This window comes from Phacochoerus africanus, chromosome 3, assembly GCF_016906955.1.
Source record: "Phacochoerus africanus isolate WHEZ1 chromosome 3, ROS_Pafr_v1, whole genome shotgun sequence".
Lineage (NCBI taxonomy): Eukaryota > Metazoa > Chordata > Mammalia > Artiodactyla > Suidae > Phacochoerus > Phacochoerus africanus.
In genome coordinates this window covers 197187659-197757577 of record NC_062546.1, presented here as the reverse complement: position 1 = coordinate 197757577, position 569919 = coordinate 197187659, and the positions used below count along the sequence as shown (strand labels likewise).

The 569919-nt window shown below is 47.1% G+C and overlaps 9 protein-coding genes, 2 long non-coding RNA genes, 4 other non-coding genes and 2 pseudogenes across 22 annotated transcripts in view; 10 read left to right on the top strand and 7 right to left on the bottom strand.

The window, feature by feature from the left end:
* Positions 1–4523: 4523 nt before the first annotated feature.
* NMUR1 (neuromedin U receptor 1) lies at positions 4524–12742 on the top strand. The gene is made up of 3 exons (XM_047773750.1): positions 4524–4662; positions 6880–7765; positions 10817–12742. The coding sequence occupies exons 1-3, from the start codon at positions 4609–4611 to the stop codon at positions 11197–11199; spliced, it is 1323 nt and encodes a 440-aa protein (XP_047629706.1). The 5' UTR covers positions 4524–4608; the 3' UTR covers positions 11200–12742.
* Positions 12743–21022: 8280 nt separating this feature from the next.
* LOC125123639 (uncharacterized) lies at positions 21023–34996 on the top strand. Of its 7 annotated transcripts, XR_007134109.1 has the most exons (5): positions 21023–21144; positions 22071–22151; positions 32010–32106; positions 33874–33979; positions 34158–34996. It is a non-coding gene; the product is annotated as an uncharacterized LOC125123639 (long non-coding RNA). The 7 variants fall into 7 exon arrangements; XR_007134106.1 differs by lacking the exon at positions 34158–34996 and having other exon boundaries at positions 22068–22151; positions 33874–34101; XR_007134105.1 differs by lacking the exon at positions 34158–34996 and having other exon boundaries at positions 21023–21365; positions 33874–34101.
* Positions 34997–57171: 22175 nt separating this feature from the next.
* Positions 57172–68155, top strand: NCL (nucleolin). The gene is made up of 14 exons (XM_047773749.1): positions 57172–57347; positions 58556–58672; positions 59906–60395; positions 60757–60981; positions 61091–61177; positions 61367–61508; positions 62792–62916; positions 64261–64384; positions 65134–65291; positions 65796–65919; positions 66103–66236; positions 66788–66914; positions 67279–67502; positions 67678–68155. Exons 1-14 carry the CDS (start codon positions 57330–57332, stop codon positions 67758–67760), a joined length of 2178 nt encoding a protein of 725 aa, XP_047629705.1. The 5' UTR covers positions 57172–57329; the 3' UTR covers positions 67761–68155.
* On the top strand, positions 61220–61289 carry LOC125123794 (small nucleolar RNA SNORD82). The gene has a single exon (XR_007134171.1). It is a non-coding gene; the product is annotated as a small nucleolar RNA SNORD82 (small nucleolar RNA).
* On the top strand, positions 66350–66429 carry LOC125123795 (small nucleolar RNA SNORD20). The gene has a single exon (XR_007134172.1). It is a non-coding gene; the product is annotated as a small nucleolar RNA SNORD20 (small nucleolar RNA).
* On the top strand, positions 66962–67094 carry LOC125123787 (small nucleolar RNA SNORA75). The gene has a single exon (XR_007134165.1). It is a non-coding gene; the product is annotated as a small nucleolar RNA SNORA75 (small nucleolar RNA).
* Positions 68156–74446: 6291 nt separating the features above from the next.
* On the top strand, positions 74447–75395 carry LOC125122299 (DNA-directed RNA polymerase III subunit RPC10-like; annotated as a pseudogene).
* Positions 75396–101165: 25770 nt separating this feature from the next.
* On the bottom strand, positions 101166–105850 carry B3GNT7 (UDP-GlcNAc:betaGal beta-1,3-N-acetylglucosaminyltransferase 7). The gene is made up of 2 exons (XM_047773748.1): positions 105635–105850; positions 101166–103545 (listed from the first exon to the last, which is right to left on the bottom strand). Exons 1-2 carry the CDS (start codon positions 105643–105645, stop codon positions 102351–102353), a joined length of 1206 nt encoding a protein of 401 aa, XP_047629704.1. The 5' UTR covers positions 105646–105850; the 3' UTR covers positions 101166–102350.
* Positions 105851–112413: 6563 nt separating this feature from the next.
* Positions 112414–129160, top strand: LOC125122298 (uncharacterized). The gene is made up of 3 exons (XR_007133758.1): positions 112414–113344; positions 127891–128199; positions 128837–129160. It is a non-coding gene; the product is annotated as an uncharacterized LOC125122298 (long non-coding RNA).
* Positions 129161–132266: 3106 nt separating this feature from the next.
* Positions 132267–304355, bottom strand: ARMC9 (armadillo repeat containing 9). 2 transcript variants are annotated; one of them, XM_047773747.1, is made up of 25 exons: positions 303883–304355; positions 289635–289722; positions 287768–287893; positions 284436–284603; positions 281323–281478; positions 279390–279482; positions 275063–275087; positions 266144–266301; positions 260216–260314; positions 248448–248482; positions 244939–245050; positions 243310–243402; positions 238092–238182; positions 236825–236948; positions 233161–233300; positions 232496–232572; positions 229312–229386; positions 218127–218217; positions 212768–212823; positions 165929–166033; positions 153166–153281; positions 146952–147088; positions 141848–141977; positions 134488–134657; positions 132267–133087 (listed from the first exon to the last, which is right to left on the bottom strand). In XM_047773747.1, exons 2-25 carry the CDS (start codon positions 289683–289685, stop codon positions 133065–133067), a joined length of 2451 nt encoding a protein of 816 aa, XP_047629703.1. In that variant the 5' UTR covers positions 289686–289722; positions 303883–304355; the 3' UTR covers positions 132267–133064. The 2 variants fall into 2 exon arrangements, with proteins under 2 accessions (XP_047629703.1, XP_047629702.1); XM_047773746.1 differs by having other exon boundaries at positions 284436–284606; positions 303883–304354.
* Positions 304356–320249: 15894 nt separating this feature from the next.
* On the bottom strand, positions 320250–423021 carry PSMD1 (proteasome 26S subunit, non-ATPase 1). Its single transcript, XM_047773744.1, has 25 exons — positions 422845–423021; positions 417788–417831; positions 416299–416372; positions 415942–416111; positions 410826–411031; positions 407129–407272; positions 403354–403580; positions 401519–401579; positions 400521–400649; positions 398372–398460; positions 397835–397913; positions 397192–397365; positions 395284–395395; positions 394252–394448; positions 392945–393040; positions 390277–390341; positions 359325–359439; positions 354795–354911; positions 346986–347088; positions 341538–341707; positions 338992–339084; positions 336770–336856; positions 335826–335972; positions 322227–322382; positions 320250–320454 (listed from the first exon to the last, which is right to left on the bottom strand). Exons 1-24 carry the CDS (start codon positions 422858–422860, stop codon positions 322236–322238), a joined length of 2862 nt encoding a protein of 953 aa, XP_047629700.1. The 5' UTR covers positions 422861–423021; the 3' UTR covers positions 320250–320454; positions 322227–322235.
* On the bottom strand, positions 334144–334250 carry LOC125123852 (U6 spliceosomal RNA). Its single transcript, XR_007134221.1, has one exon. It is a non-coding gene; the product is annotated as a U6 spliceosomal RNA (small nuclear RNA).
* HTR2B (5-hydroxytryptamine receptor 2B) lies at positions 370915–386579 on the top strand. The gene is made up of 4 exons (XM_047773745.1): positions 370915–371357; positions 372227–372919; positions 380873–381073; positions 385417–386579. The coding sequence occupies exons 2-4, from the start codon at positions 372571–372573 to the stop codon at positions 386307–386309; spliced, it is 1443 nt and encodes a 480-aa protein (XP_047629701.1). The 5' UTR covers positions 370915–371357; positions 372227–372570; the 3' UTR covers positions 386310–386579.
* On the bottom strand, positions 422982–425210 carry LOC125122003 (60S ribosomal protein L10a-like; annotated as a pseudogene).
* A 9388-nt stretch (positions 425211–434598) lies between these two features.
* On the bottom strand, positions 434599–442774 carry C3H2orf72 (chromosome 3 C2orf72 homolog). The gene is made up of 3 exons (XM_047770506.1): positions 442134–442774; positions 438681–438782; positions 434599–435724 (listed from the first exon to the last, which is right to left on the bottom strand). Exons 1-3 carry the CDS (start codon positions 442738–442740, stop codon positions 435585–435587), a joined length of 849 nt encoding a protein of 282 aa, XP_047626462.1. The 5' UTR covers positions 442741–442774; the 3' UTR covers positions 434599–435584.
* Positions 442775–477377: 34603 nt separating this feature from the next.
* On the bottom strand, positions 477378–487221 carry SPATA3 (spermatogenesis associated 3). The gene is made up of 3 exons (XM_047770505.1): positions 485852–487221; positions 480432–480606; positions 477378–477501 (listed from the first exon to the last, which is right to left on the bottom strand). Exons 1-3 carry the CDS (start codon positions 486198–486200, stop codon positions 477396–477398), a joined length of 630 nt encoding a protein of 209 aa, XP_047626461.1. The 5' UTR covers positions 486201–487221; the 3' UTR covers positions 477378–477395.
* Positions 487222–555744: 68523 nt separating this feature from the next.
* Positions 555745–569919, top strand: part of GPR55 (G protein-coupled receptor 55) — a 16839-nt gene continuing 2664 nt past the window's right edge. Inside the window, exon 1 of the mRNA XM_047773743.1 lies at positions 555745–556522. Coding sequence (XP_047629699.1) covers positions 556408–556522 — 115 coding nt within the window. The 5' untranslated portion in view covers positions 555745–556407. The remainder of the gene's footprint in view (positions 556523–569919) is intronic.

Below are 569919 nucleotides of genomic sequence, written 5' to 3'. Positions count from 1 at the left end.
GTTTTTGCTTTTTGCCCCCTGAACTCCTCTTTTCTAAAAGCAGGGCCTCCTTGGAGTTCCCATCGAGGATCAGCGGTTAATGAATCCGACTAGGAACCATGAGGTTGCAGGGTTCGATCCCTGGTCTTGCTCAGTGTGTTGAGGATCCGGCGTTGCCGTGAACTGTGGTGTAGGTCACAGATGCAGCTTGGATCCTGCGTTGCTGTGGCTCTGGCGCAGGCGGGCAGCTACAGCTCCGCTTCAACCCCTAGCCTGGGAACCTCCATATGTCGAGGGAGCGGCCCAAGAAATGGCAAAAAGACAATAAATAAATAAATAAATAAATAAATAAAATAAAATAAAAGTAGGGCCTCCTCAAAGCACTCAACTGTCATAAATCCCTTCCCCAGAAGTTTTGCAACCAGGGAATATTGATTCTTAACCACAGAGAAAAGTCTACCCTGGGATAAGAAGTCACCTAAACAGATATTGTCACAAAACTATCAAATCTCATCTGTTCTCCTAAGGGCTCTTTCCTAAAAGTCATTTATTTCCCCATAACTGCCTTTCCCTCATTCCCTTTCCCCTACTAAGATGATACATAAGCCCCCAATTCCAACCACCTTCTTGGGTCATGTGTTTCTGTGAACTCTCATACATGTATGTGAATTAAAAAACCTGTTTTCTCTTGTTAAATCTGTATTTTGCCAGTTTAATTTGCAGGTTCCCAGGAACTGAACCTAAGAGGGTAGAGAAAAAGGTTTACCTCCTGGATAGTGCCCAGTCAGTTCTGGAGGGGAGAAACACTGGTGATGCCTCCAGCTGGGAGGGTGCCTGCTGACCTCTGACCTCTTGTCGGTTGTCAGAATGGATTTGTGCTAATTTTTTTTCTGCCTGGTCACTGTGCCTTGGGGGACGCTATAATCTCTTCAGCTTAGTTTCTTTTACACAAAGCTAATATATACTAGAATCTGTTCCCTCAGCCTCATTAACTTGCTTCTAGCTGAAAGAAAGTTCCAACTAGGAAGGGCCACTGACCCAAGAAGCAGTCCAGCTGGCCTCAGAGGGCGAGTGGGTACTTACTGTGGGGAATTCACCATAGTCTGCAGTGCAAGCCCTTAGGTCTGCCAGAGGGGAGCCTTTGGCAGGACTGACTCACACTAACCAAACTCACCAAGCACTGATGTAAAAACCAGAATTCTGTCTTCGTATTTTGTAGAGAAGCCTGTCTAGCGGAACAGGTGCTCACAGTGGGGGGGGTCTGGGCAGTCTCTCCCAGTGTCTGAGTCTGGCAGGAAGCTACACTCCAGCAAGAAACTTGCTGGGTAGGCCTGGGATCTGGAGGGAGAGAGAAACTTTTAAAGTGTGAGGCCAAGGGACAGGGAGGGAGATAAACTTACCACATTCTCTTGCAGCTTTTGAGTGTTGCCCCATGTGCTCATGTATCAATTCAAGGAACTGGGAGTGGGGGAGGTTCATAGTTTTTTATTTGTTTGTTTGTTTGTTGGTTTTGGGCAGTGCCCACGGCATGCATAAATTCCCAGCTAGGGATCAAACCTGACTCAGCAGTGACCCGAGCCACAGCAGTGAAACACCAGGGTCCTTCATCTGCTGAGCCACCAGAGATTTCCAAGCAACAATTAGTTTCTAAATTTTTATTTGGCCCGATAGCCCACCTCTAGCTCTAAGACCCAGTTCTGTGCTGTCCTGCTCCCCTGCTCCCAGGTCCTCATCATGAGTCAGGCAGCACCATGCATCCGTGGCTGGGACGGCAAGTGGCAAGGGCGTTAAGTGTGGGAAGCGGCACCACGGGTCCTCCAGCAAGAGTTTGGGGCACACGTGTACCTTGCAATGCTCAGAATGAGAAAAAGAACACAAGCATCTCACCAAAGCCATGAAGTTGCCATGCAGGCCAACCCCAGCAGATGGTGGCCTTGGCCAGCCTGCTAAGGAAGGTGCCAGCCACATACCGCATACCGAGTGGGGACTGGATGCCCAGAGAGCGGGCTGGCAGGGTGACTGTGAGGACAGGAAGTGTCCTGGGCAGGCTGAGCGACTTCTTCACCTTCTCTGTGACACATGCCCCTCTGGAATCTGGAGAGGCCTCTGCATCCTTCTCAGAGTGAGATTTTATTTATTTATTTATTTATTTATTTATTTATGTCTTTTGTCTTTTGAGGGCCGCACCTGGGGCATATGGAGGTTCCCAGGCTAGGAGTCTAATCGGAGCTGTTGCCCCTGGCCCACGCCAGAGCCACAGCAACGCTAGATCCGAGCTGCGTCTGCGACCTACACCACAGCTCATGGCAACGCCGGATCCTTGCCCGCTGAGTGAGGCCAGGGATCGAACTCGCAACCTCATGGTTCCTCATTGGATTCATTTCCACCCCAGAATGAGATTTTTTAATGCATGAAGTAAAATAGCCAGGATTACCAAGGAAGCAAATTATATTGAAATACAATGACCATGTGTGATTGGTGGTTCCCAGGCTAGGGGTCTAATCGGAGCTGTTGCCACTGGCCTACACCAGAGCCACAGCAATGCGGGATCCAAGCCATGTCTGCGATCTACACCACAGCTTACCACCACTCTGGATCCTTAACCCACTGAGCAAGGCCAGGGATCAAACCCGCAACCTCATGGTTCCTAGTTGGATTCGTTTACCACTGCGCCACGACAGGAACTCCTGGTGATTCTTTATGAATGTATTAGATCAGATCTAGTGGTGGGACTGATAACTACTATGATTTTGAAGTCACAATGAACATAGGTGATATTCAAAACATCTGCGACGACCATGGTGTGATGCGAAAGTAACTGTGACTTCTATTGTGACAAGATCCCAGGAACTGCCTTTACTACTGTCATGAGATGTCTAAGGCACAATAGAAGGAAATGCTAGATTTCAGGAAAGATTGTTGAAAATAGACATGTAAATGTTTCCTGTCCTTTTACACCAACTCCTAGGACCTTAACCACAGGCTAAGAATCTGAGTGAAGGTTTGAAAGGTACCAAGTGGGGAAGAAAAGTAGATTTATTTATTTATTTACTTATTTTGCTTTTTAGGGCCACACCCATGGCATTTGGAGGCTCCCAGGCTAGGGGTAAAATCAGAGCTTCAGCTGCCGGCCTATGCCACAGCTCAAGCAACACTGGATCCTTAACCCACTGAGTGAGGCCAGGGATCAAACCCACATCCTCGTGGATCCTAGTTGGATTGTTAAGCACTGAGCCACCAAGGGAACTCCCTATTTTTAAAATTTTATTAAAGTTAGTTAATCCCCTTTTTTTTTCGTCATCATCTTTTTTTTTTTTTTTTTTTTTTTTAGGGTCGCACCTTCAGCATATGGAAGTTATCAGGGGAGGGGTCCATCCAAGCCACATCTGTGACCTGTGCCGCAGCTTGCAGCAATGCCAGATCCTTAACCCACTGAACGATGCCAGGGATCGAATCCGAATCCTGATAACACTAATCCCGATAATCCTTAACCCACTCAGCCACAACGGAACTCAGTGGGAAGTTCTCAGGCCAAGGCTCTCACCCGAGCTACAGTTGTGACAACGCTAAGTCCTTAACCGCTAGGCCACCAGGGAACTCCATGTGGTTCCTCCCTCTCTACAGTTCTCTCCCTTGTGTGGATACCTGTGGTAGGTGAGGGGGTAGGGGGAACATCTGAATGGCTGGGAGGTATTTGGGGTGGGAGAATATATAGTGAGGGGGAGACCAGGAAGGCCAGTGGGGCTTCTTTTTCAGAAGGGAGTGGGGAGGACCCTGCAGAAGGTTTTCGGGTAGAGGAATGCCATTGTTGGGGGCTCAGGAAGATGCCTGGGCTGTGAGAATCCAGACTGGAGGGAAGATGGAGATTCCTGCCACAGCCCTGGGAGGACACAGAGGTCCTGGACTCAGGGGCTAGAGGACCTGAAAGGGGGGTGGCTGGAAGTGGGGGTACAGACTGCTGTCCTGAGCAGAGAGAAAGAGAGAGAAAAGAATCCCGGTGGGAAGCCTAGGAGGAGGGATGGGACCCTTTGTGGCTTGTCGACCTGGAGAGGCTGCTGGGATGACCTTGGAGGTGCATTTGAAACATGGGGAGGGAGTTCCTGCTGTGGCGGACCAGTGGCCTCTTAGGGAGTGCTGGGAGGAAAGTTTGATCTCTGGCTAGGCACAATGGGTTAAGGACCTGGCGTTTTCACAGGTGCAGCTTAGGTTTCAGTCATGGTTCAGATCTGATCCCTGACCTGGGAACTCCATAGGCTGTGGTGCAGCCATCAAAAGCAAGCCAGCAAGCAAACAAGCAAGAGTGTAAACCCCCTGTAAAGTGGGTTGTGACGAGGTTTCCAGGAGGTGAAGGTGCTCTTGGAAGCGCCCCATCAAATACTTAGAAACACAATTGCTACGATTTGGATGGGTGGGAGGGCCGCCCAAACGGCTGTGTCGGGGTTCAGCCGCGGGGTGGGCTGCGGGGGCGCCACTGCCCCCTGTTGGCCATCCTGGCCAGAGCGCCCCCGGCCCCCTACAGGCGGGGCAACACGCGGGCTGCTCCGGCCTCCGCCGGCGTCAGTCTGCCAGTCGGCTCGCTGCTGGCGCCGCGTCTGTCCATCGATCAGTCAGTCCTTGGACGCCCGCCCCATGCTCGGTGGGTGGGCTCCCGGCTCCTGGATCTCGCGGGCCGCAGACGGCATGGTAGGTGAGCGGGATGCCGGCGTGGGCACGGGCGCGGCGGCTGGACCGCGCAGCCGGGCGGGGAGGGCGCGGGGCAGGGTCTCCTTAGGACGGTAGGGATCCGAGGGCGCGTCGGGGCGACCCCTCCCCGCGGGACTCGCAGCCTCCCGGTGTTTTTCTGTCTTTTCGCCGGTCGCGTACGCCGCAGGGCTGGGGGGCTCCCATGCGGCGACTTTTCCTGGGACCGTAGGAGCCTCTCTCCAACCCGGATCGACGACGCCTGCGTGTTTCCAGTTCATCTCCGCTGTCCCCACTCGCATCACGCAGCAGTCCGGGTAGGGAGTGCGGGTCCGGCGGCGGGAGCAGGAAGAACCTTGAAGTGAATGAAGATGCGCCTCGATTCCAAGGCGCGGGGATTGGGTGTAGGAGAGGCGGGGAGGCTGGGGGAGGCTTCTGGGGGGAGGCTTTGGTGAGAAGGAAGCTACTCGGCATTAAGGATACTTGGGATCTGGGGAGAGAGAAGGACCTGAAAAAGAAAGTTGAACGGTGGGAGCGCAGGTACGTGGTCAACGGGCAGCTCCAAACCCCAATCCAAGGAGTGGATGTGGAACTGAAGGATCCAGGAACCAAGCCTGAAAATCGCCACTGCTCAGAGGGGAGGGGAGGTGGTGGTGGTGGTGGTGGTGGCGGACTTGGGGAACAGGCTCAGAGGGCAGCTCGGGGTCTTTCTGGCCAGGCCACATGTCGGGCAGAATCCTGCTCAGCCCCTCTCTCATATCCCTAGATCGTCCTTCCCTTGTCCTGTGGGAAGTAAGGATCATGTTACCATGCATTGAAGCTGAGCACCTGAAATGTATCAGGCACGCTCCTGAGAACTTCATTCTCTGATTTAATCTTCCCAGAAATTATATGGTGGGCTCTATCGACCTACCCATTTTACAGATGAGGAGGCTGAGGCACAGTAAGGGCATGTCACAAAAGAGGGTGGCAGAACTTGCATTTGACCCCAGGCCAGTCGTTTAGTTCCGTGGCCTGGGTCCATACCTGCTCTATCTGGTGAACTGGCAAAGAGATGGGGAGCCAGAGAGAGGAGAGGGAACCCTGGAACTGGCAGTGTCCAGGGTGTCAAATATTTCAACGTTGAACCATTCAGAGAGCAGAAACAGGAGCCAACTTTTGGATCAGCGCTCTAGGTTTTGGCTCCTTCACTCCCTTGCTTGATCCCCACAGTGACTCGGGCCTCATAGTGAGGCGATGTAATCAGGACCTTTTGTGCGCTGGGCAGGCCCTGTGTTAATATTTTCCAGGGATTAAATGCCTGGATCCTTGTAATATGAAAACAGTCACAGAGAGGTTACCATGCAAATGGTGCCACAGCTCGGAACTGGGGAGGCTAGATTTGAATCCAGGGAGCTGTTTCCAGAGCCCCTGCTTTTAAAAACTATGTGATACTGTGCACCGTACCCATTTTACGGAGGCCCAAACTGAGCATCTCTCCCAAAGTCTGTGGCTTTAAAGGGGAGAGACCCAAGGGGAGACTGCTGATGGTGTAGCCCACGTTTGAGAGTCTGTCGCTATTCAAAAGTTTCTACAGATTGTGATTTTTTTTTTTTTTTTTGGCTGAACCCATGGTATGCAGAAGTTCCCAGGCCAGGGATCAAACTTGTGCCACAGCAACGATAATACCACAGCAGTGACAACACTGGATTGTTTAACTCCTAGGCCAACAGGTGACTCCACATTGTGAAATTTAAAATTGAAGTCCCTCGGAGTTCCCGTCATGGCTCAGGGGAAACGAATCTGACTAGGATTTATGAGGTTGCAGGTTCCCTGGCCTCACTCAGTGGCTTAAGGATCTGGCATTGCCGTGAGCTGTGGTGTAGGTTGCAGATGCGGCTTGGATCCTGAGTTGCTGTGGCTGTGGCGTAGGCCGGCAGCTGTAGCTCCAATTGGACCCCTACCCCGGGAATCTCCATATGCCGTGGGTGAGGCCCTGAAAAGCAAAAAATAAATAAAATAAAATAAAATTGAAGTCCCATTTTGTAGCATCTTTAAGATGTCCTTTTTTACATCTCTGAAATTGTGATGCATCTCAAAATGGATGGCAAAGTTTTTCCTTCTCAGCAGGTCATAACCTAACAGCCCTCTGGGTTTGGGGGCACCTTTGGTTTGATGAATGAGGACAGAACCAGGTTCCCTGAGTGACTTTTCTGGTTGTCTCTCTCTTCTGTTCTGCAGGATCCTCTCTGCCTCAATTGCTCCATCCTCCCTGGAGACGGGCCCCTGGGTGCAAGGAGCTCGGAGACTTGCAATGACAGCAGGGTCCTGGGGCCCTTTGATCTTGAGGACTTGAACTTGACCCATGAGGAGCTCAGGCTCAAGTACCTTGGACCCCAGCAGACAGAGCTGTTCATGCCCATCTGTGTCACCTACCTGCTGATCTTCGCAGTGGGCACTGTGGGCAACGGGCTGACCTGCACGGTCATCCTGCGCCACAGGGCCATGCGCACGCCCACCAACTACTACCTCTTCAGCCTGGCCGTGTCGGACCTGCTGGTGCTGCTCGTGGGCCTGCCCCTGGAGCTCTACGAGATGCGGCGCAACTACCCCTTCCTGCTGGGCACTGGTGGCTGCTACTTCCGCACGCTGCTCTTTGAGACCGTCTGCCTGGCCTCAGTGCTCAATGTCACGGCCCTGAGCGTGGAGCGCTATGTGGCCGTGGTGCACCCGCTGCGGGCCAGGTCCGTGGTGACGCACGCCCACGTGCGCCGCGTGCTCGGGGTCATCTGGGGCCTCGCTGTGCTCTGCTCTCTACCCAACACCAGCCTGCATGGCCTCCAGCAGCTGGAGGTACCCTGCCGGGGGACGGTGCCCGGTTCTGCCGTGTGCACCCTGGTCCGCCCCAGAGCCCTCTACAACCTGGTGGTGCAAATCACCACGCTGGTCTTCTTCTGCCTGCCCATGGCCACCATCAGCGTGCTCTACCTGCTCATCGGGCTGCGGCTGCGGCGGGAGAGGCTGCTGCTGCTCAGGCAGGAGGCCAAGGGCAGGGCCAGGACTAGCGACAGCCGCAGGCTCCAGGGGCTGCAGAATAGGAATCGGACGCAGGTGACCAAGATGCTGTGTAAGTGTTGCTGCCGGGAAGAGGGGCCGAGCCAGGCCCTGGGAACGAGGCTGGGGCTTCCAGGGGTCTGGGAGGAGGGGCTGAGTGTCTGGGTTTGTGATGGAGGCTGAATGTGCTGTGCGGTGTGGAGTAACCCCCCGCCCAGGCCTTTAGATTACCTGTGAGAGGCTGACACCAAAGATAAATGTTAATTGTTCATGGCAGGATTGCCTACATAATTGTGGGGCCGTTGCAAAAGGCAAATTTGGGGTCCTCTGTTAAAAAATCATTAAGGATATCAAGACGGCAATAGTAGAGCTGCCGTCTTGACCCTTCCAAGGTCAGGTCCATGTGCAAAGACACAGGTGGCATGAATGGAGCCACCTCTGGCTCATGGAACCACCCACAGACAGGGCAGAGGCATGTGGTGGGGCTCCAGAATGACACAGCTGTCCATGGGATCTGGACCCTCCAGGTCTCTCATCTTTGCTCCTAAGGATGTCTTGGCTCTGCTTTCCTACAGCAGCCTGGCAGGCAAGACAATGGGCACAGAGTTCCCCTTTCCTATGGAACTAACTGTCCTCTTCCTTTAGAGCCTATTGAAAATCCCAGGGAAGCGTCATGGCTCAGTGGTTAACAAACCCGACTAGTACCCATGAGGTTGCAGGTTCGATCTCTGACCTTGCTCAGTGGGTTAAGGATCTGGCATTGCCGTGAGCTGTGGTGTAGGTCGCTGACATGGCTCAGACCCTACGTTGCTGTGGCTGTGGCGCAGGCCAGTAGCTGTAGTTCCTAGCCTGGGAACCTCCATGTGAAGCGGGTGTGGCCCTAAAAAAAAGAAGGAAAAAAAAAAAAAAGAAAATCCTAGGGAAGGATTCTGACTGGCGGACTAGGTCATGGCCTCCTATCTGGCCAGAGTGTCAGGATGCAGAGGTGAGCAGCCCCCACAAACCCATGTGCTGGGATCCGGGGGGGGTGGGGGGTGGGGCAAAGTCCCAGAAGAAGGGGAGCAGGGTGCTGGAAAGGCAAGGTGATGCATTTCCTCCACACTGTCTGTGGTTCCCTGAGGACCAAGGAGTGACCATGATCTAAAAGAGGTCATCAGGAGGCGTGTTTGTGAGGCCCGGGGTGCAGAGCAGAGGAGGCTCAGGGCAGACATGTTGGCCGGGGCCAGCCAGGGCATGCGCAGCTGGCTTGAGGCTCTGGATCATACTGTGGCCTGGTGCTTTTTCAAAGACAGTGGTTCTGGAGAAGCCAGACAAGCTTCTAAGCCAATCCTGGTTCCCCTCCCCATCCCACCCTGTCCCACAGGGCCTGAATCAGGTAGGTGGGGATGAGCCAGGGCAGGACACGGCTGACGAAACCGTGGGATTCTGGCCAGCTTACTGGGGACTGCCCCATTCCCAGAGAGAGACCCTCTCCTCTCATCCCCCAGAACAGTGTCCCAGAACCTGGAGTCACTGGTACAGCACCCCAAGATGGGACTGACCTGGAGCTCCGTGATTGCCTCCTGCACTACAGACCCCCTGCCCTATCCCCCCCGGGGTCTCCTATTCCCCTGCCCTTGGGGGCCAAGGTGCTCATCCAGGATGGCTCTTGTCCTGGGAAGGTGGGCAGTTTCCCTAAGACCACCTTGCTTGCTGGCTTGGGGCTCTGGCTTTCTTCTCGCCCTCCCTCCCTCTTCACTTTCTGAGGGTCTGCTGTGCACCAGGCTGTGTGCTGGGTGTATTGAAAGCAACCTCTTGACTGAAATCCAGGATTATGAAGAGAACCATGCCGGCTGGAAGCGGGGAGGTACTGCAGGGGAAGGATGGTGAGTTGGAGAAGCAAACCCAAGAAACAAAAATCAAGGCAGACCTGGAGTTCCCGGCATGGCTCAGTGGTTAATGAACCCGACTAGTATCCGTGAGGATACAGGTTCGATCCCTGGTCTCGCTCAGTGGACTAAGAGTCCAGTGTTGCTGTGAGCTGTGGTGTGGGTTGCAGATGCGGCTTGGATCTGGTGTGGCTGTGGCTGTGGCGTAGGCCCTATTCGACCCCTAGCCTGGGAACCTCCATGTGCTGCGGATTCAGCCCTAAAAAGGCAAAGGCCAACAACAACAAAATCAAGGCAGACCCAAGAGACCCAAGGACGGGTGTGGTTAAGACCTGGGCTGGAGGGAAACCTGGGAGAAAGAGTGAGGGCTTGGCTGGCCTGGCCTGCCTCTTTTTTTTTTTTTTGTCTTTTTTGTCTTTTTTGGTCTTTTGGGGGCCACACCCGTGGCACATGGAGGTTCCCAGGCTATGGGTCTAATAGGAGCTACAGCTGCCGGCCTACACCACAGCCACAGCAATGTGGGATCCGAGCCATGTCTGTGACCTACACTATAGCTTGTGGCAATGCTGGATCCCCAACTCACTGAGCAAGGCCAGGGATCGAACCTGCATCCTATTGGATATTAGTTGGGTTCATTAACCACTGAACCAGGACGGGAACTCCTGTCCCGCCTTTTGTGAGGGAGTGCTGTCAAGAAAAGGGGAGTTAACGTAGGGCAGGATATTCAGTGGAGCCCAGGAGAGCGGGGGTCTGGGGGCTGAGCAGGCTTTCAGGGCAAAGGCAGGCCAGTGAGTTCGTGTGTGTGTGTGTGTGTGTGTGTGTGTGTGTGTGTGTGTGTGTGTGTGTTGGGGGGGTTGTCATCTCATTCTCTCTCTCCATAACCTCCCTACCATTGTCTGAGGGCCCCATTCTCCTGCTTCTCTCTGCTTACACATCAGCAGGCACAGCCTCCGAGTGTTGCCTAGAGTGGGCTCCGTCACTCGGTTCCACTCCCACGGTGAGAGAATCAGATCAGGCCAGCCTATCTCGGGTGTCCACGCCTCATCCAAGGCACCCACCCACCCACCCCGTCAGTGACAGGGGTGAGAACAGCCAGTCTCTAAAGGGGTGCGATCAGCGCAGGCAACCTTCCAGAAACTTCCAGAGGGACAGTGGGCATGGGAGGGGTGGGTGTGGGAGGGGAGAGGGGGTGAGAAGGGGCGGCCCGCACTGAAGCCCGGGGCGGGCAGCTGAGGGGGCTCCCTCTCTGCCCGCAGTTGTGCTGGTTGTGGTGTTCGGGATCTGCTGGGCCCCGTTCCACATCGACCGCCTCATGTGGAGCTTCGTGTCCCGCTGGACCGGGGGCCTGCACGTGGCCTTCCAGTACGTGCACGTCCTGTCCGGCGTCTTCTTCTACCTGGGCTCGGCCGCCAACCCTGTGCTCTACAGCCTCATGTCCAGCCGCTTCCGGGACACCTTCCAGGAAGCCCTGTGCCTGGGCACCCGGTGCCGCCACCGCAGGCCGCGCTACAGCTCCCACAGCCTCAGCAGGGTGACCGTGGGCAGCACCCTGGGTGACGTGGGCTCCCCGGGCAGCAGGGCCCACCCACTGGCCGAGAACGGGGGCTCAGAGGGGCAGCAGGTGACAGACCCCTCCTGAGAGGAGCCCAGGCAGCGCCACCCCAGGGCCCAGCTGTGGGGGCCACATCTGCCTCCCCTGCAGGGGCGTCTTCATGGTCTGACCCCCTTGTGCCCACTTAGCTTAGAAACTGATTCCTGCCCCCACCTGTGGATCAGAAGGACTAGAAGGTTGCTGTGGGCACTCCAGCCCCCAGACCCCGGGTTACGATCCTGTGCCTGTAGGAACATGGGCATGGGCTCCATCTGGGGACCCTGCACCCCACCCTGGTCTCTGAAGTGTTTCAGCAGGGCCCCACCTTTCCTTCCACTCCTCACCCGAACTTCTGCGAGTGCTGGCCCCTTCCGTCCGTCCGTCCGTCCATCCGTCTCTAGCTCTTGGCCTCCACCTGGGCCCCTCCTCTGATCTGCCCCCCCCAGTTGGCTTGTTCTGCTCTGGGATCGTCACCTGGTGGAGCCGCTGGGTGACAGCTGTGCCAAGGATCCAGGGGCCCTGGTTCCTATCCCAGGCCCGCCGCCACCACCTCGCCCTGTGGCTTCAAGCAAACTGCCTCGCCTTACAAGTCCCTTGTTTGCAAGATGAAGGGGACCCTGACCTTCTGCAGTGTCGCGCTTTGGCACGTTAGCTGTGGTTTTCCATGTATGTACAGAAGCCACTGCTTGTCACAAAACAGATGCCCTCAGATTAACAAGACGGAAATGACTTGACATCCTCGCCACCCCCCAGCCCTTACTCACCCCAATCCCACGTGCTCGCCCCCCTCAAGAGCCACTCAGGAAACATTCTCTGCTTGTTCTAGAGCAAGGGCCACTTGCCACCAACCATGGGACCTCGTGTGAGCAGAGGCCCCTACCTGCCTCTGTCATCACCTCCTCACAGACTAGTTCAAGGGCTCGAGGTGAGCAGGGCCTTGGGCCCAACCGGCCAGAGAACCTCTGGGGGCAAGAGACATGGGCCCCACCTGGGCAAGTCCCATGAGGACTGCTTGGGGCCCAGCGAGGTGAAGAGACAGAGGGGTGAGTCCTAAAGCAGAGCGCCCTCCTGAATCCCCATGGGCAGGTCGGCGCTCAGTCAGGACTCAGTGAATGGCTGGAATTTGTGCTGTTGCAGTCCTTGGACTCCGTCCTCCTGCTGAGAGGAGACAGCACCCTGGCCTCCCTGGCGGGGAACTGCAGGGCACCCAGGGAGCTGCTGGGCCTGCGGGCCGGGTCCTGCCTGCGGACTCCCCAGCTCAGGCGCCAGGTTCCCTGCCACGTACAATGTCCTGGAGTTTCTGACCTTCGATTCAAAAATAACGAACACTTATTTAAAAAAAACTGGCAAGTACACATAAGCAAAAATGAAAAGAGTTTTAAATAATTAAAAACCACCCTTGCTTGGGGCAGGGGAGGGGGAAAATGGAAAGTGGTTTAATGGGTATAGTTTCAGTTTTGCAAGATGAAAAAGTTCTGGAGATTGGAGGCAAAACAGTGTGAGTATGCTTGAATGATATTGAATTATACACCTAAATGGTTAAAACGGTAAATTTTATATTATATGTATTTTACCGCAACTTTTTTTTAAAAGAAAGGATTAAGTCTAGGAGTTCCCATTATGGCTCAGTGGAAATGAATCGTGAGGATGTGGGTTCGATCCCTGGCCTCACTCCTGTGTATTAAGGATCCGACGTTGCCATGAGCTGTAGTGTATGTAGGTCAGAGATACGGCTTGGATCTGGCGTTGCTGTGGCTGTGGTGTAGGCTGGCTGCCTAGATGCCATGGGTGCAGCCCTAAAAAGAAAAAAAAAGAGGGAAAGGATTAAGTCTAAAGGAAAGGAAAAATTAAAAATCACCCAGAGCTTTCTTCTCCAGAAGCAACCACTGCATGTAAGACAGGACGGGGAGATTCGAGAAAGGAGCTTGTGAAGAGAGGCTGCGCAGAGCTATGAGAGCCCAGTATCAACTCTGAAATGTACCTGCCAAGTTGCTCCCAAAGACTAACTGTGGACTCCCTGGGGCCTCTCGTAAGAGATAGTCAGAGATGGCATCTCCTGATGCTTTGGTCAGAGCACATTTTTTTTTTTGTCTTTTGTCTTTTTCGGGCTGCACCCGGGGCATATGGAGGTTCCCAGGCCAAGGGGCAAATCAGAGCTGTAGCTTCCGGCCTACACCACAGCCACATCAACACCAGATCCGAGCTGCATTTGCAACCTACACTACAGCCCACAGCAACGCCGGATCCTTAACCCACTAAGCGAGGCCAGGGATCAAACCCACAACCTCATGGTTCCTAGTCGGATTCATTTCCACGGCACCGCGATGGGAACTCCTGGTCGGAGCACACTTGTGAGGAGGCTGCTGTGGGCAGGGAAGCGCTGGGCAGCTTGAGGCAGGTGGGGGGTGTAATTTATCAGAAGGCACAGGTCTCAGTGTAAACCTGATGTATGTCTCTCAAGTGTCTCCACGACATCAGTGGATGGGACCCCTGTGTCATGAGCTGCTGCTTACCATGGAGAGTGGGAAATGGCAGCTCTGGGCTCAGCCTTTGAGAAAAAGGGATGGAGGTGCCAAGGCCAGCCAGCAAGTTCCCACTCTCTCCTGACGGCCGCATCCTCTGCAACTTGCCCTCTGCACGGGTCAGGGTGGTGACAGCACTGCCAAGGGCTGACTGCTACTCCTAAGGCAGGAGGAGTCCTCAACTCTGTAAGGATCTGGTTCATCTGGGGTTCCGGTCACCTCCCATCCTGGCTAGAGTGACCCGCATCCCTTCTCTTCCCATGTTCCAGAATTTGGGCCCTGGTGTCTCCTCCACTCCTGCCATTATCCTGGGTGACGTGCGAGTCCACGTGGATGGCCCACTGCTGCCCTGGTGTCAGCTCCTGATCTTTCCCGCAGCTCTGGACACTCTCCTCCACTCTGGCCTCTTAGCCCCTTGGTCACATCTTCACTGCCAGGACCCCCAGGAGTTTTCTGCCGGAAATGCAAACTCTTGCCTCCTTTTGCTCTGTTGCTGTAGATGTGCTACCTGTATTCTTTAAGCTCATCTAACGTTCCCAGTTCCCAGCGGCTCTGCTTCCTCCCAGTCCATCAGCTTCCTCTGACCTCCCTTTCCCACGGGTCCTAGATCATATTGCCCATCACACACACACACTGGTCTCTCTCTGCCAGTACTTCTGAGGGCCAGGGTGAACACGCCAGAATCACCCTTCGCTTCTTAGAACAAAGGTTTATTTTCTGTGGGAACTCCAAGTCCAAGATGAGTCTCATCAACAAGCCAAGCTGCATTTGCCCACCCTTCCTTCTGTTCAGAATCGGCTCAGGAAATATATAGGAGGCAGCTCTTCATATCTATTCTTACATAGTCAGATGGCACTTCCAAATCGGCCCTGACATCTGGGAGCCCATCTCAGTTTTGCCCCCTTCGCAGACTCTTCATCTTTCCCCGTTCTTGTCTTTTCTAACGGATCCGCCAAGTTTTCTTCGTCCCAAGCTTCCTTGTAGAGAGGACTTGCCTTTTTGGAGGGCTCCCTAGTATCTGGACTCCCTTCCCATGGAGGGGAATTCCTCAGTGTGTGACCTGGTGGGGGACCAAGCCCAGGCTCCTACTGCAGAAGCAGAAGGGGTTCTGGACACACTGCATCACCGACATCATCACCGTCTGACCCATGACTTGCATCAGGCGGCCGGATGGTCCCACCCAGGACTTCCATCTGGAGCAAGTGATGCTAAGACCCATGCCAACAGGGCAGACGAGTCCAGGGCAGCAGTGCTAACAGCAGCATCCTGTCCAGGCTGTTCCCAGGATCCTGCTAGCCAGCCCGCCTTGGCTTCTGCTCATTTCCTCTGCCAGGTTTTCCAAGCTTCCTGTTGTTCTGAGCTACTAAGAGCCTTTCAATAAATTCTTCTTCTGCTTAAGTTCACTAGAGTTGTTTGCTATTGTTTGCAACCAAGAACCTTAACAGATCCATTGACCACTGGTGTGAAGTTTACACATTTTGTTCTTCTAGTGGTTGTCTTTGCATATTTCTAAGATGGGCAGCCCTGGAGTTCCCGTCATGGCTCAGTGGTTAACGAATCTGACTAGGAACCATGAGGTTGTGAGTTCGATCCCTGGCCTTGCTCAGTGGGTTAAGGATCCAGCGTTGCCATGAGCTGTGGTGTGGGTTGCAGATGTGGCTCGGATCCAGCATTGCTGTGGCCGTGGTGTAGACCAGCAACTGTCTCTCCGATTTGACCCCTAGCCTAGGAACCTTCATATGCCGTGGGAGTGGCCCAAGAAATATCAAAAAGACAAAAAAAAAAAAAAAGATGGGCAGTTCTTATCATTGATTGCTTTAAAGTCCCAAGCTACAGTTGTAATACATTTTTTTTTTTGTCTTTTCTGGGGCCGCTCCTGCAGCATATGGAGGTTCCCAGGCTAGGGGTCAAATCCGAGCTGTAGCCACCAGCCTACACCACAGCCACGGCAACTTGGGATCCGAGCCGCGTCTGTGACTCACACCACAGCTCATGGCAACACCCGATCTTTAACCCACTGAGCAAGGCCAGGGATCGAACCCGCAACCTCATGGTTCCTAGTCGGATTCACTAACCACCGAGCCACGACAGGAACTCCTGTTATACTTAATATCATTCTCCTTCCCTCTCATTCTGTGTTTATTCTTTATAGTTATTATTTTTTCTTTTTGGCCACACCCAGCAGCATGCAGAAGTTCCTAGGCCAGGGATCTAAACCACAGCACAAGAGTGACAACACCAGATGCTTAACTTGCTGTGCTACCAGAGAACTCCTCCCTCTGTTTTAAAACAATTTCTTTTTTTTTTTTAAGAGGCAAGAACGATGACAGATTTAAGGATTTGGATCTTAGAAACACATTTACATTTTTCTAGCAATCTAATCCTCTTCATAAAAATGATAGATAGTATGCTTCTTCTGTCAAAGCAGTAGAGGACAGAGGTAGTGAGCAAGGACTCTGGTCAGGCTGGCTGGGTTTGAATCCTGGCTCAAAAGTAAGACCAGCCTCAGGCCAGAGTCAGACTGAACTGAAAGGTACTGACATTTCTCTATCATTATTTTTTTTTTAAAGGGCTGAACCCATGGCATACGGAAGTTCCCAGGCTAAGGGTTTAATCAGAGCTACAGCCAGTGGTTAACAAATCCGACTAGGAACCATGAGGTTGTGGGTTCAATCCCTGGCCTCGCTCAGTGGGTTAAGGATCTGGCGTTGCCGTGAGCTGTGGTGTAGGTTGCAGACGTGACTTGGATCCAGCGTTGCTGTGGCTCTGGCATAGGCCAGCGGCTACAGCTCTGATTAGACCCTTAGCTTGGGAACCTCCATATGCCGCAGGTGAGGCACTCAAAAAGACAAAAGACAAAAAAAAAATAAAATAAAATATGACACAGGGCATTCCCTGGTGGCTCAGTGACTTAAGGACCTTCCATTGTCACTGCTGTGACTCAGGACGCTGCTGTCATGGGTTTGATCCCTGGCCCGGGAACTTCCGAGTACCATAGTCATGGCCAAAATAAATAAATAAAATAGGGTATGAGTAAACCTATCTATGAAACAGAAACAGAATCACAGACATAGAAAACAGACTTGTGGTTGCCAAGCCGGTGGGGGGAGGGCGAGGGGTGGACTGTGAGTTTGGGGGGAGTAGGTGCAAACCAGCACATTTAAAAAGGATAAGCATCAAGGTCTTACCGTATAGCACAGGGAACTATACCCCCTCTCCTGGGATGGACTGTGATGGAAAAGAATATTAAAAAGAATAGATGTATAGCTGAGTCATTTCGCTGTACAGCAGAAATTGACACGACATTGTAAATCAACTATATATATATTTTTAATTAGCATAAAAAAATTTAAAAAGGAGAATTTTTACCTCAACTGGAAAGTGCCAAATTTCTCTCCAGGTGTTTGTAAGGAGGGGGTTCAGGATATACGACCTCAAAAATACAGCTTCTTGGTATAGTGAGTATCTTCAGCCAAATGCACTGGAAAAACCGCAGGTGCAGGGGGGACTCTCTGAAACAAGGTTAAGACCCTCCTGTGAGAGGTGCCTCCCCTCGACCCAGAGAAAAGCATTCTTTTCTCCAAGACTGAGCGACACCAGGAGGTCTCTGAACAAAGAGACCTTGCATTTTTCCCCGGTCACCACATCTTTACCGCACACGCCTTCCCGTCCTATCACATTTTTTCACACCCTCCACTCATCACATCTAGCAAAAACACTCAGATTTACCCAGTTCGTCAGGTCTTCCTTATTAAAGCTCCTGTGTCACCTAAAATTGAAATAAATTTATATGTTTTTCTCTTATTAATCTGCCTTTTGTTACCAGACTCCGGTCAAAAATTTAGACAGGTAGAGGAAAAAGGTACTTTTCCTCCTCTCTGGTATACACTAACAATTTGTCAGGAGTTCCCATCATGGCGCAGCAGAAATGAATCCAACTAGTATCCATGAAGATGAGGGTTCGATCCCTGGCCTTGCTCAGTGGGTCACCGGTCATGGCATTGCCGTGAGCTGTGGTGCAGGTCACAGACTTGACTGGGATCCCCCATTGCTGTGGCTGTGGTCTAGGCTGGCCGCTGGAGCTTTGATTCCACCCCTAGCCTGGGAACTTCCATATGCCACAGGTGTGGCCCTAAAAAAACAAACAACAACAAAACAATTTGCCTTTTCACTTGTTTCCTCACAATCCCAAAACAATTTAACTGAAATGGTTTTAATTTCTGTTAAATTGATGGATACAAATGGTATCACATTACTGTTTTAAATTTTATTTCCCTAGTGGTTTAGCATCTCTTCATATCTTTTAGTGCTACCTAAATTTCTTCTGAAAATTTTCATATCCTCTACCCATTTTTTTTTTTCCTAGGGCCCCACCCATGGGCATATGGAGGTTCCCAGGCTAGGGGTCGAATCAGAGATGTAGCCACCGGCGTACGCCAGAGCCACAGCAACGCCGGATCCAGGCCAAATCTGCGACCTACACCACAGTTCATGGCAAAGCTGGATCCTTAACCCACTGAGCGAGGCCAGGGATCGAACCTTGTCCTCATGGATACTACTTGGGTTTGTTTCTGCTGAGCCACCATGGGAACCCCTATACCCGTTTTTGTCTTTTTATTATTGGAGTTTTCATATTCTGATACTCAATTTTTATTAATACATATTACAAATATTTCTTCCCAATTTGTTCCTTAATTTTTAATTTTTTTCTTTGGTCACCCTGCAGCGTATAGATTTCCCAGGCCAGGGATCAGATCCAAGCCACAGTTGCGACCTATCGCAGCAACGCCGAATCATTTAACCCACTGTACCAAGCTGGGGATCAAACCTGCCTCCTGGCACTGCAGACACCAAAGATCCCATTGTGCCACAGTGGACACTCCTGTTCCTTAAATTTTAAATTTGTTTATAGAGACTCTTGCATTCAAAAGTTTTGTATTGTAACGTGACCAAATCTGTCGTAATTTTGCTCTTCATCTTAAGAGTGACATCCATGGAGGAGTTCCCATTGTGGCTCAGTGGGTTAAGAACCCGACTAGTATCCATAAAGCATGCAGGTCTGATCCCTGGCCCTACTCAGTGAGTTAAAGGATCTGGCGTTGCTGTGGCTGTGGTGTAGGCCGACAGCTGCGGCTCCGATTCAATCCCTAGCCTGGGAACCTCCATATGCCACGGGTGCAGCCCTAAAAAGAAGAAAAAAAGTGACATCCATAAGTTACTACAGATTTTAATAAAAATGCTTCTTGGAGTTCCCGTCGTGGCGCAGTGGTTAACGAATCCGACTAGGAACCATGAGATTGCGGGTTCGGTCCCTGCCCTTGCTCAGTGGGTTAACGATCTGGCGTTGCCGTGAGCTGTGGTGTAGGTTGCAGACGCGGCTCAGATCCCGCGTTGCTGTGGCTCTGGTGTAGGCCGGTGGCTACAGCTCTGATTCGACCCCTAGCCTGGGAACCTCCATATGCCTCGGGAGTGGCCCAAGAAATAGCAGAAAGCAAAAAAAAAAAAAAAAAAAGCTTCTTAAGTTTTGCCATCAGATATTTATTTTACATTTTCACAGATTAGCTTTATCTAAGATGATATGTTTTTCCTTAGTCTGTTAGTTTGTCATTATTGACTCTTCTTGAGGCAGCTTGCATTCCAGAGATAAATCCTTTTAGTCAATACTCTTAGTATATTCAATGAGATACCAAATCTAGGATATGTAGGCAAATCATTCCTCTTCTCCTTCCTTCCCAATATGGGACTTTCCGAAGCTAAGACAAGGGTAGGGGTACTTACTCAGAACCACCCTCCCCCACTCCCCCACCCCAACACATAATATCCCAAAGTTCCCCTTTTCAAATCCCCACTAGTATTGCGTCTAATAGGGCTAGTAGTCACTAAGAGAGCACATGATAATGACGGTTAAAGAAACTAGGAGACCATTTAGTAGGAGAAAATCAATGGCCTCAGCTGAGTTTAACCTGTGAAGCTCAGTTTCCTTAAATGTAAAATGAAACTAGTAATAGATTTAAAGTCGTAAGTTTGTAAAGTCCATGATTAAATGTATGAAAAGCAAGAGTTCCCCGGTAGCTCAGCTGGTTAAGGAGCCACATTGTCACTGCTGTGGCGCCAGTCACTGCTGTGGCAAGGGGACTTCCATATGCCACAGGTGCTGCCAAAAAATACCATCCCTCCCCCAACCAAAATGTATGAAAAGCAACCAAGTACAGTGCTTGGCACAAAACAGGAGTTCCCATCATGGCTCAGTGGTTAACCAACCCTACTAGTATCCATGAGGAGGCAGGTTCAATCCCCAGCCTTGCTCAGGGGGTTAAGGATCTGGCTGCTGGGAGCTGCGGTGAAAATCGCAGAGGCTGTTTGGATCCAGGGGTTGCTGTGGCTGTGGAGTAAACCTGTGGCTACAGCTCCAACTGGACCCCCAGCCTGGGAACATCCATATGCCTCGGAAGCCACCCTTAAAAAAACAAAGCAAAAGTACTGTTTTAGCTGTGACCATTACTACTCTCACTAACTGCTTTGATGCCCGCTTTGGAGCGGATGGGCAGAAGGAGCAGTTCTTTGCGGTCAAGGGGCCAACTACCGTGTCAGGCCTCCGTTCCCCCTCCCCGCTGTCAGGCCTGCGCCTCCTTCCAGGTGGAAAACGGCGATAAAATCAACACGTAGGAGTTCCCGTCCTGGCGCAGTGGTTAACGAATCCGACTGGGAACCATGAGGTTGCGGGTTCGGTCCCTGCCCTTGCTCAGTGGGTTAACGATCCGGCGTTGCCGTGAGCTGTGGTGTAGGTTGCAGACGCGGCTCGGATCCTGCGTTGCTGTGGCTCTGGCGTAGGCCCGTGGCTACAGCTCCGATTGGACCCCTAGCCTGGGAACCTCCATATGCCGCGGGAGCGGCCCAAGAAATAGCAAAAAGACAAAAAAAAAAAAAAAAGACAAAAAAAAAATCAACACGTACTCCACTGAATGTGTGGCTGCTAATGGATTAACGGATGCGAGCTTGAGCGCCTGAAACCGGCCCAGGTTCACCAGCCCGCAGTAAGTCGATGTTTTGGTGACTCCTGGTTACCCTCTACAGCTCCACCAGAACGTGTCAGTTGTTCCGCTTATAGCGGAACTCGCGCCCCGTCCTCCCGCCACCTGGGCGTAAATGCCAGGATCCCACCCGCCCAATCCACCACCTCCCGCTGGCATCTGACCAACATGTCCGCCCTGCGCGCAGGCGCCGCACCTGTTGCCCGGTTTGAGACCCCGCCCCTAGGCTCGCGCACCGCCCGCCCCCACCCAGGGTTGCGGCTCGGATTGGTCTAAAGGCGGAGCGGGCTCTGATTGGAGGAGGCGGGGTCACGAGGGCAGAGTACCCTTCCGGCTGTGTTCTGCCCAGGCCGAGTCTTGGGTGGCGGCTGGCTGGGAGGGTGCCCCCGCCTGTGGGCGCCAGTGAGCTGCTGCAGGTTCCTCCTGGGCGTCCAGTCCAGGTCTGCTGCGTGTGGTTTCCCGCAGGGCTCCGAATGGGCGGGGCCCTACGCCAGCGGTAGCCTTAAAGGGAGGAGAACTCTTTAGGGACGGTGCTGTGAGGATTAATTTGGGAAGTGATGGTTAAAGGTTCTGGCTTGAGACTCTTTGTTTGCGTTGTTAATTTTGAAGGAGGTAGAAATTGAAGCTGGTCCAGTTAACGCTGGGTTCTCAGTCTGGAGAGGTAAAGATGCTTGTTTTTTAGGTACAGATTTTATTCTGCTGTGGGGCTTTTTTTGGCCCTTTGTGCTTTTGAGCAGTCAGTAGTGGAAGTACTCATTTTTGAGAACATCATAGTTCTTTGAAAACACGTGGTGCAGGGAGCAGAATGAGAGGAAAAGGGAGGAATTCCTGTTTGAAGAGTTTCCATTTCTAGATCATGGCAAAAGATGAAGTATGGAAGACTTTACCTACAACATACACCAAAATTATCTTCGCAGTGTATTTTGATATTAGCTGGTGTGAGTAAAAGATCCCAAATGAATCTTTTAGGATGAGGCCCAACAAGAATTTATTGCAAATGAAAACTTAACTGCAAATACTAGAGGCAAAAGGTGCATGGCATGGAGTTCCCGTTGTGGCTTGGTGGTTTACGAACCTAACTAGTTTCCATGAGGATGTGGGTTTGATCCTTGGCCCTGCTTAGTGGGTTAAGGATCCGGCGTTGCTTTGAGCTGTGTCGTGTAGGTCACAGACGAGGTCCAGTGTTGTTTCTGTAGTGTAGGCTGGCAGCTACAGCTCAGATTCAGCCCCTAGCCTGGAGACCTCCATATGCCACAGGTGCGGCCCTAAAAGGACGACAAAAAAACAAAACAAAACAAAATTAAAAAACAGCATGGAATGCTGAAGGGCCTGTGATGTGCCTAATAATCTTGTCCATTTTAAGCAGGAAAAAAAAATCGAGACGAACCGAAGAAGATGAGTCTTTCCCCGAAGGAGATAGAAGATGGGAAAGATGAAATGTTAGAAGGTAAGAACAACGGCCGTAGGGATGAGGTAACTATGTACAGTGCGGAGCAGAATAACTTAGTAATGTCAGAGTAAAGCAGTTAAACTGTGCTGTTTAACCTGGAAGGTGGTATCGTGAACACTTTCCAACTGATTTTACAGGCCCACCCTAAACTTGATACCAAAATCTGACAGGGTCATTTTTAGAAAAGAAAATGACAAACCAGTGCCATGAGTGTAGATGCAAAAATTCCAAACAAAATATTAACGCATTGAATATCAGTGTTGTGTAAAAAAAAGAACAATACCTGTGCCCAAGTGTGGTTTGTTTTGGGAATGCAAGTGTTTTGTGTTCGAAACGTGATATTGACTGTCTGGAAATACTGGGTTTGAGAGGACATCTCTTGATTCTTAAAATTGTTTCATTCAATTCCATGAGTTTGTGTGCCTCCCAAACATAGATTTCCACATTTATTTTTTTTGACAAGTATTTGGATCCTTAGTATGTTTTGCTTCTGGCTGGGAGCCTTTGTATAGTATTTGAATGTAGATGGGTTTGGAGTTCCCGTTGAGGCTCAGCAGTGACAAATCTGACTAGTATCCATGAGGACTCAGGTTCAATCCCTGGCCCCACTTAGTGTGTCAAAGATCTGGTGTTGCCATGAGCTGTGGCCTAGGCAGGCAGCTGCAGCTCTGATTTGACGGCTAGCCTGGGAACTTCCACATGCCACAGGTGCGGCCCTTAAAAATATATATATATATACATATATAGATAGATAGGTTTAAGGTGAGTCCTGAAAGAATTGAGATGGGTGAATGGATTCACAGTTAATGACGATTGAAAGCTTCACCTGTGATGGGCCTTTATACATTATGTCATTTCATCATCACAGCGACCCAGTTAGCATCATTAGCTCCATTTTACAGACCGGAAAACAGATGTAGTCATTGACTAACTTGCTCACGGTTTCATAACTAATACGAGCCAATGCCAGGATTGTGCAGTTGGTTCTGCCGGATCCAAAGCCTCTACTCTTCCCTGGTTCCTTTCTTAGCCTTCACCCAAATTTTTGGAGGGGCAGATAGCATGTATTTATTGTCTACTTTGAGCAGCTAGTTGTGTGGCAGAAACTTCAAAACTACCCAACAGGATCGGCGGCGTCTTGGGAACTTGGGAGTGCTGGGACGCAGGTTTGATCCCTAGTCCGGCACAGTGGGTTAAGGATCCAGTGTTGCCACAGCTATGGCTTTTAGGCTGCACCTGAGGCTCAAATCTGATCCCTGGCCTGGGAACTCCATATGCCACAGAGTGGCCAAAAAAGAAGGGTAAAAAAATTAAGAATTACAGGGAGTTCCCGTCGTGGCGCAGTGGTTAACGAATCCGACTAGGAACCATGAGGTTGCGGGTTCGGTCCCTGCCCTTGCTCAGTGGGTTAACGATCCGGCGTTGCCGTGAGCTGTGGTGTAGGTTGCAGACGCGGCTGGGATCCCGCATTGCTGTGGCTCTGGCGTAGGCTGGTGGCTACAGCTCCGATTCAACCCCTAGCCTGGGAACCTCCATATGCCGCGGGAGCGGCCCAAAGAAATAGCAAAAAGACAAAAATAAATAAATTAAGAATTACTAGGTGGAATATGTTAGTCAAAAGTAAATTATGTAGGGGCGATTGGGGGGAATGGGTGAAATAGGGGATTGAGAGGTACAAACTATCAGTTATAAAGTCACAGGGAATATAACATACAGTACAAGAAATACAGTCACTAATATTGTAATAACTTTGTACAGTGTTTAATCTATAAAAATATAGGATCACTGCGGTACATCTGAAACTAACATAATATTGTACAATAATACTTCAAAAAAGTAAATTATCCATACATACCTTTTGATTTTAATTAATTTATTATTATTATTATTTTTATTTATTTTTTGTCTTTTTGCCTTTTCTAGGGCCGCTCCCGTAGCATGTGGAGGTTCCCAGGCTAGGGGTCTAATCAGAGCTGTAGCCACTGGCCTACGCCAGAGTCATGGCAACACGGGATCTGAGCCACATCGGCGACCTATACCACAGCTCACGGCAACGCTGGATCGTTAAGCCACTGAGCGAGGCCAGGGATCGAATCCGCAACCTCATGGTTCCTAGTCGGATTCATTAACCACTGTGCCACGACGGGAACTCCGATATCTTTTGATTTTAATTTAAAACATGTTGAATATGTATTCATTTGAGGGAGTTCCCGTCGTGGCTCAGTGGTTAATGAATCCGACTAGGAACCATGAGGTTGCAGGTTCGATCCCTGGCCTTGCTCAGTGGGTTGAGGATCTGTCATTGCCGTGAGCTGTGGTGTAGGTTGCAGACACGGCTCAGATCCTGCATTGCTGTGGCTCTGGTGTAGGCTGGTGGCTACAGCTCTGATTGGACCCCTACCCTAGCCTGGGAACCTCCATATGCCTTGGGAGCAGCCCTAGAAAAGACAAAAAAAAATATGTATTCATTTGACAATCTTGTGATGTGGTATTAAGGCCTTGTCTTTGAGTCCACTGTTGGAGTAGCTTATCTTCTCTGTATAAAGTAGACCCATCATGTATCTTCTACAATTTAAAATTTCTTTAGGAGTTCCCATCATGGTGCAGCAGAAACGAATCTGGCTAGGAACCATGGGCTTGCAGGTTTGATCCCTGGCCTCGCTCAGTGGGGTTAAAGATCCGGCGTTGCTGTGAGCTGTGGTGTAGGTTGCAGATGCAGCTCAGATCTGGTGTTGCTGTGGCTCTGGCGTAGGCCGGCAGCTATAGCTCCGATTAGACCCATAGCCTGGGAAACTCCATATGCCGCGGGTGCTGCCCTAAAAAGACAAAAAAGACCCCCCAAAATAAAAATAAAAATAAATTAATTAAATTACATTAAATTTCTTTGTTTAGATATGGTGTTGTCACTGCTGTGGCTCAGGTCACTGCTGTGACTTGGGTTTCATCCCTGGCCTGGGAACTTCTGCATACTGCAGGCACGGCCAAAAAAAAAAAAAAGGTTTCTTTAAAACAAAGCAAAACTTTAAAAAAACCCTAGGAAAGCAATTTGAATATAGACTCCTACATGTTTACATTTTTTCCCCGTTCTTTTATGGTTGTTCACCCACACCTAATTTGACTGCAATCTTTGAGTTTTATCAAGTATATCCAAAGCATTCAACTTTGTTTTCACAGATGTAATAACTTACTTGTGGTCATTTGATTGCTTTACGTGACATGTATCACATAACTGAAACTGCAACTTCCATGGTCATATACGGGTTTGGGAACAAACACAGCTGAGGCTTATTAAAGTCATACTTCAGAAGTTCCCGTCATGACTCAGTGGTTAACGAATCCGACTGGGAACCATGAGGTTGTGGGTTCGATCCCTGGCCTTGCTCAGTGGGTTAAGGATCTGGCATTGCTGTGAGCTGTGGTGTAAGTCACAGACGTGGCTCAGATCCTGTGTTGCTGTGGCTGTGGTGTCGGCTGGCAGCTGCAGCTCCAACTAGACCCCTAGCCTGGGAACTTCCATATGCTGAGGGAGCGGCCCTAGAAAAGGCAAAACGACAAAAAAAAAAATGAGAGAGAGAGAGAAATACCACCCTCCAGAGTGTTACCTTGATGTCCCTGGACAATTCTCTGGGCTTAAAGAGTCTCAGTGGTCATTTGACTTCTGTCCTCTTGACCAGAATCAGTTTTCTCGGTGAATATTGTACAGCGATTGTTCCTCTCTCTGTGCTTATGAGCCAAGCAGGTTAAATGTCCCCCACGCTTACTCTTGGTGATTTTTTTTTGTCCTGACGGAGTCTAACATTTTAAATGGTATTGCTTCGAAAACAGTAATTCTTAGCGATGTTATTAAAATACAGTGACAATCCTTCATTTGTTTATTTATTTATTTTGCTTGTTAGGGCCACACCTGCGGCACATGGAGGTTCCTGAGTCAGGGGTCGAATCGGAGCTGCAGCTGCCGGCCTACACCACAGCCACAGCAGCAACACCAGATTCGAGCCTCATCTGCGACCTACACCACAGCTCACAGCAATGCCGGATCCTCAACCCACTGAGCGAGGCCAGGGATTGCACCTGCATCCTCATAGATATTAGTCAGGTTCATAACCCGCTGAGCCACAGTGGGAACTCCAATGGCATAGATTTTAAATTATTTCAAAATAAAAGGTTAAAACGACCGTGAATTTTTTCTTAGATATTACTGTATAGTCAGATTTATAAGCAGTTTCTCCAAGAGACCAATTTGTCATTTTCCATCTTAACAAGTCAGTGTGGCAGGGATTGATCAGATGAGTTTTCATTTAGATTCTGAAAGAGCAGCTGTGTATCCTTCATGGGGCAGCGGGAGAAAAGCCTTTCCACCAGGGTCAGAGGGAGGGGAGCAGCGTCACAAGGGTGATGGCAAAGGCCATGAGGAAGAGAACAGTCAGGATGACCAACCAGCTTGGCTACGTGGGGGCCAGTATGAGAGGCTTAGAGATACAAGGGGCCGGGCAGTGGATGCCTTTTAGACACTTGAAGAATTTTTTCTAATGAATTTATAAATGCTTTAAAAAGTATTCTGGGAGTTCCCGTTGTGGCTCAGCGGTTAACGAATCTGACTGGGAACCATGAGGTTGCGGGTTTGATCCCTGGCCTAGCTCTGGGTTGGGGATCCAGTGTTGCCGTGCGCTGTGGTGTAGGACACAGATGCGGCTCGGATCCCGAGTTGCTGTGGCTCTGGAGTAGGCCGGCAGCTACAGCTCTGATTAGACCCCTAGCCTGGGAACCTCCATGTGCTACGGGAGCGGCCCTAGAAAAGGCAAACAAACAAACGAGTATTCTGGGGAGTTCCCATTGTGGCTCAGTGGGTTAATAACCCAACTAGTATCCATGAGAATGTGGGTTCAATCCCCAGCCTCACTCAGTGGGTTAAGGATCTGGTGTTGCTGTGGCCAGCAGCTGTAGCTCCAGTTCCACCCCTAGCCTGGGAACTTACATGTGCTGCAGGTGGGGCTCTAAAAAAACAAAAACAGAAACAACAAAGTATTCTGGCCAGACCTCATGCAGGTGTCTTGTGCAGAATGGGCACGGCAGAGGCGTGGCATTTGTGGACAGTGTGAAAGCTTCCACTTTGCTCATTAGTGGCATGGACAGATCATTAATCTAGTGTTTTCAGAGTTTTCTTGGTGGCACAGTGGGTTAAGGATCTGCATTGTCACCGCTGCGGCTCAGGTTGTAGTTGTGGTGCAGGTTAGTCGCTGGCCAGGGAACTTCCATATGCTGTGGGCATGGCCAAATAATACTAAAAACAATATTCTGGCTTTTGCCTGCAGAGCCTATTAAAAAACAAAACAAAACATGATAAAGAGACAAAGGAAATGACCAAACACAAGGCCTCCCCTCAAACCAAAAAAGAGAAATTAGAAGGTAATTTCTTTGCTGTGTTTTAAAGCACAAGAGACATGTGGAGAACTTCATATTGCCAAAAACCAAATCTCTGTTAGCCCAAATGATAAACAAAAGGATTTTTTTTTTTTTTTTGGCTTTTGACCTTTTAGGGCTGCACTCATGGCATATGAAGATTCCCAGGCTAGGGGTTGAATTGGAGCTGTAGCCACCGGCCTGCACCAGGCAACGCCAGATCTGAGCCTAGTCCATGACCTACACCACTGCTCACGGTAACACCAGATCCTTAGCCCACTGAGCGAGGCTAGGGATCGAACCCGGAACCTCATGGTTCCTAGTCAGATTCGCCTCCTCTGTGCCACAGCGGGAACTCCACAAAGGGATTTTAATTGCAGCCTGGTGTTACAGTATCTTTTTACCATCATTTTTTCTCAAACTGTTTGAGGTTTGGGTTTTTGTTTTTGCTTTTTAGGGCCTCCCCTGCGGCACATGGAGGTTCCCAGGCTAGGGGTCAAATCGGAGCTGTAGCTACTGGCCTACGCCACAGCACAACGTCAGATCTGACCTGCATCTGTGACCTAACCCCGCATCTCACGGCAACACTGGATCCTTAACCCACTAAGCAAAGACAGGGATCGAACCTGTGTCCTCATGGATGCTAGTCAGATTCATTTGCTCTGAGCCATGACGGGAACTCCGAGTTTTGCTGAGTTGAATTTCACCCTTTCTTACTTCTTTCTCATCAGAAGCATATGTCTTGGGTGTGAGCAAGTTTATTTGATGGCGCTCAGAATTTCTTAGGCAGAAATGGAAAGGTGATAATAGTTAATAATAGTAAACATTCATTGTGTGCTCTCTGTTCCAGGCATTGTTCTTAGTTCCTTGTTTATGTAGTTCATTGAATCCAAAAGACAATCCTCAGGGTAATTGTTATCATTATGCCATTTTACAAAGGACGGAATTGAGACACAGAAGAGTTAAGTGACCTGCCCAGTGTCACACACTTAGCAAGTGGCCAGGTCAGGATTTGAACCCAGCACTTAGACTCCAGAGCTTATGACACAGCTTTTGCCACATTGCTCTTCTTAACAGTTTTTATCAACCATCTTGTGAAATATTGGTTGCATTTGCAGTAAATGAAGATTCCTTTTGCATTAAAAGAAAAATCTTGCTGTGATAGCCTTTGGTTTGCTAACACATTAAATGTTAGGAATGACATTTTTCTTCCAGTTCATAAATGGAAGGGCTGTTTCTTTCTTCTTTTTTTTTTTAAACAGCATATAGAAGTTCCCAGGCCAGGGATTGAATTGAGCCATCGCTGCGACCTACGCTGCAGCTGCAGCAACGCTGCATCCTTTAACCCACTGTGCCGGGCCAAGATGGAACCTTCGATTCAGCACGGACCCAAGCCGCTGCAATCAGATTCTTTCTTTCTTTCTTTTTTTTTTTTTTGGCTTTTTAGGGCCACACCCATGGCATATGGAGGTTCCCAGGCTAGGGATGGAATTGGAGCCATAGCTGCCGTCCTATGCCACAGCCACAGCAATGCAGGATCCTTAATCCACTGAGCAAGGCCAGGGATCAAACCTGCATCCTCATGGATGCCAATCAGATTCCTCAACCACTGAGCCATGATGGGAACTCCTGCAGTCAGATTCTTAAACCTCTGTACCACGGCAGGAATTCCCCAATGACTATTTCTTAAAACCGAAATTCAAAAACTTGTAATTTCAAGTTTCGTTTTCCTTTTTTTTCTTCTTTTTAGGGCCGCACCTGTGGCATATGGAAGTTCTCAGGCTAGGGGTCGAATCAAATATGCATTTGCAACCCAGGCCACAGTTTGAGGCAACATCCCATCCTTAACCCACTGAGCGAGGCCGGGGATCGAACTGGCGTCCTCATGGATCCTATGTCAGGTTCTTAACCCACTGAGCTGCAACAGGAACTCCAATTTCAAGTTTCATTTTCTATAGCTTTTTGTTAAATACAGGCAGTCGTTAAAGCAGGTGAGTTTGCGTTGACTCTCGGTCCTTGCCCCAGAGGAGGGCTCCTGCACTGGTAAGCTTTGGGGCCAGAGGATTCAGTGTTGTGGGGGGACTGTCCAGTTCATTGCAGGCTGTTTAGCCTGGATTCTGCCCCCTATAGGCTAGACGTACTCCCCCCAGTTGTGACCGCCAGAATGTCTCCAGACGTTGTCAGACTCAGCCCAGGTGAGAACTGCTGCTCTCTGGATGCTTCATGGCAATGACATTGCCAGTTGGTGAAGTCTTGATTCAGATTGTAAACTTGGCAGCTGCATTTGACTCAATGCTACTTTCTGTTCTCACAGCTCGTGTGATTAACTAACCAGCAGGCACGAGCCTCTTGATTTTACCTGTGTTTTTTGGTCTTTGTTTTTCCTTTTTTTGGCTACATCTCTGTAGGAGATTTGCTTACGTGAATTTTAAATCTGCTGATGACCAGGAAAAAAACCCTGGAACTTAGTGAGACAAAGGTCCTTGGGCATGAAATTAAATTTAAGAAACCAGAGGGTGGAGTTCCCATTGTGGCACAGCGGAAACGAATCCAACTAGGAACCATGGGGTTGCAGGTTGGATCCCTGGCCTTGCTCAGTGGGTTGAGGATCAGGCATTGCCATAAGCTGTGGTGTAGGTCACAGACACGGCTTAGATCTCGAGTTGCTGTGGCTGTGGTTGTGGCATAGGCTGGAAGCTGTAGCTCTGATTTGACCCCTAGCTTGGGAGCCTCCATATGCCATGGAAGCGGCCCTAAAAAAAATGCAAAAACAAAACAAAAACAAAATACCACGGGTTTGGCCCTAAAAAAAAAAAAGCAACCAGAGGGAAAGGAAACATGGAAAGGTATGCAAGCAAAGTAACTTGTTCGTGGATGCCTGTGTATCTGGAAGACTCTGTGTCAGGCAGAAATATCACATTCTTTCTTGTTTTTTGTGTTGTTGTTGTTGTTTTAGGGCCCAGCTGGCAGCATGTGGAGGTTCCCAGGCTAGGGGTTGATTTGGAGCTGCTGGCCTACGCCACAGACACGGCAACCTGAGCCATGTCTCCGACCTACACCACAGCTCATGGCAACGCGGGATCCTTAACCCACTGAGAGAGGCCAGGGATTGAACCCACATCTTCATGGATACTAGTTGGGTTTGTTACTGCTGAGCCACAATGGAAACTCCCACATTCTTTTTTTTAGAATTTTTACCTATTTTTATTTATTGTTATTTTTGATTGACATACTTGATTTACAATAATTCAGGTGTATCGCAAAGTGGTTCTTTTGTGTATATATATGTATATATGTAATTTTTAAGATTCTTTTCTATTAAAGGTTATTAAAGGTTATAAAATATTGAATATAGTTCCCTGTGCTACACAGTAGTTTCTCATTGTCATCGCTTTTACATATAGTGAGTATATCAGTTAATACCTAATTCTCAGTTTGTGCCTTCCCCACATCACAGTTTTCTTTTTCTTTTTCAGATTCTTTGCCATTAAAAGTTACTATAAAATTTGAATATAGTTCCCCATGCTGTATAGTAGGCCCTTGTTATCTGTTTTACATACAGTATGTATATCTGTTAATCCCAAATTCCCAGTTTATCCCTTCTCCACATTTTCTTTTTCTTTGATTGGGTTTTTTTGTTTGTTTGTTTTGTTTTTAAAGCTTTTTAGGTCAGCACCAGGGCATATGGATGTTCCTAGGCTAAGGGGTCCAATCAGAGCTACAGCTGCCAGCCTACACCGCAGCCATAGCCACGGGGGACCTCAGCCGTGTCTGCAACCTGCACCACAGCTCAGGGCAACGCTGGGTCCCTGATCCACTGAGCGAGGCCAGGGATCGAACCTTCATCCTCATGGATACCAGTTGGGTTCGTTTCTGCTGCAGCACAAGGGGAACCCCTTATGTCTTCGTATTCGGTGCAGGCACGCCCCTGTTCCCCACAAGTCACCTCCTTCCACAGCACAGACCTCCCCTGCCTGGCTCTCAGTCCCTCTGCTTGAGCTGCTTGGCTCACCTTCTCTGTCGTCATGTCCATGACTCATTCCCTGGCCACTTGCCACCCATCCATAGAGTCTCGGCGTAAAGGTCACTTCCTCAGATCGGAAGATGTTTCCATGTTTCCCTTACCCCCAGGCTTGTCTCCGTGCTCTTCTCATTTCCCTTTTTACTCTTCCTTCCTGGCATTTACCACAGTTTGGGATTATGTGACTGTTTGTTTACTAGCCTTTTCCCCAGTGAGACTGCATTCTCGGGCACGGAGGCCAAGTCTGTGTTCTCTCAGCCCGCACGTAGCACAGGCCCTCACCCAGACTCTGGGTTCCCATATTTGTTAAATGAAGGACTATGTGCTGTTCCCACTCTTCAACTCTTTGAGAAATATTTTTTTCCTTTTTAGAGAACGTTTGATGCGTCTGAGATCTAAATTCACACTAAACATACTCTTTTGTGTTTATGCAGATCGAAATGCCAAAACCCTTTGATCAAGGACAGGCCTGACACAGTCACTCAGCGTGAATTAATAGACGTGTTTGAAGATGTTTCGCAAATCAGATTGGTGAGCAGGGATGGGGTGAGCAGAAGGTCTGTTTTGCACCTTGTCCTGAAAAAGAATATTTGTCTGTTGGATTTCATTGGATTCTCCCAAATCACTCGTGCCTGATTTTAAAGAAGGAAAGAGTAGTTATCCAGCATTTCTACTAGCAGACACAAAAAGCTTCCTAAATGGATAGCCAAAGGCTTCTAGAAAATTGTAGTGGTGTCGTAGAGAAATGAGACTTGTTTTATTTAGTACTAGATTGAAGATTGAAAGAATCCAGTTGTAGGTTATTTTCATCCTGTCTCGACAGGGCTGACTCCAGTAAAATAACATACTTGGGGATGTTCCCTGGTGGCCTAGCAATTCAGAATCCGGTGTTAGCACTGCTGTGGTTTGGGTCACTGCCGTGGCACAGGTTCGATCCCTGGCTTGGGAACTTCTGCATGCCACAGGTGTGGCCAAAGAAAAGATTGACAGTAACAAGTGTTGACAAGGATGGAGAGTAATCAGAACTGTCATTCATTGCTGATGGAGATGTAAACTGTTAAATGTAGACTTTCCTCGTGGTCCAGCCATTGTACTACAAGGTTTGTACCCCAAGAAATGGAAATGTATATCCATGCATTTCTACAAGTGTTTGTATCAGATTCATTCATAATAGCCAAAAAGTGGGGACAACCCCAAACATCCATCAGCTGATGAGTGGATAAACAAAATGTAGTCATTTTCTTTCTTTTTTTTTTGTCTTTTTGCCTTTTCTAGGGCCGCATCCACGGCATACGGAGGTTCCCAGGCTAGGGGTTGAATCGGAGCTGTAGCCACCGGCCTACACCAGAGCCACAGCAACGCGGTATCCAAGCCTCGTCTGCAACCTACACCATAGCTCACGGCAACCCCGAATCCTTAGCCCACTGAGCGAGGCCAGGGATCGAACCCGCAACCCCATGGTTCCTAGTTGGATTTGTTAACCACTGAGCCATGACAGGAACTCCAAAATGTAGTCATTTTCTACAATGTGATATTATTCAGCCGTGAGAAGAAATGAAGTACTGATACTTGCTGTAACAAGGATGTCTCTCACAAATACTAGGCTACATGAAAGAAGCCAGACACGAAAGATGGCCTATTTGTATAATCCCGTTTGTGTGAAATGTTCAGAATAGGCAGATCTAGAGAGACAAAGTAGTGTTGGGAATGAAGAGTGACTTCTGTGGGGGGATGACCAAAATGTCCTAAAACTGGGTCTTGGCGATGGCGGTAGAATTCTGCACATGCACCATTGTGCACGTCCAGTGCGTGAGTTTGATGATAATGGAAATTAGATCTCAGTAGAGCTTCAAAAAACAGAGTGTGTCAGTGTGTACATTTGCTTTTTTTTTTTTTGTCTTTTGTTGTTGTTGTTGCTATTTCTTGGGCCGCTCCCGCGGCATATGGAGGTTCCCAGGCTAGGGGTTGAATCAGAGCTGTAGCCACCGGCCTACGCCAGAGCCACAGCAACGCGGGATCGTTAACCCACTGAGCAAGGGCAGGGACCGAACCCGCAACCTCATGGTTCCTAGTCAGATTCGTTAACCACTGCGCCACGACGGGAACTCCTACATTTGCTTTAATGTGTACTGCCTGTTACCTCTAAGGATAGAAACTGGGCCGGAGGAAGACTTCGCCGTATCCTTTGCAGCTTTTGCATTTCGAATCTTCACGGGCATGACTCATGCAAAAGACCAAGACCCGAAGGGCGCTAAACGTCACCTCCTCTCCCTTCTCTCCTCCACCCCATCGCCACAGCTGCAGGATCGCCTGTGTTGACGGCACGTCACCAGCTGATGCAGAGAGAGCCTTGGAAGAGAAGCCAGGAATGGGGATCGGTGGGCTCGCCATGGTTCTGGACCCCGTGAGTGCGAAAAGCCAAAATCGCGAAGAGGGCAGAGCCTGGAGAAGTCAGGAGGTTACCGCCCGGGAGGTGGAGCCCGGGCTGGGCTGGGGTTGTGGGCGGGGTTCCTGGGGAGGGGGCCCTGTGAGGTCAGGGGCACTTGGCACTTATAAATACAGTTTCTCCCTCATCCTCACAGTTCTGCCAAGCTAATGAGCGTTGTCCTGGTTGACCGTAACCTTGATGTCTGCGAAAGGCGTGGCACCTTGGGAGACAGCCTGTAGATCCCCCACCCCCACCCCCACCCCCTGCCCCGCTGGGGTAGCCTCTAGGATTCTGTTTGAACAAGCCCTTTAACCTGTGGTTTCAGAATTAGATATTTAATGCCCTTCAAACATTTAATTCTCTTCACGTAGATGGGTTTTTTTTTTGTTTTCTTTTTCTTTTTCCTCTCACAGGGCGTGCGGAAGTTCTAGGCCAGGGATCAAACCCATGCCACAGCAGTAACCCAAGCCACAGCAGTGACAATGCTGGGTCCTTAACTGCTGGGCCACCCGGGAACTCCTCAAATAGAATTTTTAAAAAGCTTAACACCAGAGAACCCCAAACCAGTGCCCCTAATCTGCATAACTTGATTGGTAGACATGGTGGCGTATACAGTATTTAGAGGAAAAAAAAAACCCAGTAGAATTTACTATGAGTATTTTTTACAGTCAAAGGATTTTACATAAAAATCTGGATTTCTAGCTTTTGCTACATCCAAAAATGGGGTGGCCTTAGGGCCACATCCCTACGTGTCTGCAGCCATCTGGAGAGAGGCAGCTGCTTCCTCTTGGCTGTGGCATTTGCTCTGCTGGCTACAAGCCCCACCATTCTTCTGGAAGTCTTCCCCACCTCTGAAGGAGCGAACATCATGCTGACACTTTGAAAAAAATAGTTAATTCTTTTTTCTTACAAAGCATTACTTTTTTCTTATTGGTAAAGATGACGTTTTATTTTTATTTTTTATTTTTTGTCTTTTCTCTTTTTAGGGCTGCGCCCAAGGCATATGGAGGTTCCCAGGCTAGGGGTCTCCTTGGAGCTGTAGCTGCCGGCCTACGCCAGAGCCAGAGCCACAGCCACACCAGATCTGAGCCACATCTGCGACCCACACCCCAGCTCACGGCAACGCCGGATCCTTAAGATGACGTTTTAATATGTCTTATACATTTGTCTCTTTCACAAATGGGAAAATGAACGTTAGAACAAGAATCCCACGCATTTCAAGAAAAATGGGAGAGAGCTTATTTCTTTGTGGAGCTGCAGGATGCTCCTATGCATTTAATACGCAAACAAAGCCTGTGTGGAGAGCGTGCAACCTAAGACAGCATTATGAAGCCAGTCTTAGCAGGAGCCACGATGGATTTACAGAAAAGATATGTGATAGAAAACTCAGCGAAATGAAAGAAAGGCTGAAGCTTCACCACGATTTGCTTTTAAATGTGAGTGAAGTAAGTGAGGCTGCTATGATGTGTAGTTACTTTCTAAGTGCGAAAATTGCCTGGGCATCAAAACCCCTCGCAGACGGTGAGTTTATCAAGGACTGTCTGTTGAGCGTGGCAGAAACCATGGGCCCTGAACAGAGATAAGCGTTTGCCATCGTTAAGACTAACTGGTGATGCTGGGTCACAGCCCATTGACAGTATGACCAAGAACTCGCAGGATAAGTTGCAAGTGAAAGCCAGGTCGTTTGTGGCTTTCTCCAATTGCGGCTCTGGAAGGCGGGCGTGGAGATCATACCCCCCACGTAGCTGCATTTATTCGAGGCGTCAGCACAACTTTTGATGTGACTGAAGAACTGCTGGACGTGGTCCCCATGACAGGCACAACATCAGGAAACGAGGTGGTTTTTTTGTTTTGTTTTTGTTTTGTTTTTTGTCTTTTTAGGGCCGCCCCCCGCAGCATGTGGAGCTTCCCAGGCTACAGGTCCAATCAGAGCTGTAGCCACCAGCCTACACCACAGCCACAGCAACTCGGGATCCAAGCCGCCTTTGTGACCTACACCACAGCTCACGGCGACACCGGATCCTTAACCCACTGAGTGAGGCCAGGGATCGAACCCACAACCTCATGGATGCTAGTTGGGTTTGTTAATCACTGAGCCACAACAGGAACTCCAGGAAATGAGTTATTTTTATGTGTTGAGAAAAGTCTCCAAAAATTTAACGTGGACCGGTCAAAATTAGTAAGTGTTAGCACAGATGGTGATTCTGCGATGGTTGGTGTCCAAGAACGAGTTAGAAAACTGAAATCTGAAGTGTCAGGGCTTTGCCAAGACACGGAATTTAAGTCCGTGCGCAGCTTTGTCTTCCAGGAGTCACTGCGTGCTAAGAAGTTAGCATGGATCACATCACGGACGTAGTAATTTATGCCCTCCCCTGGGTACGTTCCCACAGCCCGGACCACCCAAAGTTCGGTGCTTCATTTAAGGAATCAGATGCCCGCTAGAGAAGCGCGTTCTGCTCCACGGAAGTCACGTGGCTGAGTCATGGTGTAATCCTCCGGTGGTTTTTAAAACTATAACAAGAAATTGACTTTTTCACATCTTCTAGGGGAAAATCGTGCCTCAGCTTACTAGCAAAGATGGAATCAGAGACTTAGTCTTTTGGGTTGACATTATGACACATCTGAACATGTTGGCTAGTTCTCTGCAAGGACTTTCACACATGGTGACATAGATGTACGATGCGGTTTGCTCATTCTTAGCGAAATTGTGTCTTTGGGCATCTCATTTGGCAAGGAACAACCTGGCCCACTTTCGGACGCTGAAATTAGCGTCTGAAAATGAAAAGGATGGCCTGAACTACCTTCCCCAAATTAAGGCGTTGAGGACTGAATTCCAGAAAAGGTTCTGATTTCAGACTTTATGAGAACGGACTAATGCTGTTCAGCTCCCCCTTCTCCGTGAATATCAATCATCTGAATGAAGACTTGCAAATGGAAGTGATTGAATTGCAGTGCAGCCACCTACTGAAAGCGAAGGTTGAGATGTCGGTCGGCGGCCCCCGAGTTCTGCAGGTATCTTGGGAATGGTCACCCTAAATAGAAAAACCAGCGTGCAGGGATGCTGTCCGTGTTTGGAAACAATTATGTTTGGAAGCAGCTGTTTTCTGCCATGAAATGAAATAAAATACTGCTCCAGGTAAAGGATTCGATGAGGAATCCCCCACTGCACGTTTTTTGCAGCACAGAAGTTCACAACCTGACCTTGACTGACATCTTGGGGCATGAGAAAGGAATGTCAGGTTTTGAATTTCAAATCTGAGGAGTAATAAATTGCAGAACTTTGGAGGATTATTTCTATTTCCAAATTATATTTTTTCTTTTCTTTTTTTTGTCTTTTTGCTATTTCTTGGGCCGCTTCCGAGGCACATGGAGGTTCCCAGACTAGGGGTCCAATCAGAGTTGTAGCCACCAGTCTACGCCAGAGCCACAGCGACGCGGGATCCGAGCCGTGTCTGCAGCCTACACCATAGCTCACAGCAACGCTGGATGGTTAACCCACTGAGCAAGGGCAGGGACCGAACCCGCAACCTCATGGTTCCTAGTCGGATTCGTTAACCACTGTGCCACGACGGGAACTCCCTCAAATTATATTTTTTCAATGTCAATTTTTTTTTTTTTGGTCTTTTTGCTATTTCTTGAGCCGCTCCCGCGGCATTGGAGGTTTCCAGGCTAGGGGTCTAATCGGAGCTGTAGCCACTGGCCTACACCAGAGCCACAGCAACACGGGACCAAGCCGCGTCTGCAACCTACACCACAGCTCACGGCAATGCCGGATCCTTAACCCACTGAGCGAGGCCAGGAATCGAACCTGCAACCTCATGGTTCCTAGTCGGATTCGTTAATGACTGCGTCATGACGGGAACTCCTATTGTATTTATTTGGGGGGGGGCACATCTGCAGCATATAAAAGTTCCCAGCCCTGTTCCCATCGTGGCTCTGGTGTAGGCTGGCAACTACAGCTCCGATTAGACCCCTAGCCTGAGTGCTTCCATATGCCACGGGTGCAGCCCTAGGAAAGACAAAAAAAAAAGTTCCCAGGCCAGGGATCCAGCCAAAGGCACAGCAGTGACAATGCTGGGTCCTTAACTGCTGGGCGACCAGGGAACTCCCCAATGTCAATTTGAAAGTATGATTTCTGGCATCAAATGTGTGTACCTTATACCATGAAGTTTGACTGCATATTCTTATACTTTCTTTGCCTTTCCCGCCCTTAGATCATTCAGGTTTATAAATCTCTGCCCTAAAAGCAGCCACATTTTCCCTAAAGGCACTTGTGAGCCAGGGATGTGATCCCAGCAGTCAGCTGGGGGAATGGATGCCTCATGCATCTCTATCCCCTGGACGTACCTCAGCGATTGTGGGGCTCAGGCCATAGTAACCCCCCTTCCTCAAACAGAACTGGGGCAGCATAGCTAACACTGGCCCCTGGACTTTTACAGTGGTGCTTCCATTTTGCACTGAAACACAATTCTTTCGACATTTCAGTGTTGTTGGTCAGCTCACAGTCAGTGGTGGCTGACCCAGGAGTCATTCTGCCTCCGATAGACAGGATGGCCACTCCTTTGGCATCTGGGCCACTCCAAGGGGATGCAGAGGGGGTTGTCAGTGCAGCGAAGAGCTTAGGACCATTTTTCCAGGGAGGAGGCCCCTAACTGCCATCAGAGTTTTAAAGAAGTCTGCAATCCAAAAGGAGTTTTTCCTGAAATTGGGACAGGACAGCTCACTGTTGCAGAAACTGTTATCCTGAAATTGAGTCAAATTATAGAGATGATATGTACTTACTGTGGAACATTTGGAAACTATAAAGGGAAAAAACTAATTTCAACAACCAGAGGCAACTCTTACAAATATTTAGGTATGTTTTCTTTCTGACAATTTTCTATGCATTATTTTATTTATTTACTTGTTTGTTTGTTTGTATATCTTTTTAGGGCCACCCTTTCGGTGTATGGACGTTCTCAGGCTAGGGGTCAAGTTGGAGCTGCAGCTGCCCGCATACGCCACAGCCACAGCAAGGCCAGATCCAAGCCACATCTCACTGCAACGCCAGATCCCCCTTCACCCACTGAGCAAGGCCAGGGATCGAACCTGTGTCCTCATGGATACTAGTCGGATTTGTTTTTGCTGCGCCACAACGGGAACTCCAGAGCAGATTTTTTTCCCGTGTGGGGACCCATCCTCCCCATGCAGGACCCTCACCCTTTCCAGCTTCCCAGCAGACAGCTGTGGAGACGGGCAAGATCAGGAGCCCCAGGAAGGCTGAGCAAAGGCACAGCAAAGTGAAAGGCCCAGCACTTTTCTGGAAAGTGGCAGCGATGGGGATCCCCGAGGCAGTCTGAGTCCTGCCACCCAACACTGTAATTTAGGGCCCACTGCAGAAGGAACACGCAGGGCCCCTGTTCAGCAGTTATTGACATTTCAAGACAGTGACAGCAGAGTATTAAACCAATCCCTAGGCCCGTCTAAATGTGGGTGGCATGCCCAAGAAGCTGGCCTCGCTGCCACCTGAGAGTCATGTTCCCAGGTAAACACAGCAGGGGCCATAGGATCTGGCTGGAAGGCCCAGCCACCTTCGCAGCGCACAGGCTCCCAGGCCTCGCTCCAACAGGGATGTGCCTCAGGCCTGCCACCTGCCGGCCGTGTGTGGCCACTGCCCTTCCCCTCAGAGAGACATTATTACCTTGGGCAGAGCAGGAAAAGCCACTTGGTGACTGCCCGGGGACCCAGCCCTTCCTTTCCCTAAAGAGAAGACAGCCCTCAAGGGCATTCTGCTCAAAGTCACACCAGCCACAGCACCCCGATGACAAGGCAGCACTTAACTATTATACTTGAACCTCTCTGTTCCTTACAACCCCACAAAGTAGAGGCGAGTCCCCCATACAGATGAGGAAGGGAAATAAGAACTTGTGCTTTTTTTTTTTGGCATTCCCGTCGTGGGGCAGTGGTTAACGAACCCGACTAGGAACCATGAGGTTGCGGGTTCGATCCCTGGCCTCAATCAGTGGGTTAAGGATCCAGCGTTGTCGTGAGCTGTGATGTAGGTCACAGACGCGGCTCGGATCTGGTGTTGCTGTGGCTGTGGTGTAGGCCAGAGGCTACAGCTCCGATTAGACCCCTAGCTTGGGAACCTCCATATGCCACCGATACAGCCCTAGAAACGGCAAAAAGACAAAAAAGAAAAAAAGAAAAAAAGAAAAAAGAAAAGAACTTGTGCTTTTAGCCAGAAACTGTCTCTTGTCTAGAGGCATCCACCCCATCACTCTTTGGGTACCCACTTGCCCAGGTGCTGACCCGCCTGGGTCCAAGGCTGGGACCGGAGGCTCAGTCCCTCACAGTCAACACGGTCCCATTACCTGGCTGCCTCAGCCCAAAAGAAGTGCCCTCCCCTGTCTCAGGCCCGCTCAGCGGCCGGGTCGTGACCTCATGCTGACGGTGGGAGCCTGAGCCACCTTCCCTGCTCTGCCCGCAGCAACCTCTGCTGGGAAGCTGGAAAGGGGGAAGGTCTTGCTTGGGGAGGATGGGTCCCCACAGAGGGGAAAAAAAATCTGCCTCGGAGTTCCCATTGTGGTGCAGCGGAAACAAATCCGACGAGTATCCAGGAGGATGCAGGATCGATCCCTACGTGGAGGGGACTTCATTTTGGCTGAGGCTCCTGGGAAAGATATTTTCCAGCTGCCTCTGGACCCTGATGAGTGGACCCTAAGATATGTACACAAGAGGTTTTGCCACCAGGATGAAAGCTGGTTTACGCATGAAGCTGCCATGGAGAAGTGGGGAAAGAAAGTCAAAAAGAGTGAGCACAGGATGCCATCTCTGAGCTGCTGATCACAAAGTTGGGCAGCAATCACAACTGTCTAGTTATAGAACATTTTCATGACCTCAGAAAGAGACCCTCTGCCCATTTCCCTCCTCCCCTACCTAATTCTTGGCAACTACTGGCTTCCTTTCTGTCCTTAAGATTTGTCAGTGTTGAATATTTCATATAAATGGAATTATAAAATATGTGGCATTTTGCATCTTTCTTCTTCTTCTTTTTTTTTTCTTTTTTGGCTGCTCCGCGGCATATGGAGTTCCAGCGCCAGGGATCAGATCAGATCTGAGCCACAGCTGTGACCCAAACTGCAGCTGTGGCAACACTGGATCCTTAACCCACTGTGCCTGGCCGGGTATTGAACCTGTGTCCCAGCACTCCCAAGATGCTGCCAGTTCCGTTGTACCACAGTGGGAATTCCTGCATGTCTTCTTTCACATATCTATATCTATATCTATATCTATATCTATATCTATATCTATATCTATATCTTTTGTCTTTTTTAGGGCTGCACCCACGGCATATGGAGGGTCCCAGGCTAGGGGTCTAATCGGAGCTATAGCTGCCAGCCTACACCACAGCCACAGCAACACAGGATCCGAGCTGCATCTTCGACTTTCACCACAGCTCACAGCAATGCCGGATCCTTAACCCACTGAGTGGGGCCAGGGATCAAACCCGTAACTTCATGGTTCCTAGTCAGATTTGTTTCCGCTCCACCACAATGGGAACTCCCACTTATACTTTCAAAGTTCATCCACATGGTAGCATAGATAAGTACTTTTTTTTGCTGAATAATATCCCATGGTATGGATAGACCACCTTTTGTTTATCCACTCCTTAGTTTTTAGACATTTGGGTTTCACTTTTTTGTCTGCTGTGAATAATGCTACTATGGACATGCCTGTGCGAGTTTTTGGATGGTTATATGGTCTCATTTCTCTTGGCTATGCACCTAGGAGGGGCTTTGCTGGATTACATGGTCACTCTATGTTTAACCATTTGAGGAACTGCCAAACAATCTTCCAAAGCAGCTGCACCATTTTACACTCCAACCAGACGTACGAGGCTCCCAATTTCTCCACATCCTCACCAGCACCTGTTATTACCTGACTTTTGCTTATTGCCATCCTAGTGGGTGTGAAGCTGTATCTTGTGGTTTTGATCTGCGTTCCTTGATGGCTAATGACATTGAGCATCTTTTCATGTGCTTATTCAATATTTGCTCTATTTTCTTTGGAGAATGTTTACTCAAATCCCGTGTCCATTTTTTAATTGGGTGTTTTGTTTTTATTGTTGAGCTTTGTGTAGTCTGGGTATTCACCCCTTATCAGATGTCTGATTAGCAATTATTTCCTCCCATGTGGGTTATCTCTACACTTTTTTGATAGTGGCCTATACAACACAAGTTTTTTTATTTTGCTGAGGCTTAATGTATCTCTTTTTTCTTTTGCTGCTTGTGCCTTTGGTATTATAACTAGGAAACGATTGCTTCTCCTAAGATCAGGAGGAGTTCCACCTGTTTTCTTCTAAGAGTTTTATAGTTTTAACTCTTACATTTGGGTCATGGATCCATTTTGAGATAATTTTGGTAAATCGTAGGAGATAGGCATCCAGTTTCATTCTTTTTTTTTTTTAAGGCCCACACCCTCAGCGAATGGAAGTTCCCAGGCTAGGGGTTGAATCAGGGCTTCAGCTGCTGGTCCATGCCACAGCCACAGCAACACCAGATCCGAGCAGCATCTGAGACCTAAGCCTTAGCTTGCCAGGTCCTTTAACCCACTGATCCAGGCCAGGGATCAAACTCTCACCCTCATTTAAGTCAGGTTCTTCTCCCACTGAGCCACCGTGGGAACTCTGGCTCTAATAACTTTTTTGTGGATCCTGTTGGATTTTTCTGTGTATGAGATCATGTCATCTGCAAATACAGATACTTTACTTCTTCCTTTCCAAATTCGTGCCTTTTTTTCCTCCCCCAAGTCACTCTGGATAGAACCTCCAGTACGGTGTGGAGTAGAAGGGGTGAGAGCTGGCATCTTGGTTTTGTTCCAAAGCTTGAGAGGAAAAGCTCTCAGTCTTTCACCATTGAGTGTGATGTCAGCTGTGGGGTTTTGTGTGCTGTCCATTATCAGATTGAGGAAGTGCCCTTCTATTTCTTTGTTGAAGGGTGTTGGGTTTCGTGAAAAGCCTTTTCTGCTTCTGCTGAGATGAGTACATGGTTTCTGTCTTTTCCGGTTAGCACATTTTTATTTTTATTTTTGTTTTTTGCCTTTTTCTAGGGCCGCTCCCACAGCATATGGAGGTTCCCAGGCTAGGGGCTGAATCGGAGCTGCAGCTACCAGCCTACACCAGAGCCGCAGCAACGCCAGATCCGAGCCACGTCTGCGACCTACACCCCAGCTCACGGCAATGCCAGATCCTTAACCCACTGAGCAAGGCCAGGGATTGAACCCACAACCTCATGGTTCCTAGTCGGATTCGTTAACCACTGAACCAAAACGGGAACTCCATAACACATTTTTAAAGCAGTTACCTGTGCAGATAGAGGATAGGAGCCAGGAAAATGGGAGACAGGAGTGCAAGAGAAATTTTGTATTGTACATCCTTTTATATTTTTGGTCAGATTCGTTTCTGCTGCACCACGACAGGAGCTCCATAAAATGAAATTATTTTAGAGGAGTTCCCATCGAGGTGTAGCGGAAGCAAATCTGACTGATATCCATGAGGACGCAGGTTTGATCCCTGGCCTTACTCAGTGGGTTAAGGATCTGGCGTTGCCACAAACTGTGGTGTAGGTTGCAGATGTGGCTCTGATCCTGCGTTTTGACCTCTAACCTGGTCAAATCAGCTGCTGGTCCATGGTCCTAGCCTGGGTGGGAACTTCCATATGCTGGGGTGCAGCCTAAGAAAGACCAAAAAAAAAAAAGAGAGAGAAATCCGTCTTAGACATCTTAAAGCATACAGTTCGGTCGTGTTAGGTATAGTCTCATTGTTGTGCAATCTCCGGAAGTTTTTCATCTTGCAAAACTGAAACTCTACACCTATTACACATCTTCGAGTTGCCCTCCTCCCAGCCCCTGGCAACCACCATTCTGCTTCCTGTATCTATGAATTTGACTGCTCTAGACACCTCAAATAAGTGAAGGCATGCAGTATTTGTTTTTTTTTGTGATTTATTTATTTCACTGAGCATAATGTCTTCAGGGTTCAGCCATGTGGTACAGTGCCTTAAAAATTTCTTTTTTTTTAACCTTTTTAAAAAAAAAAAAAAAAAAAGAACAACTTTGTTTGTTGCTTTTTAGGGCCACACCTGTGGCATATGGAGATTCCCAGGCTAGGCGTTGAGTCAGAGCTGTACTTGCCGGCCTACACCACAGCCACAGCTGGATCCGAGCGGCGTCTGCGACCTACAACACAGCTCATGGCAATCCTGAATCCTTAACCCACTGAGTGAGGCCAGGGATCGAACCCGCATCCTCATGGATCCTAGTTAGTTTCATTAACCGCTGAGCCACGAAGGGGATGCCTTCCTTTCACTTGTTATATCCATTCACCCGCTTATGGGTATTTGGGATATTTGGTGATTATGAATAACAGCCAGAGCTGGCTGTTGAACAGGAGTGTGCACGTGTCTTTCAGACCCTGCTCTCAGTTCTTTTGGATCCATACCCAGAAGTGTTACTGCTATTTTTAATTATTTGAGGAACCACCCTACTGTTTTCCATAATAGCTGCACCATTTTGCATTTATACTGACAGTACAGAGTTCTAAATTTCTCCGAATCCTTAATAACACTTGTTGTTTTCTGGGGGCTTTGTTTGTTTGTTTGTTTGTTTTGATAGCAGTCATCCTAACAGGTGTGAGGTTTAAATAATCTTTTTTTTTTTTTTGTCTTTTCTAGGGCTGCTTCCGCAGCATATGGAGGTCCCCAGGCTAGGGGCCAAATCGGAGCTGTAGCTGGCGGCCTACACCACAGCCACAGCAACGCGGGATCCGAGCCGTTTCTGTGACCTACACCCACAGCTCACGGCAACACTAGATTTTTAACCCACCAAGCGAGGCCAGGGATCGAACCCGCAACCTTGTGGTTCCTAGTTGGATTCGTTAACCACTGCGCCATGAAGGGAACTCCAGAGGTTTAAATAATCTTAAAAGTTTAGGTTTCTGGGCCCTTCTCTTGTGGTGCCTTGGGTTAAGGCTCTAGTGTTACCACCAGCCAAGGCACAGGCCACAACTGTGATGAGGGTTTGATCCACATGCCATGGGTGCGGGGCGGGGGGGTTCAAGTTTTCGAATCTACTAAGCTAAGGTCCAGACCCTCAGCTGCTTTCAGCTTTACCTTCTTTCAATCCTCCGCACAGACCCAGGAGGACAACAGGGGATTGAACAGGAGCGGAGGCAGAGACCCAGTGGGGGACAGCGGGATTCAGGAGAGGCAAGGTGTCTCAGCTCAGGCAAGGTGGCCATGGGCTGGGATTAGAGCAGCTGCCTTATTCCCTGGAGTTATCTGGGACCTCCAATGTCTGGAACATCCATTCGAATTCCTGAGTACTTTGTGGCTAATCCTGAAGATCCTCCAACAGCTCTAAGTATGTGGGCATCATTCACAGAATCAGCATTTATTGAGCACCAGCTGTGTGCTGAGACTGTAGAGGCTGGTAAGGTTGAAAGAATGAATTCCTGGAGTTCCTGCTGTGCCTCAGCAGCAGGGAGCCCAACTAGTATCCACGAGGACTGGGGTTCCATCCCTGGGCTTTGCTCAGTGGGTTAAAGGATCCGGCATTGCTGTGAGCTGTGGTGTAGGTCAAAGATGCGGCTTGGATCCCATGTTGCTGTGGCTGTGGTGTAGGCAGGCAGCTGCAGCTCCAATTCGACCCCTAAACTGGGAACTTCAAAATGCCACAAGTGTTACCCTAAAAAGCAAAAATTAATTAATTAATTAAATAAAATTAAGATGAAAAAAAAAGAATGAACTCTACGTGACCTGAAGGAGCTCACTGCTGAGCTGAGAGCAGACCCGGAAGCATGCTCAGCTGTAGGCACTGTGGCAGCTGGTGCTTTATAAGCAGAGTTTTCAACCCCGTCTGAGGATAACAGGAGGCCTCCAGGAAGAGGTGGCTGAAGCTGGAAGGTCCATCAGGAGGCCAGGGGTTGGGGGAGGTAGTCGCAGACTGGGGAGGGAGCACAGGCACAGGTGCATGTGAGGAAGAGTCCAGAGGGTCCTGGGGGAAGGCCAGTGGTCCAGTTGGCTAAAGCCTGGAGGTCACAGCAAGGTACGGGACCAGGATTAGGGTGGGACAGTTGCCTTGGGGGCAGAGTTGAAGGCTAAAAACTCAGTAATCAGTACAATTTTTTTTTTTTTTTGCTTTTTCTATGCGCCTGCACCCACAGCATATGGAGATTCCCAGGAGCTACAGCTGCCGGCCTACACCACAGCCACAGCAACGCCAGATCCGAGCTGGTTTGTGACCTACACTACTACTCACGGCAATGCCAGATCCTTAACCCACTGAGCGAGGCCAGGGATCGAACCCGCATCCTCATGGATCCTGGTCAGCTTCGTTAACTGCTGAGCCATGATGGGAACTCCCAGTACAATACTTTAATAGAAGATATGAAACACATGTTCTAGGACAGAAAACTGAATATTGTAAGAATGGCTCTCTTTCCAAAAGTAGTGCAAGGAGTTCCTGTCATGGCTCGGCAGAAACGAATCTGACTAGTATCCATGAGACCATAGGTTCAATTCCTGGCCTCACTCACTGGGTTAAGGATCCAGCATTGCTGTGAGCTGTGGTGCAGGTCGCAGTCACAGCTCGGATCTGCCATGGCTGTGTCTGTGGCATAGGCTGGCAGCTGTAGCTCCGACCAGACCCCTAGCCTGGGAACCTCCATATGCCACAGTGTGGCTCTAAAAAGACCAAAAAAAAAAAAAAAATTGTAAAGAAAGAAAAAAAAAGTAGTGCAAGAAAATCCATGATGAGCAAAATATCAAGTTTTAAATAAAGACAGGTCAATAACACTATGTAAGCCGTAGTGGAGCCTGAGGCCAATGAAACATCAGCAGTTCTGATCCTGAGGTGTGTTTTGTTTTGTTTTGTGCCCCACTTGCAGCATTTAGAGGTTCCCAGGCTAGTGGTCGAATTAGAGCTGCAGCTGCCAGCCACAGGCACAGCCACGCCAGATCCGAGCCGCATCCGCAACCTACACCACAGCTTAAAGCAACATCAGATCCCTGACCTACTGAGTGAGGCCAGAGATCAAACCCACATCCTCATGGATACTGGTTGGATTTGTTTCTGCTGTACCACAAGGGGAACACTCCCTGTGGGTTGTTGTTGTTGTTTTTTTAATGTATATATTCATTTATTCATTTATTTTTGGCCAAGCCTGCAGCATGTGGAAGTTCCTGGGTCAGGGATCAACCCCAAGCTGTAGCAGTGACTTAGCCACTGCAGTGACGACGCTGGATCCTTAACCCACTTCACCACAAGGGAACTCCTCCTGTGGGTTTTAAAGATTTGATTGTGTTCATTGTGTATTTTTCACAGTAACGAAAAAATTCTGCACTGAGATATGATTTATCTTGATCACTGGGTTCCCGGCATCCCTGAGATCTTGTGCCTGAGACAAAGGCCTCATTCATCTCACCTTAGTCCGAGTCTCTGCAGCAGGAAGTGGGCTTTCCATGGTGGGCTGAGCTCGTCCTGCTGGTTAGGAGATGTCACTGAAACCTTTTAATTATGAGAATGGGTTTGTTGATTGAAAAAACACTCATGTGGCCATGGAGAGATTAAGATAGAGGGGCAAGATTGGTGTCAGGGAGGCGAGTCAGAATTGCTGCCTCAATCCAGGCAGGATGATGAAGGCTCAAAGTCAGAGAGAAACAGTAGCAAGAGTGGAGGGGACAAGTGTGAAGACACCTGAGGGGTGTTGTGGCTCAGCAGGTTAAGGACCTGATGTCTCTGTGAGGAGGCAGGTTTGATCCCTGGCCCCGAAACTGGCTTAAGGACCCGGCGTCATTGCAAGCTGCAGTGTAGGTAAAAACAAACAAACAAGCAAACAACCCCCACCCCAAGCACCTGGGGGCCAGGCGGTGGGCAGCACCTCATGTGGGGGCCGAGGAGGAGGCCTGGCTCTCAGACAGCACCCAGCTCTGGCCTGGGAGGGCTGGTTGCTGTGTCTTGTTTACAGAGGTATGGGAGAGTGGATGGAGGAAGAAGCTGAGTTGTTTGCGGGTTTTTTGTTTGTTTGTTTGTTTAGGGCCACACCCGTGGCATATGGAGGTTCCCAGGCTAGAGGCCTAATCGGAACTCTAGCTGCCGGCCTACACCAGAGCCACAGCAACACCAGATCCAACCCGCATCTGTGACCTACACCACAGCTCACAGCAATGATGGATCCCCAACCCACTGATGGAGGCCAGGGATCGAACCTGCATCCTCATGGATACTAGTTGGGTTCGTTTCTGCTGAGTCACGATGGGAACTCCGAAACTGAGTTGTTCGTGACACTGGGAATTGGATGACTACAGGACACCAAGGGGAGCTGCCTGGGGCTCAGGAGGAAAGTGGCTCCTGGAGAGACCCTGATCTGGGCTCCATCAGGGGGCAGTGGTCATGGGAAGGTGGACCGAAAACTAGAGAAGGCCCAAGCAGAGGGGCAGGAGGTGGGGGTTCACCCAGAAGGGAGTTGAGGCCTTGGAGCCACAGGGGCCATCCAGGGAGAGAACTCGGAGGGAGGAGACAGGTGGGCAGAGAGGAAGGAGGCAGAGAAGTGCTGAGGAAGATGCAGAAGAAAGGTCCAGAAGGTGAGACCTGAAAGTGTCCTTTGGGCTGGCCACCCAAGGTTGCCCGGGTCCTCCTGTCCCCCCTGGAACAGGGACCCGGAGACCTGCAGGGCCTGAGGGGCTTGGCAGTCACTCTGCTCAGAAGTTCATTCCTGTAAAGGACAGAAGGAGGGAAGGGGCGGCTGAGCAGCTCCTGGGGCCTGGGCCCCAGGCGCGGGTGGAGGGGCTCCTGGCCGGAGGGAAGGTGTTGTTTTAGGGAAAGATTCCAGCTTCCCTTGGGCCTGGAGGGTGGAAGGCTAGGGCTGTGTGTAACTCAGAAGGTGGAATGCCCTGGGGGAAAGATGGGGTACCTGGGAGGAGGGGGGAGGGCCCTCCTGGGAGAGGAGGCTGGAATCCCTGCTGGGGGGATGGGAATGGGACCAAGTGATCCACTCGGGAGCTCCTGGAAGACTGAGAGCGGGACTGTTGGAGATCCGGGATCTGTGTCCACACAAGCTTTCTGTCCAGAACGGCCCAGCCTCCTGGCGTAGACAGGAGAGCTGACCGTGGGCCCGGACTGGGTGCGGGTGAGGCGCTGAGGGCTGACTCCCAAGTCTCTTGAGTTGGCAGATGAAGCTGCTCAGGTTCTCAGGGGGCCTCCTGGGTGGAAACACCAGCCTAAGCGCCAGCCAGCAACTGCTTCACGCCTCTGAGACTCCAGGCTAGTGTCAGAAGCTGGTCAAACTCCCCAGTGTGAAAATTCGGGGAAAAGAATCAGAGCGATGCCTCTAGGGGATACGGTAGCCTCAGACCTCTACCCCACCCAGTCCCTCCCTGCTGAGTGTATGGTGCTCTGGGGCAGCAGATAATCCCGGCTAGCTGGCTGATTCTTGGCTGGAACTGCCACCAAAAACCCCACGCAAAGGCAGCATTTGGGAGGTCATCTATCAAAATGTGAAAGCCCATAGCCTTTGACCCAGCAGTTCAATACTTAAGTATTCTTCAGGTGCAATTTGTACATGTGCAAAATGAAGTAGATAAAAAGGTTATTTACTGCGGAACTTGTAGTAACAAAACACAGGAAACAACCCAAAATGTCCAGCCGTGGAAGCTGGCTCAATAAATGATCCTTCTGCATAAGGAACACTCTGTAGCTACTTAGAAGAAGGAGGCGGAGGCGGCACTGTAAGCAGGAGTTATCAGATAAACCTAGTTAATAAATAGAAGGGAAGAGTTCGGAACAGTGCATTTGCATGAGATATAATAAGTACTCCTGTCTCTTTGTAAACACACTGGCTGAATCCACAAGGATGAAAAGACTACTGCTGACCCTGCCCTAGGTCAGGGTGGCTAGAGGACTCGGGGTGGGGGCGGGGGGAGGGGGGGCCTCCGTGGGGTTGGGGGGATGGTTTATGTACATTTTTTAACAGTCGCAGCTGTGGCACACGGAAGTTCCCTGGCTAGGGGTCAAATTGGAGCTGCAGCTGCTGGCCTAGGCCACAGCCACAGCAACCCCAGATCTGAGCTGCATCTGAGACCCTATGCCGCAGGTTGGGGCCAGGCTGGATCCTTAACCCAGTCAGCAAGGAGGCCAGGGATCAAACCTGCATCCTCATGGAGACAACATTGGGTTCTTAACCCACTGAGCTACAGTGGGAACTCCTTTACTGTGGTTTTTTTTCCTTGAACTTTTTGAACTTTGTGCCATTTGTGTGTGTTACAATTCAACAAATAATTCACTTTTAGAAAACCAAAAAAAAAAAAAAAGGCACATCTGGAAAGAAAACTCCTGCACTCCTGCCAATCTACAATGCACAGGTGCTGTGGCCCTGGTTATGGGGTGGGGATGGGGAGTATTCGGACCCTGGTGGCAATAGAATAAAGCTGGAGGAAGCCTTACGTTCATTTCTGGGCATCTGGGTAGCCATGCAAGTTTCCCTTCCAGACTTGTAGATTCAGGTGCCTTGAGGATGTGGATGGGTCCCTCTTTGCCTTATTCTTAGTACCTAAGCACATACTTTGGAAAAGAGAACACTCCTTCCTGCCTTCATTTAATGAAAAACACGGAGGCAGAAGGCCACACAGTGAAGAGGCACGATTTCACGTTCGCCCATCATGAGTCAGGGGAGGTTAAGATTTTACAATTCCCGCTCCTCCAAAAACCCAGTGCAGTCCATTCCTGAGAGGCATCGCCTCTTCAAAACAATAATCTCTTCTTCTCTGTTCTGGCTGCAGGCAATTTACTTCATTTGGTGTTTACTTAACTTTTTACTTGTTTTTGAACTTTATTTTTAGATGCTCTGTTTTTACAATTTCAGCTGTGATGTATGATACATTACGTTTTAAGACATTTAAAGTGTACACTGTGGCGGTGTGATATACCTGTACATTGCCAAAGGATTTCTCAGGTAGTTAATTAACACATCCATCATCTCACATATGTTTTGGCCCCGCCCACGGCACTTGAAAGTTCCCCGGCCAGGAACCGAATGTGCTCCACAGCATTGCTCTAAGCCACAGCATTGCCCTGGGCCACAGCAGTGACGACAGGCCAGATCCTTAACCTACTGAGCCACAATGGGAACTCCCTCCCTATCATATTCTTTGATGAGAAGATTTTTTTTTTTTTTTTGCTATTTCTTGGGCCACACCCGCAGCATATGGAGGTTCCCAGGCTAGGGGTCGAATCGGAGCTGTAGCCACCAGCCTACGCCAGAGCCACAGCAACGCGGGATCCGAGCCGCGTCTGCAACCTACACCACAGCTCACGGCAACGCCGGATCATTAACCCACTGAGCAAGGGCAGGGATCGAACCCGCAACCTCATGGTTCCTAGTCGGATTCGTTAACCACTGCGCCACTATGGGAACTCCTGATGAGAAGATTTAAGTTCTACTCTCTTTATAAATTTCAGTTATATGGTGTTATCAATATAGTCACCATGTTTTATGTTAGGTCCTCAGATTTTACTCACTCATAACTGAAAGTTTGTACCTTCTACCAACTTCTCCCCATTTCCTCCACCTCCAAGCTCCTGGCAACCACTTTTCTATTCCCTGTTTCTATGAGGTTTTTATTTTTTCAATATTCCACATATGAGTGACACCATGCAGTATTTGTTTTGTGTCTGGCTAACTTCACTTAGCCTGATGACCTTAAGGTCCATCAGTATTGTGGCAAACGGCAGGATTTCTTTTTTATGGCTGGGTAATATTCCATTGTGTATATATAGCAAATCTTCTTTATGTGTGTGTGTGTGTGTGTGTATTTTGGGGGGGCCGCACTCACAGCATATGGAAGTTCCTGGGCCAGGGATTGAATATGAGCGACAGCTGCAGCAATGCTGGATCTTTAGCCCACTGTGCTGGACTGGGAATTGAATCTTGCCTCAGCAATGACCCTAGCCGCTGCAGAGACACTGGATCCTTAACCTGCTATACCACAATGGGAACTCCTATATATATATATGTTTTTAATTAAGATATAGTTTATTTATAATATATAATTTTCAGATGTACAACATAATGAATCAAAAATTTTTAAATATATCACATCTTTTTTATATATTCATCTGTTGACACTTAGGTTGTTTCCATATCCTGGCTAATGTGAACAATATTTTAATGAAGTGCAGGTATCTCTTGGAGATCCTGATTTCATTTTCTTTGGATATATGCCCAGAAGTGGAATTGCTGGTAGTTCTATTTTTAGTTTTTTGAGGAACCTCCATACTGTTTTCCATCCTTGCTGCACCAACTTACATGCCCTTATTTACATTTCAATTTAACTCTTTGGAGTTTTATTTATTTATTTTTGTCTTTTTGCCTTTTCTAGGGCTGCTTCCCCAGGCATATGGAGGTTCCTAGGCTAGGGGTCTAATCGGAGCTGTAGCCACCGGCCTACACCAGAGCCACAGCAATGCGGGATCCGAGCTGCGTCTGCAACCTACACCACAGCTCATGGCGACGCCGGATCCTTAACTGACTGAGCGAGGCCAGGGATCAAACCTGCAACCTCATGGTTCCTGGTTGGATTCATTAACCACTGCGCCACAAGTGGAACTCCTTAATACTTTGAAGTTTTAGAAAGTGTCCCCTCCTTTTCTCCTGCCAGTTGGTGCCCAGTAAACTCTCATCCAACCATTTTCCTTTTATTCATGTATTTGGCCATGCCTGGGGCATGTGGAAGTTCCTGGGCCAGGGATCAAACCCATGCCATAGCAGAGACACCACCAGATACTTACTCCACTGTGTCTCAAGGGAACTCCAGCCTTTTCCCTTTTAAAAGTCAGCTTCCTAGTCTTTCAAAAGAAGACATCTGCAGCAGGAATTACTATAATTTTTTAAAATTTATTTTATTTATTTTTATTTTTTTGCTTTTTAGGGCCATACCCGCGGCATATGGAGGTTCCCAGAATAGGGGTCTAATTGGAGCTTCAGCCGCTGGCCTACACCACAGCCACAGCAACGCCAGATCCAAGCTGCATCTGCGACTTACACCACAGCTCACGGCAATGCTGGATCCTTAACCCACTGAGCTAGGCCAGGGATTGAACCTGCAATCTCATGGTTCCTGGTCGGATTTGTTTCCACTGCACCACAACGGGAACTCCAGGAATTACTATAATTCTCACAGCCAAACTCCATCCATTGAATAGACATTTACTAAGCAACTTTCATGCACCAGACACCACCTGGGCATCTAAGAGGCACTGAGCCAGCCTGGCAGTAAGCCCTGTCCGCCCAGAGCCTACATCCTGGCTTACTCTTCTGTGTTGGTTACACAGGTACACTTACCTTTAGTCTCACATTGGTCTGGACCAAGACCAAGCCTCACTCAATCTTGTCCTCTCTTCAAGCTTCCATCCCTCCCTCTACTGGCTCCTTCCCCACAGGTTATAAGGAAGTTCATCTTTCTCCCTGAGGTGTGACCACTCCCTCTCCCAGCAGAGCATCCCACAAGGGCCCTGCACTTAGCACTGCCACTTCCCCATCCACAGCAGAGTGGCTTTTGCCCCCATGACACTGCTCAACATCTCCAGTATCTCTTAGTACAGAATCCAGGCGGCCTTTTCAGGTCTCATCTTATTTGACTTTTTTTTTTTTGCCTTTTGTCTTTTTGTTGTTGTTGTTGTTGCTATTTCTTGGGCCGCTCCCGCGGCATATGGAGATTCCCAGGCTAGGGGTTGAATCGGAGCTGTAGCCACCGGCCTACGCCAGAGCCACAGCAACTCGGGATCCGAGCCGCGTCTGCAACCTACACCACAGCTCATGGCAACGCCGGATCATCAACCCACTGAGCGATGGCAGGGACCGAACCCGCAACCTCATGGTTCCTAGTCGGATTCGTTAACCACTGCGCCACGACGGGAACTCCTTATTTGACTTTTTTGTAGCATTGGACACCCACCGTTCTTTCTTCCCTGGGTTTACCAAACTCCCTTTTTCCAACTCTGCTTCTGCCTCTGGGCCTTCTCTCACCCTAGATGTTTCCCATCACTGGGGCTGGGCCTACCCAGCCCTTCTCCTCTCCTCACTCTGGCTTCTCTTTAGGCTGGTCCCTCACACCACCTGTGTCTGCAGTCATGTGACCACCTCCACAGAATCAATTGCATAAGTGATAGGTATTCCTCGTGCACTCAGTATGTCCGAAACTGAACTCCCCCACGCAGCCCTGCTGGTGTCACTCCACTTGCATATACACACTCACAGATACTGAAAATAAACGAACCTTTCTCCTTCTCTATTCAAGTCACCAAGTCTGTCAGTAGTAACAATAACTAATATTAACTGAGAACTTATTACACATCTAAATACTCATAACAACCCCCAAGTTAGGTATTGTTATCCCCATTTATGAAGAAACTGGGATGACAGAGCAGGGTCTCAATTTAAAACCTAGTTCCAGGCGTTCCCCTTGTGGCTCAACGGAAACGAACCTGACTCGCATCCACGAGGACGCAGGTTTGATCCCTGGCTTGGCTCAGTGAGTTAAGGATCTGGTGTTGCTGTAAGCTGAAGTGTAGGTCACAGATTCGGCTTGCATCTGGTGTTGCTGTGGCTGTGGTATAGGCCAGCAGCTACAGCTCCTATTCTACCCCTGGCCTGGGAACCTCCATACGCCACAGGTGCGGCACTAAAAAGACAAATAAATAAATAAAAATCCTAGTTCCTAGCTATGTGACCCTGAACAAGTTCATTTACCTCTCTATGCCCCAATTTCTGTAAAACAGTGGTACTTTTTTTCTAAGAGTAAGTTAATTTGCATATGTATATAAGATACACAGATACATGCCCATAAAACTAGAATAGTGCTTGGAACTTTGTAAGCATTATATAAGTAATAGCTGTTACTATTTTTCTATCCCAGACTGACTCCAGCGCAAGGCACTGGAACACTAAGCCATAATGGCTTTCTCCACTGTTCCTTTTACCTAAATAGTTCCTTCCTTCCACAAGTAATTTTCACCACTACTATGTCAGGCAATGTTTAAGGTGCCAGGAATACAGCAGAGAACAAAGTCTGTGTTCTCCTGGCTGGAGAAGGAGCAAACAGACAATAAACAGCCAAGAAAAATGCCAGGTAGTGGTAGGTACCTCCAGAGGATTCAGTGATATAATAGGGAGCTTCTGGGTGGCACTTTTTCTTTTTTTTTGGCATGAGGAAATTCCCAGGCCAGGGACTGAACCCTGGCCCTTGGCAGTGACCCTCACCAGAGCAGGAGCAACACCAGATCCTTAAATGCTAGGTGGGGGGCACTTCTCACTGTAGAGTTGGGAAAGGCCTCTTCAGAGGTGGTATAAACTGAGATCTGAATGCCAAGCCAGCCATGCCACTATTTCTGTAACTCATCCGTCACTTGACCATGCCCACTGCTTATCTCTCCAGCCTCTTCCCAAGCGTGCGCTAAGCTTGTCCTGTGCCACATGGCTTGTAAACACTACAGTCATGGGGTTCCAGTTGTGTCTCAGTGGTACTGAACCCAACTAGTATCCATGAGAACTCGGGTTCGATTCCTGGCTCCGCTCAGTGGGTTCAAGGATCCAGCATTGCTGTGAGCTGTGGTGTAGGGCACTGATGCGGCTCTGACCCTGAGTTGCTCCAATTCGATCCCTAGACCTCGAACTTCCACATGCAAAGGTTGTGGCCCTAAAAAGACAACAAAACAAAAACAACCACTGGGCTCTTACTGCATTTCGCCATGCTTTGGCTTATGCAGTTCTTTCTGTGCCCCCATCCGAGTTCAAAATCAGAAAACCTTTCTCACAGATCACGAGAAAGAAGGGTGCAGACCATAGACTGGCCCCAGCCTCTTTGCTGATCAGAGAGCCCCAGTGGGTATCTGTGGGCTTCCTTTTCATTTAGTCTCAGGAGAGTTCTAGTAAGAATTGCAAAATAACTTGATTGCTCACAAGAATCCCCACAGGCCCTTGTTAAAATACAAAATCCTGGGCCCAATCCCAGACCTCTTTAATTAGATCCAGAGGTGGTTCTGAACACTAGCTCAGTTGGGGAAATATCATCATAGCTGAAAGCATCCCAGTTTTGTTAACAATTAGGTACCAGACGTCCAGGATGTAATCATCCTACCTGCACGGGCTCTAAACCAACGAGAGTGCTCTGGTTTTAAGTTTGACACTAAGTTTTGCCACATGACCCATCTGAATAAATGGCAAAAGCACAACGCAAAGGCAATCTTCCGTGCCTTCGCCAGGGTACCTTCCTTTGACTGTTTTGTCAGACTCCTGGACCATCTGCTGACACTATCGTAGCAGCCACCATTTTTTAATAGGTGCTTTAGTCCAAATAACAAAGAGGAAACTTTTGAGTGGCTAAAGGCCCTGCTCTGCGGTTGGCCTGACCAACAACTTCTCCCCACCTTATCCCGGTGACCACTGAGGTGCTCCCTGTAGAGAAAAATATCTAGTGCAAGGTTTCTTGAAATTGAGTACTGTTTTCTCGCTGCTTACAGCAAACTCCAGCGGCAGCTTCAGGCACGTGGTCTGGCTGGGAGTCCCTTTGGAGGCAGTCTCAAGCACACAGGGGCTTTCTAGCTCCTGTTTCGTTAGCGTGCGGGACGAAGGTGGGCCCTTAACGTGGGTGGACCCTAAATTTCCAGGGGGCTCATCAGCGGATAAAAGGAGCAAATTCTTATCGAAGAGTGCGGACCGGGGCCGCGCATGAGGCCTCCCAGGAAGCTCAAGATCTCTCTAGTAGAGGGGGTCCCAGACAAGTTTGGAAACCCGAGACCATCCATATTCAACGTCCCCGAGTTCGGGGAACAAGCGGCGCCAAAAATGTCCGTCCCACGGCGCAAGCGCCGAGAGCGCGGGCAGTGGATGGGCACTCCGGGAACCGCGCGCCCACGGTCCAATCAGCGCTGCCCTTGCACAAAGCGGGTCCCGCCCCCAGGGCGCCGCCACGAATCCCCTCCCCCTTCTCTGGCCTCCTTGGCCCGCCCACTCCCGCCCGCGCCCCGCCCCGCGCCGTTCTCGGGTAGAGGATCGCGATTGGCTTGTGGGAGGAGCGCGAACTCTGGTTGGTCGAAGCGGAGTCACGAGGTGCCGTCGTCGCCTTTCCAGAGGCGATTACTGGGCAGGCTCAGTCTTTCGTCTCAGTCTCGAGCTCTAGCTGGCAGCTAAGCGTACGCGCTCTGGGATCTTCAGGTCTAGTGGCCGCCATCGAGGTTGCTTGGGTTCCTCTGGGCTTACCTGCGCCACTCGCCCGCCACACACTCCGCCGCCATCATGGTAAAGCTCGCAAAGGTAAGAGGTTTTGTCGGTGCGAGCACGGACATTGAGGCCTGTTTTCCGAGGAGAGCGCGCGCGCGCGGCGCCGCCAGGAGGGCCTGCGCGCCGTCCCGGGCGCGTTCGAGGGCGCCATGCTGCGGGAAGTCTCGCGCGATTAGCTGGGAGGTCTCGCGGCTTTTGGCTGCTTGATGGCGAGGTGAAGAGCTTCAGCAGGTGTCGCGAATGGTGGATATGGCGGGGTGGGACTTAGGGGCTGAGCACGGGGAAAGGGCTCTGGGCCTCGGAGTGAACGGATGAGGGCAAACTCCTGCGACGGGCCGGAGCAGCACCCCGCCTCCGGACGCACGTGTCCCCATGCGCGGCCCGCCACGTGGGCCTCGCCGCTTGGGTCGCGGCGCCTGCGGAGGGGACTGGACCCTCGGGCGGGGAGCGGCGGCCCATGGGGTCTTGGCTCAGACCGGGCGGGCGGACTCTAGCTGGTCTCCAGGAAGGAGGCCCTGCCGCGTGCTTTTTGCGCCAACCTGTGCGCCCATGGTGGCCTGCAAGTTACTCCACGTGGTCCTGCGGGGGCTGAAAGGGGCGGGGTTGATACCTCGGGGAAAGACTTGGTGGAAGATTAAAGGTTAAGATGTGAATTATTTAAATTTTTTTTTTCTTTTTTACTTTTTTGCCGCATCGGTAGCATACAGAACTTTCCTGGGCCAGGGATTGAACCCGCACCACAGCAGTGACTTGAGCCACAGCAGTGACAATGCCAGATCCTTGACCCGCTGAGCCACCCGGAAACTCTCTGCAAATTCTTTTTTAAAGGCTGCCTTAACTTAAATACAGATGAGGGGGGTGGAATTAAGTGCAACACTTTAACCCAAAGGATTTTTTTTTTTAAGGTATTTTCTCCTGGCTGAAGGGCTATTCATACTTGCAGTTACAGAGGTCCGATTGTAGACTATATGAAAAATTTTTTGGCCCTTATTCAAGGGAAGGCAGGAGGGAGAGGGTTTCCTTGAGTTTTTACCTAAGGTTGGTATTTGTAGAACCTGACAGGAAATATGCGGGGAGTTTAGAATTTGTCTACTAATATTAACATTGATATCAAGAATAGTTTTATGTTAATTGTATTTAAGTATGAAAAGGGGGTTTTAAGCAAGATGACTGCCATTTTACTATGAAGAATGGTCAGAAATGTGGAAGGTGTAACACACTTATGTTTGTGTCTGTTTTAGGCCGGTAAAAATCAAGGCGACCCCAAGAAAATGGCTCCTCCCCCAAAGGAGGTAGAAGAAGACAGTGAAGATGAAGAAATGTCAGACGATGAAGAGGATGATAGCAGCGGAGAAGAGGTACTCAGTGCCGAGTTGTCTTAAACTATAAAATGGAGGATGGGAGGAGTTGGTGTTGAATATCTGAAAATACTGGCAAGTCTCGGGTTATATTCATAAGTGTACTGTTGTAAAATTTGAGTGTTTCACAAACTTTTTATTGACCTGTCAGGATACCATAAGGCAAAGTATTGGAATGAACTTGAGAGAGCAAAGGCCTGGAGTTTTCATGTGCCTCCTGTAGGATTTGGTGTGATTATATTGGATTAAGTCATTGCAGGTTTCCAGTTTCAACATGTTAGCCGTATATACCAGATGGAGAAACAGCCCAGACAGTTAACTGTCCCGCAAATGCCAGCTCTGAGCATTATATACAGGTCAGAGGTTAGCGTTACCAGATTTCTCTCTTAGCCCCCCCCCCCCCCCCCCAAGTAGGATTAATTGGTCTCTATTATCCTATATGGGCTTGGTAGTACTAATCACCGTTAAATTAGCATGTGGATTTAGGGTCACCACCTTGTATTTGGTTAACATTGACTGTTTATCACTCCTAGCTACTGTAAAGGCAACTAAACTAATTGCTATATTGCTCATATTTCTAATTTAGAACTTAGTAAAGATTTTATCTAGACGCACATAACCTGATAAAAGCTATATAGTCCACAAAAAGTGGTTTGGAGTGTGACTTATGTATAGATAAATGATGATTTTTTTTAACCAAGCTAATACGCTTTCTTTGGTTTGTATTAAATTTTTGAGGCATGACTGCAGCTTGATTATTTGCTGTTCGTTTTCTCTTTTGGTCCTAAGAATATGGGTTGAGTGAACTTTTATCTCCATCCACAATGAGAGCCCCAAATGATTTAATAACGCCTAACAGGTAGTCCATTGTCTGTGTGAGGTATTTGGTTACATGTGTCAGCTTAAAATCCTTAAAGGAGTGTGTAAAGTTGAGTTATTTTCAAATGCAAAGACTCTTGAGGCATAAAATTAAGATTTAAAACCTTTGCTAAAACCACTCTGGCATGTGGTATCCAGACAGTCTGTTTTCAGAGTCCCTGTCAGGGAATGCTCTAAGCTGAGGACTGTGACTTCAGCTGTACAGAGGATGGGTTCTGTGCCCTTACCGTTTAATGTGCTGTCATCTAATGCATGTCTTGAACTAGAGGCAGGGTTACAATTAAGCATTCAATTATGGACCAAGGCTCTCTGAGTTTGGAAACAGGCTTATGCTTGTTTTTATTTATTATCAAGGTTATTATTCCTCAGAAGAAAGGCAAAAAGGCAACCCCAACTCCCGCAAAGAAGGTGATGGTTTCCCCCACAAAAAAGGTTGCGGCTGCCACACCGGCAAAGAAAGCAGTTGTCACTCCTGGCAAAAAGGCAGCGGCTACACCAGCCAAGAAGACAGTTACACCTGCCAAAGCAGTAGCCACACCTGGCAAGAAGGGAGCCACACCAGCCAAAGCATTGGTAGCAACCCCTGGTAAGAAGGGAGCAGCCGCTCCAGCTAAGGGGGCAAAGAATGGCAAGAATGCCAAGAAAGAAGACAGTGATGAGGAAGATGATGATGACAGCGAAGAGGATGAGGAGGACGAAGAGGAGGACGAGGACGACTTTGAGCCAGCAGTGGTGAAAGGAGCTGCTGCTGCTGCTGCTGCTCCTGCCTCCGATGAGGAGGAGGAGGAGGAGGATGAAGATGAGGACGAGGACGAGGACGAGGATGACGACGAGGAGGAAGATGGTAAGGCATTGTGTAGTAGTGCTTGGGTTCTTGTTTGCAGGATAGATTAGGGTTGAAGTTCAGGCAGTGGTGCTCGACTCCCGACAACGTGGGCCTTTGATGGGACGCATGGCAAGGTTTCTTTTGGCTGGTTGGGGTGCACTGGTGGGGTACCCATGCATGGTTGCCTGCTCCTGAGTAAAACACTTCAGCTTATCTTGTATTTTCCATGATGAAGGAGTTTATCTCCAAGTGCTGTTAATTCTTCTTGTGGCTGCTAAGCATAATGACATGGGCAGGAGTACATTTTTTTTTCCCCTTACATTTTCCTGGAACTGGGGTAATTCTGAGTTCCCTTGAGACTCGTTGGTTTCTCTTTCAGACTCTGAAGAAGAAGCTATGGAGACTGTACCAGCCAAAGGGAAAAAAGCCCCGGCAAAAGCTGTTCCTGTGAAGGCCAAGAGCACTGCTGAGGATGAAGATGAAGAGGATGACGATGAGGACGAGGAGGATGAAGAGGATGATGATGAGGACGAGGATGAAGAGGAGGACGAGGAGGAGGAGGAGGAGGAAGATGAAGACGAGGACGAAGAGGAGGAGGAGGAAGGTAATCGAGTTAAGATTCTGAAGTGCATTGACTTTTTTGTTTGAAGAAGACACTTGAGCATGTGTGGCTGACTGTGACTGACACATAGATTGTTTGAAATCTTGTCTAGAGCCTGTCAAAGAAGCCCCTGGAAAACGAAAGAAGGAGATGGCCAAACAGAAAGCAGCTCCTGAAGCCAAGAAACAGAAGGTGGAAGGTAACTTGGAGAATTGGGGCTGGCGAATGACACCTGGTCAGTAGCACACGGGATGAACAACACAGGGACTTAATACTGAAACCTGATGTGACACTGCAATGTGCTGATGTGCTGTGAAATTTTATACTGGAAGTGAAGTTCATGCCATACTTTAGGAAAGACTAAATTTGTGTTAATTTTTTTGTGCAGCCACAGAACCAACTACATCTTTCAATCTCTTTGTTGGAAACCTGAACTTCAGCAAATCTGCTTCCGAATTAAAAACGGGTATCAGTGACGTTTTTGCTAAAAATGATCTTGCTGTTGTCGACGTCAGAATTGGTGTGTCTAGGTAGGTATGGAGCAGTTAATGCCACAGTACTTCTGCGCATGGATCTGCTCATGTTTTCCTTCCCTTTGTAGAACCTTAGCTTAAATGTGTGTATGTAAGAGCGTTCAGAGATTAGGTATTAATTAAGTCATTGAATTGTCAAATTGTAAAAACCCCAAATGGATTTTTTCGTTTTTGGTCTTTTTAGGGCCATACCTGCGACATGGAAGTTGCCAGGTTAGGGGTCTAATTAGCTACTGGCCTACGCCAGAGCCATAGCAATGCCAGATCTGAGCCACATCTGCAACCTATGCTACAATGGTAACACCCGATCCTTGACCCACTGAGCGAGGCCAGGGATCAAACCCACAACCTCATGGTTCCTAGTCGGATTTGTTTCCACTGCACCACAATGGGAACTCCAGTCACCCTTAACTCTTTTTTTTTTTTTTTTTGGTCTTTTTGCTATTTCTTTGGGCCGCTCCCGTGGCATATGGAGGTTCCCAGGCTAGGGGTTGAATCGGAGCTGTAGCCGCCAGCCTACGCCAGAGCCATAGCAACGCGGGATCCGAGCCGAGTCTGTAACCTACACCACGGCAACGCCAGATCCTTAACCCACTGAGCAAGGGCAGGGACCGAACCCGCAATCTCATGGTTCCTAGTCGGATTCGTTAACCACTGCGCCACGACGGGAACTCCCCACCCTTAACTCTTGATACAGCACATGTTTCGTTATGAGATTTGATGTTCTTAGAGATATTTATTAGACCTGAACAGCTATGTTATGTTAGTTAATGCTTTTAATTAGATAGGATATTTTTTTTTTCCTTCCTTTTTTGGCTGTCCTGCGGCATACAGAGTTCCCAGGACAGGGGTCAGGACCAAGCCACAGTTGGGACCTATGCCGCAGCTCTGGCAGCACCAGATCCTTTAACCCACTGTGCCGGGCCAAGGATCAAACATGCATCCTGGCACTGCAGAGACGCCACTGGTCCCATTGTGGCACAGCAGGAACTCCAGGATTGGGTTGTCTTAGTGCTGAAGCAAGGCTCTTTTGTCATCGCGTCAGCTGCTGTGTGCAGTGTAGCTAATGAGCATCTTGGAGGGAAGCTTGCGTTGGTACTTAGATGCTCCCTGCAGCCCCAGTGGTTTAGGTGCTTTTCGACTTCCTCAGTCCCTGTTCGCATCATCACGTTAGTGTTCTGTTGCCAGAACCCACGGAAGGTGGCTCTTGTTCGGTGCAGCTTGGTTTGTTTTTTCTTCCTCCACCTGTAACTTCTTTTTTTGTCCTCTTCACCTTAAAGGAAGTTTGGCTATGTGGATTTTGAATCTGCTGAAGACCTGGAAAAAGCCTTGGAACTCACTGGTTTAAAAGTCTTTGGCAATGAAATTAAACTAGAAAAACCAAAGGGAAAAGACAGTAAGAAAGGTATGTAAAACTCTAGCTAATTATGATATGATAGGTAACTTGTTAATGTTTATTTATGATGTTTATCTATATTAGATTAAATATAGACGAGTCAGCCAGGGTCAATTGTTTAACCTTTTTCTTTTTTGCTTCGTGATGTTATGAGGATTAAATGAATTGGAATGTTAAATGTTTACAGCAGTGCCTGGCACTGCTTGTTAGACTTTTTAAAAGTGGGCAGTTCCTGGAGAAATGAACCCTACTGGTATCCATGAGGATATGGGTTGGATCCCTGGCCCTGCTCAGTGGGTTAAGGATCCAGTGGTGTCAGGAGCTTTGGCTAAGACATGGCTTGGATCCTGCATTGCTGTGGCTGTAGCGTAGGCCGACAGCTGTAGCTCCAGTTCAGCCTCTAGCTGGGAACCTCTATATGCCGCAGCAAAAATCAATAAGTAAGTAAATGGATTAGATATACCTAAATTGTTTTTGTTTTGTTTTTGTCTTTTTGCCTTTTCTAGGGCCGCTCCCGAGGCATATGGAGGTTCCCAGGCTAGGGGTCGAATCGGAGCTACAGTTGCCGGCCTACGCCACAGCCACACCAGAACCGAGCCGTATCTGCAACCTACACCACAGCTCACAGCTATGCCAGATCCTTAACCCACTGAGCAAGGCCAGGGATCGAACCTGCAAGCTCTTAGTGGTTCCTAGTCAGATTCATTAACCACTGCGCCACGATGGGAACTCCTAGATGTACCTAAATTGTTAACTTAATAGTCGTCACTGGAAGTAGAGCAGATCCCTAACTACTCCATTTGTATTTTTCTCTATACACACTGGTTACATTTCAAGTGTGGTTATGATATTTTTAATTCAAAAATACTGAGCCATAACTACTCTGTACATACCATCTAGTAGTGAGCTTTGTTCTAAGTATTCAGCACATAGTTTATTCTCAGTTATGACAGAGCACCTGTACATTGTAGAATCTCAAAAAGTATTTCTTGGCGTTCCCGTTGTGGCTCAGTGGGTTAAGAACCTGACTAGTTATCCATGAGGTTGTGGGTTCGAGCCCTGGCCTCAGTGGGTTAGGGGTCCAGCACTGCTGTGAACTGTTGTGGGGGTTGTAGATGTGATGTGGCTCCCATTGGGCCATGCCATGATATAGACCAGTGGCTACAGCTCCAGTTTGACCTCTAGCCTGGCACATAACCTCCATATGCCGTGGCTGTGGCCCTAAAACAAAAAAGAATGAAATTAAAAATTATTTCTTGAAGAAAACTTTTATTATGTGTCAGTAGGTCTTTGGTGATCTGTGGGGAAAGGTCTTTTTAAGTTATCTAGTTCATTGTTGTGTTTTTTGTCTAGATCGAGATGCGAGAACGCTTTTGGCTAAAAATCTGCCTTATAAAGTTACTCAGGATGAATTAAAAGAAGTCTTTGAAGATGCCGTGGAGATCAGATTAGTCAGCAAGGATGGAAAGAGTAAAGGGTATGTTTTAAGTCTGCTGAAATGTTACATTAAAATGAATGCATTTAACTAATTTACAAAAGAAATGTTCTAACTTTCCTACGTATGTGATTATGGGCAAACTAAACTAACCCATGCCTCAATTTCCCATTTGTACAGTGGAGATAATAGATTTAATTTTGAGTGAATTTATTGTAAGAAGTATTTAGCACACTTTGTGTAGTGGGAGAAAAGTTTTAATTGAAAAGCGGAAGATGGCAAAACCTGAACAGTTAGTATAAGACAAAGGACATTTTGGAGTTCTCTTGTGCAGTGGGTTAAGGATACGGTGTTAATACTGCAGAGGCTTGAGTTGCTTCTGTGCTGTGGGTTCGATCCCTGGCACAGGAACTTCCCTGTACTATGGCATGGCCAGAAAACCCCGAAGGGCATTTTTATTGTACTCATCTGAAATCAGGGCATGTTGCTGAGATTAAAACATTTGTGTTAGGTGTTCCTGTGGTGGCCCAGTGGGTTAAGAACCTGACTAGTATCCATGAGGATATGAGTTCAATCCCTGGCCTTGCTCAGTGGGTTAAGGATCCAGCGTTGGCATGAGCTGTGGTGTGGGCCTGCCACTAGCTGCAGTTCCAATTCAACCCCTAGTCTGGGAACTCTATGATAGAGGTGTGGCCCCAAAAAGAAAAATATATATATATTATTAGAGAATTAATACGGACTTTAATTTTTTAAAAAATCAGGTGGATTTAAATTTTTTTTTCCTATTGTAGGATTGCTTATATAGAATTTAAGACAGAAGCTGATGCAGAGAAAACCTTGGAAGAAAAGCAGGGAACAGAAATAGATGGGCGATCCATTTCCCTGTACTACACTGGAGAGAAAGGTCAAAATCAAGACTTTAGAGGTGGAAAGAATAGCACTTGGAGTGGTAAGAATTTATAGGCCGTTCTCCATACAGGGTTTCGGAATTGATGGAGGGAAATCCTTTGCATCTTTGTCTTTTATAAAAAGTTGACTGATTAATTGGGTGCAGGTTTATGTAGATCAAGCTGATTATATCTCTGTTTGTATTGAGAGTTTTGAATGAGAGCTGTATGAGGTCTTTACCCCAGAACATAGATAAGTCCAGTTTCCTTTATATGTATGTTTTATACTGTAAATGACATAGATTGTGTCTTAAAATCAGAAGAGTGTTGTAGGAAGACACTGAGCCGTAGGCAGCTTATACATCTGAGTGACGGGAAGAGGACGTGTGTAACAGTACATACTAGGTACTTGATTTATTGACTGACAAGCAGGATTCCAGCTGTGTCAGCGTTGGTGCGTAACTCCCTCACGCATAAACATTCTTAAGAACGAAGCAAGCTGTAGCTGTGACCACAGTTGAGAAGTGCTACTTCACAGTCTTCATTTGACGTCTTTTTATTTGTAGGTGAATCAAAAACTCTGGTTCTAAGCAACCTTGCCTATAGTGCCACAGAAGAAACCCTTCAGGAAGTATTTGAGAAGGCAACGTTTATCAAAGTGCCCCAGAACCAAAACGGCAAATCTAAAGGGTAAAAGAATTGGTGCCTTTTCTGTGGTCAATCACGGAGGGGACGTCACGGTCCCTGGCTGTTAGCGGCAGCTGCGTCCTTTGTGTGTGTGCTTGAGGAAGAAGCCTTGGTGGCCTCAGGTGCTGCAGAGCAGAGGAGCTCTGTGCTTGGTGACTGTTCTAAGTGTTGACTGTTTATCCTCAGGTATGCATTTATAGAATTTGCTTCGTTTGAAGATGCTAAAGAAGCTTTAAATTCATGTAATAAAAGGGAAATTGAGGGCAGAGCCATCAGACTGGAGTTGCAAGGACCCAGGGGATCACCTAACGCAAGAAGCCGTAAGTTACTTCATCCGCAGGATGTGGTGGGTGGGTCCTTGGTGCTGTGCCTTAGCTGTTTATGGTCAGAAGAACCTTTTTTTTCCTGTTGCCTGCTGCTGAGTAAACGATGCTGGATATGATGACTGATTATCTGAGAAATAACTGATGAAATCTCAAGAAAATTCCTCTAGATAGTCAAGTTCTGATCCAGCTAAGTTGGCTCTGAGCAGCAGAGTTGCCTGTGGTTCACTGTCCTGTGTGGTGGTTCAGCTGCCTGCTTTAGGACTGCCGTCTTACATGCTTGGCTGCTTCTCCCGTTTTCCATAAAGATCTGAGACAGGTTCTCAATGGCTCGGGGGATTGGAAACTTGAGAGGGCGGTTGGTCTTTTATTGGAGCATCTGGGCCCCAAGTCGCTTTACCTGCTTTTGCTTATAGATGCTCAAAAGTGAAAGCTTTCACGAAGGCACGCATTCTCAGTAGTCAGACTAGACTGCAACGTGCAAATCCAGCAGGGTGTCAGGAATTGTGCCTTTAAGTGAAGGTGCGGTTTTTATTTTTCTTCCCCAGAGCCATCCAAAACACTGTTTGTCAAAGGTCTGTCCGAGGAAACCACAGAAGAGACATTAAAGGAGTCGTTTGACGGCTCTATTCGTGCAAGGATCGTCACTGACCGGGAGACTGGGTCCTCCAAGGGGTAAGGGCATGTGCCGCATCCGCCAGGAGGGAGAGCTCCCATCTGGTGCCTTCTCATTGAGCTCCTTTCTGTCGGTGGGTGACAGTTTAGGATTCGCACGAGAAGAAGAGAGAATTCACAGAGCTGCGTTGTTGCCTTCTGTCTTCACAGAGGTACATTCAGCTGTTCTGTGAGACATTCCGGAGCTCGCGCCGTCAGTACAACCAGTTTTGGCTTTCCGCGGGCACTGCTCTGCCCTGGGTCTTGGCTTCCCTGATGAGCAGGGCTGCTTTATTGCCACAGGATCACTAGTCCACATGTGAGGTTAACTGGGCACCCATTCCATGTGTGTTTTGTAATGGGCAGTTGCATTTGGTGTTTCTAGGTTTGGTTTTGTGGACTTCAACAGTGAGGAAGATGCCAAAGCCGCCAAGGAGGCCATGGAAGATGGTGAAATTGATGGAAACAAAGTTACTTTGGACTGGGCCAAGCCTAAGGGCGAAGGTGGCTTCGGTGGCCGAGGAGGAGGCAGGGGCGGCTTTGGAGGTCGAGGTGGTGGCAGAGGTGGCCGCGGTGGATTTGGTGGCAGAGGCCGGGGAGGCTTTGGAGGTAAGGAGCGTGGAAGGCCCCTCACTGTGTGCCTGTGACACATACATGCACTTCCCAACCTGCGGGCCCAGGTTCCTGCATCACTCAGTCCCCAAGTCCTCACTCAAGCCTCTGGGGAGGGAGCACTGGCAGCTCTGCAGCCAGCCTTTCAAGGACGTGTCTTGCCTTCCTGCAGGGCGAGGCGGCTTCCGAGGAGGCAGAGGAGGAGGAGGAGGAGGAGACCACAAGCCACAAGGAAAGAAGACCAAGTTTGAATAGTTTCTTCTATCCCTGTCGTTCCTCTTCCATTTGAAAGAAAGGACTCTGGGGTTTTTACTCTGTTACCTGATCACTGGCAGAGCCTTCTGAGGACATTCCAAGACAGCGTACAGCCCTGTGGTCTCCTTGGAAATCCGTATAGATAACATTTCAAAGGTGATAACCCTGTTGGTTTTGACTGGATATTGATATAAACTTTTTAAAGAGATGAGTGATAGAGCTAACCCTTATCTGTAAGTTTTGAATTTATATTGTTTCTTCCCATGTACAAAACCATTTTTTTCCTACGAAGTTTTTTTTTTTTTTTCTTGCCTTGGGGGGTTGTAAAAGAAAGCAGAATGTTTTATCATGATTTTTGCTTCAACTTTGGGACAGATTAAAAGTCCTAAACTCTGGTGCCAGACTTGTACTTCCTAGAGTGTTTCTCCTGGAGTATCTATCGCTCAGGGTGGAGCAGGGCAAAGCCAGGTCTGCCGCTCCAGGTCTAGCCCACCCCTGATGGAAATGCTGGGTGCTTTGGTTTCAAGTATCCCAGCCAGTTTTGGTGACATGGCTGGTGAGGTGACCAACTTCCACAGCCCTGCGTGTCGTGACAAAAGGCTTGTTAGAACAGCAGTTTTGTTCCACTTAGAAGCAGAGCTCAGAGTCAGGTGTCCTAAAAAAGTGCTCTTTGAAGAAGGGCAGGGGCGCTTGGCTCCTGCCTCTTTAAATATGCCCTGCAAAGCATATGCAGTGTGGAATTGACGGTGACTGAAGAGGAGTCGAGCCGGATGAATGGACCAAATGGAGGCGTGGGCGCGGGGAGGCTGGGGGGCGACGGGGGACCTTCTAGCCCAGTTGGATCGTTGGGACGTCTCCCGACAAGCTCCTGTTAGGCCAGCAAGAAAGACTTTGGTTTTGCACTATGACAGATTCTCAAACACTCTCGCTTATTAGGTGCTCTCTGCTGTGCCCTCCTCCCCCTTTCTGATTAAAGGTTACATGATTAGGCCTAGGTCAAGGGATTGACACACATACTTAGTAAAACAGAAGAGCACTCCAGATGGTACACTAGCCTAATTAGACTATTAAAAGTACCAAATCAAAATATGGTACCAGTAGAATGCAATGCAAACTGAAGGTGGTAAACAGCCTAATTTTGTCCTATTTTATGAGTTGCTGTTGGATGAGAGAATCTAAGCCTGTGCATGTCATGTAAGGTTTAGCAAGTGTGTTCCAGGTACTGCGGGCGGAGACCAGGACAGAGCCTGCTTTGCAGCGGAGGACAATTGAAGGTTTGGTACAGTTAGAAAAGCTAAAATGAACTTTTGGCATCCTTCTTTTGTAGATTTTAGAAATTCTAATAAATCAGAGCCCATCAGAGCTAATCATGAATTAGGCCTGTTATCTTCTAAATAATAGCAAGGCTGCATAGTTGTAACTGAACATTTTGTTTGATTTTGTTTTTTTTGTCTTTTAGGGCCGCACCCACAGCATGTGGAGGTTCCCAGGCTAGGGTTGAACTGGAGCTACAGCCACTGGCCTATGCCACAGCCACAGCCATGCCAGATCTGAGTTGGCGTCTGTGACCTACCACAGCTCACCGGCAACGCCAGATCTTTATCACACTGGGTGAGGCCAGGGATCAAACCTGCAACCTCATCGTTCCTAGTTGGATTTGTTTCCCCTGCACCACGACAGGCGCTCCAACACGTGAATATTTTATCAGGTTAATGGCAAGTCAGCCTGTCCCAAACTGGCCTTCCAAGAGGGAGCCTATGAGATCGTCTCCAGGGCCCTCTCCATTACCCTGCAGCCTTCTCCCAAGCAGGTACCATCCCTGACTGCTTTGACAGGCATGTGGGTGTAAGTCAGACTGAATGTGTAATGCACTATTTGTCCAGCCAGCAACATGAGTTAGTATTGCTCAGGCCCAGCACAGCCAATGCTTATTCAGAACTGTAGTGCTATTGAGAGCCCGTGGTAGTGGGGTTTTGGTGGGTTCTCTTGGTGAGGCTTGAACCAGACCCTGCTAGCAGCCTAGTTGCAGGAGTTCTTGGCTCTTAGGTTGGGGCCTGCACTGAGACACAAGTCTGAATCTGCTGCTTGCTCGTGCTGTGATACTGCAACCACCATGCCAGGCAGTTAACCTCAGCCCCTCTAAGGTGCTGTGGGGGCAAGACAGCCAAAAACTAAGGTTTCCTCCCGAGGAAAAGGAAACAGTCCAGCAGTGTTAGTCCTGGGTGTTACGTGGGTGCGCGTGGGGGCGAGGTGAGGCTGGAGGGTGGTACTCTGCGTGTGGTGGAAAAGGAGCCGTGGGAGTGTGGAGGGGAGGCCTTCCTGGTTCCTGGTTTGGTTTGGGTGAGGGTGTTGCAGCCATTTTAGAAAAGCAGCTCCTTGTAGCAAATGGTTGTCGTCACTTTTGTCATCCTTCCAGCAGGTGGCAGCACATCCACAGGGATGTGGACCCCTGACAAGTGGGGCGGGAAGCCTGAAGATCATTTTCAGGCCAGTGGGTCTTCAGACTCAGATTAAGGGTAATCCGGCCTGGGAATCTGCAGCAACTCCACTCAGCGCACATGCTGTGGAATCCCCTGAGAACTGGGTTCCAGTTGGGTTCAAGAACTAAAATTTGTTAAATGCTTACTCTGTGCTCTCATCTCTGAGGCTTGTCCCATTTATGCACACTTAGCCTGCTCATTATGTCCTTGTAACTCAGTCTTTGTCTCCCTTCAGCCTTAAAAAGTGCCAAAGCTTTTTTCTCATCCAAAAAGAGCTCATCCCCTGACCCTGCCTCCCTTCCTGGATAACCTCTAGCCTTCATTGCCAAGCTTTGAGAAGGACCACACTCCTGCCTCTCATTTCTTTGCCCCCAGAAGTGCGGCTTCTGTCCCCACACCAGCTGGGGTTCACTAAGGCTGCCAGTCCAGAGGGTGGTCTTACCTTAGCTTATGGCTTCCCTACAGCATCCGACAGATTCCACTTTGCTGCTGAAAACTTCTTTCTCTCCCACCATCAGGAAATGAGTGGTGGCTCTGACAGTGGGCTGGGTAAAGAGGAAAATAACCCTGGGATTAAAGCTTTTCAGAATTTTATCCAGTGTAATATGTGGATCCAGTGGCTATTTGCCGCATGAGGTAACCTTGTGACGGAGGAGAAAGGCTTGGAGGTGCCTCTGCTGCTGGTCCTACATGGAAACATGAAAGGAACCTGAGTAGAAGGACTTGGTTTTGTTCATTGTTTTCCATGAGCCTCAGACAGTCCCTGACACATAGTAGGCTCTCAAGATTTTAAAAATACTAAAATATGTTATTCACTAGTGCATTAGATAAGGTGTATTTACAATTAAGATAGATTTAGGGAGTTGGGTTCTGGTAATGGACTAACCCTCCTTTTGATTTTAATTATGAACTCTGGACAAAATATAAAAATCAAATCTGAAGGCTTTGAAGGTGCAAACAATATGAGATAGAAACTGGAGCAGAGAGCATCCTTGAAAGGCAGGGACCCTGGGGGAGATGTACCTTTAACCAGCTTTTCCCTCAAGGGCACCCTCCCCCACCTCCCAGGTCCCATGATTCTTTGGGCATAGAGGTGGAAATCTGAGATGTCAGGTTGGGGATTTTCTTGGAGATGAGGGAGACAGAGGAGAAAACTGAAATATGCTTACTAATTGCCTTCGATTTCTTGAACGAGTCTTAAGTTGATGAGCAGGGCAAGGTTCTCTTGAGCGCAGGGGAGAAATACAGCAGCAAGGTCCAAGAGCTACCTGGTACTGGAGAGAAGTTTGGGGAGTTCCCATTGTGGCGAAACGGAAGCAAATCCGACTAGGAACCATGAGGTTGCAGGTTCGATAGAAGGCCTCGCGCAGTGGGATAAGGATCCAGCATGGCCCTGACCTATGGCGTAGGTCACAGATTTCGGCTCAGATCTGGCGTTGCCATGGCTGCGGCATAGACCAGCAGCTACAGCTCTGATTGGACCCCTACCCTAGGAACCTCCATATACTGAGGGTGCAGCCTTAAAAAGCAAAAAAACGAAACAAAAAAAAAACCAGCAGATGGAGAGAAGTTTGGAGCTCAAGTTATGCCCAGTTATGAGGGTTTGATAAACAATGCTTAAAGCTTTTCTTTCAAACTCAGGCCATAACTTTAGAAGTAATAGCATATTCCAGGCCTAAGGACTGAGCCTTAAACTAAGGGCAAAATACAAAACCAAAATAGACTCAGCCTAGCAAAGTCTAAAACTAAGCTCCTACATAATCAATGGGGAAATCTTGGGAGTTTAATTGCCTAGTAGAACAAATTGCAACAGGGTTCAGAGGGAGCTAAGAGTCAGGACCCTAATGTGTCATACAGAATGTCTAGTAAGCAAAAACACCACACATGCAATGATAGGAAAATACTATCAAGAGACAAGTAAATACACAATTCATGTTGGAAGTTATAGGCAAGAACTTTAATCATTGTAAATATGTTGAGTTTAGAAGGAAAGGGAGTTTCTGCTGTGGCACAGTGGGTTAAGAAACCAACTTAGAGGTGTGGGTTCAATCAGCAGCTGCAACTCCAATTTGATCCGCAGTGGGTTAAAAGATGTGTTGCTGCAGCTAAGGTGGAGGTCACAACTGTGGCTCAGATTTGACCCCTGGCTTGGGTACTTGCATAGTCATGGGTGTGGCCATAAAAAAATTTACAAGAAAAGTTGAATATATTGAGTGAAAGAGAGATGGAAACTCTTAAGAACAAGTGGAGTTCCTGAAATTGAAAAATGATATGTATTATATGTATTTTATGTATAAATAGAAAATTTCACCAGAAAGGCTTAGCAGGAGGAAGGATCAGTAAACTAGAAGACAAATTGTAATTACAGAGTTCAAAACCTGCCACCCCCAAATATAACATCTTGGCATATTAAATATCTCAAGCTAAGGAATCATTAAATATCTCAGGTGCAGGGAGAACTTTCTGACCCCCTGACGCAGGTCGTAAGGCCCTCCTGTGAGAGGTGCCCTCGTATATACCCAGAGGGAGGGATCACCCATTTCTCTGAAGACAGGGACACCAAGAGGAAAGTGTAGGGACAGGCCTTGCTGTCCCCCGCCAACCCCCCCCCCCCCAGTTTGCTAAGCTCAGCCCGCACCCTTTATTGCTGAGTTTACCCACAACTCTCCACCCTTCATCAAACCTAATGAAATATTCGGCTTTAACCACTTCTTAGGTCTTCATTTCCTTATGAAGTCCCCCATGCCACATAAAACATGTTAAATTCACATTCTTCTCTCTCTTTTTTTGGGGGGTCTTTTCTAGGGCTGCACCTGAGGCATATGGAGGTTCCCAGGCTAGGGGTCTAATCAGAGCTGTAGCCACCGGCCTACACCACAGCCACAGCAACGTGGGATCCTTAACCCACTGAGCGAGGCTAGGGATCGAATTTGCAACCTCATGATTCCTAGTTGGATTCGTTAACCACTGAGCCACGATGGGAACTTTATCATTCTTTTCTCTTTTAATCTGTCTTTTGTGATAGGGCTCCAGCTAAGAACTTAGAGGGGTAGAGGGAAAAGATGTATTTCCTCTCCTACATTATCCAAACTGAAGCTCAAAGAAAAAGTTGGGAAAAAAACAGAGGCTCAATGACAATATCAAGTTGTCCAACATGTGTAACTGAGTCCAAGATGGAGAGGGAAAAATGAATAGGCAGAAATCTCTTAGAAAAATAATGGCTGAAAAATAAATTTGATGAAAAGCAAGCCACAGACCCCCAAAATAAAGTTACACACCCCCCAGCACATCATTGCTGAATTTTTGAAAACACAAAAATTTAAATAGCCAAAACAAAAAAGACCCATTACATGTTCCATCTATAAGAATGATGGCCAAATCTCATCAGGAAAGTTATAAGGCCATGGATGTTATCTTTAAAGTGCTAAAGGAGAAACATCAGTCGAGAATTCTGTTCCCACTGTGGCTCAGCGGTAACGAATCTGACTAGTGTCCATGAGGACGTGAGTTCGATCCCCGGCTTTGCTTAGTGGTTAAGGTTTCAGCGTTGCCGTGAGCGGTGGTGTAGGTCCCAAGCATGGCTTGGATCCCACATTGCTGTGGCTGTTGGCAACTCCAATTTGATCTGTAGTCTGGGAACTTTCAGGTGCCACATGTGTGGCCATAAAAAGCAAAAAAAAAAAAAAAGTCATTTTCAAACAAATGAAGCTGAATGAACTCATCACCAGGACACTTACATTTCAAGAAATGCTAAAGGAATTTTTTCAGGCTGAAAAGGAACTATATCAGGGAAATCTGGATCTTCAGGAAGAAATAAGAGCCTTGGAAATAAGAAGTGATATTCCCTTTCAAAGACTACTGCCAAACCGAAAGCCATGCCTATATTCTGGGGTTTATAATATATGTAAAAGGAAAATACATGACAAAAGTAGCACAAATTAAGGGAAGTGAGTAAATGAAATTACATGATTTTAAGATTCTCTCTCCTTTTTTTTTTTTTTTGTCTTTTTAGGAGCTCACCTTTAGCATACGGAAGTTCCCAGGTTATAGGTCAAATCGGGGCTGTAGCTACTGGCCTACGCTACAGCCATAGCAACATTGGATCTGAGCCAAGCCTGTGAACTACTCCACAGCTTATGGCAATGCCAGATCCTTAACCCACTGAGCGAGGCCAGGGATTGAACCCACATCCTCATGGATACTAGCTGGGTTCCTAATCTGCTGAGCCACAGTGGGAACTCCTGATTTCAAAATTCGTGTATTCTGGGGTTCCTTAACCTGCTAGGCCATCAGGGAACTCCTTAAACTAACATAATGTTAATTCAGGGTAAATAGTGATAAGTTAAAGACACGTATTGTAGGGAGTCCCCTCGTGGTCTAATGGTTAGGACTCAGTGCTTTTGCCATTGCAGCCTGGGTTCAATCTCTGGTCCTGAGACCCCCCATCAAGCTGCTACATGTGGGGCCAAAAAACAAACAAACAAGCAAAAAGCACATTGTAATCCCTAGAGCAACATTAAATAAAATAATATGGCCCGAGAGTGCCCACTTGCAATGTTTCTCTTCTGCCCGGGCTGCGGGAACAGGCCGATGGTGGGGGAGGGTACCACTGCCACCAATGCAATTGCAACACCTGCCCTACAAGCACGATGTCCCCGGACTCTTACAAAACGGAAGATCCCAGAGCTGCAGGAAGGGGTTGATGCGCTTGGTGGAGCAGCTGCCTGGGAGAATGTTGATTCTGCGAGCCTACTTCTGGCAGCTTCAGACCCACTCTGCGGACGAGCCCACGACCACCTTCTGTAAGCTGCACAGGGTGGACATCGCTGGAGGCACTAGAGCCAGGCAGGCGCAGCTGCATCAGCATCTGCTCACCTTAGTCCCCAGATTCCCAGCTGCGAGTGTGAATGGTGTGTCCTGAGGGTCTTTGCAGGTGTGGTGGGAAACTAACCCTGACCTCCCAATCAGTGGATTAACTCATTAAGGTACAGGGAGACTTCCTGTGTAGGGAGGAGTATCCAGCATTAAATCCACCCTGTTTAGGGCCCTGTTATCTATCTTTTATGTTTATTGGGCAACTGGCATTCCCTTGCCTTCAGCCGACACTCAAATATTTACATTGTTTGTACAACTAATAAAACATTAATTTAGTATATTAGATGTCTGTAAGTTTGTTTTTTGTTTTTTGTTTTAAGGGCTGCGCCCACAGCATCTGGAAGTTCCCAGGCTAGAGGATGAATCGGAGCTATAGCTGCTGGCCTACACCAGCAGCAACACAGGATCCAAACTGAGTTTTCCGCCTACACCGCAGGTCATGACAACTCTGGATCCTTAACGCGCTGAGCAAAGTCAGGGATTGAACTCATGTCCTCATGGATCCTCAGGGGTTTCGTTACTACGGAGCCACAACTGGAACTCCTAAGTTTTTTTTATTTAAAATTTTTATTTTGCTCTTTAGGGCCCCAGGTGTGGCATATGGAAATTCCCAGGCTAGGGGTTGACTTGGAGCTGCAGCTGCTGGCCTACATCACAGCCACAGAAATTCGGGATCTGGAGCCTCATCTGTGACCTACACCACAGCTCACAGCAATGCTGGATCCTTAACCCACTGAGCGAGGCCAGGGATCGAACCTGCATCCTCACGGATACTAGTCAGACTCGCTGTGCCACAACAGGAGTTCCTAGATGTCCCTAAGTATTTAACTGTTAATTGCAAACTTATTTCATCAACATTTATTCTGAATATGTAATTAAAATTAAAAAGTCTAATGTCACCTTCTCAGTGTTTTAAATACCTTAAGCAGTAGACATCAGACCCCCAAATAAGATTCCCAAGCTGACTACTATCCTTAGGGCCAAACTGGTTGCAAAACTGCTAATAACATGGAATTCAATATCCTTTTTTCTTTTTCTTTTTTGTTTTTAGTGGTACACACAGTATATGAAAGATCCCCAGGCCAGGGATCAAACCTGTGCCACAGCAGCAACCCGAGCCACTGCAGTGACAACACTGGATCCTTAACCCACTGGGCCACAGGAGAACTCTGGAATTCAATTTCTTTATTATTTGTCTTCTTGATTCCTAGGATTGCAATACTCCTATTAGACAGTATTTTTTGTTTGTTTCGTTTTAGACGGTATTTTTAAAAAGCATTTTGTATTTTATTTTATTTTAAAATTATTTATGGAGTTCCCGTCGTGGCTCAGTGGTTAACGAATCCGACTAGGAACCATGCAGTTGCGGGTTCAATCCCTGGCCTCGCTCAGTGGGTTAAGGATCTGGCGTTGCTGTGGCTGTGGTGTAGGCCAGCAGCTACAGCTCCGATTAGACTCCTAGCCTGGGAACCTCCATATGCCATGGGTGAGGTCCTAGAAAAGGCAAAAAGACAGAAATAAATAAAATAAAATAATTTATTTGGCTGTACCTTAGGCATGCAGAAATTCCTAGGCCAGGGGTAGAACCTGAGCCACAGCAGCTACCTGGGCCATTGCAGTGACAACACTGAATCCTTAGCCACTAGGCCGCCAAGGAACATCAGATAGTATTTTTAAAAAATACTTTATACTTTCTGTGTCCGTCTTTCCACTCTAAAAGGAAAAAGGGGAGTTCGCATTGTGGGAAGGATCCAGCGTTGCCATGAGCTGTGGTGTAGGTCACAAGACTCAGCTTGGATCTGGCGTGGCTGTGGCTGTGGTGTAGGCCCGCAGCTACAGCTCTGATTGGACCCCTAGCCTGGGAACCTCCATATGCCGCAGGTGCGGCCCTAAAAAACCTCCTCCAAAGATATATATAGAGAGAGAAAGTGATAGAAGGCAGAATTAACAAGCAAAACCACTCCTTTTAGAAGTTAGAACAGCGCTTACCTCTGGGGATGAGGGGAGATTGAGTGGAAAGAAGCTCAAGAGAATTTCTGGGTTGATGGAAATCCCGTCTATATCTTGACTGGGGCGGTGGTTACAGATGTAGGCAATTGTTAAAACTCATAAAACTGCACATTGATTTGTGCATTTTATCGAATGTAAATTATACATTAACTTAAAAAATGTATAAGCAGGAGCTCCCACTGTGGCTCAACGAGATTGGTGGTATCTCGGGAGCCCTGGGATTCAGGTTCAATCCCCGGCCTGGCACAGTGGCTTAAGGATCTGGTGTTGCTGCAGCTTTGGCTTAGGTCAAGACTGCAGCTTGGATCTGATCCCTGGCCTGGGAGCTCCATATGCTTTGGAGAAACCAAAAATGAGGGAAAAAAACGTGTAAGCAAATTAAAGTTAAATTTTAAGGACTTCTTAGTGTGAAAGCTGTTATTTAGTTTGAAATAAAACATTAACATGGTAGAAGATAATATGAGAAAAAGAATGTATATATACGTAAGCCTGGGTCACTTTGCTGTACAGCAGACATTGACAGAACATTGTAAATCAACTATAATAAAAAATTTAGGAGTTCCCATTGTGGCTCAGTGGAAACGAAACTGACTAGCATCCATGAGGACTCAGGTTCGATCCCTGGCCTCGCTCAGTGGGTTAAGGATGTGGTGTTGCTGTGAGCTTTGGTGTAGGTTGCAGAAGTGGCTTGGATCCCAAGTGGCTGTGACTGTGGCATAGACCAGCAGCTACAGCTCTGATTCCACCCCTAGCCTGGGAAACTCTGTATGCCACAGGTGTGGACCTAAAAAGACAAATAAAATTTAAAAAAACCAAAAAAATACACTCTATGACTACAAGGATATATTGTACAACACAAGCAATATAACCAATATTTTATAATAACTATAAAAGGAGTGTATTGATTTAAAAATTGTGAATCACTGTATTATACCTGTAATTTACATACACCGTAACCAACGACAATTTAAAAATAAATTCATAAAAATTTTAAAAAGTTATATTACAGGGTGGTCTTTGACAAGACAATACACAATTCTGAACATCCAATTAATGTCAGTTTTCCTTTTCAATGGTATAAATGCTGAAAATCTTGATTTGCAAAGATATATATCTAAGTTTCCAGGGCTTGCTTTCATAGGAGAAGACAGGCTTTTCTCAAAGAATACCAGAACCAGAATTCTTTCCTTCCTTCCCTCCTTCCTTCCTTCCTTCCTTCCTTCCTTCCTTCCTTCCTTCCTTCCTTCCTTCCTTCCTTTCTTTCTTTTTTCTTTCTTTTTGTCTTTTTGCTATTTCTTTGGGCCACTGCTACGGCATATGGAAGTTGCCAGGCTAGGGGTCGAATCGGAGCTGTAGCCACCGGCCTGCACCAAAGCCGCAGCAACTTGGGATCCGAGCCGCGTCTGCAACCTACACCACAGCTCACGGCAACGCCGGATCGGATCGTTAACCACTGAGCAAGGGCAGGGACCGAACCCGCAACCTCATGGTTCCTAGTCGGATTCATTAACCACTGCACCACGACGGGAACTCCCTTTCTTTCTTTTCTTCCTTCCTTCTTCCTTCCTTCCTTCCTTCCCTCCCTCCCTCCCTCCCTCCTTTCTTTCTTTTTCTTTTTCTTTCTTTCTTCCTTCCTTCCTTCCTTCCTTCCTTCCTTCCTTCCTTCCTTCCTTCCTTCCTTCCTTCCTTTCCTTTCTTTCTTTCTTTCTTTCTTTCTTTCTTTCTTTCTTTCTTTCTTTCTTTCTTTCTTTCTTTCTTTCTTTCTTTCTTTCTTTCTTTCTTTCTTTCTTTCTTGTCTTTTTGTCTTTTCTAGGGCTGCTCCCTCAGCATGTGGAGGTTCCCAGGCTAGGGGTCCAATCGGAGCTACAGCTGCTGGCCTAGGCCACAGCCACAGCAACTCCAGATCTGAGCCACGCCTGCAACCTACACCACTGCTCATGGCAACACCGGATCCTTAACCCACTGAGCAAGGCCAGGGATCAAACCCACCACCTCATGGTTCCTAGTCGGATTCGTTAACCACTGCGCCACAATGGGAACTCCCAGAATTCTTTTATTAAAAAAAAATTTTGCTTTATTTGTTTGGCTGCTCAAGGTATTTGGAAGTTTCAGGGCCAGGGATCAAACCCTCGCCGCAGTGGGTACCTGCACCACAGCTGTAGCAACGCTGGATCCCTAACCCGCTGTACCACAAGGGAACTTCCTGTTTAAGTATTTTTGTCCCAAGACAAATGAGTTCATCTTTACCAAGGTTGCAACTCAGAAACACATTATCTCAGAAAGAAACAAATTACAGATTCGTGGTTCAAGTTTGACCCCCTAAAGTTTGAAAAAAGAGTTATGACATGTTGCCAGGAGTTGGTAAATTTCCCTTTGCAAAGAAATCAATGGAGCATTTCGTGTCTGCTCTGTGTCCTGGGAGAGCACCTCCCCAGCCCCGGATCACTTGCGAAGATATCGTTGGCGCTATAGTCTCCTTCCAAATTGTCCGTTTGTCAATATTTAGTAGCCTCATAAACGGCGACTTCAGGCCCTGGAATGGGAACACGCTGAATTCAAACAATTAAAAATATCTGCCAAATAAACCAATCCAAGGAGAAATCTTTTCCTTCAAAGTCTTTCCAGAAGTGGCTTTCATTTTCTTTCAAAAAAAAAAAAAAAAAAAAGCAAGCCGTCTGCTGTTAGTTTGAACAAAGCCCTGGGCCTTTGAAAAAAGCCAGGGAGAAGCGATTCGTAGGCCGTGTTCCCACGTCCTGATGAGCTTCTTCAAATGCAGTGATGGAGATACCTGCTTCTGAGGACGCTGACTTTTATGCACGTTGACAAAACATCTTTTTTTGGGTCGGAAAGGTCTTTATTGCCTGTGTGTTGAGGGATGATGACACGGACGGGTTTATCGCTACGTCTGCAAGATCTGCTTTGCAGGAGGTCCGTCTGGGCAGAGAAGGCAGCTTTTCTTCCCAGGCGAAGTTTTATTTGGCAAAGACCTTTCCTACGGCTTCCAAAATGTCCACAGCCTTTATCCTTTGCAAAGGCAACTCAGAAAGGCAGAGTTCTTTGGAAGCGCCAGCACGCCCACAGTGAGGAGAGCAAGAAGGCGCCTACGTTGGGACGGGCGAGGCGGCGGTTCCCTCCAGGACCCGCTTCAAAATGTTAAAAGAAATGTCATCCTTTCTGGAACGTGTCACACCACGTGACAACGAAACTACTTCCGGTATTTTCTTCGGATCCAATCCCAACAGCAGCTCAAGGAGTTCCCATTGTAGCTTAGCGGGTTAAGAACCTGATTAGTATTTACTGTGATGTGGGTTTGATCCCAGGCCTGGCTCAGTGGGTTCAGAACCTGCTGTGGCTGTGGCTGTGGTGCAGGCTGACAGCTACAGCTCCAATTTGACCCCTAGCCTGGGAACCTCCATATGTGGCTAGTGCGGCCCTAAAAAACAAAAAAACAAACAAAAAAAAAACAGCAGCTCAATCATTTCTGTGCATGGGCCATCGCACGGTGACGTGTCCCCCAGACAGTGTGGAAGGTTTATCTCCGGGTCTCCAGTGAGCAAAGTTGGAGGATTCTCCCATAAAAGCAAATCCAAGCGCTGGAAGTGTTCCAGGTTTTTTTTTTTTTCGCGGGGGGGGGGGGGGGCGTTGTTTGCTTTTTAGGGCCGCACCTGCAGCATATGGAGGTTCCCAGGCTAGGGGTCAAATCAGAGGTACAGCTGTCGGCCAACACCACAGTCACAGCAACTCGTGGTCTGAGCCACATCTGCGACGTACACCACAGCTCAGGGCAATGCTGGATCCTTAACCCACTGGGTGAGGCCAGGGATCAAACCTGCATCTTCATGGATACTCATCGGGTTCGTTACCACCGAGCCACAACGGGAACTCCTTGTCTTTTGGTTAAATTAACCAATAATCCCTGCTTTATTGGATCCGTGGCTGGCTGGCTGTGCACTCAGGCCCACTCCACCCTCCCGGAAGGGGAGATTGGTCTGCTTGGGCCAGGCTCATTACAAAGGGGGGCTGGTAATCCCTCCTGGCCAGGCCACCATGCCCTTCACCTTAGGGTCCTGGGGACACGAAGACTTGCTTCTAGTCACCCTTGGGCCATGGCCCTGGGACTGGGCCTTCTTGGCTGGACTCAGTCTTCCCTTCAACGGTTGGGGCTCCCTGAAGTACAGCTCTGTTGACACCACCATATGCCCTCTATCATAGGTCTTTTTTTTTTCTATTTAGGGCCACACCTGCAGCACAGGGAAGTTCCCAGGCTAGGGCTTGAATTGGAGCTTCAGCTAGAGGTCTATACCACAGCCACAGCAATACCAGATCCGAGCCGCATCTGTGATCTAAGCTGCAGCTTGTGGCAACACCAGATCCTTAACCCACTGAACAAGGTCAGGGATCGAACCCGCATCCTCATGGATCCTAGTGGGGGTTCTTAACCCGCTGAGCCACAACAGGAACTCCTCATGAGTCTTATTGTGCCAATTTTGTGATCAAGAATGGAGCACCACAGGGGCACTGGACTGCCTGACACAATGTTTTTTTCCAGGCTGAGCGGACAGCCCCTGACGCCCTCGACTCTTATTAGATTTCAGCTTTGCCAGAACCGTTGCCTCAACATCACTGTTGAGCAAGGATGTGGCACTGCTTTCGGCGTTCCCACCCCGAGTAATCCACCCCCTGGAATGAGGGGGGAGGCTCTCGATGTTTCCTCTAGAACCCTGGTACCCACCTCAGGCTCAGGCCTGGGGAAGTGCCATTACCTGACGGGGACAAACTCCGCTCTCCTCCTGTAGGAGGCTGCATTTTTTTTTAAGACTTAAATCTTTATTTTTTTCTATTGCTCAATGAATTTATTACATTTATAGCTGTACAATGATCATCACAATCCAATTTCACAGGCTTTCCATCCCACAACCCCAGTGCATCACCCCACCCCCTAAACTGTCTCCTTTGGAGACCATAAGTTTTTCAAAGTCTGGGAGTCGTATCTGTTCTGCAAAGAAGTTCGGTCTGTCCTTTTTTTAGATTCCTCATGTCAGTGAAAGCATTTGATGTTGGCGTCTCATTGTATGGCTGGCTTCACTCAGCATGATAATTTCTATGTCCATCCATGTTGCTAAAAATGCCGGTATTTTGTTCCTTTTAATGGCTGAGTAATATTCCATTGTGTATATGTACCACGTCTTCTTGATCCACTCCTCTGTCAATGGACATTTAGGTTGTTTCCATGTTTTGGCTATCGTAAATAGTGCTGCAATAAACATTGGAGTACATGTGTCTTTGTGAGTCGTGGTTTTCTCTGGGTAGATGCCCAGGAGTGGGATGGCTGGATCAAATGGTAGTTCTATGTTTAGTTTTCTGAGGAATCTCCATGCTGCTTTCCACAGTGGTTGCACCAATTTACAATCCCACCAACAGCGTAACAGGGTTCCTTTTTCTCCACACCCTCTCCAGCACTTATTGTTTGTAGACTTTTGGATGATGGCCATTCTGGCTGGTGTAAGGTGGTACCTCAGGGAGGTTTTTGATTTGCATCTCTCTAATGATGAGTGATGCTGAACATCTTTTCATGTGTTTTTTGGCCATCCGTATGTCTTCTTTGGAGAATTGTCTGTTTAGATCTTCTGCCCATTTTTTGATAAGGTTGTTCGTTTTTTGGGTATTGAGCAGTAGGAGGTGTTTATAAATTTTGGAGATTAATCCCTTGTCAGTCACTTCATTTGCAAAGATTTTCTCCCATTCTGTGGGTTGTCTTTTGCGTTTTGTTTAGGGTTTCCTTTGCTGTGGAGAAGCTTTTAAGTTTAATTAAGTCCCATTTGTTTATTTTTGTTTTTACTGTTATTACTCTAAGAGGTGGATCTGAGATGATGTTGCTGTGTTTATGTCAGAGAGTGTTTAGCCTATGTTTTCCTCTAGGAGTTTGATAGTGTCTGGTCTTATATCTAGGTCTTTAATCCATTTGGAGTTTATTTTTGCATATGGTGTTAGGGAGTGTTCTAATTTCATTCTTTTCCATGTGGCTGTCCAGTTTTCCCAGCACCGCTTATCGAACAAGCTGTCCTTTCTCCATTGTATATTCTTGCCTCCTTTTGTCATAGATGAGTTGGCTGTAGGTGCATGGGTTTAATTCTGGGCTTTCTATGCAGGAGGCTGCATCTTCATACTCTTTTCCAACATTGCAACTATGCATGTCCCATAACATGTGGCTCAAAAATTATCAGAAGGAACATTTATTTATTTATTTTTGCTTTTGGGGGCTGCACCCACGACGTATGGAGGTTCCCAGGCTGGGGGTCCAATCGGAGCTACAGCTGCTGGCCTGCGCCACAGCCACAGCAATGCTGGATCCAAGCTGCATCTGCAACCTACACCCCAGCTCACGGCAACGCTGGATCCTTAACCCACTGAGGGAGGCCAGGGATCGAACCCACAACCTCATGGTTCCTAGTCGGATTCGTTAACCACTGCGCCACAACGGGAACTCATTTTTTTTTTAAACTATTGTAATGCACTTATTATATTAGGAGGGTTTTCATGCCAATGAACAGTTACATTCCCACATGGCAGAGGGAAAGTTCCAGATACTTCCCCAGTTCCAACAAATTAGATAGGAGAGATAGGAAAAGAAAAGGGACAAAACACACTTGAGTTTGATAATTTGCTAGAATGACTCAGAGAACTCTCTGAAAACTATTTTGCTCACAGCCACATTTATTACAGGGAAGGATACAAATTAGAACCAGTCAGGAGTTCCCGTTGTGGCTTAGCATTAAGGAACCTGACTAGTATCCGTGAGGACGTGGGTTCGAACCCTGGCCTTGCTCAGTGGGTTAAGGATCCAATGTTGCCATGAGCTGTGGTGTAGGTCACCGACGCGGCTCAGATCTGGCGTGGCTGTGGCTGTGGTGTAGACCGGTGGCTAGAGCTCCGATTCTACTCCATAGAGTGGAGGGCAGGAGCGTCCAGATGGGGAGCTCTGCCCATCCTTCTCCTTGTAGAGCCGTGAGTGGTAACACCCCTCCTGGGCGTCGTATGTGACAAGATGCACAATAGACTGTCAACCTAGAAATTTCCCTGAGCACACGTGTCCAGCATTTGTACTGGGATTTCATTCTGGAGGCCTGAATCCAGGCCCACGTGGTTGAATGCAGTCTCCAGCCGCACCCCCCCCCATCCCCACCCCCGCCGCCCCAGCTCCCGCCCCGGGGACGGGGGGAGGGGGGGGAGCTGACATCACACCGGAAGTCAATCTGTTAGGATAAATTGTTTGGTGTGGTCCAGGGGCCCACCGTGAATCACAAATAATCTCCTGTTACTTGGGAGACTCCAGGGGCTTGGAAGTTACCTCCCAGGAGCCAGGACAAGGGGACCAAGGCCAGATCTTTCTCAGGGGGAGGCCAGATTCCTTAGTACACAGCTCCTGACCTCAGCCTGTGCCCCGCAGGCTGGGCACACACCCGAATTCTAACTGCACATTCCCCTTTATAAGTGATACGACATGTCTCCTCCAGGGTGTGAACTGGCCAGGGGGGAAACGCTGAAGCAGGTGACTGGACTCAGGGGCCTGTCCACAGATGGGAAGTGACGTACCTGGCCTCCCATCAACCACCAAGCACTTTCCCAGATGATCCCACCAGTTCAAACTCCAGCACAGGTGGTCACTTCCACACTCTCCTGCCCTTTGCCTCCCCCTACTGGGCACTTAGAGGAAGTGGCTGTCCTGAGCCACCTCCTGCCCAGCCTGAATCCTGCTCCCTGTTGACCGGGCCTGTGCTGCCTCAGAATGAGGAGGACAGCCCAGAGGACAGGGCATGGTTCAGGGTTTCCCAACCCTCCTGATTGTAGACTGACGGGGGTGGACACCGATTCGGTGAATTGAGAGTGAATGGGGAAGGGGAACAAGAGACATCAAGTAGATGACGCTCTCAGAGATGGGGGCTCTGAGGGTCAGAGGACAGACGGCCGTAGTTGGAGAGGATCATGGGATCGAAGGAAGGTTTTGTATTTGTTGGTTTGTTTGTTTTGGCTGCACTGCAGTGGCTTCAAGTGGGATCTGTGTTCTCAGATCAGAGCTGCAGCAGTGAAAGTGCCCAATCCTAACCACTAGACCACCAGGGAACTCCCTGTTTCTCTTTCTTTCCTTCCCTATTTCTTTTGTCTTTTTAGGGCCGCACCTGCAGCATATGGGAGTTCCCAGGCTAGGGGTCGAATTGAACCTGCAGCTGCTGGCCTACACCACAGCCACAGCAATATGGGATCCAAGCTGCATCTGTGCCCTACCCCACAGCTCACGGCAATGCTGGATCCTTAACCCACTGAGGGAGGCCAGGGATCAAACCCGCGTCCTCATGGGTAGTAGTTGGGTTTGTTCCTGAGCCACAAAGGGAACTCTGAGTCAGAGGTTTGCAAAGAATGGAGAAGGTCTCAAATAGGCCAGGGTGTAGGAGACACGGAAATAAACGCAAATGCACAGGAGAACTCAGTACGTGATGAACACAGCACGTGAGACTCTGCTGGAGGAAAGAGGAATGGGTTGGGGCAACCTGATGAGAGAAAACATTGTACCTCATGCCTTATATTAAAATGAGTTTCAAGGAGTTCCCACCATGGTTCAGTGGTAACAAATCCAACTACCATCCATGAGGACGTGGGTTTGATACTTGGTCTCGCTCAGTGGATTAAGGATCCGGTGTTGCTGTAAGCTGTGCTGTAGGTCCCAGGTGCGGCTCGATCCCAGTTGCTGTGGCCGTGGTGGAGGCCGGCAGCTACAGCTCCTATCCGACCCCTAGCCTGGGGACTTCCATGTGCCACAGGTGCAGGACCCAAAAATAAAATAAAAAGAGTTTCAGGTAGCTCGAAAGTATTGATGTGAAAAGTAAAATATTAAAGTACTAGAAGAAAATATGGGAAATTTGTTTTATAACCTCAAAGTTGAAAAGGACTTTTTTTGGTCTTTTGTCTTTTTTAGGGCCGCACCCGTGGCATATGGAGGTTCCCAGGCTAGGGGTCCAATCAGATCTGTCACTGCAGGCCTAAGCCAGAGCCACAGCAACGCCAGATCCGAGCCACGTCTGCGACCTACACCACAGCACATGGCAACGCCGGATCCTCCACTCACTGAGCGAGGCCGGGGATGGAACTTGCAACTTCATGGTTCCCAGTCGGATTTGCTTCTGCTGCACCATGACAGGAACCCCAAAAAGGACTTTCTAAGAATGTCATAGAACCTGAAAGCCACAAAAGAAAAGATGGGCCATTTTAAAATAATTTAATAAAATGAAAATATGACTGCATTATAGAAAAATTATGAATAAAGTGGCAAGATAAATGGCACATGTTTGCATGGCATAGTAGATAAATATCTTTGATAAAGACCTACAAATCAATAAGAACAAGAAACATAAGCTAATAGAAAAACGGACAAAATTTTCAAACACAATTTCCTCAGATGAGGAAATGGGAATGGCTCATAAATTCATGACCAGCTGTCAACCTCCCTCAGAGTAACAGAAAAGCAAATTAAAACAATGCTATGGAGTTCCCATAGTGGCTCAGTGGTTAGCGAATCCGACTAGGAACCATGAGGTTTCAGGTTCAATCCCTGGCCTCGCTCAGTGGGTTAAGGATCCGGCATTGCTGTGAACTGTGGTGTAGGTCGCAGATGCGACTCGGGTCCTGCATTGCTGTGGCTCTGGCGTAGGCCGGTGGCTATAGCTCTGACTCAACCCCTAGCCTGAGAACCTCCATGTGCCACAGATGCGGCCCTAGAAAAGGCAAAAAGACAAACAAACAAAAAAACAATGCTATGCTCATTTTCCTACCATTAGATGGGCAAAGATCCCCAAGTTTGTGAACTGTTGCAGGTATGTGGGGCCAGGCCTCCCTGCGCGATGCTGTTCACCGTGGCATTTGGCAAATTTCTGCGAAGAGAGCAAATTGGTCGTAGCTCTTATGGGCTGCGTTCTGCCCCCGCACCATATTCATATGTTCAAATCCTGGAGTTCCCATGGTGGCTCAGCAGACTAAGAACCTGACGAGTATCCATGAGGATGCAGGTTCCATCCCTGGCCTCGATCAGTGGGTTAAGGATCTGCTGTTGCCGAAAGCTGTGGCATAGGTCAAAGATACGGTTTGGAACCCCCTGTTGCTGTGGCTGTGGTGTAGGCCAGCAGCTGCAGCTCTGATTTGACCCTTAGCCTGGGAACCTCCATATGCCGCGGATGCAGCTCTTAAAAAAAGAAAAAAAACCAAAAAAGTCCTAACTGCTAGTACCTGAGAATGTGGCTGTGTGTGGAGACAGGGTCTGGAGAGATGTAATTAGCTTTAAATGAGGTCCTTGGGGGGGGGCTCCACTACAAGATGACTAGTGGTCCTTATAAAAAGAGGAAATTTGGACACAGACACATACGAGGGAGGACCATGAGGACACAGGGAGAAGACGGCCCCCTGTGAACCAAAGGAGAGAAGCCTCAGAAGAAGTCCTGCTGATTTCTTGATCTCAGACCTTGCTCTCAGACCTCTGGCCTCCAGACGGTGAGGAAAAAGCTTTCTGTGGCCCTTTGTTAGGGCAGCATTTGCTTATGTTTATTTATTTATTTATTATTATTATTATTTTTGTCTTCTTTTGTTGTTGTTGTTGTTGTTGTTGCTATTTCTTGGGCCGCTCCCGAGGCATATGGAGGTCCCCAGGCTAGGGGTTGAATCGGAGCTAGTCGGATTCGTTAACCACTGCGCCACGACAGGAACTCCTGCTTATGTTTAAATTGACCATAGTGGCTCAGTGCTAAGGAACCTGACTAGCATCCATGGGAATGCAGGTTCAATCCCTGGCCTCACTCCGTGGGTTAGGGATCCAGTGTTGCCGTGAGCTGTGGTGGAGGTTGCAGACGCGGCTCGGATCCCGAGTTGCTGTGGCTGTGGTGTAGGCCGGCAGTTGCAGCTCCGATTTGACTCCTAACCTGGGAATCTCCATATGCCGTGGGTACGGCCCTTAAAAAAAAAAAAAAAAAGATAAATTGACCTAGAAAGTTCACCTACAGGAATTTATGCTATAGATAGAGTGGCCCATGGGTTCATGAGCACGCACAAGTGTATGAAAGCAGTGCTATTTGATCAATACTGGTTTAATCAGTCAAGGTTTAATTAGGAAAGCAGAAGCCACTCTAGGTATTTCAAATAGAGGGGATTCATATCGGGATTTGGACACTGGAAGCGTTGGAGGGGCTGGGAGAGGAAAGGACAGGAAAACATGGAGAAGGTGCCACCAGTGAATCCCAGGTACCAACAGGACCAAAGTGGGGGATCCCCAAGAGGACCCCTGGAGCTGCTGGGAGGTGTCACCAAAGATCTCGGCTGCCTCTAGAACTGAAAAGGGGGTTTTGCAAGGGGGACCCCCGAAGCCAAGGAGAGACCCTGGCAGTGGTTTTCACTGCTCACCCATAGCTGCTCCTGGAGAACAGTGGCTTCTACTTCAGCCTCCCAAACCTGGTGAGGGCGCCTCTCCTGGGTGGGAATTAGCCTAGATCAGACCAGAAAGGGATTAATTCAGGGGAGCTGTACGAGGGGATGGAGATGATGTGACATTAAATGATTGATCTAGGGGCTGATGTCACTGTAGAGTGGAACACCAAGCAGTTTTATTCATGTTTTTTTTGTCTTTTTTTTTTCTATTTCTTTGGGCCGCTCCCTCAGCATATGGAGGTTCCCAGGCTAGGGGTCTCATGGGAGCTGTAGCCCCCCGCCTACACCAGAGCCAGAGCAACGCAGGATCCGAGCCATGTCTGCAACCTACACCACAGCTCACAGCAACAACAGATCCTTAACCCACTGAGCAAGGGCAGGGACCGAACCCGCAACCTCATGGTTCCTAGTCGGATTCGCTAACCACTGCGCCACAACGGGAACTCCTATTCATGTATTTTTTAGTTGTTATGTATGTATGTATGTATGTATGTATGTATGTATGTATGTATGTATGTATGTATGTTTTTTTAAGGCTGCACGTGTGGCATCCAGAAGTTCCCAGGCTAGAGGTTGAATCAGTGCTACCACTGCCGGCCTACACCACAGCCACAGCAACACCAGATCTGAGCTGCATTTGAGACTTACGCTTGCAGCGATGCCAGTTCCTTAACCCACTGAGCGAGGCCAGGGATTGCACTTGCATCCTCACGGATATTCGTCGGGTTCTTTTTTTTTTCTTCTGTCTTTTTGCCTTTTCTAGGGCCACTTCCTGTGGCATATGGAGGTTCCCTGGCTAGGGGTCCAATCAGAGCCATAGCCACCGGCCTACGCCAGAGCCACAGCAACGCGGGATCTGAGCCACATCTGCGACTTACACCACAGCTCATGGCAACGTTGGATCCTCAACCCACCGAGCGAGGCCAGGGATTGAACCTGCAACCTCATGATTCCTAGTCAGATTCGTTAACCACTGCACCACGACGGGAACTCCACTAGTCGGGTTCTTAACCCACTGAGCCACAACGGGAACTCCAGAAACACCAGGCGGTTTTACGTGGAAAGTGGCAAGTGTATTCAGGCAGAAGTGGAATAGTTTCTCAGATGCTCTTTTAGGTGAAAAAGCAAAACGTGGTGACCCAAATGTGCTTCAATTTGTGTAAAAGACGTAAAGAAGGTGATGGCGCCATATGTGGTTGCATAAATTATCTCGAAAAGCCTCCCTAAGCCGGGTGGCAGCGGCGGCCTCAGCGGGTGGGAATGTGTGCGGAGGAGGCAGGGCAGGGAGAGGAACTGCCTTCTCCTTTGTGATTTTGTGCGAGGTGCATATACGTGTTCAAAAGGAAGTAAAATAGTTAAAAAGCAAATGACCAAAAAGAGAAACAAAACTTCCTAACAGGATAGAGGGGAACCTGAAAGCCCCCAGCCAGCCCCTCTGCAGTTACATGGCTTTTCCTGCCCAAGGACTGTCCCCGCACCAGTGGCCAGAGCGGAGGCCCAGGGAATGTGAGGAAGCCAGGACAGGGCTCAGGGACAAGCCCAGATCAGGGACAGAGCAGGCCCTGGCCCCCTGGATGCCAGCGATCGTCAGCATGGTCCCCAAATGGGGCACAGGGCCAAGAAACCAGCACTTGTGGCAACTCCAGGCGCTTTGAAGAGAGTAGTGGCTCCAGGTCAGCGCTGGGGGGCGCTGCAGGCCGCAGGTTTCCTACAGCCCCGGGGCTGCGGCGCGCCCTCTGCTGGCCGAGGCGCACGGTGATCCGAACGTGTGGCGGCTGGTCTCTGGGACAGGAGCGCCTGACCAGTTGCAGGAGTATCTGAGGCCCAGGTCCTGCCCTCCTCCCAGGACCTCCGTCTGGGCTTTATGAGCTCACGCTCTTTGCCTGCTCCTTCTTCTTCTTTTTTTTTCATTTATAAAAACACTCTTTGAAATGATTTTCTTGTCTTGGCTTTAGACATACCTTGTTCTTGGGGTTTTTTTTTTTTTGGCTTTTTAGAGCCGCGCCCACAGCATATGGAGGTTCCCAGGCTAGGGGTGTAATCCGAGCTACAGCTGCTGGGCTACGCCACAGCCACAGCCACAGCCACGCCAGATCTGAGCCACATCTGTGACTTACACTACAGCTCATGGCAATGGCAGATCCTTAACTCGCTGAGCGAGGCCAGGGATCGAACCTGCAACCTCATGGTTCCTTGTCAGATTTGTTTCTGCTGTGCCACAACGGGAGCTCCTCATTCTGAGTTTTTTTTTCTTTTAAATTGGCTTATCCTTTTCAACTAGCTGTCCAATTATTTTATTATTTCACTTTTTTTTTAATGTCTTTTTAGGTCTGCACCCACAGCATATGGAAGTTCCAGGCTAGGGGTTGAATCGGAGCTACAGCTGCCAGCCTACACCACAGCCACAGCCACTCCAGATCCGAGCCACATCTGTGAGCTACACCACAGCTCATGGCAATGCTGGATCCTTAACCCACTGAGCAAGGCCAGGGATTGAACCAGCATCCTCATGGATACTAGTCGGATTCTTAACCTACTGAGCCACAGTGGGAACTCCCTATTATTTCACTTTTACTTTTCCCTTTTTCCTCGAGTCTTATTCTTGTATATCCCTTAATATTTTCAGACTTTGGGTATTTTAGCTGATGTATTATGTATCCTTTCAGTTTCTGAGTGTCTGGCTTCCTGGGTTGAATTGCTCACCTGGGCCAAGGATCATGGGGTGGCAGGGCTGGAGGACTCGGGGTCTCCAACCTGATACCAGGAGGAAGGGCCTGACCTCGGAGGTCTGGGGATGGGGGCCACAGGCAGTTGCGCCCCCCACCCAATTCTTGACCTCTCTTACCTCCAACTCCTCAGATTTTTCTGCCCCTCCCCAGGGAACCCTGACTCCACATCACCTCCTTGTCCTGTGCCCACTGGCTTTCAAAGCACAAAAGGTTGAAATATGAATATGTTTCTATCGAGTGTCTTTCTTTGTGACTTCCTCCGCTGCTTTATGCAGAGAACAATGGCATATTCATGGACAGGTCCCACTGTTTCTGTGATGTCATTATTTTTTTTGCTTTTTGCCCTTTAATTCTCTGGATTTTATTTCGTGGTGGGTTCATCTTTGTTACCTTCCAAATAATCACATGTCCTAGAGCTGTTTATTAAAAGAACAATCTCTTGCTCACAAAAATTCCTGTTTTGTTGTATATGACACTCTTGATTCTCCCAGGGTCAAGTTCTGAACTATTAAGTATCCTTACTCTGACCATGTATTGTTATACCAAACAATATTAACTTGACCGCTATGATAGTTAATTTGTAATGGGTTTTTCAAGTGGTAAAACCAGTTTCTTTCCTTTTCAAATGTTCTTTCTTTCTTTTTTATTTTTAGGGCTGTACCTGCGGCATATGGAACTTCCCAGGCTAGGGGTGGATGGCAGCTACAGCAATGCCAAATCCTGACCACATCTGCGACCTACACCACAGCTCATGGCAATGCCGGATCCTCAAACGACTGATGGAGGCCAGGGATCAAACCCACATCCTCATGGATATTAGTCGGGTTTGTTACTGCTAACCACAGTGGGAACTCCCTCAAATATTCTTTTTTTTTTTTCTTTTTTTGTCTTTTTAGGGCTGCACCTACAGCAGATGGAGGTTCTCAGGCTAGGGTCGAATCGGAGCTATACCTGCCAGCCTACCCCACAGCCACAGCAACGCCAGATCTGAGCCATGCCTGTGACCTACACCACAGCTCACGGCAACGCCAGATCCTTAACCCACTGAGCAAGGCCAGGGATCGAACCTGCAACCTCATGGTTCCTAGTTGGATTTGTTTCTGCTGCGCCACGAGGGACCTCCTCAAATGTTCTTGATTGATTATTCTTTCAGATGGCTTTTAAAAGCTTTGTCATATGCACACACACACACACGCACACAAAGTAAAAAAGAATTTTAGATAGAATTGTATTAAAACTTAAACATTAATTTTCAGACTTTCATTCCGAAACATGTTGCTTAAATGTTCTGTACTGCGAAGAAAATGTGTTTCTGTTTCTTCATATACTTATGATGAAGATATTCCTAGTTTTTGTGGTGATGTCCCAATATACTTTCAATAATCAGAGGTGTTCCCATCACAGTCCAGCAGAAACGGATCTGACTAGCATCCGTGAGGACGCAGGTTCTATTCCTGGCCTCGCTCAGTGAGTTAAGGATCTGGCGTTGCCATGAGCTGTGGTGTAGGTCACAGACGCGGCTCGGATCTGGCATTGCTGTAGCTGTGGCGTAGGCCAGTGGCTACAGCTCCTATTTAACCCCTAGCCCATGGGAACCTCCGTATGCCTCGGGTATAGGCCCGAAAAAGACAAATGAGTGAATAAATAAAGAGTGGATTTTTTTTTTTTGTCTTTTGCCTTTTCTAGGGCCGCTCCCGTGGCATATGGAGTTTCCCAGGCTAGGGGTCTAATCAGAGCTATAGCTGCCGGCCTACACCACAGCCACAGCAACGCGGGATCCAAGCCATGTCTGCGACCTACACCACAGCTCACGGCAACACCGGATCCTTAACCCACTGAACAAGGCCAGGGATCAAACCTGCAACCTCATGGTTCCTAGTCAGATTCGTTAACCACTGAGCCACGACTGGAACTCCATAAATGATGGAAATTTTAAGAGCCAAGTCAAACTAGCCATCCCGTACCATTTACAATAGCATCAAACATTTTAAAAGGTTTAATATTAATTTGACAAAAGATTTGCAAGACATGTACACTGAAAAAAAAAATTGCTGAGAGAACGTAAATGGATATACACACAAACACACAGGCACATATGTATGTATTCATACAGCCTTCATAGATGGATCACATGACTCAACCTGACCTCAGTTCTCCTCAGTATTGATCCACACATGCAGTGTTGTCGCAATCAAAACCAGCAGGCTTTGCTGTAGACACTGGCAAACTGATTTGATGCATATATGGAAATGCAAAAGACTTGGAAACACCAAGGCAACTTTGAAAAAAAAAAAAAAAACGAAGTTCAAGGACTTGCATTACCTGATGTTATAAAACTATAGAAATCAAGATGCTGTGTAATGGTATGGAGTTCCCATCGTGGCGCCGTGGTTAACGAATCCGACTAGGAACCATGAGGTTGCAGTTCGATCCCTGGCCTGGCTCAGTGGGTTAAGGATCCGGCGTTGCCATGAGCTGTAGTGTAGGTTGCAGACGTGGCTCAGATCTGGCATTGCTGTGGCTCTGGTGTAGGCCGGTGGCTACAGCTCTGGTTAGACCCCTAGCCTGGGAACCTCTATATGCCACAAGAGTGGCCCTAGAAATAAGGCAAAAAGACAAAAAGACAAAAACAAAAAACAAAACTATTCTAGTTTGATTAAGTAGTATGTCAAAGACTTTCTGGGAGTTCCCTTGTGGCACAGAGGGTTAAGAATCTGGCATTGTCACTGCAGTGGCTCAGGTAGCTGCTGTGGCATGGGTTCCATCCCTGGCCCAGGAACTTCCACATGCTTCGGGTGTGCCTCCCTCCCCTCTCAAAAAAAAAAAAAAAAAAAAAGACTCTTCCTACTTTTGCGTTTTGGCAACATCTAATATTCTTATCTTTTTGTTGTTGTTGTTTGTTTAGGGCGACACCTGTGGCATGTGGAGGTTCCCAGGCTAGGGGTCTAATCAGAGCTGCAGCTGCCAGCCTACACCACAGCCACAGCAACGCCAGATCCGAGCCGAATCTATGACATACACCACAGCTCAGGCAATGCCGCATCCTTAACCCCCGAGCGAGGCCAGGAATGGAACCTGCATCCTCATGGATCCTAGTCGGGTTTGTTACCCCTGAGTCACAACGGGAACTCCCTCCTATCATTTTTTGCTTCTTTGTTTTTAAAAATTATCTCTGGAGTTTCCATTGGCTCAGCAGGTTAAGGACCTGATGTCTCGGTGAGGATGTGGGCTCAATCCCTGGCCTTGCTCAGTAGGTTAAGGATCCAGCATTGCTGCAAGCTGCAGCATAGGTCACAGAGGTGACTCATATCCGGTGTGGCTGTGGCTGTGGCACAGGCCTACAGCTGCAGCTCCGATTGGACCCCCGGCCCGAGAACTTCCATATGCTGCAGGTGCAGCTGTAAAAAGGCAAAGAGTCATCTCTACTTACTACAGCACATTCTATAGGCCAGAGGGTGAGCACAGCGTGGCTGGATCCTCTGCTCAAACTGCAATCGATTGAGGGATTGTCTGGCTACATTCCAGTTATTGGCAGAATTCAGTTCCTGGCAGGCATAGGCCTGGAGGTCCCACTTCCGGCTGGCTGCCAACCAGGGCCGGCTCTCTGCCTCTAGAAGCTGCCTTCACTCTTTGGCACCTGGCCCCCCTCCATCTTCAAGTCAGCTATTGTATGTGGAATCCTTATCCTGCTTTGAGTCTCTTGCTGGCAGGAGAAAGCTCTCTGCTTCCAGGGGATCTAATCATGGGATTAGATCCAGATAATCTCCTATTTTAAGGTCAACTGTGGCATATCATGCATCATAATTATAGGAACGATGCCTCATCAGGTGCAAAGGTTTCAGGGAGCAGCTGGGACATCTTTGGGGGCTGCAGAATGGATATGTCTTTATTATACAAAATACATTTTATCAGTAACTCTCTCTTTTTTAAGGGCTAAAGAACATCGCTTTGGAGCTCCCATTGCAGCTTAGCGATAAGAAACCCAACTAGCATCTATGAGGACATGGGTTTGATCCCTCACCTCGCTCAGTGGGTTAAGGATCGGGCATTGCTGTGAGCTGCGGCGTAGACTGGCAGCTGCAGCTCCCTAGCGTGGGAAATTTCACCTTGGGTGTGGCCCTAAAAAGACACCCCCGCCCCCGCAAAAAAGCACATAGGTTCGAATTACATAAAGCAAATCTAGCAAGAAATATTTGACTAGTTCTGGCTGGAAGTGCTAGGCTACCTGATTGGAATCTGGCCTTTCAACTAGCAGCTGGTTTTAGCTAACGGCAGGCAGCAATGATGGATGGTCAGCTGTTTGTAGACCTGCCTCAAAATTTTCCAGGCCATTCGCACAGGTTCAGTGTGGCGGTCGACATGCAGCTTTCGCAACCTGGCTGCCTCAGTGCAGATCTCAAGCCATCCCTCACAGCCAGGTGGCTCTGGCTGCTCTGGTCTCCATCCTGGATGAGCAGCTGCAGGGGACCAACGTTGAAGGTGGCTGCCCTTGGCCTTTCACTCATGTGAGCCACCAAATCACTTGTAAAGTTTCCACCAGCTTGAACTGAATTTTATTTGCAATCAAACTTATCCTAAGCAATGTTGGCTGTACATTAGCTTTTATAGAGAATGGGTTATTGTATTATTTGTTTCCAGAGCTTAGATAGTAAACAATTGCAAGGATAGCAAATGTTTGCAGCCATCTAAGGCTTGCCTTCTGTCCTCAGAAGACCTCCGAGGTGCTGGCCAAGGTGATACTGTCAAGAGGCTGCACTCTGCTCCTTGGTGGGGAGAAAAAGAATCATTCCTCCTTCTCCTCGCAGATGCCCCTGAGGTGGCCCCCAGGGGCTCACAACCACCTCACTCCCTCCAAGGCCACCACGTGTGTCCGAATACCGGCCCAAGCCTATCTCCTAAACTTTACCCCCTCAACTAAGTGATGAAGGCTCCTGGTCCAAAGCCTCTTTATCCAGATAAGCCCGAAGAAAAGGATAAAACCCCTGGAATCCCACTACGAGGAAACAGTGCCCATCAAACAGTTTGGTGTGGAGATCTCCAGCCTTTCTGAGGCACGCGTGCCCTGGGGTACCGCGGAGACCTCGGGGTCCAAGTATTCCCAGTTACAGATTGCACATAAGCGCTCTAATCGGCCCTCCCCGCATTGTCACGATGTCCAGCGTGGCCGGCGGGGGGCGCTCCCCGCCCTCTCCTGGGATTGCCCGGGCTCCACGGACGCCTCGGGCCCCGCCCCGCGTCCTGGATCTCCGCCGCCGCCGGGGCCCCACCTCGCCCCCCACCCGCCGCTGCGGAGCCGGAGCAGGGGGTCTGCGGGCCACCCTGCGCCCCCCGCCCCCGCCTACGGCCCCGGCGCTGGTCAGCAGGTAGGTCTCGCTGGGAGGTGCCGCGCTCCCCACCTCCCTCCCAGGCCCCCGGGATCAGGTGGATTCCACCACCACCCACCCCCTTCTTCCCCCACCTGAGACGGCAAAGCTCGATCGTCCCCACTAAAGCCTGGGTGGTTCGGCGGTGGCTTCTTGTCCGGATCCCGGGCTGGGCCGACCGCTCCCACCCCCCCCCACGCACGCACCCTCCAGCAACTCCTTCCTGGGAGATTACAAACCCCTGGGGGTCCTGTCCAGCCTGGGGCGGAGGCAGGAATTCCGGGCATTCCTGTTAGATTCGACATCAGAGAAAAACAAAGTGCGAGGAGATTCCTGACCGGTCACCTGCTGCCCTGCTGGGTCCCCTGGGCAGCCGTTTAAAACACCTAGATTAGAGCCCACCCCCGAGGGGTCGGATATTACCGGCGTGGGTTGGAGGCCTGGACGCAAGTGGTTTTTTTTCCCCGCAAAGCTCCCCCTACCCCAGGGCTTTTCCGATGAGCAGCAGGGCTGAAACCCTTCGAAACGGATTAGGGCCTGGGAAGTGTCAAATGTATTCCAAGGTGCAAGTTTTGTATCAGAAATAATATGCAAGATTGCATTTTACTCCCTAATGCGTCTGTGTTCGTTTTACTGTAAAAGCAATAGTAAAAGACAGTATTCAGAAAAAGAAACTCCTAACTCCTACAGATATAAAAATGAACACAGGGTCAAGATGCGATAATCACAGGCAACTTGACGAAAAGCACACATTTGCATGGGGCGAAGGCAAAACTGGTTTTTCCACAGGGGGGAGATAAGCGGATGGACGCTCTTTGGCACTGGACAAGGGCTTCCTGCGATTAAAAACAATTATAATGTCTTTCTTTTACCTTTTTTTTTAATATGGAAGTACAGCTGATTTACAAAGGTGGGTTAATTTCAGGAAATGACAGCCACGGGATTCAGTGATACATCTGTATCTGTTCGTTTTCAGATTCTTTTCCATTATGTTATTACAAGTGATTACAACCCCTAGTGCTATACAGCAGGTCCTTGTTATTTGATGTATTATGGTGTGTAGATATTAACCCCAAACTCCCAGTTTACCTCACCTCTCCTTCCTGTGATTTTAAAAAAAGCGCAATAGCTCAAAGACCATGAACTGGGCTAGAAGCAGCCGGCTGGGGGGGTCGTGCCTTAACCAATGCATAGTGTTCGCTGAAACAGAAATGTTTTTTTCAATGTTTTAAGAAACTCTCTGGAAATTGGTTTTTCTTACAGTGCTCGTAACCCTGCTGGGCTCCCCCAAACCCCCAAATACTCCTCCATTTCCAGTCATTCAGGGAACAAGCACATTTTTCTGCTCTTTGGGCTTTTGGGCCAAAACCCACGAAGTTACTGGAAAAAGGGAGGCGTTGAAGCTTTTGGGAGACTGCAGGGTGAGGGGGTAGGAGCAGAGACCTGAGTTCAAGTCGTGCCCTGTCACACAAGAGCTGTGGGACCCTTGATCTGGGAGCCTCCACTGCTTCACTTGGCTGTGGTGTGTAACACTGTTCCAGAAGCTTCCTTCCCCCTCTCCTTCTCAGCTTAGGTGGATGGAGTAATTCACCTCAGAACAGGCTTTCTTTGTTGAGGATAGGGTTCGTTGAGTGGTCTTTAGTTATGTAAATGTGGCCGAGTGGGCACCCATTGCTAGACAGGACCTTCTGTGGCCCGACAAAGCTACCTGTGGCGCGGCCCCTCGGAATGCAGAGCTGGTGGCAGGCGAGGGGAACCCTCTGTGGTTCCGGCTCAGGGCCTTTGGGGAGGAAAGGCCTTGAGACCCATCTTACCCCCTCCACCTGTTCCCCGGGATCTGACTGGCGCTGGACTAAAGTAGTTCCTGGGGACAACCTGAGTGAGTTTGTGGGGTCCCCCCCGAAGCCAGGATCACGGACTGGCACTCTCAGGACCCAGCACCCCTAGCTTGCATCTCCGGCTCTCTGGGGAAGGAGGGCCGGGCTTGTGAAGGTGATTAAAGGAATCATTGTGCCTGCAGCCTGTGCCAGGAAGATGGCACCTAAGAATCCTCTGGACTGTAGGGGATCGGGGGGGTGGGGTGGGGTGGGGGGAACGGGACGTGATCACCGTGTCACTGGAGTGGGGGGGAGAGGCAATAGCTGAGCAGGTGGCTCAGGCTTTCCAGGGAACACACTTTGGACCAGGGAAGCCCCTGAGGTTCCAGACAGTTTAGGAGTGAGCGGGCTCCGAAAGGAAGAGGTAGGATTTTGTAGGGAGGAAAGATAATTTTCCCTCTACCCTTGGAAGCTCTTGGCTGAGACCACCCCCTCCCCCGGCCCCCGATAATAAAATACAGATTAATAAGAGAAAAACACACAAAAGTTTCATAACGCACATACCTCCCGTATGTATGGAAGATACCCAGGAAAATGCCGAGATGGCCCAAAGCTACCACTTTAAATACCATCTTCGGCTAAAGTCTAAAGAAAGATGTGGATTTCCTGCCGTGGCGCAGCGAAAATGAATCCGACTAGGAACCATGAGGTTGTGGGTTCAATGCTTGGCCTCGCTCAGTGGGTTAAGGATCTGGCATTGCTGTGAGCTGTGGTGTAGGTCACAGACGCGGCTCGGATCTGGTGTTACTGTGACAGTGGTGTAGGCTGGCGGCTCTAGCGCCCATGAGACCCCTAGCCTGGGAACCTCCATATTGCCCTTAAAAAAAAGAAAAAAAAGACAAAAACAAAAAACAAAATAAAGAAAGATGTTGTTGAGGGAACATCTGACACCCCACCCGGCCCTCCCATTTCCAGCACTGTCCCCGTCAGGCAGCCGGCTGCTCTGTGTGTGTGTCCCTGGCCTGGACTGTCCCTCTGTCCTTTCCACCACAGGCACTGCTCACGCCTCCTTTAAGACGCAGGTGCACTGTCCGGCCCAGGGCTGGAGCCTGCTCCCCACTCTGTGCTGGGGGTTCTGTAACATGCGCGCTCAGATTGGCTCGCTGCTTTTCCTCCCTCCCCTCTGCTGTGCTAAGGCTGGTGCCCCGCCCCTTTCCCAGCCCTCTCTGCCAGCCCAGCCGGGGCCCCTGAGGTCTGAAACGGGGTCACAAGCAAAGGCCCCCATGGGGCAGAGGCTGAGGGAGCTCTCATGCTGCTTCCACTGAGAGCTGCCTGCCCATGGGGCCCCGGCTGCACAGAGTGAGCTCAGAAGAAGGGGCCTGTATCCAGGGCACCTGCTCCTTGTCCTGCTGCTCTCAGGATCAAGTCTGAACAGCCCTCTGCAACACAGAAAACCTGAGATCCCCAGCAGCCTTCCCCTCTCACACTCCTGCTCTACCACGGACCTGTCCCTTGCCCATGGAGGAACTCCTGTCTGTTTCTGTCTGCATCCACCTTCCGCCCCTATCCAGCATCCTTCTGGGCAGCTGAGCACAGGTTCTATCTCTGGCCCTTCCTTGGGCCCTGGGTCCAGTGGCCCCTCCACCTCTGTCTTCTGGGTGCCCATCCTTTGTTCTTGCCCTGCTGGACTGAACTTTGGGCAGGCAGAGGCCCCACTGCCGCCGCCCCCCCCCCCGTTCCCCCCCCCCCCCGCCCCCGCTTCAGCCCCTGGCTTCAGAGGGTGAGGGATGAAAAACAGGGCTGGCGACCTGTGCAGTCACAGGCCCCCTCTCAGAAGGGCCCTGTGCGTAGTTGAACTCTCTGCTGTGATCATCTTGACATTCTTTTTATTTTGCTTTTTAGGGCGGCACCTGCAGCATATGGAAGTTTCCAGGCCCGGGGTCGAATCAGAGCTGCAGCTGCCAGCCTGTGCCACAGCCACAGCAACGCAGGATCCAAGCTCCATTGGTGAACTACACTGCAGCTGCCAGCAACACTGGATCCGTAATGCACTGAGCGAGGCCAGGGATCGAACCCACATCCTCATGGATACTAGTTGGGTTTGTAAGCCGCGGAGCCACAATGGGAACTCCCATCTTAACATTCTAAAGATGCATCATAGGAGGATCCAGCCATTCTGTCACTCACCTGGAGAGACCTAGCATGGACATTAATAAGTAAGTGACTCTCTCAGGACATCTGACCCACTGGGAGAGGTCGGCTTGCCCACTTCAGCCCCAGTGCCCCTTCTCTTGGGGGTGGCTGTCCTCCCCATGCAGTTTGGGTCAAGGTTCCCAACACCGGCCCCCAGAGAGCTGCCGTTGCAGTGTCCGCCTTATCCATGCTCCAGGCTGACTGAAAGAGCATCGGGAAGCCCACCAACCCCTGCACACCCCCTGCCCCCCCCACCCTAGTCACTGGAACACTAGCCTCAGGGGCAGCTCTGGCCTGGCCCTCGTGGCCTTGCCTTCCATCCTGGCACTCACCTCCCTCTAAAGCCCTTCAAAGGGTCCTTGTGTTACCCGCTAGGCAAGAACAAGGAACAAGCTGTATCCTCAGAAATCTCTAGCAACCTTGGCCTCAGACAGGCCCTCTGATGGAAATAGCATTAGGGGCTTTCACACCAGGAAAAAAACCAGTCCCCTTTTATTGAGAAAATAGACTCGATCCCTCAATCTTTTCCCAGGTGACTCAACTGTGATACCAGGTGGCATCCTTCTGCAGCCACCCCCAAGGACCCCTGAACCTGAGCGGGGCAGATGCTGGTCTGCTCAGGGCCTGGAGAAGTGGGCGTGCAGGCCGGGCAGGGTTCTAGAGGAGGGGCTGTGAAGGGCACGGGGGCACCTGGGCAGAGGCGGGACCGGGGCGGGAGGGGGTGGGGGTGGGGGCAAGAGTGGCTGTGGCGGGTGGCATCTGGCTGAAATGAGGGAAGGATGGGGGTAGGGGGAGAAGGGCCACTATCTCCCGAGGCCTGGTACCTTCTCCCTCCAAATTCTTCATAAATAAAACTTCACAGTAATAGAGGAATGTCCACTTCCAGGGTCAAACTGGCTGCTTTCTGGCTGGGGAGCCAGGCCTCAGGGGGTGCAGGAGAGCCCTCGGCTGGGGCTGGCCGGGCAGCACCGTGACTGCCGGGGCCAGAGCGCTGCTCTTGGGCCCCCGCATCAGGGCGGAGGGTGGGGGGCTACAGTCCATCCAGAGCGTCTGAGGATTGCTGAGGTAGTCAGAGCGGCCGGTCGTGCTTCCAGACGGGGCCCATGGAGCATCAGAGGACACGGCTGGTCGGGGGGGAGGCCTGTGAGCCTGCACAGGGTCGAGCTCCTGAAAGGGTGGCTTGGGCCCGTGGGGGGGACCGAGGCGTTTTCACAGGAGGAGAATCTTCTCTGTGAAGACAGGAGGGCAGCCGCAGACCCATCCAGGGCCAGGCCCAGCCCAGGTACCTGAGCACGGGGTTCCTTCAGGGGCCTCCAGGGCCTCCCACCGGGTCAGAGGGAGCCAGGCCGCGGACTCAGGTGAGGGCTGCCAGTGGCCAGGGGCCTCGCTCCCCAGGGGACCTTCTTCAGTCTGGCAGCCCCAAAGGTTCCTGGGCCTCAGCTTCACTCTCTGGAGCGTGTCCACCGGCGGGGGGTGGGGGGGACCCTCCTTCCGGCTCCCGACCCCGCCACCACACCCATGGGCACAGAAGGCCCAACCCTCCACCTCCCCACGGGGGGAACCAAAAGCTACGCGCCCTGGCGTTGCAGCTGCAGCCCCAGGGCTTCCGGGGCCCAAGGGCACACGGCCTTGGCCTAACCTGGCATCCCGCCTCCTGGGGTCAGAGCACCTGGAGCTTGCGGGAGCAGGTGAGATTGCCGTGCACCAGCCGCCACATGGCCAGCAGCTCAGTGGGCAGCAGCTTGTGCACAACGAGCATGGAGCGGAAAAAGCAGGGCTCCTTGTTCATGCGGCTGTTGCGGTTCCTCGAGATGCCGAATGTCTTGAAGCCCTCGTGGGCCGTGGGCCGCACGCCCAGCACCTCCAGGCACATGCCCAGGAAGACGTCGTCGATGGGATAAAGCTCCAGGGTGTCGCAGGCGTGGCGCAGGCGCCGGGCCAGGCCCCCGGCCATCAGGAAGCCCCCTCCGCCTGCGTAGGGCGGGTAGCTGGCCTGGCTGTACAGGATCCCGGGGATGTAATACTTGTTATCCTTCCTGCGGATGGGCCGCGCGTGCTGTAGGACGTCGCCCACAAACAGGTCTTCCTGGGGCCGCCGGTCGGCCAGGAATTCCAGCAGGTTCGTGGGGTTGACAAAGACGTCGTCGTCGCCCTTGAAGATGAAGGGGACGCTGGGGCAGTAGATGTCAAGCCACTTGAGGAAGTGGATCTCTTTGAGGGTCAGGTTGAAGAAGCTGTCGAGAAAGTCCCACTGCAGGATGTCGCCGTAGATGCGGTCCTCGTAGGCCAGCAGCTGCTGGTAGTGGGCCCGCTCCTCCTGCTTGGAGGCTGTGCCCAGCAGGAAGAGGGTGCGCACGGCGCCGAGGCCCCGGCCCGCCGACGCCCGCTCGCGGCCCCAGGTCTGGCGGATGGCCTCGCGGCGGTCATGCTGCGTGATGACGGATTTGACCACCACCAGCAGGTAGACGCCGCGCTCGCACTTCTCCGGATGGTTCAGCAGCATGGGGAAGTACCGGCAGTGACGGTAGAACAGAAACTGCTGGAAGTGTGGCTCCAGGCCCTGGAACCAGGGCTGCTGGGTCAAGTTGATGTTGGCCGAGCAGTTTGTGGTGGTCACGTCCCAGGCCTGGGGCCCCCGTGAAACCATGGGTGTTGGGGTGACCACATCCTTTGGGTTCTTCCAGAAGCTGTCAGGGTTCACCAGGTGTCCGCTCGGTTTCTGGGTCTTCTGGAGCCCGAGGGTGGGTGGCGGGGGCTCCTGCAGAAACTGGCTGGGAGTCAGGCTGCGCTGGAATACTGTCACGGCCACGAGCAGGGCCAGGGCCAGGCACACACTCTTGTAGACGGTTCTCTTCCTGGGGGTGGGGGTGGGAGTGGGGGGAAGAGGAGAGGAGGGCACAGAGGAGAGGGGAAACGATGAGTCCCCTGGTACAGAGCTGCAGTCTCAGCTGGGCAAGCGGACCCTGGACCCAGACTCAAGTCCCGGGGCCCCTGGGAGGTCAGAGGAAGGTCCCGCTTCCTCTCCCACCCTGACCTCCTCCTCCAGGACCAGGGGAGCCACACAGCGCGGAGCTGAAGGACAAGCGCCGTGGAGTCAGGCTGCTGGGATCCAGACCTTGGTCCGGCTACTTACAAGCTAAATTGAGAGGCTCTCCCATAACCTCTCCACGCCATGACCTCTGCTTTCCCGAGATGAGGATAACAATTAGCGGGCTGGCTGCGGTGCCTGGCACGTGGTGGGTGTGGAGTCAGGGGAATGATGCGAGTCCACAAGGATGACCTCTGCTCAGCTCCCCACCCTCCGCAAAGCACCGCGTTTGTTTTGTGCAAACCTGGAGGTGGAGGTGAGCCACTGGGAGGGGCAGAGACAACGCCTGCTCAAAAAAATATGGGGGACACTGGGGAGCAGGCTCTGACTTGGGACCTGAAGAAGCCTGTCCCATGTCCCTCGCCTACATCCATTTGACCCGACAAAAAAGAACAGCCCTCAGAAGTTCCCCTGTCGCACAGAGAGTTAAGGATTCAGCATTGCCACAGCTGTGGCACAGGTCGCAGCTGCAGTGGGAGTTCGATCCCTGGCTGGAGAACTTCCACGTGCCGAGAGCGCGTGGGGGAAATAAAACAAACAAACAAACAAACAAAAACAGCCCTCAGGGCTGACAGAGGCCTGAAAATGGGCTGGGCCTCTCCTCTCAAGTCCCTTGTCCCCTTACCCCCAGTTTGGACCCCACTAGGAGAGGCGAAGTCTCCCAGCTCTGCTGCCTTGGGAGGGGCACAGTTGGAAACCCATTCTCCAGGGACCCTCGTGCCGAGGTAACCCCACCACCCTCCTCTCGGAAGCAGAAATCAGAATTTTTTTTTGTCAGGAGTGCTGCCAAGACTGGGTCCCTGAGTCCTAGACACTGAACTTCTGGACCCCAGGACCCTCTGTCCTCAGCTCACATTCTGGGGGTGGCCAGGCCACTTGCCCTGGTCATTCTTGTGGAGACACGGCAGCTGGGGGCGCCAGGGAAAGGGCAAAAGCCAGAAAAGTGCGGCTTCGCAGGGCCAGGCCAGCAAGGAGGTGGCCCTGAGCGCCAACAGGGCAGATTCCGGGCCATGGGAAGGGCTGCAAGGTGGTAAGACAGGGACCCTGTGAAGGGCCTGGGGGCTGGTCGAAGATGCAGGCACCCAGGGCCAGTGAAGGCTGAGCCCCCTGGAAATGACATTTTCCCCCGGGGTCCCAAGGTTTCCTGTCTACAGAGTTGGAGGGGAGGCATCACCTTAGGTGCTGAGGTGGGGGCGTGACCCCACCCCCTCCGGGTGAGAGGTCTCCTGCCCTGGAGGTTTCTGCTGAAGTCCCCCACACCCTGGCTCCGGTGAAGCGGGACTGGTGCAAGTCCAGCAGGGGTCACCCCAGCGTGGGGCGGGGGGGGAGCACGGGGGGGACGAGGCGTCCCCTCTACCCCAGGCCCTTCCACTTGCATCTCCCCACTCCCTGAGTAGGAAAAAAGCCCCCAAGGGGAGGGGAGGAGAGGGGGAGAGGCAGGCGGAGGCCCGAGCTCCCCAAGAGGAAGGAGAGCCACTCGATGGGTAGAGGCCGGGGGCCGCGCAGGACACAGGAGGCCCTCGGAATGGATGAGACCCAGCTGCCGGCGAGATCGTGCGTCCCCTACTCCCCGGGTTCGAGGGGGATGTGGATGCCGCGGGGCAGGGGGGCCGCCGGGGAGGGCTGAGAGCACCGGTCCCGCGGTCCCCGGTTGCCGACCGGCCGGTCCAGGCGCCGCGCACGGCCGGGCATCTTCGGCCACCGCCGCGCCGGCACATCTGTGCCCGGGAAACTGAGGCCAGCCCCGGGGACACCCAGGGCAGCGTCCCCCCCCGTGGGCCCCCCGGCCTCGGGAGGCGAAGCCCGGGGTCCCCGCGCCCCCAGCCCAGGCTCCCCGGCCCGACGACCCCACTCACCACAGAGACATGGCGGCCCAGGCCGGGGCGGCGGCGGAGCGGGGCGCGCGGGTCGCAGCTCTGGGCGCCGCGGCTCGGGGACGGCGGGCGGGGACCCGGACCGGGACGGGGGCGGGCGGGGGCGGAGGCCCGGCCGCGCCCCCGCCGCAGCTTTCCTCTTCCCCGCGGCCGGAGGAGGGGCCGGGAGGGTAGGCGGCGGCCCAGGTGCCTTAACCCCTTCGGCGCCCCCGGCCCTCCCTCCCCGCGGCCGCGCGCCCAGCCGTCGGCACCGCGCGGAGCGGCGATTGCCCATGTCCCGGAGGTGCCAGCCGGGCCCGGGGAGCGCGCGGAGCCGCCCAGGGTCCCCCAAGGAGGAGTCGGAACTTGGGCGCCCACGAGAATCTCCCCGTCCCCGGGGCCGCGGCTTCCCCCGCCGAGTTCCCCTGGGGTTTCGGCCCCTCGGGATGCGTGGGAACCTGGACCCCACCCACCTCCAAGCTCGCCCAGCGCTCGGGTCCCCGCCGTTTCCCTCTGGCCCCGGGCGGACTTTTTCTGGATGAGGGAGGCAGAGGCGGACGGGGCTTCCTGCCCCCAGCCCATTTCCCTCTGCCCGCTCTCTCTTCCCCCTCCCAGGCCGGCCGCCCTCGGCCAGCTACCCAGGGCTGGGTCTGCGGACGACAGGGACTGGGGCTGGGAGAGGAGCTCCAGGAGAGCTCAGGACGAGGCTGGGCTGCCTGAGGGGGCACCCAGGCCCCGGCTGCAGCTCTGAAGCCCTCTCTGAACCCCCGGGCAGCGGCCCTCTCCTTTTCTGGGCTCTTTCTGCCTCTGAAAAGTCCCTCTTCCCCTCCAAGGGGACCACACATCTGCCGGCCCAAGCTTCCTGGTCATCTATTAACAAGTATTTCACTCTTTTGTCTCCAAGACTTTATTTTATTTGTTTTTAGGGCACCTGCAACATATAGAAGTTCCCAGGCTAGGGGTCAAATTGGATCTGCAGGTGCCTGCCTACGCCACAACCACGAGGGATCCAAGTCACATCCGAGGCCTACACGACAGCTTTTGGCAATGCGATCCTTAACCCACCCAGTGATGCCAGGGATGGAACCTGCACCCTGGTGGGTACTAGGCTGGTCTCGCTGAGCCACAATGGCAACTTCCATCCCTACGCCTTTATTAATCTCTCTGTGTGTGCCATGCCCAGCTACTTCTAGGCAGTGAGGTGCACAAAGACCTATAACTGTTTTCGGCCCAGGTGGGGTGCTGGGTGTTCCATCCGGGTGACTTCCAGAATCCTCTAACAGGGAAAGACCTCTGAGAGGCCTGTGGCTGCACTGATGGCTGTTCTAGCCGTGTTCCGTCACTAAGCTTACACAGGACCTCAAAAATGCCGTAGTAGTGAAACAGAAGCATTTTCCAGTCCAATAAATAACAGCTAACATTCATCAAGCAGCGCAATATGCAAAGCATAGTTCCAGGCCCATGCGTGAATGACTCACTTAATTCTAGAGGCTGTTATTATTACCACTCTAAAGAGGAGGAAGTGGAGATGTCTGCCCAATGAGCCAGATCGCATAGTAAGCAAACCCAGGAGGGCTGCCTGGCTCTGGAGACGGACCCTTTGCCCCTCACCCAGGGAGAGCAGCAACAGGGAGTTCCGGGAGGCCCCCAGGTGCAGTCAGAGGCAGGTGGTAGGAAGCCTGGGGGTCCTCTTGCCTAGCTGGTTCCCAGACCCCTGAGGCTGGGGTGAGGAGCTCTTTCCTTAAGCCTCAAGGGGCTGTTGCGGGGAGAGGAGAAACCCAACGTGTGTTCGAATTTTCCACGATGTTGCAAGCTTGGGAACGTGAAGGGGCCTTCCAGGCAGAATTCCAGAGGAGAACCCTGGGGCCAGCACCCTTAGTCATAACCCCTCCCAAGTATCCCTGCAGGAGGAAGGGCTGACCTGCAGCCCAAAGCCCCCCTTGGCCTGGCTACGTGCTGCTGAGGGCCAACGCCCCCAACTTGCCCCACAGGGCACCAGATACTTCACGCCACTGCCTAGGCTCCTGAGTTCTGCTTTGCCCTGCAACTGTGGCCTTGAGGAAGGGCTGGTGCCGGCCGGCCTGGCTGAGAACGTACCCCCTCCTCTTCCGCCAGCCCTGACCTCTCACCCGGAAGCTGTAGGCTCTCTTTAGGAGCCTGGTGAGGGGCAGTCATGGAAATCCCCGGGAGAGGGTTTTGAGCCCAGTTTGGGGGACTGGAGGGGCACAGTTGGGTCTGCCCTTCCTGGTTGTCATTCGGGGCTGGTGACTTATCCCCTTGAGACCTCAGTTTCCTGCAGCATCATGTTACCTTCGTGAGGCGACGCATGTGAAGCACACACACGGTAGCTCCCACGTGGTGGCATCATGACCGACTGGCAGCTGTGAACATTACTGTTGTTAATATTTGACCCAACCCATAAGGCCCCAGGACCCACCAGGGCTCAACTAGGTGGTGTCGGACGGGGGGGGGGGGGTGCTGTGGGAGTGGGGAGGTGGGGGGAGCCACCACTAAAGCCAACTGATGGTTTGCCAGTGGAATCTGGTCCATTGAGAGCAACAGCGTGTCATCAGGGATTCATTTGATCTGTGCTAGGTGGAACGCAGACTGGGAAAAGGCTGACAATTAAATACTCAGTCCCTGACTCTGGGGTGGGGGTGGGGGGCTGGGAGCCCAGCCAGGCCTTGGTCAGCTTTCACTGTCAGGCTGACAGGCTGTCCCCGAGGCCATCGGGCCTGTCCCTGTGGGGGGAAGGGGTAGGGGGGGATGCGCTGGCGCTCACCCAGCCTGGCCCACTTCACCTGTCCCTCTGGGCAGAGCCCCAGCTGATTCCTGCCGCTGGTCTCTGGTCTCCAGCCGCACTGAGGTGGTGGAGCAAGGCCCCTGAGGAGGCGGAGGTCAGTCTGCAGATGGAATCTGTCACCTGCCCCACAGCCCTGGCTGAAGTCACAGGGAAGCTGGCCGTGGGGGGGTGGCGGGGTGGGGGTGGGGGGGGGTGGGGTGTTTGTGGGCGGCCCTGGCCGGAGGCTGGCAAGTGGGAGGAGCTGTTTGCTGGGGCCTGCAGTCCCAAGCCTGGTGGAAGGGGGTTAGGTGTCCCCGTCACACAGGCATCCTCGGCTCCCCTCGTTCTGCCTTTAAGAGGGAGCTCAGGGAGCCCCTCCTGGGAGAACCCTGAGACCGCCCCTCCCCCTCCCCAACACCGGTCCCTTAATCACTCTTCTCTCCCCCTCCCCCCATCCTGGCTTCCTCGGTCCTGTTCCCTTCCCCCACCCCCCTTCCCATTTTCTTTCATATCAGCCCCCAGCTCCCCTCTGGAATCCTGCTGGCTTCCCTTGAGGAGGAGAGCACAGGGCCAGAGGTCTGCTGAGCCCTCAGATATGGGGGAGGGGGCCTCTGCAGGACAGGGCTGTGCCCTGGGTCAGGCCCTGGCCAGACAAGAGGCGTGGAGCGAGGACAGGGGCTGGAGCTCGAGCTGGGCGGAGGCTGCAGGGTGGAGAGGGGCCCTGGCCTTGGTCACCTCAGGGCCGCAGTGTGGCGTGACTGTGTGAATTTAGACACACTTGAGTGTTTAAAGATGCTGAAGCAGGAGTCTGCTTCCCAGGGGCAGCCACAGCCCGGGTTTCAAGGATGGCCACCTACACTTTACTGCAGGGTCTCTTATGTAGCCCTGGAGAGCTGGAAGCCAGCGCACTTTAGTGAAGCTGTGTGCCTGGCAAGAAAGAACATGCACAGGCCCATCTGCCTGAGCCCGAACCCAGCCGAGCAGTGGCCTAGGCCCAGAACTTTCTCTGATTAGACCTGGGTCCCGTCACACAATGATCGGACGAGAGGGTCCGTCAGTCCTGGGTCCAGGTGGCCTTGAATCCGCCCTGGGCAGTGGTGGGAGCTCTGCCTCTGTGCTTCTCGGTAGGTAGCAGACGCTTTAAGTGGAGCAGCACGGATTTCACGGTCACACACGCCCTGTCCAGGAGCTCTGGGGTGAGGCACACTCACCTGCCTCTGGTCCTCGAGACCAGCCAGATCCGAGACCAGCCAGATCCGATCTGCAGCAGAAAGCAGACCCACCCTGCAGGGCGCCCTGGGAGGGGTGGCCCAGTCAAGGGGGCAGTGCATGAACTGGAACTGGAGGACCCCCCCCCCGCCCCCCGCCAACCTTCGTCTGGGGAACAGGCAAACTCTCTCCCCCCTGCAGGCTTCCAGGGGAACAAGTTTCCTGTGGGTGAGCCCTCCCTTTAAAGAATGAGAGAAAGAGGAGGAAGTGGAGAAGGAGCCAGTGGAGACAGGGAGAGGGGAACGGGGTGGGGAGGGCTGGGGAGGGAGCGGCGTGCAGGGAGGAAGGCCGAGTTTTCAAGCATCGGTGGTCTGATTTGGAGTCGAGGTCACCTCGCCCAAGGGAAGAAGAGCCAAAGAGAAGCCCAGATCACAGGAGGGGTCCTGTGGGCCCCTTGCAGGGTCCCCATGGGAGCAACACGACGGGCAACGCCACTGTTGCCAGGGGAACCACAGGATGTGCTTTTTCGGCCACATCCTGATAGAGCTGCTGGGGACATGGCTGGGATTGTCAGTGTCAGAAAGCGAGACACGTGGACAAGGAGAAATCTCGACAAGGCTCTTGGTTTCTGCAGAAGGGCGTGGGTACTCCAAAAAAAAAAAAAAACGTAGGGGATGGACCTGACCCCTTCCCATGGGTCAGGCCAGGTCACACCTTCTTCTCAGTTGGCTCATTTGAAACAAATTGTTACTGGGAGAAGAGGGAAAGAGGCGGGGGGGGGGGGGGGGGGGGGTGGCGGGAGGACGTTTCAGCCGAAACCCGAGCAAAAGGAAGTCTCCGAGATCTTCCTTGATAGAAGAGGCATTATGTTTCTTTCCGCAGAGCCAAGACAGGCCTACCCCCTAAGAAGGCGACGCTGCCCATAACCAGCGAGGATGCTTCAGAGTCATGAGTCCACGGCCTGCCTGCGGCGCATAGGATGGAACCTGGGAAGTTGTATTTTTCCGCTTTTCTAGATGGTTCCAACGTACAGGAAGGGCAGCCCTGATGCTGGGCCCTCCAATCCCAGCTCGTTGGGTCAGTCACGGGCAACGGCCAGTGGTGACACACTTCCTGCCGCGAGAGGAAAGACTGCCGGGGCCGGCTGAGGAGAAAGCTGGGTCAGAACTGGAAAGGCGGAGGAATTCCCTTTCCCATCCAGGCAGGTGGCAGCTGGGGAGGCAGAGGTGGAGCTGGGAGCTTGAGAAGAGTGGGAACGTGTGTGTGGGGACTGAGAGAGCCGAGGAGGGACAGAGGCGTGTTAAGTGCCAGGCAGAGGTGGAGACCCAGGCTCGCGACCGAGACAAGGATGGTCCAGGGTCCTTCTGGCTGCAAGTGACAGAAACCCACCTCAGGGTAGCTCAAGCTCGTGTGAAGGGCCAATGATGGTGTCTGTGAGGGTTGGGGGGACCCATGCTGGGCCAGGCTTGGGTCATGTGTCCCCTGCTGTGGTGGGAACCACCCTGAGGGGGCAGATCCCTGAAAGGAAGCGGCTGTTCCCAAGGAAGTTGAGGATGAGATGCCCAGGACCATCCACCTGCTCATAACCCCTGGGGCTCTCCCACTGTCTTCTGAAATATACCCCTGGGCCCCAGAGCCCCAAAAAGAAGAGGTAGGGGTGGTGGCTGCACGGCGAGGGAGGGGGGGGGTGGCTGCACACGCTTTCCCGGAGAGACCTATCTCCCGGAGTGTGTGGGGGGTGGACACCGCTCCCTTGGGGGCTGGTGGCTTTCTGGTCCCTTTCTTGTGCCTGTGCCCCCACTGGCTGGTCTGGGGGCGACCCGGGCCACCCAGGCCTTTGTAGGGGTGGGCGCCAGTCAAGTGCGGGTAGAGCTGGGCAGCCTGAAAGAAGCCAGAGTTCAAAGAGGCCCAGAAACAGGGTCAGGGAGGCCTCCTGAGAAGCTGGGTGGAGACGGCTGGCAGGCACCGAAGGAGCGCTTTGGGCTGCCCGGCCCGCAGGCCAGCTGGGCTGCACCCCAGGCTCCTGTGGGCACTCCCACAGCAGGCAGGCGACAGCCCCAGACACACACACACCCACCTCGGGACAGACACACACAGACCTGGTGAGAGACAGCCTCACATGGAAGCACTCATTTGGAGAGAGCAGCACGGACAGGCGCAGGCACACGCGCTCACACGCACATGCAGTAATACTCAATACACCCAGTAAGACACACACCACACGCACGCACGCACGCGCGTGTGCGCGCACATAACCTACAGAGACACACATTTCCACAGAGCACTGCACATACACACACTTAGACTCACCCACAGTCTCACACTAGATACTCATCACACACACACACACACAACACACACACAACACAGGGCTTTTCCCAGGTGGGAGGGGCTTCCCCCCAACCAGCTCATATGCTACCAGTGAAACCCTGCCTGGCAGGCCCTTGAACATGGGCACAGCCCCGGGCGGGTTCCCACTGTTCCCACTAGTGGCGTCTTTTGATGTCTCCCCAGGTCCTCAAGCCCACGCCCGCCTCTACCTCCAGGGGCTTCCAGGTACCGCCCGCAGGCCCTTTGCACCCTAGGAATCCACTCCGCACCCCTGCTCCAGCGCCCCCCTTCCTCTCCCTTCACCAAGACCCCAGCTTCCTTCTGCTCCAGTGTGCTTCCCCCGCATCTGCATCAGGCGAACTCCTGCTCTTCTTTGAAACCCCGCCTCAAATATCCCCTCCCTGGGATGCAGTGCTCCCTCCCTTGGCCGGCATCACATCTGTCTGTCTGTCCCCCTCCACCTGCCCCACCACAACTAAGAGCAGGGGCAGCCCTGTCTGTTTTCCTGGCAGCGTGGGGGAGGGGAGGCACCGAGGCCTGTCGTCGGTTGAATAACAGAGGGCACGAACTGCCAGCGCTGGCTGCCCGGAGGAGACCCTGGCAGGGATGAGGCCAGCCTCGTATTCAGACCCTGGTGGGGTGTGGCCACCCCTGGGAGCCTTGGGCAGCCCAGACAGATCTGCAGTCACAGCCCCACCCCCGGCACACACGTTCAAATTCACACTGATGGCATTCACACGAGGGGTGGCATTGTGCCCCCTCGTCCGGGACAGCTGGGTGCTCCCTCCCCCCAGGCCACAATGACTCACATCCCTGCCCGCCAGGCGGCCGGCTTGGGCACACACAGCCTCCTTTCAGCCCCTCGGCCTCCAACACACTAGCTTAGTCTTCCCTGCCCGGCGCCTCCCCCTCCCCAGTGAGCAGCCTGCCCGCCCAGACGGGCAGCTCAGTGCCACGGAGAGGCCAGGCCAAGGCCTCCATCCTCCCCGCAGCACACGGCTCCCTGTCTCTCGTCACCCGGCTCCTGGCCAAGCCCTGAATGGCTGCCTTTTCACGCCCCCCCAGCCTGGCCAGATGCATCCTGAGCAGCCCTGCTCCCACCGCTGCGTGGGGATCGGCCCCACCGCTGCGTGGGGATCGGCCCCACTGCTGCCACCACGGAGGAGCCAGAAGGACCGTTGAGATTCTGGCCGAGCCCCTGAGCCCCTGAGTCCCCGGAGTCCCTCCGGGCTCTTGGGTAAAGGCCTCCTCATGTCGGCAAAGGCCCTTCGTCACATGCATGCTCCCCATCGGCTTCCTCAGCAGCCCTAAGTAGCCTGGCCGGGCCCAGATGTTTATCAGTCCCATTTTACTGAAGGACCAACTGAGGCCCCGAGAAGAGTCAGCTGCTGGTGAGTGCAGAGCTGGGACGCAGTCTCAGTAAAGGGGGGTTGATGACACGGTGGACCTTGTGGCGCTGAGCCAGGTGCCCTGGAGAAGGGCTTCTAGAGTGGGCTCCACATGACAATGGTGACAGGGGTGACAATCGGTTCTGGGCTTCGCATCCAGCAACAGACCTCCTCCCTCTGGTCTCAGGGTGGGCTCTCAACCCGGCTGGGCCTATCCGTCCCTTTACTCCCCCTTCTGCCCAGACAGCGTGCTTGGTCCAAGGGATGGGCCTGTGACCTGCCCTGGGCCAGTCGGGCTCTGCCTTGGGGTGGGGAACTGAGAGAGGGACACCCCTTTCCTCTCTGGTCACCAGGCTTTCGAGGGTGTGACTTTGAAATACTGGGGAAACGGTGTGCACCCCTCCCCCTCCTCCAAACAATGACAAAAAACAACACACACACACACACACACACACACACACACACACACACGGCACACAGAGAAGCAGGGAGTGTGAATAGAGCCGAAATCCTGGATCTAGGGGCCCTGTGGTTGGCAAAGCAGCGTCCCTCCCTCAAAGCTGTCCTTGCCCTAACCTGGTACTATGGACTTAGGGTTACAGACTTGGGGATGGGATGCTTAGCCTGGATTATCCAGGTAAGAGGGCTTGAAAGCAGAGAACCTTCCCTGGCTGGAAGCAGAAGGGAGAGTCAGAGAGACTCCGGGTGCAAGAGAGGTTTTTTTGTTTGTTTTTGGCTGTGCTGGTGGCCTGCGGAAGGTCCTGGACCAGGGATGGAACCCACACCACAGCAGTGACCAGAGCCACTGCAGTGACAACGTCAGAGCCTTAATGCACTGAGCCATATAGGAACTCCGGTGAGAGAGCTCTGACCTTTACTGGTTGTGAAATATAAGCACCCACTTAGAGACCAGAGAGGCCCCCAGCTAGCAGCCAGCAAGGGTCTGGGGACTTCAGTCCTGCAACCACAAGGAACCAGATTCTCACCACAGTCTGAGTGAGCTTAGAAGCAGATTCTTCCTAGAGCCTCCCAATAAGAGCACACCTGGCCTATACCTTGATTTTGAGCTTGTAAAATTCTTTTATTTATTTAATTTTTTGGGGGGTCTTTTTAGGGCTGCACCCGTGGCACATGGAGATTCCCAGGCTAGGGGTCCAGTCGGAGCTGTTGCTGCCGGCCTACGCCACAGCCACCGCAACGCCAGATCTGAGCTGCTTCTGCAACCTACACCACAGCTCACGGCAGCACTGGATCCTTAACCCACGGAGTGAGGCCAGGGATCGAACCTGCAACCTCATGGTTCCTAGTGGGATTTGTTCCCGCTGCGCCATGACAGGAACTCCTGGGCTTGTAAAATTTGGAGCAGAAAATCTAGCTGAGCCAACCTGGGCTTCTGACCTACAGAGGTGTGAGAGAAGGAACTTTGAGCTACTAAGTGTGTGGTCATTTTTCCCAGCGCTATGAGGAAGATAACACAGGGTCTAAGAGCGAGGGCCCCTTTGCCACCCCTGATTTATTTACAGGTGCCGGTAATTTTTTGCTGGTGGTTTTTGTCACCCACCCATGACCAGAGACTCTGGACTGATGCTGTTATTATTGTCTGACTCGTTCACTGTTTTCCGAACAGCCTGTTCTCACGGTTGGCTTGGAGATGGGGCACCCAGGCCCCTGCTGCCCAGGCTTGGGGACAGCAACGTGTATGGGCGGGACAGGCCCCCTTGGACCTCAGAGGTGTCCAAGGTCTGAGGCAGTTCTTCCAGAATGTCAGGTGGCCCAGCTCTGCCCCTTCCTCACCAAGCAGGGCTGAGGTCACTGGGGAGAGAGCCAGCTCCTGGGAGTCAGGCATGAGGGATGCGTCTGAGAATTTTCTATGGTGGCTTAGTCGAAACTTGTAAAGGTTGGCAGGGTCACAAGACAGAGTGTGTTGTGGTCCCAGGTGGTGACACAAGAGGCGTCTGAACTCACCTCCTGTGTCAGGAACACACCAAATCTACAGCTATGCACAGAGCAGGTCTCTCTGAAGGAAATGCAGAAAGTAGCTAAGCGACAGCTACACATGAGAAAATGAGAGGATTCCTACACAGAAAGGGTAGGAAAGGCCGAGACACATTCTGGTCATGTCCTCTACCCCTGGTTCACCTACAACTCCCAGCTTCACCCTGAGAAGTGAAGGGTTTAGACCCAACACCCAGTGCCCCAACTTCTAAGACTTCCACCCAAGAGAAGAGCTACCCAAACTCCCAGACCTTCAAGCCTTTGTCCCCAAGACACACCAGACTATAGAAAACAAACAAACAAAACACAGTTCTTCTTCTTTTTCTTCTTTTTCTTTTTAGGACCACACCTGCAGCCTATGGAAAGTCCCAGGCTAGGGATCGAATAGGAGCTGCAGCTTCCGGGCTACACCACAGCCGCATCAGGCCCTAGCCACGTCTGCGACCTACACCACGCCTCTCAGCAACGCTGGATCCTTTAACCCGCTGAGCGAGGCCAAGGATCGAACACGCATCCTCATGGATGCTAGTCAGGTTCTTAACCTGCTGAGCCACAACGGGAGTTCCATAAACAGTTCTTAGCCAATTCCCCAGGGTTCTACTCTCAAAATTCCAATGGTATTTTTCACACAAATAAAAAAAACAACCTTAAAATTTATATGGAACCACAATAGGCTCCAAATAGCCAAAGCAATCTTGAGAGAGAGGAACAAAGCTGGAGGAATTACACTTGTGATTTCAAATTATATTACAAAGCTATAGTAATTAACACAGTGTGGCATCAGCACAAAAATAGACATATTTGATCCCTGGCCTGGGAACTTCCATATGCTGTGGGTGTGGCCATTAAAAAAAAAAAAAAGACACTGAGATCAATGGAACAGATTAATGAGCCCAGAAATATGTATATGGAATCAATCAGTTTACAGCAAAAGAGCCAAGGACAGGAATATACAATGGGGAAAGGATAGTTTCTTCAATAAATGGTGTTGGGAAAACCAAACCCCTATCTTACATTGCACCCCAAAACAACTGGAAGCAAATTAAAGACCTGAAGGGATTATGACCTGAAACCATAAAATTTATAGAAAAAACCCACAGGGGTAATCTCCTTGACATTATTAGTCTTAGCAATTTTTTGGATTCCTTGATTTGGCACCAAAGGAAAGGCGTCAAAATCAACAATAAACAAGTGGGACTACAGCGTTGCCATCTTGGTGCAGTGGAAGTGAATCCAACTGGGAACCATGAGGTTGTGGGTTTGATCCCTGGCCTTGCTCCGTGGGTTAACGATCCGGCGTTGCCATGAGCTGTGGTGTAGGTCACAGAGGAGTCTCGGATCCTGCGTTGCAGTGGCTCTGGTGCAGGCCAGAGGCTACAGCTCCAGTTGGACCCCTAGCCTGGGAACTCCATGTGCCCCAGGTGCGGCCCTAAAACACAAAAAAACACAAAAAAACAAAAACAAAAAACCCCCCAAAACCAAGTGGGACTACATCAAATGAAAATCTTCTCTACAGCAAAGGAAACATCAACGAAACAAAATGGCAACCTATGGTTCAGGCGACATATTTGCAAATCATACATCTGACAAGAGGTTAAAATGCAAAACATATAAAGAACTCAACTCAATAGCAAACCCCCAAACAATCTGATTTAAATAATGGGAAGAGGGACTAAACAGACATTTTCTCAAAGACGTCCAGACAGTCCACAGAGATGTTAAAAATACTCAGCATCCCTGATTATCAGGAAAACGCACATGAAAACAACCTCACACCTGCTGTGATGGCTGTTACCAGAGAGAGGAAAGAGATCGAGTGTTGGCGAGAAGGTGGAGAAAAGGGAAATTTGTGCACTTTTGGGAGGAAGGTAATTTGGTGTCATTACTATGGAAAATAATATGGAGATTCCTCAGAAAAATTACAAATAGAACTACCATAGGGTCCAGCAATCCCACTCCTAGGCACACATCCAAAGGGAATTAAAAAAGGGTTTTGGGAGTTCCTGTCATGGCTCAGTGGTGACGAACCCAACTAGTATCCATGAGGATGCGGGTTTGATCCTTGGCCTTGCTCAGTGGATCGGGGATCCGGCATTGCCCTGAGCTGTGGTGTAGGTCGCAGACACAGCTTGGACCCCATATTGCTGTGGCTGTGGCTGTGGCATAGACTGGCGGCTGCAGCTCCGATTGGACCTCTAGCCTGGGAACTTCCATATGCCACAGGGGCGGCCCAAACAACCACCACAAAAAGACAAAAAATAAAGGGGTTTTTGAAGTGATATTTGCATGCCCGTGTTTATTGCAACATTATTTACAATAGCCAAGACATGGAAACAGCCTGAGCATCTGTCAATGGATGAATGCCTAAAGAAGATGTGAGAGAGATATATATATTATATATTATCAATATCATCTCTCTCACATATATGAATTTTATTCAACCATGAGAAAGAAGGAAATCTTGCCATTTAAAAATTTTTTATTTATTGAAATGTAGTTGACTTACAAGACATCTTAACCATTCTTTTTTTTTTTTTGTCTTTTTGCTATTTCTTGGGCCACTCCTGCAGCATATGGAGGTTCCCAGGCTAGGGGTCGAATAGGAGCTATAGCCACTGGCCTACGCCAGAGCCACAGCAACGTGGGATCCGAGCCACATCTGCAACCTACACCACAGCTCATGGCAAGGCCGGATCCTTAACCCACTGAGCAAGGGCAGGGATCGAATCCGCAACCTCATGGTTCCTAGTCGGATTCGTTAACCACTGCGCCACGACGGGAACTCCCATCTTAACCATTCTTGACCACATGGATGGACCTCGAGTGAAAAAGCCAGACAGAGAAAGAGAAATACCTTATGGTATCACTTCTGTGTGAAATCTGTTTTTTTGTTTGTTTGTTTGTTTGTTTGTTTTTTGACCACAGCTGAGGCGTATAGAAGTTCCTGGGCCAGGGATGGCAGCTGTGGCCATGCCAGCCCCTTAACCCGCTGCTGGACAGCGGGAACTCCTCTATGTTGAATCTTAAAAAAAAACCGAAAAAGTCAAACTCATGAAAACAGAATGGTTGCCGGGGGCTGGGGTGGGTGGGGTGGAATAAGGCGAGATTGGTGAAAGGGTACAAGCTTTCAGCTCTAAGATGAGCTAAGGTCTGAGGCTCCGATGTTAAACATGGCGACTGCACCTGAGATGTCTGTATTGTATAGTTCTTTGTGCTTTTTTTTTTTCTTTTCCAGGGCCGCACCCACGACATATGGAGGTTCCCAGGCCAGGGGGCACATCGGAGCTGTAGAGTCACAGCAACACGGATCCGAGCCGCATCTGCGACCTGCACCACAGCTCACGGCAACGCCGGATCCTTAACCCACTGAGCAAGGCCAGGGATCGAACTGCAACCTCATGGTTCCTAGTCGGATTCGTTCACCACTGCGCCACGACGGGAACTCCTGTGTTGTTTAGTTCTAATTTACTACAAGAGTGGCGCTTCAATGTTCTCACCAAACAAATGCGTAAGGCGGTGGATGTGGTCATTCACGAGGTGGGACATTGTCACAGTGTGGATGGTGGCACATCATCATGACGCACTTTAAGCACCTTATAACTTTACGTGGTCAATGATACCTCAATAAAGCTGCAAAAAGAGAAGTATGATTCAGAGGAAGATTTGCAGCCACAGGAATGAAAAGGTTGGTATTTCACCATATATAGGAGATCCCCAGATGGAAAAAAACAGGAAGGCCCCAGGAAAGAAATGAGGGTAAGGAAAGGAGCAGACAATTCTCAGGAGTTCCCGTCGTGGCGCAGTGGTTAACAAATCCGACTAGGAACCATGAGGTTGCAGTTCGATCCCTGGCCTTGCTCAGTGGGTTAAGGATCCGGCGTTGCCATGAGCTGTGGTGTAAGTCACAGACGTGGCTCGGATCCCGTGTTGCTGTGGCTGTGGTGTAGGCCGGTGGCTAGGGCTCTGATTGGACCCCTAGCCTGGGAACCTCCATATGCTGCAGAATTGGCCCAAGAAAATGGCAAAAAGACAAAAAAAGGGGGGGGCAGACAGTTCTCAAAGGAGACGAAAAGCTGGCACAAACAGCGGAGAAAGGAGGTGGACAGAGAGAGGAAGGAGGGAGGCAGGAAGAGGAGGAAGGGAAGGAGGAAAGGAAAGAGGAAGGAAGAAGATAAAGGCTCCTTTTCAGAGGATGGCTGGCAACAGGGACACCCCACCATGGCCCCCTCCGCACCCCAGGCCACCCTCCTGCGTTTGCAACCCGCCCCACCCACCTCCCACCTTCCTTCCAGGAAATCTCAAGGCACCCTCAGCGCCCGTCCATGTCCTGCGGGTCCTTAAGCAGCTCTAGGGAGGCCGGGTTTCCCAGTCTCTCCGGTCTTTCCACATCTCGGGCCAAAGGCCCTCCTCGCCTGCCTCCCCCCCGCCCCCCCGCACCCCCCAGCTCCGCTGTTGAGGGGCAGGGACTGCAAAGGGAGGGCGCTGAAATGCTGGAATGGAAAGGAACACCTCTCAGCTACATCACTAAAAGCGTGACTCATGAAAGAAAAAATGTCGAATTTGGATTTCATCAAACTTAAGAACTACTGCTCTTTGAAAGCCACGTGCAAGAGAATGAAAAGTCAAGCTATGACCTGGGAGAAGCTATTTGCAAAGCACATGCATGAGCTGGGACGTGTATGCACAGTATATAAAGAACTCTTGGAAGTTCCCACTGTGGCTCAGCAGTAACAAGCCTGACTAGTATCCATGAGGATGCAGGATTGATCCCTGACCTTGCTCAGTGGGTTAAGGATCCGGCGTTGCCACGAGCTATGGTGTAGGTCGCAGGCTGGGATCCTGTGTGGCTGTGGCTGTGGTGTAGGCTGGCAGCTGTCACTCCAATTCAATCCCTAGCTTGAGAACTTCCATATGTGGTAGGTTCGGCCCTATAAAGCAAAGACAAAAAACCTCTCAATTGTGGTCATCCGACAACAACCAACCCTTGGAGTTCCTGTCATGGCGCAGTGGTTAACGAATCCAACTAGGAACCATGAGGTTGCAGGTTCGATCCCTGGCCTTGCTCAGTGGGTTAAGGATCCGGTGCTGTCGTGAGATGTGGAGTAGGTCGCAGATGTGGCTCGGATCCCGAGTTGCTGTGGCTCTGGCGTCGGCTGGTGGCTACAGCTCCAATTGGATCCCTAGCCTGGCAATCTCCATATGCTAAGGGTGCGGTCCTAGAAAAAGGCAAAAAGACAAAACAAACAAAACAAACAAAAACAACCCAATGGGGGGAAAAATGAGCAAAAGATTTGAATGGACAGCTCACCAAAGAAGATCTATAGATGGCAAAGGATCATGTGAAAAATGCTGAGTTTGATTCATTATTAGGGAAATGTGGATTAAAATCACAAGGATGGAGTTCTTCAGTGTGGTTAGGACTTTGTGCTTTCACTGCTGTGGCCTGGGTTCAATCCCTGGTCTAGGAACTGGGATCCCGCATCATATTACTGCAGGCTGTAGCCAAATAAATAAATAAATAAATAAAAGAGAAAAAAATCTGAATTCCCGTTGTGGCTCATTGGATTAAGAACCCAACTAGTATCCAGGAGGATGCTGTTTCGATCCCTGGCCTCGCTCAGTGGGTTAAGGATCCCGTGTTGCTGTGGCTGTGGTGTAGGCCGGTGGCTACCGCTCCAATTTGATCCCTAGCCTGGAAACCTCCATATGCCATGGGTGCGGCCCTAAAAACAAACAGGCCTTTAATGGCAAACAAATCAATTGCCTGGAGACAGGGAGAGGCGAAGGGAGAGGCTGCCAGAGGCTGGAAGAAATTGTTGGGGTGACGGGCCCCTGTATTTATCACTTGGAGATGGTTTCCTGGTTGACATATACCAGAACTTACACTTGACCCAGTGCAGCTGACTGTATGTTGATGATACCACAATAAAACTGTTCAGAGAAGAAGCAGTGGTGTTTGCAGTGGCCTCGTGGTTAAGGACTCAGCATTGTCACTGCTGTGGCTCAAGCTGGGAGGAGAGTGGGGGCCACAGGGGTGGCCCCCTGAACTCAGGGTAGAGGCCTGGACCGAGCGCCCTGCCCAGGTGACCCCTGCTCTCCATGAGCTCCTGGCAGGACCCTCCAGGGTGTCTGTGCTGTGACAGGAAGGGGACAGGAAAGGTTTCTGAGAGCAAGGGTCCCAGCAGAGGCCCAAGGAGGACTGGGTGTGCGTGGGGATGGGCAGACAGAGGCCAAGGCACTCCTGGGATGGTGGGATGTTGTTGGCCAGGGAGAGGGAGGCAGGAGCAGCCCAACCCTGTGTCTCCACCCCAGGAGCCCGCAGGGCTGGGCTCCCTCGCAGCCGGGGGCCCCTGGACTCCCGCCCAGCCGGGGGGCCTGCTCAGCCCCCATCCCGACCCTGTCCATCCCTTGGCTGCTGGTCTGCTTCCCTCCCAGCAGCACCAGGCAGGGTCTCAGGAAGCTGGGCTTTGCCTGGAAAGTGAGAACACAGACGTGGCGTGATACACATTTCAGGGGGCTGAGCGCCCCCCCTCCCAGGGGAGACCCCAGCCTGTTCTAGGCGCTACGGGAGAGCATCCTTCAACCAGAGATAACAGGCCAGAATGATCCTGTCTGGCCGTGAGACGTGAGAGGTGCAAGGAGTTGAAAGAAGCCAGCCGAGGCGGAGGCTGGGGGTGGCTCACCAGCCGCTCCAGTGTTGCCAAGAGAGGCTGGTCACAGACACAGGGACGCCCTGCGCCCAAGGTGTTTGGGCCTCAGGCTGCCGCCCGCATGGGTCCTCCCCCTCGGGCTTCGGACAATGGAAGGACTGAAGCTGTGAGGCTTTGCCTTTGTGGCTGACTTTTCCCACCCCCTCGAGCTCAGGCTGCTTGGGGAAGGTGAAATCCCACACCCAGTCCCTCTTGACCAAGGAAGCTTCCAGCAGGACTGGGAGAGCTGGACACAGTGCCCCCTTCTACCCTCCTCCCCATGGACAGATGCCCTCCAAAGAGCCTCATGCTCCCTGTGGGAGTGGGTGTTCTTCAGCCACGGGTGGCTGAGCTGGTTCACTTCAGGGAAGCCAGGGGGTCAAGGGAGCCTTCATCTTCAGGGGTGCCCCCCGCCCCACTCCTGAGTGGAAGCTCCCATTTCCCACCCGTCTTACTTTCCCCATCAAAACAGAGGCGGAGAGCCTGACAGAGGCAGTTCCTCTCTCTGGGATTTGTGGCTCAAACCATTTTAGCCCAGTCTGGACCACAGTTTTGAATTGGTTTGGTCTTGGTTTTTTTGTTTCTTTTTTTGTTGTTTTAGGGTGGTACCCAAGGCATGTGGAGGTTTCCAGGCTAGGAGTCGAATTCGAGCTGTTGCCGCTGGCCTATGCCACAGCCATAGCAATGCCAGATCTGAGTCGTGTCTGCGACCTACCTACACCACAGCTCACGGCAACGCTGGATCCTTAACCCACTGAGCAAGGTCAGGGATCGAACCTGCATCCTCATGGATGCTAATCAGATTCATTTATGGTTTGGTCTTGGTTTCAGGCTGACCTTAGACCCAGGATGCCATCTTGATTCCCAGAGTTCATGGAGCCAGAGGCACTGGGATGGGGTGGGGGGGTCCCCTCTGCCCCTCTCTGCTTAGATCCCGCATGGAGCCCCTGGTGCCCCCCCCACACACCCGCCCCGTCATGTGGCTGGAACAGGAGCTGGAAGTTTGGTGGGAGCCCTGGGCAGATGAGAGAGGAGCGGCTGGGAGAAAGCTGGTGAGGGAAGGGATGGGGTGAGGTTTTGGGAGAGGATACAGGCATTTTCATAGCCAGGGGACCCATGTTCTGGAGAGCGGGATCCAGGTCTTTCCCTATCATGTGAGGGCTCTGCAGCTATGGGGAAGCCACTGCTATAGATGCTGGAGATGCAGCAAAGGAGGAAAGAAAACCCAGTCCTGGATTTTTTTCTTCTTCTTCTTTTTAGGGATAAAACTGTGGCTTATGGAACTTCCCAGGCTAGGGGTCGAATAGGAGGTGCCCCTGCTGGCCTACAACACAGCCACAGCCACAGCCACGCAGGATCTGAGCTGCATCTGTGACCTATGCCGCCGCTTGCAGCCATGCTGGATCCTTAACCCACTGTGTGAAGCCAGAGATGGAACCCACATCCTCATGGATGCTAGTCAAGTTCTTTACCCACTGAGCCACAGTGGGAACACCCCTCGTCCTGGATCTCATGCTGTAACAGCAGAAGCTGACCAAAGGACGTGACCCGCTCTAGGCAGCAGTCGCGGTGCCTTACCTTTTGGTAAAAAAATTTGGGGAGCCACCCCACCATGCAGGAAAAAGATGGTGGTGTATTTTACCCCTGAGCTAGACTGAGTTTCTGAGAGGACGTATTTAACTGCAACCATGACCTTGGACTTTTGCATCCCGTCTGTCTGGCCTGCTGCTCCTCCTGCCTTATTGTGACTTTGGAATCCTTGTAGGAACCCTGACCCTCACAAATGAGGCATGAAGGGAGTCTAGTCCCTGGCACACTGAGAGCTTGGCACTGCAGTGTCACCTTTGGCTCTGCCTTTCCTCCCTTGGCTGATTCTTCGTCGCATCTCTTGGCCCCTCCTAGGCTGGCACAGGGGGTGCTCACCATTTTGAAACTATAGTGCAGGTGGAAAGCTGTTCTCTCAAGAATGAGGGGGCGAGTGGCCTGGAACTTCCTAACAGGGGTGTTTGCTGCTAAAGAGTCACAAGGGACCCAGCTAAATGACATTTCCCCAAAAGGACCAGGGGTGAGGGGCAGAGCACAGTGTCAAACCACACTTCCTGCTGGCCAGGGTGGGGAGCATGGCTGTGGGTGGAAGGGCAGTTGCTCAAAGAAAAAGTTCAGAAAACAGAGTTAGAGATGCTTTTCCCCAGCTGCTAAGAGAAGATGGGTTTTGAAGGCAGACTGGGAGCGATGGAGGTGGCAAAACCGGACAGTAGCCCGGGTCTAAGCAGGTGAGTGCCAGTAAGTGGCACCCAATCTGAAGAGTCATTAAAAATAAAAATTAAAAGGGCAGGGATTTATTGGTGATTTCTTGGCCCAGATGAGCCGAAAAGGTCAGAGTATTGCCGGAGGCAATTGCAGCTGGGATGATGCCTCCGTCTCCTCCTCAGTGCTGCTTCATTCTCTCCTCCTGCAGCCATGGCAACCAGCATCTCAGCTGCCAGCATCTCACCTTCGCCATCCAGAGGGGAAGGGGTCCCAGGTGTGACGGGCATGGCTCAGATCCACCTCCCACCCTGCATGACTTCAGGGGGGCAGGGTCAAGGCAGAGATGGGACTTCTGTTTGGACCATGTGGCGAGAGGGGGGAGGGGAGGGGGAGTCAAAGCTCCTCGCTAGGAGGGAGGTCTGCCCAGGCATCCCAGGGTAGCCCCCCAATTTCCGATCACACAAGGAATCCCAGAGGGTGTGGCAGAACCCTGTCCTGGTGTTGGGTGATGAGGCCCTGAGCCTTAGCTTTCTTTTCCTTTTTTTTTTTTTTTTTTGCTTTTTAGGGTTGTACCTGTGGCATATGGAGGTTCCCAGGCTAGGGGTTGAATCAGGCCTACAGCTGCTGGCTACACCACGGCCACAGCAACGCAGGATCCAGGCTTTGTCTGCGACCTACACCACAGCTCACAGCAATGCCGGATCCTTAACCCACTGAGCAAGGCCAGGGATTGAACCCACATTCTCATGGATGCTAGTCAGATTCGTTTCCACTGCGCCACAACAGGAACTCCTGAACCCTGGCTTCTCTGCAGCCTCTCGGCCATGGCTCCCCCCTCACCAGCTGCACCCCAGTCCCTTGAAGCTGGTCCTCCTTGTAGTCACTGTAATGAAAGCACACTCCCTCCATTTCCCATTTTTTGTTCTTTTTTGTTTGTTTGTTTGTTTGCCTTTTCTAGGGCCTCTCCCTCAGCATATGAAGGCTCCCAGGCTAGGGGTCGAATCGGAGCTGTAGCCACCGGCCTACGCCAGAGCCACAGCAACGCGGGATCCGAGCGCGTCTGCAACCTACACCACAGCTCACGGCAACGCCGGATCGGTAACCCACTGAGCAAGGGCAGGGATCGAACCTGCAACCTCATGGTTCCTAGTCGGATTCGGTAACCACTGAGGCATGACGGGAACTCCTCCCCCCATTTTTTGAAGACACTGGAACAACAAGGGCCCAGGGTCTTCCTGGCAACTCAGAGGAGGGTCTGGGCAGGCCTGGTTCCGCCCCCTTTCTGGGGATGGGGGAGTTGGTCTCCTTGGGCTTCCAAGGTGGTCCAGTAATAGCTGGGTTCCCTCCTCTCTTGCTGTTTCTATGAGTCCCCCTTGGAGGGGGTTCCCCAAAAGCTCAGAAATCCTTCTCTTTTGCCTAATTTTTCGTTTTGCCACTTGCGCGCCACTCCATGCCCTTTGCAGAGGGAGAGTCCTGGCCACTGACTCAGGCACCCCTCTGGCCCCTCTGCCCTGGACAATGGGGCTTCATCTATGGGGCTTTGGGCTCAGAAACTGGGTCCCCCAGCAGCTGGCCCAGCTGGAAGCCCCACACCAGACCATCAATTGATCCTCAAGCCCTAGGGCTGGGGGCTCCCGGGAGACCCTAACCCTTTTAGTCTTGCTGCTTCCCAGGTGGGGGTCCTGAAGGCTGGCCTTTAGCCTGGGAGTGGCACTAGGGTCCCCCGCCTCATGCCCATGCTTCTTTTGCCCCCATGCTTCTTGCCTTTGGCTCAGGCAATTATCCGGGCTCTATGCCCACCTTCTACCAGTAAAACCAGGTTCCCTGTTCAGTGGCCCTGCCCCTCTGGACTCAAAAGGCACTGGACCCTCGCCTGGCTTCTTCCTTGATGATGCTGTCATCTGAGTTCACGCTTGGCCTGGGTGCTGTCTGGGGACCTGCTGGTGTGAGAAGGGCACCCACCACCACCTCTCTGTCAGTGCCCCCACCTGGGTGTTCAAGAACCAGGACACAAAGTCCCAGGGGTGTATCTAGCGAGCCCTCCTGACTCCCTTGGAGGGTGGTGACATGTCACCGTGACCGGCAGACAGGAGCCGCGTCATGCCCTGAGCACAGGTGTGGGTGTGTTTCTAGGCGGCGCAGACATTGTGGACGTGTGAGCAGTGTGCCAAGGGGAAAGGTGTACCCAGGGTCACCAGACATAACTCAGTTATGACCCAGGAGAAAGGCTCCAGGCCAGCTCCTGCTGTGCAAAGCCTGGGAAATGAATTGATGCTGCTGCTCCCTGTCCCGTGCACGTGCCACAATTTGGACTTGCCATTCCAGGGGACCCACGCTGCCCTGCTCCTTCCAACTCACCCCCAGAGGCCCCTGATCTGCCCAGCTTCCTACCCCAGGCTGCACCTTGCACAAATCTTAACAACCGGCTCTGCTGCTGGGGGGCCTGGGGAGTCCTGGTTTGTAGTGTTTGTCAGTTTCTGTGGTGTAAATATCCCACCACGGCCAAATTCAAGCCACCAAAATGATGCCACTGAAGGCAGCATAGCAGGCAGCATTATAGCCTATCTACCCATATGAATACGATAGATGGTTTTGTTTTTGTTTTTGTTTTTGTTTGTTTTTTCCATATGCACCTGCCGCATATGAAAGTCCCCAGGCTAGGGGTCCAATAGGAGCTGTAGCTGCCAGCCTACACCACAGCCACAGCAATGCCAAATCCGAGCCACGTCTGTGACCTATAGCACAGCTCATGGCAACACCGGATACCCAACCCACTGAGTGAGACCAGGGATCGAACTTGCATCCCACTGAGCCACAATGGGAATTCCACCTTTTTTTTTTTTAAATAAAATTTAATTTTGGCATTCCCATCGTGGCTCAGAGGTTGTGGGTTCGATCCCTGGCCTCGCTCAGTGGGTTAAGGATCCAGCATTGCCATGAGCTGTGGTGTAGGTCGCAGTCACGGCTTGGATCCCATATTGCTGTGGCTGTGGCGTAGGCTGGCGGCTACAGCTCCAATTAGACCCCTAGCCTGGGAACCTCCACATGCTGCAGGTGCGGCCCTAGAAAAAAAAAAAAAGACCCCCAAAAAAGTAATTTTAAATTCATATAATTAAGGCTTTGGAAATGGCTGTATTTCCTACCAGCCCGTAGAACTCCTGAAAATTTAACCATCAGGCACAAGCTGGGTCCGGGACCTGTGCCTCCTGCCCAGGAGGACCTGCCCCGAGGCTTGGGGGCCTCCTTGCTCCCAGCGCTCCTCGAGCTCACGGCTCCGTGGCCTTTGCTGCCCCTCTTAGAGCTCAAGCCATCAGCACCTCGACCCCCTGTCCTTCTCTGGGAGACCCCACTGACCTCAACACCTCAGGCATCCATCTCGTCACCTCTGCTTTTCCCGGGGCCAGGCTGACCTCTGGCCCAGCGCTCTGGGGGCACTGGGGGCCGAGAGCTCCTCCAGCTCTGACCACGGTGACCTCCCTCTGGGCCCTGCTTTCCTCCCTGGGCTCAGGAGCATCCCTGGCCCCCGACTGCCGGAGACCGTCTCCCACACTAGCCCTTGTCTCCCTGCTTCTGCTCTAGGTTTCTTATTTCTTATTTCTCCATTCCTCCTCTGAGATCCCGTCCATTCCCAGGCTTCAACGGACACCTTCAAGAGAGGACTCTGTGTAGGTCTCTCGAGGCCTGACTTTCTCCAAATTCCGCAACCTCCTTCTGGAACACCGCCCATTGCTTCACTCGGGCGCTGGTGCCCTGCCCTGCCTCTCTGCAAAGGCCAGGAATCCTTCCCGGAAGATGGACAGCAACTTGCAGGCCAGGGCCGCTCTATCTCCTGCCTCGGCACCTGCTCTGTGTGGCCGCAGGGGCCTTGAACTGACTGCAGCCCTCGGGCGAGCACACGGCCTCGAGAAGAGCGCAGGCTCCGAGGTAAGTTGAGGTCCCGACAGGCTTCCCCAAGGACTTTGTGATCTATTGTCTCCCCCACCTCGCAGGACCCCAGGGTAGAGTCTGTAGCTCTCCTGGGACTGTGAGAGCCAAACAACTCCCTCCCCTGGGGCCCGGCTACCCAACATTAATTTAACAAAGTCCCAACACGTCGCATCCCAATACCGAGCAGCCCTGCAGGACACATTTATTCATTTATCGAAAGGAATTAAAATGGGAAGGTTATGCCAAGGTGAAAAAACCATCCTGAAAGATTCGGTTCTGAGACGTGAGGTAAGTTCTGGACACCCTCTCTGTGGTAGGCTGTGGCAGGTTTTGTGGGGTTTTTTGCCTTTTTTAGGGCCGCACCCACAGCATAGGGAGGTGCCCAGGTCCAATTGGAGCTGTAGCCACTGGCCTACACCACAACCACAGCAACATGGGATCCAAGCCGCATCTTCGACCTACACCACAGCTCAAGGCAAGGCCGAATCCTTAACCCACTGAGCGAGGCCAGGGATCGAACCCAAGTCCTCATGGATCCTAGTCGAGTTCGTTAACCGCTGAGCCATGATGGGAACTCCTGGTTGCGGCAGTTCTGCTGGGTTTATCTCTATGTCCTTGTTTGTCCTCCACACAGACTCTGGCCTTGGTCGTGTGACCTGCTTGGGACAGTAGGAGAGCAGCACACATGGTGCACGTAGAAACCTGAACAGCACTTGGGCTGGATCTCTCTCACTGCCCCTCAACCACCGCGTGAAGGAGCTCAAGCTGGCTTGACAGACGGTGAACCTGGGACCCAGCCCACAGCCAAGAGCTGGACGTGAGTGTCCGACCTTGACCTTGACCTCTCTCTGACCACAGACATACCTGTGTCCAGCCAAGCCCAAGAGAACAGCCCCTCTGAGCCCAGCCCCCATCACCAGTCCACATAATTGTGAAGCTAATAAATTGTTGTTTTAAGCCATAAAGTTTGGGGGGTAGTTTGTTATGTGCAAAAGTGAACTGCATTACTCTCTAGCACGACTCCCCATAAACAGTGTCTGGAGAACGGAAGAGAGGCAGGCAGGCAGCTTGGCCACGACGAAGCTGTCCTATGAACACAGTGGGAGGTCCCAGGAGGACCCCCCAGATCCCGGGCGAGGCCAGGGAGGCCTTCTCTTGGCACGTAAAGTGTAAGGGGTGCCCTGAAACTCAAGATAAAATGTAATGCAATTCAGAAAACTACAGCTTATGGCTGGCTGCCTATTTTTGTCAATAAAGCTCTGGAGTTCCCGCTGTGGCTCAGCAGAAATGCATCCGACTACTATCCATGAGGATGCGGGTTCCATCCCTGGCCTCTCTCAGGGGGTTAAAGGATCCCGCATTGCTGAGGCTGTGGTGTAGGCTGGCAGCTGTAGCTCCGATTGGACCCCTAGCCTAGGAGCTTCCATATTTCACGGGTGTGGCCCTAAAAAAAAAAAAAAAAAAGTAAATAAAGCTTTATTGGAATCAGGACTGAGATTAGGGTTCTGCAGGCAAGATAGGGTCATACAAGCACAGGGTCAGATCTTGTTTTTATTAAAAAGTTTGATACTTTGTCATGGGTTTTTTGCATTAATCTTAATTTACTTGCGCTTTTTTTTTTTTTGTCTTTTTAGGGCCGCACCCATGGTATATGGAGGTTCCCAGGCTAGGGGTCGAATCAGAGCTAAAGCTGCCAGCCTATACCACAGCCTCAGCAATGTGGGATCCTTTAACCCCCTGAGTGAGGCCAGGGATGCAACCTGCATCCTCATGGATACTAGCTGGATTCATTTCTGCTGAGCCACAGCGGGAACTTCAGATCCGAGTTTGCAACCTACACCACAGCTCACAGCAATGCCGGATCCTTAACCCACTGAGCAAGGCCAGGGATTGAACCCGCAACCTTGTGGTTCCTAGTCAGATTCGTTTCCGCTGTGTCACGATGGGAACGCCTGTTTTTTTGTTTTTTTGTTTTTTTTTTTTTTAATTTATGTTTTAGCTCCTTCTATTTGGGCCAAATCCTTCCCAACCTACTGAGCGGCCCCTGGCATCTGACTGGCTGGCAGACCTCTACTGCCTGTTGCAGGCCCACCGCGGGGCATCATTGCATGTTGCTGGATGTTTCCATCTTTTTTTTTTTTTGTCTTTCTGCTATTTCTTGGGCTGCTCCCGCGGCATATGGAAGTTCCCAGGCTAGGGGTCGAATCGGAGCTGGAGCCACCGGCCTATGCCAGAGCCACAGCAACTCGGGATCCTAGCTGCGTCTGCAACCTACACCACAGCTCATGGCAACGCCGGATTGTTAACCCACTGAGCAAGGGCAGGGACCGAACCCTCAACCTCATGGTTCCTAGTAGGATTCGTTAACCACTGCGCCACGACGGGAGCTCCTGGACGTTTCCATCTTGCTGTGCATGAATGAAGCACATGAGAGCAAGTTCTTGCCAGGACAAAGTAGGGGACCAAGTATCTGGAAAGCTGGGGTCAGCTTTCAGGAGCAGAAGGACCCTCCTGAAGGCCCCCCCATTCCTCAGAAGCTCCACAGGCTCCTCTCGGTGGGGAGGGTTCATGGGCGCGTCTTCTAGGAGCTGTATGACCTATGAAAACGTGTTGGTTTATTTGTGTATTTGACTCTCCCCCCCCCCCCCCCCGCCCCCGCCCTGCCACGGCATTCCTACCCCACTTCCCTTGGGCCAACAGAGAGCTGGAATGTTTATGAATAAGTTGTTAATATGTTACCAAGTCTTTTTTGTGCCACGAGCCTTGGGATGTGGAAATGCGTGTCTGCAGGAGGGCTACCCCAGGGTACAGTACAGAGGTCAAGGCCATGTTTACTCTCCCCAGAGAATCACCCAGGCCACACCTGATGACCTCAGTGTAGTCTGCCTCTGTTTTTTTGTTTTCTTTTGGTTTTTTGTTTGCCTGTTTGTTTTTATCCCAAATGGCCAGACATTTACAAATCAGACTCGCGCTCACGCATAGGCTTGAGGCAGAAAGAGAGGTCAGCCTTGCATCGGGGGACAGTGCGTGTCAGCCTTGAGCTGCCCACTCCTTCTGGATTCTGGAGCTGGGGCGGCGCCCTCGCCAAGGCAGGGAAAGGCTGTGCCAGGCGGCGGCATCTGAGGAATCCGAAGGGAGTGGGTTTGCGGGGGAGAATGGGAGAGGTTTTCCCATGATGCTCCTCCGTGGTCCACCTGCAAACACTCCCTGCCTTTTCAAGGTTTCTCCACTGAGCGCTTGCATTGCAGGGACCTGCCGTCTCCTTTCCTGTTTGTCCACAGCAGCAGCTCTGAGAGAAGCATCTGTGCTCTCTTTATTCCTCCAGTGATCAAGTCAGGAGTGCAGAGGCCGGGAGGCTGACATCCCCAAGAAGGCGAGGCAGTGTCCTGCATGGTCTTCCTCTCCAGGGACAGAGAGAGGCTCACACATTTCCAGAGACTCAAGATGGGCCAGTCACACGACCACAGAGTCCTGACGTGCCCAGCCTTGCACCAGCGCCAAGAACTCTTCGAGATGAACCTAGGGTCCCGGCCCAGGATGGGCTGCTGGCCATCTCAGGGGTACCCTGGCCTCTCATCTGCTTCCACGTTCTTCTGTTTCCCTCCTCTGCCTGCTCCCCTAGGAGCCAGAAGCCCGCTAAAGAACGCAGTACTGCGGTTCCCGTCGTGGCTCAGTGGTGATGAAGCCAACTAATATCCATGAGGACGAAGGTTCCATCTCTGGCCTCGCTCAGTGTGCTAAGGATCTGGTGTCGCCGTGAGCTGTGACAAGATGCGGCTTGGATTCCGAGTTGCTGTGGCTGTGGCGCAGTGCAGGCTGGCAACTGCAGCTCCAATTCAACCCCTAGCCTGGGAACTTCCATATGCAGCAGGTTTGGCCCTAAAAAGCAAAATAACATCCCCCCCCCCAAAAAAAAACCCCACCCACAACGCAATACTTAGTTGTTGTTTATGTCCAGTGGGACCACAAAGGTGTCTCCACTGGTAGGCATGGCCAGGACAGAGGGACTGCCCGGGGGACAGCATGTGATTTTATTCACACACACACACACACACAAAACCATCTAAATACTGAGAATTTTATTTCAAAGTTTCCATTTCAGGAGAGGTCAGACTCTGCTCCCTGCAGGGGGAACACTGCTGGCGCCACAGGTGCAGTTTCTCCCTCTGCCCTGAGACACGGGGCCTGATGTCACCCTCGTCAAGGAACACAGGCCTCCTCCAGCGGGGACCGGTCACGCTGCCAGTGGCACTGTTTCCTTCGCTTATAGTCTTGAGGGAGGGAGGGCAATGGCTCTAAGCTGGTCAACCCTCTGAGCCCTTCAAACGGGTGCAGAAGCACAGGGCTGTTTTGAAACAGCCGGCTTCCCGGCCATTGAGGGGAGCCTACTCTATTTTTAGCAGATTTTAGAAGAGGAGAAAAATATCAAGTCCACTGCTCAGGCCGCCGGCCTGGGAATGAGTGTCCCTTATTCTAAATTCCTTCCGTTTCCATGTGGTTGGTCCGGGTGAGGAGGGTTGGTTTCCCCTGAGGCCAACGTCCTGTCTCACCTGGGCTCTGCCTCACCAGCTGCCGAGATAGACGGAGAAGGATGGAGATGGCCGGCCCCGGGGTCTGGCTCGGCTGCCCCCCACAGTGGGGCTGGGGGGCGGTGGTGCAGGAAGGACCGTGGCCGGACTCAGGGTCACGGGCTGCAGTGGGGCTGCTCCTGGACCCCTGGAGGGCTGTCCTCTTCAAGCCACCTTGCGGCTTGTAGACAGCTGGCCCTTCACAGTGGTCACCTGCAGCTGCTGCTGGCTGGCCGGGAGCAGGAAGCTGGCTGGTCGTGGGGCGAGGGGACGGTGACACTGGGGAAGGCATCCTCACTTCTTGGAACACTGGCTGCCTGGAGGAGAAGAACCGAGCAAGCTGCCAGCACCAGGGCGGTCTCGGCACAGAGCCCCCTCTGTCCCACACAAGCCCTCCTTTCAACAGGCTCTGTGCAAACAGAGTGCAGAGAAGCTCCTTGGGTCACCTGCTCTGCGGCCAGGGCCTGACTGCGGTGCCCAAGCTTCTTCCTGCTCGGTGTGGGCACACAGAAGCTTTGCTGGCAGCGGCCCCCTGTGTCTGTGGGGACCCGGGGATGGGATCTGCTGCCACCCAGCCCAGGGCGTGGCCGGCTCATCACCCCCGGGTGCTGTTCCTGTGGGTATTTGAGCCGGATGCCGGGTGGGATGGGGAGGCCTGCGGGCTCTCTCCTGGCCAAGCTCTCCCCGAGTTTGCGGGTGTTTCCTCTGGACCCTCGACCTGCGCTGCGGGCGGGGAGATGGGGGCTCCGCTGTATGATTCCCAGCAGAGGCGCTGAGAGCAGAGGGAGGGCCCCCTGGCTTCCCAGCCTTGGCCCATTACCCACACTTCCAGCTCAGGGGCCCTGCCAGGAAGGGAGGGGGTGGCAGGCCACTGGCCTGTGTGTATCCTGAGTGTGACTGATTTTGTGACACTTGACTTTTTTTTTTTGTCTTTTGTCCTTTTAGGGCTGCACCATGGCATATGGAGGTTCCCAGGCTAGGGGTCTAATCAGAACTACAGCTGCTGGCCTACACCATAGCCACAGCCACGCCAGATCTGAGCTGTGTCTGTGGCCTACATCATAGCTCATGGCAACGCCAGATCCTTAACCCACTGAGCGAGGCCAGGGATCGAACCCGCAACACTCATGGTTCCTAGTGGATTCATTTCTGCTGCACCACCACGGGAACTCCAACGACACTTGGCATTCTTTTGTCTGGTTTCTCTTTTTTTTCCCCTTAGTTTTAGGAAAGCCCTTTAGAAAGATCCTGGCTCAGCTGGGGAGTGGAGGAGGTTGGTCAAATGGCCAACTGGGAGGGGACAGAGAAGCGGTCTTTACAGCAAGCAGAAGGGGCAGAGGGCGGCCCCAAGGACACAGTGGGGCCCTTTGGGTCCCACCCACCCCCGATCCCTCTGCCAAGTCTGTGCTCCCGTGTGATTTCAAGGCTGCCAAGAGCAGGCAGGTCTGGGTTTCAGGGCTGACCACGTGAGCCCCATGCAGGGGGGGGTGTCTCATCTCTGAGCGGCCCTGCTGAGGGTGTCTCTATGACCCCCGAGGCCAAGGGCAATTTCATTAACAGAAAGTTTCAGGAAGAACCAGTTCCTGGGGCAAAGAGAGCTGCCGGCCAGGGCCCTGGTCCCGCGGGAGGGAAGCGGGGCCTTTCCGCTCTGTCTGGTGGGATGGGAGGAGTGGGAACAGGATGGAGAAGCGGGGCCCTTCCCTCCAGGCTGACTTACTCTGCAGGCTCCTTGTGGAGGAGGCTGTGGAGCCTGGGCGGCTGACCTGTTGGGAGCCACACGAGAACTGCGGGGATAGCGCCGATGCCCGGGCCTTGGGTGGGTTCAGGTCCAGGATCTCCGGGGTGCGGGGGGCCCGGGGCTTGTAGGGGAAGCCTGATGTAAATTCCCTGGAACGAAATGTGCAAAATCAAGAGTCACTGGAGGAAGAAAGGTGCCTGCTTCAGAGCACTAACAGATGCCAGGCAGGCGCTGTCCTGGGCCTGGGGTGGGGCGGGGGCAGGGCACCCAGGGGCATGAATCCCTGCCCCATGGAGTGCAGTCTAGGGGAGGAGGGAGATGATGAAAGAGGAATAAATGCTCAGGGGGAGATGAAGCAAGGAACGTGGGGGAGCATTAAAGTGTTGGATTGAATAGTCAGGAAAGCTAGGGCTGGCAAAGTAACGGTCCCCAGTTGGGTCCACCTCTTACCCCCGGAACCTCACATGACAAAGGGGGATTAAGGCTGCAGATCCAAGGTTATCCTGGATCACTGGGGTGGGCCCAAGGCCCTTAAAAGTGGGGGAGAGGAATTCTTGTCATGGCTCAGTGGTTAACGAATCCGACGAGGAACCATGAGGTTGAGGGTTCGATCCCTGGCCTTGCTCAGTGGGTTAAGGATCTGGCGTTGCTGTGAGCTGTGGTGTAGGTTGCAGATGTGGCTCAGATCTGGTGTTGCTGTGGCTCTGGCGTAGGCCAGCAGCTAGAGCTCCGAATAGACCCCAGCCTGGGAACTTCCATATGCTCAGGGTTTGGCCCTGGAAAAGACAAAAAAAAAAAAAATGGGGGAGAGAGGCAGAAGTCAGAGAAATGGCTGTGGAAGAAAGGCAGAGACACATGGCCAGGGAGGCCATGAGCAGCCAGAAAGGAAGGAAAAGCAATTCTTCCCTAGACTTCCAGAAAGTAAGCTGTGCTGCAGGCATCTTGATTCCAGCGCAGTGAGACCTGCATAGGACTGCTAACCTACAGGACTCTAAGATAACAAATCTTGTTTGTTCATGCCACTAAGTTGGTGCTGATTACCACAGTGGCAATTGGAAACTGATTTTAGCTGGGGTAGTCCGGGAAGGCATCACTGAGAAGGTGACATTTAGCCCCCAAACAATCCTGCGAGGCAGCCATTATGACCCCATTCTTCAGATGGCAAAACTGAGGCTCCAGGTTTGTACACTTTTCCAAGGTCACATCCATAACAAGCAGGCAGGGAGGCCAAGCTTTGAACCCCGTGGCATCTTAGAGCGAGCTGTTCTGCAGCCGGCCGCAGGACCCCAGCCTAAAGCACCAGCCTCACAGACACAGGAGGCCAGGCCTTGGAGCCAGCTCCTCCAGCGCTGCAGCCACCACAGCCGCCACAGCCACAGCAGCTGGGGGTGGGGATGTGATTCCGCGTCTAGCCCGACTGTCACAGAGCCACAGACATGCTCAACCCTGATTCTGGGGCCTTTGCTATCCATGTGCCCATTTTCTTGAGGCTCACTCTGAAGCCTGGGCTGTCACCCAGGGTTGTGGTGACCCTTGAACGAGCTGCTGTAAGTGCCAGCTCAGCCCCAGGCAGGCAGGAGGTGTCCAGCAGATACTGTGAACTTGGCAAGTGAGGTCCCCCTGCCACACCTCCAGGACAGGGAGATGCTCACCCACTGCAGGGCTCCCCGGTGGGCAGTGGGAATGTGTGTGTGTGTGTGGGGGGGGGGGTTGCTAGGGGATGAAGCTGGGACTGCGGGAAGTGTAGGATCTGGTGGCGGGGGAGGGGGGCCCCAGATGCTCAGTCCTGCGCTGCTGCTCTCTAGCTGGTGACTGAGAGTGAGCAAGTTTGCTGACATTCTGGAAGCCTCGTTTCCCCACCTGTAAAGTGTTTTCTCTAGGACAGCTCTGAAGATACAGTGAGCTTGTGCCTGGGCACAGCTGTGGAAAGTCCCTATAAATGGGTTACGGGGACTTGGGAGGAAGCAGCATAGGTTTTAGGAGTCATTTCTATATTTCTACATATGCCTTCCCCCTTTATAACAACGAGAATCTGTTACTTGGTCTATTTTTAATTTTTTTTTCCTTTTTTAGGGCCTCACCTGCGGCATATGGAGATTCCCAGGCTAGGGGTCGAATCGGAGCTACAGCTGCTGGCCTACCCCACAGCCACAGCAATGCCAGATCTGAGCCGTGTCTGCAACCTACACCACAGCTCACTGGGCAAGGTTGGGATCGAACCTGAAACCTCAGGATGATTAGTCAGATTCATCTCTGCTGTGCCACAACGGGAACTCCTAATTTTGATATTTTTATCAGTGATATTAGTTATTTTTAAACTTTGGTAAATACATATAACATAAAAATTACCATCTTTATTTTTTTTTCAATGCCCACACTCATGGCATATGGAAGTTCCCTGGTTAGGGACTGAACCCGAGCCACAGCTGCAACCCACGCTGTAGCTGCGGCAATGCTGCTCTAACCTACCGTGCTGGGCTAGGGATTGAACCTACACCTCCACAGTGACCCGAGCTGCTGCAGGCAGGTTCTTAACCTACTGTGCCACAGCAGGAACTCCCATCTTGACGGTTTTCTTGGTTTTCTTTTTGCTTTTAGGGGCCGCACATGCAGCATATGGAAGTTCCCACACTAGGGGTCAAATTGGAGCTGTAGCCTCTGGCCTACACCACAGCTACAGCAACACCAAATCCAAGCCGTGTCTGTGACCTACACCACAGCTCACAGCAATGCTGGAGCCTTAACCCATGGAGTGAGGCCAGGGATTGAACCTGAGACCTTGTGGATACTAGTTGGGTTCGTTACGAGTGAGCCATGACAGGGACTCCTTGACTGTTTTTTATTTTTTTTTTCTTTTTGCCTTTTCTAGGGCCACACCCATGGCATATGGAGGTTCCCAGGCTAGGGGTCTAATCGGAGCTGTAGCCCACCGGCCTATGCCAGAGCCACAGCAACGTAGGATCCGAGCCTCATCTTTAACCCACTGAGCAAGGCCAGGGATTGAACCCGCAACCTCATGGTTCCTAGTCGGATCCGTTAACCACTGCGCCACAACAGGAACTCCCTTGACTGTAAATGTAGCCCCACCACACTTTAAGAAGGAACAACTGAGAGATGCTGGTAAAACCACTTAGGTGAACATTGGAGTTATTTCTGGCAGTGGCAGTGGCAGTGGCAGAGGGTCAGACTTGGGTTACCTGGGGATGTCCCATCACGGGGCCATGGGACAGGGCACGCGGATTTGAAGCAGCTAGCTGTACAGGCCCAGGAAGGCTGGCCCAATTCACCCCATGGGGCTTTAGAGCCCACGAGCAGCAAGGTCAAGTTGCAGGGTCAGGGGCAGCCGAGGGGAGCTGGCAGGAAGTGGAGGGAGAGGTCTGGGCAGCGGGGCGGGAAGCTATAATCTCCCAAGATGGGGCAACCAGCAAGGGCCACACCCTTTGGGAGAGCACTTAGCAATGTGTATAAAAATTGTTACGTGGAGTTCCCGTCGTGGCACAGTGGTTAACGAATCTGACTAGGAACCATGAGGTTGCAGGTTCAATCCCTGCCCTTGCTCAGTGGGTTAAGGATCCGGCGTTGCCGTGAGCTGTGGTGTAGTCACAGACACGGCTCGGATCCCACGTTGCTGTGGCTGTGGTGTGGGCCAGCGGCTACAGCTCCGATTAGACCCCTAGCCTGGGAACATCCATATGCCTCGGAAAGCGGCCCTAGAAAAGGCAAAAAGACAAAAAAAAAAATTTGTTACATGCAGGTTAATTTTATGTGTCAACATTGTGGGGCCATGGCGCCCAGGTATTTGATCAAATATTTTTCTGGGTATTTCTGTACAAGTATTTTTGGATGAGACTAACATTTAAATAGGAGGGCTTTGGCGTTCCCGTCGTGGCTCAGCAGAAACGAATCTGACGCGCATCCATGAGGATGCAGGTTCGATCCCTGGCCTTGCGCAGTGGGTTAAGGATCCGGCCTTGCCGCAATATAGGGTATAGGTCGCAGATGCGGCTCAGATCCTGCGTTGCTGTGGCTGTATAGGCCGGCTGCTACAGCTCCGATTTAACCCCAGCCTGAGAATCTCCATGTGCCATGAGTGTGGCCCTAAAAAGACAAATAAAGAACTAAATCGATGGGGTTTGAGTAAAGCAGAGAGCCCTCCAGAATCTGGGTGGGCCTCCTCTGATCCCTTGGGGATTTTGGACTTTCCATGTCTCTACAATCACACGAGCCAACTCCTTAAGAGAAATCTTTCTGTGTGCACACCCCCCGTTAGTTCTGTTTCTCTGGAAGGCCCTGCCTCATACACCTTTGCGAGCCAGCCTCCTAGGACATGGCCCTGTTTGGCCAGGGTAGTGCGGCCGCTGGGAAAGGAGCACCTTCAGACAGAGGCTCCCTCTGGCTGGCTCCTCCCTCCAGCACTGGAGAAAGTGGCCCTTGGCAGACACCAGGGAGCCACCCTTTGGCTTGGCAGAGCCTCCCTTCCCCTCCTCTGCCCCAAGAAGTTCTCCAAACCACCTTAGGGGCTGCAGGAGGCAGCGGTGTTGACTGAGGGTGCTGGCCGCTGCCACTCAACTCTGCAGGCGTGATGACACCAGGGCCCCCGGGAAAGGACACTGTGGGAGGCAGGGATGGACGGCAGTTGGCGGGGGTCAGCTTGGCCCCCGAGAGGCCCCTGAGCCCCACCCCTGCAATGGGGAGCCAGCAGTCTGGACGCAGCCAGGAGCCAGAGCCAGCAAATGGTGATGGTTTGGCAGGAGAGGAGGCCAGGGGAGGGCAGAGGAGAAAGAGCACAGGGATGGCAGGCCTCAGAAAAACGCGATTTGCTACAGGAGAGCCTGGTGCTGGGTCCTCGAAAAAGATCAGCTTCAATATATTGGTACATTGGGAGGTGCCCTGCAGGCTAGGCGATTATTTATTAGAGAGGTCGGGCCAGCTTATATTGTCTCTGCTCATCAACAGGAACATTGTGTCGGAAGGCAGGAGCCATCGAAGGCTTTTGGAGATGATCTTTCCTTGTGTTTGGAGTGCTGCTGAGTCATCATCCCGCAGCTGAGCATCCCCACGGCAGAGGGGCCCGTGTCTCTTCAGGTGTCCGGAGAGAAACACATGGTCCGAAGACGGTACCAAGGAAGGCCCGCGGGGTTTCCCCAGGTGGACTCTGCTCATCAGGGTTCATAACCCGCTCTCGGTCAAGCCCAGGTGAGAGAGCAGGCCAGGTGAGAGAGCAGGCCAGGTGAAAAACTCAGCAACAGTTCCCGTGTGTGAGCTACCCTCACAGCCCTGGCCTCCTGGTTCTGAGCCTGGAGTTTCCTTTATCTAAATGCACCGTATGTATTGTCATGAGCTGTCTTATGTGAGCAGGGAAAGACACACATGTAGACATATGTAAAATCTCTTTCTGGGGTTCCCGTTGTGGCGCAGTGGAAACGAATCTGACTGGTATCCACGAGGATGCAGGTTTGACCCGCTTAGCGAGGCCAGGGATCTGGCGCTGCTGTGGCTGTGGTGCAGGCCGGCAGCTGGAGCTCCGATTCGACCCCTAGCCTGGGAACCTCCATGTGCTGTAAGTGCAGCCCTAAAAAGCAGAAAAAAAAACAAAACAAAACGAAAAAACACCTCTTTCCTCCTTTTTTAAAAAAAATTTTCTTTTTAAGGCTTCTTATTTTTTTTTTTTTAAAAAGCCACAATACTTGCGTCTAGACAGAACCTTAGACACTGTTTGCTTCTGATCCTGGCCTGGGATTTTCTAGGAGAGCACTGTGGCTCTTCTTGGGATAAATGCTTTTTTTGGTTGTTTTTTTAAAAGTGATTTTCATAGCCTGGTTTACAGCTACTCAGAGCTAAGGATTCTAAAAAGCAGAAAGAAAAAAGCAACGGACAACTTGGCTGTCGGGGAGGCTGTGGGATGGGGGCGGGGGGTGGCGGGGCGCTGAAGTTTTATTCTCCCCGGCTTCCAGGAAGGCAATTTCACAGCCAGACCAGTTGCTGGAAACCGCTGGAGCTGCAATTATCTTCAAACCACCTCCAAGTCTAAGCGCTAAAGGCTACCATCCCTGACTACTGTGTACCCACTTCCGCAGCCTCCCTCTGCAAGCCAGGGCCCATCCAGCCAACTCATCTTCCGGGACCAGGGGTCCACCCCCCCAGAGACGGACAGAGAGGCTGGGGGAAGCCGAGGGACAAACAGCCCCGATCAAGCAGGCAGAGAGCCACGCTCTCCTTCCTCCTCCTGATTTTTCTCCAACGCCCATTCTCAGCGCTGGCTCTGGGCAGGCGTGGGAACAGAGGGACAAACACCCCACACGGGGCCCCTGTCTTTGAGGACCGTGGGAGACAGTCATGGAGCATGTGACCACGCCGTGGGCTCTGTGCCCCTGCGAGGGGACGTGCTGCATGACTGGACCTTGGGGTCAGGCAGGAGGAAGGCCTGGAGCGGCTGGGTGAGGAGCAGGTGGCGGTGGGGAAGGGCTGGCAGGTAGGGGGCCCGGGGCCAGGGGGTGGGGGTGGAGGTGGACAACGGGGCTCTTGCCTTTCCCTTCTTTCCATCCTCCTCCTCCTCCTCAAAAGACACCCCCCCCCCCACTTCAAATGAGAGTTGACGGAGTTCCTGTCATGGTGTAGTAGAAACAGATCCAACTAGGAACCATGAGGTTTCGGGTTCGATTCCTGGCCTCGCTCCGTGGGTTAAGGATCTGGTGTTGCCATGAGCTATGGTGTGGGCTGCAGGTGTGGCTCAGATCTGGTGTTGCTGTGGCTGTGGTGTAGGCCAGCAGCTGTAGCTCTGATTAGACCCCTAGCCTGGGAACCTCCATATGCCATGGGTGTGGCCCTAAAAAAAAAAAAAAAAAGACCTTTCTAGAGTCTAAAGAATCACTGGTAACCCCTCAAGCGCCAGTTTGTGCTCATTAGGTAGAGGAAGAGAAAACATCTTTTTTTTGGGGGGGGGTCCAATTTCTGTTTTCAGAAGATGATACGGGAGCCAAACCATTTCACTAACCTGGTTCTTCATTGTTCTTCCCGCCACGCCACCTTCTCCAAAAGCAGATGGCTAAGGTAGGACATGGCCCTGGAGTCACCCTGAGCCGCATACACGCTCACTGGGCAGTTCTTAAAACTAGCCCCTCGGGCAAGTTTCTAAGTTTTCTCTCCTCCTGGTCTGACAACCAATGCTTCTCAGGAGGCAGGTCCCTCCTCCTGGGCTCTGAGGTTCTCAGGTGTGGTGGCCACACTCCCCCGGGGCATCTCAGAACCGCACTCGGAGCGCCCGCGAAATGCTCCTTTGCTTCCGTGGTTGGAGGCCGGGCCTCACAGGAACCATCCCGGCCCCGCTCCCCCTCCCTACCTGGTGGTCTCGCCACTGTCCAGGGCCCGGGGCAGCTCCCTCGGCTGGCTTGGGGGCCCTGCTGGGGGCAGGCGAGCCTCTCCCTGACGTCCTGCTGGCAACCACTCTCCAGGCTTGGCATCGACGGCGGCTGGGGAGGAGGAGAGAGAGCTCCGTTGACTTCTGCTCTGGAAGCCCTTTGAGGATGCTCTGGACGGGGCTGGGCCGTGAAGCCAAGAAAAGCACACAACCCAGGCCAGGCCCTGACGGCTCCCCGGCGCCTATGGACGGGGACTTGTTTACTTGCGCAGCTTTTGGGACCTTGCCAGACGGGCACTGAATGCACTCATCACCTGAGGGGGCAACGGGCATGTGCTGGCAGGAGCACGCGCAGCGCAGGAAGCGGAGACCATGGGCCCTGCTGCCCTCCGTGCCCCCACCCCACCCCCCAGGGAAAAACCAACACAACCCAGACTCGTGATCTGGGCCCCGGCTCAGCACCACCACACGGCGCCATAGAGGCACACTGAGAAACTATTCAAGTTCATCTGAAACTCAAGTTCAAGGTGAGGCTCTCTTCACCCTGAGCTGCCACAGGATCCTTCAGGCCTGAATCCCTCAGTCTTCCACAGGGGCAGAAACATCTCTGATATCAACGAGCAGGGACAGGTCAGCTGGGTCATCCCGAAGATCTTGGGGGCGACGGGGGTGGTCCCAGGTGACACTGCCGAGAAGCCCTCCCAAGGGTCTGGGGACAGGCCTGTTCCGTATTTCAGATGACACGGACCCCTCCTCCTCCAGCCCCGCCTCTCCTCTCCTCGTGCTACAGCAAAAGGGGGTCCAGGTCCCTGTCACAGTGACACTGTGACAGAGTCTGGACACACTGCTTCCTCAATCTAAGCTCCTTGCAGCTCTCTCATTAAAAAAAGAATAGGGAGTTCCCGTCGTGGCGCAGTGGTTAACGAATCTGACTAGGAACCATGAGGTTGCGGGTTCGATCCCTGGCCTTGCTCAGTGGGTTAAAGGATCCGGCATTGCCGTGAGCTGTGGTGTAGGTTGCAGACGCGGCTCGGATCCTACGTTGCTGTGGCTCTGGCGTAGTCTGGTGGCTACAGCTCCGATTCGACCCCTAGCCTGGGAACCTCCACTTGCCGTGGGAGCGGCCCTAGATAAAGCAAAACAAAAACAAAATAAAACAAAGACCTCCACATGCCGTGGGAGTGGCCCTTGATAAAAGCAAAAAAAAAAAAAAAAAAGAATAAAATAAAGCTGGAGCTCCCTTGTGTCTCAGTGGGTTAAGAACCCGATCTAGTATCCATGAGGATACAGGTGCAATCCCTGGCCTTGCTCAGTGGGTTAAGGATCCCGCATAGCTGTGTTGCTGTGGCTGTGGGATGGGGGGCAGCTGCAGCTGTTTCGACCTGCAAACCAGGAAGTGCCATATGCCATGGGTTTCATCCTAAAAAGAATAAAAAAGATCTCTCTAGCATCTTTGCAATGTGGCCTCTGCTTTAGCTTAAAGAATCTTCCGTACAGGTTTCCTCAAACCTGCAGTAAAGGGCACAGCTTTGACCTCCAGATAACTGCCTTTCGACCCAAACCAGGACTCAGCTTCTGGTACGGAACCCAACGGCTGTGGCTTTATTTACGATCCACAGGGGACAGACTCCATCCAGAACTGGGACCGGAACAAGAACTTCAGGCTTCTCTGCTCTGCTAGCAGTGGGCAGCTGGCCAGCCTGTCTGTGCTCTCTGCTCAATGGGCTGATAATAAGGCCCAGGAGACCAGACTTCAGTGTATAAAACAGCTGAGCAGACCCGCACCCGAGTGCTGGGCCATACACGGAAAATCCCATGAGTTAATGACGTTCTAAGACAGAGCCCAGGGGGTGGGCAGGGCAGTCCTCCAGGGTCAGGATCGCTTTCCTGGGCAGGTGATGGAGGGTGGCAGTGGCAAAGCCCCCTGGCAAGAGGAAGGAGGAACCAAGCTGGGCTCTCTGGAGACCCTCTGAGGTCCTCTTGATTCAGTCACCAAGCAGCAGCCAGCCCCCGAGTGTCTCTTGCTGACTTTCAGAGACACCCCCATCCCCACCCCCTCAGAAACAGCGCTGCTGGAAGAGCTGGGGGCGGGAGAAGGGCAGCTGTGAGCCCGCACCTGAGGCTTCCGGGGACCAACTACTGTTTCCTTGCCTGGTAATCCATTTCCAACAGGGCCGGCATTTTCCCTCCAGGGCCCGTGGACGAGGCATGTGATTTTGATATCTTAGTCTTGGCTGATGGGGAAATGAGAATCAACTTTCCTCAGGCCAGTACCTTGCGAAATCAGAAATCGCATTCTTGGCTTTCCCTCCTGGGAACTATTTCCTTTTGGGTCCTTGGCTTAGAAGCAATGTACCTTCTGGCCCCTCATTCAACTGCTCAAGCAGTTTGAGGACCCCAGTATCCTCATCGTGGGCCACGCCTCAGTGTGGACAGTGCACAGGTGTGAAGGGGCACCTTGAACAAAACCAACATGTGGGCCATGGAGCCGGGGGGGGGTGGCATCGAGGTGTGGGCATTCATTCCTGGCATGAGTGGAGTGAAGGCCAGGAGGCCAGCCTCAGTAGCAACGGACAAGTGAGGGGACCTGGGGCGAGGCCAGGATGGGAGTTGGGGACGAGGTTGAGCAGGAGCACAGAAGGGACGGGAAAGGCGGGAGACGCAGGACTGGATGGACAGAAGGACCAAGAGGGAGTCAGATGCGCTCTGGCCAGGGAAGGAACGAAGACAGCAAGGATGAGGATGGCCACACAGCCCGCTGCTGTCCCCTCCTTCCCTCGACGGTGGCAGCCAGACGCAGCCTCACAAGCAGGCTCAACACAGCATTCCAAGCACATCAGCAGAAGCCTGTGCACCCGCATCCTCGCGTGGAGGCGGGGTGAGAAGAGGAAGAGAGGGCGGCGGCGGTAGCGGCGGCGAGGCCAGATGGGGTCCATGCATGGGGCAAGGGGTCGGTGCAAGGAAGAAAGAACAGAATCTACAGCAGAAATGGAAACCACACTCATTAAATGACTTCGGGAAAGCCTTTAACCTACCTACTTGGCTTCTCCAAGGGGAGAAATTTTGTCTAAAATAATTTTTTTTTTTTTTTTTTAAGGGCTGCACTCAGGGCATATGGAAGATCCCAGGCTAGGGGCCAAATTGGAGCTGCAACTGCTGGCCTGTGTCACAGCCACAGCACAGCTCATGGCAACGCCAGATCCTTAACCCACTGAGCGAGGTCAGGGATCAAACTCCTGTCCTCATGGATACTAATTGGGTTCGCTACTGCTGAGCCACGATGGGAATTCTCCAGAATTTGAAATCATTTTATTTTATTTTATTTATTTATTTATTTTTGTCTTTTTGCCATTTCTTGGGCCACTACCTTGGCATATGGATGTTCCCAGGCTAGGGGTCTAATTGGAGCTATAGCCACTGGCCTACGCCAGAGCCACAGCAATGCAGGATCCAAGCCGTGTCTGCAACCTACACCACAGCTCACGGCAATACCAGATCCTTAACCCACTGAGCAAGGGCAGGGATCGAACCCGCAACCTCATGGTTGCTAGTTGGATTCGTTAACCACTGCACCACGACAGGAACTCCTGAAATCATTTTAAACTCAAGAGCATTAGGTCAAGTTGGCAAAAATTGTTAGACCACCTAAACCCCCCACCAGGTAGCAGAAACTCTGGATAAATTATTGAGCTGATCATCTCTTAGAGAAGGCATATTAATATTTGCAGCTCTAACAAAAACACCTGTAAAATAACAGAGGATCAAAGTTGGCAAAACCTAAAAAACTGCTTATGATCAAGAGACCTTCTCCCCGGGTCACCAAACAGCCAGACTTTCTTCTGGCTCTGCGCCAGGCCTACTGCTTGGAATCAGGGATCAGAAGCGTCTGATACAAAAGCTCACAGATGTTTCTGGAACTGGAATCTGACCTGCTCCTCTGTTGTTTTTCCTATTTGAATGGAGATTAGAGTCTTATTGGACCTGTTCATATCCTTTTAATTTCCTCTTGAAAATTAAAAAAACAAAACAAAACAAAACAACCTTTGCCCATTTCTAACTCAAAGCATATTTTCTTTTTCTGGCATCTAAAAAGTAGATTTTCTCCCCCATCAATCTCCGGTGAACTCGACTGGATGCTTCAAAATCCCTAGTCGCACGTTTCTTTTTTTTTTTTTATTCTTGTTTTAATTTCTTTTTGCCATTTTCTTTCTTTTTGCCATTTTCTCTCATGGCATATGGAGGTTCCCAGGCTAGGGGTCAAATCGGAGCTATAGGCCACCAGTCTACGCCAGAGCCACAGCAACACGGGATCCGAGCTGCATCTGTGACCTACACCACAGCTCACGGCAACTCTGGATCGTTAACCCACTGAGCAAGGCCAGGGACCGAACCCGCAACCTCATGGTTCCTGGTTGGATTCGGGAACTCCACCTAGTCGCACATTTCTGACTCAACCCAGCCTTCTAACATGTGGCTGACCATTGCAGCACCAGAGTTTGGGGGAACTTAAAGCTTGGTCACAGAGTCATAGATCTCTGTCCTTCTGAGATTCCTGCTTCAAAATATCACATTAAACTAAATACAGTTTTTCCCAATCAGAAATCTTGGCCAAATAATAGCTTGTAGACGTGAACACTGGACATAGGGCTCTCACAGAGGAGGTCTGGAGGACAAGCCCAGGGTCAGGTCTAGCTGTGCAATCACAGGCCCTGGGCCTCCACGACACAGGGCAGTGGCTGAGATCGGAGGGCTTCTCTGGAGCAGGTATGAGGCTGTTCTGGGTCTGTAATTGCTGCTGCTTCATAAGATTCTAGGCATCACCTGTCCCAGAGCAGCCCCCAGGCTCAGGGCTGCTCCCCAGTCCCAGAGCTGCTCCCCAGTCTCAGTGCTGCCCTCCCAGTTTCAGAGCTGCTCCCAAGTCTTGGAGCTGCCCTCCAGTCGCAGAGCTGCTCCCTAGTCCCAGCGCTGCCCTCAGGTTCAGAGCTGGCCTCAGCCTCAGAGCTGCCCCACAGCCCCAGAGCTGCCCACAGTCTCGGATTTGCCCACAGTCCCAGGGCTGCCCCCCACATGCTGCCAATGTTCTTACATGAAGAGGAAATGCAAGTCTCAGAAGCACCAGGCTTGCCCCCCTTGCAGACAGGAAGGTGGGCGTTTGGCAGGGATGGGAGGCAGCCATTTCTGGCGTGTTGCACCGTCTGAGAAGGGATGGGATGGTCTTCCAGCCTGGAGGAGAAAACGGAAAACAGCAATAAATACGGATAGTTAGGAGATATTTGATTGCTGGCTACTGCGTAGCATTGCAAATATAGGAAATAGAAGCACCTTAACGTCTTTTGTTTAACAAATATTGACAGATATTAAATCTCTGTAAGAGGAGTCTCCGTCATGGCACAGAGGAAACGAATGCGACTAGGAACCATGAGGTTGAGGGTTTGATCCCTGGTCTCTCTCAGTGGGTTGAGGATCTGGTGTTGCAGTGAGCTGTTGTGTAGGTTGCAGGTGCGGCTCGGATCCCGTGTTGCTGTGGCTCTGGCGTAGGCCTGCGGCTACAGCTCCACTTTGATCCCTAGCCTGGGAACCTCCCTATGCTGTGGGTGCGGCCCTAAAAAGACAAAAAAAAAAAAAAATCTGTGAGAAACAAGGACGTGTCCTTACGTCACTCGTGTTAGCTCTTGTACATTTACGGTGAAATATGGTTTATTATGTTTCCAAAACACACAACCGCATCTTTTGGCTTTGGGTGACATGGGAGCATGAGACTTCAACCACAGAGTTTCAAGGACCAGTCTTCTGGGTTTTCCTCCAAGGATGAAGCAGATTAGCCAAGGGATGAATTCAATCCGAAAAGACATGACATGTCACGTCAGCTGTGACAACAGGCAGAACAAGACGCGCGTACTCTCTGGTGTGCTACCTAATGGTGTGCACAGGGCCTGATGCTGGCCCCTGGGTCGGTGGAGACCCCTCCATCCAGCAGACACGCATCAGGAGCCTGCGGGAGACAGGGGGTCTGGGTGAGAGCATCATAGACAGAAGACAGGATGTGGGGTGGCATCTTGGGTCAGCCTGCACCCCAAGGAAGGTTCTTCAGCGAGCCCACAGAAGTAGGGCACTCACTCCCCTTCAACAAGGGGACATGAGCCACCAGCTCCAGCAAGGGCTTGGTGGGGACACACCATGGCAGCATGCATCAGGCCTGCCTACGTTTGGGCCCCATGAAAAGGCTGTTCTCGAGTGTCAATTCCAGTAGCAAAGACAGCCAGATACTTAAATGCCCTGTGAGGCAGGAAAGAAAGCATGTGTGTGTGTGACCTAGCCAATCCTAAACCCTCGAATTTGCAAAAGAAGGAAGGTTTCCTGGCAGAGGTAGCTCCACCAGCAAGGTGAAGAGACCAAAAAAAAAAAAAAGCATATACTTATGCTGTATTGTCATAGAAAGGTTTAAGGCACCATAAAAAAAAAATGCAGGCTGAAGGGTACAGGGTGTTCTGGGGAGCTTGGGGCTTTGAGGACCAAGGCTTGGGGGGCATCAATTAAGAAGGACCGGGTCAGCCAGGGTTTGATTAGATTCAGTCCCTAAGAGAAACAGGAGTTGCAGAAATGAGACTCCATGACGACGTGCTAGAAAGATCACTGGGTTGTGGAGGGCGGACCGGGGCAAGAACGGTCAGGAGGCTCTGCTCAGCTCGGGAGAAAGAGGTGGCTCAGGAGGGCAGAGAGGAAGGACCAGAGCCAGGAAAGCAGGTGGGAGGAGGGGGCTGGGTGGCCCTCGGGATGGGATCCTGGCTCGTGTCTCTTGGGGTATAAATGCCATTCGCTGAAGCAGGGGGCTCAGCAGAGGGTGTTCATACAGGAAATGCTGCCTTGGGGGTGCTGGAGGGACACGGCTGGCACCAGGGGCGTGGGGGTGAGTCCCGGCCGAAGTGAGATATCTGGGTGTCAGCTGAGCGCGCTGGGAACCAGAGAACCAGCAAGATGGGAGGGGGAGTTTCCAAGGCCTGCAGAACTCAGCACGGCAGGAAGGAGAGGCTGCAAGTTGGGGACTGGCCCACAGTGGCTGAGGTGGGAGAGTGACCAGGCGTGTGGTCAGCAAGAGCAATTGCGACATATGCCGAGGGTCCTACAGGGTCAGAAACTAGGAGGTCACCCATGTGACAGCATCACTCACTGAAGTCACCTCCAGGTCACGTGGGCTGCAAGGGGACAGGAGGATGGGGCAGGGAAGCAGCCAGAGGGCCAGAGGGCGAGGGAGCCCAGGAGACAGGAGCCTGGTGAAGATGGAGCGAAAAAGGTGCTGAATGAAGGAGCGGAGTTTGGGCGGTGATGGGTGAGCGGCGGGGCAGAGGGGAGATGCTGGGGTGGGGGCACCTACACTGCACAGGGGCGACTGTGGTCCTTATTTTCAAGCTTTCTTTTTTTCTTTTTCTTTCTTTTCTTTTCTTTTTTTTTTTTCCTTTTCAGGGCTGCACCTGCAGCATATAGACGTTCCCAGGCTAGGGGTTGAATTGGAGCTGCAGCTGCCAGCCTATGCCACAGCCACAGCCACACCAATAGGGGATCTGACCCATGGTCTGTGTGACCTACATTACAGCTCACAGCAGTGCCAGATCCTTAACCCACTGAGCGAGGCCAGGGATTTTTTGATTTTTCTTTTTTTGGTCTTTTTGCTATTTCTTTGGGCCGCTCCCGCGGCATATGGAGGTTCCCAGGCTAGGGGTTGAATCGGAGCTGTAACCACTGGCCTACGCCAGAGCCACAGCAACGTGGGATCCGAGCCGCGTCTGCAACCTACACCACAGCTCACGGCAACGCCGGATCGTTAACCCACTGAGCAAGGGCAGGGACCGAACCTGCACCCTCATGGTTCCTAGTTGGATTCGTTAACCACTGCGCCACGACGGGAACTCCGGGATTTTTTGATTTTAAGACCAGTGGTTATCATAGAACAATACAGAATGTCCTGCCCTCCTGAACCCCTATTAACATTGGCTACTTTTCACTCTTTTTAAAATTCAAATATAAACATAACAAAACAACTTGGGGAGTTCCCCTTGTGGCTCAGCAGGTTAAGAACACGGTGTCCACAAGGATTCGGGTTCGATCCCTGGCCTTGCTCAGTGGGTTAAGGATCGGGCATTGCCGCAAGCTGCAGCTGGGATGTGGTGTTGCCATGGCCGTGGTGTAGGTGGTAGCTGCAGCTCCCCTTTGACCCACTAGACCAGGAAGTCTCATGTGCCACAGGTGCAGCAGCAAAAAGAAAAAAAATTCATACTTTAAAACAAACAAACAACAACAACAACTTGGGATCACCATATGTGGCCTGCAGGCTAGATCCACACTATTTTATAATTTGCTCTTTCACTTAGCTATGTTTCGAGAGGCTCTTCTTATGGGTTAAATATTCTTCTGAAACATTATTTTCAACACTATTTTGCGTGGCTATATAATTTAGCCAGCCTCCTACTTTGGACATTTAGATTATTTCTCATTTTATTTTTTAAAAATAAATAAATATATTTATTTATTTTGCTTTCTAGGGCCACACCTGCAACATATGGAAGTTCCCAGGCTAGGCGTTGAATTGGAGCTGCAGCTGCTGGCCTACACCACAGCCACAGCGAGGCTGGATCCTTAACCCACTGGGCGAGGCCTGGGATTGAACCGAGTCCTCATGGATCTAGTTGGGTTTATTACCGCTGAGCCACAATGGGAACTCCCTATTTCTCATTTTATAAGTAATGCTTCAAAAAAATACCATCATCTATCTATCTATCTATCTATCTATCTATCTATCTGCCAATATCTGATTACTTCTCAGCATTACAGCCTAGGAGAGGGAGCAGTGACTGCAAAAGTGCCAGCGTCTGGAACGCGTGTCATGCCTGTGGTCAGTGTCCCCAAGATTACCGAGATTCTTGATTTACCTACACTCCTGGCAACGCTGGATTATCAGAGGGGGCTGGTTGCACGTGGAGATGTAGAAACTTTTTTTTTTAAGCGGCTGACCTGAAGATCCCGAATGTTCACTTTAGGCTGGCGTGGGGTACCCCAACACTCAGCAGTCACCTGCTTACTGCCTTACAGCCTCTGTCTCTCCCCGTTACTAGGGGGCTCACTCTGTGTGCTTCTGAGGGCACGAACCACATTGTTTATTTTTGCACCCCTAGCAATTGGCACACAGAAGCGTTATAAAGTTTGCTGAATTGGCCCGATGCAGGGAGCTGGTGGTGGGACAATTGCTTCATTAGAGTGGGAAAGCCCATCACTTCAGGCAAATGAGGCGCACTCATTCCTGGCAGGGACCACTTCCGCAAGTCAGGGGACCACTTGGAATCGAAAAATGTCCTCTTTTTCCTCTTTACACGGTAGAATATTTGACCCAAGAATGAACTTTGCCCATTGGTTAGATCTTATATTTATTATTCTCTTTCCCCTTATCTCTGATGAGATACACTTATGTTATTTTTGGCCTCTCTGTGAAGCTGAGGTTTTCTAAATAATTTTAGAAGTTCCCACTGTGGCTCAGCAGTAACAAATCTGACTAGCATCCATGAAGATGTGGGTTTGATCCCTGGCCTCGCTCAGTGGGTTAAGAATCCAGTGCTGCTGTGAGCTATGGTGTAGGCTGCAGACGAGGCTCGGATCTGGAATTGCTGTGGCTGTGGTGTAGGCTGGCATCTACAGCTCTGATTTGCCCCCTAGCCTGGGAACTTCCATATAGCACAGGTGCAGCCCTAAATAAGACAATATAATAATAATAATATAAAAGTAACTTTTTAAATGGTGATTCAGTGTCCTCTTTCCCATCTCAAGCCAGATGAATTGTATTAAGTCCTGTTGCTACTTCCACTCAAAAAGATATTATATTTATAGACTGGATTTACTAGTCGTTGGCACTTGCTATGTTCTGGATCAAAAAAAAAATACAAACTCCCTCAGATGCAAATGATATTCGGGGGATGATTAGGTGGTATTTGTATACTATATAAAATATACTATTATTAAATATAATATAGTATATATATACTCTACAGTATTAAATTAATGTTAACTTTCTTAGGCATGATACATGTGGTTAAGTAAAAGGATATTCTTAGGAGATGTGTGCTGAACCACTCATTTCAAGCGGTTCAGTGTGTAAATGATATATTATGCAGAGAGAGAGTGTGAGAGAGCGTGCAAGCAAGAGAAAGAGTGTAAACGGGGCAAAATGCTAACAGCTGGCAGCTCTTCATTGTAATATTCTTTCAACTTTTCCATAGGTTAAAAAATACGGGTTGTAGGTTTCAGAGAAAAAGGCATGATAGTTTATACATCAGTAATTAAAAACAAAAACCTTGAAATATGAAGCACATGACGATTAGTTTTGAAATCAAACAGATCTCAGAACACGGTATTTACAGCTCAGGTCCCAGATGGGCAACCAAACCCCACCCGCTCTGCGTGCTGGGGCTCCGGGTCCTCCATCTGCACGCAGAGATCTACAAGGGCAGGCATTTCTGTGTTTTGCTTGTTGCCGAATCCCCGGCTGCTCACCGCAAACGACTATAGAGTAAACCTGGAAACAACCAAACTGCCTGGCTATGGAGGATAACTAAGTAAAATATGTCACAGTCATTTGAAATATTTCATGGCCCACGTTTGTTGAATGACTAAATGTAGGGTTTTCCCCTGCTCTCTGTAACTCCCTCATTTGCACCTGTTTCTCTCCAGACAGGAGAAGAAGCACCCAGACCACGGAAGAAGTTTCTCCCTACCCAAGCTGGGCTGCCCAGCCTGGGGCTCCCCTGGAGCCCATGGGGGTCAGGTTCCCAGGTCCCCAGGGAGACTAGAGGCTCTGGGTCATCAGACTAGATTTGTTTACATAAATAGGATAGGAGCGAGTCTATAAAGAATGAATAAGGCTTGGTAGCCAAAAATGCATACAGCTGCTTTAAAAAGTCATCTAGAAAAAAGCTGATGCCTTCTTATGGAGCCAGTCCGTCCCAACAGAGGGCCTGGTGCTGCAGAAAAGAGCACGAGTCTGGGGAGACCTGCTATTCTTTCTGGTCTTTTCCTTTGGAATCACATTGGCCCAACACCAGGCTCCTCCTGAATCGAGGCTGTAAAGCGGTCCTTGGAGACCCTGAAATCCAACCTCTTTCCTTTCCAAAAATCCGCAAAAGATACATAATAAAGAGATAAGTGCTTTTCAATATGACCATTTTATTTTGAATGTTAAAATACATGCATCTTACACTGCGGTTAATCAAAACAAAGCTTAAGAAGGTAAATCCCCGCTTCCTTTAGCCCGGACTTACGCTGGGTACCCGGTCCTGTGGCCCCCGGGGGTGACGGGCCGGCGCAGGGGCTCAGGGCCACCCCACTGCATGCCCGCTGTCCCTTTCCGCCGCGCCTTCCCCGTGTTGGTCATGATCTGGTGGAGGCAAAGAGGAAACAGGGCTGGAGAAATTAATTTACAGCAATAAGAGGTTTTGCAAATAAGCAAGGAAGGATCACCCCAGATTATTCAGATTAAACAGGATATTTGGGGAAAAACCCCTCTAGGTTTGCATATTACACCATTTAGCAGTATACATTAAAAAAAAATCAAACCATGGAAAAAAGGGAAGAAAATAGTTGAAAATAGTAACTTGTGGAGTTCCCCTTGTGGCGCAGTGGAAACAATCCAACTAGTAACCATGAGGTTGAGGGTTCGATCCCTGGCCTCTCTCAGTGGGTTAAGGATCCGGTGTTGCCATGAGGTGTGGTGTAGGTCGCAGACACGGCTTGGATCTGGCGTTGCTGTGGCTGTGGTGCAGGCAGGCAGCTACAGCTCTGATTAGACCCCTAGCCTAGGAACCTCCATATGCTGCGGGTGCAGCCCTAAAAAGACAAAAGACAAAAGAAAGAAAGAAAGAAAATAGTAACTTGTATCTCTGGAGAGGGCTAACTTTGAAAGTGAGAGGAAAAAAGACAAATAAATTTGGTTTCATAAAAAAAAATAACATTTCCACATATGCAGTATTTTAAAGACAAGCCAGATTAACTGTAAAACAAAAAACTAGGAAGAAATATTTGCAGCATATTTAACAGATTAAAGGGTAAAATTTTCATTAAAGAAGGAGTGCTTACAAACCAATAAGTAAAACACTAAATAGATAATTGGGTAAAGAATTCAAACAGACAAGTCACAAAATAGAAAATATCACCAGTAAAGAGAGGAAAAAAAATAATCGGCTTTACAAGTAACTAGAAACTACAACTTTACAAAAAAGGTATCATTCTTAAATTATTAAATGAGTGACAAGTAAAGAAATGATTTCATCCATTTCTGACAATAGTTTGTCAGGGGCATGGAAGTTTGAGACTTTCTTTTGGAGAGTATTTTGACACGTATATCAAGAATCAAAAATGTTCACATCCTCGTGTGTTAAACCCTAGAGAAAGAATCCAAAATATGGAAGATGCACCATAACTGAAGCTGAGGAGTTCCCGTCGTGGCTCAGCGGAAACGAATCTGACTAGCAGTTATTTGGGTTTTTCTAGTATTTGAGGTAGGAAGAAGAGAAAAAGGGCCAGCTTCCTCTGGGAGAGACTCACTATTTTCCGAGTTTTCTATACTGTGGTTATATTATGTTAATAATTAAGAAAAATTGTTTAAAAAAGAAATCACAGTAAAACAGGTGAAATCTGAATAAAGTCTGTGGATTGTACCAGCATCAGTTTGATACCTGCTACAGGCCCCACTGGGATGCTGGGTGGCCCATGCACGAGGCCTCTAATTTTTTCAAAGTCCTGTGAGTCTATAATTATTTCAAAATAAAAGTAAAACAAAAATTAATTGGAGTTACACCTTTAATCTCTGGATTTTTGCTGAAAAGTTATTTGGGTTTCTCTAGTATTTGAGGTAGGAAGAAGAAAAAAAGGGCCAGCTTTCTCTGGGAGAGACTCACTAGGCCTCCCAGCGCGGTGGCCAGGCTGGTGGGAGTGGGTGGGGGAGGGGGCTGTGAAGGGGAAAGCGGACAGGAGGGGGGAGGGGGCTCTGCCCCTTGGAGGTAATGAAACATAATGAAGCTTTCCAAATAAGAACTAAAATGCAGTTTCAGAAGTTCCTGTCATGGCTCAGTGGTTAACGAATCTAACAAGCATCCACGAGGACACAGGTTCGATCCCTGGCCTCGACCAGTAGGTTAAGGATCTGGCATTGCTGTGAGCTGTTGTGTAGCTTACAGACATGGCTCAGATCTGGCCTTGCTGTGGCTGTGGTGTAGGCCGGCAGCTGTAGCTCCGATTAGACCCCTAGCCTGGGAACCTCCATATGCCATGGGTGCGGCCCTAAAAAAAAAAACACCAAAATGCAGTTTCACCTGCCTTAATATCTCTTGTGAAATTTGCAGAAGGCGGTCATTTTAACTGCTTCCTCACTGACTTCCTTTCTGTCCGCTGTCCCCATCTAGAATCTAGAGTCAAATTTACATGCCCTCCCCCCTCACCAGAGCAGGCCCCTTAAGTCCAATATCCAATGGGACCCGAGGACCACCTGAGCCTTCTCTTTCCCCCTCGTTTTGCCAGGCGGGACACCCAGGTCCTTCCACGGGAGGCGGGGATAAGAAGGCGCAGTCTTAAGCCGCTGGAAGAGGGAGAGAGCAAGGGTGCAGGCTGCTAGCCCCCTGCCTCCTCCTGCCCGCTCCTCTGTCCTTCCGGGCTCCCCCCTCCCAGTTCCTCCCAAATCCTCTCTTCTAGAGGAGCGCGAACACAACACTGATATTTGAGAGAGTTCTAGCCTTTGGGAAACGCTGTCAGCCATACCATCTCCTTAAAACTTCACCGACCTAAGGAGGGTGGCCTCTGTCCTCTCCAGGGGGTGCGGAAACTGGGCAGGCCCCTGGGGAACAGGTTGGTGAGGGCCCAGCATGACTGTGTTAGGTGCTCAGTGCCTCAGACCAGTGCTTCCCAGAGGGCTTGTCTCCCATGCACCTCACAACCCCCTGAGCCTGCGGGGAGCACGGAGCAGCCCACCAAGGCTCCAGGTCCTCGGGGAGCCTCTGCTGCAAAGGAGGTGGAAAGATCTCACAGGGTATCTACCCATAACGTGCTGTGTGTGGCAAGGGCCTTCGGGGCTTCTTGGGAGAGAAGAGCAAGGGTTCCTGACAGCTCCCTGCTCAGCAAAGGGACGCAGCTTCCATCTGTGTGACAGATGGAGACTGTTGGAAAAAAAGGTTCTGCTACTAAAAAAACCAAAAAACAGAAAACAAAAAAACCATATTTAACCACAATCAAAAAAAAAAAATGCAGCATATGATTTAGCGGAATGAAATTTATTCAGTAGTAAAAGATGGTCAACACATGTCAATTTTGGTAAAAAAAATTCCCATTTACTAGTTTTTGCGTATGGGTGAATCACTTAAAGCAACTCTGATGTGCTATAGAGCAGTATGAGTTTTTGTAAGAAAATCCAGGCACACAATGCGTCTGACACACGGAAAACAAGGGGAAGCTGGAGACACCGCTAGCTGTCCATGCAATACTCACTCTCCCTTTCTTGACCAACAGCACTCTGACCTTGTTGGCACAGAATGTGTCTATTTAAAAAATACCTTTCCAGGAGTTCCCGTCATGGCTCAGCGATTAGCGAACCCGACTAGCATCCATCAGGATGTGGGTTCAATCCCTGGCCTTGCTCAGTGGGTTAAGGATCTGGTGTTGCCATGAGCTGTGGTGTAAGTAGCAGACTCGGCTCAGATCCTGCGTTGCTGTGGCTCTGGCAAAGGCCGGTAGCTTTAGCTCCAATTAGACCCCTAGCCTGGGAACCTCCATATACTGAGGGTTTGACCCTAAAAAAAAAAACCTTTCCAGACTCCCTTGCAGCTAGGGGTCATGTGACTGAGTTCCGACCAGTAAGAAGTAAGGGGAGGTCTCCAGACGGAGCTTCAGGAAAACCCTGTAGAGAGGATGGATCTGGCCGGCCTGCACGGGTGACCTTCCTCCTGACTTTATTATGGGTTTGTTGCAGGAGCTACATCCATCATCCTATGACAAAGAGGCAGCAGGCCTGTGAAGGAAGGGCCGCTGCACCAATTCTGAGCTCCTACAGCCCCACCAGGACCTCAGCACTGTGGTCATATGTTTTTGTAAAATTTGCAAAAGCAGCATGTTTTAATTGCCGTCACTTGACGCTGCTGTTTCTTTCTACTCCAACCTCCTTTGTCACACCCCCGCCAGGGTGCTGGCATGGCCAGAGGCAGCTGGAGTTCAGCTAAGAGGATGCTGAATCCGGGTGACGTGTAATTGGGGTTCAGCGGGAAATATTTATGATTCCCAGTCACTTCTGTGCACAGCCACATAATCGCCAGCTGTCCTGGTGGAGAAGTGGCTTCTGGGAATTCCTCATGCTGAGTATTTATGAAGAGTTAGGGTGCAAGAAAATTTGAAATGCTCCCAGATCTTCCGGTTTTTTTTTTGAAAGAAATCTGAGGATGGTTTTCTCAAAGTTGACAACAACCCGAAAAACTAGCAGTGTTACCAAAAACTCAATGTGAGGCGGAAAGAAAAATGTCTAATCTATCACTAATAAGAAACGTAATTGGATTAAACATAGTACAGGAAGGTCTGACTAGTGATAGGTTCCCAGGAGGATGGAGTCAGACCCCCAGCCCCCGAATGTGGCTGCTGACCTTGGAGACCTGCTGCGGACAGGGGACATGGGGACGTGGGGACAGCCCAGCACACGGTCTACACCCTCTCCCAGAATGTGGAGCAGCGACTAACCACCTACAAGGACTAACTGCCCTCTGTCACAGACCCGACCCCCTACCCCTCCCTCGACCTCCCCCACACGTTCCCGCCGTGAACTCCATCCAGCCACAGAGCCGTTATAAGCCCAGCACCTCGTCGCAGTCGGGGCTGGTGCCATCTGCCGCTCGGCCTGCGCCCCTCAGATGCCCTCGTACATCTCTCTTGCTTTACCAACCAGGCCCTGCGCGTTCCTCCCTCGGCAAACCCAGCAACTAGTGTCCTTTTCTTTCTCTGTAGAAAATATTAACTTGTTCCCACGTGTAGAGGTAATCAGAGGGTTTCAAAAACATTGGGAAAGAAGCCTCTGAGGTGTGCGGCAAGCAGCTGGTTAATAAAAACATTAGTTTTTTGTGTGTGGTATCTGTCGGTTCTTAAACATTTGCATTTGACGGATTTATTTTCTCCTTCCCATGCTAACTGCTTCCTCTTACACTTAACTTTGTCTTCCTCTGTTTGAAAGAAGGCCTCCAAGGAGTTCCCACTGTGGTGCAATGGGTTAAGAACCTGACGGCGGCAGCTCGGGTCCCTGCAGAAGGTTCAATCCCCAGCGGGGCACAGCGAGTGAAAGGATCCGGGGGTTGCTGCAGCTGCAGCTGCAGCTGCGGCTTGGATTCGGTCCCTGGCCTGGGAATCTCCACATGCCACAGGGATGAACACAAAAAGAAAAAATGCAAACAGGGGTGGGGGTGGGAGAAGGGCCTCCCCGAAGCCTGCGGACTGGAAGTTCCACGCAACCTGGATCTCCTCTTCTTCCTGACGGGCTGGGGGCTGATAAGGCTGGACCTGCTGTTAGCAGTTGAGCGCAATCCCGACTGACAAGGAGATGAGATACAGAGATGGGGGGAGGGAAGGCAGGGAACAGTTAGCCATCTCTGGGCGGGTAGAATTATCATCGGGTTGTTTATACTGTGTTTACTCTTGACTTTTCTGCAATAAGCATACATTTCTTTTGTAATCAGAAAAAAGAATTTCAGAAACACACTGAAAAAGAAAAGGATTTGGAATAGTTGTAGGGGAAGATTTCCCCCACCCCACCCCCCGCGTGCCTGTTAGGTTGTGTTTTCATACGTAAGAATGTGGACTTTTAGGAGTTCCCATCCTGGCTCAGTGGTAACGAACCCGACTGGTATCCGTGAGGAGGCAGGTTCGATCCCTGGCCTCACTCAGCGGTTAAGGAGGTGGCGTTGCCGTGAGCTGTGGCGTAGGTCGCAGGTGCAGCCTGGATCCGGTGTTGCTGTGGCTGCGGTGTAGGCCGGCAGCTGTAACTCCGATTGGACCCCTAGCCTGGGAACTTCCACATGCCGCAGGTGGGGCCCTAACAAGACAACAAAAAAAACAACTATGGACTTTTAGTTCCAACTGACATTTCAACTGTGAACTGGAGTTTGGCGCTTGCCATCGGCCTCTACATGGAGTAAAACATGAGCCACGGCAGCTGCTGACCTGCAGCCCCCACTGAGTGGAGCTCAGGCTGGAGACCAGGCGTGAGGCCCTCTGTGCCCTGGGAAAACTGGAAGAACAGGCCTTCAGATTGTCAGGTATTTTCAGGAGAAGATTTTAGGAGCCCAATTCTTGCATCTCATATCTAGAAAAACACTAAAATCCTTCCACGATGACTAATGTCTGGGACTAGTGGCGAGACCAGCCGCAAACTTCTGCAAAATGTGAGCTTGGCTGCAGGCGCCTCCCCTTTCCCCTTTAGCACTTAGATCCGGATGGTTCCCCCCTTGCCTCTTGCGGGCATATCTCAGAGCTACCTGAAATACTGCCTCCTGCGCTGTAGTTAGTGGACAAAACAAAAGATGTCACCGAGGTCACTGGTGAGAACAGCCACTCCCAAGGGTGGGCCAGGGAGCCCCGAGGGGACTCAGAAAAGCGTATCACAGGAATGATTCCAGGAAGCCCAGACCCTTCCGTCTCCCCACAGAACTGGTTTTCTGTAAATTGTCTGTAAATCTTTGGTTCCTACCACCTCCCTATTGTTGCAAAAACTCACCTATCCTAGCTTCTCCCCTCGCCTCCTCGGAGCGGTTTCTTGGGGCTCCCTGAGATGCTGTCTCCCCGCTTAGGTCCTAATTTCACCCCAAATAAAACTTAACTCTCGACTTTCAGGTTGTCTTATTTGCAGTCGACGCAACTATCAGTGAGGCAGAACAGGAATAGCTGACTGAAAAGTGAAAAGAAAAAAAATCCCAATGTGGAGATCAAATTTGAAAAAAAAAAAAAAAAAGGAAGGAAGGAAGAAAGAAACAGAAAAGAAAAAATTGGAAACTGAGGCCCTTCCTTTTCTGGTTTGGGTTTTTGCTGCAGGTGCCTCAGGCCTCTGCGCTGGGTCCGAGGTGCTGGGCTCCGCCCCTGCCAGCTGCACCCACTCCCTGCGCAGAGACCCCATTAATCTTGAGGTCTGCCCAAGTGGCAGGGTTTCCACGGCCCCGACTCAGGCTCCAGAACCTCCTGGGAGTTCCCATTGTGGTGCGACGGAAACGAATGCGACGAGGAACCACGAGATTGAGGGTTTGATCCCTGGCCTCGCTCAGTGGGTTGAGGATCTGGCATTGCCATGAGCTGTGGTGTAGGTCGCAGACCTGGCTCGGATCTGGCGTTGCTGTGGCAACAGCTCCGATTAGACCCCTAGCCTGGGAACCTCCATATGCCGTGGGTGCAGCCCTAAAAAAAAAAAAAAAGATAACCCCCCCACAAAAAAAGATACAGATTCCTGGGGCCAGGACTCCTGCTTTAGGAGATTTCTGGAAAACTAAACACACTTGGGGAGAAAGACAGTGTGGAAAGGAAGTAATTAGCATCGAGAACAGGCACCCCTCCCCCACACTGAGTTTATGCTTAAAAACTAGACCACACAGGAATCGTCAATAGAATGCAGGCCCCTGGAAGATGGCAGGTCTTCCAGGAGGCGGCCTAGCTTAGGGGTAAAGAGTGAGCAGGCTCAGAGAACACTCGAGAAGGCTCCTCAGCCTGGCTCAGCCTTAGCTTCCTCATCTAAAATGCGATACTAGCTGGACCGACCCCACCGTCCGTTGGGAGAATTAAACAGGTGGAATCGGATGTGGGAGCCCTGAGCGCAGGCCTTGGCCTAGGACTCTGCCCGATTAATTCAAGACACGCCTGCGACTGCTGTTGAAGGAAACCAAACAGTTTAAACTTCAAAAGAAAAACAAAACCCTGAGGTTCTGTGATAAATATCTATACCTCTTTAACCACAGTGACAAAGATATTTAAATCGGGGCCTTCTTTTTTTTTAGGAAGAATTGAATGATAATCTGGTAGAATACAGATGATTCTGAAAAATTCAGAAATAACCAAGCAAGGAGAAGCCGGCAAATCATCAGTCCTGACCTGCTGCTGATCACGGCCTCTTCTGAAGAAGAAGCACAAAACGCTGCTGCTTTTCACCGGAATTAGGAGTAAAGGATACGTCTGCTGGGACCACCACACTCTCAGGCAAGCCTGTGCCAGCGTCCGGAGTGCCCTGTGATCATCAGCATCTTCACAGCCTGGGCACCAGAGCTTGCACTTGGGAGGGTGAGACCGCCGTCAGTGCGGCCCTGCAGGGGTCCGGCCAGAAATGCCCAGCAGGGGGGTGGTGAGCCACTGGGCCCAGGAATCCTGGGAAAGGCTTCCTTCCATCCCTGGACACCCTGGCAGCCGCCCTCCCTGCACCTCCACCCCACCTCCAAACTAGTAGCTTACTGCTGTGTAGGATAACCTCTCCCGGGGTTAGGGTAAGGAGGGCTGGGCTGGGGCCTGGACTGTTTTTAAGCCAACTTCAGTGGTCTGGGGCTTTGAGAAACCCGGGGCCAGCGCTGCCATCACAGGACGATACCCATCAACCCACCGACCCCTCCTCGCCCATACAGTCTTATCTGCTCTGGGTCGAACCTTGGAAACGTCTGGAAGACGAGAGCTTGTCAAACATTCCCGGCATTCTGTTGTGTGATAGGCAAATGGCACAGGTTCAAGGCACATTTTCTGAATACGACTTTCACAAAGGTCCCCAACTTTCTGCCGACCTCGAACAAGGTATCATGGATCTAGTACATCAGGATGGGGGGAGTGAGCTGGGATTTGGGGGCGCCCACGCCCTCGTGAAATGCAGCACCTTCTCTCTCTGCCAGGTTCCCTCGTTTCCCTAAACAATTGGCAGGTGTGAGCGCACAGCCCCCGAGGGAACCACCAGAGCCAAAGGTGGGCAGGTGAGGGGAGCTCAGGGTGCTGGCCGGCTGGCAATTTCAAATCAAGACTGGTGACTGAGGGCAGCTGAGGAAGCCTAAGGAACAAAGAGAGCAAAATGGGGAGTGTCCGTATAACCTCAGTGGTTGCCACTCAAACAGTAAGTTTTCTTTTCCTGTCTTTTGAGAGCTGCACCCGTGGCATATGGAGGTTCCCAGGCTAGGGGTCAAGGTGGAACTGCAGCTGCAGGCCTCCACCACAGCCACAGCAATGCAGGATCTGAGCTGCGTCTGCAACCCATACCACAGCTCACGGCAGTGCCAGATCCTTAACCCCCTGAGCGAGGCCAGGGATCAAACCTGCGTCCTCACGGATACGTCAGGTTCATTACTGCTGAGCTCCCATGGGAACTCCTCAAACAGTAAGTCTAGTAAAATGTGAGACCCGGTGGTAAGCTGGTACAGTGGGTCGAATGGTGGCCCTTAGCCGCTCTGTCCATGGGCCAGCCCCGGGGCTTGTGAATGTGGCCTGGTCTGGATAAAAAGTCTTTGCCTGTAATTTAAAGACGGCTCCTGAGAGGAAGAGATCATCCTAGAGCAGCTCTAATCCAGTGACAAGTGTCATCGTAAGTGACAGAGGAGACGGTCCCATGGACATGGGGGCAGCGTGTGAGGTTCCGCAGCCACAAGCCAGGGAAGCCCCTAGACGCTGTAAGAGCCAGATTCCCGCCTTGAGGCCTTGGAGGCGGCTGTGCTGCTGCCTGACTGCAGAGGTCTGGCCTCCAGGACCGGGAGAGAACACGCTTGGGTTGTTTCACGCCGTCCGGCTTGCGGTCCTTTGTCACCGCAGCCGAGGAAGCTCTAACTTGGTCTTGGCGTCCACGTGACAAACCCTTTCCATGCTTCATTCGTCGCACTCACGCTGCCACTGAAAAGCGACCCCGACGACAGAAACGAACACGTGCGCAACTTTTCCAAGTACTTCCTTCCGGGAGAACAGGACCTCTGCTCTAAGGAGATGGGAACTGCCTGCTCTGGTACAATGACACCGTTTTCAGATGCCCTCACGCCAGGGCTGCTGGTTGATTTGAAAGCTCTGTCCCCTTTGCACCTGGCCGACCTGCACGATTAAACTGGTTGTCTTGGCAGGTTCCACACCTTGTTTTCGTTGGTGCTGTTAAAAATCGTCCCCATATCCTGAGTTCCCGTCGTGGCGCAGCAGAAACGAATCCGACTAGGAACCATGAGACTGCAGGTTCGATCCCTGGCCTTGCTCAGTGGGTTAAGGATCTGGCGTTGCCGTGAGCTGTGGTGTAGGTTGCAGACGAGGCTTGGATCTGACGTGGCTGGGGCTGTGGCGTAGGCCGGCGGCTACAGCTCTGACTGGACCCCTAGCCTGGGAACCTCCATATGCCATGGGTGCGGCCCTAAAAGACAAAAAAAAAAATCTTCACCACATCGATATAAGATCTCACCCAGGGCATTTCATTGTGCAGAGGCACTAAGTGCCTTTCAGCCGAGGGGCCACATGGGGGCCTCCGTCTGAAGAGCCTTGCCGACCCTCTTGTGCGGTGGTGTCTGTGCCAAAGCCCCACGGCTGGGGGCCGGGTTCTCCACAGCTTCGCTGCCACCCTCCCAAGAAGCAACCTGCCTTCTTGTCCTCCCCATCGCCTGCCACGAAGCACAAGGGCCTGGCCTTGAAAAGGGACGGAGCACAGGCCTTTCCTGACAAAGCCAGTGCTCTTCCAATGGGGAACAAAGGCCCAGTCAGGGCTCAAGACCCCCATCAACAGCCTGGAACCCGGCGGGCCTCACTTTCGGCCCTTCTCGAACACCTGTCCGCCTGACCTAATGTAACGGAGCCTCCGCGGTCAGGTTCCTTTGATCCTTGAGTCATTCCTAGGGACAGTGACAGGCTACAGGCAGCTGACCTTGTGCAGGACTGGGGATCCGGTGGTCACCCAGCCTCCTAAGTCATCTCCCCTCTTTGACTCTTACCCCCTAGCCTCTTCTCCACAAGGCGCCCAGGGTGAAGACAGGTTAAGAGAGTAAAACCTAAGTCAAACGGAGCCACTCCCCTGCCCTTCACCTGCCCGCGATTTCCCAGCTCAGGGAGAATAAAGCCCCAAACCCTCGCCTGTGATGCCCTCACCAGTGGGCCTCTGGCTGCCCTCCAACCTCAAGTCCTCTTGGCACAGACTGACCCCAGCCTGGTCATTTCCCGAATGAGGAGGAAGACCAGGATGGGGTGACCAGGAGACCAGTGCCCAGGGCGAGGGAAGATGGCCTGGACGGGGGCAGCAATGGGAAAGGTCAGGTCTTGCTTTTTTTTTTCTTCTTCTGTCTTTTTTTTTTGCTATTTCTTGGGTCGCTCCTGCGGCATATGGAGGTTCACAGGCTAGGGGTCTAATCGGAGCTGTGGCTGCCAGCTTACGCCAGAGCCACAGAAACGCGGGATCAAGCCGCATCTGCAACCTACACCACAGCTCACGGCAACGCCGGATCCTTAACCCACTGAGCAAGGGCAGGGACCGAACCCGCAACCTCATGGTTCCTAGTCGGATTCGTTAACCACTGCGCCACGACGGGAACTCCTTTTTTCTTCTTCTTTTTACTGCTGCACCTATGGCATATGGACGTGCCTGGGCTAGGGGCTGAATCTTTGACCCACACGGCAGCTCGTGGCAACGCCATATCCTTAATCCACTGAGCAAGGCCGGTGATTGAACCCACATCCTCACAGATACCATGTCAAGTTCTTAACCCACTAAGCCACAAGGGGAACTCAAGTCAGGTGCTTTCTGCTTCTACCTGCCCCCATAAAGGTTCATGCCACTGGCACCCGCCATCTTTTTCCTGCCCGAGTCACCGTCTTTGTAGCCAACTGTTGAGAGCCTGGCTCCCAGCTCCAACACCAACCTGCCCAACTCGAGAGGATTTCGGGGCCCATGAATCTGACCCAGTCGATCATTAGCTTCAAAATTCCAGGAGTTCTTTTGAATATGGCCTTCGCTCCTGTGTGCTCAGCTGTCCATCCCAGGGCTTCAGGCTGGATGGGTCCTTGTCCCTTGCTGCTGTTCCTGCCTTCAGAAGCCTCACACCCCAGCATCTCACCTGCTCACCCGTGTGCTCTCTCATCAAGGTTTCACGAGACACTGGCAGGCCCTCGATGCCTCATCCTCTCCCAGCCAACCAGCAGCTCCCCCGACTCACACCCTTCCTGGTCCAGCTGGTGAGGGGGTAACGAGTGGCTCCCAGAGCACTACGGCCATCGAGGAGCTCAAATGACGGCCCCTCGCAGGTGTGTGCCTCCTGGACTGACCACTCAACCCATCCTGAAACATCCTTGCTTCCTGTTTTCCGTGGCACTGTACTCTCCTGGGCCTCCAGCCTCTCTGTCTGTCTGTTCACTTTCTGTCTGTCCCCCGCGTCCTGACGTGCTGGTGCCCCCCCGTCCCGGGGAAACCTCATTGCTCTGATGGCTTCAGCCATCATCTGTGTGCTGATGGCTGACAAACCTGCTGCCATCTTCCCTTCTCAGAGACAAGGCATCCAAAAATCAAGACGTTGGACAAGTGGGAGTTCCCGCTGTGGCGTGAGGAGAACAGCAGCATCTCTGCAGCGCCAGGACGGAGGTTTGATCCCAGGCCGGCACGGTGGGTTAAAAGATCTGGTGTTGCCACAGCTGGGCTGCAGGATGCAACTGTGGCTCAGATCCGATGCCTGGACTGGGAGCTCCATGTGCCGTGGTGGGGGTGGGGGCAACAAAAAAGAAGAAGAAGAAGAAAAGAAGCTGGACGGGTAGATGGTTTCTACTAAGGATGGGCTACCTTTGGATGTTCTGGAGACTCTGGTGCACCTTTTAGTTACGCTCTAACCGCCTTCTGGTCACGCGAGGGCCTGTTTAGGACAGTAACTCAGGCCTCTGTGAGCTGCAGGGCCCCCGAGAGCAAGTTGGCTACCATAGAACTTCTCATCAACACGGTAGCGTAACAGATCAAAGCAAACCCGTGTGTGTGTTACTGCAGACACTACATCCATCAATGACCCATCTCTCCTTTCTACTTCGGGGTCCACACCCGCGCCGTGTGGTACTTACTCCTAAGTACTCCGTGGTCAGAAGCTTCTCGCCTGAGAGTTCTCCGAGCTGCGGCTGGATCAGCTCGTCTTTGTCCAGATCGGCTTCCATAGTGTCATGGTCCTCCTGTTGCAAAGGAGACATGGGGTGGGCGCTCTGGACCCTGGGCTGCAAGTTCCCAGAGGGCGGCTCCCCATGAAATGGCAAGGCCTTAGCCCAACCGCAGCAGCTCACGGCTTTGCATCTCAGCCCCGTCTTTAGGCAGCTGGGCACCCAGTGAGCCCTTCCACGGCCACAGATGGGAAAAGTTCAGCAAGACACTCGATGGTCTCTCTTAGTCACAGTTCTCAGAACGTTTTTCTCTGCGAGGTCCAGCTACCATGTGAACAGCCAAATCAGCCAGCCTACAAGTAACTATTAACTACACATGCACAGGCCTGATAGGGGATACAAAACTATGTTATAGGCCTGCTCTTCTCATGCGGCTTACAGTCAATAAGAAGACTCAGCAAAAAGAGGTGTTTGGCTTCAGGGAAGATGGAGAGTGCCAGGAGGCATGTTTCTACAATATTTTCTGAGCCTCTTGGCTCCTGTTTTCTATGCTGAAAACTCCATCTTGTCCTGCCTGACTTTACCCCATATTCCTGCTTGAAAAACAGTCGCAGTGCTGGCAAATGACTTAATCTTAAGAGCAAAGACCTAAAGGCATAAGTTATTCACGTGGTCAGCTGAATGAGGACCTAATGCATTGGTCTAGACACGCTGGACCTGTGCCGACAGGCACGCCGTTTGCACAGCATGACATGTCTTCTCAAGAATAAGAGGAAGATGAGCTTCATGGCCCCAAGGGGTTTATGAGGGGTTGTTAGCAGGATATGCATCAGCAAGGAGAACCAAGGTGCAAACCTAGGCACACTGGGTTGCTGCAGATAGGCATGCCCTTTTGCGTTTTGCGGAAGCACAACGCTGGTTCTCTAGATGCTATGCATAGATAGCTGACGCCAGGCTTCCTCAAATGCTAATGATTGTTAAATGCCTAGAGGTCAGAGTAAAAGCTTAACCATCTACCAGCTATGTGACTTTTAAAATAATAAAAGAACTTTTAAAATGATCATAAAAAACCCCCTATATCCTGCACCTATAGCCCCCTTCTCACTTGACATAACCCCAAAGAGCACAATAAAAGCAGTGTGGTTTGCTGAAGTGGTGCTCTTGGTCCCTGAGACCTTGAGTCCCCCAGTTCCCACCTTTAATTAAGATAAATGTCTCTGTGTCTGGTTTTATGTTAACTTTTTTCCTTTCCCAGCACCCGTTCTTCAGCCCTCGCCTGCTGAGCTGGTATCGGCAGGAGTGGACATACTTTTCCCTGTTCCTCCCACTAAGTACAACCCGAAACACTGGACATCACAGACAAAACAAACATAAGAGACCCTGGAAGATGGAGAGGAGGAGGCGGCCTCGAGGGTCCCCCAGGACACGGGAATGAAACCTGGCGAGCCCCCTGGGTTTGCTCTTCTCTTTAGAGATATGCCAGGCTAGGAGCTGAAGAAGGCAGCTACCCAGAAACAGGACTGGTGAAGACACAGAAGTTCCCCCAAGGCCTGCTCCCTGCAGCCAGAGAACCTGGAAAGGGAGAGCCCAGCACCGTGGAACTTTCAGACACTCACCGAACACCAGGGAAAACACCCGCCCACAACCACACCAGCAAGGGCATCAGGGAGCGTAGACTTCTCCACTCAATGTCCCTGCTGGGAGACATCAGAGACAGACACAGAGGGAGGGGAGTTTTGTCTCTGCTGGGTGTCATGAGGTGAGAGTGGAGACCAGGTGGGGAGCCCGCACTCCATGCCCACCTGGCAGTAATGAGATGTCCGCCCCCCACCAGGAATGGTGTCAGAGGAAGCCTGGTGGAGAGTCCAGACTTTTACCACTGCCGTGGTGCACCACGTTTGTGTGGTGTCTCAGAGGCCATGTGGGGAGCAGTAACGAGGCAGGGAGCTGTCAGTGGAAGCCTGGAAGGGATCTAGAAAGCCCGCCCCTGTCCTGCAGTAAAGGAGTCTCCTCCCTCCCCTTCCCCCACTGGCTACCCACAGCTAACAGCAATGAGGAGTCATTCCTGCTCCCTGCCAGAGCAGTGTCAGAAGAAGCCAGGTAAAATAGAAGGTTTAAGTAAGACCCAAGTTCTATCTAAAATAGCCAGGTTTAAATAAAAAATCACTCATCATACGAGGAACCAGGGTTTTCTTAAACTGAATTAAGAGACAATCAATAGATGCCAACATCAACATAACAGAGATGCTAGAATTATCTGACGGAAATGTTAAAGCAGCCATCATAACCATGCTTCACTAAGCAAGCCCAAACATTGTTGAAACAAATTAAAATAACGGGACGCCTTAAGAACATAGAAAAGGAAGAATGAAGTAAACCCAAAACAAGCAAAAAGAAGGAAACAATAAAGAGCAGAGCAGGAATCAACAAAAAGGAAAACAAGAAAACAACAGAGAAGAAGGTGGAACCAAATTTTTTGAAATTACTGATGGAATTGTCAAATCTCTAGCAAGACTGACAAAGAAAACATAGACATAAATTACCACTATCAGGAATGAAACAGGAGATACCACTACAGAAATCAAAAAGATAATAGGGGAGTTCCTGTCATGGCTCAGCAGAAACGAATCTGACTAGTATCCATGAGGACGCAGGTTTGATCCCTGGCCTCGATCAGTGGGTTAAGGATCTGGCATTGCTGTGAGCTATGGTGTAGGTTCCAGATGTGGTTCGGATCTGGTGTTGCTGTGGCTGTGGCATAAGCCAGCAGTTACAGCTCCGATTTGACCCCTAGCCTGGGAACCTCTATGTGCCACAGGTGCAGCCCTAAAAAGACAAAAAAAAAAAAAAGATATTAGAGACTACTAGGACCAAATGTAGTTGCTAATTTGACACTTAGGTAAAAAACACAAATTATTACAAGCTTCTCAGATAACCTGAAAAGTCCTATAACTATTAAGAAAATTGACTTCATAATTTTAAAATTCCCCCCAAAGAAATCTCCAGGCCCATTTAGTTTCACTGGAGAATTCTACCAAACTTTTAAAAAAGAAGTAACACCAATTCTACACAAGGCTTTCTAGAAAACAGAAGGGAAGGAATATCTCTCAATTTATTTATAAAGCTAGTATTACCTTGGTACCAAAACCAGACAAAGATAGTACCTTTATAAAAAGAAAAATAAAGGCAAATATCCATCATGAATAAGGCTGCAAAAATCCTTAACAATCAAGTTAAAGGAAAAAGGAAAAAAAAATCCTTAACAAAATACTAGCAAATAGAATAGACAAATAGATCAATATACTATATAAGTTATAAACAACAATCAAGTGGAGTTTGTTCTAGTGATACAAGCCTGGTTCAATATTTAAAATGTAATCATTGTAATCCTCAAGATTAACAGGTATATGAAAAAAACCACAATCAACTATAATAAAACTTTTTTTTTAAAAAAGAGAGCATTGTTACACGGGATTAAGACGGCGGAATAGACGGACTGGAGCTCAACTTCTCTCATAAAAACAACAAAATTACAACCAAATGCTGAGCAATCTTCAACCAAATGGACTGGAAACTTTCAAAAAGATATCCTACTTCAGAAGACAAAGAGGAGGCCACATCAAGAGGCAGAAGGGGCTATTACGTGATATAAGCAACCCCATACCTCCTGGGTGGGAAGCCCCACGGACTGGAAAGTAACAGTATCACAGAGATGCACCTACATGGGTGAGGGTTCTGAGCCCCATGTCAAACCCCCATGCCTGGGGATCTGGCACTGGAAGAAAGAGCCCCTGAAGCATCTGGCATTGAAGGCCAGTGGGGCTTGTGTGCAGGAGCTCCACAGGACTGGGAGAAATGGAGACCCCATTCTTGAAAGGTGCACACAGACCTTCACGTACACTGGGTCCCAGGGTAAAGCAAAGTCTCCATAGGAATCTGGGTCAAACCTGACTGCAGTTCTTGGAGGATCTCCTGGGAAAACAGGGGGTGAATGTGGCTTGTTGTGGGGGAAGGACATTGGAAGCAAAGCTCTTGGGAATATTCAGCAGTGTGCCTTTCTCTGGAGGTGGCCATTTTGGGAAAATCCGGCCCCACCAATCAGCCCCGAGAAGCCCCAGACCAAACAACAATCCAGGTGGGATCACAGCCCCACCCATCAGTAAACAGGCTGCCTAAAGAACCCCCAGGCACGCAGCCACCTCTAATCTCACCCAGAGACAAAGCTCCACCAACCAGAAGGATAGGAGTCAGTCCCACCTACCAGTGGGCAGGCAGCAGTCCCTCCCATCAGGAAGCCTACAGCAAGATCTCATACCAACTTCAACCACCAGGGGCGCAGACACCAGAAGTAAGAGAGGCTACAATGCTATTGTCTGCAAAAAGGTCACCACACCAAAAACCTATACACATGAAAACACAGAGAACTATAACTCAGATGAGGGAGAAAGAAAAAACCCCAGAAAAACAGCTAAGTGATCAGGAGATTCTTAGCCTCCAGGAAAAAGACTTCAGACTGTTGATGCTGAAAATAATGCAAGACACTGGAAATAAACTGGAGGCAAAGATGGATAATTCACAGGAAACACTAAGCAAAGAAATACAAGATATAAAGCTTATGCAAGAAGAGATGCAAAATACAATGACTGAAGTAAAAAATTCATTAGAAGCAGCCAACAGCAGAATACAGGAGGCAGAAGAACGAATAAGCGAGGTGGAGGACAGATGAGTGGAAATCACTGATGTGGAACAGAAAAGAGAAAAAAGATTGAAAACAAATGAAGAGAGTCTCAGAGAACTCTGGGACAATGTTAAATGCACCAACTTCCGTATTACAGGGGTGCCAGAGGAGAAGAGAGAGAGAAAGGGACAGAAAAAATATTTGAATTTAGATAATAGCCGAAAACTTCCCTAACAGGGGAAAGAAAGCACTCACTCAAATCCAGGAAGCACAACGAGTACCATAGAAAATAAACCCAAGGAGGAATACCCCAAGACATATATTAATCAAACTGATCAAAATTAAAGACAGAGAAAATATTGAAGGCAGCTAGGGAAAAGAAACAAATAGCATATAAGGGAACCCTGATAAGGTTATCAGCAGGCAGATTTTTCAGCAGAAACTCTGCAGGCCAGAAGGGAGTGGCATGATATACTTAACGTGATGAAAGGAAAAAACCTCCAAACAAGATTACTTTGCCTAGCAAGGCTCTCATTCAGATTTGAAGGAGAAATCAAAAGCTTCACAGATAAGCAAAAGCTAAGAGAATTCAGCAACACTAAACCAGCTTTACAACAAATACTAAAGGAACTTCTCCAGGCAGAAAAGAAAAGGCTGCAACCAGAAACAAAAATCCCACAAATGACAAGGCTCACCAGTGAAGGTATATATACAGTAAAGATACAAAATCATCCATGTGCAATTATGCTACCAAAATCAAAATTCATGAGAAGAGGAGGGTACAAATGCAGGACACTGGAGATGCACTTGCAGTTAAGAAACCAACAACTCAAAACAATCTCACACAAAGGACCCTAAGAGACTACTATATTCAACTATATGTCAATAAAACAGAAAACCTAGAAAAAATGGACAAATTCTTAGAAAAGTACAATCTTCCAAGACTAAAGCAAGATGAAATAGAAAATATGAACAGACGAATCACAAGAGTCTATATATATATATAGACTCATATCAAAACTTCAGAGTAACTGCAAACCGAAATCTACAATTGATACACAAACAAATAAGAAAAATCAACTCAAATACAACACTAAAGATAGCCACCAAACCACAAGAGGAGAGAACAAGAGAAGATGGGAAGAAAAAAGAGCAACAAAAACAAATCCAAAACAATTAATAAAATGGCAATAAGAATATACATATCAATAATTACCTTAAATGTCAATGGACTAAACGCCCCAACCAAAAGACAAAGACTGGAGGAATGCAGACAAAAACAAGACCCATATATATGCTGTATTCAAGAGACCCACTTTACTTCTATGGATGCATACAAACTGAACGTGAGAGGATGGAATCAAAAGATAGCTGGAGTAGCAATACTCATATCAGACAAAATAGACCTTAAAATGAAGAACATTTTATAGGACAAGGAAGGTCACTACATAATGATCAAAGGATCAATCCAAGAAGATGCAACAATTTGAAATATCTATGCATCCAACACAGGATCACCACAATATATAAGGCAACTGCTAACAACCTTAAAAGGAGAAATTGGCAATAACACAATAATAGTGGGGGACTTTACCGCCCCACTTGCAGCAATGGACAGATCAACCAGACAGAAAATCAATAAGGAAACACAGGCCCTGAATGAAGCATTAGACCAGAGGGACTTAATAGATATTTATAGGACATTCTATCCAAAAGCAACAGAATACACATTCTTCTCAAGTGCACATGGAACATTCTCTAAGATTGATCATATCCTGGGCTACAAATCAAGCCTCAGTAACTTTAAGAAAATTGAAATCATATCAAGCATCTTTTCTGACCACAACGCTATACGACTGGAAATCAACAACAAGAAAAAAACTGCAAAAAACACAAATACGTGGAGACTAAACAACATGCTACTAAACAACCAATGGATCACTGAAGAAATCAGAGAGGAAATTAAAAAATACCTAGAAGCAAATGACAATGAAGATACAACACTCCAAAACCTATGGGATGCAGCAAAAGCTGTTCTAAGAGGAAAGTTTATACAATACAAGCCCACCTCAGGAAACAAGAAAAAGCTCAAATAAACAACCTAACTTTACATCTTTAGCAGATAGAAAGAGAACAGACAAGACCTAAAGTTAGCAGACGGAAAGAAATCGTAAAGATCAGAGCAGAAATCAATGAAATAGAAATGAAGAAAACCTTAGAAAAGATCAATGAAACAAAAAGCTGGTTCTTTGAAAAGATCAACAAAATTGATAAACCCTTAGTCAGACTTACAAAGAAAAAAAGAGAGAGGATTCAAATCAATAAAATTAGAAATGAAAAAGGAGAAGTAACAACAGACATCACAGAAATACAAAGAACCATAAGAAAAAAAAAAAAAGAAATAAAGGACCACAAGAGACTACTATATGCAACCATACATCAATAAAACGGAAAACCTAGAAGAAACGGACAAATTCTTAGAAAAGTACAATCTTCCAAGACTAAACCAAGAAAACAGAAAACATGAACAGAACCAATCACAAGAACTGAAATTGAAACTGGGATTAAAAAACTTCCAACAAACAAAAGCCCAGGACCAGATGGCTTCACAGGAGAATTCTACCAAACATTTAGAGAAGAGTTAACACCTCTCCTTCTGAAACCATTCCAAAAAGTTGCAGAGGAAGGGACACTCCCAAACTCATTCTATGAGGCCACCATCACCCTGATACCAAAACCAAACAAAGATACCACAGAAAAAGAAAGTTACAGGCCAATTTCATGGATGAACATAGATGCAAAAATCCTCAACAAAATACTAGCAAACTGAATCCAACAGTACATTAAAAGGACTGTACATCGTGATCAAGTGGGGTTTATCCCAGGGATGCAAGGATTCTTCAATATCTGCAAATCCATCAGTGTGATACACCACATTAACAAACTGAAGAATAAAAACCATACGATTCTCAATAGACATAGAAAAAGCCTTTGACAAAATCCAACACCCATTTCTGATAAAAACCCTTCAGAAAGTGGGCATAGAGGGAACCTACCTCAACATAATAAAGGCCATAGATGACGAACCCACAGCTAACACCATTCTCAATGGTGAAAGCTGAAAGAATTCCCACTGAGATCAGGAACAAGACAAGAATGCCCATTCTTGCCACTACTAATCAACATAGTTTTGGAAGTCCTAGCCACAGCAATCAGAGAAGTTAAAGAAATAAAAGAATCCAAATTGGAAAGGAAGAAGTAAAACTATCACTATTTACAGATGACATAATATTATACCTAGAGAATCCTCGGCCAGAAAACTGTCAGAGCTCATCCATGAATTTGGCAAAGTCGCAGGATACAAAATTAATACACAGAAATTGACTGCATTTCTATATACTAACAATGAAAGATCAGAAAGAGAAATCTGGGAAGCAATCCCGTTTACCATTGCATCCAAAAGAATAAAATACTTAGGAATAAACCTACCTAAAGAGACAAAAGACCTGTACTCTGAAAACTACAAGACACTGATAAAAGAAATCAGAGATGACACAAATAGATGGAAAGACACACCATGCTCTTGGATTGGAAGAGTCAATATTATCAAAGTGACTATACTACGCAAGGCAATCTATAGATTCCATGCAATCCCTAACAAATTACCAGAGACATTTTTCACAGAACTCTAACAAAATAGTTTAAAGTTTGTTTAGAAGCACAAAAGACCCAGAATAGCCAAAGCCATCCTGAAAAAGAAAAATGCAGCTGGAGGAATCAGGCTCCCAGACTTCAGACTATACTACAAAGCAACAGTCATCAAAACTGTATGGTGCTGGCATGAAGACAGAAATATAGACCAGTGGAACAAGATAGAAAGCCCAGAATTAAACCCATGCACCTACAGCCAACTCATCTATGACAAAGGAGGCAAGAAGATACAATGGAGAAAAAACAGCCTGTTCAAAAAGTGGTACTGGGAAAACTGGACAGCCACATGGAAAAGAATGAAATTAGAACACTCCCTAACACCATACACAAAAATAAACTCAAAATGGATTAAAGACCTAGATATAAGACCAGATAATACCATAAAACACTTAGACGAAAACACAGGCCAAACACTCTCCGACATAAACAACAGCAACATCTTCTCAGACCCATCTCCTAGATTAATGACAATAAAACAAAAATAAACAGGAGTTCCCCGTCGTGGCACAGTGGTAAATGAATCCGACTAGGAACCATGAGGTTGCGGGTTCGATCCCTGCCCTTGCTCAGTGGGTTAACGAGCCGGCGTTGCCGTGAGCTGTGGTGTAGGTTGCAGACTCGGCTCGGATCCCGAGTTGCTGTGGCTCTGGCGTAGGCTGGCACTACACAGCTCCGATTAGACCCCTAGCCTGGGAATCTCCATATGTCGCGAGAGTGGCCCAAGAAATGGCAAAAAGACAAAACAAAACAAAACAAAACAAAAAAACCGAAAATAAACAAATGGGACTTAATTAAACTTAAAAGTTTCTGCACAGCAAAGGAAACCCTAAACAAAATGAAAAGACAACTCACAGAATGGGAGAAAATCTTTGCAAATGAATCGACTGACAAGGAATTAATCTCCAAAATTTATAAACACCTCCTACAGCTCAAAGCAAAAAACAAACAAACAACCCTATCAAAAAAATGGGCAGAAGATCTAAACAGACAATTCTCCAAAGAAGACATATGGATGGCCAAAACACACATGAAATGTTCAACACCACACATTATCAGTGAAATGCAAATCAAAACCACTATGAGTTACCACCTTATACCAGCCAGAATGGCCATCATCCAAAAGTGTACAAACAATAAGTGCTGGAGAGGGTGTGGAGAAAAAGGAACCCTAGTACACTGTTGGTGGGATTGTAAATTGGTACAACCCCTGTGGAAAACATTATGGAGATTCCTTAGAAAACTAGAAATAGAACTACTGTTTGACCCAGCCATTCCACTACTGGGCATCTATCTAGAGAAAACCATGACTCTCAAAGACACGTGTACTCCAATGTTCACTGCAGCACTATTTGCAATAGCCACGACATGGAAACAACCTAAATGTCCATCGACAGAGGAGTGGATCAAGAAGATGTGGTACATGTACACAACACAACATTACTCAGCCATTAAAAGGAAAGAAATAACAGCATTTGCAACAACATGGAGGGACCTAGAAACTATCATGCTAAGAGAGGTCAGTCAGGCAATGAGACACCAACATCAAATGCTATCACTGACATGTGGAATTTAAAAAAAGGATACAGTGAACTTCTTTGCAGAACAGATATTGACTCACAGACTTTGCAAAACTTACGGTTTCCAAATGAGACAGTTTGGGGGGTGGGGGGATGCACTGAGGGTTTGGGATGGACATGCTGTGGAATTTGGTTGTGATGATTGTTGTACACCTATACGTGTAATAAAATTCATTAAGTATTAAAAAAATAAAAATAAAAGAGAATATCATAAATCAACTATAATAAAAAAATTCAAAAAAAGAAAAAAATTGCATGATCATAGTACTGGATGAAGAAAAAGCCTGAAAAAATTCAACACCCATGTATGACAAAGACTCTCAGAAAAACAGGAATAGAGGGGCACTTAATAAAGAACATCTACAGAAAACCTATACCTAACCTTATACTTAGTGAAAGACTCGATGAGTCCCCCTAAGACTGGGAACAAGGAGGGATTTCAATGCTCGCCATTCTTAGTGCTAGAAGTTCTAGCCAGAGAAGTAAGGGGAAAAAAAAAAACCACAAGGAAATAAGAAGCATACAGATCAGAAAGGAAAAACAGAATTGTCTCTATTTGCAGATGACATGACTATGTAGAAAATCCCAAGGAAGTGACCTCCTAAAACTCACCGAACTAATAAGTGAGTTCAGCAAAATCACAGGATATAAAACAAACACACAAAAATCAATTTATATATACTAGTAATGAACTTTAAGACCCTTAAAATAAAAATACAATATAATTTATAATTGGTTATACACACACAAAATTAAAAAAAAATGCCTAGGTGTAAATCTAACAAAACATATATAGGACTTGTATGCTGAGAACTACAAACCATTAACAAAGAAGTCAAAGGAAATCTAAATAAATAGAAAGATATACTTGGTTCATGAATTAGAAAATCCAACAGAGTTAAAATGTCAATTTTCTCCAAAGCAATATACAAGTTTAAGGTAATTTCTATAAAAAGCCCAGCAAGATTTTTCTGTAGAAGGATATAAGACTATTCTAACATTTATATAGAAAGGGCAAAGGAACTAGCATAGCTCAGACAATACTGAAAAAGAAGGAGGTGGGAGGATTGGTCTGCCTGCTTTCAAGACTTATTGTGGGCGAAGATACTGTCCACCATTTCAGCAAACAAAGGATGCTGTGGCCATAAAGTCATCAGCCACTGCAGCCGCCCCTGCAGGCGCACCCTGAGGGGAATTCAGGATGGAGAAACAAAACCAAACTAAACAAAAAAAACCAGGATACTGGCCCTAGATAGTTAAGATGCATATCCAAGGAATAATTTCATTCAGTCCAGACTCCCGTACCTTCCCGCACATAGAAAAGCACTAAAATCATTAACTTGAGATGTCTTTTTTGTGTGTGATTAGTGGTAATCTTTTGATGTTACATTTCCCTGCTCCCACCCCAGCAAAGACTCCTATTATATCCTGGTTCCTCCCTTACCTCTTTGGAGCAGTTCCTCAGGGCTAACAGAGAGGCTGTCTCCTGGGCTATGGCCCTCAGTAAGGTCCCCGAATAAAACATAACTCTCAACTTTTAGCTGTGCATTTTTTTCCCAGTCGACATTATATAGCTACAGAAGTCAAGACTATGTGGTATTGGGAGTTCCCATTGTAGCTCATTGGGTTAAGGACCCAACCTAATGTTCGATGCAGGTTTGATCCCTGGCCTTGCTCAGTGGGTTAAGGATCTGGCATTCCCGCAAGATTTGCCAATCCCCGGTTGCTGTGGCTGTGCCATAGGCTGGCAGGTGCAGCTCCAATTTGACTCCTAGCCTGGGAACTTCCATATGACAGGGGAAAAAAAAAAAAAAAGACTAGCATTGATGGAAGGAGAGACAGATCAACTGAAAAGAATAGAGAACCCTGAAGCACATCTACACAAATATGCCCAACTGATTTTTGACAAAGGTGCAAAAACTATTCAATAGCGGAAGGACAGCCTTTTCAACAAAGGTTCTGGAGCAAGTGGACATGCATAGAAAAAAAATGAACCTTATTCTAATTCTCATGTCTTACATAAAAATCAACTCAAAATGGACCATGGACCTAAAGGTAAAACTAACTAATAGAAAAAGTAGGAGCGGGAGTTCCCATCATGGCTCACTGGTAACAAATCTGACTAGTATCTGTGAGGACGAGGTTTGATCCCTGACCTCGCTCAGAGGGTTAAGGATCTGGCATTGCTGTGAGCTGTGGTGTAGGTCACAGACCAGGCTCGGATCCCGAGTTGCTGTGGCTCTGGTGTAGGCCAGCAGCTCTAACTCCGGTTAGACCCCTAGCCTGGGAACCTCCATATGCCACAGGTTTGGCCCTAAAAAAATGAAAAAAGAAAAAGTAGGAAGAAATCTTTAGGAGCCATTGTTAGCCAAAGAGTTCTTATACTTGATAGCAAAAGTATATTCCGTAAAAGGAAATTTTTGATAAATTGTATTTTTATTGAAATTTTGAATGAAACTTTTGTTCTGTGAAAGACTTTGTTAAGAGGACAAAAAGAAAAGCTATGGACTGAGAGAAAATATTTGGAAATCACACATCAGACAAAGGACTAGTATGTAAACATATAAAATATATAAAGACCTCTCAGAACTCACCAGCAAAAAACCCAAACAATCCAATTAGAATATGGGCAAAAGATATGGAGACATTTCCCTAAAGAGGACAAGTAGATGGCAAATAAGCAGAAGAAAATGCTCAAAGTCATTAGCCATTAGGAAAATACAATTAAAACCACGAGTCATTCCATACCTATCAGAATGGCGAAGTTAAAACATGGTAGAGACATCAAATGCTGGTGAGGATGCAGAGAAACCGGATCACACATACACTGCTATGGGAACACAAAACTGGTACAGACACTCTGGAAACCAGCTTGGCAGTTTCTTAAAAAGCGAACCATGCAGCTATGTATGACCTAGCAATTATGCTCTTGGGCATTTATCCCAGAAAAATGGAAACTTACGGTCATACAAAAAAATCTGTACACGAATGTTCACGGCAGCTTTATTTGTAATCACCCCAAACTGCGGACAGCAGATATCCTTCCACAGGAGACCGTTTACACAAAGTCTGGTCCAGCCACACCATGAACTATTGATACACATGCACGTGGATGAATTGCTAGTGAATTACGTTCTGTGAAAGAAGCCAGTCCTCAGTGGCTATAGTCTTATGATTCCACTTATATAACATTCTTTTTTTTTTTTTTCTTTTTGGCTGCACCATGCAGAAGTTCCCAGGCTGGGGATCAAACCCACATCACAGTATGACCCAAGCCACTGCACTGACAACACTGGGTCCTTAACCTGCTGAACCACCAGGGAACTCCTTATATAACATTCTTGAAATGACAAAATTATGGAAATGGAGAACAGGGCTTAAGGGGGGGAATGGGGGACGTGGCTATAAAAGGGATCCCGCAGTACTGAAATCTTCTGGGTCTCGAAGGCGTCGGTGTTAATAGCCAGGTTGTGGTGTTATACTGTAGTTTTGTGAAATGTTACCAGTGGGTGGAACTGGGTAAAGGGTACACAGGATGCTTTTCTATAATTATGTGAATCTACAATTATCTCAAAATAAAAAGTTTTCAAATATACAAAAAGAGAGAGGTCAAAAACAAAATAATAGTATATATGAGCCATCCCGTGCCTAATCAGATGCCAGCTGAGCGGCGTGCGTGGTGAAGGGGGACCTGCAGTGCTCCTTCCCGCTCCCTCCTGGACTTCTGAGATGACACTGTCCTTTGCAGTTTAAACTATAAAGATCAAGGAGTTCCTGTCATGGCACAGGGGAAGCGAATCCGACTAGGAACCATGAGGTTGCGGGTTCAATCCCTGGCCTTGCTCAGTGGGTGAAGGACTTGGCGTTGCCATGAGCTGTGGTGTAGGTTGCAGATGTGGCTCGGGTCTGGCGTTACTGTGGCTGTGGTGCAGGCCAGTGGTTACAGCTCTGCTTGGACCCCTAGCCTGGGAACGTCCTTATGCCTCGGGTGCGCCCTAGGAAAAAAAAAAGACAAAATAAAATAAAATAAAGATCAATACAAAACAGACCAGATCTAGAGTTCCCGCTGTGGCACAGTGGGTTAAGGATCTGACTGCAGTGGCTTGGGTGGCTGCAGAGGAGTGGGTTCAAGGCACAGCAGGTTCAATCCCTGGCCCAGGAAGTTCCTCATGCCTTGGGTGCGGGCAAAACCTTCCCCTCCGCCGTACTCTCCTCCAGACACACAAAAGCAGCCCAGACCTGATGGAGTTAGAAACTAAGGCAGGAATGTGAAGGGGGAAGGGCCTGGAGGGGCTTGGCAGTTCTGGGGCCGGTCCGGTCTCAGGGCGGAGGGGTGCCCCAAGCTGGGTGACAGTAGTTTCTGAGATCATCTCACCAGCCCTTCCCCGTTCCTCACCCACTCAACCAGGGCGAACTGCTTCCTCTAAACCTGCCAACAGGAAGAGAAGGCTCTGTCTAGTCTGCAAACTGTCCCCGTCATTTTCAAACTAATTTCCGGTCGTTTTGGATGCCCTAGTTTTTTGTGAACTTGATTTATCTGAGTCAGTTTCCAAGGGACCCGAAGGCCCAGATTCCTGTGAGCACTGCCTCTGGGTAGGGCTGTCCTGGGGCTCAGTCCTGTCTCCCCGGGCCCTCTTCACCACACAATCAGTGCCATCTGCCACCACCAGACGCGGTCACCCAGGACGGGATGTCTTAGGAAAAGAGGATTCGACTTATTCTAGGTGGCCCCCCAGAGCGGGCTAAGAGGCAGGTTCCGGTCCAACCAGAGCCTTTCCTAAAGCCCACGCTGTCTCACTTGAGGGACAGGCTGCTGAGGAGACACTCCTGCCATGTCTTATGTCTGAGAGCCCTTATTTGATGACCTCTAACCACAGAACCACTGGGGAGCCTGCCTTGCATTGCCACAGTCCTTTCCCTTGGCTCTCACGGTGACTCCGTGTGGGTTCCTTCTATTACACCTGTTTCGTCTGATGTGGCAACTGAGCGGGAGAGAAGCGGCAAGTCCACAGTACAGCCTGGCTTGGAGGCTCAGAGCCTGGACTTGAAGCTCGGGGCAGCCCCCTCATGCCCAGATTTTCCTTCCTTCCTTCCTTCCTTTCTAATGGCCACACCTGCAGCATATGGAGGTTCCCGGACTGGGATCGAATCAGAGCTGCAGCTGCCAGCCTTCACCACAGCCATGGCAACACTGGATCTGAGCCATGTCTGCGACTTACGCCACAGCTTGTGGCAACACCAGATCCTTAACCCACTGAGCAAGGTGGGATCAAACCCACATTCTCATCGACACTATGTCAGGTTTGTAACCACTGCAATGAGCCCCAATGGAACTTCTCTTTTGTTGTTGTTGTTGTTGCCTTTTTTTTTTTTTTTTGGCCACACCTGTGGCATGAGGACATTCTGGGATGCAACCCAAGCCATGGCAACGACCTGAGTGCCACAGCAGTAACTACGCCAGATCCTTAACCTCCTGAGCCGCCAGGGACCTCCTTCCCAGATCTGTCTGACTCAGCCTGAGGGGAGGCCTGTTTCTAAGGAGGCACAGGCTGGACTGACTGGGTCTTCTGAGGCCTGAGCCTCCTCAGCGCCCAACTGAGACTGTGCTCGGGGCAGAGAGAGCAGAGAGGAGGGGCGAGGCCCCATTCTGGGGCCCACTGCCTCCTCCTCTCTCTTCCTGGCCTGGCTAATCCCCAAGGGAGAATCCACTCTTGTCCTACACGGAACACCAGGTTCACGGCCAGCCAAGCCCCTGGTCCCGACGCATTCTCTGTGCAAGGGCTGCAGCCCTCTCCTGCCGCTTCACCTGAGCCAGCAGCGCTGCCAAATGCGAGTGCGCTGCCATCCTGAAATTTCACGCAGGGCTCCTTAAAGGTAACGCTGTCTCTGAGGCCCTCCCCAAGGTCAGGTCTGGGACGGCCAGGTAAGATTTTGTGCTGCTTCCTTGGTTGAGAGTTTATTTAGCTTAGCAAACTACCAACATCTTGGTGATCAAATGGTGTGTACATGATATGATGATTTTAGGAAGACGACTGCTCTTTGGGAGCAAAAGCGGTGGGTTCTGTGGTCAGAACGAGTGGCCCAGAGCTCTGGGCAGCGGAGGAGTGTTTCATCTTTTTTCTGGGGAACGATGCCTTGGAAGCACCAGCTGGAAATGGGCATGTGAATCCGAGTTTCACAGAGGCATGGGTGATACGGCACTTCCCTGCCAGGGTGAAATATGAAACGTTACGAAACAAAACACAAGTCTGCATTCCATTTCAATGAAAAATAAAAGGTCAATGGCTACCCGCAGTCAACGCCAGCACGAGTATTTCTTTACTCTGGACAACAAGTACATACGTAAGACATTCACCTGCAAACATACAAACTAGCAAACATATTCCCGATTCCAAGTTAAAGCTAGATTTATTAACTTGCTCAAAAGCAAGTAAGAGATTCACTGAATATTTATTCAATTTTTAAGAAATTTCAAGCCAGTTGAAGCTGGTTTGTTCTTTTGGGGCGGGGGAAAGAGGGAGGCTGTGCCTGAGGCATACAGAAGTTCCTGGGCCAGGGATCGAACCCAAGTCACAGTGGTGACAATGCCAAATCCTTAACTGCTAAGCCACCAGGGAACTCCAAAGCTGGTTTTTGTTTGTTTGTTTGTTTGTTTGTTTTTTATTAAAAGTACTTCATAGCAGAGTTCCTTGGTGGCCTAGTGGTTACGGATCTGGTGTGGCCACTGCTGTGGCGTGGGTTCGATCCCTGGCCCAGGCACTTCCATGTGCCTTGGGCTCAGCCAAAAAAAAAAAAAAACAGTTACCAAAAGTACTTCATAGTTAAATTCATTGATAAATGGATAACCTCCCAAAACAAAATAGTTTCTACATATGGTCCCTAGTAATACAACCCAAATTAAAGGTTAACTCAAGTCACAGTGTCATATGCCAGTGTGGGGCCAGAGAAAGACCTGGGGCACCCAGCCGACCTGCCCACCACCTGGAGAATGTGCTTCCTCTGCTATAGCTTCTCTACTGGCAACATGCGGGCAAATATTCTTGGCGCTTTCAAAAATATTATGTTCATGTATGAGGCACAAACTAAGAAAAGGGATGTGAAAATCAATATTAAGTTGATAGGTCCTGGTTATGAAAGTGTGGAGGGAGGCTCTGATTAGATGCAATTCTTGTTAGAGCCGGAGTTTCTCCATCCAGCCAATGAGATCATCGGGCTGCCGCCTTTAAAATCATGACTTTCCAACTGAGGAAATTTCTACAGTTCTCTGATTTTGAAAAGCCATATGCTGGACAGAGAGAAACAAGTTCTCATCGTAGTTTTTCCAAGAAACGCTGCTATCAGCGAGAAGGACATGGAGGCATCATTAGGACTCCTGAAATGTAAAGAGCAGAAGTAAAATGAGCCAAACTCGATGAGCTGGAAAGTGCAATTTAACAAAGAGCAGCCAGAGCTTAATTCAATACTATTCAACCTGTTTCCAGCAACACCTGGGAAACTATACGCAGAGGGAGGTTGGGGAAGGCAGAGGAAACCACTAGATGCGGTGGGAAAACGATGCCTGCCGATAGGAGGGCACCGGGTCCACGTCTTCAGTCGGTGCCAAGTGGATGAAAACGATTGCGGAGGGATAAGAACTTTTTGAAACGGGCAGAGACCTAGAGGACCTCCAATGACAAGTACGGCATCAGCCTTCTCCCTGTGAGAGAGGAGGCTGCTTTCCACCGGCGGCCCCTGGCTGAAGGGGGGAGAGCTGTCCTCGCCTCCCTCAAGGGCCAGCAGCTGGACGTGGCGACGCCCCGGGGCAGAACACACTGGGTAAACACGGCACCAGCCGCTTTGCTGGCTTTTCCGAGCTGCTTGTGAATTCCAACGAAACACGGCATATTTTGCAATCTGCTCTGTGGAGTAAGCAGGTGGCGGATAAGGAATTGCTGCAAGAATAAGAGCCTCGTTAGGGTGGGTTTGAAATACCATTGTTGGGAGGAATTTTACTAAAATTACTGGTCTTTATGTACTTTGGCAAAATGAATCAGATTACTGAAGGGAGAGCCGGGCGGATGACTGATTACTCCAAGAAATTAAGAATGCCTTATAAAAAAGGCACTTGAGCTGAGATGAATTTAGATGTTCTAATACGAAGCTTCCCCACAGCGGCCCGGTGATCTTATGACACGACAAGATTCTTAACTGCAGGCTTTAGATACATAATACTCCAGACAAACCAGATTCTAAGCAACTGGCCTGAAAACAAAACTAAGGTTGACCCCCTAAATGCATTTGAAAACTCAGATTCTTACAGATATAATGCAGAGAGCAGAATGCATTCAAGTCGTTTTACATATGACAAGTGAAAGTATCGAGTGTGTTTCCACTTGAAACACTTATAGGACTTCTACCCGCAGGGAAAATTTGAGACACCTTCTCAGCACGCTGAATTGGAAATCTCACTCTTTGTGAAAATAAGGGAAAAACACTCCACATGGGAGAGAAAGGGTGGACCAAGGTGACCAGGCCGGCAGGGTGACCAACACGGTTCCCCTGGCGGAATGGACCGTTCTTGCAGCTTTCTCTGAGTGTGCGCCAGAACCGCGGATGGGATCAGGTTCTGAATCCTCAAGGACCCGGTGCAATGCTGAGCTGCTCTAGACAGCAACTCCCCCGTCCGTAAAATGCCATTCCAGGGGGAATGACAGCCGGTTTTACAACCAGCCCAGTCCAGCAGCTGACCACGTGATAGAAACCAGACAAGCCCCAAGCTCCTTTACATCCCTGGTGTCTTCCGATTCATTTAGCTGCTCAGCGTGCTTCCGAACTTCTGAGGTCTAAGTGGAAATTGCAAGATACACGGAGAGGATGGCAGCGTTGCTCTGAGAGAAGCTGAGCTTATTCAAATACGTAACATGCAGACTCAGAGGAGACTCAGAGGAAGTGAAAGACAGTAGAAAGCTTTGATGGGACAGAGGGAGGAAGCCAACATCAAAGCAGGGTCCAGACCCTGAGCCTCATGCAGACAAGGGAGCCTCAGGTAGCCTGAGCCGTGGTTCCTTCCAAACAGGGGTACCAAGTGCGCTCAGCAGATGGGGGGTGGGCATGGCGCTCGGGGGAAGCCACAGACCCCAGATCGGGTGTATTGCCCTCCAACCGGGGTGAGCAGGGTGGCTTGCTAACAAGCCAGAAACCACAGCCCCAGAACTGGAAACATGCCCCTGAGACAATGAAGGCATTTTCTTACACATCAATAAGAATGTCATAAGGAAAAACCATTCTTCAATAAACCACATACGTTCTGAAATAATGTTCAGATGCCTCATAGAATCTAGAAGGAGGAGATTTGGAAAGTAAGGACTTGTGTTTCTCAAGCTCTTTGAAGAGGGGGCATGGGTGGGGTGGGGGCTGGGTTAAGAATCTGAATCTGCTTTTTCAGGAAAAACCTCCCAGGGCAGCTGTTACGGGAAGTCTGAGCTGGGAACAGCCTCCCTCCCCTCTTTTTCCCACTGAGGGTGTCCATCTTTCTCCCCCATTGTCTCCACCCCCCAGCTCCTTCCTGCCCATGCACCGCCCTCAGCTCCAGCCCTGGTCGGGCACTCCAGGGAGAACCCTACCCGAGCAGACTTTCACCTGCAACAATCTGGTCTACCTAGAGATTGTGACGATAAGGTCAAAACTGGCCGACGTGCACTGCGTCCGTGCCAGCGCTTTACAGGGGCTAATGCATTCGATTCTCACAACCACCTGATGAGACGGGCGTTCAGTTATACTTTACAGATGAGAATACTGAGGTCCGGAGGGGTTAACCAACCTGCCCCAGGCCACACGGCTTGCCAAGTGGTAGCGAAGGACTGAACCCCAGGCAAGCCCGATTGCTGGCACTTCTCTGTATTTACATTCCAACACTCACTCTCTCTCTCTTTTTTTTTTTTTGTCTTTTTGCCATTTCTTGGGCCGCTCCCGCGGCATATGGAGGTTCCCAGGCTAGGGGTCGAATCGGAGCTGTAGCTGCCAGGCTACGCCAGAGCCACAGCAACGCAGAATCCGAGCCGTGTCCGCGACCCACACCACAGCTCACGGCAATGCCGGATCGTCAACCCACTGAGCAAGGCCAGGGACCGAACCAGCAACCTCATGGTTCCTAGTCGGATTCGTTAACCACTGCGCCATGACGGGAACTCCCCAATACTCACTCTTTTAACATTCAGTAGGTATTTATTATTTCCTGGGTCTGTTGAGGGTACAGAGAGGCTTCTGTGCTTGGCCCTTGTCCCCTTGGACTTGGAATGGGGACACGGACAGCTCACATGATTGAATGCACACGTGAGAGGAGACGAGAATGTGATCCAAGAGCCCCGGGAGCTGCAACCATCAGGTATCAGGATATCAAGAGAGGGAGCTGGTCTTGGCTTTACCATGGCCCCCAGCCCCACCCCCAAATGTTCTGAATTAGACTTATCCTATAAGGAGGGAGGGGATAATATGTATAGATATATGCACACACACAAAGGGAGAGACGGAAACTACTCTTTCTGTGTGTCCATCATGTGCCACAGATGAACTCACTGATCTCACAATTCTGTAGTACTTGTTTATTTTTATAGATGAAGAAATGAAGCTAGTAATGAGAAAGGAAACAAAACAAACGAAAAAGAAAACGCAAAAGTAGACTGGGGTCTCCCTGGGTGGGGTTTTACATACCACCATCAGCAACTTAGTTGTATTTGGTGATGGGGAGCATGGGAGTGTTGTCAAGAAGGAATCAAGTGAGGAGTTCCCGTCATGGCGCAGTGGTTGACGAATCCGACTAGGAACCATGAGGTTGCAGGTTTGATCCCTGGCCTTGCTCAGTGGGTTAAGGATCTTGCGTTGCCGTGAGCTGTGGTGTAGGTTGCAGACACGGCTTGGATCCTCCATTGCTGTGGCACTGGTGTAGGCTGGCGGCTACAGCTCTGATTCAACCCCTAGCCTGGGAACCTCCATATGCCGTGGGTGCGGTCCTAGAAAAGGCAGAAAGACAAAAAAAAAAAAAAAAAAAAGGAGGAATCAAGTGAAAGTGGAAACGGGTCCAGCCACTTTGGAGAGCAATCTGGCAGCTTCTGATAAAGATGAGACCCTCACACGGCAGCTAAGAGGATGAACTAGGACAGCACTTTTCAGTATGAATAAATCTAACACATGATGTTGAATGAAACGAGCAAGTCAGTAAATGGTTCCTGGAGTGCTGTGCCATTTATGCAAGATTAAAGACCCTAAAACAACAAAGTACATTGTTTAAGGGAACAGAAAGATATTCCGGAAGCAAGGAAGGCCCCGTGGAATTTCCCACACCAGCTCCAAGATGATGCTTAGTTCTGGGGCAGGTGACAGAGGAGAGGGTGAAGGGACAGATCCACAGAGGGTACTTCCCGCGCTTTCTGGAACGTTTTAAATGTCCCCCAGTTTTAAAACTGAAGTGACCATGTCCCTGCACGAACCACATCCTGCTTCGGGAAGAGTCTGGGGGCCACGTGCAGGACAGGCTGGAGAGGCTGGGATGGAGGCTTAAGCCAGGATGTGGAGCAGAAAAGGAGATGAGAGCTGAGAGAGAGCATGATGAGCCACAGGGCCTGGAGGATGACAACAAGGACGAGGGAGAAGGAACAACCCCAGGTCACTTGGCCATTTAAGGGGTGTGTGCGCTTGGGCAAGCAGGCAATTTAACAACCTTAGTTTTGGTTAATGTCCACATTCGATTTGGAGCCGCTTAATGAATCTATACGTGTGGGACACTGGATAACTGGCTCATTTAGAGAAATGGAGCCTTGTACCCGGCAGGGTCAGGACCCCAACAGGGAAGGGTCCCTGATTCTAAGCTGAGTGTTGTCTGGCTAAGCCTGAATGCCCCTTCAGCCTAGAAATCCATCACAGGCTACCTGGTCCCAGTGGCTCAAAGCTCAGTTCAAGCACAGGAACGCGGGCCTGTCAACGACTCACTGACTTCACCTGGCAGCTGTGGTTCTCATTGTGCCCCAGTAAATGGGCACTCTGAGCAACGGCTTCATGTCACTTTTCACTTAACGCCTGCCAACAGCTTCCCTCCTTTCTCGGAAGAAAAAGGAACGTCCTTCTCGAGGCTCTAGGCAACCTGACCTTACCCTCCTCCTCCGACCCTGCCTCGTCTCTCTTCCGCATTCTCGCTGTTCCTAGAACACCCTCCACCTGCCTCACCTCAGCGCCTTGACATTCGCTGTTCCCAGGGTCCACCACGGGCTCCTCCCTCACGCCCTCCCTACTTCGTTGTTCTTAAGGCACCTGCCACCACTTGGTGTATTATATTTCTATTTGCTTATTTGCTTAAGGCCTGCTTTCTCCTGATGGGGGATCTGCTTTGCTCACCGATATGTCCCTGACCGCTTCCAGTTACAGGGACAGGCGAAGGTCAGGCAATTCCCCTCTGTACTCATCACGGACAAAATGTGACAAATTATGAAAAGCAATCATTTGGGCACCGTGGAAAATGACCAGAGGAAGGCAGCAACCTGAAAAGGGTTTGCCCACGGGGGAAGTGCTTTTGCACTTGGGCAAGAAGGGTATGTTACCTGGGGGAGCTCCTGTCTATTTCAGGTAGCAAAAAAACCATAGCTCCATCAGCTGAAGGTGCGGACTTGGCAGAGGGCAAGTGGCAGAGCAGCTCAAAGTTGAAGGGGGCTACCTGGAAGCAGGGGAGCCATGGGAGGACCAAGATAAAAAAATCTCCAAGCATCCCTGGCTTACCTGAACTACAGATGCACGTAGAAAACCCCCCAGAGCTCAGAGAAAATGAGAAACTTGGGGAAACTTGAAGGTCTCCTGTGCTTTTTTTCTTTTCTTTCATTTTTTTTTTCTTTTTAGGGCTGCACTTGTGGCATATGGGGGTCCCCAGTCTAGGGGTCGAATCGGAGCTGTAGCCACCAGTCTACACTAGAGCCACAGCAACATCAGATCCGAGCTGCATCTGCAACCTACACCACAGCTCATAGCAACCCACTGAGCAAGGCCAGGGATCGAATTTGCAACCTCATGGTTCCTAGTCGGATTCGTTTCCACTGAGCCATGTCGGGAGCTCCTCCTGTGTTTTTAAATGCATTCCTCAACCTATACATAACTCAAGTGGCAGAAGGTGGCCACTTGAGGTAAGTCAACATAATCTTCGCTCCAATCTCTGATAGTTAAACTATGCAGAGAGACCTGTATGGCGAGGGAAATAATAAGCAGAGATACCGCTGGTTACAGGCCACAAGGGAGAGAGATCTCACAGTTGGAGACCAGGCAGGTTAACTAAAACAAACAAAATGACACTCAGGAGAATAAAATATAATCCGCAATCATTGCGACATATTTTCTGCCACGCCTCCTTTTCAACCGAAGGTATTACTACACGCTGGCCAACAGACAGAAAAATGAAACCTGTACTCAGGAAAGCTCAAGTAGCCAAGAGAACCAACTTTGAGTGGGCCCAGATGTTGGACTTAGCAAAGACTTCAAAACAGCTGTTATAAAGAACGTTTAAAGAATTAAAGGAGATATGTGCTCAAGAGTTAAAGAAAAATACACTATTTTTTTTGTTGTGTATCTTTTTAGGGCCACACCCGAGGCATATGGAGGTTCCCAGGCTAGGGGTCTATGCTAATGGGAGCTGTAGCCACCGGCCTACACCACAGCCATAGCAATGCCAGATCCTTGACCCGCTGAGCAAGGCCAGGGATTGAACCTGCAACCTCATGGTTCCTAGTCAGATTTGTTTCTGCTGTGCCATGACGGGATCTCAAAATATACTAAAAATGAGTGAAAAACAGTAAGTCTTGACAGGGAAATGGGCACTATAAAAAGGAACCAAATGGGAATTCTAGAGCTGAAAAGTGTAATAACTGAAACGAAAAATTCAGTGGATGGGCTGAACAGCAGGGATGAACTGGCGGAAGAATCAGTCAACTGGAAGATGGATCAACACAAATCTAGCTTAAAGAACTGAAAGAAAGAACACTGAAGAAAATGAAGAAAGCCTCAGTGATCTGTTAGATAATATCAAGTGTTCTAATACAAGTGTAATTTCTAGGAGAAGAGGAGAGAGGGAAAGGAGCAGAAGAAAATTCGAATACACAATGGCTGAACTCTTGCCCAAATGTGGTGGAAAACTGTAGCTTACAGACCCCAAAGCTCAATGAATCCTAAAAAGGATAAATACAAAGAAAACTACACCCACAGACATCATCAGCACACTGAGAAGTGCCCACACTGAAGAACAAAAACATCTAAGTAGCAGCAAGGGCAAAACAAATCCCCACTTGCAGGGAAGCGGTCATAAAGGATACAGCTGAGAGCTGGCTTCTCCTCAGGAACAACGGAAGCCGGGGGACAAAGAATGCCATGTGCCAAGGAGGGAGAAGAACCTGTTGCCCGAAAGGCCTATATCCAGTGTTGCTGTCCTTCACAAGTCAACGTGAAGTAAAGACAATTCCGGATTTTAAAACAGAATCTGTTGTCGAGAGACCTGAGTTACCAGAAATGCTAAAGGCCGTGCTGCAGACCCAAGGCAAGTGGCCTCAGATGGTAACCTCGCAGGAAGAAATGAAAGGCACTGAAAGTAGTGACTACGTGGGGGGTGGACACGGAGACACCTTTCCCGAATGTCTTTAAAAGACGTGTGACTATTTCGAGCAAAGACTTAGAACACGGGGTTGATAATAAGCACAGACAGAGTATATACAGCAACGAGAGCAGAAAAGAGGAACAGAAATGGAACCATATGGCTGCAGAGGTCTTCTATTTACCAGAAACAAACTCGTACGAACGCCAAGAAGACTGGGAGAAGTAAAGACGCATATGCTATATAAAGCCTGAAACCCACTTGAAAAGAACAAGGCAGACACACAGCGAAAAAGCTAATAGAGTAATTACAAATACTTGTTTAATACAAAATACATTAGTGCGCGTATTTGTGGACCATAAAGGGAGTCAGGAAACACAGAGGAACAAAGAGATGACAGAAGCGGAAAAGGGCAAACAGCAGAATTAAACCCGACCATACCCACACTTACATTAAATGTGACTGAACATTAAAAAAGGCAATTTTGAAAAACGGTCAAAGAACGATGATGGAGGACTCATTTCAAAACTTACGATAAAGCTACAATAAGTACGATCATGTGGCATAAGCACAAAGACAGACACAGAGGTCAACGGGACAGAAACGAAATCCAGAAAGAAAGGCTTACATTTACAGTCCTTTTTTTTTTCTTTTAAACAGAGGCTAATTTCATAAAGTGAGTCAATGGGTCAAAGCAGAGTGTTTTCAACAAATGTTACTGGGGCAATTGGACACTCACATACAAAGAGAGAAATTTAGATCTTTACCTCATACCAAATACAAAAAATAACTACAAATGGTCCTAGATCTAATGTAATAGTTTGAGTTCCCACTGTGGCTCAGCAGTAATGAACCCGATTAGCATCCATGAGGATACAGGTTTGATTCCTGGCCTCACTCAGTGGACTGGGGATTTGGCGTTGCTGTGAGCTGTGGTGCAGGCTGGCAGCTGCAGCTGCATGATTCGACCCCTAGCCTGGGAACCTCTGTATTTCGCAGGGGCGGCCCTAAAAAGCATTAAATAATAAATAAATAAATAAATAAATAAATGTGAGCGCTAAAGCTATAAAACTCTTAGGGAAATATAGGGGAAAATCTTTGCAATGTTGGAGTAGGCCAATGATTTTCAACTGCGGGAGGATTTGCCTCTCAGGGGACATTTAGCAATGTCTGGAGACATTTTTAGGTGTCACAGCTTTGGAGTGGGGTAAATGATCCTGGCATCTATCTAATGGGTAGAGGTCAAGGATGCCATTAAACATCCTACAACACACAGAACAGCCCCCATGACAAAGAATTACCTGGCCCCAAATGTCAACTGTGCCCAACGATGATAAACATTGGGTTGGGCAAAGAGGTCTTAAATTTTTTAAGTTGTTAAGTTAAACTTAAACAGTAAAAGCACAAACCATAAAAAAAAAAAAAGATAAAGCAGACTTTATCAAAATAAAAAACTTATTTACTTCCAAAGATGCTATTAAGAAAATGAAGACAACTACAAAATGGGGTTGTGATGATTGTTGTACAACTATAGATATAATGAAATTCACTGAGCAGAAAAAATAATTAAAAAAGTGTACCAAAAAAAGAAGAAAATGAAGACAAGCCACACATTGGGAAAATGTATTTGCAAATCACATATCTGAAAAAGGACATACACAAGGAAAATGCTGCTCAAAAATAAAAAGACATACGACAATTTTAAAAATGGGGAAACTGTATCTCACCAAAGAAGACATGCAAATGGCTAGTGTTACAGGTTGAATTGTGTATCCCTCAAAGATATATTGAAATCCTAACCCCCAACATCTCAGAAAGTGACCTAAATTGGAAATAGGGTTGTTGCAGATGTAATTAGTTAAGATGAGGTCATAGCGGAGCAGGGTGAGCCCTTAATCCGATGTGACTGGTGCCCTAATAAGAAGATGATGTGAAAACACATTAGGTGAGGAGTTCCCATGTGGCTCAGTGGAAATGAACCTGACTAGCATCCACGAGGATGCAGGTTCAATCCCTGGCCTGGCTTAGTGGATTAAGGATCTGCCATTGCCGTGGGCTGTGGTATAGGTGGCAGACGAGGCTCGGATCCTGCGTTGCTGTGGCTGTGGTGTAGGCCAGCAGCTATAGCTCCAATTTGACTCCTACCCTGGGAACTTCCATATGCTGCAGGTGCAGCCTTAAAAAAAAAAAAAAAAAAAAGTTTCTCTACAGAGCCTTGAAGGAGCATGGCCCTGCTGACACCTTAATTTCAGACTTCTGGTTTCCAGAACTATGAGACAATAAATTTCTGTTGTTTTAAGCCACCCAGTTTGTAGTACTCATTACAGCAGCCCTAGGGAACTAATGCAGCTACAAAGCACATGAAAAGATGCTCAACATCACAGTTATTAGGGAAATACACATCAAAAATACAACGCAATATCACTCCATGCCCACCAGGATGGCTATAATTAAAACAACAGGCGATAACAAACATTGTCAAGGAGGTGGAGAAATCGGAAACCTTATACCTTGACTGGTGGGAACATGAAAATGGGCACAGCTGCTTTGGAAAACATTGTGTTCATTGCTTTAAAAGCTAAACATCAATTTGCCATACAACCCAGGAATTCCACTCCTGGGTAACTACCCAAGAGAAATGAAAACATACGACCACACAAAGACTTACATACAAATGTTCACAGCAGCGTTATTTCTTTTTCTTTCTTTTCTTTTTTTTTTTTTCCTTTTGGCATTTCTTGGGCCACTCTTGGGGCACATGGAGGTTCCCAGGTTTGGGGTCGAATCGGAGCTGTAGCCACTGGCCTACACCAGAGCCACAGCAACTCAGGATCCGAGCCATGTCTGCGACCTACACCACAGCTCACGGCAACACCAGATCCTTAACCCCCTGAGCAAGGCCAGGGACCGAACCCGCCACCTCATGGTTCCTGGTCGGATTTGTTAACCACTGCGCCACGATGGGAACTCCACAGCAGCGTTATTTCTAGTAGCCCAAAGAGTGGAACCATGCCGATGTCTATCAGCCAGTGAAGGGACAAACAAAAAGTGCTCTATTCATACAATGGAATACTATTCAGCAATAAAAAGAAATGAACTGCTGCCACATTCTATGTGGTTAAACCTCAAAAAATCATACCAAATGAAGCCCATCATATGACAAAGACCACAAACTATATGAGATTCTGGAAGATGCAAAAGTCTATCAAGGCAGAAAGCAGATTAGCAGTTGTTTAAGGCTTGAGGGGAGGGGGCCGGTGGGCAGGGACTAACTACAAAAGGACATAAGGGACCTTTCAAGGGGTGACAGAAATATTCTAAAACTGAATTTTGGGGAGAGTAGTGCGACTCTGTAAGTTTACTAAAAATCGTTATACACTTAGAGGAATTTCATGATATGTATGTAAACTGTTTAAACTTACGAATGCACTAGATAAACACTCCCATCAAAGGCAGAGATTGTCAGGCTGGATCAAAAAGCAGAATCCAGCTATATTCTGCCTATAAGAGAAGTACTTTAAATTCTAAGACACAGAGAGGTTAAAAGTAAAGAAATGGAAAAAAGACACAGCATGTGAACAGTAAGCCTGAGATGGCTGGAGGGGCTACATCAATATCAGATGATTCCAGGAGACTAAGAGGACATTTCATAATGACAAAGGGGTCAGCACTGTGGGAATGGCATGACAATTACAAATACAGGCGCTTAAACCAAAAAACTCCCAAAAAGATGAAACAAAACTGATAGAACCGAGAGCAAAAATAGGCAAGTCTACAATTACTTTCAGAAATTTCTATATTCAGTAACTGGCAGAACAAGCAGACAGAAAAATCAGTAAGGACATAGACTAGGCCTTGGCATAAACCAGGTGCTTGATAAATACCTACTACTGTTAACTTGATGAATTCCCACTAAGTTGGCTTTTTGTAAGATTCCCAGCACTTGATCAACTTGGGTGAAGCAGGACGACACAAAAAGCCACCACTGACGGGACACAGACAATACATCAGGCCCTCTGCTCAGACTGAGCACGGGGGTTCCACTTATTCCTTACAACACTACTACCTGGCTGGTCAGAAAAAATAAGGTTTCTGAAATTAAGAGCTGAGAGGAGTTCCCTGGTGGCTCAGCAGGTTAAGGAGCCGACCTTGCCACTGCTGTAGCTCAGGTCACTGCTGTGGCATGGGTCCGATCCTAGCCTGGGAACTTCCGCATGCTGCAGGCATGGACAAAATAATAATAATAAAAAATTAAAATAAGAACAGATGAAGGCATCGTGAAAGGTAAAATCAAAATAAATGCCAAAAAGTAGCACACAACCAGCCAACTGGCAGCAACACGCGTTGCATGACTAACCCCGGGCATGTGTCTCCCACATACCACAGAGCAGCGTTAACTTTCACTTCACTTCTGGTTTTTTCTATTTCAGGTAAACTCGCTCTGCTTTCCCTTTTAAAGATGCGACTTTCATCTCTCTACTCTTAGCAGCAGATTATGGCTTAGGTTGAATATACCACGCAGGCCAACAGCTTAAGGAGTATCTGCCCCTTTCGTAGTTCTTGTTATTCTACAAATTTAAATATGGTACAGTTCTCATTTTGCTCACTATGAACAGACAATTGCTTCTATTTCTATGTTTTATATAAAAGACCTATTCCAGGGAGTTCCCGTCGTGGCACAGTGGTTAGCGAATCCGACTAGGAACCATGAGGTTGAGGGTTGGGTCCCTGCCCTTGCTCAGTGGGTTAACGATCCGGCGTTGCCGTGAGCTGTGGTGTAGGTTGCAGACGCGGCTTGGATCCCACGTTGCTGTGGCTCTGGCGTAGGCCAGTGGCTACAGCTCCGATTCAACCCCTAGCCTGGGAACCTCCATATGCCGCGGGAGCGGCCCAAGAAATAGCAACAACAACAACAACAACAACAAAAAGACAAAAAAAAAAAAAAGATCTATTCCATGTTTGAGGTAACATACATGGCACATGTATTCTATTGGATACAAAATGGCTCAGTTTGAGTCAAACAGGGACCCTGAGCCCTTACAATCAAGTGACACGGACACAAGCAAGAACCTCAGTTACCACCTGGAGCACCCATGTCTTGAATTCTGAAGTTGGAAGAGATGGCAGGTCAGGGACTATTTTTTCTCTAGTCATATTCCCAGGCCTAAGACACTAAGTGTTTCATCTTTGAATGCCAAGTAATATTGATTTGATTGGGCAAGCAGAAATGAGCTTATTTATTAAATAAACAACTGTAAAATGAAATAATGCAGAATGCACTTAAATATAAGGATTTATCAAACAGGTCAAAATTAGAAATATGCATGCCTCACACTACGTATAAGATCCCATTATTGCAAAAATCTGTGATAACAGGAAAAAGCCAAGCACTGCTTTAGTATTTGTAAAATATTAGATAAGAGGGGAAAAAAAGTTTATTGTAGAGCACCGGCTGACCGTTTTTGCATCTGTTTCCATGGAAACAGATGTTGGACAAATAGGGTCTGTAAACGCCTTGGAATCATGAGGTGTCTCCGAGCCCTCACTGTGTTTTGAGCCATCTGATGTCTGTTTCCATAGAAACCAGAGCGGAAATGAGGGCAGGAGCCATGAGTCAGCCTGTTGGGTGGTTCGTCCCCGCCACGGTATGAGAGCATAGGAGGTGTGTTATAGAAGGAAAAGCATCTAGAACCAGCACAAAGCGAAAGTCTTCATTGGGAAACACTGATTTATTGACTTGGTTAAATAATGAAAAGGCCCTGCAAGGAACACAGACAAAAAACAGACGTTTCTTTGCTCATCAGGTAACAGGGAATTCAACGTGAATTTGCACCATGCCAAGCAAGCTGACCATCAGAGGTAAACTCCTGGAGAGCAGTTGGAGAGGTAGGCCAACCATCTCACAGGGTGTGTATTAAAGTGGCCGAAAAGAGGTCACAGGACTTCCCACTGTGGCAGTGGGTTAAGAATCCCACTGCGGTGGTTCAGGTCGCTGCAGAGGCGTGGGTTTGCTCGTTGGCCTGGGAACTTCCAAATGCCGCCCGTGGGGCCAAAAAGAAAAAAAAGTGAAAACGACAAGAGAGGTCAGAGCCCAAGCACTCCACACGTCTCTGCGGCATGGGACTGCGAGGCCATGTGAAGGAGGCCCACTCAGAAACTGACCGGATCTAGACCCCATCATGTTCTGTTCCAGCCAGATAATGGCACGGGCCTCTCACATAAAATCAAGTTTCACCCTACCCATGATGTCCGCCACCGCCAAGCCTGTGTTCCCCACTCTGTTAATGGCATCACCACCCTCCCAGCGACCTAAGGGTCAAGGTCCCCAGCTTTCAGTTCCTAATGACATGGCCTCTTACTGACCAACTGCTGTGAGTTCCACCTCCAGGAGCACCTGCTGTAGAAGATCCCCCAGCCATGGGCCAAGGTCAGCATCACTCCCCCACTGAAGTGCACAGGAGAGGCGGGGGCGGGGGGGCACGCAGGCTCTCACACCAGCCTGGGTTTCAATCTCAGTTCCAACCTCGGTTACTGCCCCTGTAACCTTGAGTAAGTGGACGAGCCTCTGCGAACTTTGGTTTTCTCATCCAATAAACAGGGCTAATAATAGTACCTACAGGACAGAGGTGAGTATGAAGAACAAACACAGGGAAGCTCGTAAAGCTCTTGGCCCCGTCCTGCACACAATAAGCACTCAGAAGCTACTGGCTCTTAAGTAAACCCCAAGCTTTCTGAATTCCCCATGAATCTGAACACTGGTGCCAGATCAATCTTCCTAGAGCACAGCTCTGTTCACAGCCCTCCTGGGCTCACAAACAGTCAGTGGTATTCACAGCTATTCAGGGCTTCCCAGATAGTCCACTTTCCATATTCTGGCTCCAAAATCACCTCTCCAGCTTCGTCCCCCTTCTCCACACATCCCAAGTGGAGGCCACAGTGAACCATCCTTGGCTGGTGTCCGGCCTGAGCTCTTTCTTTCTTTTCTTTTCTTTTTTTTTGTCTTTTGTCCTTTTAGGGCCACACCCGTGGCATGCTGAGGTTCCCAGGCTAGGGGTCGAATTGGAGCTGTAGCCGCCGGCCTACGCCAGAGCCACAGCAACGCCAGATTCGAGCCGAGTCTGTGACCTACACCACAGCTCACGGCAACGCCGGATCCTTAACCCACTGAGCAAGGCCAGGGATTGAACCCGCAACCTCGTGGTTCCCAGTCGGATTCGTCTCCACCGTGCCACAACGGGAACTCCTGGCCTGTGCTCTTGGCTCATGTCATTCCTCAGCCTGGATGCCCACCTGTGCCACTGACCGGGAGTCTCACAGCTCTAACACCTCTTTTCTCACGAAGTTTCTTCCTCTAATTTTTAAATAAACTAAAGTCCCTTTTGAAAGACTATGGCCTTTATCAGTTGGGGTGAATACTCAAGGGACCAAATGCACATCGTATGGCCAGATGACCCCATATCACGATGACAGCAGTTGTCCCAGCTCTGGAACCCGGGTGGGATAAAGAAAGCAGGGAAGTTTTGAGACCACGCAAGGTCCCCAGAGCTTCTGCAGACTTGGAGAGTCTACGTCAGGGAGGAGGGAGATGAGGCTAGAAAGTTCGGTGGGACCAGGCTGTGGAAGCCTCGTGCAGCAGCCACGCCGGTGATCGCCGCTATTCTGATGCTTTGACACCTGGGGCCCTGCTGACCACGGAAGTGCTGCAGGAAGGGGGACCCCACCGGGGCTCTCGTCTGACACTCGGAAATGAAGTGAATTGTCCGAGGAGACACACGTGCTGACAAACCAAGAGACTTTCTTGGGAGGGGCACCTGGGGAGAGGGGGGAAGCAGCAGGGTAAGGGAACCCAGAACTGCTCTGCCTCGTGGCTCAGAGTCTCCGGTTGGTTTTATGCGAATGGGGTTAGCTTCCGGCTTGTCTCTGGCCAATCATCTTGCTTGGCCCATATTTGGTCTGGACCAGGGTCTTTCTTGGCACACACCTCTCAGCCAAGATGGATCCCAGCGGCAAGGCTCCTGGGAGGTTGGTGGTCTCCCTCTTCCTAGGGGCCCCTCCCACCTCCTGGTGAGTCTTCAGGGCAGCACCAGGGTCGGACAACTCATGCAAAGGCCTGCCAACGTGGACAGCTTCTGTCAATGGTCCCCTAACAAAAAGACTGCCTCTTCCAGAAGAGCCAGTTTCTGGAGATACTAAACAAGCACACCTTTCAAATGCAAACCAACCAATCCAGAGCCAACCACCTCCTGTACGGGGCTCTCATACTCTGGGCCACCACCTGCCTGCCCTAATCCCCCTAGGGCCAGGCACCAGCTACCTGAGCACAGCCCCTACACCCCAAAACCCTGTGAGCTTATTCAAACCAGCCCATCCAAAGCCTGCTTACCCTGCCCTGTCCACTCCTTCCTGGGGGAAGCATTTCCTTCTGCCCCTCAGCCTCCTGCCTGACCTTGGCGCCTCCCCCACGCCTCCCTCCATCCCAGGACGAGGTGTGTCCCCACCTCTTGGAAACTGCGTGTATCTGTCTTTTCAAAGACGACTGTTTTCTGATCTGTTGGCCTCACTGACACAGCTTCTACTAACACGCTGTATTCTGAAACACCCGAGGCCGTACCCTCACCCAGGATTCCTAGACGGCCCTGCCGCCCGCAGAGCCAGAGTACAAGGTGGTGGGAGGAGCCGAAACAGCAGCACTTCCTGGGGCTCTGGGCGGCCAGGCGAGGTGGGCCCGAAGCTGGTGATGGTGCTGACACCAAAGACCACCGTGCGAGCCGACCTCACCCGGAGGGGCTCGCGGTGTCCCAGGAGCCGGGCCAAGCACTCTGATGTGATTCCTTGGTGACGTCAGAACACACTGGGATTTCACACTGCTGCTGAGCCCGGCCTTTCTCTGGATACTGATGTTTCTAGACAGGGCCTTGTACTGGTGAAAGGTCTCTCAAGAGAAGAGAGCTCCAAAATGGGTGATGGAAAAACATTTTTTTAAAGGACCAAGACTCAGTTTTCTGCTTTTTATGCCGATGCTTTAGGAAGTAGGATTAAAAAAGAAAAAGAAAAAAAAAAATAAAAGGAAAAAGCCTTCCTGGGTCACATCAACCGCCTGAGATGACCGCTGGGTCCGAGTTTACTGTAGCCGCCTGGGGGGTTAAGCACAGCCCCACCTGCCCGCCGCCTCCGTCCTGTATCTGACTGGCCTCATTGCCTCAGAAGAGTACGTGCAGGTACCACTGGGCCGGGCGGAATGGGTGGGGGCAAGAGAAATGATACGGCTAAAGGAAACAAAATAAAACTACTTCCAGCCCCCAGGAAAAGATGAAAACCCTCCTTATCTATTTTATGAAGCCAGAGTAAATTTTAACAAACAAACCCATAAGGATCATACCCAACTGTAAACCAGTGGTTCTCAAAGTGTGGTACAGGGAATGTTGGGAGCCTCAAGACACTTTTACTAGGTTTATGAAGTCTAAACTCTGTTCACAATATATTCTTATATATCACATAAAATATATTGACGGGAGTCCCCACTGTGGCTCAGTGGAAACAAATCTGACTAGCATCCATGGGGATGCAGGTTTGATCCCTGGCCTCGCTCAGTGGGTTAAGGATCCGGTGTTGCCACGAGCCGTGCTGCAGGTTGCAGATGCGGCTCGGATCTGGCATTGTTGTGGCTGTGGTGTAGGCCAGTGGCTACAGCTCCAATTCAACCCCTTCCATGGTGCTGCAGGTGTGCCCCTAAAATGACTACATATATCGTTTATAAAATATAAAATAATAGATGATTTTTTTTGAAAGACCTATGGTATGACATATGGAGGTTCCCAGGCTAGGGGCTGAATTGGAGCTGCAGCTGCCAGCCTGCGCCACAGCTACAGCAATGACAGATCTGAGCCGCATCTGCAACCTACACCGAAGCTTGCAGCAAATGCCGGATCCTTAACCCACTGAGAGAGGCCAGACATTGAACCTGCGTCCTCATGGATACTAGTCGGGTTCTTAACCCACTGAGCCGTAACAGGAATTCTGATTATTTCAATAGCAGTAATATTTCCCTTTTTCACTTTCATTTTCTTATGATACAGTGAAGTTTTCTGGAGGCTACATCACATATGATGATCCCTCTGACGGTAGAATGTATGTTTGAGTATTCTTGGGTATTCTAGAAAGTTCTGAGGTTCAGGCTATATATGTGCATTTTCATAACTAAGTTTGTTCTCAGTACTTCTGCTTTGTTTTTTACTAGCTATCTTTGGTTATATCTGCTAAAACTGACATGACTTCATTATCACCCAAAAAAAATCTTCATTTTGAAATCATGAAGTTTTCCCTGCTTCTCTGCAGAAACAGACAAGAAGTACATTTATTGTTTCATTTTGCAATAGTATTTTTATACTTTTTGAAAAACTTTTCTAATTTAAAAATTTTTTTCTCTAACTTATTTGAAAGTTTAGGAATCGTTTATTCTAAGAACAAAGAATATTTATTTATAAAATCTTTTTCTTATATTTTAAAGGATGGATCATTGGCTTAACGATCAGATCATTACGACTGATCAGAGGACGCAATTTCTCAATCCAGTGCTTCACCATTTATACGAAAAAATGCTGAAAAAGATGAAATTGACTTATCAGAAAGTTTTCTGTGACTAGGAGTTCCTGTAGTGGCTCAGCGGAAACAAACCTGACCAGTATCCATGAGGATGCAGGTTCAATCCCTGGCCTCGCTCAGTGGGTTAAGGATCTGGTGGTGCCACAAGCTATGGTGTGGGTTGCAGATGTGGCTCAGATCTGGCGTTGCTGTGGCTGTGGTGTAGGCCAGCAGCTGTAGCTCCAATTCAACCCCCAGCCTGGGAACTTCCATGAGCCTCACCTATGGCCCTTTAAAAAAGTTTTCTGTGGAGTTCCCATCGTGGCGCAGTGGTTAACGAATACGACTAGGAACCATGAGGTTGCGGGTTCGGTCCCTGCCCTTGCTCAGTGGGTTAAGGATCCGGCGTTGCCGTGAGCTGTGGTGTAGGTTGCAGACGCGGCTCGGATCCCGCGTTGCTGTGGCTCTGGTGTAGGCCGGTGGCTACAGCTCCGATTCGACCCCTAGCCTGGGAAGCTCCATATGCCACGGGAGCGGCCCAAGAAATAGCAAAAAAAGACAAAAAAAAAAAGTTTTCTGTGACTCATGGAAAGGAGGCATCTATTCCAGAAAGCTGGGCGAAACTGCAAATAAAAAAACAATTACAATGGAAGCTACCTTCCCCTCAGTTTTATAGATGTCAATAATTTACCTTATTGTGTCATAAGACATAAGAGAACACATCTGAAGAGTATTATAATGCCAGTTAAGTTGAGGTGTAATTTTGAGACCAATCACCCAGAGACTAAAGAAAAAGGATTTAAATATTTTAAACAGATGTGATTGAGTTCTTCAAAAGTTAAAAATTGAAAATTTGTTGGTTATAACTTTTCAGAATAGAAATTAAAAAACCACTGAAGCTGCGTCATGGGTATATAGGAACTGTCTATTTTTTTCTCTAAGTCTAAAATTCTTCCCCTTCCCCAAGTTAGTTTAAAAATAAAGCCACGGAAGAACCTCAAAGGGTAAGTTGTTGTACTGCGTTAGCCCGAGAAACCTACACAGTGGGCTTGTAGAGCTGATACTACTGACTGCCTGCTGGATGGAAAGTTAGCCAAAGAAATTACAGTGCGCTACTTTCCTATGAAACAGTAGCTTGTTGAATTAAAGATTGAGCTACAAACATGAATGCTGAGTTACTATCACATCTGCAGAGGTATGCTTGGACTTATAATTGGCTTGTGGTCCTCTAGTATCAATATTAATACTAACTAATCATTAAAGATCTTTTATGTAAATGCTTGGCAACAAAACACAAGTGATGCTGGCTGAAATAAAGCACTGGACACCTTTACTGACTTTCATGGTTTTTCCTGGAACAACTGCACTGATATCTGAACTTATGCTACCAAAGCAATGGAGGGTAAAACCACTGGTGCCGTAGCATCAATCAGGCACGGCTAACAAGCTCTAGCAGTAGTCACTGCATTGGCCACTACCACCACAGACAGACAGGTAGGTAGACAGACAGACTAGACTGACTTATGGATGAATAACAGAAAAATGATAGAGAGACAGACAGACAGATGATAGAAAGATGACAGAGTTTCATTTAAGTCCTTGATGATGCAGCAGGAATTAATTTCATTAAATCTTGATTCTTGTGGTCCACCTCTTTCACAGCTGTGTAACAAAAGGATGTGCATGACGGTTTCCTTGAGGAAAAGCATTTGTGAGGTTATTTGAGTTGCAAGTTGAACTAGGCACTTTTTTCAAGGAATACCACTTGTACTCTAAAAATGACAGATGAACTAGGATTATTCAGACTCGGGTACGTGGCAGCCATTTTCTCAAAAATTAATGAGGTGAGCTTGTCACTTCAAGGAAAACAACTGATAGTATTTGTTATCAATAATAAAATGTGAACTCTCGAGAGAAAATAAGAATATTTAAAAACCTGTGCCTGCCACTGTAAGCTAGATGGCTTCCAATACCTAAAGATTTTTCTGATGGATGAGATCAGTAGTGATATTAACTAATGCAATTTGGAGGGATGTTTTATAATAAAACACGGCAACATTTGGAAGAACTGCAAAAATACAAAACCATTATATCCACACTTACCAATGCGTGAAAATACAAAATCATGCATGGGTAAAAGAACTATTAAAAGTGCCAAATAGGCAGGAAGCCAGCAGGAACTGTGAAGTCAGAACTTCTAAAAATTCACTCTCCATAAAAGCAAGAGAACACTGGCAAAAATGGTCAAAATCAATTTCTTCAGAATTCTGAAAATTAACCAAAGGCTTGTGACAATCTGAGGAGGGTTTGTATAAGAAAAAAAAAAAAAGGCTAACTCTCAGTAAGAACAGCTAGCATTGCAGCATTTAAACTTGCCCCATTCCTCTCCCCAGTTCCTTGAAAACCACCAGCCCTGCAATCAAAGTGAAAACCAGCATCCAAGCAGTCACTGGCATGGGCAAATAGGTTGAGGGCTCCCCAAAAGCCTCATTCTCAGAGAACTGTCATTATTTGATCTGTCTGGCAATTCCCTGGAAACCCCTCTCATAGAGCTTGTCTTTATTTAACTCCAGAGCTTACATGGGATCAACAGCACTGTCCTCATAAGCTCTGTTGAAAACATACTCTTAAATAATCAATGGGTGAAGAAATTACAAGGAAAAGTAAAAAACATTTTGAGAAGGACAAAAATGAAAACACAACCTTCCAAAACTTATAAGATGCAGTAAAAGCAGTACTCGGAGGGAAATTCATAGCTGTATGAATCTAATGCCTACATCAAAAAAGAAGAAAGACCTCAAATCAATCAGCTAACTTTACATCTTAAGAAACTAGAAAAAGAAGAGCAGAGGGAAGGAAACAATGAAGAGTACGGCAGAGATAAATGAAATAGTGAACAGAGAAAATCAACAAAACCAAAAGTTGGTTCTTGTAGAGATCAACAAAATTGATAAGCATTTAGCTAGACTGACTGTAGTCAGCCTGGGCTGCCTTCACAAAATACCACAGACTGAGTGGCTTAACCAACAGAAATTTATTTCTCATAGTTCTGGAGGCTGAGAAGTCTGGGATCAAGATGCAGGCTGATTCACTTCCTGATGAGGGCTCTCCCCTAGGCTTGCAGACAGCTGCTTTCTCTCTCTGTCCTCATGTGGTGTGTGTGTGGGGGGGGGGATGTGAGAGAGAGAGAGAGAGAGAGAGAGCAAGCAAGCTCTGTAGTGTCTCTTCTTATAGAGACACTAATTCTATCAGATCAGGGTCCCACACTTATGATTTTGTGTAACCTGAATTATCTCCTTATAGGCTCTGTCTCCAAATACAGCCCCACTAGAGGCTTCAACATATGAATTTGAGTCCCCTCAATTCAGTCCATAGCACTGACCAAGAAAAAGAGAGGACACAGATTATTGAAATCAGGAATAAAAGGTGGGACATGACTGACCTTATGGAAATGAGAAGACTCATTAGGGGAATACTATGAACAATGGGACACAAACAAATTGATGTCCTAGATGAAATGGACAAATTCCTAGAAGAACACAAAGTATAGAAACTGGCTCAAGAAGCAATAAAAATATGAATAAATAATAAGTAAAGATACTAAATTAGTAATAAAAAAATTCCCCAAAAGAAAAGCCCAGGTACAGAAGGCAGCACTGGTAAATTCTACCAAACACTTAAAGAAGAATTAACATCAACCCTTCACAAACTCTTCCAAGAACAGAAGAGGAGAGAACACTTCTCAACTCACATTATGAGGCCAGTATCACCCTGATATCAAAACTAGACAAAGATATCATGAAAGAAGTCAAACTACACAATAATATCTGCTATGAATATAGATACGCAAATCCTCAATGAAATACTATCAAACCAAATCCAGCAACAGATAAAAGAGATTATAAATCATGAAGAAGCAGAATTTATCTCAGAAGTTCAAGGATGGTTTAACACATGAAAACCAGTCAATGTAATACACCATATCAGAAGAATGAAAGAAGAACTCCCCACATAATCATCTTAATTGATTTAGAAAAGACATTTGACAAAACCTAATACTTAACAAAGTTGGAGAAGAAGGGTACTTTTTCAACACCATAATGAGCATCTATGAAGAACCTACAGCTAAGATCATACTGGACAGTGAAGACAGAAAATGTACCCCTAAGATGGAAAAGGCCAAAGGGTCCACTCTCACCAGTTCTAATCAACACTGTAGGGAGTTCCGGACTAGGATCCATGAGGATGTGGGTTCGATCCCTGGCCTCCCTCAGTGGGTTAAGGATCTGACATTGCCGTGAGCTGTGGTGTAGGTCTCAGATGCGGCTTGGATCCTGCATTGCTGTGGCTGTGGTGTAGGCCAGTAGCTACGGCTCTGATTGATCCCTAGCCTGGGAACCTCCATATGCAAAGACAAACAAACAAAAAGACTGTACTAGAAGTTCTAGCGGGCAATCAGGCAAGAAAAGGATATAAAAGACACCTAGACTGGAAAGCAACAAGTGAAATTATCTCTATTCACAGATGACATCACGCTGAAGATGGAAAATCCTAAAGAATCCATCACAGAAAACAAAGAAACAATAACTTGCAAGAGCTAATAAACGAAGTCAGTAAGGCTGGAGGATACAAGATCAAAAAACTAAAATCAGGCAGTTCCCATCGTGGTGCAGCGGAAACGAATTTGACTAGGATCCACGAGGATGTGGGTTCGATCCCTGGCCTCCCTCAGTGGGTTAAGGATCTGGCGTTGCTGTGGCTGTGGTGTAGGCCGGCAGCTATAGCTCTGCTTTGACCCCTAGCCTGGGAACCTCCATATGCCGCAGGTGAGGCCCTAGAAAAGACAAAAACCAAAAAACGAAAAAAGAAAGAAAGAAAACCTAGGTGACTGTGATGTAAAATCTAAGGTTAAGGGAAACCTTAATCCAGACAGAAAACCCAAAGAGTATAAAAGAAAAGCCAATATATTTGTCTTAATTTTTTTAAAGATTTATGGCAAAAGATACTATAAAAATAAGTCAATAAATAAAAGATACATCTTTAAAATATGTGCAATAGGGAAAAAAGATCTATACCTGTGATATATGAGAATTCATATGAACTGACACGGAGAGAGAAACAAAATTTAAAAAATGGAGAAAGAATGCATAAGCAATAAGATTCTGCTGCACAGCGAAGGGAAAGATACCTGATCACCTGTGATGGAACAGGACAGAGGAAAGGAATGTATATGGACGTATGGCCGGGTCACTTTGCTGTGCAGCAGAGATTGACAGAACCTTGCATATCAGGAGTTCCCGTCGTGGCGCAGTGGTTAGCGAATCCAACTAGGAACCATGAGGTTGTGGGTTCGATCCCTGGCCTTGCTCAGTGGGTTAACGATCCGGCGTTGCCATGAGCTGTGGTGTAGGTTGCAGACTCGGCTCGGATCCCTTGTTGCTGTGGCTCTGGTGTAGGCCGGTGGCTACAGCTCCGATTAGACCCCTAGCCTGGGAACCTCCATATGCCACAGGAGTGGCCCAAGAAATAGCAAAAAGACAAAAAAAAAGACAAAAAAAAGAACCTTGTATATCAACCATGAAAACAAACAAATAAATAAATAAATAATGGCGAAAGGACTGGAATGAGAAATTACAGAAGAGCAAATCCAAACAGCCCGTCAAATAAACACAAAGATTCCCCTACTCACTACTCGGTGGAGATGCAAAGTTAAAATAACGAGAGAGCACTCTGCCACCATTAAAGGGGCAGAACTTTAAAGCGATGGCACTTTTCACTGGTGGGGATGGAGGGAAAGGGTTACCTGCTCTGCTCGTGGGGTCTCACGTGTCACGCCTTGCTAAAAACGCCCCTGAAAAGTCTACTACAATTAAAACACACACACACTTCAACCCAGCAACGAAAGCCCACGTAAATGAAAGTACCACGAAATAAGAATACATTTCCAAAGATAGTCAGTGCAGCGTGGTTTCAAGTCGCAAAAATCTGGAAAAGTTCACATTCACAGCATTAAAAAGAATCAATTCCTATGCCGGCTGACTGGGATTTCCAGAAAATACTAACAAGGGGACAAAGGCAGCGTTGAGTATGTGTGTATTCGCCTCTGTATGTTATTTCATTTTGCAAAACAAATACTGACCAAACATACGTGAATATGTGTACACATATGCACCGTGTGTATCTTCTAAGCGAAGTACGAAAGCATATACACAGACCAGGTTGTGGACGTGCATCCGGGGAGGGGCAGAGGCTAAAGCCCCCGCTGTCCCCCCCGGAAGACACTGTGCCTACTCTCCTGCCCACAGCCTTCTCTCTTCTTCTTCTTTTTTCGTTTTTCTTTTTTGTCTTTTGTCTTTTTAGGACCGCACCCGTGGCGTGTGGAGATTCCCCGGCTAGGGGTCTAAATCGGAGCTGTAACCACTAGCCTACACCACAGCCATGCAGGATCCCAGCTGTGTCTGCGACCCACATCACAGCTCATGGCAACGCCGGATCCTCAACCCACTGAGCGAGGCCAGGAATTGAACCGGTAACCTCATGGTTCCTAGTCGGATTCCTTTGTACTGCGCCACGACGGGAACTCCCAGCACACCTTCTTGTCACCCTTCCCACTCACCTAGGCAAGGCCAAGTCTTATCAAGAGAGCCACTTTCGGGGTTCCCATCGTGGCTCAGTGGTTAACGAACCCTACTAGTATCCATGAGGACGCCGGTTCAATCCCTTTCTCTCCTCGCTCAGCGGGTTAAGAATCTAGCATTGTTGTGATTCTTAGACAGCAATCTAGACCCAGCCATTGCTGTGGCTGTGGTGTAGGCCGGCAGCTGTAGCTCCAATTCAACCCCTGGCCTCCACACGCTGTGGGTGCAGCCCTAAACAAACAAACAAAAAAGACAGCTACTTTCCAGTTTTATCTGAGTACCTGGAATTTCTGCAGCACTTCCTGTTTCTATCACATCCATGGACCTACGAGTTCACATTTAGTTTCTATTTTTTGCTAACTATTTATATACGTCTCCCAAGAGACAAAATGGTGCAGTGGTTATCGGTGTGGACTGCCAAGCCAGATAACCTGGGTTTGATTCCTGGCTCCATCACGTACTGATTAGCTGTGTGCACTTGGCCAGTGACATTTCCTGTTTCCTCATCTGTGAAATGGGAACAATAACAAGACGTATCACAGGCCTTGTGAGGTGTGAACGAGTGAAGAGTACCTGTAAGGTCCTAGAACAGTGCCTGACACGTGGAGATGCTACACAAGTTATTATCAAGGTCACCACTACCTCATCTAGCTGGACTTTGAACGCTTCGAGGCAGTTTAATCCATAGATACTCTTAAATTTCTCTTGGATCCCTTCCCCATTATTTCCTAGATTTTTTTTTTTTTTGGTCTTTTTGCCTTTTCTAGGGCACATGGAGGTTCCCAGGCTAGGGGTCTAATCAGAGCTGCAGCCACCGGCCTATGTCACGGCCACAGCAACTCGGGATCCGAGCTGCATCTGTGACCTACACTCCAGCTCACGGCAACACCCACTGAGCAAGGCCAGGGATGGAACCCACACCCTCATGGTTCCTAATCGGATTCGTTAACCACTGAGCCATGATGGGAACTCCTAGAATAATGTTATTTTATGGCCCTCAAATATTTGTTGAATAAGGAAGTGACTGGCTCTTGGCTCTGAGACGTCTACAGAGGAAGAAACTGCTAAGCACACGATTATTGCCTTCGTGGCAACAGCAAGGAAATGTCCCTGGCGGATCTAACGTGGCCTTTCAACACATTTTGTTAAAGGTGGGTGGAGGTGGACACCTGTCTTAAAATCAATCTTCTGGAATAGCACAGAAAGGCCTTTCATCTCCAGTCACAAAGCCACAAATGAGCTAGACACGGGGGACCTGCCTCAAACTCTTAACACGACAACGTGAGCCATTTGTGGCGAGAATACAGGGCTCCTTGTGATTCACCCCTGGCCCTTTGGGAACGTATTATATACATTTAATATAAAAAGAAATTACAGAAGGAGTTCCCCTCATGGGTCAGCCATTAACGAACCCAACTAGGGTCCAAGAGGATGAGGGTTCAGTTCCTGGCCTCCCTCAGTGGGTCAAGGATCTGGTGTTGCTGTGAGCTGTGGTGGAGGCCGGCAGCTGTAGCTCCAATGAGACCTCTAGCCTGGGAACCTCCATATGCCAAGGGTGTGACCCTAAAAAGATGTAAATAAATAAATAAATTGTAGTTTTTATTGGATAGTAACACATTTCTTCAAAGCACCAGGTGAGCTGCTCAAACTGTAGCTGCCAGCTATCCATTCGCTTGTGTGTACTGTCCCAGCTTATCTAAGGATACTTTATTTCTCTAGAGGCTTAAATGGGCCAAGAGCGTATAAGAAGCAATTCATAAAATAATGAAAACACCTGTCCTGCTGATGCCGTTCTCACTTGCTCTCTGAACATCCAACCTCTCCCTCCCAACTGGACCCCTGCCATCAGCATTTTAAAGTACTTCGGCATCTCCCAAATTAAACCAGCGGTGCCATTTAGCCACTACCCAACGCACTTCCCTGGTGTGTGGCCAGATCGGTGGGACGAGCTGTACACACTCACTAGTGCCATCCTCTCGCTCCTCAGTTGCTCGGTTAGTCTTCAAAACCGCTCAGCCACGACCTCAGTCAACTAAATCCAGCGATCACGGCCCACTGCACATGGTGGACCTGCAGCTCCCGGCCTCGCTCGCCTCTCATCGACTTCCTCCCCCGCCACCCCGGCCCCCACCCAGGGAGTTTTCAGTGTCAACAAAGAGGGTGTAACTCTCCACACCTTGAGCTACGTATATAGTTCCTAAGGATGTGCGTTTATAAGTTTGTTTTTCTGCAATTGACTCGCACTGCTCACTTCACTTTGCAATTTCCTTTTCCCATTTGACGTTATATCCTAGACAGTCGACAAGCTGGAAGAAAATCTAACTCCAAACATTTAAAATTTTGGTAAATATATATATACATGAAGATGTAACTAAATAAGTGTTCATACATCAGGACAAGCCGTTCCATTTTTAGAAATTGGAAAAATCAGATTTTCCTTCTGGGGTGCTTGAGACTCCTTGGTGGAGCAGGACCAGTGGCCGTAGTTGCAAGTGTGCAGACTTTAGCTCAGTGTAAAGCGGAGCAGCCATAAGCTACCCCGGCCTCCAGCGGCTCCTGGAGCCGGTCTACCTTCAGAGGCGCTGCGCGGCTCACTGAAAACAGTGGCTTCATTATCCGGCATGTTGGGTTTAGATAATTTTGCTGTCTCTTTCAAAGTTGTCACCTTGGGAGGTGACAGCCACATTCCAACAACAGTGTGTCTTACTCCAATGATTTCTGGAAGCCTTCCTTTAAGCATCTTTCTCTTCCTCTCCCCCCACCCACTCCAGTTTTAGAAGTGGCACCTGGTCTTGGGGGGCGCTGAGTGAAACCCAGACAAGGTGGATCCTCCCCAGGTCGTCCGTGCTCATCAATCCTCCTCGGGGCGCGTCAGGACCACGAGGGAGGGAGAGTCCAGAACTGACTTGAGCTCATCACAGAGTCATGTTTTGGCCCCAAGAGACAGGTCCTTTCTTTAGAATTTTCAACTAAACCCTTTCAAGAATCCTCTGAAAACTCCAGTTATCCCCACAAATACTTTCAAACACGACCTTCTTTTTTCAAACACTACAAACCCGCTATAATGGAAAAAAATAAAAGTCATTTAAAAAAAAAGATATTAACTCAAAATACATAGAAAACAGTATTGAAGCACCAGGCACACAGGTGGCGTCTTTTCAGTCCTGAAAAGACTAAGTGAATCAGGGAGCCGGGTTCTCTCCAGGGTTGGCAAATGATGACCGGTGAGCTGACGTGCCTGCTGTAAGGCCAGTAAACTGAGAATGATGTTCACGTTTTAAAATATTTGAAAAAAAAAATTTAATGACATAAAAATCACATAAAATTCAAACTTTAGTGTTCATAAAAAAAGTTTTATGGGGATACATTCATGTTCCCCGTTTAGGCACCGTGCATAGGTCCTTTGTGTTGCAATGGCTGATCTGAGTGGACCTAACAGACTGTGTGGCCCGCACAGCCTGAAATGTTTACTAGCTTCCTCTTTACACAAAAAGTCTGCTGATCCCTGTTCTAAACCAGATTTTACTGCCGTCAGTAAAATCTGGATCCACCTTTGTAGAGGCCTCCTCCCCTCTCTGGATCCACCTTTGTAGAGGAAGGGGCCCGGAGAAGGTGCTGGCCAGGATGCCCAACGGAGGTCCAGAGCTGCACAGTCCCCCTTGGCAGAGGGGGAGCAGGCGCGCCCGCTGGTGCCACCTCCAGGCCACTAAGAAAACGGCAGGCAGAAGGCTGCCTGCGGAAGGGCAACCACTCAGATCCCTGCACAGCCCTCATCTTGGGTGGATGGATCGCAAGTGAAACTATCTCCTCCATTGATGGCTTTCGTGAGCAAAAACCTGGCTTTCACACACCTTTAAAACGGACAGACCACAACTCCAAATAACAATTCATCTCCCAGGATTCACTTGAGGTCAAAAGAGAAGCAATGCAAATCCCTCATGACCACAGAGAACGAGGGAGGAGAGCATGCATGGTTTTTTTAGGTCTGAAGGAAAATTAATGAAAATCCATTTATAAACAACAAGGTCTTACTGTAGAATACACAGGACTATAGTCAATTCCTGAGATAAACCATAATGGAAAGGAATATAAAAAAGAATACATACGTATATATAACAGAATCCCTTTGCTGTAGGCATTAACACAACATTGTAAATCAACTCTCCTTCAATTAAAAAAAAATCCATTCTACAGCCTATGAGTCACTATTCTCTATACCGTTTCATAAGACACACCCCTCTGAACCTTCACACTCTAAAAACCAGGGCGGGAGATTTTCCACAGCTGAAGAAACTCAAATCAAAGGAATGCACATAACAAGGTGAAGAGGCTGGTTCTGCCAGCTCTGAACCGAGCCCCAGGCTCTCACCGTGAGCCTCCGTGCCCAAGGTTCCCCTGCACGTGCGAGACAGGGGAGGCTCCCGCCCCCGCGGAGCAAAAAACAAGCGCTGATGATCTGTCATCTTTCCAGCTCCCGTCAACCCCAATCCTTCAGACTGTGGCATCTCCGTGCTGGCTGCAGCGAACCCACCAAGGTGTGGCGAGTGGTCTCAAAGCCACATGGAGAAGGCCTCCTACCCCAGACCCTGGTGGTGATGGGCTCTAACTGTCGTCCCCCAGACTGGGCTGATCTTGAGATGTGCCCTGAGCAGAACGTAGCAGAAGTGATGTGCTGAGACAGCTGAGCCCAGACAAGGACTGGACGCTTTCACTTCCTTTCCCGTGGAGCCCACGCTCAACCAATAAGGAAGTCCGGGCCAGCCCACTGAGTGGTTAGAGGTCATGTGGAGAGGGGCTGTGCAAGAGGCCATGCCAACTTGGGCATGGACAGCAGCCACAGGACACCCCAGGAGAGACCAAAACCACCCAGCCGAGCTCTAGCCAACCCACAGAATTAACTGTGAGAAGTAACAGAGCAGGGATGGAAATCTCCATTTCTGGACCAACTTTTCCAGGCAAGGAAGAGTCTCAGGGTAGTTGGTTGGTCCAAGTTCTCTACGTGTTGTCTGTCAAGAGCCTCCAACTCACCTCATCATCCTCATCTTCATCATCATCAGATTCAAGAGCTCCATCCGGCAGCTCTTCTGCAAAGAAAAAAAATCAGTGAATGACCAGGACTGAATAACCAGTTGGGAGCCTGGCCAACAAAATCCTATAAACATGTTTCTGTATCATTTCAGTAGTAGTCTGCTATTATCCTAAGCAATTCTTTGTTTTTTTTCTTGTTTTGGTCTTTTGAGGGCTGCACCTGCGGCACATGGACGTTCCTAGGCTAGGGGTTGAATTGGAGCTACAGCTGCCAGCCTATGCCACAGCCACAGCCACTCGGGATCCAAGCTGCATCTGCGACCTACTCCACAGCTCATGGCAACGTAGCTCCTTAACCCACTGAGCGAGGCTCAGTGGATACTAGTCAGATTCATTTCCGCTGAGCCACCAAGGGAGCTCCCCATCCTAAGCAACTGAAAATATCTCTCTTGGAGTTTCCTGGTGGCCTAGCAGGTTAAGGATCTGGCATGGTCTCTGCTGGGGTGTGGGTTCAATCCCTGGCTGGGGAACTTCCACAGGCTGTGGGCGTGGCAAATAAATAAATAAATAAATATAATCTCTCTAGTTTTATCAGAACACTTTAGTGGTGGCATGAGAAAAATTAAAAGCCAACATATAATTTGATAATTTAGGGGAAAGAGAGTAAACTAGTATTATTGCTAAGCACTGTGCTAGACAGTGTCACACGGGTTAGTTCACTTAATCCTCACTAAGATTTTGTTGAGTTTTATCCACATTTTATAGCACACAGCAAATGGAGGCAAAGAGGAGAAAGGACTTTTTTATGGTCACACTCCCAGTAAGGGATCAAATCGAGTCTATTGGAATTCCCATGGCGGCTCAGTGGGTTAAGAACCCGACTAGTATCCATGAGATGCGGGTTCCATCCCTGGCCTCGCTCAGTGGGTTAAGGAGCCAGTGTTGCTGTGAGCTGTGGTGTAGGTTGCAGACACTCTGATCCCGAGTGGCTGTGGCTGTGGCTGTGGCTGTGGCTGTGGTGTAGGCTGGCAACTGCATCTCCGATTCGACCCCTAGCCTGGGAACATCCATTGGGTGCGGTCCTAAAAAGCAAGAAACAAAAAGCTGAGTCTATTCCTCAATCCCATGATTTTTCCACGGAGGTTAGGGGAAGTGGTCCTGGCGGGGATGGTTCCTGAAGGCTCCTGTGGTTCTTTGCTAGATCTTGAAAGAGTTTACAAAGGAGGAACAAATGAGCAGCACAAGAGAGTCGGAGAAAGAAAAGGCCTGTTTCTTCATCTGAAAAATGGGTACAGACCGCCCCCTTCCTAGGGTTGTTGGGGGGTTTGCAACACACCAGAACTAAGCACCTGACCAGGTACACAGCAGGCATTACAGAGAAGCTGGTACTTTCTCCTCCACAAAGCTCCCCTGATGCCTCACGGAGCAGTCACCTCCCTCTTCCCAAACACACACAACGTTTTATCTAGAACTGTGACAGTACCTACCACCTGCTGGTTAATGTTTACCACGGAACCAGTGACTATTCTTGTTATGTTTCGAGTGGCTATACTCGGTATGTTTCTCACCCACCTTCCTGGACTGTGAGTCCCCGGGACAGAGCACCTGACCTCCGCCCTATGTCCCTCTTACTATCTTCCTTATTATCACACGTTTCTTGAACAGATAACAGGAAAGTAAAGAAAGCCTGATAAAAGAGGAAAGGAAATCCAACAGGAAACAGGAGGAAAGAGGACTCAAAGGCCATTCTTGAACAGCCGCGCACACCTAGGAAGGTGGCAGATTGACCGAGATTTACCCAAACCCAGAAAGCACTTCCTACAAGGGCATCCGGAGAAACCCCAGCACTCCATCCTCGACGCAGCCCTCGTTCTGAGGGGAAGGACCCCACTGACTTGGCCGGACAAGGCCAGCAGGACACACATGGGGCGCACGCGCCCGGCGTGGGCTGTGCCGTGGCCATGGAAGCTGCTTTGCATCATCTGCATTTGTGCCGACGCTCAATCACCCAGTCTCTATTCCCCGCTGACCCCTGACCAGCACTGCTCCTTCCCACCTTCAGTAGGTGGCTTTCAAAATAGGGACGCTGCTGCATTTATACCAGTTTTAAACCTTTCTCCTTCAAATATGGAGACGGCCTTTTTTTCGAGTCTTAGATGTTCTATGAGGCAACAGGCCGGTCCAGCCCCACTCCCCTCCCTGGGCTTGTGGGCTCAGACTCATCCTACTTTTGAAACAATCTAGTCCTGAGAACTCAAGTTCTCTAGAAGCCTCAGCTCCTGCTCTCTGGGATGACAGGGACATCTGCTCCCCACGCTGTTCCCTGGGTGGCAGCCCCCATTCCAGTAACTGGGCTCAGAGCTGGAGCTACCAGTACCCCTTCTTTCCCGAGGGCCCCAGTGGTGAAGCCAGCTCTGCCTTGCTCCTACTCAGTGACCTGTCAGGTCTTCTTGTTCTCCCTTCAGTGACTGGCTGGCATCTGCTGGTCCCCCTCGCTGAGCGCTAGTTACATACAAAGCTCCCTGATGCTGCTGGCTCGCTCACCACATCACCAGGCTGGATTTCTCCCTTAGGCTTGGCCAGAGCAGTCCTTCCCCACCTGCAGGGCGAGGGAACTAAAATACACTGGAATTTTTGTTTTATTTAATTTTTTTTCTTTTTTTTTTTCTAACGGCTGCACTTGCAGCATATGGAAGTTCCTGCGCCAGGGGCTGAATCAGAGCTGCCGCTGAGTCTATGCCACAGCCACAGCCATGAGGGATCCAAACCACATCTGCGACCTACACCACAGGCTGTGGCAACACCGGATCCTTAGCCCACTGAGCTAGGCCAGGGATTGAACCCACATCCCCAGAAACTAATCAGGTTCTTAACCCACAATGCCACAATGGGAACTCCTATGCTGGAATTTTTGAGGACCTTAAAGCTTTGTTAGAAAAAGAGCACTAAAGAATTGAGATAGGCTTGAATGTATGAAAACCCCTACACAGGTTTTCATAGTTACTAAAATAAAAGAAAGTCAATATTCTAAAAAAAAAAAAAAAAAAAGATTGTGGCAATACCTTTTCACCTCTCCTAAACTAGTAAATGACTAATTCAGACTCCGCTACTAATTTCCCCTTGGGGTGAAGACCAGACTGAGCAGAAACTCTCTAGTTTTCTCTCCTCTAGGTTTCATCATGATGCCTTAGATTGATTCATTTAGACTTGATGCTGATGACACAGTGTTCAATGACTTCTAATTTGCTTCAAAGTAGCAGACGCCTAGGTAAATACCTCTGGGGTCTTGTGGATACAGAATAACTTAGTTGCTTGAGATAAAAAAGAAGGAGTGTAGGCACTCTATTGAAACTGGAACTTACTGAGCTGAGCAAGGAGATCCCAATTCTTCCCTGAGTATACAGGTTCTAAGGCTTTAGCTCTGCCCACGCTAACTCCTTGCCAGAGCACAACCCTTACAGAAATGCAGCCTGACCCCTCCCCCTCGCATTCTGGAGCATGTTGGTCCAAGGGCCAGCTTTGTGTAAGAGAAAGACAAGTTTTTTGGCCAGAGAGACAAGACACCTTGCTTCTTGGCCACCCAGGAGGAGCGAAGCCTGACAAGGAAATAGAGGTGAGAGTGTCTTGATGGCCTGAAACAGAGTTAGCCCTGAAGAAGGTTCCCAAGCCAACCCTGACCCTGATGCTGCAGAGGCCCCCTGGCCCGGGAGGAAGACCTTGGCAGTGACCACAGAGCAGAGAGACGACAACTTTCCCCAGCATTCCTCTGCCTTCCCAAACTGTGGCCTAATCAGAGGTTAGGGAACAACTCTAGCCGGGACTAAGATTAAGGTTTTATTGCATTTTATTTTAATATGCCTGCCCAGCAGAATGGGAGCTCCAAGTCAGCAATGAAGACGCTGCAGAAAATACAATCTTACTCCTTGCCCGTCGCATCTGGGATGAATTACACTTGGTCCATAAAAACCAAAGGGGACGGGGTTCAAATGGAAATGGGCCCCCAGCCTGAAGGCAGCCAAGGTTTTAACCTCCCTGGCTGCCGCCCCAGCCGCCTCCCGTAGACCGGGAGCCCTCTGTGTCCTCCTCCAGCCTCTCTGTCTCTGTGCCCAGGATGCGGGGATGCAGGGATGCGCCACCTGCACTGCACAACGGAATCACCTGTCAGCTTTAAAAACGATTCCCACCGGGGGCTCCCGAGAGATTCTGATTTAATTGGCGGCGGTTTGCAGATCTCCTCAGGGGACGCCCTGTGCAGCCCAGGCTGTGTCCTGGGAGCTGGGAGAGCCACCTTCAGGCTTCTTCCATTGAAGGGCTGTGGGTGGCCCCCTTTTGCCTGGCCTTGGTCAAGCTGCTGCCTGGGGGTTGGAGATCAGGAGATTCGTTTTTTTCCTTCCCTCATGTGAGACCAGGACCTGTGCACTTGCACTTTCGGTGAGGTGTCTGGGTGGGCATGTAGAAGGATTAAACGGACAAACTTGGCCCTGGATGCTGGCCGTGCCAGGGGCCTCTGGCATGTGTGCCAGTCAGGATCAGGGTGCCGGGAATCCACAGAAAGAGCTAAGAGCTTTCCCGCCACCTGATGCCATTAAAGGCCTCCTTCACCTTCCTTTCCTGCTTATTATGGGATGTGGGTGGTCATGGCAGTGGAAGAAAGGGGATCACATCCTCCGGTGTCCTGGTTGGCAACATAGAATTCTCTGGAGTGAAGGAACGAACGTGGGAAGACGATGGTATTTTCTATGGCGGAGCTGGAAAGGTTGGCATCTGTTTTCATCATCTGACCCTAGGACCCTAACGAGCTGGAGAAATAATTACAAGGGGGAGGCCCACATAAAGAGAGCTTCTGGTCAGAGAAGGGTTTCTGTAATTGCTTTTTAATACTTTTTGTTGACTATAAGCCAAAAGTGTGATACAAGATTGCAGATCCTGGGACAATGTGGTTGAACTTGTGTTTGTGGGTTCACTTGGTTCTTCCCCGCTCCCTCAAGGCCTCTCTCTCTTTCTCTCTCTCTCTCTTTTTTTTTTTTTTTTGACTTTTTAGGGCCGCACCTGCAGCATATGGAGATTCCCAGGCTAGGGGTCGAATTAGAGCTGCAGCTGCCGGCCTACACCACAGCCACAGCAACACCGGATCCGAGCAGCAACTGGGACCTACACCCCAGCTTACGGCAATGCCAGATCCCTAACCCACTGGTCGAGGCCAGGGATCGAACCCGCATCCTCACGGACGCTAGTCAGATTTGTTTCCACTGCACCACAATGGGAACTCCAAGGCCTCTTGGAGCCGCTCTAAGAAAGCCCGTGTATCTTCCTAGCATATGTGAAAGATTCAGAAGATAGACTCTTGGATTAAACAGACCTGAATTAAGCTGCTTGATGATAAATTCAATCTGACGGATCATTTCGGCATTGCCTTCTCGGATGAAGCAGCGAAGGATGTCTTCCATGCCCTAGAAAGCATTGGAGAGATTAAGAGGTAACATTTCAGGGCCTGAGGTACTACTTTTCAATTGGGTAGTTTCACCTAATTGGGAAAAAAGACACAACGCTTTCTAGGAGGAAGAGATACACACAGACGACAACAAAATACTCTGCTCAGTTCTAAACATTCTTTTGCTTGTTCTTACAATTCACAATGCAATTATTTTATTCTTTTTTTGTTTTGAATTTTGTTATCTTTTTAGGGCCACACCTGCGGCATATGGAGGTTCCCAGGCTAGGGATCAAATCAAAGCTAAGCCACCAGCCTATGCCACAGCCACAGCAACGCAGGATCCGAGCCACATCTGTGACCTACACCACAGTTCACAGCAACACTGGATCTTTGAACCCACTGAGCAAGGCCAGGGATGGAGCCCACGTCCTCATGGATACTAGTCAGGTTCACTACTGCTGAGCCACAATGAAAACTCCAAATTATTTTATTCTTGGCTGACTATCTGACCAAATTACAACACATTTTTGTAAAAAAGTGATTGTAAAATTTTACTGCATGGGTGTTCCTTTTAGTTTTGGCAATATGTTGTTTTGAGAGGTTTTTTGGTTCCTGTGTTTTCCTTGTATTTATACATCACCTTCTGGACTTTAGTGTCAAAAACGGTCTTTAAAAAAGTAAAACCATATGTTCAGAGAAGTAAACGAACTCTTCTTAAATAGCTGTCATTCTTTTCCATCAAAATAATTATAAAGTCACTACTTTGTCCATTACCTACTTTACTACAAACACTGCCGTCAGAATTTTCACTTAATGGAGTTCCCGTCGTGGCTCAGTGGTTAACGAATCTGACTAGGAACCATGAGGTTGCGGGTTCGATCCCTGGCCTTGCTTAGGTTAAGGGATCTGGTGTTGCCATGAGCTGTGGTGTAGGTCATAGACGAGGCTCCGATCCCAAGTTGCTGTGGCTGTGGCTGGGGGCTACAGCTCCGATTAGACCCCTAACCTGGGAACCCCCATATGCTGCAGGTTCAGCCCTAGAAAAGACCAAAAAAAAAATTTTTTTTTTTTCAGTTAAGATACTGACTTAACTATAAGTGTCTATTTCCTCTCCTTCCTCTTTCCTTGTGGGATCTGAATGGATGGCTGGAGCTAATGAGGCCTTCTTGCCCCTATGAGGGGAAAGTATCCAATACTGAACCCAAAGCAGAGAAAGCAGAATCCAGAGGTGCTGGCAGAGAAAAGGATCAAGCGCCATGTGAATCCTGATCAAGCTGCACCTGAAGCTTATGCCTGGACTTTTCAGTTACATGAGTCAGTAGTTCCCTTTTTAGGTAGGCCAGTTGGGAATCAACAGCTCTCTCTGAATCAGAGAGGAAGTGCCAAGTGCAGTTTTGAGCATGGTGAGTTCCCATCATTTAAGCAGAGCACTGCCTTCTAGAAAGGTTAAATCTGGATTGTTACTATAGCTTCCCCATAAACCAGCTGTATGACTTTGGTCAAATTATTTAACCTCTCCCAGCCTGTTTCCTCAACTATAAAATATAGGGTGGCAACTCAATTTAACTTGAATTTTTTTTTTTTTCTTTTTAGGGCCACATCCGAGGCATATGGAAGTTCCCAGGCTAGGGGTCAAACCAGAGCTACAGCTGCCAGTCTGCACCACAGCCACAGCAACTCAGAATCCGAGCTTCATCTGTGACCTACACCACAGCTCATGGCAACGCCAGATCCTTAATCCACTGAGCAAGGCCAGGGATCGAACCTGCATCCTCATGGATCTTAGTTGGGTTCGTTAACTGCTGAGCCATGAAGGGAACTCCCAATATGAGATTTTTAAAAGATATAATTGGGTGTTAGTTACATAAATGTATACACTTGTCAAAATGCCCTGAACTCTATAAGCCCTGTGCATTTCACAGGCCTAAATTATACATTAAAAAAAAGCATCTAGTCCAATGACTGGCTCATAGCAGATGCTCAATAAATGGCCGAGGCTGTGGCTGCTCTGTCTGGTGGGGGTGGTGGCTCAGAAGAGAGAGCTGGTAGCTGAAGCAGGGGAACAAACGAGGTTCCCAGTGGCCAGAGGGAGAAGAGAAGAGGGTGAAGACAGAACCTTAGAGAATAGTAACATTTCACTGGGAGCCGAGATAGTCCAGCCCAGGCAGGAGGCCACGAAGGAGTGGTCTGGGAGGGCGGAAGTGAATAGCCCTTAAGTCAAGGGAAGAACAGTCACAGAGGGCATGGTCGCAGGGGCTTATTTCACCAAAGGGACAGGGCCTTCATGGTCAGGAGGGCCTGTTCTTTGTCTACCTCCTAGGCTGATCTCTTCCCACTCTCCATCCCGACCTGAGCTAAGGGCCAGAGGAGGGGGCACATTACCAAGTGCAAGCAGTGCAATAACCCCCTAAAGGGCCAGGATCTGCACCCGCCAGCTTCCTAATGTCACTGTCTAGCTGTGTCACCAGTGGAAGAAGACAAATTATTCATTCAGGCTTTCCTGTTACCTTCCCCCCACACTTTACTTTTGCAAGCGATTTAACTCTTCATATACGGAAAGATCTTTTAATTCTCATTTGCTCTCTCTCCCCTCTCTCTAGTTCAGTCTCTCTCTAGTTCAGTTTTACTTGGGGGAAAAACAAAAACAAAAACAAAAATGCCTCCTCTGTAATTGGGAGGATTATTGGGGAAAGAATTCTTACTAGAAAATTCCCCGGTGAGAAAGTTCACTTATTTTAAATATACATTGAATAATAAATAAGTTAATAATAAAATAAATATATTATCAAAAATACATATTTTTTACCAAACTAAAATGTAAATTATAGGCATGGTAAATCATAAAACAACACTCTTTTATCACAAAAGCGATAACACGTCACTTCAGATAACCCAGGCCAAGGGATTTGGGATGGAAATATGTAAAATTGGGTTGTGATGATGGTTTTACAACTACACATATAATAAAATTCACTGAGTGTAAAAAAATAAATTACACATAATAGGAGTCCCTGAAGAAAAATCCAAAGCAAAGGAGGAGAACAACAGTAAAAACTTTAGGGAGTTCCCATCGTGGCTCAGTTGTTAACGAATCCAACTAGGAACCATGAGGTTTTAGGTTCAATCCCTGGCCTCACTCAGTGGATTAAGGATCTGGCATTGCTGTGAGCTGTGGTGTAGGTTGCAGACGCAGCTCGGATCCCACATTGCTGTGGCTGTGGTGCAGGCCGGCAGCTATAGCTCCGATTGGACTCCCAGCGTGGGAACCTCCATATGCCTTGAGTGTGGCCCCTAGAAAAGATAAAAAGACAAAAAAAAAAAAACCCTGAAAAACAGTAAAAACTTTAATTCAAGAACACTTTGCTGAAATAAAAAAGACTTAAAGCTACATTTTGAAGGAGCACACCTGAGAATATTGCCTCAGAATGTTCAATACCAAGACATATTCTACTAAAATTACTGAATTTCAAGGAAAAAGAAAAAAATAATTTAGATATCTAGGCAAAAAAGAAAAAAAAGGCAAATGACTGATAAAGGAAATAAAATGATCATTATTTTTTATAAAAGAATTTCCCCAGGAGTTCCCATCATGGCTCAGTGAAATGGAATCTGACTGGAATCCATGAGGATGCAGGTTTGATCCTTGGCCTCGCTCAGTGAGTTTAGGATCCAGTGGTGCCGTGAGCTGTGGCGTAGGTTGCAGACATGGCTCTGACCCCAAAAGGCTGTTGCTGTGGCATAGGCTGGCAGCTACAGCTCTGATTTGATCCCTAGCCTAGCAACCTCCATACGTCGTGGGTGCAGCCCTAAAAGACAAAAAAAAGAAAAATTAAAAATAAAAAAAAATTCCCCAGTGAGAAATTTCACTTATTTTAAATATTATTAAATATATATTTAAAATAAGTGAAATTTATTTTATTAAAATAAGTGGTCAGAGTTCTCATCGTGGATCAGTGGTTAATGAATCCGACTAGGAACCATGAGGTTGCAGCTTCGATCCCTGGCCTTGCTAGTGGGTTAAGGATCTGATGTTGCCGTGAGCTGTGGTGTAGGTCGCAGACGCGGCTTGGATCCTGTGTTGCTGTGGCTGTGGTGTAGGGCCGGCGGCTACTGCTCCGATTCGACCCCTAGCCTGGGAACCTCCATATGCCGAGGGAGGGGCCCAAGAAATAGCAAAAAAGACAAAAAAATTAAAAAACAAAATAAAATAAGTGGAATATACATAATTATATATTTAATTTTTACCAAACTAAAATGTAAATCATAGGAAGTGATAAATCGTGCAATAACAATCACGAAATATCACGAAGGCAATAACGTGTCACCTTAGATAATCCAGGCCAAATAAAAATGCCGAGGCAGATGAAAAGAGCAAGAGCAGGTTCCTGTGTCCCAGCGGATGTGCGAAAGGGAGAGCATGAACCGTGTACAAAAAGCAGAGGAACAAAGAGCTCGAGCTCCTGCCAGCTCACTAGGACCAGAGATCATGATAAAGATTATCTCGCAGAAGACTCTGCTGGAATCGTGTTTCATTGCGTTGGAATTGTGTCTAAAGAAAGAAAAGGATTGCTCGCATCCAGATTCCGCCGGAGGGAAAGGTTGGGGGTGTCTCCAGTTCCGAAACTGGGGCGACCCTGCTGCCCAGGCATGGAAGGCTCTGGAGCCGGGCTCCCCAGGCCGGCTGCTTGTTGGCTGTGCCACCAGGGCAAGGGATTTAACCTCTAAGCCTCATTTCATCAGCAGCAAAATGGGCACAACCACAGCAGCTGCTCAGGGGGGGCCTCTGAGAGGATGAAATGAGATAAAGCTCCTATCTTTGCAGCAACATGGACGGAATGAGAAACTCTCATACTAAGTGAAGCCGGAAAGAGGAAGACAACTACCATATGAGATCACCTCTATCTGGAATCTAACATGTGGCACAAATGAACCTTTCCACAGAAAAGAAACTCATGGACCTGGAGAACAGACTTGCGGTTGCCCAGAGGGAGGGAGTGGGATGGACTGGGAATGTGGGGTTAATAGATGCAAACTACTGCATCTGGAATGGAGAAGCAATGAGACCCTGCTGCATAGCACTGGGAACTCTATCAAGTCACTTGTGATGGAGCATGATGGAGCATCATGGGAGGAAAAGAATATATATATATATATATATATGTGTGTATGTGTGACTGGGTCACTTTGCTGTACAGTAGAAAATTGACAGCTATAGTGGAAAAAATAAAACCAACTATAATGGAAACCAACTATATCATGGAAAAAATAAAAATCATTTTAAAAAATAAAAGAAAGCTCCTGTCTGGGTCTACAACATCCACTGAACACTGGCCTGTATGCGTAACCTCTGCCCGCCTGTCACGCGTGGCAGGCCAGCTCCACCACCTTCTGCTTGCCTCCGGCCCAGAGCCCAAGCTACATCCCGGAGGCTCTTCAACAGAAATGTTCCCTTTATACTTAGAAATTAAATTTATATTTAGAAATATTTCAGGTACACACAAACACTTCTGAAAGTTACACAGGTTCTCTGTAGAAAACTTGTAAGCTATATTAAAAAAAAAAAGGATGAAAGGATAAAAATTATGCACAAGCCCCAACACTCCGAGATAAGAACTACGAACATTTAAAGATATTTCCTTCCTTTTATGGGCACAGTTTTATATATATGATAATACATATAATGTTGACTATTATTTTTCAACTAAACTTTATGACCATTTTCAATAAAATCTTTAAATTTTTTTTTTGCGTTTTAGGGAAGCACCTGTGGCATATGGAGGTTCCCAGGCCAGGGGTTGAATCAGAGCTGCGGCTGCTGGCCTACACCACAGCCACAGCAACGCAGGATCGGAGCCACGTCTGCAACCTACACCACGACTCACGGCAATGCTGTGTGCTTAACCCACTGAGCAAGGCCAGGGACTGAACTGGCATCCTTACGGATGCTAGTCGGGTTTGTTACCACTGAGCCACAATAGGAACTCCAAAACACAATACTTAAATGTATCTATTTATTTTGACCTCATGTATGGCATGTAGAAGTTCCCAGGCCAGGGATCAAACCCAAGACACAGCAGTGACAACGTTGGATCCTTAACCCGCCAGGCCGCATAAACACAACTTTAATAAGCTAAAATAATAATAATAGCAGCTAACATGTTTCAATGCTTGCTATGTGCCAGGCACTGTTCTAAATATTTCATATGTATCAGTGGTTTTAAGTCTCACAAGAATCTTATGAATTTGGTACTATAGCAATACCCATTTTGCCACTGAGAGAGTGAGGTGTAAGCCCAGTGATACACAACGAGACACTAGGAAGTTTCAGAGGCCAGACTCAAACACGGCCTCAGGCTTGGCAGCTCCCACTCTGCCTCTGTTCTGACTTAACCCAATTCCCCAAATTAATTTAATTCCCCTAATGGGCATTTCGGTTGCTTCCTGTTTTCCACTATGATCAGGAATGCTGTGGTGGAGACTGTTACACATGATTTTTTATGTTTTGCATGGAGCTCCAGAAGTAGAAGTACCGGGAAAAGAATATTAGTATTTTTGAGAACGATTACATATACTGCAAAATTGCTTTCTAAAAATGCTGTATCGGGAGTTCCCATCATCGCTCAGCAGTTAATGAACCTGACTAGGATCCATGAGGATGCAGGTTCGATCCCTGGCCTCATTCAGTGGGTTAAGGATCCAGCATTGCTGTGAGCTGGGGTGTAGGTCGCAGATGTGGCTCGGATCCCTGACTCTCCCAGTGGTGGGAGCCTTCACCACTGACGGAGCATCGGGTCTGCTCTGGCCCAGGGCAGGATGTTTGGCTGGGGTTTAGGTCCCAGGGCAGAGCTCTGTGGCCACAGCTATCCCCAGCCCCAGGCACAGGAGGCCTGGCGTGGGCAGGAGGGCAGACTCTGGATGGCATCTGCTCTCCTGCCTTGGACTTCCATGGTCTCTTCAAATTCAAACAGGCCCCAGGGCATGCATTTATCTTTTCCTCCCTTTGCAGGGTAGTGTCTTAAGAGCACCATAATAGCATTTGCTACAAATATAATTTTTATGTATTCTTTGCCATTTCCCACAAGCACACAAATGTACACAGTTACGAAACCAGAGTTCTTATAATGTCATATTCTGCTTTTATCCGTCATTTCACAATAAAAATTTTCCATACGGGCTCATGCTGCTTTTCCTAATTATCATTTTCAATAGCTACAAGACTGTGAGCAAAAGAACCATAATTTCATTAGCAGTTCCTCTATTACCAGACAGTCAGGTTCCGGGTTTTCATTATGAGCATCTTCATGCAGAGAGTCAATAACTGAAGGAAGAGGAATAATCACAAGATATGGAGGTTTCCGTAACTGTTCCTATCTACTGCCCGACTTCTTCCCTAGAGGACGATGCCAACGCAAATGGCAAATACCAGCCAGGTCTGAACATCAGCTCTGCCGCCTCCTCCCTGGCACCGCGTGTGAGCAGATGGGGAGCTCACAGGTGACATTCTCCTCCCTGTTTCTGAAATTACTACTAACACGCAAAACGAAGGCAATACCCTTTATCAATCTGAAAAACTCTTCAAGGGTAGGACTGAAATGAGGGGAAATCTTGCAGTTTGAGAAAACCTCTGTTGAAGCCATAACCTCCCTTAGAGGCAAATGCTTAGGTGCTGTGTCCATTTGCTTGGGACTTTGATCCCTGTTAAAACGCCAGGGGTGGGGAGTTTCCACTGCGGCATAGCAGAAGTGTATCTGACTAGTATCCATGAGGATGTGGGTTCCACCCCAGGCTTCGCTCAGTGGGTCAAGGATCTGGCGTTGCTGTGAGCTTCAGTGTGGGCCTGCAGTTGTAGCTCCAATTTGACCCCCAACCAGAACTGCCATATTTCCATATGCCGCACCTGCGGCCCTGAAAAGTAAAAAAAAAAACCAAAAAACAAAAAACAAAAACCTAGAGGGAAGCTTATGCTACTTACATCTTTATCTAAGTGGTCCAAGTTTTCTTTTTTTGTCTTTTTGTCTTTTTAGAGCTGCACCTGCTGCATACGGAGGTTCCCAGGCTAGGGGTCTAACCGGAGCTGTAGCCACCGGCCTACGCCACGGCCACGGCCACAGCAACGCCAGATCCGAGCCATGTCTGCGACCTACACCACAGCTCACGGCAATGCCGGATCCTTAACCCACTGAACGAGGCCAGGGATCAAACCCGCAACCTCATGGCTCCTGGTCGGACTGTCTCCACCGTGCCACAACGGGAACTCCCCAAGTTTTCTTTTTAAAGTCAGTAATTCAGAGGCTGTCTAGAAACTTATGTTGGAAACTAAACAGGAAACTATTAATAGAAGTGACTATAATTAAAGCTGCCACATGTCAAACCCCCATAACTAAAAGAAAATGAAAAATTGGGGAACTATTTGTAATACACGTCAAAAGATTAACAACCCTAATTTCTTTTGTGACTTTGAACCAGAGGCAACTTAGAAGCCAGTGGCAGCAGCCTCCAGATGACCCCACCTCCTGGAATTCACACTTCCTAGGACCCCCTCCCACAGCGGCGCCCCCTCCAGTTGGTCCCTGTACCCACTTCTGAGATTGGGTCATAGGAGACTGGCTGCTGTCTCACTCCCTTGCTGTCTCTCAGGATCATCAGTGGGGAGAGGCCCGCTGCCTTGTCGAGGGAAGCTCTATGGAGATGCCCACTGGCCAGGAAGTGAGGTCACCAGGCAGCAGCCAGCATGAGAGTGAACTTGGAAGTGGACGCTTGGAAGCAGATCCCTCCAGCCCTCGGCTGCCCGGGTGAAGCCTTCACCAAAACCTAAAGAGAGACTCTTAGCCAGGACCATGCAGCTAATCTGCTCTTCAACTTTAGTTCTATAGAAACTGTGAAGTAGTGATTTTTTTTTTTTTGAACCACTATGCTTTGGGATAATTTTTTATGTAGCAATGGAAAACTGATGCAATTGTGCTGTTTACTTTCCAAACATCTGGCAATTTCCTAGACACCTTACTATTATGTTTAAGGGTTTTTTTTGTTTTTTGTTTTTTTTGTGTGTGTGTCTTTTTAGGGCCACACCCACAGCATATGGAGGTTCTCAGGTTAGGTAGCTACTGGTCTACACCACAGCCACAGCAACTTCAGATTTGAGCCTTGTCTGCGACTGACACCACAGCTCATGGCAACACCGGATCCTTAACCCACTGAGCGAAGCCAGGGATTGAACCTGCAACCTCATGGATACTAGTCAGATTCGTTTCTGCTGAGCCACGACGGAACTCCTTGAGGGTTTTTTTTTTTTTTTTTGGCCACACCTGAGGCATGAGGAAATTCCTAAGCCAGGGATAAAACCAGTGCCATAGCAACGACAATGCCAGATCTTTAACCACTAGGCCACCAGGGAGCTCTCATGTTTAAGTTTTTCATCGTTCTGTCTTCAACCCTCTTCCTGCCCCATGACTGTCCCTCCTCTGCTCAGGCTCCCATGACACGGGTGTGAAGCCTCTGGAGACTGCTGGGCAGGGCTCTGAGGCTCCCTGTCCTCACCTCTCTAAGGGCCATCCAGGCTCGTGTCCACCTAGGTGAGCCGCTCTTCCCCAGCCCTCCGGTCCCTTTCTGCCCCCCGCCCCCACCTCCGCCTCTCCACCTCTGTGCCCTGGAGGTGGGCCCTTGAGGCTTTTGGATTCCATGTCACCTCCATTCTTTCTTTCTGGTCAACCCCTCTCCGCCTTAGCTGACAATTGCTCTCTTTGACCTGAGTGACCAGAATGCAGAATTGAATCAAGTTTATTTTCCCCTGTTCTGTGATGGAAAAGCCAATGGTTTCTTTAAAAGCCGTGGGCCATTATGTTTCCTTGTTTGTTTTCCGACCACACAGAAGGGCTCTGAAATAGGTTTTTGCCTCTGGCATAACTGCTGAGGTAATTGCAGATGACCCATTAGAAGATGGAGCAATTCTAAGTAAGCAAAACCAAGAGGAGGAATGTTTTTCATTGGTCTCAAACTGAATTTAGCCTCAGCTTTGACAACGAAAACACGTCTAATCCCTTCATTGTAAGCAACTGATACGCACACTGTTACCCGGGTTTCACATGTCGTAAGGAAAAAGGACAAAACCCCAGTGCTTTTGATTAGATCTCCAAGAAACATTTATCTTCTCAAAAGAAGATGCTAAGGACCTGAGGTTCGTTTTATGCTTCCGATATAAGCACTAATGTAAACACACTAAATATTCAATTCACTATTTTTCAACCAGACTGCTTTATCATTTTTGCCAGTGTTTCTGGTCCATTTGGTTGCTCTCGGAATGTCTGCAGATCGGGAGTTTTGACCGTCCCAGGTCTCATGGCCGCAATTCCTCCAGGAATCCTGGGGGTGAATCTGAGTGATGATTTTTTGCATCTCATCATTTTTCTGCTAAGCTTCTCCTACTACAAAATCCGTAAGCGTTCCCAAAGCCCCCAATTAAAATGAGTCACTTGGAGTTCCCGTCGTGGCGCAGTGGTTAACAAATCCGACTAGGAACCATGAGGTTGCAGGTTTGATCCCTGGCCTTGCTCAGTGGGTTAACGATCCTGCGTTGCCGTGAGCTGTGGTGTAGGTTGCAGATGCGACTCGGATCCTGTGTTGCTGTGGCTCTGGCGTAGGCCAGTGGCTACAGCTCCAATTCGACCCCTAGCCTGGGAACCTCCATATGCTGCGGGAGTGGCCCTAGAAAAAGGCAAAAAGACAAGTAATAATAATAATAATAATAATAATAATAAAATAAAATGAGTCACCTTAAATTTAAAAAATATATATCTACAACTCTCCAAAATATAAAACTGCTACGAACTTTCTGACACTGTGGTTCTTAAATCAGTTAGGCTAGGATCCCTTGAGAATCTGATAAAAACCACAACGCTCACCCCAGAAAACGGCAAATACGAACTTGGGTTACAATTCCGGGAGTTCTTAAACTATCTGGAGCCCTTCCCCAGGGCGGGTCAGGAACCCCTTACTGTCACAGCCCCTGAGCCGTGGCAGGGACCCCCTTGGCTGTCACAGCCCCAAGCTGTGGCTGTGGCAGCGACAGCGACAGCAACAGCGGCTGGCGGACGCCTCAAGCACATTTTCTTACCATTGCTCTTGCTTCCTCACGAATGGATGCGATTGAGAGGATGCTGTACAGAGCTCCATTCACATACGGCTGGATCTTTACAGGGAAAAACAAAACAAAGCACAGTCATCAGCAGCGTCTCAAATCCCAACCACTCAATTACCAAACACCACACTTGAGAACCGCCTGGCAACGAGGAGGGCGAGTATGACGATTTCACAGCTCTCGGGAGCCCCGGGAGACGTGCTTCCGCAAGACAGGCATCTCCACTGGCGCCGGTGGAGACAGGGTGCCCGCTCTGCTTCCCATGCACCCCTCCGCTTCTCTGCGGGACTCAGTATATTTTTTAATTAATACTTCTGTCTCCCCTGTGGGCTCTTCAGGGACAGAACCCATGCTTTCCTCACAGAGGGAACCCCGACATCAAGTCAAACAGGACGGGGTAAGTGGCAGGTGCCAGCCCCCACCCCCCGCCGGCCCACTCCGACTGGATTTCATTCTCTCGTAGCCACTTTTTCCAGCACTGGATTTGTTGCCACTTTTCATTCCTGTCAATCTACTGGGTAAAAGAAGGCATCCGGTAGCTTTTTTTTTTTTTTTCATTTCAGTGACTATCCCTGAAATTGATCATCTTTTCATGTTCATAGGCCATCAAGATTTACCATTCTATAAACCACCACTTATTTTATTATTATTATTATTTATTTATTTATTTTTTGTCTTTTTAGGGCCGCACCAGCGGCATATGGAGGTTCCCAGACTAGGGGTCAAATTGGCGCTACAGCTGCCAGCCTATGCCACGGCCACAGCCACACCAGATCCGAGCCGTGTCTGCGACTTACACCACAGCTCACGGCAGCCCTGGATCGTTAACCCACTGAGCGAGGCCAGGGATCGAACCTGCAACCTCATGGTTCCTAGTTGGATTCGTTAACCACTGCGCCACAATGGGAACTCCTGTAAACCATCCATTTATAAAATGTATCCTTTTTTCCCGTTGGTTTTTATCTCTGACTCTTACTTATCAATGTATAGTTGGTTTTCATATATAAGGGATATTAAACTTCTGTGTCATATATGAAGCAATTTTTTTTTTTTTGCCTTTTCTAGGGCCACTTTACCGGCATGTGGAGATTCCCAGGCTAGGGGTCTAATCGAAGCCGTAGCCACCGGCCTATGCCAGAGCCACAGCAACACAGGATCTGAGCCGTATCTGCAACCTACAGCACAGCTCACAGCAACGCCAGATCCCCAACCCACTGAGCGAGGCCAGGGATCGAACCCGCAACCTCATGGTTCTTAGACGGATTCGTTAACCACTGCGCCACGACGGGAACTCCTGAAGCAAATTTTTCTCAAAATGTTTTTGATGTTGATTATGGCACCTTTCCCCACATGATTACACGATGAGTGTTCATATAATCAACTATGTATATCTTTTTCTTTACGGCTTCTGGGCTTTGTCTTCCAAGACCATGACTATCTCATAAGGATACATACGTGTTGCATTTATTTGTGTAGCAAACACTTTTCTAGGCTCTGATACATATACAAGTGGATATTCCAGTTCATTTTCAAAACAAAGCCACTGACTGGCAAGAGTTAATGACAAGATGTGAATCCTTTGGTCTATTTCAGTTTTCGGAGCTGATGCATGGTGCCTACACTTGAAACCAACCTTTCCTAGGAGATGACAGAATACACTTCCCTCTGGCCTCAACTGCCTGAGTTGAGTAACAAGAAGAACAGGGTCCATTCAGGCTAAGAAGGATTTCAGAGCTCGCTGACTTTAAAATTTAAAAGGCAAGAAAAAAAAAAAAAAAACGGAGTTCCCGTTGTGGCGCAGTGGTTAATGAATCCGACTAGGAACCATGAGGTTGAGGGTTCAGTCCCTGCCCTTGCTCAGTGGGTTAACGATCCAGCGTTGCCGTGAGCTGTGGTGTAGTTTGCAGACGCGGCTCGGATCCCGCGTTGCTGTGGCTCCGGCGTAGGCCGGTGGCTCCAGCTCCGATTCGACGCCTAGCCTGGGAACCTCCATATGCCGCGGGAGCGGCCCAAAGAAATAGCAAAAGACAAAAAAAAAAAAAGGCACGGCAGGCCCTGTAACAACCACCCAATCTCTGCTAGCTAAAGCAGCCCAGGTCGCCCGGCAGCAGGGGGCTGGGGGAATGGGAGCAGTGAGAGAAGTGGTCAGAATGGGAGTTGTCTGAGGCAGGAACAGACTCGAGGAACCCGAGGGCTTCATTCTGACCCAGGGGTACTCAGCCCCCGTCCTGCTGAGACAGCCCTGCACCCGATCCAGCAAGAGGGCAGAGGTTTTGGTTTCAGGTGCAAAGTGATGCCATGGTTTCTTAAAGACACTTGCAGGAAGCAGGTGAGAGAATAATCATACCGTTTCTTAGTTTACCCAGGCCTCTATTTATCTAAAAAGGGCTTGAGGGGAGGTCCCTGGTGTCTAGTGGCTAGGATTTGGCGCTTTCACTGCTGTGGCCCGGGTTCAATCCCTGGTTTGGGAACTGAGATCCTACTGTTGTGGCCAAAAGGGGGCGGGGGGTGCTAGGCTAGGGGCCCACAGGCTAGAAAACCACCCCAGTGTTGGGGAGGACCCTGGTGAGAGCAGAAGCTCCACAGAGGCCCTCATGGGATAAGCACGGAGATGTCCACCAAGGACAGCTGAGGCTGTGACAGCAGAGAGCGGAGGCAGATGGCACATGCCTGGGGGACTGGATGAGTGGAACAGGAGGGCTGCCAACAGAGGGGCTGAGCGGTGGTGAGAACTAAGGAACTCGATGCACAAAAAGCAAGACAGACAGGTCCTAAAAACACGGTGAAAATAGTAAGAAAAGAACAAGGTTTAGGGGCAACACCTTTTATGCAAATTCAATACACGCACACTAGTGAAATACTTTTTCCGGCTACATACATGTCCACAGTCACGGATCAAACCCAAGAGAGGTGTGTCAACACGGGGGGGGGGGGGGGGGGGGGGGGAGGGATGGAGCGAGAGGATAAGGAGGACGATGTCACGCCAGGGACACGGGCGTGCTCACAGCCCAGGAGCGGGACAGCCTCCTGCTCTGACTTCCAGAACTGAAAACTGCAAAAGTGCTGAAGCAGCCTCTACAAATGCTTGGAGGGGCGCGTGCGGTAAGGACCCGGGGCCTGCCCTCCCCCGAGCCCGGGGCTAGCGGCGCGGACTGGGTACCTCGTGGTTTTCATGGCCGAGCAGATCCGAGAGAACTTTGAGCACGAGGCCGGCCGCCTGGGCGCACACGTTCTTCCCTTCGGGAGAAAAAGAGCAGGAGAACACAGGGCACATCTAAACCCAGGGGATCCGAGCCACGTCTGCGACCTACACCACAGCTCACGGCCACTCCGGATCCTTAACCCACTGAGCAAGGTCAGGGATGGAACCCGCAACCTCATGGTTCCTAGTCAGATTCCTTAACCACTGAGACACGACAGGAAGGCTTCGTTTTCCTCTTAATGTGAGTGTGTGTATATATATACATACACACATACATACATATATATTTATATAATATCTATATCTATACTATTTCAAGGCCAGAATGGTATTTCGGCTCTAGGGGTTCAATAGCTGTATACCCAGTTGGATATGCTTCACACTCTTTTTCTGTTTTGAGTTTTCTTTTTTTTAATCCACCCCTGTGGCATGTGGAAGTTCTCAAGCAGGACTGAACCCGCGCCACAGCAACGACCCGAGTCACCGCAGTGACAGTGCTGGACCTTAGGTGCTAGGCCATCAGGGAACTCCTGTTTTGAGTTTCCTATGAGGGAAATGAAAGGCAAACGCCATCAGGCTCAGTGGTAATCCAGAGCCGGGGCAGGGGACAGAGGCTGGGAGACCTGCACTCCGGAGGCAGAGGTTCATGAGCAAGGCCACCGAGTACTCCAGCGTGTAGTCGGACAGGCAGTCGGGCTCCTTGAGGATGTCAATCAGCCAGAAGATGAGGCCATCTCGAATCATCGCCGTCTGCAGCGGGCGCCTAGGGTGAAAACAGCCTACAGACAGTTAGAGCTGGCAAGAAACCTTTTGCAGAAGAATACAGAGCAAGGTGGACGCGTGTGAGAAAAGAAACTGTACGGAAGTTGCGGACGCTGAGGAATGTTCTACTGTTAGACCTGTACAACTGAAACGCCAACAATACACTCTTTACGTTTCAGGGATATTAAGTGTTAAAAAAAAAAATAATAAGGCATGAAGGAGACTTCCTATTTTGAAAGTTTCCTTTTCACTATTCAGAATCAGCAAAGTATCATTTCAAGTATTTCATAAATATTTTTTGATAGCTTTTGGGCTACCAAAATTCAGGAAACAGTCACAGAAGCAGTTCACCGACAAATAGATTTTTACCTAAACTCTAGTCTATATCATCTAGTTTAGGCACTTTGAGCCGTGTAAAAAGAAACACAAAAAAGAAGAGCATAGAGCCAGCTCAATGCCATCTGCTTCGGATCTCTATAGGGTAAGAACAGTTTAATAACCTGGGTCATAATACAATTTATATGGAATTCTTTTCTCTGCTTTTTTCAGCTGCACCCACAGCACATGGAAGCTCCTGGGCCAGGGATTGAAGCTGAGCTGCAGCTGTGACCTATGCCACAGCTGTGGCAACACCAGATCCTTATCCCGCTGCACCACAGAGGAACTCCTGGAATTATTTTCCACCCAAAGTCCAGGTGTAAAATCTTACACAGTCCAATCCTCATCCCAGTGTGTTACGGGGAAGGTCATCATGGCGGCCTTAAGAAGGGACGGGACCAAGCACGGCGTCACCGAGAAAAACCATCCGAGTTCTTGGGACATCAAAACGCCACGGTGGGACCACCACTGGGCGTCTCTGTGTACCAGGTTACAGCAAGAGCACCACCCGGGACGGGATCTAGTCGCATTCTCCGCACTCGCGACACCCGTCTGCTCGGTGTAATTGATTAGAGTACAGTGAAGGCCGCCCTCTTCAGATGAGACTAGCTACTTGCTACATTCATCAGAGAGACCCTGGAATAAGGCAGAATCCTCGGGCACGTTTCCGGAACAGAGCAGCTTAAATTACTATTTGAAGAAAAGAAAAACTGGCGATAAATATCTGCATTATTAGGCAGAAGTGTTTTCCTATCCCACCGGTTACTTCACGATAGCTATTACGCTTCTAAAAATTTTCTCAATACAGTCAGCGTCAAACTGAATCATCTTTATAAAGAGAAATAGGAAGGAGGATATTATATATAGTTCTTTTCTTTTTTCTTTCTTTTTTTTGACTGAGCCCGAAGCACGTGGACGTTCCGGGGCCAGGGATCAAACCCGAACCACAGCAGTGATAATGCCGAATCCTTAACCCACTCAGCCACCAGGAAACTCCTATTTATAGTTCTTTTCAATCCATGCAGGGAGAACAAGAAATTTTCATCAGCAGGGAACTGGCAATTAGCAGGAATTACCCACAGTGTTCCCACCTGAAACATATACACACTTAGAGAATATGTCACTTTTCAAGCTTTAGGTGACGAGGATGAGTCAGTCAAATGTTAACCCCATCTGACAGGAGCAAACTGTGTTCACAAGAGGATTGAAAGAAAAAGTTAAGGACTTGGGACGCTGAAAATCTTTTTTTTTTTTGTCTTTTGTCTTTTTTGTTGTTGTTGTTGCTATTTCTTGGGCCGCTCCCGCGGCATATGGAGGTTCCCAGGCTAGGGGTTGAATCGGAGCTGTAGCCACCGGCCTACACCAGAGCCACAGCAACGCGGGATCCGAGTCGAGTCTGCGACCTACACCACAGCTCACGGCAACACCGGATCCTTAACCCACTGAGCAAGGCCAGGGACCGAACCCGCAACCTCATGGTTCCTAGTCGGATTCGTTAACCACTGCGCCACGACGGGAACTCCGGGACGCTGAAAATCTTAATCGTCAAAGAGAAAGTGAGGTGACCAGGAAGGAACACGGACGCTGGAAGAATTAACACCTGACCCGGCAATTCCATTCCTAGACACCCACCCAAGAGAAAAGGAAACTCGTCTCATGAAGACCTGAACGCAAATGTTCATAGCAGCGTTACGCCTAATAACCAAAAGGTAGAAAAAAAAAACAAACCCAGATCTCCATCAACTGGTGAATGGATAAGTAAAATGTGGGCTATCCCGGGAAGCAAATGCTGTTTGGCAAATACAAACGAACAAAGCACTGACCCTCGCCACTTGTATGCATCCCCAAAACTCTATGCCAAGTGAAAGAAGCCAGTCACAAAAGAACGTATCAGTACAGGTAAGTCTACAGAAAATAGAGTGATGGAGTTCCCGGGGGTGAGAGGCAGGAACAAAAACTGACTGCAAAGAGGCAGGAAGTTTCTTTTCGGGGGATGGCAATGATCTAAAATTAGACTCTGGCGATAGCTGTACACATCTGTAAATAGACCAAAAACCACGGACCTGTGCACTTCGGATGGGCAAATTCTGTGGTATGTAAAATACACCTTAATAAAGCTGTCAATTAAAAAAAAAAAAAAAAAAAGGTCAGGGCGAACACCGGATCTGGTTCAAGAAGAGGCATCTGATTTTTAAATTTCTAAGGCGCAGCAGTTCCAAGTCACGAGCGGAGCTGGGATGAGACTACAGGGCAGCGGGTGGCTGAGATGTGCAGACTGGGACACGGGGGCTCCTCCCCCGACTGCCGCAGAGCTACCTCCCCACCGACTGTGACCCGCTTGTGTGCGTGTCCCACAATGAACCGTGAGCACTTGCAGGCTGAGGTGCTACAGGGTTTGGTTTTTTGGGTTTTTTGGTTTTTGTTTTTTGCTTTTAAGGGCTGCCCCCGTGGCATATGGAAGTTCCCAGGCTAGGGGTTGAGTAGGATCTATAGCTGCCAGCCACAGCCACGTGTGATCTGAGCCGAGTCCGCAACCTACACCACAGCTCACAGCAATGCCGGATCCCTAACTCAATGAAGGAGGCCAGGGATCAAACCCACATCCTCATGGATACTAGTTGCATTTGTCTCCACTGTTCCACAACGGGAACTCCTTCTATAGGGTTTTGTTCCCCTGTTTCTCTCTAAATCCTGCAGGTGGCTTGAGACACAATCTAGCTTCTCCCACCTGGTCAGCACAAAGTAATGTTGATTAGGAGAATACAACAGTGCTTGAAAAATGTCTTCCTCTCTGGGGAGTTCCCTGGTGGTCTAGTGGTTAGGATTTAGCACTTTCACTGCTGTGGTCCAGGTTCAATCCTTGGTCTGGCAACTGAGATCCCACATCAAGGCACTGTATACCGCAGCCAAAAAATAAAACGATGTCTTCCTCCCTCTGCAGCAGCCAGAAGCAGGATGGTTTAGCGGGTTAGACATCAGTTTTCCAGCTCCACTTTGAAAAGTCACCCAACCTCTTCTCAGTATTCCCTGAAAAATGTCACCTGCCTCCTGGATTGTCCCTGGGACCAAATAAGCACAAAATAGTGGCTAAAAAAACCCCCAAGCTGATTTCGCAGGAGCCACCATGACCTACTGCACGGTCAGCACCTGAGGCTGAACTTCTGCAAGGCCCCGAGAACATTCTCCCGGGTGATGACGTCCTTGTCTTCCTCCCGCAGCCTTTCCTCCAGCAGCCGCAGCACCTTTGTGCTCTGGGCAAGATAGAGGCGACCTAAGGACATAACCAGAGGTGAACAGGTGTGAGACTGTAGCTCGTGTTAAGCTCATGCTCCAAAAGCACGTTCTATAAAAACTCTGCCTATAACACAGTTTGGGTAATTTTATGTTCTAAAGATCCGATTAAAGCATATCTCATCTGCAAGTTGGTTTTATTCAATCAACTGTCTAACGAAGAGAAAACCACCTTTCTTGTCATCTAAACATATGACTCATCCCTGTGTTCTCGTGGGGAGCACTGTCTTTTATTTTCTTGAGATCTTGAACCCCAAGGTCAGATCACGAGGAAAAGGGGGTGATGAATCTGTGTGCTAGGAGCCCCTTAGTCTTAACAATAGAGCTTTCTGGTCACACCCATGGCCTGGAGAAGAAGTCAGGAACCGTACCGGAAACCCTATTAGAAGCCTTGAATTGTCACTAGCCTGCCATGGATTTGTCTCTCAATACGATGATATTAATTTCAGTCATAAATTTCAACAGTATTATATGAATGATCCTTGGCACCTAAATGTCTTAGCATAAAATGTTTGTTAAATGGACGGAAGAAGAAACAAACGAATGAAAAACCTTTTGGAGGATCACACAGGCACAGTTGAAAGCTCCCTTTACCCATGTTAAAAAAAAAAAAACTCAGACAAACTAGAGTGTATGAAAGATAACAGCATTTTAGAAAATCCTTTTGGATTCAGTTATGGTGGCAAGTTATTTTTGGAGTTTTCAAATCCTCTTCATTTAAGGGGTTTAGTCTTTTGAAGGAAACGGCACCGGGCTTCCTGGGATCAGCTTGAATTATTTCATCAACCTTATTTTGCCTTCAGTAGAAAATGACAGAAAATGTCATTTTCTGCTATCCTGAGAGCAATCCAAACTGTACTATGTTGCAAAACCAGACAGCTTGCAACATAAAACCAGAGGCCTACAAAATAAACTCCAAAGCCATTAAAATATGCTCTGACAGAAACCACCACAATAGGATGGCAACTAATTTTCGCAAAAGAACTGAGATGGATGAAACAGTAATAAATTGAGGAAACAGGTGTCATCTCTAAGAAACGTGGGGAAGAATGTCGGTTTTCCTGGGGAAAAAGCACATCCCTAAGGCCTCGCTCTTCTCTTTGAAGGAAAGCTAACCTCTTACCTTCTGCCAGAGATGCAAACGCATTGATGAGCCTGGCCATGTACTGTCGCACCACGTCACTCTTTGAGTTTAGCAGCTGAAGGACACTCCTCTGTGGGGAAAAAAACGCATCAAAAGAAGGAAAACAATGAACGTGAGAGAAGCGCGTCTCCTCTGCGGGAGTTTACGAGGAGGTGAAACAGACGAAAGCCCCAACCTTTGCATCTGCACGTCTTGATTTCCAACTGCTTTCTTCTGAGAGTTGGCAAAGGGCAGTTGCTCAGACTGCCGAATAAGAATTAATGAACAAAGCACCTAAACGGTGGCCGGCATAAAGGCAACAACACTCTTTGCTCGTATTGTTGCTGATGTTTTCCAGGTTAGAAGGGCTGCGCCCACACACACACACATCTAATTTCGCTCCCTCCAAGACTACAGTAAAACTACAGTAAATGCATTTTTTTGGCCATGGCCTCAGCATGCAGAAGTTCTCCGGCCAGGGATGGAACCCGAGCCACAGAAGCGACAGCGCCACATCCTTAATCCATTGAGCCACCCGGGAACTCCTGTCTTTAAATGTCTTTGATACATAAAATCATGCAGTGTGTCTTCCTTTACATCTGACTGTTTTCATTCAATGTTGTGTTGGTGTAAACTGCGTGTTCCTTCTCGTTGCTCAGTATCTCCCATTTTACAAATACCTCGCCGGTACTGTGTCCATTCTACTCCTGATGGACATTTGGGTTCTGGCCAGCATTTTGGTTCTTATCAATAGGGCTGCTGTGAACGATCTTCTACGTCTTTTAGTTGAACATATGGACACAGTTCTGTTGTGTTATACTCAGGAGCGGCTTTGCTAGGACACAGAGTATGCAGTTTCGGCAAACACCGCCCTGGTTCCCATGCAGTGCGCCAGACAACATGTTTTCAAACAGAGAACAAAATATCCAGGTGAGGTGAGCCCCGACCCTTGTGTGCCTGGACACTCTTGCCCAGGTGCTGAGCGAGTTCCAGTTCCCCTGCCAAACTCTGCAGTGTGGACCCGCTGTGGACAATCTGCAGAAGTTCTTGTGGGACCAACTCCTGAGAACTAGAAGTAGACCAGGGGGAGTTCCCGCTGTGGCTCAGTGGGTTAAGAACCCGACTAGTATCCACGAAGATGCGGGTTTGATCCCTGGCCTCGCTCAGTGGGTTAAAGATCCCACATTGCCGTGGCTGTGGTATAGGCTGGCAGCCACAGCTCCGATTCTACCCCTGGCCTGGGAACCTCCATATGCTGCATGTTCAGCCCTAAAAAGCAAAAAAAAAAAAAAAAAAAGGAAACCAGGGGAGCTTAAAAACCAAAAGTACAGTAGTTCCTGCTGTGGTGCAACAGGATCGGTGGCTCTTCTCTGGAGCTCTGGGACAAAGGTTTGATCCCTGGCCCGGCACAGTAGGTTAAGGATCCAGAGTTGCCATAGTTGCGGCGTAGGTCACAACCATGGCCCTGGCACTGGGACTCCACATGCTGCGGGGCGGCCAAAACAAACAAAACAAATCAAAAGCACAGAGCAGCTCCCCATTCCCCTTGGCGTATATATTCCTGCCAGATAACCAGTCCCTGACTGACCTTTCAAACCTGCCAGATGCCCTGTTGCCCAGAACGCACTCCTGACTTTGACTACTGACGTCTCCAGAGGAGACAGGGAAGCTATGTCTGACTATAGTCCAGCAATTCTGTGATGCATCCAATGCACCCCTTCCATCAAAGCCTATGTTCCTCAGGGCACATATGCAAGTGGGGACACTATAAAAGGAGCAAGGAACTGATGAAGACAGAAGCCAGGATGTGTGCAGCCATGTTCAGTGCAGCCTTATTCACAGCAGCCAAAGGGGAGAGGCAACCCGAGTGTCCATTGCTGGATGGATGGAGAAACAAAACGTGGGATACAGATGCATCAGCCAATTAATTTTGGTGTCGCGGTGACACAGCAGCCATGATTCCCATGGAGTTTTCTTGCCCCGCAGATTCCCTGACATCTTAAGATAACTCCCGATCATTCCTTTTTTTTTTTTTTTTTTTAAATTAAAGCCATCGCAATTAAAACTAACGACTTGGGGAGTTCCCGTTGTGGCGCAGTGGTTAACGAATCTGACTAGGAACCATGAGGTTGCGGGTTCGGTCCCTGCCCTTGCTCAGTGGGTTAAGGGTCCGGCGTTGCCGTGAGCTGTGGTGTAGGTCGCAGACGCGGCTCGGATCCCGAGTTGCTGTGGCTCTGGTGTAGGCCGGTGGCTACAGCTCCGATTCGACCCCTAGCCTGGGAACCTCCATATGCCACGGGAGCGGCCCAAGAAATAGCAAAAAGACAAAAAAAAAAAAAAACCCAAAAAACAAAAAACTAATGACTTGAGGGAGTCCCCAGGGGGCCTAGCATTAAAGGTTCTGGCGAAAACAAAAAGACAACTTACAGAATGGGAGAAAATAGTTTCAAATGATGCAACCGACAAGGGCTTAATCTCTAGAATATATAAACAACTTATACAACCCAACAGCAAAAAAACCAATCAATCAATGGAAAAATAGGCAAAAGACCTGAATAGACATTTCTCCAAAGAAGATATACAGATGGCCAACAAACACATGAAAAAATGCTCAACATCGCTGATTATAAGAGAAATGCAAATCAAAACTACCATGAGATATCACCTCACATCAGTCAGAATGGCCATCATTAATAAATCCACAAATAACAAGTGCTGGAGAGGGTGTGGAGAAAAGGGAACCCTCCTGCACTGTTGGTGGGAATGTCAACTGGTACAGCCACTATGGAGAGCAGTTTGGAGATACTTAGAAATCTATACATAGAACTTCCATATGACCCCACAATCCCACTCTTGGGCATCTATCCGGACAAAACTCTACTTAAAAGAGACACGTGCACCCGCATGTTCATTGCAGCGCTATTCACAATAGCCAGGACATGGAAACAACCCAAATGTCCATCAACAGATGATTGGATTTGGAAGAGGTGGTATATATACACAATGGAATACTACTCAGCCATAAAAAAGAATGACATAATGCCATTTGCAGCAACATGGATGGAACTAGAGAATCTCACCCTGAGTGAAATGAGCCAGAAAGACAAAGACAAATACCATATGATATCACTTATAACTGGAATCTAATATCCAGCACAAATGAACATCTCCTCAGAAAAGAAAATCATGGACTTGGAGAAGAGACTTGTGGCTGCCTGATGGGAGGGGGAGGGAGTGGGAGGGATCGGGAGCTTGGGCTTATCAGACACAACTTAGAATAGATTTACAAGGAGATCCTGCTGAATAGCATTGAGAACTTTGTCTAGATACTCATGTTGCAACAGAAGAAAGGGTGGGGGAAAAAATGTAATTGTAATGTATACATGTAAGAATAACCTGACCCCCTTGCTGTACAGTGGGAAAATAAAAAAATTATTAAAAAAAAAAAGAATGGAAACAACTACATTCAGAAGTAGAAATAAAATTCTGGACCAAAAAAAAAAAAAATGCTCTGGCATTGTCACTGTTGTGGCTCAGGTTCAATCCCTGGCCCAGGATTGCATGCTGCATGCTGCAGGGGTGGTCCAAAAAAGACTTGAGGAAGAAAGGACAATTTCAGTGGCTATAAAGATTATAGCATTTTGGCAAATATATATCTTGAAACCTAAAACACCTTTCATTAGAGGACCCATTTTTTTAATGTACAACCAAGAAAGAAAAAAGCACTGCCAATTAAACTGTAACAGGCCATCAACTATTAGACACACTCCAATTTTGGAGATGCTGAAACTGGGGGGGGGGGGGGGCTGCATCTTAGACTCAAGGAAATATGATAGTTCAGAAAGAATCAGTATTGAAATCACTTTTTGAATACGATTTTGTAAGTCGTGACAGTATATCTTTCGGTTGCTTCATGCCTTACAGGCTGGTTTCAAGGCCATTACAAACACCAACAGTAAAAGGAAATAGGTCGAGAATGGGAGAGGCTATTTTTGAAACTTAACACAACTCTTTCATGGGAAAAATAAGACCACATATAAAGACTAAATTCAAAACCCTGCCCCTGGGCACAATAGACCAGGTGTGACGAGCTTTCTCGGGGGCTATTTCATCAGCAATCCTAAGACATGGTGATAGTCCACTCAGTGCCCACTGTGAGCTTAACAGTTGGGAGATGAAGTTTCCAGGGCATTTTGGACAGAGATTCAGCTGAAATAATGAGACGTCGTATCTGCTCTAGCCACATTCAAGCTCTCGACTCTCCTCTGGTCTAATAACAGGTGCTAAGAACAGGTAAGAGGCAAGAGAAGGTGTAGACTGCTCTGTACGGGTCCCTGGGCCAAGTTCTCCCACACAGAACCACTCCCAATGGTCCCAACCACCTCACCGGCAGGCGATGGCCCCTTCTCGGCGGTGGGAAGGCTCCCTGAGACAAAGAAACTTGCATAGGGGTGTTGCCTGGCCAATGATGGGGGGCAGAGATTTGAAACCTCCAAATCCCATGCTTTTCTCACTGCATCATTAAACCTATCTGGGGAGTTCCCGTCGTGGCACAGCTGAAACAAATCCGACTAGAAACCATGAGGTTACGGGTTTGATCCCTGGCCTCGCTCAGTCAGTGGGTTAAGGATCCGGGGTTGCCGAGAGCTGTGGTGTAGGTCACAGACTCGGCTCAGAGCTGGCATTGCTGTGGCTCTGGTGTAGGCCAGCGGCTACAGCTCTGATGAGACCCCTAGCCTGGGAACCTCCATATGCTGTGGGTACAGCCCTAAAAAGACAAAAGACAAACAAACAAAAAACCCTATCTGGTCCAAACTATATCCAAACAGTGTTGAAGACAGTTTTAAAGTCAGGTCCAGGTGGGGAAAAAAAAAAAAATTGAATCTGCTTACCCACTTTGCCGATCCTAAGTCATGCTGAGTTTTTGGGACTTGTGGTGAGCAGTGGGGTGAGGGAAAGAGGGGAATTTGAAAAAAGGACAATTGGCAGAGAAGAGTCCAGAGTGGAATCAAGCAGTACTGACTTGTTCCGGACTCTCATTACAAGTGAGAAGCAGGCCCAGGTCCAAGATGAAGAGCAGATTTCAGAAGCTGACAGAAGGCCCAGGCTGATTTCCAGTCCCTGTGTGCTGAACACACGCATTGAAAGGAAGCCTCCCCTTCTCAGAAGCTTCCCCAGCAACGAAGGCCCTGGCTGGGCGCTGGCCCGGCCCACCGACCTGGCCGTGGCTGTGACAATCCAAGAGGTCATTGCTGATGTAGGCCTGCAGGACCGTCTCCCTCTGCTCTCCGGGGTGGGAGGTCGTCAAGCGCTGGAAGGAAGAAAAGCAAGAGCAACAAGACCTGAGCGTGAACACAAAGGAAAACGCTCCCACGGCCGCTCTGTGCAGCCCTCGCGGCCCGCACGCACTTCACCAAACACGATGAACGAGATACCACAGTGCGCTTCCTAACGGGCCATGTGGGAGTCAGCCTACAGGCTGGCCATCTCCAGAGCAGGGAGGTGGAGACCGGCTGGGTGGGGAGTGAGCAGACCAATGCCTGGAGAGGGGTTTGCTGCTGGAAGTGGCTCAGGAGCTGGCTCCTGAAGGATGAGCAGGCTCCTGGGCAGCACGAGGGAAGGTGAGCGGGGCAGTGCATGGGACACGGGGTCTGGCTGAGGGAGGGGCGACACTACAGGGGGTACCTGTGCGGCCCTCAACGGGGAGGGCACGGGGCAGGCTGCGAGGGCGGTGCACAAGTGCCAGGCCCCCAGAGAGGATACGGATACTAGTTGGATTCGTTTTCACTTCGCCACAAAGGGAACTCCATATTTTACATTTTCTGTTTTAAGTTCTAACACTGTAAATTTTGGTAGATAAAATTCACATAAACAAAAGCTCTTTGGGCTCCTGAGTAATTTGTGACAGTGTCACAGGTCTGAAAGCAAAAAGCTTGAGAACAACTGACTTAACTGTGATGAATATGAAGACTAGGGGAGTTCCCGTCGTGGCTCGGTGGTTAGCAAACCTGACTAAGATCCATGAGGTTGCGGGTTCGATCCCTGGCCGTGCTCGGTGGGTTAAGGATCCAACATTGCCGTGAGCTGTAGTGTAGGTCGCAGATGCGGCTCAGATCCCAAGTTGCTATGGCTGTGGCGTAGGCTGGCGCCTACAGCTTCGATTGGACCCCTAGCCTGGGAACCTCCATATGCCAGGGGTGAAGCCATAGAAAAGACAAAAAAAAAAAAAATTAAGACTGGGGAGAAAAGCCACCATTTAGACTAGGCTTTATTTTAGCCTTGATGTCGGCTCGTGTGCCTGCGTGGTAAGACCCAGACCCAGCAGAGGTCTCTTGGAGGCATAGTGAGAGTGACCCTGTGCACTAACACACCAATGCCACCAGCTGTGAGTGTGGCTCCTGACCAGGCAAGGGCCAGGTGGCCAGGGCTGAGGCCCTGAAACTGCATGTATCAAATGATCGAGTGAAGGCAATGGCAAATGTGACGTCAGCATAGGAGGTTTTTTGTTGAGGACGGGCGCTGTGCCGTGCCTGCAGCATGTGCCAGCGTCCGGGGCCAGGAATCGAACCTGCACCACAGCGGCGACCCTGAGCCCCTGCAATGACAACACCAGAGTCTTAATCTGCTGTGCCACAGGGGAACTCCAATACAGGAGTTTTTAAAAAGAGACCACAGCGATCTTCAGAAGCTGCTTTTCATTTTAGCTCTTGGTGTCAGCAGGCAGCAGCAAGAAAGATTTTGAGAAGCTGGGTTAAAAGATACAAGCAAGGTAGCCAGCCAAGAAAACCAGCGTGGTCTTTAAAAAACAAAACAAAGCAAAACAAAACTTCAAGAAAAGGGTACATACCCAGCGCAGAGCCTGCAACAAGAAGGCTTTCAAGCGGTCACTCCCCCAAATCAAATCCTTCTTCAGTTTCTCATAATCCAAGGAGGGCAGTAATGGGACATCCTTCAACTTCCTTCTCAGCAACACAGGTTCAAAGAGAAAGAAAAGAGCCAAAGGGTACGTTCATTATTCTCCTGAGTATCACGACGTCCCATCTAGAGCTGCTCTGACAGACTGGACAGGCCGTGGCCATTGGTCTCTCTGTGCTGCTGCCATGAGCTCCAGGCCTCCACGGAGAGGGCTGGGTTCCAGGCTCCCACCCCAGCTTCACGGGCTCAGCCCTGCCTCTTCCGCTCTAGGTACCAGGGTTGATAGAATGCTTTCCTGCAAACAAGGAGTCTCTGCCTAATGGGTCAGAGCCCAGCGCCTTCACACTAGGCCAGGGATCCCCAGCTGGGCATGACATCACCTCGGAGGCATAACTTTCCACCAAACTTCTATTTAGAATCGTGAGCAAAGCCCAGAGCCTATTAGCGTCAGCAGGACCCCAGGCGTCCCCAAGAACCTGGAGCCACTGTCCCTCAGGCCTGAGGAAGCAGCCTCGGGGATGTGAAGGACAGACCAGGGGACAGAAAGCAGCTGTGAAGAGGTGGCGTCCAGTCCATCCTCCGGCAGGTGGAAAGGTGTGGTCAGGGAGTGGCCGTGGGGACAGGCCAGGGAGACAGGCAGCACATAGGACAATCCTGTTCCCGGGAACCCCAAGTCGGACCTCAGGGGAAGGCAGGTTTCAATGAAGAGAGAGCTCTGTTCGGAGATCTACGCGGCCCAGACACCTGCCTTTGGATGGCCAGAGACAAAAGGAACCCTCGGATGCCTTGTCACTAAAATAAGCATCTTCCCATTTTGTTTTGTTCTCTTGTTAAACACAAGGAGGCTGGAGAGGGGGAAGAATCTAAAACTGAAAGCAGCCTGTACTGTGTCAATGTCAAGGCCCGCGTTTGGACACTGCAGACGGTCAGATAAGATGCCACCACTGGGGAGACGCCGAGCGACTCAATTTCTTGTGAACCTGTAATTTCTTCAAAATGCAAAAATTAAGGAACAAAAACCAAAACAAAATATGATTCTTCTAAAATTGTGCAGAGACTAATACTTCTCCCGGTACCATCTTAAATGTGGATTCACGAAGCACTGGATGAAGGGTTTCCTCTGTTTTCACGGGTGGAATAAAAACTGAGATCATGCCTCCGGGAGGTGGGATTTGGCTTACGTTTCCTTCTTTGTATGTTTCTATAGATTCATGTTTTCTATAATGCTTATGTATTACTTAAATTATTATAGGACAAAACTACATGTTAGTTTTTTTGCTTTTTGGGGGGGGCACACCCACGGCATATGGAGGTTCCCAGCCTAGAGGTCAAGTTAGAGCTGCAGCTGCCGGCCTGCATCACAGCCACGTGGGATCCGAACCGCATCTGCAACCTACACCACAGCTCGCGGCAAGGCCCGATTCTTAACCCACTGAGTGAGGCTGGGGATGGAACCCAAGTCTTCATGGATATTAGTCTGGTTCGTTAACTGCTGAGCCACGATGGGAACTCCCATGTTAGTTTTCTTAATGTTAGTTTTTAAATGGCAGAATGAGAACTTCTTACAAGGCTTAGAAGAAAAAGCCAGAAAAGTGGGCACTGAAGGGGGCCTCAGGAAATATTTCCAAAAAGGAGCATCTTCTATTTTATGCAGCTAATGGTAAACCCACTACATGGCACGTTGGTTATCTTGACTTTTTTTTTTTCCTGAGGCAGATACTATTGTGAGTTTAAAAATTAATTAATTCCAATTATCAATAAGGGGCCAGTATTCTTTGAAAGTATCAAGGCCACGAAAGATGAAGCCTGAAGAATGACGACAAATGAAAGGAAACTGAGACATGAGAAGACTAATACGTGATCCTGGATTGAATCTGGGGCCAGAGAAAGGACGGGATGGAACAAAAATGTGAATAAGGCCGGCAGATTAGACCATCGTTACCGATTCAGCATTAATTTTCTGATTTCGATCACTGAACTGAGCTTGTGTAAAAGCGTAACTCGGGAACCCGGGTGAAGGGTATATGGCAATGCTTTGTACTATTTCTGCAACTCTGAAATGATCTCAGAATGAAAAGAAAATTGATTTAAAATTCAAACAAGGCTCTTTTTCTAGACCAAAAAAGTTCCGTTTGTAAAGCCAAGTTCAATAATATTCTACAGCGGGGGAGCTTCTATTGGAAGGAGGAAGAATGGTCATATTGAGGCCAGATTTACTTGCCGGCAAGGGCAACGTTACCAGCTAGGTTGCTCAGCAACCCCGCGTTTCCGTGGTCCAGCCACTCTCCCATTGCCCATGAGGGAACTGAGGCACAGAGAGGTTATAAACGTGGTCCAAGGTCACAGAGCCCCGACAGCCTGTGCTCATAAGCGCTGCATCACGCAGCCTCCATCAGAAGAGAACCAAGGGCTCGGTCAATGTCAGACTCTGGCTGGACCGAGGGAGAGGGACGGTTGTACGGACCGCAGTAATCTCGCAGTACCCAGCCCCGCCACGGGAGGCTGGCTCAGCACCCACCCCAGTCCTCAAGGTCCCCAGCGCGGGTTCTCAACTTCCCCGCTCCTGCAACACACCGGTCTGATGAAGTTCCCGGGCACCGGTCATCCCCCGTGGGCGACAAGCCTGCTGACTTGGACGGGAAGGTGCAAGAGTAAACAAAGCCATCCCATGGCCCCGGTCACAGGGCATCAGCAGGGAATGTAAAATGTAGACACTGCAACGCTCTGCTGACTGCCCCATGACTGCAATCAAGTAGATTTCTACAGACGATTATAGGAACAATTCAACGATGTTTTCTAGTTCATATTACCTCAGCAATATACACAGAATTAACTTTAAAAGACACTTCTAGGCTTTCTTATAATTATTAGTATTTCCTTGAAGACCCGCTTGCAGCTCTAGCTAATCAAAGGAATGCATCTAAGCTACGCGGTTAAGATGAACATTTATTTTTTTATTTAAAAAAGTTTTTTGGTGACAGGTGTGGCATGTGGAAGCTCCCAGGCCAGGGATTGAACTTGCGCCATGGCAGCAACCTGAACCCCTGCAGTGACAACACTGGATCCTTAACCTGCTGTGCCACAAGGGAACTCCAAGATGAACATTTATTAAATCTACTTTGAATTCAGTTTAACCCATAGCTATTCGCCTTAGTAATAATTCCTGGGAGTTCTCCCCTGTGGCTCAGCAGAGATGAAACTAACTAGCATCCATGAGGACACAGGTTTGATCCCCTATGGGTTAAGGATCCGGTGTTGCCATGAGCTCTGGTGTAGGCTGCAGATGCGGCTCAGATCTGGCATTGCTGTGGCTGTGGTGTAGGCCAGTGGCTACAGCTGTGATTGGACCCCTAGCCTGGGAACCTCCATATGCCTTGGGTGCAGCCCTAAAAAAAAAAAAAAAAAAAGACAAACAAACAATTCCTAAGAACAATTACTTACACGGGTGCCAGGGAGGCTCTTAGCATGGTTGAAGCCTGAGGGGGAAGAGGACAGAAGAAAAGAGATTATTAAGCTTGGAGAGCATCGCATTAGTCCCAGACCACTGTAATGGCGCGAAACCAACAGATCTGCAAAGTTTTTCATCCATGGGCTTCTCGACCATAATCACAGGTCATCTGAAAGTCAGCCCGAGCCCAAGGTGAGTAATACACTATCAATGAACTTCCCAAGGCACGCAGCTTTGGCTTGTCGCTCCTTGTCTCTCCAAGGGGCACCCTCTAAAAAAGAGGGTGGGTTCGCCCTGACCAAACTCCCAGAGGAACATAAAGCTGCTGAGTCAAAGACATCGTAAAGAACAAAAGCAATGAAAACCAGTTTATTATCCTGGTTTTCTTCTTTATTAACATTTTATCTCTGAGTATAAAAATAACACATGCACTTTGTACCAAGTCAAATGCTGTAGAGGTGGTTATAGAAAAAATTCACCATCGCCCTCCCACTCCCTCCCTTCAGTCCTGCCTATGGGTCAAACCCCTGACTACTTTATGGGCATTCACACCGTCCCGTTTATTGTTCTCTTGTTTTGTTTTTGCCATTATGGGCAGCGCGGTATCAAGCGTGTAACTAAAATAGAGGAACAAACTTAGCAACATAGATGGACCTAGAAATTATCATGCTAAGTGAAGTCAGCCATGCAATGAGCCACCAACATCGAATGCTTTCACTGACATGTGGAATCTGAAAAAAAGGACAGACGGAACTTCTTTGCAGAACAGATGCTGACTCTCAGACTTTGAAAAACTTTTGGTCTCTGGAGGAGACAGGTTGGGGGTGGGGGGGGGTGCTTGGGGTGTGGGATGGAAATCCTGTGAAATTGGATTGTGACGACATTGTACAAGTACAGGTGTGATAAATCCCTTGAGTAACTTAAACAAATAAATAAAAAAATTAAAATAAAATAAAAATTAAAAAAAATAAAAATAAAATAAAAGAGAGGAACAACCAAAGGCTGTGAATGGCCCATGTGGGAGTTGCTGGGCCAGGGACTGAACCCATGGCACAGCAGTAATCCGAGCCACTGTAGTGACAATGCCAGATCCTTAACTTGCTAGGTCGCCAGGGAACACCAGAAGAGTATTTTAAAATTAGTGGTATTGGCTAATTCATATTTCCACAAATAAAATTCATTTACATGCACACAGACACCCCTTTTCATAGTTAATAAAATGTTTCCCAGAATGGAGGTTCCTTAAAAAACTAAAAATAGGGCATTCCCTTGTGGTGCAGCATTGAAGACCCAGTGCTGTCACTGCATTGGCTGGAGTTGTTGCTGTGATGTGGGATTTACCCCCGGCTGGGGAGCTTCCACCTGCCATGGGTGTGGCCAAAAAACTTACAAAAACTAAAAACAGAGGTGCCATATGTTCCAGCAATCCCACTCCTGGGCACATATCTAGAAGAGACAAAAACCCTAATTCAGAAAAATACAAGAGGGAGTTCTTGCTGTGGGCCAGGGGGTAAAGAATCCCGAATGCAGCGGCTCGGGTCACTGCTGAGGCACAGGTTTGATCCAGGGCTGGTGACGCAGTGGGTTAAAGGATCCCACATGACCACAGCTGGGGTATAGGTCACAGCTGTGGTTCAGACTCAGTCCCTGGCCTGGGAACTTACAAATGCTGGGGGTGTGGCCATAAAATTAAAAAAAAAAAAAAAGGAAAAGAAAAAAGATACATACATGTACCCCAATGTTTATAGTGGCACTATTTACAATAGCCAAGACATGGAGGCAGCCTTAGTGTCCACTGACAGATGTGAGACACACACACACACACACACACACACACAGGAAGGTTACTCAGCCATGACAAACAAAATAATGCCTTCCGTAGCAATATGATGGATTTAGAGATTACTATACTACGTGAAGTAAGTCAGACAAAGACAAATACCATATCATATAACTTACAGGAGGAATCTAAAAAAAACACAAATAAACTTAGTTATAAAACAGATAAGAAGAAAATGTGTTCTACCTTTTAAAACACTGATTCTCTCTCCTGCTAAATTCTAAAGCATTCTATTTACCCAGTGAAGAAATGAATTGGAAAGCACTAATAACAGACCCTTTCATGAAAAGGCACAGTATGTGAAACACTATTGAGATTTATTATTCAACCAAAATATTTGTATTTTGAAAAGAAAAAAAAAAAAAAAAAAGGCAGGATGAACTGCAGGAAGAGTGGCCAAGCAGAGGGGAAGGCTGCAGTATTTCATTCGGTAAGTACTTACTGGCTGCCCACCCTCTAACAGGTCTCTGCTAGGCGCTGTTGATACTTGGCCAGCAAGGCAAAAGCCCCCTTCTCAGAGAGCTTGCAATCCGGTGGGGAGAATCAATGACCAAATAATTCTCTGTGCCTCATCTGCAAGACGGTGGCAGTGTTAGTACCAGGGGGCAGGTGCCAGCGAGAGCGCGTCAAAGCCAGCGTGGCTTCTGCTCCCTCCCGCCTTTCCACACGGAGCTCCCCGCTCCACGGAGACGCTGGAGCTGAGGAGTTCTGAGCTTACGTCACGAAACTGACCTTCACATGGACATCCAGGTATTAACTGGCCCACGGAATGGAGAACTCACGGCAGGTGACAGCTACTGCTCCCTTCCCCCGACGTGGAGGTGTTAAGAAGAACCTTGGAACACGAAGGGGGCTGCTCTGATCTGCTGAACAATCTTTACTTTGGACTAGATTTCAGAAGGTCACTGCCACCACCCGCAGGTCCTGCTGTGCATGGGCTGTGTGGACACGGCTACAAAAGTCCGGCCAAGGAAGACACGCTCTAGAAGAAAAAGCTGGGAGAGGACTGAAAATCCTCATGAGCTGGAATCATCTCCCCCTCAAGCTCACGGTGGATTCTGAGTCAGGACGGACAGGCCCAGGGAGGATCCCCTTGCTCAGGAGGCCCTGCCTGCAGCCCAAGTGGGCGCCATGTGACTTTATGTGGGGCGCTCAAGGAAAGGCGCCAGGGCCTGGGGCACCAGGAGGAAGCAGGGGCTCCCAGCCACAGCGGACGTGTGTGACAAGTGGTGGCTTCCCAGCTGAGGAAGCACAGCAGGAACCTTCGGCAGCCTTTTCAAGGCACAAGGAGAAGATAACAGAGCATCGCATGTATTAACCCTTCAATTGGCCGTCGAGCACCTACGCTGGGCCAGGTTCAGGGCAAGGCTCTCTGGAACCCACGGGTGCGGGAGAAATACATTTCTAAGCCAAGCGTGAAATGGCAGAATATGTCTCCGCCACTTCTCAGCTACAGGTGAGGAACCTGAGCCTAGCCCTCAGAGGTCACGGTGTGTGTGTGTGGGGGGGGGGCGGTTAATGAGGCTACAAGAGCCTAGGACAGCTCCTAGTGACAATAGCAGGAGGAGAGGCTTTGCTAATGATGCATGACATCAGGAAGTATGCTTAGAGAAGTTGGCATGAGGTGTGACATGATGAAAACTGGCCCTTAGTCGCAAGCAACTGGAGGGTTTCCTGGTTTAGACGGGGGTCAAGCAGTCCTGGGACTTCTGCTGGGTGTCGCGCACCTCGGTCAACAGCGAGTCTAAAACTTCGCGCATCAAGGGTTTGTTTGGGGACAAGGACATCCTATGGGATTAGCTTCTAGGCGAATACTTTGGAAACTGCAGCTGTGTGCAGCCTGGGGAGGGTCAGAAAGGAACAACCGAGCTCCAGGGTGGCAGGAAGGCACCGTTTGGGGCTGAAAACCAACCAGACGAGGCCCATGTACCACCAGCCCTTCCTCCCCAGCGCTGCACATGTGGGACTAACACTGAGCCCAGGTGCGCGGGGGCTGCAGGAGAGCAGGTGAACGGCGCGGGCAGGACCCCGGCCGGCGACCTCCTGGGGGATGATCCACAGGAGGGGTTAAGTAAGACGGGACACACGAGGACTGTGTGCCAGCCACGGGACAGGGGCCAACAGCAGGCCCGCGCGCCAAGAGGAGAGAGGCGCTGTGGCCACGTCTGTCACAGGGAGGGTTGTGACGCAAGAGGGGAAGGAGATGTGCCCGAGGGCCTGGCTGTGCTGGCAAGTTCCAAGACGCCTCTCTGCCCCCCAGGGGACTGGGCCTTGCTTCACCACTGTGGCCTGCAGGGGTCAGAGCGCCTGGGGCTGGGCCTTCTCTGGGTTTCTGTGCCCAGCCCGGCCTGGAGAGACAGATCATGGAGGGCTGGGGGCTCTAGGCCGAGCACTTTGGACCAGAAGCAGTGACGGGTATTAAGCAAGGGAGTAATATGACCGGATTCCTGCAAGGGCGTGAATGCCTCCTAAAACCGGAGGGCACGAACAGATAACACACCAGAAAGGTGACTCCAGCTCCCGTGTGAAGGAGCCATGAGAAAGCCCAGCGCCTTGAGGCTGAGATCAGCTGGGAAAAGTGGCTTTAAGCCAGGAGAGAAATAGGAGAACCTGAGCAGACAAAGCAAGAGAGCCGAGGGCAGGAGGGAGGAAGCCCCTGGGATCCCCAGGCCGCCTGAGTGCAGGGCAGAGGACCAGGAAGAGCCCTGGGTGCCCCCGGGCTTCCCTCGGCCTCATTCCCAAGACAGAAATACAGGCGGGAAATCATCCAGGGGGAGGAAAAGAGGAGCCCCGACTTGGACACAGAAAATGTGACATGTGGGTCAGACATCCATGGGGACGAGGCCAGGAGGCCAGGTGTGGAGGTCAGGGGAAAGGTCTGGGCTAAGGGCAGAGTCCCCCTCTGCCAATCACAGGCCTACCGACAGGCTGAGAGCAAGGTGCTCAGTCCTCACAGCACGGGGGACCTAGGCGAGGTGTAGCGGGGACTGGAAGCGGGGTGTGTGGGTCTTCCACACACAGGGCCCCGGGCCCAGAAAGGCTGCCGCGGATGCAGTGGGAAGGTGTTTTGTCTGCCAAGCCTTAAGAAAACCACTGGGAGTTCCTGTCGTGGCACAGTGGTTAACGAATCCGACGAGGAACCATGAGGTTGAGGGTTCGATCCCTGGCCTTGCTCAGTGGGTTAAGATCCGGCGTTGCCGTGAGCTAGGGTGTAGGTTGCAGACAAGGCTCAGATTCCGTGTTGCTGTGGCTCTGGCATAGGCCGGTGGCTACAGCTCCGATTAGACTCCCAGCTTGGGAACCTCCATATGAGGTAGGAAGCGGCCCTAGAAAAGGCAAAAAGACAAAAAAGAAAAGAAGGAAAACCACCTAGTGTGGACACAAGCTCTGGAGATGTGGACCGGCATCTGCAGAGCCGGTCCTCGGAAAAGGACGCTCCAGGAAGACGCCTCCTTAGCAGGACAGTGCCACCGCCAGGCTTCCTGAACAACTGCAAGAGGCCATCCCCCAAAAGGGTCACGGCCACCACACCCGCTATGGCCTGCAGGTTTTTTTTTTTTTTTTTTTGTCTTTTTGCTATTTCTTTTGGCCGCTTCTGTGGCATATGGAGGTTCCCAGGCTAGGGGTCCAATCGGAGCTGTAGCCACCGGCCTACGCCAGAGCCACAGCAACGCGGGATCCGAGCCGCGTCTGCAACCTACACCACGGCTCACGGCAACGCCGGATCATTAACCCACTGAGCAAGGGCAGGGATCGAACCCGCAACCTCATGGTTCCTAGTCGGATTCGTTAACCACTGCGCCACGACGGGAACTCCGGCCTGCAGGTTTTTATGGCTCACAACGATGGTTGATTGTGGAAGCAGATGCCTCCTAAGAGCCACATGTCCTGGGTCTCTAATATACCGAATGCCATCACACCTGGAAGTGTTACAATGTCTATTTCCAATAGGGCCTCCTGGGAATTGTTGAAAAAAAGGGAGAGTTAACTCCCAACTGAGTCGGTTTTCCAATAAAGATGCATTTAAATGGAACCTTTCCCATCCAATGAATCACAAACCCAGGGGTGCCCCTGGGTGGGACTTGGGACTCACCCAGGGCGGGGTGTGTGTGTGTGTATGTGTGTGTGTGTGCACACTGTGCTCGGATTTTCACCTCGAGATTGTCTGTGCATTCATGCTCGCCCAGTGCAAAGAGGAGGCTGAGAAGAGAAAGCCATTCCAATGTGCTTTCCAGTGCAATTTGTGACACACCAAGATGCTGCATCATTAGAGACGGCAGAAAACTGACAATGTCTGCCAGAGGAACGGTCAAATGCCCCACACTGATCTCAAATTACAATTCTAAAAGTTAGGGGAAATATAAGTATGTTAAATAGATGTGAAAGACTCAAAAATAGACCAATAATTTAAAAGAGACAGTTGCAGAATGATGTATAACTGAATCTCAAATATGTATAATTTTTAAAGGTCTGGAAGCTCCCATTGTGGCGCATCAGAAATGAATCTAACTAATAACCATGAAGGTGTGGGTTCAATCCCTGGCCTTGCTCAGTGGGTTAAGGATCCAGCGTTGCTGTGGCTGTGGTGTAGGCTGGCAGCTGCAGCTCCGATTCAATCACTAGCCTGGGAACCTCTATATGCCGTGAGTGCGGCCCTAAAAAACAAAACAAAACAAAGCAAAAAGGGTCTGGAAGATGCCCATGAAATGTGGTCAGCAACGCCACTTATGGACGAAGGGAGATGGGGTGAGCGTGGAGGAGGGAAGGGGTTTTTGTTCTGCTCCATTCACTGCTAAGTTGTTATATATCTCCCAGCTACACATAATCATATATTCCTCGTGTAGTTTTAGGATACAAAACTCTGCCTCTTGTGCTCTGAGGAAGAAGTTTCTTCTCTTAATACTTATCACTAGATTCTTGATAATATAAAATCATCTAAAATGCCAGCAAAAGATGGGCCCCACGGTTTGGACCCTGATTTGGTTAGGACCACGGCATGACAAACCTAGGGTTAGGGTGGCGACACGCAGTCAAACTGGAAGAGGCCACCAGGGAGAGGCGTCTTCTCAAAAATTTAATCCATCATTATCAACCCTGGGAGCGCCCGGATTGGGTGCCCAGCTCTGATAAAGTGGCCGAGTTTTGGACACGGTTACCTGGGCGGGAACGAGGCAGGGTGGAAACACACTGCTTCCACTGAAGTGTCCCCTCTGTGGAGCCCTCCGCCAGTGTCACCTTCACCCAGCAGGGGTGCCTTGCTGGATTTGGGATTTACTGGATCTGCACTGCCCTGCGTCCCCTTCCCCCGGGCAGCGAGGCTGCGAAGAGAGCACAGGCCAGTATGCTCCCCACCGCTGCTGCCCGGGTGGTGCTGGTGGCGGGGGTGCGGCTTGGCCACAGCTGCCCATGACTAAGGATATTTCTCTAGTTCCAGGGCTCACCTGCCTACCAACAAATTCACATTTTCCGAATCAAGCTTTGTCAGGATCATCAGCAATGTCTCCAGCTTCTTTTCCCTTCAGTCTATTGCTGCGTTTTTTCACCTAGCTCAGAACTCAGGGGGGAGAAGGGTGCCATTTACCGAGCCCTCCTGAACTTTCAACAGTGAGTGAAGTGGCAGGGGCCAGATTCTCTCTCTCTCTCTCTTTTTTTTAAGGCCCACACCTGAGGCATATGAAAGTTCCCAGGCTAGGGGTCGAATCGGAGCTGTAGACACCGGCCTACACCACAGCCACAGCAACATGGGATCCAAGCTGCGTCTGCGACCTACGCCACAGCTCATGGCAACGCTGGATCCTTAGCCCACTGAGCGAGGCCAGGGATCAAACCCGCATCCTCATGGATACTAGTCAGGTTCATTACCGCTGAGCCTCGATGGGAACTCCGAGGGCCAGATTCTTAACAGCCAGATTTAAAAACCAGTAACAAATGTACTAAACTTTATAGAAACCAGCCATTTCTCTGGGGGGCCCCAGCCAGACTCCACTACAGAGTACAGGAAACCGAAATGCTCAAGCCCCAGGAGGGGCCGATCAAGGACCTGGCGAGAAAGAAGGCTGGTCTGTGCCCATCTGTTTCTCTTGAAATTGCTGGCATTCTGATTGGACTTGGAGGAGAACACATTCCCTTAAAAAATAAAAAAACAATCTTCTCCTCCAAAATCCGAGGTCAGGCACTGGATTTCCCATCTGAATTATATCCTAATTTCCTCTTCATACGTTATAAATCTGATATTATACTTTGAGTTTAAGCATGCCTAGTCAACTACAATAGCCTTTTATACCTGTATAATGACCCCTCATTCATGTTTTATCATTGTATAAAAAAATATACTAGGAACAATAAAAGATTGTTTGCAGCTTTTATTGCCTGCTACTAAGTCAGTGACACAGTGGGGGAAAAAAAATGGTTATGAGTTAAGGTGAACAGAGCTCATTCTCTCTCTCATAGCTTCTGAGGCTTAAGGGAAGGATGGCAGGGAGTTCCCATTGTGGCTCAGCAGTTAACGAACCCGACTAGCAACCCTGGCCTTGCTCAGTGGGTTAAGGATCTGGTGTTGCCGTGAGCTGTGGTGTAGGTTGGATCCCGTGTTGCTGTGGCTGTGGCTGTGGCTGTGGCTGTCGGCTATAGCTCTGATTCTACCCCTAGCCTGGGAACTTCCATATGCCGCAGGTGTGGTCCCCAAAAGACAAAAGACACACACACACACAAATTTTTTTAATTAAAAAAAAAAAAGGGAATACCGCTCCTTTTATTTATTTATTTTTACTTTTTATTTTTTGCTTTTTAGGGACACACCCATGGTGTATAGAGATTCCCTGGTTAGGGGTCTAATCGGAGCTATAGCTGCCGGCCTACACCACAGCCACAGCAACATGGGGTCTGAGCCACATCTGTGCCCTACACCACAGCTCACGGCAATGCCGGATCCTTAACCCACTGAGAGAGGCCAGGGATCAAACCTGCAACCTCATGGTTCCTAGTTGGATTTGTTTCTGCTGCGCCACGACAGGAACTCCTATACTGCACCTTTTAAACAGGGTATCAATTTTAAATTGGCTGGATGCATCACTCTGCCAACAGAAAGGATTCTTGTATATGCAAAACAGGACGGGATTTTATAAACAAACCTGACAAACCCTAAATATTTACCGAATTAATACATAAATGGAAGGGAGTGAAGAACGAAGTGGTCCTATCAGACCCAGGCCCTGCTTTGCTAATTACTGCTCGAAAGCCATCACTTTTGTTAACACTCTCATCCTTGCTGTCATCCTTAAGCTGATGACCTACCACTAAGCACATACCGGACAGAGGGTCAACTCAGCCAGTCCTCAGGATGTGGCGTGAAGCCCCTCATCCCAGAGGGCCCACGAGGGAGTTCTTTTTCAAAACGTGGATGTCTGTGTGTGCTTTACCGGCATTGTTTAAATGGCTCATCGTCTAAGATTTCTGTACGCTGACACCACTGCAGCACATCTTAAAGCACGGACGCCACAGCTCCCGTCCTCCACTGTCCACATGTCAGCAACAGCCCTGCGGGACTTCCTCGTGCACCTCGAGGACATGACCCCGGCTGCTGGCTCCTACCAGTCACCCCATCCTCGCCACCAAGATCCTCAGGTCCTAGCACCAGACTAACCCTGGAAAGCAGTCTTTTTTTTTTTTTTTTTGTCTTTTTAGAGCTGCACCCACGGCGTATGGAGGGTCCCAGGCTAGGGGTTGAATCGGAGCTGTAGCTGCCCACCAATGTCACAGCCTCAGCAACAGTGGATCCTTAACCCACCGATGGAGGCCAGGGAGCAAACCGGAATCCTCATGGATGCTAGTCAGTTTCGTTTCCTCTGAGCCACGGTGGGAACTCCCTTCCTTCCAATCTTTTAAAAAATGGACCTAGACTTTTTAAATCATAAGATATGATAGCTACTCAGAAAAAGTTCAGTCTAAAAGGCACTTAGAGGACGTCAGTGACATTGAAGTGGTTTTAGGCACGTGCGGTGGGCTCGTGGGCGTTCATTTTACTGTTGTGCTTCCTACATGTGTAACACAAATATGGTTTTAGATGAATGACTATCACTCTCCCTCCCTTTATAAATAAATCATGTCACTGGCTCCTAGAGAGCCCAGAGCCAAGGCTGGGCCTCCCTCCCCAGGTGTACAGCACCCCAGGACATGCATTTTTTAAACAAGCCTTAGCCCTGGCTTATGTTTATTTTTCCTACCCTCATTTTCCTTCAACCACAATTTCTTTTTTCTCTCCAGCATGACTGAGATATAGCTGACATACCACACTGCATTAAGTTTAAGGTGTACAATGTGCTAATTCGATATACGCATGTACTGGGAAATGATGGCCACACCCCCAAAAATGATTAGTTAACACAGCGGCCACCTTGTAGTTACCTTGGGTGAGTGTGTGTGCGGTAAGAACATTTAAGATCTGCTCTTGTTAAGCACAGTCGTTGTGCCGTCAGTGACATTCCCAGAACTTACTCATCTTCGAACCAGACGTCCGTACCCTCTGACCAGCCTCTCCCCACCCTCCTCCACCTCGAGCAACCACCGCTACTTTTAGTTTCTACTACGAATTCTAGCCAAAATTGCTTGCTTTATTTTTATTTTCTATTTTTTCATTTCTCAGTTATCTTTTCTCATATTATGTTCTCGACTCGAGAATGAGGTAGATTAGTTTAACACTAAAAAGGCCCCTGTTTATGAAGATCCAAGTATTAGTGTGAAAACAATTAAAAGCTGGGGCTCGGACCCCCCCCCTCCTAGTCACGTGCACCCAGCTCCACCCACTGAGCCCCTGGACCCGGCAGCAGGTGGGCGCGCCCTCCTGGGACGCAGATTCATGGACTGAAAACTTCCCCTGGAGACGCAGGTGTGCCTGTGCCCCTGGTTAAGAACCCACTGCCACCCCACGTGTCTCCAGATGTCCCCTGCCAGCAAGGACACAGCATCACCTATGCAATATTTTGGCCTGTGATGCAACCCTGAGTCTAACCACAAGGACGCACAGACTGCAAAAGGAGAAATGCGCTGTTCTTAACATTTAAAGGAGAAGGACCATACTCTTCTAAAAGGTCTGTGTTATGAGAATCAAAGAAAGACCGGGGGAAGGTTCAAGATGAAAGGAGGCTAAGGCGACCTGACGAGGTGACGCAATACCTGACCCCAGATCACAGGGCCGGGCGCGGGGGCGGGGGGTAAAGGACAAAACTGGACGATGCGCAGTATTAGACGAGCATATCATATGGACATTGCATTTATGGACGGAGACAATCAGATAAGAGAACATTTCTATTAAGAAATGCACACTGCACTCAAGTATTTAGGAGAAAAGGGCCATAACGTATGTAATTTATCCTTACATGGTTCAGAAAACATATTGTGTGTGTGTGTGTGTGTATGTGTGTGTGTGTGTGTGTGTGTGTGTGTGGAAAGTCAACAAACAAAGGGGTATGATGCCAGCAACTGGCAAATATGGGTTAAGGGTACACAAGTGCCCTTTGAGCTATTTTTGCAAATTTTCCATAAGTTTGCAATTATGCTAGGTATAAAGTTTAAAAAGATTGGAAAAAAAAAAAAAGCTCCTGCCTGAGACTGAGCAGCTCCAACACAGCAATTGCTTTTTAGGAACCATGAGGTTTCCTTGTCTCCTACTGACCAGCTGCTGTTAGGGCCCCAGGCCCGCAGCAAGCAGCCCTACCTGGACGAGAAGGACGTGCCGCCCACCCACCACCCCCAGGAGGCCTCCTTCCAGCTGCTCAGCTTTCTTTTCCTTCTGGACATGCATTCCTGCATTCCTCGAAAGCCAGCTGACCCGCAGACTCCCGAATGTGCCACTTTCTCCTGCTCACTTGTCTTGGAAAGCGAAGGATCTGACACATGGGGGCCAACCCGGGCGCAGGGCCTCACCGTGCCGGGCCTCGTGAAGTCCACGCTGTGCGCAAGGCTCTGCCGCATCTGGTTGCTGAAGAGGCGGACACAGACGCTCTGCAGGTACTCCGGGGTGATCTGCAGGAGGACAGGAGCACGAGGACAGCTGATCAGAGGCGAGCAGCTGCCCTGGAGGGAGGCGTGAGGCACCCCAGCCAGACCTGGGGCCGAGGAGGTGAGACTTCGCTTTCACCTCAGAGCGCTCGGGAGTTGAAGCTCTGCGCCTGGAGACGAAGCCGCTCACACACTGCAGGTGTGATCACGGATGCACATGTGTGTAACTGCACCTGAGCTACTCCCACTGCTGTGACAAATAAACTGATTACGGGTGTCGGGAATGTGGCGGAAGGAATGCCGGCCTTAAAATCTGAAGATCTGGACTTCCCATTGGGGCTCAGCAGTAATGAACCTGACTAGTATCCATGAGGACACGTGTTCAACCCCTGGCCCTGCTCAGTGGTTATGGATCTGGCATTGCCGTGGCTGTGGCCAAGGCCAGAAGCTGTAGGTAGCTCTGACTCCACCCCTAGTCTGGGAAACTCCATGGGCCACAGGTGTGGCCCTAAAAATTTTTTTTAATTAAAAAATAAAATCTGCAGATCTGGGCTCAAGCAGTGGACTGGAGAAAACCGACAGCTTTGCCTCCTGCTTTCCTGACCTGTCGGGTGAAATGAATGATGCCTGTTGCAGGGCATCACGAGATGGGGGCCGAGGAGGTCGAGGAAGAGCTTAGAAAAGGGCAGATGGCTCAGCAAACGCTTATTGAAGGAGTGACGGAGACAGTTTATAAGCTGTCAGGTGCTTCGACAAACAGGAGGCTGGGTTACTGCTGCATCAATGCTGCTGCATCCTGGTCTTCTTCCGCTGCAGCTCCCACACCTCTCCCATTAGCTACCATGATTCAGGACTGACATCCAGCATCTAAGGTGCTCATCTCTGAAACATTCTCCATTCACCTTACGTCTTTTCTTTTCATAAAGGTAATCCTTTTTTTGGCCACACTGAGACATGGGAATGTTCCTGTGGGCCAGGGGCCCAACCTGTGCCACAGCAGTAACCACAGCCACAGAAGTGACAACACCAGATCCTTAACCTGCTGTGCCACCAGAGAACTCCGATACAGGCTCATCTTGTTTTTATTTTATTTTATTTTATTTGCTTTTTAGGCCCACACCTGTAGCACATGGAGGTTCCCAGGCTAGGGGTCGAATCAGGGTTGTAGCCATCAGCCTACACCACAGCCACAGCCACACCACATCTGAGCCGAGACCTAAACCATAGCTCAGGGCAACACGGGATCCTTAATCCACTGAGCAGGGCCAGGGACTGAACCCACAGCCTCATGGATACTAGCTGGGTTTGCAACCTGCTGAGCCACAACGAGAACTCCCAATACATACTCATTTTAAATGTACAAATTCTACAATCTCTTCCCCGCCCCACCTGCCCCCACAAGCCAATCCCTGGAGGTAACTATGCTTAACAATTTTATCCGTCCAAACCTTTTTCTATGCCCAATTGTTACAGCGAACGTCCTTTTCCCCAGCCTCACGATTCCATGCACACTCCCATAGGGTAACGTACCTGGCCTCTCTTCCTACCCCTGGGTCATTACCCCTTCATCACAAGAGGAAGACTACGCAACTGAGATTAGGCACCTGATTGGTGAGCTGCAAAGAGCAGGAACGCCAGGCTAGACCTCTTCCCTCTGTGGTATTCCTGTCTGCCCCATGGAAACTTCTGCTCTGCTTCAGCCACGTGAAAGACGCTGTCCCTCTGTGGCAGGTATCTCTGGTCCTCCCTCAGCTATAAGCAACTCAAAGAAGGGCCCTACCTCAAAGCTGCACTTCCTACATTATCCTGAGTCCAATTCCTCTGAACCCCTACAGTTACAAAATTTAAACATTCCTTTTTATTTTTAATGGCCACGCCCACAATATATGGAAATTCCTTGGCCAGGGATTGAATCTGAGCCACAGCTATGACCTACGCCATAGATGGGGCAATACCAGATCCTTTTAACCCACTGCACCAGGCCAGGGATCGAACCCACGCCTCCACAGCAACCCTAGCCACTGCAGTCAGATTCTCAACCCACTGGACCACTCCTAAACATTCCCTTCTCATCCTGTATGCTTAACCTTTTCTTTTATACCCATTCTTTCCCTACAACCTAAAAACATGTCCAAATATAGTTCATATGAAGAAGTATCGTCTCCTTTCTCCTCCCAGGTCCTCAGCTATCGGCCACTCTCTCACTGCCAAGGTCCCCGAGAGTCTGCTGTCTCACCTTCCCTTTACCCTGCAACACACCACAATCGAGGGCCCATCGGCATCACCCCAAGGAAACGCACGTGGCAAAGGCCACCACCAGTGACCTTCTAAGTGTCAAAAACACTGGACACTTTTTGGTTGTAGATTTCTAGAGTTTTGTGTGGTTTGTGAGACTTTGGATCAAGCCCTTGTTCTTGAAATGTTCCTCCTTTTTAACTTCTAGAACTGCCACCAGAACCATTTCTTTAACCAGGAAATTTGATTCTGTCACTTTCTTGCTTAAAACAGGAGAATGAGGAAAGGACATGAAGAAACAGTTGAGTAAAAATAAAATATAAATGGCCACCAAACATATGAAAACAAATGCGGCTTCATACATAATTAAAGAAATGTAAACAAACATTTGAACACCAAGTTGTAGTTACCAACCTGGCAAAGATTTCGAAGTATAATTATGTCCAGCGTTGCCAAGTGCTGGGGGAACAGACACTCTGAGATTCCTGGGGATGAGGGTGTGTAGCCATGGCTGAATCTTTGGTGAAATAATTTGGAAACATCTATCAAAATTTTAATGCCCATAACCTTTGACCTAGCGATTCCACTCTTAGTGTCTTATCTTACTAAGGTATGTAGTATATACAAGGATGTTCATTACAACACTTTTTATTACAGCAAAAAAACCAGAAATGTGGGAGTTCCCATTGTGGCTCAGCAGTAACGACTAGTTTCCATGAGGTTGCAGGTTTGATCCCTGGCCTCGCTCAGTGGGTCAAGGATCCTGCGTTGCTGTGGCTGTGGTGTAGGCCAGCAGCTGTAGCTTGGATTCGACCCCTAGCCTGGGAACCTCCATATGCCATAGCTGCGGCCCTAAAAAGACAAAACAAAACAAAAACAAGCTAGTTAGGAGTTTGGTCCCTGGCCCCCCGTCTCTCTCTGTCTTAATAATGGAGGCCCTTCCAGCCCCTGCCAGGTGGTCTGCAGCCTCGGCCCACACACTCCAGCAAGAAGAGCTGATGTGCCCATCTGTGGTCAGCAGGCCCCACCTAGTGTCACATCAACCTTGTGCCCGGGAGGCACACCAGGATGATGGCAGGTTTTTCAAAATTTTTCCACTAGCAGCTCTGCCTCCCAGCCTCCCCGTCATGTGTAGCCACAGGACGCTCTAGGGTCTCTCTTCCTCAGGATGTTCCAGACTCACGGCTTCAGACTCACCACATCAGCTGGTACAGGGGCTCCGGGCAGGAAGCAAGCAGTGTGGGTATGGTGGGATCGGGGGCTGTACTGGAGGGGAGGACAGGGCTGCAGCTTCTCTGCATCCCCAGGGCCCTCAGTGGGGATGGAGGGAGGGGGTGGGGGGTGGGGGGGTGCGGTCAGCACAGGGCAGGGGTGCGGGTTGCCTGCTGGCAGTTACTTTTTAATAGTAGACACAGCAAAAGGAAAGCACACGGGAGTTCCCGATGTGGCTCGGCAGAAATGAATTCGACTAGTATCCATGAGGACACGGGTTCGACCCCTGCCCTTGCTCAGTGTGTTAAGGATCCAGCATCGCCATGAGCTGTGGTGTAGGTCGAAGATGTGGCTCGGGTCTGGCGTTGCTCCGGCTCTAATGTGGGCTGGGGGCGACAGCTCCAATGCGACCCTAGCCTGGGAACCTCCATATGCCCTGGGTGTGGCCCTAAAAAGACCAAAAAAAAAAAGAGGAAAAACACTTGCCTTTATTTTTATTTATTCCCATACTGCATGGATTTTCTAACTATGTACGTGTCTTCTTTTTATCAACAGTGAGTATATAAGCCACTTTGGTTTTGTTTCTGGTACGTTGCTGTACTAAAGAAAAGTCAGGATGTGTTAGTCTGGAAACAATTTTCAAGATACACGTGGCACAATCTCCTCACTAACTGGAGCACAGAGCACGCGTCCCTGAGCGCGGACACACAAACCTCCGCGTGATCCTCCCGCTCCATCTCCCCCGCGTCCCCGCCACACCAACCACCGCCTCGAGCTGCGGCCACACCGGCCACACCAAGCGACTTTCAGCGGTTTTGTGAACCTCTGTGTGCTGCGCTTTCACACGAGCCCAGAGGCTTCTGTGCAGGATATGAGAAGACGGCAAAAAGCGAGGAGAGTAAAAAGGCAAAGCGCACGGCCGTGGTCCCGGCCTGGAGTCCTAGGGAAACGGCAGGGCCCCGCGCGACAGCCGCCTTCCGCGCGGGTATCGAACACACGCTGGTGAAGGGGAGAGCCTGGAGACCGCCTCAAAGCCCAGCTATAGGGACTCGACCCTAATTAAAGAGTGGCTTTACCATGTGACGGCAAACTCTGCCACCAGGAGCCGTGGGGCGTCGCGAAAGGAGATTTAATGACTTCAAGAACAGGTGAGCCGGTATTCAGGAAAAAAGCAGAGCAGAAAACTGCGTGAGCAAGTTTTGAAAAAAGGTCTGGAATGTTCACAAGGGCTAGTGCTAAGTGACACGACAGGTAATTCTTATTTGTGCATAGTTCTATCTTTTTGAAACTTTCTATAATACATATTATTTTGTAATCACAGTTTAAAGTGACTAAAACAAGTTTAATACACTTACTTATATTGGTGATAAAACTGTATTAAAGCTGAACACACACACGCAGGCGTACAAGTAAAAATGGGGAAATGAGAATAAGAGCAACAGATTGTATCAATGCCAGTATCCTGGCTGAAATCTATACTACAGTCTTGCAAAATGTTACAAGTGTGCAAAGTGCATAAGCGCTCTTAAAATGATGTGTGAACCTACAATTAGTTTGATTTAAAAAGCTATATTTTCACAAAGAGATTTTATTATACTTGCTAAGTTTTTATTGAGTAAAACACTAGAGGCATTCCCATTAAAGCCAGGAACAGGCAGTTCCCTGGTGGCCTAGTGGTGAAGGATCTGGATTGTCATTGCTGTGGCTCAGGTCACTGCTGTGGCGAGAGTTCAATCCCTGGCCCAGAACTTCTGCATGCCATGAGTGCAGCAAAAAAAAAAAAAGCCAGAAATAAGACAAAGACGCCCAGGATCACATTACTCAACAGCATCCCTGAGTCTTAGCAAACAGGCTGAGGAAAAAAAAGCCATGATATATAGTGAAAAGAGCAAAACAAAAATATCATTTGAAAATGATGACTGCTAATCTAGAATATAAAATAATCCATCAAAAGAATCGATCAGATTAATAGAATTCAGACAGCTAGCTGGATACAAAATCAGTATATGAGAATCTATAGCTGGCCATCTGCCAGCAGGGTATTTCTCCTCGTTTTTACGCCACCATATAATATTTTCTTCTGTTGACAATTTATTCTTTGCTGACCCTGAGGTAGAGAAATACACAGTAGATAATGTGTCAGGAAAAATGGATGAAATCCTCTAGCAGCATGATAAACAGCTGCAGGATTCACAGCTGCAAGAGACACAGCTACAGGATTCACAGCTACAAGACAAACAGCTGCAGGATATGCAGCTGCAGGATACACAGCTGCATGAAAGCTCTGGAAGCAGGGCTGGGGGCTGCTTGCTGGCTGGGGTGGCTGGGAATTGGGGATCAACATAGTCCATACCCATGACACAGCTTTACCTCAAAAAGACACGCGAACCAGGGGGGATTCCTTACCATCTTGCCACTGACTGTGGCCTCCAGAGAGTCCACCAGCTCCGCGGTGACTCCGATGAGGTTGTGGTAGTCCGCCTGGATCTTATTGTACCGTTTCAGGTACGTCATTGACCGACGCTCAGCTTCCACCAGCTGCCGGTGGAGCTGCTGCAACATGTCTAGGAAGGCGATTTATATTTATATTAAAACAAAGCAAAAAGGCAACAAGTTTAAAAAAACTCTGCAAAATAAAAAAATAATTACATTCTCCTCAAGAAAGCACCATGCCTGCTGTCAGAATATTTTACTGTAACGATGAACTTGACGCTACATGTTTTGTGTTTAACACTCTGCTTCTACATCATGCCACGCTTGATTACAAAGTGCTCTGTAAACGCTGATTGTTGTAATTGAATAACCCTGGTAGTTCAACTGAATCATCACTGGTTTTTGTAATAAAATCTATTTCCTTGACCGAACCCCTTGCAACTTCTTTTAGTTCTTCTCTCTCTATAGAAGAAATAAACTCAACGTTTCTTTCTATAATCAGCTCACAAAATGGGTGCACCACATCCAAGGCTTCCTCTTTGTGCCCCATGAGGTTGCCTAGGGGATAATCCTTGACCACAAGACCGTTCTTCATTCTATGTAAAGATCAGGGCTGTTTGATGCTGAGAAAACTCGAATTCATAATTAGGTAGGGTTCCAGGTGCTCATTCTGCCAGTTTGATAAAGCCTAAGCCACCCCTCTGGGCCTCAGAACAGGCGGCCTTAGAAAGTTCTAGGTTTCTTCTTGGAATACCTTCCCCTTGGAATACCTGCCAGGCACCATGGGCAGCACTTGATGGCCAAGTCACCTGAGCACAGCTGGAATATGAGAGCCTTCATTGGTATCAATGCTGCCTTGGCCCCATCTTATTCTCCCCTTCCCTGAAAGACTACATTTTCTTTTTTCTTTTTTTTTAAAGATTAACTTTTTTACAATTTTATTTATTTATTTATTTATTTATTTATTTATTTATTTATTTATTTATTTATTTATTGTCTTTTTGCTATTTCTTGGGCCGCTCCCGTGGCATATGGAGGTTCCCAGGCTAGGGGTCCAGTCGGAGCTGTAGCCACTGGCCTACGCCAGAGCCACAGCCACAGGGGATCTGAGCCGCGTCTGCAACCTACACCACAGCTCACGGCAACGCCAGATCCTCAACCCACTGAGCAAGGGCAGGGACCGAACCCGCAACCTCATGGTTCCTGGTCAGATTCGTTAACCACTGCGCCACGACGGGAACTCCAGGACTACATTTTCGATGGAAAGACATGGCACTGATCCCAAACCCCAGTTCACTCACTACTGTGCTGATTCAGGCACTAGGTGATATTTTAAATCTTCATTTTAGAACACATTTCATGTTACAGAGACTTTAAAAATTATAAAGACCAAATATAGCCATAATTTTATAATAGCTTTACTGAAGTATCATCTATAAAAATATTGGATTGTTACATTGTACACCTGAAACTAATATAATATTGTAAACCAACTATGCTTCCGTTTTAAAAAGTTATAAAGGGAGTTCCCATTGTGGCTCAGTGGTTAACGGATCCGATTAGGACCCATGAGGTTGCAGGTTCGATCCCTGGCCTTGCTCAGTAGGTTAGGGATCTGGCGTTGCCGTGAGCTGTGGTGTAGTTTGCAGGCGCGGCTCGGATCTCGAGTTGTTGTGGCCCTGGCGTAGGCCGGCAGCTGTAGCTCTGATTAGACCCCTAGCCTGGGAACCTCCATATACCACGGGTGCGGCCCTAGAAAAGGCAAAAAGACCAAAAAAAAAAGTTATAAAGACCTGGGTTCAAATCTCTACCCTACCAATTTCTCGCTGGGTGACCAGGGGCAGGATATTTAATTTCTCTGCTTCTCATTCCTTAACCTACAAAATGGGGGAAACGACAACGACCTCGTAGGGTGACCGTGAGGACTAAATGACCAAATATACTCCAAGTGTCTGCCACATGCTGGCCCGCAGCAGCTGCCCATACGTGGCAGCTATGATTAGTATTTCCTTTCACGGAAAGGAGTCAAAGATTTCCTACATGTATTTCTAAGCTGGTAGATAGCTTGAAAAGTACCAGAAAACTGACATCCTGAAGCAGTGGTATGCAAACTCTGAAATATATCAGACTCATCCAAAAACAAAGATGATCCAGCCTCACCCTCAGAAACTCTGATTTTGTAGAGGCTGATGATCCGTATTGTAAAGAAACTCCCCAAACGGCTCTGACACAGACCACAAGTTTGAGAATCAAGGTCCTAAGTTTTCTATTCCTCCTAATTTGTGTCCCAAACAGCTAGAAGGATCGGCCCACATTTGAACTGTACTTCGAAAACGTGCAGGTTTAAACTGTTGATATGCAGAGGTAAAATATTTTAACTATTAAACCCCCAAATATCACATAATAAATTATTGTTATTATCACTATCTAACACCCATTAAATCTCAATTTTGAAAGATAACTTTAAAAAGTCATCTGGCATAAATTTCATCCAGCATTTGAACCTCTGGGGAACAGCCTTAGAAACCACTTCTCAATCTTCTCCTGTTATTTTCCTGGGAAGGAGTCACTGCCTTCTTTCCACACTATGTATCACTTAAGCGTTTTCATATGCACACAGCTCGAAATGACACACAAGACCTTCCAACGATGTGCACTATACACATTACCCACAGCCCCACTCTACGGGAACAAATATCCGAGAGGGTCTGTGTGACCGTTCTCAGCGTGTACCGAGCGGCAGTACACCGAAACCCATTAGCTGGGTCAAGTGACCTCCCAAACCATCAACGTCAATGTCACCGAAGCAGTCCCTCTCAAAAGGGGAACATGTTAAAAAGCCTCTTCCCCTTGGAAAACTCCTGTGATGAAATGTAAGGGAACAACGTGGAGCTTTTGCCTTGGGAACCCAGACTTGAAATTCGTGACGATTTCAAAGCATGGCATACCACGGAGTTCCTGTCGTGGCTCAGTGGTTAACGAATCCGACTGGGAACCATAAGGTTTCGGGTTCGATCCCTGGCCTCGCTCAGTGGGTTAAGGATCCAGCGTTGCCATGAGCTGTGGTGTAGGTCGCAGAGACACCTCAGATCTGGCATTGCTGTGGTTGTGGCGTAGGCGGGCAGCTACAGCTCCGATTAGACCCCTAGCCTGGGAACCTCCATATGCCGTGGGAAGCGGCCCCAGAAAAGGCAAAAAGACAAAAAAAAAAACTCACAAAAAAATCAAAGTATGGTATACCTGAGGGGAGAGACCTAATTGCCAGAAGCCTACAGGAAAGAGAGAAATAGGCAAACTGGGGGAGTTCCCATTGTGGCTCAAGCGGGTTAAGAACCCACCCAGCAGCCATGTGGTTTTGATCCCTGGCCTCGCTCAGTGGGTTAAGGATCCGGTGTTGCCACAAGTGGCAGCACAGGTTGCACATGCGGCTTGGATCTGGTGTGGCTGTGGCTGTGGTGTAGGCCCTACCTGCAGCTCCAATTCCTCCCCTAGCCCGTGAACTTCCACATGCCGAAGGTGCAGCCTAAAAAAAAAAAAAAAAAAAGTAGGCAACTGGGCTGAAACATTCATGACCATTTCAAATATGTCATTTAGCAAAGACAGCCTGCTATCCAGAGCTCTCACCTTGCAGACACTTTAACTGGCTACAAACAGGACCTGGCCGTTACTCTAAGCTATTGGGGTTCCAGCACAAAATATCAACTTTATTTCTGAGCATTAAACAGAACTTTGACTCTTTTTTTCCCTATCCAAAGTTTTATGAGACAAGGACAACTAAGCCAAGATGCCTTGCCATGCAAGATCTCAACGTTTAATGGGGATTTCTTGTTTCATGTTATTTTAATGAAACTGCCATAGTCTTGGCAGTGAAATTTATTGAGACTCTTCATATTTTAAAGCTGCCGACATAACTTGTGCAAAAGTCCAAAGAACTGCAACCCAAATTTTAAACAAAAGATATATACAACCAAAAGAATGCCAGTGAAGGTCACAGAAAGTTCTCCTGTAACCCCAGCATGAAATGAAACAATAACAAAAGTGTTGGAGATTGTCCCCACAGTCAGGCAGTCAGTTTCTCCTCTTGTAAACACTTCTACTTCATTTAGATGCACCGCCTCCTTTTCTAAGAGTAGATGAGATTTAATTTTAGAGCCCCCTTGGCTGCTCAAGAAGATACATTTTAAAATACATAATTTTAGGTTATGTTAAAAAGCTAAAATTGGAGTTCCCGTGTATCACAGTGGAAACGAATCCGACTAGGAACCAAGAGGTTTCGGGTTCAATCACTGGCCTCACTCAGTGGGTTAAGGATCCGGCGGTGCCGTGAGCTGTGGTGTAGGTCGCAGACTCAGCTCGCAACTGGCGTGGCTGTGGTTGTGGTGTAGGCAGGCAGCTGTAGCTCGGATTAGACCCCTAGCCTGGGAACCTCCATGTGCTGTGGGTTTGGCCCTAAAAAGACAAAGAAAAACAAAACGTTTAAAAAAAAAAAAAAGCTAAAATGAGTCACTCTATCCCTGCAGTATCATACACTCAATCTTTGTGTTCAGATATAATTTGGCTCTTTGCTATTATAATTCACAAATACTGGATGAAGAAAGTGAAGGCTCATAACTAGGAATGTAGGTCACCAGTTTCAAAAACACTACTTACAGCTCTGAACTCTAGAAATATGATCAGCTCCCCATTTTCTGAAAGGGCCAAATTGATCAATGCCAAAAATGCTAAAAGATACTATGTCTATATCCCTTTTAGATGGCTGAGTGAGAGTACCGATCCGAGGAGTTCCCATCCTGGTTCAGTGGTTAACGAACTTGATAGGACTCAGCTAGGGTCCATGAGGACGAGGGTTCAATCCCTGGCCCTGCTCAGTGGGTTAAGGATCTGGTGCTGCTGTGAGCTGTAGTGTAGGTCGCAGACTCGGCTCAGATCCTGCATTGCTGTGGCTGTGGTGTAGATCGGTAGCTGCAGTTCCGATTAAACCCCCAGCTTGGGAACTTCCATGTGCCGCAGGTGCGGCCCTAAAAGACAAAAAAAAAAAAAAAGAAAAGAAAGAAAGAAGCAATCCAACATGCTGCCAGTCCAAGCTGCCAACCTAAGCTTTTATTCTAAATACCATTTTTATTTTTATTTTTTATTTATTTTTATTTTTTAATTTTTTAATTTTTTTCTTTTTGCCATTTTCTTGGGCCGCTCCTACGGTATATGGAGGTTCCCAGGCTAGGGGTCAAATCGGAGCTGTAGCCACTGGCCTATGCCAGAGCCACAGCAACGCAGGATCCGAGCCGCATCTGCGACCTACACCACAGCTCACCGCAATGCCAGATCCTTAGCCCACTAAGCAAGGCCAGGGATCGAACCCGCAACCTCATGGTTCCTAGTCAGATTCGTTAACCACTGAGCCACGAGGGGAACTCCTAAATACCATTTTTAATATAATTCCTTTTGACTTTGCCACTCCAAATACTCTTCTTACCTTCTTCAAAAGCATCCCTTGGAAATCCCACTTTACCCATGAAATCTTCCTTTCAGGATACATGATATTTTTCAACACTTCCATTTAAAAAACGACACCTGGGGTTTGCGGTTAAGGATCTGGCAACACCTCTGCAGCAGGTCAGGTAGCTGCTGAGGTGCGGGTTCAATCCCCGGCCCCGGCCAGTGGGTTAAGAATCCAGTGTTGCTTCGGCTCTGGTGGAGGTCGCAGCTGCGGCTTGAATTCAATCCCTGGCCTTGGAACTTCCATATGGTGCAGGTGCCGCCATAAACAACCAAACAACAAAAACACCTGGGTCTAGGATTAAATTAAACTGGGGGCTTGTCTGTGCCATGTGGTCATTACAGCCTTAGCTACTAGAAGGAGGGACAAAGTGGGGACAACTAGCTATCGTGACACTGGGCCTGGGCCTCAGGCACAAGTGCCCTATGGTGCTAATCCCTGATCTCCACAGCAGTACTGCATTCAGGGGTTTATCCTGCACAGACACACACCATGCCTGCTAGACGTGGTTCCACATGCAGCTTGGCTGTCCGCAGCAGAGTCTGTTCCAAACAAACCCAGAGAAGGCTCGAAAACCCTAGTCTCCTTGCTCAACACCAAATGAAAGGCCTGTAGAAAAGTACAGCTCCTCTGCTTGCACCCAGCCCCATGTCTATTTGTCTGCAAAACTGGGCCGCTTATCAGAGGCATCACTAGCTCCAAGCAAAAAGCCATCCCCCCAAACTTCAGGGGATGCTGGGGTGACAGAGACTGGCAGAAACTCAGGAATCTGGGAGACGTTTCTCACCGCCTTCCTGCCCCCGATGCCTAGGAGTCCAAAGACCAAATCCAAACGAGGACAAAACACATCCAGTTAAGGAAGGAAGGTAGTTCTCTGGGACCCAAAGGACGCAGGTAAGGGGGTGGTTTTAAGCAACAACGGCGACGTCTTTCCACGCCTTCCCATCAAGGGGTGGCCCGCAACTCTCCTTCCTTTGAGTGCAGGCTGGCCTCAGGAATGTGCTAAGAATGCAGCAGAAATGACAGTTACTTCAGAGACCGGGTTTGAAAAAGGTGACACAGCTTCCACCGGCCTCCTCTGGGGACATCCACCCTGGGTGGGAACCCAGCCGCCAGTCCCTGAGGCAGCCCCAGCCGCATGGAGAGTCCACGTGGGTGTTCTGGTCTAGGGCCTTTGCTGAGAGCCCGGCCCACAGCCAGCACCAGCCACCAGACCTGTGCACATGGGGGAGGAAGCCTTGGAGATGGCTCTGCCTGGCTTTGTGTGTACCTGGCAGACACCCGAGGAAGAACTAAGTGAGCCCACAACTCCTAGGCCGTGCAAGATGATAATAATAATAATAATAAATGGACAGTGCTTTTTTTTTTTTTTGCTTTTTTAGGGCCGCACCCATGGCATATGGAAGTTCCCAGGCTAGGGGTCGAATCGGATCTACAGCTGCCAGCCTACACCACAGCCACAGCCACGCCAGATCTGAGCCGTGTCTGCGACCTACACCACAGCTCACGGCAACGCTAGATCCTTAACCCACCAAACGAGGCTAGGGATTGAACCTGAATCCTCACGGATACTAGTTGGGTCCATTTCAGCTGAGCCACAACAGGAACTCCTAGACATTGTTCTTTTATGACACTAAGTCTGAGGCGGTTTGCTAGGCAGCAAGAGAAATAGAAACAGTGAGGCAGGAGTTCCCTGGTGGCCTAGCAGTTAAGGATCCAGCGTTACTGCTTTGGTGCGGGTTTGATCTCTGGCCTGGGAACTTCTGCACACCGTGGGCATGGCCAAAAGAAGAAAAAAAAAAAAAATAGGGAGGCAAAGGAGCATTTCCAGGACTTGTTGGGCAAGATCCATGTGCCCAGCTGAAATGAAGAACTCCCACCGTGCTGAACGTGAGAATACTGGCACCGGACCCAAGCTGGCCAAGGCCCAGCACTGTACTAGCACAGCAGGGAGCAGGCCTGAGGAGCTGCAGGCCTGGGGACTCATCCTCGGTGTAACTGTGCTGGGGCAGAGTCACCCAGTGTTCCCCGTGGACCCCACCAGGCCACACCAGAGCCTGCTCCTCCGTGTTCTGGCACAGATTGAGGGAGCTGATTCTGAGCCCTCCTACTCCTCCAGGAGGGGCCCCCATGGCGCTACAGCAGGGGTGGCCCACGTGTAGAGCTGCTGGGCTGCAGACACATGAGGCTACAAGGGGCGGGAACAGACACTCCCACTCTTTTGAGCTGAAGCTACTGAGGCCCTCGCATGACCCAAACCTGGAGCTCTGCTCATCCGTCAACTCCCTAGAAAGCAAAGAGTTAAATAATGTACGGATGCATCTTTTCTTCAGAAAACTTTAATTCTCGGGAGTTCCCGTCGTGGTTCAGTGGTCAACAAATCTGACTAGCATCCATGAGGACGCAGGTTTGATCCCTGGCCTTGCTCAGTGGGTTGAGGATCCGGCGTTGCTGTGAGCTGTGGTGTAGGTGGCAGATGCAGCTCAGATCCTGAGTTGCTGTGGCCGTGGTGCAGGCTGGCAGCTACAGCTCCGAGTTGACCCCTAGCCTGGGAACCTCCATATGCCGCAGGTGCAGCCCTAAAAAGACAAAAAAAAAAAAAAAGAAAGAAACTTTAATTCTCTAAAAGGAAACAAAAACAATGGCAGAAAGTTTTGAAAGCCTGTCTAACAGGACTGTGAAAAGGGTGAATGTGCTATTTCATGGAGTAAAACTCCACCTGCTGGGAATGGAGGATCATGCCCTCAACGGCGATCAAAGGCACCTCGCACGTCCTTTCCAGCAGAATAATGCAAGCGGTTTTCATAATGTGGCATCAAAGATAAAACTCCCTCGAAGGACCCCAACCGTGGCTGCTGATTTCACGTTAACTACAGTTTTTCTCACCTTTCTGGGAAATGAATGGGTCTGGTAAAAATTACTAGTCACGGAAAACCATCATCTGATGCTAAAAACTTAAGATGGAAAGTCCTACTTTGAATGTAAAAGATGGAACTGCTTTATAAGAATGGGTCCCTTCACACTGCTCCTGAGAGAAGCAAGACCTTGTTAGACTATTCAAGGTAGAAGTGAAAGATGCTAAAATAAATAAGTCTCTCCCCGCCCACGCTCCTCTGTCTTCTTGCAGCTACCGTAGTTACATGGCTCTGGCATCTGCTTGGCTTCGCTTCATTTCTCCATGACCCAGTTACCTGACACACAAGACAAAGCACGTAAGGATACCAGCCACCCTGAACAGTGGGCCTCAAGGAATGCAGACGACTGCAAAGCATGTCCTAAATATTTAGATTTTTAAAGCCTTCGTCTGCCAAGTCCGGGGAATTCTCTCCATTTCATTACTTAAAACTCGACTTGGCAAAGTTCTTACTGACAACATGTTAATCTAGAGGATTTACCTTTGTTGCTTTGTCCATTCTCCTTCTGGGATGAAAAGAAGTTGAGGAAAACAGGCTGGCTTTCAGCAGATGTGCTCAAAAACATCTCGCACTGTGTTGGCCAATCTGAGAAAGAACCTCAGTGTGGTTAAAAAAAAAAAAAAGAAAGAAAATGAAAAAGAAATCTCAGGATAGAGAAGGGTGCTTTTTTTTTTTGTCTTTTCTAGGGCTGCTCCCGCAGCATATGGAGGTTCCCAGGCTAGGGGTCCAATCGGAGCCGTAGCCACTGGCCTACACCAGAGCCACAGCAACTGGGGATCCGAACCACGTCTTCGACCTACACCACAGCTCACAGCAATGCTGGATCCTTGACCCACTGAGCAAGGCCAGGGATCGAACCCACAACCTCATGGTTCCTAGGTGGATTCATTAACCACTGAGCCACAAAGGGAACTCCCAAGAAGAGGGCTTCTTAATACTGCTCTAAATAGCCGAGACATTTCTTGATACTTGGATGCCACATTCTCAAACAAACGCTCCTCTCTCCATCTCAGGCACTGCTCTGCACAGCCAACAGCCCCCTACCTGGCCTCCTTAGCCCTTCAAAACCTTCCCCACAGCTACCAAAATGTTGGACTCAAAATGCAAATCTGAATTCAAACCCTTTAACTCTGCAATTTCAATGCAAAAACCTTAGCCCAAGGAGATTGAGACTGAGATTGAAAACAGCCCAGGACAGCAGCTATGTCCACAGACTCTGGTGCCTGATTCCCGGGTTTGAACCTCGGCTCCCTCACATCTGGCCTTGTGGCTGAAGGCGAGGTGTTCCCCTGGCTTATTTGGGTTTTCTTCATTTGGGGGGTAACAGCTTTCCTGAGCTGTAATTCCCATGTGAGATGACCCACCCACGTAAAGTGAACATTTCAGTGATTTTCAGTCTATTCATAGAATTGTGCAACCATTGCTACAATCAGTTGGGGAACGTTCTCATCACCCAACAAAAGAAGCCCATTGGCAGCCACCCCCACGCTCACCCCTCTCCCAGCCCTAGGCAGCCGCTAATCTAATCTGTGCTCTATGAACTTGCCTCTCATGGCCTTTTCACACAAATGGAATCAGACAGTAAGTACCTTTTGTGTCTGGCGTCTTTCATTTACTACAAAGTTTTCAAGACTCATCAACGTTGTAGCACAGATCAGTAACTCATTCACTTGTATTGCCAAATAATAGTCCCCCGAGTGGATGTGCCACGTTTTGTTCATGCATTCACCAGCTGAGGCACATCTGGGTTTTGGCACTTTGGGGCTATTTTAAATAATACTACTGTGATCACGCAGGTACAAGCTGCTGTGTAGACAGGTGTTTTCATTTCTCTGGAGTACACAGCTAGGAGTGGAAATGCTGGATCATATGATAATTCACTATTGAAACTTTCAAGGAAATAACCTATTTTTGAAGAATATTTAAAGACACGAGAAAATGCGCTCTTCATTTGATAAAAATATTTAAAAGTACACAAACACAAATGAGTATCTATCCTTATTTATGACAAACGTTATATACTTTGGGGTATATGTGTGTATATAAATGCATTTTTATCCTTTCCAAATATTCTATAAGGAATATGATCAGTATTATAACCAGGAATAAAAGAAGAGTGATTTATTTTATTATTATCTTTTTTTTTTTTTTTTTTTTGCTTTTTAGGGCCACACCTGCAGCATATGGAGGTTCCCAGGCCAGGGGTCCAATTGGAGCTGTAGCCATCAGCCTACGCCAGAGCCACAACAACGCCAGATCCAAGCTGCATCTGCGACCTACACCACAGCTCACAGCAACAACAGATCCTTAACCCACTGATCAAGGCCAGGGATTGAACCTGCAGCCTCATGGTTCCTAGTAGGATTCGTTAACCACTGCGCCACGACGGGAACTCCCGAGCGATTTTTTTTAAATGTAAACGTGAGCATGTTGTCCTCCTTAAAACGCTTCAAAGGCCCCTCGTTACTTACGGGGTCTCACAGGAAGCTTCCTTTGCTGGCCTCTGTCTAGTCTGTCTTTCTCTAGCTCAATCCTTCTACGCCAGTAACACTGAATTCTTCATGGTTTCCCAAACACACTGTACGAGCTGTTCCCTCCACCTGGAAGGCCGATCCTTCAGGCTGTCTGCCCCACAGACGCCCACTTTACGGTTCAGAACTCCAACTTGGGTTAAGACCTTAAACGATGTCTTAGCCTTTTCTTTGGATCCCTAATTCCCAGCACAATCTTCAACCTAATATATGTGTTGAACTGAACTCCAAATATCTCCACGTGACGAAGAAGAGAAAGGAATGATGTTTACAGTGACCTGCTATATTTTGGTGTATTTGCTTCAAGGCACGTTGAAGAGGATAAAAGTTGACAAGTATTTGTAAACTATAACACTAACAGCTAACAGTTATCAAATGCTTACTATGTGTTAGACCATTTTAAGCAAGTTTTTCATGTATGAACTCAATCCTCATATTATTTCTATGAAGCGGGTGCTATTATTAATGTAACTAATATGATTTACTATGTAAATAATTTCTTTTATTAAGAGTCTTTATTGGTACCCATTACTTTTTTTTGGCTGTGCCCACAGCATGCGGAAGTTCCCAAGCCAGGGATCCAACCCACGCCACAGGTGTAACTAGAGCCACAGCAGTGACAAGGCCAGATCCTTAAGTGATAGGCCGCCAGGGAACTCCCTGGTACCCACTACTTTTAAGAAATGCTTTTTAAGAGTATTAAAATAATCATAAGCCAGGTTGGGAAAGTCTTAATTTCACTGAAAACTGTTGTTCTATGTGGACCTCTAAGAAGGAAAAAAGAACTGGATATGCAAACATAATGGTATATGGGCAGAGGGAAGTATTTGAAGAAAACCTTAAGGATATAAGAGCAGAGAGAAGGAGCTCCCTGGTGGTTCAGTGGGTTAAGGATCTGGCGTTGTCACTGGTGTGGCTCGAGTTGCTGCTATGGCGCGAGTTCAATCCCTGGCCTGGGAACTTCTCCATGACAAGAGTGCATCCAAAAAAAAAAAAAGAAAGAAAAAATTGCAGAGAGAAGAGCTGTATTCAGCCTGACTGCGGACAGTCTCAGCATGAGGCTGAGGTGTTGAATTCAAGCAACCAGGAGCCACTGAAGGCTCAGGAAGCTGAAGCAGAAGAAATGTGTCACAAAATCCCAGGGACAGAGGAGTTCAGTCAGGAAAAGAGAGACCAGTGCTTTGGAATTAGAAAGGAAGCAGAATGTATTATGCAGCAAAGTAGGTTATTTTTTAAATTAAGTTAAACAAAACAAACCCTAGCTTTATAATTCAAAATGCTATATTCTTGTTGTGAAATAACTTTTGAGAGATTCTTGTTCAGAACAAAAGGAGATGAGCATCTTTAAAGACTAACAAGCTCGGAGTTCCCTTGGTGGCGCAGTGGTTAACGAATCCGACTAGGAACCATGAGGTTGAGGGTTTGATCCCTGGCCTTGCTCAGTAGGTTAAGGATCTTGCGTTGCCACGAGCTGTGGTGTAGGTTGCAGACGAGGCTTGGATCCTCCATTGCTGTGGCTCTGGGGTAGGCTGGCGGCTACAGCTCCGATTGGACCCCTAGCCTGGGAACCTCCATATGCCGCGGGAGTGGTCCTAGAAAAGGCAGAAAGACAAAAGACCAAAAAAAAAAAAAAAAGACTAACAAGCTCTGGGAAATCAGCCTCCCTCGGGGGGGGGGGGGGGGGGGGGGGGAGACGGGGCCCACTCTTCTTGGGACAGGCTCCATTTCTACCTGCTGCCTGCTCTTCTGTCCAGTCAGTGACGCTTTTACTCTCAAAAGCGTCCCTATTTAAATTAGATTGTGGCGATGGCTGCACAATTCTATGCATTTGCTAAAAATCATTAAATAATATGCTTCCCCGGGGTAAATTTCATGGTGTATCAATGATACATCAGGAAAGCTGCTTTTCTCAAAGTCCCAGTTTGAATAAGGTATACATGACTTGTCCACTTGCCCTGGTCTCCAGGCCTTAAAAGGGACAGATCTTCTGCAAAGGGCCAGTTCTTCCAAAAAGTTCTTCTCCAAGAAGACAGACTTTTTTTCTCCTACTCAGACAGCAGCTAGGCACACGACATGAAAATAAGACCCTAGCCAAGTCTCAGACACCCAACACCACAGAGGTCAAACCTTTCGTGGTCTTGGCATGTGCTCCCATTAATGCTTCGCCCACTTTGAAGTATGAAAGCACCACTGCTACCATCTTCCCCGCTGAGGCTGCCCCGGCCAGGGCACTGTCCTAACGCCAGAGCTGGTCTCCACTTGGTTCAAAAGGATACATATAATGTGAAAAGCTTTGGCATGTTACTGGCCTTAAATATTAAAGCCAGGAACTTTTCCAACTTCAGCTTTAATTCTGGAGACCAAGAATCCTGAAAGAAAAGGAAAAAAACAAAAAACAAAAAACAAAAACGAAAAACAGAAAAGCACCAATCATTAAATGCCAATACACATTGTCAAGCTGTGGCCTTTTTAGGGTTAAATAACTCTGCCACGGTCACCGAAATCAGAAGCAAGATGTCTTGCCAGGGGTGTGATGCTGTAAAAAGCAGGTGTTAGTACATCTGATCAGTTCATTTATAGAAAATTCAAGAGCCCACAGGAGGAGCAAAGAACAGAGTACTTTTGTAAACAGGGAAAAAACAACCCTGTATGGGATTTGAATATTTCACGTGATTTAAACACGAGCATGACAGGTAACCTCATCGGGTTGACTACCAAAAGCAATTCAGTACAGTTTAGGCATAGGTGGTGCTAGGAAGTATACACAACTATCACTAAGTTTGTAAAAGGCTCCAGAAGAAAGAGACTCACTTCCACAAACCTCGTAAGGGAAAAGAAAGAAGCTGTTATCTGTCTCAAATACTCCATCATGTCTAGCATTATCACATACTGTTAGTTTGATATGTTCCTTAAAAACAAATTATTTATCTCATGGAGTTCCCACAACGGCATAGTAGGTTAAGGACCTGGTGTTGCTACGGCTATGGCATAGGGTCGAAGCTGTGGCTCAGATTCAATCTGTGGCCTGGGAACTTCCATATGCCACGGGTGCAGCCAAATAAATAAATAAATAAACAAACAAACAGACACAGAGTTCCCATTGTGGCTCAGCAGTTAACGAACCCAACTAGTATCTGTGAGGACTTGGGTTCGATCCCTGGCCTTGTTCAGTGGGTTACGGATCCGGCGTTGCCATGAGCTGTGGTGTAGGTGGCAGATGCAGCTCCGATCCCACGTTGCTGTGGCTGTGGTGTAGGCCGGTGGCTACAGCTCTGATTAGACCCCTAGCCTGGGAACCTCCATATGCCGAGAGTGCGGCCCTAAAAAGACAAATAAATAAATAAAATAATTTGGGGATGGCCCAGAAAAACCCCAAGCACAGCATTCAACTGTAATACTCTGCAACAAGCTGGCTCTGAGGACATCCGTCAACCACCTGACCTTCTGTTGAGCAGCCACTACTCAGGAGTGATAAAATTTCCTTTAGTGAATTAGAGCAGAAACTGAAACGTTCCGGCTTTGGAAGAAGAACTGTACCTGCTGTTTGATGCAGGGAGTAAGTGCCATACAAAGTCTTGCAAAGGGTGTGAGGTCTTTAGAAAAAGTATCTATTTACATCAAAATATTTGTCTCTAAGTACAGTTCCATAAACTTGTCAGTGGGACACATTAATTTTAGTAAATCAACAAAAATTACCTTAATAGGTAAATCTTATTTATAGTTATGCTACACTGTTAACTAAAATGAAATAAAACAATTAAAAGGGCTAGAGGCAAATAGTCTGAAGAAATGATATAGTACACAGGCAAGTAATCATATAAAAGCAAGTGAGAATTTTAGCACAAATCAAAATATACACGGCCGGTGTTGCGTAAAGTAGCCTAGTGTGTTGGGTTTTTTTTTTAGGACTACTAATCTGCACGGTAAATTAGGATATGACCGTTTCAGTACAGCAAAAGTTTACACAGAATGATTTTGGAGGTTAGTATATTATAAAATATTTATGTCAGTCTGGGTTAACTGGTCTGGGTGCAACCAAAAATTCCCATGTTATGGCACTAGAAAAGTTTGTTAAAGCAAGTTATCTGCACACCCTTTTAAAAAAATAACCTAAGCCAAGTTTTAGTGTTTTTGCAGCATCATGCAGCAGCCATCAGCATACACAACGCCGCCCGAGATCTGCTGGGAGACTCAGAGGCTGTCACTCACCTGGAAGAGCTCTTTGAAGGAGGGGTGCGCCGCAGGCTTGGGAACAAATGGCAGCGCATAGAAAGGGAGGAACTCCGTGGTCTGGCTCAGCGCTGCCCCTTTGGTCTCCAGGTAGGTTTTGAAATAGGAAATCCTCTCATCCAGTTCCTCCTTGTCCTACGAGGCAGAGGGGAGAAGCGGGGATCTTGGCTGAGGTCTCCTACTTGCTGCCCGTGTACCCGCCTCTCGCCGAGGCCCCTTCAGTTCCAGCCCCGGTGCTGGCATCCTCCGCATTTGGCCTGGCCTGTGTCCTGTACCTGATCATCCTAGTGTCACCTCCCGCCTCCCCCCAATTTCACCCCTTTGTGCCACTGTCAGGAATATCAGAGAACTAGGTATATACGCTGCTCAAATGCTGCCTTTTCACTTAATTATCACCACTTTCCATATCCCTAAAATTCTTCAAAAACTTTATTATTATTATTATTATTTTGGTTTTTTTTATGGCCACACTGCAGCATATGGAGGTTCCCAGGCTGGGGGTCGAATTGGAGCTGTAGCCACCAGCCTACACCAGAGCCACAGCAATGCGGGATCCGAGCTGCATCTGTGACCTACACCACAGCTCACAGCAACACCGGATCCTTAACTCACTGAGCAAGGCCAGGGATCGAACCCACAACCTCATGGTTCCTAGTCGGATTCATTAACCACTGCGCCACGATGGGAACTCCAAAACATTATTTTTTTTTTTGTCTTTTTGCCTTTTCTAGGGCCGCTCCTGCGGCATATGGAGGTTCCCAGGCTAGGGGTCTAATCAGATCTGTAGCCACCGGCCTACGCCAGAGCCATAGCAACTCGGGATCCGAGCCGAGTCTGCAAGCTACACCACAGCTCACGGCAACGCTGGATCCTTAACCCACTGAGCAAGGCCAGGGATCGAACCTGCAACCTCATGGTTCCTAGTCAGATTCGTTAACCACTGCGCCATGACGGGAACTCCAAAACATTATTCTTAATGGCAGGACCAAACCTCATCTTGTGGGACTCTCATAATTTATTTAACCAATTCCCCACTATCAGATAGGCACATGGGTTTTTGTTTGTTTCTGTTTTTTAGTGCCATCCTGGCAGCACATGGAGGTTCCCAGGCTAGGGGTCGAATCAGAGCTGTAGCCGCTGGCCTTCACCACAGCCACAGCAATGTGGGATCTGAGCTAAGTTTGCTACCTTTGCCACAGCTCACGGCAACACTGGATCCTTAACCCACTGAGCAAGGACAGGGATCAAACCTGCGTCCTCATGGATGCTAGTTGGGTTCGTTAACCACTGAGCCATGACAGGAACTCCCAGATAGGTATATGGGTTTTTGTATTTCAGATCGCATAAATTAATATTTGCCTGCATTCCAAATTTCCTTACAATTTTTTTTTTTCTTTTTACCACTGCACCTGTGGCATGTGCAAGTTCCTGGGCCAAGGGTCAAATCAGAGCTGCATCTCTGACTTAGGCCATAGCTTGAGGCAACACCGGATCCGTAACCCACCAAGGGATCCAACCTGAATCCTTACAGAGACAACGTTGGGTCCTTAACCCATTGAGCCACAGTGGGAATGTCCCATAAGTTACAGGGGAGTCATGTTTTGAAACAGAAGTTTTCCTATCATTATTCCTTTTCTTTATTACGCCAAGAACTGACTTCGCCTGCTCCACACCGTCCGCGTGTAATCCAGGGTAAGTCACGTCCCCTTCGGGGTTCCCATTTCCTCCTGGGCCTCAACAAGAAGGTCCACCCTGGCCTCACCTGGTCCGTCCCACACAGCCGTACCCAGGCCAAGCCCGTTCTTCTCGTTAATGCAGCTCATTTCGCCGCCACCGTGAAGCCCCCTTCTGACCACTAGACTTTAAAAATGTGTTGCTTTTTTTTTATCTTACAGCAAAATGGAAAAATGAGAAAATAAAAGTAAAATAAAAAAAATGCAAATCTCCCATGATGACCCCTATGTGAGTCCATCGTAAGGAACTCAGTGGCTCAGTGATGTGCCACCACGCTGTAAAGCTGCCCCCTCCACCACCAACCCCTCCCGTGGCCCTGATGTTTTAAAAAGTGAACAGAGATCCTCAGAACAGTAACCCAGCATGGAGGAGCCCCGAAACAAAGGCACATGGTCCAATGTCAGCCTGGCCTGCTCCCCTTCTGTCCCTCCCCCTGAGCCCCTGGTTCACCCGCCAAAGCAGGTGCCGCTGCTCCCTCTCCTCGTCCCATCGCCAGCCCCACACCTGCAGGAAGACTGCAGCGGCTAAAGTCAACTCGTTACTCAAATGGACATGCCAGTTTTCCACTATTTGAGCTTAAATTTATCTTGTAATATGTGGTCGAAAACGTGGTCTCCGTACGTATTCGCTTAGCTACACATGTATGTATTTTCGTTAAACTTTTTCTTTCTTTTTTTTGGTCGCAATGTTCAGCAGCTTGCTGTGGGATGTCAGTTTCCAGGGCAGGGACTGAACCTGGGCCGCAGCAGTGCAAGCACTGAATCTTAACCCCTAGACCCCTGGGGAGCTCCCCACGTGTGTGTACTTTAAGTGACCAGAGCAACTTCGTTTTGCTGAGTTTTCAAAAACTTGAGGTATTCAGGAAAATGTTGACCATTTTCATTTCGTCACAGAAATGAAAATTAATTTCCCATGTAAGTTAGCAAATACACTGCTGGGAATGAGATTTTTTTTAAAAAAATCATTCATCAGGACAGAAGACGCCTTAGAAGCAATATAAAAAATGTCCACAAGACTAAACCGAGGAGATCCCGTTGTGGCTCAGCGGAAACGATCCATCCAGTATCCATGAGGATGCAGGTTCGATCCCTGGCTTCGCTCAGTGGGTCGGGGATCTAGCGTTGCCGTGAGCTACAGTGTAGGACACAGGCGAGGCTCAGATCTGGCATTGCTGCGGTTGTGGTGTAGTCCAGCAGCTACAGCTCTGATTCAACCCCTAGCCTGGGAACCTCCATTTAGGTACGGCCCTAAAAAGCAAAAAAAAAAAGACTAAACGAATGCTCATTTGGAAAACATCATAGCTAACGTTCTCCTTTCACACGCCATTTGGACCAACCCACGCGACACGGTAAACCTACAGGTCTCCCTACGGAGTGTTTCAGAAGGTAGATGGCGAAATGGATGTGGAGGTAGAATTCCAACTTCTGGGCGAGGGAGTCACCGTCTCGGATGGAACGGGGAATGTGCTCCTCCCACAAATCGAAGAACTCCCTCTGGTCTCCACTGTCGAAGGCAGCCAGGAGGTCCTTCTGGGGAGAAGACATCAGACTGAAGCCCGCACGGAAGGGATGCCCCTCGTCCACCCCCCAGGTTCTCGCACCCTCCCAATACCCTGGACGCCCTTCTACGCGCCATCGCTGAGTCTCCTTTGCAGAGACCCAGCGGGCTTCAAACCATTCAGGCTGAGATTCCTGCAGACCAACTCTGCTTTCCCGCCCCTTTGCAATATCCAATCTGAGCATCAAAGAATAGATGCAACATTTAAAGTCTCTGAAATGGAAGGAATCAGGCACAGGCCGAAGACTGAGGCCAGAGACTCGAGGGCGCATGAATACTATGAAGTCGCCCTTTGGAATTACAGCACAGAAATGATGAGAACAGGCCAGACCCAGAGCCCGGCCAGACCTCGGCAGAATGAACCTCATACCTACGGAAACTTGCTGAGAGCATGACTGCCAACTCCCTGAGTGGCTGGGAGCTCATCCACCCTCAGCGGTCAGTCCCAGGCCTGGCAGGTGGGTGCTGTCATGTGCCCGCATGTCTGGCAGAGAGGACACTGTGGGAACCAAGCTCGGACCCCAGCCCAGGCCCTCCAGTTCCAGAGACAAGGAGGCCTCAGCTCGAGATGGAGGAGGCGGCCCAGGCCGGCACCGATCCAGCCTCGGAGCCGTGCGGGTCTGACTACATGGGGCAGGGCCAGCTTCCCCACTCATCATGCAGGGCGGAAATAGAGAATTCTGGAGAAAGGAGGAGGCAGTTACTATGTCACTTGTCTCACAAGACGGATGATAACTGACACATCATTTGCTGCATGATTTTGCAGATTTTTTTTTTTTTTTGTCTTTTTAGGGCCACACCTATGGCATATGGAGGTGTCCAGGCTATGGGGTCTAATCGGAGCTATACCTGCCGGCCTACACCACAGCCACAGCAACGCGGGATCCGAGCCAAGTCTGCGACCTACACCACAGCTCACGGCAACGCAGGATCCTTAACCCACTGGGTGAGGCCAGGGAGCAAACCTGCAGCCCCATAGTTCCTAGTTGGGGTCGTTAATCACTAAGCCACAATGGGAACTCCAGATTTTGCAGATTTTGATATAAGGCAGAATCGAAAGAACTTCCCAATAATTGAAAACCAACACAGCTTGTATTGTTTTCCTTTTGGCACCAGATGCCCAAAGTACTCAGAACTACATTTTGTGCTCAACTCCAAAAGTACTTCTTAGATGGGATTTTCTATAGACAGACCAGTTCCCCTACCCAGCACCAGTATGTGCCACCATTATTTGGGGACCATTTTTTTTCTACTCTTTTTGAATGGTTTTACTTTTTTTTCTGTGAAATTGTCTTTTAGGTTATACAGTCTAGTTTTTCATAATCAAACTTTTTAACATGATAAAGTGGAAAGGTACAGAGAGCAATGTTCCGGTGTTCAGTGATCCTTAAAGTCAAAGACATTTCATTCATAAGGACTGTCCCAGGGTGCGTCTGACGGAGTGTTCTCCGTGTCCCGTGACTCAGAACGACTGGCACAGAGGACTGCCTTACTCTGGAAGGGACTGCCATACATTGGAAAGGAATTCAGAATTTTTCAAAATAAGCCCTACCATGAAATTCTCTCTTTTTCAAAACTGGCTGCTTTCTGTTTCTCGGCCACGGAAACGGTGATAGGGAGCCGGCCCGCAACTGCGGGGCAGGGTGGGCGCCAACATGAAGCACGGGCAGCCAAGCACTGCCACCTCTGGAAGAATTTAGGGGAACCTGGCCAGCAGATTCCCCCTTTCTTGTTACTGACTGATCCACAGGTGAAGGGGGGCCTCCCAGGGGCTGTGCTGCGGGGACCCGGCCTGCCCCGGGCCCACCTCCCCGGACCTCTGAGCAAACCCTGCCAGCCACTCTGCAGAGGGGTCTCCCTCGAGAGAGGTCCAGTGACCGTGCGAAGGAGGCGAGCACAGGCTCTGTGGGTCTTTTAAAGCGTGGAGTCCAGGTATTTTCTCGACGTGGCTTGGCAAAGTTCACAACTCGAATATCAAACGGCCCAGCGACAGTTTACCCTACATTCTACATCTGCAGACCTGGGACCACAAGCCTTTTCTGTGCCCTTATAATCCCAATTTATGGATCATTCGGTACCTGGAAGCGGTCCCTGCATTTAAAATAATATGGGAGTTCCCGTCGTGGTTCAGCGGCTAACGAATCCGACTAGGAACCATGAGGTTGCGGGTTCGATCCCTGCCCTTGCTCAGTGGGTTAGGGATCCTTCATTGCCATGAGCTATGGTGTAGGTCGCAGACACGGCTCGGATCCTGCATTGCTGTGGCTCTGGTGTAGCTCGGCAGCTACAGCTCCGATGGGACCCTTAGCCTGGGAACCTCCATATGCCGCGAGAGTGGCCCAAGAAAATTACAAAAATAATAATAATAACAATATCTATACATGAAACAGTCCCGGGTTACAACTCATGGGCTCACAAGATATTATTAACTTCTTGAACGTAAAACAGGATCAAAATCGGAATTACCAAGATCAGAAAGTTTACACATCACCAACAGTCACCGATAAACACACACACACACACACTTTCTTACAGAATGGTGCTGTGCTTCGGGAAGCTCCCCCTTTGTGGCACCGACACTTGGGGAAAGTTCCTAAGTCACAGTTCTGGGTATTTTTGGGGGCCATCTACAATGGCGGGGCACAGCTAGTTATTGCGTGAGCAGAAAAGACACACTTGTGACAATCAGAAAGTTTCAAAGTCTTTCAAGTTAAGGGCAGACTCTGTTTCCGTGTCTAGTAAAAGGATGCTGCCTTGCATAGGACTTGCTCCCTGCTCCCTCCAGCCTCCCCAAACAAGAATGCAAGCTCCACGAGGGCAGAGGGTTCATTTTGTTCTGTTCATCACTGTGTCCCCGGCACCTAGAACTAATAACCTAAAATGCCACCATGTGGGGACATTTATCTCAGTTTCTAGGCATCGCATGGTTTCCTTTCCCTTCTTCCCCAGAGATGGATGTGAAAGCTCTTGTGCTGCCACCCATTTCCTAGGCCGGGTGCAGAGATCTGAAGATCGCAGTCTAATGAGGCACCCTGCCCAGGTCCCCAGAAATGACTCCAACATTCTCTAATGACAGCATTTTTACAAGCTCATAGCATCTTGATGATCTGCAGAAATAAAGGAAAAATGTTACCTGGATTATCAATGGTTTGGAGTCCCTTAAAGAGCCACATGCTGATTTAGGTAATGGTTTTCCTTTTATTTTGCATTCTTTTGAAAATGTTTTCAAGGTGTCTTCAAATTCGGCGAAATCTAAATACTATGTTTAAAAAAGACAGCGTAAATGTATATATAGATATATATTTCATGGTTTTAACGTCAACAGACTAACTCTTTTTTTTTTTTTTGGCCACGTCTACAGCCTGCAGAAGTTCCTGGAGCAGGGATTGAAACGGTGCCACGGCACTGACCCAAGCCACAGCAGCGACAACACTGGATCCTTAACCAAGGAACTCCCAAACTGTCTTTGATGCAACTGTACAAGCTCAATATTATCACAGATTTATAATGGGATTAATGAACTTTGGGAGAAGCAATTTGGCAGGTTAAGCCCAGTGATTTTTCTTTTTTTTTTTTAACCTTTTTAGGGCCATACCCACAGCATATGGAGGTTTGCAGGCTAGGGGTCGAATTGGAGCTATAGCTGCCAGCCTATGCCACAGCCACAGCAATGTGGGATCTGAGCTTATACAGTTATATCAAAGACAGTTTGGGAGTTCCTAGCACCAACTATGTGCCAGCCCCCAGCTAAAAGCAGTAGAGAAGTACAAAAATCCTAAGGTGTGAGCCCCAACCTTCAAAAGCTTTCAGTGTGTGGGACACATAAAGGTCCACTAACAGGCAACGAGTTAAATAGAGGACAACGGAGCCAGCCACTCGATAGAATACGCTACAGCCTGGAAAAGTATCAGAACGATCATGGGAGATGTCCATGCTGCATTGTTTTTGGGGAGCCAAGCCACGGCATGTGGGAGCTCCCAGGCCAGGGATCAAACCCTCACCACAGCAGTGACAACACTGGATCCCGAACCACTAGGTCACTGGGGAACTCTCATACTACGTTATCGTTGATAGATAAAAGTTCTCATTGTGGCTCAGTGGGTTAAGAAGCCAACTGCAGCAGCTCAGAAGTTCCCGGAGCTGCAAGGTACAGTTTTGATTCCCAGCCCGACGTAGAGCATTAAAGGTTCCAGCATTGCCACAGCTGCAGCTTAGGTCACAGTCACATATCAGATTCAACCTCTGGCCCAGGAACATTCCTACGCCACGGGTGTGGTCATTAAAAAAAAAAGTTCCTATTGTGGCTCAGCAGCAACAAACCCAGCTATTAACCATGAGGATGCGGGTTCAAGTCCTGGCCTCGCTCAATGGGTTAAGGATCCGTTGTTGCGGTGAGTGGTGGTTTAGGTTCCAAACATGGCTCGGATCTGGCGTTGTTGTGGTGGTGGTGTAGGCTGGCAGCTGTAGCTCTGATTTGACCCCTAGCCCAGGAACTTCCATATGCCACACATGTGGCCCCAAAAAACAAAAGGCAAGCTACAGAACAATGTGTGCGGTATCATCACATTTTGTAAAACAAACTACAGTCGCGTGAATATATGTTGAAGGTTCATAGAACATTCTGGAGAGGTAGTATAATAAATATACTAATTTAGTAATATACTAAACATAGAACAGTCTGGAGAGGTAATCTACTAAACCATTAACAGTGGGCACTGCAGTAGAGCATGGAAATTCACTGTTTATACCTCCACACCGACTTTTTAACCACAAGCTTGAGTTGCTTTTATAACTTCCTTTAAAGGAATTCTAAAAAGCAGCTTTTTAAGATTTCAGCTTAGTTACGAAAACAAAATATAAACACATGGAAAATTTTTAAATTATGGTAATGAAATGACAGAAGCACGACAAGGCACTGCAGGATTTGTTGCATTGTAAAATATAGGCTTTACAAGCTTTCAAGATCTCTTTAGCTGGGACCTGTGCTTTCTAAAACCTACCTCTTTCACTAGTCCAAGTAATTCTGATTCATGAGCCAGAATGTCTCCCATGTTGAACCGCTACTGCTAATTCTCACAGCAAAAATCTCTACAAGGCAAAAACATAAGACAAAAGCTTTCATTTCAACCATCTGAGAAATCACACAAAGGTGGCTGTGGTGGCAGAATTATGGTGCCCAAAGCTGTCCACGTCCTAGTCCCCAGAATCTGCGAATATGTTAGGTTGCACGAAAAGGGGGGATTAAGGCTGCAGATGAAATGCAGGTTGCTCATTAGCTGACCTTAAAATAAGGAGAGGAGCCTGGATTATCTGGTGGGCCCAACATAATCACAGAGGCCTTATCAGAGAGGGAGGAGGCAGGAAGGTCAGCGTCAGACGGATGCAGTGGGACAAAGACCCGACCAGCCGTTGCTGGCCTTGACGAAAGAGGAAGGGCAGGAGCCAAGGCATGCAGGCAGCTTCTAGAACTTGGGAAAGGCAGTAAACTGATTTGCCTCTGGAGCATCCAGGGAGGAACAAGCCCTGCCAACACCCTGAGTTTAGTCCGATGAGACCCATTTCAGGTTTCCAACCTCCAGAACTGTTAAGACACTAAATGTGTTGTCTTACTGTCTGAAGTCTTTAAGTTCGTGGTAATTTATTACAGCAGCCCTAGGAAATACAGTGGCTAAAGTCAAAAGCAATTCTCTCCTCTCTGATGACTAGTTAAAATGAATGTGGACAGAGACTGGAGGGAGGAGTAAGTGAGAAAGGCAAGCACTGCTGGTGAAAGTGTGGAAGACAGTTTGTCTTATTTCGCTTGCTTCTTATTGACTTACTTATTGTTGGCTGTGCCCGTGGCATGTGGAAGTTCCCCAGCCAGGGATCAAACCTGTGCCACGGCAGTGACCCAAGCTGCAGCAGTGCCAATGCCGAGTCCCTAATCTACTAGGCCATGGGGGAATTCCCTGGAGTTTTCCAATGTGCTCTCACGCAGTATGTGTGATTCAACTAGTCAAAACCACAAAGCCTATTTGGAACAAAACAGAGGTTTTATTTTTGCTTTTTAGGGCTGCACCTGTGGCATATGGAAGTTCCCAGGCTAGGGGGTGAATCAGAGCTACAGCTGCCGGCCTACACCACAGCCACAGCAATGTGGGATCCGAGCCACGACTGTGACCTACACCAGAGCTCACGGCAACACCGGATCCTGGACCCACTAAGTGCGGCCGGGGATCAAACCCGCAACCTCATGGATACTAATCGGATTCATTTCTGCTGCAAAAATAGAGTTTATGAATAAGGTGAATTCATTTACCTTAAGGGAGGATATGCCCTAGAATTAATCTGATGTGGATGAACACAGAGTCACTAATCCCTCTCTCTGCTTCCAAGTAAAAAATATTAACCATTCACAACAAGAGAGCAGGTGCTACTTAGTTAAAAGAATCTTCAGTGTCACCAAGAGACCCTAATCATTCAGCCTTGCGGCAACGGAAAAGGAGGTGATACGCATTTACACAAGTGTTAACACAAGGTTCATAGACCAGAGAATTTAACAGGACAGCTTTTTGGTTGTTGTTTTCTTTCTTTCTTTTTTTTTTTTAGGACCTGTGGCACATGGAAGTTCCCAGGCTAGGGGTCAAATTGGAGCTACAGCTGCCGGCCTATACCACAGCCACAGCAGTACAGGATCTGAGCTGCGTCTGCGACCTACACCACAGCTCATGGCAACACTGGATCCCCAACCACTGAGCAAGGCCAGGAATCGAACCCCCATCCTCATGGATACTAGTCAGATTCATTTCCACTGCAGCACAATGGGAACTCCAGGACAGTGGGGTTTTTTAATGACATGTAAGATTGCCCAATATCTTTCATATTTTCAAAACACTTAAGTAAAACATTGCAAACTTTTTAAACATAATTCTTTCTTCTCTCCTGCCTCCCCTCCCGAAGGTACACCCAAAACAGCCATTCCCTGAGCCCCCTCTCAGGCTCCCCCCGAGATTGGTGGCCCATAACCCCAGAGGAATTGCAAAGTCTGGGCTCTAAAACTGACTCTGCCACCTACTGGCACCTTTTTTCATCTGTAAAATAAAATGGAGAATTTATTAGATCTACTTCTAAAAATGCATAATTCTGTAACCTTACATTTTTCTGCCCATAACAGTGCATTTGATTTGAAACATTAGAACCTAAGTCAGGAGGAAATTAGGTAATATCCCCCTTTGCACGCTCTGTCACCATCACTGTCTCATGGCTTCATCTCCCTCAAAGTACTTCCACACCATTACCTCTCCCCGCTTCAATCCAATTTCTAAGCTATAACAAGTGATCTTGGGAGTTCCTGCTGTGGTTCAACGGGTTAAGAACCCAACTTGTATCCACGAGGATAGGCGTTCGATCCCTGGCCTTGCTCAGTGGGTTAAGGATCCGGCATTGCCGTGAGCTGCAGTGTAGGTCACAGATGCAGCTCAGATCCTGAGTTGCTGTAGCTACGGGATAGGCCGGCAGCTGCAGCTCAGATTCAACCCCTAGCCTGGGAACTTCCATATGTTGCAGGTGTGGCCCTAAAAAGCAACAACAACAAAAGCAATATGATTTTGTTCACCCCCAGCACCCCACCCCACCCCCGCCTGCTTAGGCCTCCCTGTGGTTCCACCACCCTCCAGATGAGGGCCAGGCTCCTTTGGCTCAATTTTCACCTCAAAGCCTGCACAACTTGGCCTCCTACCCGCTTTCCTTTCTTCTATGGCTTAAGCCACACGGGCCCCCATGTTTCCAGGGCACACGCACTGGACACCCGCACACGCCTGCAGGGACTCTGCAGTCCCCGCTCCCTCGGCCTCGTCGCCCTTCCTGCAGACAACCGCATAGCACCGGGGTCTCTGCTGCAAAGTCGCGTCCGCAGAGAGACTTGCCCTGGCTGCCCTTCCTAAGGAGCAGCCCCGTCCAGCACTTCCATCCCCTTTGTCCTGCTTTATTCTTTTCAACAGCACTAAGCACCTCCCTCCATTAACGTGTCTGCCCCCCCACCACCCCCACCCCGGGGTACGGATTCCCGGAGAAGATGCCTTCTCTTGGCAGCTCCAATGCCACATCCAGCGCCTGGCACACTGCAGGTGCTCAAAAATACCTACTGAACGAATGGAAATGATTTCAGAGATGAAGAAAATCAGGCAAGGAAGGAGCCTGAGCGTGGAGGCAAGGGATGCGGGGTCATTTTCGGCCGGGCAGGCAGAGAAGGCCTCCCGGGAAAGAGGGCATTGGAGCAGAGATGTGAGAAGCCAGCATGTCTGGGATCTGGGGAAGAGGGATCTGCAGGTGCCCTGGCTTCGGGAGGAGGGTGGGCAGGCTGCGGAGGCGACGAGGTGCCAGGACCAAGTCAGGGAGGTGAGTGGCCTGGACCTTAGTCTGAGGGCAACGTGCCGAGGAGGGGACTGATCCAGCCTGACCTCCCACGTCTTGGTGTGAACCCCGGGTCTGCCGTGTGAAGAGACTGCGGGCACCCTGAGTGGCAGTGGGGAGACCAGTGGAGACGTGTGAAGAGCTCTGATTCCAGAAGGAGAGGGAGAGGGGCTGCCGCAGATGGACCGCATGGGGAATCTGAGGGGACGGCGTGGAGGAGGACGCCTGGGGCCTGAGCAGTCCCGGGATGTAAGCCACTTGCTGACCTGGGGGCAACTGGAGAGGGACCGTCTGTGGGAGAAATCCAGAGTTCTCTCAGTGGTTAACGAATCCAACTAAAAACCACGAAGTTGCGGGTTCCATCCCTGGCCTTGCTCAGTGGGTTGGGGATCTGGTGTTGCCGTGAGCTGTGGTGTAGGCCGGCGGCTACAGCTCTGATTGGACCCCTAGCCTGGGAACCTCCCTATGCTGGGGAGCGGCCCTGGAAAAGGTAAAAAGACAAAAAAAAAAAAAAAAAGGAATTTCTGCTTTGTCAGCAGCCCATGTACTAAAAAAACACTGACCGAAAGATAAGAGCACCAACAGAAACATGTTCTGTCAGCTCATGCTCTCCGCAGGCTAAGTAAACTGTACTACCCCAACTCTAGGAAGAGAAAGAAACCAAATCAAAATAGGAAAAAAAAAAAAAGAGAGTTCTGCTTTGAGACCCACGGACAAGAACAGATGTGTGGTGGCCAAGGGATGGACTGGGAGCTTGGGGTAGGTAGATGCCGACTATTCCATTGAGAATGGATGGGCAACAGGGGCCGAGGGTACAGCACAGGGGGCTATATAAGCCAGTCTCCTGGGAGGAACCAGAATGGGAAGGAATAGGAGAAAAGGTGTGCCTGTGTAGAAACTTGCTATACAACAGAAGTCAGCACAGCATTGCAAATCAACTACACTTTAATAAAAAATTAATGAAGTTAAATACGCTACAAGGATATACTGTGCAATGTGGGGAATATCAACAATATTTAATAATAACTAAATGGAATATGATTTTTAAAAATTGTGAATCACTACATTGCACACCTCTAATCTCTATAATATTGTACAGCAACTGTGCTTCAATAAAAATAATAATTTTTTTAAAGAGAGTTCGGTTTGGGCCACAAATCTGAGAGGCATGTTAGACATTCAAGCAGGGGTGGTTAGGTAAAGGGAGAAGCAGGAGCTGGAGAAAAGCATCTCGAAGTCTTCACCACGAAGATGGCGACTCAGAAGATGAGCATCCTACACAGATGTGCCCCCGGGGGGAAAGCGCAGCCGGTGGGGAGGACAGACCCAGGCTGAGCCCTGGGTGCCTGGTGCCGCAGGGTCAGCGAGAGGGCAAAAGACAAAGCAAGAACAGGAACCTGTGGGAGCCACGACCAGGACACTGCAACAATCTGGGAGCCCAGGGACCATGTGTTCCAGGTCGACCACGCCTGCATGGTCAAGGAAGATGAGGGCAGAAGAATTAATCCCTGGATGTGACAAAATGGAGTTGGATGATGACCTTGATAAGAGCAGTGAGGACATGTGCCGTACTGGAAAGGGTTAAAGAGAGACAGGGAATTTAGGAAGGAGGGACACAAAGGAGAGGAGAGATGGCAGGCAAGGGACAGGAGGTTTTCTAAGGAGGAAGATATTATGAGCAGCGGGTCTGTGAGTGGACAGAATGACCCAGGTAGAGAAGAAAAAAATGGATGAGGCAGAAGAGAGATGGTCAAGGAGGCAACGTCCTTGATGCAGCCAGTGTCCCATGAGAGCCAGGGGTGGGGACAGGACATCCCCTGACATGGAGGGATGGCAGAGGATCTGGGTAGTGACCAAAGAAATGGACAGGTTTAGTGATAAGAAGTAAAACAAGGAGACAGGATTAAGATGGTGGAATGGAAGGACTGGAGCTCAACTTGCCTCCAAAAAACAATAAAATTACAACCAAATGCTGAGCAATCTTCAACCAAATGGACTGGAAACTTTCAAAAAGATATCCTACTCCAGAAGACAAAGAGGAGGCCACATCCACATCAAGAGATAGGAGGGGAGACTACGTGATATAAGCAACCCCATACCTCCAGGGTGGGAAGCCCCACAGACCGGAAAGTAACTGTATTAAAGAGACTCACCTACAGGAGTGAGAGTTCTGAGCCCCACATCAAACTCCCATGAGTGCCCCCAGAGTATCTGGCACTGCAGTCCAGTGGGGCTTGTGTGCAGGAGCTCCACAGGTCTGGGGGAAACAGAAACTCCATTCTTAAAAGGCACACACAGATTTTCACATCCAGGGCAAAGCAAAGTCTACATAGGAATCCAGGTCAGACCTGACTGCAATTCTTGGAGGAACTCTTGGGAAAACAGGGGGGTGAATGTGGCTTGTTGTAGGGGAAGGGCATTGGAGGCAAAGCTCTTGGGAATATTCAGCAGTGTGCCTTTCTCTGGAGGTGGCCATTTTGGGAAAATCCAGCCCCGTCCATCAGCCCTGAAAGCCCCAGACCAAACAACAATCCAGGTGGGATCACAGCCCCACCCATCAGTAAACAGGCTGCCTAAAGAACCCCCAGGCACGCAGCCACCTCTAATCTCACCCAGAGACAAAGCCCCACCAACCAGAAGGATAGGAGTCAGTCCCACCTACCAGTGGGCAGGCAGCAGTCCCTCCCATCAGGAAGCCTACAGCAAGATCTCATACCAACTTCAACCACCAGGGGCGCAGACACCAGAAGTAAGAGAGGCTACAACGCTATTGTCTGCAAAAAGGTCACCACACCAAAAACCTATACACATGAAAACACAGAGAACTATAACTCAGATGAGGGAGAAAGAAAAAACCCCAGAAAAACAGTTAAGTGTTCAGTAGATTCTCAACCTCCAGGAAAAAGACTTTAGACTATTGATGCTGAAGATGATGCAAGACACTGGAAATAAACTGGAGGCAAAGATGGATAATTCACAGGAAACACTGAGCACAGAAATACAAGATACAAAGCTTATGCAAGAAGAGATGCAAAATACAATGACTGAAGTAAAAAATTCATTAGAAGCAGCCAACAGCAGAATACAGGAGGCAGAATAAAGGAGGCAGAAGAACGAATAAGCGAGGTGGAGGACAGATGAGTGGAAATCACTGATGTGGAACAGAAAAGAGAAAAAAGATTGAAAACAAATGAAGAGAGTCTCAGAGAACTCTGAGACAATGTTAAATGCACCAACTTCCGTATTACAGGGGTGCCAGAAGAAGAGAGAGAGAAAGGGACAGAAAAAATATTTGAAGAGATAATAGCTGAAAACTTCCCTAACAGGGGAAAGGAACCACTCACTCAAATGCAGGAAGCACAACGAGTACCATATAAAATAAACCCAAGGAGGAATACCCCGAGACATATATTAATCAAACTGATGAAAATTAAAGACAGAGAAAATATTGAAGGCAGCTAGGGAAACAAATAACATACAAGGTTACTGGCAGATTTTTCAGCAGAAACTCTGCAGGCCAGAAGGGAGTGGCATGATATACGTAATGTGATGAAAGGAAAAAACCTCCAACCAAGATGACTTTGCCTAGCAAGGCTCTCATTCAGATTTTTTTTTTTTTGTCTTTTTGCTATTTCTTTGGGCTGCTCCCGCGGCATATGGAGGTTACCAGGCTAGGGGTCAAATCGGAGCTGTAACCACCGGCCTATGCCTGAGCCACAGCAACGCTGGATCCGAGCCGCATCTGCAACCTACATCACAGCTCACGGCAATGCCAGATCGTTAACCCACTGAGCAAGGGCAGGGATCAAACCTGCAACCTCATGGTTCCTAGTCGGATTTGTTAACCACTGCGCCACAACGGGAACACCTCTCATTCAGATTTGAAGGAGAAATCAAAAGCTTCACAGATAAGCAAAAGCTAAGAGAATTCAGCAACACTAAACCAGCTTTACAACAAATACTAAAGGAACTTCTCTAGGCAGAAAAGAAACGGCTGCAACCAGAAACAAAAATCCCGCAATGACAAGGCTCACCAGTAAAGGTATATATACAGTAAAGATATGAAATCATCCATGCACAATTATGCCACCAAAATCAGAAATCATGAGAAGAGGAGGGTACAAATGCAGGACACTGGAGATGCACTTGCAATTAAGAGACCAACAACTTAAAACAATCTCGTATGTATATAGACTCCTATATCAAAACTTCAGATTAACTGCAAACAAAAAATCTACAATTGATACACAAACAAATAAGAAAAATCAACTCAAATACAACAATAAAGATAGTCATCAAACCACAAGAGAACAAAAAGGGAAGAAAAAAGAGCAACAAAAACAAATCCAAAGCAATTAATAAAATGTCAATAAGAACATACATATCAATAATTACGTTAAATTTCAATGGACTAAACACACCAACCAAAAGACATAGACTGGCTGAATGGATACAAGAAGACAAGACCCATATATATGCTGTCTTCAAGAGACCCACTTCACTTCTAGGGACACATACAAATTGAAAGTGAGAGGATGGAAGAAAATATTCCATGCAAATGGGAATCAAAAGAAAACTGGAGTAGCAATACTCATATCAGACAAAATAGACTTTAAAATGAAGAATATTTTAAGATACAAGGAAGGACACTACATAATGATCAAAGGATCAATCCAAGAAGATGATATAACAATTTTAAATATCTACGCACCTAACACAGGTTCACCACAATATATAAGGCAACTGCTAACAACCTTAAAAGGAAAAATCGACAATAACACAATAATAGTGGGGGACTTTAACACCCCACTTACAGCAATGGACAGATCAACCAGACAGAAAATCAATAAGGAAACACAAGCCCTGAATGATGTATTAAACCAGATGGACTTAATAGATATTTATAGGACATTTCATCCAAAAGCAACAGAATACACATTCTTCTCAAGTGCATATGGAACATTCTCTAAGATTGATCATATCCTGGGCTACAAATCAAGCCTCAGCAACTTTAAGAAAACTGAAATCAGGAGTTCCTGTCGTGGCACAGTGGTTAACGAATCCAACTAGGAACCATGAGGTTGCGGGTTCGATCCCTGGCCTTGCTCAGTGGCTTAAGGGTCCAGCGTTGCTGTGGCTGTGGCGTAGGCCGGAAGCTACAGCTCTGATTAGACCTCTAGCCTGGGAACCTCCATATGCCATGGGAGCGGTCCTAGAAAAGGCAAAAAAAAAAAAAAGAAAACTGAAATCATATCAAGCATCTTTTCTGACCACAACGCTATACGACTGGAAATCAACAACAAGAAAAAAACTGCAAAAAACACAAATACGTGGAGACTAAACAACATGCTACTAAACAACCAATGGATCACTGAAGAAATCAGAGAGGAAATTAAAAAATACCTAGAAGCAAATGACAATGAAGATACAACACTCCAAAACCTATGGGATGGAGCAAAAGCTGTTCTAAGAGGAAAGTTTATAGCAATACAAGCCCACCTCAGGAAACAAGAAAAAGCTCAAATAAACAACCTAACTTTACATCTAAAGCATCTGGAGAGAGAACAGACAAGACCTAAAGTTAGTAGAAGGAAAGAAATCATAAAGATCAGAGCAGAAATCAATGAAATAAAAACTATAGAAAAGATCAATGAAACAAAAAGCTGGTTCTTTGAAAAGATCAAGCAAAAAAGACTTATCAAGCAAAAAAGAGAGAGGACTCAAATCAATAGAATTAGAAATGAAAAAGGAGAAGTAAAAATGGACATCACAGAAATACAAAGGGTCATAGACTACTATATGCAACTATATGCCAATAAAATGGAAAACCTAGAAGAAATGGACAAATTCTTAGAAAAGTACAATCTTCCAAGACTAAACCAAGATGAAATAGAAAAGATGAATGGACCAATCACAAGAACAGATATTGAAACTGGGATTAAAAAACTTCCAACAAACAAAAGTCCAGGACCAGATGGCTTCACAGGCGAATCCCATCAAACATTTAGAGAAGAGCTAACACCTCTCCTTCTGAAACTATTTCAAAAATTTCAGAGGAAGAGATACTCCCAAACTCATTCTATGAGGCCACCATCACCCTGATACCAAAACCAGACAAAAACACCACAAAAAAAGAAAACTACAGGCCAATTTCACTGATGAACATCGATGCAAAAATCCTCAACAAAATACTAGCAAACCAAATCCAAAAATACATTAAAAGGATTATACATCATGATCAAGTGAGATTTATCCCAGGGATGCAAGGGTTCTTCAATATCCACAAATCCATCAGTGTGATACACCACAATAACAAACTGAAGAATAAAAACCATATGATCCTCTCAATAGACGCAGAAAAAGCCTTTGACAAAATCCAATACCCATTTCTGATAAAAACCCTTCAGAAAGTGGGTATAATGGGAACCTACCTCAACATGATAAAGGCCATATAAGACAAACCCACAGCGAACATCATTCTCAGTGGTGAAAAGCTGAAAGAATTCCCACTGAGATCAGGAATGAGACAAGGATGTCCACTCTCACCACTATCCTTCAACATAGTTCTGGAAGCCCTAGCCACAGCAATCAGAGAAGTAAAAGAAATAAAAGAATTCAAATTGGAAAGGAAGAAGTAAAATTATCACTATTTGCAGATGACATGATACTACACCTAGAGAATCCTAAAGACTCTACCAGAAAACTGTTAGAGCTCATCCACAAATTTGGCAAAGTCGCAGGATACAAAATTAATACACAGAAATCAACGGCATTTCTATATACTAACAATGAAAGATCAGAAAGAGAAATCTGGGAATCAATCCCGTTTACCATCGCATCCAAAAGAATAAAATACCTAGGAGTAAACCTACCTAAAGAGACAAAAGACCTGTACTCTGAAAACTACAAGACACTGATAAAAGAAATCAGAGATGACACAAATAGATGGAAAGATATACCATGCTCTTGGATTGGAAGAGTCAATATTATCAAAATGACTTTCCTACCTAAGCCAATCTACAGATTCAATGCAATTCCTATCAAATTACCAAGAACATTTTTCACAGAACTCGAACAAAATATTTTAAAGTTTGTTTGGAAGCACAAAAGACCCAGAATAGCCAAAGACATCCTGAAAAAGAAAAATGGAGCTGGAGGAATCAGGCTCCTGGACTTCAGACTATACTACAAAGCAACAATCATCAAAACTGCATGGTACTGGCACAAAGACAGAAATACAGATGAGTGGAACAGGATAGAAAGCCCGGAATTAAACCCATGCACTTACAGCCAACTAATCTATGACAAAGGAGGCAAGAAGATACAATGGAGAAAAGACAGCTTGTTCAATAAGTGGTGCTGGGAAAACTGGACAGCCACATGGAAAAGAATGAAATTAGAACACTCCCTAACACCATACACAAAAATAAACTCCAAATGGATTAAAGACCTAGATATAAGACCAGACACTATCAAACTCTTAGAGGAAAACATAGGCCAAATACTCTCTGACATAAACACAGCAACATCTTCTCAGATCCACCTCTTAGCGTAATAACAGTAAAAACAAAAATAAACAAATGGGACCTAATCAGACTTCAAAGTTTCTGCACAGCAAAGGAAACCCTAAACAAAACGAAAAGACAACCCATAGAATGGGAGAAAATCTTTGCAAGTGAATCAACTGACAAGGGATTAATCTCCAAAATTTATAAACACCTCCTACAGCTCCATACCGAAAAACAAACAACCCTATCAAAAAATGGGCAGAAGATCTAAACAGTTTTCCAAAGAAGACATACAGATGGCCGAGAAACACATGAAAAGATGTTCAGCATCACTCATTATTAGAGAGATGCAAACCAAAACCTCTATGAGGTATCACCTTACACCAGCCAGAATGGCCATCATCCAAAAGTCTACAAACAATAAGTGCTGGAGAGGGTGTGGAGAAAAAGGAACACTAGTACACTGTTGGTGGGATTGTAAATTGGTGCAACCACTGTGGAAAGCAGTATGGAGATTCCTCAGAAAACTAAACATAGAACTACCATTTGATCCAGCAATCCCACTCCTGGGCATCTATCCAGGGAAAACCACAACTCGCAAAGACACATGTACTCCAATGTTTACTGCAGCACTATTTACAATAGCCAAAACATGGAAACAACCTAAATATCCATCGACAGAGGAGTGGATCAAGAAGACGTGGTACATATACACAATGGAATATTACTCAGCCATTAAAAAGAACGAAATACCGGCATTTTTAGCAACATGGATGGACCTAGAAACTATCATGCTAAGTGATCTCAGCCATACAATGAGACACCAACATCAAATGCTTTCACTGACATGTGGAATCTGAAAAAAGGACAGACTAAACTTCTTTGCAGAACAGATACTGACTCACAGACATTGAAAAACTTATGGTCTCCAGAGGAGACAGTTTGGGGGGGTAGGGGGATGTGCTTGGGCTGTGGGATGGAAATCCTGTGAAATCAGATTGTTATGATCATTATACAACTACAGATGTGATAAATTCATTTGAGTAATTAAAAAATAAATAAATAAATAAATAAATAATAAATTTAAAAAAACAAAGGAAAGGGGACAGTGGCCCGATGAGGCCCAGGCAGGACACACACCCCGCCTGCCACCTCTCAGCCCACCAGAGACACAAGGAGCGAGGAGAACTGCTACAGTCTGAGGACCACCCGCCTCTCCAGCCTTTCTCTGGACCAGCCACCAGCCACTGTCCCTGTCCTGGCTCCCTTCTACCACTTCCCCATGTTAGGCACCCCCAGAAGTGAACTGCCCCCAACCCCCCCTTACAAAAGGCTCTTTGATGATTCTAAGCCCCCTGGTGTCCTCTCCTTCCCCTTGCAGGCAGACTGAACTCATCATACTTAGTCAGGGCTCCACCTCCTTCAGGAAGCCCTCCAGGATCCCACCCCTTCCCTCCCCATCAAGGCGAGTCTCTCTCCTCTGAGGAACCTCTATACACTACATTTACTTCTGCTGTTATACCTATTACCCTGTTTATAAAGGCAGGGTGCTACACTTAAATTTTCCATCTCCAGAACCTAGCAGGGGGCCTGGAAGGTTGACAGGCACCCAAGACATTTGACAAATAAATGAAGCCCAAGCAGAAGGAAAAGCATTTTTGAAGACCCTGGAGAAAACGCGGTTGTTCTGAGAACTCAAACTCCTTCCCACCTCAGGGCCTTTGCACATACTGTTCTCACTGCCTGTAACACTTTTCCCCTCTCTTTCTTCACCTGGCTAACTCCTGTGTTTAACAAGCATCACTCTCTCAGAGAAGTTCCTGGTGACCATCACTTGAATAAGATTCTGTTATGATCATCTGTCAGTGAATGTGAGTTGTCATTTTACTGCTCTGACAATCTTAGAAATTACAGGACTTTCCGTAGACCTTTATATCATAACAGGTCATTTACTGAGGGCTTATTGTATGACAAGCAATGTGCAAAATGCTTCACTTTTTTTTTTTTTTGTCTTTTTAGGGCCGCACCTGTGGCATATGGAGGTTCCCAGGCTAGGGGTCCAATCGGAGCTGTAGCCGCCGGCCTACGCCACAGCCATGGCAACTTGGGATCCAAGCCGCATCTGCGACCTTCACCACAGCTCACAGCAACGCCAGATCCTTAACCCACTGAGCGAGGCCAGGCATCGAAAACATGTCCTCATGGATGCTAGTTGGATTTGTTAACTGCTGAGCCACGACGGGAACTCCCAAAATGCTTCACACTTAATTGTCACAATAAACCTGACTGATGTACATGATTTATATTCTCCTTTGACAGATTAGGCAACTGAGGTTCAGGGGGGGTTGAGATGCTCCCAATAACTCAACTAGGAAGCAAGTGACAGTGGAAATTTAAATCCAGATTGATATCAACCTCTACACAGTATTACTCCAGAGTCTGGACCATATGAGTCAGAATCACCTGGGATGCTGTGCAAATGAAAATTCCTAGCAAGTGGAGTTCCTGTTGTGGCTCAGTGGGTTAAGGATCAGGCTTTGCCAGTGAGATCTGGTGTAAGTAAGTCAAAGACTCCATCTGGCAGTTGCTGTGGCTGTGGTGCAGGCCGGCAGCTGCAGCTCTGATTCAATCCCTAGCCTGGGAACCTCCATATGCAGCGGCTATGGCCAAAACAAAACAAAACAAAATACCAGAAGGTAAGGAAAATTCCTGCATCACTCTGCTCTTACTAAACAAAATGCCCAGAAATTGTTTTAAACAATCTCTCCTGATGACTTTTAACGCACATTCAAGTTTGAGAAGCATGGCTCTACTTTATGCAAAAACTAGAGAAAACTTCTTCAGACACTCTTGACGGAGGGATTTCGGGCCTACGAGCTGGATGAAAAAGGGAACTGTGGGATTTGTCTGAAAGACGAATTTGCATAGCAAGCATCCCGGTTTAGCTTAGACGGATGAAGTCTGGACTTCATCGGGGTACCTGGGGAGAAGGCTTAGCTGATAGATAACGAAAGGGATGGATCTAAAGGCCCCAGGCCACATTCTCGAGCTGTCACTACCCAGCTGGACGACCCGGACCCCTTCAAAGATCAGGGAATACTTGTGGGAAGCAGCCGGGACTGTCCTCGGGATGTCCGGGCGGCCGCCTCAGGCCCACGCCAGAGTTAAGAGCACAGGGCAGCAGGCGAGAAGTGAGGGCACCCGGCAGCGGCTGCTGAGTTGGCGCATGGGGGTTTTCCTCTGGGGAGAAGGCTCATTAGAGCGTCGGCCCTCGGATCCATCACCGCTCCTCCCCGCCCGGGGACGTCGGGCTCGAGAGCGGCCCGGCAGCGTCCGGGGACGCGCTTACCTGCTTCGCTGCCGCGGGAACACGCGCCGAGTCAGCTAGGCCACCACCTCTCCAGCCGTCACCCCGGCAACCGCCGCCGCCAGCCGGGCATCACGTGGATCCGAGCAGCCAATCACAGGACTCGACCTGCGCGGAGCATCCTGGGACAAAAGGCGTCCCGCAGGGTCCAGGCCTCGGCTAGAAAGTGTGGGCTTTCGCTTCCGGCTGTGGCTGTGAGTTGCTGGACTGTGTCACCCGTTCTCCTCACCACAACTTCCTATTGGTTCATTTCCACAAATATTGCGCGTGGTGTTGTGCCTGGCTCTGGGGATGTGCCTGGCTCGACCACTGTCAACCTGTAACTTCTAGGAGCTCGGGTAAAAAGCAAAACTGGCAAGAGATTATAGTGAAGTGTCTGCTTTAAAAGATAAGGCGGGAGTTCCCGTTGTGGCTCAGCGGGTTAGGAACCCTGCATAGTGTGCGTGAGGATAAGGATTTGGTCCTTGGCCTTGCACAGTGTGTTAAGGATCCAGCGTTGTCGCAAGCTGTGGCTTAGGTTGCAGATGCCTCTGGGATCTGGTGTTGCTGTGGTGTAGGCCTGTAGCTGCAGCTCCAGATTGGACCACCTAGTCCAGGAACTTTCATATGCCAGCAGCTGTGGCTGTAAAAAGCAAAAAAGAGAGAGCGATCGATTAAGAGAGATTTCCTCCCAGAAAAGCCGAGTTTTTTTGGTGGGGTCTTGTTTTTGTTTTTGCTTTTTAGGGACACACCACGGCTTTTTGAGATTCCCAGGCTAGGGGTCCAGTTGGAGCTACAGGTGCTGGCTTATGCCACAGCCACAGCAGTGCCAGACCCGAGACACATCTTCCACCTACACCACAGCTCATAGCAACGCCTGATCCTTAACCCACTGAGCAAGGCCAGGGATAGAACCTGAAACATTATGGTTCCCAGTCGGATTTGTTTCTGCTGCACCACCATGGGAACTTCCGGAAAAGCTGAGTTTGATCACTGCCCCAAACTCAGGATGTGTGGGGACTTCAATGCCATCTATCTTCTTGGCTCAGAGTCCATGTAGAGATTGAAGAACTTTGAAGAACTGTGTCTTTGTATCTCGCAAGGGCTGCTTGAGTTCTTGGAAAAAGAACACAGGGGTCGGGAATGTGCAGCCCACAAGAGAGGTGTCAGTGAGCAGGAAGGTAGGGGAGGCCTGCAAATGAGGGAGATGAGAGTATCCACCTTGGCCTTGGGTCCTGTCCTGTTTTGTCTTGACCCAGGGACCTGAGTCACATCACAGCCATCGATAGTTCTGTGTCTTGCACGAGGTTGGTAAAAGACCCAGGCCTTAAAATGGACTTCCCAAAGGGCAGGCCTGGACTCAAGATCTTTTTTTTTTTTTTTTTTCTTTTTAGGGCCGCACCCAGGGCTTATGGAAGTTCCTGGGCTAGGGGTCAAATCAGAGCTGCAGTTGCAGGCCAGTGCTGGTAAGTGCAGCCTACACCAAAGCTTGAGGCAGTGCCTGATCCTGAACCCACTGAGTGAGGCCAGGGATCAAACTGCATCCTCATGGACACTAGTCAGGTTTTTAACTTGCTGAGACACAACCGGAGCTCCCCAAGATCATTTCAAAGCAAGTCAGGTCCTGCAAGAAGTCAGCTGGGGCCTCATCAGTAGTGATATTCCTAGGTACGCATGTGCTTCTTAGTGAGCAATATCACTAATTTCTAAGCACGTTTAAAAACACACACTGTGGAGTTCCTGTCGTGGTGCAGTGGTTAACGAATCCGACTAGGAACCATGAGGTTGCGGGTTTGGTCCCTGCCCTTGCTCAGTGGGTTAGGGATCCAGCGTTGCCGTGAGCTGTGGTGTAGGTTGCAGACGCGGCTCGGATCCCGCGTTGCTGTGGCTCTGGCGTAGGCTGGTGGCTACAGCTCCGATTCAACCCCTAGCCTGGGAACCTCCATATGCCGCGGGATCGGCCCAAGAAATGGCAAAAAGACAAAAAAAAAACAAAAAAAAACAAAAAAACACACTCTAAGCTCTGATGTGAGCACAAAGGGTGGTACGGAAGAGTAGATGCTACAGTGATGGTATTTAGGTGGTTTCCTGGCAGGTCCACAGATCTTGAGGACCCGCAAGACATGGCGCACCAGGAACATCTCTAGTTCTGCGGCTCACCCTGTTACTAAGCATTTCCTGGCCTCATTGTTGTCTCAGCCTAAACGCTGTCCCACTTGCCCCCCGCACCAACTTTTCACTATGATTACTGCTTCCAAGTTGAGACCTATGGCCATGAGAAGGTGTATGTGAGACAAAGTGACAGCTGGGCTACTAAATAAAGTTGATTAGGGTATTCCTGCTGTGGTGCAGTGGATTAAGAATCTGACTGCGGTGGCTCGTTGTTTTTGGAGGTGCGACTTCAATCCCCAGGCGGGGTACAGTGAGTTAAAGGATCCGATTCAGGATTTCCCCGTTGTGGCTCAGTGGTTTAAGAACTCAGCTAGTATCTAAGAGGATGTGGGTTCAATCCCTGTCCTTACTCACTGGGTTAAGGATCTGGTGTTTCCATGAGCTGTGGTGTAGGTTGCAGATGTGGCTCAGATCTGGTGTTGCTGTAGCTGTGATGTAGGCCGGCAGCTGCACCTCAGATTCAACCCCTTGCCTGGGAACTTCCACATGCTGCTGGTGCGGCCCTTAAAAAAAAAAAAAAAATCTGATTCAGAACTTCCACATGACCTGGGTGTGGCGATAAGCAAAGTTTAAAGTTGATTAATAGTAACAATAAATAATTCATGATGCTGGAAGGTGCACATAGTATACCATTAAATCTGGCTTTTTACCTTTCTCCCTACCTACAATGAAAGTCCCCTGAGCTCAACTGAACCTGAGGTCCAGGGTAAGACATAAACCTCCTTTCTGCCCCTAGATGAAGCCTTTTACTGCTAACAGACATTTGAAACCAAAAGTGAAACTGTGGCCAGTGAGAAAGGAATTTGGGAGAATGGGCCACCGGCTTTGCAGGTGTGGGTCCCCAGAGGAGCAGCAGGGGCATCTGCGAGCTTGTTAGAATTGCACTTCTAAGGGGTTTCCATTGTGGCTCAGTGGGCTTAAGAACCCGACTAGTATCCCTGAGGATGTGGGTTGGATCCCTGGCCTCGCTCATTTAAAAAAAAGAAGAAGAAGCAGCAGCTTTGAGCTGTGGTGCACATCTTCAGGCCCCATCCAGTCCTGCAAATCAGAAGCTCTGGGGTGGAGCGATTGGGTGGATGGGTGCACCAACTGTGGGAGGCCCTGGACTGAAGGGTCTTGGGTTGAGCAGGCTCTGGGCAGGTGCAGGAGCGAGCATCCCCCAGGGTCCTAGCATCCCCGTGACCCTGGCGCCGTCAGGGGGCTCTGAGAGGCAGGATCTGCGCCCGCCGCCTTCCTGGCGGAGGAAGCCGCGCAGACGGCGCCAGGAGGGCGCGGGGACCACGTGGAGCCGTGGCCGCACCCAGGCCCCTCCGCCCCGCTGGTCGTCTCCGCAGCCGCGCGGCCCGCACCCCGAGAAGAAGCGAGCAAGGGGAGCAAGGCCACGGTGTTTTCATCCCGCTGACCCGAATCTTGGGGTGGGGGTGGGGCTGTCACTTCAGGGACCTCGGGCCTGGGAAGGATGGGGTTCAGCGGGGGTCTTGGGTGACAAGACCACAGCCCATCGGACCTGACCTGGGTACCGCCCCCGGGGAAACTCGGCCCCTGCCTGGCCCCAGGCGCAGCCCCGCCACCCGCCGCTGTCACTTCCAGGAACCCCGACTCTGGCTGTGCCAACACGGGGGTCAGAGAGCAGAGAGGTTCCCAGAAATCACGTGCGCTCAGGAGAAGAGACAGTACCCCCACCCACCCCGGCCTGGGCATCACTGTCCCCCACCCCGCCAACACCCCGTCCCCGCGCCGAGCCCTGACCCTGGGAAGGAAGTCGGGGCAAAGACGTTGGCGCTGCCTGGGAGGGACAGAGCCGCCCAGGCCGACCGCCGCCTTCCCCCCTTCCTGCGCTGGCCCCCTTCGTCCTGGCCTCAGCTCCTCACAAAGTCGCTCCAAGGAAAGCAGAGCCCCTCTTCGGGTCCAGGGACAGAAACCTGTCTCAAAACTGCTTAAGCCAATCTTGGCTCACCCACTGGGTGTCAGGTGGAGCAGGAAGTAGGACTCCAGCCCTGCCTTCCGGCTCCCTCTGTCTGTCTCTCCTCCCGGCTCTGCCTGGGGCTCTGTGCAGGGCTGGGACTGGAAGCCAGTTCTGCGGGTGTCCAGAGCTGAGATGTGAGCCCAGGGGCATGGGTGGCCTGGGCGGAGAGCCAGGGGCGACGCCAAGCCCTGTGGGAGCGCTCTCCCTGGAGTCTGGAGGTGGAGGTTCTGGTCCCCTCCCTCCTGAGGCCTCGCTACCCCCTGCCCTTGACTCTCTAAAATACCTCTGTGTGTATAGGGCAAAGGTGCCTTCTTTGCCCAGCACGTTCAAGGTGATTACTCGCCTCCTGGGAAAGAGTCTGGACTCTCACAGGCTCCCTCCCAGCCACCCTGCCCACCCTGGAGGCGGAGCTCCCTAGCAAGGGGGCCAGGAGGAGGGACAAGGACACTGCCCCAGCGTCCAGCTCTGTGACCTCCTCCCTCCCACCACGACAGGGGTGTGGCCTTGTCCTTCTCAGTACTGAGTCCCAGGAGGGGCTGCCAAAATCCAGGGGAGGTGCTGAAGTAGGCAGAGACACTGGAGGGGCTATAGTGCTGCAGCATCTTGTCCAGGCTCCGAAGTTTCCAGTAAATGGAGTTAAGACACCCCCTTCCCCAGAGTATTCACAGCCCCTGCTTTGAGGAGGGGCTGAGAAGCTGTCCAGGAAAAATGATGCTTGTCCATCCCTCGGGTTCAGGCGGCTCTGGCCCAGCCGAGGGCCTGGGATGGTCCTGACAGGGGTCAGCCTGCAGGAAGGGGCAGTATCATCAAATGCTGCCACCATCTGAGGCTTGGACAGTGGGCAGCCCCTTCTGGTTTCACCAGCTCCAGGGTCCAAGGAGGGGCTCCTGGCAGCAGGGTCCCATCTCAAGAGTCATGGATCTTTGGGATTGCAGTGACCATAGGCTCCGGAGTCAACAGGACCCCATGAGAAAACTCGGAGGAGTGGGAGAGGCCATGGGAGGGGGACCTCCTGCTGTGGAGGGAGCCTCCATGCCACCTCTGTGCCCAGGAGCTGGGGAGCAGAGCCGCCTGGATGCAGCAACGCCAGTCAAACTCTGGGCCTCCTGGCTGGTGGGGGCAGAGGAGGGATGCTGAGTTTGAAGGGAGGGCTGTGAATGGTGAGGTCCAACAGCCAAGGCCAGGCCAGGAGGATGACATTCCCCGTGTGTATGGAGAGGAAGGAAATTCCTTTTTTTTTTTTTCTTTTTCTTTTGATTTTATGGCTGCACCCAGGGCATATGGAAGTTCCCGGGCCAGGGACTGAATCTGAGCCACACCTGCAGCAATGCCAGGTTTAACCCACTGTGCTGGGCTGGGGATTGATCCCTCGTCTCCACAGCAACCTGAGTCGCTGCAGTCAGGTTCTTAACCCATTGCACCACAGTGAGAACTCCAGGAAATTTATTTCTCTAGATTTTCTCAGAGGCTGAGCACTGGATTCATTTGGAAGAAATAATTGGATACATCCTTGGGGAAAGGGTGAATGAGGAGCAGATAAAAGCCCAAGATCTCAGCACTTCAGCTTGTGGCGGGTGGGAGACGGGTCGGGGGGAACAGGGCTGGGCACTAGCCCAGAGGGCCTTTTGCTTCTGAGAACTAGAGTGGGTGTGGGTTGAAAGGTTCAAGGTGGGAGCTGGGGCCGATGTGACGTGCCCTGGATCAGAGGGAATTTGGAGCTGGGGAGGAAGGGAGCGGGCAAGGCGGGGTGCTACCTGAGGAAAGGATGGCCGTGCCGGCTCCTTCAGAGGAGACCGATAATAAAACCAACCATTGCTGGCTGGGCACATACCGCTAGGTGATTTAACTCTGGTCCTGGGGATGAGAGCAGAAATGATGCGTCCAACGTCTGGGACGTGTCCATCAGGGGAGGGACGTGTCCATCAGGGGAGGGTCGTGCCCTCTCTGCTTTCTTCCTTCTTCCTGAAGCTGGAACGCAGATACACCAAACCTAGGCGGCACATGGGGCCGTCAGGTGACCTTGGGAAAGGAAGCCATGCACAGTAGCTGTATTCGTTTGCCAACCATCACAGACTAAGTGGCTTAAAACAACAGAACTGTATTCTATCACCGTGCAGGAGGCAGAAGTCCAACATCAAGGCATTGGCAGAGTTGGTTCCTCCTGGAGGCTCCACGCGAGACTCTGATCATGCCTCTCTCCTAACTTCTGGTGGTGTCCGGCAATCCTCGGTACTCCTCGGCTTGGGGCTGCATCACCCGCTCCATCGCTGCCTCTGTTGTCATGTGGCCTTCTCTCCGGGTCTGTGTCCCTGTGTGTTCTCGCCTCTTTAGTGGTTTTAAGGCCTTTCCTCAGCTCCAGTGTGACCTCATCTTAACTAATTACATCTGCAAGGACCCTATTTCCAAATAAGGTCACATTCTGAGGTTCTGGGTAGACATGAACTTAGGAGGGACACTTTGCAGCCCAGTGCATAGTACAACTAGGTAGAGGGAGCATAGGTCCCCAACCTTGAGTGCATCAGGCCAGCCCTGCACCAACTCCCTGCAGACTCGATGAACAGAGGAGACCAATGTCTGCCTTATTTAAGCTGCTCTCACTTTGGTTTTTCAGAGACCTGTGGCCAAATACAGTCCATACCAAGAGAGCCCTTTAGAACCCACATTGTTCTGTGGGGGATTCTTGGGCCGGGGTACTTGATGGGGAACTGATTTCTGTGTAGTAGGGTACGAGGCAGAAAGCTGAGAGTGCCTGGTTGTGGGGCCCGGGGAGGGGGAGCGGCCGACACCTGCCTGCATCAGCCACATGCCTCTGGTGAGCAGCACGTGCTGTGGGGAGCACTCTGGGAAGACTGGCTGTGGAGGTTAACCATCCAGTGGTGGGTCCAAGAGGCGAAGCCTGGGGAGGGGTCCTGGGAGTGTCAGGAGACTGGCTGACCCACGCCTGCCTCCAGGGGTCGCCATGGCAGCCCCGCTCCCCACAGTGTCCTGGCCTTGGTCTGGACCCCAAAGCCCCTTGCATCTCAAAGCTGTCCAGAGCTTTGGAAGGCCAGGGTCAGGCCAGGCCAACCATGGGCACACAACCGTCCAGGCAGGCCTTTTGCCATTTCCACCAGTGGTGCCAAATCTAGAACACGGGTCTGGGGAAAGAACCAAGACAAGGGAGTTTTCTCCTCCCAGGCATCCTGGCCCCCAGAGCCCTCGGGACTCTAGTCTGCTCTGACTCACATTTTCTAGAACCATCCGTCCAATGGAAATGTGTGCACACCTGTGTTGTAGGCAGGTAACATTCTGTACTTGCCCTTGAAAGCCTGTCTCACTCCGGATCCTCTAATCAGGGGCTCTCAGGGGCACAGCCCAGCCCAGGCCCTCTGGGGGTGGTGAGAGGGCTCTCCTGGGACGCTGCTCACCCTGAACCCGCCACAGCCCCCACCTCCTCCCCTCCAGGGAGCTGTGAGAGCTGCAGGCGCCAGCAAGGGAAGCCCGTTTATTTTCTCTGCCTGCTCAGCCCTCACGTGGCCTTATAGGGGAGAGGCTGCTCAGAGGTCTGGCCTGCTGGAAAGAGCTGGCAGGCGGCCCTCAGAGCAGCTCTCCATTGAGGCCGCCGCCACCCCACCCACCCCCACCCCAGCCTGCGTGGTGTTTCCACCTTCTCAGACTCCCCCTTCCATGCGTGCTTCATAATATCCATTTTCCTATCCTAAGATGAAATTCCCAGCTCATATAACCTACTCACCCACTTGATTTTAATATAACTATTAGGAGTTCCCGTCGTGGCGCTGTGGTTAACGAATCCGACTAGGAACCATGAGGTTGCGGGTTCGGTCCCTGCCCTTGCTCAGTGGGTTAACGATCTGGCATTGTCGTGAGCTGTGGTGTAGGTTGCAGACGCGGCTCGGATCCCGCGTTGCTGTGGTTCTGGCGTAGGCTGGTGGCTACAGCTCCGATTGGACCCCTAGCCTGGGAACCTCCATATGCAGAGGGAGCGACCCAAGAAATAGCAAAAAAGACAAAATAAAATAAAATAAAATAACTATTAGAGGAGTTCCTGTTGTGGCTCAGCGGAAATAAACCTGACTAGGAACCATGAGGTTGCAGGTTCGATCCCTGGCCCCGCTCAGTGGGTTAAGGATCCGGCGTTCTCATGAGCTGTGGTGTAGGTCACAGATGAGGCTCAGATCCTGCATTGCTATGGCTGTGGTGTAGGCAGGCAGCTACAGCTCCAATTGGACCCCTAGCCTGGGAACCTCCATATGCTGCAGGTGCGGCCCTAAAATGACAAAAAAAAAAAAAAAAAGAAAAGAAAGACATTTATGTTATCACAGTTCTAGAGGCTAAAAGTCCAAGGTCAAGGTGTTGGCATGTTTGGTTTCTTCTGAAGCCTCTCTCTTCAGCTTGCAGATGGCCGCCCTCTTGCTCTGTCTTCACGTGGTCGCCCCTTGGCTGTGTGCTGTCTGCGTCCTCATCTCCTCTTATGAGGATACCAGGCATGTCGGGTTAGGGCCCACCCAGAGGACTGCATTTTAACTTAACTGTCTCTTGACAGGCCCAGTCTCCACATACAGTCAGATTCTCTGGTCCTGGAGGTTAGGACATCAGCATATGAACTTTGAGGGGATCCAGTTTAGCCCATAGCACCCCTCTTCAGTGGCTCCTCTTGAAGTGGTCTTTTGGTATCGAATGCCAGACATTCATCTCCAAGTGGCTCGTTTTGCTTAAGCAGAGACAAGAACGTGTTACTGATGGAACTTCATGGTCTGGAGGTACAGCTGGACTCGGAGCTTGTGTAAGGCCGTTTGGATCTGCCTCTGAGCTCAGGTCCCTCTAGTTTGGCATCATATTCAGGCTCCATACTCAGCCTCAGGCCTCATCAGAAGTGGAAGAGTGGTTCCCATTGGAACAGATGTCCTGGAATTGGTCTCGCTGGCTGGGGTTGGCCTGATGGGCTGCATGCTCTTCCCTGAAGCAGTCACCATGGCCCGTGGATGGGGTGGGCTGGCGACGTCTGGGCTGAGCCAGGAGGTCACCAGTTCCCACAGGAAAAATGAAGGTACAGACGTTACCAGAAGGAATGCGAATGGTGGCCAGTCTGCAAACGCTCTAGAAGCTCCCTGGAGAATGGGTGAGTGCCATGTGAGTGAATGAGCGCCTCAGACCTTCTCTGATGTGGTGGAGAAATATGAGCTAAATCCAGTTGTCTGAGGATTGAACGTCCATAGTTTATTTTTTTTCCTTTTAAGGCCACATCTATGGCATATGGAAATTCCCGGGCAAGGGGTCAAATTGGAGCTGCATTTGCAAACCACAACACAGCTCACGGCAACACTGGATCGTTAACCCACTGAGCGAGGCCAGGGATTGAACCCCCATTCTCATGGATACTAGTTGGGTTCTTACTAGTGAGGCGCAATGGGAACCCCTGAATGTCCACAGTTTATTTTATTTATTTATTTATTTATTTATTTATTGCTTTTTAGGGCCACACACGTGGCATATGGAAGTTCCCAGGCTAGGGGGCTAATTGGAGCTGTTGCCACTGGCCTACACCACAGCCACAGCAAGGCCAGATCCGAGCCGCATCTGCAACCTACACCACAGCTCCCAGCAACGCCGGATCCTTAACCTACTGAGTGAGGTCAGGGATCAAATCTACAACCCCATGGTTCCTAGTCGGACTCGTTTCCGCTGCACCACAACAGGAACTCCTTGAATATCCACGGTTTAAACCAAACCAGTTTAAGCCGGTCACACCGACTTTCCCTCTGGATGCGATGCTTTTCCATTCTCCTTCCTAGAATCAGCTCCACTGCTAGAGCGTGACTTTGTCCTGAGCCAGTGGCTTGAGGATGTCGAGGGACTAAGCACAGGTCAGGGGGCCCTGTTTGGGATGGATTAGGACTTTAAAGACTCGAATCACTAAAAAGATGACGGTGCCTCTGCTACCCCCGCCTGTTGCTCCCATTACAAATGAGAACATATCTAAGCCACTGAATAAATGTAAGGAAGTCTAGCCACCTGTTCATTTTCCCCATAAAGCCTATTTCAATTACAAATTTATGTTGATCAAATTATTTTAAGAAAAATAGAATTATTTTTTCCTGGGCCCTGTTCTGCTGGCTCCTGAGTGCTCTTTTGCCTGCCCATGGGAAATTTGGCCTTGCCTGCCATCCTTCCAACCCTGGTGTGTGGTCCCCAACCCCCACTCCCCCACCCCCACCCCCGCCGCTGGCTGAGGTGTTGCTGGACTGTCTGAACACAGGTCTGTTTAGAACACTGATGCTGGGGCGTCTGGGTCCAGGCCACTGCAGGGCTGCCTTGAGGTCTGGAGTTTGCAGGGTGGGGACTCTGGATGACATCCACTCACGGGCACTGTCTGTTCAGGCAAAGCCATGTGTGTGGATCCCCCTGGGTCACTGCAAGCCCCAGAGCGTCTCAGGACAGGGGCCACGGTGGGGTGCTCTCAGGGTTAAGTGGTGCATCGTGGCTGCCCCCGCTGGCTCTCTTGGCCTCTGGGCTCCTTGGTATGTCCGCTGCAGGGCCCTGGGAAAGAGAGCAAATGGGCTGCTGCCCAGAGCTAGACAAGCGCAAAGTCCTTTTTGATGGTAAACATCAGTCTCCAAGGTGAGTGAGGGGAGCCTGGAGATAAGGAAGCCAGCAGGCCTGGTGCCATGCATCCATGTACCACAAAGCCAGACCCGACACGGGCCCCCCCCCAGGACAGCACTCCCCCTTTCTGCCACTTGTCCACTGATTTGGTTTCTGAGGACCTTTCCTGTGGGGAAACCTCTGCCTCCAGGTATGTTCACACGCATCAGCAGTGAGGTCCTGCCTCACCCCTGGAAACTTCTGTCTTCTAAGGAGAGCTCTTGCTGATGGCTGTGCTGTTGGAAGGGTTCTGGGCTCCTCACTATCGTCATTTCTAAACCTGGTCTAAACTGCAAGGGGATTCAGGTCTGGAGGCAGCTTTGGGTAGGACAGGGTTTCTTCGTGTGGTCTCAGGATCACCTTTAACGGGATCACCCGAGTGCCGGCTAAACTGGCTGATTTCTGAGCTGGACTCCAGATGGGAGTCACCGTGGCTAAAATAAGCAAAAGCAAAAGCAAAATAAACAGGTTTTGTAGTTGGAGACACCCAGGGTTTGAATTCCAGTTTCATAACTATGCACCCTTATTCCCTCTCAGTCTCATTTCCCGTAAAATGGAGATAATATATTTAGCTCACAATAGAATTGAGGATTAAAAAGAGTAATGGGAATAAAATACTGAACGAATGCCTGGCACACAGGAGCTAAATAAGTGCTTGCTCTGTCATCGGTCCAGCCATCTGTCCGCCCATCCATCTGTCCATCTAATACTTACTGGGTGCCTCCGATGACACTGGGTGCCTCCGATGAGCCAGGAGCTGCTCTAGGGACTAGCAACACAGCCGTCATCAAAACCAAACTCCTTGTCCTTATAAAGTTTACATGCTAAGCAGGGGAAACAGACAAAAAGGAAACTTATGATATGCAAGGTATTTGTAAGTGCCATGGAGAAAAATAAATCAGGATCAAATGTATGACCAGACTGCCCAATTATTTAATTGAAATCCAGTAGGCATTATGTCTCAAGCACTGTGACAGGGACTTTGGAGGATACTTTGGGACTTGCCCTTAAGGAGCTTATTTATAAACAGGCTGGGAAATAAAAATCCTGTAATCACAGGAAACCACCGGGGAACAACAAATCGCCTGCCAGCCCTGTGTTCTACATGGTGGGAGCTGCTGGGAGGAGGGATTGATTACTGGGGCTGGCGGTGAGCTGTAAGTGAACACCCCCGCCAGGAACCAAGGAAGGAACACGCTATGTTCATACCCAGCATAAGGAGAAAGCCTTGGATGCTTTCAAACCTCTTAATCTTTGAAACATGAATCAGGGCTTCTGAGAGATCACGGCACGAGTCAGAGGCTGCTCACAGCAGGTCGTGGGAATGGGACTTGATGGGAAACTCTCTCTGTCTAGCTATTTGCCAAGCCCCAGCTCTGTGAAATGCCCAAGATCTTTGAAGGTAATTATCTCCCGGATGCAATTTTATTATAAATAAATAGCTCACTGCCTTGGAAATCACTGAGTGCATGCACCAAAGGAACGGCCTGGATCCCAGCAAACGGATGGAAAATGCCCATCAGCAGAGGGCTGTGTTGCAGAGGTTATGGTTATTTGGAAATAATGCTTTGGTTGGGAATCCCTTTCTGAAAAGCCGCTCAGGCTTAGGAGTGTGGAGGAAGACACAAACTTGGAGCAGATTAAGGATGTATAATATGCAGAGAAAGGGCTATTTGGAGGCCTGTTGCCCTTTGGATCGAAGAAGCCCAGAGAACTAACAAGCCAGAGACTAGTTTCATGGAAAGCTGAGCTGGAAACACAACTGTAAAAATGGTTCTTGATGTTGAACAAGTCTCTTCACTCTTATGCGTGTCCTCGTGTGTGAAATGAGGGCTTCGGCCATTCCATTCTGACTCAAAATGTGGTGACTAGCTGCTTAAGTGCCAGGTTAACCTAGCCAGATTATCTCAAGATAATAGTGCCTATCTCACGGGGTGAGGAGTAAGCCCGTACATGCGACTCTTAGTGTCTGGCACGTAGTAAACATGTAATAATTAGCCATTACCATTTAATTCCCATGACAACCTCAAGGTAAACATTATTTCCTTTGTACAAATGAGGAAGCCACTAAGGCACAAGCTCAGGATCTGAAACAAAGTCTGAGGGCAGAGTCCCCGATCTTCCCACTATGCAGTTGGGTTTGGAAGGGTCCTCCTTTCCAATTCCTGTGAAAAGTGAGAGGGTGGAAAAAGCAGCTTGAGCTCTGGAAACAATCAAGCTAAGTGCCATCTGAGGGATTTTCTGTGGAAAGCCGAAGTGTTGAGTCATTCAGGATGGAGATAAAGTTGGGAAGAGGACAGAGACAAAGCCACAAAAGCTTCTCTCCCAAGCTCATTTCTTCCCATCATCGCAGTCCAGTTACAGGTTTCAGACACCCCATCTTGCACCTGCACACAAGGAAAAGCCCAGGTTCATTCTCCAAGGGTACAACTAATTGAAAAATTGTTCTCAGGACCATTTAGTAATGGCAGGAGATAATTCAGAAGCCATTTAGGGCCCTGAGCAGGGCAGCTCCAAGACAGATGAATTAATCCCCTCACATGTGCTCCTGGAGTGTCCCAATTGTTGTTAATGCTCAGTTGTTCCACTCACCATTCTCACAATACACAAGTCAGAGGATATGTAATCAGACACCGTGTGCTAGGGCTGCAATGCCGAGCAAGGCAAATGTGGGGGGAGACAGGCAAGCCAACGAGGCAATAAATAATATGGGTGGTAAGGATGCTTGGGGGTAATACTGGGCGCTGGGGAAGCCCAGAGGACCTAGCCCAGCTCTGGTGGGGAAACGAGGGAGGGTACCTTAGAGGAAGTCTCTTTAAATTGAGACCTAAAGAACTGGTAGATTTTCCAGACCTTGAGGGAGAGTCTGGGGTAAAGAGAGGAGGCACTTCAGGCAGAGGGAATGGTTTGTGCCAAGGCCAGGAGATGAAAGCAAGCCTGGATCTTTGAAGGCTGTGAAAGTGGTCCCGTGTGTGAGGTGGGAGGAGTGAAGAGAGGGCAGGCTGCAGAGCGGAGCAGCAGCTAGCGCCTTGTCTAACTATATACAGTTTACAGAAAAGAATCTGGACATTACTCAACAAAGACCACTGAGAGATTTCAAGTAGGAGACTCATATGATTTGCAGTTTATTTAAAAAAATTTTTTTGGGGGGGTCCTTTTTTAGGGCCATTCCTGCAGGCTAGGGGTCTAATCGGAACTGTAGCCTCTGGCCTACGCCACAGCCACAGCAACGCGGTATCTGAGCTGCATCTGCAACCTACACCACAGCTCATGGCAACACCAGATCCTTAACCCACTGAGCAAGGCCAGGGATCGAACCCGAAACCTCATGGCTCCTAGTTGGATTCGTTAACCACTGCACCCCAACGGCAACTCCTGATTTGCAATTTAGATCAATTGGGAGAAGGAGGCAACAGCAGTTACATGCTTGAGCTATAGGGTTAGTGAACAGTGGGGAAAGAGGGCGGATGAACTGGAGAGATGATTTGAGAGGCTAAACCTTGAGTCAGGGTGAAGCCTTTCTGGGCTTCTGGTGTGGCTCACCAGGAGCAGGGGTTGTCGCTTGCCCCAAGGAGTAGAGGAGGCTGGGTGAGCTGGGCTTATATATAGTGTTTTAAGGGCCTGTGAGGCAGCGCAGAGAGTGGTTGGGTGGATGGCGCCCCTCTTGCCCTCAACTCCGATACAGTGGGCCAGGTGAATGACACCTCCTGGGAGTAAGTGTTGTCACGCCCCCTTCTGCCTCTTCGCCGAATGTGTCAGTTCTAGCTCCCATCGTGTCTTCATAGATGACTTTATTTCACCCTATGCTATTTCACTTCAGATGTTTTTGGCTCCTTAGTTCTCTCAGTGCCATGCATATCTGAGGAAATCTCCTAGGAAACAAAGGCAGGAAAAGACACAATCTTATCATACTCTGACCCAAGTGGCCATCTGACTCTAATAGCTTGTATTTTAAAAAGCTGTAACCTTAAGATTTAAGACCAAGGTGTACATTATGAATTGAACTGCTTACCAGGAACTAGTGCTGATTTCTCCCTGAAGTTCAGTCTCCTATTTTAGAATGGATTTATTCACTTTGGCCAGAGACCAGTGAATGTACCATTTCTCCCAGATGACTCAATTTTGGACAGTGACATCATTGAGAGACTTCTGTTTTTTTAAACATTTCATATATTAAGGGAAATGTTAGTGATAACTCTGTCTGAAATGCAAGCAATGTTAAAAGCTTGAACAGGAAGGACCCAGCTAATGAGAGGCTAGGAAATGAGATAATCTCTTTTATAGAATCATCTGATATTGAGGAAACAAGGAATTTACAAAGGAGGAGATATAATGAAATTAACCAACAAGTGGAACCACCCTTTGGGATCAGTAACCTTTAGACCTGGACCTAACAACAAAGCTGTGGTAGATGAATGGATAGAGCTGATCTATCCAGGAGTTTGTTTCCTTGAAGAATAGTTTACTTTTCAGACCTGGGAGGCTGTATCTTTTTATCTCTTGGCTGTGCCTGTGGCATGTGGAAATTTCTGGGCTAGGGATTGAACCTGTACCATAGCAGCACCCAAGCCACAGCAGTGACAACACTGAATCCTTACCCACTAAGCCACCAGGGAACTTCTGGAGGGCTCTATCTCAAATTAGGAAGTGGAAGAATCAAGTTTGGAGTAAAGAACCATTCTTTTGAATGAATGAATGCTGGAAACTACCTACTTTTAACAGTTGAAGGCCAAGTCGCAAAAAGCCCTACACAACCAAATGCCTGCATTTTTTATTACATTAAATTATACCTGAATTTAAAAAATCATGAAAGAAAGTCAGAAAAGGAAAAAAAAAAAGGGTACATTATTAGATCATGTGGCTAAATAAAATAACTTTTTTTTTTTTTTTACTAAGTAAGGTGATAAGATTATTATTAATGGGACTAAGAAAGGTGACAAGATTAGTGGGCAGAGGGACAGGCATAGGCATTATCATCTTAGTAATATCAAAGTGGGTATCCTTAGAACATAGTGCAGCTAAAATGAAATAACTTATATCTATTGTCCTGAGCGGGATCAAACACAGGAAACAATAAGAAAAGATTAAAAAAAAAAAAAAGCTGCCTAAAAAGACACTTTCCTCAAAGCATTAAAGAGACTTTTTCAGTAAGTGATGGCACCCCACAATCTCAATCTCATTAAAAAAATAAACCAGCAAAGATGGTTTATTTTTTTTTGAGTAGATTAAGGATCTGGCATTGTCACTGCAGTAGCCTTCAGGTTCATCCCTGGCCTGGGGAACTTCCACATGCCCTGGGTGTGGCCCCAAACAAAACCCCCCCCACCCCCCCCCAATGCCCCCCACCCCCACCCCGAGAATTCTTAAGAGTAATAAACAAGGGTGGTGGTTTTTCTTTCTTATTTTTTCCATTATTTTTCAAATAATCTATAAAATAGTTTAACTCTTTCAACGGTATTAAAGTCATGCATATTTAAGCTAGCAATCAAGGGTTAGCTCTCTGGGTTCAGGCATTTCATGTTGGGAAGGAAAGAGTATTATTAAATCCATTTATTCAAAATCCAGGCTGAAAAACAAGTCCTTGTCCATCTGGAGATTTTAATATATTTATTTGAAAACCAAGTTGTGTGAAAGAGCACACTAAATAGTCATATATTTTCTCTTCAACCAAAGACTTAGAGACAAGGTCAGCACAGAGGCGATGATACATGCAGTGAATAGCAGGTCTCAGCATGAATTTCCTCACAGGCATTTCCAATACAAGGCTGTAAAATCTTCAGATGAGCAATGAGATCCTGGGGCGGGGGTGGGGGGGGGGAAGAGGGAGAAGCTAGGGTTATTCTTTATTTTAAAAACATTAAAAAAAAAAATCAAAAAAACCCAAAAACTACTAGCTGTTGAAATCTAAAACTAGCCCCAACTCTTTGACTACACAGTCCTAATATGCCGGTTTATGCTCACACAGACTAAAGATTTCAAATTCTTATTGGACTGGTTTTACCCTTTACCTAATAGGAATCTAGTTTCTAACTGAAAACTCTAGGTCATCTCGGAGTTAACGGCCCTGAAAGATTTAATTGGGGGTCTTCAGTAAGGCATGTGAAAGGCTAAAGGGGGTAATGTGAGTTCAGTTATGCACACAGACTGAGAGCTCACAGTATTAATACTGCCATGTGCTGCTTGGGTAAAGCTCAGGAAACCATCTAGAGCTGAAAGGTAATTTTCTAAAGCCAGAGGCAGGGAAGTTCTAAATCTCCAAACTGTCTCTCAGAGTCTTGAATAGATTTTTCCACCAATGTCAGGGTTTCTGTATTAATATTGATTGGAGATTTCTATAAAGCTTTCATTAATTGCTACTAATGTGGTAACACTCATGGTGCTAGATTTGCAATCTAACATTTAAAACATTTTTCTGGGAGTTCACGTCGTGGCTCAGTGGAAACGAATCTGACTAGCATCCATGAGGACACAGGTTCGATCCCTGGCCTTGCTCAGTGGGTTAAGAATCCAGCGCTGCCGTGAGCTGTGGTGTAGGTCACAGATGCTGCTCGGATCTTGTGTGGCTGTAGCTGTGGTGTAGGCCATCGGCTACAGCTCCGGTTAGACCCCTAGGCTGGGAAACTCCATCTGCCATAGGAGCGGCCATAAAGAGACAAAAAAAAAAATTTGTTGTCATAACATAACAAATGATACTGTCCTTACTTTCTTTAAAGAATAAATTCATATTTGTTTGACAATGTATTTGTACTAGGGTAGGATTAGAGAATCTTGATTATATAGTTTATGTGTATCTTCAAATCTGTGATGACCACTTGAAAAAAATGGTGGAAAGAGAATCACTATTTCATGAAATGAGATTATTCCAAGCATTTGCATTAAAAAACCCCTTCAACACTGTTAGGACACTGGCATAATAATGATCATCTTTTTCAATTAGACAAAGCTTTGTGTTGCAATTTAACTTAAGACCCCAAAGTACCTATAAGCACCATGTCTTTTACATATTAGATGTTCAATAGCTTCAATGAATAAATGAATGTTAAGGCTTTTAGTGCCCAAAGTACTGCCGAAGGAAAGAGAGAGAAAAGAATCAGCGTGTGCTACTCCAAGTGTCATCTATGGACTGTGCCAGCCACAGACCATAACTGATCAGAGGAAGGAGCTTCTGACAAAATGTAAATCAACTCCATCATGAAGCAGACTGTTGGTTCAGCTGACATTTTTGAGGTTAGGGGGTAGCAAGGCTTTCATGATGGGAGAAGCACGGAGTAGAGTTACATTCTGGAGCAAGCGCCCTATTTCTTCATGGATCTCTGAAAACAGTTTGCAATTTGGTCACTTTGGAAAGCGCTGGTAGCACACTAGAGGGTAGAAAGTCAAAGAAGAAAGAAAAAGGAATCGGTGGTCACATACGCAGGAAGAGGTCAAAAAAGGGGACGTTTTAATACCGTTTAGGTCAATAAGGATTGAGCACAAAAGGGAAAAAGTGAGACCACATCCCATAAAACATTTGTGAAGTATCGACAAAGAGATTTCCTCGAAACACAATTCTGTTCCATATACACACCTCTGGTCCTCAGTCGTCAATATACTCAAATGGTTCTGGGGGTTCTGGCTCTTGCTCCTCCTCCTCGATTTTCGGGCCATGGGCTGCCACAGGCTCCACCAGCTCTTCAATGTCTTCACTGGTATCCTTCAGAATGATGATGCCGCCAATGGACAGCTAGGAACAGGGCGAGGGAGGAAGAAGAACAAGTGCCACTCATATTGCCAGACAGCCCCAGAATCCAGACTGCAGATTTGTTAAGTGGAACCTTAAGGCTCCTGGAACGACTGAGAAGTAAAGAACTGGGACAGGGAGTTCCCACTGTGGCTCAGCGGTAATGAACCCGACTAGTATCCATGAGGATGAGGGTTCCATTCCTGGCTTTTGCTCCATGGGTTAAGGATCTGGCGTTGTCGTGAGCTGCGGAGTAGGTTGCAGACACAGCTAGGATCTGGCATTGCTGTGGCTGTGGTGGAGGCCGGCAGCTGCAGTTCCAATTTGGTCCCTAACCTGTGAACCTCCATATGCCACAGATTCGGCCCTAAAAAAGCAAAAACAAACAAAAAACAAACAAACAAAAAAACAAAAACAAAAACAAACAAAACGAAACAAAAACCCAAAAACCCTTTCTGGACAAGTTAGTAAACCTGGACACTTGTGCCTGTGTGATGCCACACCAGAAGAAGGTACTTTAAAGCCTTGCTACTCAACGTGTGGTCCTGGGTCAGCAGCATCATTATTACCTTGGAAGCCCGTGAGAAATGCAGAAAACCCCCCTCGACTTTAGATCTTGTATTTAACAAGATCCCCAGGTAATCTGTATGCATGTTAAAGTTTGAGACACACTAGCCTAATAGATACTTTATCATCTGTGAGAAAAAGACCATTTTGGACACAAGAGACAATCTACAAATGAAAAGCCAATTTTTCTCCAGCAATTTCAGAATGATAGGACAATATAAATATTGCAGATATCTGAGTGTTTTTCACTTTAAGTTACAAATCCTTGTGATGTAAGTCAGTGAAGAACTAGATAGGAAGCAAGGGAGGTGGAGTGAGGAGCAATTCTATTAAGCCCTCTCCCAAACGTATTAGCACAAGGTAAGTTCAAACGCCAAACCGTTCGCCCATCTCTGGTGTGCTAATCTTATTCTATTTGCTTGCTTGTGTCAAAGGAAATGGAAAGCTGCTCTCTGTAATTAAATCAGTCAACAGTGGCAGAGCACAGCTGGAAAAAACATATTTCTACCAAAGCACATTACTGGGAAGGAAAAGAAGCACAAGCATATTAGTCAAATGATTCACATATGTGTAAGCATCTCTGCAGTTCAACCTAATCTAATTTTTACTCATCAGAACACTGCCCTGCCATGCTATAAAACTGGTGTGCCTTTGTGAATTTCTAAACTATTTTCCCTCAATACACATATATTCATACACGTTAATCTATAACCCTTTCCCTTGAAAAGTGTGCTTTTCTTGAAGAAAGGCCATGTTATGAATGGACCGTGCCTTTACTACCCACACTCACCGAAGAGCAGGGTAACATGACCACTCCCTAGTACCCTAGAGCCTCAAAGTTCATTTGAACCTTCGAAAGGACCAAATGGAGAGGACTCCTTCTCTGAACAGAAAATACCCATGTTTACAAAAGTGCTTCTTTATTTTGGAAATATGTGGCTCCAGGTTATAACTACACCATTTCATGCTTAACTGGCATGAGCCGACCCAAATCCTACAATGAAATCAACATTTGGAAAGAGCTTTCTATAGCGACATGGTTTAGATTTATTAGTGCCTTATATGTTAGAGGGAAAGTTCATACGCTTTAAGCAGAGAATAAGATACGAGACAGTCTATTTTCTGAGAAGGCTCGTGAAAGCCGAAAACAGGGACAATGGGACACTTCCTGTTGCCAAATGCTCCATACACTCTATAAGAAATCTTTTAAAATGGACAGGAAACAGTAGGAAAGCAACTCATTTTCAAACTAAAGTTGCCCCTTTTAAGTGCAATGCCTGAGGAAGGGTCTGATGACCCTGCCATTGAGGGCACTGGAGGGAATGGGTCAGGGGGCACCCCTTTCTTCAAGGCACACACACAGAGGCAGTCTTTTCTTTCTTTTTTTACTTTAAAACAATTTTTAAAAAATTTTTATTTTTTGCTTTTTAGGGCCATAGCTGTGGCACATGGAGGTTCCCAGGCTAGGAGTCCAACTGGAGCTGCAGCCGCCAGCCTACACCACAGCCGTAGCAACACCAGATCCGAGCCACGTCTGTGACCTACACCACAGCTCACGGCATCGCCGGATCCTTACTCCACTGAGTGAGGCCAGGGATCGAACCCGCCATCCTCATGGACCCTAGTCGGGTTCCTTGACTGCTGAGCCATAATGAGAATGCCTCTTTCTTTTTTAAATTGAAATATAATTCACATAACATAAGCTCTTTTATGTGTGTGTGTGTGTGTGTGTTTCCTTTTTGCCTTTTCTAGGGCCGTTCCCGCGGCATATGGAGGTTCCCAGGCTAGGGGTCTAATTGGAGCTGTAGCCGCCAGCCTATGCCACAGCCACAGCAACACGGGATCCAAGCCACATCTACAACCTACACCACAGCTCACGGCAACGCCGGATCCTTAACACACTGATCAAGGCCAGGGATTGAAGCCGCAAACCTCATGGTTCCTAGTCGAATTCGTTAACCACTGAGCCACAACGGGAACTCCAACATAAACTCTTCTAAAGTATATAATTCAGTGAGTTTTGAGTATGTTCACAAAATCAGGCAACCACCTCCACTATCTAATCAAGCACATGTTCGTCAATCTAAAGGAAACCCTGCACCATTAGCAGTCACTCTAACCCCCCAGACCTCTGCAACAACTAAAGCAACTTCTGTCTTTATGGCTCTGTCTCTGGACATCTCCAGTAAACATGATCACATAATATGTGGCCTTCTGTGTCTGGCTTTTTTCACTTAGCATGATGCTGCAGCATATATTAGTATGGCATTTCCTTTTTTGGCTGAATAATATTCCACTGCACATACTGCATTTTGTTCATCCATGCACAACTGAATGGACATGTGGCTTGTTTCTATTCTTTTTGTTATTATGTATAAAGCCGATGTAAACATTACCATGTTAAGTGTTTGTGTGGACAGTATTCATTCTCTTGGGCATATACTGAGGAGTGGAATTGCTGGGTCCTAAGATAAGTCTACATTTAACTTTTTGAGAAACTGCCAAACTGGTTTACATAGAAGCTCTAAGAGTTTACATTCCTGCCAGTACTATATGAGGGTTCCAATTTCTTCCCATCCTCGTTAACTTTAATCTCTGGTTTTGATTTACATTTCCCTAATAACGAATGATGTGGGCATCTTTTCATATGCTTTTGGCCACTTGTAGTCTTCTTTAGAGAAATTCCTATTCAAATCCTCTCCTGCTTAAAAAATAGGGTTTTTTTAAATCGTTGAGTTTCAAGAGTTTTAAAAAATCTGAATAGAAGTCTCTTATCAGATATGTGATCTGAAAATATTTTCTATTCTATGGATTTTCCTTCCACTTTCTTTTTCTTTTTTATGGCTGCACCTGGGGCATATGAAAATTCCTGGGCTAGGGGTCGAATTGGAGCTGCGGCTGAGGCCTATGCTACAACCACAGTGATGCCAGATCCTCAAGAGGAATCGACCCTACATCCTCAGGGACACTATGTTGGTTCATAACCTGCTGCATCACAGTGGAAACTCCTTTTTCGTTTATCTTTTCTTGATAGTGTCTTTTGCAACACAAACGTTTTTATTTATTTATTTATTTATTTTGTCTTTTTTTGCTATTTCTTGGGCCGCTCCCGCGGCATATGGAGGTTCCCAGGCTAGGGGTCTAATGGGAGCTGTAGCCACCAGCCTATGCCAGAGCCACAGCAACGCAGGATCCGAGCCGCGTCTGCAACCTACACCACAGCTCACGACAATGCCGGATCGTTAACCCACTGAGCAAGGGCAGGGACCGAACCCGCAACCTCATGGTTCCTAGTCGGATTCGTTAACCACTGCGCCATGACGGGAACTCCACAAACGTTTTTAATTTGATGAAGTTCAATTTATCTTTTTGGGGGGTTGCTTGTACTTTAGCTATTACACATAAGAAAACTTGCTTAAACCAGTACGGCAAAGATTTACATATAGTTTTCTTCTAGGGTTTTTATAGTGTTAGCTTTTACATCTTTGATCCATTTTTAATTAATTTTTATATATAAGGGAGGGATCCAACTTAATTCTTTTGCAGATGGATAATCAGTTGTCTAAGCACCATTTCTTTTATTTATTTATTTATTTTCGTCTTTTTAGGGAGGTTCTCAGGCTAGGTGTCGAATCGGAGCTATAGCCACCAGCCTACACCAGAGCCACAGGAACGCGGGATCCGAGCCATGTCTGCAACCTACACGATAGCTCATGGCATTCCCAGATCCTTAACCCACTGAGTGAGGCCAGGGATAGAACTTGAGTCCTCATGGATACTAGTCAGATTCATTTCTGCTGAGCCATGACAGGACTCCCTAAGCACCATTTCTTAAAAAGACTATCCCACTCTTAGCATCCTTGTCAAAAATCAGTTGACCTCAAAATGGATTAAAGACCTAATGTAAGGCCAGATACTACAAAACTCCTAGGAGAAAATAAGCAGAATACTCTTTGACATAAATTGCAGCAACGTATTTTTTTTTTTTAGATTCCTCTCCTAGGCTAATGGAAACAAAAGCAAAAAAGGGGACCTAATTAAACTGAAAAGCTTTTACATAGCCAAGGAAACCATACACAAAACGAAAAGACAATACATGGAATGGGAGAAAATACTTATAAATGATGTGACCAACAAGGGATTGATTTTGAAAATATACAAACAGTATACACAGCTTAATATAAAAACCCCCAAATAACCAAATCAGAAAATGGTGAGAAAGCTTATATAGACACTTCTCCAATTTAGACATACAGATGGCTAAGAGATGCATGGAAAAATGCTCAACAATGCTAATTATTAGAGAAATGCAAATCAAAAATATGAGTTATTACCTCACACCAGTCAGAATGGCCATCATCAAAAAGTCTACAAAATAATACATGCTAGAGAGGGTGTGGAGAACTGGGAACCCTCCTACACTGTTGGTGTGAATGTAAACTGGTACAGCCACTATGGAGAACACATAGAGGTTCCTTAAAAAACTAAAAGTAGAGTTACCCTATGACCCAGTAATCCCACTCCTGGGCATGTGTCCAGAAAAAACAAAAACTCTAACTTGAAAAGATACATACACCCCAATATTCACAGCAGCAATATTTACAACATTCAAAACATGGAAGCAACCTAAATGCTCACTGACAGATAAAGGGATAAATATGTGGTGTGTGTATATGTAAATAAACGTAACGGAATGTTACTCATCCATAAAGAAGAATGAAATAATGTCATTTGCAGCAACATGGATGGACTTAGACATTATCATACAAAGTCAGTCAGACAAAGATAAATGTCATATGTGGAATCTAAAAAAAATGAGACAAATGAACTTCTTTAAAAAACAGAAGTAGACTCAGATGAAGAAAGTAAACTTATGGTTACCAAAGGGAAAAAAGGTAGGGGAAGGATAAATTAGGAGTTTAGGATTAATAGAAACACACTACCATATATAAAATACATAAAATATATAAAATTATAGCACAGGGAACTACATATATACTTAATATTTTCTAATAACCTATAATGGGGAAGAATCTGAATAAGAAAATATGTATATATAGTGTATAACTGAATCGTGTTACCAGACCCTGAAACTATCACAACACTGTAAACCAACTATAGTTTTATTAAAAAAAATTAATTGGGAGTTCCCTGGTGGCCTAGTGGGTTAAAGATCTGTCACTGTCACTGCTGTGGCTCAGGTCACTGCTGTGGCATCGTTTCGATCCCTGGCCTGGGAACTTCTGCATGCCACAGATGTAGCCAAAAATAGACTATCAACTGACCACAAATGCATGGGTTTACTTTTGGATTCTCAGTTTAAATCCAATTATCTGGATGTCTATCCTTATGCCAATACCACAGCTTTGATTACTGTAACTTTGTAGTAAGTTTTGAAACTGGGAAGTGTGATTCTCCCAACTTTGTTCTTCTTTTTCAACTTTGTTTTGGCTATTCAGGGTCCCATGCATTTCCATATGAATTTTAGGATCAGGGTGACAATTTATACAAAAAAATGTTGGCTGGGATTTTGATAAGGATTGTGTTGAATGTATAGATCAAATTGGGGAGTACTGCCATCTTAAATAATATTAAATATTCTAATTCATGAATGTTAATTACTGCTCTAGTCTTTTTTTCTTATGTCTTTGCCTAGTTTTACTTTCACAGTAATACTGGCCTCACAGAATATGTTTGGAAGTATAGACCCTCTTCTATTTTTCTAGAGGAGTTTGTAAAGGATCAGTGCTAATTTCTCTTTAAACATTTGGAAGAATTAGCCAGTGAAGCCATCTGGTCCTGGGCCTTTCTTTGTAGTTTTCTGATCATTAATCCAATCTCTTGTTATACATCAATTCAGATTTTCTATTTCTTCTTCAGTCAGTTATAGCAGTTTGTGTCTTTCTAAGAATCTACTGCATTTAGATTACCTAGTTTGTTGAAATAGTTATTCATAGTATTCTCTCATAGTACTTTTATTTCTCTCAGGTTGGTAGTAATGTCCCCTCTGTTTCCTGATTTTAGTAATTTGAGTCTTCTCCCTTCACTCTTTTTTTTTTGATTAAACAGGTAAGAATTTATTTACCATACATAAGAATAATTATAACAATAACTAGCATGTAGTATACACATTATGTGCCAGACATGATTCTGTACAGTTCAAGTATGTGCCAAACATGCCTATTTGTTTGTGTGTCGCACACCCCGCCCCGCCATTCACATGTTGAAATTCCACTCCCCCCACCAAAGTGACTGTATGAGAAAGTAGGTCTTCAGGATGCAATTAGGTCATGAGGGCGAAACCCTCAGGAATGGAATTAGTGCCCTTATAAGAAAAGGAGTTTCCATCACCTTTGGAATATGGATAAGCAATGAGATCCTGCTGTACAGCACAGGGGAACTATATCTAGTCACTTGTGATGGAGCACAATGGAGGATAACGTGAGAAAAAGAATGTGTGTATGTATGTATGTGTGACTGGGTCAGTGCTGTGCAGAACAATGTAAATCAACTATAATGGAAAAAATAAGAATCTGTGGTGGTGCAGTTTTGAGCCTCATTCTGGCACAGTGGGTTAAGGATCTGGTGTTACTGCACCTGCAGCTCAGATTTGATCCTTGGCTCAGGAACTTACACATGCCCTGGGTGCAGCCAAAAAAGAAAAAAGAGATACTCGGTGGGTTAAGGATCTGGTATTGTCACTGCTGTGGCGTGGTTGTTCAACCCCTGGCCTGGGAACTTCCTCATGCCTTGGGGTTCGGCCAGAAAGAAAACAGAAAAAGGAAAAAACCAAGAAGAGACATGATGAGAGCTAGCTTCTCTTCGTTATGGTATGTCAGGACATAATGAGAAGAGGGCTGTCTGTAGGCTTGGATGAGGTCCTTTACCAGGGACTTGCTCATGCAGGCACCCTGATCTTGGACTTCTAGTCTCAGAGCTGTGAGCATTAAATGTTTGTTGTTTAAGCCACCCCATCTTAAGTGGCAGGTGGCAATTTTTTACAGCAGTCACAACAGACTAAAACATATTTTAATGCAAATTACATTAGGACTGCACTTGTGGCATATGGAAATTCCTAGGCTAGGGGTCAAATCGGAGCTGCAGATGCTGGACTACACCACAGCCACAGCAACTTGGGATCCTTAACCCACTAAGTAAGGCCAGGATTGAACCCGCATCCTCATGTATGCTAGTTGGGTTCATTACCACCGAGCCACAAAGGGAACTTCTACAAATTACGTTTTTATACAGTGCGCACATATCAACACCAATCTATAATTGTTTTATACAGTTGTCTTTCCCTCCTCCCCTTTCCTTTCTTTGCTGCACCCGTGGTGTATGGAAGATCCTGGGCCAGGGGCCAGGGATCAAAGCCATGCCATAGCAGTGACACCCAAGCCTGGGAACCTCCATATGCCGTGGGAGCGGCCCAAGAAATGGCAAAAAAAAAAACCCAAAAAACAAAAACTAAGTTCACTTTAGTATCTTGTATGGCAGGTTGGCTAGCAACTAATTCTCTTATAGTTTATATCTGTGAATGCCTTAATTTTGCCTTCATTTTTGAAGGGCATTTTTGCTGGATACAGCATTCTTGGTTGAGTCTTTCCTTTCAGCACTGTGAATATATCACCCTTCTGCCTTCCGGCCTCCATGGTTTCTAATAACAAATCAGCTATTGATCTTACTGGGGATCCTGGTACAGGATGATGAGTTGTGTAACTCCTGTTGCTCTCAGGATTCTCTCTTTGTCAAATCTGTTGCATTTCTATACACTAACAGCAAAGTAGCAAAAAGAGAAACTAAGAAAACAAACCCAGGAGTTCCCATTGTTGCTCATCGGAAACGAATCTGACTAGCATCCATGAAGATGCAAGTTCAATCCCTGGCCTCACTCAGTGGGTTAAGGATCTGGTGTTGCCATGAAGTGTGGTGTAGGTCACAGATGTGGCTCAGATCTGGTGTTGCTGTGGTTGTGATGCAGGCTGGCGGCTACAGCTCCGACTCGACCCCTAGCCTGGGAACCTACGTATGTTGTGGGTGCAGCCCTAAAAAGACCAATAAATAAATAAATAAATAAATAAATAAATAAATAAATAAGAAAACAAAACAAAACCATTTATAATTGCAACAAAAAGAATAAAATACCCAGGAATAAACTTAATCAAAGAAGAGAAAGATCTATATATGAATAACTGTATAGGACACTGTTGAAAGAAACTGAAGACACAAAGAAACAGAAAGATATTTCATGCTCATGGATTGGAAGAATTAAAAATATTAAAATGTCCATATTACCTAAAGCAATCCATAGACCCAATGCAATCCCTATCACAATCCCAATGACATCTTTTACAGAAACAGAACAATAACAACAAAAATACCAATTTTTTTTTTGTCTTTTTGCCATTTCTTGGGCCGCTCCCGTGGCATGTGGACGTTCCCAGGCTAGAGGTCGAATCGGAGCTGTAGCCACCGGCCTACACCAGAGCCACAGCAACGCGGGATCCGAGCCGCGTCTGCAACCTACACCACATCTCACGGCAACGCCGGATCCTTAACCCACTGAGCAAGGGCAGGGATCAAACCCGCAACCTCATGGTTCTTAGTCGGATTGGTTAACCACTGTGCCACGACGGGAACTCCAATACCCAATTTTTTAATGGAAATACAAAAGACTCAGAATAGCCAAACAAATTCTGAGAAAAAGAACAAAGCTGGAGGTGTCACACCCCTGATTTCAAATTATACTATAAAGCTACAGTAATCAAAGCAGCATGGTACTGGCAGAAAAGCAAAAACACAGATCAGTGGAACAAAACTGAGCATCCAGAAATAAACCCACTGACAACTAATTTTTAACAAAGGAGCCAAGAACGTACAAGAGAAAGTAAAGTCTCCTCAATAAATGATGCTGTGAAAAACTGGACAGTCACATGCAACAGAAGGAAACTAGATCACTATCTTATAGCATACCCCCAAATTAACTCAAAATGGATTAAAGACTTGAATGTAAGACCTGGAGCCAGAAAACTTCCTGAAGAAAACAGGCAGTATGTTCTTTGATGAGTCTTAGCAATATCTTTCTGGTCTGTCTCTCTAGGCAAGGGAAACAAAAGTGAAAATAAACAAATGGGACTCCATCAAACCAAAAAGCCTCTGCAGAGCAAAGGAAACCATCAGTGAAAAGACAACCTACCAAATGGGAGAAAATGTCCACAAATCATATACCCATCAAATGAGATTAATATCCAAATTAGCAACAAAACCCCAAACAGCCCAATTAAAAAATAGGCAGAGGAGTTAAACAGACATTTTTCCAAAGAAGACATACAGATGGCCAACAGGCACATGAAAAGATGCTCGACATCACAAATTATTAAGGAAATGCAAATCAATCAAAACCATAATGAGCTATTACCTCATACCTATTAGAATAGCTATTATCAAAAAGGCAACAAATAAGAAGTGATTGAGAGGATGTGGAGAAAAGAGAACCCCTGTACATTGTTGGTGGAAAAATAAGTGGGTGAAGCCATTATGGAAGACAGTATGCAGATTCTTCAAAAAATGATCTAGCTATTCCACTTCTGGGAATATGAAAATACGAATTTGAAAAGATACATGCACCCCTCTCTTCACAGCAACATTATTTACAATAGCCAAGATATAGACATAACCTAAGTGCCAATCAATAGATGCATGGATAAAGAAGATATGGTATACACACTCCATGGAATACTACTCAGTCACATAAAAGCAAAAAATCTTGCCATTTGAAATAACATGGATGGACCTTGAGGATATTATGCTAAGTTAGACGGAGAAAGACAAATACCACATAATTTCATTTATATATGGAATATAACAAACAAATTAACAAGCAAAACAAAACAAACACATAGAGCCAGAAAACAGTAACTTCCAAAGGGGAAGGGGAGGGTAAAACGGGTCAAGGGGGGGGTCAATTGGATGGTGATGGATGGAAATTAGACTTTTGGTGGTGAGCACAAGGCTGTGTATACAGAAGGTGAATCAGTGTTGTATACGTGAATCCTGAGTTTGCTATAAACCAACGTTACCTAAATTTTAAAAAAAGGTTCCTTCTTTGTCTTTCAACAGTGTGATTATGAGTGTGTCTAGGTGTGGATCTCTTTATCTTACTTGGATTCACTGAGATCCTGGATCTGCAGATCAATGCTACTCATAAAATTTGTAAAGTTTTCAGTCATTACTTCTCCAAATACACTCCTATACTTTTCTCTCTTTTTGGGGGCCTCCCATCATCCCATTGCTGGTATGCCTGATAGTTCTGAACAGGTCTCTGAGGCTCTGTTCATTTTTCTTCACCCTTTGTTTTTTGCTGTTTCTCAAATGACCCATCTTCAAGCTTGTTCAAGTCTGTTTTGAATTAGCTGTCAAGATCCTCTGGCAGATTTCGGTTACTGCATTTTTCAATTCCAGGATGTCTATTTGATTTTTTAAAAATAATTTCTATTTACTGATATTCATCATTTGTTGAGACACCATTCTTATACTTTTCATTAGTTCTTTAGACATAGTTATTTTACTTCTTTAAACATATTTTAGCTAATTTAGTCTGGCTATTAATGTCTAGGCTTCCTCAGAGTTCCTATTAATTGCTTTTTTTCCTATGTATGACTCATACTTTATTGATTTGAATGTTTTGTAATTTTCTGTTGAAAACTAGACATTTAAATAACATAATGCGGCAACTCTAGATATCAGATCTCACTGCTCCCCAGGGTTTGTTATTGTTGTTTGCCTGTTCTGTGACTTTTCTACATAGTATTTTCTGTTCCATGTGACCACTGGAGTTTCTACTCAGTTACCTGACTGGACAGCTAACGACTAGACAGGGATTTCCTTCAGTACCCAGAACAACAAGTCTCTCTTTGCTGAGGGGCCATGCATGTGTTGGGCCATACCTTGAACAGTCAGCCAGGCACAGACAGGGGAAATCTCTTGGCTCATAAATGAACAACTATTACAGATGGCTTCCTCGGTCTTTTTTCTTCTTTTGTGGGGGGCCGCATATGGAAGTTCCTGGGCTAGGGGTCAAGTTAGAGCTGCAGCTGGTGGCCTATGCCACAGCCACAGCAACGCAGGGTCTGAGTTGCATCTGCGACCTATGCCATGGCTTGTGGCAACACTTGGATCTTTAATCCACTGAGCGAGGCCAGGGATGGTACGCTTCACAAATTTGCGTGTCATCCTTGTGCAGGGGCCATGCTAATCTTCTCTGTATCGTTCCAATTTTAGTATATGTGCTGCCGAAGCGAGCATGAGGCCAGGGATGGAACCTGCACCCTTGATACTAGGTGGATTCTTAACCTGCTGAGCCACAATGGGAACTCCCACTCTGACTTATTTTGAGCAGTCATTTAAGTTCCACCTGAGACAAACCAGTCTCTTCATATGGTCTCAGGACATAGAGCATGTACTCTGCTGTCTTTAATTCTTTGTAACTGTCAAGATCACTAGCTGTCTTGTACGCCTAAAGTATCACTAGTTTTGTACTAATACACCTGTTCTGGATCTATTCCTTTCCAAGAACAGTTTCTAAAGGATGCTATTAGAATACATTCTCTGTAAACATGTCACTCAGGTGAACTGGGTTGTAGATTAGACAGCAACTACATTTAATGTGTTCACTAATGATTTTATAAATTCATTCACTCAAGACTACAGACCAAGTAGTATCAGCCCTTAGCGATGCAAGATTAACAGGAGGTGGGAGAAGACCTTCATGCTATTCCATCTTTCCCGGCCTGACTGCCTGCTACCCACAGATGTCACCACCACCAAGTAGTATTTAATGAATTTACCAGGTTCCAGATGTTGTTTTAGGTATTTTACATATAACAACATATTTAATATTTACAATATACCTAGGCTGTAGGCAGTTAACCATCTCAATTATTATAGATGAGGAAACTGAAAAATGAGGCAATTAAATGACCTGTCTCACACAGCTAAGAAATGGCAAAGCTGAAATATAAACTCGATTCTGCCCAATTCCAGCTCTGTCACTAAATACAGGATCTTCCATCCTCTGCCCTTATCTCCTCTAGCTGATAATCTAGTCAGGTAAGGCTGTGACTCACAACTGTGGGTAAGAGTTTGTTATCACCACCAGGAACTACCTTCAAGTCAAAGAGAATGGGTTTATTTTTCTCTATGGAGTTAGAAATCTTGTCTATGACATTTCAGATAGGCCCAGGATTTGAATGTATTAAATGTGTCTACAAATGGCTTTCTGGTTTTCTAGATACAAGAAACTAGAAAATAAAGACATTATCATGTTCAAGTTTCTGATCAGCATTTGTTTCTAACATGAAACATTCTGTCTTAGAATAAATTAAATGGCATTAAGACCCTTTTCTAATTATAAAATGGAATGCTCTAAATCCTTATGTATTAACTGGTTCAATCTTTACCACATTCCTATGCATTAGGGATGGTAATTCTTACTTTACAGCAGTGAAGACTGAGGCAAAGATGATTAGTAGCTGGTTTAAGGTCACATAGGCCGAAAGTGGTAGAATCATTCAGACTCAGGATCTGGCTCTACATCTACAGTCCTAATCACTATGCAGTTATCAGGAACTGATAGGTCCATGACGTAAGCCTTTGGTACATAAAAGGTGTCTGAAGGGTTACACACACACACACACACACACACAAAAGTTCACCCAATTCTCTATGGAATGGAAGGGAAGGTTCTCTTTTGCTAAGACATTTATTCGTTCTAGAGAGCTTTCTCTAATACTCTGGAGATTTATCTTTCTCTATAAAGATTCCATTGCCTTACACACTAACATCTTACTAATACATAGGTAAGAGCCATTGGTAACTTACTGGTTTGAAAGGCTGGTATCTACAGGTCTCTGGCATGCTTAGGACCTTAAGCTGAGCAGGCATAACTCGGGCTGGGTTATCCAATAACTGGAAGTTTGGCTCAGGTTCTTTTTTCTTCTCTTTTTCTTCCTTTTTCTCTGCCTCATCCTAGAAAATTAAAAGAAAATAGCCCCGTAAAGGTTTGCTTATGTTCTACATTACTGAATACTGTTCAATAAATTTACTGAGCAATTACTAGGTGCAAAAGGTGGTTAGGAGTAGATATAATATAAGCAGAACTAAAGTGATACCAGACTTAGAAAAGAGATGATAACTCTGCTTGAGGGTAAAAATGGTATTTAACTCAGTTGTAAAGAATGAGGTTTTTCTATCAGCAGAGATACTTAAATAACCAATATTCTCTTTGCCTGAAAGGGCCTTTCTTTTCCCATCATCTTGCTGTCTGCTGAAAATCCTACTCTGCCCTCTAAAACACATTTTATAGTTGTCATTTCCTCCAAGAACTCATTCTGTTTTTTTTCCTTTTCCTTTTCTTTTTTAGCCACTTCTCGGCACATAGAACTCCCAGGCCAGGGACTGGATCTGGGCCACAGTCATGACCTAAGCCACAGCTGTGGCAATGCCGGATCCTGAACCCACTGTGCCAAGCCGAGCATCAAACCTGCATCCCAGCACTCCCAAGACACAGCCAATCCCATTGTGCCACAGCAGTAACTCCCAAGAACCCATTCTTGATAGGTACCCTTTTATTCTTGGAAGGTATAAGTCTTGGGCATAATTTCTAAAGTCTCTTCCAATTAAAATTATATGAGTCCCCATGTTTGGAACACAATCATTATTTAAAGAAAGCCAAGAGCAAGGTACAGCAATGTTCAACTAAGGAAGAATCTGGATCATGACAGAGATAGCTACATCAACCCATGTGACCACTAAATTATACCTACCACTTCCATTTTTTCCTCCTCCTTCTTTTCCTTTTCTTTTTCCTTCTTTTTAGCCTTGGCAGTAATAGATAACACAGCAGTGGAAACCTAGAGGAGTAAACAGGGTAAATGGTCGTGATCCCTTACTCAGATACAAATATACAAGGCCAAAGAATTCAGTTCTACAATACTGTTTCCTGGCAGTAAGTATCACATAAAGAACAAAATAATCTGGGAATATAAAGATAATTTACTGCTACAGTCATCAGGTGAATCTTTAGTTCCTAGAGGCTTATACATGTCCAATATAACTTGAACTTTTTTTGATCTGTAGCCTACCTTGGATATGAATTTTCTATCGTAAGTTTCTTTTTTTCTTTTTTTGGCTTTTTAGGGCCGCACACATGGCATATGGAGGTTCCCAGGCTAGGGGTCTAATCAGAGCTACAGCTGCCGGCCTACATCGCCAGATCTGAGCCATGGCTGTGAGCTATACAACAGCTCAGGGCAAGGCCAGATCCTTAACCCACTGAGTAAGGCCAGGGATCAAAGCTTCAACCTCATGGTTCCTAGTTGGATTCGTTTCCACTGAGCCACGACAGGAACTTCTCTATTATAAGTTTCTGAGACAGAGATTTAGGTGTTGTATGCTTTTTTCTTTATAGGAAAAGCATTGGAAAACACAAAATTTTTCTCTAAATCTGTTTTCTCATAAACAACTCTTACTGGACTAGAGGCCCTGCAATGGTAATAACGCAGTGGGTGAGTAATTAGCCCGCAGTTATCCTCCTTGATGGGCCTCACTGAAATCAAGGTCAAACAGGGACTCTGAAAGGCTTGGCAGTACTGGAATAAAGCTGGTTTTGTTTCAGACACTAAAGACAGGGCCCTGAAACACAGCTGATGAACAAGATAATTGCTGTCAAAGTACATCATCACCTACCACCCGCAAACTTGGTCAACTGCATAACTATCCCTACTTACACACAAAAATTACAGCAAATAATCAACAAATGGCTAAAATGGAACATTCTCTTCAGAGAAAAAATCATTTTCCTAAGCCTAAGGTGTCAGAAAGGATAATTTTATTGCGAAAACTAAAGGAACAAGTGCAGCTCTCAATTTCATTGCAGTGTAATTTTATTTTTTTGGCCGTGCTCAGGGCAGGCAGAAGTTCCGGGGCCAGGGATCAAACCTGCGCTACAGCAGCGACCTAAGCCATAGCAGTGACGATGCTGGATCCTTAATCCACTAGGCCACCAGGGAACTCTGCACCATAGTTTAATTTAACACGTATCAACGAGTGCCTTCATATATGCCGGTAGGAGCACAAACTGTTATATCCATTTTGAAAGGAAATTCAGTTAATGCTTATGAAAATAAACCATGTGCATTACTCTTGATCAAGCAATACCACAATCTAAGATCCTAAACTATAGATACACTTGTACAAATGCACAAATATACACATATAAAAATTTATTTCAATTTCATCTGTAACAGTGACAAATTAGAAATAACCTAAATGTCTATCAGATAAGGAACTGGTAAGACAATGATATATTCATAAAAGGATTGCTCATTACCCTTGGAAAAAATGAGATCAATACACATTGAAGTTAAAAAAAAAAAAAAACCAAAAAAAACCCTGTTAAAGTGAAAATAATATGATACAGAACATAGAATTATTAGAGAATAATTCTATTTGTGGTCAAAAAAAGTATTGATATGTGCAGTGAAAACATCTGAAGGGATTTACATATTGTGATTCCTATCACATGACACTCGGATGATCAGAAGAGAAAAGGACTTTGACTTTTTCTTCTTGTGTAATGTTGGATTTTACCATAAGGAGTATTAATTAATTAATTGCTTTTTTTTTAGGGCCGCGCCTGTGGCATATGGGAGTTCCCAGGCTAGGGGTTGAGTCGGAGCTGCAGCTGCTGGCCTATACCACAGCCACAGCAAGAAGGGATCTGAGCTGAGTCTGTGACCTCCACCGCAGCTCAGGGCAATGATGGATCCTTAACCCACCAAGCGAGGCCAGGGATCAAACCCACATTCTCATGGATATTAAGCGGGTTTGCAATCTACTACACTGTGCCACAATGGGAACTTCCAAGAAGCATTATTTTTAAAATACTTAATTTAAAACATAAAAAATATTTAAACAAACCCAAGTAAAAAACTAGGCAGCTCTGACATATAAGTACAAATGCTGCTCAAAAGAACAAAGAACCTACCTTTTCCTTTTCTTTTTCTTTTGGTACTTCCAGAGGGGCAGGATATGCAAACGTTGATGGTTTACAATTTGATTTATACTGAACTTTCGGCATCTGAAGAAATAAAAGAATTTCCCCCCTCCATTAAAATATTCAAAATCCAGATTTAAGTATTCTATGCTCCCACCAATCACACAGATGCAAAGGGATGTCAGCAATTGTGATCCAGGCTAAATTACACAGCTATCCAACTGTTACCTCCACTCCTCCCTTAAAGGCATCTGTCTTCTTTCATTGAAATAGTTTCGAGGTGTTTTACAGAACTACTGTGGTTATCTATATTTTCCTAGAGCTCTGTGCCTCTGAAGAGTCATCCTTTTTTTTGGTCTTTTTAGGGCCGTACTGGTGGTATACAGAAGTTCCCAGGCTAGGAGGAGACTCACAGCTGTCGCTGCCAGCCTACACCACAGCCAGAGCAACAAGGGATCCAAGCCACATCTGCAAGCTACATCACAGCTCCCGGCAACGCTGGATCCCCACGAGTGAGGCCAGAGATTGAACCTGCGTCCTCATGGATGCTAGTTGGGTTCGCTAACCATCGAGCCATGACGGGAACTCCATCCTGCATACCCAACTTTCGTGTCCTTTCCCTGTACCACACTAACAACCTCTACAAGTCTGTATACAGTTATTATACCACATAATCCTACTTTACAAGAGTCTAGAATCAGCCTGATGGAAAAGTCAGCTTTGTATTACTTACTGACCAGGTTTAAAATTCTCAAGTCTTGATTTTTCTCTATTTATCCAATTTGGATTGATAGAGAATGGTAGTAAAGCCTCACACCTACTAGGACAAGCCATCTTTTCTTTTCTTTTCCTTCCTTCCTTCCTTCCTTTCTTTCTTTCGCTTTTTAGGGACACACCTGAGGCATTTGGAAGTTTCCAGGTTGGGGGTCAAATCGGAGCTGCAGCTGCCGGCCTACACCACAGCCACAGCAATGTGGAATCCGAGCTGCATCTGTGACCTACACAGCAGCTCAGGGCAATGTTGGATCCTTAACCCACTGAGTGGGGCCAGGGATTAACCCGCAACATCATAGATACTAGTCTCACAGATGCTAGTCAGGGGGGTGGGGGTGGGGGTTGTTTCCACTGAGCCACAACAGGAAATCCGTGATCCTGTCTTTTCCATCCCACTTTCATTGCAAGGACTGGAAGGGGAGATCATAAAATCAGGTGCCAAAGGAAAAAGTCCCCCCAAATTATACAGTATGTTTAACCATAATGTTAAAAGTTAGGGACTGGGAAACCAAAAGATTCCTGCTTTGAGAGAGAAAACTGCTCAATATACAAAAACATGAGCAGTTTAATACTGAAACACCTAAAGGATAATTAATTGGCTGTATAGCTATACTTAAAAAAAAAATCAGTTCAATGAAATAATCTTTACTAGTCATTTTTTGGCCAAAGTTTTTTCCACTCTGAAAATTGAATAGAATGTTTTAACAGCAGTGGTGAGCAGATGTAAGTTATTTAAAGGTCACAAGCCTCTGAGAAGATGGAAGAACAGGAATGTGAATCATCAGGCCATGGGACTGAGAAAGACATAAGCAAAAACCCCATTTAAAAAGACATGGTGCGATGACAGGGAATATAGCTGACTTAAGTGACTGGTTTCTTACTGTCAGTTTCCCTGGCTCTTCACTTTTGGTCTCGTTTTCTGCCATCACCAAGGGGAAATCCTCCTCTCGTTTTTCCCTTTAATAACAATCCTATTTTCCATCAAACACTCTAGCATCACATAACACTGGAACACATCACTATCTCAAATCCTCCCTCCTTAGTAAGATCTAGTTGAGGTCTTCCTTGCCCAGATTATTACCGCAGCAATGAAACAAATTTCCACTGATACCAGAATGATGTTTTTAAAATGCAAATCTCATCATGTCATTTATCTGCATGAAATCCTTTAATAGCTCCCACAGATGTTTAGCATTAGATAAAATTGATTAGTGATCAATAAACCTTTTCATATTTTATTATTTTATTTTATTTTAGTCTTTTTGCCTTTTCTTGAGCTGTTCCCGCGGCATATGGAGGTTCCCAGGCTAGGGGTCGAATCAGAGTTGTAGCCACTGGCCTACACCAGAGCCACAGCAATGCCAGGTCTGAGCCACATCTGCGACCCACACCACAGCTCACAGCAACACCAGATCCTTAACCCACTGAGCAAGGCCAGGGATTGAACCTGCAACCTCATGGTTCCTAGTCAGATTTGTTAACCACTATGCCACGACCGGAACTCCCCTTTTCATATTTTGTATTTTGCCCTCTTCTTACCATTCCCTCTCAATTGGTTTATCCAAGGTTACAGTTAATAAGGAGACCTGATTTTCAAATCTTCCAACGTACTCCTCTCAACAAGGTGAAGACTCATTTTGAAGGGAAAATACTTTATTAATGAGATGCCAATTCACCTTTAAAATATCATGAAAATCCCATGAGTGGGTGGTGAATAGGTTATGGTGAAGACATATTATAAAGCTAAAGTTTCACAAACATACCTTTAAGTCCTTGTTAAGGCCAATGACACAGGTAGGGGTATATGCCAATGACAAGAAGTGTGAAAGAGGAAACCAGAACCAGAACTGGGTAAAGACAAGGACACCAACCACAGAAGGCATATGGGTGTGCCCAGTTCTGGACTGCAAGGAGATTGTGACATTATGACCACCTGTAGAAAAGGAGAGAAACCACAAACATGAATCCAACAGGGCAATAATAAAGATTTCTAAGTACTGCACTAGGGAAGAATTTGGTGATTATCTTAGGAGTGTAGTTCATAAAAACTAGTATGGCATCACTGGAATTATTTAGCCAGTGAGCCATCTAGGGTCTCCAGTTTCTAGGGTCTCCAAAACTGGAAGTGCTGGACTCTGGGCAAACCTAGAACTTCTCTCTATGCAGGTAGCCATTTTTCAAAAACTAAGCCTAAAGGATATCAGAACTGTATGCTAAATTAAATATTAATCTATATTGTACACTGGCTTTTAACATGCAAACAAAAAGGAGAATTTCAGTACATATCATATTTGTGTGTATATACATATCATACACAACAGCAAAGAGACGAAGTAGATTCTGTTTGCTTACTTTGACTCTTTTTGCCTTAGTCATGTCTGAATGCAGGCAGCTCCAAGGTTACCTAGCCTTGTGACCCTGGACAAATCATTTTACCTCTAAAGTCTTTTTTTCTCATTAGCAAAATGAGAATTTGAACTTGGGGATCTGAACTATAGCACTGCCATTAACAAAAGAAAAATTCTGATCTCTAATCCTTGATTCAATTGAAAAAAACATGAAGCAGCACAAGCTGTAAAACAATGAAGTCACAGCTAATTCTTTTAAATCAGAAGAGATCTGGGGCTTGGAACCCAACCTGTTTACCCACCCCTTGCCAGATCCCTTACACTATCCCCTGAGGGAGGGCAGAGAAACAGTTTGAAAGCTAGTGAACAAGAGCTAAGCTTCACGCATCAGTTAGCTGGATATTTATTGGGCCCTTTTAAGGCTGAGATTCCAGGAGGCTTTGGGGATTGCAAACTTGAATGTCTTTAGAAACTGGTCAGTAAACAAAGGAGAAAACTTGGACTAGAAGTAGTGGGGATTGAAGCAAACTGAAAAGTTTTTATTATAGTTAAAGAGAATATGTTATAAGGGGTATATAGATCCAGGGTTGCCATGTAATTTTTTTTTTTTAAAGCATCTTTGAATCTGAATTTTGTCCAAAATTCTGCAAATTCTGCTAGGCAGGCAAAAAAACATGTTATAAATAGGCAGATGTGGCCCATGGGCTGCTGGGTTGCCGCCTCTGCTCTGTAGTAACAGAGTTAGTGCTGGACCCCAGAGATTTGAGACACACATCTTTTAGTTTATACAATACAGCTTATAAAACTAGGGCTTATCTGTGCCTCGTCAGATAACCTGAACTCCAATTCTGTATCTCCTTTGTTCACATTTCACGTCTCTTCGTCTCAGTATCTCGCAGGTGCCTTTAAGTTTTGCTTAGAGTTAGGAAATGAGTACTAACTTTACTAAGCCAAAAAGCATTAAAAAAATTTTTTTTTATAAGAAGCAGGGTTCTACTGTTCACCAAATAATCTATATTTTATTAATACTCTTTTTTTTTGGTCTTTTTAGGGCCGCACCCATGGCATATGGAGGTTCCCAGGCTAGGGGTCTAATCAGAGCTACAGCTGCCGGCCTACACCACAGCTCAGCTCCTTAACCCACTGAGCGGATCCTTAACCCACTGAGCGAGGCCAGGGATTGAACTCGTAACCTCATGGTTCCTAGTCAGATTCATTTCCACTGCGCCACAATGGGAACTCCGATTAATACTCTTCTATAGGTGTTTCATTTAAGATTTTACCCAGAAAAAAATCAGGTATACTTGAGTTTTCCCAACAGGACTGAGTTATACATTTACTGTCTATTTATATTCTTCCGTATTCTAACCCCCACATTCATAGAATGCTTACTGTATGTTGAGAATTTTGAACAAAATACTGGAAAAGGTTCTAAGGAGCCTCTAATCTAGTGAAGACAGATAATTAGATAATTAAAATAAGGCATAAAAGTATGATATAAACCTGGTTACTAGTGGGAACACAGAGCTAAGCATGGCCCACCTAATCCACAGTGGAGACTGAAATGCTTCTTAGAGAATGTGACATTTGATCTAATTTTAAAGCTGAATTTCCTTTTATTTCAATGAGACTTATCTTCTCCAGACTTAGCAACTAGTTAGACTAGCCTTCTGTTCTAACAGTCTGAGATTTCATATAAAACAAAGGCAAGTTTATGCTATTGATAGAGTTTATACAGTTTTGTTTGGTTTGGTTTCTTGGTCACACACGAGACATGTGGAAGTTCCTGGGCCAGGGAATGAGCGTACACCACATCAGTGACCTGAGCCACAGCAATGGCAATGCCACATCCATAACTGCTAGGCCACCAGGAAACTCCGAGTTTACAGTTTTACAATCTTCAGCTTTTCCTCCTGAAGAGACCAAATCATTGAATTCCCATCAACTTCAACTTCACTCATTCCTTTGAAGTTGCCTGCTCCAGTCTTTCTCTACTACCACTAGCTTCTGAGAGACAAATTACATGACTAAACATTTTTCTAATGCAGTTGCAGCACAGTTTCCTAGGAAGATCGGATATCAGCAAAGTGAAAAGAGGTAAAAGAATAACTTCATGTTCCTGGTAGTGAACATAGCAGTACAGAACTTTTACGCAGTAAATAACACTAAAAGACCTAAGGCAAAAATGATTATACATTAAGAGAGAAATGGAAAGAAGCATCAAACTTTGGTTCATTACAGATCAAATAGATACCAAAAAAAAAGAGGTAGAAGGAGAGAGGGGCTCAAAGAGGAAGGAGGGGAAAACAGAGAGAGGGCTTCTAGTGAAGACAGCAGAATAAAGCTAAAACAGAGAATCAGCCTCCCCCAAATTTAAATAAACGACTCATATTTAGTAAAAACCAGCAAAAAACTGTAGTAGTACTGAATGAACAAGTAACAGGTTGTAGCCTAAAACTACAAACTTCACGGGGTAGCAGCTAAAAGAAAAAACAAGAGTATGCAAATTACTTCTAAATTCTATTTAAAAACCAATTACCAAAAGTAGAGAATCTGAAAAGTTTACTCACTATATGATTCCAAGTACATAACATTCTGAAAAAGGAAAAACTAAAGCTACAGAGATAGCAAAAAAGACCAGTGGTTGCCAGGGGGTGTGGGGAGGGAAGGAAGGATGAAAAGGTGGAGCACCGGGGATTTTTAGGGCAGTGAAACTCCTCTGTATGATACAGGTCATTACGAGTGTATTAAAACCTACAGAGTGAACCTGAATGTAAACTAGAAATCCAGCCAGTTAAGTGTCAAGTCTTAGTACAGACATTCCAGAAAAAGCAGCAGCAATAAAAGAAATGACGATGAACACTGAATCTATTTTAACATGAAACTAAGACTAAACTGGGAGAATTATGATTTCACAAGAGAATGTAAATGTTATAAGCCACGACAATGTAAACATGATTTAAAAATACTGGAAGGTGGCAAAGAATGAGAAAGGAGAAACTATGTACTGTTTATACATAAGAGAGAATCAATACCAAGAACTGAAATGGTTTACTTTATCAAAAGTATCTACAGAACATTTTCCTTACTTTAGTCAGCTGCAAGGAACTATCCTTAAGTCAAAAAGAAAAATATTAATTGTATCTTAAACACTATCACTTAAACTCTGCCTTAAAAATTTAGAAAACAGCACCAACATTCTGAAAAAGGAAAAAAAAAAAAAGCAAATAAAAGACTTGAGCAAAAATAAATAATTTAGGTGAAAAAATTCTAATGAAATTAGAATGAGAAAAGGTGAAAAACAGTAGTATCATATAAACATATCTAATCAAGAAGAAAGAGAAAAAAATATTAGAAAGGAGACACATTAAAAAAAAAAAAAAAAAAGCCATTGGAGTTCCCATCGTGGCTCAGTGGTTAACGAATTTGACTAGGAACCATGAGGTTGTGGGTTCGGTCCCTGGCCTTGCTCAGTGGGTTAAGGATCCGGCATTGCCGTGAGCTGTGGTGTAGGTTGCAGATTCGGCTCGGATCCTGTGTTGCTACGGCTCTGGCGTAGGCTGGCGGCTACAGCTCCGATTAGACCCCTAGCCTGGGGACCTCCAGCCTGGGGACCTCCATGTGCCGCAGGAGCGGCCCTAGAAAAGGAAAAAAAAAAAAAAAAAAAGCCATACACCCTGGCCAGACAACATCCCAATGTCATAGGTGGCACCCAAATAAATTTATCGATAAAAATAGATATTGAAAAGAATGAGCTCAAAAAAACGAAACAAAAACCAAAACCAAAACCAAACCAAAACAAAAGCCATACAAGGGAGATTTCCTAAAATTATAAAACAAAGATGCTGAAAATCTTGATATGATTTAAAAATACTCTCATCAAGTAGAAAACTTCTAGATTAACAAAACAACTTAAGATACCAAAAATTTCAATTCCTTTTCCTGATCGTCTTTAAACTAGAGTTATAAACACATCTCTAGTTGATCAAGAAGAGTGTTTTTATTAGAAGAAATTAACATAACTAATAAGTTTGAGAAAAGCTATCTAATAAGAGAATTACTAAGATTATCTTGAGATACTATTTTTTACCTTTTAAATTAGCAGAGGTTAATAAAAAAGATTGTATTCTACATGGCTAGGGTATAGTTTGAAAAGAATCACATACTTGAATAATGAAACAGTTATGCCCGTTCCCTTATACCCTAGGGAGTGTTATTGTCATTGCCAATAACAACAGTGAAAGAATAGTTTGAACGAACCCCAAGTCCAAGGTACTAATGCACATCATTCTACTTTGGAAGGGCAGCTTACTTCTGAAATAAACCACAGCGTAGCGATGAAAAGTGTGAATTTGGGAGTCAGTTGGTACTGGGTGCTATGTATTTACTATGGAAATATTCCAGGTATCTTATTTTGGGATGATCTGGCTACTAGAATTTGTCTAAAACCTATTTTTTTCCTCAAAAAATTTTCAATGTCAACTTGTTTAAAACTGATGTATACTACGAAAATTAAAGGGGAAAAAAATCAGCCTACACTCATTGAGTACTTTACTAAGTGGCTGGGACTGTTTTAATTGCTTTATATGTATTTTTAATTTCTCAAACACTATGAGGTAGACTTCACAAGAAAACAGACATAAAGAGGGGAAGTATAGCTAGTACTGTAAAGAGATTCAAACCCTAACAGTCTGTGCTCTTAACAACTCTACCAAATTATTTCTATGAACTTTAGGCTCCAAATTTTCTCCAGGAATAATTTGCCCCAGACTCAATTTCTACTATGTCATATAGTTAGAACACATATTTCCTTAAATTTAGTTTAAATAGATAAATAAACCCGGAAGATTTAAAAACATTTACCTGCATCCAGTATGCCCTGGGCCAGAATAGCGCCAAACTTGGCCATGACATCATCATGTTTATCATTGATGACTTTGGAATACAGCTGCCTGAACTGATTCACCTGAAGGAACAAGAAAAAGAATTATAGTCTATTTCTATTCATTTGCTGTATCATTTTAGTGCAGGGAATAGATTGCTCATGTGGTAATGAAACCTGAGTTCTGAATTCACAACATTCAAAAAGAGAGGGATCTCGACCAGATTTGAAGGCACGGGTGAAATCACCGATATCACGACTTTTCTGATGTGGAAGCACCAGCTCTGCTTTCAATCCTCATTCCACAGTGGATGATTCAGACTCAGGGGAATGCTCAATGTGATTTCATACTTCAGCACTGTTAGTCAGCAGGCTTTAAAGGTTCAAGGGAACATGAAGGCGTTCACTGCATTGTGAATTACCGCTATCCTGCTTACCATCAACCTACAGATTTCCCCATGGGCATAGTTCTTCAATATTATCTTAAAACAAACTACGCTTCACTGCAGCTGTGTAAGGTATATATGGTTTAAGTATATTCACATATACATGAAAGATTTTCATTATGCACACACATTAGTTTCTTGAGGACATGACGCAGTAATCACTCTTACCAAAAGGACACACCAAAATGGAATACTTGTGGGTTCATTTAGAGAGGGATTACTTTACTGGTATTTTTTGTTTGCATTCCTCCCCCCCCCCCCCCCGCATTTTCTGAAACTAAAATATATTACTTTTATAATTAAAAATATTTATAAAATAAATGTTATCAAAATACCTGTGATTTCTTTAAAGCTGGGGGATAATAAGGGAAATATTTTACGCTTCTTGCATGTCTTACATTTCACTATTTTCCCACCAAGTGCATATCAAATGGTAGGCACCCGGGAAGATGTGCGATTGCTCCAGAAGCACATGATTGTGGAGTGTCCTGAATCCGTCAAAAGCAGAAAATACTGAATTTGGGCTTCTCAATATAGTGATTTTATCTACATTACATATTTTTCCAGAATCGCTTCCTCTTTTCATTCATCTTTGTCTGGGAGGCCCCATTATGATATAGTGCAAAGTAATACAGAATCAGACGATGCTGGCTTATAAGGTCTCCAGTACACAGTTTGGATACATGAGTTAGCTTTTCTAGGTCTCAGTTTCTTTATCTCGCAGGGACTGTAGCACCTACCGCACACGGCAGTTGCATATGAGGTAATATAAATGTTACGTGTGTGGATAAGGCATGTTAAAGTTCAGTAAGCACATGGCTGTCTTAGCATCCCAGAGCAGAGTCTTACCAGTCCTTCTTGACTGTCATCTCTGCGTCCTAAATAGTGCTAACAAAACGGAATTCTTTAGGGTGGTTCTCACTTTTTATTCATAGGCAGCAATAAGAATGTGATGAAAACAATAACCTAACTCTGCCATTACCCAGCATGTGACCCTTTGCAAGCCTCTTACTTCCCTGCATCTTACTTTCTCTAACTATAAAACTCGGCATGAGATTAATACAAAATTCCTCACTAGTTTGAAAAATCCTATAGTTTGATGCTTTTACTCTGGTTCCACAGGTCAAATTCCTTTGATTCTGAACTTGTTTTAGATGAGCACTCACATTACCTTATATAGAATGGAAATTTTATGTGCTAAAGGTTTACAAAATATTTCATGAACTTAAAAAACACGGGACAAAGCACCGTATGTACATTATAAGGAAGAATTTGTATATAAAATCACACCCAAAACAATAGGGCAACATTCAGTGAAACTGAAAGATGTAATTAAAAAAAAAATCAATGTAAACACATGATGGGTTTATCCAATTAATATTAAGTAGACTAGTACTTTCTTTCCTTTTTCCTTTTTTTTCCCCCTTTTTGGCTGCCCCGTGGCATACAGAGTTCCTAATCTGAGCCACAGTTGTGACCTAAGAGCTACAGCTGTGGCAATGCTGGATCTAAACCCACCGCATTAGGCTGGGGATCCAACTTGTATCCAGCACTCCCAAGACACTGCTGATCCTGTTGTGCCACAGCGGGAACTCCAAGTAGACTAGTACTTAAAAAAGCTAGTTTTCATCATTAAAAAAAAAATTTCCTCACATTTTATTACTTATCCAGCAGTAACTTAATTTCCATTATTATGAGTCTTCATAAAAAAATATTATTTTAGTAGGTTAGGATAGTATCTTAAATTTATTTGCAAGGCAGCTTTGAGATCATCTGGTCTACTCCCCCAATTTCATAGATGTGAAAATGAAAGACAGGTGAAGTCACTGGCCTGCTTGTGATCACAACCAACCAGCTGCAATCATGGCTAAGGATCATGACTTTGTGACTCGATTTCATTGTTATGAATAGTATGGCTCCCTACAGAAAACAAATTAGAATTTGTAGGAGAAAAATCACACTGATTTCCTGTTTGGTATTATGATAATCTCACAGAAAACACAACTAAATTTCAGACAATGCTGTGATCCATTCTGCTGTGCCTGATTATCTAAAAACTGCCTTCATGGAGTTCCCATCGTGGTGCAGCGGAAATGAATCCGACTAGGAATCATGAGGTTGTGGGTTCGTCGATCCCTGGCCTCACTCAGTGGGTTAAGGATCCGGTGTTGCTGTGAGCTGTGCTGTAGGTCGCAGACATGGCTCTGATCTGGCGTTGCTGTGGCTCTGGCGTAGGCCAGCAGCAACAGCTTGAGTTCGACCCCTAGCCTGGGAACCTCCATATGCAGTGGGTGCACCCCTAAAAAGACAAAAGACAAAAAAAAAAAAAAACCAACCAAACAAACAAAAAACTGCCTTCTCCAAATTCTTGTATTTTAAACATTCATCATGTTTTTAACTCTATATACCTTTTGCTGTTGGAAGAAAACCATTCTTTAGATGTCAGAGAGGAAAATAAAGGATGGGGAAAAGAGAACAAATTTTTTAAAAAGTCATTTCTATTGTTACTTATCACCTAATGTTACTTATCACTTGCCTTTAATTTTCTATTTTTTTTTCTATTTTTCTGGATGGAGAAATGAAGCTGTATATCAGGGATCAGTTTTGGAGGTTTTTTTCCTTTCTTTTTCTATGACATTACATTTGCTCTTATGACTGCAACTAGGTCTATAATTCTTGAAATCCTTGAAACCAGATGAGTCTTATTATTCAGAATTTAGAAAGCTAACATGGTGCATACACCATAAATTATGCAATACTCTCAGTGGAGTGTGGGGGCAATATCCGTAACAACCAAATTAGTATTTCTGAAGCAGTAAAATAACTGAATATTTACTAACTGGGATAAAGGCTATAAATGAGTTCATACGGGGTCAGATCTTACAGCCAAATGAGACCTTAAAAACAAACTCTCAGTTTTCAAAGTTTTTTGGACTTTGGAATTGCAGATGAAGGGCCATGGACTTATATAGTTGATCTGGGCTAGCTCCTCTTTGTTTAGTTCTGACTTTTTTTCTATGCTCTCAAATCCAACTGACTTGCTATAACCTCCAACACAACATGCCTAAACCGAAAATTATCTTTATTTTTTTTCAAGATTTTTCTGTCAAAGCTATAATGATTTCCCCCATTGTCAATATCCCAAATGATGTTTTTCATTCCCTTCTCAATTTTATTCATATTATTTTGTTCATGGTAGTTGCTTGTAGCCTTTTCTTCATATTATTACCAATGCCTTTAGTGTCCAAGTCCCCATCTTAAGGCATAGTGTGGTAATACAGATTACTATTTACTCATGTGTTATGCTATAAAATAAAACCTTATGATATAAAATTTCATGCTGATTTACTTTGAACCTGCAAAAGCTCATCAAACTTAGCCAAACATCACCCTATTTCCAAAAAGTGTACATGTCAATGGTGGGAGAAGTTCTCTGTGGCAGGCCTTAGGCTAGATGATATTAGGCAAAAAGGAGTACCAGAGCCGGTTCTTCAACTGCAATGTTTTTATCTGATTCTACGTATGATACTTGTTATACACATGTTCAAATAACTGCTCAAGGTGGAGTTCATTTAATAAGAAAAACAAAAGATAGATTCTTTATAAAGAGGAGAGTTGGGTTCTTGAGATAAAACAACTCCAAGGACCTATACAAAAACAGTATTTTATTTATTTATTTATTTATTTATTTATTTATTTATTTATTTATTTTTGTCTTTTTGCCATTTTTTGGGCCACTCCCACGGCATATGGAGGTTCCCAGGCTAGGGGTCGAATTGGAGCTATAGCTGCCAGCCTAAGCCAGAGCCACAGCAATGCAGGATCCGAGCCATGACTGTGACCTACACCACAGCTCACGGCAACGCCAGATCCTTAACCCACTGAGCAAGGCCAGGGATTGAACCCGCAACCTTATGGTTCCTAGTCAGATTCGTTAACCACTGCACCACGATGGGAACTCCTGAAAACAATATTTTAGTTAAGTGGTTCTGAACCTCTGGTCTAAGAGCTTTCCAAGGATGTATGCATGTTCCCAGGTCTATGTTTGTGAGAGTGAGTGAGCAAGAAACTGGCAGAAGAAAAGCAAAGGCGCATGGGAGTTAAACTAAGACCACAATGTGTGGAGCTTAGTGTTAAGACGGCATTCTGTCGAAGGATATGACGCAGATCATGATAACACAAAAAACATTTCCTTTGGAAATTTCCAACTTGAATCTCACAAAATATCTGAGAAATGTTGTTTTTGGATTTCATTGGTGGTGGGGGGGGTTAGAGTCTTGATGAAATTAACATTTGTTCTTTGATTTCAAGGCGTTTTCACTTTATCTCACAGACTAGTTTGTAACCTCGTGATTAGGAGTCAGTAGCTTTGAGAATTTAATTTTCTTCAAGCCTGTTAACAGCTTTTTCTTTTCAGCAAAATGTCACCTACCACTCCAAAAGAATATTAATGTCCTCTTAGCAATTATCAGCTAAAAGAGAAGCGATATAAACTACAATCTACAAAGCTCTAGATCACACGCTTAACAACAGAAAACAATGAAACAACTTAAACTTGAAGGATTTAAGAACTAACAATTTTGTTCTAAGGGATAGTATTACCAGAAAAAAACATTTGTCAAATGCGGGATTTTTTTATTTTTTTTATTTTTTTTTATTTTTTAGGGTTGCACCTGTGGCATAGGGAAGTTCCTGGGCTAGGGGGTTGAATCGGAGCTACAGGTGCCGGCGTACACCATAGCCAAGGCAATGCCGGATCCCTAACCCACTGAGCAAGGCCAGGGATTGAACTCACATTCTTATTGATACTAGCTGGGTTGTTAGCACTGAGCCACAATGAGAACTCCCCAGTTCTGCTTTTGTACTCAGTGGGATACACATTTAACTTTCCCCACTGTGTTTATATTAATGGGAAAGGCTACCTTACCAGCTGTAACTACATTTCAACACTCTTAATACCCAAGATTCTGATACAACGTTTAGATGGAAGTGTACCCCACATATTCATATCAACTTAGACTTGGTTCAACAAAAATTTATAGAATAATTACAAAATACTAATTACTTAAATTTTCATTATTTTTTCACTTTTCCTAAACCTGAAAAAATTGTATTTGTTTATGATAATAAATAGTTGAAGGCTTTTTGAAACTACACAGCCTACCCTATTCCCACTGCAAAGTGCTCTGCCACTGCTGGTGCAGAGCTTATGGTTGTAAAAATCAATGAAATACTACAGCAGAGGATGGGAAAATGGCAAAACGTTTGTCATTTTCACAAAACATATAACATGAAAGCAATATGTGAGGTCAAAGTGAATAAATACCTATATATTATTATAAGAGGTATGTTCCATGGCCAAGCTTCCTTTGTTAATGTATCACTCAGCTGGATAACCTCCAGCTGATAAAGCTCAACAGAAGATCAAAAGTAGAAATAAAAGATGCAAAAGCTATTTGTAACTGCTCCATTTAAAAAGCAAAAACAAGAGTTCTTTGGTGGTTTAGAGGTTAAGATTGCATTGTTGCTGCTGCTGTGTTCTGGGTTTGATCCCTGGCTCTGGAACTTCTGCATGCTGGGATGTAGCCAAACAACAACAAACCCCCCCAAAAAATGTAGTTTGTTTGAAAGATATTTATATTATAGAAGATATAATACGTTAAGTAATATATTATTAAAACAGAAAGAGAAGTTTGATTCTATTTTTGCAATAATCAAAGTTATAAAAGTGATTCTAACAAAGAAAGAAGGATAAAAAAAACCAACAAAAATGATAGCAACTGCTCAGAAACTGAAATCTATTAAACAAAGTTCCACAGAATAATCAATGAGTTCTAAAAGGTTTTTTCTTTTCCACACTATCTGCCCCCCCAACAATCTACTTTGTTGAAAATGAGGGTGCTCTACCTCTGCTTGATGAAGCAGAAAACAGTATGTCAGCTGTCTTTTCAGCTTTCAGTTTCTCTGACTGCTTCTCACACAGGAATGGAATTAACACAAGATTGTTAAATGTCCTAACTTTAAGAATTAAGAGATCTGAAACGACTGCACAAGCTATATACATCTATTCAATATGTCAAACACGGTAATTTTTAGTGTCTATAAAAATAAGACCTATGCATTTTCTGTTTCTCAACTCTACACCAAATACCAAACTGTGGAATGAGGTCTGAAAGATTATCACAAGGACATTTTAAAACAGTTGCCTCAAAATCTGTTATGAAGTCACCCAGTGTATGTATGAGAACTGAATTGTAGAAGGATATGTGAAGAGGATTTCTATGGGCAAAGCTGGTCTTTACATCTTCCTGCCAACTCTAAGCCTACTAGAGATGGACTTCAGAGAGGCCCTGTGGTCACTCTGCACTGATACCTGACACATTAAGAGGCATTAGCTACTGACTGAGGCACAAGCAATTAGAGAGGGAGGAAAAAGAAGTGGGGGGAGGGAAAGAGAGGGAGAGGCAGGCAAAGCTGCACTGAGGGCCTATTATACTCCTACCTACAAGAAGGGCAAAACACGCAGGAGTGTTTCTGTGCAGAGATGTGGGTCAAGAAGAAAAAAAGCCTTCTTCGAGCCATTTGAAACCCTGCCCATGGGAGCTCCCATGAGGGCAAGGACAGTCTAACAGAGAATGCGGATGTACTCATTTCTAGACTGAGATTGTATGCACTAATAAAGGGACTGTAGGACTTTTACTGCCTCAAAAGGATGGATGAAAAAAGTCACGGCCACTGAGAATGCATCTCATATCAGAAGAACAAGTTATCTCACTGAATAAAAGTTTTGGTTTTGTCTTTTGTCTTTTCAGAGCCGCACTCTCGGCATATGGAAGTTCCCACACTAGGGGTCTAATTGGAGTTACAGCTGCGGGCCTGTGCCAGAGCCACAGCAACGCCAGATCCAAGTCTTCCACCTATACCACAGCTCATGGCAATGCTGGAACCTCAACCCCCTGAGCTAGGCCAGGGATTGAACCTGCACCCTCATGGCTCCTAATCGGATTTGTTTCTGCTGCACCATGATGGGAACTCCTATCTCACTGAATAAATTTTAAAAGAACAGTAAGAGGCAAAAAATTAAGTTGATTTTTATGATTTCAACAGCCCATGAGTTCTAATTTTTCAAGTATGGCTATCCAGTTGAATTAATAAAGTGACCATAAATCTATAAAAACATGCATTAAAATATTATATATTTAAAGTTTTCTCATTCTCCTGTTTCAAAACTTTTACTTCTGTTGAGTTCAGTATTCACCATGGTTGAGGTAAAAAGTCCTTAAAAGAAAGTAAGATACTAAAGAAAAGTGTGCACCAGCTCTTCTAGAGAATTTTTTTGCTCACCTTTGGACAAGTGATTTCAGTCTGCTGGATCATGATGAGAGCCGAAGCTATGAGAGCTCCTTGCCTCACATAGTTCACAGGGTCATTCGTCATTGGTTCTAACAAATTAATTGCTTCCTGAAAGCATAAAAAAAAAAAAAAGTTAAAGTTCATATAGCTACACTTTCAGATTAGCTGCTGTCATTCTAAGTCAGTATTTTCATCTGACAGTGTAATCACAAGTGAATTTAAGACTACTTGAACACAACAGTTCAGAACTGAGTATATTTTTAAATTTTGATATAATTGATGGGATCTGAAAAGGAAGCTTATAGGACACAAGTGCTCCTGTCTTGGGGTAAGAGAGGTCAAAAAGAAAGTAAGAAAAAATGAGATTTTTTTTTTTGCTTTTCAGGGCCATATTCTCAGCATATGGAAGTTCCCAGGCTTAGATCACCACAACCACATCAATGCCAGATCCGAGCTGAGTCTGCAACTTACACCACCGCTCACGGCAACGCTGGATCCTTAATCCACTGATCGAGGCCAGGGATGGAACCCGCATCCTCATGGATTGTAGTTGGGTTCATTAACCACTGAGCTACGAAGGGAACTCCCAAAAATGAGATTAATGTTTGATAAACACATATTATTTTCAAGGTGCAGTGGGAAGTATTTTATATATGTTTTCCATATAATCCCCTTAGTCCTAAAACAATAACAATGCAACACAATCTTTATGAACAAAGAAACAGAGTTAAAAGGTAAATTGCCATGGAGTTCCTGTCATGGCGCAGTGGTTAACAAATCTAACTAGGAACCATGAGGTTGTGGGTTTGATCCCTGGCCTTGCTCAGTGGGTTAAGGATCCAGCGTTGCCGTGAGCTGTGTATCAAGGGCTCCAGGAATATAGGTATCACAACAAAAGCTCCAGGAAGCCTTATTAAAGAAACCACTAGAATTTTGTATATCTAGCATTTGTTCATTATTTGAGCAAGAACTCTTCGGCCCTATATAAATTCTATTAACACCCTTTTTTTCAGTGCTCCTTATGAGGTCTTTAGGTAGATATAAATCTGGAGGAATGGAGCAATAAGTTTATATGATTATCAAACTAATTTTAATGTCACTTTCCAAATATCCTTTGTTCTAAAGCCAAGTAAAGGAAGAATAAACTGAAACTTTTCTTTTGGTGGGGGGTGAAAAACGACTTTAAATTTCTTCATATGCCAACTTATTTATCTATTTTTTAAAAAAATCAGAGCTATTGGAGTTCCCATCATGGCTCAGTGGAAACACACCTGACTAGGATCCGTGGGGATATGGCCTTGCTCAGTGGGTTAAGGAGCCGGCAGTGCTGTGAGTTACGGTGTAGGTCACAGATGTGGCTCGGATCTGACGTTGCTGCGGCTGTGGTGTAGGCCAGCAGCCACAGCTCTGATTTGATCCCTAGCCTGGGAACCTCCATGTGTCTTGGGTGTGGCCTTAAAAAGCAAAAAAAAACCCAAACAAAACCAAAAAAACCAAAACACAAACAACCCCCCCAGAGCTATTAACAGATAATACACATACCAAATAGATGTATTTTTTCTCCCCACTTCCCTGAAAAGTGTAGCACCACTGTTTATGAGTTTTTCAAATGATACTCATTTATAGTCATTATTTACGAAGTAGTTGTGATAAAAACCTAACAAAATTTCTAACTGGTAAGTAAAAAGACACTAACTTGGTCTTTGAGGCATGTGATATAACTGCAGAGATATATTTTAGGGAGTTCCCTGGTGGCCTAGCAGTTAAGGATCTGGTGTTGTCACTGCTGTGGCATGGGTATGATCCCTGGCACAGGAAATTCCACATGTTATGAGCATCACCAAAAAAAAAAAAAAGAAAGAAAGAAAGATGTGTTTTAGAATAAATAGATGTTTCATGTTTTTTGTTTGCTTTGTCTTTTTAGGGCTGTACCTGTGGCATATGGAAGTTCCCAGGCTAGGGGTCGAATTGAAGCCACAGCCTATGCCACAGTCACAGCCTATGCCACAGTCACAGCAAAGCCACATCTAAGCTGCATCTGTGACCTACACTGCAGCTCACGGCAATGCCGGATCCTTAATCCGCTGAGCAGGGCCAGGGACTGAACCTGCATCCTAACAGATACTAGTTGGGTTCATTACTGTAGAGCCACAATGGGAACTCTGATGTTTCATGTTTTTAAAAGAATTAAAATACCAAACTTCAGACAGATAGGTATTGATGTGTAGATCATACGAACTATCTAGAAATAAAGCAGACTTGCTTAGTATGAGTAATGAAAATTTTTCATTGAGTTAACTTGTCAGATGCTGTGTCTCAAAGAACATTTGCTCCTAGATACCATATTAAGTTTAGAATAACCTGGAAAGAAAAAAAATCTAATTTACATTTAACTTACAAGGTCTGACATAAATTTCTACTAAAGACCCCAAGGAGAAAATACTCGGTAAAATATCCAACTATATTTTTCCTTTGTTTGTAGAACAGACCTGTGCCAAAAAAAAAAAAAAAAAAGAAGGCCAATTCCTATAAACTGCATTTTATATGCACAATGACTTTTCTAATAAAACTGAAGATACCTTCTCCTACAAGAAATTCTCCTTCAAAAGAAATGAAAACATTTAAAAAACAAAACTGTGAGGGCCGAGACCATGTCCGACTTGTTCGTCATTATATCCTTAAAATGATCTTCCCTCCATCATTCATTTGACAACTGTTTGCAGAAAATCTACTATGCACCAGGTCTGACGTTAGGTTCTAGCAGTAAACATTCTGTTCTCAGGGACTTCCCATTTTGGTGGAGAGGAGACGGAAACGAAATAAATAGGTGTAAGAGTATGTAAGGTGGTGACAAGTGCCATGAAGAAAAACAAAGCAGGGTGAGGAGACAGAATGAAATATGGAAGGGTATGTCTCTCTTTAAATTTTTATACAATTCTTGCCACATATAGTGTAAATGCCTATTTTATTTTACTTTATTTTTCTGTATTTTTTTTTTTTAGGGTTGCACCCATGGCATATGGAGGTTCCCAGGCTAGGGGGCGAATCGGAGCTGTAGCTGCTGGCCTACACCAGAGCCACAGCAATGCAGGATCCGAGCTGTGTCTGGACCTACAACACAGCTCACGGCAATGCTGGATTCTTAACCCAGTGATCAAGGCCAGGGATTTAACCTGTATCTTCATGGTTCCTAGTTGGATTCATTTCTGCTGAGCCATGACAGGAACTCCCAAGAATGCCTATTTTAATTCTAGCTTCAACGTTTCATGTGACTAGAAAAGGTGATTTATTAAATTTATTCAAGAAAAGCAAGTTAAAATCTAATTCCTGAATCACTCAATAAACTAATAATTATGCTTTGTCTTACTTTAGTCTAGACAAGAGATGATTTAAAAAGAGGCTCCTTTCTGACATAAAGACACTGGGAACAAACTGTTCCCCCCCCCCCCCCCCCGCCCCCAGCAATCCCGCACAGTAAAGTAAGGATGTTCTGGGGAGTTTTGTGAAGCAAGTGTGTGTGTTTGTGTGTGCGCATGCACATGTGCACTCCGTGCGTTATGAAAAGTTCCCCGTTTGAGGAACTGGCCAAGGTGTGTTTGTGTGTGCTATGAAAGGCAAAATGTGGTGCTTATGCCACATATTATTAAAGAATTAGTTCATTTCCTTATAATTTTCATGACAAACTGCTTTCAAGTCATCGATGTGCCTGACCTGACTCTTTATTTTGTCAGTTTTGAGGGCTTAACAAACACCAGGTTACCTATTATGTTCGTGAGGAGAAAAAAGGCAAAGAGCAGTTAAGTGTAAGCTTAAAACAACCAAAAAAAATCAGGAGTTCCCTTGGTGGCGCAGTGGTTAACAAATCCAACTAGGAACCATGAGGTTGTGGGTTCGATCCCCGCCCTTGCTCAGTGGGTTAACGATCCGGTGTTGCCGTGAGCTGTGGTGTGGGTCACAGACAGGGCTTGGATCCCGCGTTGCTGTGGCTCTGGCGTAGGCTGGCAGCTACAGCTCTGATTCGACCCCTAGCCTGGGAACCTCCATATGCTGCGGGAGTGGCCCAAGAAATGGCAAAAAGACAAAAAGACAAAAAAAAAAAAAACCCAAAAAATCAAACTGAGCTGACTACGGTAGCCTAAAAGAAGAACTTCGATTTTCGCAATACTAATTATTCAAATTAAACATGTAAAATAACCATGTAAAATGACTAGAGCAGTTTTTGAAAGAAAAAAAAGTATTTTTTCTTCTTTTGAAAGAAATCAGTGCTTTCAAACAGAAAGAAATTCAGCAGCACTGTTTCCCTTCGAGCCACCCAGGTAATGCGATGATGACCGTTTGTTCTTAGAAGGCTTTGAGCAATCCCGCGCAGTAAAGTAAGGCAGTTCGGGGGAGCTTTGTGAAGCAAGTTAAGTCTTACAGATCACAGCACACTTGTGCTTTCACAGCTGCTACCTAAACTTTTCTGCTAGGGAAAACAGTCTGGCGCCAGGAAAGGACTGACCCCACTGGCTTTGGGTTTACCTTGTTTCCTGTACCAGCACAGCAGATACCCAGGGCCATTGCGGCTCCGTAACGCACGTGAGGATTGTAACTCTCCGACAACAATGAAACCACGCTGGGACACTGTTCAGGGGTCCTGGTAAAAAACAAGAGATAAAGAAGACAATGCTATAGATGAAATATTTTAAATTAAGATGGAAGGATTTTAACCAATTTTTTTAAGTTAAGGGAAGCAGTTATATTTAATACAAAAGTTGCAGAATTAAAAATCTCCCACAAAATTCTAATTATTTACGTCAGAAACCTATCTTCAGTCCTGCGTCACAAACTACAATCATTCCCTTATGTCTCCTCCCTAGTGAGGAATGGCCATGCGGTGGAGGTGGTGGGGGGCACACCCACTTTTTTTTTTTTTGCTTTTTAGGGCCACACCCACAGCATATGGAAGTTCCCAGGCTAGGGGTCGACTTGGAACTACAGCTGCCGGCGTACAGCACAGCCAACGCAGGATCCAAGCTGCATCTGTGATCTATACCACAGCTCACAGCAATGCCGGATCCCCGACTCATGAGCGAGGCCAGGGATCGAACCTGCATCCTCATGGACACTAGTCGGATTCGTTTCTGCTGAGCCACAATGGGAACTTCTACTCTGTGTTTTGTTTCAGGAGACAAAAGTTCCTCACAGAGACTCCAAGATGTTGCCAAAGCTGCATGAGAGAGTTGAATCTCTCAGGATTACTCTGACTGAATATTAAGCTGGTAAATACGATTTGGTGATGAGAGAATTCTCATTTTTTTTTTTTGTCTTTAGCAATTATTTTCACGTTGATAAGAATAGAGAAAATTTTCTTTTCTCATCCTCATCATATCTGTAGCAAATACAAAAAAGACATGACTCTGACTAGTGAAGTACCTGATCTTATCTTTGAAAGACTCTTCTGTTACAGTCATTACCTTGACAGGCAGCAGGATGGGGGTAGTCACTAGAAGACAGTGTAAGGGGAGTTTCTGGGAGGCTGACACTGAACTTGAACCAGGTGCTGGTTACACAGGTATGTTCAGTTATGAAAACTCATCAAGCTGTAGGCTAATTATGTGTATTTGTAGATGTATATTATACTTCAATAAAAATTAGAAAAAGAAAAGATTACTCATATATATTTAATAGAAAGTTTAAAAAGTATACCATTGTGAACGAAAGCAGTTACTACCTACAAATCAGTTCAAATCTGTAATTCTATGTTGAAACTGTCCTCTAGCTGCAAACTTCAGTTGAGTGGTAAATTCAAATTTTAAATGAAATAGAGCCAAGTTAATGAAAACTGTCTATAAAGGTGGAATTTGGGAGAGAGGCAAGATAGGGTTAGGAGATTAAGAGGTACCAACTACTATCCACAAAATAAATAAGCTACAAGAATATATTGTACAACACAGGGAATACAGCCAATATTTTCTAATAACTATATATGGAATATAATCTTTAAAAATTGTGACTCACTGGAGTTCCCTCGTAGCCTAGTGGTTAAGGATTGTGGTTAATTATCATTGCTGTGGCCTGGGTTTGCTCCCTGGCCTGGGAACTTCTGTACACCATGGCATGGCCAAAAAAAAGTGAATCACTATATTGTACAGCTGAAACTTATGTAATATTGTACATCAACTATAACTCAAAAAACAAAACAAGAAAACAAACAAAAAACCATCGTTAAACAAAGAAAAAACCCCAGATGGAATTTTGCTGAAAGGGATCGCTGGATTATTTCCCCCACAACAGAGCCCATCACTCTTTCTTAATGTTCTCAGTTTGAAGAAGCTTCCTAGGATGAAAAATTTGTAAACAATACTTATGGCAATAATATGGAAAAATAGTTTGGTGGTATAAAAAAAGCAATATATCAGATAACAGAAGATAGGGGTTTTAGTCTCAGTTTTGTTAATTTATTTGTATGTGACATTAGGCAAATCACATTTTCTTTTCTGTAATCAGAGACAACATTCCTTGATTATCACGCAGAAATAATGTAAAAATAAATGAGCAAATAACTGAAAATATAGGACTAATGCATATGCTTTCAATTAGCAAGCAGTGAGATAAATAATAAGTTATATAAAAGGAAGCCATGAAGTAAAAACCCCATGTTCTAGTTCCTCTTTTGTTTCTAAATAGCTGGGATAATTTCAGACAAGGTCCAATTAACCAGATATTCTGGGGTCCTTTTCCACATCTGGAGAAAGAAGGAATTGAACCACAAGTTCTATAACGTCTATTCTACTTTACAATTGGCTTCTAAAAATGAACCAATCATCAAAGGCTTTAAATCAGAGTTCATTACTGCACAACATTTCTTCCGTGAGAAATATTCCTGTGAAATACAGATGAAATTTAAAAAGTAATGTTATAGCAAAGAGGTTGTTGGAGAACTACTGTAGTTAAAAGCATCACTTAACTTTTATTTTTCACTTCTATTAGGCTAAGAACTTAAAAGTTTTATCCATAGTTTGATACTCAAATCCTCTGACAAAGGCAAGCATCCTATCGTCACTTGACAAATTATTATTATTATTATTATTTTTTGTCTTTGTCTTTTTTTTTGTTGTTGTTGTTGTTGCTATTTCTTGGGCCGCTCCCGTGGCATATGGAGGTTCCCAGGCTAGGGGTCGAATCGGAGCTGTAGCCACCGGCCTACGCCAGAGCCACAGCAACACGGGATCCAAGCCCTGTCTGTGACCCACACTACAGCTCACGGCAACGCCGGATCGTTAACCACTGAGCAAGGGCAGGGACCGAACCCGCAACCTCATTGGTTCCTAGTCGGATTCGTTAACCACTGCGCCACGACAGGAACTCCACCTATTATGAATAAAACCACTCAAGGTCGCAAGGTCTCAAGGGCCAAGGGAGGAGACTGTGCCTTCTGTACTTTATTTCTCTTAAATTATTAGCACAGTGCTAGGTATTTTTAAAAAATGATTTTCATTACTAAATAAAAAGCAAAGGGAGCCAAATGAAATTTCTATTTAGAGACTTAACCAACAGTATTTTCTACTAGATTCAAGGCCTAATGGTTAATCACTGGGGGGGAATATCAGGCCCTCCCGGTTCCCCTCCCAATTTAAGTTTTCCACTCAGCTAGATAATCAAGGAAGAGTTAACAAACCTGTGAGTTACTTCATAAGGGCTAAGGGAGGGTCTTTTAATTTACGTGCTTTGAAGTTCCCAGTAGGAGACCACACAGAGTGTTAGAGTGTTTAAAAGTGACACACTGAAATAGGTAATTGAGTTCTGATTTGTTATTTCAATAAAACCTCCTGGCTTGTAGCTAAGAGTCATCTTACCAACGTTACTGTTTGTACAACCTTCCACAGGGCAGGACTTGTGCAAGGGCACATACACAAGTCACTGCCATATTATCCAACATAAACCACACACGCGAATTCCTTTCTTTCAATACTCTGGCTATTAAATACTGTTTATTGACTATTTTGTGTAACCTCAACATTAAATCATATTAATGAATTAAAATGCTTTCAAGAATATGATGTCTTTTTCTAATCTATCTTCCCAAGAATATAGCAATATACATCTATAGACAGAAACGCTGTTCTACGCACATGGGTGTGGTCCATCGCAGTGGGAATTTGGTGAGACCTTAAACCTCAGGGCAGTCCCTTGGTAGAGCTATGAATTTATATTCTCATTAGGTTAGTTCCACAGCATTAACATAATGCCACAGGAATTAAGAATATTCCCTGTTTAAATTCCTTGTACTCCCTACCAAGAGACATCAAATAATCTGAGCAGCATCCTGAATTTTAAAGTGCCTACTGGATGTCTTTAACTAAATATACCACAAATATCTCAATCAATATATAGAATTCCATATAGAAAGAGGGACAAAGAGCACCCCTCCCCTAAACTGCTTCTTTTCCCACCAAGACAGTTCATCTACACACAAGGAAGTTCACATTTTCAATCATTCTAGTCTCTCATTCTCCACATCTAATCTGCCAAATTAAGTAAAACCCTTAGGGAGTTCCCGTCGAGGCACAGAGAAAACGATCTGACTAGGAACCACGAGGTTTCAGGTTCGATCCCTGGCCTCACTCAGTGGGTTAAGGATCTGGCATTGCCGTGAGCTGTGGTGTACGTTGCAGACGCAACTCGGATCTGGTGTGGCTGTGGCATAGGCCAGCAGCTGTAGCTCCGATTAGACCCCTAGCCTGGGAACCTCCATGTGCTGCGAGTGTGGCCCTAAAAAGCAAAAAAAAAAAAAAAAAAAGAGAGAGAGAGAGTAAAATTCTTAAATCTGGTTTCTGTTCTGTTTCCATTGCTTGTTTAATCATCTCTCCCTTGAAGAACACAGTGATTCCTTAAATGATCTACCTGTCTCCTTTCCTTCTCATCTTCAAAAAGCTGTGCTAGAGAGAACGTGGACTTGGAATCAGAGACACCTGGATTCCAGTTCTAGGACAGCCATTTATTAAGTGCGGCAATCGCTAAGACTCTCACAGCCTTAACTACTTTGCGCATAAAATGTTATCTGCTTCATCTTATGCATGCTGGAAGGAGTTAGTGGTGTGGTAGAGTAGAAAACTATACTATCATTTCTAAAATCTAGATGCATAACCAGAAATTGCCTTTGGGTCAGAACCAGGAATCTGGCTACTAGTATGCTGCAGTGTGACCTCTTATTTTTTAATTTATTTTGGCCACACCTTTGGCATGTAAAAGTTCCCAAGCCGGGGATCAAATGGGTTTTTGTTTTTTAAAAAGGTAAGGTAACTCATACCCAATGTAAACAATTTTACGTACTCAAAACAATGTAAAGTAAGTTGGATACTAAACCTAGAAAGCTGGTTATATTCAGAGTTCTGACCTCCAGATTTCCTCACCAACTTTTCCGGGAGCTAGTGGCACAGAGAACACTTTACCTACCTCGCCCCTCAGGTGCACCGAGGACAAGATCTTCCAGGGAAAAGTGACTCACAGCAAAGAGCTTATCCTAAACGTATCTCAAAACTTCATTTAGCTTATGATTCCCCTCTTGTTAAAAGTATTCTACTTAGAATAGGGCATTAACAATTTCATGAGGTTTAGAAAAAGATTTTCCTGCAAACATAAATACAGAGCTTTGCTGGGAGCCTACTGCAAAAAGCTTTACCTGGTTGATTACCATAAAGGATGAAATAAGTTGTGAGGGCTATAAACACAAAAGGACATAAAAAATTCTTTTAAGTTTCTTAGTCTAATAACAGTTCCAACTCTGACACATTCTTCAGAAAATGTTAAGACAAGGAATGATAAATTCTTTAACAAATTGGCTTAGACATTCAAGCTCTTCAAGGGTATAATAAAATCAAAGATTCTATGTTTATTTTACTTTTTTAACAGGCCACTCTAAAAGGACAAAAGAATCTTTCCAAGCAATGATCAGAATGCAAACAATCACTGAAAGGAAAACTTCCTCACATTAACCTTTATCCAAACACATACACACACGTTGGTATATGTGAAATTTTTAAAAGTAAGTTAAAAAATGAATAAGTGATAAAACTACATCATCACCATTTAGGAACTTTGAATTAATGGGCCTCAGCATAACACCATGCTAACACCATGAGAGGAGAACAGCTAGACTTTATACCTTATGTACACGGTTAGCCCCTCCTTGAAAAAAAAAAGAGTGAAAAACTGAACCTGAATGTGACCAAGTCTGTAGATCTAACTATCACTTTATAGGAAATATAGAAGATGAAAAAACACATTATATTACATACAGGGATGCAACCAGCAAAATCCATACTGCTGAAAACTTGACAGTAATAACGACCTGGTTTCTTCAACAAATAAGCTGCAAGGAAGGAAAGAGAAAGAGAGACAAAGAGAGGCAAGGCAAGAGATGGAGAAAGAACCTACAAATTAATAGGAAACACATTAAATCTTTTTTTTGGCCGCCCCACGGTATACAGAGTTCTGGGATCAGGGATTAGATCCTATGCTGCAGCAGCTATGAAAACACCAGATCCTTAACCTACTCTGCCAGGCTGGGGATCAAACCTGCATCCCAGCACTGCAGAGACAGAGCTGCTGCCATTCCACTGCACCACAGCAGGAACTTCAATACATCAACTCTTTAATAATAGTCCATAAGACCTTCTTTTAGTTACTTTAGATAATTCTGACACTCCTTAAAAGTTAGCTTTTCTCTTTTAATTATTATTATCTTTTGTCTTTTTAGGGCTGCACCCACGGCATATGGAAGTTCCCAGGCTAGGGTTCGAAATCGGAGCCGCACTTGTTGGCCTACACCACAGCAACGCCAGATTCGAGCCGTGACTGTGACCTACACCACAGCTCACAGCAACGCCAGCTCCTTAACCCACTGAGCAAGGCCAGGGATCGAACCTGCGTCCTCATGGATACTAGTCAGATTTGTTTCCACTAAGCCACGACGGGAACTCCAAAAATTAGCTTTTCTATGTAAATATTTATCTCAAGATAAATGTCGCAAAACAATTCCTATGGTTTGTTATAATGTCCTTGGATCAGAATAACTAAGCATTTAAATGACTAATCCCTGATCAGCAACAAAAGTTCATCTCTATTCTCCATGAACATACTGAAAAACAAAAGTTTAGAAATGGTCAAGTCACAGGAGAAATAGTAGATTTTGTTACACTGGATGGGGATAGTTAGAGAGAGAGCTCTAACTCTTTGGCTGCTCTTTTGTGAACAGAGGGCAAAAGCAGAAGGAAGAAGACCTGTTAAGAAGCTACCTCGGGAGTTCCCTTGTGGCACAGAGGGTTAAGGATGTGGTGTTTGTTGACAGTGCAGTGGCTTGGGTCACTGCTTTGGTGTGGGTTCATTCCCTGGGCTAGAACTACATGCTGCAGACACGGCAAAAAAAAAAAAAAAAAAAGCTATTTGAGAAATCTGGTTGAGATATGACAGTGATGTGGATAAGATGATAGTTATGAATGTAGGTGGAAAAAGTCTGAAATATGGTGCCCATATTGACAAGAGAATTAAGATTACCTGATGGATAAAACACAAGACATGAGAAACTGCCCTTACCTGAGATAAAGACACCAACAAAACAGATTTGGAGGGAAAAAAGGCAAAGTTCAGTTCTGGACACTGTGAGTTTGAGATGTTCTTAGACATCTGAAGGAAATACTGAATAGGTAATTGTACATAACACTCTGGAGTTTGAAGGAAAGGTCTAGGCTAGAGATACAAATTTGGGAGTTTTAGTATATAGATAGTATTTAAAGCCTTAAGTGTGCATGGGATCACCAAGTACAAAGGGGAGAAGAGATGCAGAAATGAATCCTAGAGGGCACCCAATATTAAGACATTGAGGAGAAGAAAGCCAACAAGGAGACTATGAAGGAACAGGGGTGGGGTGGAAGGAAATTCAAGGGAGTGTGGAAGCCAAGTAAAGAAACTATTTTAAGGAAAAGAAAATAATCAACTGGGTCAAATTCTGCTGTGAAGTAGGCAGAGCAGGTTACATCATCTCCTTCTTACAAAAGCAGAAATTAAAACTCAGAGAAATTAGTTTGTCTAAGGTCTCCTAGCCATTAGGTGTATGCTGCTTGTCTCATTTCGTGACCCTAGAAACAGTTATGAGGCTGGAAATAAGAGTTTTAGGAGCTTTCTTGAACAAGCTGATGGGAAACCATAAGAGTAGATGGAAGGATGAAGAGGGAGATAAAGTCTTAGAGGACACGAACCTGGGGGAATGTGCATATTCAGAGGGCAGAAAAGTTTTAAGGAGAAATGTTCAGTCACCAGTGACAGATACTGCACAAAATCAACAACTGGTGTTAATTAGCAACTTTTTAAGAGTTGTTTTAGTGCAGTGTTGGGGATAAAAATCTGATTACAAGGGTTACAGACTGGGTGGGTGAAGAGAAAAAGACAGGCAATTTTCTTTCTTTCTTTTCTGTCTTTTTGCCATTTCTTGGGCCGCTCCCGTGGCATATGGAGGTTCCCAGGCTAGGGGTCCAATCGGAGCTGTAGCCACCGGCCTACACCAGAGCCACAGCAACGCAGGATCCAAGCCCTGTCTGTGACCCACACTACAGCTCACGGCAACGCCGGATCGTTAACCCACTGAGCAAGGGCGGGGATCGAACCCACAACCTCATGGTTCCTAGTAGGATTCGTTAACCACTGAGCCATGACGGGAACTCCCAGGACAGGCAATTTTCTAAAGACATCTAATGATTAAGCAAAGAGACTGGAGGAATAAAGAAAGCTTTTATTTTTCATTAACTGGAAACCTGAACATTTCTGCAAGAAAGAAGTTAAAGCTGAGGAAATGAAGTTTCAAGGCATGGATTCTATGTGTGAAAAACAAGGTACTTTATTCATCAAGATGCAAAGAATATCACAAAGAGTTGGGATCAAGAACTTAAGTAGAATTTAGTTGTGGAAATGAGGAATGACAACACGATCCCAAAGGATAGGATAGATGGAAAACAAAGACATCTTGAGAAGCTGAAAGGTGATAGTGCTTTCAGATTGGTCAAAGTCTTTGATTAAAATAAGAGGTAAATCCAGTCATCAGGTGAAAATGAGGGAGAGAGTCTAAGGAGAAGAGATTAAGTTTGAAACAGCTATTCTTACTAAAGTTTCAGCTCTTTCACTGATCTCATAAAAGAATGAACAAGGAAGGAATGAAAAAAAAAAAAAAGCCAAGAAATATCTGAGCTGCACTGTAGGCTCTGTTGAAGCAAGCTGGTCTTATTAGCTCTACCATGTCTGTTATTATAATTATCAGTATGCTCGTCTGCACCCCCCATAAGATTATAAATTACATAAAGGCAGAAAATGTTCATCTTGTTCATCACTGTACCTCTAAGAGCAAATGGAACTCAATGACCATTTCACAAATTAAATGAATATATAATGGACACAATCTACATATTGTTAAAAATTCCTTAATGTGTTAATGTTCAAAGGATACCATGAATGAGAGGTAAAAAAAAAAATCTTTGGCTGATTTAAGCTGTCTTCCTAAACGTTTCATATAAAAGATACTACACTATCCCTTTAAAGTGAAGACAATCTGTTGAATAAATAAAAGGCATCAGAGATAAAATTCAATTATTTCAGAAAAAAATACACTCATTAGGTCTTTGGTTATGGTCAGATTAGTGTTTATTTGACCTTAAATTACTTTAATTCCCCCCTTTTTTTTGGCTGCAGCCACAGAATATGGAAGTTCCCAGTCAAGGGACTGAACTTGGACCAAGCAGCGACCTGAGCCACAGCAGAAACACCACCAGACCCTTAACCCCCTACCTACACAAGAGTACTCTAGAAGTTACCTTATTAAGAATTAATTTATCTAGAGTTCTTGGTTAATGAGACATTTTACACAAATGAAGTTTCCAGACATTTGAAATCTCATTCTATCATTTAGAATCACACTTTTGTATTTTTTATCATTTTGGATGGATTTTTTTTTTTTTTTTTTAAGGTCACAACCATAGCATATGGAGGTTCCCAGGCTAGGGGTCAAATCAGAGCTGAAGCCTGCAAATGCTGGCCCCACAGCCACAGCAAAGCCAGATCCGAGCTGTGTCTGCAACCTACACTATAGCTCACGGCAACGCCAGATCCTTAATCCACTGAGCAAGGCCAGGGATGGAACCTGCGTCCTCATGGATGTAGTCAGATTCGTTTCCACTGAGCCATGATGGGAACCCCTTGGACGGAAGTTTTTTAAAAGTGAATTTCACCTTCCCTGCCATCCAAAACATAGCTGAATAAAGATGACTTAACCTTTACTACCTGTGTGGAAGTAATCACTGATATCAATTAATATGCCACATAAGAGTTGTGAAGAAGGCACAAGTCTATTCTGAGTAGACCTACATGCCTATACTTTTTGATTCCTGTTTTGTTAGCTGGCCCTGTTTGCTCTAGCAAAGTGCTTGGTCCACCCCACTTTTATTTTTTGGCCATGCCCATGACATACAGAAATTCTAGAGCCAGGGCCTGAACCTGTGCCACAGTAGACCCTTAAGCCACTGAGCCACCAGGGAACTCCTCCACCTTGTGTTACCCTACTCTGGAGAAGTGAGGGAAAAATGTTTGTTAAAACTGTCTCAAGAGTGAATTTATCATTGAATACTTTTGTGTACTATTTACATTCACCACCATGTAAAAATGTTTATTTTCATTAAAGATGAGGGAGAGACAGGTTTTTTGAGTGTTTAGAGAAAAAATTTGCAGTGGGGATTTATAGGCAGCCTTGAACCTAATGTGTATGAGGTTTTAGAATACAGGTGAGAGATTCATCTACTCTTTCATTTATTATTATTATTATTTTGTTTTCTGATTATTAGCTATGCTTCTAATAACTCAAGGTTGCCAAATAAGTGGTTGTTCTAACTAGTTATGTCCTTAGCTATTAAACTAATTAAAAATACAAAAATAAAATAAAAACATCCCAGGAACTAATTTTAATTAATTACTTTTAATTGAGATTTAAAAAAAAGAGTGAGTGTGGGTGAGAAGGGTTAGTACTGACAAAATATTATAATAATAATGGTTGGTTTTTTATAATACTCAACAGATATTTTAAAAAAATTATCTATAAACATAAATCAATAACAGTATATTTCACGGAAAAGTTTTTCTTGAATATAATGGTGCTATTTCAATTTCAGCCTGACATTGTTTTGTAGACACCTTTCTGCCTGCAAAAGCACAGACACCAAATTGTGGTTCAGAAAATAAAGCAGAAGAGTTCTTGTTCTGGCATTGCCACAGCTGGTCAAAAAAAAAAAAAAAAAAAAAGAAGAAGAAAAAAAAAGGAAAGAAAAGAAAGCAGTATTTTAAGGTATTTCTGTACTCCTGAGGAAATTCTGGCACATTAAAATCCATTTGATTGTTCTTGAGGATTATTTTGTTTTTTTACCAAATATTTTAGTAAGTACTTTTTCTAAAATATTGAATTTTCAGTTAAATAAAGCTGCAAATACTGAATAAAATCTGAAGTGCTCAGTGAACTAAAATGAACAAATATTTTACAATAACTTTCACACAAGCTAAGAAATATAAATTTGGTAACTTTTTTGGGGGGGAGGGGGGTTGTACCTGCCAGTGAACCAACTCCCAAATCCAGAGGCCAGCTTTTCAAAACAAGCAATGAAAAAGTCTCTTCTAAAACTTATGTAAACATGTAGAATTCAGGTCTTTCTATGTTGTATATATGGTTGTAACCAGAACAAATTAATTTTTTTTTTTTTGGTTTCTTTAGGGCCACACTTGTGGCATATGGAGGTTCCCAGGCTAGGGGTCCAATTGGAGCTGTAGCTGCCAGCCTACATCACAGCCACAGCAACGCTAGATCCGAGTTGCATTTGCGACCTACATAAACCATAGCTCATGGCAATGCAGAATCCTTAACCCATTGAGCAAGGCCAGGAATCGAACCCACATCCTCATGGATACAAGTCAGGTTCGTTAAACACTGAGCCACGACGGGAACTCCAGAACAAATTAACTCTGTTCCACAACAAAGACATAAAAACTGCACAGGAATCTTGTTTCACTGGGAGAAATCAAAATTCTGGAAATCACTGTAAGGCTCACTGGGCAGAATCTTCACAGAATTAACGCTCTAAGATCTTTAGATTACAACTTATTTTTTCTCAAGTGGGAAAAAACTGTCTAGGGTTAATCTAAAACAAAACTATCTTAAGCGAAGACGACAGATATCACAGTCCCCCAAATGTTAAAGAGAGCTCTTACGAATATAACTTGAATAGGGTCATGAACTGGTTCAACATACTTAACTGGTGATTTTATGAATTATAATGAATGCTGCTACTCTCTAAGAATGAATGTATTAAAGATGAAATAACCTCCTTGGCACGCTTACAGCTATACAACACATTTGTTTCACTGCTTTCAAGCACCAGTGCCGGAGGCTCAGAATAAGTCAATGGGAGGAAGGCTTCAGTCACCGCAGCAAGCAGGTCCACTGAGCAGAGAAGAGGACATGCTTGGGAGAGTAACGAGCAATAAGAGGTAAGCATTTAACAAATACATTGAATCTAAAGGGTTTTTTTTCCTTTCTTCAAAAACCCTGCTACCACACTCTTTTATTTTTATTCAGTGGTTTAAAAACCAAAATGAAAAATTTACAAGTGTTACAGGGGAGATTTTTAATGTGTGATTTGTAGATTTTATGAAAAAACGATTTAATTTGACTCTTAGCTTCCCACCCTTCCCACAAAAACTGGGAAAGTTAAGGAAAAAATTACTACTTAAAAAAAGAAAAAGAATTGGTTCAAATTTGGCATAAAGTGATAAATGTGGAAAATACTTGTTGCAGAAACATGCTCTGAAAGATGAAATAAGCAAAAACAATTATTTGGATCCTGGTAATACTGATTTTTCCCCCCTTCTTTCAAAGTAAAGGAATTCTAAAATGTTTTATAAAAAATGGCATTTATATCAGTATTAAAATAAACCCGATCAGACAAAATCCAATTACAAATAAGGATTCCTAGCTGGTAAAGCATTTGTTTAGATATTAGGTGGGCTCGGAGGGTTTCTAGTAGGTGCTCAGTGTGTATGAAAAGTTCTATTCAGAATGGTTTGGTGCTTTGACATTTCTTCTGTACCTGTTCTAAAGGTAGAGAGACATCCAAGGGTCAGGCAACATCGCATTTTTTTATACCATTGAAAAAATGAATATATCTCCTGTTTCATTAATTGAAGCATATCATGCATATGTCCGTGAGAACCTGCTGCACTGTCACGAATGCCGAAGAGACCTATTCTTCTCAATAGGGCTCAATAGGGAGGGACTGCTAATAAGTTCAAGGTTTTTTTTTTTTTAACTGGTTTTTGAAAATAAACAAAATAATGCAATCGACATATTTTATATCTAGGGGAAACTCTCTGGCATTCAAACTCAAACTCGACTCTACCACTTCAAGCAGAAAAAAACAGAGAGAGAGGAAAACCAAAAAAGAGTCTCTTTTTGCGGCTATCAGTTTCTTTCACTAAACCTTCTGAAGAATACTAAACACACAGGCCTCACCTTCAGCCATGGACAGATGTATGTCTGCTCTCATTTTACAGAACTTGAAATTCTGTTTTAAAGAAAGACGTCAACTTTGGCCTTGAATGTTTGGCATGTGTACAATGCCTTAAAAAAGCAGACGACCAGCTTAGCTACTGACCATGCCGACCACTGTCCGGATCTGGATCAAATCAGAGAAAAACACAGCGAATGGCTTTCTCTTATAGAATATTTGAACAAAGCACAATTCCTGAGCACATTTTACACAGCTCATTCCATCACTTAATCTCTTCTAACTGGTCCGGATTACAGACAGAATCGACACCAGAGGAAATGAAACAGATTGGTGAGGAACAAGAAAATAAACCGCGCTGGGCAGCTCTTCTGATACTTATGGTGATAATACCCACAATTGGTGGAAACATCCTTGTTATTCTGGCTGTTTCACTGGAGAAAAAGTTGCAGTATGCTACCAATTATTTCCTAATGTCCCTGGCAGTGGCTGATTTGCTGGTTGGATTGTTTGTGATGCCGATTGCCCTCTTGACAATAATGTTTGGTAAGTATTTCACTTTGTTCCTGCTGTCAAACCACCAAACTCTGATAAACTATAATGGATACTCATTTAATCTTTAAAGATGGACTTGAACTATTTAAAGAAACAGTGAGTAAACAGTCCCTCATTTTTCATCATTTTCTATGACAATCAGTTTCAAAGAGCAAAAACTAATTTTTTTAGAAACAATTCTATTTCCTTCTCAGCCATCTAATAATTCATTTAAAGTCATCCAAGTTAGCAATATACCCTGGATACATTACCTGAAAATTATATAGTGAAGAACAGCCTATACTTTACCTCATTACTAACACTGTTTTTTCTTGATAAAGCAATAGCTAGGACACTGGTGTGACACTTGATATGCTGGGTTAATTAGTAACAAGGTCTTTGAATCACTAAATTCCAACACAAATCTCTAAACTCCACTTTGGAATTGTTCTAAAAAGTCTTGTTATGTATCTCTTTATAGTTTGTGTAATTAAGACAAACATAAGTCCCACACATGTGTCATGTAAAGAAAAAATTATGTTTAGGTGCTAAAGGAATGGGCTGGGTCAGAATACCCCAAGAGACGATTCGTCTGTTTAATTTTTATGATTTCTGACCATCTGTGCCCTTGATATATGTTACAGGAATCAGACCTCCAAGTTATTAAACTAAGTGACCAAAACTTGAGTTATTACAATAATAAAAAAATACAATTTGAACTGAAATCTGTTTGTTATAATAAAAAAGATACTGATACTAAAATAAGTAGTTCTTGATTCATGCATATCATCTCTAGTTATAAAATTTGGGTAAACACAAATAGTTCTGATGATGAATTACGAAGGCTCTTAAGAATCAGCATTAAAAGGATCTTTAACTCATTCAATGTTTAACATAAATTGATACTGCATTCATTAATTGCTTAAGTTATTATTTGTAACAGACAAAGTTTCTTGGAATTGTTTATACAATGAAGATAAAAATATTTCAGGTTATACAAGTAAAAGTTATTAACTAGAACATGTATTAGAAGGTGAAGAAAAACTGCCAAACTATTATATTCAGGCTTAAATGTTACATCTTTATAAGTAATTATAGAAAGATATCTAAAATCAAGTACTTGATCCCTCAAATATAATCTGACAGCAACAGGGCAAAACTTCCCATCCTAAATTAACACATACCCAGGCTTCCAATCTATGGTAGGGCAAGCAGTAATGAGTAAAATTCTGCTGCTTTAATAGACTCTCTAATCATTAATATTGTTTTGGTATCCATCCCCCTCCATTTTTTTTTTTTTTAACAAATGTGCAATCTTTAAAATAATCTAGTGCTACACATAACCATGGAAAATAATTTTACTCTAAAGAAGAGCCTAAGTAATCTTAATTCTGAATAAGCTTTTTTAAAAAAGAAAGTAAATGAGCATTATGTAGGAGCATTTCTGCACATTTGGTAAAGATTGTACAAGCACTAATTCAAGCTCTTATCTCCACACACACACAATAGTTTAATGTGGCAAATCACTCAAGTGAATTTTAACTTTAAAGTGAGCTGACAAAACACAAAAGCAGGTCACTGTGATAATCTCATGTATTCCACAGGAAGACAGTAGGTATATGGTAGCTGAGAATTAAGTTTATACTTAAATATTTGGGGCCCAAGATATTCTTGGCTGTAAGAGTCAGCAGAAAATCCAACATATTTTAACACAAAATATGTAGAATGTCTTCCTATCTATGCCCTAAATATTTTATACGTACATAAATATATTTAACCTCATTGCATTCTCCCAAATGTTTGTTAATTTTAAATTACGAAATAAGCTTTCATAGCCCCAAACACTTCTACTTCAGTAATTAAGCTGTATTAAAAATAAACTAATCTGGGAACTTAATCACTATTTAAAACATTATTTCATTATTGAAAAATTATTCTATTTTTATGAGAAAATGCATGTTGTCCTCTAAAAAACTTCAAAAGGATATCTTCTGGGAACTGTACATATTATAAGTGGGGACCTGAGTTCAAATACTAAGACTTTTTGATCGTCTTTCACATGTTAATAAATACTAAGACTTTCTAAATTAATGCATTTATAAAAATTTCTGGTAACTTAAAAATGCAAGAGTAGATTTTGTGTATTTTTCTCTCAATATAGGGATATTCTTTAGAACTTCTAAAGTCTGTACAAACAAAAGTGTTCCCGGTTCTGTAAACATAAAAACAAACAAACAAACAAACCAAAAAACTACCAGTATGAGTGATATGCATTACTTTAGTTATCTCAGGGAAATTCAATGAAAGCTATACCCAAACTTTATATTCTAATAAAATTGAGTAAAAAAAAAAGCACTGAAATTATTAAAAGTGGCTTTTACACTGAGAAACATTTTATTCAACCAATAATTTGTATAATATTTGAATTTCTATTTTACCAAGATTATGATGACGGGCAGAACATGGTCTTTCAAATAAATTCTGTTACATCAACTTTTCTGTTACTTCTTCCTCTCTGGGCATATTGGACATTTATAGTTCTAGTTTTTTATTGTCTTGTCTATAAGTCTTAAAAGCCAAGGCCACAAATTAGTAGCTTATAACAAGGCTTGAAAATACCTAGGTTAGGAATACTTGAGCAAAGGAAAATAGAACATTATACACCAATATAAAAAAGATAGGATATTAATAGTTTGAGAACTTCTCTGAACTTTTCCTTCTCTCATTAAAAAATGATTAAAAATGTAAAGGGAGAAAATATAGTATTTGGTCATCCACTGGTCATTACTGGCTTATTTATAATTTAGGTTTTAATCCATGTCTCACAATCTATAAATTGAAACAGTATCTGTGGTTCAGCTGAAAGAGGGTATATAAACTAGCTGAAAGATGGGGAGTGTGAAGCAAGACACTCTAGTATTCAAATCCTGGTTCTATTGTACTGGCTTAGGCATTACTTAAATCAGAGTTTAATCATCTTGTCTGTAAAATGCCTGTGCTAAATCTCCCATTTCAGATATTTCGTGAAATCGTCAAGTAGGTCCCAGCACATTTTAGGCACTAATAACTGGCAAGTATTAGTACACATGCAAAGGGTGTATATAATATGATTTAGTTTGGAGGTGAGTTTGCCCAGAGATGAAATAAATGTTCATCAGTAAAAAAAAAAAAATCAGTTATTCATTTATGCAGTGAAATCCTGCTTTACCTAATGCGTAAATGAGGGAGCAAAGCAATTAAAGGCACTTCTTTTTGGAGAGTGGAAATTTTTAAAAATCCAAGGACTATATTTCATAAATATTAAATCACTTGAAACAAAACACTGTATTAGACATCTAACCCCCGGATGTGTCATTTGCTCAAAAGTAATGGAAAAACAACAAAAACAAAGCAGAAGCTTCCTAATAAAATTTAAGCACTGATCTATGTCTCTTTTCTGAAAGATAAATATAGAATCATAAGAATTTCTGAAAATTAAAAAATGTGTATTTGAAAATAATGTTCTTTCTCCACATCAGGGCCATTTAGGATTTGTCCTGCTCCAATATATTCATAAACTTCTTACCTCAGTGAACTTTGTAAGCACGGTCCTCTTGGAATGGCTTTAAAAATAGTCTTTTAAATCCTCAAAGGGGAAATCTTTTATGCCCCAGATTCAGAGATTAATGTCAATTACTTTCTAAACTAATGACATAACTCAGCTTTCCAACTAAAACTTGCCTAAAGGATAAGCAGTTTCAGATAAAAATTAGTCTATCTCACCAAGAAACGGAGTTTGTGGTTAAAAAAATTCAGGTATTTATACCAGTTAAAAAGGAAGCCTAACTGGAGTTCCCGTCGTGGCGCAGTGGTTAATGAATCTGACCAGGAACCATGGGGTTGTGGGTTCGATCCCTGGCCTTGCTCAGTGGGTTAAGGATCCAGTGTTGCCATGAGCTGTTCTTTGGGTCGCAGACCAGCTCGGATCCCTCGTTGCTGTGGCTCTGGCATAGGCCGGAGGCTGCAATTCCGATTAGACCCCTAGCCTGGGAACCTCCATATGCCTCAGGAGCGGCCCTAGAAAAGGTTTAAAAAAAAAAAAAAAAAAAAAGGAAGCCAAACAAACGACTCAAAACCCAAGACAAAAAACAAAAACAAACAAAAAAACAAACAAAAAGCAAGGCATGGCAATGCGCACAGGTTATTCATGCTTCTTGGCCATATATAAAAATAGTTAAAACTCAACTTGAGTAAAAGGCATACTTTCGTCACAAATTTAATTAAAAGTTAAATAGTTAAATATGTTCTCATGTCCTTTTTTTTTTCTGAAGTAAAGCTTTAAGTTTAATTGGATGCATGCACTCTTGCTACAGCAGGCAGGAAAACAAACATACTGATTTTATACTGATGATATAGCTTGTTGTTTCCAAGTAAGAGTTTTTTTTTAATAACTGGGCTAGTTGGCTAGTTTCGGTCAAGCAATAATAGTAGTAACTAACATCTGGAGTTCCCGATGTGGTGCAACAGGAGTGGAGGGATCTTGGGAGTGCTGGGTCACAGGTTCGATCCCTGGGCCCGCACAGTGGGATAAGGATCCCGCGCTGCCAAAGCTGCGGCTTAGATAGAAACTATGGTTCAGATCTGATCCCTGGCCCAGGATCCGTGTGCTGTGGGGCAGCCAAAAAGGAAAAAACAAACAAACAAACAAAAAAAACAGAACAAAACCAAACAAAACCTAATATCTGAGTGCTTTCTCTACGCCAGACACTATTCTAAGCACTTTTCACGTATTACTGCATTTAACCTGAAAGCAACTCCACAAAATTGGTATATTATCATCCCCGTTTTACAAGGGAGGACAAAGGAATAAAAAAATGGCAGAGACATACTTTGAACCCAGGAGAACTGATTCTGAATTCACATTTAACCCCTGTTACTCTGCTTTCTCAAATGAAATGGGAAATTAAATCACCCAAAACTATAATATTTGGCAAAGAGACAATATTTATATCTTAAATAATGCTAACAGGACCACCATAGAATTTCTTCTAGAACAAGGCAGAACTCAGTATTTTATAAAGTTATATTTCACATGAAATGATACAGAATGCTTGGGTCTTAACCAACACTTGAATGAATCCTTGACATGATTGGCAAACTTCTTTTCTGAGGAAGATATTAGACCTAGGTCTAAGTTGTTGAACCTTCTCTGGGAAACAAATAGAAATGTACATAACTGAAGGGCAGTTCTACCACCCCTTAATGTATGATGATACTAATGCACATAAGTCTTCATTTTAAATAACAAAATATTTGGGCTACTAATATTTTTAAATAAGTAATAAACTGTCTATAATCCAAGACTCATCTAAGACTTGTTTTGCTCCTCTAATTAACAATATGTAATTATTTTAGGAATCCAAAGAAATGTTGTTATTCAAGCCTTACTGAAATTAGTCTCTGAGTTAAATCTGCAAGTGGATAGGGCAAAGAGGTGGGAAATGGAATTTGTTTTTCAGAGAAATTCTGTGTGTTTTCATTTTGTGGGACAGTAAATATAATTTAAATGTTTTCCTTCTTCTGTATTAGCTTTTATAAAAAAACGCTAATTTCGAGCTCCAGGAGTAATAACCTGATAAGTTATTTTCCTCAGACTGATTCTTAGATATGCTTTTCTTTCATTTTTGAATAGTTAACATATTTCACCACACCAATTTAACCTGTTTTAGTGACTGAATAGTAAAAAACTTTTCTGACCATGAGCCTATCAAATTAATACCAACTGAAAAGACAATTTTATAGTGAAAGTATCTGGACTAGGAAAAGTCTTTATAAACTGAGAATGTCTAGAACAGTTTTTAACTTGTTTAAATAATTATATGATTTCTATTTAGGCAATTGCTTTAGCTTTGTATAAAAGATTTCTATCAATTTAATGCAATCATCATTTATGTTAGTTTCACAGAAACAGTCCATTCACTAGTATTTCATGAAACTTGGAACCATAAAGGTTAATCAAAAAGACATACCCTGCTTAATCCTAAGCCTCATAGTCTCTTTTGTTTTAATGAAAATTCTCTATCATATTTCAATATTTCTACTGTTAACAATAAAAAAGCAATAACTTGGAATTCCCCTTGTGGCCCAGCGGTAAGGAGCCTGACTAGTATCCATGAAGATGAGGGTTTGATCCTTGGCCTCGCTCAGTGGGTTAAGGATCTGGTATTGCCGTGAGCTGTGGTGGAGGCTGCAGATGCTGCTCAGATCCCCCTGTTGCTGTGGCTATGGTGTAGGCTGGCAGCTACAGCTCTGATTTGACCCCTAGCCCCGGAACTTTCATATGCTGCATGTGCAGCCCCCAAAACACAACAACAACAACAACAACAACAACAACAAGCATTACCTCAAGTAATAAAATTCCAGTGATGAGCATTCATTTTAATATCCACTTTCTGTTCCAAAACTGGAGTTTATAAAATAAATTCATTCTGTTGGAAAGTGAGGCTAACAAGGCTTCACAGGCTTAATTAAAATCAGCACTACAGAGCTTCTCTTAGCCCACAATTAGAAGTATGTGGGTCAGACAGTCCAATTCCAAAGACACGTATGTTTCACATGAGTTCTATTGTGGCTTCCTGCTCATGGATAAGATTTACGACTAGAATTTTTCAGACCTTAATTTAAAAAAAGTCTAATCCTTAATTAGAATAGCTAAATAGGCATGTTAAGTTATTAGCAACCCACTTTAAAAGATGATAGAGAGCATGTATTTTTAAAGAGGAAGCTAAGATATGACATTAATTATCTGCCTCTAAAAATCCTTAACTATGATCAATTTCCCTGGCTGCAGCTCTAGACTTGATTATTTTTCTACTTCCTACTCAGTTACCAGTCTGAACTTCGGGACAGTTTAAAATGCAGCCTCACTTTAAGTAGTTTCTACTCAAAACTATCTCAGTCATAGATGATTCTTTTCACTCTACTTAGACCATTAGTTTGCTTAAGCTCAGGTCAAAGAATACACTGCTGCCTTTGACTCTCAAGGTCCTTTTCCATTAGTTAACAGGAAATGTGAATACTATGGCTAAGAAGGAGAATGCTGAATTCTTTCTAAACATGAGTTTCTCTGCTATACTTTATTTCCCTATCTTGAGGTGTCTCCCGTAAGTTCTTTTCTATGAGGAATTCTGAGTGCCTATCCTGCACTAGCAAACTCAAGATACAACCTTGTCAAGAAAGCAGTGCTTCTCAAACACTAATTGGCACATGAATCATCTGGTTGTTTCCTGAAAGGAAAGGGATTATTAGACTTGAGTATGTTTTTTTCAAGAGTGAAGTAAGATCTCAGTGAAAAATACCTGAATACCTCACAAAAAAGGGAAATACTTTAGTCTTCCAATTAAGAGCGCCAATACCAGGAGTTCCTGCTGGAGCACAGTAAGATCGGTGGCACCAGGACACAGGTTCAATCCCTGGCCTGTCACCGTGGATCCAGTTAAAGGATCAGATCCAGGCTCGGATCTGACGCCTGGCCTGGGAACTTCATATGCCTTGGGCAGCCAAAAAAGAAAAAGCCACCCACATACCAACTCTGGAAACAGAAGGCACCAAAAGGTAGATTTGTCAGAACTACTACCTTTTTATCTGAAGAGCAAGGTTAAGTTCCAGTTGCAACACTACATAAATTTTTAAAAGATCACAAAGGAAATAGACAAAAGAGCAAAGGTCAAAATAATGCTAAACTAATATAGAAAAAAGTTGTAATTATTACACAAAACAGAAAATATATTTAAAAAGTATCCTATACAAAAATATACTTAGTATTATTGATGCCATATCTGAAGTTAAACATTATCTTGTGGAGGTTAAGTCATAAAATTTCACATGAATAAAGAAAAAGTTTAAAACATGTGTATCACAAAAAAGAAACTACAGATTGAAGGTTGCCGTTTTGTAGAATATGTTTTTGTTTTGTTTTTCTTTCAGAGGCTATGTGGCCCCTCCCACTTGTTCTATGCCCTGCCTGGTTATTTCTTGACGTTCTTTTTTCTACTGCATCCATCATGCATCTTTGTGCCATTTCAGTGGATCGTTACATAGCCATCAAAAAGCCAATCCAGGCCAATCAATATAACTCACGAGCTACAGCATTCATCAAGATTACAGTGGTATGGTTAATTTCAATAGGTATGTGGGGAATGCCAGGGTGTGGGGTGGTATAAACAGCCTTTGGTTCTAATTAGCTAGAGATTACCAGGCCTGGGAGACACTGATACACCAAGACAAGCTCCTTACAACGTAACATTCATCATACACCTTCTAAACCACACTATCAGCAAAAAGTGTGAAAAAGCAGGAAAGTTATGACTTGATTTTGACATGCAGGAAGACAGGTTTTCATATTTGTCAGTCATATTTGTCAGATGACAGTTTTCATATTTGTCAACCAATCATTAAGGTCTACGTAGCATGCAGAATCCTGAAATTTTAGTAAAGTAATAAAAAAATGAAATGCATCTTAAATCACACCTAGGAAGACAAATAGAAAAAAAAAACTCAAACATTTTGTATGCAGGTATCAAAGTTCATACATTCATCTTGGAAGCCAGTATGTATACTGACTGACGGCATTAGTGTCTGCTTAAGTGTTCCGAGTATGTTTAGTTACAAGTTTTAAAAGAAATACAAATGATGTTCAGAAATGATTTTTGGAAGAAATCGTATTTCTTCTGTTTTATCCATCCCCCCACCCCATGCCCATCTTTAATGCTCAAAGAGAGCTGCTATATTAGACTATCTTAGCATGAAATACAGCATAAATGGTAACTCAAGTTTTTAATAAGTTAATATCAGAAGAACAAACAGATTCACAATGGTTACTGTGATCATTAACAGTCTGACCAGCAGATCCCTTTCTTCCTAGTAAGAAAATATTCAAAGAGGAAAAAAAAAAAAAAAGAGAGACCTGAAATGCCAAAAGGAAAGCAAGAAAAGAAAATCATTTTATAACGTCAAGTCAGATACACGTGTAAAAACTAGGAAAAGTAGTCTTCAGAAAAAAGAACACTGGGGGGGGGGGGGAAGAAAAGAAAAAAACAAAGCAAGACACTGAAAATGATTTTTATATTCCCAGAATAAAGATACCAAGGCCAACCCTCTTTTGAAAAGTTTGGAGATAAAAGTAAGGAATATTACTGTCTGACTTGGGAAGAAATTAGGGTCAAGGAAAAGTCTATTCAGAATGGAGGTATCTGCAAGCAGTGAGAAAGGGCTGGCTCTGGGGACAGAGGCTGATTGACAGAACAGAAGAGGCCCCAAAAAAGGAAGCTAGGGAAAGGGCATGGGAACAATGGATGACGATTACCAAAATACAAAGTGGGAAAAAGGAAAACTAAAGTAGTTCATGTCAAATAACCCATGCATTTTGGATAAGATCAGTGTAACATAAGAGAAGCAAAGAGAGAGAGTGTGAGATGTGTGTGCTGGGGTAAGGTGGAGGCGGGGGGATGGGGCAAAGATAGGAAGAAAATAGGAAATATGGCTTCTTAAGAAAAAATAAAACACCTGAAACTGAAATATGGCCAAGCCAATAAACAGCCTGTTGGGGGAAGGAGTGCCTCAATTAAGGCTGGAAGACATGAGTTTATAAGTTGATAATATATTGAGTACCTATGATCGTCAGGTACTAAGAATACAAAGATAAGTATGAAAAAGAATTTTCACATTCAAGGAAGGTGGACTAATACAAAGTGATAAGTATGCAGGAGGACAAAAAAAAGATAAGCCCAGATTTATAGCTTAGAAGGGATCTCACAAATCTACTTTTTCCTTTTATAGATGAAAAAAGAAACCTAGAGGTTTTAAACAGTTGGCTTAAAGCTTTCTAGCACAAAGGCCAAGATCTTTTATTTCATCACTTGTGTGGCAGAACCAATGACCATTTAGTAACTTTGTCAAAGAAAAGGTCGATGGGGTTAGTTCAGTTTTTAAATTCTGCCAGGTGTTGAAAAGAGCTCACTTTCTTCTTCTGGATTTAGCAGCCTAGGTAACACCTGCAAACAGTAAGGTATGAAAGGAGAGGAAGAGCGTAAGGGTATAAAAAATACCAGTGCCAACATGAATGTTACTAACCAATAAGCTGGTTAAAAAGGTAATGTGAGCCTTGATGGGAATTAACGGAATGTGAAAAGAGAGAAGGATGGATGGACTAAAGGTCAAGATAACAGTAAAGAGACATTCTATAGTAAAAGAGTAGCAGAACAAGACAGGGAAATAGAGTTCATGATTATAGGTATGGGATAGTTTAAGGGGACTTATGGATGGCTGAGGAGTAGAAATTACAGAGTTGAGGAGTTCAAGAAATACAGAATTTGGTTAGAAGGGTCATCAGTGGGATGAAGTCATGAAACATGTTAGGTAACGGAGCAGTGGGTAAAAGATTACAGCAAGAGGCTGAAATCACTGAAGACAGAGGTCGGTAGATGATCTGGATGGAGAATAGAGCAGTATATGTACATTAAATAGACTTTAAAGGGGGGTGTTTTGGGGAAAAGAAAGAACAGTACAATGATTACCTGGAAGTAACAGGGTAGAGGAAAGGTCAGTGAAGTTTTTCTATAAAGGGCAAGACAGTACATAGTTTGGTCTTACAGACTCTAGATGGTTTCTGTTAAAACTACCCAACTTGGCAGCAGCAGAACAGAAGCAGCTATGGACAATACACTAACAAATGGTTAGGGCTATTTAATACAATTTTACAAAAACACAAGGCAGGCTAGATGTGGCCCTGGAGCTCGAGTTTGCTGACCCCTGGTGTAGAACTTTAAGTATTCAGAATCCTCTTTCTGGTGGTATACCCGAGGAAAAGAAAAGTAAAAAAAAGCAGTGGCCTTTATTAGAAAGGGTTTGAAGAAAATATTCCTGTCAAACGTCTCTCTGCCACCATAAAAAAACTGTACAGATGACAGGAGTACTGTAGATTCATAAAAGTGAATTCTTTTATAATACCTCAAGAGATTCTACAGGTGTCTAGAGAGCAATTAACTCAGTTAATTTTTTTTTTTTTGTCTTTTTATGGCCGTACCTGTGGCATATGGAAGTTACCAGGCTAGGGTTCAAATGGGAGCTGCAGCTGCCTCCCTATGCCACAGCCACAGCCACATGGGACCTGAGCTGCATCTGCAACTATGCTGCAGCTTGTGTCAACGCCAGATCCTTAACCCACCGAGCAAGATCAGGGATCAAACCCACATCCTTATGGACACTATGTGAGGTTCTTAACCTACCGAGCCACAAGGGGATCTCCCAAACTTACTTTTAAATATCTGCTGTTTCAAAGGGAAAGGATTTGGGCTAACCCTTGTGTTGTCTTCCTCATAAGCTACTTCACTAAGCAAGATCACAGTTTGTTTATTTATTTTATTTATTTATTTCTTTATTTTTGCCTTTTCTTGAGCCGCTCCCATGGCATATGGAGGTTCCCAGGCTAGGGGTCGAATCAGAGCTGTAGCTGCCAGCCTACGCCAGAGCCACAGCAACGCAGGATCCAAGCCATGTCTGCGACCTACACCACAGCTCACGGCAACGCCGGATCGTTAACCCACTGAGCAAGGGCAGGGATCGAACCTGCAACCTCATGGTTCCTAGTCAGATTCGTTAACCGCTGCGCCACGACGGGAACTCCAAGATCACAGTTTGAATACCTAATTCATGGTATTTAAAGTATAAGAAAAGCAGCACAAGGTACATCTCTTCATATCTCTTAGAGGACCCCTCAATCTCAGAAATAAATTTTGTGATTCACACACTCTCAAAATATTACGTAGCATTTTTAAACTCTAAGTTTTCCCTAAGAAGTTAGAAAGAAAAGGCTAAAAGACATTCACAAATATCAAAAGACAAAACCGTCTGTTAAATGAAACTGTATAACCTCAAAGATAATAAAACAGGTGTCTACTCAGAATTAACATACGGCATGAATGTATTCTTAAATCTTTTTAGTTCAACTACATTAGATATTAAGATAAATGCAGCTTCCCTTTTGAATTCCTTACCTCAACCTGGAACAGATCAATACACAAAAAGAGATTATGAGAAACGGAGAATAAATGAAGACATTCCCTACTATTTATTTCATGGATATATTATAGTTTTAGGGAAACTTTAATTATAAAATTGAATCCTCTAACCAATCTCCTTAAAAACAACAGGTTTGCTTACTTAGGTTCTATCTCAAATCTTCCATTGATTAAGTGCTTTGATAGATTCTACACTCCAGGCACCAGGAATTACAACACACTAACAGTGTAAGGTTAGTAAGATAAACTCTAAAAGGACCTAACAGTGTAAGGTTAGTAAGATAAACTCTAAAAGGACCTAATATGGAGTTCTCTTGGTTAAGGATCTGGCACTGTTACTGCAGCTGTGGCACAGGTTCAATCCCTGGCCTAGGAACTTCCACACACCCCGGGCGCGATCTAAGACTCGAAGGACATAAAGTAACTCAATTTATCTTGCTTCCTCTTCCTTAGGCATTGCCATTCCAGTCCCTATCAAAGGGGTGGAAACTAATGTGGGTAACCCAAACAACATCACTTGTGGGTTGACAAAGGATCGTTTCGGCAATTTCATGCTCTTTGGCTCACTGGCTTCCTTTTTCATACCTCTGACCATCATGATTGTCACCTACTTTCTCACTATCCATGCTTTACAGAAGAAAGCTTATTTGGTCAAAAATCAGCCACCTCAACGCCTAACATGGTTGACTGTGTCCACAGTTTTCCAGAGAGATGAAACACCTTGCTCATCACCAGAAAAAGTGGCAATGCTGAACGGTTCTCACAAGGACAAAACTCTGCCCAATGCAAATGACGACATACTTATGCGAAGAATGTCCACAGTAGGGAAAAAGTCAGTGCAGACCATTTCCAATGAAAAGAGAGCTTCAAAGGTTCTAGGGATTGTGTTTTTCCTCTTTTTGCTTATGTGGTGCCCCTTTTTTATTACAAATATAACTTTAGTTTTATGTGATTCCTGCGACCAGCCTACTCTCCAAATGCTCCTGGAGATATTTGTGTGGATAGGCTATGTTTCCTCAGGAGTGAATCCTTTGGTCTACACCCTCTTCAACAAGACATTTCGGAATGCATTTGGCCGATATCTCACCTGCAATTACAGGGCCCCGAAATCAGTAAAAACGCTTAGAAAATGCTCCAGTAATATCTACTTCCAGAATCCAATGGCAGAGAACTCTAAGTTGTTCATGAAACATGGAATGCGAAACGGCATTAATCCTGCCATGTACCAGAGCCCAAAGAGGCTCCGAAGTTCAACCATTCAGTCTTCATCAGTCATTTTACTAGACACACTTCTCCTCACTGAAAATGAAGGTGACAAAACTGAAGAGCAAATCAGTTATGTATAGTAGTAATGGCAGTTTGTATCTAATTAATATAAGAAGAAGATATAAATATACCAAGAATTATATAAAGAACTCTATATCATGTATCAAAAAGTATCTCTTTAAATTAAGAATTAAGTATTGTGGTTATCCAACTATCTTTATTTCGGCAAAACTATCCCATGGAAAAAAATCATTTTTGTATAGCTGCAAATTAAAACAATCCAGCATGCTGGTTAAATGTTAAGATATTTAAATGAAATAAAATTAAATAAACCAATAAATTTCAAGCTTATCAGAAAAAAAAGCCACCATAAGAATTTATTTAGTTTCTAATTGTATGCAAAGCTATGCTGAGAATGAAATCAAAACCAAAAAGCATTAACCTGTCTTCAAGGCCTTAAAAGCAATTAAGGCATAGCATAGAACAGCACTGACAGGAACAGAGGGCTAAAAATAAGTGCATAAAATAATGATCACATCTGAAGATAAGCTAGGATTGCCATTTACAGTCTGCCTTAGTTAAATGTAGTTAGAATTTTGCATCGATGGGGGAAGGGGCAGGGAGGACAGCAGTTGGATGTCACACAAAATAGATTCTTAGAACCAGAGCTGTTTGTTAAACGGCTGAAACCAGGAATCCACAGAGGTGGGTCTACTGGAGGAGGAGAAAGCAAATGAAACCACTCTGAGGTACCTGAACCTCATATAATGTTTCCCGAAGAGCATTTGTAAATTGGAGGGATGGGACCTCAATCTAGGAACCTAAACTTTAATGACCTCATAAACTGAGATGAGATCATGGCTGCCCAAGATTACCCTAAGACTTGGCTGAACTTCTGGCACAGTTTTTTATTCACCCTTTGTTACTTCACTTTGTACTGCTAGATCTGGAATAAATCTAATATGTGCCATGTACCAACTAACTTACTAAATTTACAAAAATAATTTCTCTGAGCCTCAGTTTCCTCCTCTACATTTTATTATTTATTTATTTTTTTGGCTATATCCTCAGTGTGTGGAAGCTACCAGGCCAGGGATCAAACCCATACCACAGCAGAGACCCAAGTTGCTGCAGAGACAACACCAGATCTTTAACCTGCTGCCTCCTCCTCATCTACATCTTGGAGGGTTCTCATAAGGATGAGTATATGTGGGTACTCTGTAAATGATAGCCAATTCTATTTACTTTTGATGTTTATTTCTATGCTAGTCCCATAAATGGTGAATAAATCCAGGCTAAGGGGATCTGCAGCAAAGACAGCCCATATCTTAGCTTTTCCTTTTCAGGTCGCCCCATTCTTATGACTCAACCTATTGTTCTATCATTTTCCGGGCAACACAGTTTAAGAAAACGATCACAAGAAATATGCTGGCTATGGAGAAGCTCCACGGAATTGGCACTAATCTAAAATTAGGAAAACTTGGTTTACTGTAGCTCCTTAGACAAGTTGGCAACATTTAATTTTCTTCATCCATGAAGTAAGTTTTAGACAAAATCATCTCTAAAACCTTTTACAGTTTCTACTTCTTACAAGGATCATATTATGAAACCAAAACCAAAACCAAAACCAAAACCAAAACCAAAACAATCGCCTCTGGATTGCCCCTTAAAAATAATGAGCACATAATCAACTTATTAGCTGGATCTGAGCAGCCTGGGTAGTAGTGATAGTAAGCAAAGCCTAACAGAAGATCATGAAAGACATCTGCTGCTGAAACTGGGAACTACAGGAAATACAAGGGCAGAAATGAGTTCTGTTAATTAGAGGACAAAGCACTGTCAGATTAAGAAGGGAAGAAAAACAGTTCTCATGAAGCTCAACCTCCTGGGTGGCAGAATATACACACTAGGTCACTGATTGATATTATGTAAAATATAAAGTGACCAATAGGAAGAGTTGGTAGCCAGAAATGAATAAATAAAAAGAAGAGACTATCATGAATAGGGTTCTTTACACAAGCCACTAGTTACCAAGGGTACATCTAGAAGAATATACTTTCCATACAAAAATTATCTAGTTTTCCAATAATTAAAAAAAACCCTCCCTGCTGGATGGCAATAATAAAACAATTTTTTTTTTTTCAGGGCCGCACCCGAAGCATATGGAGGTTCCCAGGCTAGGGGTCTAATTGGAGCTGTTGCTGCCGGCCTATACCACAGCCACAGCAACATGGGATCCGAGCCATGCCTGTGACCTACGCCCCAGCTCACAGCAATGCTGGATCCTTAACCCACTGAGTGAGGCCAGGGATCGAACCCACACCCTCATGGTTCCTAGTCGGATTTGTTTCCGCTGTGCCACGACAGGAACTCCATAATGATTTGTTTTTGTTTTTCAATTGTGTCTAAACTCTAGAGCAAAAATAAGGAAAAGTTAGGGTTACAGGTTGGCTAGAATGATATAGCAAAGATGACAGGAAGGAAATATAACTTTTCAGCTTCTTACTTTTATTCCCTCTTTTGCCTCAGGAGAATGATTCTTAGACCGGAAAGATAAAAAGTATTGTTACGACTGATCAAAATGCAAAATAGGTGAAGGGACTGGCTGCCTTAAATGAGTTCAAGTCTCAAAGCTAAATGAATTACTTCCCTGAAACAGAACTTGTGAATGTAATTATAGAGCCACCGCTGACAAGTCTGAGGAAAAACAGAAAATGGCAAAGGTACAAAAGGACTGTAAGAGGCTAAATATTCCAATGTTTAAAGAGAGAGGACTCAAGAAATTTAAAGTATGAAGTCTGTTGTAGATCTTCTGAAACAAATGTGAACAGCTTAATACAAATAGGTTTTATCAGATCTTAGAAAAGGAATGGATGAACACCTGACACTTCTATGGATTTACTAAAAACAGTAATAACCAACTAATCACACATTCTGGTTTGGAGGTACCGGACTCATGGATTTGTATAAATACAACACCTTTAAGATTTAGTGAAAGCTCTCTAACATCTTCATAAACAAGTTGGACAAATGAGGGTTAACACAGAGAAGGAGATTAGTATTTGGCTGAACAACGTTGTTCAACAAAACTGACTGGTGTAAGCAGAAACCTACTGGAGTTCCCGTCATGGCTCAGTGGTAACCAACCTGACTAGTATCCATGAGGATGCAGGTTCGATCCCTGGCCTTGCTCAGTGGCTCAACGATCCGGCGTTGCCATGAGCTGTGGTGTAGGTTGCAGACGCGGCTCGGATCCCACGTTGCTGTGGCTCTGGCGTAGGCTGGTGGCTACAGCTCCGATTCAACCCCTAGCCTGGGAAACTCCATATGCCGCGGGAGCGGCCCAAGAAATAGCAACAACAACAACAACAACAATGACAACAACAACAACAACAAAAAGACAAAAAAAAAAAAAGAAGTATTACCGCATCAGCACCACCAACTGTAACAACTGCCACTGCTCACACACTCTTAAATAACACTTAGTAGTGCCAGATACTGTTCTAAGGGCTTTAGATATATTAATTCGCCTGTCAAAAAAACACTCTTAGGTACTATTATTATACCCATTTTACAGAGAGCAATCTGAGATTCAAAGAGACTGACAAGCCCAAAGCCACTCTGCTGTAAGTGGCAGAGCCATGATTAAATCCTGGCAGACTGGTCTCACAGGGTATCCTCTAACTCACATGTACACTGTAATATCAAGTGTGTCTCCAAATCTGCAAAACTTTCACTCTCTTGCATTTAAACAAAAGCTATTACCTCGTACTCTCATTAAAGAGTTTCAAGAACTCTACAAGCCTGTGTGAAAGACAGCACCGCATATGAATCATCAACATACATGGCAAGAGGAGAACAACTCAAACAGCTCCTCAGACTCTCAAAACTTAACTGGCTTCTTTTTTAGATGAACGGTACTAGCTTTATTTTTAAATGCTCTTCACTCTGAACCCAGATATATTCTTCACATATTTAGTTTCTGTTTAATTACTGACTACAAACAGAAATGGAATATAAATAGAATCAGAAGTTAGAAGTGATTACCTGAAGAGAATGAACCCAAGTGATTCTACTGCTGCTCTCCTGACATCATCGTTAACGTCACTTACCTAGGGGAAAATTCAGAGGATGACTGTGTTATACCACGGGCTTTCTATCAATACAGCCATTACATTATGCATATTCTATCACCAGAGGAAACTGATAGGAGAGGCCCACATCATTCAGATGTAAATTAGATCTCACTACTACGTTACAGTAGGGCCTTCCTTTTTTTTTTTTTGGTCTTTTCGCCTTTTCTAGGGCTGCTCCCACGGCATATGGAGGTTCCCAGGCTAGGGGTCTAACCGGAGCTGTAGCTGCCGGCCTACACCAGAGCCACAGCAACTTGGGATCCGAGCCGTGTCTGAGACCTACACCACAGCTCACCACAGCTCACGGCAATGCCAGATCCTTAACCCACTGAGCAGGGCCAGGGATCGAACCCGCAACCTCATGGTTCCTAGTTGGATTCGTTAACCACTGAGCCATGAGGGAAACTCCCAGTAGGGCCCTCCTTATCCACAGTTTCACTTTCAGCAGTTTCAGTTACCCCATAGTCAACTATGATCCAGTATTTATTAAATGGAATATTCCAGAAATAAAAAAGTCATAAGATTTTTTTTTTCTTTTGTCTTTTTAGGCCTGCTCCCAAGGCATATGGAGGTTCCCAGGCTAGGGGCCTAATCAGAGCTGTAGCCACTGGTCTACACTACAGGCACAGCCAGATGTGAGCCATGTCTGTAACCTACATCACAGGTCATGGTAATGCTGGATCCTTAACCCACTGAGCGAGACCAGGGATCAAACCCATGTCCTCATGAATGCTAGCCAGATTCATTTCCACTGACCCACGACCAGAACTCCAGAATCCATTAAGACTTAAATTTTATGTTATGCAGAGTATCATGATAAAATCTCATGCCATCCCACTCTATCCTGCCTGGGATGTAAATCATCCCTTTGTTCAGCATATCCAAACATCTACCTACTAGTCACTTAGTAGCCTTCAGTTATCAGACTGATGTGGTATTGCAATGCTTATATTCAAATAACCTTTATTTTACTTAATAATGCCCCCAAAGTATAGGAGTAGTGACACTGGCAATTTAAGATATTCTCTTACTGTGCCTAATTTATAAATTAAACTTTTTTGCAGGCGTGTATGAGAAAAACCACAGAATATGTTTCAGAATTACCCACGGTTTCAGGGATCCACTGAGTGTCTTGGAATGTACGCCCCTGTGGATAAAGGAGAACTACTGTATTCCTCTAGAGAATGTCTTTCCCTGGGATTCCTGCTGTGGTGCAGCGGTAACAAACCCGACTAGTATTTATGAGGATGCAGGCGGGATGCCTGGCTTAGCTCAGCAGGTTAAGGATGTGGCATTGCCGTGAGCTGTGGTGTAGGTCACAGACTCAGCTCGCTTCCGTGTTGCTGTGGCGTAGGCCAGCAGCTATAGCTCTGATTTGACCCCATATGCTGCAAGTGAAGCCCTATAAAGAAAAAAAATAAACAAATAAAAAAATAAAAAAGAACATCTTTCCCCAATCTAGAAAAATTCATTTGAAGGCTTAAAAGTCTTCAAAGCTTGCAGAAATTTAAGATTCAGTGGTATTTCTAAAGACTGTTTCAAGAGTTCCCATCGTGGTTCAGAAGAAACTAATCAGACTAGTATCCATGAGGTTTCAGGTTTGATCCCTGGCCTTGCTCAGTGGGTTAAGGATCTGGTGTTGCCATGAGCTGTGGTGTATGTGGGTCACAGACTCAGCCAGGATCTGGTATGGCTATGGCTGTGGCTGGTGGCTGTAGCTCCGATTAGACCCTAGCCTGGGAATCTCCATATGCCTCAGGCGTGGCCCTAAAAAGACAAAAAAAAAAAAAGACTATTTCAACTGCACCACAGTTTTCATGGGCCACACTGAAAATCTAACCATTCCTTCACTGTTGTTTTCAAAAACATATATTCTGAACTCAAGCAAAACACAAACATTTAGAACATACTAAATGCTGCACTGATGATAAATTACTAATAAATACCGTGTGGTGTGATTATCTCTAGGAAGAAAGAAATAATTATAGTTCTAAATCCTTTCTTTATGGGAAGATGACCTTGGGTTTACTTTCTCCCAGCACCAAGATGGTAGAAATCTACTGAGTTAAGACATATGGAATGTCCACCGTTATTTACTGTTAAAAACTATCTAGATTGGGTAACTATGAATGGAAAAGCCTGTGGAAAACATGGGCATTGGCTTTTCTATTCAGTGTGTCTCCTGTAATAGAGCACTTCCCTTAGGGATACCTGGAAGCTAACCTCACAGGCTACAAAAAAAGTCAATCCCATTGTTCACTAGATTTCCCTACCCTGGCGTGGCTGCAAACATTCACACGGTCTCCTCCCTTACAAATGAGGGTGTCCCTTGGAACAGGGCTTTAGAAGTTGCACCTGAATGACTTACAGGACTTCCATACACACTGTTACCCTGTCCTATATTCTCCTGAAAAGCTAAATGAGTCCGGCGCTAGGGTATGGCTGACTGTGTCCAGGGAGTGAGAATCTGAACCTGAGGTAGTGGTCTTGTGCTATGGATGCTGTAGTCATCAAGACCTCTAGCGACAATCTGCAAACGTTCCCTTCCATCTCTATTCAAGAGAAGCCAGAGTACTTACAGCGACATGCAGCAGGCGTCGAATAGCCTTGTTGTTACCTGAGCCACAGTAAGCCATGGCTACGGTATACATTCCAGATCGTCGAAGAATTGGATCCTAAGAAATAATTCAGCACCATCATCAACTTAATCACTTCAAATAGTAACTCCTATAGGCTTAGTTGCATCCACCAGGGCAGCTAGCTTTGGGTAGGAAATGATGAACTCAAAGAACACCATTTTGTGGTTGGTAGTTTTCTAAACGAATGGGGAAATAAAAAACTAATAGAAGAGGAATTTAGCTGCTTTTAATTCCCAATATTCTGTGCAATATGCCTATGCTGCCTCACACTTTTTAGGAAGTATAAACTCAAGCCCAATTCCAACACTCACTCCCTATGATACTCAACTTCCGTTCGTCAAACAAACAACAAAGCTTCCTTCTCATTCTACATTTTAACTTGCTTTTTCCTTATCATTTAATTCTTGGGCACTGAGCCTTGAGTGGAAGAGATATAGAGTCTGACAGTTGAGCAAAATTTTTAGTAGTTTTATCAATAACCTACAGCAGTGGATGTTTCTATCAGGTTACAGAGCACAGCACTGCTTACCACTGACTATCTACCATACACAATACCAGTGTAAAAACAAAGCAAAACAAAAGGCAATGGGAAAAAAAACCTCACACAAACAACGTACAGAGATTGGCACTGTTTTTTGATGAAAAACTTTATATCTTACTGATTATAAAGTCATTCCAAAAACAGTATTTCTAAAAGAAATCAACTTATATATATTTCTAAAGAACTTTTCTGAATCTACTTATTTGAAAATCACTGAAGTCTTTTTTGTTTGTTTTTACAGCCGCACTTGAGGCATAAGGAAGTTCCCAGGCTAGGTGTGGAATCACAGCTATAGCTGCATGTCTATGCCACAGCCACAGCAACACCGGATCTGAGCTGCATCTGCGACCTATGTCTCAGCTTGCTGCAATGCCGGATGCTTAACCCACTAATCGCAGTCAGGGATCAAATCTGCATCTTCATGGACTCTATGTTGGGTTCTTAACCCACCTAGCCACAATGGGAACTCCTTAAGTCTTGATTCAATTTAAAATTCTCAAATTAGCCCTGCTTACTTCTCCTAATCAGTGTCTTTCTCTCCTACATTATGTTAGGTTTTATATATCTTTTGAGAAGTTTTTAATCAACAAATGTAGCTAGGTGCTCCTCATGGGAACAGAGATAATTTCCAATAAAGGTTAAGTGTTTCAGGTTAACTGGAGGGTGAGGGAGCAGGGAGAAAAGGATGAATAACATGTCATCTCACCTTATCACGGCAGAGCGACTCAATGAGAGCATCAGCCTCTTCCATCCTCCCGTACATCACTAATGCAATGCCAACTGCAAGACCACGTAGAATCTTCTCATGTTGAGTTTCCTGTGCATAGCCGACCATGTCCTCAATAGCCTGGGCATTTTTAGAGCCCAACATGACCAAACCTAGGGCCAGGCCAGCTGCTTCCCCTAGTGAGTAAAAGCAAGACAGTACAGAATAAGAGTTACATATGTGAAGTAAATAAAACATACCCTACTGGAAGTGGCAACTATAAGCATCAACTATCAAAACAACCATCAGCTTCTGACAGCATTTTTTCAAGCCATCAGATATTAAGGGGGATATCGTATATGGAAGCACATCCATAACTATTTAAAGTTCTCTTCCTTTCAAATCTTGCTAAGATACACCATCAAACCCTATAGTGATTTCCAAAGACACCATGGCAACATTTTTTTCTATATTATCATCGAGCAGCGTAGATAGCCCCATAATACAAGTAGATCACTCTAATTAATTTCTATTTGCAAAAGTCAGTTATACAGGCACTCAAGATATGCCATTTTTAAAAACCTATATATCATAAAACATTTTTTTTGGTCTTTTTTTGCTATTTCTTTGGGCCACTCCCACGGCATATGGAGGTTCCCAGGCTAGGGGTCCAATCGGAGCTGTAGCCATTGGCCTATGCCAGAGCCACAGCAACGCAGGATCCGAGCCGCGTCTGCAACCTATACCACAGCTCATGGCAACGCCAGATCGTTAATCCACTGAGCAAGGGCAGGGACCGAACCCGCAACCTCATGGTTCCTAGTCGGATTCGTTAACCACTGCGCCACGACGGGAACTCCAACATAAAACATATTTTCATAAGAGTTGTCTGACAAATGAGGCAAAAGCCATACCCTGTACAAGTAGAGAAATCCATTAGTTTTTTAAGAGGCCACGAAATATAGGTAGAAAACAAGTATCAGTTACATTAACTAAACCCAGAATTTGTCATCCTCGGAAGGAATCACCTACCTGTGACAGCATCATCCTGATAAAGGTTTGTCTTCAGCAAATCATACACATCCTGGCGTGCGGTCCCCATGGCTGCCAAACCAAGGCCCAGACTGCCACCATGTCGAACGATCTAGGGAAAAAGCAGGGCTCCACTGATTTGGTATACTGTACTTAAAATCCAAGGTCTCACTCTAACTCCAAAATATATCTTGACATTAAGCATGCAGAGCAGCTGGTCTAGTGAGTATGATCAGAGGACACAGAGGGCCAGGGGTAACCTTATCAATTTCAGTTTCAAAAGAATGCTGTTTGCTGATGCAAAATAACACTGAGTTAAGAAGTAAATGAAAGAAAAGAAAATGTAGAGAGACAATACAGTTCTCTTCCAATAAGTTTACATCAGAAGAGGAGGAAAAAGATGACAATGATTAAAAAGGGAGAATCAAGTGGCGAGGAAAGATTCTTTTAGGATAGGTGAGACCTGATAGGCTTATGGACTCAGGGAGGCAGCACAGAAGGAGACTGAAGACAGAGAGAAAAAGGTATTTAATGGAACATGGTGATGAAGAAAGTGGGAGAAAATGGTGTCAAAAGCGAAACTTAGTCTTTATTTGAAGAATATTTTTGTGAAGATCTGTTATTTTTGAATAACAGTATCCTTTTATTGGCGAGAGCACCCCAATCCTGCTTGGGGAATAGTCCTCCCACTGGTCAGAGTCTTGGTAAGATTCAAAGCAAAGCTCCCACCTTCCCCTAGCCAAAGTGTACGCCTGTAACTTGACAGGCCGATCAGACGCTCCTCTGGAATTTTAAGCTTTCTTAAGTGGAATGACTGAAGTTCATTCATTCTGACAGAAGAGCCCTGAAGAGATGACCCCATTAGTTCCTATTATCTAGATCCCTAGAACTGCCCTGACTCTTAATCTCTGTGAGCTGGTTCATCAGCTTTTCCTATGCAAGCTACTTCCAATAAACTTGTTTAAGTTGGTCAGCAGAGGTTTTTATTGCTGGTAACCAAAAACTTTATCTGATAAGAAAATTTTTACCTGAGACCAGTGGAAATGAGGTAGAGATATGTGAAACATACATACATAGGATTTGTGGATAGGGGGCTTATTAGCCTAGAGAGACCATCCTACTGGCCTCAATCTTTTCACTAAATAGGACAGTTTTCTGGCTCACTCAGCTACTCTCTAAACAGCCTTCTAAAAGAAACTAACATAAAAGTTAAAGTTTAAAATCCTCTTTCAAGGTTCCTTAAAATAAGAACAGGGCTGCTTAATAAGTTTTTTTCAAACCAATTACACTTAAAAAAATCATCAGGTGTTCCCACTGTGGCTCAGTGGGTCAAGAACCTGATATAGTGTCGGTAAGGATGCAGGTTCAATCCCTGGCCTCACTCAGCAGGTTAAGGATCCAGCTTGCTACAAGCTGCAGCTCAAATCTGGTGTTGCAGTGGCTGTGGATCCATTCGATCCCTAGCCCAGGAACTTCCCTATGCCGCAAGCGAGGCTGTAAATAAAAAAAGAAAAAAAACTCATCAAAGAGCAAACAAGCAAAAATTCTGATTCTTGAGCAAGTACATATAATTTCTTTGGGCTTTAGCTTCCTATAAAATAGAATTAGACTAAACAATCACTGATCACTTATATAACACTACAAGACTAGCGTATGGGAGTACAACCCTGTATTTTATAAGTATCTGGTACTTTATTTTGCTTGTCAGAGACAAGGTTTAAAGGACCGATAAGCAAAATTTTAGCTTATAAAGAAGGAAAGGAAATTACCTTTACAAGAAAAGATTCCATGAGAACAGTACTGGTTTGGGAATCCTACAAAATTTCTAGTCACTAAAACAACTGGCAAATATAATGTTTCCCTGGACTCTTAAGTAATGGGAATTTAGTTTTTCATTCTAAGACTTACATCATTGCTCGCATTCTTGAGCTGGTTAAGCAGATAGTCAATTATATCCCCACCATGATTGGCATGGATGAGACCTAGTGCATAGAGACCTCCACCTTCCTGATAGGCTGATCCTGGAGAGGTGTCCTTGGGAAGATACGTTGCCATTAACTGTAATGCTTCCTTCTCATGACCCTGTAAATTTGAGCCATCGCAAAGGTGTCAGTAAGAGTAAGTGAGAGAAAAAAAGCATGACATTTTCCATGATAACTGTCTTTTCTCCAGAGAAGAGGAAGTGGGGCTCTCTCCTAAGCAACTTTACCACTCGAATGAGAAGACAGCTTTTAGGAGATCCAGGCACATCTTGGTTAAAAACAAATGCTTCAATTTTCAGGCCCTGTGTTTTACAACATTTCCCCAAATTCATCTTAGACTAGGCAAATAACTTATTCCAATTCATCTTCTGAGAAATAGTTTAGAGTCTTCAAAGGAAAAAGATTTCCACTTTTTATAAAAAACACACATTTCTTATTTACTTTATCCTTCCTGTAAGAAGACTAATCCAATTGAACAAAATTGTCCTTGTCAATGAATTATAGTAAACTTTACTCCAAAAAAATTGCTTCTGTTTGGATGTCTGCTCACCCTGATCAGTATACATTACCTTATGAATTACACCCAAACTGGCTGTGGCTGTAAATTTTGCCCAGTTAGTGGCTCTGGCTAACCATTCCAAGTTATCTCTGTAAGAAAAGAAATTTTAGCAATACTATTGAAATGCTCTCCATAAAGCTTTTTAAAACACTAAAGTAAAGGAATTAAAATTTTGCCTTAAGCTGTTATAAATCATTTTACTTTGTGGATCTCAAGTTACTGATAATTCTATTGTACTTTCTAAGTTGCTCTTAATATTTTTGAGGACTTTTTTTTATTAATACATTGTATGTAATACCATTGTATCAAATTTCTGAGCTTAACACATTTTGTTCAAAAACCTACATTCAAGGTAACTAATAAGGAAAATTAATTTTAGCTCAAAACAAGGAAGCATATATAATTTAAAATTATATAAAATGGTAAAAAGAGAATTCAGAATTCAGGACTAGCAGGTAGGGAATTCCCCACATCCATGTAACAATTTCAACAGAGCCTCTGTTAAAGACACTCTTAAGCCAAAATGGGAACCTACAAGCATATTTACCTAAGAAACTGGTCACTGGTAGTCCCACAGTGCATAAAAGAGTTTGCTATAACGGTTGCTGTGTGACATACAGAATTCCTTACTGCATCCTAAAAAACAAATACAGCTTTTTATCATTGGCAAAATACTCATACATATGTAGGCTTGCATGTGAACATACAGTAAGAACCCCGGTTTTGTGACAAAAACATGAATAAACTGAACTGATACTTAAAATATGAATCTTGGATATCTCTTTATAAAGCTTAAATAGCTAGTTTATAAAAACAAGCAAGTCAAACAAAGTTCTAATTGTTGTCTTAATTTGGGGTCTGTAGATTTTCTATTTTTTGGCAGTTCTCTTCAGTGTCTTGGCCAAGGTCTCCAAAATGGTGGAGTAACCTGAGAAGCAATGCTGCACCTCTTCTGGCACTGTATCTCTGGTAATCACCAAAGTAACTTATTTTATTTTTTATGTTTAAAAAATTTGGGGAGTTCCCGTCGTGGTGCAGCAGAAACGAATCTGACTAGGAACCATGAGGTTGTGGGTTTGGTCGCTTGGTGGGTTAAGGATCCAGCGTTGCTGTGAGCTGTGGTAAGGTCGCAGATGCAGCTCAGATCTGGTGTTGCTGTGGCTGGGCCAAAGACTGGCAGCTATAGTTCTAATAAGACCCCTAGCCTGGGAACCTCCATATGCTGCAGGTGCAGCCAAAAAAAAAAAAAAAAAATGGCCCCACCTGCAGCATATGGAAGTTCCCAGGCCAGGGATCAAATGTGAGCTGCAACTGCAAGCTATGCCATAGCTGCAGCAACACCAGATCCTTAATCCACTGCACATAGCAAGAACTTTAATTTTTCTTTTTTTTTTTTCTTTTTAGAGCCAAATCTGCAGCATATGGAGTTTCCCAGGCTATAGCTGCCGGCCTACACCACAGCCACAGCAACTTGATCAAGTCTACAACCTATATACCACAGCTCACAGCAACATTTGATCCTTAACCCACTGAACGAGGCCAGGAATCAAACCTACATCCTCATGGATCCCAGTTGGGTTTGTTTCCACTGAGCCACAAAGGGAACTCCTCTAACTTTATTTTATTGCTTTTTAGGGTTGAACCTGTGGCATATAGAAGTTCCGAGGCTAGGTGTCAAATCAGAGCCACAGCTGCTGGCCTATGCCACAGCCACAGCAATGCCAGATCCGATCCAAGTCTGAAACCTACACCACAGCTCACGGAAACATCAGATCCTTAACCCACTGAACAGGACCAGGGATCAAACCTGCATCCTCATGGATACTAGTAGGATTCATTTCCACTGAGCCACAATGGGAACTCCTAATTTTATTTTTAATAAGACTGCAGTATAAAGATATGCTTTAAAAAATTGTCTTAAATGCAAATTATGTAATTCTTTTTGCCATCTGTAAAAGTGGAGAAGCATGATTACATATGCTTCAATCAAATAACTGTTTAGTAATGAAACAGTATATGACTATAAAAAAAATAAATGATTTTGGGAAAGGATACTGGGTAAATTAACAGGCAAAGGAGGAATTTTCATACTATGTATTTTTTCGTATGACATACAAACATTTTCGTAACATTTTTTGAACCAGATGAATAGATTATCTATTCATAATAGATATAAGCTCCATATAACATAAATAGGAGCTTAATCAATATTAATTCCCCTTCTTCTTCAATAAGATCAGGTATTTCTCTCATTGTGATTAAAAAAAAAACTTACTTCTTTGATGAGGAATAAAATTCAACAAATTATTCAATAAGAAATAAATAGGAGTTCCCATCATGGTGCAGCAGAAATGAATTGACTAAGAACCATGAGGTTGTAGGTTTAATCCCTGGCCTTGCTCAGTGGGTTAAGGATCTGGAGTTGCCATGAGCTGTGGCGTAGGTCGCAGATGCAGCTCAGATTTGATGTTGCTGTGGGTGTGGTGTAGGCTGGCAGCTGTAGCTCCGATTGGACCCCTAGCCTGGGAACTTCCATATGCCATAGGTGCAGCCCTAAAAAAGCAAAAAAAAAAAAAAAATTTATATATATATATATATATACACACACACACACACACACACAAACACTTATATTCTTCAAGAACAACAACAAAAAAACCCATTAAAAAAGCCTCCAATACAGATGAATTTCCTACCTTTGTGTTTTTTAGAATCATGAGATCTGTGTTATTGTTTCGTATTAAAAACTGCAGATGTAGCTCAATAGCCATTTCACCGCTTAAAATTTTAATCATTTTCAAAGTCTGGTCCTTGGGCTCCGGACTCTGCCAAAACAAATAAGAATGAAAGTTATTATATTACTAAAATCCACTAAGCCAACTTTATTTTAACAGCTCCTAAATCAGTGAAATTCACAGTCATACATACAACAAAACCCCTATTTTAACAGTAGGGGTTATTATTATCACTGAGATATGATACCAGCTTGACGGAAGAGAGCACATCATTCAAAACTTGCTTCCAATGTAAAATATTTTAATATTAAAAAGAACTGTAAAAGAATAACTAATCATTGATGATATGCAAGGAAAACTAGTTTATACAAAATCAACTTATAGTTCAGGTGAGAAACTCCCTCCTCCAAGTTGACCAAATCAAAAGCACCTTTAGTCAACACATGTACATGATCTCATGAACTACCAAGTCATCAACACGACTCTCCATTCAGATGAAGAAGTGCTGAAAATTATATACCTGATACACAGAACCCAGAATCTGCGACAGAGGAAACGTTACATCCAACAGATCTCTGCTTTAATCCTGGCCCCACTCTTCTATACATTACGAATATTAAAAATAAAGACAACTGTACTGCTTTCTCCATGATATGTTGCCATTTGTCAGAGGCCATACTTTTTTCCTCACCCTGTGACGGGTAATTCAGTTATTCTAGATAGAGTTCATTCCCTGGTAAGGATCTAAGGATTTGATTTCTTCTAGGCCAAGTGCTTTCTGGGGTCAATCTTTAAAATCTTACTTTTTATAGAAAATCTCATTTTTATAAAATAACCTTGGCATCAAACTTAATAATAAACCTCCATAAAAGCAAGTAACACTTTTAATTAATTTACAACATAGTGTGGAAATTTATGTTTAAATGGCAAACAACCTCACGTCCAAAAAGCACACTTACCGCTTCTGGTGTCTTTCCTACAAGTACACTACCTGTCTTTTCTTCTGTTTCCATTGATTCACTAAGAGGAAGAGAACCAGCAGTTACTAATGTGATAATTCTTTTCTAAATTTCATGTGTAGGTGCCTTTTTTTTTAAAGTCAAATTGAAGACCTGAATCACATCCAAATTAAGTATTTTGCAAGAAAAAAAAGTTAATTACTTCCTAGGAATTGCTGTTAAGAAACAGAAAAGGTTGTAAAATAAGATGAAGACAGCCCAATACTGCATTCCCACCAAATAAATTCATAAAAACACAAACAACTATCTAGGTTAGCAAGATGTATGGACAACAAATACAGCAAACCCAAGTGACAAATTATCTCCCAGATTCCCCAAACACAGTCAGGTGAAGATATACCACCACCAGCTACAAGACTGGTTCACAGTGAAGCAGCTGGGGCCCCAAAACTTTTAAACTAACTAGCCGACATTCCTTGCTAGGACAAAGCACTACACTGAGGAGAAAATGCTGGGTAGAGAATCCAAATTAAGAAGGCAGAAACAGGAGATCCCGTCGTGGCGCGGCAGAAATGAATCCGACTAGGAACCATGAGGTTGCAGGTTCGATCCCTGGCCTTGCTCAGTGGGTTAAGGATCCAGGTTGCCGTGAGCTGTGGTGTAGGTCACAGACATGTCGGTGATCTGGCGTTGCAGTGGCTGTGGCATAGGCCGGCAGCTGTAGCTCCTATTCAACCCCTAGCCTGGGCACCTCCATGTGCCCCAGGTGCAGCCCTGAAGAGCAAAAAAAAGAAGACAGAAACAAAGGGAAAGAAGGTCCAAATAAAAGTGGGAAAGGGAACAGAGCAAGGAGATCTCAGAACATACGGTGCCATTTTTCTTTATTATTCCACAAACACAACAGAAGAGGAAGTTCTAGAGAACAACGAAATTTTAAAAACTATTCTAAACAAGCCTCCTTTGTAAACATTCAGGAAAACTAATTTTGGTAAAGATAATCCCCAGAAAAGGATCAAAGTAAGTAAAAGACATTAAGAAAATTTTACAACATATAAAGGAGCATTATTTATTAGAAGTAGAAAAACTCAGAAATAATAGAACTAGGAAAAAAATTAGGAAGGAAAGAAGAAAAGTAATCATTTCAGAAATGAAGATTAACTCAGAAGGAATATGAAAGCAAATAAACACAACATAATAAAAGTAGTAGGCAAGAGGAAAGAAAACTTTAAATCAAAAAGAAACAGACTAAATGCTATTTCCCCATGATTAGGCGCAAAGCAAGGATGTTCAAAAATCCTAACCAATGCAGAAAAATACGGAGGGAAAAGGTATGAGTTAGAAAGGAAGATGTAAAATTGTCTCTGTTCACAGGTAGTATGATTCCTATGTAGAAAATTCTATAAAGGAATCTAGAAAATTTTTTTACTAGACCTAATAAGTGATTTAAGCAAGGTTGAGAGTCAACATTAATATACAAAAGTCAACTGAAATTCTATGTATTAGCAACAAACAATTGGAAACTGAAATCCCACTTACCCTAACTGAGATTTTTAATTTACTTGATTAGACAGCACACTTGCTGTCTGGCAGGCCCTCATTATCAGACAACCACCTCCATTTCTTTCCAAAAACATCCATGTTTTCCTTAATGTGCCCAGCAGAGCGCGCCCAAGAGAGCAACAGCCTTAATAAAACTACAATCTTTGAAAGCTAATGGTAAAATTTATTCTTAGATTATGTTGCCTATAAATATATTATATTCATATAATATTGTCTACTCCCAAAATGAAATAAAGATTGTTCAATTAGGTTGATGCAGAAAAAGATACTTATACCTGTCTTTCTCTGATCCTGGAACAGTACCCGTATTTGTAGATCCAGGCACAGAAGCAATAGGAGTGCCAACAGTTCGAAGATTCTGGATTACAGATGACAAAAACTGCTGGCTAGCACTTTCATACAAATCAAAACAAATTTGATAAGCCATCAGGAGGTTGTCTTCCTTTACCAGTTTTTCTAAGATATCACTCACGGCCTGAGGATCATCTAAGAAAATTAAGCACTGAAATGCAGATAAAGAACAATTACATAATAATTGAAAACTATGTCTACAAAATACTTAGAGAGTGACAGTCAACAATATAGGAAACCTTAAAATATAAGCATAAGCAAACTAGGGCAAAATGGAATGCTATCTAGTCTAGCATTCCATTTCTGACCCGGGCACCAAAGTTTTTCTGGAAATGGCAACTGCCTTCCATAAGAAAACCCATGCGACTTTCCTTTTTTTTTTTTTTTTTTAAATCTTCTTGCCTTTTCTAGGGCTGCACCCATGGCATATGGAGGTTCCCAGGCTAGGGGTCTAATAGGAGTGGTAGCTGCCAGCCTACACCACAGCCACAGCAACGCAGGATCCAAGCTGCATCTGTGACCTACACCACAGCTCACGGCAATGCCAGATTCTTAACCCAGTGAGCCAGGCCAGGGATTGAACCCGCAACCTCATGGTTCCTAGTCGGATTCACTAACCACTGAGCCACAACAGGAACTCCATACTCTTAGCTCCAAAAAGTGTGCCTAGCAATTAGCAATCTTCAAAACCCAATTGGTGAATGAACTTGGGATTTTTTTTTTTTTTGCTGCGCCCTCGGCATATGGAGGGAGGTTCCCAGGCTAGGGGTTGAATAGGAGCTACAGATGCTGGCCTACGCCAAAGCCATAGTAATGTGGGATCCGAGCCATGTCTGTGACCTCCACCACAGCTCACAGCAACACCAGATCCTTAACCCACTGAGCGAGGCCAGGGATCGAACCTGCAACCTCATGGTTCCTAGTTGGACTCATTTCTGCTGCACCACGACAGGAACTCCTGTTTGGTTTTTGTTTTTGCTTTAATCTGGGCTTCTTTAAATCTTATCCATAAATTTCTATCAAGTGCTCCTTCTGCTTTACCATAAATTGTAAGAGTCATTCATTTAACACACATTATATTGGGCTGGGCACTAAAATGACCATTTTGAAGCATTTCTCTTACTGCTCTTTTGATCTGCCACAAGTTTTAACAAAAATCACCCAATAAATTTAGAATTTTTCTTTTAATAATTCAATTTAAATTTTATTTTTCCCTTAAGCAGCAAATAATTCTATTTCAAAATGAACACACTAGGAGTTCCCATTGTGGTCCAGTGGGTTACAAACCCAACTAGTATCCATGAGGACGTGGGTGTGATCCCTGGCCTCACTCAGTGGGTTAAGGATCTGGAAGTGACTCGAGCTGTGGCACAGTCTACAGATGTAGCTTGGATGATGCATTGCTATGGCTGTGGCCGGCAGCTGCAGCTCTGATTCAACCCCTAGCTTGGGAACTTCCTTATGCCACAGGTGCGGGCCTAACCCCCCCACCCCAAAACCCCAAATGAACACATTAACCACAATTATTATAAATTAAGAATAGGAAAAAATGGAAACAAATAAATGAGCAATAGCAGGCGCCTGGTTAAGAAAGGCAAAGTACATCCACTGAATGACTACTGCAGAATCAAGAAAGTTTGATGGGAGGGATAAATTAGGGGCCTGGGACTGACATATACAACATATAGTTAATAAGGACCTACTGTACAGCAAAGAGTAATCTACTCAATACTCTGTAATAACCTGTATGGGTGAGTTCCCGCTGTGGTGCAATGGGATTGGCAGCATTGTGGGAGCAGTGGGACGCAGGTTCAATCCCCAGCCCTGCACAATGGGTTAAGGATCTGGTGTTGCCGCAGTTGCGGCTTAGGTCTCAACCGAAGCTTGGATCTGATCCCTGGCCTGGGAACTCCATATGCCACGGGATGGCCCAAAAGGGAAAAAACAAACATATTTAGAAAAGAATCCGAAAAGGAACAGATATATGTATATGTATAACGGATTTACTTTGCTGTACAAGTAAAACACAACTTTCTAAGACAACCATACTCCGGTAAAATTTATTTAAAAAAAAAAAGAAAAGAAAGAGTTGGAACAAGAGTCTATAAAGAGTTAAAACATGGAAAAATGTTAAATTGAAGGAGAAATATAATTGATACTGTTTGCTTCCAAGGAGGGGAACTGTGGAGACAGTGGAAAGAAGTGGGAAGAAGATTTCTTACTATACAACCTTTGGTTCTTTTTTTTAGGGCCATGTCTGCAGCATATGGAAAGTTCCCAGGCTCGGGGTTGAATCGGAGCTGCAGCTGCCAGTCTACACCACAGCCACAGCAACACAGGATCCTTAACCCACTGAGCAAGACCAGGGATCGAACCCACATCCTCATGGAAACTAGTCGGGTTCTTAACTCTCTGAGCCACAACAGAAACTCCATCCTTTGGTTCTTTATAAATCTTGAGTCATGTGAATGTATTATTATCTGTTCAAAAATATATTTTAAAAATATAAAACGAATTTTTAAAAAATTAAAAGGACAGGAATAGGAGTTCCTGTCGTGGCTCAGCGGAAACGAATCTGACTAGGAACTATGAGGTTGTGGGTTTGCTCCCTGGCCTCAAGTAGTGGGTTAAGGATCTGGTGTTGCCATGAGCTGTGATGTAGGTCGCAGATGTGGCTCAGATCCTGCATTGCTGTGGCTCTGGTGTAGGCTGGCAGGTGTAGCTCCGATTCAACCCCTAGCCTGGGAACCTCCATATGCCGCGGGAGTGGCCCAAGAAATAGCGACAACAACAACAAAAAAGACAAAAGACAAAAAAAAAATACAAGCTTGGCACCTCCAGTCAATAAAACACAATCTAGCCACTGAAAAGAATGGGAGTAGCTCCCCACATGTGACAGGTAGAGTAGGAAAAACATCTATTCATCTTTTAATTGGGAAAAGGTCCAGGGAAAGGGAAAGATACACTTTTCATTTTATGTATTTTCTATACAATCTTAATTTTAAGTGGGCAGGCAAATCCAGACATGAAAATAGATAAAGAAAAATATACAACCAAAGATCTTGGTTGCGTCTGGAGAATGAAACTAAAGATAATTTTTACCCTTAAAATTCTTTTTAGAATGATATAATGTAGGTACTGTTTTTATCTTTTACTTTTTTTTGGTTTATAACCTCATTTCCAAAATTTCCTTAAATGCTTAGGGTATTTTCTTTCTTTTTTTTTTTCTTTTCAGGGCTGCATCTGTGGTATATGGAAGTTCCCAGGCCAGGGACTGAATCGGAACTGCAGATGCTGGCCTATGCCACAGCCCTAGCCAACTGGGATCCAAGCTGCGTCTGCGACCTACACCACAGCTCACAGCAACACCAGATCCTTAACCCACCGAGCAAGGCCAGGGATGGAACCCGCATCCTCATGGATACTATTCGGGTTTGTTACTGCTGAGCCACAACGGGAACACCTTAAGTTATTTTCAAAATGAAGAAAACAAAAATAAAGAAAGAAAACATTATAAGAGAATAGCTTTTTAGTGTTGAGTAATTGCTTCTTATCAGTAAGTGAAATATAAAGGCATCTTATTTTCACAGAGCTATTGTGAAGATCAACTGAGATACATGTATGAAATTACAGTGATGTGAAATAATATGCTGCAATGCGTAGCATATTACAGTGTACAGTAATGTAATCTAAAACTACCTGACAAACATTGATGAAATCAGGTTTCTCCAAGTTCATGTAGATTTTAACCAGAACTCTCAGTACTTTATTCCGAAACTGTTTATTCTGCATTAAAGACATGCAGAGCTTGAGGCTATAAGCCAGCATTCCTGGGACATCATTCTGAAAGAGAGAATTTGAAGAGACATCATTATCTGGTTACTGAAGCATGTTTATTCAGAAATTGAATTATTTTAATCAACATTCTTTAGTCATTCTAGGCAGCCAAAGATTTATTTTTTACTTAAACAATAAAACTTTAAAATTTCAACCATTTTAGACCAAAATCTTAAAATAATATTACCTATTTCCCCATATTCATGAAAAAATGGGTTGAAAACAACTTAATGCCTAGTGGTCATTCAAGATCATCACTCTATGAACACAGTATACTCTAACAGAGTGGTGCTGTTCATTATTATAAAAAGACATATACAATTATCCATATACAAGTGGCTCTGTTTTTCAATTGTGTCTGCCTCCAATCTTGCTACTCCTCATAACTTACCGCTTGCTCACTGGCCAGGAACAGTGTAATAGAAATGTTTTCCAGCTCTGAGTGACTCAAGCTTGGAGTGCTGTCACATCTAGCTGGTGCTCTCCTGGGCCCCAATGGGAACACATTCCTGGGGAAATTCTGACTACACGTTATTTCTGTTTACCTTGTGGTTCTTCAAAGCATACCTGATATTTGAGATACCAACCTATAAAAGTCCTTCAATAAGCATGCTGAAGAGCTACAGGAGCATTTCTCAAAAAGCAAGTTGAGAAATTCAAAATTCACTAATTTCAAAAGATACATACACCAAATGCTTGTAGAGCATTATTTACAACTGCCAAGCTATGGAAGCAATCTAAGTGTCCATCATCAACAGATGAATGGATAAAGAAGAGGTAGCGTGCGCACGCGCGCGCGCACACACAGGCACACATACTCTCTCAGAGGAATACTACTCAGCCATAAAAAAAGAATGAAAATTTGCCATCTGCAGCAACATGGATGGACTTGAAGGGAATCATGCTGAGTAAATTAAGTCAGACAGAGAGAAAGACAAATACTATATGATCTCACTTATATGCGGACTCTAAAAAATATGACAAACTAATGAATAAAACAAAAAAAGGAGTTCCCATTGTGGCCCAGTGGATCGAGGACCCAACGCTGTCTCTCTGAGGATGCAGGTTTGAAACCTGGCCTGGCTCAGTGGGTTAAGGGTCCAGCATTCAGCATGGGTCACAGATGCGGCTTGGCTCTGGTGTTGCTGTGGCTGTGGTGCAGGCCCCAGCTCTGATTCAACCCCTGGCCTGGGAACTTCCATTTGCCATAGATATGGACATAAAAATAAAAAAAGAAATTTAAAAAAAGAAAGAAGCAGGCTCACAGATAAAGAGAACTAGTGGTTACCAGTAGGGAAGGGAGGGGTAGAGGCAATATAAGAATAGAGGATTTTAAATAAGGGTTTTTATGGGTAATATGAAATTGTGTGTAAGCTTTTGAAAATTGTAAAGCACTATAAAATTTAAACACATTTTCATTCAAAAAAAAGTTAAAAAAAAAGGCTAGTTGTGACCTATCTTGTGACCTATGTTGTATACCTAAGTGTATACACATAATGAAATCAACTTAATGGGACTAGCTTTTTTTTTTTTTTTTTGGCTTTATCAAGTTCCCAGGTTAGGGGCTGAATTGGAGCTACAGCTGCCAGCCTACACCACTGCCACAGCAATGTAGGATATGAGCTACATCTGCAGACGATGCCGCAGCTCACAGTAACACTGGATCCTTAACCCACTGAGTGAGGCCAGGAATCAGACCCACAGCCTCATGGATACTGGTTCGGTTCGTTTCCACTGAGCCACAAAGGGAACTCCAGGACTAGCATTTTTTAAAAGATGAATTTTAAAACATCAGAGTTATATCACAAGTAGTAAAAGTAGGTACTGCTTCATCTTGTTATATCTATATGTATATGTGCTTTAGGATGGAAAGTTGAGATGCATTTCTTACTCTCTGCCTGCTTTATCTATTTTTCTTTTTGGCTTTTTAGGGCCGCACCCAAGGCATATGCAAGTTCCCAGGGTAGGGGTTGAATCGGAGCTACAGCTGCCAGCCTACACCAGAGCCACAGCAATGCTGGATCCTTAACCCACTGAGGGAGGTCAGGGATTGAACCCGCTTCCTCATGGATACTAGTTGGATTTATTTCTGCTGAGCCACAATGGTAACTCCTGCTTTATTCTTCTTTGAAACATTTATTGCCCATTTACCTTCTAGGGATAGGCTTCACTGCCTCTTCCCCCAGTGGATTGTTCCACTTGGGCAGGAACTTTGTAGGTTTTGTTTGCCACTATACCTCCAACACCTAGAACAGTGTCTGGCACATAGTAGGCACTTAAAATATATTTGTTGAATGAATGAAAACAAATATTTTAGTTCTATTCACATGAAGACAAGGAAAAACTACAGCTGTGCAAAAATTAAAAAGTAAAACAAGAGCCACTCTATCACACTGGGTCATTCATTTATATACTCATTTAAACATATCTTACCACTGCTGCTAAACATTGCCTTAGGCTTTGGCAACCCAGTGATTAAAGTATCTGTCCTCATGGAAGATATAATCTGGTGGACCTAGGTGGACATAGTCTTTGCAACAGGGGTTGAAGAGGGTATTGCTGGCAGGAATTGACGGGATCTATAAACAAGTGACAGTTGAGCTGAGGTGAGCTGTGAATCTTGAAAAGAAATAAAGCAGGTAAAGAAAGAAAAGGAAAAGGACGTTTTTGGCATGAGCAATATCTTCAGCAAGGGGAATGGGACAGAGTACATCTAGTAGATGAGACAACTTCAAAATGGAGTTCCCTTGAGGCTCAGCGGGTAAAGGATCCAGCATTGTCACTGCTATGGCTCTGATTATAGCTGTGGCATGGGTTTGTTGGTGGAAGGAATAGTTAGTGAGGCAGACAAAGTGGGCATGCAGATCAATGTCCATTTAACTCAGTCTTGCACCTTTCTGACCACTTTGGCTGGTGATTTGCAATTGTCATGATTATTGCAATTGCAATTGTCATGATCACACCAGTAATCTGGTTTATAGTTTAAGTCATAATAAATGAGTTAAAAAAGTAGTTTATCAGTATAATCTTCTTTAAAAGGGTAGGGTAATTAAAACAACTACCCCATGCAAGACCTCAAAAGAATAAATGTATAAGATAAAAGCAGCTATTTAGGGAGTTCCCATCATGGCTCAGCAGTAATGAACCTGACTAGTATCCATGAGGCCATGGGTTCAATCCTTGGCCTCACTCAGTGGCTTAAGGATCCAGTGTTGCCGTGAGCTGTGGTGTAGATCACAGATATGGCTTGGATCCTGCACTGCTGTGGCTGGGGTGTAGGCTGGCAGCTACAGCTCCCATTTGACCCCCAGCCTGGGAACTTCCATATGCTGTGGCGGTAGCCTTAAAAAGACAAAAAAATAAAGCAGCTATTTAACAAACACAAAACACAGCCAAGGTTCATATATAAATATAAAAATAAAATGTTTAGCAAAGAGAACCTTACTATGTCTAACGTTGAAGTAGATTTTCTTTTCACTACCCATGCACTTTTCAGTATTACTAATTTGGTTTGCTGATTTTTCACCAACAACAATCTAAAATCACAACATCTACCTACCGACTCAAGTATAGTCTTCTCAAAGACGTCCAGCCTTCGTGTCTCCAGAGCAATGCCAATAGCTTGTTTATATTTGTGATCATCTAGACATCGCTGAAACATTTTATTCACAATACCTTCCAATCTCTGATCAATTGGTTTTTTTTCTCCTTCAGGCAAATCTGCATTTTCCACACATTGTTTGGTGTAGTGATCAATGCACTTTGCTAGAGAAAATAAAATAACTCTGGTCACCTTGTAAATTGGGCTAAACTATTAGAAAGGACAATGCCTACATTTATAATCATAAAAACTCATGGAATGACTATACAGCAATAAGCAAATTTCAAATTACTTAGATGCTAGAAGTTACACATTTAAATTAACAGTTTCCTTCATTAACAGTTATACTGCAGGGTTATACACTAATTCCAATAAGCTGACACTATTCAAAACATTTCTATCTTGTTATTGTATTTTTACCAAAATTACATTATTTGACTTTACCAAGTTCCTCATTATACAGATTTGGCTATAAACAGCTACTGAAATAGTTAGCTTTCAAAAGCAAACACTTAAAAAATCAAAACCAAACAACCCCCCAAAACCCAGGACCTCCCACTGTGGTGCAACAGAATTGGCTGCGTCTCTGCAACACCAGGACGCAGGTTTGATCCCCAGCCTACCACAGTGGTTTAGAGGCTCTCGTGTTGCTGTAGCTGTAGCATAGGCTGCCAACGGCAGCTCATAGCAGATCCCTGGCCTGGGGAATCCACAAGCTGTGGGGCAGCCAAAAAAAGGAAACAACAACAACAACAACAACAAAACAAAACCCCAAAACAAACACTTGCCATGATTGAAAATATTAACAAAGACCTACTGTAGCAATTTATCCCATGGCTATAAATTAATAGACTTCTTCACACTAATGAAACTATTAGCTCCTTGAGAGTAGAGATCCTATCTAAATTTTCTTTGTAGGATAATGGTGGAGTGACCTGTAACGTGCCACGGGTTTTGAAGGCAATTCCAAAGATTTCCAAAAACCTTTCCAGAAATCAGCTAAAATATTCACTGTCTCAATGTGAGGTAGATTGAACCTATTCATAGAAACCTCCCCCCCTCCAAACAGGGAGTCTGAAAATTCATGCAGTGGTCCACGTGCACAATACTGCTTTCACATTTCACAGCAATTTTGGCAAATGGGGAGGATGGGGCAACATACTGAAGGGTACCATGAGTACAACTGACACTACTTTACAAACATACCTTAAATTTTTTAGGAACAACTGAAAAAGGAAATTTCCCTAAGCCTTCTTCCACCTTTATAAGGAAAATAAATAGCCACTCAAGCTGAATGACATATATAACAGTTATCTTCTCTATAATTTACTGGCTTGTCATTCTTCCTTTCAAAGAGAAAGGCACAAGGATAAGATTACTTAGTTGAAAACTACAGCCCCAGGAAAAGAAATGATCTGAACTAATACAAAGAATTACTGGTCCACTAGTAATGGGTCTACATTTGGGGGGGAAGTAGAGGACTTTTATAAATCGGAATATATGGAGTTCCCGTCGTGGCGCAGTGGTTAACGAATCCGACTGGGAACCATGAGGTTGCGGGTTCGGTCCCTGCCCTTGCTCAGTGGGTTAACGATCCGGCGTTGCCGTGAGCTGTGGTGTAGGTTGCAGACGCGGCTCGGATCCCGCGTTGCTGTGGCTCTGGTGTAGGCCGGTGGCTACAGCTCCGATTCGACCCCTAGCCTGGGAACCTCCATATGCCTCGGGAGCGGCCCAAGAAATAGCAACAACAACAACAACAACAAAAAAGACAAAAGACAAAAAATAAATAAATAAATAAAAATAAACCGGAATATATCACATTCGGGGTTTATGCAGGTTCAGGTACAACTAATAAGAACAAAGTGGTAGTCACAAAGCAGACCTTAAACAATTTTGCTTGCAAAAAATCCTCATCAGGTCTCAATATGAGCTTTTTGTACCAAATGTAGTTGTGAAGAAACATTATCCCTACCTCATCAGAGAAGAACCTCAGAAGAAAAATGTACCTCCTAGGTTTCAACTAAGACTTGTGCTCTCACTTACCAGGTTTATGTCATTATTGTATCCCAGAATCTAGCCTCATTCCTAGCTGAAGTCTTATCATAATTGGGAGATTTTTAGTCTTGAATGTTCAGGGTGAATTGTCTGTCATATTAAGATCCTAGGAAGCTGTTCCTAAATTCTATTTTTTATACCCTCTCACAAATCTTACCGACATTAAAAAGAATCTATTCTAACAGTCCCAAGAAAACCAGAAGGGTGAACCTCATTTCCACACAAAGAAAAGCAAACAGAACTGATCTATCAGTCAATAATCATCATCCATAAGCTAAAATTAAGATGATACATAGGAAGGCATCTACCACCTCACAGCTCTTTAAAGACCAACAGTTCTGTTTAAAAAGCATCATTCATGGAGTTCCCGTCGTGGCGCAGTGGTTAACGAATCCGACTAGGAACCATGAGGTTGCGGGTTCGGTCCCTGGCCTTGCTCAGTGGGTTAAGGATCCGGCATTGCCGTGAGCTGTGGTGTAGTTTGCAGACGCGGCTCGGATCCCGCGTTGCTGTGGCTCTGGTGTAGGCCGGTGGCTACAGCTCCGATTCGACCCCTAGCCTGGGAACCTCCATATGCCGTGGGAAGTGGCCCTAGTAAAGGCAAAAAGACAAAAAAAAAGCATCATTCATAAAATGCTAACACTGCAAGTACATGCGGATCACTACTGGGAAAAATGATCAACATTCACAAAAAAATTCTTCAAATACAAAAAAAATAAGTGAAATTCACTCCCCATTTCTAACTTAATGTAGGAAAAGTGCTCTGGTTTCAAATGAATGGTCTGTTCTTTAAAACCATCTGTTCTTTCCACAGGATTCATATATGAAGACTCCAATTCACTGAGTCCCCAATAGCAATAAACTTCCCTGTAACATTTCCACAACATCATGGCAAAAAGATTTTAAATGTGAACACAAAATCTTACTTCAAATGTCAGGGATATTTGAAAAGTACCCCTTTGGATTGCCTTGTAGAGCATTTCCCAATTTCTGAAAGAGAACACCAATTTCCCCCTTTTAAGAGTTCAGGTGTGGAGTTCCTGCCGTGGCTCAGTGGTTAACGAATCCGACTAGGAACCATGAGGTTGTGGGTTCGATCCCTGGCCTTGCTCAGTGGGTTAAGGTTCCAACGTTGCTGTGAGCTGTGGTGTAGGTCGCAAACGTGGCTCGGATCCCAAGTTGCTGTGGCTCTGGTGTAGGCTGGTGGCTACAGCTCCAATTAGACCCCTACCTAGCCTGGGAACCTCCACATGCCGGGGGAAGAGGCCCTAGAAAAGGCAAAAAAAAAAAAAAAGTTCAGGTGAATAATGCAGATCTTTTCGTAACCAGCAATTTAAAATATCTCTGTTATACCCACTTGAGAGAACACACTCTTGGGCTCTCTGTAACTATGATCTAAAGCTTGATAGTCATAAAGACATGTCTGAAGGGCATGCAGTCCCTTCTTTCATCTACTAGATCAGGAATTTTCAAACATTTTTAAGCTATAAAAACTTTGAACCAAAATCTTACAGGGCTGGCTCAACTTACAAGAATAGAGAACCCAAAGTCTTGCCTGTGTGCTATCTCCTCACTTAAAAAATAAACAAGGAGTTCCCTCAGTGGATTAAGGATCCAGCATTGCTGCAGCTACGGCTCAGATTTGATCCCTGGCCCAGGAACTTCCAAGTGCCGTGGGCGTGGCCAAAAAAGAAAAAGAAACAAATAAGAAAAAAATGCTTACCAGTAGAAATGAGCCTGGGTTTTAAATTCTGACCCTTCTATTTAATAGCCACGTCTCTTTATCATCTTAAAACCCATGTTTTCTCATCTGTAAAACATGGCTGGCTCTTTCTTTACAGGGTAGCTGTGAAATAAACTACACTACCAAGAATGACCAGCACGGTGCCTTGCACGATGGAAACACTCAATAATGGCTTCCTGGGAAGTTCCCCTCGTGGCTTAGTAGTAACAAACCTCACTAGTATCCATGAGGATGCAGGTTCGATCCCTGGCCTCGCTCAGCGGGTTAAGGATCCACCATTGCTGTGAGCTGTGGTGTAGGTCACAGATAGAGCTTGGATCCCGAGTTGCTCTGGCTGTGGCGCAGACCTGTAGTTACAGCTCTGATATGACCCCTAGCTTGGGAACTTCCGTATGCCCTGGGTGCAGCCCTAGAAAAGCAAATAATAATAATAATAATAATAATAATAATAATGGTTTCCAGTATCAGAAACAACTCTATAAAGTGCTATGATTTAAGTTCTGTAAGTCATAATAATCTGATTTAATTTTTTCATTTAATATTATGCTCACTAGAAGAGATATGAACACGATCAATGAAATAACCATCTTTGTGTTGAATAAAATGGCTTTTCTGAATAATTTCTTACATTCATTCTTAAAATATTTTGTCAGATGTCTGCCTTCATTAATTACCACTGTCATTGATGTTACTGTTCTTCATGACAAAAATTACAAAGAACTCTAAAGCAGATCTAAAAAATCAGCTTGCAGGAGTTCCCATTGTGGCTCGGTGGTTAACGAATCCGACTAGGAACCATGAGGTTGCGGGTTCAAGCCCTGGCCTTGCTCAGTGGGTTAAGGATCCGGCATTGCCGTGAGCTGTGGTGTAGGTTGCAGACGTGGCTCGGATCCCGCGTTGCTGTGGCTCTGGCGTAGGCCAGGGGCTGCAGCTCCAATTAGACCCCTAGCCTGGGAACCTCCATATGCTGTGGAAGCAGCCCTAGAAAAGGCAAAAGGCAAAAGGCAAAAAAAAACCCAAAAAAAAACCTGCTGTCTCTTCATACACTTGCAATGAACAATACAAAAATGAAATTAAGAAAACATTAACTCACCATAGCATCAAAAAAAAAAAAAAAAAATCAACTTGCAGAAAACTACTGTAGAAAGATTATGAACTTTCAATTACAATGAAATGTGGTAATATCAAAAAGTAATCCAGGGGAAAAAATGCTGTATGAATTAAAACAAGAAAGAGGCCAACAGGATAAAGCCTTACTAGATGGAAGATAATTACCTATAATAGTCTCCACATATTCAGAGTTGTCATTGACATTGAAGAGGTCACCTGCTCCAAGTGCATAATTCAGAGACTCCTCAAAAGCCCCCAGGTGATAAAATACTTTAGATGCCACTAAGGCTGCAAACTGCCGACTCCGGAAACCTTCATCTTCATACAAAACTTCTCTGAAAGAAATTAGGACATATAAGCCTAGTTCAAATTGTGGTCCTCCTTTAAAATTCCAAATCTAAATATTTAAGTTGCAATTTAGTAGAAGCAAATTTCTAAATGAATTAATAAGCCGCCCACATCTACAGGTAGTTAACTTTGATCTACTTTATTCCAATTTATAGAAATAAAGTTAATTCTTACATTTTGTCTACAGACTCAGAAATTTCTGCCCAGAAGTCATTGACAACTGCATTCAATTTGTGTAGTGCAAATTCCTGTAGAAGATAAAACCACGTTCGAGACAGAATTACTTACTTCATTAAAATAAAGTTTCCAACAAATCAGTGACCAAATGTTAAGTCATATATACCAAAACTTTAAACTTATGGCAAATATAAAAGTTTACCAACTGACATATTTTCTCTTGGGTTTACATATATCCTTTCTATTTTCAATCATAAAACATCAGACTAGCCTTATAATGTCATTCCTTATCATACTGAACATTTTTCTTCTTTGATAATACATATAAGATTGATTTAAAATGAGTTCCTGTTGTGACTCAGTAAAACCCCCATGAGGATGCGGGTTCGATCCCTGGCCCCACTCAGTGAGTTAAAGATCTGGTGTTGCTATGATATCACTTATAACTGGAATCTAATATCCAGCACAAATGAACATCTCCACAGAAAAGAAAATCATGGACTTGGAAAATAGACTTGTGGCTGCCTGATGGGAGAGGGAGGGAGTGGGAGGGATCGGGAGATTGGGCTTATCAGACACAACTTAGAATAGATTTACAAGGAGATCCTGCTGAGTAGCATTGAGAACTATGTCTAGATAAGGATAACTTGATCCCCTTGCTGTACAGTGGGGGAAAAAAAAAAAAGATCTGGTGTTGCTACAAGCTGCAGCATAGGTCGCAGATGCAGCTGGGACCTGGTGTTGCTGTGGCCATGGTGTAGGCCAGCAGCTGCAGCTCCAATATGACACCTAGCCTGGGAATTGCCATATGCTGCACCTGCAGCTCTTAAAATTAAAAAGCAAAACTGATTTTAGGTTGCTAGTTTGGATATAAAATGATTTAGGTGCCCAGCTGAAGTATATTACAACGAATTTTTGTCACATGAAAAAAGTTTTAAAATATGTGACACAGGAGTTCCCACTGTGGTGTAGCGGAAACAAATCTGACTAGTATCCATGAGGACGCAGGTTTGATCCCTGGCCTCACTCAGTGGGTCAGGGATACAGTGCTGCCGTGAGCTGTGGTGTAGGTCACAGATGCAGCTCAGATTCCGAATCGCCATGGTGTAGGCCGGCAGCTGTAGCTTCGACTTGACCCCTAGCCTGGGAACTTCCATATGCCACGGATGTGGCCCTAAAAAGCAAAAAAATAAAAATAAAAATAAATAAAATATGTGACAGTGTAAGTAACTTTTTATGATTTGTATTGATAAAGAAATTGGGGGTGGGGTGCCAGGTGACATACTGAGATTTATTTGCCTTAGCTTTGTTAAACTCTGTGGAAAACCAACTGCTGTTGCCAAAATATTATCCTCTGGAGCTAGATTTCAATGTCTGGGTATAGACTGGGTAGGATGGCTATTATAAATGATGGAAGACATAGAGATATCACTAAGTTAAAAGAGCTCCGAAAATTAAGTCCAGTTAATTTTTCTTCATCTCATACCTTAAGCTGTGGTTCTTCTTCATCCAGAAGAGAAATAATTCCAGCTATAAGACAAAGTGTATATTATGATTATGAAATATATATATGCTAAGATAAACTAACAGTCAAAAATATATCATCGTTGGAAAAAAGTATTTTTTGAGGGGTGACTTCACTAGAGGAATGATTATTTTTCTTTAAAATTGAAAAAGTTTACATTTCAAAGCTTAAGAATTAACTATGTCATCAAACTCTCATGATGCCACATATGTATCACATTATTTGCTTAATTCAACAGTTTTCAAAATGTGGTCCCTGGACCAATTAGCATTAGCATTACCTGGGAACTTGTTAAAAATAAAAATTCTTGGCCCTATCCCAGATCTACTGAATCAGAAATTGTGGTGATGGGGTCCAGTAAAGGGCCCACAAGCCTTCCTTTGTAATGCTGATGTTCACCATAGTTTGAAAATAATGCGTCTAAAATTGCTGACCAAAATGGGAAACTTCCCCACATAATTTTAGAATAAAAGTATTCATCTTAGGAGTTCCCTGATGGCCTAGTGGTTTAAGGATCTGGTGTTATCACTACAGAGGTGAGGGTTTGATCCCTGGCCAGGGAACTTCCACATGCCATGGGCACAGCCAAAAATAAAATAAATAAAATAATTCATGCAAAATAAACCAACAGTTAAATAATTATTACAAAAAAAGGAACATTCAATTATCAACTCAGAGTTAAATAATACAATTATTTTAAGATGCCTATATTAAGACAGTTCCTTTATATCGTAAGTAACCTAGAAGTTTTTGTTAAATGATGAGCAATCTTACTCTGACTTTAGTTACCCAATTCCCCACGTGACCTTGAGGTGTTAGCACTAATACTGGAGAGTAAAGGAAATAACTATCCTCTCCAAAGGAACGCACCCTGAAATATAGGCATATATCAAAGGGATTACTAAAAAAAAGATACGAGAAATTACTATCCTTGGACCCCCAAGGAAACTAAGCTGTCTTTCAGGTATGGTTTCCATGTAGCCCTTAAAATCATTCTGGAACACTGACTTGAAACTGTGAGTTGATATAGAGTGTCAAGACAACTTTACTTGGGAGATGTAGCCATTTCTAACTGATAAGTGAAGGTCTGCCAAACAGCTTCAGCAGTCTTTAGAGAGCCATACAGGAAAGGATACAAAATTTAGCAAATAAGGAGTTCCCCTTGTGGCTCAGCAGGTTAAGAACCCGACAACAGTCTTCTCGAGGACTTGGGTTTAAGACCTGGCCTCTCGAAGTGGGTTGAGGATCTGACATTGCCACAGGCTGCGGCATGGGTGGCAGATGTGGCTCGGATCCAGTGTGGCTGTGGCGTAGGCCTGCAGTTGCAGCTCCGATTCAACCCCTAGCCCAGGAACTTCCATATGCTGCAGGTATGGATATAAAAAAAGAAAAGAAAGAAAAAAAAAAAAAGAGAAAAAAATCCAATTATTTGATGGTTCTAGCTAAGGCATACTACTACTCTAAAATCATAAAATCAGTTAAAAAGAAACTTCCTGATGCTCCAAATTAGTATAACAAATTAGTATAACAAACCCAGAATACAGAGGCTAAATTGACAGTAATGAAGAAAAGACAAATTAAAGCACGCAATGGGCATGCATGTGTGTGACTATGAACTAGTGATGTGGAAGGGCTGACAGACAAGGGTACTGATCTGCAGAACAAATCATAAATGGCAGGACACTTTATCAAAATACTAAAAATGCGACCCATACCCTTATCAATCAATGGTATATCTGAATTGCTTTTCCCAAAAGAGGTCTTGGATCTCTTTATACTCTGCTGTTTGGTTTCACTTATGACTAATGTGCTACATGGTTGTCCTGGCTTAGAAATGTGGCTGTTGTCCATGGAACACAACTAAGCCAAATATTCTACACTCCATCCACAAATATTTCCCACCTTAATAACAAAACAGAACTTTCCTTCAGATGAGGGGAGGAAGCACACCTGGGAAATGGGAAAGGATGCTAAAAAATCTCTTATGCCGTAGTATGAAGTCAGCAGATTTTATCTAAAGTTGTTGAATCAGGAGTTCCCATCGTAGCTCAGTGATTAATGAATCCGACTAGGAACCATGAGGTTGCGGGTTCGATCCCTGGCCTTGCTCAGTGAGTTAAGGATCCGGCGTTGCTGTGAGTTGTGGTCTAAGTTGAAGATGTGGCTCGGATCCCACGTTGCTGTGGCTTTGGTGTAGGCTGGAGGCTACAGCTCTGATTAGACCCCTAGCCTGGGAACCTCCATATGCTGTGGGAGAGGCCCTAGAAAAGGTAAAAAAAAAAATTAAAAATAAATAAATAAATAAATAAATAAATGAAATAATTGAATCAGTCTATAGCATTATTTTAAACAGCATATTATTTATAAATATGAAGATATATATTGTAGAAGACACAGCTTAAAAGTTGAAAACGGTTGCCTCAAGGAATATGAAAAGGGAGAGCGGAGTGGGAGACTATTGCTTTAAAGCTTCTATGAATAATTTTCCTTTATGTGACTGTATGTGACTGTATGTGACTGATGTGAATTCGTTCTCACATCTCCCTCCCACCATCTCTCTCTCTCCACTCCCCTTCACAGCCAAACTTCTTGAAAAACTTCACAATACGTGTTGACTTTTTATTCACCATTGTGTTCTTAGTGTCTTGCAAGTGCCTAATGAATAAATGAACAAATCAACTGTTAGGTTCTGTTTAGTACCTGGGACCTATCTATCCTAAGCCACAGTGAACCAACCAAAAGACAGGAAACCAGATAACAAAAGGTTTGGAGCAGAAGCTGATAAGTAATTCAATCCAGTAAATATGACAAATGAGATTAACCAACACATACCATGCTATCATCAGAGTCTCAGAGGAGGACCTCAAAAATTATTTGGTTTAAATTCTATTGTATCCCCACCAAATGCTTTTTTAGTCTCTACTTTAAAAACTCTAGGGACTGATTTATTGATTTGATTAGTTGACTGATTTCTTCATTCAGGATACACTTTTGGGAGTTCCCATTGAGGCTCAATGGAAACTAATCTAACATCCATGAGGATGCGGCTTTGATCCCAAGCCTCTATCAGTGGGTTAAGGATACGGCATTGAGGTGAGCTGTGGTGTTAAGTTGAAGACACGGCTTGGATCCCGAGTTGCTGTGCTGTGGTGTAGGCCAGCGGCTACAGCTCCGATTAGACCCCTAGTCTGGGAACCTCCATATGCTGCAAATGTTGCCCTAAAAAGACAAAAAGAAAAGAAGAAAAAAGAAAAGATATACCTTTGAACTTCTGCCATCTGCTCAGCAGTGTTCTAAGAATTATGAAAATGACAAGTTTCCCACCCAAAATTCTACACAGAGAGAAAGACAGCAGTCAGACAAGTAAACGAAGTAATTACAGGGCTTGTAATGAAGGGAGGGGACAGTTGAGGGTGAAAGAAGCAGCATGTTTTAATAGAATGATCAGGAAAGAAAGACTAACACTTGCGCTGAAACCAGTGATTGGGAAACTAAGAGAAAACTTGAAGAGGAGTCTAAAAAGTGCAGGAGGAATGGGCAAGGGTCCTGAAGTGGGACAGAAACTGACTTAAGGAAGAGAGAGGCCAGTATGACCAGAGTACAGGGAGGAAAAGAGCAGTACAAGACAAGGCAGGAATCAGATCATGTAAGTTTTCAGTTAACAATCTGGATATTTTATTATAAGCACAATGAAAAGCACTGAAGAACTGTAAGGAAAAGGATATTATGTGATTAAGGCTTTAAAAAGAATACTCAAGAAGAAGGGACTGTATAGAGGTAATGGTGGAAAACAAAATCTCAAGGCTGTCAAAGCGACCCAGGCAAGAGATGAAGGCGGGAGGGGCTAAGAAGATGAATCTGAAAAACAATGAGGCCTCCATTTACAGGTGGCAAGAAATTTAGTGCTTATTTTATCTTTAGAGAGCTCTGATGGGGAAAAGCTTTTCCCAATGTTGTACTAAAATTCATCTCCCAATCATATGTACCCCTTGGGGGAAAAAATCTACTTCCATGTACAAGTGACAGCTCCTCAGGTCTTTAAAAGTAATGATCCTGTCTCCCACTGTTGCCACCAACTTTTTTAAGCAAGCCATATAAACACATGGTTAACTGCCGTCTGACTAGTTTGTTTACAACAAAACACTTGTGGGACATGAAGACAGCAAATCAGGACCAGAAAAGCGCATGTGAGCAAGAGAGGAAAACGGCCCCAGAGGCTGTGGACAGCTACGTGCAAAGCGATCCCTAGTGGGGGCTCACACTTCACCTGAAACTTGACCCCTGTAACATCCCATTGCAAACGTCATTCCACGAATCTACCCACACAATGGTTGAGTGTAGGGCACCTGCTCTGCCCGCCCAGGAGCTCTTTCTTCGTCCAAGCAGAACATTCACTGAGCATCGAGCCTCAAAACTAGAGGCTGATTCTCAGTATAATAACCGTCTTCAGGATGCGGTCCTCACCGAACACAAAAGTTCTCTAAGTGCTTTAACTAAATATCCTTGGAACAGACCTGGAAATGACCCGTCTCACACCTGACTTAGTTTAGATTTCACTCTAAGGAGAACGGAGCTGGGTCAGACCGGGAAGCACTTAGGTAGCTAGAGGCTACCTTACTGTCCCGCAAAGAGGGCCCACCCCATCCTAACCACCTGTAAGGAAGGGCTGGCATCGGACGGCCCCGCACGGCCAACCTCGGGAGGGATGGAGTTTAGGAAAAACCCGTCAGGGTGGGAGAAGGGTCCAGGGCGCCCCTCGGTCCGAGCACGGGGGTGTGGCTGGGGAGGAGGGATGACGAGGCGGTCAACCCAGAGCGAGTCCCCCGAACCGGACGAGGTCCCGGGGCCCACAGAGAGGCCGGGCCACACTGCCAGCCCCCGGCCCGGGGGTGGGCCTCGGGCGGCGGGCGGCCGCGCGGCCGGCGCTCCGCCGGGAGGTGCCCAGTCACCGGCCCTGACTCAGCTAAAAGCCGGCGTGGCGCCTCCTTCCTTTCGGCGCCGGCTGCGGCCGCACTCACCGGCTGAGGTGATCATGGCTGCGCCCCGCACTCGCCCGCCCGCTCGCTTGCCGCCCCGGCCGCGCCGTGTATCTGTCAGCTCAGGACCCGCTCGCTCCGCCGCGTCTCCTGGCTGCCCCGGTGTCCCGCTCAGTCAGTCACCTCCTCAGGCCGCCGGCTCGCTTCTCACCCAGGACCCCGCCCGCCCCGGGGCTGCCCTCTGTCCCGCCTGCCGCCCGGCGCGGACTCTCCCCCGGCCTGTGTCTTCCGTGCCGCCACCGCCGCCCAGCGGAAGAATGCACGGAGAGCTCCGTGGTCTTCTCCAGCCCTCCTCGAGGCCAGCGGTCCCGCGGGGGTGGGAACACCCGTCCGCACTTGGGGTCAGGCTCTAGAATAGCCACCCCTAGAAAAAGGACCCCACCATCACCCGCCATTGCTGAGAAAAAAGGTGTTGAGGGGAGGTGCTTGCGGTGTTCGCAGCGCCACCTGCTGCTTGGGAAGTCTCCTTGCAGCGCCCCCGTGCCCGAGCCAAACCTTTGGTCCGGTCCGGGCCGGGGCGGGTTCGTGATTGAGCAAAGAGCGTTTTCCTAGAACAATAATTTTTCAATTTTTTAAAAAAAAGCAGAGCCCAGCTTCAGAAGAATCCTCACAGAAATACTTTACTATCATATCATAATGCATCCCTAAGTAATCACTGGTTTATGATAAAGTTGAACAGTGGCTTTTACTTACATTTGAAAGAATACCGCACATGGCTTAAAAATCAGAAGTATAAAAAGATATACAGTGAAAAGTGTTCAAAGAAAAAAAAGTTTTCTTGTCTTCCATCTGCTCAGTTCCTCTCTCCCTCCACAGCAGCAGGTTCCTGTTTTTTTATTACATCTAATGTGAAATGGCAGATCGCCATCTGCACACTTCTAACAGCTTCAATACACAATTTACTTCAGTAGTTCAGATAGTCTTGACAAAGATTAGCGACAAATGGTGGCTTTTTTTTTTTTTTGTCTTTTTGCCATTTCTTGGGCCACTCCCGCAGCATATGGAGGTTCCCAGGCTAAGGGTCTAATCAGAGCTGTAGCTGCCAGCCTACAACTCAGGATCCAAGCCGCATCTGCAGCCTACACCACAGCTCACGACAACACCAGATCCTTAACCCACTGAGCAAGGCCAGGGATCGAACCCGCAACCTCATGGTTCCTAGTCAGATTCGTTAACCACTGAGCCATGCCAGGAACTCCCAAATGGTGGCATTTTTAAGCCACTAGATTTGTACTCTCAAGCTACCATTCAATTGAATAGTGATTATTAAACCTTATTTCTGGGGCCTTCTCAAAACAGTGTAACCTAGTGACACAAGCCAATGATTTGCTGTTGAAATAAAACGTGGTTGATAATCCATGTGAGTTTATGTATGAATTTTTTTTTTAATGGTGGCAAATGGTTTCTTAAGCTGTACAGGCACTGGGGCTTGCCTGTGGTGCTCTTAATGTACAAAGCCTGGACATGCTGCCAGTTTTTCTTGAGCAATGACACCAGGACGTTGACAGCTCAGTGGAGGTTGTACACTCACCCTCTGTCATCTTCACGTGGCCAACAGCCACTGCCAGACACAGCACTTTCTTCATCTGGAACTGGATCGTGGACTCCACTTCATCAACTTTGGCCACCGTATTCTCATTGTAGGTCAGCAAGGAAGGGAACTTGCCAGACTTATTCAGCCATGGGCCTAGGATCTGTGGGATCTGCTTGATCGGAGACTCTGAAGCCCAAAAGGCATTGTGCTTCTTCTTCTTTTTTTTTTTTTTTTCTTTGTCTTTTTGTCTTTTCTAGGGCCGCTCCCTCGGCATATGGAGGCTCCCAGGCTAGGGGTCCAATTGGAGCTGTAGCCACTGGCCTACGCCAGAGCCACAGCAACACGAGATCCCAGCTGCATCTGCAACCTACACCACAGCTCACAGCAACGCCAGATCCTTAACCCACTGAGCAAGGCCAGGGATCGAACCTGCAACCTCATGGTTCCTAGTAGGATTCGTTAACCACTGTACCACAACGGGAACTCCAAGGTGCTGTACTTCTTGGCCAGCTTCTTGACCAGTTTCTTATTCTTGTTGAGTTTCTTCAGTGCCTCAGTGTCCGTGTGTGGGAATTCCACAGCCTTGGCCTCATCACAATGCGGCTGGTCTCCCAGAACACACATGGAGAACTTGGGGCAAAGAGTAGACTTAAGCCTGGCAGTGCTCGAGAAGCATTTGTCTTCCTGAGGGTCCAGTTCTCCAGACTGATGGGAAGCTCCACTGTCCCCCAAAACATCCAGTCCTTGTGCTTGTTCCCGTGCAGGACCTCTGCACTGCCTCATAGAGGGTGTCTCTGGAGACTTTGCTGCTCATGGTGCCTGGTTCAGTGATAACTTGAAAAGAGAAAATCATTTCTTTATTTCATTTATTTAGTTTTTTTCTTTTTAGGGCCGCCCCCACAGCCTGTAGAAGTTCCTGGGCTAGGAGTCAAGTTGGAGCTACAGCTGCCAGCCTACACCACAGCCACAGCTGTGCCAGATCTGAGCCACATCTGTGACCTACATCACAGCTCATGGCAACGCCGGATTCTTAACCCACTGAGTGAGGCCAGGGATCAAACCCGTATCCTCATGGACACTAATCAGGTTCCTAACCCTCTGAGCCACAACAGGAACACCTATGGGTGAATTTTTAAAAAATGAGCGTTCTTAAGCTATGGTTGTTAAAATATATTAAGTATAATTATTCAACATTTTTGAAGAAACTGTAGCTCAGATTGAAAGGCTCTAGGAGATATGCATGGAAAACAAACTGACGGAGTATTTGGGAGTGTTATTTATAGAAGTGCTTTGGCTGACCCCTCAACATAAGGACACCTGTGCGCCTCAAACTCCTAAAAGAATCCCATACAAGTGCTAAAGGAAATGGAAATGGGTGAAGCAGGCTTAGAGTAAGAAACCACTAGCTCGGAGTTGCAACATGGCTCAATGGTTTATGAATCTAACTAGGAGCCATGAGGTTGTGGGTTCGATCCTTGGCTTCGGTCAGTGGGTTGAGGATCCGGTGTTGCTGTGGCTCTGGTGTAGGCCGGTGGCTACAGCTCCGATTAGACCCCTAGCCTGGGAAGACAAAAAAAAAAAGAAAAAAAGAAAAGAAACCACTAGCTGAGCAGGATGGCAAATGGCAACTGACAGTGTCAGGGAGGCAGTAGGGGGCGGTGGTGACTGTGACGAAATGAAGAATGATGCCCCATCTAAAGAGAGCAGTGGCTACTCAGCTCCTGCAGTGTTGCTGTGCCAAAATGAAAGGCTGCTGTTGTGAGAATTTATGAGTTTTCCAAGAAAAGCCAGAAACCAGAATTTCACGTTGTCTTCTGAACTTTACAGATGTTGGCAACTTGGGAGAAATGGATAAAGAGGGTCAAAAGGTACAAAATTCCATTTACAAGATGAATAAGTTCTGGGGATGTAAGGTACAGCATGACGACGTTGAGTTGTAAAAAGAATTTTTTTTTTTTTGGTCATGCTTGCAGCACGTGGAAATTCCCAGACTGGGGATTGAACCTGCATTACAGCAGTGACCCAAGTCACTGCTTGGGTCCTGGATCCTTAACCCCCTAGGCCATCAGGGAACTCCTTCAAAAGGTTTTTTTCAAGCAGAGGGGTGGCAAGTTTGGCACTTCTGCTCATCAAAAAGACATTGAAAAAGAATGTGCGTATGTGTGTGTAACTGAATCACGTTGCTGAAATTAACACATCATAAATCAACTACACTTCAATTAGGAAAAAAAAGTAGACATTCTCTGTGGAGAACAATCACGTCTCTGGCTTAGATGCTGGGCTTGTAATTGTGACAGCTTCACCTGAGACCCATGGGAACCCCAAGAGTCCCTCTCTTCTTGGGGATTCTGCTGCCTCAGGCCTGTGGTTTCCCTCTCTCTCTTCTTCTTCTTCTTTTTTTTTTGTCCTTTTCAGGCCGCACCGGCTGCATATGGAGGTTCCCAGGCTAGGGGTCAAATCAGAGCTACAGCTTCCGGCCTACGCCACAGCCACAGCAACGCCAGATCTGAGCTGCATCTGTGACATATACCACAGCTCATGGCAACACCAGATCCTTAACCCACTGAGTGGATCGAACCCACAACCTCATGGTTCCTAGTCGGATTTGTTTCCACTGTGCCATGATGGGAACTCCCTTCTTCTTCCTTTTTTTTTTTTTTTTTAGGGCTGCACCCAAGGCATTTGGAAGTTCCCAGGCTAGGGTTCAAATGAGAGCTGTAGCTTTCAGCCTACACCACAGCCACAGCAGCGCAGGATCTGAGCCGCATCTGTGACCAATAACATAGCTCACAGCAATGCCGGATCCCTGACCCACTGAGCGAGGCCAGGGATGAACCCACATCCTCATGGATCCTAGTCGGATTCGTTTCTGCTGCACCATGATGGGAACTCCCCTCTCCATTCTGTTCTGCGTTCTTTAGAGCAATCTTTCTCAAAACTTAACGCTGACCACTGCTTCTGCTCCTTGAAACCATCAGCCCTCACACTGGCCTCTGTCCTTTTTTTTTTTTTTTTTTTGTCTTTTCTAGGGCTGCACCCACGGCACATGGAGGTTCCCAGGCTAGGGGTCTAACGGAGCTGTAGCCGCTGGCCTACACCACAACCACAGCAACACAGGATCTGAGCCACCTCTGTGACCTACACCACAGCTCATGGCAATGCCGGATCCTTAACCCACTGATCGAGGCCAGGGATCAAACCTGCAACCTCATGGTTCCTAGTCAGATTTGTTAACCACTGAGCCACTGTGGGAACTCCTTGGCCTCTATTCTTAAGCTTTGTTCTCCCCTGTTTCTGTGCATGGCCTTCTCCTCACTCCCTGCTCTCCCTGTGACAGTGCAATGCCTCCAACTGCAGTAGACGATGTGGTGGCCTGAAAACGTACTCCTGCAGCCCTGCCCGCTCTCCAGAGCACCAGACTCGCACATCTACAGGCATCTCTGCTCGACGCTCCTTAATTCAATCACCTCAAAGCTGCAGCTGCAGACTCTGCTGCCCCACCCCCACACGTGTCTCCTGCCTTGATCTCCCTGTTCAAAGGCGTCCATCAGCTACTTAAGCAGGGCCCCAGTGGGCGGGAGGGGGGCTGGCAGCGTGCCGTTGACTCTTCTGTCCCCCTCAGTGGGTCTGCACCAGATCTGGGCTCCTTAATCACTCTCACACACCAGCCCAGTGGCCCAGCTCACTCCATTCCCCACTAGCTGTCTGCCCTCTTCCTTCCCCATGGCAACAGCTCCCTGCAGCCTTCACTTCCTGCTCATCACCTCACAATTCTCCAGTCCACTCTTTTTCTTTTTTTAGCCTCAGCATGCAGCAGCTTGATGTGGGATCTCAGTTCCCAGACTAAGCCTGGGCTGCAGCGGTGAAAATGCCAAATCCTAACCACTAGACCACCAGGGAGCTCCCTCCAGACCATTTTTTTATAGCCATCCTGGTGCATTACCCAGAGCAAGGAAGACAGGAACTCTCTCCTCCAAGCTCCTCCAGGACGTTCACCCTATCCCGCTTACCCTCCATCTTTATGTCCCATGCCTCTGCCCTTTGTGCCACACTGCTGCCATCCAGAACTGCTGCGATTGCCAGAGCAGTTGTGTGGCCATGGTACCTTGTCTCTGATCTTGGTATCTGCTCTCTCCTCTGTCTTCAAGTCCTTCTTCCCCTCACTCCCAGATAACAAGACTTTTCTTGAGTCCCAGACAAGCAGCATCTCCTCCAGGAAGCCTTCCCTGACCACCCCACCCTGTGTCCCCTTACAGGCACAATCACGTCTCCTTGCCTATGTCCCAAATGGACAAGGAACTAACAAAGGGCACAGCCACATTTTAATTCATCTCGGTATTCCCCATAACAGCTAGCACAGGGGCAGCACATAGGAGGTGCTCGATAAATGTTTGTTGGATGAATAGATGAACACAGGGTCAGTTAGTTATTGGCGCAAGGTTGGAACTCAGCACTGTGTCTCAGACTCTAAAATGAGCTCTGTTTGCAGAGAGCATTTAGGACACAGTAAAACCACAGAAAGAATTCGTACCCAGGGCTCTTTTCAGAAACAACCACCTCCCTCCAAATTTAGACCACAAAAGCTCTTAAAGCCCGAAGGAGGTCAGCTTCAGCCTCGCACTGGTATGGGCTGCGCCGGGGGCCTCTGTCAGGACGAAGGGTGGAAACTGACCACCCTTTACCTCTGTGCGTGTGCCCACCTTGAGCGGGATTCAGTCCGAAGCTCTGCGGGAGCATCTCCCTGGCCCAGCGGCGCCCTCTGGTGGTCACAGCGCTCACCAGGAGGCGGAGAAGGTGGCAAGGGGCGAGCTGTCAGTGACCACCTCTGCCCTCCAACTCCCAAGCTTTCTGGCATTTAGATCTTGGATCTTAGGAGAGTTTGATCTTCCTGTCCAGAACTGGGCTTGATTGCTTTTTTGAGCTGCAGAGGGACGAGGGCAGCTGGGCAGGCGTCTGCGCTGGGCAGGCGTCTGCGGCCTGGACCCCCCAGGAATCCTATCCCTGTTCGACCACTTAGCAGCACAGTGGCTGTGGGTCTCAGGAGCCCGGCTGCAGAGGGGGCGGGTCTACCTACCTGGCAGGGCCGCTTGTGAGGGGATCTAACCAAGGGCGTGGCATAGAGCAGAGCACAATAAAACCGGCCCCGAGGCTCGTGGTTACTTCAAGTACAGCACTCAGGCCACACGCTTTTAGAGTAGAAGCATTTATTCGTGGAGCAGAGATGTGAAACGCAGTGGGTGATACGGGCCTCCCGTGGGTCGGTGCTTGATCGGAGGGGAACCGTTCGGTGGGGGCTGGAACTGGCCTGAATGGACTGAGGCGTGAAAGGACCAGGGAAACCACCAGAGACGCTGGGCTCTCTTCCCTCTAAGGGCAGTGTCCAGGAGGGCAAGACCTATCCTGGGCAACCGATCCTGGGCAGCTGGTCCTGGGCAACCGGAAGTCTGCCTTGGATGAGCTGATGCTGGTAGCCACTGACCCCTGGGTGGAGGGAGGGTCAGGGATGACCAATCAGCTCTGGACAAGTGGCCAGGAGTGGGAGGAGCCACAATGAACCCCAGAAGAGAGATCTCCTGCATGCTAGCTGTCCTATCTGGTGGCTGCTAGCCAGAGGGGACCACTTGAAATATGGCTAGTGCAGCTCAGGAACTGATTTTAAACTACATTTAATTTTTGTTTCATTGTGTTTTTTTTTTTTTTTTTCTTTTTTCCTTCTCACCTGCGGCACATGGGAATTCTCAGGCTGGGGGTCGAATCAGAGCTGCAGCTGCCAGCCTATGCCCCAGCCCCAGCAACTCCGGATGCCCAACCCACTGAATGAGGCCAGGGATTGAACCGGCATCCTCATGGATACTAGTCTGGTTCATAACGCTGAGCCACTGCAGGAACTCCTATTTCAGTGAAATGAAAAGACTGATTCTCAATTCAGTTATTGGAAAACTTAAGCCCATGTGGAACAGTTTGAGGATGTGAATCTATTTTTAAACTATAAATGTAGGGAAATCTACATCAAATATTGTGTATAAAAATTTCATATCTGAACTGAGCTGTAAGTGTAAAATGTTCACAGGATTTCAAAGACGCGAAATGTCTCATTAACGTTTTAAAAATATTTACAGTTGAAATGATACGAGTTTGGTCATACTGAGCTAAATAAAATGTTATTAAAATTTGTTTCTTTTGGAGTTCCCATCGTGGCTCAGTGGTTAATGAATCCGACTAGGAACCATGAGGTTTCAGGTTCGATCCCTGGCCTCGCTCAGTGGGTTAAGGATCTGGTGTTGCTGTGGCTCTGGCGTAGGCTGGCGGCTACAGCTCCGATTCGACCCCTAGCCTGGGAACGTCTATATGCTGCGGGAGCGGCCCAAGAAATGGCAAAAAGACAAAAAAAAAATTAAAAAAGACAAACAAAAATTGTTTCTAATGTGGCTGCTAGAAAATCTAAAGCTACATATGTGTCTGGTGTTAGGCTCCTCTGAGACAGAGTTGGTCTAGACCCTGCCCCAAGGTCTCGGGACCCTGCCTCCTGGTTGTGGGGCGGGCAATGCACCTGGGACAGAGGAGGATCAGGAGGATCAGGGTCAAGGCCGCCTGGAGTTGGCATAATGATCTGAGGCAGGGCCCTGCTCCGAGACAACCTTGTTAATGAATGAGGGCGCGAAAGAACACATGTGACCAGACAGAGACCCAGTTTCTGTAACCAGGGTTCACTACAAGGGCTCAGTCATCAGGAGGAGGCTACGTGCCTAATTACTCCAAGTACGTGCAGAGCGGGACAGCAACGAGCAGGACTTAAGACCTAAAATCGGAATTTCCGCCTCAGGGTCTCTGAACGTCCCTGGTCAAGGGAAGAGCCAGGCCTGATCTGCCTTTGCAGCAGGAGCCCTGGCTGAGGGCTGGACAGCTCAGGGAGGAAGCAAGACAGGATTCTGGTTCTTGCCAAAGCCCTGGTCCCACAGCAGCCCCAGTGCCCAGGTGCACAGCACAGTTCCTTGGAATCAAATTCTGAGATCCCCATGAACGACGGCAGGGCCCCGGGGGTTGGGAGGTGGGGGTGCTCTCTGCCTTGGTTCCATATCAGCCAGCCCCCAAGAGGAGGCAACCAGAGGGCTTTGGCTCAGACGCCAAAGGCGTCAGAGGGATACGTGTAGGATCCTGATTGGCACCCCTGCCTTGAACCCCATTTCCCCTTGAACTCTCAGATTACACAAGCGGCAGGCTGCCCAGGTCAAATTCCAAGTCTGTCCCAATCCTTGATCCATGGACACACAAAGCCGGGTCAGAAGGGGGTTCTACAGACCTCGAGTACAAGATAAGCGGCTTCCTCCATGGCACGGGCTGTGTTTGCCACCCCAATAGGACAAAGTGCGGCCTCTGAGCCCAGGGAACAGCCCACCCACATGGTTCTGCTACACTTTGATGTAGAGGCGGCTTTCAGGTTAATCTGGCCACCCTCAACCTTCCCCAGGGAGGCAGGGCCTGCCCCGGGGATGAGGGGCTGGTTTAGATCACAGATGTGGGGGCCTCAGCCCTTGTCCCCTCTGCAGGTGTGCCTTCAGGTTTTAGTGTGATAACCAAGGGACTCTGGTGCAGCAGGTCTTGTAGACAAATGCTTTGCGAGGAAAGAAATGGATGCATGTCACTTTAAAGGGTTCTCTGAGATTCAGTTAAGGCCATTTTATCTCGTTAAACGTGCACACACACGCTAATGAATCCCAAGTTAAATGCTCTCTTTTAAATGAATTTCTTTTTAAATATTTACCTTCCGGCTACAGATTTCCCAATCCCAGCCAACAGGGTTGTGGAAATGTCACCCAGGGCAGGACTGGGGGACTTTCAGGCCACCTGATTCCAGGGGTCCCACCACGTGCCCAGATGCCCTGCTCCCAAGGGTCCCTTCAAGGAACGTGTTACGAGACTAAAGGGGGCCATCCTTTCTGTTTTTGATTAGACAGCAGTGAGATACTGTTTGGTTTTCTTAGCTATTGGGAATTGTCAAGTCAGAAGTAGCACAACCACCGCCATATGAGAAAGACTGGCACCCAGAAGCAGATAGGGACCTGACCAGAGGCCCCTTGCCGGTGGCTGCGGGTACCACGGACCTAACTGGGGACCTCCACCCTCAGACAGGCCCACCTCAATGTTTGTGCCTTGTAAAGAGTCCTGCAGAAGAGACCCACCACCGAGGCCATCTCTTTCGGGCCCTGGACTCTTCTGTCTGCTAGGAGAGAGCACTGACACTCTTCCTAAAGGGCGGGACTCACCCTGGCAGTTTCTCAAGGAAGCACAGTGGGTGCGAGTCCCCCGCTGAACATTTGGGAGGCAGAACCCGAATCTCAGGAAAGAAAGCCTTTCTCTCCTCCACTATTCATAGGAAATACCGATGGTGATGAGAAAAGGATGTATAAACCACCCCTTATACCAGAGGGTTGCAAACTCAACTGCCCACCAGGACCAGGACCAGGCAGGTGGTCCGTACAAACCGAGAGCATCAGAGGGTGGGACAGATGGGAGGGAGGGGGGCCCAAGCTGGCTTGGGGGGAAGGCAAGAAACTGAAGCGGATCACATGGCCCATCCTTCACCCAGAAAACTAGCTTTTTATTTATTTATTTTTGCTTTTTTTTTTTTTTTTTTTTTTTTTAGGGCTGCACTCATGGCACATGGAAGTTCCCAGGCTAGGGGGCAAATCAGAGCTGTAGCTGCTGGCCACAGCCACAGCCACAGCCACACCAGATCTGAGCTGTGTCTGTGACCCACACTGCAGCTCACAGCAACGCCAGATCCTTGACCCACTGAGCAAGGCCAGAGATCGAACCCACAACCTCATGGATACTAGTCAGATTCATTTCCGCTGAGCCACGATGGTAACTCCGAAAACTAGCTTTTTAAATGTGCAGTCTTCCAAACTTCAAGTATTGGCCACAAATACAAAAGATTTTTTGACAGAGGCTGCTGTCTTGTGACTTCTGCCTTCAGCAATTCCTAACTTAAAAAGCTCCCTCCCCCCGCCCAATAATAAAACTCCAGCTGAATTATTACAGAGAAATAAACAGAGAAATAGAAAAATACAGCAGCTTCAAAAATACAAGTCTCCCCATTTTATTTTATGCCTTTTTGTCCTTTTTTTTTTAGGGCCGCACCCATGGCACATGGAGGTTCCCAGACTAGGGGTCTAATCAGAGCTGTAGCCACCGGCCTACACCACAGCTCACCGCAACGCCAGATCCTTAACCCACTGAGCTAGGCCAGGGATCGAACCCGCAACCTCATAGTTCCTAGTTGGATTCGTTTCTGCTGTGCCATGACAGGAACTCCTAGTCTCCCCATTTTAAAACAAAATCAACAGCAGTTCATTAAGTCTACTCTTGTGCTGGAGGAAGTCGGCTGGGTCCTTGCTGTGACCCGGCCGGCCCTCACACTGATACAGATAGGCTCCCCTTCACAGAGAATAAATTGAGGCACGGAGCACAGTGGCTTCCTCCTTACCATCAAAGAGCCCCTCGGCCACAGAAGGTTTCCCATTCTACATTTGGTGGCCTTCATAGCAAGCGTGGAAATCGCTCATGCGAATTACCGAGCATCTCAGAGAACGCTGGGCTAAGAGTAGGCACACGTGCCTGTCCGCTCATTGAACCATGAGCAGGAATGAATGAATTGAGCCTCTTCCCTTAGATAGTGCTTCCTGCCAGAGAAAATCAGGATCTGTCCTTGCCGTTCCAAAGACTGGATTTCTCCAGGGGCAGGTGAGAAAGACGAGGGAGGTAATAGCGTTCCCTCTGATGAACAGAGAATTGGTCTTCCTGGCTTTTAGGGGAACAGCATCAATCCTGGTTGATTCACAAACTGAGAAAAAAAAAGGGTCAGGAACTCGGCACCTCTGGGCTGCATCTGCTTTGACCTTGAGTTAGGACCTGGGCTCAAGAGCAAGTCCTAGGGTCTTATAATTTACTCCCTTATCTTTTCTTCTGTTTGGTGCTGTGGTTAGTTCCTAGCATCTTTTTTTTTTTTTTTCTTTTTAGGGCCGTACCTGCGGCATAAGGAGGTTCCCAGGCTAGGGGTCGAATCGGAGCTGCTCCGGGCCACAGTAACGCAGGTTTTGAGCTGCGTCTGTGACCTACACCACAGTTCACGAGGCCAGGGATCGAACCTGAAACCTCATGGGTACCAGTTGGATTCATTTCTGTTGGGCCATGACAAGAACTCCAGTTCCTAGCATCTTTATTCTCAAAGACCTTGGCACAGAAAGTCAATGTCAACAAGAAAAAGAAAGATGGCCCTTTTTTTCTCATAGATGTGCAAAGCTAGTTAATGTCCTGGGCCTGCAGCATGTGGACCATCTTGGCTCTGGCCCAACAGGCCCCCAGGGTGGCAGTGTGTCTTTGTCTTGGCTTGCTCTGGGAGCCACGGTCCCAGAAAGGCCAACACTCTCTGCTCTGGGGACTCTTCCTAGATTTTAATGGGGAGGAGATTGTCTCATTCAGGGTTTCTCAAAGTTGCCACGCTTGGCACTTTGAATGGAATAATTCTATGCTGCTGGAACTGTCCTGCACATTGTGAGATGCCCATGAAATGCCAGGGGTAGCCCACAGTTGCAGTGACTCTCCAAACACACACACACACACACACACACACACACACACACACACACACACTTCCAGTGCTGCCAGGAGGGGCAGCCTGGCCCCTAGTTGAGAGCCACTTGGCTGACAGTGCTTTTACGCCTTTGAGAAACAGAAGCCCCAAAGGCTGAGTGACAGGTGACAAGTCCATGGCTACCTTCTCAGATCTGATGACTTCTGGCCCAGCTGCCCTTGAAATGATGGATGTTCCTGCAAACAGCCCCAGGATGCCACAGCACAGCAGAACTTCCAAGTACATAGCCATCTGTCTCAGTGGCATAGAGAAATCGAGGCACACAGAGAAAAAATAACCCCACTGTGACCAGAGAGTGAGCAAACACGAGGTGGGGGGCAGGTTCCCCAGGATACATTTTCCAAGGTCCAGCTTAGCTTAGTAAGTCCTGCGGCCTGGCTGGCATCTGCCTGGTTGTCAATGCAACAGCCTCCCGGCAGGTGGCACCTTAGTAGTTACCACCATCCCAAGGTCAACGTGGAGGCCGGGCAGCTCAGTGAAAGGAGCCAGCCTCTGATCTGCAGGTTAGAGCTCGGGCAGCCAGGGGTCCGCCTTTCATCTCAAGTCTCCAGTGGGCTCAGCGGGAGCGGGGGCAACTCCATCCCAGGCTCCTGACCCCTTTCCAGTCTCCTCACAGTCTCCGTTGGGATACACGGCTGTCAGTGCCAGCTCCTCCTCGGGGTCCTGGCAGTCACCTGGAACACAGGAGGAGTCACCCAATCAGATGATCAAGGTTCTGTGTGGTCAGCTAGGAGTGCAAGGGAAGAGGCTGGCCTCAGCCACTATCTACTTTAAAAACACAACAAAATCTTGGAGTTCCCGTCGTGGCTCAGTGGTTAACAAATCCGACTAGGAACCATGAGGTTGTGGGTTCGGTCCCTGCCCTTGCTCAGTGGGTCAAGGATCCGGCGTTGCCGTGAGCTGTGGTGTAGGTTGCAGACGTGGCTCGAATCCCTGCGTTGCTGTGGCTCTGGCGTAGGTCGGCGGCTACCGCTCTGATTCGACCCCTAGCCTGGGAACCTCCATATCCTGCAGGAGCGGCCCAAGAAATGGCAAAAAGACAAAAATAAATAAATAAATAAAAATAAAAACACAGCAACATCTGTATCAAAACCCTTAAAGATGTACATACCCTTTGACCCATCAGTACCACTTCTAGATTTTTATCCTAAGGAAATAATGAGGAATAATTAGTGGAACGGCTCCAGGCATCTTGCTACCAGCCTAAGGATGAAACAATACCAAAGATGGCCCAGCAGAGACAAGGAAAGAACCTGGGTCCTCGATGGGGTCACTGGGCCCCTGAATCAACCAGCCCTGAAGCTGATTCCACCTCGAGACTGGCTTTCAGATGCGATAAGGAATTCTCTGGCTGCTTACGCTACTTCGAGCCATGGTTTCTTTAACTGTAGCGGAGAGCATCCTAAATGATTTGATGTCCAACAAAGGGACTGGCTGGGTAAACTGTGGCTCCCTCACATGATGAGATGCAGGCATTAAAAATGATGTATAAAATAGGGAGTTCCCGTTGTGGTGCAGCAGAATCGAATCCGACTAGGAACCACGAGGTTGAGGGTTCGATCCCTGGCCTCGCTCCACGGGTTGAGGATCTGGCATTGCCCGTGAGCTGTGGGGTAGGTCGCAGCCGCGTCTCGGATCTGATGTTGCTGTGGCTGTGGCGTAGGCCGCTGGCTACAGCTCCGATTAGACCCCTAGCCTGGGAACCTCCACATGCCACAGGTGCGGCCCTAAAAAGACACGCAAAAAAATGATGTATAAAATTCCATGGGCATAAGCATGCGTACACGGGCAAGTAAAATTTGGGAAGTCTGAATAAGGTCCGTGGATTGTTTCGATGTCAAGATCCTGGTTGTGATATTATCCTATAGTTTTGCAAGATGTTACCATGGGGGAAAAGTGGGCAAAATGTACATGGGATCTCTCTCTCTCTCTCTTTTTTTTTTTTTGTCTTTTTGCCATTTCTTGGGCCACTCCCGGCAACACCGGATCCTTGACCCACCGAGCAAGGCCAGGGATCGAACCCGCAACCTCAAGATTCCTAGTCAGATTCATTAACCACTGCACCACGACAGGAACTCCTGTACATGGGATCTCTGTGAGTGATTTCTTACAACTGCATGTGACCCTACAGTTACCGTCAAAAAAAAAAGATGAAAGATGTTGACATATAATTATCGCCACGAAATATTGCAGTCACAATATGTTACTGATGAGGAAAGTCGATTCTAAAACCGTGTATGTAAATGTACGCAAGAAGGTATAATCAGTTTATTATTTCTAATGTAAATGTATTGTATAGTCCAAACATACAATTTGCATCTTAATACATTCGCTTCTACTTAAGACTCAACGATTTGTTATACGCCACAGAGGGAAGTTACCAGGGTTATGCATAATCAGTTGTTTATGATTCCTTTGCTTTTTTTCCCCTTAAGTTCCCAGATGCATTCAAAATGATAATGGAGAGATTGACACGAACAGTTTCACAGTTAAATATTTTAAATGTGAGACATTTTGCAGATGACTTATATATTACATAGAAGAAAATTTATTAAAATTTAAATAGTATAAAGCAACACAAATAGATAGCTAAACAGAGACAGAGGGAAATGGTCTCCCCCAAATATAGATTATTGTTACCTCTGAGTGAGGGAATTACATAAATGATTTTGAGTATTTGTTTCTTTTGTGTTTGTTGAGCTTGCCATTGTGTGGTCAGAATTCTAAGAGGGCCCCCAAGATTCCCATCCCTGGGTGGGACCTGCAACCATGATGAGATTGTCACGCTCTGGATTTGGGTGTGTGACAAAGGTGATGGCTTGTTACTCCTACGATTATGTTAGGTTATAGGAGAGGAGGTCCTCCTGCTGATGGAAGGTTGAAGGTGCAGTGGCTGCTGGGGGGTGAGAGGGCCCCTTGGAGCTGACAGCCAGCAGGATGGGACCTCAGTGCTCCAGCAGGGGGCAGTCCCCTCCAAGCTGGGCTCTGCCTGCAGTCCCTCCCAGCTCCTGCAGGCCAGTCCCCTGTCTAAACACACGCCTGATCTACACAGCCTGGCTCGGAAGTCACCACTGGCCCTCTATTCCCCGGAGATCTGGGTCCAGGGCCTGATTTGGTGTCAATACTCCTCCTCCTCCTCCTCACCCTCGGCCCTTACTAGTCTCCTTCTGCACCCCTCTCCCCCACCCCTACACTCGTGGCCGGAGTCCCTTTTCTGAGCTGGACATCATGCTCTCAAGCTTTGGTTTCTGGTGCTCTCTCCCCGAATCTTCCCACTGCTGCCTAAGAAAATCCCCCCGCCCCTGGGTAAATGTCACTTGATCCGTAAACCCCCCCCCAGATCTTTGAGGGAGACAATACGAGTTTGGCTCAGGTGTCCCACCACGCACGTCCGACACCTGCACTGCAGCCCCGCCCACACCCCTTCCTTAGGCCGACACCCCTGGGGCTTGAGCCCTGCTGACCCAGCCTGGGTGCCCGCACCTCTTGTTGCTCATGCCCACACCCCGCATGTGGCCAGTGTGGATATTGGTCTTACTCCCGCCTACAGTCCCTGTGTGCATGTGACCACCATCGGGAACCCCCAGCCCTCAGGGGCCAGGAGGCCAGGAAGGCGACAGACACACTCACCCTCAGCTGGGGGGCTGGCATCTGCATCCTTCCCCCGGCTCCAAGGACCCCAGGAAAAGCACGCCAGCAGAGCTGGGAGGCCAGGTCTCTCCCAGGCTCCATCTGTTAGAAAGAACACAAAGTCCCAGAGGCAGTGGGTCACACGCTGTTTGACACGACTGAGAGAATTTTCTGTTCAGCGAACCAAGAGCTTCAACTGTCAACTGCCCTAATTTCAACCGTCTGATTAAAAAAAAATTCTGGTTTGCAAAAGGGGGTGGGGTTTTTAAACTTTGAACAAAAGAACTCCCCCGCCAAAGATTGCTGTATATATATTACCTCATTTCATCTTCACAAAAACCCTATGTTGGGAGAATTATAGTATCAGAAATGACATGAAATGAATTGCAATTACATGGCACCAAAGAAAAAGCTCAAAGAACAGTGATGCCCTCCCACATTTTGAGTTCAATTTCTTTTTTTTTGGCCACACCCACAGGCATGCAGAAGTTCCTGGGCCAGGGATGGAACCCTGCAACACCAGATCCTTAACTCCAAGGCCACCAGGGGACTCATCAAACGATTTCTAATAGGAATAAGAATTAATCTTTTTTTGATAACCACGCACAAAACAATTACATATTGGTTTGAGTTTCTTCACCACTTTAGTTATCTGGAAATCACTTGCAATCCCTAATCACCTAGAATAAGGTCAATTGAAACAAAGATTTCAAAAAGGACTCCAGGGGAATTCCTGTTGTGGCTCAGTGGCAACGAACCCGACTAGTATCCACGAGAACGTGGGTTCGATCCCTGGCCTTGCTCTGTGGGTTAAGGATCTAGTGCTGCCATAAGCTGTGGTGGAGGTCACAGATGCAGCTCAGATCCCACAGCGTTGCTGTGGCTGTGGTGTAGGCTGGCAGCTGCAGCTCCGATTCGACTCCTAGCCTTCCATATACCTTGGTGTGGCCCTAAAAAGCAAAATAAAAATGAAAATAAATATGAAAAAAATTAAAAAGGACCCCAGGCAGCCAAAACACAGAAATGCTTGTTCATAATTCTTTACTTGGAACTATTGACTCAATTTTTTACCCAATTCTGACAAGACAGCGTCCTTAGTTTTTCAGCCTAAAAGTAGCTCTATTAGATATAAACCTGGGAAAGGGGCACTACCAAGAAGCAGGCAACCTAAAAGTATAAAAACGGCCATCAGGAGTTCCTGCCGCGGTGCAGCGGAAATGAATCCGACTAGGAACCATGAGGTTGCGGGTTCCAGCCCTAGCCTCACTCTGTGAGTTAAGGATCCGGCGTTGCCGTGAGCTGTGGCGTAGGTCGCAGATGTGGCTCAGATCCTGCATTGCTGTGGCTGTGGTGTAGGCTGGCAGCTGTAGCTCTGATTGGACCCCTAGCCTGGGAACCTCCCCATGCTGCTAGCGCAGCCCTTAAAAAAAAGGCAAAATAAAAAATAAATAAGTAAAAATGGCCATCCAACAGTGAGAAAAGGAACTGGAAAACCGCAATCCCTAATCATCTTAGCAATGCGAACTCCTGGTGCAGCCCACAGCAAAAGCCCAGAAGAAATTACTGGATCATGAGTTACAATCACACTCCTGACCTTCAGGCATTAATGAAAGGTTTCATGTTCAGTATGACTTTACAAAGCTCTATTGAGTTTAACATCGTAGAGATTGATTCCCTTGCAAAATGCTACACACTTTCAAGTGTTAGTGTGGAAAAGGAGGCAAGGATTCTGCATGCCAAGCCTGGTGTTGGGAAAGAGGCATACAAGGGCGATTAAACTCAAAGGGAAAGTGACGAAACCACGTGGTAAGAGCTTGGAGCGCCAAGGCAGGATCTGGGATTTCATTTGTGAATTTACAAATGGGAGTGGGCAGGGTCAGGGCAGGCTTTCTAGAGGAGGAAGTCCAGTTCTCCATGATGCGATGGGATTGGTCAGGAAAAGAAGGATGGAAGAAAAGGCCTTTCATTCTGAGGCACCTGTGATGTATTCAAAAGCTTAGGAGGCCAGAGCGAGTGTGGCTCTGGGGAATTAAAATTGCTCCCTGGGAAGAGGAGACGGCGAAACGACTACAGGCTCAGAGAATTTTCTAGGCGCCAGCTCATTAGGGGACAGAAAAATTTCCCCATGGGGCCAGGTCAGCAAAGGTGCTGGCATCAACACTGACAGAAGGACAGTCCACCTCAGGACATTCTCCGTGTCCTTTAGGATGCTGGTCACTGAGTTTCATATTTTGCTGGCTTCCTCGCAGACTCAACTGAAGGCTTGTGGGAAAGGGCAGGGGAGGTTAGAGCGGACTCCACAGCTCATAGGGATGGCCTTCACCTAGGCCGGCCAGGCTGGCAGGTAAGTCTGTGACATTTGTGACATCAGAGGTATTAGGTCTCTTTGCCGGAACCCCGCTCCCCTACGCCGGCTCCTGCATGTCCCAGCTTTGCCAGATCCAGCAGTACTTACTGTCCTTTTTGTTTGCTTTTTTAGGGCCGCATCTGTGGCATATGGAGGTTCCCAGGCTAGGGGTCCAGTCAGAGCTGCAGCCACCAGCCTACACCACAGCCACCGCAACATGGTATCTGAGCCGCACATGTGACCTATACTGTAGCTCATGGCAGTGCTGGATCCTTAACCTACTGAGCCAGGCCAGGGATCAAACCTGAGTCCTCACGGATCCTAGTGAGGTTCGTAACTGCTGAGCCACCATGGGAACTCCCAATGTCCTTATTTTAATTCAGGGTCACCAGAAAGCTTCTGCACAACCATGGGTACCAGGGTGGTGGAGCTTCTGACCCTCTGCTGATGGCAGCAGTCCCCAGGGCGGGGAAAGGACACTCAGCCTCCCCTCCCCACATTTCAGGAGACTGTGAAGGGAAGACAGGGAGATGTGGCAGTGGGTGCCCAAGCCAGAGGGGTGGCCTAGGAGGGCTGGGAAATTCTGTGCCCTCATTCCCTGACATCCTTTCCCCCTGCCTCCAAGTCCTGGCATCTCTTCTCTGCCTTCTTCCTTTGACCCTGCGGCGCTTCCACTCTGAGCCTGCACCTTCGCATTTGATGGCCCAGAAGCTCCTGGCACTGGTAATCCCGGCTCTGCCCTCTCCCCACCCAGAAACCGGCGCATCCCAAGGCTTTCCCTTCTCCTCCTCTAACTCCCACCCAGATCACGGCCCAGCTCAGTCCAACCCTCTCTCCACCAACCTCCCCTGCCTTCTGCTCGTCCGCTGGGCTTTCCTAAGCCCCTGTGTTTCCCATGCACTCAGAATCCTCCAGAGACAGACTCAGCCCCTTGCGCAGGTCCTGCTCAGCTCTAGCTGGGAGACCCAGGGCGAAGCACCTCCCCTCTCCGGGCCTCAGTTGACTTCGATGTACAATGAGGGGGTTGGCCTAAAGAGTTCCAACTGGGGGGCCTTGCCCAGCGCCCGCTACCCATCCGCGCCTTTCCCGGCCTCGCGCCCCCTCACCTGGTCGCGCTGGCCCTGCGGCTTGCAGAGCCCTGCAGGCGGCCTCCTGGACGGCCAGACTGGAGGCCGGGTGGCCGGGACAGTAGGCGGCCGCTTGTACTGGGCCCCCAGCCTGGCGGCCGAACACGGTGCGCAGCAACGCCTCCAGAACCCGAAGCTCCGGGGCCACCTCGTCCTCCCGCTCGGCCTCGGCCACAAGCACCCCGACCAGCGCCGCCCCGGCCCGGCGCCGGCCACGCACGTCCCGCAGCATCTCCCGCAGGTGGCGCCGCGGCTGCCGGGCGGCCAGCGACGACGCGCGGCACAGCACGAAGACCAGCGGCGAGCGGAAGGCGCGCGCCCCCGCCATCCTGGGCGCCTTCTGCGCCCCCGGCGCCCCGGGCCCGGTGCCCGGCACCGCCGCGTCTCCCGGCTTGCCCGGGGCTTGCTGGGGTGGGAACACCGCCCGGGCGAAGTCCCACAGCAGCGTGCGGCTCTGCTCGCGCTCCCACAGCTCGCCCACCAGCAGCACCTGCCCTTGGCCGCCCGCCGCCTCCACCAGCGCCTGGAAGGGCGGCTCCGCCGGGTGCGCGGGCCGGGCGGTCAGCGCCTCCAGCTCGCGCTCCATGCTCGCTGCCGCCCGCCTTCTGCGGCTGCTGCGGCCCTGCGGGCCTGCAGCCCGCCTCTCAGGGCGGCGGCGCCCGGGCCCGGGAGGACACGCCCCCGAGGGGTGCGCCCCGCCCGACCCCCGGCCCGCGGGCCCCGATCGCCAAGCTCCAGCTCAGCGCTGGGTGGGGGCGAGGACTGTCTCCCTCAGCCCAAGAAGGGTGGCGTCTCCCCAAGTCCCTGCGGCAGACCAGGGGCAACTGAGTCATCCATCCATCCATCCATCCATCCATCCATCCATCCATCCATCCGCCCATTATCCAACAAACATTTATTGAACACCTGCTAGGGGCAGAGGAGCCGGAGGTGAAGGAAGACAGAAAATGATTGTGCGAACAGCCTTCACAGGCTAGATTGGTTTGAGACATGGAGCAGATATTTTTGAAGGGTTCCCATGGTTTGAGACACGAAGTTCTGGAGGCAGAGCTGCCTCTGATTGCTTCTTTGGAGTGGTGGTGGTGATGGGCACCAGAGAAACGGGTAGGGAGGTGAGAAAGGAAGCCAAGTAGGGTTTCTTCTGTTACTTCTCTCCTTAACTCACCTTTTGGGCTTTCAGCATTTAACAAAAACTAATTGAGGGCTCATTATTTCAACAAATCCTTATTACCTGCAGGGCACTGCCCTCTGCGGCACAGGGGAGTCAAGGCAGATAGTGTTGCTCCCTGTGGAGCAGAAAGTCTAGGGGGCAGATGTGGGGCACGGATGGTGTTCTGGTCCCTTTGTGGAGGAGGGGACAAGAGGATGTCGGAAGGCCAGCTCAGAAGCAGGAATGCATTGCTTTTCCTTCTAAGGATTTAGGGAGCTTTGTCCAATAGAAGGTTCTGTGATGATGGAAGTGTTTTAGATTATCTATACTGTCCAATGTAGTAGCTACTGGCCGTATGTAGCTATTCCTGAGCACTCGAAATCTGGATAATGCAAAAGAGAAATTGAATTTTTTCTTTCTTTTTTTTTTGGCTGCACCCCAGGGCATGTGAGATTTCCCAAGCCAGAGATCAAACCCAAGCCACAGCAGTCACTCGATCGACTCCTCAATGCTAGGCCACCAAAGAACTCTGAGAAACTGAATTTTAGATTATATTTCATTTTAATTCATTGTAAAGAGCCAAATGAGATGAGTGGCTAGGGCGTCGGACAGCACTGGTCAAGGCTCTTTATCTTCCCTCTATCATACAGGGTGGACCAAAATCCCCTTTGGGTCAAGAACATGTTAATACTTAGCTCCCTCCTTCACTGTATAACCGCCAATCTTCTCTTGTAGTTACCCTTCTCGTGCCCTCTATAATTATGCTGAATATCTCTTCCTGGAGTTTGTGTGTCCATCCGATACAACAAACCTTTTTGGAATACCTCTGTGCACAGCAGTGGAGATTCAAATATGTGCAAGCCTTGCCCTCAATCTGGTCATCCAGCAGTGGTTTCAGCCAACGTTTGGAGGAAGGACTTCATAGCTTTTTTTTTTTTTTTTGACTTTTTAGGGCTGCACCCATGGCATATGGAGGTTCCCAGGCTAGAGGTCCAATCAGAGTTACAGCTGCCGACCTACCCGACAGCCACAGCAAGGTGGGATCCGAGCTGCGTCTGCAGCTTATACCACAGCTCACGGCAATCTCGGATCCTTAACCCACAGAGCAAGGCCAGGGATCGAACCCATGTCCTCATGGATACTAGTTGGTTTCATTACTGCTGAGCCACGATGGGAACGCCAGGACTCCATCCCTTTATTAGCTTTTTACTTGGTCTGACCTCTTGCTTCTCTATACCACTTTTGCCCAGGACAGAGATCTGAGGCTTGGGTGGGAAAAGGACAAGATTTGAAGCAAGAAGCTCTAGGCTGGAATCAGGTTGGTTTCCAGCACCAGTGCAGTGATTCTTTCAACCAACCTGTATTTATCGAGCATCTCGGCCATGCACTGTGCCTGGAGCTGGAAAGACGACAGGTGCCGACCTTTGTGGAGCTTATGGTCTAGGGGAGGCTGGGAGAGAAAGACAACAAACAGGTAAACAAGGGCAATGAAAAAAAGAATGCAGGGCTGACAAGACAATCATGTGCCTGAGATGCAGGCCCCTTCCTGCGAATACGATCCTAAAGACACCAGTGAAGCAAGAAGAAAGCTGACAAGGACTGAAAAACGAATGTAACAACCATGAGGAGTGCCCTTCCCGACCCCTCCTTCCTGGACTAGTGGGAGGTTTGGTTGTGATGCCTGGGAAAGAAAGAGAAGCCCCTGGAGTTTCCTAGTGGCCCAGCGGTTAAGGATGAGAGCTGGGTGCCATACCAAATGACTTTGCGCCACCCCCGTGAGTCTCCATAGATCATTGCCCAGCTCCAGCCTCATTCCCCTCCTCCTCCCCCTCCCCCTCATGGCACTGGAAGCAGATGAAAGCTGTTCTAGCCCGAGGTTAACATCAGTTCAGGTTAGAAGTACAAACAACTAGACCTGTAGCACTTAGCAGGCCCTTCTTCCCCCTGCCTCAGTCAGGGCCTTCCACCCACAAGTCCTAGTTCATGAAAAGATCAGTGGCCAGGAGAATGTGTCCAGAAGTTCCCTAAAAGTGGTGCCTGGTGGTAGCACGGTGGCAGTGACAGGTGGGGAATAGCCAGATTCACACTGTAATGACAGAGGCAATGCCTATGCCCACCCATATACCTTGAGCTCCCTAGGGTGGATACAAGATGAAACCTAAGCTTTAATCTCATTCTGCTTGACCCACTGTCTCCAAGGTAGCTGATATCCTGGGGAACACAAGCTCACTGAGAAAATTAAGTGGATTTCTGGAAAGCATAAGACAGTGCAGAAATTAATTCGTACATGAAGTAATGTTTGTTTCAGCTGCTAATAAAACAGATTCCAAGTAACAGCGGCATAAACACAGTGAAAGTTTGTTTTCCTCTCTTGTAGAAGTTTGGAGGTGGACAGATGATGGCTGATACAATAGCTCTGTTTTCCTAGGTCTTTGAGGACTCAGGTTTCATTCCAGATCACTAGTCCCCTATCTCGTCTGCATGGTTCAACCTGGCAGCGAAAGCTCCAGCCATCACCTCTGTGTTCCAGGCAGCTGGGTATCAGAGGGTTGAGGAAGGAACAAAAATCAATTGACTTCAGGTTTCTTAACAGCAACATTGGATTTAAGAAGACAGTTGAATAAAACTTTTAAAGGATGAAAGAGGGAGAACTTTGAACTGAGATTTTGATCTCTAGCTAAATTATCAGGTATATAATTAGCAGCCCCTCTTTGAAAGCACTGTTGAAGGAAGCATTCCAGCAAGAAGAGAAATAGCAACAAGTGTGCTCAAACAGCAACAGGTAAGAGGGATTACATCACTTGTTCAAATTATTCTTGTCCAGGTAAATAAAGCACCCAGAAAAGCACAGCGTGGGTGGGCATGAGCACAGAGGGAGGCAGAGCCGGCTGGAGCCCTACCAGGTAAGTGGAGGAGAAACTGACTGCATCTAGGTCACCTTTTTTGAGGAAGAGAGAAAAATAGAGCTGACTAGAGAGGAACTCCCAGAAGTGCCAGTGTTTTTGTACTTGCTCACAAGTCTTGCCTAAAACCAACAAGCTCTGCCTCCCAGCTATTATTCATTTTCTGGCTCTAAACGTCCAGGTAGCAATTCCAGACTTGGAGGTGGTGGGGTGGAGGATGGATCAGAGAGGGGGCAGGGTGTTAAACAAAGATCAGAGTCCAGGGCCAGTGAAGTTTATCTTTCCCTGTGTTATTTACATGGCAAAGGTTTAGGTATTAAATTAACAGGAAATTACTAAGACCTTAGAAAAAAGACAGGAGGCCAAAAACGTTTCTTCCTCCCCTCTGTGCTTGCCCTAAAAAAATCATAAAACAAGCAGGCTTTTTCTTATTTCTCAGGTTTAGCAACAGAGATATAAAGGGAAACTAGGGCTCCTGCAACAATCTGCTTCTTCACGTTCCCTCCAACAGAACTTGGGTGGAGGAGGAACAGAAAAGTGTTGACATAGAAAAACGAGAAGTGGGAATTCCCGTCGTGGCTCCGTGGTAACGAACCCCACTAGTATCCATGAGGGTGTGGGTTCCACCCGGTGTTGCTGTGAGCTGGGGCGCAGCCCTAAAAAAGCAAAAAAAAAAAAAAAAAAAAAAGCAAAAAGGGTGCTCTTGGTTTCTCTGCTAAGACATGTGTTTGGGGAGCTGAGGGGACTCTGTGGGCTCCCTGGGGAGCCAGATGGAGGAAAAAAGCTCTTAAAGGTGAAGAAGACCATGGAGGGGAAGGAAATTGGGGGAGCCCTTCCCTGGACCACAGAGGAAGGAGGTGGAGGTTGGAGGAGGCGTGGAAGGAAGTTCTAAGACTGGGTTCACCAAGGGGCTATCAGCGGTTCCTGTTGTGGTGCAGCGGAAATGAATCCGACTAGGAACCATGAGGTTGTGGGTTCGATCCCTGGCCTCGCTCAGTGGGTTAAGGATCCAGCGTTGCCGAGAGCTGTAGCGCAGGTCTGCAGATGAGGCTGGGATCCTGCATTGCTGTGGTTGTAGGGTAGGCCAGCAGCTGTAACTCCAAGCCTGGGAATCTCCATATGCCTCGGGTGCGGCCCTAAAAAAAAGAAAAAAAACCCAACAAGGGGCTGCCCCCTGCCAAGTCCTGGCTGCTAGATGACCAAAGAGGGCACAGGTGCTGGGACTTCATTTCCTCATTGCCAGGGAAGAAAAGATTTCCTTTTCTCTGTTCAAGGTTCTTTGGCTGGTCTAATAATTAAATTGACAGGCGACACATTAATAGGAGAAAAACCAAATTGAATTATGTTCAGACTGGAGCCCCACAAAGACAGGAGAGGCAAAGGCAGTTAGTTGCATGGTAGATGGAGGCTTATGTTCTATCCTGAGCTGAGCAAAGGGATGAGAGCCTGGGGCTCCAAAGGGGAGGATGATTATTCAGAGGAAGATGAGAAGAGGTCGGCAATCAGTTATAGGCCCTGCTACGCAGATGAGTCTTTCAGATTAGAGAAAAATCCTCCCTCGTCATAGCTGTCTTTTGGGTACAGACCTCCTTTCTAAAATCTTTTAGGCAGTCAAGGAGGAGTTTGTAAAAAGCTTTTCCTAAGTTTGCTAGGTCTTGATTGCCTCCGGCTCAAAATAATCCACATGCCAAAGTGGTACATGTTGGGGTGGCATGTTTTTTGAAATTAAAAGAATTATTAGGAGTTCTCATTGTGGCACAGAGGAAACAAATCCAACTAGGAACCATGAGGTTGTGGGTTCGATCCCTGGCCTCGCTCAGTGGGTTAAGGATCTGGCATTGCCGTGAGCTGCGATGTAGGTCATAGACGCGGCTTGGATGCCACGTTGCTGTGGCTATGGTGTAGGCCAGCAGCTGTAGCTCCAATTAGACCCCTAGCCTGGGAAGCTCCATATGCCACGGGTGAGGCCCTAAAAATACAAAAAAAAAAAAAAAAGAATTATCGAAGTACGGCTGATTTACACTGTTGTGTTAATTTCTGCTGTACAGTAAAGTGATTTAGTTATATATATCCTTTTCCATTATGGTTTATTATAGGATATTGCATATAGTTTCTGTGCCTATAGAGTAGGTCCTTGTTTATCCATCCTATGTATAGTAGTTTATATCTGCTAATCCCAAACTTCCAATCCTTTCTCTCCTCACCCCACCCTCTCCTCCTTGGCAACCACAAGTCTGTTCTCTATGTCTGTACGTCTGTTTCTGCTTCATAGATAGGTTCTTTTATGCTGTATTTTAGATTCCACATATAAGTGATAACATATGGTATTTGTCTTTCTCTTTCTGACCTTGTCGTGTGTGATAATCTCTAGGTCCGTTATGTTGCTGCCAATGGCATTCTTTCATTCTTTTTTATGGCTGAGTAGTATTCCATCGTATATATGTACCATATATTCTTTATCCATTAATCTGTTGAAGGACTTTTGTTTCCTTGTCTTGGCTGTTATAAATAGTGCTTCTATGAACATAGGGGTGCCTCTATCTTTTCAAATTTTATTTTGTTTGGATATATAACCTGGAGAGGGATTGCAGGATCACATGATCATTCTATATTTAGTTTTCTGAGGAACCTCCATAGTGTTTTCTGTAGTGGTTGTACCAATTTACATTCCCACCAGAAGTGTAGGAGGATTCCCTTTTCTTGATATGGGGTGGCATATTCTGCTCCCTTTTGTCCTCTGCCTGGCAGGACTGGCTCCCATCAGGGCACTGGGAGTGCAGATCTCCATGACAGTTGGAGCTGATCAGGAGTCAAGCATCTCAGTTTTACCTGAACTCTAGGGATCTGATGAAGGTTTGTTAGGAAGCCTAGGGGGTGGGGGGGGATGCTGTGAGCCATAGACAGTAGTTGAAGCCCCTAGTGTGCCTCTGCTGGGAGTGCTATGCCCTCCACTGGACCAGGATGGGTCAGTGGTGTCAGAAGGAGGGGTGGGCAGGCCTGCAGGGCACAACTGCACTGACTGAGTGAGTTGGGGTGGGGGCAGGGAGGCAATCCTCCATCAGTAGAACCCTATATTCAGACCATGCTTGAGCCATCTATCCCATCCCACCCTCACCCATCCACCGAGGGACGCACAGTTAGAAGACCTGAGTACCAACTGAAAGGACGTCTGTGTGACACTCAAGCACCAGCCAGCTCTGCTTGGCATCCGACGAGCTCACACGAGCAGGACCTGTATATCTGCATCTTCATTGCATCTTCAGCTCAATGTTAGCAAAATGCAGGCTCAGCTTGCAATCTCTGCAGTCTCAAAGTGGGCATCTGCACCTGCTGCCCTGGCCATGGTCTCAAGGTGACTTCATGAGGATCTGGCAGCATCTGAGGCTCCAGTGGGGCCGGGAGGGAGCAACAGCTGGCCTGTCCTATAAAAACATATGGTGGTGACCCGGAAGCCTCTTAACTTGGTCCTTCTTTAAAATCCACCTGGCTAAATCAAGTTAGAGCTTGAGCACGAATCTCCCCAGATCCAGGCTTACAGGAGAACGCTGCTATCCAAGAGTGGCCGGGAAGGGGCCGAGGGTCGTTAAGAGCAGAGTGGGGCCCTACCTCTTCCAGGATGTGCATATACCAACCTCACCCAACCAGGCACCCTTTACGTACCAGGGCCCTTGAGATCAGAGTAGATCAAAGGGCGGGAATCACGGGAGGCACATCCACCTTCCTCAGCCAAGGCCCAGAGTGAGCACCCTCTTATAGACTATTAAATACAATGCCAACTGTGTCCATGTGGTGGACCTAAGGGCTAGCGCTTACCATGGACTCCCCACCCCTGTACCTGTCACCTTCTGTGCACTTTCTGCAGCCCCTGGGTCCCCAGCTGATGAAATCAAGGAAGCCTCTGTTTTGGGATGTGGACAGTTAGTGACTTCATGATTATGATGGGGGCTTCATAAAGGACAAGATGACCACTAGATATTAATCTCATGCTTACATTTCTTGCTCAGTCCACCTCCTGGCCAGTGCTTCTCTTTCCTAGAGGGATGGATCCAAGATTCAGAAGGATGGGCTCAGCTAGTATATGGAAACAAGGGTTTCATTGCCAGATCTGTGTGTTCAATGGGCCCCCTTGTTCACTATGAAAACACATAGAGGAAATGCCTCTCTGGTCTTGGAATTAAGCACCTGATTTGTTTATAATCTGGTGGACACAGTGAGTAAAACAGTTTGTCTTGTTTCTTTCTTTGCATGGGCTGCCAGGAAGCTCACCATCAAATTGTGGCTCATAACTAGCTAGTGTAGAGGATTTTCATGGCAAGAATTTTGTGTATCAATCTTATCCCTGGCTTCACATTACTTCTTCTAACCTAATTTTCTCTTCTTCCTAATATCCTCTATGACTTAAAAATTTTTTATTATTGTATTTTGCAAGCAATCTTAAATGTTTTTTCTTTTCTTTATTTTTTTAGTCTGGGGAAGATAAAAATAAGGATACACATAAAATATTTAAAATGTTTTCACTTGAACGTAAAATGAAAGCATGCCATTCTCGAATCTGGGAAGCCTAGGGTTTTTAGCGAGTTGAAAGTTTTTATGTCAGTCTTGAAGAATAGTCATTTTGTCACCACTCCAGTGATTCCTGTGGTAGGAAGAATTTTCACCCACTTGTATTCTTTCAAAGTCCTCTTCTTCTGGAGTTCCCTGTGGCTCAGTGGGTTAAGGTCTGGTATTTTCACTGCTGTGGTGAGGGTTTGATTCCTGGCTCCTGTGAGCGTGGCAAAAAAAAAATAAAAAACAAAAATAAAAATAAAACAACCCCCCACAAAAGCCTCCCACCCTCCACCCCAAAACCCACCTGTTCCTGCATCTGACGTTTATTGACGCCCAACACAATAGTTATGAACGCGTAACTTATCTTTATCCTCTGGATAGTGAAATGGGGTTCAGAAACTCATGTTCTCACACGGCTTTATAACCCTCTAGAAGAATTCTAAGAATTTTGAGTTTTTAAGCTTTTTTTTTTTTTTTTCTCCTCTTTGGGCATGGACCTGGTACGGATCAACATCTGAAAGTTACTAGTTTGAGAGGCAAACTTGAGAAGAATAGTCTGCCGTCACAGAAGCTGATTAGAGCCTCCACTGGCCTCCAGATCCCTCAGCAAACAACACATACTACAAGGACTTGACAACCCAGTGTCTGCTTACAGAGGAAGGTCTGTATTCATTACGGTCTGATTCTTTTTTTTTTTTTTGTCTTTTTAGGGCTGCACCTGTGGCGTATGGAGGTTCCCAGGCTAGGGGTTGAATCAGAGCTGCAGCTGCCAGCCTACACCACAGCTACAGCAACGCCAGATCCAAGCGGCATCTGGGACCTACCCCACAGCTTACGGCAGCACCGGATCCTTAACCCACTGAGCAAGGCCAGGGATTGAACTCACAACCTCATGGTTCCTAGTCAGATTTGTTTCCGCTGCACCACAACGGGAATTCCACAGTCTAATTCTGAAAGCAACGACTGATCCTCTTCTCAGCATATTTCTTATAGAAAGGAAACAGAAAATAAAGGCAATAAAAAGAAAAAACATCAGCCACCGTCCTATTATTAACAGTTAGGAGCAGGAGGTCCTCTGTGGTTTAGCAGGTTAAGGATTTGATATTGTCCCTGCTATGGCGCTGTTTGATCCCTGGCCTTGGGACTTCCACATGATGTGGGCATGGCCAAAAACAAAGCAAAAGAAAAAAACAGGGAGGGGGTTAACCTTCCAGGGTTTTAACACAGTGTTTATTATATTCACCACGTGTTTATTGAAGGTCTATTATGTGTACATTACTGTGTTGACTCATGAACATAACAGTGTTCAAAACAAGACACAGTCTCTGCTCTGTGGCTCCTATGGCAGATCCACTCCACTGTAACCCATTATACAGACAGCATCACACGGTCTGTAGTGTTCACCTACCTGCTTTACTCACTGGACCATCTAATCTAGATATCTTTGCATGTCAGCATCTATAGACCCGACAGTGTCATTTCAACAGGCTAAAAAGTACTGTGTATATGACGAACCATATTTTATTTTCCCTTTTTAAAAAATTGTATGATTTTTAATTTTTCCGTTATATTTGACTTCATATTTTATTTCCATCAGTGCCCTAATGTTGGGAACTTTTATGCAATTGTAAAAATTACCTTGGAGTTCCTGTCGTGGCTCAGTGGTTAACGAATCTGACTAGGAACCATGAGGTTGCGGGTTCGATCCCTGGCCTCGCTCAGTGGGTTAAGGATCTGGCGTTGCCATGAGCTGTGGTGTAGGTTGCACATTCCGGGCTGCTGTGGCTCTGGCGTAGGCCGGTGGCTACAGCTCCGATTCGACCCCTAGCCTGGGAACCTCTGTATGCTGTGGGAGTGGCCCAAGAAATGGCAAAAAGACAAAAAAATTAAAAAAATAAAAATTACCTTTGTGTACAACCTGACACACGCAGACCTGTGCACTGGTCTTGTGATTTCAAGGTGCGCTTGAAATCATCCTTAGATGTACTAGTGTGGAACATTGGCCCCAAGTCATCCATAATCTTTCCGGCTTTTCTAGTTCAGTGACTTTTGCCTGTACCTGTGTAATCTTTTTCTTTTTTCTTTTTTTTTTTTTAACCTGGGTAATCTGTTTGTGCATGAAGCCCAACTTGTTCACAATCAGGTCTAGCTGACAAGGAGGGCTCGAGACATGATGGAAGAGAGTATCCGGCTTCATCCTTATAAAGGCTTTACTTTCTACAGGGACCGCATCCTCTCCTATTGGTCTTAGAATTAATCACTTGTCACTTCTGATGGTGGAAGGAACCAACTCCCTTTCCGCTTATGCCTTATTAGTGATAGGTTCCCAGGAGGATGGAGACAGACCCCCAAACCCCACGTGTGGCTGTTCCCCTTAGAGAGCTGCTGTAGACACCCTCAAGTGGAGGCTCAAGTTGGGCGGCAAGAAATAATGACCTGCGGAAAACACCTGCCTGTATAGATTAACCTCCTAAAAGGATTAACTGTCAAGGGACTTGACCCCCTACCCCTCCCTTGACCTCCCCCTCCTTCTTTGTTGTTCCTGCCACACGTTCCCACCATGAACTCCATCCAGCCACAGATTCCCACCACTGATCCTTTATAAGCCTAGCACCGCCTCACCGTCAGGACTGGTGCCATCTTGAGCTCAGCCCGTGCCCCTCTGATGCCCTAACAAATTTCTTTTGCTTTAGGAACTTGACCTTGCACGTTCCTCCTTTGGCAAATCTAACAGAGGCCCAGCACCCTCTTCCCGCATCGTCCTGGTGCTTACAAGTATCTGACAGACGAATGCTTGAATGAGCAGAGGCTGGGTCTGGGCAAATGATGTGGGCGATAGACAGACAGGTCACAGGTGGGAGGTAACCACAGGGAATGGGAAGCAGTCTTGAGTGAAATAATACGGATAAATTAAGGATGAATGTTTCAGTTTCTAGAAACCAACCAACCAACCAGCCAACCAACAAACAAACAAACAAACGAGGAACAATGCTGAGAAGCCTAGCTGAAAACGCTAATAGATTAAATACATGGCAACCTAAATGATACTCGATTTACCTGAAATATGACAGAGAAGGGGAGTACAGAAAAAAAAAGAAGGCATGGAATAAACAGAAAACTGAATCAAGATGATATACCGAAATCTAATAGTATGCATAGTTATTTATATCAATGGGTTTGGAGTTCCCGTCGTGGCTCAGTGGTTAACGAATCCGACTAGGAACCATGAGGATGCAGGTTCGATCCCTGGCCTTGCTCAGTGGGTTAAGGATCCAGCGTTGCCGTGAGCTGTGGTGTAGGTCGCAGACGCAGTTCGGATCTCGCGTTGCTGTGGCTCTGGCGTAGGCTGGTGTCTATAGCTCTTATTTGACCCCTAGCCTGGGAACCTCCATATGCCATGGGAGCGGCTCAAGAAAAGGCAAAAAGACAAAAAAAAAAAAAAAGGGCTAAATATTTTTTCCTGCACCCAGGGCCTGAGGAAGTGCCAGGGTAAGGGATTGAATCTAAGCCAGAGTTGTGATCTACACGGCTGCAGCAATGCTGGACCCTTAACCTGCTGCTTGGATCAAACTGGCACTTCCAAGAGACAAGCCGGATCATTAACCCGCTGCACCACAGCGGGAACTCCCCTCTTTTCAACTTTTTGAAGGAGAGAGTATTGCGTTTTTCTGTCTCTGTCTCACCAGTTTTTGTCAAGGAGCTAACTAATCTTTGTAGTTCACAGGATTAGTCTCAGGACACATGGCAGGTGGGCCAATGCAGGTATCGGAGCAGGATTTCTGATCTCAGGGGAGTACTCCCTGGCTATAATTGGCCACCGTGCAGTGAGAATTAAGCATCACTTTTCCCAGCCTTAGACAGCCATTCTGACTCATTTCTGTCTTCATTGCTCAGGCTCTGGAGGTGATGACAGTGATGGTGGCAGGGAGCTTGTTTTTTGGGGTCCCAAATGTGGGCAGAGGGGTAGGGCCAAGTCTGAAGAAGGTATTGGAGGGGTCCCGGAAATCAGAGCGGAGGGGCATTGAGAAAGAATCCTGTGCAAAGGGGTGCATGTGTTTGAGGATGTTCATTGTAGTACCGTTTATAAAACCGAAAGATTGGAAAAAAATATATATCCATCAGCAGGTGTATATATCCATCGGCAGGGTTTTCTCCTTAAAAAAGGATAAAAGCCAGTATTGAGAAGGCCCGTGTTGATCACCTCCTCAGTATTCCATGCTTCTTTACTAAAATCATCTAATTTTTATTCAGATAATCTGCCTTCCCTCATGCAGTCTACTCACTTTGGGGGAAACTAGCCCAACCCCCAACTCATGGGTGGGCCATGGAAGGCCTAAGCCAATCAGCACTCGTTGGTCCCCATCACGGATGGTCATGTGACCCAAGGTGGTCCAATTAGAGTAAATTCTAAGATTCTTGCTTGGAAGGCTGGGAAATTCACAGGCTTGCGGGCACTTCCTATGGATATTGACAAAGACCCATTGCAGTTGCAGGGGAGGCAACATTTTTCCTGTACCCTCTTAGGGTTTTCCAGCTGGGCCTCAGATCTAAACCCATATAAAACAGATTAACAGTGGAGCTCCCTTGTGGTGCAGTGGGTTAAGGATCTGGCATCATCACTGTAGCAGCTCAGGTAGCTACTGTGGTGTGGATTTGATCCCTGACCTGGGAACGTTCACATGCCATGGGCTGGGCGAGGCAAAAAAAAAAAAAAAAGACAGGGTAACAAGAGAAAAGCATACAAATTTATACAAATTTTACATGACATGGCCAAGAAATGGCAGAACTGACATGCTTTGAGAGTCAGTTGTGGAAAAGTTATTAAAACGGTGTGGGGAGGCTAAAGAAAGATAAAAATTATTTTAATAAGGTCTGTTTTCATAGAATTTTCTCAATCTCAACTTTTTGTCCTTGGTGATAAGAATATTACTTTTTTTTTTTTCTTTCTGGTACAGAGAGAACTTCTTTCACATGGGAGCTTTTATCTCCTATTTTTAGGAAGGAAAGGGGAGATTAGAAAGCCCGTCTTGAATCATCCGTGTTTCGAAGTGCTTTTAGCTCAAAACAACCCTTATGCCAAAGAGGCATACTCTGCTGCCCTTCATGTTCCTGCGTATGTAACTGAGCAGGACCCTATGGGGCCTTCCTGAGACAGACCCCTCCCCAGTGCTCTGCCTGCCTCTTGTTTGTAGAAATGCCATAGTCTCCTTGGTCCCCTTTGAGTCACAAAAGCCTGTCTCAAGAATTAATGATTACAAGAATGTGAACAAGTGGTGACAAAAACAGCAGTAGGGCCAGGAAAACTGGTAAGAATTTAACAATAAATTAACCATATGTAGTCACAGAATCTTTAATTCCTCCCTGAAGTACCCAGGTAACAGTATCTCCTGTACTTTACGACAGATGCTAAAGCCCCAACCAAATGGAAGAAGTTACGCATTCGATGACCATGAGGGCGTAGCCCCCAGACCTCCTGGAGCCTGAGGATTGATAATGCTAACCTCTGTGACATCGCCTCGCCACCAACCAATCAGAGAATTGTGTTCAGGCTCACCGAATACCTTGTGACTCCTCGCCCTTCCCTTGCCTTTAAAAATGCTTCCCTGAAACACATTGGGGAGCTCGGGTGCTTTGAGCATTAGCTGCCCCAGATTCCCTGTCTGATGCCTTAACAATAATTGCTGCACTTTTCTTCGTCACAACCTGCTGACAGTAGATTGGCTTTCCTGTGTGCCGGCAGGTGGACCCAAGTTTGGTAGCCATTTTACAACCACAGAGACAGTCACTTCTTAGTATGAAGGTGGTTTCATGGAAGGCAGAGAGGGGAGGAAGAAAGAAGTGGTGCAACTGACAGCACTAACGGCCTGAATCTATCCAGAACACAGACTGGGACTTGAACCCACGTGCCGGGACTCGAACCCAGCCAAAACCCAGATTGGGACTTGAACCCACAGTTTTTGATTAGAACTACTCACCCGGTGTCTGGACTCACTGAGGTTCAGATTCTTCATGCCTCCGTGCAGAAGGAGGTTCAGTGAGAGACCAAGTGATAGGCAAGAAATAGATTTATTAAGATAGGATGCTTGTGAGAGATGCAGGCGGGCAGGTACGGAAGCTCTATTCTGAGGATCCGGTGGGCTCCATACGGTTTTATCATCCAAGGGGAGTGCGGGTTGGAAATAGACCGCCTCTTCCTTTCTGGGAGTAAAAGCTCCTCCTTAGTATCTGCAAGGTGTGTATTCAAATCAGCTGAAGGGCGGTCCTCAAACTCCTGCCTTTGGTATGAATCTGAATGCAGACCTCATCCCATCCCCTGCCCAACGTCTCGCACCTCCACTAGGCCAGCAAGCCTGCCTCCTTCTGATGGTTTTCTTGAGCAATTATTAACTTACAGCAATCTCCCAATATCCCCTAGATTTCTCTCTCTGTCTGTAATCCTTTACTGAGACTTCTCCAACTCCCTGTGCCTACTCCATCCCTGTCGGTGGACTCTTTGGATTAAGGCCACCCCAGAGCCTGCTTGACCTAACTAGACTCTACATGTCACCAGTCATTGTCTCCCTTATCATCCAAGCCAGATGGAGCTGGATCCCCCTTCCCTGAGGGATATCCTAGCCAGTATTCACTGAGCTCTACTCGGAGCCAGCACTATGCTGAACCGCAGAGACTCATTTGATCAATCATGAAACACTCACGTGATGGCACATCACACAGCTGTTAAACATGAGATAGTGCCTGGAGTTCCCGCTGTGGCTCAGCGGGTTAAGAAACTGACTAGTATCCATGAGGACTCAGGTTCAATCCCTGGCCTTGATCAGGGGGTTATGGATCCAGCATTTCCATGAGCTGTGGTGTAGGTCACAGATTTGACTAGGATCCCACATTGCTGTGGCTGTGGTGTAGGCTGGCAGCTGCAGCTCCAATTTGACCCCTAGGTTGGGAACTTCCATATGCTGCAGGTGCAGCCCTGAAAAAAAGAAAAGAAAAGAAAGAAGAAAATGAGATATTGCCTGGAATGATTTCCATGAGAAGTGACAAGAGTGGGTAACAAATACAGGTATGAAATCCTAGATAATGGGGGGGGGGAATGTCCCTTTTAACCAAGTGATCTCTTGGTGGGTGTGGGGCAGGTGGTGGTGGGAGAGGCAGTTCTGCTTTCCTCAGTTATCTCAGCTTGACTCCTATCTCCTGCCTGAAGGAGGAGAGGGCACTCCCTGCTCGAGGGAGACCTGGCCGGAGGGTGAACCAGAAGCCTGGGGGAAGGGACCTAATCTCTGAAACGCCCAGTGGGGGAGCACAGGCAGGAGGAGGAGAATGCCCAATGCTTATTGACACAACTGTCATGGCAGTGGGGCTCTGAGACCAGAACCTCCGGGTTCTAGGGGTGAGGGCAGCAGGCAGGCCCAGGGCCCTGGAGAGGGGAGAATTGGCTCCTTTAGAGCCTTGTCCAACTCCCTGGATCAGGCTTCTGGTGGGCATCACCGGTCTGGTTTTGAGTCCCCAGTCACCCGGAACTAACGTGGGCACCTGCACAGGGGGATTCTGAATGGAGGTCGCCAGGCCGAGGTGAGGGGGAAGCGTAGACAGCACAAAAGAGCGGGGGTTCACACCTACGCACCCCAAGAGACGAAGCCCCAGAAACTGAGCTCCAGCCCCTCACAGCTGGAAGTTCGGCTTTCTGACAGTTTCAGAGGTTACTCCTTGAAATGCACTTTTTTTTGGGTGTGTGTCTTTTTAGGGCTGCACCTGCGGCATATGGAGGTTCCCAGGCTAGGGGTCGAATCGGAGCTGTTGCTGCCGGCCTACTCACAGCCACAGCAACGCCAGATCCGAGCTGCGTCTGCGACCCACACCGCAGGTCACAGCAACGCGGGATCCTTAACCCACTGAGCGAAGCACAACCCCATGGTTCCTAGTCAGATGCGTTAACCACTGAGCCAGGACGGGAACTCCAAAATGCAAATATTTTTAAGGCGCCTTCTGCCCAAGGAAGTCTAGATCTGCTTAACCGCTCTCAGTGGGAAGACTCGACTTTAAAGCGCTTGAAAAGAAGAATCCAACACCCAGGAATTTGCATATTCAAAAAGCTTTCAATAGAAGCGGAGCCTGGGAGCCTGTGAATAAAGTCTTTCTGCGCTCGCTGCTCCCAGGGAACAGTACGGAAGGGATAAGAGGAAGGAGGCACATGGCATCCTCCGCCCCCACCGCCACCCCCAACCCCGCCCGCCGCTGCGGCCCAGCCGCTGAGCCGGCGGGGGACGCACATTTGCCAGGAGCCCGGAGGATGCCGGGATGTGTGTGTTGAGTCACTTCTCCCCTGCTGGTTTCCAGGGAGCTGGTTTGCATGAGGTAAACACGCGATCTTATTCCCGATGCCAAGGGCCACTGTGCCATGCTCCGCAGCCTCCTCCTGCCTCAAGGATTTGGCCTTGTGGGGAGATGCAGAGCAGCCCAGCGGGCCACGCGGGGGAGGCGCGGATTCTGTTTGACGTTTATGTGGGATTCAGCCTCACACTCAGACGGGCTGTTTCCATCCCTTCTCGCTTCGCTGGGGACCTGTGGTGGCCACAGCAGTTAGGAGACCTCACGGCTGTGGTTTGCTCCCTTTGGCTCCATCCCTTGTTCACCTTCAAGCTCTGGAGAGGCTGAGAGAGAGAGGGGAAGCCTGGAGAAGGAAGGAAAGGAGTTCCTGGTGTGGCTCAGGGGTAATGAACCTATTATCCATAAGGACTCGGATTCGAATCCCTGGCCTCGCTCAGTGGGTTAAAGGATCCAGCATTGCTCTGAGCTGCGGTGTAGGTCGCAGACTCGGCTCAGATCCCGCCGTGGCTGTGGTTGGCAGCTGCCGCTCAAATTCAACCCTAGCCTGGGAACTTCCCTATGCCTGGGAGTGGGGCCCTGAAAAGCAACAAACAACAAACAAACAAACAAAAAAACCAAAAACAAAAAACCAAAACAAACAAAACCACCAAAAAACAGAGAGAGAGAGAGAGGAAGCTTTAAAGCCCCACCTACCAAGAACTGGCCCCAAGTTTTTCAGGCCCCAGTAACAGGAGTCCATTGCAGGTCCTTGGCCGGACCCGCATGGAGCTCCCCCTAGAGGTCACAGCGAGAAGGATGCGGTTGTTTGGCCAACACCCTTCCCCCACAGCCAACCCTCCACATAGAGTCCTCCTGCTGGGCCTGTGGTGTATCCTCTTGGAAGAATGAATACCAGCAGAACCAGGGACCTTTGGAAGTCGCTGTTCCTTTTTTTTTTTTTTTTTTCCTTTTTAGGGCCGCACCTGAGGCATATGGAAGTTCCCAGGCTAGGGGTTGAATTGGAGCTGCAGCTGCGGGCCACAGCCACTGCCACAGCAACTGCCACAGCAACGCTGGATCCATAACCCATTGACTGAGGCTGGGGATCGAACTCACATCCTCATGGATACTAGTCCTGTTTGTTACTGCTGAGCCGCAACGGGAATTCCTGCTGTTCCAGTTCTTGCTGCAGCTCCTGAGGTGCACTTGGGATCAGATTGCTGAGAGATCCAGATGTGTAACTTCAGATGCCCCTGGAAGCCACTGGCAGGATGGGATGTCATTCCAGGCATTTGTTCAAAGACCGGTCTATACACTAGGCCAAGACATTACCCTTGATTTTAGTACTGATATTAACTAACCAAAATAATAAAATGGACAGTAAATTAATAGAACAAAATGCCTGAGTTCTGTGGCCTCCTTCCCATAGAAAGATGTCACGACAGACCCCATCCTTTCTTCCCTGACTTTTCTTTTCCCTCTTTGCCTCCTCTCCCTCTCTTCCTTTCTTTCAGTCTGTGCAAGATAGCATGACCTCTTTCTGTATGTCAGGCACTGTTCTAGGAGCTGGTGATATTTTAGGGACCAACAGAATAAAGAGAGCCCTGGCCTGGAAGAGCTTGTAGGCTGGAGGAGGAAGACAGGTAATCAGGAATCGTCATGAGCAAGAAGTGCTTTTTTTGTCTTTTACCTTATTTTTAGGGCCGCACCTGTGGCATATGGAGGTTCCCAGGCTAGGGGTCTAATCGGAGCTGTTGCTGCCAGCCTACGCCACAGCCACAGCAACACCAGATCTGAGCCTCGTCCATGACCTACACCACAGCTCATGGTAATGCCTGATCCTCAACCCACTGAGTGAGGCCAGGGATCAAACCTGCAACCTTATGATTCCTAGTTAGATTCGTTTCCACAATAAGTAAGTTTTACAGCAAATTAGATGAGGCCCGTGGGGGGAGAAGTGCGTGGGCTGTGCAGTTTCAGGCAGGGAGGTCACGGTGGACCATTTGATGTAATGACATGTGAGCAAAGCAAAGGTGGGGGAGAGAAAAGATTTTTTTCTTCTTCCCTCTAAGTTCTTGGCTGGGGCCCTATAGCAAAAGGCAGGTTAAAAAGAGAAAAGCATACAAACTTATTTACTCTAAGTTTTATGCAACGTGGAAGCCTTCACATGGAAAGGAAGACCTGAGGAAGCTGTGAAGTCTGAGCTTTTCTTTTTCTTTCTTTCTTTTCTTCTTTTTTTTTTTTTTTTTTGCTTTCTAGGGTCCTACCGACGGCACATGAAAGTTCCCAGGCTAGGGGTCAAATCGGAGCTGCAGCTGCCAGCCTACATCGCAGCCACAGCCACGCAGGATCCAAGCCACATCTGCGGCCTGCACCACAGCTTGAGGCAACACCAGATCCTTAATGCAATGAGCGGGGCCCAGGATTGAACCCGCAACCTCATGGATATTCGTTGGGCTCGTTAACTGCTGAGCCGCAATGGGTACGCCTGAGGGTTTTTTTTTTTCTTTTCTCTATCTGTATATGTATTTTTCGGCCTTGTCCAAGGCATGTGGAAGTTTCTGGGTCAGGGGTTGAGCCCTTGCTATAGCAGTGACCCGAACCACTGCAGTAACAATGCCAGATCCTTAATCTCCTGCACCATAAGGGAACTCTTAAATCAGAGCCATTTTATACTGGGCTTCAAGAATGAAAAGGTGCAGGAAAATGTGACAATCACCTGTCTTGGAGTTAAGGATGCGCCCTTCCTCTGGGTATAGAGCAGGCACCTCTCATGGGAGGGTCTTATCATGTTTCAGGGGGAGGTCACAGAGTCCTTCCTGAATTTGCTTCTCAAATTCCTTCAGCTTAAGATAGTCTTGGGCTATCAGGGAACGCGTATGCTGGGTACAGGGAATGGCCAGCACAAAGGCCTAGTGTGAAGTGTGCCTGCACTGGCGGGAAACCGCAGGAAGGTCCCTATAGCTGAGCGAAGTAGGCGGGGCATAACAGGAGATGCAGTCGGGAGGGGGGACGGGCTTGTTCTGCACCCCGGCTTTTGTTCTGAGTCAGATGGAGACCACTGGAGAACTTTTTTTGTGTGTGTGTGTTTTTAGGGCTGCATCCTTGGCATATGGATGTTCCCAGGCTAGGGGTCGAATTGGAGCTGCCAGATCTTGGCCTCATCTGTGACCTACACCACAGCTCCAGGCAACATCGGATCCTTAACACACTGAGCGGGGTTAGGGATCAAACCCAAGTCCTCATGGATACCAGTCCAGTTTGTTACTGCTGAGCCCCGACACGAACTCCTGGAGGATTTTTTTTGGGGGGGGGCCACACCTGTGGCATACACAGTACCTTGGCCAGGGATTGAACCCACGCCACAGCAGTGACAATGCTAGATCCTTAACCCGCTGCGCCACCAGGGAGCTCGAATTTTTAAAACATGGCAATAGGAAATGTCGGAACTTACACTGACAACCTTGCCTTGCCCTTGGGCTCTCTTCTTGGCTTGCTTAGTCCAGTTTTAGTGGCAATCCTGCTGGGTCAGTTTAGCTGGGATCTTCTACTCTCGGTATCTGACCACCTTCAGGTATCTGATTGCTGTGGTCTGGCTTCAGCAAGAATCCTCTCAAGTATGTGGAGACAGAATTCCCCTTTGCCCTCATGTTTCCTCCTGGTAATGTTCCATCCTAAGACTCCACCCTGCTCCTGGCTATAAATCCCCACTTGTCCTTGTTTTATTTTTTATTTTTATTTTTGCTTTTTTAGGGCTGCACCTGCAGCATATGGAAGTTCCCAGGCTAAGGGTCCACAGCTGCCAGCCTATGCCAGAGCCACAGCAACGCCAGATTCAAGCCATGTCTGCAACCTACAGCACAGCTCACGGCAACGCTGGATCCTTAACCCACTGAGCGAGGCCAGGGATCCAACTGGCAACCTCATGGTTCCTAGTTGGATTCGTTTCCGCTGTGCCACGATGGGAACTCTTGTCCTTGTTTTAGAATGGAGCTCAGTTCTGTACTGAAGTCTCTCTTGCAATAGTTCCTGCCTAAAATTTGCCCTCACCACTTGAACTTCTCTCCAGCTGTGGTCATCTTTCAACACAAAAGTAAGAAAAAGAGTATGATGAAGTCAACTCCACTTCAATAAAACTTTAAAAAATAAAAAAAAAGTCACAGAAAAAAAAGGAAGAGTAGGATGAACCCAGCATGTACCAATCACACCACTTCCACAGTGATCAATGCATGACCAGTTTGTTTCATCTGTATCCTCATTTCCTGCCTCCCTGACGTCACATCATCTCATGCATCAGTATCTCCGAGTGATAAGAATTTCTCGAGGTTCCCATCATGGCTCCGAGGTAACAAATCTGACTAGTATCCATGAGGACACGGGTTTGATCCCTGGCCTTGCTCAGTGGGTTAAGGATCTGGCGTTGCCGTGACCTGTGGTGTAGGTCACAGATGTGGCTCAGATCTGGTGTTGCTGTGGCTGTGGTGTAAGTTGGCAGCTGCAGCTCCGATTAGACCCCTAATGTGGGAACTTCCATATGAAGAATTTCTTTTAAGTCTAACATAAAATCATTTTCACATGTGAAAATTTACAGTCATTACTTAAGATAATCAAGAATCTACTCATTAGGTTATGAACAGTTTCTTTCTTTCTTTTTTTTTTCCAGGTGAGTGACATGCTCTGATTTTCTTTTTAAAACAGTCAGACTGTGTGTTTCACTTAGGAATCTCTTACCCTGGCTGGACAGGATCACAAGGTACAACCACTTTGGAAACCAGTGTGGCGATGTCTTATCATATGCCTGTCTCAGAACCAGCAAGTCCATTCCTAGGTATTTACCAAAGAGAAATGCAAACTTCAGTCTGCAAAAAGAATTATACAAACATATTCATAGCAACCTTATTTTAAAAGTCCCAAACTGGCAGCCATCCAATGTTTGGATTGTCCACTAACAGGCAGATAGATAAACAATGGTATGATCACACAATGAAATACTATTCAGAAAGAAAAAGAAAGAAATGATTGATACATACAGGTATATGAGTTAGGTTTAAAACACTATGTTGAGGAGGTCCCGTCATGGCGCAGCAGAAACGAACCGACTAGGAACCATGAGGTTTCGGGTTCAATCCCTGGCCTTGCTCAGTGGGTTAAGGATCTGGTGTTGCCGTGCACTGTGGTGTAGGTTGCAGTCACCACTTGGACCTAGGGTTGCTGTGGCTGTGGTGTAGGTTGGCAGTTGTAGCTCCAATTTGACTCCTAGCCCAGGAACCTCCATATGCCGCAGGTGCGGCCCTAAAAAGCAAAAACAAACAAGCAAACAAACAAAAACGCTATGTTGAGCAAAAGAAGACAGACACAAGAGCGCATCAGGTTGATTCCACTTTATTTTTACTTTTTTTATTTAACGTTTTCCTTTTTCGGCTATACCCATGGCATGTGGAAGTTCCTGGGCCAGGCATGGAATCTAAGCCCCATCTGCAATCTATGTCACAGATTCATCAACACAGGATCCTCAGCCCCCTCTCCTAGGGATCAAACTGGCAATGCCACAGAGACAGGCCAGATCATTAACCTGCTGTGCCATAACGGGAACTCACTTTATATAGGTTGCTGGAGAAGGCAAAACTAACTGTGTCTAGCTATCTGTGGTGACAGAAACCAAACCAGTAGTTGTCTTGGGGGCACAAATATTGTCTAGAAAGGGGCTGATGGATGGGGAGACAGGTGGTGAATCCTGGAAGTCTCGCGAGGTGTGTGGGATGTTTGAAGATAGAAGAGTCTTGGAGAATGTGAGGTGTTCCCTTCCCTGCCAGCAATGAGGCCCACCTGGAGTTTGAGGTTAGGAATTTAGGGTGCATCTGGCGTGTGTGGCTCTATTTCCCCAAGTTCAGCTGCACAAGGGCACATGCCCAGGAGACAGAGAACTGGATTCACCAGGACATGGTTTTGACAAGGAAGATGAAGGGAGCTGCCAAGAGATTTGAAGATTCTTGCTCACCATCAATTCCTAATTCCATCAGAACAAAAAGACTCACCTTTTGCTTTGTTCTCACAGATAAAGCAACGTCCCCAAATATGTACGAGACCCAAAACCCTATCACTAAAGGCGTAAAATACACCCCAAATGATCCTTTATCCCATTTCTCCTGGTCAGTTCTCTCTACCTCCAGGGGCTCACCGAGGGGCCTGCTGGGAGCCCCGCTCTTTGAACAACTGTAGGTCTTCCTTGCATGCTGCCTCCTTGAAGATGGCTCATTAAAAGCACCTCCGATCGCATCCGCAGAATAGAGCACTGCAATATAAAACTAATGCCCAAGGCCATTCCCAGGAGATGGCAATCCAAACACCATGTCCTGGATATAATCAGATTCCCCAGAACACAGGACAAGCAGTTCCCTCGCCTGGAGGTGAGCCGACGAGGAAAGGACAGAGAAGCTGGGGTGCAGAGGAGGAGGAAGCTCTAAAGGAGAATCTAGTCCCAGGAGTTTCGTGTCTTTGTGGAGTCACTCAGCCCAGACCCTTCATCCTGAGTCCAGCAGAAGACAAGTGGGCTCCCCTATTCACCCATTTTATGTACTCCTTCTGGGATCAGTCACCCTAGACTTAAACAGAACCCCAGCTCTTGAGCTCCTGGAGGAGTCTGAGCTTGGATTCCTTGCTCAGCCCTGCGGCTGGGACCACATGGCCCCCTTCCTTGGAAGTATCTCCTCCGTGGCAGCCAAGGAAGTCCTTCAAGGCTTCTTGGTCCCAGTCCTTTCGCTGGCTCATGGTTTGGTTCCTCCTGGTTTGGGCCAGGAGGCATCTTGCAACACTGACAAGGGTACTTTGCCAATTCAAATCCCTTCTCTGAGTCTCTGGGACTAGCTGTGTGATGTGTGATAATGTGTATTATCTGCATATTATTAACATATATACTATTTCTGCATAAACAGAGAAGGGGTTTCCTGGGCATAGAGGGTCTTCTTGAATTTCCTGGTGAAGCCAGAACTTGCAACAGCATGAGAGCCGTCCTTCCCCTAGTGGGTTACTGGTGGCTGCAGGCCTGGTTTACTACCTTGCCCTGACAAAGTGCTGAGCCTGAGACCCTAGGCAGCAGACAGATGAGGCTGTACTTAGGTGTTCCACCTGAGTTTTATGACTGGATTAGACAGTTGGGTTCCCTGAATCTTGGTTGCTAAATCTACTTGTAACCCGCCAGGCTTCATGGCCAGTGGGAGAGCAGCCGTCCTCTGGAATGGGAGTTAGAGGGATGGAGAGCGTAGTAGTATCTGAAAAGCACAGGACCTTTCAGCTGGTCCTGGGCTCCGGGCACCAAGGAGCAGGGTGGACCAGATGGACAACTTCAGGAGGAGGATGGGGTTTCCTGAACTTGGCTTTGTCCTTTGCTTCTTATATTCTCATCTCGCATCCTTGGATGGATGGCTCCAGTGAGACAGACTGACTTTCCCAAGAATAACCAACCTGAGCTCTGGAAACCACATTCAGAGCCAAGGTCTGAGTCTAGCCTGGTGAAGATGCTAAATCCGCAAGCCTAGCCTCAGTCAGGCTGTCTCCACAGCCATGGCCGCCTTAAGTTATTGTACTGTGTTCAAAAATATACTTGGTTCCAATGTCTTTCCAGCTCTAAACTACAAAAATACTTATTAGGGCTATTGCTTGAAATTGGCAGTAAGCAAAATCCAGTTGACTCTTGACCAACATTGGAGGGTTAATTTGAGTATAGTTTATAGTTAGTCCTGCTGTACCTGTGGTTCCTCAGCATCCTTGGATTCAAGCAGCCATGAACCATGTGGCACTGGAGTATTTACTGTTGACAAATAACTGTATGCAAGTGGACACGTGATGTGTGATAATGTGTATTATCTGCATATTATTAACTGTATGCAAGTGGACACGTGATGTGTGATAATGTGTATTATCTGCATATTATTAACTGTATGCAAGTGGACACGTGATGTGTGTCACTGAGCTCAAACCTCAGTTGTTGAAGGGTCAACTGTAGCTCAGCCTAACGCTCGTATTTATAAACCACTCTGGATGCAAACAATTGCTTTTGGAATGGATTGGCAATGAGATCCTGCTGTTTAGCACTGAGAACTATGTCTAATCACTTCTGACGGAGCATGATAATGGGAGAAAAAAGAATGCATGGAGTTCCCCTCGTGGGGAACCATGAGGTTGCAGGTTTGATCCCTGGCCTCGCTCAGTGAGTGAAGGATCTGGCGTTGCCGTGAGCTATGGTGTAGCTCGCAGATGCGGCTTGAATCCCATATTGCTGTGGCTCTGGCATAGGCCGGCAGCTACAGCTCCGATTCAACCCCTAGCCTGGGAACCTCCATATGCTGCGGGAGCAGCCCTAGAAAAGACAAAAAGAAAAAAAGACAAAAGAAAAAAAAAGAATGTATATATGTATGTGTAACTGGTTCACTGTGCTGTACAGTAGGAAAAAAAATTGTATTGGGGAAATAACAATGAAAAACTTAAAAAAAAATATATGTGTATATAAACCACTCCGAATACAATGGCCCAACTCAAATCTCAACTTATCCCCAAATGGTGCCAATGGTGGCAGGCCTATTCATTCATGAGATTCTGTTACATTATGGGGAGGGTTTGAGAGAAGAAAAACACCTGTTCTCTCCTTCCAGGACCTGACAGAGGGGAGAGGGACATGTCCACCGAACAGCACACAGGAGGATGAAGAGCGATGGGGTCTCCCGGCACGTAGCATGCCTGGTTCCACTCTTTAAGAGAAATGCCTGCGGTCCATGAAAGTACCGCGAGACCCAAGGCAAGGCCGCTACAGGAGGGTATCCAAGGTGAACCCAATGGCACTGACTGCCAGCAAGGATGCTGCTGGCATCTTGGGTGGGATGACGATTGGTACGGGGCTGTCCTGTGTATTTGCATTCTTGGCCTTCACCGCTAACAGTGCACGGGATCCCCTAGTTACTGGGACAACCAGCACTGCCTATACCTTTCCAGGTTTGGAGGGTAGTCCTGCCTGGGTCATCACTGCCCTGGGAAATCCAAGCACCAGTGAATCCTCAGCCCTTGGCTGCTCAGGCATGCATTCTGGTGAAGTGGTGGGTTGAGGGGGAAGGGGCAGGAGCAAGAGGGTAGCACCAGGGCCCTGGTCATAGCCCCAACCCCCCGGGAATAGATACCTTGTGTTTAGCTGCCAAGCCTCCATTCCCTTCCCTTTGGTTACAGTTTCCAAAAATCACTATTTTGTCTCTTCCCTGTTCTCTGCCCTCATACCTTCTGTGGAGTTGACTTTTAGCCCCAAAGGTGGTTGTTTAGGCCTAGCCAGGCCAATCAGAGCACTGAATCCCTTGGCAGAGCACAGGTTCCAGGAGGGACCCAGGACCCAATCAGAGCCCCATCAGAGGCCGCCTCTTGCAACTGGGAGACAGGCTGCCTTTCCTGCCAGACTTGACCTTCAGAGGCTGGGGGCTGTTGCTGCTGGAGCCCTCAGGCCGCCTTGTGGAAGAGCTTGCTTAAGCATGGAGCTGGCAGAGCAAAGCAGGAGGAGAGAAATGGGCGTGTGTGTATATCTACATATCTCTATATCTGCCTGTCTGTCTGTCTATCTATCTATCTATCTGTCTATCTATCTATCATCTATCATCTATTAATGGCTGCTCTTGTGGCATATGGGAATTCCCAGGCCAGGGGTCAAATCAGAGCTGAAGTTTCCAGCCTACACCAAAGCCACAGCAACACAAGATCCGAGCCCTATCTGTAATCTACACTGTAGCCTGTGGCAATGCTGGATCCTTAACCCACGGATGGAGGCCAGAGATTGAACCCCCATTCTCACAGACACTATGTCGGGTCCTTAACCTGCTGAGCCACACTGGGAACTCCAGGAGTCAATACATCCTTGTTTTGCTCAGCGGCTTGGGTTAGTTTACCAACATTTACAACAAAAGGGGACCTAATTAATATGCCAGAAAAAGGAACTAAATTTCTTCAGTCAGAGGAGCCGGGCTGACCAGAGGTGGCAGCTTCTGGGCCCCCCGTTGCCTCCCCTGTGTCTCTGGACCCCTCATCCTGATCTGCAGGGCAGACTGCAGCATGACCCACCCTTCCTGGAAGTCAGCTCTCTTCTTCCGGAGGCTGGCTTCCCAGAGAAGGTTCCTGTCAAACCAGGGTTCCTCTTCCCCATCTCCCAGCACCTGTTTAGGAAAGGAAGTCCTGGGATTGAGAGGTGATGGGTGGGCTCTGGGATGCCTGGCATTCCCCTCTCCCCGCCCCTTCCCACCTGCGCTCTTGCAGGCAGAGCAGCTCCCTGCCTCCCCAAGGGCTGTCCTTCTGGCTCCGAGTCTCATGGGTTCTTAGAGGCGAGCAGGTCACCTGCTCACTGGAGGTCAGGGTTGTCCTCAGCCCCCTACTTCCACCCCGACTATCCCCTTCAGTGCATTCTGGACTCCCACCCTCCAGCACGTGCATTTCTTTGGGACTTGCCCTCTGGGGACAAAAGTGGGGGAGGGGGGAATGAACCACCTCCCTCCCAGCAGCCCTTGACTGATGGTGTATAATCACCCAGCTTCCCCTCCCTGGGTGGTGGTGGGGGAACGACTGAGGTATGTGCTCAGTTTCCTGGTGCTGCCCCAGTGGGATGCGGCTTCATTCACCCCCAGTGACCACTGCCCCTGTACCGATGGCTCTCCCGTGTCACACCTGTCTCACCTACTGGTGTTTCTTGGGAGCACCTTGAACTAAGACCTCCGTCTTCAGCTGCTCAGGGCTAGATGATCAAACCCACCAGGCACTGCCTGGGTACAGCTAAGTCCTGGGACGGGCCACCAGGCTGCCAGCCATGCCTCGGCCAGCCCTGTGGCTCCCCCATCACAGGTGAAGCTAAATGAAGCCAGTTCCTGGAGCCAGAGCGTGCCCTGGGCCCGGGGGCCCCTGTTCCCCAAGGTGCAGGCCTGAAAGGAGCCAGGGTGTCCCTCGCACTCCCACAAATGGGGATTACCGCCGGGCAGAAGTGTGATTGACAAGTTAGGTCAACTCCTGCATTTCGAATGGGGGAATCTTTTGTTCTCCGAGTGTGTGCCGAAAAAGTTGCCCTCCTTAGGTCTGCAGCCCCCAAGAGGGATCCCGCCCTGGCTTACAAAGTCACCAAGGCCCCCACATTTACCTCCCTACCCACTCGTGTGTGTGTGTGTGTGTGTATTTTTTTTTTTTTTTACTGTTGCACCTGCAGCATATGGAAATTACCAAGCTAGAAGTCGAATCAGAGCTGAGGCCCACACCACAGCCACAGCCACACTGGATCCTTCTGAGCTGAAATCTGTGACCTACGCCACAGCTTGGAGCAACACTGGATCTTTAGCCCACGGAATGAGGCCAGGGATCGAACCTGAATCCTCCCAGAGACAATGTCCGGTCCTTAACCCCCTGAGCCACACGGGAACTCCATCAACCTTTGTATCTTTGGGTAAATTATGCTAAAGAAACAGAGTTCTTTCTTTCTTTGTTTTTGTTCTATTTTGGTGACAAGAGAGATCCTGGATGGAAAACTGGATCTGGAAAGAAAAAGAGGACAGAGCCATGAGCTTAGACAATACTCCAGGAGCCCGGAATTCTGGTGCTTTTCCAGTTTTATAATCTCAGAGGTGGTGGTTTAGTAGCTGAGATCCTCCTGTAGAAAAATAAATTATTTAGGATTCAAATTTCTTCCATTCATCACGGGCACTCTTCCTTTTATCCAAACACGGACTCACAGAGGCTTTGTTTTTTCCCTTCAGGCTGTAATGAGCTTATGCCAAGTGCCTGGCATGAACTGGGCAGCGTCAATGTTGGCGTCTTCTCTTTCCTCTTCCTTTCCCCAGGGTCCCCGGCAGCTAAGATAGAGCCTCGCTCCCCCAAAGCTAGGCTGCAGTGGTGAGTTTTACCACATTCTATGCCCACAAGGAGGGGGGAAGTAGCCCCTTTAGTTTATTTTTTATTTTTATTGTTTCAATGATTTTTATTTTTCCCATTATTTTATTCTTTAAATTAATTTATTTTTGGCTGTGCCCACAGCATGTGAAAGTTCCGGGGTCAGGGATCGAACCCACGCCATAGCAGCAACCCAAGCCACTGCAGCGACAAGGCTGGATCTTTAACCCGCTGTGCCACAAGGAACTCCAGCAGTCCCTTGAGGTTGGTGCCACATCACTCACTGGTGGGATACAGAGAGAGGGGCTCACCAAGCTTTCAGAAAGAAAATTCTAGAAATGCCTTTCCCTAGAGAGGAGGCTTTACCATTGGCATCAGATGGTTCTACATGTTCTGGACTGAGAGGGACACCAAACGGTCCATTTCCCTTCTAGAAGTCTAAAAGCAGAGCCTAGGACACTCAGGATGACTCAGCAAACCCCCATGACTCATCGCTGCTTGGTGGGCCCTATGGGTAGCTCTCAGTGGCTAAAGCACTAAAGCCAGAGAGGGCTCCAGGCCAACTTTGAAGCTCATCCTGCACTGGCTACCGTATCACCTTCTTGAAACACTCGCCCCTGTTGTAGGGGCGCTGCGGGCTGCTCCCCCAAATCTACTCTCATGTCTTCCTTCCTTGGCAGAAGCCCCATTTTTGGCTTTGATGCTCCCTCCCTGTACATATTTTGTCCTGGAGGGAGATGGGGGCCCCAGTCCCTGGGGCAGAGCGTGGGTGTGGATCTAGATTGGTCTAATCCAGTCATGATAATTCACCCCTGTGTGCTATTCGTTTGCTTAAGAAGGGGCATGAGACCCAATTCAGGGGTGTGTCACCCCCATGAGGGGGCAAGAATACCAGGGAGGGGATCCTGGGAAAAGGTCCTTAACTCAAGAAGAGACACAGGGAGCAGGGGGCCTTTTCCTTGCTTCTGGCTGTCAGGGTGTGAAGTTCTAACTCTGGGAGCCCCTCTAGCCGGCTGCCTGGGAGGGGAGTTCTCATGCCCTCTGCTGAGGGTGTCAGCGCAGGAAGCTGGAAAAGTCCTCGGGTCTCTGAGGACACTGGGGTTAAGGAGCCCTGACACTTTCCAACTGTTCTGCTGTTTGTGTGAGATAATCTCATTATCATTTTGAATTAGGTTTTCAGAAATTTGCAGCACCAAGAAATCTAACTCGCAACCCACTTACACATCAAGTCTAAAAAGTGCCTTGTGGCATTTGGAAACCTACCCATTCAGTTTTTCATTTTACAACTGAATTGAAAAGAGAACTATTAGAGCGATGCCGTTGGTGGAACAGGTCCCACTTTACAAACTGCGTTTGTAGTGAGTAGGTGAATTTCCTTCAACTGTCAAACTAAGGAATTTTTCCCTAGAAGCAGTGAAAACGTTTTACACTTGAAAAAGTCTGCATTGGGGTTGGGTGGGGGGAGTGTTGGTGGGGGGGCTGAGAACGCAGGACATCTGGAAGGGGGAGCTCAGGGAGCTCTTGGGTCAGCCCATCCAGAAAGAGGCCCTGGAGCTCTGAACCTGGGTGCTGGTTCAGGGTCCTCCCTCTGTTCACTTTACAAATGCAGATGGGCTGGAGTTCCTGTCGTGGCTCAGTGGTAACGAACCTGACCAGTATCCAAGGGGCCATGGGTTCGATCCCTGGTCTCTCTCAGTGGGTTAAGGATCTGGCGTTGCCGTGAGCTGCTGTGTAGGTGGCAGATGCGGCTCGGATCTGGTGTGGCTGTGGCTGTGGGGTAGGCTGACAGCTGTAGCTCCGATTGGACCCATAGCCTAGGAACTTCCATGTGCATAGGTGTAGCCCTAAAAAGACATAAAAGGGGGAGGGGGCCTGGTGCCAGGATGGGGTGCCCACCTTCAGCAGGGGAGGGGAGGACAAGCAGAAAGGAAGCGGCTAGATGGTTATAATCAGAGATCACAGCCCAGCTCACCAGCCCCTCACCGAGATACATCTCTGTGGCCTTTTCCTACCTGTGGATACGCGTTGACCCGAGCCTACCTCTTGTCCTTACCTCTGGAAATTTACTGGGATCCTGTGTCCTCGCCCAGACCGGGAAGAGACCCAGAGCAGGTGTCTTCTCTGAAGGCACCTTCCTTCACCATCAGACTTAGCATTGGCTTCAGCTCCCGGCCCTCTGCTCTGTCCATATCTCCCTATGTCAGCTACTGCTAATGACTCATCTGTTTCCAGCTAAGAGCCGGCCTTTCCTTGAGCTCTCTGTGAAATCTCTCTGACGTCCCCACTTGTCTTCCAGCATCTCAAAATCAACATCAGGACTCTGGATTTTCTCTCCCCTCCTGCACCTTGATGCTCCGACCCCCCAAACCATAGAATCATCCTTGAGGCTTCCCTTTCCTTCACTATTTCATCCAATCTATCAGCCGGACTTGCTGGTTCCACCCTCCACCGCCATCACCCTGGTCCAAGCACCATCTCTGCCTGCCTGGACCAGGGCCAGTGAGTCCTGCCTGGCTGTCCTCTTCCTTTCCCATTCTCTACCCAATAGGCATGGTGGGTGTTTTGAAATCTAAACCAGCAGCTTGACATAATCCCCTTGATGGGAAAAGAATGAATTCATATATGTGAAGCACCCAGACGCGCGCCTAGGTATGGATTTGCCATTGCCCTGCTTTAGTGGCTGCCTTCCGAGTCTAAAACACGAAGGAAGCCCAAGACCCTGACAGGCCTTGGTTTTCCTTCCGGTGACGCTCTGACCTTCAGTGCCAGCCACATGGGCCTCTTCTATGGTCCCCAACATGTTAGAGTCCTTCCTGCCTCAGGGCAACTGCAGTGGCCTTTCCTGCTGCCAAGCACACGCTTTCCCCAGATTTGCATGCACAGTCTGGCTCCCTCTGCGGGATGTGTCTCAGTTCAGAGCAGCCTTCGCAGACCAGCTCCAGCAGCGGCCCCTCCTGCTCACCCCAACCCTCTCTGCCCTTCATCAGATTAACTACGTTTTTATCCTCTCGATAACATTTACCACCGAATCAAGTGATCCTGTTTTTTCATGGACTTGTCTACGGCCTGTCTGTGTCTCTAGAATGTAGACTCCCAAGGGAGGGGTCTTTTGGGTCTTGGTTTACTCCTATAGCCCAAGGTAGGTGCCCAAGAAATATTTAATGAATAGATGTATTTTTCAATTAGCGAACGCTCTCCTCTGGGCTCTGCCGCCTCCTAGCTTGCATGTCAGGTAAGCGTTTGTGTCCCCATCTGAGTTCTTACCTCTGCCCCCTTTGCGAGGGAGCCTTGGCCAGCCTGGATCCACAGCCTTTAACAGACCTCAAAGTCCCAAGCCTAGCCTTGATCTCTTGGTGGACTTGGCTGTCCACTGGCTACTGTGTTGTCATGTCTCACAGCACCTAGTATGGTGCTGGGCACACGGTGGTATCAACATGTGACAGCCCAGCTGACCCACTTGCCTAGTGACACAGGGGTGTGTGGAGGGGCCACTGGGGAGTCAGGGTGGGTGATACCATGGCAACCAGTGTCTGGGAATGGCGGCTAGGACTTCTGAGCTTCTGGAAATCCCTCCCTGCCCGCTGCTGGCGGTGTTGTCATCACACCCTCAGGCCCACAGCATCCACCCAATGACGTGGGGGATGACACTGCAGCCTGGCTCTGGCAGAGGCAAGTCTGGAAGAAGCCAGGGCCTGCTGAGATCGCTTAGAAAACACTGAGTGTCCTTAATACCAATTTGCCTTGAGCCCAAAGCTGCTTCCTAGTCTCCAGGGGAGCAATCGACGAACACACAGGGTCCTGTGAGGAAAAGCCACCACATCCGCGTCACCTGGGGCTGGGGAAGGACCCCATCTCAGGCCACTACATGAGCTGGGGTGGTGGCGTCATCTCGCTCTGCTCCAGGGAAACCAGAGGTGTCATGGGGCAGCTCGGTGTGGAGACAGGACGTCTGCCCTGGGGAAGACCCTCTGTCCTAACCCCGCATCAGGAAAGGGGCCCGCCCTAGGGGGACAGAGGGATCACCCTGAGGGGGCCGCGAAGAGGCCGAGCCATGCGAAGTCTGCTCACACACGGTTTGTCAGCGAGGTCAGTGATGCCGGGGCCCCAAAACCAACCCCACGGGCCACTCGGAGCCCCGCCTGCAACACACACACACAGCTTTGGGAGTCGAGTGAAGACTGGATGCAGCCTCTGGGCAGCCTTTTACCTTTGCCACCTGTGCCAACTCTCAGTTAGTCCCCGAGAGGGAACCCACTCCAGCGTCAGGGCAAGCTTCTCCTCCGTTCCTCCCCCCACCCCCCGGCCCCGTCCCCGCACCCCTTCATTTCCCCTCTCCCATCTCATCTCCCCCCCCAGCTTCACTTCCCCTCCTCCTCCCCTCTCTCCTTCTATCACCCCCCAAGGGCTCAGGGCTGTGTGAACTATAGTGTGGGTAGGACACGCACCCTGGTGGACACTTCAGGTGGCCTTGGACCCCACGTTCCAGAACGTGGAACAAGCCCATTCCCGTTATCTTCCAACACTCTGGTTAAAGAGGGTCTCAGCTCACCTGTCTTAACATCCAACACTTGTCAAATATCTTTGAACACACAGAATACTGACTTCAAAGCTGAAGCTTTTTTTCAGGCACCTTACTGGCTAGAATTCCATGACATTTCATTTATACAGTATTTATATTTGCTGTGTGTTTATATGGTATTTATATTCACTATATTTACTTATGGTATTTATATTTGCCTTCTTATGGTAAGGGACAGGATTATTCATTTATGGCCAGTTTAAAAATAAATGTGTTTAAGTTTAAAAATATCCTAATTTAAAGAAAATAAGTGATCAATCTTTTTCTTTTTTTTTTTTTTGGTCTTTTTGCTATTTCTTGGGCCACTCCCGCAGCATATGGAGGTTCCCAGGCTAGGGATCGAATCGGAGCTGTAGCCACCGACCTACACTACAGCTCACAGCAACGCCAGATCGTCAACCCACTGAGCAAGGGCAGGGACCGAACCCGCAACCTCATGGTTCCTAGTCGGATTCGTTAACCACTGCACCACGACGGGAACTCCTAAGTGATCAATCTTAAAACATAGTTAGACTATATTTTGACTTCTAGTTTACTAATTTCCCATTTGCTAAATGAACGATTTTAAGTTTTTTTTTTCTTTTTTTTTTTTATGGCTGCACCTGCAGCATATGGAAGTTCCTGGGCTAGGTGTTGAATCAGAGCCACAGCTGTTGGCCTACACCACAGTTTGACAGCTTTTGGCAACACTGGATCTTTAACCCACTGAGGCCAGGGGTTGAACCTGCATCCTCATGGACACTAAGTTGGGTTCTTAACCCACTGAGCCACAAGGGGAGCTCCCAATTTTAGGTTTTTAAAAAGCTAATGGGAGTTCCCCTTGTGGCTCAATGGTAAGAAACCTGACTAGTATCCATGAGGATATGGGTTCGATCCCTGGCCTTGCTCAGTGGGTTAAGGATCTGGCATTGCTACGAGCATAGTATAGGTCAAAGAGGTGGCTTGGATCTGCCATTGCTGTGGCTGTGGTGCAGGCCAGCGGTTGCAGCTCCAATTTGACCCCTAGCCTGGGAACTTCCATATGCTATGGGTGTGGCCGTAAAAAGAAAAAAAAAAAAGCTATGTTTGTAGTGATCATTTTATAACATATAGGAATGTCAAATCGCTATATTGTGCACCAAAACTAACACAGTATTGTAGCTTAATAATACTTCAAAAATATAAATAAAATAAGTGATATTACAGATGTCGAAGGTCAATAAAATCTGGGGAACATAAGTTAAAAAAACGGCAGTAATGACAGAGCTGCTACGTGGAATGCCTGTCCTGTGCCAGGTACTGTGCTCAGTGTTTCTCACGCATTTTTTTTCACCCAGTCTCCCCCAAGCCCTCAAGAAGAGCTGTGCCATTATTATCTCCAATTTCCAAGCACATGAGGCATCAGGCATTAAAGAACTTGCCCAGGCCCCAGGGATGCTGGAGATGGAAGGGGGATCTGATCCTGAGGCTGCTGGTTCCGGAACCCAGGCTCACACCAGTGGGCTCTACTGGAAGGAGATTCTAAGACAAAATGCTCTCTGGGGTCTGTGACTAGGGAAGCCCCCAGGGCCAGAGAGGGGGTAGGAAACTCTTGTCATGACAGTCCCAACCACTGCTCTAGCATCCTCCGTGAGTGACCAGGGCCTCCTGAGGGAGCCATACTGGCGGACTCTGAGGCCAGGAGTGAGTCGCTCAATTCTCAGGCTTTCCCCGAGAGGCTGGGGGTTTGGTTCCCACCACCCCCACAAACCTCCTCCATTCCGAGACGGGCCAGACGCTCCATCAGCCCTGCGCTGCCGAGATGGCAAGGGCTGGGCCTGGGACCACTTCTGCAAAGGGAAGTTCTCTTACCTGCCGGACTGCGGGCCTGGGGACTGGTTCACAAGGATTCAGTGATGTAGTAGACAACTCCTAGGGCTCCCAGAGCCACAGCAACAGTGCCGAGGGCTCGGAGCGCGCGAATTACGATGAGTGGAGTGCTTTCTTGTAGGTCTTCTGCAAAGCAAAGCAGAAAGCGCATTGTGGGGGCGGGGGGAAGGCAGCTGGGCTTCCGGAGGGGGAAAGTGGGAACGGTGGGGCCCCCTCGGGATGGCAGGAATACCCATACCCCCACAGATCCTCCTCTCAAGGGAACACAACTCCCTGCACCGCTTCCAATGAAGCTCAACCACAGGACTCCCAGGACGGGCTGGGCTGAGATGCCGGCTCCTCTTGAATACTCAGGGAGCAGGTGACAGAGTCAGTCGGGGCCGAGCCCGGTGCTAAGCACCGCATGCCCAGTGTCCTCCTCAAGCCTCACAACAACCCTGTGACATTGTCCTTTCCTGGAGGTCTAGTCTGGAAGATGCAGCGTTGGAGGAAACCGCATATCACTCCCATCACAAAGGTGGTGCAAGAGGAAAGTATGCGATCTTGCTAATGATTGTGAGGGAGACTTTCACAAAATGCGACATTCATTTTGATTAAAAAAAAAAAAATCCTACCAAAGCAGGGATTCTTACTTGATGTGAATGCCTACATAAAGCCCGGAGCCGCCCCTGCACTCAACGGAGAAACGGAAAGATGGTGGAAGCAGGTGTTGAAATGGAGCAGCACTAAGACGGCTTGTCTACTCCCGGCCAGACGGCACCTTTGCCCTTCCCGCTCACGTTCCTAATGCTGAGCCTTGCGTGTGGCTTTTCCTCCGCCTGGAATGCTCGCCCTCTAAAATCGGCCACAGAGGATCCTAAGATTCTTTTATTTATTTGTTTATCTATTTCATTTTTAAATTTTTTGGTCTTTTTTTAGGGCTGCACCTGCAGCATATGGACGTTCCCAGGCTAGGGGTTGAAGTGGAGCTGCCACTGCCAGCCTACACCACAGCCATAGCAACGCCGGATCCGAGCCACGTCTGTGACCTACACTACAGCTCAGAGCAACACTGGATCCTTAACCCACTGAGCAAGGCCAGGGATCAAAGCCATGTCCTCATGGATACTAGCTAGGGTTCATGACTGCTGAGCCACAATGGGGACTCCCTTAAGATACTTTTATTATTTTTTTATTTTTTATTTTTTTTGTCTTTTGTCTTTTTTGTTGTTGTTGTTGTTGCTATTTCTTGGGCCGCTCCCACAGCATATGGAGGTTCCCAGGCTAGGGGCTGAATCAGAGCTGTAGCCACCGGCCTACGCCAGAGCCACAGCAACGCGGGATGAGAGCCGCATCTGCAACCTACACCACAGCTCACGGCAACGCCAGATCCTTAACCCACTGAGCAAGGGCAGGGACCGAACCCGCAACCTCATGGTTCCTAGTCGGATTCGTTAACCACTGCGCCACGACGGGAACTCCTAAGATACTTTTAGATTCGGCTCAGAGACCACTGATCCTACATTATCTGCCTGGACCCCAGCTCAGGAGTGCAGCTGTCTGAACATCGCCTATCACTTCCGGGCTTGCAGCTTGCAGTTTGGAAATGTACTTGTCTTAGCTTACCAGGCAGGTGGCACCATTTTCAAGAGTCAATTCCCTGTTCTGATTTTCCTCACAGTGCCTAGTATCCTATGCAGGGTGGGTTTTCCTACTTGTTGGTTTGTGACTCCATGGCACACCTTGGCACCAGAAGGACAGAAGTACGACCTGTATAGAAGGACGGCTGATCATGCTACGTGGGGGACAGGGCTTTCCTTGACAGGACTTATCAGGTGGCAGAGAGTTTTCAGCTCTGGCACGTTCCTCCCGACACACCTGGGTATCTGTTTGCATCTCTTTATATGCTTGAGAGACGGAGCTTTTCCAGGTTGGACAAAATCCTGCTGTATAGCACAGGGAACTATATCTTGTCACTTGTGATGGAACATGATGGAGGATAATATGAGAAAAAAAGGGCATATATATATATACATATATGTGACCTTATACGTACATATACATGACATATATATGATTAGATATGCATGACTGAGTCACTTTGCTGTCCAGCAGAAATTGATAGAACATTGTAAAGCAACTATAATAAAAAAATAAGAAAAATCTTAAGAATGGACAAGAGAGGGCATTTGGTGGAGGAGGTGTGGTGCTGGGAAGAGGCACAGGATGGGGCAGGGAATGCGTGGGCTCTGCCTCTGGGCTGGGCAAGGACCAAGCGAAAGGCCTCTTCTGCGGACATTGGTGAGATCTGAGTATTGGCAGAGCCGTCCTGGGGTCCAGAGCCGGGGGCAGGTGGAGCCCCCTCTCCAGTCCTTGCACAGAGCCCTGCTCCACTGGAAAAGCCAGGGCTGGGGCGGGGGGCATCTTCAGGCCAGTACCCTGGACAGCGGTCTTCCCACGAGGGGAAGTAGCAGCCACCAGGACTCTCGTGGAAGGGGAAAGAAGGGCAGATGCTGCTGACTGTGCTGTGGGGGCCGCTGGTCACAGACAGACCCCTGTGGGGCTGCTGGGAATTGCCCACGACCCTCTGGAGGACGTGGGGGGCCTTGCTTTTATCAAGGAGGCATGTGATTTGCCCTCATAAGCATCACAAAATCCCGGGGGAAAGACACAGGCAGGTCAAGAACCAGCAGCTTTTGGCCATGGCATGGGCCACAGAACCGGGTGGCAGTCTAACGGAGCATTTAATCACCAGGCTCCAGAGGGATGGGAATTCATTTATGTGGGGGGTGTGCTCTGAGCAAGGAGGCTGCCTGGGGAGCAAAGCGCAATGAACCCCGAAGAAGCAAACTCAGGTAAGGAAGGACCCAGCACCTCTCTGTGCAGGTGGGGTACCTGAAGGCTGGGACGGTCCAAAAGGGCCAGGTGCCAGACCCCGGCAAGTGGCCACTGGGAGGGAGGGGCTTTCCTTTCGGCCCAGGAGTCCCAAGAGGAAGTTCCACATGACAGCTAGCACAGGGCAAGCTCAGGAACCGTGTCCCCTGCGGGTCCAGCCCCCGCCCCCCAGGCTTCAGAACCTGTAGAAGGTGAGGAGGTTTGGGAATCCTCTCCCTGGCAGGGTCGGCCAGGCCCGAGGCAGGAGGACATCGAAGATGCGGCTGTGGCACAGGCCCAGACGACACCAGCAAGCAGAGCTGCCGGGGCACGCAGAGCAGGAACAGAAGGCGCGTGGGCCTGCTCGGGTCAGAGGCCCTGGAGACAGAGAAGGAGAGAGATGAGGGGTCCACTGCCTCCAGGAGGTGTCCACACGGGGGCCGGTGTGTCTGGAGGAGAGAAGACTGAGTGCACAGGGAGCCAGCTGTTTACAGACTGGTGCTACCCGGGAAAAACACGAATAACGATGTAACCACTTACACCTGTACAGCGCTCCATGCGTCACTATCCTCAGCTAAGGGTCAGCATGATCCTGTGAACCGCAATATTGTTTTGTTTTTGGTCTATTTGTCTTTTTTTTTTTTTTAGGCCCTCACTCGCGGCATATGGAGGTTCCCAGGCTAGGGGTCGAATCAGAGCTGTAGCTGCCCACTTGCACCACAGCCACAGCAACACCAGATCCCAGCCGCGTCTGCGACCTACACCACAGCTCATGGCAATGCCAGATCCTTAACCCACTGGTAGAGGCCAGGGATTGAACCCGCAACCTCATGGTTTCCAGTTGGATTCATTTCCGCTGTGCCACAACGGGAACTCCAAACCACAATATTGTTATTCTCTGTTTACAAATAAGGAAGCTAAGGCTCAAAGACTAGAAGAGATGTGTTCTGATAGCAAGAAGGTTGAAGAAGTGGGCTCCAACTCAGAATTTCTAACTCTCCCTTCTTTCCATGGAATTTGCAGGAAGCGACGGCCACAGGTAACTGCCCATCCTATGAGAGGTGGCACTTAGATTCCTGTCACTGGAGCGACCATGGTCCATTTTTCTGGGGTTCATGGATCCATCCAGAAAACAAATGATGCTCTGGTGTACAGTCCTTGAAGTATGTTCTCAAGTTCATCTCCCTCTGCCAACCTGGGCTGTGGATCCCAGTGGGACTTGGACATGGCGCCCTCTGCTGTCGTGAAAGAGGACTTCTGGCCAGTCATTTCTTCCTCGCCGTTGGGCCTGGCCTCCCTCTTTTCTGAGCTGTAGATTCTTCCAACTTGGAGCCCACGCAGCCAGTGATCAACCATGGCAGATCTAGCACACTTCCTGTTTAGACCCGCCCACAACAGAAACTTTTCCTGGAATGGGGAAGGAAGGGATTCTTTTTTCTTTTTTTTTCTTTTTGTCTTTTTAGGGCCTCACCCACAGCATAGGGAGATTCCCAGGCTAGGGGTCCAGTCAGAGCTGCAGCTGCTGGCCTACACCACAGCCACAATAATGCGGGATCTGAGCTGCGCCTTTAACCTACACCACAGCTCACGACAATGCTAGATCCTTAACGCACTGAGCAAGGCCAGGGATCAAACCTGTGTCCTCATGGACGATAGTTGGGTTTGTTAACCACTGAGCCACGGCTGGAACTCTAAAAGCGAGACTTATCTTTTTTCTTTTTTCAGTTCAAAACATTTAAAAATGGACATATAATTTCCAGCCCATAAAACGTACCCCTTTGAAGTGTTCCATGGCTTTAAGTATACTCGCAGAGATGTGCCACCATCATCACACCCCAAAATTTCTTCATCTTCTCCCCCAAAGAAACTCCATGCCTGTGAGCAGTCACTGCTGAATCTCCCTTCCCCCTTGCTCTTGGCTTATTCTGTACATTTCATACTAGATTCATACAATATGTGGGCTCTTTGGGGACTGACGTCTTTCAGGTAACCTAGTGTTTCTGCAGTCCATCCACGCTGGAGCAGGTACCAGTGCGCCATTTCTTCTTATTGCCGAACAGTGTTTCATTGCGTGGGTGTACCACGTGCTATTTGTCCATTCATTGCTTGATGGACCCTGAATCGTTTCCACTTTTTGGCTATGGTGAATAACGCTTCTGTGAACATTTGTATCCAAGTTTTCCGTAGTTGCTGTTGTTCTTTTTCTGGCTGCATTTGCAGCAGACGGAGATTCCCAGGCCAGGGGTTGAATGGGAGCTGCAGCCACACTGGATCTGAGCCACACTTGTGACCTGCAGCAAAGCTTGCAGCAACTCTGGATCTTTAACCCACCGAATGAGGCCAGGGATCGAACCTGCATCTTTACGGACGCTATGTCGGATTCTTAACCCACTGGGCCACAACAGGAACTCCTTGGGTCCAGGTTTTTGTGTGGATGTATGTCTTTAATTCTCTTGGGTATATACTCAGATGGAGAATTGCTGGGCCCCATGGTAACGTCATGTCAGCCCTTTGAGGAACTGCTGGACTGTTCTGCACAGCAGCTCCATCATTTTACATTCTTCTCGGCAATGTGGGAAGGTTCTGATCTTTCTACAGCCTTACCAATGCTTGTCCATCTTTTTGAGGATAGCCATTCTAGTGGAAGACTGGTATTTTCTAGAGCAACAGTACTTCCTGCGTACAAAAAGATTTGTATTTTATTTATGAATTTTTTTTTGCCACACCCATGGCATATGGAAGTTCCCCTGGGGCCGGGGATTGAACCTGTCCCACAGCAGTGATCTCAGCCACAGCAGTGATCATGCTGGATCCTTTGACCACTGGGGGCCAGCCAGGAACTCCAAGATTTGCATTTTAGAAAATCTGAACCCTTTATTTCAAAGTCCTCATCCCTTGTCTCCAAGCTTCCTTCCCACTCTGGCCTCAAGGGAGTTGGACAATTCCTTTGGCCGAAGAAGAGTAAGCAGGGCTTCTGCTGTAAACCTTGATGAGCCTCGCTGTTACCTGCTTCGCCTCTTCAATAAGCAGGACGCCTCCCTGGGGAGGGGGGGGGGGACCCACATCCATTCATTCAAAGCCTTGGGAAGGGATGGAGTTGCCATCGTGACTCAGTGGTAACGAACCTGTCTGATGCTCCTGCAGATGTGGTCCTTGCTCAGTGGGTTAAGGATCTGGCATTGCCATGAGTGTGGTGTAGGTCACAGATGTGGCTTGGATCTGGCATGGCTGTGGCTGGGGTGTAGGCCAGCAGCTGCAGCTCCCATTTGACCTCTAGCCTGGGAACGTCCATATGTCACAGGTGCGGCCCTACAAAAGAGATTAAAAAAATAAAAAATAAATAAAAGCCTTGGGAAGGGAAAAAGTTTTGCATTCTTCAGTTCAGTTCTGAAGGCCATAAGCCAGAAATGTCTATCTCTGGCGTGGACCAACATAGTATGTATCACATTCAGTGGAACCCTCAAAACCCACTTCCACGTGTTGACAGATTGATTCCCAGTCGCAGGAGTATTGTCGTCACAGTCACACCTTGGCTTGAGGACTCACCCTCACCCCGCTCACTTGTTTTATATCCACACCATCCCAGAGGGACGAGCTATGGCCCCCGGGTGTGGCCTGCTCGGGACCCCGGAGCCAGGGCACTGCTCTGGGTGGATCCTGGAGAAGCTCAGAGAAGTGTATTCGTCCCCTTGGGGAGACCACCAGACCTCTTGGGACTGGAAGGTCAGTGCTGCGGTTAAGAGCGAGGCTTTGGGAGTCGGAACAGACCGAGGTTCCCCTTAGTGCTACCAGGGCCTGCACGAGAGGGAGTTGTTTGATTTTCTTGAGCCTCAGATTCTCCATCTATTAAACGGAGATGATATTAGTATCTCCTTTATAGGATTGTTTATTATTGTTGTTGTTGTTTAATGGATGCATCCATGGGATATGTAAGTTCCTGGGCCAGGAATCGAATCCAAGCTGCACCTGGGACCTACGTGGCAGCCGTGGCAATACTGGATCCTTTGAGCCACTGTGCCAGGCTAGGGATCGAACCCAGGCCTCTCCAGGGACCTGAGCCCCTGCAGGCGGATTCAATGCAGTTGGAGCTCCCAGGATTGTTAAATGAGAAGATTGACTTAGACGGCTGAGTTGAATGCCAAGTGCTTAGTAAAGGCTTAGTGATAAAAGTCAGCTGTCACCACCCCCATTATAATTAGCAGTGGTATTAACCAGACGACCTCTTGAACTCCATTTGAGTTCCCTCTACGCAATCCAAAGCTTGTTCTAACCCTGACCACCCAAGAAGATGGGGGACTGCTTTCCCTGGACTGCCATTCCATTTTTCAGGCAGAGCTAACTGTTGGAGATATATATACATATATTTGTCTTGTTAGGGCCACACCGGCGGCATATGGAGGTTCCCAGGCTAGGGGTCGAATGACAGCAGCAGCTGCCAGCCTACACCACAGCCACAGCAACTTGGGATCTGAGCTGCACCTGCAAGCTACACCACAGCTCATGGCAATGCTGGATCCCTGACCTGCTGAGCGAGGCCAGGGATCGAACCTGCACCCTTATGGATACTGGTCGGGTTCGTTACCACTGAGCCACAATGGGGACTCCACTGTTGGGTATTTTAAAATGTTGAACAGAAATCGTCTTTCTATGGGTGAGATTCCATGGCTATGTTCTCTTCCACGGGTAAGTTGCCAGATTTAGCAAACAAAAATACAGGATGCCCATGTGATATTCAGGACACACTTACTACACTAAAAAATTATTTGTTGTTGGTCTGAAATTCAAGTTTAACTGAGGGTCCTATATTTTATCTGCAACCCTATCCACCAGCCCTTATGGTCAGACATCTGAGGACACCAAAGAACAAAGCTGTTTGTATCTTCCGACAGACAGACAGATATCCTCCAGGTCTCTCAACCAAGTCTCACACACTGGAAGCTTCCTGCCTCCCCCACCCTCGCATCCCAGTCAACCAGGACTGTCTTCCTTGGACTGGACTGTTAGGCCTCCCTTCCTTTTTTCTTCTTTTTAGGGCTGTACCCAAGGCATATGGAAGTTCCCAGGCTAGGGGTTGAATCAGAGCTACAGCTGCCAGCGTATAGCATAGCCACAGCTACGCCAGATCCTTAACCCACTGAGCGAGGCCAGGGATCGAACCTGCATCCTCATGGATACTATGTGGGTCGTTTCCACTGTGCCACAACGGGAACTCCAAGGTCCCTCTTATAGCACACAAATGTGGCCTGCTGAGGACAGAGTAAAGCACTATTCCTTGTCCTTGACCATATTCTTCTATTCACGCAGCCTTGGCATTTATTTGTGAGCAGCCACGTGGTCCTTCTGACTCCCAGTGACCCAGCGTTACCATCGAGCCATGTTGAATATTAATAGGCTGTATGGCTGTCTTCAGAGAGACTCAGCAGGGTAAAGGAGGACAAAACCCAGGAATCCTGGTCTCTTGGGTAAAAAAACAAAACCCAAACCCCTCACCGCCCCCCACTCAGTTCCAGAACACCTGCTAACCCGGCATCACTCCCCAACAAGAAAAGTATCAGCCTCTGGGGTAGCGGTGGGTCTCCATCAGCAGAAAGGCTAGAAACGCTTGAGCCGGAAGGCTGCCCACCTGTTTTCTTGGATCGAGGGGGTGCTTTTGAGTCTGTGTCCTGAGACGCGACGCCCCGAGCTGAGGGGCTGACTTGGGGAGCTGGGAGGGCCTGGGGCACAGGCTGCGGGGGCGTCGATTCATCGCTGGTCTGTGAGATGAGTCCAGAGCTGGGCGGCTTCGAGGTGGGCCCAGGGCTAGGGGTCTGCGAGGTGGGTCCAGGGCTGGTTGGCGGCAGGGTGGACTTGGAGATGGGCTGCTGTGAGCTGGATTCAGAGCTCTGCTGCGGCGAGGTGGACTCCGAGCTGGCGCGCTGGGAGGTGGAGCCCTGGCGCTTGGCCTCCGTCTTCTTCCTCTTGCCCTTCTTCATGGTGAGTCCTCCTAATTAAGCGTGGACCTCCATGGAGCTGCCTGTCTGCCGGCTCCCTCCCTGAGGGGCCGTTTGCCCCTGCCCTGGGGGAAGGCTCTGGTGTCCGTCTGGGCCCAGGCCCCCTGTGGGAAATAGTCACCCACACCCCTCCTGTGAGGTCACAAAAGCCAGGGTGGCTCCCATGGCAGGGCTCTGGGGACAATCTTCTCTGCTGACACCAGCCTGCTGCCCTCCCTCCTCCTCAGCTCCTGGGGAGGGTGGAGGCACCTGCCATGCCCCTCAAGGACCCAGGCACCTGGTTAAGCCTGGCTGTGGGGTCTGTGACAACCTGGACCCCCATGATTCTGGGACCTGAGTGCCCCCTTCAGGCACCTGTCCGCTGATGTGTTCCTCGTCCCCGTGTCTGTTCTGCTCTAAGACACCCTGTGATGTTCCCTCTGTCACTGATTTTCACACACACCCCTTCCCCTCCCAAACAACCAACCAAACGGCTTCGCCATGCATTGTGAGTTTTAGGTAACTAAAGATTTGGGGGTCCGTGCATAGCCCATAGCCTCCTACTGTCTCAATGGTCCACCCCCCCTCCCCAGGTTATTCCACTCAGAGTGGCTTCCCCCTTGTCCCAAAGCCAGCCCTCCTCACTGTGGGAAAGGGTTGGGGGGGGTTCCCCCAACTTTGATAAGAATCGTTGCAATTGGCAAAAGAATTTCCCCTAAAAACACAACAGCTGTTTGGAAAACTAAACTTTCCTGAAACTTGTTACACTGACAACAGCAGATCACCTCTCAGCCCCCCAACTGGTCATGGCAATTAGGGGATTATGACTCTTTCTTGAAATGAACAAAGTGATGTTTCCTTTGAGGACAGAAGAGGAAACAGCGTTTTTAAAGGACAACCTTGAACTTCATGCTTTGACTGCAACACAGAACGTCTTCTCTGGAACAGACTCTGCCTCTGCCATTAATGCATCACTAGGTGGGTGAGTACTTGTGCATCTGGGGCCTGATACTCCTGCCCCAGGATAGGGTTCAGGGCAGAGTTACCTCGAAGGAATCCCCATGTAAGGCCAGACCTGACATGAAATATAAAATTATAGGAATAAGTGTTCCCATCGCAGATCAGCGGAAACGAATCTGACTCACATCCATAAGGATGCAGGTTCAATCCCTGGCCTTGCTTGGTGGGTTAAGGACCTGGTGTTGCCGTGAGCTGTGGTGTAAGCCGAAGATGTGGCTCAGATCTGGCATCGCTGTGGCTACAGCTTCGATTTGACCCCTAGCCTGGGAACCTCCATATGTCGCAGGTGTGGCCCTAAAAAGACAAACACATTAAAAAAAAAATTACAGGAAATAGCTTAAGGATTTTAGAGCCTGAAAAGACCTTAATGATTCTCTGTTTGCAGAAGAGAAACTGAGGTTTAGAGAAATTAAATTACTTTTTCAAGGTCACACAGCTGGTGGGGGCCAAACTCCCTTTCAGGGCTCTTTTCCTGGCTCCGGAAAGAAATAGGGAATCAGGTAATTATACAGGCCTTAAAATGAATGAATTTTAAAATCCCTTGGTAGGATTGAGGAAAACAAAGGCAGGAAGGATTAGAAGTGAAAGGAAGCTCAGATCAATAAATTTGGGTTGAATTTGGTTGACCTTTGGTGTGAGGAGGTTCACGGAACAGGTGAGTCTATGAGAAGGTGGTAATTCCCTGAAGTCAAGATCGATGGATCCCTTGGGGATGGGGCGGGGACATCCAATTTAGAATCTGAGAGACTAGAATCCCAGACAGGAACACTGTCCAGATAGATCAGAACCTCCTGTGGCATTTATCTCTGCAGAATTCGATGTTCAGGCTTTTGGCAGAGGGCCTTGAGCTGGTTTCTCACCCCCAGCCCTATTGACATTTTGGGTCAGATCCTTCTTATTGTGGGGCTGTCCTTCATGGGAAGTGGTTTAGTAGCATCCTTGGCCTCTGCCCACTAGATGACAGTAGCCTCTACCCTTCGCCCCAAGTTGTGACAACCCAAAATGTCTACCGATATTGCTAAATGACCCCAGGAGGGGTGTGTGTGTGTGTGTGTGCGTGCGTGTGCATCGCCCCTGGTCGAGAACCTCTGGTTTCCATGCATTAGAGAGGGGCAGGCACAGATGGGTAGGATTTCCTGGTAGCCATGAAAGGAACACTCCACTTCTCATCAAGGAGCCAAGAGGACACAGAAAACAAATCCCTGTTATCTGGGAGAACGACAAAAGACACACAGAGGGTCAGGCTTCAGGAGGGGTGGGGAGTTGTTCTGTGGCAGCGGAGAAGGTAAGTGTCGGCGCCTCGGCCAGGTGGTCCCAAGAGGCCAGGAGATGGTGCTCTCAGAGTGACAGGTTGCCCCAGAAGGAGGAGGGGGAAGGCACGGCAACAGTTCTTTGCTAGAACGTCTTCCCCTCTGCCTTCTGGCTTGAGCATTTGTTCCCAGCCCAGAAGTCTGACTCCTCTGTCACAAAGTCGCAGCTCACTGTCCCAGGCTTATCCGCCACCTCACTGCCACTGGGTCCAGCCTTAACCAACCAGGAGCACCAGAAGCCTGGTGGACACAGCTCACTTTTCTGCATTTGTAGAAGCCTGTCTCCCTCCATCAAACCCCTCTCCCTCTCTCTCAGAGTACTTCCCATTATCAAGATCCATCTCGGAGTTCCCATCGTGGCTCAGTGGTAACGAACCCAACTAGTAACCGTGAGGACACAGGTTGGATCCCTGGCCTTGCTCAGTGAGTTAAGGATCTAGCAGTGTCATCAGCTGTGGTGTAGGTCGCAGTTGCAGCTCGGATCTGGCATGGCTGTGGCATAGGCTGGCAGCTGCAGCTCTGACTGGACCCCTAGCCTGGGAACCTCCATATACCACGGGTGCAGCCCTAAAAAGACCAAAAAAAAAAAAAAACCCATTTCAAGTGGACCCATCTCCCCCTAAAGTCTTTCTTGAGACTCACGACCGGAAGTGATCTCTCCCTCTCTAAGCCCCAGACCACCTTCTGCATGGCTTCAGCATCATTTCTATCCTTGTCTCTTGCGAGTTCCCCACTTCCAGACTGTGGAGACCACGGAGGGCCAAAGTCCAGAGAAGGGGCTTGAAGCAAGCTGCTGGAAGGCAGGGTATGAGGACACAGAAGGCAGGGAACCGGTGAGGGCAGAGTGGGCGTGGCTGACCAGAGGAGGAACAAAGCACGTCGGAGCTGCGCCAGGAAGGGATGGGTTGGGATTTTCTGCCTTTGCTTGAGGATCCTGGTTGGAACAGTCCCCAGGCAAGAGCCTTTCCTAAGCAGGCATGCCAGCCACGGGGTCACCTTGTTGACTCTTTAGGAGAGAGAGAAGAATGAGTCTAAAGGGATGCAAAACTAGGCAGTCAGGGTGAGGTCCTGACCAGAAAGTCCCTGATGGTTCTGACCCTCTGGATGCACCCTGGGCACCGAGAACAAGCCTGTCACTGCTCGTCCTGAAACTAGGATCTTAGAGCTGGGTGGCACCACAGATACCAACTGGCCCTTCACCTCCACATGTCAGGAAGGCAGCTAATCAGAAGAGAGGACATCTTGCTCTGGTGGCCTACAGAAGGGTGGCAGAGCCTCCAGTAACCGGGCTTTGGACCACGGCGCCCAGGGTATGCCCTTCCTCTCTACCCCTGCACCCCGGAGGGGCTCTGGGAGACAGAGGCACTTGTAGCCCGTTTAAGAGCCCACTGCTGGGGCCCTCAAGCCCACAGATTAACCTGCTGGGGCCACAGGCCTGGATCCCCTGATGGGAAGGATCTCAAGGGCTGCGGATAAGAACCTGACCACCAGTGGCTGCTCTAACCCAGCGTCTTCCTTAGAGGGTTGTTGTGAGGATTCGTCTGGAAAAGCCCTTAGAGCAGTGTCTGGCTCGGGGGAGGCATGCGTTTTTTATTGCAGTTGTGATCCCTTGGAGGAGAAGACTAAAGAACCAAGCAAGGAGGAGGGGATGTGGCGAAGAGGGGACGGGCTCCCAAACTGCAAACTTCCAAATCCTTACTTTAGAAAGGCTTGATTATTAGGGGCAGTGGTCAAGGGGAAGGGAGTCGGGTCGGTAGGTGGGAGGTTTCAATACAAATTAATTAGCACATTTGGGGCCCGAGAGACACCTGGGGTGAGTCTAGGTCATCTTTACCCCCAACGGTGTAAGTGGAGGAGTGAGGAGAGGGGACCGTGACATCGAGCATTTGTCCACTACTTGGGACCAGCGGGATCAGGAGACTCCCTCCGTATTTAAAGTTTCCCATCCGGGGACACGCGGGGGCAACCTGGCGTTCCCACCCCCTGCCCTCGGGCCCCTCACCATCCGTCTGAGTCGCCCGATCCACGAGGGGGACGCAACCCCGTGCCGCGACCTTGCGCGCTCCGCAGGTGGCGCGCTGGACGTCCAGGGCGCCCTCCCGGCAGCTGGGGCGGAACACGGCCGTGTGCACCTCCACCGCGGGGCTGTGCGGGGCGAAGGCGCCGCACAGCAGGGCCTCCATACGGCGCCGCGCCTCCGCCTCCTCGTCGTGCAGTGGCTGCACGATGATCCCGACCAGCGCGACGGGCGGGCGGCGGTCCCGGGCGAGCACTTGCTGCAGGAGCAGCTGCAGCCGCGGCAGCTGCGAGCGCAGCGCGGACGCGCGGCACAGCACCAGGAGCAGCCGCGCGCAGGGCCCGGCCGCCGTCCGCCGCTGCCTGGGGTTCTGGCAGCCCGACCCCGAGTCCTCCGCCGACTCGGAGCCCGAGGTCCCGGCCGCAGCCGGAGCCGGAGCCGCCTCGCACTTGCAGTCCCGCGGGTCCCTGGTCTTGCTGTGCTCCTGCGTGCAGCGCTGGGACTTGGCGGCCGGGCAGTCGGCGCATCTCCACGAGCTGTCTCGGGAGCGCTTGGGCTGCCGCCTGGAGCAGTTACTGGAGCTGCTGTGGCCGCTCGTGGCTCGAGTGGACGAGGATCGGGCCGGCCGACCGGTCATGTCCTGCTCCAGAACGTTCTGCAGGGTTACGCAGCTCTCATCCTGCTTCCAGAGCTCGCTCAGCAGCACTACCTGGCCGTGGCCCTCGATGGCCTGGACAGGCGCCTCTTGCTGAGGCTCGGCCTTCCCCTCCCCCGGGGCCCCGGAGGGCTGAGCCCCAGGCTCCATGTCCGGTCCGGCTCCCTTGTCCCTCTGGGCCCAGTCCTCCGATGGCCAAGGGAAATGCTGCCCTTCCCTGGAGCATGTCACAATACCCCTGGCGCCCTACCTCTTCCTGTCGTGACCAAGGGTCTCTGCCCGCTATTCCTTGGAAATTTTCCCATTTAGGCAGGTTGCTGCCGGGCGCCTGTGTAGTGCCGGCTGTGATTAGTTTCACTATCGTTTCGTATGTCTTTGGTGTCAAAAGCACAATCCCTTTATCCCATGGGTGGGCCGTTATGCCCAAGTCTCCAAATAAAATGGGGTTTTGTGCATTCGGGACATTTAAAAAGCAGTAGACTGCACTTGGATGATTTGAAAAGCAGTGAGCAGCAGAGAGACTGGTTCTAGGTGACAGCACCCTAGTAGGCAGGTGGCACCCCGGCTCTGCCTGGCTGCTCCCTGAGTGATCTGGGACTCGGAGTCCTGGGCTAGTATAGACTAATGGGGCTACAAGAGATGGTTGGGGGTCCCCCAGTTCCAGTTTTCTATGGCTGTGCATTTGAAAAACACAGTCTTTCCTGCCTGTATTTCTCTTTTATGTCTCACATGGAACACTTCACTGCTGACAGTTCTGGGACCAAATATATGGTGTCCCCTCCACCCCCCGAAATTCTGTGTCCTACAGTTTTACTCAATTCTGCACTGTCTAAAGAAAGTGTCAGGTCCCACAGGTTAAGGGCAATGTCCCTCAAGACTGCCCTCTGCTTCTCCCAGGCTGATCCCAAGTGCAGGTTGTCACCTGTGCTTCTGACTGATCAGCTGTAAATAGGAGGCCCCCATGACCCCCTCTTCTGATTTGATTAATTTGCTAGAGCGGTTCACAGAACTCAGGAGAACACTTTACTTACCGCTCAGCGGTTTATTACAAAGGGATATGATGCAGGATACAGGTGAACATCCCGCTGGAAGGGAGGTAGTGGGCCAGGTATGTGGGGACGGCTGTGGAGCTTCCATGCCCTGTGCAGGTGCATCAGTCTCCCTGCCCTTGCGTTTACCAGCCTGGAAGCGCTCCACACCCCCATACCACTGAGGGTTTGGGGGAGGCCTCCTTAACACAGGCAAGACCAATTATTAATTCCATTTCCAGCACCTCTGCCCTCCTTTCTGTAGAATGTTCAATTATTAACTCCATTTCCAGACCCTCTGCCCTCTCTAGAGAATGGGAGGTGGGAGCTGGAAAATCCAAGCTTCTAATCATGGCTGGTCTTTCTGGTGACAAGCTCCCATCCAGGAGCCCACCCAGAGTGGTCTCCTTAGAACCAAAGACGCTCCTATCACCCAGGAAATTCCAAGGTCTCTAGAAGCGCAGACCCAGGAACCAGGGTCAAAGACCAAATAATAGAACAAAAGACGCTCTTAGTGCTCGTATCACTTAGGAAATCACAGGGGGCTCAGCAGCTCTGTGCCGAGAACCAGGGGAAGATATATTAATATAATCAATATAATATACTAAAGATTTAATATTTTAATATTATTAAGTATTAACAACACCAACTATTTATTATTGTTAATATTATTGATATTAATATTTAATATATTTAAAAAATATATTCCTCTAATAACTCACCAGGCACCAGAGTTCTGTTAAAGTGCCAAGAAGGATCTTCAGGAAAACAAACCAAAACAAAAAGACATGAAAGCTCCTTCCCTTCCTGGCACATGAGGTGAGCAAAAAGCCCTGGGGAGGGAGGACAGGGGTCCCCGGGGTTGTCCTGGGAGCTCCAGTGACTGGAACTCAATGGTGGGGAAATTTTTTTCTTTTGTTAATGAAAAAGAAAAAACGACTTTACCAGGTAGTTTAAAACTATCCTGAAAAATATTAAAATCCAAGATTCTGAAAAAGCAAGCTGCTCACCAGAAAAGCCTAAGCTGGAATCCCACTGAATGCTCTTGGAGCCCCAGGCCAGCGACCCTTGAAAGACCGGGTAAAGGCAGCAGGCCCCAGCAGCTTTGCAGAAGCAGGTCGGATGGTGTTGGGGGTCCCTTCTTCCTCTATCCTGGTTTTTCAGCCTTGGCCCCAAGAGACCCAGCTCACCCTCCATCTGGGAAGTATTGCAGAGAACTGCAATGGTCAGTCAGGAATTCACTGGATGGCCTTTCTCTAGGATGCTTGGTCACTGTACTTTAAAATGATGCTTAAAAACAAACAAACAAACAAAAACGTTCCCATTATGGCTCAGCAGCTTACAAACCCGACTAGTATCCATGAGGATGTGGGTTTGATCCCTGGCCTCACTCAGTGGGTTAAGGATCCAGAGTTGCTGTGGTTGTGATGTAGGGCAGCAGCTGCAGCTCGGATTCAGCCCCTAGCCTGGGAATTTCCATATGCTGAGGGTGCGGTCCTTAAAAAAAAAAAAAAAACAAATGATAATTTCATTTAGGATGAATCAGATCTGCCAAACCCACCACACGGATGGACCTCAAGGTTTAGATTACTGTGGGAGGTAGAAGTCCTGACCTGGGCCTGAGCTTGATCTGTGCTTTTTATCTTTTTTTTTCTTTCTTTTATGGTCATACCTGTGGCATATGGAAGTTCCCAGGCCAGTGGTTGGACTGCAGCTGCAGCTGTGGTCTACACCACAGCCATAGTGACACAGGATCTGAGCCGCATCTGCAGTCTATGCCACAGCTTAACCCACTGAGTGAGGCCAGGGATTGAACCTGAATCCTCACGGACACTACGTTGGGTTCTTAACCTGCTGAGCCACAATGGGAACTCCCTAAAAGAATTTAGATGGGGGACTTGAACCAGAAAGAGAACTATTACCAGAGATAACTTAAAAAAATCTGAGACTTACCTGCATGGCAGGGCAAACATCTGATTGCCAACCTTCTGCTCTTATCTTCCTGTGATTGGCCCTCCTCCTCTTTGGAGCCCCAGGTCCCCATGGCTTTCCTTAGCTCAGGATAGTATATAAGCCTCAGTTGCCTGACTGCATTTGAGTCTCATCTTTTTTTATGGGGGCTCCTGCATGTACCAAATTAATTTTTCTCCTGTTACTCTGTATTATGTCAATTTTCTTATGAGGGCAACCAAAGAACCTACAACTTTAAACTCTTTCATGGTTGCTCTGATGATGTAACACAGCCATCCAAAGATACATTGTCACAGAAATAACAAGTATTTCTTCTGAGGTCAGTGATCCAGGGGTGGTGGGGAGGCTCTGCCACCCTCAACAGGTGGCTTCCTGTGGTTAAAGGATCTGGTGTTGATCTCAGGTGTTGATCCTTTGGTTAAAGGATCCCTGGCCTGGGAACGCCATATGCTGTGAGGCAGCCAAAAAAAGAGAAAAATAAATAAATAACTAAAAATCAAATTGTAGCTTTTGTTTTGCACTCTTGGATCACTCTGTCTAGAGAGAGCTGGCTGCCATGTTGTGAGGACACCCAAGCAGCCCTCTGGAGGGGCCCAGAGGCCAGGAACTGAGGCCTCCTGCCCACAGCCACTGAGCAAGTTGCCTTGGAAACTTTCAGCCCCACCCCGTCTTTCAGATGATTGGAGCCTGGGCTGGTATCTTGACTGCACATTTACAAAGGGCCCTGCATGAGACCATTCCGCTAAGCTAGCTACAAATTTCTGATCCTCAGATGGGATGTGAGATGACATTTTATGCCACTAAGCTTTGGGGTAATTGTTACCCAGCAATTAGATGACTGAGATAATCACCATCCTTAACCCTGCTCCAACCAGAAAACCTTAGGAACTTTTCTTCATAAGCAAACGGACTCTTGGAGGTTATATAATTATTCTAGGTCTGCTGTAGTGCCCACATCCTTTTCCAGGCAACCTCTGAATGTGTTAGGTTACTTGGTAAAAGTGAATTAAGGTTTCAGATGGAATTCCAAGTGTGAATCCTTGATCTTGAAATAGGGAGATTATCCTGGATTAGTCCAAGCAGGCCCAGTATAGTCACAAGGGTCCTTAAAAGAAAGGCAAGAGAGTAAGTCAGAGGGAGATGTGATTATAGAAGATACCCGTGTTGGCTTAAGGATGGAAGAAGGGGGCCATGAGCCAAGGAATGTGGGCTTTCTTCAGAAGCTGTTTAAAAGACAAGGACATTGGCCCAGTCAGCTTAGGCTGCTATAGCAAAATACCACAGACTGGCTGGCTGAGAACAGAAGCTTATTTCTCATGGTTCTGGAGGCTGGAAAGTCCAAGATTCTGTGTCTGGTGAAGGCCTGCTTCCTGGATCACAGATGGCTCTCTCCTGCTGTGTCCTCATGCGGTGAAAGAGACAATGGGTATCCCTCCCTGAGGAATCTTCCAAAAGGGCACTAATCCCATTCATGAAGGCCCCACCCACCCTCATGACGTAATCTCCTCCCAAAGACCCCACCTCCAAATACCATCGCCTTGGGGGTTAGGTCTCAACATATGGGTCAGTCTATAGTGGAAATGGATTTTCCTCTGGAGTGTTCAGAAAGGAACCTGGTTCTGCTGAGTGAGAGCTGGGCCAGACTGCCAACCTACCAAAGTATAAGATAAATGTGTGTTGTTTTAAGCCACTAAGAGTGTGGTCATTTGCAGCAATAGGAAACGAATACAAGGTCATTTAGCCAGAAAGTGGCAGAAGATGGAGCTAAATCTGCTCTGTCTTCCCCCAAAGCCCATGCTTTCCCCCAGCCCACCCTGGTTCCCAGATTGCACTTACCTTTTCTGCTGTAGCAGGAGCTCAAATTGCTAATGATTGAGTCACCTGAGCAGGAAGTGTGGGTGCTGTGCTTTTGGGGTGGGGGTGGGCAGGAGGCTAATCTGGCTGCTCAGAGGCTGTGGTTAGAACACAGGTCAGATCTGCTAAATTAACAAAAACCGTAGGCCGAGGTGGCCTGATGCCAAGGTGCCTGAGGAGACAAACAAACCCTAAGCTTGTCAATGCCTCAGAGGCACACAATTCAAATGCTAAGGCAGTCAACAAACAGCAGGGGCTCAGTGGGTTAGGAACCCAACTAGCCATGAGGTCATGGGTACAATCCATGGCCTCACTCATTGGGTTAAGGATCTGGCCTTGTCGTGAGCTGTGGTGTAGGTTACAGACCTGGCAAGGATCCAGTGTTGCTGTGGCTGTGGCTGTGGCTGTGGTGCGTGCTGGCAGCTGAGCTCCAATCCAGCCCCTAACCTGGAACTTCCATATATCGCAAGACACACACATACACAACACAAACAAACAAAAAAGCCAAAAAACCAAATAGCAACTTCGTTATATTTTTAATTTATTTTTAATTTATTTCTGCAACTTGGTTTTAAGTGATAGTCAGTCAAATATTTCCTTTCTTTGCTCCTTCACCTTCTCTGTACGTCTATCCTTCCCCCAGGTCCTATGCGCTAAGTGCTCCTAACTGCTTCCAGTTTGGCACTGCCCTATTGGAGTTGATTTTTGCTCAAATTCTTTTTTTCTTTTCTTTCTGGTTTTTTTTTTTTTTGTCTTTTTAGGGCTGCACCTGTGGGCCTATGGAGGTTCTCAGGCTAGAGGTCCAGTTGGAGCTGTTGCCGCTGGACTATGCCACAGCCATAGCAACGTGATCTGAGCCACGTCTGCCACCCACACCTCAGCTCATGGCAATACCGGATCCTTCACCCACTGGAATTTTGCTCAAATTCTAAAAATTTTAATATACCTGCTTATCCTCTAACAGATCTTACCAGGGTTGCACCATCTTCCCACACTGGACCGCATCCTTTCCTTCCACGGAAAAGCATCCATCTTTTGGTCCATGATATTGTTTGAGTGCCCATGACATTCAAGCAGCAAGCATGTTCTATGAGGAGATCATGGTGACCCGAGCAGACAGGGAAGTTTCTTGCCCGTGTGGAGGGTGCCATCGGCGGGAGAGAGAGAAGGACCAGTTTTCACCATAACCCTACCACGATCAAAGAGGCTACAGCTGTGCAGGTACAGACCATGTCCAGGGCTGTGGATCTACAGAGTGAGGGGAGCAGGGAAGGGGCCCATAGCCTAGTTCCTGTGCTGGATCCATAGGGTTCTTGAAGGAAAACCATTGTTTGTTTTTGTTGCAGACTTCAGACTGGCACCTGCTACAGAGAGTCTGCAGTGAGGGCAGAGGAAAGGGAGCTGGAAAGACTGGAAACTGGGGAGGAGCTGGGCCCTTCGTGCCTGGAAAAAGACACCAGGGGGCCAGGAAATGATAATCATCCCCAAATGTCAGAGTCTTAATGTCAACATGGAAGACTAGGGTATAAAGAACGTTCCATGCCACTCAGACATGTTCTGGAGATGTCGTTAAATGGAGAAATTAGGCTGCAAAACAGTGAACCTTATGAGCCTTTCCCACTTTTTTGGGGGTACAGATTGTGCATATAGGTTTTTTTTTTTTTGTGTGTGTGTGTGTGTGTGTGTGTGTGTATTTTTTTTTTTAAAGCTTTATAAATACACCTCGACCAGAGTGTGAACCAGAGTGCAAGCAGGTTATGGGTGTAGAGTTGCTAGATTGGAAGTTCCTGTCGTGTGCAGTGGAAACAATCCTGCTGGTTATCCATGAGGCGGCAAGTTTGATCCTTGGTCTCACTCAGTGGGTCGGGGATCCAGCATTTCCGTGAGCTGCGGTGTAGGCTGGCAGCTGTAGCTCGGATTACGACCCCTAGCCTGGGAACCTCCATCTGCCTTGGATGCGGCCCTAAAAAGCAAATTACATATATTTGCCAGATTTAGCAAATAAAAAATACAGGACATTCAGTTAAATTTGAATTTCAGATAAACAGTGAATAGCTTTTTAGAAAAAGCACATCCCATGTAATTATTCATTGTTTATCTGAAATTTGACTTTAACGGACTGTCCTGTATTTTATCTGATACCCCACATGGGGATTTTTCTTTTTGTTTACTTGGTTTTTTGAACATTGTACATTACTTATGAAAAAAAAGGGGGAACTAACCAGAGTCCGGCCTTGAGTTGTGCACGGTGAATTCCTGGATCCCTGGGGGCTACTCGGCTAAAACAGGAAATAAACCTACGCTCCCACTTCGCCCCCTTTGGAGACTGTGATTCACGACACCGACTGAGAGATGCTGGCCACCAGGTGGCGCTGGGGGGCTGCGGGTCCCGGACGCCAGGGATCCAGGTGTCCGCAGCATATCCTGTCTGAATCCAGGTGGATCTCAGATCCAGGAGGCACTGGGAAGTCTTCTCTGCAAAGCTCCGGACCTGCTGTGACCGTGGATGATTCCCTGAGGCTAAATCGAATATCAGCCACCTGCTCCGTCTGGCGTGTCCTGGTCCTTTTCCTCCAGCTATACCCCAGACATCTCCTGGTTGATTCAGTTCCTATTCCTCCAGGGAGTGAAAGGGTCCCTGCCCTGGGACACTGGACCGTGGGCAGACTCCAGGAGAGAGAGGGAATATGACTCCTGTCCTCATGGAATGGATGGTCTAGCTCCCAGGGAGAGAGAAATGCAAGATCTTGGGCATGTGCATAGAGATGCTCAGAAATTACAAACTGCCAACATAGCTGAACTTGTGTCCACACCTTGGCAAGGCATGTGCTGAACCAAGGAGAATTTCAGCATTGACGCTGAAATGTTTTTCATTCAATCAGCAAATACTCTGAGGCCCTTGCTGTGCCAGGCACTGGGCTAGGCTCCAGAGATGGAGTCCCTGCCCTCCAGGAGTTTCTATTTTGGGAGGAGAGAGACAGCAATAAACAAGTAGAAGGAGATCATCATTTCACTTGGTGTTAAGCTCTAGAAGACAATGAAGCAAGGTTATGGGCTTCTGTTTAAGGCTGTTTCCAGGCTGGCAGTGATGCAGGGGGAGAGAGGAACCGGGGGCGGGCAGGAGAGCCACTCCCAACCACCGGGGACAGCCAACCATGCTTGATTCCTTCAAGGAGTGGCTTGGGGAGAACATAAGTTTCTAAAATTTAATTCATTTTTTATTGAAGTATAGTTGATTTACATTGTTGTGTTTATTTCTCCTGAACAAAGTGGTTCAGTCATACATCTATATACGTTCTTTTAAAATAGTCTTTTCTGCTATGGCTTATCATAGGACATTGAATATTGTTCTCTGTGCTACACAATAGGACCTTGTATTATTATTATTATTAAAGTATAGTTGATTTGGGAAAATATAATTTTGGGAGCCACCAGATCCACCTGTTTGGAATGAAAAAAGTCCCGTAGGAGAAGACCAAGTCCCTGGGGCCTCTTTGGGGAGAACAGGGCAGGGAGAGCTCAGGGTTGGCCCAGCAGGAAAGGAAGCAGGCATAGAGAATGAGGGGGGAGGCTCCGAGGGCCTCAGTGGGGCAAGGATACGGGAGGAATGTGAGGGTTAATTTTATGTCAACTTGTGGCCCATGCTGCCCAGAAATTTGGCCAATATTACTCCAGATGTTTCTATGAAGGTTTTGAGGGGGAGGGGCTTAACATTCAAAGCAGTTAAGTCTTTGGGGTTCCCAACATGGGGCAGCAGAAACAAATTCGACTAGGAACCATGAGGTTGCAGGTTCGATCCCTGGCTTCACTCAGTAGGTTAAGGATCCCGCGTTGCCATGAGCTGTGGTGTAGGTTGCAGACAAGGCTCGGATCTGGTGTTGCTGTGGCTGTGGTGTAGGCTAGCAGCTGTAGCTCCGATTAGACCCCTAATCTGGGAACCTCCATAAGCTGTGGGCGCGGCCCTAAAAAGACAAAAAAAAAAAGAAAAAAAAAAGGCAGTAAGTCTTTGAGTAAAGCCTGTTGCTCTCCCGACTGTGGGTAGGTCTCAGCCAATCAGTTGAAGGCATTCAGGAGAAGACTAAGGTCCCTCGAGGGAGGGGGAATTTGTCTGCGGACTGCTTTTGGACTCCAAACTGCAGCATCAACTCTTCCTTGGGTCTCTAGCTTGTTTGTTTACGCTGCAAATTTTGGACTTGCTAGTGTCCGCAGACATGTGAGCTAATTCTCTAAAATAAATCTCTCTTGCTGTCTATACACACAGTCCCCTTGGTTCTATTTCTCTGGAGAACCCTGACTAATACAGGGAGCCCTGGACCCTGTCTGAGGTTGGCAGACCTGAGAATCCTTGGACCTTCAGCCCCGAATGAGCATCTGTGGTGTGTTGAGCTCTCAGGCACCGGACACAGGACCTCTGCACGTGGCTACATCTGAGAATCCAGAACTGGATGGCATGGGCTTGTCTCTGCTGTGGCTTTGGGTGGATTTTCAGTCCAGAGGGAAGGCACTGGACCTGGGCAGTGAGGTGAGAAAGTCCATGATGGACAGATCGCCCCCAGAATCCCTCTTGGTGGGCACAATCTTCAGGAAGGTACCTGAGAGTCACTTGGAGCAGTGAGACCCATGGATGGAGCCATCACCCCCTCCCTCCCTCCTTTCTCTCAGTGCCTTTATCCAGCATCTTCCCTGCCCAACCGAGCACAGGCTACTCTCTGGCCCAATCAAGAGGAGATGGAGGGAGTTTCTACCTGCTGTCAGGGAGCCTTAGTCCCTGAGAAGAGTAGCTTGACACACACGCCTGTAACGTAGGAAATCCAACTAAAAAATCTGGAGTTGATGGGAGTTCCCCCTTGTGGCACAGCAGAAATGAATCCAACTAAGAACCATGAGGTTTCTGGTTCGATCCCTGGCCTCGCTCAGTGGGTTAAAGATCTGGCGTTGCCGTGAGCTGTGGTGTAGGCTGCAGATGAGGCTCAGATCTGGTATTGCTGTGGCTCCAGCGTAGGTCAGCAGCTACAGCTCCGATTGGACCCCTAGCCTGGGAACCTTCATATGCTGGCGGTGTGGACCTAAAAAGGACAAAAAGACCAAAAAAAAAAAAAAAACGTCTGGAGTTGGGAGTGCCTGCTGTGGCCCAATAGGATCAGCCATGTCTTTGGAGCACTGGGATGCAGGGTTGATCCCTGGCCCAGTATAGTGGGTTAGGGATCCAGCATTGATGCAGCTGCAGCTTAGACTGTAACTATGGCTGGGATCTGATCCCTGGTCTGCAAACTCCAGGTGGCAAAAATAAAAAATAAAAAAAATAAAAATCTGGACCTGAAGAAATAAAAAAGTCTCACCAATGCCTTCTCCTCTACCCACCCCCATTTCCTTTCTTTCTTTCTTTCTTTTTTTTTTTTTTTTTGTCTTTTTGCTATTTCTTGGGCCGCTCCCGCGGAATATGGAGGTTCCCAGGCTAGGGGTCCAATCGGAGCTGTAGCCACCGGCCTACGCCAGAGCCACAGCAACGCGGGATGTGAGCCACATCTGCAACCTACACCACAGCTCACGGCAACGCTGGATCGTTAACCCACTGAGCAAGGCCAGGGACCGAACCCGCAACCTCATGGTTCCTAGTCGGATTCGTTAACCACTGCGCCACGACGGGAACTCCCCCACCCCCATTTTCAAACTAGATCTGCCTCTGGGGAAAGGGAGATCCCAGCTACAGTGCAAGGGACCAAGTTGATTTTTGCTTTTGAACTCCAAGGTCTGGCTGTTTGGTGGTTTAAAGGGGATCTTTTTTTTTTTTTTTTTGCCTTTTTCTGGGGCTGCTCCTGCGGCATGTGGAGGTTCCCAAGGTCTAATCAGAGCTGTAGCTGCCGGCCTATGCCAGAGCCACAGCAACACGGGATCCGAGCCGAGTCTGCAACCTACACCACAGCTCATGGCAACGTGAGATCCTTAACCCACTGAGCAAAGCCAGGGATTGAACCTGCAACCTCATGGTTCCTAGTCAGATTCGTTAACCACTGAGCCACGAGGGGAACTCCCTAAAGGGGATCTTTGAGGGCCATTTTGGCGACAGGGATTTAAGCTTCTTGTACTTTTTGTTTTTATTTTTCTGTCTTTTCTAGGGCTGCCCCCGCGGCATATGGAGGTTCCCAGGCTAGGAGTCTGATTGGACCTACTGCTGCCAGCCTACGCCAGAGCCACAGCTATGTCAGATCTGAGCTGCATCTGCAACCTACGCCACAGCTCATGGCAGCACCAGATCCTTAACCCACTGATCGAGGCCAGGGATCGAACCCTCTACCTCGTGGTTCCTAGTCGGATTCGTTAATCACTGAGCCATGAAGGGAACTCCTATACTGACTTTTGAACCTCCCACTCCCCCTGCCAAGATTCTGGGAAGTCACAGAACTAGTCCAAGGCTAACCTGCAAAGCCGTCAGTGGGATTAACTTCCAAATGAAGCCGGGGGTCTGGTGCAGAGTAGGCAGCCAGCAAATGGTTTTCGAGGGGCTCAAATAAGATCCATGCACAAGGTCATAGCATCTGATGGAGGGAGGGCCACCCAGCTGGGGCCTGGGGGCAGCTGGCAGGGGGACCTCAAGGCAGGGGGCTTAGAAGTAGGCCCTGAAGAGAGGGGATCATTTGCATAACTGGGAAGGGGTTTGGGGCTCACCGGCATTTCCCAGAATGCCCTCTGTTTTCTTCTCCAGAAGTGGTAAGAGGCTGAGGGCGATATGGGTTTCTCCACGCAGTTGTAGTATGAGTGGCCCTCACCGCAAAGCACCAGCGCCAAGTCAGAGAGAAAGCAAGTCTAACCACTGCCTCCCCTCCACTGTGTTCTGTGAAAGTCTCATCCTGTGCGGCGTTGAAAGGCGGCCCCCAAAAAATGCCGCCACATTATAAACAACTGACCCGCAAATGCAACCATAATTTGGGAAAAGGGCCTTTGCAGACACAGTTGAGGATCTTGAGATGAAGACATCTGAGGGTCATTACCTGGGTGGTCCCCAAGTCCTATGACAGTGTCCTTATGCGAGGCACACAGAGGAAAGTCAGAAGGGAGGGCTGTGGGCAGAGACTGGAGTGACACAGCCCCGAGCCTGGAGCCACCAGAAGCTGGAAGAGGTCGGGACAGAAGCTCCCTTAGAGCTTCCGGAGGGGGTGCAGCCCCGATGCCACCTCGATTTTGGACTTCTGCCTTTCTGCCGAGAAGATAAGTTTCTGTTGTTTGGAGCCACCAAGTCTGTGGCAGGAGCCCCAGGAAACAAGTGCTGACCCTAAGCCATGGTTTCTGCCAGTTCCTGAGGTTTGCTCTCCTAGGATGTCTTCCACACGTGCCTTGTTTTGTTCGGTTTTGCCCCATTTGGTTCCATGTCTACCTGGAGGTGAGACTTAGTCCCCTCATCTCATGCCGGGCAAAGTGCATCTCAGCCAAGAACGTCTTGCCTTTTTTTCTTGGAAAACATGGGTTATGAGGTTGGAGGTAGGAGCGTTCTCTTCTCCAGTGAGAATCTGGGCAAGTGAAATGATTGCCAACCTTTGCAAAGCTGATGCTACCTCTCTGTGGAGGCAAATCCTGAGAAACAGAACTGCGCCTATGAGTGTGTGTGTGTGTGTGTGACAGAGAGTTGCATTTCATGTGAGTCCCTGAGCTCTTCCCCTCCCCCATCCTTGTTCCCACCAGAGAAAGGAAAGGCACCCTCTGACCAGCGGAGATGCTTGTCACCTGGAACCTGGGATGCTGCCCAGAATCTGCTTCTGAGGACAAAGTGGAGCAGAATAAGAGGGGCCTGCCCAGGCCTGAAGCCTTGTTCTTGTGTGTTTTTCTGGCACTGGCTGAAGTTTCTGGAGGGCTCTGTGACCACTCAGACCCATGGCACAGCGTGGGCCTGACCCTGGTGCTCCCCCTCCCCCTGCAGGCCCCTCCAGGTCACCTTAATACCCTCCTGTCATTGTCCCCCCGAATCCTCCCCGTTCCCATACAATCAGAGCCTGCTGATTGTATTTCCTCCCTGTCACTCAAATGTCACCTCCACAGTTCCACCGTCACCAGCTCTGTTGGTACCTGGTTCCTCCTGGTTGGCACCTGTGATGGTTGCAATTTGCCTGTGAGCTGGGGGTGGGGCAAGAACCATGGCTCCTCATTCATCAGCATGTCCCAAGCGCTCCCAAAAGGGTCCAGTGTTCAAGAAATACTTGTCAAATAATTGGGCGAATGAATGAACAAATGCCATTTTGAGCCAAGATGGTATTGGGCAGGCCAAGGCTCCTGCCTCAGCAGAGCACAGGATCACTCAGGAACAGCCCCAGGAGTCATGGTTTCTGCCAATTCCTAGGCAGAAAAGAAAGAGAAGACACCCTGCTGTGCGAGGTGAATCCCCTTCCCAGCCAAGCACAGGGCTGGGAGTAGCCAGGAGCCCCCGGGGCCGGGAACCTGCAGGATGGACATCTCAATCCTAGAGCTTGGAACCCTGGGGACTCTGCTTTCCACCTGTGTGGTGTCTCCCAGGTGTGTTTTCCCTTCATTCGACGTTTCCAATGGATGCTGAGTTCAGAGTGTCTGCAGGTGGTGGGGGTTTTACCGGGTGATGAATGGGGCAAGGATGCTCCAGGAAACTGAAACGTAGACCCTTCCCCCCTTTAGGAAGATAGAAAAGGAGGGTTAGTCCAGGGTAATTTAGGAAGCCTTTCTAAACTTCCTGTGTGGCTGGCAGACTCCTTGGGGCTGGCAACCTTCTCCGTCTACTCTGTAATGCCCCCACCCCAATAGTTTACTCTGAAATTGTCAAACCTACAGAAAAGTCGAGCAAAATGAACAGCTTTATACGGTCCCCTGGCTTCTCCAGCAGTGAACATCTGCTCTCTGTGCTTTTTCTCTCTCCTTCTCTCTGTATATTTCACATACCTTTATTTTGCTGAACAATTTGAAAGTTAAGTTGCTGACATCTTGACACTTCGCTTCTAAATATCTCAACATCTCCTAATAAGGATGTTCTCCCACGAAACCACAATACCATTATCATAACTGTAACAGCACCCAGCATACCGTCTGTATTCAAATCTCTATAATTGTCCCCCAAATGTCTTTGGTAGCTGGATTATTTTTTCCTTTCTAAGATCAAGTCAAGGCTCACGCGGAATATTTGGTCATCTCCCTTTGGCTTTTCCTCATCTAAAACAGTCTCTCACCTCTTTGTTGTTTATTTCTATTTGCCTGTTTTCGTGACATGGGCTTTTGTGAAGAATCCCAGCCAGTTGTGTTGTAGGATGGGCCACACGCTGGATTAATCTGGTTGTATACTCATGATTAGATTCAGGTTTAATCTTCTGGGGCAGGAATGCAACCTTGATGTAATTGTTGGCTTCTCATTGCAAGACATTGGTGGGCAAAGGATGTCGGTATTTTACCCTTTGATCACCAAGCCTCTCTCCGCTTTGTAATTAGTCATTTGTAGAATGGTCACGTGGTCAGAGGATCAACTGAATATCCAGGTCACCCAGTAGTTTTCACATTCGCTGATTGGACTTGCCTGAGTCAAGCACTACAATGGTGATCACAAAAGTGGTGGGTTTGCATTCTTTTATTAATTCCACATTTACCAGCTGGCATCTTCTGTAAGACTCCCTTCCCCCCCCACTTTCTCCTCCCTGCTAAAAATCACTTTAGATCTGTAGATTTTAAAAAACTGTGTTATAAATTGTCGTTATTCATTTTGATGTTCATGCTGTCCCACACTGAACGGTGGGAGTCTGGACGCAGCACTGGACTCCCTTTGGCATGCTCACATTTATCTGGTGTTCTTTCATGCTTTCTGGTATAATTGGAGACTCCCATTGTACATTTTCCACCCCACATCTAGAATTAACCATTTCTTTGAGGAGTCCTTGTGTCTGGTTCTCTTAGAGGTGAGTGATACATAGAAAACAAGAACTTATTGTTATGTGTGCTCATTGTCACAGGGGTGTCGTTGCCTCTGGGCCTGTCAGTGACCAGAACCCAGGAAACTCATTAAAAAAAAAAAATGAGTTCAACCTGATAGTCCCACTGCAAATTTAACCTTATAAGGTTTTTCTTTGACTTCTTTGGCTTATTCCTAGTATCTTTTTTCTTTTACGGCAAAGTAGGTATTTGGTTAATACTATAAAATACATAAAAGTTTCAGCACCACATGAACAGTATTACAACTAACTGCACCTACTAAGTAAAGAACTAAAACATCATGGGGGTGAGGGGTGCCCCCTCTCTGTCTTGTCCAAATCTGTGTGTAACTTATTTTTGGCGTCTGTATCACTGTTTCCGAATCTGAAACAGCTGGCAATGCAACCAGCTGAGGGTCGTGTAGTACTGAGGTGCTTATATAGTGGAAAAATGTCCGCGTACAAGCAGACTCATGCAGTTCATAACCGTGTTGCTCGAGGGTCAGCTGTATAAGATTTTTTTTTTTTTGGCATATTTTTTGTTCTTAGAACAGTTAGAGTACTTGAATCAACTCCTTCTGGGTGGCCGTGTTTGTTCAGTTTGGTAAGTAATCCTTTCGCTTTGTTCCTGTTTGCAGTCCCTCATAGGGTTTGCTTTATCCCATTCTTTAAAATTTAATTTTTCAAATACTTAAAACATTTATGTGCTTCAAAGTTAAAATGATACAAAAAGATGTACAAGTGAAGTCTCACTGCCATCCCTAGTCCTATGGTGCCCCCTCCCATCTCCAAACTTAACACTTTCCATTTGTTTCTTTCTTTTTCTTTTTCTTTCTATGGCCACACCTGAGGCATATGGAATTTCCTGGCTTTATTTAGAGCTGCAGCTGCCAGCCTACACCACAGCCAAGGCAACACCAGGTCCGAGCTGCATCCGTGACCTACACCACAGCATGAGCCAATGCTGGATCCTTGACCCACTGAGGGAAGCCAGGGATCAAACCTGTATCCTCACAGAGATAACATCAGGTCCTTAACCCACTGAACCACAACAGGAACTCCAGTTGTTTTTTTTTCTTCTTTTTATAGCTGCATCCAAAGCATATGGAAGTTCCTAGGCAAGGGTTCAAATACAAGGCACAGCTGAAATCCATGCCACAGCTGTGGCGACAGTGGATCCTTAACCCACTGTGCCGGGCTGGGGATTGAACCAGTGCCACCACAGAGACTAACAGCATCATTACCCCACTGCACTATAGCAGAAACTCCTTTTCATTAGTTTCTGTTATACTTCCTTTCTTTTCATGAAAATAACACACACATATTATTTTCTCTTCTTCCTTACAAAGGACAGTATCATACAAAAGACAGTATAATATATACTCTCCTTTGCATATTATCCTGACCTTTGTTACCCGTTTAAACAGACCTCTGACTACTCAGCCATAAAAAAGAACAAAATTATGCCATTTGCAGCAACATAGATGGAACGAGAGACTCTCACACTAAGTGAAGTAAGTCAGAAAGAGAAAGACAAATACCATATGAGATCACTCATATCTGGAATCTAATACATGGTACAAATGAACCTTTCCATGGAAAAGAAACTCATGGACTTGGAGAACAGACTTGGGGTTGCCAAGAGCAAGGGGGATGGAGTGGGATGGACTGGAAATTTGGGGTTAATAGATGCAAATTACTGCATTTGGAGTGGATAAGCAATGAGATCCTGCTGTATAGCACAGGGACCTCTATCTAGTCACTAGTGATGGAACATGATGGAGGATAATGTGGGAAAAAGAATATACATATATATGTATGAATGGGTCACTTTGCTGTACAGTAGAAATTGACAGAACACTGTCAATCGACTATAATGGAAAAACTAAAAATTATAAAAAAATAAATGGACCTCTGGTGCCCACTTTTGTTTTTCCCTCTTTTGGAACATTCTGCCTTCACGTGGAATCCATTCAGTGTTGGCTTTTGTCTAAACTACTGATGCTGGATATCTGGGAGGATCAAAAGTGGTCCCTCGATGCCATGGCAATACTTGGTCCTTCTGGGGCTGGCACAGCCCTCAGATTCTGCGAGTGACGAAAAGGCAACAGGACAAAGGTACAAACTAGGGCGAAGGTCACTGCAGGCTGACCTCTCCTGTCTGGCCTTGAGTCCTCAGGTGTCTTGGGAGGCAGGTGGCCTGGGGGGTGGGCTCGGGAGGAGGGGCTGTGACACTGGAGGATAATGACATGTTACAAGGAGAGAAGCAGCTCCTGTGGCCAACACCTGCCTTAGTTAAAGTACGCACTTAGAGAAAAATTGAGGTAAAAGTCACAGAACATAAAACTCAACACTTTAACCATTTCGAAGTGTACATTTTTTTACTTAAAAGTTTTTATTATAGTTGATTTGCGAAAATGTATACTTAGTGGCTTTGAGAACATCCACAATGCTTGGTAACCACATTTTTATCACCTCAAAAGGAAACCTCACACGCTGAAGCAGTCACTCCCTGTTTCCCTCCCCCCACAGCACCTGGCAAGGTCACTAATTTGCTTTCTGTCTCTGTGGATTTGCCTATTGGTGACATTTTGGATAAATGGAATCATAACATAGGTGCCTTTGTGCCCGGCTTCTTTCACTCAGCATGTTTTTAAGGCTCATCTGTGTTGCAGATGTATCAGCATTTCATTCTTTCTTATGATTGCATAGTTTGTGAGTGAAAAATGTTGCCTGTCGTGTCAGTTAACAAAGGATGTTGCACGTGGTCCCTTCGTGGCTCAGCAATTAATGAACTAGACTAGGATCCATGAGGACGCAGGTTCGATCCCTGGCCTCGCTCAGTGGGTTAAGGATCCGGCATTGCTGTGAGCTGTGGGGTAGGTCCCAGACGTGGCTTGGATCCCGAGTTGCTGTGGCTGTGGCTGTGGCATAGATCACTGGCTACAGCTCCAATTTGACCCCTATCGTGGGAACTTCCATGTGCCTTGAGTGCAGCCCTAAAAAAGCAAAAAAACCCACCCCCCCAAAAAAAAACAAAGGATGGTGCAGCCATCAGACAAATCACTGCAGCTCCCCTCAAGGGAGCCCTTAGGATGCTGAGGATGGTAACAATCAGGCTGGGCCTTGCCAAGCCCTTGGCCACCTCCCACGGTGCACCCTGAGGGGACTCAGGATGGGAAAGAACAGGACACTGACCCAGGATGGCTAAGGTGCCCAGCAAAGGAATGATTTCAGCGAGCCCAGACTCTCCATCTTCCCACACATAGAACAGCGCTGCATTCCTTCACTTGAGCTGTCTAGTTTTCTTTGATTAACAGTGAACTTTTGAAGTTCTGTCTACCTGGTCTTGGTTGCAGAAGCTCCTGTATATCCTGGCTCTTCTCTTACCTGTTTCTTTTTCTTTCTTTCTTTCTTTTGTCTTTTTGCCATTTTCTTGGGCCGCTTCTGCAGCATATGGAGGTTCCCAGGCTAGGGGTCGAATTGGAGCTGTAGCCGCCAGCCTACGCCACAGCCACAGCAACGCGGGATCCGAGCTGCATCTTCGACCTACACCACAGCTTACGGCAACGCTGGATCCTTAACCCGCTGAGCAAGGCCAGGGATCGAACCCTCAACCTCATGGTTCCTAGTTAGATTCATTAACCACTGAGCCACGACAGGAACTCCTCTTACTTGTTTCAAGTAGAGATCTGAGAGGCTTTCTCAGGCTCAAGTCCTCAGTTTTGTCTGCCAAGTAAAACCTGATTCTCAACTTTCAGGTTGTGCTTTTTTTGTTTGTTTCTTTTCAATTTATTATTATTATTTTTTTTAAATATTTATTTCCCCAATACAATTTTTTTCCTACTGTACAGCATGGTGACCCAGTTACACATACATGTATCCATTCTATTTTCGCATATCATGCTCCATCATAAGTGACTAGACATGGTTCCCAGTGCTGCTTTGTTTTTTTTTTTTTCTCCTTTTTTTACACCCGTACCTATGGCACGTGGAAGTTCCCAGGCTAGGGGTTCAAGAGGAGCTGCAGCTGCAGGCCTGCAACCCAACCTTGGCAACACCAGATCTGAGCTGTGTCTGCAACCTATGGTACAGCTTGCGGCAACGCTGGATCCTTAACCCACTGAGTGAGGCCAGGGATCAAACCCACATCTTTATGGACAGTAGGTTGGGGGTTCTTAACCCACTGAGCTACAATGGGAACTCCCATGTCCTTTTTTTTTTTTTTTCTTCTTCATTCACCAAGTTCATTGTACAGATAGACTCCAGCTTTATCTTTTCATCAGCTGATAGACAGCTGGCTGCTTCCATCTTCTGGCTGCTGTGAACGGTGCTGCTGTGAATATTCTTATATGTCTTTGTTTGAACACCTGTTTCCCATTCTTCTGGGTGTATTCCTAGGAGTGGCATTTTTTAACCCTTTGAGGAGCCAGCAAACTGCTTACAACAGCAGCTACCTCATTTTACCTTGTCAGCAGCAAAATGTAAGGCAGCGTAAGTGTCCCAATTTCTCCAAGCCTCACCAACACTTGTTTTTTTCTGTGCTTTTTCTTCTAGCCATCCTAGTGGGGGTGAAGTAGTAAAACAAACACGTCTTGACCCAAGTTTGAGATGTCACATTATAAACGCTTATGTTGCTCTTTGCTTTCATGAGACTACCTAAGGCTTCCATTTTCCAGCAAATAGGCTTAGGCTTTGTTAGACTTACCTTAAATTGGTGACACCAGGAGGTCACATGAAAGCAGGAGAATCCTGGTATCTATGAAGCATGTTAGTTTAAGGTTTGCAAAAAAAAAAAAAAAAATCAAAGAAACCAATTTTCCAGCCACACGCCCAGTGTACGATGAGACTTGAAAAACGGAGGTATTATTTCTTTTTTTATGATTTTTGTTTTTTCCATTATAGCTGGTTTATAGTGTTCTGTCAATTTTCTACTGCACAGCAAAGAGACCCGGTCACACACACATGTATACATTCTTTCTCTCACGTGATCCTCCACCATGCTCCATCACAAGTGGCTAGATAGAGGTCCCAGCGCTACACAGCAGGATCTCATTGCTCGAGGTGCTATTATTAACTTGGGGGCAGGGTGTGAAATTCACAACCGAGACAGGCGACCTTTAGGACTCTTTTCGTTTCTGATCAAGGCAAGCTGGCCCAGGGCCTGCAGTATCCAGCCATCTTGATAAAACCACATGAATTGGGAGAGTAACCTTCTCACGACCAGCTCCCCCAGGGGGATTTTTCAGCCAGGCACCTTACCGTATGGCTCGGAGCCTTAGCGGCGGCTGAGAGGCCAGGTTCTGGGGCTGGGGGACCCCTGTGAGTCAGAGCACGAGACCAGAGAGGGTTAGAACTACCACTTCCTGTATGTGAGAAACACTCGAGAGGAATGTCATTCCTCCCCCATCCCCCCCCCCCCCCCCCCGTAGGCATCAAGTAATCGGATTCTTTCTTTATGTCTCAGCCTCGAGCCCCCCACAAACTCCGGAAAAAAACAAGGTGCCGCCCAAGGAGTGTGCCCAGGGGAGGTCCAAGGTGGTTTTCCTATCGCTGGTTAGTGATTTTAACTATGATTATTTCTCAGGGTGGGCAGCCAAGCAGATATCAATAATAGGCATTGATAATTGAGGTCTTAACTCACGTTATCCTCACGCTAAGTTCAATATCACTGATGCGACAAAGTGGGAGAATTCCACCTGGTGGGTCAGGAAAGGCTGGACAGATGACGGGGTGTTTGTGGGGAGGCGGCAGCCTCAAAGGACGGGTGGGATTGAGATGGAAGAGGACAGAAGCAGGGAGATACAGGTGTGTCCCACCTACATGTACTGGCGGCTGAGCCTGGAACCAAAGGAGAGTGTCCCTGAGTAGAATGAACTTCTGGGATAAAACCATAAATCAGAAATGTATCCTAGGAGTTCCCGTTGTAGCTCAGTGGTTAACAAACCTGACTGCATCCATGAGGACGTGGGTTCGATCCTTGGCCTCGCTCAGCGGGCTAAGGATCCGGCGTCGCTGTGAGCTGTGGTGTAGGTTGCAGATGTGGCTCGGATCCTGTGTTGCTATGGCTGTGGTGCAGGCCAGCAGCTACAACTCCGATTCGACCCCTAGCCTGGAGACCTCCATATGCCGCCACTGTGGCCCTAAAAGAGAAAAAAAAAAGAAGAAGAAAGAAAAGAAAAAGAAAAAAGAAATGTATCCTAAAGAGGAGTTCCTGTTGTGGCGAAGTGTAAACGAACCCAGCTAGCAACCATGAGGATGCAGGCCAGATCCCTGGCCTCCCTCAGTGGGTTAAGGATCTGGCATCGTCGTGTGCTGTGGTGTAGGCCGGCAGCTGTAGCTCCGATTGGACCCCTAGCCGAGGGTCAAATGCCAAGGGTGCAGCCCTAAAATGCAAAGAAAAGAAAAGAAAAAGAAAAGATATGTATCCAAAAGTGATTGTGGCAATTTTAGTTTAAAAGGGGCCAAATTTTAAAAGTTTGAGGTTATAGGGAGTTCCCTGGTGGCTCAGGGGGTTAAGGATCCACTTAACAGGGGATTAAAGATCCCCTTGTCACTGCTGTGGCATGGATTCAATCCCTGATCTGGAAACTTCTGCAAGCTGCAGGCATAGCCAAAAAGAAAGATAAAATGAGGTTGTGCGACAGGCATAATTATTTCTTGGTGCTGTTAACTGTGAGATTTCTTCCATAGTTATTCTACTGAATGTTTTCCAGACTGAAAAGATAGTCATTTTCAACTAAGGTCGGAGCAGGACACTTTGGGGACAGCTAGAGTTTACTCAAGAATGTCACATTTACCCCTGGGGTCCAGGTGTACTTATTAAAAGCATCTACTCTCACAGCCCAAGGTGTTCCAGTTTGGACAATAAATTATATTGGCACTCTATTTATCATGGGTTATTATTACCATTAACTCAAAAAATTGTGGAAAATCCACATAACTTTGCCATTTTAACCACTTTTAAGGGTACAGTTCGATGATGTAGAATAAGTTCTCATTGTACCATCACACCATCCACCTCCAGAACTTTCTTCATCCTGTAAAACTGAAACTCTGTACTTAATAAACACTAATTTTCCATTCTTCCCTCCCTGCAACCCCCATGCAACCACCATTCTACTTTCTGTGTCTATGAATTTATGAATTTGACTACTCTGGGTACCTCATACAACTGTAATCATACAGTATTTGTCTTTTTGTGACTGGTTTGTTTCACTTAGCATAAGGTTTTTAAGATTCATTTTTATGGTAGTGTGTGTCAGAGTTTGCTTCCTTTTCAAGGCTGAGTAATAATATTTCACTATCTAAATAAACACTACATTTTGTTTATCCACTCATCTGTTTGTAGATGGTTGTTCAAAGTGCTTCCACCTTTTGGTTCTTGGGGATAATGCTGCTATGTACATGGGTGTACGAATATCTGTTGTGTCTCTGCTTTCACTTCTTTCTGATTGCAAAAGTGGACTTGCTGGATCGTATGATAATTCTGTTTATTTGCTTGAGGAACTGCCATACTCTTTCCAATAGTAGCTGTGCCATTTTACCAGCAGTGCACAGCTGTTCCAGTGTCTCCACATCCCAACCAACACTTGTTTTCTGTTTGTTTTTGTTTCTAAATAATAGTCATCCTGATGGGTGTGAGGTGGTATCTCAATGCAAATGAAATGGACTGCATTTTCCTAATGATTAACGCTATTGAGCATCTTTTCCTGTGCTTTCTGGCCATTTGTATATCTTCTTTGGAGAAGTCTCTTATCCATTTTAGAAGCAGTTTTTTTTTTTTTTAATTGAATTGAATTGAATTGAATTTTTTGTCTTTTGTCTTTTTAGGGCCACACTCGTGGCATATGGAGGTTCCCAGGCTAATGGTCGTATCAGAGCTGTGGCTGCTGGCCTATGCCACAGTCACAGCAACGCCAGATCTTTAACCCATGGAGCAAGGCCAGGGATCCAACCTGTCCCATTCTCATGGATGCTAGTCAGATTAGTTTCCACTGAGCCATGACAGGAACTCATGATTTTTATTTTTTGAGTTTTGGGAGTTCTCCATATATTCTGGATCTTAACCCCTTATTTTATATGTCATGGATTTTGTTTTACATGATTTTGGAAGTTTTCCTCCTTGCAAAATTTTGAGATGTAAGGAATCCCCCAAATGGGCTTTTGCTTGAATGACTCATTGTCTAAAGTATAATTGAATTTTATAATTAAAATGTAGAATGCCATCTTAAGGGTTATTTAGTTAAATGTTACAAATGCGGGACACCAATTTTACAAAAAGATTTGAATTGTGATAAAATATAATCATCTCTCTGTTATTCTGCTTATCATCCTTATTTTAAAAAATTTTACATTATGTGTTGTGCTATAAAAGATACATTATTTTTCTTGAAGTTGCCGTCGTGGCGCAGTGGTTAACGAATCCGACTAGGAACCATGAGGTTGGGGGTTTGGTCCCTGGCCTTGCTCAGTGGGTTAAGGATCCGGCGTTGCCATGAGCTGTGGTGTGGGTCGCAGACGAGGCTCGGATCCCGCATTGCTGTGGCTCTGGTGTAGGCCGATGTCTGCAGTTCGGATTCGACTCCTAGCCTGGAAACCTCCATATGCCATTGGTACACTTTCTTCCTTAAGTGTTTGGTAGAATTTGCCAGTGAAATCGTCTGGGCCTGTTGCTTTCTTTTTTTGAAAGTTTATTAATCATTGACTCAATTTCTTTGAATAGACCTGTGCAGATGATCTGTTTCTTCTTGTGTCAGTTTGAGTAGATCGTGCCTTTGAAGGAATTAGTGTATTTCATTTAAATTATCAAACTTGTGAGCATGGGATTGTTCATAATTTCCTTTCTTTCTTTCCTTCCTTCTTCCTTCCTCTCTCTCTTTCTTTCTCTCTTTCCTTTCTTTCTTTCCTTCTTCCTTTCATGTCTTTTTAGGGCCACACCCACAGCATATGGAAGTTTCCAGGCTAGGGGTTGAATCAGAACTGTAACTGGCGGCCTACACCACAGCCACAGCAACACCAGATCAGAGCCGTGTCTGCGACCTACACCACAGCTCATGGCAACACTGGATCCTTAACCCACTGAGTGAGGCTGGGGATCGAACGTGCGTCCTCATGGATACCAGTCAGATTTGTTTCCGCTGAGCCACGGCAGGAACGCCCCTCTTTCTTTTCTGATATTAGTAATATGGGTCTTCTTCCTTTGGTTAGGCTGGCTAGAGATGTATCAATTTTATTAACCCCTACCTCCCCATCCCAAACCGGCTTTTGCTTTTGTTGATTTTCTCTATTAATTTCCTGTATTTGGAGTTCCGCTTGTGGCTCAGTGGTAACAAACCTGACTAGCATTCATGAGGATGTGGGTTCAATACCCGGCCTCACTCAGTGGGTTAAGGATCTGTTGTTACCCCGAGCGGTGGTGTAGGTCGAATATGTGGCTTGGATCCCAAGTTGCTGTAGCTGTGGCATAGACCAGCAACTGCAGTTCCGATTGGACCCCTAGACTGGAAACTTCTATATGCCGCAGGTGTGGCTTTAAAAAGAAAAAATTTTTTTCCTGTATTCAATTTCATTGATTTCTGCTCCAAAATTTTACATTTCTTTTCTTCTGCTCACTTTGGGTATATTGCTCTTTTTTCTCTGGTTTCTTCAGGCAGAGGCTTTGATGATTAATTTTAGATCTTTCTTCTAATGTATGCATTCAATGATGTAAAGTTCCTTCTAAACAAAGCTTTTGCTGCATCCCACCAATTCTGATGTGTTATTTTGTTGTAGAATTCCCAGAAATCACCTCAGAGGACACGCGAGGAAGATGAGAACAGCTTTTTTTTTCTTATTTCTTATTTTTTTTAAATTGTTATTTCCCCAATGCAATTTTTCCCTCCTCTGTACAGCATGGTGACCCAGGTACACACACATGCACACATTCTGTTTTCTCACGTTAACAGTTTTATTATGCCGGCGGGTCCACGGGGAATCACTTCCCAATCCTGGACCCGGAACAGAAAGGGGGAGATACATTTATAGTGCTTGCTTCTGTGGCTAACAGGCTACATGAACCTATAGTTACACGCAGGATACAGAAAGATGCATGGCTGTGCAGAATGTCTTATATTGTGACTTGAATGATTAACCTCAAGCACAATGTAGCTATTACTGAATTTCTTTAGAACAATCAGGGCCTGGAGGTTCTCCAGTCCTAATGACTTTGTTTTTCTCAGAGCCCTCGTATGAGTCACCTTAAGTCCACCAAGAAGGACGGTGGCAGCAAGAAAGCTTTGCTCTTGTCAAGCACTCTATTCCCTTTTACACATCCCTACAATTTTCCTTTTCACTTAAAAGTTTTAAAAATATTTTCGAAGTAATTTTTTTCCCCTGGGACTTCTTTGACATCGATGTCATTTAAAAATAAGTTGTTCAATCCTCAGATATTTGGGGATTTTGCGCCTATCTGTTACTGATTTTTAGTTTCATTCTACTATTAGTCTGAGCATATAATTTACATGATTTCTATCCTTATAAAGTTATTTAGAGCTGTTTTATGGCTCAGAATCTGGCCTATCTTGGTGAATGTTCCATGTGAGCTTGGTATATATACATATGTAATGGGTGAAGTATTCTATAAATGCTAATTAGATTCAGTTGACTGGTGCTGTTTAGTTCAACAATATCATTACTGACTTTTTTTTTGTCTACTGCATCTGATAGGGGTGGAGTCGGCACAGGGAGTTGTAGGAGTCCCAGGAGAGGGAAATCTAGGGGATGCTGGGAGATCGCTGTAAGTCAATAAATTGCTCAAGAAAGCCATCAGAACAAGGCAAGCTTCCTTGACTAGTGGAGGTGCGAGAATTGCCGCAGGTCGTTAGGTGGGGGATGGGCTGAGGCCTCCACTCAGATTAGGACCCAGGGCAGGAGTTTGAGGACCGCCTTCAGCTGATTTGCAATACACTCCTTACCGGATACCAAGGAGGAGCTACTACTCCCAGAAAGGAAGAGGCGGTGTCTTTTCCAACCCCCACTCCCCTTGGATGATAAAACCGGAGCCCACGGGATCCTCAGGATAGAGCTTCTGTGCCTGCCCGCCTGCATCTCTCACAAGCATCCTATCTTAATACATCTATTTCTTGCCTATCACTTGGTCTCTCGCTGAATTCCTTCTGCTCGGAGACATGAAGAATCTGAACCTCAGTGAGTCCAGACACTGGGTGAGTGATTTTAATTGAAAACGTTGGGTTCAAGTCCCAATCTGGGTTCAGTCCCAGCACGTGGGTTCAAGTCCAGTCTGTCCTGGCTGGGTTCAGGCTGTTAGTGCTGTCAGTTTCAGATCTGTCAGCTACTGAGAGAAGGGTGATAAATTCTCTATTATAGTGGGTTTGTCTATTTTTCTTTGCAGGTCTATTTTTTTCCCCTTATGTATTTTGACGCTGTTTTTAGGCAAGTACACATTAAAATTGCTATGTTTTCTAGAAGAATTGACCCCTTTATCATTATATAATGTTCTTTTTTATTTCTGATAATTTTCTTTGTTCTGAAGTCTGTTTTATTTGAAATCAATATAGTTACCCAGCTTTCTTTTGATTAGTTGGCATGGTACACTCCATTACTTTATTTTCCCCAATCCTTTAATTTCTCTCTTTCTTCTTTTTTTTTTTTTTTCCATCTTTTAGGGCTGCACTTGCAGCATATGGAGGTTCCCAGGCTAGGGATCCAATCGGAACTACAGCTGCTGGCCTGTGCCAGAGCCACAGAAACGCCAGATCCGAGACGTGTCTGCAACCTCCACCACAGCTCATGGCAATGCCAGATCCTTAACCCACCGAGCAAGACCCGGGATCGAACCTGCATCCTCAGGGTTCCTAGTCGGATTCGTTTCCACTGTGCCACGATGGGAACTCCCCATGCTTTAATTTCAAGAAAACTTTTTTATTGTTGTAAAATACAAATAACATAAAATTTACCATTATCCATTTTAAGTGTGTATTTCAGTTGTATTAAAATGTATACATATTGCTGTGCCGCCATCACCACCATCCATCTCCAGAACTCTTGAACTGTTTTCATCTTGCAAAGTGGAAGCTATATCCATTAAGAGCACGTTGCCCTGTTTGCTGGCAACCACCATTCTACTCTCTGTCTCTATGAATTTGACCACACTCTAGATACCTCATACATGTGGAGTCATACAGTATTTATCCTTTTTTTCTTTTTTTTTTTTTGTGACCGGCTTATTTCATTTATCCTAATGTCCTTAAGGGTCATTCATGTGGTAGCCTACGTCAGAATTTCCACCCCTTTTTAAGGCTTTCATCTCTTAATTTCCTTTTAATCTGTCTGTATCTTTAGACGGAAAGTGGTTTTCCTACAGATAACGCAGACTGGGTCTTGTATTTGTATCCATGACGACAGTCTGTGTCTTTTAATTGGTCTATTTAGACCATTCACATTGAAAATAATTATTGCTATCGTTGGGTTAATATCTGCCATGTTTGCCGTTGTTTTCTAATCATTGCTCTTGTTCTGTTTCTTTCTAAAAACTTATGTTCTCATTCTATCTTCTCTGGCTTTATTTGAGCATTTTAAATGATTCCATATTCTCTTCTGTCTTAGTGCATCAGTTGCACTTCTTTTAGAGGTTGCCCTACAGTTTGCCATAGACATTTGCAACTAATCTAAGTCCACTTTCAACTAACACTGTATCACCTCACTGGTAGTGCAGATGCTTATAACAGAACAGTCCCAATGCCTCCCTCCTGTCCCTTACAACACTGCTGTCATTCATTTCCCTTATCCATAAGCTGTAGCCACCCAATACATTGTTGCTATCGTTACTTTGAACAATTATCTCTCAGATCAATTTAGATTAAGAAAAATAAAAAAATTATTTTACTTTGACTTATTCCTTCTCTAATGTTCTTTCTTTCTGTAAGTCTGAGTTTCTGAACTATATCATTTTCCTGCTTTCTGAAAAACTCCTTTTAACATTTCTTTTAAAATTTTTTTTTCAGTTTTTACAGTTTTATGGAAATACCTTTGATCGACAAAGTTGTGATAATTTCTGCTGTACAACAAAGTGATTCATTTCCTTTTAACATTTCTTGTGAGGCAGTCTACTGGCAAGAAATATTGCCTCAATTTTTGTTCACCTGAGAAAGGCTTTATTTCTCCCTCACTTTTGAAAGCTCATTTCACTGCATACAGAATTCTCGGTTGGTGGATTTCTTCCTTCCAGCACTTCATTCTCTTCTTACTTGCATAGTTTTTGACAGGAAGGCTAATGGGATCCTTATTCTTATTCCTCTTTAGGTGCAGCTCCCCCACAATCCCGGCTTTTTTCCTCAAGATTTTCTCTAGGTCTTTTGTTTTGGTGGTTTGAGCATGCTATGCCCAGGTGTAGATTGTTTGGTATTTATTCTGCTTAGTCTCTGATCTTCTTGGACCTGTGATTTGGTGTCTATCATTGATTCTGGAAAATTCACAGCCAGAATTTATTGTAAACATTGGTCTGCTCCTCCCTTTGTATTCCCATTCTGTGCATGTTCTACCTTTTGCAGTTGTCTGTTTGTTCTTGGATATTGCCCCATTTTCTTCATTCTCTTTTCTGTTTGCATTTCAGTTTTGATTGCTAGTGTTTCCTTTGGGCACTTTCTTAGGGTTTTCATCTCTTTGCCTTCATTACCCATCTGTTTGACATATATCGACTTTTTCTATCAGAGCTCAACATACTGATCATAGTTATTTCATTTTACTTTTTTAAAATTTTATTTATTTATGTATTTTCCACGGTACAGCATGGGGAGCAAGTAACACAAACGTGTATACATAATTCTTCCTCCCATTGTCGTGTTGCGATGTAAGTATGATCATAGTTATTTTATATTTCCTGTCTGATATTCCAAAACCTGTGTCGTTTCGGAGTCTGGTTCTGGTGCTGACTTTGTCTCTTCAGACTGAGTATTTCATTGCTTTTTAGCACGTCTTCTAGTTTTTTGCTGAAGGTCGGATATGATAATAGAACCTGAACTGATCAGGCTTTTAGAGTGAGGTTTTATGTTAATCTGATTAGGATGTGGGCTGTGTTTAATGTTTGTCAGAGCCATAGCTGCCAGAGACTTCAGTTTCCTAGTTTTATTTATTTATTTATTTATTTATTTATTTATTTATTTATTTATCTTTTGTCTTTTTTGTTGTTGTTGTTGTTGTTGTTGTTGCTATTTCTTGGGCTGCTCCCGCAGCATATGGAGGTTCCCAGGCTAGGGGTTGAATCGGAGCTGTGTAGCCACCGGCCTACGCCAGAGCCACAGCAACGCAGGATCCGAGCCATGTCTGCAACCTACACCACAGCTCACGGCAACGCTGGATCGTTAACCCACTGAGCAAGGGCAGGGACCGAACCCGCAACCTCATGGTTCCTAGTCGGATTCGTTAACCACTGCGCCATGACGGGAACTCCTATTTATTTATTTTTTTCCCTCTGTTGTTTTTGGGTTTCCCTAAGAACTCTATCTTATTTATTTATTTGTTTGTTTGTTTGTTTATTTATTTATTTATTGGCTTTTTAGGATTGCCCCCACAGCATATGGAGGTTCCCAGGCTAGGGGTCTAATTGGAGCTGCAGCTGCCAGCCACAGCCACAGCCACAGCATCATGAGATCCGAGCCTTGTCTGTAACCTACACCACAGCTCAGAGCAACGCCGGGTCCTTAACCTACTGAGGGAGGCCAGCGATCAAACCCACAACCTCATGGTTCCTAGTCAGATTCCTTTCTGCTGTACCACGATGGGAACTCCTGAGAACTCTATCTTAAATAGAGTCTGTGTCTTGCAGCTCTCTTGATTGTAATTTACTTTCATGAAACTAGAATTGTTGACGCAGTGATGTGTGCAATGGGTTGAATAATGTTTTGCCCAAATTCATGTTCATCTGACACCACAGAATGTGACCTTATTTGGATCTTTGCAGACATAATTAGTTATGTTAACAAGGTCATCCTGGATTAAAGTAGGTCCTAAATCTAATACTGTTGTTTTTATGAGAAGAGGAGAGGACCACAGGGATACGCATGAAAGGGGCCCTTTCGCCCTTTTCCTATTTACCCGTTTCTGTTTCCCTCTAATCAAAAAAGCCCAATTATGTGAATGTGATAACTAAGCAATTGAAACTAATTACTGACTTGTGCTTTTCTGAATGCACGCCATGCCTTGCCGAACTTGTCCATTCTTTCCCTAGATAAGAGAAGGAAGAATGAAGAATGAAGTAGTTAAAGAATGAGTAGCTCTACCTCCAACAGCCTGCTAAAGAATCCTGCAAGCAGGTCACTCAGGCAAGATAATATCGGAAGAGAGTCAGCCAGTTTGCAGGCAATGGAGAATGATGCAGAACCAACCTCTTGCCTCCCTGATTCACTGACATTCTCCCCCTCAACCCCCATTTTTCCCTTTAAGAACTACCACGCCTGGCTGAGCAGAATCTTTGGAGTTGGTCTCTGGACAAGAGTCCACCTTCTCCCCAGATTGCCAGCTTTTCTGATTAAAGCACCTTTCTAGTGACACTTCCTCTTGAATTATTGGCTTTTGAGCAGTGAGCCGCCAGTGAGTTCGGTAAAACACATAGACACAAAGAAAGAAGGCATGTGATGACAGAGGCAGAAATTGGAGAGAGGCAGCCATAAGCCAAGAAATGCCAAGGATTGCCAGGAACCAGCAGAAACTAGGAAGAGGCAAGGAAATATTCTTCCCTAAAGCTCTTAGACAGAGCATGGCCCTGCTGACACTTTGATTTTGGACTTCTAGCCTCCAGAACTGGGAGCAAGTAAATTTCTCTTGCTTAAGGCGCTCAGTTTGTGGTACTCTGTTGCAGCAGCCCTAGGAAACTAACACAGTAAGATATTGGGGAAGGAGAAATATTCTGTAATCTTATGACGAAATCTCAATGGGCCTGAGATCCTAGGCTTGACCTTCAGAAGCATTTCCTGGCCTTTTTCTCCCATTACATGAGACTGGAAGTGTGGCAGGCCTGGAGCTGTCTCATTGCCCATCCCCCAGGACAGATAAGGCGCTGGGAAAGCAGTTTCCTTTGATGGAGGGCCTTTGTTAAGAACAGAATGCTCTGGGCTTTCAAAGTTGTTACATTCTCTCTGAGCTTCTTTTAAAAGGGTTACTTTTCTCCTCCCCATCCCTGAAGCAGGAGGATTATTTCCCTACTTTCACAGTGAGAACCCAGTAGGGCTCCTGGAGGAAAACCCCAGGAAAGTGTGGGGCCTCCCTAAGACTGGAACCCCAGCAGATTTTAACTCTCAAGCTGGTCCACACTCAACCTCCAGCAATTCATCCAACCATTGGTACTCCTGCCAATTGCTGGCTCCAGTGGCGGTTTCTGCTCCTGGTAAGTGGTGATTCTCTGTGTTTCCTTCTCTCTCCAGATTTCAGGGTGACGGTTTCTCCTGTGATCTAAATTGTCCAATAAATCTAAGATAAGTTGTTGCTTTTCAGTTTATTCAGCTTTTTTCATGTGAGGATGGAAGTAGCAACTTCCAAGTCTTTAAATGTAAGAGCTGACCTATGGTTTTTGTTATCCAGGATTGTACATCATACTGTCACAGGTTCCTTGGTCCCTGTCTCACTGCAACAAAGCATTGGAATGGTAGATGTTTTACAAATGTATTAAAGTGAAAGTACATTTTTAGAGAGGGAGAGAGAGAACTCAGGTTGAAAAGAGGGCCCGGCTCACTCTGCAATAGTCTTCATACCCCACAATGCGACCCGAGTGGAGACACAATTTGATCTTTTGATTGGTCTTAGGCAGGCCACTTTATTTGCATGGGGAACAGGTTATATGGTGCCCGGGTGAGGAATGAGCGACATTCCTTCCCTAGCAAGGAGTGAGAAGCCCAGGCTGGCCAAGGTGGGGCAAGAGACATTACAATGGGACATGGCCAGAGCCCTTTGGGTTTAATCTCCTTGAAGGGGCCTTGAAGCCTATAACATACCTAGTTTTGTATTGCAATTCAATCTCCCTGCTAAATCTTTTTTCCTTTTTAAAGGCATTTTTTCCTCTCTGCTGAAGACTATAGGGAACAGACATGGAGTAACAAAAATGAAATACACGGGAAAGTTAGAAAGGTCCAGAATCGTAGAAAATCTCTCAGAGCGATGACTTTCTGGTCTGCGATTCTGATGTCCCTTCTAGAAATTTCTTGAAACCTGAGTTTACCTCTCTCTGCATCTGACCTTGGTGGATGGCGATCACTGCTGCCAGAGTATCTTGTTCTTCTTAAAAGTTATTTATTGTGTGTTTCCTTGTCTTGCTGTTACTTTGCAGGCAATTTGAGGTCCAAATTGCAAGACTGCAGGCAGCTGCCCTTGATAGCTGCCTGCAGTCTTGCACAAATCAGTTTGTGATTAGTACTCTGAAAAAGTCGACCTTTTGTTGAATCGGATCCCCCCACTCCCCCGCCCCCGCTGATCTGGTGTAGAATGAATCATATGTATTACTGAATGATCACTTCCTAGTGTATGTGCCAGGCACGCATTCATGTGTCTATCCTGTGGGCCTGGCTCTATAAAGAACAGATGACCCCTAGGAAGAGCCTTTTGGAGCCTGACAACTAGAAATTTGCCCAGACCGTCAAAGCATGATCATTATACAAAACTTGGGGCACTACACCTAAATATAGAGAGGAAAATTAAAATGATCCATAATCCCATAGTCATTATTTTGGTATAAATCTGTTAGGGAATCATTGACTGAAACTGCCCACCTTGGCCAGGCAGGTAACAGCCACGTGCATGAGTTGTCTCACAGCACGAAGCCCTGATAAGGACCTTGGTGCTGCCCTGAAGGCTAACCAGGAGAATTTGGGAGGGGCCAATAGGAAGGGGGAGATGACCAACATCCCGGCATCCTTGGCGCTGAAATCCATCTTGGCTGAGAGGTGCGTGCACCGCCAGGAAGGACCCTGGGCCAGACCAAATATGGGCTGAGCAAGACAACTGGCCAGAGAAAACTTGGAAACTAACCCCATCCCCATAAAACCTGAGACAGTTCTCCTGGGTTCCCTGCTGCTCTCCACCTGGGAACACCTTCCCAATAAAGTCTTTTTGCTTTGCCCTCACGTGTGTCAACTCAGATAATTCATTTCCGAGTGTTAGATAAGAGCCCATTCTTGGGCCCTGAAAGGGGTCCCCCTTCTTTCCACAATTCCTCTGGCCCTTTAACTATTCATTGCTTGTAATCAGGGGGAAAGAAGATGAGTTCAGGAATCAACAAAAATCAAGAATGACTTTGCTGTGATTTTTTAATATGTGTACAAAAAGGGATAACAGTGGTTTAGGAATGAGGCTGGGTGGGAACATAGCTTTTTCAATGTGTTTAGGTTCAACTCCCAGTTCTGTCATTTACTTTGGGTAAGTTTCTTTGTGTTTCAGTTTCCTCATCTGCAAAATGAAACTAATACCATCTACTTTGTAGGGTGGTTGGGAGTAATTACATGATGAATGCACATAAAACACAACACAGTGCTGGGAGCAAAGTGTTCAGTAAGTGGTGGAGTTGGTGGAAAAGAAGAGTGAGGGGGAGGAGACCAAAGTGGAGACCACACGATACGTTGTGCTCACCATTGTGCTTGCAGTGAAAGAGTTCCCGCTGTTTTACATGTGATTTATAACAGCTAAGACTCATGTTCCAGCTTGTCGTCACAGAAGAATGCTGGCTAATAAATAAAGAAGGAAGGATAGAATTAGATAATCACCATTCTCCCAAGACCTCTGAAGGAACTGATCCCATCAGTGATGCTAAAGCCATTGGGTGATGGGTTGTGGGGTCTGGGATATTTGCATAGAGTCAAAGTATCACTTGACAGTTATATGTTAATTACAGTGGAGAGATTCGTCAGACGAGACCTCAATTAAAGGATCAAAATTAGATTCACAAATAATGGGACAAACTAACATTATGTGCTTCCTGATGTGAAACGCTAGGAAGGACACAGCATCACCTAAGTAGTATTCTTGCCAAAAACAGTTCATCGGAATTACATCATGAGGAAGCAATTAGGCAAATAGAAATTGGGGAACAGTCCATAAGACTTAAAAGATGTCAATGTCATGAGAGACAAAAAAGGGTTGTGGGGGGACAGCTCTAGATGAAAAAATATATTAAATGGTCAAATGCACTATGTGAAACTTGATTGGCTGTAGGATACTACTTTTTAAAAATAGATAAGAAAACAGTTTGGAAATATTTGGGAAAATCTGAATAAAGATGATTAGATAATATTATTGTGTCCATGGTAAATTTCTTGATTGTGATGATGGTATAGCGGTTATACAACAGAATATCCTTCCTTTAGTGGATGCAGGTGAAGTATTTCGGGGTGAAAGTGACCTTATGTTTGCAACTTACTTTCAAATGGATCAACAAAAATATGTGAACGTGTGTGTGTGCGCGCGTGAGTGTATAAAATTTGTAACAGGTACATGAGAATTTGTCTTTCAATTTTTCTGCAAGTTTGATCCTTTAAAAAATAAGCTGGGGATAAAACAGCTTTCAGATGAATGCTAGAATAAGACCTCCCACTGGCCTAGGCACTGGGACTCAAGAATTAGAGAGCTTCTGGTTTAATGACACGGGAAAAATCTTTTCTGGCTGCAGTTTACTGTGTGCCTCCTTTGTGGCTAGAGGAAGTGTAATTATTCTCTGCCCTTGAATTGTATTTAGTTTTGCTTACAGTTATAAGAAAATTTCCATTGCGTTGATTGACCTTTAATCAGCCCTCGAGTAGTGACACCACTCACGTGCTACTAAATTTAGATCCTGAGACTGTTTTGAACAGGAAAAGTGTAGTGAGAAAGAGCCTGAGTTCAGCTTGCAGGGGTTTCACAGTTGGGTCGGGAGAATAAGGAGTCTGTGTGAAAACAAGAGCAAGGAGTCTGTCTACTTCTCTCCCTAAGAGCATCTGATGGATCATCACCAACCCCCGTGACAAGGACTCAGACTTGTGATCACATCACAGCAAGTAGGAAACAGAAAGTAGAAAATTAAGGTCTTTTTCTATTGGGTGATCCCTAAAGAAATAACAGGTAATCATTAGACAACTTACTGGGTAACGTGGTTTGTATTGTCCTACGGGATTCTCAGTAGAGGACTGTGAGTTAGTCCTTTTTTTTGCCACTCAAAGCAGATGATCACTGCACCAAAAAGATGAATGAATTGGGATGCCACCTCTGGAGGACTGAGGAAATTATTGTCACAGAGTAAAAGAAGCGTGGGGGGGATTCGAATGATGGATTGGTCACTAACGACAATCACGTCAAGGAATGACCCATTAGTTTCCTTTCAGTCGCCAATTCCAATTGTTTGATGTGGACGCCTCGAATATTAAGAAGGATTCTTGACTCAGGGAGAAAGAGAGCAGTAATCAATTAGTGAAGTCTCATTTTCATTTCTTTTTTTTTGGCCACGCCTGGGACATGCGGAAGTTCCTGGCCAGAGATCGAACCCAAGCCGTAGCAATAACTCGAGCCATAGCAGTGACGACCACGGGTCCTTTAACTGCTAGACCACCAGGGAATGCCTGTTTTGACTTTTTGGAAGAGTATAATCGTATGCATATCACGTTTGCTATCTTTGAATTCCCATCACAAACTAAATTGGATGCTTGAAAAACACAAAGCCTTCAAAAAAACATTACTTATCAAAGTAATGACTGTAACAATAGCTAATATTCATTAAGCACTTACAGTGGACCGGAGAGTAATCTAAGTGCTTTGTATTAACTCATTTAATCCTCACCACAATTTGATGCGGTAAATTCTATTATTACCATCCCCATGTTACACACAAGGAAATGAAGTCATCTTTGGAGCTTTGCTCACCTTCTCAGTATGGCCTTTTATGGTCACTGGTTCAGATTTCATCCTGTCCTTGTCCCTCCCAATCTCCCTTCCCTGCCTTAATTTTCTCCTTGGTACCTGTCACCACCTAACACTCTCTGTGTGTCTGTCTCTTCTCATTAGAATATGAGCTACGGAGGGCAGAGATTTTTGGTTATTTTGTTTAGCTACTATATTTCTAGGACACTGGCACTTAGTTGATACTCAACCAATAGTTGTGGAATGAGAGAATGAGGCTTAAAGGAGTTAAGCACTTTACCAAAGGTCAGGCAGCTACTTGGTGAAAGGTGGGTGCTGGGGAGGTCTTATGGTTGCCCGTCAGGAAGTTGAAAAGGATGCCAAATATGACACGAAGAGCCCCAGAAGCTACAGAGAACCTGAGGTTTGTAGATTTGGGGAGTCAAATGGAAAGGGAACGGCTAGTCTTTAAGGCAAAGAGGCTTCCAAAAGGACAGAGCAGGTGCACCCTATGAGGAGCTAGGTAATAGCAGCCTGCTGGGATAGAGATGAAAAACCAAATCCTACCTCCCAGACAGGCACCCAGAGCCATTTCAGGGTCCAGGCTAGCCACAGATGCACCCCATCTCCAAAGAATTTTTGGCTCAAGAGCAAATAGGTTGGGAGATGTTGTCTGTGGACAGAAACTACCAGAAGGATTCTGCCAATGATGTGGAAAGATGGGAAGATTGTTGTCTTAAAGCTAATTTTTATTTTATTTAAATTTTTTTTATTAGAGTGTAGTTGATTTACAATGTTCTGACAATTTCTGCTGTACAGCAAAGTGACCCAGTCATACATATATATACATTCTTTGGAAGCTAATTTTTTTTTTCGCTTTTTAAGGCCCACACCCATGGCATATGGAAGTTCCCAGGCTAGGGTTCAAATTGGAGCTGCAGTTGCCAGCCTAACGCAGCCGCAACAGCACGGGATCTGAGCCGTGTCTGCAGCCCACACCACGGCTCACGGCAACACTGGATCCTTAACCCACTGAGCAAGGCCAGGGGTACTGGTCAGCCTCCTGGATACTAGTCAGGTTGCTGTCCTGCTGAGCCACAATGGGACCTCTGAAAGGTAATTTTTAAAATCAACAGATAATGGACCGTAAGAAACCATGAGCCAAATAAATCCCTGTCAGGAGACAGAAGGGCTCCCAGGCCAGAGCAACGGTTTGGTTGTCACTGCAGAAACACTGAAAAAAGATTGCTATGGGCCAGGCAATTGGCAGTGGCATCTGCATTCTGTCAGGGGGTGGGGTTGGGGCTAGGGAGGACCAGGACCGGGGATGCACAGAGCCTACCTGGTGCCAGGGGCAGCTGTTGGGGACAAAATTGTGGAGCTGTGTAATACGACCTGTGAAACAGTCAAGTCACAGAACTTGTGCAGAAGCTTTCTGGTTATGACTTGTCTTCCTGGTTGTCTTGGTTCAAGAGACATACAGTGCTACAGTCAGAAACTAGTAGCCTGCAGCCTCGGGGGCTGTGGTTCTCAGAATGAGCTTGGCTAAGGTGAGCATACTCCGTGAGACCACTGGCCAAAGCCAAGGGCTTGCCCTGGGGATTCCCCAGGGGCAGATGGTTCCAGGAGACCTGGGGGACTGCCACTCTGCTCTTCCTGGTCGTGCACCCTTTCCACACTGATGGTCTTTGGCAAGGTCTATACTGGGTATGTGTATCCCGGATGTTTCCAGCCTCTATGGCTTCCTGGCTGATCTTTGCCTCTTAATTCCCTCATTACCATCCCAGGGATATGCAGACTTTTACTAGGGTCTCTTTTCCCGATAGTGTCTGGGAAGCCGTATTAGTTTCCTGTGGCTGCTATAACAAATGACCATGTGTGGAGTGGCTTAAAACCACACGCATTTATTATCTCACAGTTCTGCAAGTTAGAAGTCCAACACAAGTCTCATGGGGGTAAAATCAAGATGGTGGTGGGGCTGCATTCCTTTTGGAGGCTCCAGGTCAGAACCTGTGTCCTTGTCTTCTCCAGCTTCCTGAGGCTGCTCTGTCCACTGTCCTTAGCTCATGGCCCCCTCCTTCATCTTCAAAGCCAGCAAGAGTGTGTTGGGTCTTTTTCCCATCATATAGCTCTGACTTTCACTTTTGCGTCCCTCTTCTACTCTTCAGAACTCTTGTGTTTGCATGGGGCCCACCTGGATAATTCAGGATGCGCTCCCCATTTTTAGGGCCGGTTGATTAGCAATATTATTTCTATCTGTAAACTTAATTCCCTTTGCCATGTACCTTAACATTCACGGGGGGTTAGTGCATGGGCATCGTTGGGGGAGCCATTACCCAGCCCACACCCGGAGGCCTGAGGAAGCTTCCAGAATCCACAGAACATTCCTGGCTGCTGTTGATCACCTTAGTCTCTCCTTCCTCACCTCTGGTTACCTCAGACCTAGCTTCCCTGGGGGGGGGCTCATTTTCCCCGAGCCACTGCACCCCAAGTATGGGTCTAGGCATCACCTCAATTTCTCAAAGCCCAGTTAAAATAGGATGGAAAAAAAAAAACACTGTAACAATGGACACAGAAGTCCTCTTAGCTGAGGAAACACCTTGACAGCTGTCAGGGCAGAAGTTGGACTTAAGGATGTGGGTGTCAGCATGAAATTGGGCCACAACTCAAAGGCTCCAGATGCTCTGTGGGGGGTAATATGATGAGAGAGAAAAGTCGGGGACGCAGTGGGGTAAGAGGAACCTGCAAGGAAGAGGCTGGGGTCTGTGTGGGGGCAAGCCAGAGACCGTTCCCCAGGGACAGGGTGGCTGAGGGCCATTTTAGCTGTGGGATAAGCTAAAATGTTGCTGTGACATTGTGTTTCTCTGACCTGAGTCCTCCCACCTCTCCGTAGCCTCCAGATTAAAAACAATTCCCAGGATACTCACAACTGCCTGTGGGTTGGGGGGGCTTGTTGGAACTCTGGGATGAGGCTGATAGCATGGTGCCAGAGGGCACCAAGGAGACGTCAGCCGGCCCTGCTCTGGGAGCTCCTAGAAAACTTGGAAGGGCTTTGGTTATCCTTCATCCTGGGAACAGGACATCCCAGGGAGGGCTTTGTCCTTCTGCAACCCCTTGAGGTCCAGGTGAGCCAATCTCATCTAGAGCTCAAGGGCTGGTGAGACCCCAGGTGACTTCTGGAGCTCACAGCTAAGCCAGGTTGTGCCTTTTAATCACATGCTACTAAAGGCTTGGGAATAGCAGGAGAGTATTCTAGCACAGAGAACATGCAAAGCAGTACCTGGTTTGCCAGCTCCCAACACCCCAAGTGGTGCCTCGCCGAGGTCCCCCTCTCTCTGCAGACCTTAGGCTATTGTCTTCTGGGAGATTTCCCTTTGACCATGTTGTTTCTACCAGGAGTCTTGCCTCTCAAACTTCTGGGCTGGAAAAAATTCTTTCTTACTCCCAGTTCTCAGGATCTCAGGCAGCTCCAAGTTGAAAGTGGCACAAAGGACGTCTGGTCAACATTTATGTGCCTCTGGGTCAAAGGGCAAGCTATTTTTAAGACTTTTTATTGGTGTTGCCAAATTTCCTTCCAGAAACTGTGTGAGGATGTCCTTCTCCCTGGACTTCTGCCAGCACTAAGAAATGCCGTTTAATAAATCTCTGCCGATTTGATAGGAAAAAAAAATTTTCATTTTTAGTTCTTTGATTACATGTGAAGAGGTGTTTTTAAAATAGGCACATTATCTCTTTTGAAGGGGATGAGTCATAACGAAAAGCCTATTTCAAATGTCACCAAATCTTTCTTTAGATGTAAGAAAAAATTTCATTTCATATGAGCAAAGGAAGGTATTGTGATCTATGCAATTTGCATTATGAGAATTGAGGCTGGGGGAGGGGAAAGGAGAAAAACAGGAGAAAAGGCTGGGAAGAGGGAAAAGGGAAGAGCACAAGAAGTAAAAGTGGGGAAGAAGAGATAAAAAGGAAAAAACTCTAACATTTCTTTGCATGTTATCACAGGTGCCTTGCCTAGGAGATAGGCTAGTGGGTGGTGGTTAAAATGAGCCCCACTTGGCTGACAGTGCACTCTGCCACTTCCAGGCCAGCAATTCTCCCACTATGACCTCAGGACACTGTTACACTATTAAAAAGTATTAAGGTCCCCCCCAAAGCTTCTATTTATGTAGATTATATATATAAATCAGTATTTTGATATCAGAAATTAAGACAGAAAAGTCTAAAAATATTCCCACAACATTTTTATGAAAAAATAATTTTATTTTCTAAAACAGAAAAATTAGAAGAGAGGAATTATTTTTATAGTTTCCCAAGTGTCTCTGATGTCTGGCTTAATAAAAGATGGTTAAATTTTCCTTTCTGCTTCTGCTTTCAGTCTCTTGTGATACTGCACATCACCTAGCCTCTGGGAAAATCCTCCATACACTGATGAGAGGAAGTTTGTGGAAAAGGCTAATAATATCTTACATTATTAAAAAATGGCTTTTGGCTTTGTGTGTTCCCTAAAAGTGTCTTAGGACCCCCTATCCCCCCAGGAGTGCCTGGACCACATTTAGAGAACCACACTTTTGAGGTCCAGGCAGCAGGGAGTGATACAAACCTCCTCCCTCCTCCCTAGGAAGGGATATCTAAAATGTATATCAATGCCATGGCTCTGGCGTAGGCTAGCAGCTATAGCTGCGATTAGACCTCTAGCCTGGGAACCCCCATATGCCATGGGTGCAGCCCTAAGAAAGACAAACACACACACAAATATCAAGGGCCATGAAAACAATGCTCTTTGTCATGATTCTTCTTTAGGGGATGTATTTAAAACAATAATCCCTCCAAAAGGAAAAATTGTCCAAATGATCTACAATTGGAGAACAGTTTAAATAAATGCTGGTATATACACTTAATAAAACATTTTGTGATTTAAAAATTGACTTATGGGGGGAGAGACCAAGATAGTGGCATAGGAAAATCTTGAGTTCACCTCCCATGGGCACATCAAAATTACAACTATTTACAGATAAGTATCAATGAGAATGGCATAAAGACTAGCAGAGATTTTCCACAACTAAAGATATAAAGAGGCCAGAAGATCTAAACAGACAATTCTCCAAAGAAGACATACGGATGGCCAAAAAGCACATGAAAAGATCTTCAACATCATTCATTATTAGAGAAATGCAAATCAAAACCACTATGAGGTACCACCTTACACCATCATCAAAAAGTCTACAAACAGGAGTTCCCATCGTGGTGCAGTGGAAATGAATCTGACTAGGAACCATGAAGTTGTGGGTTCAATCCCTGGACTCGCTCAGTGGGTTAAGGATCCGGGGTTGCCATGAGCTGTGGTGTAGGTCATAGATGTGGCGAGGATCTGGCGTTGCTGTGGCTGTGGTGTAGGCTGGCAGCTGTAGCTCCAATTAGACCCCCTAGCCTGGGAGCCTCCATATGCCATGGGTGCAGCCCTGAAAAGAAAAAAGACAAAAAAAAAAGTCTACAAACAATAAGTGCTGGAGAGGGTGTGGAGAAAAAGGAACCCTAATACACTGTTGGTGGGATTGTAAATTGGTGCAGCCACTGTGGAAAACAGTACAGAGATTCCTCAGAAAACTAAAAATAGAACTACCATTTGATCCAGCGATTCCACTCCTGGGCATCTATCCAGAGAAAACCATGACTCAAAAAGACACATGTAGTCCAAGGTTCACTGCAGCACTATTTGCAATAGCCAAGACATGGAAACAACCTAAATGTCCATCAACAGAGGAGTGGATCAAGAAGATGTGGTACATACACAATGGAATATTACTCAGTCATTAAAAGGAGCAAAATACCAGCATTTTTAGCAACATGGATGGACCTAGAAATTATCATGCTAAGTGAAGTCAGTCAGACAATGAGACACTAATATCAAATGTATTGCTGATGTGTGGAATCTGAAAAATGACACAATGAATTTCTTTGCATAACAGATACTGACTCACAGACTTTGAAAAACTTATGGTTTCCAAAGGAGACAGTTTTGGGGTGGGGGAATGTGCTGGGGGTGTGGGATGGAAATCCTATTAAATTGGATCGTGATGATCATTGTACAACCATAAATGTAATAAATTCATTGAGTAATAAAAAAAGTTAAAAAAAGATTTAAAGAGGCAACCACAATGAGATGGATAGGAAGGGTGGAGACGTACTATATTCAAGACCCACTTCCTCAGCTAGGTGACCCACAAATAGGAGGACTATTATAATTGCAGAGGTTCTACCCAAGGAGTGAGGCCTTCAAGTCACACATCAGCCTCCCCAGCCTGGGGTCCTGAATTGGGGAGATAAGCTCCCAGAATGTCCAGCTTGAAGGACAGCAGGGCTTGTGTATGGGACAACTGGGGGGCTGTAGGAAACATACTCTGCTTTTTAAAGGGTGCACACAAAATCCACATACTCTGAGATCAAGCAGAGGCAGTAGTAATCAAGGAGCTTGGCTCACACGCACTTGTTTTTGGAGAGCCTCCTGGAGAGGAAAGAGGCAACTGGGACTCCCCCCAGGGACATAAATGCTGGTTACAGCCCTTTGCAGGAGCTCAATATACCATGAACATGCTGGCGCTGGTAAGGATCATGTTGGACTCCTCCCTCTAGGCTATTATCCCTGGTGGCTTACCTGCATACCAACCCACTGGTACCAGTCCTGGGAACCCCAAGGCCAGTCAGCCAGCCTCATAGAGCTCCAGCCTCAACCACCAACAAGACAACACCAGCTGTGGGGTCCTAGCCTCTAAGCCAGTCATCTCAGGACCTGGATCCACCCACCTGTAGGCAGCACCAGCCCTGGGACCCCCTAGCCTCCATAGACTGCTGAACCAGGACTCAGCCCAGCAGCAATTGGCAGCTGCCACACAAGACAGGGCCTGGCAGTCTGTGCTTGGGGCCAGCCCCACCTATCAGCAGGCCATAATAGTCAGCCCTGCCACACAGAAGGGTCCATACAGCCTACACAGGAGACACCCCTAGAACATACAGCTCTACTGACCAGAGAGGAGTGTGTTGCTGGGCCCCATAGGATAGCTCCTACATAAGGCCACTTCTCCAGGATTGGAAAACATAACAGACCTACCTAATACATAGAAGTAAAAACAGAATTAGGCAAAATGAGGTAGCAGAGGAATGTATTCCAAATGAAGGAAAAATATAAAACCCCAGAAGAAGAACTAAAAGAAGTGAAGACAGGAAGCCGTCCCAATAAAGAATTCAAGGTAAGGATCATAAAGGTGTTCAACAAACTCAGGAGAAGAATGAATGAACAGAGTGAGAAATTAACAAAGAAGAACCAAAGAGCACTGAATACAAGAACTGAAATTAAAAATACATTGGAGGAAGTTCCTATTGTGGCTCAGCAGTAATGAGCCCAGCTAGTATCCATGAGGTTGTGGGTTCAATCCCTAGCCTCACTCAGTGGGTTAAGGATCTGGCATTGCCATGAGCTGTGGTGTAGGTCACAGATGCAGCTCAGATCCTGTGTCACTGTGGCTGCAGTGTAGGCCGGCAGGTATAGCTCTGATTTGACCCTCTAGCCAGGGAACTTCCATATGCTGCAGACTCAGCCCTAAAAGGCAAAAAACAAAAACAAAAACAAACAAAAGACACTAGAAGGAATCAATAGTAGAATAGATGATACATTGGAATGGATCAGTGGATTGGAAGACAGAATAGTGAAAATCACCTAAGCTGATAAGAAAAAAAAATTTTTAAAAGAGGACAAATTAAGAGACCTCTAGGACAATATCAAACATACTAACATTCACATTATAGGGGTCCCGGAAGGAGGAGAGAGAGAGAAAGGGGCAAAGAACTTATTACAAGATATAATAGCCAAAAACTTCCCTAACTTGGGAAAAGAGACAGACACCTAGGTCCAAGAAGCACAGAGTCCCAAACAAGATGAACCACAAAAGAACCATACCAAGATACATTGTAGTTAAAATGACAAAAATTAAAGTTAAACAGAGAATTTTAAAAGCAGTAAGGGAAAAGTAATGTGTTAAGTATCAGGGAAAGTCCATAATATCATTGGTTGACTTTTCAGCAGAAGGGAGTGGCATGATATATTTAAAGTGATGAAAAAAAAAGCCTAAAGCCAAAAATACCCTAAGTAGCAAGGCTATCATTCCAATTTGAAGAAGAGACAGGTTTTGTTTGTTTGTTTTTTGGTTTTTTTTTTTGAGAGGCTATCATTCCAATTTGAAGAAGAGACAGGTTTTTTGTTTGTTTGTTTGTTTTTTGGGGTTTTTTTGAGATAAAGTGTTTTACAGACCAGCAAAAGCTAAGAGTTCAGGATCACTACACAGGTTTTATAAGAAATGTGAAAGGGACTTTTTAAGGGGAAAAGAAAAGACTACAACTAGAAATATGAAAGTTGTAAAGGGAAAAATCTCATTGGTAAAGGCAAATATACAGTAAAGGTAGTAGATCACCTATAAAGCTTGTAGGAAGGTTAAAAAATCAGAGTAGTAAAATCATCTATATCCACATAGTAGGTAAATAAAGGATACATAAAAACAAAAAGATGTAAAATGTGGTGTCAGAAATATTAAATATGGCGATGGGGAGTAAAAATTCTGGGTTGTGTATGTGTGTGTGTGTGTTTGTGTGTGTGTGTATGTGTATATAAAACACCATGGTAACCACAAACCAAAAATATATACCCGATACAGATGAAAAAAGGAAAAGTTCAAATATAACACTAAAGATTGTCATCAAATCATGACAGAAGAGAACAAAATAAGAACTAAAAAAGAACTACAAAAGTCTGAAAACAACAAAATGGCAATAGAAACATACCCATTAATAATTACTTTAAATATAAATGGACTAGAGGTTCAAATCAAAAGACAGAGTGGCTAAATGAATTAAAAAACTAAGCCCCACCTGCAAGAGACACACTTCAGATCTAAAGACCCACAAGAGTGAAAGCACGGTGATGGAAAAAGGTACTCCATGCAAATGGAAATGAAAAGGAAGCCTAGGTAGCAATACTTATATTGGACAAAATGTATTTTGAGACAAAGGGAGATAAAGGAGGACATTACATAATGATAAAAGAATACATCCAAAAGGAAGATACTACAATTGTAAATATATATGCACTAAACATAAGAGCACTTAAATACATAAAGCAAGTATTAACAAACATAAAGGGAGAAACTGATAGTAACACAATAATGGTAAGGACCTTTAACACCCTACATACATAAAGGACAGATCATCCAGACAGAAAATCAATAAGGAATGATTGATACATTACACCAGATGGACTTAATAGATACATATAAAACATTTTCTCCAAAAGCAGCAGAATGTACATTCTTTTCAAGTGCACATGGAATATTTTCCAGGATAGATCACATGGTAGCCCACAAAATAAATTTCAGTAAGTTTGAGATTGAATCATTTCAAGCATCTTTTCCAACCATGATGCTATGAGACTAGAAATCAACTACAAAAAAACAAAACAAAACAAAACCAAAACTCCACATACATGTGGATCCAAAACAATATGCTACTCAACAACCATTGGGTCAATGAAGAAATCAAAGAGGAAATAAAATGATACCTGGAGACAAATGAAAATGGATTCACAATGATCCAAAATCTGTGGGAAACATCAAAAGCAGTTCTAAGAAAGAGGTTTATAGCAAAAAAAAAAAAAAGCCTACTTCAGGAAACAAGAAGATTATCAAATAAACAGTCTAATATTACACCTAAAAGAACTAGAAAAGAACAAACAAAACCCAAAGTTAATAGAAGGAAAGAAATGATAAAGATCAAAGCAGGAAAAAAAATGAAATACAGATTTAAAAATAGAAAAGATTAGTGAAACTAAGAGTCAGTTCTTTGAAAAGATGAGCAAAATTGATAAACCTTTAGCCAGACATCTCGGAAAAAAAAGAGAGAGCCCAAATAAAAAGTCAGAAATGAAAAAGAAGTTACAACTGACACCACAGAAATATAAAGGATCATAAATGATTACCACAAATAACTATATGCCAATAAAATGGATAACCTAGAAGAAATGGGAAAATACCTAGAAAGGTACAATCTCCCAAGACTCCATCAGGAAAAAATAGAAAATTTGAAGAAACCTATTACCAGTAATGAAATTGAGTCAGTAAAAATAATAAAGAAAACTACCAACAAACAGAAGTCCAGGACCAGATGGCTTCACAGGTGAATTCTACCAAATATTCAAAGAAACGTTAACACAGATCTTTCTCAAGCTATTCCAAAAAATCGAAGAGGAAGGAACACTTCCAAACTCATTTTATGAGGCCAGTATCACCCTGATTCCAAAACCAGAGAGACCACAAAAAAGAAAATGATAGGCTAGTATTACTGATGAACATAGCTGCAAAAATTCTCCACAAAATATTAGCAAACCAAATTCAATAATACATTAAAGGATCATGCACCATGATCAAGGGGGAATTATCCCGGGGATGTGAAGATTGTTCAATATCCACAAATCAAGCAATGGGATAACCGTGTTAACAAATTGAAGAACAAAAATGATATGATCATCTCGATAGATGTGCAGAAAAAGCTTGGACAAAATTCAACATTCCTTTATGATAAAAGCTCTCCATAAAGTGGGTTTAGAGAGAACACACCTCAATGTAATAAAGGCCGTACAGGATAAGCCCACAGGTAACATCATAAACAATGATGAAAAGCTGAATAATTTGCACTAAGATCAGGAAAAAGATAAGGATGCCCACTCTTACAATTTACATTCAACATAACACTGGAGTCCTAGCAACTCAGATACAAAAAGGAAATAAAAGGCATCCAAATTGGAAAGAAGAAGTAAAACATTCACTGTTTGCAGATGACATGATTCAATAATAGAAAATCCTGAAGACACTGCCAAAAAACTATTAGAACTAATAAACGAATTCAGTGATGCAACAGAATACAAAATTGATATACAGATAATCTGTTGCATTTCTATTTACTAACAACTATCAGAAAGAGGAATTATGAAACAATCCCATGTGCAATTGATTCAAAAAGAATAAATTACCTAGGAACCATTCTAACCAAGGAGGTTAAAAAGACCTTTACTTGGAAAACTATAAGATATTGATGAAAGATATTAAAGACGACAAAAACAAATGGAAAGAATAGTGTACTCACAGATTGAAAGAATTATTATTGTTAAAATGATCATACTACACAACACAAGGCAATCTACAGATTCAATGTCACCCCTATCAAAATACCAATGGCATTTTTGACAGAACTAGAGCAAATACTTCTGAAATTTGTATGGAAACATGAAAAGGTCTGAATAACCAAAACGATCTTGAGAAAGAAACACAAAGCAGGAGATATCACACTTTCAAACCATATTACAAATCTGCAGTCATCACAACAGTATGGTACTGGCACAAAAACAGACAGATGGATCAAAGGAACAGAAATGAACCCACTTCTATATTCAATTAATGTTCAACAAAGTAGGAAATGGGGAAATACAAAGGAATACGAAGGAGAGTAGTCAGCCTCTTTAATAAATGGTGTTGGGGAGGTCCTGCTGTGGTGTAGCAGAAACAAATCCAACTAGTATCCATGAGGATGAGGGTTTGATCCTGGGCCTTGCTCAGTGGGTTGGGAATCTGGCATTGCTGTGAGCTGTGGTGTAGGTTGCAGACGTGGCTTAGATCTGGCATTGCTGTGGCTGTGGTGTAGGCTGGCAGCTGTAGCTCTGATTCGACCCCTAGCCTAGGAACTTCCATATGCCACAGGCGCAGTCCTAAAACAGCAAAATAAATAAATAAATAAATAGATTTGGGAAACCTGGACACCTACCTGCAAAATAATCAAGCTGGTCTACTTTCTCATATGATATAAAAAAAAATAAACTCAAAATGGAATCAAGTCTTAAATGAAGACCTGAAACCATAAAACTCTTGGGAGAAAACATACACACAATTTGATATTGGTCTTAGCTATAGATAGATAGATAGATAGATAGATAGATAGATAGATAGATAGATGGGTCTCAGGCGAAGAAAACAAAAGAAGAAATAAACAAATGAGACTCTAATCAAGCTAAAAAAGCTTTTGAACAGTGAAAGTAACCATCAGCAAAAGGAAAGGACTGCCTACTGAATGGGAGAAGACATTTGCAAATGATATATCTGCTAAAGGGTTAACAGCCAAGCTATACAAAGAACTCATATAATTCATCAAAACAAAAAAACCCAAAAAATAACCACAACCCCCCCCCCCAACAACCCGGTTAAAAAATGGGCAGAGGAACTGAAGAGGCTTTTTGTTCAAAGAAGACGCACAGATGGCCAACAGACACATGAAAAGATGCTCAACATCACTAATCATCGAGGAGGTGCAAGTCAACACCATGATGAGATATCTGGCAGATACCACACACCTGGCCGAGTGGCCATCATCAAAAACACAACAAATGACGAATGCTGGGGAGGATGCGGAGCAAAGGGAATACTCGTGCGCTGTTGGTGGGAATGTAAATTGGTACAAATTGCATTATGGAAAACAGTATGTAGGTTCCTCAAAAAATTAAAAATAAAACTACCACATGACCCAGCGATTTCACTTCTCGATATTTTTCTGAAGAAAACAAAAACATGAGTTCCCACTCTGGCACAATGGGGATCAGCTGCATCTCTGGAGCACTGGGACTCGATCCCTGGCCTGGCACCATGGGTTGAAGGATCTGGCATGGCCACACAGTTGCCAGGGAACTCCATGTGCCCTGGGGCAGCCAGAAAAAGAAAAAGAAAAAAAAAGAAAGAAAGAAAAATACTAATTTGAAAAGATACATGCATCCACCCTGGTCATTGCAGCATGATTTGCAATAGCCAAGACATGGAAGCAACCTAAATGCTCATGGATAGATGAAAAGATAAGGAGATGTGAGATATTATCACACAATGGAATATTACTCAGGCACAAAAAGAACAAAATCTTGCCATTTGAGACCACATAGATGGACCTAGAGGGTATTATGCTAAGTGAAATAAATCAAAGTCAAATACCATCTGATTTCACTTACATGTGGAACCTAAAAAATGAAACAAGTGAGCAGACAAAATAAAACAGGAACAGACTCATAGATACAAAGAACAAACAGGTCATTGCCAGAGAGGAGGGAAGTGGGGGGATGAATGAAATAGATCAGGAAGATTAAGAAATTTAAACTTCCAGTTACAAAATAAAGGAGTCCTGAGAATGAAATGTACAACATAGGGAGTATAACCAGTAATATTGTAAAAACATTTATATGTATGAAGACCCTGGACTAGCATGGAAAGTATATATACATGGCCTTAAGTGAAAAATGAAAATCGTAAAACAGATCCTTCCCTAGGCCAACCAATCTCAGAAGACCAGATGCCTGGAAACAAAGCCTCTAAGGGTGCGTGAGAGAGTCAGTTCTGTCTGATATATGGCACAGGATTATAAGAGAATTGATTCTGCTCTTTTTTGTTTTCCTTGTCCATTTTTATTTTGATGTTTGCTTTTTTTTTTTTCGGCAGTAAGTACAAACAAAAATAAGGGTCTCTTACCTGTCCTGCTCCCCCAGGTCAATGTGGTCGGGCGGGAGCAGAGAGCAGAATCACCCAGAGGCCTGGAGCTGGGGAAGGAGGAGGGGCGGGGCATACGGAGGGAAGCCAGTCAGGGATGGAGACTTGATGCTTCAGTTCATTCCGTGCTGCCCTCTCCGTGGTGACATGAAAAACCTTTGGTTAAGCAGCTGGTATCAAAGGCTTGTGTGACTTCAGACCATGTGTTGGGGGTTGGGTTGGGGAGGTGGGGCTGGCTGTGCTTCTTTGCTTCACAAATGAAGGGAAGACACTTTAGCACCCGAGACATTTTGGAGAGAAGCAGGTTCAGGGACCCACACCCTGTCCGGTGGAGCTGGGTGAGCGCAGCTGGAAGGCTGCCAGTCCCGACTGGGTCTTGGCAGGGAGGGATCACAGACTGCAGGACCTGATGGGCAGTTTAGCAGGCAGGCCCTGGGCTGGAGAGCTGGGACCAGAGACTCAGCCTGGGCAGGACGTGGGTCGGGTCTGTGTTTTAGGAAGCCCTCACTGGTAGGGGTGTGCAGGCTGCAGTACACTTGGGGAGATTAGTTGAAGCTGAACCCAGTGATACTTAAAAGACAGCCCTGAAGTCATCAAGTCCAGCAACAGACTCAGAACCAGAGGAAGGAGGCAGGGAGGGTGGAGTGGATCCTCTTCCCCTGAGTTGAAAAATACAACCGAATCCCTAATTATATCTTGCAACATACATGCAATCTGCTATGACGGTGGCCTCGCACACGCTCTTTGATTGTGTTCTTGCCCTTCGGATTTAGAGCAAGTGTGGCTGGCTTACGTCCAAGGTGCCACCGGCTGAGGTCCAAGTAGGCTGCTTGAGCACATCTCACAATTTCCATCTCCATCTCACCTGTTTTAAGGTCATTTCCTATCATTAGCATCCGCCCTTTCATTTTTTTCATTTTTCATGCACAGTCATAGACTGCAAGGACTAACCTCGGTACAAGTGCCGGGAGCAGCAAAACGATGGTGATACAGACCAAGAGAGGCAGAGAAACAAACAGCCGTGAGTTGCCAGGCAGGTGCTCCAGGCAGGAATCCAAAATGTCCGTTCGACAGCCCACAGGCCTCTCTGGGTTGGGTGTGTGAAAGGGGTGGAGGGCATGGGTCTAGATTGTGGCCAAGGGTGATGGACTGTTGGAAAGTTGAACACACCAAAGTCAAACATGGGAAGGGCGACAATGGCTTAGCCCGACCAAGGTTCAGCATGACCTTGGGACAATTCCTATTTACTTGTTGGGCTAGAATATGATGTGACGAAGGTATTCTGATCCCCAGTTTGGGGCAGTATCTCAAAGACTCAGGCAGAGTCCTCAAGAACCACAGTGGGCACCCACTTGCCATGGCCCTGATAGACCCCGGAGATCCCCAAGGGTCTGATGGGCCAGTCCTGCCTACTTCTGTCTCCACCAGAGCAGACACTCAACCCTTGCTACAGCAGGAACTCGTCCTGCCCCTTGGGGACCCCCCTGCCCAGCTGCCACAACACTCATCCCAGCCAACCTTCCTTCATGGAGTCCTTCCCCATACCCACTCCACTGACGTCATCACATCTCAGCTTCAAGGCGCGTCTCTTCTGTTAAGGACATTTTTAAGGTTATCACCACTCATTATCTCAGCTAATAAAATTAAAAGCCTTTAATATCATCTACCACCCAGTTTATACTCAGATTTCTGCAACTGTCTCAAAAGTGTTGTTACAGCTGGTTTGTTTGGAATTAGGTCAAGACCCAAATGAGGGCATGCATTGAGGTCTGTAAGTCTTTCCTCTTTTTCTGTCTCTTTTTTTTTTTCTTCCTTTCTTTTCATGTCCTTGTTTCGTTAAGGAAACCGAGTCATATATCTGGGAGTACATTCTTTTTATTACTTTTTTATTCTTTGGCCACATCCAAGGCATGCAGAAGTTCTCAGGCCAAGGATCAAACCCCCACTGCAGCAGTGGCCTGAGCCACAGCAGTGACACCTGGGGATTCTTTAACTGATGGGCCGCCAGGGAACTCTTGGGAGTACAGTCTTCATGCACCCCGAATTGGTGAAATCCTCTCCCCAGCACTCACCCTCGAAATATGCTTCCTGCAGAAGGCCGCTGCCTGCCTGAATTCAGTCCCTTTTTCAAATCCCAACCACCTAATTCCACCTTCCCACAGGCTGATCCCTCTCCAGCCGCACGGATCCTTTGGCACAGATCATCCGAGCCTCTGTCTTCTCCAGGCTTCTCTCTGCTTTGCCCTTGAGCAGAGTGTGTTATCACGAAGGAGAGGCACAGGCCTGGGCCAGCAGACACACGCCCTTCCCCTTAGAGGCTGGGGAACAGGGCGGTTGGCCAGGGGCGGCGGGGGGGGGGGGGGGGGGAGGGGGGGGGAGAGAAAGGGGGGGCGGCGGGGTGAGGGGAGGGGGGCGGGGGGGAATGAAGTTCCAGCCGCACAGTGAGAATATCGCTGCTGTTTTACAAGGGGGATGCAGTGGCGCGGCTCTGTGCTCAGATATCTGCCTTCCTCACCAAGCAGCCAGTGGGAACGGGTCTGACATTGTCCTGGCATCTGCAGGGCTGAGCATGGTGCCCGGCACTTTCAGGGCATCAGGATGGATTTCTTGCTGTGAGCATGGGCAGTGGTCCTGCTTCGTCCTCTTTGGGACAGTGGCCGCCTGTGCCTGCGGAGGCGTGATAACGAGCTGTCAGTGTGTGACGGAGCTTCAGTTGTGTTCCTCCCGTTCCCTGAAAAAGCATCTTAACCTGTCGCTAAAGCAGGACGTCCTGCGTGACATCGGTGCTGACTCACTCTCCGGGGCACCCACAGGCACGGCATTCTCGTTTTCACTCTGAGAATTCGCTCTCGTGCTGTCAGTCATCTCACCACGGAACTTTCCCTCTGAACCAACCAGCCATGGTTCCTGGAATCCAAGTCCCCTGCAGTCCCCCTTCCGTGAGCCTTCTTTCAGACGTGTGGGGTTCGCCCCGGGATCCAAGTCTCCACGCTGTTGAGGCTGGTCCATATCTCAGTTCACAAGGTCAGGTGTGACGGCACCAGAGCACCTTCCTTTCTTCCAGGACTTGATTTCTGTTTTGAGGGACCCTTGTCTCGGTTGACTTAGGATTCTCTTCCTCAGTCCCCAGGAGAGCAGGCGTTGGGGGGCGTGGCTACGGGAATTGGGGGGCGGGGTCCGCACCCCGTCCTCAGGGGCTTCTCTGGGAGTGCTAACCAGCATCACCCAGGAGCCTGTCACAGGTGCGCTGACCGGCCCACGCCTCTCCCTGCTTAGATGCTCACCTGCTTCCTGCCCCCTCCCAGGCTTAGGGAATCATCCCGTGGCCCCTGGGATAGAAAATCCCAGGACCTCATGGTTTCCAACCACCGTTGGGTGTGCAGGGGCCAGACCAGTGCTCCAACACCAGGCTGGGCCACCAGGGTCTCTGGGAGGCTCGGCACACTGTCCGGTCTCCATCCGGGGGTGGGGTGGGGGGTGGAAATGGAAGGGTAGGGGGTCGGGTTGGGGGAAGCAGCATCACCCCACCCCTCACCCCCTGCTTCCTGATCTCTACATCTTGCCTGGGACCCTGTCATACTCTCCTGGTGGCTCTCTCCCTGTGAGAATCAAGCCCAGGATCCCTTCTCCACAGCCAGCCAGCACCTTGGGGGGTTTGCAAGGAGCCATTGGAATGAGAGCAAGTGAAGGCGGGAGGGGAGTGGAGGACGGCAAAGAGCTGGTAGAGTGATGAATGGGTGGTGGCCCCCGGGGGCCTGGAGGATCCTTGTAAAGAAACTCAGAGATGAAATGGAGATGAGGGAGGGGTTGTAGGTATGACGTGGGCGGTGGCTTGATGGGGTTCAGGATTTCCTGAGCATTTGCTTTGAGACAGCGAAGCATCTAGAGAAGCCGTGAGGGTCAGATGGACTTGTAAGGTGAGTCCACTAAGGCCCCAGAAACGCAGGTTCCTTGGTGTCTGCCGTGGCGCTCACACAAGTTCTAGGAAAAATCAGTCAGTCACACATGGGAGTGATCAGGTGTGCTCTGGCTGTCCAGTCTTAGGTGATTCCCATCACTGTCCTGAGAAGGCTCCTTGAGGCCCTTCCTGGGATCCGGAGAGCACGGGGATGTTACTGTGTGAGTGATGAGTGATGGGAGGAAGGTGTCTTCATGGACAGACTGATGGTTTTTGCTGGTCGTTACTCCTGGGCGTGGGGGAGGAAGCCAGGGAGGAGGGGGTGGTCCCTGGCTCACCAGAGCCCAGCCCAGGACCCCAGGGACTCTTAGCACTTCAGGCTCTTGCCTTTTTTTTTTTTTTTTTTTTTTGCTTTTTAGAGCTGCACCCGCGGCGTATGGAGGTTCCCAGGCTAGGAGTCCAATCGGAGCTACAGCTGCCAGCCTGCACCACAGCCACAGCCATGCAGGATCCAAGCCACATCTGCGACCTACACCACAGCTCATGGCAACACCAGATCCTTACCCCACTGAGCGAGGTCAGGGATCGAACCCGCAACCTCATGGTTCTTAATCGGATTCGTTTCTATTGCGCCAAGATGGGAACTCTGGGCTCTTGCTTTATGACCAACACTCCATCACTGCCTTTGCTGTGTGCTTCCCCCGCCCACCCCCGCCACCTGCCCCCCGGTCCAGGTCAGGCATGCTCAGAGACAAACATGGGTATCCCCTGTTTGCTCTAGGGAGTCCCTCAGTCCAAACATCTCCTTGGCTCCTGGGACAGAGAGGATGCGCCTAGGATGGGGGGGCCTCTCCAGAGCACCAGCCAGCCAGGCTCTCGGCCGCTCTCCCAGGGCTGGGGGAGCCGGAAGTCTGTCTCATGAGCCCCCAGGTGGGGCCTGACACGGGCTGGCTCAGGTTGTAGAGGGGCCTCGCCCTGGAATAAACACACCCGGGTGCGGACCCGGCACGACCCCCGAAGGTCCCCACCTAGACTTTGGTCTCCTCGTCTCTACAGTGGGCACAGTTCTGCTGCAGACAGGGCTTCTGTTTCTCTCTAGAATTCTCTGCTTTTGAGGTCACAAGGACAAATACGAAGGGAATTCCAGAAGCCCAGGGTCCAGCTCTGGCCCTGTTCATTGGCAACAATGAAGAAAAAGCAGCCCTACTGTTATGCTGCTGCCCCCAGCCCACCCCCTTCCCCGCCCCCTTCCCTCGCCTCCTCCCCCTTACCTGCTCCGCTCGGCCCCCGCCCTCAGCCTGGCCCTCTTCCTGCTCGCCTACCTTGCCCAGCCAGGCTCCCATCTCTCACCAGCAGGCCCTCTCTTCCCTTTGGAGCCTGCAAGGCTCACTGTGTCCTCAGGCCCCCTGGGGCCCCCTGCACCCCCAGGCCTGCCAGCCCCTCCCTCTTCGGGCTCTTCCCTCGGCGCCTGGCCTCCCTCTCTGCGATTCACTCTTCCTTTGCTCGGGATCCCCCTTCTGGCCCTTCTCTGGCCTCCAGCCACCTGGGCAGACTGCTCAACTGTCCCTACATCTTTCCTGCCCCGTCACCTCCTCCTTCCATCTCCCCACCTTTGGGTCATTTTGCAGACCGTTCCAGAGGCCCAATGCCCCTGCCACCAGCGGGCACCCGGCCCGCTCAGAGCTCTGTGAGTCAGGCACCTGCTGGACGCAGGGAGCAGCCCAGGGTGGGCAGCTGTGGGGCCGCCTGGCGGGCCCTCCAGCGCTCCGGGAAGTCCCCTTCTCCACAGTGAGTTCTCAGCCCTTGGGGGACAGTGTTCCAGCTGGAGGTGCAGGCTGTCTGCAGTGGGATGTGGGGAGGCATCCTCTGAGCCTGGGGGCGTCTGGGCCTCAGGGTTCCCGCACCATCCTTAACCCCCTTCATGCAGGCTCCGGCGTGGTCAGGGTTACTTCTGCTTCCCTCCCCCAGGACAGAAGCCAGGAAAGACTGGACTGGCCAGAAATGGGGGCACCCACCTCTGTACTCTTCTGTCTGCCCAACTGGGCCAGACAGCTCGAGTTGGGGCAGTCCCAAAGTGACAGCGTGTCCCCCGAGGAAGGTGAGTCCTGGGGGATGCTGACTGATGGAGCGTGGGGAGGGGTGACCCCTGAGAGCCGGAAGCAGAGCCCGGGCCCGCTGCCCTCTCCAGGGAGCAGAGGGCCATGTGGTCAGGGTCCAAACTGTGCTTCGCTTTGGCCCCTGCAGACTCCTCAGTCTTGACACCGCCTTCCTGCGGGCTGAGCGCCCTTGACCTGAGAACACTCCCTCGCACTGGTGCCTCTTCCCTGGATTGAGGGTCTGGGGAGCCCGGATCCCGCCTGCTGATGGTCTCAAGTTTGCAAATGTTTGTGAAGTGAATGCAATTTATCGGGAATCTACAACCTTAGGCTCTGACTTTTAATGACAAGGGCACGGTGGGGGGTCGAGGAGGGGATGGGCAGAGACCCTTCCTGAGTCGCTGCTCCCTCCTCCCTCCCTCCAGGGGCAGAGTCCCAGGCCAAAGAGCCAGGTAAGAACCTGCTCCTTGGTGCTCCGGCTTCCCCAGGCCATTGGCATGCCCCAGGCTGGGCATGGCAGGACACCAGGGGTGCCACCCAGATGGAGGATGGGGGGGACAGGCTCTTTTTGGAGCTCAGCAGAACACTTCGGCCCTGGGCCTGCTGGTGGGGACGTGGGTGGCAGGCCAGAGTGATGACTGAGGGGTGGGGGATGGGTAGCCCCCCTCCCTGAACACGCCCCACCCCACGAGGGCCTCATGTCACTCAGGGGATGGGTCCCCTCACTGCTGCAGCCTGTTTGCTGCCTGGGGTCAGGGCAGGAATTGCGGCACCAATGCCACTTTTAGACCAAGATTCTGCACACACACTCCTGCACCTGACTCTCGACCCGCAAATTCCTCCTGTCCATTCTGTCTCTTACACACACACACACACACACACACACACACACACACACACAGCTGTTCTCTAAATCAGGTGTGGGATCCTCTCCGTTCACTGCAGACCCCTCACTGCTCTGCTCCTCTGGTCCCTTGTTAATGCAATGAGTGGACACACTTGGGCCCCTGTTATTGCCAGAGATCTACAGACACCTTGACTTGGGGGTCGAGGGTCGCCTAGCCTCCTGCTCAGAGGTCCTGGAAGATACGCCTCTGAAGGTCTGTGGAGCCAGTGATACTGATGCCGGAAAGATGTTACTGGAATCCGGGTTCTTGTTCGCGCAGCTGAAGAATGAACTCCGCAAACACACAGGCAGCAAGCACGCAAAGTCTTTGTTACCCGAAAGCAAATAGCTCCCAGGGCCGCTGGGAGAGGGGAGAAGAGCCCCCCTCTCTATGGTCCTATAGAGAGTTTTAATCCCTTAAAGATGGGGGGTACCAACGTGGGCTCCAGAAAGATGTGGTTTTTCTCCCCTGGGCCTTGCCCAGTTACCTCTATCCGTCCCTGTCCAAGAGGGGTCTTAGGGGTGGAAATGTCCCGTAAGTCTCATGGTGTCTTTGCCCTTCTCTTGCCTTAGACTGAGTCACCCTTCCTCTCATTCCTTTTCTGTCAGCTGAGGAGTGGGGGCGAGATGAAGGTCCATGTGGGGGTTTCCTAGAGTAAACAAGGCCTGTGGGGATGTTGCTCCCTGGAGCCCTTAAACCGCAAATGTTAATCAATGGCCACATCAAAGAAGGCATGGAAGCCCACGCTCCTGCACTGACTACCTGAGTTATTCTGCTTCCGCATGAGGCCCTGGGGGCCGGGCCACAGGGAGGACGCAGTCTTCCCAGGGAACCCAGGCAGACTGCTTTTGTGACAAACACCCAGGGCCACCCCTGCCACCCGCCCGTTTTGGTTTGGAAATTTGCCTGGGAAACATTTGGGTCTTGTCCTTCCCAGGCTCCCAACCACCCCACCCCCAAGGGCTCTTGGCTCCTTGCCCAGTGATGCCTCCTGGCTCCCTGATCAGGCACTAGCATCTCAGACAGGGCTGGCCAAGGACCGCGCTGGCCACGCCCACCCAAGCGAGGAGACCAGTAGCTCAGCTCCTTGGAGCCACAGGAAAGGAGCCCTGGCTTCTAGAACCACCCAGCCCTCCTCCCCAGGGTGGGGGTAGGGAGGGCAAATGTAAGCCCTGGGGTTTCTGAGGTTTCACCTGGCCCCCGCCTGGTGCCCGGGGCTGCAGGACCAGGAGCCGTGTGGGGAAGAAGATGTGCCGAGGCCCTGTGGTTGGCCAGTCGTATGGCTCTCCATCTTGCAAGCTCAGCCTCTTAAGGGAGCCCTTGGGTGTGATGCTTTCCCAGGTGGGGTGAGGGGTGCCAGGTCAGCTGACTTTCCTCCTCAAGGGCTATGTGGGGACAATGTTTAATGAGCCCTGAGAAAGGCCCTCCTGGAGTTCCCGTTTTGGCGCAGCAGGTTAAGAACCCAACATGGTACCCATGAGGATGTAGGTTCGATCCCTGGCCTCCCTCAGTGGATTGGGGATCCAGCATTGCCATGAGCTGTGGTGTAGGTCACAGACACTGCTCTGCTCCTGCATTGCTGTGGCTGTGGTGTAGATGGGCAGCTACAGCCCCATTTTGACCCTTAGCCTGGGAACCTCTATATGCCGCAGGTGCAACCCTAAAAACAAAAAAACAAACAAACAAAATTAATTAAAAAAATTTTGCCATGGAAAAATAGGGCAAAAGAACAGGGTATGTAAGACTGGCTCCACCATTTTTTGGTCATCTGGTTACAGAAAGAGAACTCTGATTGTACTTTTTATACGTTCTAGGAGTAAATGACCTAGCATTGTCTTTTGTAAAGAAACTCTATTCCACGTGAAGGGCCTCCTGACAGCTTTACTTCCTCCAGGGGCAGTTCAGGAAGCCCTTGCCTGGCCTGCTTTTTGTGTGATATTTCCCTCCCCCAACAACCTTCACTAAATTTTAAAGGGTTCAAACATCTTGTTCTCCTTGTAAATTTCCCTTTTCTAGCTGGTGATTCTGATAGCATGTGCGCCATGGTTTATATGTTTTGAGAAATTAGCATTAACTTTCTTCTGGATGAGGTTTTTGCCAGGTGATGGTTTTTTTAATTTAATTCTCATAGAGTTATATCATAGTTTCTGTATTATTCCCCAGAGGTAAAAATCGAATATAGTTTCTTTCACGCAAGACACACCGTCATCAACTGAATGTTTTGCTTTCGGAAACAGTATGTTTTTCATTTCTCCACGTATTGTTCTCTCTAGAATTCCCTCTAGTTGTTTTTATTGGGTTTGGGAGTCTTTGACCACCTTTTCAGTTTATGACTCTCCAAATGCAGGCTGCAAGAATAGTTTCCTTTTTTCCCTTCCCATTTTATTGAGACACGCTTGACACACGGCACGGTTTAAGTTCAAGGTGTAAACACTTACAACGTGACTTACAAACATCAAGAAAAGATGAGCCCAATAAGCTTAGTGGGCATCCATCATCTCAGAAGGATACACAATTGAAGACACAGAAAACATTTTTGCCCCTTATGATGAGAACTCAGGATGAGCTGCAATAATATTTTCAAGTTCTTCTCCAGCTGTATCCTGAGGTGGTGGGAGGGCTGGGGTTTCACCCTGGCCTATGGGTGTATGGGAACATGAGGCGTGTGCCACATAGCAGGAAGGTGATGCCGTCATGTGCCACTGTCACTAGTCCAGGCCAGGTTTATGGTACCCTGGCTCTGCCCCCGCTGAAGGTCTCACTTGAATGGCTGGCCGTTTCATCTCCAGCTCCAGATTCTTGGTGAGGAAGGCCTGGGAGGCCAGGCTCTGACCAGCTCTGAGTGGCTGCGGGGGATCTGTGGGTGGGTCAGGGGTGTGCCTGTCTGCGAGTGTGTAGTTTTCTGACTTTCGAGCTCTCTTACACATGTGTGTGATTCATCCGAGTGTGAGTGTGATGTGTGTGGTTTGACAACTATCTGTGATTTTATAGGTGTGAGTGAGTTTGTAGGAGCCTAAGCGTGTGTGTGTGTGTCTGTGTATGTGCTTGTGTCTCTGTATGTGTTTGTTTTTCTCTTTAGGGCCACACCCATACCAACAGCATATGGAATTTTCCAGGCTAGGAAAATCAGAGCTGCAGCTGTCAGCCTACACCACAGCCACAGCAACGTGGGATCGGAGCTGAGTCTTTGACCTAGACCACAGCTCATGGCAACATTGGATCCTTAACCCACTGAGTGGGGCAGGAGTGGAAACTGCATCCTCATGGATACCAGTTGGATTCATTTCTGCTGTGCCACAACGGAAACACCTGTATGTGTATCTTTGGATGAGTGTGTGTGTGCGTTTCGAGGATAGGGCATGTCTCTGGGTGTGTATTTGTGTGTGCGTACATGTCCACAAACCTGTGCTCCCTGGGTGTGTGTAGCTCTCGGGGTGAGTGTGCCCAGTTCTGAGTGTGGGCCTGTGAAGGCCTAAGGAAAGACAATGACCCAGCCCACAATGATTCTGGACCCTGGACAGAGTAGTTGGGCAAAGCCCCCTCCATGGCAAGGTGAGCCAGCCCCTTACGCATTTGAGGCCACCCAGGAGCCAGTTAAGAAGGAAAGACTTTCTGATGGAGAAAATAATGAACAGACATGAGTTGTCCTGTCATCTTTGGCTGCCTGGGCCCCTCGTCCAGACAGGAGGCTGGGCTGGGGGTGGCCGCTGGGTCCAGGACCACACACTGGAGTTCCCGAGCCTGGTTTGCTTCGTGTAACCTGAGGCCCTTGGTCTGATACGTTCCAGACGCTTCCATGTGCTGGCAGCAAGCTTGGCCCGAGGTAACACAGCCCCTTTGTCTGACCACGGTGCTGGGAGCCTCTTCTCGGAAATGTGGTCACTGCGGAGTTGGGACCGGGGGGCGGGGGTGGCCTGCCAGCCGTGTCTGAAGGAGAAAGGAAAATACTCGCCCTGCCTGCAGGTGTTTGATCCGAGGCCCGGTGTGTCTGCAGTGAAGGGGTCTGTGTGCTCACTCGTCCAGGTCAGAGGGACCCGTGTGCATCCTGGGGGCATCCTTGGTACAGTTGGTGGAGGCCAGGACTCTACACCAAAACCCTGCAGGACAGTATCCTTCCCCTGGGGACAAAGTGGCAGAGAGGAATCCTCAGATTGAGGAGAGAGGCCTGTCCCCAACCCCCCTCACTGACCTGCTGTGGCTGACCCATCCACATTTGTTGGGGACTATCCTGACACTCAAAGGCCAGTGTCCCAGGAACCCCCAAGCCCTGGGCCACCAGGGCCATTGGCCACCTAGAGTCTGGGGGTTTTGCTTATCACCCTCAGAGCAGCCAAGGCAGGACTTTCCCACTGGCTCTGGCCTTGTCCACCTCCCCTGGCACCTGAGAGCTCAGGGTCATGGCTTTCGGGGGAGGTGTGTGTTAACAGCTATTGTAAACATCACATTTGGTCTCCAGACTTGACCTCCTGGTGGTCCTGGGGCAGAAAAAGCTGAAGGAGCCAGGGAACTGAGAGGAGGTGGCTGGATGGTGGAGGGTCGAGCCTCTACCCCAAGGTGTGAGGGAGGGTTACAAGGACAGGGGTGCTTTCAGGGGCCAAAGGACTCCCTGCCTCCATGCCTGTGGGCATGGGTGGGTGGGTGGGGCGCCCAGGGGCAGGAGGTGAGAGGGGGAGGAGGTCACACTGTGAGGGCAGACCATGAAAATCAACAGGCCTGGGGGTAGCAGTTACCTCAGGGCCTTTGGGCTCAGGCCAAGTGTGGTTTGCTTTGCAGCTCAGCTTCTTAATAACTGGGTCATCTTGGGTAAGCTGTGTATCTTGGGTAAGTTGTTTAAAGTCTTGATGTCTGCATTTTCACCCCCAAGAAATGGAGGTGCTCCCAGGCCCTGCCTTGTGGGGCTTTGTGAGGAGGTGACACTGTGGTGCAGGTGTGCGCTGAGTGCCCCTCCCAGCAGGTACAGATTTGGGCTTTGAGTTCCATGACCGGGTCCGGAAAGAAATGAACAGCATGCTTGCTCTCACTGTAGAGGGGGGATGCCACACTCATTTTTAAAGGGCTGCAAGACAAGTCATGGGAACCAAAGGGGGACACAATTATGCCCAAATTAACAATTTCTATGCAGCAAGACAAAGATAAAAATGTAAGTGGGGAAGGGTTGGGAGGAAAGAAGTGAGGAGAAAGTGCTTACAAAAAATGAGCAGGACAGACATGTAATAACTAAATAGTGAAAGAGATCATGACACTCCTGATGGACGCCTGGGCTAAGAATAGAGCACACTTCATGCAACAGGGAACAAGAGAACGATATTCCATCATTCCCCCACCCCACCATGTCCCCAGGAAATATACAAGTGTAACTGGGAGCCGTGACCTCCGGCAGGTGTCAAGGAGCTGGGGAGACCAGGACCCAGGCATGACGGGGGCCAAGACTCTGGTTGCCAGGCTGGAGGAGGAAAGGGTTGTGGTCCGTGCGTGCAGGTGGAAAAAGAAATTTCCAAATTCAAAGCAAGGTGAAGGAAAGACAAGTTTATTGAGGTAAGAGGCCCTGTTAACACAGCGGGCCGACTTCCTGATAATCATGGAGAGCTGAGCCTGGGAGCATAGTTCCTCAGTTCTGTTTTTATAGCCCAGGGACAAAGGAGTGTGAGGAGTGGTCCTATACCATACACCTGCTGACCGGCTGGTTGGATGGGGAAGGATGGGGTCTTTGGTGTACACCTGCTGATTGGTTGGGGACGTATATTGCCCGGATCAGGTCAGGGTGAGGAGTGGGCTGCCTACCTTTCCCAGGAGAGGACAAGAAGGAGTGGGCCAGGTTGCTGGGGGGGGGCGGGGGGGGGGGAGGGAGGTCCTGAGGAACATTGGAACCATTACAGTAAGACGGGCGGGATGATCAGAGTCTTGCAATTCTTTTTCTGTGTGTGTCTTTTTTTTTTTTTTAAAGGGCAGCACCCATGGCATATGGAAGTTCCCAGGCAAGGGGGTGAATCAGAGCTGCAACTGCCAGCCTATACCACAGCCCACAGCAATGCCAGATCTGAGCTGTGTCTGTGACCTGCACCACAGCTCATGGCAACATCAGGTCCTCAACCCACTGAGCGAGGCCAGGGATCAAATCCGAGTCCTCAAGGATACTGGTCGGGTTCATTACCCCTGAGCCACAATGGGAACCCTGGGTCTTATCTCAGCCAGAGGCCTTTTGAGTTTTATCTCTTTGGGAGTTCCCATCATGGCTCAGTGGTTAAGGAATCTGACTAGGAACCATGACGTTGTGGGTTCGATACCTGGCCTCACTCAGTGGGTTAAGGATCTGGCGTTGCTGTGGCTGTGGTGCAGACCGGCAGCTATAGCTCCAATTTGACCCCTAGCCTGGGGACCTCCATATGCCAAGGGTGCAGCCCTAAAAAGACAAAAAAGAAAAAAAAGAGAGAAGGGAGTTTCATCTCTTTGGAGAGACTCTGAAGTCCCACAGAAAAGCCAGGAAGTTCCCTTGATGGTTCTGCCCAGGACACTGCCCCCTTGAGGCCAGACTCTGAGGGGCCTTGGAGAACTGGGACAAGAAGGCCAGTGGAGGCATTGACGTTCAGATGCTCCCTCGACGTGCAGGCCCCACTTATGTAAATCACGGAACCTCTCCTCCCCTGCGTTCAGCTGGAGCCGAAGCTTGGCACGCCCACCTTTTCCAGAACCTGTGGTCTTGACAAGCTTCGTAGTGAAGGCCCCTCTGATGCTGCGGAATTGGGCGTCTGGCTTGAAGAGGACCTTGTCTGAGTCCTGCCCCTCCCATTAGGGCCGTCAGCAGCTGCAGGGAGGACGGTATAGTGAGCAGGAGCTGAGGCGCGGCTCATGCACAAACACGCAATGGCTTGTTCCTCGCTCTCGAAGGTGCTCCTGGGCTCAGACGCTCCTGGGCTCAGACGTGGTGAGGGTGGAGGTTCCAGCTCCACTGCCCAGCGGGCAGGCAGGCAGTCCCCCACCAGGCTCCCAAAGCTCCCAAAGCCTCTGAGTTGTTCCGGATGATGAGAGGTGGGGCGGGACCAAGGGTGGCTCGTTGGTCCTGGGATGTTTAAGAGAAATCTTCTGGAAAAAAAAGTCTTCAGATTTTTAACTCCCCAGGGCTGTAGCTGTGGTGGGGGGAGGAGAGGCCTGAGCTGTGGGGGGGCTCTGGGCAAGTCCCTGCCTGGGCCACCCCTTACAAGAGAGCAAGCTCTGAGTCTCTCTGGACCATACATTTCTCTGCTGAGGGGTCCACCATCACCCCCTCTTTTTTTTCTCTGGCCATAGCTGTGGCATATAGAAGTCCCAGGCTAGGGTTCAAATCGGAGCTTCAGCCCCAGGCCTACGCCACAGCTGAATCTGAGCCACATCTGCGAGCTATGCTGCAGCTTGCAGCAATGCTGGATCCTTAACCCACTAAGCAGGCCAGGGATCAAACCTGCATTCTCGTGGGCACTATGTCAGGCTCTTAACCTCCTGAGCTACATTGGGAACTCCCAGCATCATGCCTTGATGTGGGTTGTTAGTAAAGCTCTAAAGAAAGGGGGGTGGAAGATGCTTTGTGTTTGTGTTACCAGGGAGAAAATAAGGAAACATATGCCTAAATGCTGGTGCAGGAACTCTGAAAAGACTGGCCATCAGCGGTACCCGGAGGGAAGGTGGGTGCCAGATTTGGGTGGGGGCACAGACTTTTTACTGAATGTTTATATGTGTTTGAATCATGCATGCATTCAAAATTTAAAATACGAAACAACAGCCCTAAACACAAATATTCATTTAAAAAAAAAAAAATGAACTTAGAACGGGATGTGGGTGAGGTTCCCTTTGAGGAGGGGCTGAGGGTGAGTCGCCCTCTGCAGGTCCCTCAAGGCTGAGCCCTTCCCGGGACTCCCAGGCCCTGGACACCTGCCTGTCTCCTTTCTGCCACTTTTCCCACAGGCAGCTGTACCCAGAGTGCCCAGGCCGGGCCACCACACTTGGGCTTCAATTGGGCCAGCGGCCTGGGGTGGCCTCGCTTAGGCAGGGACTGCCCAGCATCCTGCCTCGAACCTGGGTCAATTTGGGGTTCCAAGACGTGGTTCTACCTATCACACAAGCATGGGTGGGATCCGATGGGAGCGGATGGGAACCTAGGGGCCGTCGTGGTTCTGTCAAGCTCTTTACCGAATGTCGTGGAGGGCCCGGCGACTTGCCTCTGTCCCACACAAGCTGTTTATACAAAGAGTGCGTATGCTGGTATGAATCACCCAGACCTACTTTGGAGAATTTCTATTTTTGTAGACGCCTGAGAGTCACACATGTAGAAACAGCCTATGCCTCTGTCTCTAAGGGGATCCCTCAGACCCTCCTGGGCCCCTGGGGGCGGAATTGTCAGGTGGCGTTTTAGCCCAGATTCTCCTGCATATCTATAGTCTTAATGAGTCCTCTGCTGGGAGCCACCCGGGGCCCATGGGTGCATCTCCGCTCTCCTCGCCCTGGAGATGGGACATCCTGGGGGAAGCCTCTGCTTACAGGGCCACTGGGGAGCGATGCAGCCCAAGGCTGACCCAAATCTTCTAGGGGCCCTGGTGCAGGAAGCGGGGCTGGGGGGCAGCATCGTGCAGGCGCCCTGCTGACCATCCTGGAGGACACACAGGCAGGGGCTGAGACGTCCCCTCAGGCTGGACCCTCCCAGCCCACAAGTCCTAAAACATGAAGGTGTCCAGCACCACTGTCTTTTCTGGGGACAGCACTTCTGAAACCTAAACGCCAGCAGCCCCGGAAGCCATTTGGGCCCTTTTCAGATGCTGGCTGTCCTTGCAATGCCAGGCTCAGCATGTCTGCTGTGTAAGGGGCTTCCTCCTTGTCCTGAGGCTCCTCACACCTCAGCTCATGCAGGGGCTCTTTTGCTTTGGAAGCTGAGTGAGTGCGCAGGACCCCCCCGAAAGCATACAAGAGTATAGAGCCTCTCCCTGGCAAGGCGCCCCCCCCAAGCCATGCTCTAGTCCCCCTTAGGGGGAGGGACCCCCAGAGAACCCCTCTCCAGACCAGAGGGAAGAAGCCCCTCGGCCAGAGGCTGATGCTGGAGCTGCTTATGAGCATCTAGTCCCACCCCCTCATTTTACCGATGAGGAAGCTGAGCCCCAGAGAGGGAAGTGACTCTCCCCAGAGCAGGCTGGTGACCAAGCTCGGAGGAGAGATGACATCGCACAGCTTGCTCAGCTGCACTGGACCCCCCACAGGTAACAGCACCCCTGGCCCCCGCCCTCCCACCCCAGGGCCACTCAGAAAACCTGATGCCCAGAGCCAGACACTGACCTAGATCTCATGGACCTCTGGTGACTTTCCTGAGGTCAGCCAGCCTTCGTGGCCAAGGCTCTGTCCACACCTGCCTGGACTTGGTGGGCCTTCCCAGAGAGCAGAGACAGCGGCAGCTCCGGGCAGCCTCTGTGACAGCAGCAGCGGCGGTGGCAGAGGGCTGGTTTGTCCCTGATTACAGGTGACATTTTCTACGAACCCTCAACTTCCTCCTGATTTGACTCAAGTTTGCAGCATCTTGCCAGGGCGGGGAATCCTCACCCGAGGCAGCCCGGGAGCCTTCCCCAGGGGAGCTTCGGCTTTCGTATCTCTATCCCCCATTGGCCGGGCCACCCGCTTCCCCCGGAGTCTGGCCAGGAAAGCACCAAGAGCCCAGAGACAAGCTCGAGGAATCACCCCACAGCCTCTGAGCAGGGAGCTCATGGCAGGCTAGGGCCATGCTTGGGAGGCCCAGGCCAGCCCCTTGCCAGCTGTGTATCTTCCCTGGCCTCAGTGTGCCTCGCAGGGGAATGGGAGCAATAATAGTTTCTTTCTTACAGGGCCCTTGAGAGCAGTAAGTGGTGGAAGTGCTTCCCCTCCAGCAAGAACCTGGGAAGCTTTAGCTACCATCATATCTTATGACTAGATTATTCTCAAACCTTCTCAGAGTGTCTCTTAGAGAGGCTGGGAGGGAAGATGGAGCTGCGTGGAGAACCCCGAAGGTTCCAGATCTTTCTTGAGAGTGGGGGTCAGGAAATAGCTATAGGACTGGCCTGGGCTAGGCGTTGTGCTCCCGGGGTGGTGGCACTGAGGCCAGGGTCCGCACAGTGCCGCTTGGAAGGCTGGGTGTTCTCAAGTTTGACCAGCCATGCCAGCTCCTCAGGGAAGGCCCGTCACTCTGGAGCTGCCACAGTCAGGCCCCCTTTCATTTGATACGTCCTTTTTTTTTTTTTGTCTATTCTAGGGCCGCACTTGCGGCATATGGAGGTTCCTAGGCTAGGGGTTGAATTGGAGCAGTAGCCACCGGCCTACACCACAGCCACAGCAACTCGGGATCTGAGCCACGTCTGCGACCTACACCCCTCAGCTCATGGCAACGCCAGATCCTCAACCCCCTGAGCGGGGCCAGGGATCGAACTCGCGTCCTGATGGATGCTAGTTGGGTTCATTAACCACTGAGCCATGACAGGAACTCGTTGATACGTCCTTTTTGAAGGCCTGTTTTCTGTCACCTTCCTGAGGAGACGTCCGAGCTAAGGAAGCATGGTCCTTGTCCCGGGGCTGCAGGGGGACGGCAGGGACACGCATCCCCATGGCCCCACTCGGCTACAGCAAGGACATGACACCAGATGATCGGGGACATGGACTGAAGGAAGGGGGGTTTTAGGAGCGGAGGTGAGTCTGAGAGGATCAGGTACCCAAAGGAGTGAGGAAGGGGGTGCCGGGAGCTCCTGGATATCCTGGATGCTCTGGCTGATGCTGCTCGGGGCAGGGGCTGGGGTGAGGGAAAGATGATGAGAGACTCAGAATGTGAGTGCCAGTGAGGCCCCTCCCTACCTGTTTGATTTTGGGGAGACTCTCTAGCTTCTGTGAGCCTCATCCGTCCTCATCTGTAAAATGGGCACACTTATACCAGCATTCCAGGCATGTACTGAATTCCCTCCGCAGAGCACTTAGCACAGAGCTGGCCCCATCTCAAGTCCCTGAGCTGGCCTCTGCCCTCCCCCAGCTCCGCTCCAACCCCATCAGGCTCAGGGTGCAGCTAAGGCGAAAGTCTGGCCTCCTGGAAGACTCTTATGTGCTCTGTCCCGTTGGGTCCTTTTCTTCCTCCCTCCCTCCCTTAATATTTAATTTTTATTTTATGCTGGAGTATAGTTGATTTACAGTGCTGTGTTAGTTTCAGGTGTACAGCAACGCAACTTGTTATACATTCCTGTTCTTTCTTAATCATGTCCCCCCCAGCAACCCAGATGGGGTGTAAACTGATGAATTTGTTCACACAGTGGTATCGGTAGCAAATAACTGCCTCCAAGAAAATGTTTATATTCTAACAGAGCATTCACGCCGGCTCTCCCAGAGAAGACTGGGATTTCAGGCAAGGAAGCTGCTCCCAGGAACTATTCCTCTTCCAGGAACATCCCTCAGGCTGTACCAACTCTGCTCAGCCAGAGGCAGGCCCTCGCTTCTCTGAGGTGACTCAAACCCCAGGGCGCCGTGCAGATGAGGTGTTTGGCAGCACAAAAGAAAGGGTACCTCCCTAGCCTGCAAACTGTCTGAGGTTGCCTTCTTCTTGTTGCTGGTATTTTCTGGAAGATCCAGGACTTTCCAGGAAGGAAGGCTGGTTTGCTTTGAGCCACATAGTTGGGTTAGGTCAGGAGCCTTTGCTGTGCAGACATGGGAAGGGGGCTGCCCTGAGTGGGATGCTGGGTCCTTGAAGGTGTGGCCAGATTGCGAAGCCCCGAGTTGGCAGGAAGAGATCCCCTTGGCGAGGCCTCGGACTCCAGATCACTGGGGCTGGGCAGTGCTGTTTGGATGAGAGAACCCAGAGAGAGGCCCCACAGGCAGGGAGCGAACCAGGAGCAGAGCAGGGGCCTCTGGACTCCCAGTCCAGATCTCTCTCCTTTTCACTAAACATTAGAAATGATATTTTGGCAGAACATTCTATTTCACATATTCTTTCGTATATGGGAAATTTCTTAACATTCTGGATAAACAGATATTCTGCCTTTGCTTGGATACCTCTGGGGACAGAGAGCTCACTACATGGCCACCCAGGTCTGCTCTCCAACTTCCGCTAGCACCTTAGGTCTGCTTTCTACAGCTCCTGCAAACAGTTCCTTTTATGGCCCCATGGAGTCACTCAGTGGAGCCGGTCTTGAGCCCTGGAGACACTGATGTGTCTATTCATCTACTGAGTATGAGCAACTCTAGTCCTTTCTCTATGTTCTTCGGTGTTGGGGCTCCCTAGCCCCTCCACATGCAGCCCCTGCAGACAGACAGCCTCTGGTGCTTGGTGATCTGAGCAGCGCAGGAGCCACTTGTCACATGTCCCCCAGGTTCCTCTTCTAGATTGTCTGAGTGTAACCAGGGTTCACCTCGTTTCTCCCTGTCTTTCCTATTTACAAAAATACATAGGCATTCTCATGTTCCTTTCAGCCGTGACTGCATCTGCGTTTTATGGATAAATACTTGGCTCCTTTCCAATATTTCAGTAATGTCCTTCTGATTTTATCTCTGACAGACACATTACTCAGGAGACTACAGAAGAGAATGCATAAAATGCATTTATGCATTATTAATGCCACGGTGCTGCCCCCAATAGTGGTGTTTTCTCATGTGCTGCAGCCAGTGGGTCTGAGAACAGAAGGGTGGCCTTGCTGTTGCTTCGGAATGCTTGGCTGAGCCCAGGAATAGGATGGATTTGGTGCAAGACACTTGTCCTCTCCCAGAAAGAGTGGAATCCCTTGGTTTATGATTTAGTTCTCACTAATCTGCTAGTCCTGCCTTATGAATTGAGCTCTTCAGAGCTCTAAATTTCTCATCTGCTTGATCGATGATATTCTAAGAGGGGAGCCTTAAGGCCTCTACCTGCAATTATATTTCTCTTTCTACTTTGGCATTTCTGCCTGTTCCCATCATGTACTTTCTTTGCAATGCTCATTGGAACATAAATTGCATGTTTTATCATTTATGGTAACATTTAGCTTTGTGGGGTCTGGTGTTACTCTCTCAATTCTTTTTACTTAAAAAAACATCTTTGGAGTTCCCATCGTGGCGCATTGGAAACAAATCTGACTAGGAACCATGAGGTTGTGGGTTCCATCCCTGGCCTTGCTCAGTGGGTTAGGGATCTGGTGTTGCTGTGAGCTGTGGTATAGGTTGCAGACGTGGCTCAGATCTGGCATTGCTGTGGCTGTGGTGTAGGCCAGCAGCTGCAGCTCTGATTTGACCCCTAGCCTGGGAACCTCCATAAGCTGTGGGTGCGGGCCGAAAAAGACAAAACAAACCAAAACAAAACAAAAAACCATCTTTGTCACATTTCCTTCTTTTCTAGTGTTCTGGGTGCCTGATAACCCATCAACCTATCCTCCTATTTCTGTATATGCCTTTTTGTTTTCTCTGTCTCTTATTGACACAAGATGATTGAGTTTTATGTTTTTATTGGATTCCCCTTTCATAGCAAATAGTATAGTTAATAAAACTGTTAGACTATTATAAAGTGTTGTAATTCTACTGTAAATTGTGACATTTGTCGGAACCTCCGTGGGGTTGCCCCTCTGCTTTCTATCCTGAGACACTGCAGTTTTTTCACTTTCGGTTTCTATTGTGAATTTTCTCTTCCTTCGTCCCTTTAAATTAGACAAGATCATTTAACCTAAATTCTCAATTTGGAAAGTTAAGTTTTAACATCTACATGTGTTTCTATTAATAGGGAGAATTATGTATAAACAGCTTCACCCACTTTCCACTTGTCCATCTGGCATTTTGGGTCTCCTGTTCTTTCCTGCTTATGTTACACACAATTCTGAGGATGTGATGCCTGACCTGCGGACAGAGGAAGCTTCACACTTTCTTTCTTTTTTTTTTTTTTTTTTGGTCTTTTTGCTATTTCTTGGGCCCCTCCCACGGCATATGGAGTTTCCCAGGCTAGGGGTCGAATCAGAGCTGTAGCCACCGGCCTACACCAGGGCCACAGCAACGTGGGATCCAAGCCACGTCTGTGACCTACACCACAGCTCACGGCAACGCCGGATCCCTAACCCACTGAGCAAGGCCAGGGATCGAACCAGCAACCTCGTGGTTCCTAATTGGATTCGTTAACTACTGTGCCACGACGGGAACTCTGAAGCTTCGCACTTTATCATGGATGGGGTTCTTGTGGCTGTTCTCTGTTCCCTTTGGTGGTCCCTGCTTTCTCACCTGTTCAGTTCTCACTGTCACTTCATGCTTTGTTCCCAAGTCCCGCTGATGCTGCTTGTTGAAATCTTTGACCTGGCGGATGAGGTCTTGTGCCTCATCAGCTGAGCCTATGTAAATTCAATGCATTCCTTTAATTTCTGTGTAAGCCTTCTTCCTGCCCCCGCCCGCCCATGCCTCAAATACATACCCAGACTTTGCTTTTTTTTAAGGGAAAGTCAAACCTTTTTTTCATTTCTCTCTTTTTCCCTAGCATTTAATACACTAAATTTTTTTTAAAAAATGTTTCCATATTATCATTAATTAGACAAATTAGACACACACACACACAGAGGAGAGAGCGATAAAGATAAAAGATTTAATCTGATTTCACAGGAGTTCCATTCCACAGCCCAAGCACATCCCCCCACCCCCCAAACTGTCTCCTCCGGAGACCATAAGTTATTCAATGTCTGTGAGTCAGCATCTGCTCTGCAAAGAAGTTCCGTCTGTCCTTTTTTCAGATTCCACATGTCAGTGAAAGCATTTGATGTTGGTGTCTCATTGTATGGCTGACTTCACTTGGCATGATGGTTTCTAGGTGCAAAAAATGCTGGTATTTTGTTCTTTTTAATGACTGAGTAATATTCCATTGTGTATATGTACCACATATTCTTGATCCAGATCGTTGTGATCAGATTGATCAGATTGTTATGATCAGATTGAGCAGATTGATCAGATGATCAGATTGATCCAGATTGTGATGATCATTGTACAACTACAGATGTGATAAATTCATTTGAGTAATAAAAAGTAAATAAATAAAAATAAATAAAATAAAAAAATAAAAACATAAGGAATATTAAGTCCAAAAAAAAAATAAAAGCCATTTAACAACTGTGATATAAAATGCTATTTAGTTTAGTCAATACTATACCTTGTATTGATTTACCTGGCTAGTACTGTTTCTTAAATCTGAATCTACATTATTATTTAACTTTTAAATATGACTAGTTCAACTCTTAAGCATCACTATTATTTTTACTTTAGTAACTCTGGTTTTAATTTCATAGCATTTATGTTGATTTTTGATTTGCCTTTCTTATGTTAGTTGTTCATATCAGTATTTACCTGCTTTCTGTTTGTGAACAATCATTAAATCTGGGGTTACAAAATAAAATAAAATAAAATAAAGTTGGTTTCCAAATATCAAAAAAAAAAAAGATAAAAGATTTAAAACTTACCCACGCTTTAACTGTTAGAAGGCAACCAATGTTGGCATATGGAAACTTTTTTCTAGGTTTTTTTCTTCCCCCTACATGGGTTTTTTTTAAGTCATAATTCAAATCATTCTGAATGTCTAATTCTGTAGTTTTTGTGGGTTTTTAACCTAACATAGTCAGCATAAACATATCACAGTCAGACAAAAATTTTCCCTTGACTAGATTTACCGTAGTGAAATTAAGCTCTTGTTGACATTTGAAGGGGTGTGTGTATTTTTTGCTTTCAGAAAAATGTTAAAGTGAACATATTTCTGTGCATACTTTTCCCTTCTTTTGCATATAATCTACTTAAGGTAAAATTTCAGAATCGCTGAATGAGAGACTAGTAAAATTCCTAGGGCTTATAAGTTATCAAATCCCCAAAGTTGGGTAATTATTTGCATGCTCGGTGACTATTTCGTGGAAGCCTTGCCAGATTCTTTTTTAGATTATATAAGTAAATGTTATCTCTTTGTAAATCTTTTGGAAACTGTTTCTGTCCTGTGTCTGCTCATCTATTGTGGGTCTTGATATTACATTTTTTTTAATACTCTTAGAGAAGGAACATTATTTCTCTAATCTATTTGTATTTTTTCCCTCCAGTGTACTCTCCAATGTTAAACTTTTTTAATTAAAAGAAATCTTCTAATTTTGTGCAGTCAAACCGGTCCTGTCTTTTGTCTGATTCTTTTGCTTTTCACTCATTCTAAGTTGACAGAGGGCTTTCCCTTTTCCTTTTACAAGTTGACTGCCAAGTTTTCTATGGTTGGATTCTTTTTGAAATTGAATTCGGTAATGAAATTGGAATTTCTTTGTCTACTTGGTATGAAATAAGATCTGAAGACTGGTTTTTACCCGGACATTATTCACTGACAGTCTCATCATTAATTGACTAAGCCTTCCATTTGTATTGTTTGAGGGAATACCTCTTTTATTTTCCCTTATTATTTCGGTTCATTGTCTTAGAGCGTTATTCGCAACATCTGGGTATTGACAAGTTTCAACAACAGTCTATTTTTTTTTTTTTTTTACTATTAACTGCAAAATTGGCCATTGCTGTGAATGAGTTGTTCTTTATCATATGTAAGGAGTATCCTTCTGTTCCATCATTTAAATGACTTTTGTAGGAGTTCCCGTTGTGGCTCAGTGGAAATGAATCTGACTAGCATCCATGAGAACACAGGTTCGATCCCAGCCTTGCTCAGTGGGTTAAGGATCTGGTGTGGCCTTGAGCTGTGGTGTAGGCTGGCAGTTGTGAGCTTCACAGATGTAGCTCAGATCTGATGTTGCTGTGGCTGTGGTGTGGGCTGGCAGCTACAGCTCCTATTCAACCCCTAGCCTGAGAATCTCCATATGCCTTGGGTGCGGCCCCAATAAAGGCTTTTGTGGAAAAACTATGAATATAAACAGAAGGCTTTTCATTTTTGCTTTAATGAAGTCATACACGTGTTAATAACTTTCCTAACACTGACATGGTCTTACCTTTCTATGGTAAATCTGACTTGGTCAAACAATGATTTATAAGTGTAGTATAATAGATTCTACCTGGTAATGTTCTAACTCAGATGTCTGCCTCTATATTCATATGCGCATTTGAGCAATAATTTTCCTCTTTTTTATGCTGCATTGGTCAAGTTTTGGTATTTGAGTGCATTAGTTTCATAATAGAAATTCGTCATTATTATCTTGTGTTCTGAAATTGTGTACAGAGTATGAGAATGATCTGTTCCTTGAAATTTAAAATATGCTGCAGCCAAAAAAAAAAAATGCTAGAATCTGTTTATTCTTTGATAACATTCTCAGTTTGTCATAGTTGGTGATTTAATCAATACTACTGTGTCAACTCTTGTATTAACTGTGGTAAATTATGTCTTGCCCCCAAATATCAACTACATCAAAGTTTTTAAATAAATGGATTAGCACACAAGTAACATGGTCATTTCTTATCTTTGTCTCTCTTCCCTAGCTAGGCTTGTAACGCCTTCTTATTTCTAGGTATGATTGAGTCTTTTTTCTTAATTACAATTTATTAGAGATATATGCATTGTTTAGTTTAATCCCCCCAGCAATTAGCCAGGTATTAAATTTGTTGATTCTGGTATTTTCCTCCTTTCTAATTCATTTCTTTCCGCTTTTATCTTTATAAAAATTTTCCTGATTTCTCTATGACCTTTTTGTTCTTCTTTACTGTTTTTTTTTTAAACATTCTTTTAAAAAAATTCCTTTCTAGAGTTCCCATTGTGGCTTAGGGGTAATCAACCTGACTAGTATCCATGAGAATGAGGGTTTGATCCCTGGCTTCCATCAGTGGGTTAAGGATCCAGCATTGCCTTGAGCTGTTGGTGTAGGTCTCAGACTCGACTCAGATCCCACGTTGTTGTGGCTGTGGTGTAGACTGGTAGTACAGCTCTGATTCGACCCCTAGCCTGGGAATTTCCATATGCCTTGGGTGCGGCTATAAAACATACATATATTCTTTTCCATTATGGCATATCCGAGGACGCTGAATATAGCTCTCTGTTTGTTCTTTTATTCTAAATGCTCAAGTTGACTATTTCATTCATTTATTTAGTTTCCTTTGGGGGGTAAAAAGGATTCAAGCTATTAGGGCTATGTATTTAGTGTTGGCTGTATCTTACAAATTTTTTAAAGCAATCAATCCAGAAAGTTCTTCTCATTCTTGATTATGTCCTATAAATTTTGTTTTGTAGTTCTGACTTCACTTATTTTTATTTTTTGTCTTTTTAGGGCTGTACCCACAGCGTATAGAGGTTCCCAGGCTAAGGGGCTAATCGGAGCTGTAGCCACCGACCTACGCCACAGCCACAGCAACTCCAGATCCGAGCCACATCTGTGATCTATACCACAGCTCATGGCAATGCCAGATCCTTAACCCACCGAGAGAGGCCAGAAATCGAAACTACGTCCTCATGGATACTATGACTTGACTTATTTTTAAATAGCCAATGTTTTCTCTTAGGTGTATATTCCTAGACAATATTTATTTCCTAGGATCTGTGTAGTGTGGTCAGAATATACAGCTCACATAATTTTTGCTATTTTGTTCTTGCTAGGCAGATAATTCACCTTAACAACTGTTTCTTGGAAACTTGAAAAAAAAGGGGATTGCCTATTTATTTAAAATCAAATCTAAGGGCTCTTAATTAAATTATACTCATATATTTACATAATTCTACATCTCATTTATATTTTGCCAACTGGATCTGTTCAAATTTATAATATATTAAAATCTGACACCACAATATCTTTGCCAGCGGCTCTTGAGTTCTAAAAATCTTTATGTACATTCATACAACACCATTCAGTGCATAAGATAATTATATTTGTCTTCACAATTTTTCTTTTATTCATATAAAATAAGCTTTTAAATCCTGATGTGTAGCTTTATTCTTAATTCTACAGAGCTAGGTTAGAACATTGCCACTCTTGGAGTTCCTGTCATGGCGCAGAGGAAACGAATCCGACTAGGAACCATGAGGTTGTGGATTTGATCCCAGGCTTCACTCAGTGGGTTAAGGAACTGACGTTGCTGTGAGCTGTGGTGTAGGTCACAGGCATGGCTCAGATCTGGCGTTGCTGTGGCTGGGGGTAGGCTGGCAGCTGTATCTCCGATTAGACCCCTAGCCTGGAAACCTCCATATGCCGTGGGTACGGCCCTAAAGAGCAAAACCAAAAAAAAAAAAAACCCCAAAAAATCCAAAAACCAATATTGCCACTCTTTCTTTTTGTTTTTATTTGTCTGCTGTCTCATCATGTGCCTTTTGCTTTGAACTTTTCTCTGTTCTTAAGTGTGTCTTTTATAAGCAACAAAGAGTTGAATTTTATTTTGTAATTGGACAGAGAATGTGGGCTAAGAAACAATCTGAAAAGTTCATATTTATTATAATTTCCATGCTTAGTTTCCTTTTCCTAGCCTATTTACTTTTTTGCTCTTTTGTCTGATTTGTTTCTTTTCATCTCCTTCAGTGATTTTGAGGATAGACATCCTGTTTTTAATAGTCAATGGTTACTTCAAAGTTAAAAAACAAATCTTACCCTATCTAAGTAACTATCAAAGTAAAAAAAAAAAAACTATCAAAGTAAAAGAAAAAAAAAAGAGCTTTAATTTCCTTTTTTGGCATATTTGCTTCATCCAGTGTCCTACTACCTGCTACCATCCCAGCCCCCTACAGCCCAAAAACATCTTCCTTATTTGTTAATTTATCTAAAAGATTACCGTGGGTCCTTTTTTTTTTTTTTTTAAAGGACACAGATGATCTCCTTCACTGTTTTGTTTTGTTTTTTAATTTTAAAACTCTAACCATATTCATGCGTAGCTTTGGTTTCATTCCAGTTTCCTGCTTCCACCTCCAAGGTTTCCCACCTTGAGGTTTGCATCCTTCGTTAGTATCTGTCAGAGGTCTAAATTTTTGTCCTTTGGAGGCTGGGGTTTCCTGGAAGCCATACATACCTGAGGCTGGCTTTCTATAATCGTCACACCTGAACAGCAACCCAATTGGGTATGAACTCCACATGTTCAATTTTTCTCTCTCAAAACTCTTTGGGTGCTAATTATTTTTTTTCAGAGAGGTTTCCAGGGAACTTGGTTTATTTATTTATGGATGTTTGCAAGGTTCCGTATTAATGATATTTAAAGCTATAAGTGGGATATCTAGGAATGGCTCTGGCTCCAAAATTTTTGCAGAAACGTGGCTCCTCTAATCCAAGTTCTCGTCCTCTCTGTTTGATTCAGCCCCACCTCTCAGGCACCAGCAGCTGGTGGTTAACAAAGCCTGACCCATGATTCTTCCCATTTCATTCGACTTCCTTCCTGGTATGAGGCTGGAACCAGGGCCCTGGTGACTGACAGCTCAGCTGGCACCACGCTCACCTTGGGCTGCCTTTAGCCAATGACTGGGCTCCATGGAGGCACCAGTCCTGGGAGAGTCCTGCTAGGTGTGGAACTTCTCCAATGCTTAGGGACTCTCCACTGGCCTGGCCCAGACTTTCTCAGAGCTACACTGTGGGCTGAAGCATCTCCCGGTCCATTCCGATCCCTCTCCTTTTATCCTTCATAGGCTTTTCCCCTAATAAAGCTGACAAATGTCTAATACTGACTTAGCATCTGCTTCTCAGCCTCCCACCCACCCACCTTACAGTGATCGCACAGGATCCCTGAATCGGCCCGGGACAAGAGCCATCAATGGGCCCAGGTAACAGGTCAAGGTTGGGGCGCTTGCTGGCCCCACGACCAGTGGAATGGTTTTTGTTGGCAGCCCATCTTTGAGAAAAATAACTATTTTAGCTCTTGCTGCAGACTGGGGCCTTTTTATCTTATTCCAGGGAAGTTCGTGATCTTTTTATAAATAAAATCTTTTTATAAACAAGATAAAAAAGGTGCTTTCCTTAAACTTTCAGAGGGAATTCAGAGGATTAATTTTTCAGATTCTCTGTTCACTCTACCATTAGCTGGAAGTTTTGTTTTGTTTTTTTTCAACCTCATTTCTTTTTGCCAGTCCATAGAGGGCCATCCTAGCATCAAAGCTGACCATCTGAAAAGTGCCCATTGGAAGCTGTTCAGCAATTCAAATGTGACCTTTAGGGCCTTCCTATTGGAAGACACCTGAGATAGCTGAGGGGTGTCTCTTTTCCATACATACACCTGGGACAGTGAATCCAGACAAGCCCCAGCATCCTGGAATGGATGATCTCCATCAGACCATTTTTGTTTGTTTTTCATCTTTTTGTTCACATCAGCCACTTTTGGGCCTTGGTTTTGGCTTTATCTTGGAGCATCACAGATTTTTTTCTCGGCCACTTTAATTCTAATCTTTGAGTCATCAGCAGTGTGCTGGGTTCACCCATAGAGTCTGCTGGAGCATGACCCAGCCCCAAACGGATGCCCCAAGTTCCCTTTTTTGTGTGTGTGTGAGATCTTGGCGAATCTCTTTAAGCTTGTATTAGCTCTTATCTTTGCGGTTCTTGGTTTTCTGCTGTTTCTGCTGTTGAAGGTGATGTCTCTGAGCCAATGGAATCTTCCTCTTTGAGGTGGTGACACTTTTCAGTTAGAGACGGATTGGTTCTTGCCTGCCCTCCTCAGCATGTTTGAAATTTCTCTTGTTGATTCCAAGCCACTCTAGCTATGATGATGATTATTATCTTGAGATAAGCTTGTGGATGGATAAATTCAGTCGGGAGGGGGCAGTGGGCCAGCCTGCATTAATTCCAGGCATCCTAGGGTTGGAGCAGCCTCATGTGGGGTTCTACATGGCACAACTCCAGGAGGCTCCATTCACACAGACCACAGGGGTCTGAAGCTTTGCATATGAGTAAATACATTGGCTCTCTTGTGATATAAAACTATAAGAAAAGTGAGCACATAGGAAAATGTAAAATTCTTGGAAAGCCACCAAATCAAGTTAAGAATATTACGTATTTACTATGTAGGGCTCAATGCATAAGAGATATATGTATATTTCTCTTTTTGGCAGCAGTTAGAGAGGGTTTGGGAATGGCCTTCTGTATAGGGTCTTAAAAATACCCAACTCCTTCCTTCCCAAGGGCTTGTGACCCCCCTCTGTGTGTCGGTATCCAGCGTCCCTCAGCAGCCACCACTGCAGCCTTGATCCTTTTGTCCTTGAGGCCAGCTCTAATTTTTTACCTGTCTAAAGGAGACCTCAAGCCCTCTCTTCATTCCCTCTGGGAATGTCCTTTCTTCCATGTGTCTTTAGTTCTGTCTGGTTCTCTCCTTGGGGAGCAAGAGGCTGCAGCAGCTCCAAACTTCAGCCTCCTGACTTCAAATCTCGCAGAAAGAGTCCCAACTTCCTTCCTAGAAACCCAAGAAAGTTTCATTGCTTTTCATCCCCTCTGAGGTTGGGAGTCAAATGTCCATCCCTGAGCCCATAAACGAGCCAATGAGGGTATCCAGGGGGATGTGATGCATTGATTGCAAGCAGCCCTAGAGTGGGAGTGGGATCAACTCTGTCCTACCTTCAGGGTGGGGGTGGGGCAGAGCAGAGGGTCAACATATAAAAAGAAGCTGGGTCCTGAAAACAGCCCTTGAAGCTGTTCAAGTTGCGACTCAAGTCAGCCCTGCCCTAGGTTTCTTACTTTCAGTTATGTGAAATTCTATCTTTGATGAAACCATTTGGGGTCAGGGCTTATATCATTGTTACTCCTTTCAG

Bases quoted from the DNA above. Each gene is read 5' to 3' on its own strand.
- HTR2B (XM_047773745.1), top strand. From the start codon at position 372,571: ATGGCTTTCTCTTATAGAATATTTGAACAAAGCACAATTCCTGAGCAC. The intron at 372,920-380,872 runs GTAAGTATTTCA...TTTTTCTTTCAG, and splicing joins CCTCTTGACAATAATGTTTG to AGGCTATGTGGCCCCTCCCA. The intron at 381,074-385,416 runs GTATGTGGGGAA...CCTCTTCCTTAG, and splicing joins GGTATGGTTAATTTCAATAG to GCATTGCCATTCCAGTCCCT.
- NCL (XM_047773749.1), top strand. The intron at 65,920-66,102 runs GTAAAAGAATTG...GTTTATCCTCAG, and splicing joins CAAAACGGCAAATCTAAAGG to GTATGCATTTATAGAATTTG. The intron at 66,915-67,278 runs GTAAGGGCATGT...TGGTGTTTCTAG, and splicing joins GAGACTGGGTCCTCCAAGGG to GTTTGGTTTTGTGGACTTCA.
- NMUR1 (XM_047773750.1), top strand. From the start codon at position 4,609: ATGCTCGGTGGGTGGGCTCCCGGCTCCTGGATCTCGCGGGCCGCAGAC. The intron at 4,663-6,879 runs GTAGGTGAGCGG...TCTGTTCTGCAG, and splicing joins CGCGGGCCGCAGACGGCATG to GATCCTCTCTGCCTCAATTG. The intron at 7,766-10,816 runs GTAAGTGTTGCT...CTCTGCCCGCAG, and splicing joins GCAGGTGACCAAGATGCTGT to TTGTGCTGGTTGTGGTGTTC.
- SPATA3 (XM_047770505.1), bottom strand. From the start codon at position 486,200: ATGAAGAAGGGCAAGAGGAAGAAGACGGAGGCCAAGCGCCAGGGCTCC. The intron at 480,607-485,851 runs GTGGGCAGCCTT...CTCTGTCTCCAG, and splicing joins CCCTCGATCCAAGAAAACAG to GGCCTCTGACCCGAGCAGGC. The intron at 477,502-480,431 runs GTTCTGAAGCCT...TTTGCTTTGCAG, and splicing joins AACCTCCTCACCTTCTACAG to AAGACCTACAAGAAAGCACT.
- ARMC9 (XM_047773746.1), bottom strand. From the start codon at position 289,685: ATGGGAGACATTCTGGCTCATGAATCAGAATTACTTGGACTAGTGAAA. The intron at 281,479-284,435 runs GTAGGTTTACCG...TCTGCCTCGTAG, and splicing joins AACACTCCGTAGGGAGACCT to GACAAGGAGGAACTGGATGA. The intron at 279,483-281,322 runs GTGAGTGACAGC...CTTTTCTTTCAG, and splicing joins CCTTCAAAGAGCTCTTCCAG to GATTCTTGGTCTCCAGAATT.
- C3H2orf72 (XM_047770506.1), bottom strand. From the start codon at position 442,740: ATGGAGCGCGAGCTGGAGGCGCTGACCGCCCGGCCCGCGCACCCGGCG. The intron at 438,783-442,133 runs GTGAGGGGGCGC...TCTTTCTAACAG, and splicing joins CGCAGGGCCAGCGCGACCAG to ATGGAGCCTGGGAGAGACCT. The intron at 435,725-438,680 runs GTGAGTGTGTCT...CCTGTGTTCCAG, and splicing joins TGCCAGCCCCCCAGCTGAGG to GTGACTGCCAGGACCCCGAG.
- PSMD1 (XM_047773744.1), bottom strand. The intron at 400,650-401,518 runs GTAAGTGTGCTT...TTGTTTTGGCAG, and splicing joins TAGGAAAGACACCAGAAGCG to AGTCCGGAGCCCAAGGACCA. The intron at 393,041-394,251 runs GTGAGATGACAT...ATTATTTCTTAG, and splicing joins AGTCGCTCTGCCGTGATAAG to GATCCAATTCTTCGACGATC.